General features: G+C 36.4%; 1 protein-coding gene across 2 annotated transcripts; it reads right to left on the reverse strand.

Moving 5' to 3' along the window:
- Window positions 1–7,620: 7,620 nt before the first annotated feature.
- THSD7A (thrombospondin type 1 domain containing 7A) lies at window positions 7,621–446,752 on the reverse strand. Of its 2 annotated transcripts, XM_044246117.1 has the most exons (29): window positions 446,397–446,752; window positions 260,277–261,108; window positions 204,389–204,637; window positions 201,594–201,775; window positions 197,401–197,469; window positions 165,264–165,419; window positions 163,759–163,971; window positions 100,647–100,841; window positions 90,618–90,852; window positions 86,148–86,263; window positions 76,356–76,488; window positions 74,978–75,081; window positions 61,047–61,241; window positions 59,120–59,383; window positions 43,430–43,608; window positions 40,782–40,787; window positions 38,997–39,130; window positions 34,422–34,575; window positions 32,454–32,598; window positions 30,963–31,078; window positions 27,475–27,592; window positions 26,880–27,025; window positions 26,296–26,470; window positions 22,050–22,223; window positions 15,657–15,752; window positions 12,753–12,835; window positions 12,193–12,403; window positions 9,618–9,705; window positions 7,621–8,923 (listed from the first exon to the last, which is right to left on the reverse strand). In XM_044246117.1, exons 1-29 carry the CDS (start codon window positions 446,566–446,568, stop codon window positions 8,839–8,841), a joined length of 5,025 nt encoding a protein of 1,674 aa, XP_044102052.1. In that variant the 5' UTR covers window positions 446,569–446,752; the 3' UTR covers window positions 7,621–8,838. The 2 variants fall into 2 exon arrangements, with proteins under 2 accessions (XP_044102052.1, XP_044102053.1); XM_044246118.1 differs by lacking the exon at window positions 197,401–197,469.
- Window positions 446,753–576,716: the final 129,964 nt, after the last annotated feature.

A 576,716-nucleotide genomic window follows, 5' to 3' on the forward strand; every position in this document is an offset into this window, starting at 1 on the left:
GGGGGGGAAGGTTATTTCAGTTCTTCCTGGGTGTATCTTATTATCTTTGTTAAAAGACTCAACTTTCCAGAGATACAGGGAAATTATAACTTGTTTACGTATAGGGGTAGTATTGGATAGGGAAAAAGGATTACCTTGAGGCTTATATCTATATATATTAAAAAGAAAAAAGGAAACAGGTATATTTATGCAAAAAGTTCAAGTTAAAAAGTTATTATGTAATATGTTTTATTAAGCATCTAGTGGTAGTGGTAAGTAGATTAAAAAGTAAAAGAAGAATTGTGAGAATGAATTTTTTTTTAAAGTTGTATCTCTGAAATATATAGGTTTTGGGACAATAGCGGGAATTGTTTTCCCGTGATGCTGGTGTTTTACAGTTTTATGGGGACCCTGATATGGTTGTCCTGGCATTCTTTTTGGCTTATCTTTTGGGGGAGGGGCCTGCTGAGTTGGTTTTCACCCAGTCTTGCCTGGGCTGAGTGGCCTTGTTGTGCTCTGTGGAAACCAGTTTTTCAGGCTTTTGTTCTCTGGAGGTTTTTGTTCTTTGGTGACTTTTTGCGGCTTTTCTTATCAGAAGGTCAGAGCAAAGTAAACTTTCCACACCCAGACCTCTGCCTCAGAAAGAAGCCTCAGTCTGTTGCCCTCTGGGTGGTCCAGAACACACAGATTCCCTCTCTGCAAACTCCACTGAACATCACAGCCTCTCATCGGTGGTGCACACCCCCAGCCACCATCTCCGTTGGCTTCTGAGGCTCCCGCTTGTTTCTGCACCCTCGTGCCACTAAAACCATGAGCGATATTGGTCCTGGGAGCCTGATACTGGTGGCTGTCATTGCCGGGACTGAAGTCTGGAGTCCAGGCCCACACTAGGTGCACTCACCCCTGGCAACAGTGGTGGCGCAGGTCGTAGAAGGCTGTGGACCCAGGGACCTTGGGTAGGAGCCTGCGCCGGGCTCTCTGAGACATGGAGGGGGATGCACCCAGCCCCAGCGGTGGTGAAAGCAATGGAAAGGGACCTTTCCACTCAGGGACCACTGACTGGGGCCCCCTCCTGGGCTCTCTCAGGCTCAGGTGGTCACCAGTTGTGACCACCCTGGGACCTTGGGCTTGGGTCTGTGCCTGTGGCCACCTGATTCCACTTGCCCCTTAAGACCCTTTGTTCTTTTTGAGTGCTTTTGACCAGACTCCAAGTTAATGGTGGTCCCCAAGCACAGGGCACTTTCGTATTGGGATATTACTTTCTAATGGGTCGCTTCTGGTGGCTCCCTCCCTCTTCTATTTATCCTGAAATATCAGTCTGAGCACTCCCAATCCACTCTACCACTCCACTGATGATCTCCTGCCCCTGTAGAGATCCAGAAGTGTATAATTTTATATCTCGGGCTGGTTTCATGGGTGTTCATAGTATTCTGATGGATATTTAGCTCACTTCAGTCACATGTAGGTCTTGAATCTTTTTTGTGTGTGTGTCTAGTGTAAGGAGTAGTCCAGTTTCCTTCTTTCCTTCCTGTCCAGTTTTCCCCCATACATATATTGAAGGGACTGTCTTTTGCCCATTGTATCTTCTTGCCTCCTTTGTCATGATTAATTGGTCATTTAAGTGTGGGCTTATTTCTGGGTTCTCTATTCTGTTTCATTGATCTACAGATCTGTTCTTGTGCCAATACCATATTGATTACTACAGCTTTGTAGTACCTCTTAAATCTGGGATTTTGATACTTCCAACTTTGTTCTTTCTCAGGATTGCTTGGGCTATTTGAGGTCTTTTGTGGTTCCATACACATTTTAGGATTGTTTGTTCTAGTTCTGTGGAACACACTGTCGATATTTTGATAGAAATTACATGCAATCTGTAGATTGCTTTAAGTAGTATGGACATTTTATCAATATTAATTTTTCTGATCTGTGAGTATTGAATATCCATTTGTATCATCTTCAATTTCTTTTATCAATGTTTTCTGGTCTTCAGAATGTAGGTCTTTTCACTTCTTTGGTTTATTTTTAGGTATTTTATTCTTTGTGGTGAAATTACAAATGGAATTATTTTCTTAATTTCTCAGTTATTTTGTGTATAGAAACACAACTGATTTCTGTATATTTTGTATCCTGAATACAAAATCCAATCCAGTAAATCCAACTTTACTGAATTCATTTATAATTTCTAATAGTTTTTTGGTGGCATCTTTAGTGTTTTCTATGGGATTGGGACTTTTCAAAACTCCAGTTGTGACCAAAATGCTGTGGGATTTGCTTTAGGTATTGCTGAGGTTTGGGAAAGGGGCAAAGGCCATTTTACTTGTTTGAAAACAGCAATACACACAAGAAAAAACAACAACAACAATTTTCTGGTGTATCTACTAAATTCAGCCCATTTTTCTCTTTTCCTCTCCTCCCCTCCCCATCCCCAGCATGTTTATAAGATCATATAATCATGGAAAAAAATATCCTTGTTAACATCCTTGTTAAACTGAGATTTTAAACTGAGCTCTAAACTGAGATTGTTAAACTGAGCTGCCTTGGCAGAGAGATACTATGGGGTAAGGTAGAGAGGGGAAAGGGAAGTCATCTGAAAACAAAAACAAAAACAAAAAACCCTGCAATATTGGAAAGCCTGACTGCATTTACATGTTTTGTATGTATTTCCTTTCTTTTGAGACTAATTGACACTGATGAGAACTGTACATTGAAGTGTATGTCGGCTTTTCTTTCAATATGTTCAGAGTTTCATGACAGAGATCACTAGAAACTCAGAAGAAGCAAATATAGAATATAGATTGGTCATGTTCCTATTTTGGTTTGCAGGACATAAATTGGCAGTTGCAAAATAAAAACTGAAGTTTTTAATTAGTAATTAAATTAGTAACTTGAGTATCTACAGATATATAAGGAATAATTTGGGTGATATATTTTAAACATTTTTTCATCTAGATTCACTTGTAATCAACAATATGGAATGCATTTTTCATCCAGCATTTATGGCTAGCTGCATATTTTGAGGGGGTTCATATACTAAGTGTTTAAAGGGTTCTCTGCTTAGTTATATTTCAGCAAACAGCTATTTCAGAAAATGCGCTAAGCCCAAGCTACATGGGCAGTAATTTATCTAATTTGTGCATTCCTTTCTGAATTTGTGCATCTTAATTATGGGGAATTGAGGGAATCTTAATTTCTTAATGTATGAGCTCCTACTTCGTTTTTAGGCTCTTTCATTGGTCAGCAGAAGGTAGGGAGAAGGGATAGGAAGAGGCCTGCCTTCTGACTGAGGGGGCAAGAAGAGCTGGGCTGTTTCAGGGTGTCTTAGTACCCTCTGCTGGTGCTCTTTTGACTGGGAACTAAGAGGTCATTTGTCCATAATGATTAATGTGGTGGCCTCAGCAGACTTGTAAAGTTAAGGCTTGCATCTCTCAAACTTTCTCAGTTGAAGTTGTTTAAAAAAAAAAAAGAAAAAAAAAAGAAAAAGACTAAGGAACAGGCAATACAGTAGAAAAGGGTTTGGATATTCACTTTTTTTTTTTTTAAACCCATGTATGAACAGCAAATAATGCAAATTTAAAAAGTACACATGAATAGAATGAAAATGACTTCCATGTTTATGTTTGTCAGCAACATAGTTATTTACAAATAACCCATATGAAAATGTAAAAAAAGCATATTACATCTTCACATGCCATCTGTATTAACTGAATAAAGCTTAGTGACATTTTCAAATCTGTAGTTAATTGTACATAGACATTTTGTGCGTTAAAAAAGAAATGTACATAATTTAAAATAAATTACATTACACAATTTACAAAGTAATATTAACAAAAACTTCTTAGACAGCTGCCTCCTAACTTAAACAAAATAAATATTCAGGTAATTAAATTAAAAAAACACATTTAGGGGATTATAATTTATATAAAGACATATTGCAAATTTAATAAAGTTATATTTTACAATGACCGATACTGATCTCTTCAAATCTCTGTGCTACAAAGAGTCAGGAAAAAGTACCAGAAAGGGAATCATAATGTTTAATTTTTAAAAATAAACCTAGATAGACTGCTGAAAAATAGTTGTGAAAATTTCATTAAGGGTTCAAAGTAGATGCTCCAGAAACTACTGACTTAAAAAAAAAAAGTCTACAAAACACAATAAGACTGACAGTTATATTCTAAATAGACTAGAGATTTTGACCGCTGAAAACATGACTGCCACAAACTAAAAGTCTTCATATACTGCCCGTTTTAAGACCTGGCTTGGTAGAAGCATGAAAACCTAAAACTACAAAGTTAACTCTAGCCACTTAGGATTTGTTTTACTCATTTAATAATGTAGACCTAACCATTTCCAGTGTTCTGCTGATACAGAATTACCGTTAATCACACTGCAAAACATCCTTTTTATAAAGAGTCAGGTTTGCTAGGCCCACACTCCAGCTTCAGACTCTGAAATCCTCTTCAGTCACGGCCACCTAAAGGGAAGGAGGCGGTGGGACAGGCAGGTGTTTTTGTTCTCACATTTAAACTAGCCCCAGGAAAACTCCCTTTTTGACAAGATGCTTCACAGATTTGTTCCTAATACTGCTCTCCTTTCAACACCCTCAGTCTCAGTGGGGAAAATATCACACGAAACATATTTGAATTTGGTAATATTTTACAAATAGATCTCAGATCATTTTGGAGGCATGATTCTTGGGAATCTGTTCAAACTCCAAATAAGTCTAGGAACAGGCTGTCCTTTCTACAAGGTACAGGCCTGCCTTACTGTCCTTTAGGGTGGGTCGTGAATACAGAAGCAAGGTAGAGGTAGGAGCATACAGAGTCATACTAAATAGAGTATAAAAATGGGCATATTTACAGAAGGTCTTTTTTTGAGGGGGGCATGTCTTCTACATCTTTCCTTACCTTTTTACTCATGTCTTTAAGCAGTACATTTAGTTTAAATCGAGATGTTCATACTCCTAGTGACACTTTACTAAAGGTAAGTAATATAGACCTACATCTCCCCCCCACCACCACCTTATTTAAAAATTTGAGCATGTTTAGTAGAAGCTAGTTCTGAGAGAAGTCAGTAAGATTAAGTTGTAAGCAGACTAGAGACCAGAGGAAATCATTATAAAGAAGCAAAAGTATGATTTGGAGGAGGTAAAAGAAATAAACGAAACTGAGAGGTGTTAATCCCTGTAAGAAGTTCTGGGTAAGTGACTTTATCTTGAAAAGTCCAGGATCATAGCAGGGTTCTGGTTCAGCCACAGTGAACGTTGCCACCTCCCTTGGGTGGAGAAGGATTACAGCAAAGCCTAAGAGCATAGCCTGAGACATGGACGTTTCATCAGGAAAAATACCACACTGGAAGCAAATCCAGAGTGAAGGGTGATTTAAGTGCTTTCTTTACTGATGAAACATTTTCCCTTCTTCTGAGTATCTTAGATACGTAGGTATACAAAAGCCATGAGTAACTGTATTACAGTGCCCAGCAGAGGGTCTTACATATGATAATTCCAAGAAATATGTCTTGTTATGAGTAACTTGTGCTTTGTTATAAGTAATTACGAACATGCTTTTATGCACTGCTTTTCAAATCTGCTTTAAGATACATGGTAGTGTCCTCAAAAAGGCTTTCAAATAAGAATTATGGTCCATATCTTAGATTAGGTACTGATAAATCAGCTCCTTTCAAGAGAGATCAGTTGTGCCAATTCTATGTGGTTTATACTGAAATAGTCCAACAAAATAGCATATAAAACTGTGTCATTATTTTCCTTTTCTTCTTTTTTTAACCAAGCCAACCTTCATATTTATAGAGCAGTAGTTCTAAATATTTTTGGGCTCGCAGGCCATTTTGATAAGGCAAAAGTGTCAACAGACCAGTTACTACTATATTCCCCTCCTGAATTGTCAGAATGAACAGGAGGAATAAGGTTTTCATGAAATTCCAGTAACATACTTATTATTGACTGATGCCAGGAACAAAAATAAGGCTATTATCATGTTCTAAACATGAATAAAGTAATCTTCATTTGTCGAAAATAGCTAGCTGGCTACATGCCCTTCCTTTTATTTTTCTAATAAGAGGGTACCTGGTATTTATCCTAGTGGTGAACTTCCAGTATGTTCCCTAGTTTTAGGTCCCATTGAACCTAGTTTCCTCTGGGTATGTAGTATTATAAAATTTAATTCATTTCTGAACAAAACATGTATTTTCATAAAATTTTATTTTGATCAATTCATTCTTACGGGACGGGTTGGATGATACTGATCTGCCTTCTGAATTAATGACATTTTACAGTACCCTAAGTATAGCTTTTGTAGCAACAATATATTATTCAGTAATTTCAAAGTTAATAGGTTTGACATACTGTTAGCTAAATTCTTCAAGTAACTACAAAAGATTCTTTCTCAACTATTTTGGACAAATGGAGTTCATTTTATTCACAGAGACCAACTTGAGGATATCTGAAAGACCCCTGAGTACATAGACTAGCAATCACAGTTTTAGAGCAACGGTATTATTTTTGTCTTCCTCTTCAATAAGACCAATGCAATGGAGTTTGCTTTTATGCTTCGCCTTGTTTAAATCCTTGGTTTAAAGTAAAATTCTCCTCTTTGTGACCACCTGTTTGCTTTGAAATGATTGCTTTGCCTAATACAGTGAGTAAGGCATGCATGCTTTCCACATTTAATTCATATTAATTAATTCAGGGAGAAATCTGTTCGTTTTGGGGGCAAAGACCTATCCTAATCAGATGCCTTTTTGTCATCTTTGCAAATACTTTAATGAACAGCAGGGGGAGTCCAAACTCTACTTGAAGGTAAAACACCCTCTAGTCTAAACCAGTTTTATAGCAACACAGCTGTTTAAGATAGAGTAGCTTATTACATTATTTTTTAAAGGACCTGGAAACTTAATGTCCTCTCCTCTACCAAAGCTTGTTGCAGTAAATGTTGCCTGAAAAATGGAATTGCTTTTTAATGGCACCATTTGATTTTTTTTTTTCCATAAAAAAGAAGTTTGCCAAATTAGATAGTATTTCACTGTGCCATTCCCAGGGCTACATGTGTGAAAAATATAATTACTTAAAAAACAGTGATGAAGTTTAATGACAATTTTTCACCTTTGAAATTAAACACTGATGGCATTCTAAGGGTGAATGAATGAAAGCAAAAGATACAACAGAGAGGTAAGCACGGAGAAAACTACTAGACCAGTGGTTTGCAAAGCACAACCTGCAAATGTAGCATGCTGACTGTTGTCACTGAGGTTCACTGGAAAACAGCCATGCTCATTCTTCTTTGTATTGGGTATTGTCTACACTTGCCTCCTTACGATGATGGAACTGAGCAGGTGCAACACAGACCTGGCGGAAAATACCTACTATCTGGCTCTTCACGGAAAAAGTTCGCCACCCTTGGTCTAGATAGTTAATGAAGCCCCACGCACACTATTTACTCTTTTTTGAACATTTAAAGTTTTAAAATCCTACAAAGGCCGCTTCAAATTTTACCAGTGAGAAAGAGTAAATGATGGATACATTTGATGCGAAACTAGGAAAAACAAATCTGGGAAAAAGAAAAACCACAGGATTTTGAGTTGTTTTAGTTAAAAAAATGATCAGGATGTTATTTTCTCCATCTGCTCAAAATTAAAAAGACAACTGGCTCCTTTTTTTCTTTTCTTTTCTTTTTTTAACAAAGGTAACAAATATAAAAATCTAGTCGTAAACCGCCTTCAAAGTACAATTAAAAACCAACTAGAGGGATCCATCTTTTGAAGGGTTAATGAGTTCGGGATTAGAACATTGAAATCACCGCCACGTTGTCGATTTCACAATGGCTGCAGCAATGAGGAAGAGCATAGACAGCAGGTGTAATAGCTATTTCCATCCTGTAGCCATTCAAACTGAACTTTAATCTCTTCCGGATGTAAGAACTTGAAAATGGCTCCATGACACTCTTAGCACAGGTGTCTTCATCCCATATGAAAAGAGGCAGTTTCTATGGCAATCCTGGTTAAGTGCCTATCATGCTGCACTAATATAGTGCAAAAATGTGCCTTCCATAGAGCAAAAGAGATGCAGTCAACCAGTTTGAAAATTAGGGAAAGTAGAAATGTATTAACACAAACAAATTAGTTTTCCAGACAATAACCACTATAAAATACTGAACTTGAGGACTTTTTTTTTTTTCTCTAAGATACTAGTACATGTCCAGCATTCGTACTTTGGAGAAAGACAAGAGTTAAGTCTTATAAAAGAGTCTTTGCCTCTGAAATGCAGGTTAATGAAAGCTACCATCAACCACCAAGATGCTGAACTTACTCAATGGATTCTCTGCTCAGCTTAGAGCTTATCTCTTATTCACCATTAAAACTGCTTATTAACAAGTACATAGTCTGACATAGTAATGTGTATCATTCAATTGAGTATACATTGTTATGTTGACTATAATATTGTAGAGATCTTGGTATATACTCTTCATGCTAAAATGTTACTATGGGTTAACACTGCCAACAGAGGCTTGAATCAGGTGTTCTAACTGACCAATTCCACAACCGTATTTTAGAGATGAAAGTGAATGGTCAGTTGGTAGATTTCTGAAAAGATCACAAACAAACTCTGTTTTTTTTTCAGTTGCCTGTAGTCAACTGAATCTCCTAGAATTCTCATTGCTGATTTTTTATTTTTACATAAGTGGTACTATCTTGATATCTCCATTGGCACTGATTTTCACTCTTTGATGCTCTTTTAAAAAGTTACAATGCATTTGAATTCACACAGTATGAAGAGCTTTGTGGCTGCTGGATGTCTACTGCAAAGTCAGAAAGCTGAAACTGGTTGTTGCCCGGTTAAGTTCTATTTTACATATCTGCATCTCCATCGTAGGCTAAGGTTAAAGGTTTCAGTCGGTTGTTTTGCCTTCTTTGAGGTTTCTTTGGCTTTTTGCTGTAGATAATAATAAAAATAATTGGAGAAGGAAAATCAATCTCTCATCGTAAATTTTACTGTCTTAAATGAAAAATGCAAGCTATATTGATAAAGTTGCCTAACTGCCTACTGACCTAAATTCAACATTAAAGTTTTATTTTCTGGTATCTTTGAATTTCTTACTTAATGCTCTGAATAAACCTGAAATAGAACCCATCAAATATTTTATTATCCTGCAAAAGAATTATCAAAGGAAATTTCTCACTAACAATGGAAATAATACTATAGTATAATCATTAATATTTGACCAGAAATCTTTGTAAATAATACGATTTATAATACATGTTTAAAAAGATAGATGAGTAAAATTAGGTATCACCATAATATCTTTCTCCAGTAGTAATTCAGTATCAAACTCCATAGTTCATGATAAGCATACAAAGCAGTATTATCTTGTATAACCAAGGACAACACACTTGAGATGACCTGGAGCAGCTCTGGCTCATCTTCAGATAGTAAATGGCTCAGATTTGGTATTTTTAGAATATCTATGACTAAAGCTATTTTTATTTCTAATTTCAGATAAGCATATTAAATAAGTGTGGAATACTTATTTGAGACAAATTACTGTTTCTGTATTATAGTCAACTGACAGTGTTTTTGCTGAAATAGATATGTATCCCCTTAGATTTTGAAATATTTAATCACTCACCAAGCTAGATAAATCATGGAGACAATAAAGATGAGTAACACAAATGCCCCAGCTGCTACACCGTAAACCCAGGTCTTTAGTCTCCCATCTAAGAAGAATGGATATTAGTTATTAATTTACATTAGTCTGGTGTGTGTGTGTGTGTGTGTATATATATATATATATATATATATGACAGTCTTTAACTATGACCAATGACCAGTCACCTACAGCCAAATCCTTTCAAAACAAAATGAGTTATTGCTTAGGCACAGTTAATGATTAATGCAAAGCTGCTATTATGAGTTAGATGCTGCTTCATTAAAGGTAAATTATCAATGAGAATTAATGGGAAAGAAATAATATTTTCAATTTACATTCAGATTTCAAGTTCATATGCCTAAATTTTTGTAGCTTCTTATCTAAATTTTACTTCAAATTTAGTGTATGTGTAATGCTAACTAAGCATTTTCTTATTTTTATTCTGAGAATGGCAATTATAAGAAGAAAAGTAATGCAATTTCAATAAAGTCCTATAGCTTAGCGTTAATGCAGACAGGTTTGTGAACATAAATTTTGTTATTTTAACCTTTTTTCCGAGATGAATTAAAGTGAATATATTTAATTTGGGGGGGGAATTAATCTTTTATCTGATTTACACTTAACCCTGTCCTTTATAGTTCAGTCAACAATATCCTTTGTAAAAATAGCCAAGTTTGATAATAACTTTTTAGCTCCAAATAACATTTTTCTAACTTTTTATTATATGGAATTAGGCAGGGTAAGAACTTTTCTAATTTGATTTTCTAGTCTCATTTTCTTTGAGGTTCTTAGTTTTGTGTTCAGAATAAACTTCAATTAGATGATAGTATTAATGACCTTGCCTAACTTGATCATTACATCAACTTGTATTTTCTTTTGCATAGATACATTATATTACTGCTAAAATTACTGCTAAACTTATAGATTACTGCTAAAATTATAGACTGGGCAAATTGACTCCATAGACACTGTTTTATTCAATATTTGGAAGGCATCGAAAACAAATCGGTACTGTGAAAGTTTTTCTGCTTAGAGCTCAATCAACTTAGGGGTCCATTTAATATTCTAAATATAATTCTTTTCAATTCTACGGATTTTAAAAATTAGAGACTGGGTTTAAAATCAACCATTCTTGGGTTCATCTGCCTTGAGAGTTGTTTTTCAACAAATATTCTTGGAGCTTTTAAAAAACCAAGAAAAAAGTCTAAATGTACTTTTTAAGAACATAAATCTTTTTACTATATTAAAATATTCATTTTAGAGAGGGTATATACTTAAAATGACAATATTCTCTTTAAACTTTTTTTTTTTTTTTTTTTTTAAGTTTTGATGTGAGAAGTTCTGCTTGGATTCTTAGTTGAAGCCAAGATTGCTAATAGCCATTTGCAGCTCCACTATCTTGAACACTGAGAGGAGTTTGCCAGGTTTGCACAAACAAGTCAACTTTGCAAAATAAATTATATTTTCAGCTAACAGCCATATGAAGGCAGGAACAATGTGGTTAAATCAGTGTTTTGGTTAAATCATCCAAATACTGAAAATACTTAAAATCCTTTTAGTGATTCTCTAATAAGGGAAAGTGTTTTGACTTAATGCATTAGAAATCGAGATGTGCTGTGCAGACTCCCTCCTTTCTCATATTTCTAACAATAGTAAAGTAGACTATGCCTGGCTTTGCCTGGATATTTCCTTTGGCCATTAACTAGTAATCCCTCTTGATGTGGGGAAAAAACACCATGATCTGCACTACCTTACAGCCCTTGCAGCACAATTTTAAGCACCAGCTTTAGTTCCAGGACTAAGCATACAGTTCATTCCACCTGGGGAGACTGTGTGTACAGGGTAGGGCCAGCACTGGATTAGGCCTTCAAGCTTTTGCCTGTGTTGGCTTCAAGTCCATTACTAGACACATTAAGGGTGTCTGTTTAATATAACAAGGATCTGGTAAGTCTCCAAACTTAAATCATCCCATTTAGACAGGAAGGCTCCATCCTTGCCCTGCTGTATCTGGCGCTAGTACAGATTCTGATTATCTGAGTTTACCAGATCTAGGGGCTGATAGAAAATGGGCTGGCTACCAAGGACTGCCACTCCCCCAGTCCTGTCCTGGCATAGCACTGCATTACTGATATTCCTACTTTTAGGTTCAAATTATTACCGGTCTGTGATCAAATGAAAAATTCTTGAATGCCTTTAGAGTTTTACTTGCTTCAGTTCTGAGTGACAATATACTTTATTCCTAATTAATATTTCATTGTTAGATTTCTTTGTTCAATGTGAATATAATTATACTTGTAAATTTAGGTCTGAGATCAAAATAACTAATATCCTAAATTTTTTTCCAGAAGAAAGTAATTTCATTTCTCTGAACTTTGAGCATGAGTGCCTTTTCCCTAATAACAAAAACATTATGCTGTATGGCAATATCAGAATAAATGAGTACAGATGAAATGATAACTCCTGAGAAAATGCTTGCTTATTTTTTTTTAACCCTTTGACATTGGTTAAATGTATAACTAAAGGATTCTACATTAACACTGTCTAGTCACTTCACCTGGCCCAAATGGCTGTAGAAACCAGGTCCTTTCCCGTCCTGTTGGGTTACTGGAGGATTGGGTGGGATGTACTGCCCGGCTGGTTTTCACATCTCCTCTTTTGTCCTCCACAGTGGGTATCACCACCACAGGGATAAGTGTGCACTGCTCAAGTGTACCATTAGAAGACATGACTTCAGTGTACCCTTCTTCACAACTGCATGTCCTCATCTGCAGAAGAACAAGAGGATTTCTACTGTACAAAGAAGGGGATCTTTGAGAGCATAATCGATCTAACTTGAAGAGAAGGCTTTAAGGAAGTGCTGTTTGGGGTATTTACTATGTGTAATTTCTGTCTCAACTGCATAAAAACACACTTTTTGTACTGTATACAAATTATTTTAACAGTAGAAACAGTAAAAACATTCAGAATATTCATAGGATAAAAGGAGAGATCTAGAAATAAGGCTTTAAGGCCCCAAGGCATGCTTTTTCTGGGGGTGGGCGAATGGACTTTTAAGAGGTGGTGAGATGACAAATAATGAAGTTGGCTTGTCCTTCCTAATGAAGTCACACCTACCTCACTACAGTATGAGTGGGGTTGACTACACGGTGGGTTACAAGACCTGTCAGCATCAGGCTGGCGCACCACCAAGCAGCCCCCTGCAGAACAGAAAATCATACATTGACAAGTAGCATCTCTTGCAATGAGAGAAACACACTGTTGTATAGACTTGTCTTTGAATCCTGAGCCACTTGGGAACCCCCGTGGATTCTTCTGGGGGTGACTAACTGTGAACTATTTGGTTAGCCTGGACTACTTTGTACAGGAACTTGAGGCCCTTCTTATTCAGAGGAGATAGCACAGTGCTCGGCACTCAGCAGGAGCTCCACAAGCACTTACTTGTTTAATTGCTACTTCGAACACGCTAATTGCACACCAGCTATTTCTGTCCTTGTCCCCAGTTCCCCCTATTGGTCCAGTCCAACATTAAAAAGCAGATTGAATTTTTCTTTAAAGTTAAATTTCTTTCTTGGCTAGTCAGAGAAACCATTTTCTTGTCCCTTGAGTCACATAATTTATGTGACTATCATATAAATGTGTTTTTTTTAAATAATGCATAGTTCTTAGAGAACAATCACAATTCCTACCAGTTCAGGATTTTTGTGGGTATAGGAAAGAAAACATTTGTAGCTACTAAGTGATGTATTCCCTTCTTGTTTAACTTGATATTGCAGCTCTCTGGTTTTTCTTCCTTATCTTTCTTCTTTTTAAGTGTAGTACCAAGTGTGCCTAAGTTGTTACAAGTGAGGTTTCAAGATAAGAATTGGTGTCCTAGAGAAACAATATTGGTGATCTGGAGGGAACTTGAGTTTCAAACCATATTTGCTCAGTTGAATAGAATTTTAAGAAAGTGAAGTTTTTCCTTTACTTATTGAATTGATGATCCTTTGGAATTGAATCAGAGATACCTACTGTTAATTCTTTGCTTTCTCTCTCAATAATATAACTTATTCATCAAAAAACTGTGATGAGAAAGCAGTTAGTCACTGAAACGCAATTGCAGTTAAAAGGCCATTATTAAGGTTATTATCATGAAACACACGAAGAAAAAGGAAGACAACATCTTGATTTCTAATAAGGACGACTTCATAAAATTAAAGCAATCGATCAAGATAGGTAATATACTTTACATGCTTGTGTATTTCTCATAAAGAATCCCATTTCTCCTAAAAGATGGAAGAAGAATGCATATAGAGTTTATCACATATCATTTACACACTGGCCTTTTTGGTTTCAGAGTATCAGAAAGAAATACACTGGGTACTTCAATGGATTAAAAAGAAGGTGAACACATGATGTCTTAGAGGTAAGCCTTTTAAAACTGGACTTACCTTTGCATTGCATTGAGGAGTATCCCCAAATTTAATGGAAAAAGAACTTTTAACATGTAGAATAAACAGCAGATGAATATTACTTGTACCCATATTTGGGGAGGAAAAAAAAAACATGAAAAGTAATAGGACCCTCTGGGAAAACTCCAGTGTTCCCTCTGAATAGCTTCAAGAAGAATGTAGACCTTCATTTTCAACACTTGAGTTGAATGGACCATCTCTATAAGTGCCTTCAAATTCAGAAAAACTATGCTTCTCTTCCTAGGGTGCTTTCCCCCCTTAGGCCTCTTACAGTGGTGTGGCTAGAAGAGATTCCCCCCCCCCCCCGTAAATAATATTGTGAGAGAGAAAGGTTTCCTGGTAGGTGTCTCTTCTTTGTTATATATGTGTCCACTGGGAATTGCTGTTATCAATGGTTTCTTGATATAGATTTCTCATGTATACAATCTTACCTTCACAAGAATATAATTTGATATCCTGTTCCAGCTTTCATAGGAAATAAGTAAATTAGGTTTAAATAAATCCAGGTAATTTAAAATCTAATATAAAAATTGATGCTTTCCAAAAAGCATATTGATCTCTGTTCCTGTTATCTTACTGTATATATTACAGCTAAATTTATAAATGGACATTACTAACAGGCACCCAGATGCACATTACTTTTTATCTCTGCCAGAGGGCCAAAACAATGGCAGTAAGTCAGCAGGTCCCCCTGAAGAGTCAGCTCTCAAAATTTTTGCTACTGGTACACTATGAAGATTCCTACAGATTAGATCTACAAAAATGTTAAAGGAGAGACATTAGATCTTTGGGTCATGTGCTTAAGGTTGAGGTTCTTGTTCTGACCTTGATTTCTCCTAGGAAATTTACAAGGTACGTATCTGGAACCAAGTTTCTCTCCACTTCACAGGGTCCTTAAGAACTCTGGCATTTACTGAGTTAGGGTAAGGAAACTTTCAGTAATCACAGATTAGAGAAGCTCTTTGGTATATTTGGGTCAATTTCAGAAAAATTTCTCATTTGGGTTTCTTGACTATATAATTTTTGAGTGGGGATAGAGTAGGTTAACTACCCAGATACTCTCGGCTTGAGATCTAATACTCTTACCTATTAATTAATTAAAAAAACCCTGAATTATAGATTTCTGAATTCAAGCAAGATAATTCAAGACATTTAGCTTTGTTTAATTACATTCCCTTGATAATGTTTTTGGTCTTCATCTGTATTGTTTTTGAGGTACAGAAAGAGATATAGTCAACAAAATACTGATTTTTTTTTTTTTTTTTGAGAACATGGTGAGTTATTCACATAAAATTTTTAGGGAAGGCAATTTGAGATGATAATTTATTGGAATTACAGAGTATGTTAACTAAGTTCTAGCTACATTGTCTAAAATGGCTGGATGAGGGAGAATTTAATTGAAATAATAAAAAGTAAAACAATTATGGGTTACATGGGTACAGCCTAGAAACTGAATCCCAACCATGTGCTAAATAGTGAAAGAATATCTTTGTTTCCTTATTTTGTTGAACCAACTGTATGTGTGTTACAGGAAGACTTTTAAAAAAGAGAGAAATTGGAAGTTTACCTGTTACATTTATACCATCTGACCTTTGACACCAGACTGTTCGGGAAGAACCCTTCCAGGCACTGGCCATCCATTTATACTCATAACACTGTCCATCTGCAGGGACACAATAAACATGAACAGAAGCATTCTGCTGTCTAGAAGGATAATCATGGGGAAAGAATATTAAGAAAATATTTATAAACAATTGTAAAAGTGGTAAGTCCATCTCAAAAATTATTCAAATGTTATTGTCTTGGAATTGCCATATAGATGTTATAAAATTGTTATAAAAATTCCTGATCTATTCCTAGATCTCTTTTTTTTTTGCCATGGTTTTTATTCTTTTAATGATAATACAGTACAGTTGATCCTTGAACAACATGGGGAGTTGGGGCATGTACCCCTATGCAGTCTAAAATCTGTGCATAACTTTTGACTCTCCCAAAACTTAACTACTAACATCCTACTGTTGACTAGAAGCCTTATTGATAACACAAAATCTGAGTTAATTGTGTTATATGTTACATACTATATGCTTATAATAATGTAAGCTAGAAAAAAATGTTACTAAGAAAACCATAAGGAAGGGAAAATATTTTATACGTATTTATTATTTTTTTAAAAGATTTTATTTGTCAGAGAGAGAGAGTGCACCAGGAAGGGAGGGCATTGCAGAGGGAGAAGCTCCCTGCTGAGCAAGGAGCCTGATGCAGGACTTAATCCCAGGACCCTGAGATCATGACCTGAGCTGAAGGCAGATGTTTAACTTACTGAGGCACCCAGGAGTCCCTGTAATTCTATTTATATTAAAAAAAAAACCTCTCATGTAAGTGGATCTGGGCAATTCAAACCTTCAGTTCAAGGGTCAACTGTATTATTAAAAGTTTTAAGAAGTATCATTACTCTATGTATCATTCTGAATTATACAGATGAAATATTTGTGGTTTTTTTTTTTTTAAAGAGTTTATTTATTTATTTGACAGAGAGAAATTACAAGTAGATGGAGAGGCAGGCAGAGAGAGAGAGGGAAGCAGGCTCCCTGCTGAGCAGAGAGCCCGATGCGGGACTCAATCACAGGACCCTGAGATCATGACCTGAGCCGAAGGCAGCGGCTTAACCCACTGAGCCACCCAGGCGCCCCGAAATATTTGTTTTTTTAATGTAGCTATAGTACATTTATTTTAACTGCTATATAGAATTCCAATGTACTAAATGCCACTTTTTTTTTTTTTTTTCCTTTTAAGGTATTTCCTCTGAGTGGCTTTTTAGGTTGTTTTCAACTTTTGCTGTTAGAGCAATGCCTCTGTGACCAACCTTGTGCAACTCTCTTCATTCTCCTTTAAGGTAAATGTCTAGAAGACAAATTTCTGGGATCACTATAGGGATTGCTGAAACTTTACTAAATCTTTATTTTTTCCTCTAAAAAGTGACAATCTACATATCCACCAGCAGCAAATAAAGGTTATCATTGTTTGAGCCTTCACGAACATTTATAGTTGCCAGATTTAAAATTTTTGGTTAGTCTAGTGGGTGTGGAAGCTCTATCATCATTTTAAATTGTAGTTCTTTATTAATGCTATTAAAGAGTAACAAATGTTTGGGGGTATTTAGACGACTTCTTATGAGGGTTGCTTCTTTATATCTTGTGGCCATTTTTTTTATCCTCCTGAAATCTATGCCTTTTCTTATTGAATTGTGGGAATTACTCTAGAATAGCAGTTCTCAAAGTAGGGTCCAGAGAACCTGGGAGACTTAGACATTTTTTTCAGACTGTGTGTGTGTGTGTGTGTGTGTGTGTATGTGTGTGTATTTCCCTTTTTTTCAACTACACATCTGTGTGAGTAGAGCTGGATTTTCTTCGTATATATAAACTAAACTAAGATTACAACAGATTGAGTGTAGAAACAGAGATGAGAATCCGGCTGTCTTCCTCTAAGGCAGACATTATATATTTGCAAATATGTAAAACAAGACCATGTTTATCAAAGTTACTGTTTTTATTTTACAAAGTAGCTATTTTTCAGGAAGTATTATTGTTACATAAAATTGGTTTTTGGTTATTTAAATCTCATTTTTAATATAAACTTTTGTGTATATATAACTCACAAAAGAAAATTTGGGGTCCCCATACAATTTTAAGAATATAAAATTAGACCAAAAAGTTATAAAACTGTTGTTCTAGATACTAATCCTTGGAAATTAATTGACTTCACAAATACCTTTTCTAAGTCTTTGGCTTCTCTGCTAACTTGTTTAGGATCTATTACTATGTAGAAGATTTAATTTTTCATCTTTCCCATTTTTGTGTTTGTCCTGTCATTTAGGAAAATCTTCTCTACCTTGAGTTCATAATGATATTCTCCTATATTTCCTTCAAGTGTTTGACAGTTATGCTCTTCTCCTTTTGGGTTTATAATTTATTTAGCTTATTAATTTATCAGTTTTGTATATGTGTGAGCTTACAGATAATTTTAAAAACATTCTGTAGATAACAAAGTATTTCAACATTTACCCACCATTATCCTCCTGACTTTCAGTTCTGTTATGTACCTATATATTAAAATTTGTTCCTGGGATCCTTTGTTTTATTAGTCTAATTGCTTTATTGTTGACTGGTCATTTTTTTTTTTCAATTATTAGTGCTGTAGAATAAATCTTGAATAAAGCCATGAAAGCTCTTTGACCTCTTCCATTTTCTCTTCTTGAAATTCTGGACTTTAATAATTCTGGGATCTTCTTGGTCTTCAACTTCTCCATACAAATTTTAGGATCAATTGCTCAGATTACTTGAAAATCTTTTTAAATTACAGGGAATTTATAGATAAGTTAGTATAACTAAATTTTCATTAGATTTTGTTTGTACTGAGTTATGTAAGTTCTTTATATAGTCTGGAGATTAACCCATTATTGGAAAAATCATTTGCAAATATCTTCTCCCATTCAGTAGGTTGCCTTGTTGTTGGTTTCCTTCTCTGCACAAGCTTTTAATTTTGGTGTAGTCCCGATAATTTTATTTCTGCTTTTGTTTCTCTGGCCTGAGGAGACCTATCTAAAAAAATGTTGCTAAGGCCAATGTCAAAGAAATTACTGCCTATGTTTTCTTCTCGGAGTTTTATGGTGTCAGGTATTATATTTAGGTTCTTAATTGATTTGGGGCTTATTTTTATGTGTGGCATAAGAAAGTGATCCAGTTTTATTCTTTCACATGTAGCTATCCAGTTTTCCCAGTACCATTTACTGAAGAGACTGTCTTTTCCCTGCTGTATCCTCTTGCCTTCCTTGGGGTGGATTAATTGACCATGTAAGTGTGGGTTTGTTTTTGGGCTTTATGTTCTACTGATCTAGGGGCCTATTTTTATGCCAATTCCATACTGTTTTGATTACTATAGCTTTGTAAACAGTTTGACCTCTGCTACTTTCAGCTTTGTTGCTCTTTCTCAAGATTGCTTTGGCTGTTCAGTTTTTTGTGATTCCATATAAATCTTAGGATTATTTGTGCTAGTTCTGTAAAAAAAACCAAACCAAAACAAACAAACAAACAAAAAAAACAACAAAAAAACCCAAACCTATTGATACTTTGGTAGGGGTTATACTCATTCTTCCAATCCATGAGCATGATCTCTTTCCATTTATATATGTGGTCTCTAATTTTCCTCATCAATGCCTTATGATTTTCCTCATCAAAGCCTTATGATTTTACTTCCTCAGTTAAGTTTATTTCTAGATATTGTATTCTTTTTGGTACAATTGTAAATGAAGTTTCTTTTTCTTCTGTTTTGTTATTAGTCTATAGAAATGCAATGGGTTTCTATATATCAATTTTGTATCCTGCAACTTAACGTGATTCATTTTATTCTAATAGTTTTTGGGGGGAGGGTCTTCTGTGTATAATATTACATCATCTGTAAGCAGTGACAGTCTTACTTCTTCCTTACCAACTTGGATGCTTCTCATTTCTTTTTATTATCTGATTGCTATAGCTCGGATTTCCAGTAGTACACGGACTACAAGTGGCGAGGGAGGATAATATCCTTGTTGTACTTCTGTTCCTAATGATGAACAATTACGAGCTGGTCTATGAAGTGTAATAATGTTAGCTGTGTGTTTGTCAAAGATGGCCTTTGCTATGCTGAGAACCACCTGTTGAGTTTTTATCATGAGCGATGTTCTATTATTTTTTTGTTTTCTGTTACAATTTTTAAGGTGAAAATCATATAGTAATCTGAATGGTTATTTCTTTGTTTTCAAGTATTAAGCTTCTGGTTGTGCTTTGACTAGAACCTTCTTTCCTAGGTTGAAAAGAAGTAGCCACAGTGAGCATCCTTGCTTTGTTACTGATTGCAAGGGAATGTCTCTTATGTTTCCCCTAATATTATGATGTATGCTGTTAGTTTTGGTACATAACATTTATCAGGTAAAATGATTTCCTTCTAGTTCAAGTTGTATTGGGAAATTTTTATTGTAAATTAATTTTGCATTATATGAACACATTTCAACGCATATTTAAAAATTGTATGCCGTTTTTTCTGTTGCTGTGAGGACTGACATTAGTTTTTCCTAATATTTAGGCATCTTTGTACTTTCAAAATCATAAGATATGATTGTTGGGTTAGATAATACTCTTTCATGATTTGACATCTATTTTCATTGGTGAATTTATTGACTGATTTTACTGACAAGGTTGTGCTCTCATGGAGCTGGAGAGATTTTCCTCATCTTTTTTCCCCACACAACTTTATTTTTTAAGATTTCACATAAAAGGGAGTGGTTTGTTTCTTTAAATTTTGGTAAAACTCAAATATTTGATATATCTGAGGTTTTTTTATTTTTTAAAGATTTTACTTATTTATTTTCCAGAAAGAGAGAGAAAGCACACAAGAGGCAGAGAGGCAGGCAGAGGCAGAGAAAGAGGCAGACTCCCTGCTGAGCAAGAAGCCCGATGCAGGACTCGATCCCAGGACCCCGGGATCATGACCTAAGTCGAAGGCAATGGCTTAACCCAGTGAGCCATCCAGGCATCCCAATAAATCTGAGTTTTAAATAGTTACAGACTCCATGGTGTAGATTCTCAATTATTCTTGGTATAAATTACAACAACATTCTAGATTACCTTGAAGTATTTATATTAGCAAAATTTATTCAAAAATATATTTTCAAACTCCATTCTATTTGTTGTAATACTGATTTTTATTTTTTCCCCCATTTTGCAGTATTGATTTTGCTCTTCCCCACCCCCCCCCTTGATTTTTGCCTTGAGGTGGTCTATTTAGTTTTGGTCAACTATTGGTTGTTGATTATCTTGTTTTCTATCTCATGAAATTTATATTTATCTGTATTAGGTACAGTCTACTTTTCTTTTAAAAAAGATTCTCTTGCGTTTAATGCTTAGCTCATTTTAAACTTTTCTCTTCCCATTTAGGCATTTAAGACATGAAGTTCTCTCCTAAGAACTTTTGTGCTGCCTCCCACAGGCCATTTGGTATGTAATGCCCTGGAAGTGTGCTTTTTAGTTTTTACCGATGTGTGTGCATGGGGAGATTTCTTCTGTAATTTTCATTAGTGACTTCTAATTTTGTTTGTCCTTTTGGTTTGAGCAAATCTTTCCCTGGGATTTATTTCATTTTTATTACTACATTGTCCTAGGATGTAAGGAATGATTTATCTGGTTGGTGAATTTGGGAAGATTCAACTGACAAGGGGTATGATTCTACCTACTTCTTAAGTCATCTAGCACATTTGGTTTTTATTCTAAGCATTGTTCCTTCACATTCTAAGCTCTCTCCTCCAACTTTTCAGTAATAACAGTAATATTTTGACTTCCATTTGCTATTAAATGTCAAACTCTCTAATTGTTTCAAAACACAAGCAGGAAGGAATGGGTTGTTCGTTGACCCTATAAATTCTTAGGTTTTCATCTAGACTGCCTCTGTGTTCCCAAACTATGACATTTTAATGTGCAGTGGTTCTTGGAAATGTCATGAATTACGTGGCTCTATATGTACATACACATATAAACCTATAAACATGTATGCTCATGTGTTATGTCAAATTCTTATCAACACTTTATCAATTTCTAAGAATACAGTGAAACTTCTCACTTTGCTGTGGATTTTTGTTTCCACTGATTTAAATAAAGGATACTGTTGTGACAAGGGTTGTCCTGGGTGTACAAATAATGTGCTCTCAGTTATTGTAGCTCATAAATAGACATTTTTTTATATCTCTTATCTAATTTATGAAAGGTGGAAAGATTTTTCTTATAAGCTTTTAAAATTCAGGATCATACTCCTAATTCTCAGTCTTAAGCAAGATCTTAGCAAATTACTTATTGAACAGAAAAGTCCATATCTTGTGTTTTTGTCTATCAATGTAAAAATGAATTAAAAAGATTTCATGATTTGCAGCACTCACCATTACATGATTTTGTTTCTAACATTTGCTCTGGGCACAGATGCTGATTTTCTAGTTCCTGTATAATCACAGCTCTAGAACGGACCTGTATTCCACCAAAGCCTAGGTCTTCACCATTCACACAGGTTAGCTGACACAGGCTCCACGAAGACCAGTCCTTCAGATAACAGTCACCTGCAAAACACAGGTTTTTGGTTTATACCCATACCAATAAACAGTGGCCAATAGTAATTTTACTTCTTAACCTCACTGGAAAATGTAGGACTAGCATACCAAATAAACCATGATATTTGTAAGATTTAGGTAACTATTTAATATTTGTGAATTTGTAAGTGTGTATCGATGTTACTTTTGGAGTGGATGTTATTGGGTATGGACTATGGATTGAAGGAGTTTGTTCCTTGTGATTCACCTCCTCTGAAGAGACAAAAATAGTTGATTTAAAACCTACCACCACTACTCTTGTCATTATTATAAACGGGTATATCATCTTGTAGGTACTTATAATTTCAAAAGAATTTGAACTCCGAGGCTGAGAAAACTGGCATTTATACTTTTTTTCTCCCCTATTGCTTACCAGAGGTGTGGAGGTGAGAAAGCTAATTGAGCAACTAGAGTAGTGGCGATAATGCTTGTAATTTTACCTGATCTACAGCTCAATCCACTTCTCCTTTTTTCAATTATTTACTGAAGAATAATACACATGAAAAAATGTTGGAATTTTCTCAATGTGATTTCAAAACCATGCAACCAATACTCATATCAAGCAACAGGGCATTCTCAGAATTTCAGAAGCCCTTCTCGGGTTATATATGGAATTACACTGTACATATCTTCAACAAATATTTCACTCCTTTATGTTTGCAAGATCCACATGTATTTATGTAGTTCTAGTTTGATCATTCTTACTGCTGTACTTTGTTCCACCATATGAAGGTATCATGAAGGTATCACGATATCCATTCTAGTGGTGGGTAGGTGGAGAGTTGTAAACTTTTTCTATTAGGAATACCGCTGTTGTGAACATTTTAGTATGAGTCTTTGAACTTTTATGTGCATTTCTATTGGGTTCATACCTAGGAGTGGAATTGCTGGACCCTGGTGTATCATGTGTTCAACCTCTTCAACCATTTTGAGAACAGGGAAGAGTTAATGAAATATCTTTCCCATATACCCATCCATTCTTCAGGACTGACTGATGAAACTGTTCAGAGGATACAGTATTATGATAGACACAAATCCATAGGGATTCTTATCATGTTAATTATTCTAGCCATACCACATGCATAATTCATATTGCCTTACATTATGCTGCAGATGTCTAATATTAGCACAAAGTTGCCTGGAGATCTGATTAATGAAAACATGTCTTGTGTTATAATTAAGAAATCTTGGTCAGGCATGAATTATTGACTAATAGATATATAATAGTAAGTGGAGTGATTTTGGTAGATCTTTATAATAGTATATCATTAATATTCAATGTCCTCCTGAAGTGCAGAAAATTCTAGTAAATTTTACAAGTGTTACAAGCATGTTTAAATACTTTTGGGTCCCCCAGTTTTTAATTACGCAGGGGAAACTATTAAAATTTTAAATACTCCTCTCAAGATAAAGGTAATATAACTCTACCTCAGTGATTGCAGACTACATGGAAATAAAGCCTACTAGTAAAAAAGGTAGGTTTTATCTCTCTGCTTATAGCACTTGAAATAGTGTATTTTACAATAGAATTCAATACATTTTTAGTAATTGACTGTGATTTATATATTCCTCACCCCCAAAGAATCCAGTTCAGGCTTCAGAGATTTAATAACAACAAATGAGAATGAGACATTAGCTTGTACTAAACATACTTTCATATTGTGACTGTGACCATACAAAGCATAATAATAAACTACACTATGCCTGCAAAAGACAGGACAAGTGTATGAAATGCACATCCCTACTTTAGTATTTTGCTCTTTAAAGCTTGGTAGCTCCTGTATTGCCAATTTTCAAAACCCATTATTGGAGAAAACCAGCCAAGAGAGGTACTGAGATGCATAGATTGTAATTTACCAAAAAAGAACAGCCTCCTCCTGGGTATATAATTAATTTAATTAGAATGGTGTGTTTTCCCTGTTGGATATTATGGGATCTTCCTTTCCTCTGGGTCACTTAGGACAAAGTTCAATCTTGTATTTACTTATATTAATATTAGATTTGCAACTCTCTCTTCCATTAGAAGGTAAACTCAATGTGGACAGGGTATATTTGTCTCTCGCTGTATCTCCAATCTTGAGCCCTCGGCAGGGCCCCCAATAACACTTGATAATAATCAAATGAATGGGTGATTGGGCTGCAGGAAGTATAATGAAAACAAGTAGGAGAAACTCCACAAGGAAGTAGACACCAATGCCTGGCGAAGAGGCCAGTGTTGTGGGTATCACAATAATCATATTAATGGCACTGGAGAATTGACTTTGGAAGAAATGGGCCTTACCAACTTTTAGCTTTGGTCACATTTCGGGGACTATGTGACCATTCAGCACATCAAAGCCCAAACGTTCAGTCCTTGGCTCTTCTCAGAGCCCTTACCTGCTGCCACCACCTGAACCTCAGTCTGTTGTGAAGCAAAATGATTTTATTAAATTTAATTGTGTGTGGGATCTGGACTGAGATCGGGCCAGTATGGGGGGGGGCAGGAAATGGAAGAGGGGAATTGCTGGATCAGGCTGTTATTAGCAAGTGTTGGAATGTCCAAGAAACAATACTTAACCTACGTCTAGAAAGTAAGATTTTTGAAAAGCTCTTTCTTCTCCTGAAGAAAGAAGGAACCCATTTGTACACCCAAAACTGTTACAGTTGAATATGCACAGTGAGAGGATGCTCTCAAACTCTAGCACTTAGTTCAAAGGATTGGGTTTTATCTACTGCTCTGTTTAATTTTATTCAGTTCATCTTGATAAACTATAGAAACTGCCAATAGAATCACCTGAAATAATTTACCTGCTGAAGAATAAGCAAATTAATGAGAATGAGTGAACAACCTCTATTGTCAGCTTTTTACAGTGTTTAGACACTTAATTCCATTAGAATAAACTTTTGAAAATATGTTCTCCATCTTTAAAATTTTCTTTGACTACCTAAGTAAAAAAAGTAGGATTTATTTTTGTCTCCAATATTTGTTTGCCAAATACTTTTTTCTTGGGGGGATCTTGTTTTGAAATAACACATTCCTTAAAGATATTAATACTTTTCTTATATGCAAATTGAGAGAATAAAAACTTTCCACTGAGGGTGAACTATAGGCAGTTTATTTCCAATCTTCTTCTTTCCTGGCCTACTAATAATAAACTGTTGCCCCCATCTTTCTCAAAGCCTTAGGCTCATGCTTGACATTGAACTTATTTTGACTTCTATCTACCCTCAAGTTCTCTGCCTAAAGCCCAAATTCCTAAATATTAGCTTCTCACTGTTTGCCAATTATCTCTAAACTATCTGATATATAATATTTGCTTTCCACATTTTACTGCATGAACCCCTTGTGTCTAACTTTGAATTGGAATAATTTCTTTCAATATTTTCTTCCATACATTTTTTTCTCTTGATGATGTAGCTGGGGATAGCACTTGAGGTTCATGACCATTTGCCATCACACTTTGCATATATTCCATTGTCTTTTGGCTTTCATTTTAACTAAGAAGAATTCTTTTATAATTTTAAATTATTGCCTTTAGTTGCAAGTAATCTGTTTTTTTTTCTTGATGTTTTCTAGTTATTTCTCTACATTTTATGTTTTATCTACAATATACCAATGTGCAAATTTATTATTGACTCTATTCAGGACCTAGAGTAAGCTTTCGTTATAAGGACTTAATCTTTATTTAGCCATTATGTGTTTAGATCCTGCTTCTCTTTCTCCTGGAAGTCCTAAATTTCCTAAATGGAAATTCTGTCATACTTGTCCTGTCAAGCATGAGCCTAAGGCCTTAACTGCCATTCCCTGCAGGTGTTAAAACTCCAGGTGGGTGGGTGTCAGCAGAGGCCACATGGGAGACCCAGACTTCACCCTTTGCTGGGTAACAAGGCAGTACCCCCTTCACCCACACTACAGTATCCAGTTATTGGCACAGATATTTACTGAATGAGAAGAACTTGCTGACAGGACTTGAGTATCCTTACAACTTAGACTATACCCCTTTCTCAACCCTGGTGCTAACAGGAAATGACCAAACTATGAATTCTGTTTTGGTTTTGTTACCTGGGCAAGGTTGGGTGCAGGTCTCCTCGAGAACCATTTTTTTATTACCATCTATGATGGGTTCAATGTCAGTACAGAATTCTTCATCCACCACTTTGCTGAAATCCTCAGCTGATCCATCACTCACTACACAAGAAATGTTCCTTGTTCTGGTCCCTTCACCACACTGGGCATCCTGAAATACAGGAAGAAATAACTAATTAGGAAAAGAAAAATAATTCATTAGCGAGCTCATCACTTACTACACCACTGATTTTGATTTATGAGCAGTTAAAGAAGCATTTGTAACCCTAGGGAAGAAGTCCTGTAGGACACTAGCTGTAAAGTAGACAATGAACAATCTATTTGTTTTCTAGCCAAAGACAGGCACATAAATTTTCATTAAAATGAACAGTCTCCAAATGATTTAAAAAACACAGGACAGGGACTGCTTATTATCAAAACTAATTAAACAGTTACAAAATGGCAAAGCATCTAAAATCTTCAGGAGGAAACATGCTGTCAGCTCTGAAAAATACTTCTGAAAACAAGTCTCTGCGGATAAAGGACACACATTTCCATACAACTTCTTGAGATCTGATTACCTGCACTTGGCATAGAGACCACTGGCCATACTGCCACTGGTAACAGGGTTTCACTGGGCAAGGCTTGGACTGTTCCATCAGGGCAGGGCATGGACGCCCATCACCCTGAAAGGGCTGGGTCACTGTGCGTCTTCGGACCATTTTTCCTTAAAGAGATACAAAGGGATGCAACTCTAGTGACATATTTGTGCAAGCGTGTATCTTGAGAGAGGGCATCACAGACATTTCTGCTGAGGAGACCTGAGGGGTGAGTAAGGCTCAGACGTTTTGGAGAGAAAGACCCTGACTCAACCTTTCTGAAGATTATCTGGTAAGACTTAAAGCAAGAAGGATATTTTATTTCCTTTTTTTTTTTTTTTTTAAGATTTTATTTATTTATTTGACAGAGAGAGAGATCACAAGTAGGCAGAGAGACAGGCAGAGAGAGAGAGAGGAAAGCAGGCTCCCTGCCGAGCAGAGAGCCTGACGCGGGACTCAATCCCAGGATCCTGAGATCATGACCCGAGCCGAAGGCAGCGGCTTAACCCACTGAGCCACCCAGGTGCCCTATTTCCTTTTCCTTGACCTTGGGTCTAATGGTAATGAAGGTACAAACCTGTGAGGCCACATGTTTGAGAACATTCTGACCAAGGAGACCAGTCGGAAAGCTGACAGTTGACCGGGCATTCCACCATGCAGGATGTGTTCATTGGCCAGTTCTTCTCCAGGCCAAGCTGCAAGGAAAGAGGTAGATCTGTTTGTCCTGAGCTGGAAGCATGGCTCAGTGCTTAGAAGGAGGGAGGAAGAGAAGTAGAGTAGTGGAGAGGAGAGGAAGAAAAAGCAAGATGTATAACAGAATAAAAAGGTACATGGAGGTGAAACACCCACACTTAAAAATAGAAAGTAGCTCAATCAATCCAGAAGAGTGGGAGCAAAGGGCACAGGATGAGTGCTGGAGCCCATTTACTCAATGCTGTTGAACTGTTTAAGTCATGAAAAAAAGTAGCTTTATTCTCCAAATTGGCTTAACTTCCCTAAACAAGGAATGAAGAGGTGTAAGCACAATTCCTTTCCATTAGTTAAAAACCAAGAATATCACTAATACGTAGATCTATAGTGATATCTCTGGGATATAACTTATTTTTTCACGTGCATGTTAAACTGAAAAGCAAAAGGTTTGAAAGACAAATCACTATTCGAAACTATTATTATAACACACTGAAATAATACAAAATATTCGTTAAGTACACTAGCTCTTTCAAAAGGAAATACTGTTCAATAGAACTTTTTGATTATGACTATTTCATACACACTATTTTTTTTAACAAAGATTTTATTTTCTAAAACTGATCTCAGCAGCTAACTGTAGGATAATTCCCTTATTCTGGTTAGCCTCTCATCAGATACTAATATTGTGACATTCTGTTGGCATTGAGTTCCTTACTTAAGCATTCTACTTTTAAAATCAGAGATTTCAAACTCATTGTCTGTGTACACAAACAGTTAAAAAGTCCAAGGTTCAAAGTAGCATGAAAATAGAAATATTTAAGAGCTTGTTAGAAGAGTACAATTTTGGGGGTGGGAGTAATCCTTGGGAATTTGCAAGATCTTGTTTCATTTCTGTATGGAAAGGAAGTTCAAGTGTCTAATGTACATAACAAAAGCTGGCAAAAGAAAATTTTTCTGAAATCTTGTGTTGTGGCCCAAGTATAGCTTGTGGCTCTAGGTTATCTGCTGAGAGAGGATCAGGTCATGACTGCAGGCTACATACCTCTGCAGGCACTCCCATTATATTCTTCACCAGTAATACCTGACAAAGCTGAGTATTCGGTAAAAAAGTTTTTTTACTATTTTTACCATATCCACTGAAGTCTCATAAAGTCACTTAAAGTCATGGGAGGTCGAAGAAAGGAGACTTACAGTGATTATATGCAAAAAATGATGTGTAACATTTAAGGTAGACCATTGTTTTCAGGAGAGAAGATCTGAATCACAGAATTCAACTGTTACTCATTTCACTACAGAATTGAAAAGAATGTCTGTGTATAGATGCCCTGGGCATCCAGTAGTAAGACATTTTAACCCTCTGCTCCTTTTTTTCTTATATTTATTGTGTCCTTTTTTCCCCCCTCTCTCTTACTCTCTCATCTGTCTAAACCTATGTGTCTAAGTAAATGGAATCTATTCAGGGATCAAAGAATAGGAAAGGAGAAACCAATTACTAGATATTGGGTGAATAAAGAAAACATCAAAGGAAAAATGCTATATACATGCTAGATGGGTTTAACCCTAATTGTCCTCTTTGTTGGGTAGGAATGGCATTTTTTTTTCTTTTTGGCTGTTAGGGACACAGCAAGAGTTAGCTACTGCTGTTGTGCTGAATGCAGGGTTTGCACATGTATTAGTAGGTAGGCAATCAATCCATTATTTAAAAAGATAGCCAGCTTTTCTCAGGGCTATTATTTAATACTACTGCATCCATGGGGATGGATAAAATGGGATAGGAGTTGTTTATTCCAATTCCTGCAGAGAGAGCACTATTCTCCCTAAAGACAGTGTTTACTAGAATGTTGTAATTTGAATCCCTAATTGTCACCACAGCATTTGAACATTATAATATTAGTGCATAAAAGTAAGTTTATCTAGATTCCTGGATAATTGAAATTAGTTATTTCTAAGGGTTTACTCATATTTCACTAAGGACATAAAGGAGTCTGGGAATCTCTCTGTTTTATAGTCATGTTTTTTAATTGGTTTTGTATGATTTGGGTTTAGCTTTCACAAAGCTCTCAGCTATTCATGGTAGATTTCATTCTGATCCAGGATGACATTTATATGTACATTTGCAAAAAAGGAGATACATTAATTAACTAGAAGTAGATCAAAGCTCTCCAGCCAATATATGACTATAATAATGTTCATTAATACTAATGTTATTTTTATAATGATTACATTACTTTGATGTTACTAGTTTCAAAACCAAATTAATTCAGGTATAAAATTTACAATTAAAGTGTGAATACACTAAATTATGTTATAAGATGGTGGTGAGTGGAATTTATTAAGTAAACAACTTGGTTTCAGCACACTCGGGAACTCCATTCCCATGGACAGATATAACGAAGTTGTTAGGGCCAACATGACAAAGTTATCAAATGGATTAAGATATTTCCATCTCGAGTTTTTTCAGGAGCTGGAACAATTTACTATGGGCTTATATAACCCCTGGGATGTTTAGATAGAAGTTATGGTCACCATGTTTATTGAACCCTAATAGAGTCATAAGCTCCTCTCTCTATGTCCAAGATCCGTTGAAGCTCCTGCTTATCTTGGTTCATGTTTAACCCTTGGTTCCTGCTTAACTTGGTTCATGGGGATTACATGCAGGAGAGGTTAAAACCTGTCAGGAACGTGAGTACACATTTGGTATGGGAGTCAGACAAAATCGTTACAACATGAAGTATAGCTTCATGAAAGCTAAGAAAGACCAACAACTATGTTTCCCACATTTCATAAGGTCATACTTAGAAATGACGACATCACTTTTATAAATTGGGAAATTAATAGCTGCAGTCTCTGCACCTCAGAGTTACAATGGCAGACTTCACTCCTTTGTCTGAATTTCAAGCTCGCATCCAGACCTGAGTACTTAGACTCTCACAGCTGGATATTAGATCCTAATATCAAAATCTGCTACCAAACCACATGCGATCAATGTTTAGCAACAGAGAGAATAAATGATGGCTCTTGGCAGGTGTCCCAGGCAACACAAAATTCACATGAAATTACAAAAGATGATGAGTAGTCTGATTAAGATTTATTGCCTTTATTCACCTTGATTACTTATTGTTCCCCAAGCATTTCTTTCAAAATAGGCTAATTAGCATACCTTTGGGCTCCAAGCAGAACAAAATACAGGAAATTATGTGTAGAAATCAGTAGTTGGACAGTGTTTCTTTACAAGAGGGTGCTGAGCAGCCTCTGAATAGTGCAGAGAAACATCTGCTGGCAATGAGCTGCACTGAGCACAGGTCACTTGGCTCAGCATGAACTGAAATTATTAGGGAAGAATTTACTCACAGATATAACACAGTATCCCCTCACCTCTTCACAATATTTCAGGTCAACCGACTTGCCATCACTTCGAACACAATCCAACATCCTGGTTTTAATGCCATTTCCACAAACTGCCTTCTCACTCAGCTGACATGTACTCCAGTCTGAAAGGAAGGGAGCCTATCAGAACAGAAGGCTATGTAGGAAACAGATTTCAAATGAAACTCTGATGACCTGAATCCCATATTTAATTCACAACTGCTTCCTAAGCCCCACAATCAATCATCCCACATGCAGAGCATATGGGTCCCGGCTTTGAACATATCAAGAGTCAAATGGAATTGCTGGGGTTGCACAAAGCTACAGGGATTATTCTTGAAGGCAGATGTCTACTTGACAATCTTCGACAGCTAGCCGTTTGGTGACATTGTGAAACTGGCTTTGGCCTGCAGATCAAATGTCACTTAAAAATTTTTTTCCCTAATAAAAGGAGAAATTTAAAACTCAACATTAGTTTTACTTTAGCAAAATCATCATAATTTTAATGGGTGCCACTTTAACTGTGTCGCTTTAGTCAAATAAAATACCACTTGGCTTACTGTCCATTCTTAGAAATTTTAAAATATATACTTATTTACTTCAAAATCACTTTTGGCCAGATCTATTTAGTACTTTTATTTCATGTCTTTTGCAAAATGAGTTTTTCATCTTTCCAGAGTAGCATAGCATATCCTGGAGAACTGTGACTTCTTTATATCATCAAAGGAAACTGAAGAGAAAAACCTAAGGAAGCAAAAAGCCAATCTGACTGCTGTGTGTTATGGTACGAGGTTTGGAGTTTATTTTAGTGTGAGAATTACTTGGGAAGAATTCCCAGATAAGCTTCAGTATTGCCATGCATCATGTAAACCAACACATTCTCTTCTTTCCTAGACTATTTGCCTTGATAGTATGGAAGGGTTATAGGAAAAAAGGGAATTCCTAATAAATCTTTTTTTTCTGAATGAACAACCCACGTATCCTTTTTCATCTGTACCTTTGATAATACAGAAATATTAGTATCTTTGTCATATACTTTTTGGTAGCTCAAGATTGCCGACATTTTTACATCAGACTAATTGTGCTTATAAACTGTCTCCACACAAAGAATTGTCCCGGGATGATATAGCGATTAAACACCTCCTGAAGAGGATGTTTACCTTTCAATAAACCTGATACTTATGGGAAAGATGTATCTTTTACTTGCACCTTCCCAAAGTGGGAGGATGTCTTGAACGGAATCACTTAGACTCTTCACAATCTGCCTTAATCCCCTCATCTCTTCACAGTATTTCTCTTCACAATATTTGCAGACATCCTCTACATCTTGATGTTTATTAAAAACTATTTCTGTCTTTAAATAAAGAATTATCTCTTGGAAAGTAAGCAGCATGCCCAAGAGGGCCACAGATGGGGATGAACAGTATTTACGCATTGCTGCTGGGCTGGAAGACGTGCGATCTGGCTTACCTCTCGGGGATGAGGAGACTATGCACATACCTGTTACATTATAATTGTAGTGGAAGCAGTTTTTGTTCAGGTTACAAGGTTCCTTCTCAACAGCATTAGGGCAGGCTCTTCCTTCATCAGCGGGTTGTCTGATGGGATCAGCTGACCTTTGCCGGAAGCTGCTTTGACTGCAAGGCTGACAAAGAAGAAAGCAGCTCCTCAGAAAGGTGAATGAATACTCAGCCACACGAGGGCTGATATATTAGGGAGAGCACCGGAGCAGGAGGGAGACTGTTGGGGCCGCTGGCTAACATGAACAATCCCATTACAACTAGGTTTCATCATCTATGAAATCAAGGTGCTAGATGAGTTTCCGATGTCCCATCCAACTGTAAGATGCTCAAGGGTCTGTGTGTCAGACACTCAGCTATAAACACACACACGTGATCCTATTAATTATTGCACATCTCTGCTATAGAATCCGTAATCCGTCAATCTATCCAGTACAGTTTCTTGGACCTGAAAAACCATTATAAGGGTGACTTTAAAAAACTAGATTTTAGTGACCTCCTTGATTTTCCTAATGGGCACACACACATGCACAGGAACACAACTCAGCAGGTAAGGAAGACGAGCCTGCCACTTGCTACTGGCACCGTCTTGTTCTGAAAACATCTGGTTTCTTTTTTTTAATTTTTTATTTTTTATAAACATATATTTTTATCCCCAGGGGTACAGGTCTGTGAATCGCCAGTTTTACACACTTCACAGCACTCACCAAAGCACATACCCTCCCCAATGTCCATAACCCCACCCCCCTTCTCCCAACCCCCCTCCCCCCAACCCCCTCCCCTCAGCAACCCTCAGTTTGTTTTGTGAGATTAAGAGTCACTTATGGTTTGTCTCCCTCCCAATCCCATCCTGTTTCATTTATTCTTCTCCTACAACATCTGGTTTCTAAGAACAGGAACTTCAGATAGGATGCTATAGAGTTAGAACAGAAACTCCTTTGCACAGGCTTGTTGACTCTTTGTTGCTCTTTAACTTGTATCCAAGTCAACTGGCATCTCTGTTCTGCTCCGCTCAGTCAGCTGGCTGCCAGTCGCATCTTTAATCATGTTAACACGGAGACAGAAAATTAACTTCGCCTTGAAAACATGCATCATAAATTCTTTGAAACTGTCTTATATCATATTTCAGCATATTAATTCCACATTAGATGTATTCTTCCCGTGCTTTTTGATGCCATTTTGAAATGTGCAGCTTTACAAAGATGCCCGGGCCAAGGCAAATTTCCTAAATCCTAAATAGCCAGTTCTGTTTCAAACAAGCCTTCCCAGGGTCCCGCGGAAGAGCGCCTACGGGCTGTTGAAATCTAGAAGCTCTGTGTGATTTGAAACTCTCAGCTGGCTTTGCAGCCCCACGGAGACACCGAGTCCGTGAGTGCAAAGAGATTCACTGACACACAGCTTTCTTCTTTCGATTCCCTTTTTTGCCAGCCTCCTTTGGGTTTTAGTGTCAATACTCTGGCTGCAGTATGCCCACTGTGTGGAAGATGATTCCTTCAATTTAAATAAAACGGACTGGGCAAAAAAGCAAGGGATGACAAGAACCCGACACCATTAAAGTACCTTTACTAGAGCTTCCTCCTTTTTTCCCTTTACCTGGAGGGACTCATTATCACCGGTGCAGTTTTTAACATGCTGTGTATTTATAGGCCGATCTGAAGGCATTTTGTGTGGGCCCAGGAGGAGGATGGAAGAACACAGAACTTGCAAGAGGTTGAGCTGTTCTCATGTGGGTCAAAACACTGCTGACTGTAAATGGCCTGGTCACAGAATGAGGTAGCCAAGAAAACACCCTTGCCATGATAACTAATTTGGTAACTAATTTAGTAATTACTATTTTTTTATTTTTCTTTTTTTTTTTAGTAATTACTATTTTCTTAATAATAGCTTTAAAGCTTTAGTGGTAAGGAATTAAGTAAATGCTACTTATATAAACAGTTAAACATCTCACCAAAGTGCATTGGGTCCACGGGCCCCATTCAGATATCACACAATCCTCAGGACATGGTAATTTGCACTCTCTAGAGCCCAGGGGCATTTCTTCTGGATCACAGAGGTAATCTTCTACATGGTCAGAAGGGCCATCTGCTGTGTTCTGCATGCATCTAGAAGAAAACACACTATTCAGTGAAGGAACCAGGACACTTAGAACAAGGGCTAACCCATTGATAGATGGTTCTTCCTAAGGCATCATTATGGGGTTGGGAGGTGGGAAGGTTTGCTTTTAATAACAAAAATTCTCCAAATATGAAGACATAAAAGGATCTCTACTTCCCACAAATACTTGCAGAGTTTCAGCATGACATAAAATGTACCCTTGCTTGTATCATCATAATCTTTTAAAATTATAGCCCCTGTGTGGGTTATAAACTCTGTATGTCTTCCTCTGAAAGAAGAGGGTCTTTTACCCTCATAGATGATGCAGCAACTAATGAGGAATGGTCCAGAGAGAGTCATGGAGGGGCTACTTCTGGGAATTTGGGAATCTAATACACTTCTTTTTTCTTTAGAAGGAAATGGCGGATTCCAGAAAAGGTAGATTCATACATGAGGGAGGATGAGACACACTGAACTTTTCTGGTGAGAGGTTTCATTAAGAATTTTCAAAAGCAACTGATGGCATTTACCAAGTTATCTTGTCATTTTAAAAGTAATTTTAGCCTCCTATATGCTGATAACTTTAAAAGAAAGCCAGAAGTGAAAACACACTTATATTAGTAATAATAGCACAAATTCTCTAAATGTAGTTGTTTGAATCATCCTCTATCTTGACCTTTTTTATTGTTAGTTTCCTTTCTAATAGAACAAAATCAAACATTTTATTATGTTTCATTCTTTTGTAAGCAGTCATGGACGGCTCGTTTACTCATCTCTTGGGGGTCTAATTAACGTAGCTAGAACCAGACTTCACTCTTAGAGTAGTTAATCATCTCTCCAGGCACTTTCCTAGTGGAGGAGAAAAACTTTATCCCTTGTCTATAACTCAGAGAAGGTCAACCAAAGTAACGGGTTGGGGAAGAACGTGCGTTGTTGGAGCTAAAAAGGCAGCCTTGTGTTCCTGAGCCTCTCAAACTCATGGCACTGTTTTAAACTGTCGGTTACATTACATTATTAATTATACCTGGAATCTCACCTTTCCCAGGGATTTACAATCAGTGGGGACACTGCATTTTCACAAATCTACTCTGCAGAAATTCCTTTCTATATGGTGCTCCCGAATTTAAGAGGAATGTCATTTTCCTGTGGGATGCATCTAATGACTGGAAAACTGTGCTGCTGGTCATGTCTTAATTGGGTTTGGAATCTGAAAAAATACGTCTATGAATACTAGCCTCTGCATTTTGTGGTGTGTGGTGTGAACTGGATAAAAACAGAAAAGAGCAAACACACGAATATGCACAGGGAGATATTTGCTTGATTTCATCACTGAAGAAAAAATTGTAAATTTCTTTGGGAGAATTTTAGTCTCTCAGGAAAGAGTTCTGTCTTCGAAGGCATTTAAAAAATATTGTGTTTAATACACACCACCAGGCTAAGGAGGGCACGTATTGCATGGAGCACTGGGTGTGGTACATAAACAATAACTCCTGGAGCACTGAAAAAATAAAATAAAATAAAATAAAATAAATAAAAATATTGTGTTGACAGCAGCTTTGAGAGGACATGAAGCAGCTTTAAGACAACATGCAGCAGAGTTTAAACCCAACTGAAAAGCTGGGTTTGCTGCTAAGAAAAGATTATATTCATGGTAGGCACTGACGCAGTGTACAAGGATTAACTTGCAAAATTACCTATTGATCCGGAGTTAAAGACAGATGTTCAATACTCTATTAAGAATTATGTACATAAAGCTACATTTTCACAGGCTTTTCTCCTTTCATTTTTTTACTATAGAGCTAATTTATTCACTTTAGGAAAATCAGAAGAAACAAAAAAAAAACATATGATTCTATCACTGAGAGAAAAACACTCTTTACAAATGATCCTATATAAGCATATATTTTATTTCATTAAATAGAGCAAATTTTATTGACTATTTGTACCATTAAGAAATCAATGATACATTATGAATATCTCTTCATATCATTAACTATTTTTCTAAGATATAATTTTTTTTTAAGATTTATTTATTTGAGGAGGGAGGGGCCGAGGGTGAGAGAACCCAAGCCAACTCTTCACTCAGCACAGAGCCCACATGGGGCTTGATCTCGGGAGCCCGAGGCCTGAAACTAAGACTCAGATGCTTAACCAACTGCACCACCCGGGGCGTCCCAATGAAGATATCATTTTTAATGACTGTATTTGAATGACATCATTTCAATGTGCCACAACTGCTAAAAATGCCCTTATTGTTGATACTCAGATTATTTATATTTATTTTATTTGGCATTAATCAGTTTTTAAAATCACTCCAGAATACAGAATAAATATTTGGATCAAGTTTTAAGCACAAAGGAAGGCACTTTAAGTTCATTTGCTTTCTTCAAATTCTTGGCCTTTTTCCTTTCCATAGGACAAGGAATTATGCTGCGAGAAAACTGCACTGTGTTAGAAATACAAAGTGCAGAACCAAGCTCGAGGCAAAGGGTGGGACCAGAGGCCAGCCATAGGTATGACAATAAGGGGGTACACTCTCTGCAGAGAATTCAAAAGCAACAATAAAAGTAACCAAATATGTTGCTTTTTATTGTCTCCTTTTTATTACCATCAGGCACTAGAAACTCTTAAAAAAAAAAATCTGTGAAAAATATCCCTTCCCCTCAGGGAATATCACTTCTGCCACCAGCCTCTGAGGTACATACCATCCTAAAAGAGAAAGAACAACTTTGGATAAATTGGTACCGCCCTCTCACAGACCCATCTATCCTGGAATGCCACCCAGTGCTTGCATATAAGCAGGACGTTCTGACCTTAATTAGCAGAGGATAAGGTTAGAGAGGCTTACTACTCAATCAGTAACAAATAGGAACATTATTACATGATCAGAGATCACAATCCATACTGACCTTCTCTTTTCTCTATTGACATTAAAGATGTTTACTGAAAAAATAAATTGATCTCCAAAGTTACTTTGCTTTAGATGTACCTGGAAATGTTGAGAGTACTTATAAAGCAAGAAACAGCAACATCTACAAAGATCATTGAAGGGAAAGCTGAAAGAATAGTTCCTTATTATAATTTTTCTTACAAAAAGCCAACTTGATCAAAACCTTTTAATAGAGAAAGTATTTTTAAATTTGAAGGAGAAATTTTAAATTTGGAAGGGAATGGTGGAAAATGGAATCTCTGTCTTTTGTTTATGTTTCCCTATCCAACTTATTACCTCCCGACTCCTTATCCACCTTTATGAAGTTCCTCAGAAAAATAGCTTGAGAGTTCAGAGGGCTTGTGAAAAAAGAAATAGAGACTATCTGTATTGGAAACAAAGTTATACAGAGTGTGCCAAAGTTTTATAATATAAATGTTAATTCGCCCTACTTTTCTATTGAGAAATATAAACCTTAAATTCATGAAAAGTTAGGTCAGAGCTTGCCCACAACATGAATTGTTGAGTTCTGGATGTTTTGACACCTGTCTTTACTGTGTGTCACTCAGCAGGGTTAGAAGAAACTGGTATAAAGAGTGACAAATCTGTCACTTTACTAGATGGGTGTTCCTGGTAAATTACTTAGTACTTCTGAATCCACTCTATAAAGTGGAGATAATAAAACCTCATACACTTGTTCCATAGAGTTCCAGAACCCTTAAGAGTCATATGTAGATACCATAGGGAAAATTTAATGAGTATCCAAACTGTATTAGGTGTTAGGAAATTTCTGTGACTATGACAGGGTTTTGGTTTGGAGAAAGTTCTAGAATTTAATAAGAATGACAGACAGTAAATGGATCTTTCCAAAAACAGTGAGGGGTATATGGGGTACTAAGAGAAACACTGCTTAACAGAACTTTCTGTGATGTGGAGAGGGTCTATACCTCTGCTGTCTGACAGAATTATCCACTTGTGGCTATGGCATAAGCACTTGAAATATGTCTCGTGTGGCTGAGGAAATCTATTTTTAATTTAATTTAACTTTAGTTTAAATTTAAAATGAAATAGCCCCACATGGCTAGTGGTTACCCTACAGGTCAGTGCACCCACAGAACAAATGAGCAGCACTAGGTATTAGGAAGGGCTTCCTGGAGGAGAATAGAGTAGTCAAAAGTTAGCCAGTTTGAGGAAACCAAGCAGCAAGAGTTTAGAACAGTTTACCACTAAAAAGCAGCTGGAAATATTTTTGGCCTTTAAGAACAAAGTCCCCGGGGTTGGAAAAACCTGCATTAGCTTAGCTTGCATTCAATATGCAGATCTTTCTACTCAGGGGCACCTTGAAGTGAGGCTTCCTGTCAGAATCCCCCCTCTCCCCGCTCCCATGACCACCTGTTGCTTGAAGCAGGTCCCCTTGGAGTATTCCATGAGGGCATATTCCCTAGAAATAAAACTTAAGACAGTTTTAGGCAGGAGACTCAGGAGGAGTGAGGGCCTTACCTCACTTTCCGGGTTTGCACGCCCTCTCCGCAGTTATCTCGCATGTTGACAAAGGTCACTTTGCAGATGCTCCACGGCTCTGAGACCCATATGTACTGGCTGCAGTCACTGTGGCAAGGGACCACCTCATACACCTGAAACACACACAGTTCTCAGGGATTTCTCCTCAGGGAACCCGATGAGCGTGAGTGGGAGCCCTTCACACCACAACACACACCGTATTCTTGTTCAGCTATCTTCACTCCTCTCCTTTACGGCTCACTATTCTAGGAGAGGAATATAGAAAACCTCTTCAGAGTTCTAGCTGTAATGGGCAGGACCAGCTGTGCTGTATTCTCTCAATTCTTGATCCTATGTGACATTACAGTTGCGTATGTGACCTGAAGAAGTGCCCTAGACACATCGCACACTGTCCCACACTGCCCCTCACCGCACAACACTATAATTTCATGGGCCATCTGTCTTGTTCACAGTGTTGTGGGTCTTCAATACTTAGGCCACAGTGCTCCAATGTAAGGCATTCTATAGAGATTTGTTGAATAGGTGAATGAATGAAGAAGTGAATTAGAGAATTAAGTAAGCATATAAAGTAGCTGTTTTCAAAGAAATACAATTTGGCTTGTTTTTCCAAACGAATGTATATCGCATAAGAATTTATATATTTTTTGCATTCCATATGTGAAACCGAATTAAACAATAAATAAGAAGAAATAAATCCATTTCAAAACTAACCCTTAAGCATTTAGGTCTTGGAAGCAAGGTCTGAAATTGGCTTTATATTACACAGTCATAGCCCAAAGTAGGGAGGATCACATGACACAATGCCAACTGTCTTGCTCCAGTGTCCACAAAGGCAGACAGCCCCACAGTTAGGCAGGGGTGTTTGGTTTCAGGATTTTTAGAACAATGAACCAATTATGCCTTTTTCTGAATGAGAAGAATGACTAAGCCAAGGAAATAAATAAACCATAATCCAATGCGCACAGCTGACTCAACCATTAAAGAAATGTATTCTAAAATAATTTCAAAATCTATGGTAATTTGAGTGTATTTTCTACACACACACACACACACACACACACACACACGTATATTTTGTGTTAACTATCTAATTCCAGAAAATATATAAATAGTCCTTTGGAGCTATTCTTCTGTGCAAATTTTAGTGAATAAAGTTGACCTATTCTGAGTAAGAATAAAGAATATGCACCGTTGGAATAAGAATCTATCATTGTTATCAACAATCACCTCCACATTGGGTACTGCATTAAAATAGTACAAAGTACTACCAAGTAAACCCTACCACTTGTGGGGAAGGGAAAAATTGAAGGAGAAATGCCATTTCCCCTAATCTTTCAATGGCTTTCATTTTAATCTTCTACACTGGACTGAATACAAATCAGTTCAGAGCAACTTCCTGCCACCCACCTTCAGCCCACCTGCACCTTTACCTCTCCCTCCAAGAAGCATGACAGCATTAACAAGAGATGTCACTGCCTTTTCAAGGCTGGTGAAGTGAAGCTTGTTCTTCCCACCCCTGCACCTCAGCCCTGATATTAAAGTGAGAAAACACAGGTAGCATGCTGGGGCTGGGGCAGGGGCGGGGGGTGGGGTGGAGAGGAAACAGCTGCGGAACAAAAATTTTATGGAAAATGTGGTATTTTTCTCCCTGTAAAAGATAAAAGACCATAGCAGGAAAAGAAATACATTCTCTGACATCAGGAGTAAAAAGAAAACAAGCAGTACAGTATTCTGCCACGAACTGGGAGGTTTAGAAGTTCTTACCTGTGCCTGGAGTAGTGTTCAACAGGAGTGAAGAAAAGGGAGAGGAAAAAGATAAGGAAAAATGTCAGTATATTGAATGAAAAAATTCATGTTCTAAGTTAAAGTATTATTTTATCCACACATAAGAGCCTACTTTTCTTCTTTTTTTTTTGTTAAATTATTAGAGTATCTTTATTAAGCCTTTGGAGAGAAAAAGCAAGTCATTATTCTTTAAAGTTAAGATACACAAATGAGTATTGTAAACAACACAGTCAAGGAAAAGATTAGATGGGCACGATGAAGAAATCTTAAAAAACTGAGTAGACCTCAAAATACATGTCATGGGGGATTGATAAATGACTGCAACTATTTTGTGATCCAAACTGTGAGTGAAATCTATCCATAGATTGATTGATCTATTGATTTTAATTTAATTAATCTATTTGATTTTAATCCATCCATCTACCCATCTACATTTCTTGGGAAATGAGAATTTGCTTCCTCAATTAGAAAATGGTACTTAAAAGACCATTTCCAAGTCAATGAGCCAGTAATTATTTTATTGAGGAATGTATAATTGTGGTAAAAGAAATCCTTGTGACTTACAATTTTCAAAGTTAACAGAAACCTTTGCATATTCTTTCTTAATGTTTTACTAATAAGGTCCTAGAAATTTCTATTTTTAGATGTAGAATATTTGTATTCAGATAGTCATGAATCTATTATTTCTTGTTTTAGCTTTAATTTTTAGTTGTTAATGCCTTAATATCCCACCAGTAAGATGATTAACAAGTTCCTAAATGTGCACATCAAACTCTGCATTAAATTTTATCAGAGTTGAGAGTGACAGAGAAATGGCTTAGGTAAAAGACTTTTCATAGCAAAGGCAACTTGTCAGAAGGTCCCACACCTTTGCAAATTCAGTAGTTTAAAAAAAAAATGCTGAGGCAAACACAGCTTATTTTAATTGAAAGACTGGCCATCCACACACACACACATACACACCCTATACATTCATGGAGAATTTCTCTTTATTAGGAACATGGATCAGAAGTTATTATGATTTAAATTTACTGATGAAAATTTAAGACTTCACAACTTGTAGAAAAATATTTCTTTGCATTATAAACCTTGCATTTCAGTTATTGTGTTTCATTAGTGTTACGTTAACTGAATTTTTTCCGCAAATATTCACTCTGGCAGGAAAACCCATTCGCCAGTAGATGGCAGCAGTGCAGCACATTAGTCACCCATGCTTGAATTTAAGGGCACCTTCAGCAACTTCTCTTGGGGAAAACATCAAGATTTTTTGAGTAGTACTTCCTATGGTGCTTAATTCTCCACCTTCTTTGTCCTTACTGTCTTTATTCAAAATGTATTTTTATTTTTTCTAGACTGTACCTTTATTTTTCTTTACTATTTTTGAAGCTTTAATTGGCTTTCTCATGTGATTCATGAATTGGGTGGCATCCCAATTAGCAGGGAGATTAGGAGCACCCTAGAGTGTATCTTTATTATCATTAACAATTTAAGTTAATTTGGGAAGTAAAGTATGTGTACTGGTAAGCAGTTTGGAGAGTAAGTGTTTAGACATTAAAATTAGTCTATGTATGCACGAAACCTACCTGCATATTTAAGGTTGGTTCATATGTATGATTTGGTTCATTTGTAACAATATAAATACACTTCTTAACATCTACACATACTATATTAAATTTATTCTTTGTTAATTCACATGTAGGTCAAACATGATAATAATTGCCTACATCTTCTATTACATTTGGATTAGTCATGATTCCCTCTATTAGTCTTTTTATTTTATATCTCTAATAGAACACAAGGAACAACTATTAATGAAGTGAGCATACAAAAATCAAAGAAGGTTCCAAATAAAATTTAAAAGGTCAAAGACTATAACATGGTTAAACTGATTCTGAAGTAATCTTTATATTTTTTTCTTTTAAAATTTTACATCAAACACATTTAAATGAACAGTCAATACATATTTCTTAGTTTTATTTTTTGATTTTTTTTAGAGAGGGAGGAAGAGAGAGAGAGAGAGAGAGAAAGAATATGAAGGGAGAGAGGGAGAGAGAGAATCTTAATCAGTCTCGAAACCCACGCAAACCTGTCAAGGGGCTAGAACTCACAACCCTGAGATCATGACTTGAGCTGGTATCAAGACACTCAAACAACTGAGTCACCCAGGAGACCCTCCACAACCTTTTTTTTTAGAGATGGAGAGGGAGAAAGAGAGAGAGAGAGAGATTTCCTAGTTTTAAGTAGTTGGTACTTGAGGTATCTTTTCTGAGAGTCTAGGGGAATTATGATAATGGGACAATCTTGCTCTCAGCACACAGCTAGATACAATTTTATGATATTATCTTAAAGGTAGGTGTCATTTTAATTTCCATTTTTCATATGCATATACATGCAGCTTACTAAATCATGTAATGCAAAGATAATATATCTGATTTGGGATTTTAAGAAAATATATATATATATATATATATTTACTCAGGGATTCTAAGGATAAAATGGATCAAATTTCTTATTCAGAGCTATTAGCTATTATATATTCTTCTCCATTTTGGAGGGAAAAAATAGATCATTGGGAATCGAAATAATATCTTCATATTCTCAGTATTAGAATCAATGGTAGAAAGTACCTGGTTGACATGGTCCAGTTTGGGGCAAGGCCTCCCTCCATTATATGGTTTTTCACGCAACCACTTGGACCGAACCTTCACGCCGCTCCCACAGGACTTACTGCAGCGGGACCAGTTGGACCACTCGCTGAGCTTGCAGTCGGAGGGACACGGGATGATGCAGGCCTCTTCGATGTAACCTGAACAGAGACAAACCAGATGAGAGCCACCTTCTCCGCATGCCACTTGCCCACTTCCACCCATCATTCAGCTCATTCAAAGGTCCAAGTTCGACTTGACAGCCCCAGGCAAATGCAAAGACGTCTGCGTTGTTAAGGACCCAAATTAAATTCTGCAGGAAAATGACACATACATACGGCGACTCTGGTAAAATAACAGCTGAGCAGCCGCCGTATGATCTGCTTAGGATTCACGCTCTCCATATTTCAACATCTCTGCCTCTCTGACAGCTCGTGTTTAATTGACAATAACCTGTCTGCTGCTGTATCGTTCTCATGCTGTCAGAGTGATACATTAAGAAAAGGATAACAGCTTTCTCTCAAATTCCCTGTTAATGTCACACAAGTCTTAAGTGTTTGAGTCCGTGCAATGTTCTTCCTCAAGGAGAAAGCCAGACACTCTCAGTCAACATCCAGCAGGAACAGTTTAACTTAGCACCTTATGTTTCCCCTTCTTAGCAAATCAAATCTGGAGAAGAAAAATGAAGGATGTTACGTAAAAAATGTCAGCATTTTTAGTGCTATCAGTTTCAAAACAGTTTCTGATCTTGCATTCAGTCGATTCTCTCGAAAATCTTCCACATGTTGTGGGCAGGTACTGACCGTCTGCTGGACAGATAGGAAAACAAACGCAGAAAGATAACTGGCAAGTGCAGGATCACACAGCAAGAGATGGGGTCTGGTCCAGGGCTCATTCCATCGAATCACACAGCTAATTAACTTATTAGTCTATAGATGTGATTTGAGAAATGGGTGCATTTTCCTGGAACAGTCCCTTATTACCAAGTTGGCATCTTACAACATCAATTCATCACCAGTATTCTCCAGGCAACTATGTGGAAAAGGTAAAATTTCCTTTGGTTGAGAGTCAAATGCATGGTTGTTCTGTGTAATACTCTGATGTGCAGAGGGTTTGCTCTTGTAGCATTTTACATCAGCATCAAGGATTCTGTTTTGAAAGTGATAATTATATAAACAACTAGGAAATTCTAGGGTGGTTTATAACTTTTTTTAAAAATTAAGATATAATTCCTACACAGTAAAAGTCAGCTCATGTTTTGCTTTTTAATATATTCATTGAGTCATACAATCATCACCACTATCTAATTTTAGAACATTTTCATCACCACAAAAAGAAACTCTATGTCCATTAGCAGTCACCTCCCATTTCCCCCTCCCCCATCATCTGGCAAACACTCATCTACTTTCCGTCCTTAAGAATGCACCTATTCTGGACATTTCATAAAATGAAATTAAACATTATGTGGTCTTTATTGATTGGCTTAATATAATGTTTTCAGGGTCCGTCTATGTTATAACATGTGTTAGTATCTCATTCCTTTTTATGACTGAATAGTGTTCCATTTATGGATAGATCATATTTTGTTAATCCATGAATCAGCTGATGGATATTTTAGCTGTTTCCCTGTTTTTATTAATAATGCTGTTGTGAACATTTATGTATCAGCTTCTGTGTGAACATGTTTTTAATTCTCGTGTGTGTATATCTAGGAGTGGAATTGCTGGGTCATATGGTAACTCTACATTTAAATTTTGAGGAATGCCAAACTGTTTTCCAAAGCACACCATTTTACAACACCACTAGCAAGGTATACTGTTCCAATTTTTACATTTGTCAAAACTTGTCTTTCTTATTTTAGTGTCCTTTGAAGAACAAAAGCTTTAACTGTCAATTGAGTCTAGTTTATCTATTTTTTCTTTGAGCTTTGACATCACATCTAGAAAACTATTACCTAATCTGAGGTAATTAAGATATACACTTATGTTTTTCTTCTATGAGTTTTATAGTTCTAGCTCTAATATTTAGGTATATGATTCACTTAATTTTCGTATATGTTAAAAGGTGTGTGTGGGGGGTACAACTTCATTCTTTTGTATGTGATTATCAAGTTATTCCAGGCCCATTTGTTGAAAAGACTATTTTTTTTCTACACTGAATTATTTTGTTGAAATCAGTTGACCATAAATGTTAAGGGTTTAAGTCTGGATTCTAAGTATCATTCCTTTGATCTCTGTGCCTATACCACACCATCTTGATTACTGTAACTGTAGTAAGTTTCAGAGTCAGGATTTGTGAGTTCTCCTAGTATATTCTTATTTTTTAAGATAGTTTTGGCTTTTTTGGGTCCCTTACATTTCCATATGCATCTTGGAATCAGCTTGTTAATTTCTGCCCAAAAAGGCAGCTAAGATTAAGAGTTATTTGCTTTTTGGAGTGCCTGGGTGGCTCATTTGGTTGAGCCTCTGCCTTGGGCTCTGGTCATGATCCCAGGGTCCTGGGATGGAGCCCCACATCAGGCTCCCTGTTCGGCAGAGAGCCTGCTTCCCCCTCTCTCTCTGTCTGCTGCTCTGCCTACTTATGCTCTCTCTGTCAACTAAATAAAAATCTTCAAAAAAATTGTTTTATATTTCAAAGTAATAGTTTATGAAATAGAATCAAACTAGAAATGTCTAAAATTTCCAAATCAATGGCATTCTGTGACCAAATTGTTTAATGTTTGCAAAAGTATGATTTTTTAAAAAAATCCCAATTATTTTCAAATGTTATCAATAGCTTTGGTAAAAGGACACTAGAATTTCAAAGGTAATAATTTTTTATTTAAATTCCAGTTCATTAACATACAGTGTGATATTAAGTCAAGTATACAATATAGTGATTCAACACCTTTATACAACACCCAGTACATCATCAAGTGTACTCCTGAATCCCCATAGCCCATTTAACCAGTCTCCCCATGCACCTCCCCTCTGGTAAATATCAGTTTGTTCTTTATAGTTGAGGGTCTCTTCCTTGGTTTGCTTCTCTCTCTTCTTTTCCTTTGTTCATTAGTTTCATTTCTTAAATTTTACATATAACTGAAATCATATGTTGTTTGTCTTCTCTAATTTCATTTGGCATTTTACTCTCTAGGCTCCATCCAGGCTGTTACAAGATTTAATTTTTTTATGGCTGAGTAATATTCCAGTGTGTGTGTGTGTGTGTGTGTAACACATTTTCTTTATCTATTCACCAGTTGATGAATACAGATACTTGAATGTTTTCAAAATTTGGCTATTGTAAATAATGCTGCTATAAACAATGGAGTGCATATATCCCTTTGAATTAGTATTTTTGTATTCTTTGGGTAAATACCTAGTGGTACAATTGTTGGATTGTAGCATAATTTTTAAGTTTTTGAGGAACCTCTACACTGTTTTTCAGAGTGGTTGTACCAGTTTGCATCCCCACAAACAGGGCAGAGGGGTCCTTTTTCTCAATATCCTTGCCAACACTTGTTGCTTGTGTTGTTGACTGTAGCCATTCTGACAGGTGTGAGATGAGATCTCGCTGTAGTTTTGATGTGTATTTCCCTGGTCAGTGATATTGAGCATCTTTTCATGTATCTGTTGGCCACCTATATGTATGTCTTCTTTTGAAAAATGTCTATTCATGGCTTCTGCCAACTTTTTGGGGGAAGAAAGGGCAGAGGGAGAGGAAGAGAGAATCCCAATCAGGCTCCATGCCCAGCATGGACCCCGATGTGGAGCTTGATCCCATAACAAATTAAGTTCCTGTCTGTGTTCTCCTCTAAGATTTGTATGGTTTCAGGTCTCACATTAGGTCTTCAAACCATTTTGAACTTATTTTTGTGTTATAAGAAAGCAGTCCAGTTTCATTCTTTTGCATGTCGCTGTCCAGTTTTTCCAATACCGTTTGAAGAGGCTGTCTTTTTCCCATTGGATATTCTTTCTTGCTTTGTTGAAGATTAATTGACCATATACTTAGTTAATTTCTGAGTTTTCTATTCTGTTTCACTGATCTATGTGTCTGTTTTTGTGCCAGTACCATATTGTTTTGATCACTATAGCTTTGCAATATAATTTGAAGTTCAGAATTGTAATGCTTCCAGTTTCACTTTTCTTTTTCAATTGCTTTGACTCTCAGGGTCTTTGTGGTGCCATCTAAATTATAGTATTAACTGTTCTACTTTTCACAGAATACGATTGGTATTTTGATAGGCATTGCGTTAAGTGTGTAGACTGCTTTGGTTGGTACATTAAGTGTGTAGACTGCTTTGGTTGGTATAGACATTTTAATAATATTTGTTCTTCCAATCCATGAGCAGGGAATGTCTTCCCATTTGTTTGTATCATCTTCAGTTTCTCCCCCCCAGTGTTTTATAGTTTTCAGAGTACCTTCTTTGTTTCTATATCATTTATTTCTGCTCTAATCCTTATTAGTTGTTTGACTCTTTGGTCAGATTTATTCCTAGGTATCTTACAGTTTTTGGTGCAACTGTAAATTGGATCAGTTCCTTAATTTCTCTTTCTACTGCTTCATTATTGCTGTATAGAAATGCAATAGATTTCTGTACATTCATTTTGTATCCCACAACATTACTCAATTTGTGTATCAGTTCTAGCAGTTTTGGGTTTTCTATATAGAGTATCGTGACATCTGCAAACAGTGAAAGTTTGACTTGTTCCCTGCCAAGGTGGATGCCTTTTAGTTCTTTGTGTTGTCTGATTGCTGAGGATAGATCTACCATTACTGTGTTAAATAACAAGTGGTGAGAGAAGACATCCCTGTCATTTCTGACCATAGAGGAAAATTCTCAGTTTTTCTCCATTGAGGATGATATTAAACTGTGGGTTTTTCACATATGACCTTTATTATGTTGTGCTATGTTCCTTCTATCCCTACTTTGTTGTGTTTTTTTTTTTTTTTTTTGTTTGTTTGTTTGCTTTGGATCATCAATTGGTGTTGTACTTTGTCAAATGCTTTTTATGTGTCTATTGAGAGGATCATATTACTCTCATCCTTTATTAATGCAGTGTATCACATTCATTTGCAAATACTGAACCACCCTTGCGTCTCAGGAATAAATCCCACTTGATCATAGTGAATGATTTTTTTTTTTTTTGTCTGTATTGTTGAATTTTGTTTGTTAGTATTTTACTGAGAATTTTTGAATCCATGTTCATCAGCAATCCTGGCCTATGGTTTTCTTTTTCAGTGGAGTCTTTATCTGATTTGGGTATCAGGGCAACGCTGGCCTCATAGAATGAGTTTGGAAGTTTTCCTTCTTTCTCTATTTTTTGGAATAGTTTGAGAAGAATGGGGACTATATCTTCTTTAAATTTTGGTGGAATTTGTGAAGCCAGCTGGGCCTGGGTTTTATTTGTTGGGAGTTTCTGATTATTGATTTTTTTTTTTTTTGCTGGTTATTGATCTGTTCAAATTTTCTATTTCTTCCCGTTTCACTTTTGGTAGTTTATGTGTTTCTAGGAATTTATCCATTTCTTCCAGGTTGTACAATTTGTTGAAGGATAGTTTTTCATAATATTCTCTTATAACTATACTTCTCTATAACTGTACTTCTGTGGTATTGGTTGTTAGTTCTCTCTCATTTGTGATTTTATTTATTTGAGTCCTTTCTCTTTTCTTTTTGATATGTCTGACTATGAGTGTATCTGTTTTTGTAATTTTTTCAAAGAACCAGCTCCTGGTTTCATTGATCTATTTTTTAAAAATTTCTGTATCATTTATTTCTGCTCTAATCCTTATTATTTCCTTCTTTCTGCTGGCTTTAGGCTTTGTTCTTTTTCTCGCTCCTTTGAGTATAAGGTCAGGTTGTTTGAGATTTTTCTTGTTTCTTAAGGTAGACCTGTATTGCTATATACCTCCCTATCAGGACCACTTTTGCTGCACCCCAAAGGTTTTGAACATTGTGTTTCATTTTCACTTGTTTCTATGTTTTTGTTTTTTTTTTTTAATTTCTTCTTTGGTTTCCTGGTTGACCCATTCATTGTTTAGTAGCATGCTGTTTAACCTCCATATATTTGTGTTCTTTCCATATTTTCTCTTGAGGTTGATCTCTAGTTTCATAGCACTGTAGTCAGAAACAGTGCATGGTATGACTTCAATCTTTTTGTATTTGTTGTGGCCTGCTTTGTGAATGAATATGTGAGCTATTCTGGAGAATGCTTCATGTGCACTTGAAAAGAATGTGTATTGTGCTGTTTTAGGATGGAATGTTCTGACTAAATCTGTTAAGTCCATCTGGTCCAGTGTGTCATTCAAAGTCGATGTTTTCTTGTTTATTTTCTGTTTCGATGATCTGTCCATTGATGTAAGTGGGTCTTAAAGTCCCCTATGGTTATTGTTTTATTATCAATAAGTTCTTTTGTGCGTGGGTGCCCCCATGTTGGGTGCATAAATATTTATAATTGTTAGATTTTCTTTTCAGATTGTCCCCTTTATTATGATATAGTGCCTTCTTTATCTTTTGTTACAAAGGTAATAAATTATTGAAATATTTCTAGAAGAATTGCATTTTCCCACATTCAAAATGACCACAAAAGTAAACTTTTAACCTTTTGTTATTTAGTACTCCTAGTTGAAAGTAGAATCACAGGATCATTCACATCACTACTTCACAAAGTAACAGATAAATGGATATTCTTTCTTTCCATTTTATCTGTTGGAAGATTATGGCATTAGGGAGAGTTAACATGTATGACTTCAGACTGATTCACATTATATTACTTAAGTAAGCAGATATAAAACTTTTATGTCTGATCTTCCAACAGCATATTCCAGAAAACATCTCTCAAATAAAATTCAACCTATAAAATTGTTAAAAGATATAAATTAGGCACTGACATAAAGACAAACTGCAAAAGAGTGTAATGCTCAGCATTCCATTTTTATTTTCCAATGTGTAACAACACTCAATAATTGTCTGTCATGTTTATCTAGCACAATTAAAATCCTTAATGCTACTAGTAAATTGCTAGATAAGCATTCCCTTGCCTTCTCTGCTAAGATCATTTTTGAGGGCAATTAACACCAAACAATCACAGGGGAAAGAAAGACAGAAACATTTCATGCGTTTTAAGGCTAAATAGACTGCTGGCATCTTGTAGCAATTTATGCCTTCTGAAGAATGCAGGAATAAAACAAATGACTTCACAATCAGCGTGTTAAAACTTTTAGCAGTTCAACACTGAATTTGACACATGGAAAAATCAACCTCCTGACTTCTGATCATGTTTTATGTATCCCGTCTCTATTCTGACCACTCTTCCAGGTTGAAATAAAAACAAAACACTAGCAGGCTTAAAGTGGCAACTGGAGGACATACTGCTTTTGAGAGACATCCAATCACCCCATTCATTTGAATTATGAATGCACAGATAAAGCAGCTTTCTACAACCTTCACAGTTACTATATTGTGTTGTTGAAAGGTGCACTGCTGATAAAGAATTCATTTTCAAAGCACATGGAAAATATTGGTTGGTTCTGATTTACAGCTGTTTGAATAAGCAACTCTGTGGCACTCTGTGTGAAACTTCAAAAAATCTCTCCTACTTTAATATACATTCTATGTACATGACTGCAATCAGGAATGAGAAAAATTAGCTAGAACTTTATTACTGTCCTCATGGGTTTAAAAATGTTAAAAATATTGTTAAAAAATTCTCAAATAGAATATTCTTTTATAATTGCATATTGAGGACTGATAATTCAGGAAAACCAAATTCCGATTTATAGCCAAATTCTTATCATCAAATGTTCTATCCAAATTCATATATTCAATGTATGAAAAGTTATGATCAACCTTGGGCAATCGTATTTTTCATAGTGAAGTGTTCAGGAAAATGTAATTACAATGAAATGCTATTTTAATTTTATATTTATTGTTTTTATATACATATGAAGGCCTATCTCTTCATATCTGCTGGGTACTTAAAGATTTTCTCAGGAAGTTTCAGCATCAGTGTTCATGGCCATGGGATTCTGTTGCTGTTATTATTCCAATACTGGAAGTTACCCGATGAGGCACATTCAGATTCACTTAGGTATAGCTATGTACAAGTTTATTACCAGGGCCATTTCTTATTGCCAACTCTAAAACCTCCCATTGTATAATAAGGGATTTGGCTGTTCTTTGTCCTGATTCCTGGGAGGTAGCCTTCAAGTCCTAAAATTTCCTGACTCTTTCTTATTCATGGTGGCTTTTTGGACTACAGGTGAGTACATGTTAAAAGAGATGCCTGAAGAGGTAGGGCGGGTCATACCACAAAGACACAACAAGTTTAGAGGGTTTGGGTTTTAAGCCGTATGATATCCATCCAATCTCTGTGTGCAGGTTGGGGGAAAGAGTGAGTTCAACCATGTGCCCAGTGAATCAATTAATCATGTCTACGCAATGAGACCCCAGTAAAAACTCTGCATAGCAAAGTTCAGGTGAGCTTTCTGGCAGATAATACACACTGATATGTAGAGAGGGCCATGCCCTTGCAGACCTTGCCCATTTGTCTCTTATTTTGGTACCTGTTTCTTCTTCTTCTTGTTCTTGTTGTTGTTCTTTTCTTTCTTTCTTTCTTTCTTTCTTTCTTTCTTTCTTTCTTTCTTTCTTTCTTTCTTTTTTTCTTTCTTTCTTTCTTTCTTTTTTAAGAGAGCGAGAGAGATTATCTTAAGCAGGTTCCATGCCCAGTGCAGAGCCCGATCAAGTGGGGCTTGATCTCACAACCCTGAGATCATAACCTGAGCCAAAATCAAGAGTCAGGTACTTAACTGAGTCACCCAGGCACCCCTGGGTACTTCTGATTTGTATTCTTTTGCTATAATAAGACTCTAATTATAAGTCCTTGGAGGTTATGGGAACTGACTCCTTGTGCAGCTGAAAATCCTTGTACAACTTTGACTCCCCCAAAACCTAACTACTAACCATCTACTATTGACCACAAGTCTTGTGGAATACATAAGGAGCTGATTAACATGCATTTTGTATATTGTATATACTATATGCTGTTTTCTTAAAATAAAGTAAGCTGGATCCAAAGAAAACATTAAGAAAATCTTAAGGAAGAGAAAATACACTTATAGTCCTATACAATACTTACAGAAACAAATCCGTGTTCAAGTGAACCTACACAGTTAAAGTCGTGTTGCTCAAGGGTCAACTGTATAGTGGTTTCCTAAGTTCTCTGAGGTGTTCCAGTAAACCTGAGGGGTGGCTAGAACCTCTAAATCTGTAGCCAGTATGTCAGTAGTAAGGGTAGCCTGGGGAGCCCTGAACTTGCCGCTGGTATCTGAAGGGCCGAGCAGTCTGGTTGAAGACTAAGCCCTTAACTGGTGGCACTTGGCCTAACTCCAGGTAGTTAACGGCAGAGTTACACTTCACTTTCAGACATACCTTTTAATCTAAAAAGTAAATAAACTTATTTATATAAGATCCTGTATCTACAGTTCACTTATTCAACAAAAATGAAGCCTTGGGAATAATTACATACATTAAAGCATTCATGGGCCTTCTCTCCAGATTTAACATTTATAATTTTAACTAATACTGTATTAAAAACAAGACATCAGTACTAAAAATCTCCCTTCAGGAATAAGGCTTTGTCAGCAATGTAAATGTATTTGGTGGAATGTTGAGACCATGAAGTAATGAGAAATAAATTCATTCTAAAACGTATTAGAGTGATTTATTTTTAACTTGATCCAATGTAGGACATTTTTCTTTCAATCAGTGAAAACCATATATTGTCTTAGAAGTATTTCCAAAGGATGATCTTTAAACATTAGTTTGCTGGATTCTAATAGGCATTACGTATAATTTTAACTTAAAAAAAAATAAAAAATTCTGTGGTCAAGTTAGAAAATCACTGCATTTAAATTAAGTAGGTTTCTTTACCCTGGGCTTTCCTTTTTTTTGCTAATATGAACTGTGAATCTCTAGAATGATTTGGTTGGTACATTCCTATAATGACTTTTTTCTATAGCATCTTCTGGACCAGTAAGAAACAGATCATTCAGATAGGTTGTAATTATAATGCATTAGACTTGGATTCATATGATCCTGGTGGAGGGTATTAAGGAGGGCACATATTGTACGGAACACTGAGTGTTATATGTAAACAGTGAATCTTGGAACACTTAAATAAATAAATAAATAAATAAACTTTGGATTCATGTTTTAAGGTATACAGAGTTTTTAATGTGTAAATAGTAGGATTTTTCGTGTGCATTTCCAGATATGGGAAAAAAAATGCAAAAGTGGATAAACAAATACAAAACTTCTAACTCTCCCAAAGTTAAGAAATTTTCCTTTTCTTAAGTTATATTTACTTTAAAGTTCTAAGGTTCTGAAGGTCAAGCTAATGGCCAAGTGAGGGGGAAACTGTTATGTGAATAAATACCTTGAGGCTTTTTTTTTTTTAATGGCTATTTAAAAAGACCAAAAGAGGAATCGAGTTTGTTTTTATGCAAGTTAACTAAAATTTCCTAGAAGAGATATAGTGAATTTTAATGCAGCTATGAAGAAATGGGATAAACATGGAAAGTAAATACAAGTAAAGATTTTTCTTCAACATTTAAATTTAAAATGCCCATAAATTTGTTTGTGTGCTCTAGGGTTGCTTTTTGAGCCCACAGATAGGGCTCATGTCTAACATATAATACCTTCTTCATGTACACATAAAAAATTCCTTATGCATAAGTTTTGTTCACTATATAACTATTTTGATGATGTTTTGAAGAAGAAAAAGACCTACATTGAAGGAATGAGACCAGACTATTGGGTTATGGAACTTAAATACTATTTTAGATTTGCAGGGTTTTACTACTACAATAAGAATCTATATGTGGATTCACACAGGTCATTTAGTATCTTTATGAATTATGAACCTTGTGACATAATGTAAAGAATGAACAATTCTATGGTTAAATCAACGAAATTGCCACAGATATCAGCAAGATTACCACTCTGTAATCATTTTGCTGAAAATTAGTGTTACAACTTCTCTAAAGAATTAGGGGGGATTAGGGGCCACAGGCCTATAGAAAGGATGTGAAATAAAACACAATGGCAGACGCTGTTGATTAAGGCGAAGATCAAAATTCTTTTTTTTAAATTGTTACAGATAATGAACTATTTTTAGCAGTTAAATTTACTTTAAGCCACAGAGCACTTTCTTTCTAAAAAGCTGAAAAGAAAGTCCAGTACATTTATGGGATTTATTGGACGCTATGTTTGACAGCCTGGCCTGAGGGGCTCCGTGGAGCCCAGTCTGAAAACCATGTTATTAAGTAATAGATGAGTTGAGGTCTCCAGGACATGGAGCACATAGAATTAAATAATAACGCCAGATGTTTTTCTGTCACACACAACAGGAATGGTAGCTGCAGGAAATTTTCCAATGAAAGTCTCTCCCTCATCACCTCTATAGTCCTCCTTCAGGGAGCCTGTTGGAGAATAATGCTGGTCTCCATACCTTATTTAAATTTGACCCTAGGCTACTGCTTTCTTTTTGTACTCAGTATCCACAGTGGCCCCTTCCTTCTTTCCCTGGCTCTTTAAACTTGCAACAATTACCTCAGGAAAAGTGTGTCCCTCAAAACCTGCCTCTCTTTTACACTTAAAAAGAGAAAGATCTCAGTTGTGAATGACAAATGCAAAAGTCATACTAGCTGTACCTGTGCTGTCAAATGCAAGATTGAAATTCTGAAATGAATTAGACATTAAACAAATACGACCAACTAAAAAAGGTTTTCACAGAACTTAGCACTCCCTTTCAGCTTGTTTACAAGACTCTATTTATTGCCTTTTCTGCCTGGTTTAATTAAACATGCTCTTCCTCAAATACCACCATCCATGATGATAAGGAAAAGTTTCTCATTCAATTTTGTTTCTAATTAACCTCTAATATTAAACTTATATAACCTTCTATAGAATCCTATTACAAAAGTAATACATTCTAGTTATACTATGGTTGAGTGGTTATGTAGGTTATCCTCAGAATCTACTGTCCCCATATTCATACTTATTTTTATCAGATGTACCCTGAATTCCACACAATATCTTGAAAGTACATGCTCTTGAACTAAAATCTATTTGTAAGTTGAGTACTGATAATCATTAAATTGCCAGTATCCTTTATACAGAGCCCTGTAGACTTGTTCAGTTTGAGAATCACACCTAAATAGACATTCACCTTATGAAGACCCACCCTTGTAAATTAAAAAAAAATTCCTAATATTCTTTTCCTAATAAGTGGTAATCAAGTGAACAAGTGAACTATGACATGGGAGGTATTGATTATTTTGCCTAAGTTAGCATATTGTGCTGCTGTAGGGGGTGATCTCCACACGCCTTTCCTACAAAGATTTAAGTTCACATTCCTACCAAAACCCAAAACCTGTGAGGATATGCGCAATCCAGAAAAGCAATCCTTAAACTTTAAAAGTGTGGGGTACCTGGCTGGTTCAGTTCTTAGAGCATGTAAGTCTTAATCTCAGTGTTGTGAGCTCAAGACCCATGATGGGCATGCAGCTTACTTGTAAATGAATGAATGCAAATTTTTAAAACGTGCAGTAAAGCTTCCTGGGGATCTTGTCAAAATGCAGATTCTGACTCAGAAGGGGTCTGTAATGTGGGTTGAATTTTCACATTTCCAAGGTTTCTCTGTGAGGTTGATGCTGCTGGTCTGTAGACCACTTGTGTCTTTACTTGTACAGAGAACTTTTGGTCCACAGAGCCTAAAGTATTTGCTAGCTGGCGATTTAGGAAAACATCTGGCGATAAGATGGCCACCAAATTTGACCTTTTATCAGCTTTTCCTCTCATTTTAATGCCAGAAAACATGCCCAGAGGTGGAGACTTAACATACAAATGAAACCTCTGATGTATGAAGAACCATGTTCTGTCAACTGCACCATGTGCCCACTTGCCTGGGAACCCCAGCCCCTCTGTGCTTAAGTACGACCCCTTTCCACCTCAGCCCCTTTAAAACATTCCCTGGCTGTTGTTCTGAGAGCCAGTCTGACACTTTCGTTGAGATGGTGTCTCCCTTTGCCTGCAGGTGCTGCCCCAATAAAGCCTTGCCTGTGCCTTCAAATTTGGGGTCCAGCCTTGTTTCTCCTGTCGCTGGGTCCGAGAACCTGAGCCCAGTAACAGGTATATCATCTTTCATACAAAGTTCACCACTATAAAGAATTCCAGACATAACAGAACTGTGCCTTAGGGAGAGGATATTAAAATAATGGTGACAACATGGGAAATGGCCTAAAATAATATAATTAAACTGGTGAAAGTCCAACTGTTTTATCAGTATAATAACTGATAATATGATCCACAGATGAACAGCACAGATAAAACAGAAAAGCCCTAAGGCCACTATCGAACAGGGAAGAGTTGCGTCTTTGCACTGCATACACGTGGGGATCAATTCTATGTTTAATCTGAAAGCAGAAAGAGACTTGTTCGTGAAAGCCTCTTTTTTCACCATCCAGATGGAAAGCCAGTTTGGCTGAGAGAAGGCAGTGGTCACTGAGATTGTAATGTAGAGTGCGCCTTGCATAGAACACCGAAGTTAGAGTCTCCCACCAACACCATCAGAACTGATAGAACATATATAAGCAAAGAGGCAATTTCCAAAGAAATCAGGCCACAGAGATTCAATTTCCTTGGATGTCACTTTGAGTAAATGTATTGGTAAATACTAAAATATCCCACAGGGCATCTACCATAGATTAGATTTAATGATAAAGAATTGATGCTGGACAGACACAAGGAACGAAGTGGAATCACTTACTTAGTTAAGGGTCTTAGATCCTTCCGCAAGCCCCACAAAGCTCAGTGCTGTCAGGAATCTATCTTTTCTGCTTTTGTTCTAGAGTACAGTACTGTCTTCTTCATGCTTTGAGTCAACAATCCTACGGTATTAGGTTTACTGCCTTTGTTCAATTTCTATTATTTTTGTACTTTGACTTTTGTTAAGTGATTAAACATCTTTATGAGATTCACAGGATATTTTTAAGGGTTTTTTTTTTTTTCCCTAAAAATAAGATTGACTGTTAAGTGGCTTACTGACACTCTGCTGCATCTAATTAACAGATCAGGATAAAAGTGAGAATATACAAAAGTCATTCTGAAAACTCAAAGGTTATGTTACAAATGATTATCTTGGTGATTCACTAGGCATAACAATTTAATATGTGAGCAAACCCTTATAAGCTATATTCTAGGAGAAACATATTTTTAAAAGTGATCTTCAGTTTTACATTTTAATGACTAATTATGATCTTCTACATTATCATATAACTCAGAATGGCAAGTGCATTTACATTTTTCCTGGTCTCTAATCTATAGCACTGATATTATTGATACAAAAAATAAAATACCAGTTACCCTTGCACCTGTTTCTCAAAGCACACCTATTATAAATATCAAATTCTTTTTTCTTTTGTAGTTATTGTTCTAAATGCATTGACTATCTTTAAGTTAGGAATGTAGTAAACTAAATATATTAATCTGAAAATACTTATATCTAGAGCTTCAATATAATGGAGTCTCTGGGGCTATTTTTACTAGACTTTGATAAAAAAGGAATTATGAGATAAGGTGAAAAAAGGGAAATGAATTTTGGAAATTTCTTTGCAGGGGGAGGTTTAAGAGATTCCAATAAATGTGTCACTGATGGTACTTTGACGGTTTATAAATAGAGATGGTCCTATTAGTTCATGTTGTTTTCTGAACCATATAATGAAACTGGAGGAGCACTGTTCCAATAGCAGAGGCTATTCCAGCAAGGTTCGAAGGTAACTGGTACGTCCCTCCCTCCTGGCAACGTAGCTCATCTTTCTGAGGTGACCTCCACGAGGAAGGTAGGAGGATCACTGCCCAGTGTTTGCAAATATATGGCATCTGTGATTCAGGCTGACCCACTGTAACCTAATCTCAGTCCAATACAAAAAGACAGATGTATTAAAATAAAGAATAATGGAAAATATTGCTTAAGGACTACCATATTAAGATTTAGAACCAAAGAGTTTACAACATACTCTGATCAAAGATGGCCACTCTTCACAAACATCTGGCAATTTAATTATTATTACTGTGTTTGGTTTAGAAAACTAAAGAGGGCACAGTTAACTAAGAGTATGTACATTTTTTTTTTCTCCCCGCCACCATTTTTTTTTTTTTTTGCTAATCTTAACACAATGAGGAATAAACAAGAGATATTTGACTTCACATCAGTTATGACTTTCAGTCTTTCTTCTCTGCCACTTAGCGACATTTCAGGCATATTTCAAATCTTGCCAGTTTGGTTATTAGAAGACTGTCTAGTTATTTGCAGATTAAATTCAAATCTCCTCCCCTCTGCCCTCTCTTGTGGCCTTGTTGGGCCTATTTTTTGGGCCTATATCTTCATCTGTACCAAGGGAAGTTTCTTGCACCATTTTTGTCTGCCCATAAGGCTTTCTTGCCACCCATTCTGGGATTTAGTTGCCAACTTCTGGACAAGACAAATGTCTCTGTGTGTCCTATCTGGTGCCCCGAAAATGCTCCATTTAGAGCACTATCTGTAAACCTTCACTTCCCTCCGTTCTGACCCATGTTCATTTAAATTCCACCCCCAGAGAAAGCAAACATGTAACAGTGAACAAAAATTGGATTACCATGGCTGTTACATCTGGACGTTTCCACGAGCCGGCCATTCTGGTCGTAGCATGCCATTGCTTGGTAACGATATCCTTGACCACATTCCTTGGTATCTCCTTGTGTTTTCACTCCCAGCAACAATTCCACTTTCCCCTCTGGTAAAATGCAGTCTGACCAGTTCCCCACAGGCTGTGCATTATACTTGTCACAAGGACAGTACTGAGTCTCAATCAGGGGGTACAACTGAGAATTTTTACATTTTTCCTTCTTTTTACTTTTTCCTGTGGAGAAATTTAAGTTGGAAAATATTGTTATTCATTTTAAGCATCCCTAATTTTCGTCCTTTCCTAACTTCCTTTCTCCATTTTTAACCGTATTCAACATTAGCTTACAAATAAATGCTATTTTCTCACTCCACAGTGCTTTCTCTGGAGGCTCTTATCAATACTAGGTGCCTTGCAACAGTGAAATTTTTCTTACTTTCTCATTTTAAAATCACCATTTTGCAAAAGGTGTTCACTGTTGTGCTGCATTTTATACTCCTTGAATGATTAAAATCCTTTCAAATGATCATGGGCTTTCACTGATTAGGGGAGTTTAAGGTAATTGCATAAATCTCTCCTTTATAACATGTGCAAAAATATGAAAGAGAGAGAGAGTCACTGTACTGGACTGTACAGCTTTCTGTTTATTCCAAATAGATGGCATGGTTATATAGGATTATAATTCAGAAAATGAGATTTTTTTTTTATAAATTTTTTTAATAGATTTTATTTATTTATTTGATAGACAGAGATCACAAGTAGGCAGAGAGGCAGGCAGAGAGAGAGAGGAGAAGGAAGCAGGCTCCCTGCTGAGCAGAGAGCCCGATGTGGGGCTCGATCCCAAGAGCTTGAGATCATGACCTGAGCCGAAGGCAGAGGCTTAACCCTCTGAGCCACCCAGGCGCCCCCAGAAAATGAGATTTTTATATTTACTTTTCCGATTATGAGTTTGCATCTTGCATTATTTCTGAAGAGTCATCATTGTGACATACTTGGTGATTAGTGTAGTAAATAATATCCACAGTGAAGATATTGAGTGTCAGAAGAAATGCTAGGAATGGTCTGTATGTAAATCTAAATAAATTCTCTTTTAAAATAAAAAATGAACAGTAATATGTGCTTGAAAATTAATGTATCATTATTTTAATTTAATCACATTTCTATTATGTTATGTTAAATATGTATCATACTATTAGTTATATCACACACAATTAATTGCATATGTTTTACATATATTTATTTCTAACTTTCAGAATGTGCCTTATATAGCCTTCAACAGACTTCTTTATGACGGGTGGTTCATCGTATAACTTTTAAATTCTGAATAGTCTACTGGCTATTTTTTTTTTCTTTTAGCTTTCTTTTTGCCACTGACAATATTTTTGAATGCACCAGGTTTAGCTCAGTATGATAGCTCCTGTTCTTGCTCATTATATCGCCACTTTTTGTCATTGTGACTGCCTTTTAAAATGCAGTTTTCAGATACAAAATTAGTGTCATATTCCTCTTCTAGGCTATGAAAAATAATCTGAGGCTGTGACAGTGAGAATGGGTTAAGAAAATGAAGTGGCAACATTTCCTTTTGTTCTCTAAACACCTCACAGTCTGTCGGCAATCTGCCAGAAGTGTATGCTTAAACCAAAAAAATAATCTACCTATTGTATGGGGAGCCAGCTCAATTTTCAGGGTTACTTTTCCTTTCTACCAAAAGTACATAGCACGTCTGTCACTGTCAACTTACATGAAAATACACATGCGAATCCCCTGGTGTGGTATCAGTACACCAGCAATAAGGCATATCTATATATTTTCCAAATACGTTGTCAGAACTCTGTTGGTCTAACTTTTAACATGTTTTCTAAGTTGACAGTATTGGCTTTCGCATCGCAATTATTCTTACCAACAATAGTGCGCTTTCTGGTCCTAACTGCACCACAGTCTCCGTTGCAAGAAGAAAACTTGGACCAGCTGGTAAACTGACAGTCATCTTGGCAGGGGATCTGGCAGGGCTGGGTGAGGGCTGGCACGGGGCCTGCGTACCAAAGGCACTCGTGGATGCCAGCCTGTCCTCCATCTTGCTTTCGACAAGTAATAGCTAAAGGAAAAGCATACAGAGCTGTTTAAAACAAATTTGAATGTCTATAATTATTCCACAATTTCGGAATTCACCAACATTTTCTCACGCAGTCAGAGGAATCTTCTTTTAATTCTTTATTTGCAGCGGAAATCTGGGAGGAGTGTTTCTAATAATCATAGTAGTCATTAAATTGTAGTTTTTTTTTTTTTTTAAGATTTTATTTATTTTTTGTCAGAGAGAGCGAGAGCGAGAAAGCGCACACATGCAGGGGGAGAAATAGGCAGAGAAGGCAGAGGGAGAGGCAGGCTCCCAGCCGAGCAAGGAGCCCCATGTGGGACTCGATCCCAGGATCCTGGGATCATGACCTGAGCCAAAGACAGTGGATTAATTAACTGAGCCACCCAGGCGTCCTGATCCCATGGGTTTTTTAAAATAATGGATAACCCTCAGTGATTTTTGTGACACAGAAAAGCACACACACACATACACACACACAGGCACAGCATTTAGCCATTTTTATTACATGCTATTAAGGATTTCAAGTCCTTATTTAGAAATTAATTATTTAAGAGACAACACATGGGTTCTGATAATAGTTTATGCTGAACAAAGACTATTCATAGAGGTTCTGGGAGACACCACATTCCTCTAATAATATTTATATATCATTGGCTGCTCTAGGATTTCTATATAGAGGGATCTTAGTGGCAACAAACTGGAAGGTTTGGGTGAGGAGGGGATGCTTATGGAATCCATCTTGTAGCTACATTTGCATGGAAAGTATGTTATTTTACATTGGAAGCTTGTTGGGATGGCTGTGGAGTGGTTAATGGGGAGGGGGGCCTGTGTCCAAGTCCCCTCATTCAGCTCTGTCTACAAGTTCTTCACAAGCACAAATATCAACCATGAATTTAAAAATAAAAACAAAAATTTTAGCAATCTTTATTATATCATAACCGACATTTTCCCAATTACATATAAGCCCTAAAAAATGGTCAATTTTATACACACACACACACACACACATATATGAGTTCCCCCAAGATATCGTTCTACTGGATTTTTTAAAATCATGTCATATTTTTATTGCTTATTGAATGTAGTCATAAAATTGCTTTAAGGTATCATGTCTCAAAGAAAAAGAGCAAGTGATGTTTTAAAGTCCCCTTTCTCTGCAATTTTCTCCTATGGTTTTAAAAATAACTTATTCATTTCTTGAGGAAGAAGATGAAACATTTAGACCTTGGTCCTAAAATTGTCTTCCTTGAACTAGCTTACATGGCCCCCAGGCACACCGATTTACGTGGCCCATTCAGGTTTATGGCTTAGGCTGGAACTTGATCACTTTCCTGCTCAAGATTCTATTCATCACGAAACTAAGTGAAGGAGCCTGACATTGTAATCCTAAATTATAGTTAGGGCACCCGGGAGCCCGGGTTAGACAACACTCTCCAGATCTGTATAGTGAAACTTAACACCCAGCAGCAGGGCTGTGTGACGGGGTGTCTAAGAGGATGTAACAGTTTTCACAAGGGAAGACTTTCTCTGTGTAGGTGAATACAGCTTGTCACAGCTGGTGCAAGAAAAGTTACCTAATTGTGCAAAGGTAGGTCAGTATTCATTTAGTTTTGAGCTGAAGATACTCTTCATTTAAGGTGCACAACACTGAAAGGGCCAATTTGTATGAAGAGGAGACAGGGCTCCCTGAATTTTAAATATATGAAAACCCAGTAGAGTGAACAGTGGTGCTGGTTATGAAAGTTTCGTGACAGGAGACAACAACAAGTGCCCTGAAGAGACGCTCACCACCCAGGAGAGCCGCTGTCTGCGGCTCTGTGTTTATCCTGCTGGTCTGGTCGCAGTTCTCATGGCAGGCTGCGGACTACCATCACCTGGAGAGCTTCTGAGAGATGTCCGTCCCCTTGCCCAACTCAAACATTCTGATTTATGGGTTGAGGACAGGGTCCTGGGCATCAGCATCTTTTTAAAACTCCTTCATGATTCAAATGCACAGCAGTGGATTCAGACCACTGCTCTGGCCAGTGATGTTTTTTCACTCACAACAGAAACACCTGGAATATTGTGAAAGTGGAAGATTCTTGGATTCACTCCAGAACTCCTGAATGAGATTTCTGTGGGTGGAGTCAGAGAATATGTGTCTCCCCTCCAACCCCACTCCTACCCCGCAAGCTGCTCAGATGTTCCTTATGCACATTAAAGTTTGAGACCCATTCACTTGAGTAGTCAAGGCACCGGGAAGGGTCTGCTGAGATCTGGGACCAAGAGCGGAAAGTTCCTTGGTGCTCAAGCACCCTTGGCAGTGCGCCAAGGTTGGGAAACAATGCTGAGCACGTGCAGATGAGCTAAGGGAGCTCGAAAAGTAGGACTCAAGGGGACTTGCTCAGCAGTGAACCAAGGGAGCACCGACATAGCTTGGGAGGATGTTATCCACGGATCAGTGCCGGAGTGGGTGCTAATGATGTGGTTCTGCAGTCTGCTGCCACGTGGAGGCAGAGTGGGTTCCTTAAACACTGTAAATTTAGTAATCTCTGATGGTTTGTCAGCCGAGCTGTCCCAAGGAAGCTCGAGAGGAAGGACTGACAAAGAGGGAGCTATTACATGATTTGTTTGTTGGGATATGTAGGAATCTGAAGAATGATTAATTTGGAAAATATGAGATTTGACCATATCAGAACTCTAGGCTGTGAAGAGGGTCCCACTGTTTTTAATAAAAGAAAATTACAAAAATCATAAAACTAAATTTGGGTTCTTTGACATAAGACTACTTTTATCTACTCATCCAATCTGACTCTCTGAAACAGAGAACTGAATAGAAATCTTTTGAGAAACTAAATGAAATTGCCTTGGGTTCTCCATTAAGGCTCACTTTCTAAGGTTCTCTCACAAGTTTTGTTTCAGAATTGCTCTCTCATCACATTATGTGACGCCAAAAAACCAAGATAAAAGGAAACCACTAACAGCACAGTTCCAGAAATGAGCTAGCTTATTTTGTGCAGATCTGTATTATTTGCATAAATGTGAAGCCGTCTTCCCTGTATGTATACCTTAAGTATTTCAATTAGTGGAGAAGAAAAAAAAATGGAAATTTTCCATATCTGTTCTCAGAAACCCACGCAGCATTCTGCTGCTCTTATCTAAGATTTTAGACAGTGTACTTTGAATGAATTACTCATGTAATGTTATCTAAACACGTAACAACAGCAATATTTGCACAATATATTGAAAATTTATCATACATCTCAACTTGTTTCTGTTCTGACTTAGAGGAAACACAACAATTCAAGCACAGAAATGCAATCTGAAATGAACTTCCTGCTATTAGGGTGAGGAAAATAAAAATGTTTGGAAAGGAAACCATCTGGTCTCTCAACTTTATAAACCCTATATATCACCTCTAAGATACTGAAAACAGGGTGGTTTTAACTGTAGAAAAGATGCATCAGACAAAGCATGATTTCCTAGCACACCAGAGAGCTACCTACACCCAGACAGCTGTCTCTGTATTTTCAGGTGGAGGGTGTGTGATGATTATGCAAGTTCTCCTTTGGGCAGAGGTCTTACGCACAAGATGGGCCAAAACCCATGCTGTCCATCTGCTTCATTCACCATGAAATCATCTTAGTGAGGTCAGCAAATATCAGAAGAATTATTTTAAGGCAAAATTCTTTAACTCTACGTTGATTATATCCTGTTTGTTTATAATCTTATTTTACTTACATGAGGCACAGCAATTTTTATTTCTGTGTCACGGACGGGCTGCTTCCAGCAGACTCAAAGCCTGAGGGACACCCATGTGGCTGCCTTGTGGGTTATGTCTGAATTAGGGAAGGCATGCTGGGCCCATCAACATTGAGGGAATGACGGTAAGGTAAGTAAGACAGCGAGTGTCCTGAACAAATAAATGCTCTGGAAAAGGGAGCTAGAACTGTTAGATTAAAAGTGACTCAAGTATTCTAACCAAATGCAGTGCAGAGACCTTTATGAACCCTGGTTTGAACAAACTAACTGTGGACATTTTTGAGATGATGGGGGGAAATTAGACAGGGTGTGAATATAGATGATATTCAAGAATTACTGTTAATTGTGTTTAGTGTTATAGTAATACTACTGGTACATTTGAAACAATAAAGTATTTATGGATGATAGACATCTTATCTGGGAGTTGCTTTAAAAGATTCCAGCAAAATCTTTGTAAGAGTGTGAGAAGTGGCAGATGACCAAGAATGGCAACCTGCTAAAAGCCTGTCAAAGCCGTGGAAAGGAAGACCATGCTACCAGTGCTCATTACATCAGTCTTCCTATTTCCGTGTCTCTTTGAAGCTTCCCATAAATTTAAATAAAAAAATTAATCAGTTGAATAAGTAAAGTCAATTTTAGAATGTTTTCATGATGGTTGAATTTTGAGCTATGTTTTAAAGAGGAGCATAATCAAGGTTTCAGGAATGAAAGGGAATAGATAACACTGGTTTGAGCTAAAAGGACACGGGTATCTGTGTTATGCATATATGACTGTGTAAATGGAACGTTACCGACGCAGCCCTGAAGTAAATCTAATAGAATTCCAAATGCAGTTGCTCATCTTCATTTTCTTGAAGAGGAATGAAACTCCCTTATTATTCAGGATGCACAAAAGAAGAAGGAGTTCTCTCGGTCTGCAGATTACCCTTCAGCATGCAAGACCATGTCATTTCGTTTGAATAATCAGTGAAATAAATGACTAGATCTAAAATGTGCACATAGAAGTTCATTACAGGAAACAGGAGAAGATGAACGCCCCAATGCAGTGAAAGCTGCTGGATTGTATGTAAACAAAGAGTTCAAGGAGCTCTGAGACATTATTTATTAAGCTGAGTAATATTAACACGGTTTACCTCACAGCAACAGCATCTGGGTATGTGTTCGACGGACTGAATGCTTGGAGGAGTGATTTTTTTCCTATGATGTTAATGAAAAAAATGGCAAAAGTGAGAACAAATCACGTAGAAAGGAAGAAGAAAAAGCTTAATGTGAGTGAAAGCTAGTTACCAAGAGACCTAATTGTGCTTAGAAATAAGACCCAACCCATAAATAATGCAAGAGGGCCCCAGTTGTTTACTAGGCAGACGTAATGATCCCCGGCCTGCTCTGTGTGGAAGAGATTTTCACTGACAAGTTTGCCAGATGACTTTCTAATTACAACTTGTGAGTGTAGCTCTGGAAGAATGCAAGGAAATGTACTTTTCTTTTATTGATCCTAAAAGTTATCAATGATTCCCCGGTCTCATTGAGGCTGATAATATATGTGAATCTATGTGAAGGCTCTTGGATGAGGACGTACTAGGAAGTAATAATCAACTCCCAGGGGAGTAGCTCAGACGAGCGACCAGAGAAGGCCTACCTGACTGCATCACTGAGAAACCAACCTGGACACAGCACAGTGTCAAGCTTATTTTATGAGCTATTTCAAAAATAGCACATTCTAGTAATAATTTCATGACAGGGCCCTCGCAGAGATACAAAACAAAGACCAAAATCTCCCAATCACCTAGGAAGCTCATGTTCACAGGCAATTAGAGCAAACGGTTTATATTTAGAAATCATTCTGGAAATTTTTTAAAAAATAGCTTTGTAACTAAAAAGGAGCATTGTAAATGTATAACAATATTGGGTGGTAACTAATATGTATTCCATCCAAAAAGTGTTTTAAAATCATGTCTCTGAAAAATCTCTTCAAAGCAAGTACCTTTGCTCTTTGAGTTATGCTGAGTGTAGCTCTTTCCTACCTCATTCTTTTTCCACTTTCATTCTTTTCTTTCTCATTGCATAGTAATCTCTGAAAATCAGCACATTCATGTGAATGACACAAGTTAACCCAGATATTCTGGGCCTAACCTTGATAATGCTTCCAAAATGCAATCTCTTAAAAAAGAACAAAATGGGCCAGAGTTTAAGTAAAGGGATGATGCCAAGAGCACCAGTAGAGATGAAGCCACGTAATTTAAGCACAAGATCTAAGCATATTTGCTCACAAATAAATAAATAAATACGTAAGTTAGCGTTAAATACTTTGCACATCCTTTAGATTTAATTCTGGTAGAAGGAGAATTAGAACTTCCTTTTTCCCCCTAGACTTTCCTTTTGTAAACTTTTCAACCAAACAGATGATACAGAGTGAATACTTCTGGGACCAGAGGGGTCTTAGTCATATGAGCATGGCATTAAAGTTGTGTTGTTTTTTTTTTCCCTCTTTTTGCGATCTATTTGAGAATACATCGGAATCGTACTGGCTTCCACATAAAGAGACTGATGTCAGAACTTAGTGACAGGTCAACATTCTAACAGACATTTTTTGGCAGGCAAGAATACAGAGGGAATGGGGGATTAGGATAGGCAGGGTTGACCCTGGGAATCATTAGCCATAGATCCATCGAATTCACAGGAAGTACACTTGGCAGGAGACAGCATGAAGACCAAAAAGGAACCTGAACAAGAGCCGATCTGAAGTTATTTTGTGAAACTCAGCATCTAACCTGTGATATGTTTACCTCATACTCATGGCATAAATGTGTCATAAGGTAATAAACACTGGAATAATACATATATATTTTAAGTAGTAGTGACTGACATTGCCCCTTCGGGCAGACATAAAGAAAAAATACGTAAATTGTCGAAAACTGTCATTATCATGAGCTATGTATTTAATTTGGAATACAGCTCTCATGGAAAGTCTGGATGTAGCTATTATGGCCAGGTTTCAATGACACAGTCACTGACTCATATGCCATAAGTTAGCCTTCCCATGCCAACCACACTGTAGACATGTGAGCAGAGAGAAAAGACAGCAGCAATTACTGTTCTATTGAAAATTTATATACAAGTGACGCAAACAGTATGAAGTAAATATGAGTGTCTATTCACCTAAAAATTACAAAGAATGTGAAAGTACTTTCATGTTATTTCCATTTCTTTTATTGACAATATTATAGGAAAGATGTCTTTTTCAAAGGCTCTCTAAAATTCCCCTACAATATTTAAGAATGATTCCAGGCTTAAAGTTGGAAAATATGTTCAAATCCTTCTTTAACGTATCTCTCCTTTCTTTATTTTTTAAATCACTGCATGAAGTTTCTTGGACGATATCATCCTCAATATTCAAAGCCTTGCTAAAATTCTTCTTGTGTCTCATTTCCTATTGCAACAATATTCCTTCTCTCTCTCCTCCTCTCCTGGACCCCCCTCTAGTATTCCAAACCTCCTGAGCGTGGCCCTTTGCCTCCAACTTACTCATAGGAATTACAGGCAACCTGCTCTGTTCCCTACATGTCTGGATTTTATTTTGTGCCTTTTTGCTTTTGTCATCCTAGATTTAAATGTCATTTCCTCTGTCACTATGGCCTATCAAGTGGTTCCCTCTTTTGATCTTTTCTTAATTTTTAGTGGTTATTATGTATACTATTACTAATGTATTATTTAATATGCTTAACACCTGGATCACATATACCCATAGAATATGACCTACCATAAGAAATGAGTGAAAATTACTTATTATATACTGTTATTCTCTCGACAGTCTGGACCCACCACCATGTAGGCAAGAGGCAACATGGGGCATATATTCAACAAATATCTGTTTTATGAAAGAATAAATTGTGCTGAATGATATTCAGGAAGTTTAATCTGGCTTTTAGGGACTGGTGTTAACCTATTCTCACAGCTTTCTGAGAGAGCTAGTATCCACAAACTTATAGCATGTACAGTGGAATAGGAACATTTTTCAAGACACCGGCCCTTTGTTATTGCTATGGGTTGAACTGTGTCCCTGGAAATTCATACGTTGAGGTCCGAACCCCCAGTGTGATAGCATTTGGAGATGTAGCTTTCGGGAAGTAATCGGCAGAGATGAGGTCATGAGGGTAGGGTCCTCACAATGAGGTTAGTGCCCTTAGAAGGAGAAACCAGAGAGCTTGCTCTCTCCCTCTCTCTGCCATGTGAGGAAATAGCAGGAAAACAATCATGGGTAAGTCAGAAAGAGAGATCTTAGCTGAATTGGAATTAGCCAGCATCCGGATTTGGACTGCCTAGACTCCAGACTGTCAGACATAAATTCCTCTGTTGCCAGTCAGTAGAGTTTTGTTACAGCAGCCTAGGGAGACTGATAAAGTTCTCAACATGAAGTCTTAAGCACTTATCTTATAGAGGATTTCTAATGTTTGTATAGACACACTTGATAAACTTCAGGAAACTATCCTGTTTTGTACCACAGCAGCTAATTCAATTTAGAGAAGACTGGGCAAAAATTATGTGGTTCTGCAAATGCTTGATACAAAATTTCCCTTCAACATTATTTTACTTTTCCTTCAAAATATAATGGGATTGGGTCGTAAATAAACATGGTCAAAGTTTCAGAGCATATCAATTTTCTTTTAAAGCTCTTTATGTTCTGATGTAAGAGTTCTGAGAGCATTTTCACATAGTTCTGAAATATAGAGAACGTAGCCTTGGTCAAAACTCCATTTCCTTGATTGGGACAGAATATTCCTATATTCTTCTATCCATGTCATTCTAACTCATTTCTGAGTAAGGTTGCTTCTCACCAATTTGCTTTATAGGGAATGTCAATGCTGGGATGGGAAGCAGTTGCAGTCACTTGTTAAAGGGACTCTGCGACCAGAATTACTTCCCATATCCTCTGCAGTGTATCAACACAGACAATACTTAACGATTGGACCAATGATGCTATTAATAGTAAAAATGAAAGTCTGTCCATAATGGCCACTTTATTGTTAACAGTTTGCTAAAAGTAGGTGTAGGTGACTCGAAACGAGGAAACTTAGGACCGCTGGCTAGTAATCTGATAAAAGGGAAATTCAGAGTTCTATTTTTCCTCGACTGTGTAAGGTTCGAGTCATTTGAGAAAATCTGAATCATAATAGGTGATCTTGTCAATGTTCCGCTGAGTGGCACATGCTATATGAGACACACATGTTCTGTCCTTTCTCTGAATACTTAGTAAATAAACTCTTACTGTCCAGTTCTTGGGTATGATTTATCAGCTGCTGGACAGGAGAATTATGAGGGTCTTCTTGCTTGTCTTCGATCCCATGTAGTATCTGCTTTCACCTTTAATGCTTTTTTTTAAAAAAAAAAAAATTTACTAATAAAGTTTTAGGGTCAAAATTTTACTTCTCACACCCACCGAAAAAAAAACAGCACTGCAATTTCATCCTAACAGTGTATGTTTTACTGCTGTGACAATGTTTAAAATCCACTGCTCTTATAAACTAAAATAGTTACTTGAATGTTGAATTGAATGGAAAAACTTCTTCCCAAGGGACCAGACGAACTTCAGAGGTTCTCTGATCCTACCGAGTAATGACTACTCAGTATTATTAGAAGTTGTGATTCTATCATTGATTACCCGGCTTCAGAGTTTAGACTGTGGGTCAGCAAACTTCTTGTGTAAAGGACTAGATAGTAAATATTTTTGACTCTGTGGGTCATATGGTTTCTGTCACAACCTGCTCAACTTTGCCTGCTTCTCATGGAAGCAGCCATAGGCCATAGGTAAAGAAAAGGGTGCACCTGTGTTCCAATAAACTTTTGGATGCAAAAACAAAAACAAAAATCAAAAATACCCAAGCTGTGGGTGAGATTGGGTGCACAGGCCACTGTGTGCTGACAGCTGGTCTAGAACAAGAGTTTGATAAAAGCCATGTGATCAACATTTTTATCTTCAGAATCACAGAGTGGTAAAGTTAGCAATCTCATATTTTAGTTCATATGGTGTCATTTCCAACCCAAGCAAGGGTTAATAGTAATTTAAAGCTAATACCATTGAAGTTCTTTAGATTAAAAAAAAAAAGGCTTAAAGACTACACACATGCAAACAGGTTACTGGAAAAAGAAACCTATTAATGGGAACATACAATAAGCATTTCTCCTCCTATGTAACAATATATCATAGAGATCTTAGCTTCTCCCTTGGCTTCATCAAATCCTTTTATGGAAATGCTGCCCACATTTCTATCTGCTGTCCTGAGGCATCTCTAGAGTGACATTTCTCTATTTCAACACATACCTGGATATTCCCAGTTGGCTCCCATGCCATCATCTCTACGGCACAATATAAAAAAATATAATTTCTAAAATTAGTTCTTTCAGACCAAAGAATTTTCACCAATATTACAACTACTCTCAAGCAGAAAATGCTGGACTTAAAGGACCATATGATCATCTTTGACTCACTTATTTCCATCTCTGCTTCTACAATTTGCCACTAAGTCTTCAAATTATTTTCCTCTACTGCATGTTGAAATACCACTTCTTTTGCCCATTCCCCCTGCTGTGGTTCTAGTCTGAGGCCCTATTCCTTCAGCCTCATATTGCTACAGCCCCGTGCTAGCTGGCATCCGACCCACACGTCTTATCTTCCTAGCTTATTCTGTACATGCTGACAGATAAAACAGTGCTTTCTTCAGGTCCTTGCTCCTCCCACTTATTGAACAAGGCCGAAAATACTGATCCTGACATGTATATCCTTCTACAAAATCACCGCTGGCTCTAGCTCACATCTCTGGAGCTTGAACCTACCCAATTTCCCGTGAACACTTTTAATGTTTTTGTTTTTCTTTCTCCAAATACTGACCCTGTATAACTGATCTTATTTTCTCTCCTTCCTACTCACTCTAATGTTACGGTACAAGTCAAGTCCCAGCCCTTCCTTTAGGTCTTTCTTCAGTGCTTTGGCTTCAAATGGTTGCTTTTGCAAAGGATCAGTTTTAGTTTTTACCTCGCACTCATGGGGTGATGTTACCAGTGATCTCATTTCCCTAATCAAATGTACGCTCCCTGGCTTGAACATATGCATCCTTTGCTGACATCCGTGGCTTCTACAGTCTTCTGAATTCAGTCACAGCTGAATGAGTGACTGGAACGAGAAAGTCTGAGGTATAAGAAAGGACAGGGGGTAGCTTCTCTATAATCTTTGCTGATTGATCCTAATCCTTACCATATAATAATTTTAATCATCATCCAAAAAAAAAAAAAACAAAAAATAAACCTCCAGCACAAGTTGGCATTTTAGTCGCTGATCAGATAAGAACAAAGATGAAAATAGCAAGAATCTGACAGGTCAATCACACAGAGTTCTGAAAACAGCCAGGACCATCAAAGGAAGAAAATTCTGTCTTTTTGCCACTAGCAAAAGATATTTCTATCCTCTTAATTCTCTTTATTTCATGTTTCTGTAGGAATACAGGCTCTAAGAAGAAGCATCTTTAATCTCCCAAGGCAACAAAGAAAAAGGCTATCTTCATATGGAAGTTGAAGGGGTTCTTCTGATTGTATTTATGTAGAAATTATTTGTTAAAATGCAACTTTTTCTTCCCAGATATTCTGAGACTAGAGGAGACTGACAAGGTAGAGTTAAATACCAAGATGAGAAAACATTATTTAAGTACAGGCTGAGGAAGAGGCACCAGTAACCGGAAACTACGAAAGGAATAGTGAGAAAGGCAGGAGAAAGTAGCCTCGAGGAAGCAAGAGGAAGCTCCTCTTTTCATGCCGGGAGTGGGTCACAGTATTAGATACTATGGAGTAGACACCCAGGAGGAGGGATGAACAGAGGTTTTCAGATTTGGAAATGAGAAGGTTGCCAGTAATCACAGAAAGAACCGTTTTTATGCAGATTATGTGTCGAAAACAAAAACACCCGTGTTAATATTGTTGCTTTTATGCCTACTGTGACCTCTGTGTATATTCCCTGGGGCCATGATCTAACAGGAAGGGGGAAGGAATTAACTCTGAAGAAATACTTAATATGTACAAAGCACTGTGGGGATCATTAGGTTCTCAGCCTCCGAGGGAGGAAATGAATGAACCACAGTTGCACAGTGGTTAAGGAATAATTTGGAACTGAAGCTCTTTTCATACTTGTGCTGCTGTTACCATATCTCAGGTTTCCTCCCATGCTATTTTATAAAAATACGGCTTTCATCTGTTTTACCTAAACTTCATTTCACACTTTGATCCCTGGGCATTATCTGCGCATAGATTGTAGAATACGAAAATTGGAAAAAACCTGCAAGATCATTTCGTCCAACCCTCTTTTCATTTCTTCATTTAAATTAACTGAGACCCAGGAAGGAGGAGGGATGAGCAAGCCTCACCCTGTGTTAGTGAAAAAACTAGACTAAAACTCATGTTTCCTGATTCCCAAACTCAAGCCCGTTTCGTTATAAACTCTGTGTAGGGCTAGAGCTGTATGCAACCGTATGCTTGACTCAGGAGGAATGAGGAAGGTGAACAAGAAGCTCTTTTAGCAGTCAATTTCTTTCTTTTCTTTTCTTTTTTTTTTTTAAGTTTTTATTTATTCATTTGACAGACAGAGATCACATGTAGGCAGAGAGGCAGGCGGAGAGAGAGGAAGGGAAGCAGGCTCCTAACTGAGCAGAGAGCCAGATGCAGGGCTCGATCCCAGGACCCTGAGATCATGACCTGAGCCGAAGGCAGAGGCTTTAACCCACTGAGCCACCCAGGCGCCCCAGCACTCAATTTCTTGATGAATGGTTTGCAGTGGGGAGAATGACTTTCAGTTCTAAATACCTAAGTCTCTCTAACAGTAACAGGAGATAATTATGTTCTTGCCATAGCTGATGGTGGAGGACAAATAAGGAAAATTAAGTATATGAAATAAAATTCTAAACATCGCTAGATTGTTAATATTCTTTACAAACTAAATTTTAGGTTTTAAATAAAGGTTTCTAAAAAGATGATGATAAAAACAGAAGATATTTACCAAAAAGAAGTTAGAAAGTTAGAAAAGCAACCTTTTCACTGTCAAGGATCAAAATCAACAAAAATTGGAATTTTATGTGTTCAGTCTTTTGCATCATCACCACATACATAACTACAAATGAGGGGGCAAACAGGTTTTTATGAATTAAATTAAATACATAGCTACATTTTAAGAATATAGCAGGAACTACATGCTCAAATTCAACGTAAGTAAAAACAATCATGTTCTCTAAAGGCCGAAGTTGCTACAAGTATAAACAACATGTTCCAAAGCATGGAATGTATCATCCACAATACCTAGTAAATAACCACACTACCCAGTAAATGTTGGAAACATTTCCGTCACTCATTTCTGCAAGATTACATGTTATCTAGTAGTGCAGACAGATTGCAGTCCACATATGGCAGTAAATTTGAGTAAATTAATCTGCCATTTAAAAATCAGTACTGAATATGAACAGGAATGGGCATAGCCATGGCAACATTAGGAATGTCGTTGCTGAGCATTTCTGGAAAGTTAACCAACCATAGTATGCTGTACGCATGCACATATAGAGTTCCTATGGGCAAGGATGTATGGATCTCATTGAGTGTTAGGGCGACAAGCTAACTGCTCTGGAATGCCATGAAAGAAAAGCTAACCAAAAAATCCCAAACAAGCTGCAGGGTACAGTACAGTCATAGCCTCCTTGAGAGTTTGCTCTGATTACCTTCTAAATACGAATGGAGGAAAAATTCAACCAGAGTAGTTATAGGCTCCGCTCAAAGAACGAAGGACACAGTTTAAAAGGATGTTTTCCATGTAGCCATGTCAGGTGGACTGGGCAGAAGTGGACGGACGTCTGCTCCTCTGGTCACCAAGCATGTCTTCAGAGCAACAGACTCCTCAAGCTAGTGGTTAAGTGAATGATATGACGGAGGAATGAAAAGTGAATTAAGTGTGGAACGGAGCTTCCCACCTCTTGCCTGGCGTCCAGGCCCACAGCCTTCCTGCGCTCCGGGGCTGTCCTGTCGCACACTCCAGGGAACCAGCTGGCACCTGCGCCATTTGTGAGTCTTCCACCTGCAAGGAAAGAACGGAAGCCCCACAGAGAGGAAGCAAAGATGCCAGGCAAACCATAGAGAGATGGAAACATGACTTTGAACACGGCAAGTGGGAATTTATTTCCCAACGCTCAGTCCTATCTAAATGTAATTTAGTTCTCTATCAAGACATTGTAAAAAGCAGCATTAAATATACAGGCAGTTTCTATGGCTGTGGAGACAAGAGTTCATTATTGTCAGCTTCTATAGAAATGAACTCTATAGATGTATTTAGCCTTTTTAAAAAATATTGAAGTATAGTTAATACTTGTCACATTTTTAAATCACATCTACTATGCAGATAGTACTACAAGTGATGCATTCCATTTAAATCAGGTATGTTTATTTTATATTCAAGTTATAAAAACTGTATTCAAGTCATGAACCTTTTGTATGGTATCTTTTGGGTAGCATCGCAGGGGTAACTCAGAAACTGCAATTAAAATACATTTTACAAAAACAAATCTCTCAAATAAGTAAGTCTGGGGCTGACAGTTGTCAGTCACTGTTCAGAGGAAACATGCATTTATACTGTTTGTCATGTCGGAATTAAATACAGAGAAAATAAGATGGCAAATATGCCATCGTATTCATCAGATTCATCTTATTTTGTGATCACACATTCTATCAATTAATGCCATAATACATCATCTGTCATCAGACTGCAATTATGTACGGCATCGTTTTAAGTAGGTGCTTTCTTTTAATAGTTATGAAGAAAAATTTCCCTAATAATCATCAAGATGATGTTATATAGCTTGAATAACCTGAATTTTCCTCGAGGTGGCCACAAATGAATAGCACAGACAACTTATTAGCAACACTGAAGTAAAGATGTCATTTTGGAACCGGAATGCCAGCATTTATGAGGAACAGGTGCTCTTTGGAGCCAGGGGAAGAATGCTTAGGCTACTCCTCGACCAGGAAGAGAATCACTTAGATGTTTCATAATTATTAACCACCTCTCTGAATTTCTTATAGTTTAGATCATCATAAGACACTTCCCCCAATCCCTGGAGCTAGTGACACAGTTTGGAAATTTACACAAGTATTTGCCTCCCTGGAGATAATTCCGGTAGGGGGCAGCTCCCCTAAAGAGGCAAGCAATGGCATACACACAGCCACAATCCGTGCAAATTTCCACCGAGCCTGCGGGACCGTCCTTGGCTTTCTTTTCTCATCGTGGGAAAGAAAATGGTCTTGGAGTATTTGCTCAGTGCATGGCTTACAATGGTTTTTCTTTAACCCCATTACCTGTAGCTTTGGCACACTGGAGGGGCCTCACAGACTTTCTCTTCATAGAGCGGGTCCGGGCAGTCTCTGCCTCCGTTGGCTGGCAGCTGAATGATGACCCTGTGCCGAGACTGCTTTCTGACTCCGGAGTCCCCTGGAATGAGGCAGCTTTTTAACTGCTGTACCCTGCGCTGATAAAACAATGTCCACATGCCAGCCCTTGTGAAGAAATTACCTTGCTTCCAGCTACATGTGCTTTGACATCCTTGAATGAGAGGCCTCATCTAGTCTCATCATTTTCCTAATTTCCAAATTCTCCAGACCCTTATATTGAGAACCCAACCAATTTATATTAAAAAATGTGAAGAACAGAGAAAACAGTTCCATATCAACTAGCCTTGCTAATGTACAGATACAAAGTAATTGCTCTTTTGTATATTTCTTTCCCCTTGAGAAATATGACAGATCTAATTAATTTATTTTCCTCTACCTTACGCTTATTTTTATGCCATTTCACATAGTCTTGTTTACCACATGGGACTCATACAGTTCTAATGAATCTTTCTTAGGAGACTATATTCAATGTTTTAATGTGAAATTTTATTTCTTTGTTATTCACTTAATTTGAAATGCACACCTCATAAATTATTCTAGTCATTTATTATTCATGTTAAACAGCCTAAGATCTTCAATTCAGGTCACATTCTAAACATCAGGGCTGTAAGTAGTGAAACGAAAGTGGTTTCCTAGAGGCAGAAGTTTTACAGAAACATTCAGAGTAGCAATTACTGTAAGTAAATAACTCCAAATTATGTTTTAAAAAAAACCAATGGAAATAATTAAGATTTACCTTCAATGAAGATGCCAACTTAACAGTATTACTTATCTAAAGATGTCCAAATATTTTCGTATTTGAAAGAGACAATGTAGAAGACTTGCCAACTTTAATAAAAGATATTCTAATTTGAAATATATACCCTTTAAGGACCAAGGCACAGTCACATGGCATGATTTTACTTACATTAGAATTCCCTAGAAAAAAAAAGAAAAAAAAAAAAGAAAGAAAAAAAAAATCATGCAATAAAAAAAAAAGAATTCCCTAGAGAATTATTTTAATATAGTTCTCATGATGCATTTACATTTTTTGCAAGATATTAAATATTTGATATGCAGATATAAGAACAGAGAAATTTAGAAAGGTTAGCTGTCCCTAACAATGGATGTTTAATAAACAATTAAATGAGACTCTCTTAAAGTTACTGTGTTAGTAGAAAAACGTGATTTGACAATCACAACTTTCTAATAAAGGACATCGTCCCTCATGAAGTCGGGGTATCCCTTAAAATGGTCTGAGCAAGTGACTCCCAGCAATGCGGACTGAAGATTTCCATAAGAGCAGGGAGTAAGAAGCATATTAAGGATTCCTAAATGTCTGACTGTATAGGAGAATTTCTTTCAAAACCTGAAAATAAAAGTTAATACAGATTTCTCACCCTCTACCCAGAACTACTAAGTCAGAATCTCTGAGAGCTGGATTTGGGAATCAGATTTTTACAAAGCTTGCTAGGGAACTGTGAATGAACAGCCAGGTTTGAGATCTACTGGAATAGATGACCTTGCATATTTTATCCCAATTTAAGATTCCCAATTTAAGATTCTAAATCCCAATTTAAGTTTTTAGGATTATTCCCATCATGGTGAAAACCTCTACTACTAGTGATTATATTAACTATTTCAGTGAATAATTAGAATACGACAGGTAAGGAAGTAGGAGGTTAGGGGCTGGAGGTAGTGAGTAGCAGAGAATTAAAGAATGTGAAAATACTGGGGTGCCTGGGTGGCTCAGTGGGTTAGGCCTCTGCCTTCAGCTCAGGTCATGATCCCAGAGTCCTGGAATCAAGCCTTGCATCGGGCTCTCTGCTCAGCGAGGAGACTGCTTCCCCCACCTCTCTCTCTGCCTGCCGCTCTGCCTACTTGAGATCTCTGTCAAGTAAATAAATAAAATCTTAAAAAAAAAAAAAAAGAATGTGAAAATACTGTCAAAGACTTTTTTAAAAAAATTTAAACAATAGCAGTTTGAATACCAGTTGCAACTTTTACATATTAAAAATCATCTATCTAGGAAAGATCTAAGAAACACCAAAGGGACTTCTAATAAAGTTGCTAATGCTGCCTCCATCCATTATGTTGTTCCAGTGGCCCCTATTTTAAGGTCCAGGTGATAAATTCCTCTAATAATTTAGAGCTAGGAAAATTTTGTTTCCCTTGACAATCTGTTAAGACTCTTAAGGCTTCTATTTTTTGCTTTGTTCACCAGAATCTCAGGGCTAATTTCCTTCTGAATTACAGGAGCTTACCTTAACTTTGACTTCACAGTGTGATTTTTCTCTTCCTGTCCCCTTTCCCCAACTCCATGTACTACCTGACTCCATCCTTCTTTTACACTTTCTACTATTTTTCTTTTCTTTTCTTAACATTATGGTCTTTCATCTTTTTAAAAGAGTATACAAACTGCATATTCATTCTTATTATTTGGTTAGCATTGGGGGAAGGAAGGAGGTGGTTGTTTGTTTAATAGGGAAAGAAAGAAAGAACATAAGAACATGGAGGAGTGGGTCTTTGTTTCCAGGACGGCCAAGGTTCTCAGAGTGCGTAACTCGCCAACCATGTTGTCTACATGCAGGTAGACAACAGACATGGAATTGAGACCCAGGGATCTGGAACCTGGAGAAGACAATTAGTTCAGCCTCAATGGCCCCTTATACACTAAAAGCTCTGCATCACTAACTGTCACAAGGGACACAGGCAGTGCTGCTCCTGTGAGAGTTAGTTCCTGTGATAGAAGCAGCAGACAGTGTCTCAATCCTACTTCATTTTTCAACCTCAAAGCAAAAATTTCACCTCAGGTACAACTCTGAAACATTCTAGTGTCTTTTCATCACAACGTCCACGAGCTTGTATTTGATATATAAGATCACGATAACTCTTTTCACTTCCACAATTGATTCCACACTGGCAATCCACTTATTCTTAAAAAAGGTTCAAATACCTTGCCCTTGTGTGGCCCACAGAACAGTGACTGTGAGCTGATGAAAGCAGAACAATCCAAAGCTGTAACACCTACAGAGGAAATTTAATGGGGTTACACAGGAAGTGTCACGATATCCGTGTTTCTCTCCACTGGGAGGTACGCGGACTCTCAGGTCTCAGTTACGAAATTACTTGTATACTCAAAGAAACAGCACTGTGGAGCTCAGCCAGGTTAGAGAGCCCTCCGATCAGAATACAGACAAAGAGAGAGCTATGGCACATATTTAGAAAGAAAAGTGGAAGGTTTCTCACTAATAACTTGAGCGGGCAAAGCTGGAGTTTTACAACCTTCATAGTTTCCTGTATACATTCGCACTCAGTTATTGCATGTGGTTGATAGACATCCTTAGTTTTCCATTTATCTTTGTGTCTTAGGACACAGACCACCAGTCACATATGGTAAGGATCTAATAGATATTTGCTGGGTGAGCAGACACATTTATTTCACTTCTCAAGTGGATTGTTAGGTAGCACCTTCTGTTTCTTTTTATCCACTTCCTTATAGTAGGAAGCACATGGGTACAAAGTCTGTGCACTGAAAATTAATAAAAAATAAGGGATTGTTTTGTTCATTGGAAATAATAAACATGGGGAAAATAAAGAAATATACCTATTGTGCTTATAGTGAAAATATCTATCTAGGATAGCAACAGAAAAAGGAGTTAGATACTCAAAAACAATTACGTGATAATGAGGATATGCAGTCTCTCATGTAGTTATATTATAGCATCTTACAGATTATCTTATGATATTCAATATAAATTTCACCAGATAATTTACTTGATGGAAGGATTTAAAGGGCAGGCAAAACCAAGATTTGTTAAGCTAGACACAGGATGGATGGCAAATTGAGCACCGGAGTGCTAGGAAATTTAAAGGGAAATGTTTCATGCAAGAAGCAAAATGTAAAGGGAGTTTTCATATCTTTGGGGGTAATTCTAGTGCCGTATTGCTTCAGGGCATCAAGGTAGACTAGACTTCTCTGCAATATCCCTTCTAGCTTTCAAGTCAATAAATGTATTAGAAAAAAGGAGTGGACAGAATTTGAAGAGTGAAATGTATTATTTAATCAAAAGTACTGATATTTTTAAGATTATAGTTACAAGTACTTATAGGCATAAATGTTTCCTATTTTTTAGAAGAGTCCCGCATAAAAATTTATAAAAATCTGGAAAAAGGTAACAAGTGAACTGGTTTGAGGATTAAAACTACCCTTTACTCAATACTGATCCTTATCGGCATTGATTTTTCAAGACACATCTTGAGAGAGGGCTGAATGACATTTCAAATAATTCTTTTTGTTTTTCCTGGCATGCTAAGTTATTCTAGTCCATCTTCTGCAATACTACAGCGTAATCTTACTTCTTAAAATGATTTTTAAAGGGAGGGTGGCCCCACCTTTTCTTAAGTTTAAAGCTCTAATAAGATTTAGACTTTACCTGAAGAATTAAATAAGCACCCCATCCTTGAGTTAATTTTCTGTTGCTATTATCTGTCCTTGAACATAGAACTCCATTTACTATTTTTAATTGTGTGCGGAAGTCAGTGTTATTTCAATGAAGCCTGGATTATTCCCATTTCATACCAAATAATGAAAAGGAAAATAAAAAACCCTAACCACATGTCATTGCTTTCCCCCCACCCTTACAACAATAGGCTAGTCTTCTATAACACCATTGTATTGCTATTATCAGTTAAAGCAGTCTACAGGCAAAAACAGAAAAGGCTTCTCTGGGTATACAATGCATCTTGGCACCGTTGTCCAACAGCAAACCCCTGTCTCATTCCCTTGGCTTTATTTCCTCAATACACAATTAGAGTTATTCTTTTTAAGTCTGAGTGCCTAGGTTTAGGGTTTCTGAAAGCCTTTTGTTATGTGAGACTCAATACAAAGCTTCCAAATAGAATAAGCAGGGCTGGTCTTCTGCTCCTGCTGAGATGACCCGGTTTAACCAAACACAGCCCTGCTCTCGAGAGCCTGTCACAGGACAGCAGGTTTCTGAGCTGGCATTCTTGGACTCCTTGGCCACCACCACCCAGGAGCTCCAGGGGCGAGAACAGTATCCTAGTGGCACCGTGCATTTTAATTCACAGCGGTTACTAAATCCTTCAAGAGACAGCCAACTAAACTCATTCTATACCTCACATGTCTGTCACTCACAAGAAACGAGCACCACTGCCACGACCCCCTCCCAACACCCCCACGTCTTCCATCACCATTTGGACCCACAGCACTCCCTACGTGTGTAACCTGATCTTCGAGTTTCTCATTTTATTCCATCTTCTAATCCTCCCACCCAGACCCCCATTAGAACACATGGTCTCTCATCTCCCATCTCTTCTTGGAAAGTTTCCTTCACTTCACACTTTTTGCCAGTGAAGCGGATTCTACACATTTCCTAGACTTTTCTTCTCCTTTTATCTTTAAAAATCTCCAGCTCCTCTGTCACCAGCATTCCTTCAGATACCCACCTCGCAGCAGCCAGCTACTAACATTTCATTAATTAACCACTTTAGAATGTCCCTCAATGCGATCCTTTCTCTTCCTACCCCAGCCACCACTCTGCTAGCTTTGGCAACCACATGGTTATTCCAGGCAAGGTGCTAGGCTCTGAATTACTGTACCTCCTCATCTTCAATGACCTTTTCCTCTGTTTCAAATCCATTACTAGCGCTTTCTGTTCAGCCCTTGATTATCATTAGTACTTGTACACTCTCATCTTAAAACATCTTACTTTCCTGTCATTCCTCCTAACCTTCCAGTTCAACAGATTCGGTTCTCATTTTACTAAAATTCTTCAAACTCAGTTGAGACTGCCAGTCCACTGTCCTTATTACTTCTTCATTATCTATCATTCCTTTCATGACCTCACTTCCATCCCAACCCAACTGAGATTCCACCTTCATTACTACAATGGAGACTCCCTTGAGAACACCCTTGATTCCCTGCTCCTCTCTTTTTCCCTTGTAATCTCCTAGAAAAACCCCAATTCTAGTCAAAACCAATTATTTGGTTATACTTTTTCTGCACTCAGGCAGCTGAACATGGCTGGAGAAACAATGACAACTGCTCTGAGGAATCCCTTTTTAAACACATAACTAAGTGGGGTGTCCACGTTGCCTAGAAATTCTATGTTATTAGCTTGTCTGCTTCTGCATTCTCCAAAATGATGGCACATCTTTTCTTTTCTCAAGACCCCCTTCACCCATGCCTTGATCCTTCATACTCATTGAGAGATTAGAACAATCATTAAATGCCCAGTCTGTCTCATACCACCAGACTGTAAGCTTCTTGAGAGCAAGGAACATTGATTTCCTTGTTTACTGCTATATCATTTATATTTAAAATTTAAAATATTAAATTTATTTGAGACATCTCCACAGAAAGGAAAAAATAGATAATTGCTTAAAATAATATTTATGATGTTTAATTACATAATGAGTATTTAAAAACAAGTATCAGTAAACATGTCAACAAATACTTAAGTAATGATCACTTTTTTCTTCATCATGATCTAAATACTTTTCTCACACTGATACACAAACTTCTAAGAAAGACAACATTTAGACTGCATTCACCAGAAATTAACCATATGCAGCATGAAGGTTATTTCCTACAGGAACTTAAATAAAAAGAAAATACAGGATGGGTGGATAGATGGATGGATAGATAGGTCAGTCAATCAATCATCAAATCAATAATAGGCTAACCAATAAATTATATGTCAGTTGGATCATGGTTCACAAAGCATAGAGCACCGTCCCATACATTATCTCATTTGTGCTACAGAACCACCATAGATGTTATAAGCAAGGCCTGGTGAGCTTAAGTATCTTGCATAAGCTTACAGGGCTGCTACGTGGCCAAGAAGAGGTGTTCAAAGATTTGCTGATTTGAAGTTCATTCATTCCATTATATCATAAAACCCACTATTTATATGTATGCTCAAAAACTAAAAATTGTGTCCTGCTAGACATAAGCCCAACTTGGTTTTCCATAACTTGTCTCTATTCTTCTTTCCAGCATCACATCTTGATTTTTCTCCCTATTCTCTGTCTCTTTCCTCTTAAATAACATACCTTCACATGGTCACCTAAGAGTCTTCCTGGTGCTTTTGATCCTCCCTTGGGATTCTTTTTTATGTTCCTGCTTTCAAAACGATTGCTTCCACCTTCAACAAGGTTTTCCCTACTATTTTTTTCCACAATATTTCCCCCTTCCCTTCCTTAGAGCTCTGTTTTACAACTAAATTTTATTGAATCAAGTCTTAACATTATCTGGTTTATATTGAAGAGTTTTACATTTTAGAACTCATGCTATTCTGTATTTTAAATGAAATCAAAATCTCACTGAAGTCAGGGACTGTGTCTTCTCTACAGGGCCAGTAATGTACCAGTTTTATATAGGAAGCAATAAGTAAGAAATTCAATAAGTATTTATGCATATATATACACCAATAAGTATTAATTTAATTAACATGTACATAGTATTTACAGTTATTTCTTCATATGCCTGCTAAATTTAATTAAAAGGCCTAATTCAAGTAATCATAGTTTGTCACATAATTTTAATAAATTATAAATGGTCAAAATAGAGAAGAGCAAATCACTTTCTTGGTACTATAAAATTCAGCAGAAATCAAAATAAAAATTATATTATTCAATTTTAAATTACAGTATTTTTATAATTAATTACATCTTTTGTTTCTTTTCCAGGCATATATCTTTTGTTCCTTTTCCCTACACTAGAAAATTCATAGGCTACTAAAATAGTCTCTAATTCCTGGATATATCCTAATATCCCAAACTAATTTCAAATGAAGACCTAAAGAAATGCGAATTACTTACCTGATTCCTCACTTTTGTGACTATCCTAGAATCAGTTTAATGGAATATTTTGTGTTCTTCAACTTTATTTCCTTGAAATACTTTAGAGCATTTCAAATTTTATTTTAAAATACTTTACCCAGTACAAGGAAGTATTTAATATAAGAAAAAGGCAAAGGTTTTTCTTGCCTTTCATTTTCATTAAAAATATTATGTTTGTGTTAGTTTATTAACTACATGATTATAAGTGTAACTGCACATTTTTGGAATTATTAAATAATTGCCTTATACTAACATGAACATTATGTATAAAAACATTAAGAATAAATTTTGAAAGCACATGAATTCCATGTAATCAATAAGCTTTTTTACTGTAGTGATGAATAACTAATATTTACCACAGAAATGTTGACTGATAAAATATCATTCTGTTGCTGATTATGACCAAGCCAGATGATATCATCTGCTATTTAGTTTTTAAGCAAATAAAAGAAGAAAATGGAAAAATTGTCAGTGACACTGGTTTATGATTAAGTTTAATGCCATTAACATTGTTTTGAAAATGTTAATGCTTAAAACTTTTTACACCAAAACCGGTTTAGGTGTCTTAAAAGACTTTTAAAATAAAAATTTTATATTCTTGCTCACTTTATGGTTTAATTTTATTTGATGTTTCAAAGGTACCTAAATTTTTTTAAAAAGCGTAAAAAGGAACCCATGTTTTAACTGTATAAAATGATAATCACTCTGTAAAAACAATCCATTATTAAATTTATGATCTCATATAACATCTTAATGATTTAAATATTTTTGGCAATTTAAAATAGTGGTTAATCTAGAAGTTGATACATCTTTTTCTTTTTAATTATTTCATTTGCTTAGAGAGAAAGAGAATAAACAGTGGGAAAAGACAGAGGGGGAGGGAGAGAGAATCTCAGACTCTGCACTGAATGTGGAACATGGACGTGGGGCTAGACCTCACCACCCTGGGATCATGACCTGAGCTGAAATCAAGAGTCAAGTGCTTAACCAGCTGGACCACCCAGGCCCTTCAAGAAGTTGACTCTTAATTGAATCTCTTTAGTAAGAGTCCAGAAGCTTAAATAAGATAAAAACACAAAATAAATTTAAGAAAAACTATCAGTATTTGCTGGGAGAGTAAAATTAAAAAAAAAAAAAAAAAAAGGAGAGTGTCACCCAGGACACAGAGAAAATTCCTTCGAGTATTCCGTAAGTCACCTGGAGGATATGGATATCCTTCTCAGCAGCAATGAGAAAGGACACTTTCTGAGAAAAAGACACTCGGTTATCAAAGTGTCTGCCATGATATTAAAGAGTCTTTGTGAGAAATAAAAACAAAACCAACCAAACTGGGAGGAAATCCTCATCTTGCAAATGCCTCATGGCAGGTAAGTGTTAGAAGAGGTCTAATCCAGCCATTGTTCTCTTTCCTTTATTTGCAGCCTTGGGGGCTGCATAATTGAATTTTATGGTGAATCTGGGCCCATGGCTATCTATTTCTTGCCAGTAAGAGGGCTGGAAGCCATGAGGACGGATAAGATTGTTGTATGTTCTTTCTGAAATACACGGGGACACTACACATTCTTTTAGAATAACGTTAAAGGAAACCTTATTAATAGAATAAAGCCTAAAATCTACTCATTTCGATCTACATCATATAGTCTTAAATCAGTTTTTGGCATAAAACTCATCTGTTTGGCTCTTGAAAGCTGGCTATTTTCTAGAAGGAAACTAGAATTTTACGGCATGCACGACAAACCAGGATTACACAGTCCCATGTGAGAAGCACAAACACTGCTCAGCCAGAAGAACCTGGAGGTCCTGCCTGGTGAGTGTTTTCTAGGTGAGTGATCTGCAGAACTCTGGAGCTCATACCTTCTTTACATGAGGTGGGACATGATGTCCAGTCACTATATGGCGTCACAAGACAGTCCTTCCTGCAAGGAAGGAGACAGGGCCTCACTGTTTCAGGTCGAAGGCTTTCAGGACACCTAGGAAACGCAAAGGGAAATTACTTGGCCTCTTTGGTAACCCAGAAAACCAGGTAATTTAGTATCCTTAAATTTTTCATTACTAAAATGGCTAAACAGTCATCAACTTGTATTATTTAACTTCTAGGAGCCTGTTCATTTTTTCTAAGAACTATACAACTACATGATTCTTCCAAACTGGACCTCAGTAAAGCTTCGCAAGGCAGGATGTATAGATTTAATAATAGTAATTGTGTTACTAGAACAAAATAAATTAATTATACTGTAACTCCTTATAAAAATCTCTCCATTAATAAATACGTATTTTCTAACATGCTCTAAAAGAAATTTGTGGAAATTCAAATCACTAATTTAAGGACTAATTCTGCATCTCTGTATAATAGGCTTATTGCTGATTATAAGTTTCCAGGTTTTTCTACAGTTTATTTCTATAAAATATGCATGGCATAACATAAAATTTGTAATGGAATATATTCAATATACAGTACATGCTTCAAGAGGATATTTATAGCTATATATTTTATAATAACAAAACAATAAATGTATATAGAGTATTATGATAAGCAGTTTTTTGCTTTATTTCTGATTTCATTTAGTGTCTCTATTCTTATTTTGTCTTCCATTATCCCCAGTTTCAATTTATCCTAATTATGGGATTTTAAATATATATTTATAAATTAAAATTAAATATATTTATAAATTAAATTATTAAATAAATTAAATATATTTATATATTAAAATTATAAATATTGGGGACAAAAGAGTAAATGTAGATAAAACAAAAATAGTCAACTAATAATTCAAAGAAAAATAAAACACTGTGATTTTGACAAATTACAGTAAAATTAATTAAATTATTTTTAAAAATACAGCAAACATTTATTAGGAACACAAGAGAAAGAAAATGAGAAAACACTGAAATGTCTTAATTTATATAAGAGTTTTCACTTTTTAAAAGATAACTTTAGGAAGCTGATGTATGAGCTTTGAGTACACTGTCTTATTGATTGTATATTCAAGTGATTTTTTTTTTAACTTTCCCAATTCTTCTCTGTATCTTCAAGAGCTGATTCTACCATTTCTACTGGTCAAATATTGACCACTAGCATTTACTCTAGAAGAGGATGTATCTTAAGGACAATGAAACATAACAGCATAATTCATATGACTAAAAGTAACTTATTGTTCTGATTCCTAAGGAGTTCTCTTTTGACGTCATATAAATCTCTGACAAAGAAGCTAAGAGGCAGCGAAGAAATAAACCAACAACCACTAGTATTACTAGTTGCTGGAATAACTTGGCAAATTAGTGAAAAATGGGATTTAAAAACACTCCTGATGGCAGAAGTCAAATTTTCTGTAGGTCAGGATAAATTGCTTTTTAACAAATAGATTAATCAGATTTTCACAACTGAACTATGAGTAGAAAAAAAAAAACCCCAAAACATCATTAATCTCCTTTCCATAATATCTTTATAGCACTTTGCTGACACTTCACTTTTTATATAACTTGTATTACACTTATTTATCTACATGTTCCATCTCATACATAAATATTATGTTCTATTCAATTATACAGATACATGCTTTCCTCTTTCACTCTATAACACTAGGGTTTATTTGGAAGTATGTTTGAAAAATATATTGGACTCAAGATTTCAAAAAGAAATAATCTCCCTGGTTTATGTTGAGGATAATCTTGGATTTTCCTAATTGCTGGGACAACAAAGAAATTTAGATGGGAGTCACAGAAGTTAATGAATTGTTAGAAATAAAATTATAAATATCTAGAATTATAATGTAACCTGCATTAGCTAGAAAACATTGTATGGCAAAACCCCACATATAATACTGTTAATTATTTTGGAATTATGGAATTATTGATTAATAATTATTACTGGAGGCACTCCTTCTCAATGAAGCAATTTTACAATTTTAATAATGGAAGAGCATTCATAGCAAACTCTTCAAATTTTAGCCCTTTATAAATCAATGGAATTTACAGTGTTATCATTGACAACCTCCAAAATTCAGTTTTAGTTTTGAAATATCCACAGCAAGATACTTGGCTAACTGTGGAGAATAAAATTACTAACAACAAAGCCGTTAAATGAACACACAAAGATAAATTATACAGGCTAGATTACATCCAATAAAACGAATTCAGACTTCCTTTGGTGAAGCAATTGGTTCAGTCTACATGCTTCTTTTCTCCTTTGTACTGTTTGTATTTAGTGTTTGTGGTTTAAATCAAGGAATTGATTTCCCCCCAAATCTTATTCAAGGTCAAATTAAACAGATGTGATAGGAGTTGAAGTTTGTTACTCGGAGGATAGATAAGATCAATAACATTGATTTTACCATTGCACAGTAATCTGTTTTATTAAGAGGAGTTTAAAACAATGTTTCTATTTGCATTTTTGTTTCAAATGCCTAGCACTGAAAAGCATTCACTGAATTTAACCTAGCTGTTAGGGATAAGGGCAGTATCATCATCTCCTGGATTCACAGTATTTGCTTAATTTTTCAGAACTTTAATGGCAAAGTAAATCCATTTAACTTGACAAATCTATACACGCATCCAGGTCATTGGATAAAGGCTGCAAGGGCAAAGGAAATTTTTAATGGATTATTGTGGTGGCTGGACATGAGGCTTCAGGATAGCCTTCCTATTGAATGATTTAATGACATCCATCCATCAGGCTCTTTCACACATAGGTTTATACACATGTATATCTACTGCTTAGCAAAAACAGACTGTAACGTGGTAAGTGAGGAAAACATCAACAGCGCTATTTGTCGGTGATGAACTGTGAACAGGAACGGAGCGAGCTCACTTGTAGCAGCTCAGCATAATAACCCATAATCCTGTGCCAGGTTGGTCAGGTCACAGCCCTCCGCAGCAAGTATATCTACCTGTATGCTCATCCCAGCAACACCCAGAATCTTCCAGGGCTTGGCACTTCTGCCCCTGCTGTTAGTGCCAGAGAATTTTAATACACTACCCATTAACTCCCTGTGTTACATGGTTTACAACTTCAGCATTATATCTATTAAAATAGTGGTTTGGGGCTACCTATTAAGGATGTGGAATAGTTTCTCAATTTATTCCAGTCTTCCTGGCATGTATTTCCTAATGTTTCAGAATTTCAAATTATATAATCAAATGAAGTATGGGGGCAAAATATCCTTAATGCCTGGTACCCTGGCCACATAATAAGAACTCTTAATGGGATTATTATTTATCCCCTGAAGTTTTCCACACATCAGCTACATTATTATCATTTCCCCAAAACATTAGAAAGGATCTCAAATTTTTAAGGGAAAATAATATTTTCCCAGATTTATTGAGTGCTTATATTACTATTTTTTAAATCAAATCCTTTCAATTAACTTCAAAAACTAAGGCCAGAATCGGTTAAGGAGCATGCTTAAGGTCACACATGATACTGAAGCACCTGGCCAAGTGTTTGGAAATTTCGAGGCTGTTTTCATACCAGAGCAAACCTGACTGGTTTGACTTTCCCTGTCTTACATGGCTAAGGAGATTTGAATTCTAAAAGATTTATGCTGTCTATATCTCAAAAGATAAAAGTGCCCCCACCCTTAAAGGAATACGTTTTTGGAGTTGATTTATTAATTTTCTCAAATAATTGATTAGCTCAGTTATGCCGTGACATGTTTTCGTTCATATTTCTCACAGGGAACATATAATATGCCAACTCTTCTGGTTATTTGTCCTCCCCTCCAGCAAATCCTTTGCCTTGTTATTACACTATTTGTAACCACAGTGAGAAACTGATGGTTTTTCTACTTACCATAGCACTCATCCTATCCCAAGGCTCTCTTTCAGAAGTAAATGGCTTATTCATTTAACCATTAAAAGATGTAATAAGTTTGGCTTCAGTATTTTTGATATAGTATTTTCTAGGGAAAATGAAAGGCAGATCATAGAAGGCTAGAGCCCAATTAAACCAGAGTGGCAGAGTCCATAGCCTACGGGTACACAGGAGGTCACAGACGACCTGCGCTGCTAGGACTTCATCCACTGTCGTTATTGATCAGCCAGGCCCAGAGCAAGCCCTCCTTTCACAGCCTCACTAGCCTAATAAAAGGAGAGAAGTGCTGCCGTAAAACTGAAAGTGGGCACCACACAGAAATATATCTATGGGGTTTACAGATCCCAGGTACAAGACTCCTTCGCTGTTAGAACTTGATCAGCCGCTGACATTCAAAACAAACACATCCTGCTCTTGAGGACAGGTGTGACAAGCATCAAAAGGCAAGCGAAGCCTGAGCCAATCCTCTGCACGGCTGGCCATAGGATTTACCCTTGTCATTCTAAAGCCCTTACTTTTTGGGTCCTACTTGGCCCACGTTGACCCGCACACAGATGACTTTCCTTGTCTGCATGCCAACGGAGCAAGAGGCCTCCCCGTTCCAAGTCGTGGTCGTGTTGAAGGACGACACTGAAGTGTCCTCGATGCACTGGCCCCAGGGACCGGTTTGCCAGTGGTACACGGTGCAGGCATGCTCGTTACAGCCACGCACCTCCTGCAAAGCACTGCTGTTTGGACAGTGAGCTCCACCTACAGAAATGAACAACAGAAGAGGATTAGCTACGGTGCTGACAGGAAACTCACCATTCTCTCTTCTTCGAAATTAAGAGTAACAATGATACCTGTCATTTGTTAGCGCATACTAAGTGGCCAGCACGCTGCTGGGAAGGCAAATTACATAGTCATCTAATACCACTTGGCATCTTCCGGCTTCAATTTTAAGCGATGTAATATGCATGATTTTTGTTTTGGGGGACTATGGAGGACCTCAAAGAGGCATTATGCTCCAGAGAAGCAGAAAATAAGGTACAAATGACGAAGGGAAACACGGGGATTGAGATTCTGTAGATGGAGAAAACCCATTGTGTTTTCACATGTTATCCCCCAAACTGAAAATCTTAAATACATGGTTTAAAGTACCACATATTTTAATGTATTGGGCTTTAGGGTGGTGAAACGGGGGCTTAAAATCAACTGATGCTGTCTGATCTTCCCCAGTGTTACTGGAAAAGCCATGTAGTAATGATAGTGTACCATGTTTCTTCAAATCTAGGATGTCATTGGCTGGAAGATATATTATCATTTTGTACGTCAAAGAAAGAGCAATGGCTACAAGTTAAATGATGCTACACTGTTTCTTGATCAACCCTAATTTTTACTGTACACTTACTGAAATAGATTTGTAGGATTCATTTACATGGTTTTTAAAAAATGTGTCACTCAATTGCACACATACAAAGGGAAGACATTCCTAAATATCCTTTACGTTCAGAGTCCAAATCTTTTTTAGATTTTATTTATTTGACAGACAAAGATCGCAAGTAGGCAGAGAGGCAGGCAGAGAGAGAAGAGGAAGCAGGCTCCCTGCCAAGCAGAGAGCCCGATTCGGGGCTTGATACCAGGACCCTGGGACCATAACCTGAGCTGAAGGCAGAGGCTTTAACCCACTGAGCCACCGAGGCGCCCCCAGAGTCCAAATCTTTTGAGTCACATTTTAACTCACACTCATCAAAGTTTGCCCTCCTATACAGAATCATCCCTGTGGTATCAAAAGTGTTGATGATGCAGGATTTTTTTTTTTTTTTTGGTAAGAGCTCCCTACTATCTCCAGGGCTTTCTGCCAAGGTACTGGTATTCATTTCTAAGTTTTGATGTTGGCACATTTTTAATTGTACCAGAAGATGTCAATAAAAGATTTAAGCAAGCAACTGAGGAACAGTTATTAGCTGTTTTTGTTTATTTTGGGCAGAAATATCATGGAATCACTATTGCCACCAGGAATAACAATAAAATTCAGGTACTAGCAAAGATAGCTATGTTTTAATTGCTGTCTGGCTGCTGTGGTTTTAAAATACAGCCATTTTAAGATGCCATAATTACAGAGATGATAAAAGGTAAAAGGGCTGTATCTTTTAATCAAAAGAATATAGTATGAAGTTGTCACTATGGAACCATTTTTTATGGGCTAGCCCTGTTATAAGTACTTTGTAGGGGGATCTCATTTTACATCCCAAACTGCATCACAAGTTAAAAAGTGGATGAGCCAATGTAACTTAAATGATATAATGGTAACAGGTCAGAATTTATGGAGCCCAGTTTCTTACCCCTATGCTATGTATAATGCCAATTATAAAAATGAGAAGCTTTATATTGTTAAAAGCAGAGTATAGGAGGAATTTATTGCTTATTTTATTGATAATTTAATCTATTTTAACTTATGTAGCCCTTGGACTTAATCTATCTTTATTTATGTAGTCTTCTGGATTTTAGGAACAGAGAATATTGATTGTTGGGGCACCTGGGTGCCTCAGTCAGCTCGGCAGAAGACTCTTGATTTTGGCTCAGGTCATGATCTCAGGGTCCATGATCTTGGAGCCCCATATCAGCCTTCATGCTCATCAGGGACTCTCTTTCTCTCTCTCTTTCCCTCTGCCCCTCCCCTTTCTCTCTCTTTCTCAAATAAATAAATACAATCTAAAAAAGAAGACGAAGATGAAGAAGAAGAAGAAGAAGAAGAAGATGATAATACCTGGTTGTTAAACAAGAAAAGGTGATTCAATAACTAGTGATCCTCAGACAGAAGTGGGCCCCCAACTTTGAGATATGAGTAAAAGTCATAGACAAACTACCCCCTGAGATGGTCTTCATTTACCGTTTCACTTACTATTAATACACCCTCTAACTCAGCAAATACATCGGTAGGCAGTGTTTGTGAGAATTTAACTGCAATTCAGAATCATTTATACCGTGTTGAGCAGGGGATCAACATCAGAATAACCTGCATTAAGCAGCATTTCATTAAAATCCCTGCTTCATGGTGGTGAAAACATCTGTCACAGATCACAGCCCGTCCTCCATCACACAGATCAGTGATCCAGGCAGCCGCTGAAAAGAAGTTTAGGATTTGAATAGGAATGGATTCTAAAACATACTAATTGGATCCGGGAGAAGTAAATGAGGGCTCTTATAACCCATTCCCTGAGGCTCTAGATTTACCCAATCTTAAGACAAATACCTAATTATAGGCGTGAAACATATACACTTTAGTTAATCATTTTAACACTACCTTTATATTTATTTAATAGTAAAATTGTTGATCTTCTATGAAAAAAGCATATATTTACCTCATTTTCACTGTGGGCATATGTATGCTGTTTTAACTGTGATTCTAAACTCTTATAATTGTTTTTGACATTGGAATTGACTCGTTGGCTTTAGAACATGTGATAGGAAAAAAAACTTCTACGGCATCAGCATAGGGTGTCAAGGAACTGCAAGATGGTAGTTAAGTTTACAGACAGAAAGGCTATTTATTTTCTTGCCCCAATCCACATTAAAGCCACATCAGCAGTTTTGGTCTGATGTCAGGATACTCGTGCAGATAAGCCCCAAAGTGGTCTTAATTATAACAACGATATGGCAATTTCAAAAGCATGGCTTGGGTAATCAGTCATTGCAGCATCGTCCTGTTGTTTGGGGAATAATTTTACGGTAGAAAAATTGATAGATATAATATTGAATTTATTTATTATTTATGGAAAGATCTAATTTCAGACACATGGGAATATTTCTATAGTACTGGGGAAATTATAAAATGTCATCTAGACAAAACTAATGATAAATGGTATTTAAAAAAAATTCTCGGACCCATAAAAATATATACTTCATACTAATGTGACTATATAGGTGTTCTATCATTCCGTGAAGTGGAAAGACTTTATAATCCTTCGACGAAATTCTACTGTATAACTTAACGTCCACACTTCTATTAAAATACCAACTATTATAATGTGAAACTTTTCTTATAAAAATGAAAAAGTGACTTTTCCTCTCCACCTCAAGCCTATAAATGCTGTCTGTGTGAACATACATTTGAACAGAGCTGTAGTGTTTCTGTTTCCGGCATTGAAGTCCTTATAATTTAAATGAAAAGACTGAAAAGATAAAAGAACCGTGTTCAAAACATTAAGTGGAAACATGTGTACTGAGTTCTATAGTACGCAATGTTTACGGCCAATACTTCAAGAGACAGATACCTACAAGGGTTAGAAATAGTTTTTGCTGTTCTCAGGGATCTTATTTATAAAGCAGTGGGGAAAAGTAGTAGGGATGGGCAAGCATACAGATAAGTATAATTTTAGGCGGAATACTGTAATCACGTTAAAAGAGGTAGCACCATTGAGATTCAAAAGTGTTAAGATTCTGTTCATTTTTGGGGCGGCTGAAAAATGCCTCTCAGTAGGAGGTGCTGAGGTGAGTTTTGAAGGAGTGGGATTTTGACAAGTAGCGTTCGGGGAAGGGAGAGAAAGAAGGGAACATTTTCCGTAAGCAGAAGAGCTACTAAAAGCCAAGGCATGGCAGGCAGACGTGATGCGGGAATTAGCAATACAGATGCAGTCCACTGGAGTCCCAAGTTCACACAGAGAAACAACAGGCAATACGGGTAAAAAAGTGGATGGGGCTCATGCTAAGAAGTGGCTATCAGTGTACTATGAATTACAGTTTTTAAAACGCTTGTAATTTTGCCTGCTTATAGCAGCCCGGATCCCCCTGACAGCAGACCACCCCTTGGACAAAAAAACACACTGGCAATGGCATGATTTCGGGGAGCTGAAGGGAAGAACGTTAGCCACGGGGAACCTCGGAAGATTTCACTGTCACACACCATCCCTACTCCCCTCCTTTGTCATCCCTTGCAGAGAGAGGAAGAAGACATTCCACTGTGGGGTCCGCATAAATCTTGTGTGGCGGTTGTGGTCACGCAGGGACAGATTGAAACAGAACTCCGTTTTCAAAGTCAAGAATGGAGGGTGAGGAAGTGACGGTACTTTTACTTGGAAGGCAGAATCCATGAGTCTGTACATATAATGGATTCTGGATTCTTCAAATCTGTCCAGGAATAAAAGGAATCCTTAGGCCCTTTAGCTGTGAAAACCCAAAGTTAAAATACCAATATTACCTCTTCAGTGTTTTGTATTTTAAAATATAATTTTTGAAGAAGACTGCTAATTATGTGAAAAAAATTGGCAAAATTCTATTTCACTTTGCATCTATTTTCTGTATTTATAAAGCAGGTGCAAAGACACACTAAAATTTGGCTGATGAAGTTATAGTATCAGGTCATTTTGAACTTTCCAAAAAAAAAAAATCCTCTCATTTCTTGCTCCTGTAAGGATAATTAACTATGTAATGAGAGCTAACAGAAGCTGTAATTATGCTTAGTGGAAAACATTTTGAAAATCAGTTTTTCTTTTTAAACATGGTTTCAAAAAATTCAGATGGCTATAAATCTAACATTAATTTTTAATTTCTTATTCAAATTCAACAGACTACTATTTATATATTAAAAATATGCCAGGCTGAAGTGTTAAAAGATTGCTTCCTTTCATATCTTCCCAACACAATTTTTGTTCAGGGCCAATAACATCTGCACACTTATCCCCGCACTGTGTGGCTAGGCCTGAGACACTAACGAATCATTCTATAAAACCGAGAGGAAACAAGAGGCAATTGCAAGTCCAAGGAATAGAGTCAAGGTCACACAGAAAGGTCACTGTTGCAAAAATGCTCCTGGCCATACACCTGAGCCATCAATTTGCGGCCTGCAAACCAGGGACCACTGAAGGCCTGGATGGTTATGTGAGTCTCAGAGGCTATAGAAAACTCCACAAAAATCTGGACATGATCTCTGCATCCTCCTCCTCAAATATTTTTTAAAGTATTTTGGGACCCACCCCATAGTTTGCCCAAAACAAGGAAGATTTTTACCTTGAGTTATACAATGCCAAAAAGTGAAATACCAATTTTATTTAAACATACATGCACACTCCCCCTTTTGTTTTTTTAAGTTTAAAAGATGTATTTTTGCTTTCTTCAGCATATTTACTATCTCTAGTTGCTACCATTTGTATTTGCTTTCCAAATGACATTTGCATAAGAATCTTTTTGTGATAATTTGTTGCTAACAATAGGTTATAAAGTGTTCCTCAAGACTGCATGAAAAGCAATTATATTCAAGCTGTTTTTTAATTAATTTTTTATGTTTAAATTTTGAACCAAGCTTAAAATTATAGGAAAATTCAAAATATATTATCAATAATTTTCCTCCCTGGATCATTGGGACAGAGTTGTTGAAATGATACCTCACTACCCTAAATACTTAAATGTTTATTTCTTATAGTCAAGGGCATTTTCCTACATAAACACATTCAATATTTGAGATCAGGAAACTAGGAAACAAACATTGACACATTATTACTATCTCCTCCTTATACCTATTCAGATTTTCCAACTGTCTCAAAATACCCTTTTTACAGTGGAAAAATCTATAACCAAGTTTTGCATTTAAGTATCATGTTTTGGAATCTCCTTCCATCTGGAATAGCTCCCTCATTTTTTTCTTAATTTTCATGATTAAGTGCCCCTTGGCTCTTAAGGATATTAAAGATCAGTTATTGTTTTTCAGTGTTTTTCAATTGGGACATTTCCTCATGATTATATTCTACAATATGCATCTTTGACAGGCACGTCACAGACCTGATGCCATTTTATCATTGCATCATACCAGGAACACATGAATTTTCTTTGCTCCACTACCACTAATTTAAATTTTGATCCTTGAGTTAAGGTGGTGTCTGTAATACTTCTCCATTAGAGAGATACTTGAGACTAAATAAAACGCTCTTGGTTAGATGCTCAGTTAATACATTCATTTATTTATATGAAATATGGATCCATGGTTTCCTATTTCATGTAATGGGTTATATTCTGTTATTAATATTATTTTGGCATTTACATTGTGGGCTTTGATAACCCACTCTGAACCCTGCAGACGCCCACCTGATGAGACAGATGCTCAACCACTCGACTCCACCAAATGACTTTTTAGAGAAAATTGTTCAGGAGCAGAGAGTTAGAGTCCAGAAAGAAAGTGAAGAAGGAAAGGGAAAGAAAGAAAAAGTAGTATGGGGAAGAGGACGTATTATTCTGTACCCTATCATTCACATAGTAGGAACAAAGAAATAATCGATAAAAGTCCTAACATTTCAAAAACTGGAGAAGCTTGGTTTATCTCCTGAATTGGGGGCATAGAGAATCATCTTTTATCATACATCTACAGAGACAGACATAGAGATAGATGTAGACACACACACGCAGACACACAAACCATAAGAAAACTAAGCGTATCAGGGGTAAGACCAGGAGCTAGCACTCCTCTTCTCGAGCACACACTAGGATTACATCCCCCCCACCCTGCAACTGAAGTTAGGTTCAACTTCAAGCCATGATTGTCTGATTTTGCTTGGTCAATGAAATGTCAGTAGGAATGACTTAAGTCCCTTCTGTATGGAAGAACGTAATGCTGATGGTTAGAAATCACCAGACAGACTTTCCAACTAACTTCTTCCACTGGCACTGGGGAGTGGGTCTTCATTTGGAGGTGCAAGCTGAGACCGCCTTGGAAAGCCACCCAATGCCATGGCAATGTTCCCATAACAAAGCAATAGTTTCTCTTTTAAAAGTTTTTAAGCTGCTGAGCTGTTTGTTACTACAAAACAACTGGGTGGCTCAGTTGGTTAAGCAGCTGCCTTCGGCTCAGGTCATGATCCCAGCGTCCTGGGATCGAGTCCCACATCGGGCTCCTTGCTCGGCAGGGAGCCTGCTTCTCCCTCTGCCTCTGCCTGCCATTCTGCCTGCCTGTGCTCACTCTCTATCCCTCTCTCTCTCTCTCTGACAAATAAATAAATAAAATTAAAATAAAAACAATTAAAAAAAAACAACTCAATCTGCTCTATTAATACAAGAGGTTATATAATATTCAGTATAATGTTCAACAGTAAAGTTACGCCTGAGATAGATAAAAGGTTATCTTTTATTTTGTGAAGCAGCATTGGCTTTGTAAATCCAGATTAGTACTTTGCACATGGATTTGTAACTTATTTCACCAGAAAGTTGTATGTCTAAACACTCAATACTTAATTTTAATAATGTCACCTTTGCCCTTAAGGTTATCACAGTAATTTTCTGATTTAGAAAATTCAGAATATGTTTGACACATACAAACATTAATTCTCGGGGAATACTAAAAAGACCTACCTTGGTGCAGAATTATAAAGTGTCATCTAATTAGCAGGGGGCCACATTTTAAAACTTCCTGCAAAATGAAGTTTTTGAGTAATTTTAAGAAGTGTTCAAAACTACGAGACTTATTTTGTGAGCAAGAAAATGTTTCCATGTCCAGCGAATAATGGGTACTAAATAGTTTTTGAAACACAGATCCCTCTTTAAATATCTCCTATAATTATACCAGTTTTTATAACTGTTATTAACAGAGACAAGCAGCAGCAGATTCTCCACTGACAGCTTCCTATATGGTTTCTGTTTAAAATTATGTTTTGAATTCATGCCTTTATGATTTACTATATAAACATCTATAATTTTCCAGCACGGCCTGCTTATGATGCAGCTACTAGACTTAATTAAAAATTATCGAAGTCTCACCCTTTCAAACTAAGTGGGTGATACACATCAAAGATCAATCATAAATTTCTGCCTTTAAAGCATTTCATGACCTTTCAGTGTGAAGCATCATGTCTAGAGAAATAATGATCTGGTGGGTTCTGCAAGCATGGCAAAAATCTCTGCCATGTGACTCACGGGGCGAAAAGTCACTCATTACTAGTCACACAGCCAGTGTCTGCAGAGTATAATAGATTTATAGGAAGCAGGGTGACCACAGATCTAATTTTAATGAAGTCCAAGACATAATCTGAGCTGATAGAGTTTGAAGTCTGAATATAATCTATGCAAGGTTAAAGTTACTGTTTGACAAGACAAGGAATATAACTTTCTAAAATGTTCTAGCTCTCTATTTGGTTCCCAGATACACTTTTTTTGGGGGGGGGGTACCAAATGGTTCAAATTATATTAAGGTAACCAGAAAAATATTTTGGGACACTTTATTTTTTTATTTATTATTTATTTATTTATTTATTTTTAAGATTTCATTTATTTATTTGACATACAGAGATCACAAGTAGGCACAGAGGCAGGCAGAGAGAGAGGAAGGGAAGCAGAATCTCCGCTGAGCAGAGAGCCCAACTCGGGGCTCAATTCCAGGACCCTGGGATCATGACCCGAGCCGAAGGCAGAGGCTTAACCCACTGAGCCACCCAGGTGCCCCTTGGGAAACTTTAAAACAAAATTCTAAAATTTCCTATAGGTTGACTGTGTCAAATAAGCTAAATTTTTCTCTCCGGTCTTAAGACTAAGGTAATCACACTTTTGCATGGCTATTATATTCATAGATAGCATGTTTGACGAAATAAAAACACTATCAGGTTTTGACCACCAAAATGTTTCAGAAGTAGAAAAATAAAACTGGCAGCTTAAAAACTCCTCCACAATTTATTTTTTGGGGATATACACAGAGAAACACATTCAAATTACAAACAGAAATCATTACTTACTAGTGCTAACTATGAATGAGGAGAAGAGTCATTCAGCTTGGTAAGGTTTAAATAATATACACCTATATTCTTGAGACAGAACATGCCTTAATGTGATAGAGCTTGATGATGTCTATGTTTTTCTTAGTCCTGTGGTATTCTCAAGAATGACAAGATTAAGTATGACATTATATCACCCAGTCACACAGAGGCCAAATTAGCATTTGGATGTAAGCTTGAGAGATAATTACCAAGAACCTTATATTTCTCGACAATAAAGCTTACACAAGTGAGGTATGAATAAATGACAAAGCATGCTTTATTCCCCCAACAGGATGAGGTGATTAAGGAGCAGCATATTTGAAAAATGAACACAATGTACAGATGAGACTTCTGGATCTTAGAGCCTATGATCAAAAACCTGAGTGGCAGAGAAGCCATGTAATTTTCCTTCAAGTAATAATCATGCTGGTGTTTCTTTAAAAACAAGACACTTCTTCATTGAACATATATGCCTGTTTATGAGAAGGCAGAATGTCATCTCAAAGGGAAAAAAGTTTGGGAAGCCATTTTCATACTTTTGCACAGGTTTAGCATTCAAACTAGAAAGCAGTTATTAGGAGAGAGTTAAGGCAAAGCAACTACTTTTTAAAGTCTTTCTTCTTTTATTAAAGATCTATTTTCAAGATTAATTTTGGGGAAAAGAAGTTGCTGCATAGGTCAACAGATATTAAATTTCCTTGAATTGCTGGGATTCTGGAAGTAGATTTTTGTGTAGCATCACCTTAACCGCAAAAGACAAAAAAAAAAAAAAAAAAGGATGCCAACTTCAGAAAGGAATCTGAATCCACTTCTGAAGCTGAGGACCAGCCTTACCTTCCTCACCGGCATAGGCCAGAATGGACCGTGCCCGTATCTGCTTCCCTTCTGTGGTTTTCCCGGAGCAGGTGTGTGAGCAGGAGGACCACAAAGACCACATGCTGAGCACACAGTCCTTTGGGCATGGGGCGTAACAGGCAACAGGGATGGGGAAGATGGCATCTCTGCACAGCTGTCTGTCAACTTCTTCTCCTGGGGAAGACATCGTCACGAACAATCTATCAGTTTTAAATAAATGTAAAATGAGCAATTGTAACCAGATGGGCACCAAGATAAATTAGGTTATTTGGTTCTTAGTTAAAAACAAAGCTAAAACAATGCCCACGACAGCCAGATGTTAAAAGAACACAAGGAATAAATATATACCTTTAACTGAAGCTTCTTTTATTATTAGAAGCTTAGGTGTATAGATCAAGCACAGTGCTAAAAGTATTTTTTACTACAGATAGCTGCCCAGTTAGTGACTTTTCTATTTATAATATTAACCTTGCAATAAATAACATCAGTGAATTACACTCCCCTTTTTATTGCATTATTGGAGATGTACCATTTACATCATCATTTACAAATAACACCTCTACCCAGAGCATGTACCATATATTTTCATGAACCAACTCAGGTATCTCTGCAAACTGTCTCCCAGAGAATTTATTTTTGTATGACTGGCAACCTTTTTTTTTTCTCTTTCATAAAAATTACTGTGTTAGTTGGAAATAGCCAAGATATGCAAATAATAGGCTAAAACATAAAACTGTTTAAGTGGTCCCATTGGAAGAGGGGGAGAAAAATGACAAGGTAAGCAAATGGCAAAAGATGGTGTCACTCCAGCACTTAAAACTCATCAGCAGTTTCCTGTTGCTCTTAAGGCAGAGATGAAAGTTCTTAAATGTTTACAAGACCTATAATGACCTGGCTCCGGATTCTCTTCCCAGCTTCATCTGACCCCACTCCTTTGCCTTGCGAGCTCTAGAGGTTGGCACGTCTTTAGTATGTGTTGAATGAATACAATGAGATGTACAAAAGGCCAATGAGGAAGAAAATGTCTTTGTGATTAATGAATGCCAAAGACAGCTAAAAGGATTACAAATGACCAAAATAGAATATGAAATGAACTCTACAGCGTCGCTGGTTAATGTAGGGTGTCAATGACATCAGTGGAACAGAGCAAAACAATCCAAAAACAAGCAAAAGCTGATCTATTATTTTACCAGAAAACATGACCATAATTCTGGATAAATATATCACAAACGTGTGCCTTGGGCCATTACACCTTCACGTGAGAAAGAGTGACTAATTATGCTACTTTTCACTGCTATTAGAAAAGCAACGCAGAGCTGTTTCTCACTGATGGAAGGCTAGGAGCATCGTGTTAATGTACGGTCCTTTATTCATACATTTGAAAAACAAGATAGAAAATAAGAAGAATTCAATTGGAAATGCTCTAACAGGTTAATAGTTACTAGTTTGCAGGGCCTTGTATCATTAGACACAATCAGAAGTCAAGTGGAGCATTAATAAGCCACCAGTCTGCAAGGCTTTAAATGATTAGATTCGCTTACTAGTAAGTCAGACTCACTGAAATGACGATGGACTCATCATTGTATCATTCAGTCTTTAGTTACTGTGATCTGTGGGATCTCTTTTAATTCTGCTTTTATTGGCTTTAGGCTTTGGCTTACATCCCAGTAAAACAATATGGAGATAGATTGTAGATTTATAGGTACTGAAGGTAGAATATGAAAATCATTACAGTAAAAGGTATTTAATATTTTACAATTTATGTAATAATGACTCTTCGTCCTACTAAACTTTTTTCTGAGGGCAAGAGGGGACTCGCATATGTCTTAGTTCTTTGCTGCTACTTTTAATGTTCTATCTACTCTCTTTCACTTTCATTTCTAATATCCTGTGAAAAGGAAGGCAAGTTTGGTGCTCTAGCCTATAATCAACCAGGAATTACAGTTTTATTTCTTCTTATAGTTACTTAATCATTTCTACTCAGAAAAATTTAACTCATTCTGCAGCAACTGAAAGTATGCAATGTGGGTGCTATTATAAAATTAATTTTCAAAGCAAAAGTGGTAGATTTCTCTTTCTCGTAAACTGAAGGGATGTACAATTTCAACCTTTCTTGCTTTATGACTTCTTCTTCTTCTTTTTTTTTTTTTTCAGCCTGTGTCCTGTATCTTACGTGAGCTCTTTTCACCCATCTTGTTCCGCTTAGCCCGGTGCATTTTCCAGTAGGTACGTTTGTTCTAGAACACATCTTAATCCTCTGTGGAGCTATTAAAACCCACCTTGGATTCAACCTCTAAATTCCCTTAGATGTCAGCCCTTACTGCACTCCTCCCAACATGGCCAGGTAAGCCCCTGGCTCTGATGGCTCTGGACTGTCAGCGTTGTTCTGCATCCACAGAATGGCATTATGTTCTAACCATAATGATTTTTTCCCCTTTTCTCCTACAGAATAATCTTATCACTGCCTCAGGGACTTGGCATTCTCCCTTCCCTTTGTATGACAATTTCAGATCTCATGGCAGACTACTTTTCAATATTCAGGTTTCGGTTCAATTGTCCCCTTCCTGGAGGAGGCTTTATTGACCATACACAATCTCACAATAACTACATTTTATTTTCATTACAGCTTTACTCACCACTGGAACCTAATGAATTGTTTATAAGTTTATCTTCTAATCCTACTACTAGATTAAAAACCCAATGAGGGCATGATCTTTCTCTCTCTTGTTATTTTATACTTAGAACCTAAAACACTGCCTGGCACATAAAAGACACTAAATAATCTTTCATTAAATGAACAAAGGAATCGATTAATTTTAAACTGTTGTATCAGGAAACAGAATGCTGGATTAGACATATATGGATTTGAGTACAGTATTTCATAAATCGCCATGCACTCAACTGCTCTAGGACTTGTTACCGTGTATCCAGTGGGCAGGCAGCATATGCACCAGCTGGAGTTTGCTAGAAATGCAGTCTCTCAGATTCCATCCACTAAATCATTATTTGCCTTTTATAAAGGCCCCCAGGTGATCTCCATGCACATAAAATCTGAGAAGCATTGCTCTAGAATTTTTCTGCCTTTCTTCTCTTGTGTTTTGAATAGGACCAGATTGCTTCTTGAATGAGTAGCTACAGATTCATCTGGACTCTATACCAGACATCAATCATTTCTCTGTGGGACTTCCCTTTAGACTTCTCTTTATACAGGGTATACTTAGATGAAAACAATCAATGAGCAGTTACTGATTACACATCTTTTGTCAAGCCCTATGCTATGAATATTGTATACCTCACCTCAGGTAATTGTCACTGCAGCATTTTTTTGAGGTATGACTGAAAGATAACATTAATTTCAGGTGTACAACATAATGCTTTGATATTTGCATACATTGTGAAATAATCATAATACATCCAACTAACATTTGTTCCCATACAGAGTTACAGTTTTTTTTTGACTGATAGAGACTTTTAAAACTTACTCTCCTAGCAACTTTCAAATATACATTACAGAATAGTCAACTATAGCCACCATGCCTTACCTTACATCCCCATGACTCGTTTATTTTATAACTGGAAGTCTGTACCTTCTACAACTTTTAGACATAGGTACTAACATCTGATTTTTACTTTAAATGAAACTGAAGCTCAACAAGCTGAAGTTTACTGTCTCAAAGAGCAGAAATTTAAGTAAAGAAGCTAAGATTTGAACTGAGTTTTAACCAATTCCCAATCTATTTTTAATTGGCATGGTGGTAGGGAGAATGCGGGATGCCAAGAGAGTTAAAAAAAAATGGATGAAACTTCGCCTACGAAAAGTCCAGAAACTCAAAAGCCCAGAAATCACTCTAAGTTGTTCCTTGGGACACAGTGAAGCATAGTGGCAGCATATACTGTCTCAGATACAAAGACTAGGCATGTTGATGTGTCCAAGGTTACATGTTTTTGCTTACAGCCATTGGAAAAATGGCAACGGTTCTATGAAAACATGAAATCGTTAAGATCTTTGACTTTGCTTTCAACGGGTGCTTTAATCAACTCAATGCATTGACCACTAACTGGAATCCTTAGGAAGTGTGCGCTTTTAAGCTAAATGTCCAGGAGCACCCCAGGCATGAGTCATCAGGGAAACAGGAGAGAAAGAAAGGCTGGGTTTATGGCTATCACAGGTTAATTCCATAATTTGTGATTTGCAACCACATTCTAGGAGTGCAACTTCTATCTTATTTTTAATATAAAAAGTGACCCTGGAAATAAAGTCTTTATCTATATGTGCTTCAGAAAATAACTTCATCCTTCTTCTTCACATTGAAAGTTGTTTTTGATTGATAAACATTATTTTAATTAGATAAGAACTGTTTTGCATGACACTATTTCAGAAAATGTATGATAGTAAGTTAAACATGTACAAATCCAAATATCAGGTTAATTTATAGTCTTTCCATATAGAGGAATGAAAATTTAGCTGCTGAACATTTTGGAAATTCCATTTTTCCATATCTATTACCCTACTGTTAGGATATTTTCAACTACCATATGTCCCCAATATAGAACCTTTTAAGACTTTGATTATCTGAATTTGCATCCAAATAAACCTGGGCTGATAAATCTAATTATCATTATAGTGAATGATGTGGTTCTACAGCTCATTTAGCAACAGCTAATGCAACTTGTTTTTTTCTTGCTTTCTTTTTTTTTTTTTTTTTTCTTTAGTCTTTCTGAGGACAATTTCTTAGTTAGATCCTGGACATGATATCATAAACATTTAGAATCTACACACTTGTCATTGTATATTAAATATACCATTTTTTTTGGCATACACGTTCCAACATAAAATTTTCAAAGGACTGCTTTATATTTATGACTTTTATTTTTCTCCCTTAAAGGTCTAGGCATCTTAAACAAACCTACAAAAATGTATATTTTACATGAAATATGTAACACAGAAAGAAATGAATGAACCATTGTCTACATATTACAACTATCTTACTGTGAAGCCTTAACTAAAGCATATCTAGCTTAAACCTGTTTGTGACACTCCATATAAAAGGTTGAGAAATAAAATGAAAATGTTTGATTTATTTTTATGAACTCAAAACAAAATTTGAATCAGTTTAAGTTGGTGTGTTCTGATCTCTGTCTTTACATATAAAATTTTAAAAACACGTTTTTAATAATTCATCATTTAATCAGTTTAAACATGTATTTTGACATCTTTTTTTTTTTGTATTTTGACATCTTTAAAGCAACCCTCCAATTTCCCTATTTTGTCTATTTCATGAACTTCACCAAACTCTTTCATGAATTCTTCCAAAATATCTCCTTTCATTGTACTGTGTTTCCTATTATCAGGATAAGAGAATTGAACATCTGTTTGAAGTAATTAAACTAAAAATTCATATCAATTTCCATAAAAATAAAACAAAATGAGAAGTGTGATCAGAGGATAGATTTCTTTTTCTTGGTAAAAGTATATGCTGAAAGTTTATTGCATTCATCGCACTGGAGCTTAAATGTAATATAAAAGATAAATCTTGGTTTATGAAGGTTTTTATAGTTTCAAGGTTTTTATAGCTTAGGAGATGAGCAAAGAACACAACATTAATACAGTAAAAATATAATTAATTGTATTTTAATGTCAGGGATATACATGCTTAGCACTGTTCCCTAAATGTTCCTTGCATTATTCTAATTTCTTTTTAGTCATAGAAATGTGCAGATTGCTATGGGTGATTTTTAACAGTCACAGTAGCAGTATGTGCAATGTACCTCCAGAAGGCAATTGAAGCACATCCGTGTAATGGAATCGAGAGAGAGGTAAAGAGAAAGGAGAAATTAAAGCAAAGAGAAACCAGATACAGAGCCAAGATTTTTAAGAAGCACACTATTTAGAAAGCCCCTAGTACTGCATTTTTGGGACAGATCTCCCTCACCAGACCTAAACAAACTCTGTAGCAATCCTGAGAATTATTGTTGACGTCTTTTGTATTCTTCAGAAATTGCCTTAAAATTTCATACTGACTCTGATAGTGGAAGCCACTTATATATTTATTTATTGACTGATAGCCAATATAAATTCAAAAAAGAATTGAGATGGGAGAAGAATGAAGTCTCATATTCACCTGGATCTTTCCAGAGAGCATTTTCATATAACCATCCTATCTGAACTTTATAAAACTGTAAGATATGTAAGTCGGGAATCACTCTCAGCTTATTGAGGTAAAAGACCCACGAATTGAGTCTTTTAACTCTTTCTTCCCTCCTCTTTTCGAAGAGAAGCTTCGTATCTCTTCTTCATAAATGGGAGGTTTCCCAATAATATTTTTTATCCCTGCACTCCCTCAGCTATGACATCCAGGTAGTGAATCTGATTTATTCAATGTACTACCTCCTGCCTCCATGTTTTCTTCCAGGCTTTTGTGCATGTTTCTCCTATCCCCTGCTATCTCCCATTTCTCCTGCAGCCCTCATCAACCCTGACCCCCAAAAGTGTGTTTCTAAAGTACAAATGGAACCATCGCAGTGTCCTTAATACCTACTAGCTGAGGGCTGGAGCCTTTATCAGGATACAGGAAATCCTCATTTTCTGTCATTGCCCATGATTTCCCTACATTCTCTCCACAGAAAACCATTTGTTTTTCTATGAACTGAAATGCTGCTTTCTTACCCCTCTGCTATTTGGTGTACACTGTTCTCCATGTCTGGCTGTCCTACCTGCTTGCTAAGCACTGTTTAGGACTGTGTTTTCTTCCTCTGTGAACCTTCTCTGACTTTCGGATCCCCCAAATGGAGCTGTGCTATACGTTCTCTGTTCCCAAACACTGCAGTCATATCACTGTAAAGACTTCTGATGATTGTCTGTTGACCCACTCACCTTTACCTTCATTAGCCTATGAGAACCTTCTGGCCAGAGATTTTGTCTCATTCAATATCTTCGTAGCTAAAGTCTTTGGTTCAGTTACTGTCAGAACTTAAGAATTTTGCAGTAAGTTTTGGATGGATGATGGGAAAAAATTGGATTAGAAATCCCAGGACATGCCTTGCTTTTCTGAAAAAGGCCACCTGTGTTTATATATTTCCAACTGTTCATTTACTAAAACCTGATCAAGATCGCCTTGACATTACCCTTAGTTTGACCGAACTTGACAGGTTTCTTCCTGTCTTTAGGCTCCTGGCCTCCCTTTTCTTAAAGCATTTATTTGAAAAACTTAAAACTGTAAATTATTTTTCTGTTCCTTTGAAACGTATGTATATTTCTCCTAGTCTCTTCTTAGTCTTCGAACCTAGGAAATATCTTTCTCAAGTAGTTGGGAACCATTTCTTTGACATGGAAACATCAAAGGAAACAGTGCCCTGACACCTCAGTCTACGTAGGATGGTAGGTCTCCAATTTCTTCAACTGATAATGGCTAGCAAACACACATGACTTAACTACTGAGAAAAATATTTTCAAACTCAGGAGTAACGCAATGTATTCTACACATCACGTTGATCAATCTCTCCCCTAACGTCCTCCACTGCTTTCTCACTAATTCAACCAATACTTAGAAATATTCCTGCCTTTTGTTTCCATGGAGTTAATTTCAGTTTCTATTGTAATAGTATAGAATAAAGTCTTCCTTACTTGTGGAACTCAGTTTGGTGACATTCTTGAAACAAACTCTTATCTAATTAATCACCTTTAGTTTAACCTTCTCTTTCTTTCCTTAAAAAAATCTATACATTTACCTATTGACTTTTAAATATCTTTGGGTAATCTAGGATCTTCATACTATAATTACTTTCAGGATTTCCCTGCTTTTTCATCAACTTCTTCAAAATCTTTCCATTCCCAGTAAGTATATCTCTTATGGTCTCACTATGTTATCTTCACCTTTGTTGTGTTACCTCAAGTCTCTATGTTTTCATTCCTTTGTGGAGCAGCAAAATGAATTGGGCGAACCTGAGGTAAAAAATGTGCTTTCCTCTCCCCAGCAGAATCCACCTTTCAACACCAAGTACTGATGTGGTCACTAACACAAACTTTAACTTTATTTTTAAGATGAAGCCCATTTTAACAAAGTATAATAAATAACATGATTTATTATAAATAAATAATGAAGATTAAGGGCTGAATCCAACCATAACTCTGCATTTCTGTGCTTCATTGAATTTAAGGTACTCCTGGTTGAAACTGCACATGTAGGCAGACAACTCTCAAATCACTACATCCATGACTTCCTTTCCTAATAAATTGGGTTGAGGATTTCACTTGGGGTTGGGCAGAAAAAAAGGGCCTGTTTATACCCTGTAAAGTCTGATATCAGGCCCATGACTTGCATCCCTATTTAACGTCAATTATCATAGCACCTTTTTTTTTTTTTTTTTAAGAGAGGTCGGGGCAGAGAGGGGGAGAGGGAGAGAGAGAATGCCAAGCAGGCTCCTTGCTGCGTATAGAGACTGATGCGGGGCTCAGTCTTATAACCCTGAGATCATAACCTGAACAAAAATCAAGAGTCTGATGCTTAACCAACTGAGCCACCCAGGCACCCCTATCATGGCACATTTTTATGCAAGTTCTCTATGTGTGTAATATGTTACACATATAATATGTGCATATAATATGTGCATGTATATATGCATATATGTTATGCATATAATAAGTTATGCATATGTGATTTGGAATAAAGATGTGAGATGTAATAACTTAACTTCATTTAGCTGAAAACAGTGCTTCATTTTTATGTCCCTTCCTATTAACTATTTGTTTATCTGAAAGTCCCAGACTACCTGGCTTTGTTTATTTTCAGTGACTAAAAAGTAAAATCACTCATGATTTTAAAAGCATTATGGGAGGGCGCCTGGGTGGCTCAGTGGGTTAAAGCCTCTGCCTTTGGCTCAGGTCATGATCTCAGGGTCCTAGAATCGAGCCCCACTTTGGGCTCTCTGCTCAGCAGGGAGCCTGCTTCCTCCCCTCTCTCTCTCTGCCTACTTGTGATCTGTCTGTCAAATAAATAAAATAAATCTTTAAAAAAAAAGAATTATGGGAAATCCAGAAATTCAAATAATAACTTTACCTCTGGCATTATTTGAGATTAAACACAATTTTACTTGTCCTTATTTCCCCCAGATTTTTATTTTTATTTCATATTTTTATTCTTGAACAATTCTTTCTTGTGACTTCATTATTTTTTTGAGTTTGAACTTATCAACTGTTAATTTCATCTACAAATTTACTTTTTTAGTAATGAGAAGTCAAACAGCCTTGGTTCAAATTTTGGCTCTACCACTTATTAACTATGTACCCTGGAGTAAATTATTTAACTTGTTCCAAGACTCAGTTTCCTAAACTACAAAGTGGAAACTAATAATAGTACTTATTTTATGGCACTATTATGCATATTAAATGATATTTTTTAAAAAATTAAGTGCCTAGCTCAGTGTCTGGTGCATAGTTGAAATACACCATCTAGTATAACAATACCATGCCTACTTTCATCACCTCCTGTCAGTGGAGGAGCTGACCATCCCTCCCCCATCACTACAGGAATGGAGGTGCACCAGTGTGTTTCAGTCAACTTGAATTAATGGGCTTAATCATGTTTTCCTAATTCTGCTTATAAGTGTGATCACAGAAAGGTATTAGTAAAAATCATTCCACTGGTCTGATAGTATAAGCTTCATCTTTCAGTAGTTATACACTTTTCTTTTTGCTGAAGTGCTAAGATTGTGAGAAAATACAGAAAACTCAGGAAAAGCCAATTCATGTAATCATAACTGGTAAATGTTATAGTTCATATTTTGAAAATTATTTAGAGTTGTGTTATAAATACTTTTGGGCTTCAATGAAATTTTTAATTAAAAGTTATACTAAAGAATATTGAGCTTATAGTGACATGAAGAAGTACTAAGACATGTGGCATCGTTTAATTCTTCTTTAGTTCCCTTTCTCTGCATAGATTAAATCATTTGACTCTGAAAAACTCGGAGTTAAACAGCTGCACCCAATTACGTTCAGTCAATGTCTTCTAGACAAGAAGAAAAAAATCCTGCTTCTGGAAGTGCTATGATGAGGTTACACTGAACTACATTACAGTATTAATGAAAGTAATTATGCTTCTAAATGAAAGAAATTATATAGTAGGGTCATTTTGAAGAGTTATGAACACAATCAACAAAATAGTCACATTTATTATAATTATCAGTTTAATTAATTTAACTCTCATTTTTTTTTTTACAGATTTATTAATTTATTTTGGAGAGCAAGGGAGTGGTAGCAGGGCAGAGGGAAAGGGAGAGGAATCCTCAAGCAGAGTCCCCACTGAGCATGGCCAACATGGGGCTCAATCCAAGGACCCTGAGATGATGACCTGAACTGAAATCAAGAGTTGGCCATGCAACAGACTGAGCCAACCAGGAGCCCCAATTAATTTAACTTTAAAAACTTATGTAAATAGATAGTTCCATATCAAGTATTTCAATAGAATTCCATTTGTTCTATGTTTGAAATACAGCTCCTGTTTTGATCTCTCCAGGCTCATTTTCCATCACACTAACGTGTCTTGTGGGTTCTATCCCTGTCAGTTCCTCACGGAACCTTACAGGACTTTCTCTGAATGAGGGCTCTTGGAAAGCTTTCCCTTTAGTTTTACTCCTCTCCCACCCCCTCCACCCCCTCCCCAACCCCAGGTCTTGGTTTCAGATTTTTCTCTCAGAGAGTCTTACATTTCTAATCAGTCCTCAAAGTATCAGCCAAATAGTCCACCAGCCATACTGCTATGACTACATTATATCCCCAACTGACCCCCTGCAGTTCTGCAGATCAAGCATGGCTTTGTGTCTGTTTTGTTTAAAGATATTCCACCAACTGTCCTCACTTGACATACCTTGTCTAGCAAGTTCATTTGCCATGCTCTGGGGATAGTTGCAATAAGACTAGGCTCTGAAGACCTTATTGCCTAGAAGAGGATGACTGCACATTATCAACGTTTTAGGCCTAGGTTAAAAACCAATTTCAAGGGGCACCTGGGTGGCTCAGTGGGTTAAGCCTCTGCCTTCGGCTCAGGTCATGATCTCAGGGTCCTGGGATCGAGCCCCAATTTGGGCTCTCTGCTCAGCGGGAGCCTATTCCCCCTCTCTCTCTGCCTGCCTCTTTGCCTACTTGTGATCTCTCTCTCTCAAATAAATAAATAAAATCTAAAAACAAACAAATAAACAAACAAAAAAACACACCAATTTCAATTCATAAATTTTCTCATTTAAAGCAATTCTTACCACCTCTCCTGCACTCCTACATTTTGGGATCTCTTAAATACTCACATTAATAAAAAGAAAGTAAGTATAGTCATTCTATAGATAGTTATTTAAAGATTACAATATGCAAGTAAGCCTACAGAGTAATGACAAAACTACAAATAAGGAAACCAATGTAAACAGACATATATTTGGAGCTTAGAAGTTTCTAGGATTAAGAAGACCATAAGACTTAGAGACGCCATGTTTCTCTCATGAAATATGCACCAATAATCATAATGTAAAATTCTGGTTGCCAATAGAGACTGTGGATTGATGAGATGATTAGACATGGCACAGTTTACAAAAGGACGCATTTTTGAAGGCAGTGAAATTTGAACAGAATTTTGAGGGAATAAAAGCTGAATTGGAAACGAGGAAGAGATGCAGTAAAAAATGTAGGAGTTTGGTCTATGTGGGAAGGCTTTGAAGCAGAAACTAATTCAAAGAATTAATCATCACCATTAATCTTTTCCAAGATCTGCTCTGTCCTCTGATGACCCCATGTAGAAACACTGTAAATCTGGACCATAAACAAACAGGAGGCTGAGAGCTATAGGAGACTAAATCAAAATTTGCCCCTTTAATCTTCACGGTTGTAGTGGAATGTCTGCCAGAAAATCACAGGAAAATAATTTCAGAGAAAATGAAGTTTCAATGATGGGGAAAGTGTTAGCCTATTAATTGGTCTGCAGGCTATTTGCTTCCATATTGAAAGCCACAGACAAATTAGGAACTTCCATAAAAACATTTATAAAAAGTTGCTGAGGGCCTTTTTGGAGTTAATAGTAATCAGAAGAGTTTTTTGTTTTTTGTTTTTTAATAAATGCACCCAATAAAGAGCACCATCAGTTCAACAGTTGAGATAGAGAGTCTCTATTAAAATCAAATGAAAGTACATAATGATTAGTGAGTATCTGCAAGAAGAAAGCTTAGAATTTTAGAAAAGAATCATATTGTATTGATAAAGAAGAAGTTGGTTGATCTAAGATGGGTCAAATGGTATCTAGGAGCCAGTCAATATACGTTAAAATCGGAGGACAGTGAGAAGAGGCATTGGGAAAAGACAGAAAAACTATCCTAGCTCAGATTTCCACATGTGGCAGAGGTTTTCTAAATGTTAGGTGCCACCAGACAACTACTCAACTGGATCTACAAAGCAAGGTCTTAGAAATTTTCATTTAAAAATGATCCTTAAGCCGGGCAGTCCAAGACAGCAACATAAGAAGATCCTGAACCGACTTCCTCCCACAGATGCCCTGAATCTACAGCTACATGTAGAAAAAATTCTGAGAATGACTTGAAAGCTAGTTGAACAGATGCTTCACATCAAGCAAAAATGGGGGGGGGCACATCAAGGTAGGTCGGAGAGGTAGAGTCTCATAAAAAATTCCACCCAGCACAAGCAACCCACAATCAGGAGGGATCTCACAAATCTGAAACCTTTCCCTGAAGAGCAATGATTTTGTACTCTACCTCAGATACCCCAACTATTACATCTTGTACCTCTACATCAGATATCCCAACCCCTAAGCCAGACCCTGAAACTTTTGGCTTTGAAAACCAGTAGGGCTTTGTGTCCATGAGACCTGAGGCTGCCAAAAACTGCAAGATTGTTACTAAAGGGCTTCAGGAAGACTCAATTGCCCCAGGGCCCAGTGCAGAATCTGCAGTTTGGAAAGCACCCAGCCTATACACAAAGGAAAGTCACTTACTAATCCTAAAGCATCTACTGGAGGAGTAGGGGCCTGGTGGGATTTTCTCCAGAGATGAGGGTTCTGGAGGCACCATTTTGTGCTCTCCCTCTGCCTTACGAAAGCTGGGAGCGGGACGCCTGGGTGGCTCAGTTGGTTAAGCAGCTGCCTTCGGCTCAGGTCATGATCCCAGCGTCCTGGGATGGAGTCCCACATCGGGCTCCTTGCTTGGCGGGGAGCCTGCTTCTCCCTCTGCCTCTGCCTGCCACTCTGTCTGCCTGTGCTCGCTCTCTCTCCCTCTCTCTGACAAATAAATAAATAAAATCTTTAAGGAAAAAAAAATTAAAAAAAAAAAAAAAAAAAAAAAAGAAAGCTGGGAGCAAGTGTCCTGTATTCTTCCTCTGCCTTTTAAAGCTGGCCAGGTATACACTGTCTACAGGAGACCCAGTCAGATGTGAGGACAAGCCCTGACTAAAAAATGAAGGGATGGAAAAAGATGTTCCATGTAAATAGAAGCCAAAGGAAAGCTGGGGGAGCTATACTTACATCAGACAAAATAGACTTTGAAACAAAGACTGTACAGAAAACAAAAAGAGCATTATGTAATGATAAAGTTGTCAGTCCAACAAGAAGATAAAAAATTCATAAATATCTATGCACTGGACATAGGAGCACCTAATATATAAAACAAATATTCACAGACCTAAAGGAAAAGACACACAGCAATACAAAAATTACAGGGGATCTTAATACCCCACTTACATCAATAGATAAATCATCCACACAAAATAATCAATAAGGAAACATTGGCCTTAAATGACACATCAGACCAGATGGACTTAATATATACAGAACTATCCATCCCAAACCAGCAGAATATACATTCTTCTCATGTGCACATAGAACATCCTCAAGGATAGATGGTATGTTAGAACACAAAACAAGTCTTTTTTTTTTTTTAAGATTTTATTTATTTATTTGACAGAGATCATGAGTAGGCAGAGAGGCAGGCAGAGAGAGTAGGGGAGGCAGGCTCCCTGCTGAGCAGAGAGCCCGATGTGGGGCTCGATCCCAGGACCCTGGGATCATGACCTAAGCCAAAGGCAGAGGCTTTAATCCACTGAGCCAGCCAGGTGCCCCCACAAAACAAGTCTTCATAATTTTTTTTTAAAAGACATAGAAGTTTATTGAACACCCTACAAGGGAGCAGCAGGCTGGACATCAAAGGGGAGACCTCGGCCACGAGGTGGTGGTAAGGGGCCACAGGTATAGGGCGGAGTGAGGATGTACAGGAATGTATGGAATTTTCCTTGAGTCTTAATAAATTTAAGAAGATTGATATCAAATCAGACATCATTTTTTAAAAAAGATTATTTATTTATTTATTTGACAAACAGAGATCACAAGTAGGCAGAGAGGCAGAGAGAGAGAGGAGGAAGCAGGCTCCCTGCTGAGCAGAGAGCTGAATGCGGGGCTCGATCCCAGAACTCTGGGATCATGACCTGAGCTGAAGGCAGAGGCTTTAACCCACTGAGCCACCCAGGCGCCCCCAGACATCATTTGAGTACAATCATATGAAACTGAAATCAACTACAAGAAAAAACCCTGGAAAAATCACAAATAGGTGGAAATTAAACAACATCTTACTGATCAAACAGTGGTTCCATTAAGAAATCAAATGAGAAATCAAAAAATACCACGAGACAATGAAGTGAAAAAATAAGATACCAAAATTTAAGGGATGCAGCAAAAGCAGTTCTGAAAGGGAAATTCGCAGAAATAAAGTCTACCCCAAGAAAGAAGAAAAATATCAATCTAACTCCACACCTCAAGCAACTATAGAAAGAACAAATGAAGCACAATGTTTGTAGAAGAGAAGAAACAACGAAGATAAGAGAGGAAATAAACGAAATAGGAACGCCTGGGTGGCTCAGTTGGTTGGACGACTGCCTTCGGCTCAGGGCGTGATCCTGGAGTCCCGGGATCGAGTCCCACATCAGGCTCCCAGCTCCATGGGGAGTCTGCTTCGCTCTCTGACCTTCTCCTCGCTCGTGCTCTCTCTCACTGTCTCTCTCTCTCAAATAAATAAATAAAATCTTTAAAAAAAAAAAAAAAACGAAATAGGGACAAAAAAGACAACAGAACAAAATTAATGGAACTAGGAGCTGGTTCTTTGACAAGAACAGAACGGACATATCTTTAGCTAGAATGACCAAGAGAAAAAGATCAAATAAGAAGTGAAAGAGGTGCTTCAACTGACAATACAGAATTATCCAGGATCCTGAGAGACTGTTGAGAACGATTATGTGCCAACCAACTGAACAACCTAGAAGAAATGGGTAAGTTCTTCAACATATACAATCTTCCAAGACTGACCTGTGAAGAACTAGGAAATATATGAATAGACCAGTGACTTTAAGGAGACTGAATCAGTCATCAAAAACCTCCCTACAAGCAAAAGTCCAGGACTAGATGCTTCACTGCATTCTGTCAAACATTTTAAAAAGTAATACCAATCCTTTTCAAACCCTTCCACAAAAATGAAAAAACAGGGAATGTCTCCAAACTCATTTTATGAGGCCAGCATTACTGACACCAAAACCAAACAAGGATACCACACACATAAAAGGAAATTACAGGCCAATTTCCCTGATGAACATAGATGCAAAAATTCTCAACAAAATATTAGTAAACCAAAATCAGCAATACATTAAAAAGATCATACACTATGATCTGAAGGAATTTATTCCAGTGATGAAAGGATGCTCCAATACCTGTAATTAAGTCTACATGACATAGCATAGTAATAAAATGAAGGGGGAAAAAAAATAACAAGATCATCTCAAAAGATGTAGGATCAGCATCTGACAAAATTCAAAATCCATTAATGATAAAAACTCTCAACAAATTGGGTATAGAGGGAACAAACATCAGCATAATAAAGGTCATATATGACAAGCCCACATCTAACATCTTACTTAATGATGAAAAGCTAAAATCCTTTCCTCTAGGATCAGGGACCAAAGATGCCACCTTGCCACTTGCATTCAACACAGTATTGGAAGCCCTAGCTAGACCAATAAGATAGTAAGAATAAATAATAAGCATCAAAATTGGAAAGGAAGAAGTGAAAGTGTCAGTATTCATGGATGACATGATTTTACATATGGAAAATTCTTAAAGTGTTCGCCAAAAAACTGTTAGAGCTAATAAAAAAAATTCAGTAGTTGCAGGATACAAAATCAAGACACAAAAATCTGTTGCATTTCTTCTACACATCAGCAAAAAACTGTCAGAAACAGAAATTTAAAAAACAATCCCATTTATAATTACATCAAAAAGAATAAAATATCTAGGAATAAATTTAACCAAAGAGATGAAAGACCTATACTCTGAAAACTGTAAGACATTCATGGAAGAAACTGAAAGAGACACAAATAAATAAAAGATGTTCCATGCTTATGGAATAGAAGAATGAATATTGTTATATAAGCTGAAGCAATCTACAGATTTTACATAATCCTGATCAAAATTTCAAAGGCATTTTTCACAGAAATAGAACTAACAATCTTAAAATGTGTATGGAACCACAGAGGGCCATGAATAGCTAAAGCAATCTTGAGAATAAAGTTGGAGGTATGGGGCCCCCTGGTTGCAAACTGTATCCAGAGCTAAAATAATCAAAACAATATGGTATTGGTATAAAAACAGACACATAGATCAATGGAAGAGAAAAGAGACCCCTGAAATAGACTCACACATATATGGTCAATTCATTTACAACAAAATGTGGAAGGAAAGTTTTTTTCAATCTTGTTGGGAAAACTGGATAGCCACATATGAAAGAATGGAATTAGACTACTTTCTTATATCCTATACAAACATTGACTCAAAACAGATTAAAAACTTCAGTGTAAGATCTGAAACCATAAAACTCCTAGAAGAAAACATAATTGGTCAGCTTCTTGATAGTGTTCTTGAGAATAATTTTTTGGATAGGACTTCATTTTCCAAAGAAGAGAGATGGATAACAGACGTATGAAAAGATGCTCAACATCACTCATCATCAGGGAAATACAATTCAAAACCACAAATAAATTATCTCCTTGCATCAGTCAGAATGGCTAAAATCTTAAAGACAAGAAATAATAAGTGTAGAGAAAAAGGAACCCTCGTGCACTGTTGTGGTGAATGTAAATTGGTTTAGCCACTGTGGAAACAGCATGGAGATTCCTCAAAAAATAAAAAAAAATAGGACCTCTATATGATGCAGTAGTTCCACTACTGGGTATTTAACCAAAACAAGAATAATAATTTGAAAAGACATATGCACGCTTATGTTCACTGGAGCATTATATGCAATAGCCAAGACATGGAAACAACCTAAGGGTTCACTGACGGACGAAAGGGTAAAGAAGATGCGGTACATGAAACAATGGAAATATTAGTCAGTGACAACAAAGTAAGATCTTGTCATATGCAACAACATGGGTAGACCCTGAGGACATTATACTAAGTGACATTAGTCAGACAGAGAAAGACAGATACCGTATGATTTCACTTACATGTAGACTCTAAAAACAGAATAAATACATTTTAAAAAGCCCCCACAAAAAAACAAAAAACCAAGCTCAGCAATACAGAGAACAGATTGGTGGCTGCCAGAGAAGAGGGGTTTGGGGTGGGCAAAATGGGCGAAAGGGGTCCAGATGTATAAATTTCTAGTTAGAAAATAAATAAGTCATGGGAATATAATTATAGCAGGATTCCAATTAATAATATTGTATTGTATATTTGAAAGCTGCTAAGAGCATAAATCTTAAAAGTTCTCATGACAAGAAAAAGATTAACTATGTATAAGATGAATGTCATCTAGACTTATTGTACAGTTTCACAGTGTTACAAATATCCCAACATTATGTTGTATAACTGAAACTAACATGTTACATGTCAACTATTTCCTTAGTTATGAAAAAAACCTCTAAACACCCCCATCACATACTCTAACACCTCCATCATGTCACATAATTATCATCTCTCTCTCTCTCTCTCTCTTTTATTGGTCAGAATATGTAAGATCTACTCTCTCAGCAATTCACACAGATAGACTGTTTGTAATCATAATGGTTATGATTATAGAACTTAATCACCTTCACACTGGAAGTTCAGACCTTTTGTCTAATAACTCTCTATTTCCGCCACCCCCAGTTTCTAATAACCACCGTTCTATTCTGTTTCTACAAGTTCAGCTTCTTTAGATTCCACATGTTAAGTGAGATCATACAGTATTTGTCTTTCTCTGTCTTACTTCACTTAACATAAGGATAACACCAGGGGGTAATTACATTGCAATATGTAAGTGAATCACATAAATACCTTGTATACCTTAAAGTTACAAAATGCTATATGTCAATTATATATGGACATAGGAGGAGGGGGGAAAAAAGATCCCCAAATGATTCTGACATATCCAGTGTGCAGGAGGTTTTCACTTTACTTATTTCTGATGAAACTCCAATATGTTGGAAGAAAGAGTTAATGGAACCAAATTCTCATAGTCTTATTTGCGACTAGAATTTATATGCACATATTTAATTTAAAAAGAAAAATTTTGGCCCATTGTACCATCTTGATTTATCTCAAAAGACTTTTTGTTATTCATCTTGAACCTTACTTGAAGCAAAGATTTAGGTATTTTAAGGAGAGATAAGTAAATCAGAGTGGGAGCATTTATACTTCATAGTCTTCTATGAACAAAACAGTGAAGTTTTATAGTAGTGGTTTCCTAAGAGGGACTTTTGCGGGTAATATCTTCTAGTTAATAATGTCCTTTGATGAGTGTTATGAGAATTATTTAATCATGAATCAATAAAATACAACTGCTGTGTGAAGAACACACACACACACACACACAAATCGGTACATACATAAATATAATTTGATACAAAATGTAAAAGCAAGAATAGGTATACATTAGTGGGAATGTTGCTCTTATAGGAGAGAGTAAATATTTTCTAAAATTAGAAAGTAACTAGATTAGGCTAAAGATACACAATTTTCTCATGTAACTATGGTGTTCCTGTTCAGTTGACATGTGTTAGCTTGATCAGATAATGGCACACTGATTTTTAAAGACAAACCAACTGGTCAAGGCATCTGTTCAAATGGGTGCGTCAGGTTTTGTACCTTGTGCTTGGAGTGTATGTTAAATATTATAAATAAAATCCCTGGGTACAATCAATGACTGATTTACAAGTCCTGTCCTCTTAATTTTCAGTTTTCTCATTGTAACTTAGAAGAAGACAGTAAAACAAATCACCTCTCCCCATATTTGAACTCAAGAGTCTTAAACTTCTTCCCAGTCTAAAACTACCTACAAGTACACATCAAGGTAAGTTGACCTAATATATTTCTTTGATGGTCCTTTTTGTTTAAAAATCTATAATAATTTCACACTGATTGTTATATCCTGGATTAAAAAAAAAAAGGAAACATCTGTAAGTACCTACTGTGTACCAAGCAAACGATTATCATAGCAAGTCAAGAGGTGAATATTTTTTTGAAATCATATTTGCAGCATATGAAATAGAGAATCAAATGGCTCTCTGTCCCTTCTTGCTCCAAGTCATCTGCTTCTTAGTGGCAGAAGCAGGATTTCAAGCCCATTTTCCTAGACTTCAAAGCTCATGTTCTCTCCATCATAACATGATGTATTTCAGGCACAAGCATCTGGCAGGTACTTGATTAAAAACCGGTAAAATAAGTAAGCTTGCATTTTACCTACATCTATGTTTTCCAAAGGTTTCCACAAGGTTTTCCAAAACACTGCTTTTTTTTGAGGGGGGCAGTCTTTTAGAACATAATCTAGTCTTAAAGCACACCAGTTGTGTGTAGCAGATCTACAATCTGCAAGTTATCAATAGTATATATTTGGGAAAGGGAATAACAGTAGAGAGAAAACTTTTCAGAAATGGATATTTAATTTCTTCGGGGCTTTCTTCTTCTACGTAGTGTAATTGTTTCTGTCATTTCAGCAATGCATTTATGAGAGACTTGACCTTTGATAGATTTTTCAAGTTTGTAGCTTGATAAACTGCCAGAAACATTACATTCAGGAAAAGAGTTAAAAAAATAAAATAAAACAACCAAGATAGCTCTGGCTTACAAAACAATGCTTTTTCAGATGAAATTTCATTGGTGTTTTTTTTGACTCTGAATTCATTTTGATTTCTTTTGAACACTCTCCGTGTGTATGCTGCTTTACCTTGTACCTCCATAATCTGTGGTTCAGAACATATACTAGGCAATAACTAGGTAAGTAAGCTTCATGGAGGCACTGGCCCTAAACACTCATAAAAATAAATGTTAAATATAGCAACTGAAAAATCAAGAAAAGAAAGAAATAGCACTTATACATGTAAACTCTTTTCTAGAAATCAGCTTGAGGACCAGGGAAACCATGACCACAATCACGTACAAACCACCAGCTCTTCTAGTCCCCAGTTCTCCAGGAGCTGTTAAACAGTATCAATGAAGACAGCATAAAAATCAATTTGAATCCTACCTAGTGTAGAACTGTATTTTCTCCCATTGTATGCCAAGATAATGCTCTCTAGAAGCCATTAAAAAAATATCAAAACCGCTATTGAATTAGAGAAATCTTAAAAAGTGCTTGGCTTATGTGTACATTCGAAAGACAGAATGGAGGCTGCCTATTTGATCAAACAAGGAGAAGAGATGCAGGCAGAATGAATTCCACAGCTAATGTGCTAAGACTTTTGAAGTCTCTACCCTGAGGGTACGAATAATAAGCTACTGTGCTTGGGTTTGGATGGACTTACAAAGCCGGGGGGAAATGGATGAGATGAAATAGACAGAATCAAAATAATAGAGGATTTGGGCAGTTCAGATTTTCAGACAGGGTAAGTTACTGGAAAATCAGTGCAAAGAATAACAAAAGACACCCAAACAGGAGCATCTTGTCAGCTATTCTTCTAAGATCATAAATTTTTCAAGTGATAAAATTCTATAATGAGTCAGAAGTATAAAGAAATGCTATGCTCTTATGTGAATATCACACTTCTGATTTTCAGTCTAAAAAACATGAACATAAAATCACAATCTGGAACTCATAATTGCTGACATTTAGGAGCATCGCTATGTTTTTTAGGCACCGCTTTACAGGTTTTAACTGATCCGATTCTCCAGCAATACTATGAGGTAGATGTGATTACTATACCCACATTCCAGAGAAGGCAACTAAGGCACGGAGGTTGAGTAATGTGGCAAAGGTTACACTGTGCTGCCTTTCTTACTAGTGGGAGTGACCTGACTGATTTAACTACTCTTTTGTGTGATTCTCCAGTAGAACACTGTTCTGTGCTTATCATCAGAGCAATGTGGAAAGCACAGCTGTGGGGGAGATCTGGTCGAAAGATAAGGAAATGAGTCCCACAGAAAAGACAAGACTCACTCAAATCAACTGCAAGCTAACGATAGAGCTGGGTTTCTAGGATTCATCCAGGGACCGATGGAGCTGCTGTCTAGGGATGCAAAATCTGTTATTTTCTGGTGCATAAGGCCATTAGAAAGATATTACCTCACAGCATTGTGCTCAATTATCTGATGCAACAAGAAAACTCAAATAAATGACACGCTTCTCCCAAGGGCCAGATACCTGTGCTAGGTCAACTGCTTATAATAGCCTTGAGAATTGAGAAGCACAGAATTTTATCTCATTTTTACAAGTAGAGAAACAGTATGGGTCAAATATAAAAGCAGAAAATCTCACTAAAATATGCATCAAATTACAAACATACAATGGAATTTTTCTTGAAAACAACACAAAACCAAGAAATTCAGCCAGTCAAGAGCTAAACTGAAGTCAACAACTTGGGGGTGGAAAAGATACAATGTTAGAGGCCTTGTAACAATCCTTGAAATCGATGAAAATAAAGGGACTGAAGCTACAATTGTGAGACTTCGTGACAGAAGACAGCAGAGGTGCCATGAATCCAGAAATTAAGTATCCAAAATAAATAATTTTTAAAAAGATTTTATTTATTTTTTTATTTGACAGGCAGAGATCACAAGGAGGCAGAGAGGCAGACAGAAAGAGAGAGAAGCAGGCTCCCTGCTGAGCAGAGAACCCGATGCGGGACTCGATCCCAGGACCCCGAGATCATGACCTGAGCCAAAGGCAGCGGCTTAACCCACCCAGGCGCCCCAAAATAAATAATTAAAAAAATTTTTTTAAGGGGCGCCTGGGTGGCTTAGTGGGTTAAGCCGCTGCCTTCAGCTCAGTTCATGATCTCGGGGTCCTGGGATCGAGTCCCGCATTGGGCTCTCTGCTCAGCAGGGAGCCTGCTTCCCTCTCTCTCTCTCTGCCTGCCTCTCCATCTACTTGTGATTTCTCTCGGTCAAATAAATAAATAAAATCTTAAAAAAAAAATTTTTTTTTTATTTATTTGACCGAGAGAGAAAGAGCACAAGTTAGCAGAGCAGCAGGTAGAGAGAGAGAGAGAGAGAAGCAGGCTCTCTTCTGAGCAGGAAGCCCAATGTGGGGCTCCATCCCAGGACCCTAGAATCATGACCTGAGCCGAAGGCAGATGCTCAACCAACTGAGCCACGCAGGTGTCCCCCAAAATAAATAATTTTAAGGTGTACATATCTGCTGAGATAGGCAAGATGGTTCAGTATATCTCCTCAATTTAAAAATAATAGTATTGAGGGACACCTGCGGGGCTCAGTCAGTTAGGCGTCTGGTCATGATCCCAGGGTTCTGGATCAAGTCTGGCACAGGGCTCCTTGCTCAGCAGGGAAGCTGTACCTCCCTCCCTCACTTCCTTCCTCGCTCCTCCTGCTTGAGCACTTTCTCTCTCTGACAAATAAGTAAATAAAATCTTAAAAATATAAAATTAAATTAATGGTATTGTTAACAAATCACCCCATTTCATTCATCAGGAGACATCAGAAAGAAGGTGGTTCCCAAGAATGCAGTTCAGACAAATTCCGTGCCCAATCCAGCATTGTTTCAAAATTAACAGCATCCTTTTGGTAAATGCATCTTTGTAGTGTGATGTGCTTTCAATAATTTCTAATACTTACTCTCATCTTCTACTCAGAAAATGTTTACTTTTGTTTTATGTGGGAGGCCAAGAGTCAGACTGTCACAGATGCAGGTATGTTTCCGAACTCCTGACTGGGGACCCCCCAAGCTCATTCGGTTCAATGGGCAGCTAAGTGGATTTGATGGGCATATAATTGCTTAGGAAAAGTCTTGAATTTATGAAGCTTTAGAGGATAACAAAATTCAATTATGCTTTGAAAGGAAGTAGAATTGAGTATCTTCAATACCAGAGGATTAAAATACTTTGATAAAAGGGAATAATAATTAAAATTCTGGGGCTTATTTCGTCAGTTATCCTAATTCTTCTCCTTAAATTGTCTTACAAATAAATGGTCACTAATTCCAAACATCCATTTCTAATATTTGATATGAGAGTCTAATTTCCTTTTGCCTTTTCAATTTAAAGTAGCAATGATTTAAGTATTCAAAAGAACTCAGCTACAATTTGCATTTTTGGAAACTAACATTACATTGTAAAAGAAATTTTTTCTATTCTTTCTTTCTTTTTCTTTTTCCAATTCAAAAGAGTTGAGTAGAAGACCTACAGGGTAGAAGGCAAAGTTTTCCTCGCACTTGAGTTGGAATAAGAAGCTCTGCCATGGATAGAAGTCTCAAAATTAAAAGTGGGTAATCTGAACATACATTTATGGCAAAAAATTAAATACACTAGATAATTTATAAAATAAAAAGGCTTAATGTCTGACTCTTGGTTTGGGCTCAGATCATGATCTCTGGGTCCTGAGACTGGGCCCCTCATAGGGCTCTGTGCTCAGCCAGTGGGGAACCGGCTTGCCCCTCTCCCTCTGTTCCTTTCCCTGCTTACTCACTCTCTCTCTCATAAATAAGTAAAATCTAAAAAAAATAATAAAAAAATAGACTTAAGATTCAGAAAGAATTGTCTTTTTCCATCAGATTTTAAAAACCAGGAATTGGGTTATGGAAAATTTTGCATGTTTAAAAGTGAAGTAATGGGCACCTGGGTGGCTCAGCCCTTAAGCGTCTGCCTTCGGCTCAGGTCATTATCCCAGAATCCTGGGACTGAGCCCCGAATTGGGCTCTCTGCTGAGTGGGAAGCCTGCTTCTCCCTCTCCCACTCTCCCTGCTTGTGTTTTCTCTCTTGCTGTGTCTCTCTGTCAAATAAATAAAAATAAAAAGCTTAAAAAAAAAGTGAAGTAAGGATTCAGAATAATTAGGAAATCAAGCATGCTAAATGAATGCCATTTGTGCAATTATTACATTAATAGGACATGCATTACAGCTTCAGAGTCATCTATCTGTGGGACTTATGATCTAGTTTCTTCTCCTTTGGTAGTGACTTGGCTTGATGAAATTCTAGAATTACAGGACAGAGAATCTAAGTGTGCTTTACAAAAAGTACCTGTTTTTAAAAGTACCTCTGAAACAAACTAAATAAAATTTTATGAGAACAGTACAGACATAAGAAGGTCCTGGAGTGAAGGCACAGTTCCTGGAGCAGGACTGAAGCAGAGATAGCAGTATGTAAAAATAATTTAACTTCCCCAAGAGGCACTATAAAATCCAAATGTTTCGATGTTTTGATTAAAAAAAAAAAAGTTTTTCTATGAACTAGTTATTTTCTTAGCACAGAGAATGCATGTTCCTACTAATTATAAGGACTCTGCTTGATTTATGTGGTTATAAATTGCATTTGGCTCATTTGTATCCTGATTATGTCATTACAGATTTGGCTCCTTTCTAGGTTCCAGCTTCTACTGTTGCTCTTCTCCACTCAGCAGCTGGAACGATCCTTTTAAAACATAATTCAGATTACATCATACCTCTACTGAAATCTTCCAGTGGCTTCCCATTAACATGGAACTCTTCCCCAACTCCCCAAAGGCCCCCCATGATCTCGTTCTTGGCTCCCTCTATGCTTCCTCTGCCGGCTCTCTCTGCTTCAGCCATATTGACCTTTGTGATCCATGAAACTCCTGAAAGACTCTCTCCTGACTGGGCCCTTCCTCTGAATATAATACTTTTCTCTCTGATACTTTCTTTGCTCCTTCATGACAAGTCTCTGACCCTTCCCTGAGAAAGGCCTTGCCTGACCATTCTGACAAAAATACTCTTCTCCCCATGCACAGCTCTCCATCAGTACACCTTCTTTGTTTTGTCTTCAGATTTTTTTAATGATTGTTAGCATACATTGATGCATTATATCTTTTGTTTATGTTCTGTCTCTCTCCTTTAGAATGCAATACTACCAAGTCAGGGATATTACCTGTTTCCCCTCTCACTGCTGTATCCCCAAAGATCAAAAAAGGATTGGGCACAAAGTACAAGCTTATTAAATATTTGCTGAGTACACATATGACTATGATACCTAGACACAAGGCAGTTATAATAAAGAAAAAAGACAACCTAATTAAAAAATTTTAAAAATTTAAATTTTAATGACTAAAAAATTATTTTTACAAAAAAAAGATGCAAATAGACAAGAGGACAAAGATGACGATGGGGAGGGGGAGGAAGAAGGCAGGGAGGAGGAGGAGAAGAGCAGGCATTGCTGAGGCTGTGGATACACTAACTGCTAGAAGGAATGCAAAATGGTGCAATCTGTGAAAACTCCACAAAACTATGCAAAACAGTTTGGCTACTCCTCAAAGGGTTTTTAACTAGAGCTACTATATGGCCCAGCAATTCCACTCCTTGGTATATTCTCAAGAGAATCGAGAACATATGCCCACACAAAAACTTGCACACTAATGTTCACAGCAGCACAATTCACAACAGTCAGGTAGAAACATCTCAAATATCCATCAGCAGGTGAGTGGGGGATGGGGAATATTACTCGTACATTAAAAAAGGAATTAAGTACTAACACGTGCTGCAATGAAGATGAATCTTGAAAATGTCATGCTAAGTGAAAGAAGCCACACACAGGTCACATATTGTATGATTCCACTCATTGAAATATCCAGAATAGGTAAACCCATAGAGACAGAAGGCATATTGGTGGTTACCATGGGCTGGGCAGGGGGTGGGGTTTGGCGGGTAGACAAAGAAATAGGGAGCTCCTGCTTAATGGCTACAGGTTATTCTCTTGGGGTGATGAAAACTTTTAGAGCTAGGCAGAAATGGTGGTTGCACAACACTGTGAACGTACTAAATTTCATTAATTTATGTATTTTAAAATGTTTACTTTCACATTATGTGCATTTCACCTGAACTTCACAAAATGATATTTATTTTATTTTTTTTAAAAGGATTTCAATTATTTATTTGTCAGAGAGAGAGAATGCAAAGGTAGGGGAAGTGGCAGGTGGAAGGAGAAGCAGGCTTCCTGCTGAGCAAGGAGACAGCCGCCGATCGGATCTTATGACAGAGAACACTACCTGTGATCTTCTATATATATATCAAACACAAAAATTTTAACCAGGCCAACAGTATAATTATTTAGTAACATTTAAAAATACTAAATGTACTTAAAATAAGTTACTCACTTTCTCCTTGCAAGAATATTATTATACCTTTAGAAGAATATAGGGACATAGGGCTAAGACCACACGGAGGCTCAGAAACTAATAATTACTAACATTTGCGGGGGAACTAAGCCTTCAGTACTGTTACTCCATCCTAACTTACCAGGAAGGAGGGTTTCATGCAATCCTGAACAAGACACCAGCTGCTTCATATTTATATTCATTTAAAGTTGTTTTCTTTTGATTTGAATGGCAAAAAAAAAGGTGATAAATGAATTTGTAGAAACCCTAGTGATAGAGAAAAGCTTTTACATATAATCAAGAATCACATCAGAAAGCCCATTAGAAAATATTAAAACACATGGCTTCAATTGCAAATGGAAAAATGTTGCCATGATTTTAGTCTCTGTTCTAATAATGGGATTTGCTTGCTGGACTCTGGATCAGCCCCTATCGACCTCTGAACATTATAGTTAGTTGCTGGGCATACAATATTTTAACTTAATGTCCACAACTCCAACAAGACTGGTATTGAGTAATCACAGGAGAGGATGATGGCAAGTTGATTTTATTTTTCAACCTGTTATTTAGTTGATATATCTCTGGTTGACCTCTCACAATTTCTACTTCACTTCACACTATGCACATCTACTTTTAGCTGAAAAGAGAGAATTCCTCTTTGACCCTGTAAATGTTCAAGGCAGACAATTTAATAATTCAGAGTGCCACAAACAAGCATAAATAGCAACAATCAAATGTGATGTACGTACTTAATATGAAAATTTCATTATCTATGATGACGGAAGTAACATATTGCTGTTGCATTGAACTGGATTCATTACCACACACTGAGTTACTGTTACAGACAAAGCCTCAAGGATCTTATCCATGATTTTTTAATTTTTTTTAAGAGACAAACAAACCGAACTTGGGATGAGATAAAAGACTTGTCCAGTGTTTTACAGTAAGTACCAGAATAAGGATTAGAATTCAGTTCTCTGTAATTATATTTAAGTAACCTTTCTAATACCTCTCTGGTGTTGACTTGCATGCATGATATCTTGGTTATACTATCCAGGGAGAGTATCTTACAAGGAACTGAGGAAAAAGAAGGAATACTGCTTTGGGGTGAACTGAGACTTCAAAACTGTGACTGACCAAGCCCCATTAAAAGGCTATCAAAATATTTCAATTAGCAGTATCAATCATGACTGAATAGTATACTGTTAGTGAATAAATAACAGATGAAAATTGTTTAAACTATATAAATATGAGAAATTTCGGTCGTGGTCATCTTTTTTAAAGTTATTTGTCAATTCCCCTCCTTAAGGATTTCTAGAGGCTACTGTTGCTATGCATTTTTATTTTAGGCTCTATTTTAGCTAAAATAAAGTTTAATATCTAATCAGCAATTTAGGAAACCTACTGAAAGGAAATTCAAATCCAAAAGTTAAGTTGACTGCACTCATAAAATACATACCTAACATAAAATAAACTCATAAAGTCAGAAATTTTAAACTAATGCATGGACCCATTTCTTGAAATAGGAAAGGCAGAATCCAAGATAAGTAGGGAGGTTAATTAAGTCTGGTTAACGTTCCTGAACCCTCGAAATGACTCTGTGAGAATTGATTCCTGGCTCTAGATGACCTACTACTGATTTGGTGGCTCTGCCAGAAGAGAAATTACTAAAGTGTACATTGCTGATGTAACAGAGCTGCCCATCCCATCTTCCCATAGAATGAAGCTACCACCAGCAAGTCAACCTTGCTGGTGTGCAGAGATGACCTTGTCTAGGTGCTTAGGCCAATGTCTGGCTTCAGTTTAAATTGCTATAAATAATATTTTGGCTTTAAATTCTTAATTGTCTGCAAAACTTGTTTTTCTTAAGAAAAAGTAGGCTATTTACTGACAATATACATCTCCATATAATGATTTATTCTTTACAGGACAGATAAGCCGAATGAAAATAGCATCTTTGAAAGATTAAATATTAATTTTTAATTGAAAATCAGCCTATACTTAAGTAATTCCCTGTACGTTTAACAATGAAATTGGATTAGGGTGCTGATTGTACTGTAATCTCATTAGCACTTTGATAAGAGGAGGACATATGCATCCTTATTTACATTGCTGTTTTCTATCATAATTGTAGTAATGGTCATGTACATAAAGCCTTTCTGTGATGCAAAGGGATAGGAGAAAGCAACAGTATGTTTTCCTCCATCCCAATAATTATTTTTAAATGTAAAATATATTACCATCTGTCACATTCATAGAGTCATCAGTATGAGGAGGACAAGGTAGGAATATTTCCATATAATTAAAAAAAAATCAGAAAACCACACTTCAAAACCTACTTATACTGAGATAGTAAAAAAAGACATTTTCCCTCCTGAAACACAGCTATGTCATTAAAAATAGATGCATGGAATATAACAAGTACAGGCCGTAAAGTAAAAAATAAGCACAAGGGAATCAGAGAAGAGAAAAAAAAAGAAAATCACAACATACTAAAAGATTTTGGAGTGAGCTTTTGATTGCCATTTTGCCTCAAGTTCTTTTAAGGGCCTTCTATCCATCCGAGCTGTCAACAACTACACTATTTTAAATACAACTTTGTAAACGTCTTGTATAGAAAGCACAATTTAGAGATGCATACACTGAAACACAGAGAAGAAAATCTTATAGTTAGTTTATTTTTCTGAATCTTTATGAAAACAGACAGATATATCATTTCTATATGCTAATCTACCTACTTCCCATCCAGAATCAGGTGCTCTTCAGGGAAATTCAACATTTATAACTGAAGAACCAAGAGACTATTCAGATTCACAGATCCTTCTGGACCACCCCATGGAGGACACTGGGATAGGAGCTCTAAGAGCCACAGGCAGACAGGAACAGACACAGTGCTCTGGAGGCAGCATGGAGAGGTGAAAAGAGAACTGACTTTGGACCACAGGGACTTGCATTCAAATCCAAGCTTGACCGGATGTACCATGTCGGCCATGACATCTAACTTCTCAGAGCCGATGAGGCACTCTGGTCAGAGTCTAGAACACAGCTCCTTAAGCCATATTAGTGTCCATTTGCCTCTTGCTTCCCTCACATAGTCTATCTTCTTACAACTTGTGTTGGAGAGGCAGACATACGCACAACTAAGAGCAATGCAGGAGGAACATCATACAAGCTATTACAGGGATACAAAGAAATCACAACTGGAATCCCAAGGGAAAGCATTTGGTTCTGACTGGATGGAAAAAGGAAAATTGTGGCAATTGCTCAAGTGGACTTGTGAGAAATGAGTAGAATTTCAGTACAAAGAAATTGGTAGGAGAGTGTATCCTAAGCTGACAGAGAAGCACGACAGCGCATTTAGGACTGAATGGTTTGGTAACCGCCAAGCATCATTCATGAATGTGTTGGCACCATTTTAGGTACAGTAGGTGCAGCAGTGAAGAGGATAAGACAAACAAACATTCTTTTCCTGACAAAGAGAATCAATCAATTATCCTAATAGAAGCAAGGAAGAGGAAGTAGAAAAAAAAAAAAACCCACAAAAATATGTATCAGATGTTTTCCCCTAAAATTGTATTACACAAGACATATTCACCATATCTGTGCTATGTACTTGGAACTATGTTGTGGAAAATTAAAAGCCAATTAAATATGGCTTGTGGTTTCCAGAAATACACAATCAAGGCCAGTGAACAAAATGAACTCACGTGAAATAGTAAACCACACTTTGCAGCACTGACTGTAAATGGAATCACAGTTAAGAATGGCAGAGGACGTAGGAACATATTTCATTCACAGGTATTCTCTGAAGTTTCCATTTTTACTGTTCACTAATATAGACTTCCTGAGGGATCTGTTTACCAAATCTGAATATGCCCCAAGGTTTTACTAATATCTGTTCTCCCAAATGAGGATAAATCCTTCTTAGGCTTTGAGGTTAGGTAGATCTGAATTTGAATCCTTTACTTCCATTTTCCAACAAGAAGACTTGTTTTTCAAAACATTTTTCAAAACATTTTGGTTTTACTCCTAATACTTTTATTGAAATAGACATACAACATTCTCAAAAAAACTACTCTGTCATTATGACAAAGCAAACATCTGGGTTATCATCTTCCAGATCACAAAGTAGAGCTGTGTTAGCAGCCCTAAAGAACCTCTACTGCCTGTGACCTTGCCTTGTGACCTTTCCCCTTCTTTTCTACCTCTTCTTCTTCTTTTACTTTTTTTTTTTTTAAAGATTTTATTTATTTATTTGATGGAGAGAGATAGCACAGCAGGGGGAGTGGCAGAGGGAGTGGAGAAGCAGGCTCACTGATGAGGGAGCCTGACACGGGACTCAGTCCCAGGACCCCAAGATCATGATCTGAGCTGAAGGCAGATGCTTAATGACTGAGCCACCCAGGCGCCCCAAGGAAGCACTACCGTGATTTTTGGCTCAGTCTTTTAGTTTTGCTTAGTTTTGAAAGTCATATGAATAAGTTACTAACATTCTTTACATATTTTCATGTGTTTATACATACATCTCTTTTTGGTATATACTTGGGGGTGGGATTCCTAAGTCACTGGTGTTGTGTGCATTCTTTTTGGCTAGGTAATGGGCAAACTATCACTTTTCTCCATCTGTATTTGAGAATTCTCTTGCTCTCTATCTTCACAAACTCTTGGTATTGTCTAACCTTTTAATTTTAGCCATTCTGGTGTCTGTTTGGTGGTATATCATTTTGGTTTTAGTTAGAATTTCCCAGTTACTAGTAAGAGTTATGTTTTAATATATTTATTGGCTTAGGGTGTCTCTTTTGGGAAAAAAAAAAAATCTGTTCAAGTCTCCTGACCTTTTTTTCCTACTGATATGACTGTGTTTTTTTTATGCATTTTTCTTATTGAAGTGCAGTGGTTCTTTACATATTCTGAATACAAAAGCTCTGTCAGCAAATGTTCTCTCATTCTTTCCCTTGCCTTTCCATGATCATAATGCTTTATGATTAATAGAATTTACTGGCTTTAGCTTATGAATCTTTTTTCCTTCAGATGTTATTAAAGACAACTTTATACAGATTATTAAGTTAATTTCCTACATTATCTCCTAGATTAGAAACTGTATTGTTTTATCTTTTATCTTTTGATTTATAATCCAGTTGCAATTGATTTATGTGTATTGCTTGAGAGAAGGATCAAGTTTCTTTTTTTTTTTTCTTGTTATCCCATTGATCTGGTATCAGTTATTGGGAAAAAAAAAAAAGATCTCCACCCATGCTTTGCCAGTTTTATCATATATTGTGTCCACAAACATGTGGTTCTCTTGATCAACTGACCTAATCCCATACCTTGTCACAATACCACTAGGTCTTACTTAGGTTAATGAAAAGTCTTGCTCTCTGATACAGTATATATTTCCAGCTTTCTGTTTTGAGAGTGTATTGCTTATTCTTGGCCCTCTGAATTTCCATATGAATTTTAGATTTGCTCTAGATTTCCTACTGAAGGGTGACTAAACAAGTAAATAGGCTGTAATTTTTATTATAATCTTATAACTGCTGGATATGTTTAATATACAAAATGACTTGATTTGATAATTAATTAATATGAGTGGTGATAATGTACCTTCATTGTTATTTATAGGAGGGAAAGGTTTAATATTTCACCATTAAATATGATTTATATGCTTTTATTATATTATTATGAAGTTAAGGAGTTTCCTTTTATGCCTAGATTGCTATAGGGTTTTTTATTTTTTTAAACATGAATGAAAGTTAAATTTTATCAAATATTTTTCCTGAGTCTACTGAGATAATTGTATTTTTTTTCATCCACTGTGTAATTAATTAAATCAACTGTTTAATTTTTGAATGATAAACTGACCTCATATTCTTGGAAATGGACATCTGGTAATACTAGGTATTACCCTTTTTTGTATAATTGGATATTATTTGCTATTTTTTACTTAGAATTTTTGTATCTAATTTTGATATGTAATTTTGACTTAACTTTGGTATTAATATTATGTTTGGTACCATTAAATAACTCAGGAAATGTTCATCATATTTGATTCTCTCAAAAATTTTTTTAAGATTGGCATTGTTTTTTTCCTTAATATTTTGGCAGTATTTACTAGTAAAGCCATCTGGGTCTGTGATTGTCCTTATGGGAAGACATTTATTTTGGATTCAGTTTTGGTGAGTTGTATTTTTCTGGGACTCTGTTCATTTAAATTTTAAAGTGTATTAGCATGAATTCATTTATCATATCCTTTTACTATTTTTTGATGTCTAGGATCTATAATGATGTCCCACTTTTCACCCAGAAACCAGTAATCTGTGCTTTCATTTCTTTTTCTTCATTAGTTTCCGTATGGGCTTATAAATGCCATTAGTTCCTTCAGAAAACCACATTTGTGTTCATCTACCCTATCCAGTGTATGCTTTCTTGTCTTCATAAATTTTTTGCTCTTTAAATTTTTTTCCTTCCTATTATTTTGAGTTTATATTTCTATTTTATTTATTTATTTAGAGAACATGAGGTAGGGGAGGAGCAGGGAGAGAGAGAGAGAAAGAATCTCAAGCAGGTCTATGTCCAGCAGTGGAGCCCAATGTGAGGCTTGATCTTACAACCCTGAGATCATGACCTGAGCAAAATCAAGTCGGAGGCTTAACTGACCGAGCCACAACGGCACCCCTCTATTTTATTTTTTTAAGTGCATGGGAAGGATACTTAGTTCACTGATTCTTTCAGTATTCTTTACTTCTAATATATTTGTCTTTAAGATTATATATTTCTCTCTACACATGGCTTTAGCTGCATCTCATAAGTTTTGACATATTATAAATCAATTCAAAATATATACTACTTTCCTTTTGTGTTCCTTTGTGCTCCTTGGGAAATGATTTCTTAATTTCCACACAAACGAAGAATTTATAAAAAAACAAATTCTAACTTAACAGTTCTATGATTAGAAAACACACTCTGGGAGCACCTGGATGGCTTAGTTGTTATGCATCTGCCTTTGGCTCAAGTCATGAGCCCCAGATCCTGGGGTTGAGCCCCACATTAGGCTCCCTGCTTGGCCAGAAGCCTGCTTCTCCTTCTCCCACTCCCTCTGCTATGTTTCCTCTCTGGCCATCTCTCTGTTAAATAAATAAATAAAATCTTAAAAAAAAATAAGGTTAATTAAAAGAAAGAAACAAAAAAGAAAGAAAACATACTCTAGAAGATTTATCTTTTAAATATATTGAGACTTGCTTTATGTCCCATGATATTTAAAGACCGCACATTTACTGAAAAGAGTACTCTGTAATTGTTGTAGTATTCTTTTAGTTCAAATTTATTAATTGTGCTTTTCAAACCCTTGTTATTTCTTACTGAATTTTCTGTTTTTGAGAACAGTCTATTAAAATCTCATATAATATTTACGTGTCAGGCGCCTGGGTGGCTTAGTTGGTTAAGCAACTGCCTTCAGTTCAGGTCATGATCCCAGAGTCCAGGGATCGAGTCCCACATCAAGCTCCCCGCTCCAGAGCGGGGAGTCTGCTTCTCCCTCTGACCTCTTTCCATCTCATGTTCCCTCTTTCTCTCTCTCTCTCTCAAATAAATAAATAAAATTAAAAAAAAATTTATGTACTTATATCTTGTAATCCTGGACAACATAATCCAATTTTCATGACTGAAGTGAACTGAAGCTAGGCTTTAGACTCTCACAAGGCAGAGAGCTTTAAAGGTCCCACACCAGAAACAGATGAGTTTACTAAGGCCTTCCTTGTTTAGTGGGCCCTGGATTCTAATTTTTGTCTCCACAGCACTCTGAAACTATTAAAAGCTCTGTGAATCTTCTCAGCCTTATCTTCTGGAGTTGCAGATATCACCACAGCTACAACTATCCAAATATCAGACTTATATTTTGGTCATTCTTCTCTCAGATCTTTGACTATCATTCTTTACGAACTTCTTGGCTCTCCAGTGCTTTCAAACTTTCTGCAAACATGTCCTCCCCCAGCCTCTTTTTTAGAAATACCATTAGTCCTAATGATTACTCTTCTGCCACCCATGGTGGAAGTGTTGCTAGGTATGACATTAGTAAGCTGCCTTAACCTGAGTCTCGGTTCACTTTTCTATGCAACAGAAATATATTATTACCTTTAAAATTTTCTAGGACTTACTTTGCATAGCGTAGTAATTCAGACAAGAATTATACTTGGCTTCAACTATACTTTCTTTACTGAAAGATCTGATCTAGTCTGCTGGCTTTATATATCATTATACATTTGACAAGTTGTATTTCATTTCCTGACATGTCTTTTGATGTTCTATCCTGTACTCATCATTTGCTTTTAACTTGCTTATGCTGCCAGTATCTCATATATAGAACAAATCCACCTAAATAACCCCTTTTCTCAAAGGCATTTGCTTCCATAAATTTAGATAAATCTCTTCATGGTAACATTGTTTTTTGAGTTATTTAGTCCCCAAATCTTGAAGATGTATTTGAATAAACATTCTACTTGAATTTTTCAGTCACAAAAATTTCATTAGTTCTTAAAACTCTCTCTCATCTATGGGGCACCTGGGTGGCTCAGTCAGCTAAGTGTCTGACTCTTGTTTTGGCTCAGGTCATGATCTCAGCGTCCTTCATCAGGCTCCCCACTCAGCAGGGAGTCTGCTTCCCCTGTCTCTCCTTTGCCCCTGCCCTCTCTCTCTCTCTCCCTCAGCCCCTCCCCCATTCATGCACACACTCTCTCTCAAATAAATCAATAAATCTTAAAAAAAAAAAAATCTCTCACCTATAATCTTAGTTCCAGTGCATGAGTATTCTGAAACCTAGCCCCTCTGTCTTTGGACTAGTTTAAATGTTTCCTAGCTCTTCTCTTTATTTCCAGACGCCCATGCATTCCTTCTATCCTGCAGTCCTGTCAGTTAATACAGTAGTTTCCATATAGCATTTGATAGTTTTATACTTTTCCTCAAAAGGCTTCAACTAAGTCTGGTGCATTCAAGAATAAATCACAAGCCATTAGGGGGCATACAACCCTTTCTATAATCTTATGTTATTGACTCTCCCTTCAGATTTATTTCCAAGTGACTTTCAGATGCAATTTCTGTACATATCAGTATATTCAATTCTTCAGGACACATGTGCTCCTGGTCTTTCTGTCTTTACTCACCAACTTAAAGCCCTTTTTTCCTTCTTTCAACTTTTTGGAATCCTTCATACCATTAAATGCTAAATGAGGGGCGCTGGGTGGCTCAGTCATTAAGTGGCTACCTTTGGCTCAGGTCATGATCCCAGGGTCCTGGGACTGAGCCCTGTGTCAGGCTCCCTGCTCAGCAGGAAGCCTGCTTCTCCCTCTCCCGCTCCCCCTGCTTGTGTTCCCTCTTTCTCTGTGTCTCTATCAAATAAATAAATAAAATCTTAAAAAAAAAAAAGAAATGCTAAATGAATTTGTACCATCTCTGTCAAATCTTCCTGTCCACGTTGCTGAGGACAATCTCTAACTTCTCCTGAAAATCTGTAACATCTGTGGGGATGCAATGTGGTGCTTCAAAAGACAGCAGACATTAGAGTCAAATGCAACTGGATTTTAAACTCTTTTCCAGATGCACAATCTTGAGTAACTTACGAAGTACTTGTCTGCTAAATGAATGAAGAGTTAATACTGTCTCTTCAGGAGAGCGGTTATAAAAATTATACAGGAATGATATAATAGCTGAACACAGTATAAAGAGCCTGGTATGCAATAGCTGTTAAAATAAAGGGGAGATATTACCTCTATCATTACTGACAGTATGACTCATATAAAATTAATTATGTGCTATTTTTATTGTCAATTACCTTTTATGCAAATATTTCATATATGCTACTGGTTTGTAAATTTCTTTAGGAGAAGTACCATGTATGTCCCTTTGCATATCTTGAAAATAATAAGTGCTTAAAATTTTTGTTGATTATCTACATATGAGTACATATTTTTAGGAAGAGACTTGATGAGTATTATTTTAGGTTTATAAAAGATGTTACAGTTGTAAAACATATTCAAGTTTTGGTATAATGTGACTAGAACCTGAGCCAGTGTAGCTTTCACTTAGGAAGGCAGGCACTGAAAAGTCTATAAAATCAGTGAACGTATTGATTTTGCTCAACATATTGATTGTGCTCAACAATGTAAAGCTGCCTTCTGTTGAATAATCCAATCAAATGTCATTTGGCACAAGAAAAAAGTAAGTTTGATGACAGACAAATGTCTCAAATGTGGAGGGGAAAATCAATGTTAGTCATGGAAGCAGGGGTATAAATATTCAGACCACCAGTCCACAAAAACACTTAAGTTTTTATGGGAAATCAGAATGATGACTGTGATCTTTTTTTCTTTAAGCCCACAAATACTGCTCTCCAAAATTGTAATCATTTAGAATTTCTGTACTTTTATTAGAAAATTTTCAGAACTTCGCCCATCACGATTGGTGATCACGTAAGGAACACAGTGATAATACACATACTACACACTCAGACATTTCATACATCAGAGCATCCACACACACAGGCACACAAATACAGAAAAAGTACCCAACTCGGGCCATCCCATTAGCAATACTTTACAATTACAAAATGTAGATCACCTTCTAGTCTCTTTGAAATTTAAAGAGTTAAACATGTCAAGTACATATGCATAGTCTTGTTATTTCAAAAAGCTGTGCAGGTGTATTCACTATTCAGAAAAATTCATTTGTTAACTGGCATGTGTGATCTCTAAGATAGAGCTCTCTAGAGACACTGAAGTTATAAGCTTAAATGGTGAGGTAGAGCCACATGCTTACAACTTTTCATAGCACGTCTTCTTTAGGACTTTGCCTTCAAATGACTGGTTGGGAGGTGGGAGGGAAAGAGGATTGCCACACACAGGTACAGGCAGTCACTGCCGTCTGAGTGGTTTACTTAAAAAATTGTAAGGCAAATGTCTAGAAATGGGAATTCTTACATTAATTTTTTAAAAAGATTTATTTATTTTAGAAGGAGGGTACATGTGCTTATGCACAGTGGGGAGGGGCAGAAAGGAAGAGAATCTTAACTAGGATCCACACCCAGGATGGAGCACAATATGGGGCTTGATCTCACAATCCTGAGATCATGACCTGAGCCAAAATCAAGAGTCAGACGCTTTACTAGCCCTACATTATTCTTACATTATCTTGACCTCCCCCAAAGTTTAAATATGGTTTGCAACACCTATGACTTAGCTAATAGTAATTTTTTAAAATGAGAAATGTATTTAGAAAGTAGAGAGAGACACTAGAGAGATGAGGTTAATAGAAGTGTTTGCGTAAATGAAATCCCATACCTTGGTTACAAGTTCTTCATAATCATTTTTAGCAATCTACACAAAGGAGGACTAATTATAAAATTCATCCAGAATTTTCAGGAGACGTAAAATTGTTTTTGATTTTTAAACCAGTGAATCTCTTCCTACAATTTTTAAAAAGGAGGTATTACCTAATTTAATGAATAAATGTTATAATAACTTCAACATGGGTTTTGTGATAGTACATTCAATATAGACACTATTAAGTAAAAAAAAAAAATTGAATGAAAAGGCAACTGTATAGAGAAACTCAAAATATATTTTCTGATGAAAAAAATATACCTAATAATTATTTTCAAAAAGGATTTCATAAGCCCTTCCTGATACAGGGTTGAGTTAGATTTCTGTTATTAGCCTGGAAACTTTTAGAGTTTCTAAGCTTCTTTAGCTCCTAAATCCAAGCAAGGTGTGACTGAAATAAAGGAAAGGAAAATTAGGGCTTCATAAGGATTTTGATAAGAGGGTCTTCCATGAACCTGTCTGGGAAAAACTTGGCTGGGAGTGTGGTAAGGAAATGGCACTATTTGCCAGAGTTAGGATGTTCATAATGCTGTTATTCTTAGGACAAAATTACTACTATTTAGAAGTCCAAGACTCAGAACCTGCTTCCCCAGTTCCTTTTAAAAGTGCATGTTTCCCCACAGGCCACTAGGCAAATGCCTAGTTGAAGTAGGTCACTTTGCCTAAATAGGAACTAGTAGAAATCAATACTATTTAAAATGTTCTTTGGATAAATATTTCATCATATTGATTTATACAAGTTTTCTTTCACATACTCTCGTGTTTATAGATGACATTGAATACTTATATGCTATATTTCAGTATTTTGCTCATTTATCCGTGGGCTTTTTTGTTTCTTTAATTTTTGATTACTACTATATCAGATAATTTGAGATAAAAATCTCTTGTTGACAGTTTAAAAATAATTTTATTCCAATAAGGACATCCTGCATTATTAAAATAAATTATAAAGACAGGATAAAATAACGATCAGATCAATGGTAAAATACTGAATATAAGAACCATATCAAGGCTGCAGAAACAATAATATAAGTGTATTTTAAAAGTTTCTAATAGCTCATTGCTCTCACTTTTCTTATGGGAAGATATTTTGTGTGGTTAATGCTCATTTGGTTCCCACCATAATGTGAAAGTAATTGGAAAATAAAAATATCAATGTATGGCATACATTAAGTCAAAACTATCAACAGAACTGTATGTACAGCTGTATGTTGTTCAGCTGACCCTTGAACAACATAGTGTTTAGGGGTACTAACCCCCTTTGCAGTTGAAAATCCACATGTAACTTTTGACAAGTAACTTTTAACTACTAATACCCTACTGTTGACCAGAAAGGAGTCTTACCGATAACATAAGCCACTGCTTAACACATATTTTGTATATGTATTATAAACTGTACTCTTACAATAATACCTCTTTCTTAACAGTTTTGGTATTTCTAGGCTATGTGATTTCTCTGCAAGTTTCTTCAATTTGTTACAAACCTCCAAAAAATTTTCCAATATATTTGTTTAAAAAAAAATCCTCATACAAGTGAACCTGCTTATTTTAAACCCATGTTGTTGGGATGCCTGGGTGGCTCAGTCAGTTATGTGGCTGCCTTTGGCTCAGGTCATGATCTCAGGGTCCTGGGATCGAGTCCCACATCAGGCTCCTTGCTCCGCAGGGAGCCTGCTTATCCCTCTGCCTCTACCTGCCACTCTGCCTGCCTGCACTCTCTATCTCTCTGACAAATAAATAAATAAAATCTTAAAAAAAAAAATAAACCCATGTTATTCAAGGGTCAACTGTATTTTCCTTTTGTTAAACATACCCTGTCCCTTTCAGGATAATCTTCACTAGGTCTATTAAGGCATTTTATATATTTCTGTAGACTTTGAATGCCAAGGAAATAAAAGAATTATGATAGTTGACAAACTCAGATCAATTCTCTCAAAGCCCAAACTAGAAAGAAAAGTTACAGGATAATGGTGCTTTGCTAGTAGCAACATAAATTTTAATACAAAGTTACTTTCTTAAGATTTAAAAATATGCAACACACCATTTTTAGCTCTATGTTGATTTTGTACTTTGGTGACTGGAAAGTTCATGAAGTTCAATACATTATATTAAAAACTACTCAGCTGCAGAGTCATAATAAAATTTTTTTTTTTAATTTTCTGCTCCTTCATCTCTAAAAAAATATGCTTAGGGACACCTGAGTGGCTTAATTGGTTAAGCAGCTGCCTTCAGCTCAGGTCATGATCCCAGGGTCATGGGATCGAGTCCTGCATCAGTGGGGAGCCTGCTTCTCCCTCTCCCTCTGCCTGCTGCTCCCTTTGCTTGTGCTCTCTGTCAAATAAATAAGTAAAATCTTAAAAAAATATATGGCTTAAGTATTTAGTATATTGACTTCTGCTTTTAGAAATGAGAGACATAGGTACTATGAAATGAAGTAATAATCAATACAATAATCATACAACCCCATCTCTTCCTTTGAGAGTATCTTTGTTCTACATAACAAAACTCAAATCTCTACCAAGAAAAATAAAGGAAAACTTGACAAATCATGGAGGATTACACCAAGCTTCTTGGATGGAGAGGATGAATATGATAAAAAGATCGGATTTTCTTAAATTCGTTCAAGAATTACAGAATACCAGCCAAACTATGGAAAGAACCAAGATGCCCTTCAACGGACGAATGGATAAGGAAGATGTGGTCCATATACACTATGGAGTATTATGCCTCCATCAGAAAGGATGAATACCCAACTTTTGTAGCAACATGGACAGGACTGGAAGAGATTATGCTGAGTGAAATAAGTCAAGCAGAGAGAGTCAACTATCATATGGTTTCACTTATTTGTGGAGCATAACAAATATCATGGAGGACAAGGGGTGTTAGAGAGGAGAAGGGATTTGAGGTAAATTGGAAGGGGAGGTGAATCACGAGAGACTATGGACTCTGAAAAACAATCTGAGGGGTTTAAAGTGGCTGGGGGGTGGGAGGCTGGGGTACCAGGTGGTGGGTATTATAGAGGGCACGGATTTCATGGAGCACTGGGTGTGGTGAAAAATAATGAATACTGTTTTTCTGAAAATAAATAAATTAATTTAATTAAAAAAAAAAAGAATTACAGAATTCCAGTCAAAAAACTACAAAAAAAAGTGATTTCTATTTTGGAGAAATGACTAATCATTGAATTTTTAAAAGTTTAAGAAAGAGAAGGAAGAATGGCTTTCCTAAATATTTGAATGATCAGACTATGAAAAAGTAGTTTAGTCCTAGTGAAAGAAAGGAATAGACCAAAGTAATAAACGGGAAGATCACGGACCAGAATATACTGTATAGTCCTACTATGTAAAATATTAGTAAAACTAATGCATTTTTTCTACACAAAGATATTTTTATATTTCTCTACTCTTTCTTGCAATCCTTTTAGGTCTTCTTTATTGGCTACTTCTTTCTTACTTCTTTAGTAAATGTTGTATATAATTTTTTCTTTAAGAATCCATATTTAGGGGGCACCTAGATGGCTCAGTGGGTTAAGCCTCTGCCTTCGGCTCAGGTCATGGTCTCAGGGTCCTGGGATCAAGCTCCGTAGCAGGCTGTCTGCTCAGCAGGGAGCTTGCTTCCTACCCCTACACCCACCCCGCCCGGCCTACTTGTGATCTCTGTCTGTCAAATAAATAAATAAATAAAATCTTGAAAAAAGAAGAATTCACATTAGGGGTAATAATCCTTACAGTAGATTACTAGAAGTGGTATAGACAAACATATTTGAGGTTTAGAATATCACCGTTAAACAACATTCTATAGATATAATGATTTACAGTTTCTCTCCTAAGAGTTTTCTTTCATGGGACTGGGTGCCCTTTCTATTGGCTTTACAACACACAAAGAAAAAGAGATATTGTCTCATCAATTTGCATCTTTTTGTAGCAGTCTTTATATGAATTGGTTCCTGGTTTTACGGTGGAGTTCACAATCTAGCCCTAATGAAAGGCTGAAAGCCTGTGTAGTGGAGGGCTCTAGAAGGGCACCTCTCACCTTACATTCTAGATAATGACAGTCTGCCTACAGAACTTCCCAGACGGGCTGGGGCTCCTAGGTTTGTGCCATGTTGCCCATTCCTAGTATAAGAGCACTCATGATCTTCTAGACCACTCAGCTGGAGCAGATTTAAGACATGTACTGTTTTATAAAAAGCATGACCCTGCTCATTTAGAACATTTTTCCATTTCTTTGTGTCTTCCTCAATTTCTTTCATGAGTACTTTATAGTTTTCTGAGTATAGATTCTTAGCCTCTTTGGTTAGGTTTATTCCTAGGTATCTTATGGTTTGGGGTGCAATTGTAAATGGGACTGACTCCTTAATTTCTCTTTCTTCTGTCTTGTTGTTGGTGTAGAGAAATGCAACTGATTTCTGTGCATTGATCTTATATCCTGACACTTTACTGAATTCCTGTATAAGTTCTAGCAGTTTTGGAGTGGAGTCTTTTGGGTTTTCCACATAGAGTATCATATCATCTGCGAAGAGTGATGATTTGACTTCTTCTTTGCCGATTTGGATGCCTTTAATTTCCTTTTGTTGTCTGATTGCTGAGGCTAGGACTTCTAGTACTATGTTGAATAGCAGTGGTGATAATGGACATCCCTGCCGTGTTCCTGACCTTAGTGGAAAAGCTTTCAGTTTTTCTCCATTGAGAATGATATTTGCAGTGGGTTTTTCATAGATGGCTTTGATGATATTGAGGTATGTGCCCTCTATCCCTACACTTTGAAGGGTTTTGATCAGGAAGGGATGCTGTACTTTGTCAAATGCTTTTTCAGCATCTATTGAGAGTATCATATGGTTCTTGTTCTTTCTTTTATTGATGTGTTGTATCACATTGACTGATTTGCGGATGTTGAACCAACCTTGCAGCCCTGGGATAAATACTAGCCAATAGGATTCAACAGTACATTAAAAGGATTATTCACCACGACCCTGCTCATTTAGAGAAACACTTTTTAGTGTTTTAGTGGAGTTAACTGTGGAGTTAACTTTAGTGGAATTTAGTGGAGAAGTACTGGAGTTCAGTGGAATAATCTTTGAATGGATTTAAGAACTTTACAAGACAAATGGATATTTAAGCTAAGTAGAAAGGTGATTTGGTTGTGAAGCTGTTTCTCAATCTTTATATTTCACATGTGCCCATCAGCCAAAAGCACAGGTCCATACAGTCTGAGCTCTCCAGGGTTGCACTGAATGGCCCCCAAACTCTATTTTCCTCCTTGTACATATCAGAGTAACAGGGGCCACTCTACTTTAAAACAATGACTGCCGTTCTTTTCAACAAGAAAGGATGAAGGTGGAAAGAAATCAAGATATACCTGATTCAGAACGTCTGGTTAATGCATATTCTAAATCAACATGAAACAGAAAGTTATAAAAGAAGAGTTCGAAAAAAGAAATGTTCCTTTTCCTGAATTTGATGAAATGATTGTGGGATTATCTTTAACAAATGGCAGGGAACCAGCCTTGCCTTTCTTAATTTTAGTGGAAGATAAGCACTTCCACTTTCTGGGGATACAAGACACTTTCCTCATACACAGGGTCCTCTTTCTCACACTTAGCCTTTCTATTGACAGAAGCTATACTTTATTTTTTTATTAAAGATTTTATTTATTTATTTATTTGACAGAGAGAGTTCACAAGTAGACAGAGAGGCAGGCGGAGAGAGAGGAGGAAGCAGGCTCCCTGCTGACCAAGAGCCCGACGCGGGGCTAGATCCCAGGACCCTGAGATCATGACCTGAGCCGAAGGCAGCGGCTTAACCCACTGAGCCACCCAGGTGCCCAGAAGCTATACTTTAAACCATCAGTAAATCTATTTTGAAATGCTTTTACCAAATTATTACTCTGTGAACAAAGGTAAAGGATTCTTTTATGACTTAGATGCAACTTTGTTTCCCCCCCAACTGTAATCAATAGATCATGCCAGAGTATAGTCCATCCAAACAGCACTAATATCACTTAATTTAAATCCACCTGCTAATAAAAGTCATTACATGCATGTATTAGCAAACTATAAAATAAATGTAATATTCTTCATATCAAATTGAAAATACATAAAAATGAGCTTTTTAAATAAAAGAGATAAGAACAATCACATTTTCACCATTGTTAATAAGATCTTAGATCAATTTCGGGAACGGGAAGCTTACGAAACCTACAATGTGTAAGTAACAGAATTAATACAATTGTATTATTTTTTCAAGAATTCCCAACACATAAAATATATATTTAAAATTACAGCATTCACCAATATTATTATATCAACCTTTCATACTCTTAGGTAGATGTCAGAGGTGTGAATGCATAAAGTTCAAAAACAGATTTATCCAATAATTATGAAAGATAGTCTTATAGCTACACTATCAGGGAACTTTAAAATAAATAAATAATAAAGTGCTCAATATAACTTCTTTTTTCATTTACTTGCTAGATTATACTCATTTGGAACACTCCTTCTTTTCATTAGCATTATGACAACCCATAAAAAGTCTTTCACATAAAACATAAATTTAAAACATATGGATTTATTTTCCCACTTTCTAAATTTAATGGGTGACAGGGAACAAGAGAACATCAACATCACGGATTAAAAACAAATTTCACTGCAATAAAATTTGCAGGGTTATGCTTAGATCAAATTTTGTTTTATAGCCAAACAGACTTCTTGGTTTAGTTTAAAAAAGAACAAGAGTGTCTGTCTCCCCGTTCCTTCCTCCCTTCTGTGGTTACAGTTCTATTTCTAAATGGTCTGATTATACCACTTCCCTAGCAGAACACTTTTTTTTTTTTTTTTTTTTAATTTAACAGATAGAGATCACAAGTCGGCGGAGAGGCAGGCAGAGAGAGAGGGGGAAGCAGGCTCCCTGCTGAGCAGAGAGCCCGATGTGGTGCTCGATCCCAGGACTCTGGGACCATGACCTGAGCCGAAGGCAGAGGCTTAACCCACTGAGCCACCCAGGCGCCCCCCTAGCAGAACACTTTTGATTCCAATGGCTGTAACAGAGCCTCTTTGACTAGGCTTCTTTTATGTCTGGTATCATCCATAAAGACTCGTCTCTAACTTTCCAAACACAAACTCCACAGTGACGAGCCCAAATCTTTCTAGATCCCAGGTATCTCAAGTTCTTTCACATTTCTCTGTTCTTGTAAAGCTGTGCTTTTAACCTAAAATATAGTGACCTTAACAATTTTTATTTATCCTTAGAGCTAACATCATAACTCATCTCTTTTCCTAAAGCCTTCAGTACCCCTCTAACACAGACAGCAAACTACTTGCTCTGCGCCTTAGTGCCCTGAATATATTTCTTTTTTTTTTTCCCGAATATATTTCAATATTAGTGTATGGGCTGTTGACATGAGCATCTGAACATATTTCTAGTTTAAAAATTATGGCACTGTTTAAACATTTTGATTATACATTTTTCCCATCTCTAAGGCTGTCATTATTAATATGAATCTCACTAGCACATATTATAATGTCTGAAAGAGAGCAGATACAATAAACGTTATGAAAGCAATGAATGAGTCAGGCTAGGTAGCAAACTTGAAAATCTAATGTATGTTCAAACCAAGTCAAATTGCTCTTGATGAAGTCAGAACTCCTCTTGAGGGTTCTAGCTCTCTCTTCAAATACAGCCATTTCCTGGGTTATGGTGCCTTCAAAGCCCAGACTAAATATTTATAAGGCTTCCTGCATAAATTTTTGCTTAAAAATCATGATACAGCTCTGAATCAAAGCTGGTATTTTGGAATCTTATTTTAAAAAATCAAGAAGACATTTTGTGACATGTCACTTCTATCATGATCTCAGTGACAATTTCCTGCAAAACTATGTTCTAATGTCAAAGGGGTAGAAGAGAAAAAACAATCTCATTTACAGTTGCACCAAATAAAAGAAAAATATCAAGGAATAAACTTAATCAAGGAGGTGAACATCTGTACCCTGAAAACTAAAAAATCACTGATAAAAGTAATTAAAGATGACACAAATAACTAGAAAGGTATACTATGCCCTTGGAGTCAAATAATTAATGCTATTTAAATGTTCATACTGTCCTAAGCAATCTACAGATTCAGTGAATCCCTATCAATACCTATGCCAATAGCATTTTTCACAGAGCTAGAACAAATAACACTAAAATTTGTCTGGAACCACAAAAGACCCTGAATAGCCAAAACAATCTTGAAAAAAGAAAATAAAGCTGGAAGTAGCACAATCCCAAATTCCAAGATATGTTACAAAGTTACAGTAATCAAAACAGTGTGGTACAAGCAGACAAACAGATCAGTGGAACAGAATAGAAAGTCCAGAAATAAACCCATGATTACCTGGTCAATTAATCTTCGACAAAGGAGTCAAGAATATGCAATGAGAAAAAGATTAACAAATGGTGTTGGGAAAACTGGACAGCTACATGCAAAAGAATGAAACTGGACCACTTTCTTATACCATACACAAAAATAAACTCAAAATGGATTAAACACTAACTGTGAGACTTAAAACCATAAAACTCTTTAGAGAAAACATAGGCAGTAATCTCCTGGATGTTGATCTTAACACCGTTTTTCTGGGTAGTCTCTTCTGACAAGAGAAACGAAAGTAAAAATAAACTATTGGGATGACACCAAAATAAAAAGCTTTAACAACAGTAAAGGAAACCATTAACAAAACAACAAGGCAACCTACTGAATAGGAGAAGATATTTGCAAATGATACAACTGCTAAAGGGTTAATATCCACGATATCTGAAGAATTTATACAACTTTTCACCCCCAAAAAACAAATAATCCAGTTAAAAATATACAGAGAACCTAAAAAGACATGTGTCCAAAAAAGATAGAGATGGCCAAGAGACATGTGAAAAAATGCTCATTACTAATTATGAGAATTCCAAATCAAAACAATGAGATATCACTTTACACCTGTCAGAATGACAAGCATCAGAAAGATGAGAACAAAAAGTCTTGGTGAGAATGTGGAAAAAGGGAAACCTCATGAACTGGGCACAGCCACTGTGGAAAATAGTATGGAGGGTCCTCAGAAAATTAAAAAAACAGGACTGCCATATGATGCAATAATTCCACAACTGGTTATTTACATCCCAAATTGAAAATACTAATTTGAAAAAAATATATGCACCCCTATGGGTATTGCAGCATTATTCACAAGAGCTAAGACATGGAAGCAATCTAAGTGTCTATCAATAGATGAGTGGATTAAAAAAAGGTGTGACTGATACACACACACACACACACAAAAATATTACTCCGCCATTGAAAGAATGAGATCTTGCCATTTGTGACCACATGGATGGACTCAGAGGGTGTTATGCTATGTGAAATGTGCCAAGGAAAGAAAAATAAATGACTTTATTGATATATGTGTGTGTGTGTGTGTATTGTGTATATTGTGTGTATATTCTAAAATAACCCTAAAGCAAATAAGAACACAAACAAAAAACCAGAAATGAACCCAAACCCATAAATACAGAGAACTTTCTGAGGGCCAGAGGGGAGAGTGGTGGGGGATGGGCAAAACGGGTGAAAGGAGTGGCAGATACAGGCTTCCAGTTATGGAATGAATTAAGTCATGGGGATGAATGGAACAGCATAGGGAATACAGTCAGTGGTATCATAACAGTGTTGTTTGGTGACAGATGGTAGCTACACTTGTGGTGAGCATTGTGTAACACAGAGTTACAGAATCACTACGCTGTACACCTGAAACTAATGTAACATTGTGTCAACTATGCTTCAATTAAAAAATGTATTACTACCAATTTAAAAAAAAGGATGGAAGAGAATAGGAATGAAAAAATCTTTTATAAAAATAGTAACCAAAAAAAAAAAAAAAAAAGATGACTTGTGGCACTTTAGACCCTCCACTACTTCTGTTGGCCTACTTCTGTTCTGGTAAAGACAATTGATGTTTTTTTAACCTAACATCAAATGCTCTGCAGAGACAAAACAATTTTCTCTTCCAACCAGACTATTACCCTGCATTCTTTCTAATGAGAAATCTTCTGTAAAAACTCTTATGGAAGAGCTTCATTAGACCCTTTTTAGTATACTCTCGGGATTTTGCAAATGTTTTCTTAGATATATTCTTAAGGAAAAAGTGGAGTGAATACTTGTTTGGTGGTGAATTTTGGATACATCTGGGAGTACAAGCCAGCTAGTCACTCAATCAAAGCAAGGACTGTCTTCCCAGTCTTTTTTCCGTATCAGTTAGAGCTCTTTGGGCTAAAAATAATGACAAGACTTTCCTGGTTTAAAAAATGGGGTTTGGGTAAGGATTAAAAATGGCCTTAGGTGGAAGTAGAGCCAATAGCTCAAAACATACCAATAAATGCCTTCATCTCTCCTCTCTGCCTTTTATATTATCAATGTTATGTAGTGACACTGGCCTGCGCCAATGTTTCTTTTGGTTATTTCTGCACAAGTTCTTGGGTATTTTCTCTCTTGCTCGCCCTAGCCCAAATTGGCTCATATTCATCTTTAATGATCACTATAGCCAGGTAGATGGGATCCAACTTTGGCTGGGAGATGTGATCAATCCTAGCATGCCTTGTGAATAGGTTTAGGGAGTAGATGAATTCCCCCCCCCCAAAAAATCTGAAGACACAGCTGATGAGAGAAGAGAATGAATGAATGTTGACAAGGCAAACAACACACGATTAATATATACCTTTTAAGATTTTTCTATCAATTCAGCAATTTCTTTTGCTCAAATATTTAAAATTTTAAGATATAAGATTTAACATTTTTACTAATTTACTTGAAATTCTTTACGCTGTTTCAGTCTATTGGCAAAATTGAAAGACAAGAAAAAGCACTACAATGTTAGGTTTTTCATACTTCATTCCCTGTTTCAAAATAGGTGCCCCTAAGATAATAAATCTCAGATTGAGGATCACAGCCAAGTAGCGTCTTCTCTTTCACTTCCTCGTATGGATTTTGGTGACTTTGGGGGGGAAGATATATTTTCTCCAGCTCCCACATAATGCAGTGCTAAGTACCAGTAGTTTTGACGTTCAAAGATTACTACAGAGTTCTTTTCTCATTATATTTAATTGCCATTCCATGAAAATCTTGTCTGATGTTATATAAGTAAAGTCCAATTTCTGGCTATAGTCAGTAACTTGTTATCTTGCTAAGGAAAGAAAAACTACAACTTTCTCTGTGTGACATATTTAGTGCATTTTTAACATCATACAAATAACAAATGCACAGTCATAATCTACTTTAAAGTTAATATCAAATTGTTATAAGAATTAATTTTCAAAGTTTGATAGCACTGAAATAATCTTAGTTCTCTTCAGGAAACATTGGTAGCTCAATACTAGTCTGAATCAATAATATGTGTCAAGTAGAAAAAAAAGAAACATCAATTCAGAGGTCTATGTCCTTAATCTAGGAAGCAGGTAAAAAGATTTTCTATTATGGAATTTAACAAATGAAATAGGTGATATGATTTTCTATTATGGAATTTACCATTATTATTTTTTGATATCTAAGAGAATAAAAATTAGGCGTCCATTTCTTTAAGTCAATATACAGATACATACATACATATATATGCTAAGTTAGTGCCCTAAGTTAGTGAGGGTGTTATGAAAATAAGTGAGATGGACTTTAAATCATTTGATCAATATAGGTAAGTAATAAAATTCTTATGCTTAGCCAAACAAAGAACAAAGAAGGGTCTTTGTGCTTGGTTAACTTTTTTGCTATTGAACTCATCTCAGAAGAATGATAGGTAACAGCGAATACTTAAAACAGTTTTTATTATGTGTCAGGCACACTTCTTAGTACTTAACATATATTAACTCATGTGTACTCCACAACAATACTATGAGTAGGTAATTGTACTATTTGTATCTTACAGATGAGAAAACTTAGTCACAGGGGATTTAAATTACCTGACAAAAAGAGTAATAAAGTTAGCATTTGAACCTATACTCAGTGCTTCAGTGACTGGCTTCCAGATAATTGAATCTCAACAAAAAACAGTCAAATGATAACATGCTGTGAGAGGGATCCTCAAGATTATAAGATTTTATGAACATTCTGGGTTTTTTTCTCTTATGCAAATGCAGTAGCTGTTTTGCTCTGGTGTTCTGGGACTTAAGCGTAATAGAATTTGAAGGTATATTGAGATGGTAATAGAGTGTGCAATTTGGTGTCGTGCTTTGCCTGACATCTGGTAGGCAAAGTTTGAATTTGTGGTGGGAGCAATAACAAAAATTTACTTAAGGAGAAACTGTGAGTCATTTCCTGAAAAGATGTGATGTTTATGGATAAAAGAAAGCTAGAAATTAGCCATGAATCAGAGATTTATTGACAATCTGCAATGTGAAACAGTACTAGGAAATCTATATAAAAAAAAATAAATAAGGGCTGATCCCTACCCCATAGTAAGTACCAGTATAGAAGGGATAATAGGCAACAATAAAGTATAAATCACTGAATTCTGTGAAATGTACAATGGTGTAACTAACAGAGGGGCAGAAAAGGCAACTGGTAAAAGAGCAGGATGAGATTGAGGAGACATTCTGTCATTCCCAAACGGCTTTGAGCTTTATGTAAAAAAGCAACACCAAGGCAGTCAACAAGAGATTTTAAGCATGTAAATGGCACAATCAAGAGAGGATTTATGGTGGTAGACTTGTAATTGCAGAATAAGAAAAACCTGATACAAAAGCAACATGAGTTATTCTTTAAAAGCACAAGTCACTTCTGACACTTGTTAGTTCAAATCCTCTAACAGATTCTCATCTGAGAGTAAAAGACAAAGACAAAGGATATAACTCCTTTATATCGTCTCTGACCTCATCCCTTACTATGCTTTCTCTAATCCACACTACTGCAAACACACTGGCTGCCTTGTTCTCAGATTCAAAGATGATCCTACCCCAAGGTCTTGCATTTAGTGCTCCTTAGGCCTAGAATATTATCCTCCCAGATTCTCATAGGACTTTCCTACTTTCATGTCTCTTCACAGATGCCACTCTATCAGGACTGAGCAAATTGTGGTGCTGTGAACTAGGTTAGAAACACTGGAGGAGAAACCAACTGTGAAGGAAAGATGATGGATCTGATTTTGGTACATACTGACTTTGAAATAACAGCAGTTTGCCGTTGGGGCTTCTGAAGAGAGCTTTATAGCAGAAGATCGAAAGGGAATGTTATCATTTAAGGAAGAAGCACAGGGGGAAAAATTAAAAAAATACACACACACACACACACACACAAACACATATATATGTGAATATATATCAAACAGAATAAGTAGCCTGTATAGATTAAATATATCTACAAATTCTGAGAACCTCCCATCAAAACATATAACTGATTCTACTATACCTTGAATCTGGCTGGCCTTCCAACGTACTTTGACCCAAAGAACATGGTAGAAGTGATTTTATGATTATCCCAGAACCCAAACATGAAGAGATCATTCATCTGTTTTGCCCTATTGGAACAGTGTCCTGAGATCACCTTGAAGAGAAACCACTGTGCACTACCGGATAACAGAACACATGGAGAAAAAATGAGGTAACTTCATTGATATTAATGAGGCCAACTTAGATGTCCCAGTTACACCATCGCTCTGGCTGAACATAGGTGCACCAATGATTCCAGAACTGCCCCGCCAAGTGACAGAATTGAGAGAGAAAAAAAATTTTAAATCATTAAGTGTAGGGTGGTATGTTACACAGCATACATATCTGACAAAAACCTTAGTACCTAGAAATGGGGTGCTGCTTTAACAAAAACCTAAAACACGTAGCAATGACTTTGAGACTTTGGGGGGGGTAAAAGCTGAAAGTTGGTGAGAAGATGTTTAATGGAGGATGGAGACAGAATCTCATGTCACATACTGATGAAAAAGTGACAAAACAATTAATTACTTATGGAAACTTGTAAAGGTGGAAAATGTGTCTAATGAACCTGTGGATACAGATAAGGATATTTTCAGGAAAAATGTTGAAAATGTCCATTTAATTTTTCCTCCAGAGGATGATATGCTATAAGGAGAGAAATAAACTAAGAAGGAAAAATTCTGTGTGCAAATGGAATTTATATGCTGCCATGGTGGCTGAAATGGAAAATAGAATGGTTTTTCACCTCTAGTCATTTGGCAAAAGATTTTCAGAGTAATAAATGGCCTAAGGTAAAAATCAATTTAAGGATGTAGCTAAAAATTCTTTGATAATACCTCAGAAATAGTTAAGTGATTCCTAGAAGACTCTCTCAGTTATATAAAAGGCTTCTAAAAATCTTAAAGTAGCCTCATCCATGGTCCAAACTAAAGAGAGGCTTTTCTCAAAAATAAATTAAATAAATTATGGAAATGGCTTTTGGGACATGGAGTGATCTCCAATGAGATTCATAAGAAACCCAAAGCATTAAGTGTTGTATTGTTAAAACACTGCCAACTTGGTCTTCGAGAAATTGAAACAACTCAAAATGAAAGATAGGCCCCTGGGCTCTATGATTTATATGAGTGGCAGTCAGACTGAGAAAGCTCATCAGCTTCAAATAGAAGCCATATCTTATAAAAAGGGTAAGACATCTATGGAAAATACAAGAACCCAGAGTGAAGACCAAAGAGGCAAGGAGAATGTCAGACTGCAGAACGACTTTGAGAGAACAAACACAGTCTTGGATCAAGGAATTCCCCTGTCCCTGGCAAAGAGGCAACAGGCTGGATTTCAGAACTGATGAAGACTGGACACTTCTGAATGCTTCCGATTTTTCTCATTTTTGAATGGGAGAATCCATTCTGATTTTCTGTTCTCTGTTATATCATTATATGTTGTATATGTGGACAGAATGAGGGGGAGATATCTTTCTAGTTAAGAAGCCTTGGATCCTAGTTAATAGACCACACCCTAGAAACAAAAGAGTTCCAATTTCAATATGAAATCAGGTTATTTGTGATAGGTAACATGAACTGATTATATGAAGTCTTTATCTCAGAGGGAACTGTTTTACTTTGTGTAAAGCACTACACTAGTACAGAATAAGATCTTGAAAACATGTGTGCCTTCACTTAAGGACATAAGGGTTCTATTTTTTTTTTTAATAAATTACCTGAATGGTTCAAATTTTTACGGTCTCCAGAAATTAAAGTATCTTTTAAAATGAAAGTCATATTTTCCATTTTTTGGCACCTTAAAAAATTCTGCAGACATTCAGTTAAACCTAAAGGTTCTATAAGATTGGATCATTTTCAAGAGAAAATAAAAAGAAAGAAAAACAGTAATCAAAAGACCTTTGTAAGCTCACAGGGAAGATTTCTGGATATAGGAATTCATTAGTAGGAAGAAAATTTAAGCACCACGATAAAATACAGTTTTAGAAAACAGAAAGGACCGGAAATATACCAGTTAGGGACAAAAGCCCTTAAACACTGGTCACAAGAATTTTAAAAGTAAGTACTCTAGTCTCATTTTCTAAAATAATAATGGTTCTCGGTGTATGTGTGTGGTACGATGTGGAAAATACAAACCACAATTCTGTTTAAGATGGCAAATTCTATAATTCTAAGTTAATCAAACAAGATTACATTAAAATATTTTATCTATTTTTTATATTGTATATTTTTTCCTAAAAAAATCTATGACTAAAGGATAATATTAAGTTATTTTGAAGTGTACAGAAGAGACTTTATGACAAGTTTCCTTGTGGGGAAAAAAATCACATGTGCAATTGATCAATCAATATAGATTGATCAATCAAGATAAAAGAATAGCCACACCCAACTGCTGTATCTGACAAGAGTCGTCTATATCTGAATCAGATGCAGGTCATGAAATGGTGACTGATATAACTGTATGGGAATCTTGGTGTTCTTGGGTTAGGATGGGCTGTACTTTGCCTGTGGGACGAATGAAAACAATTGAGATAAGATGGTGGACTGTAGTAAATTAAATTTTTTGCCATAATTCTTTGTATCTCATCGGGAGATGGAGTCTATTTCTCTACCCATGAAATCTGAGTCATCACTGTGACTTGCTTTGACCAAGAGAATGTTGCAGAAGTGACAACGTGCAGCTCGAGAGTCTGCTAGCTTGTTTTTGTCCTGTCAGAGCAATGCTCCCAAACTGCCATTTAAGAAAGTTGGTCTAGATTATAGGAGGAAGAGAGTCCAAGTGGAGAAGCACCAGTGTGCCTCGGCACACAGCACCAACTCCGAAATACATGAGAGAGGCCATCTTGGATCTTCTAGTCACAGCCAAACCTCCATAAATGAGCCCAGGTGAAACCTGAACTGGAAAGTCCCAGAATCATGGAAAATCTTAACTGGCTTTGTTTTCAGCCAGTGAGTTTTAAGGTGATATGTTAGCCAGTAAGAGTTAAGTGATACATGGCCTGAGAGGTAGGAAGGGAATCAGAAGAAAGTAAAATCAATGAGGTCATGGGAAGACAAAGTCTGACAGGCGATAAAAGATAAGCAGAGATGAAGAAGCAAACAAAGGATAATGTAAGGAAAGAGATGCACCTGTTGGGTTTAAAAATTCAGCTTCTGTCTAATTTGACTGGAAGTGTCCTTTCTACCCATACTGGTCTTTACTGATGCAGCTATAAGTAAACTGACTGCCTTGAGTATTGTTAAGGTGTTTGAGTACCTATGATAAAGTGAAAGGCTTTTTGTCTTTTTTTCTTATATTTCCTATTTGAAGTGATAGGTAGGACTTAGTGGGAAATTTATGTTGTATCTTTTGAAGTGGTAAGTAAACTATTGCTTATTTAACTTATTTAGCCTCATCTGAGGCTTCCACTAATTCTCCCTTACTTTAAAAAAAAAGAAAATTCTTTATAAGGCCCTATTCTTCACTAAGACATTTAAGTGCAAAAGAACACTGGCTCAATCCAGATGGTTTCCTTAAAAACAAAAAATAATTTTTATTAACAATATATCAAAACAGGGGCATCTGGGTGGCTTGGATGGTTAAGGGTCTGCCTTTGGCTCAGGTCATGATCCCAGGGTCCTGGGTTCGAACACTGCATTGGGCTCCCTGCTCAGTGGGGAACCTATTTCTCCCTCTCCTCCTGGCTCATGCTCCCTAACTATCTCTGTCCCTATAGCTGTCTCTCTCTCACAAATAAATAATAAAATCTTAAAAAAAAACCAAGAAAAAAAGCAGTGTATCAAAATATAATACACACAAAATACAATACACACGTGCGTGCGTGTGCACACATACACATACACACACACACACACACACACACACACACCCCACGGTAGTCAGATCAGGTTATCCTATGCTAGATTTTTTAAGCCAAAATAAAATTGTGGTTACTACAAACCAACACTAAAGAATAACCTACTGCCTTAATTTTCTAAAAAGCGATAATGACTTTCATCTTTACAACAAATTAAATAAAGAATCTCAACCCAATTATAGGTAAAAACTCCTACCAACAGTGTTAGATGATCCTAATTGTAAAGTAAGAGACCTTAGATTTAAGCATAACATCCAACCTAATTATATTCCAAACACATTAAATGGCATAGCATTCTCCAGGAAGGGGAACTTCTTAGTTGATTTATTGCTTAAATTATGGAAAAACAATTCAGTTATAGGACATATTCTTGCATTTAAAAGATCGGCTTTTCCATGTAATGGCTGTGTAATTTGTGTTAAGAAGCAGATTCCAGTTCCAGATAGTGATCCTGCTTTTGAAATTGTGTTCTCATCTAGCTCTACAGACATTTGAATTGATCCAAACCTGGAATTCTCACCAAAGTTTTAGAAGTCAATCTGACTTAGGTTAGTTTCTTTTCTAAAATTACACAAATTTTAACTTAAGTTTCCCTAACTCTCACTTCTTGTCCATCATTTATAAATAATTATGACAAAATACAGCACAAAAGTTATTCTCCTGGTGGAAAGGAACAAAAATATTTATGAATAGACTCTTTATGTTCTCAAAAAGATAGTCTAATATCTTCAAATATTAAACAATCTCAGTATCTGTTGCTTGTTTTCAGATTTTTCAGCCTTTTGAAGTTCCATTTTTCCATTAAAATTCAAATAGAATTACTTGAATTTGGCTGGGGAATTCAGCAGCCTCTTAAGTGGCTGTAGATCCTCCTTGTCTTAATTTTCTGTTGGGGTTTTCACGGAGCTAATATTTCTCCTAAAACTTCTCATTCCAAATATTTGCCTCCATCAGTCATTCCTAGGGTGATCACTTGCTTTTCAAAGCAGGATACTTAGTAGAACAAAGGGGGTGGTTATTAATAATGACCTCAAGAAAATTGTACCATCCTAAAGAAACCTATTTCATACCAAAGGGTATTTCTAGTTAGCTGTGACCCTCCTCAAACTTTGTCTTCATTGAAATCATTTCTCTCACTTCTTTCAGACCCTCCTCACATCTTTATATCAATCCCCAAGCTCCATACCTCTCTCTCCATACTGCTACAGGTAGCTTAAATATCTATTTTATTTTGCAGAACTCAGCTCTTCTCTTGTTATTAATCAGGCAATATAAAGAGTACATATATCTGTCAACCAAAATGTCCCACCAAATCATTTCCCTAAATTGGAAAACGCGTATCCTCATGGATATTCCTCTGTAGTGGTACTAAAGACACAATCATAAGGTTTTAGGTTTGCTTAGTACACATAACATTTATAAACCTTCCCCACCATAACTGAATCTCTTCCTGGACAATATTGTTGCAGAGCTTGGAACTCCTGGGACCCTTTTCACTCCTGGATCTTTGCACCCATCTCTCAGATTCTGGGGCTAATATCTCATATTGACCTTCAGGTGAATTACCCTGGGCACTAGAGTCGTCCGACTAATAGAGAGAACTAGAAGTTTCTGGGACCCATCTTCCTCCTTCCTGTAGCAGCTGTGAGCCAACAGGTGACCAGTACAAGTTTAAAAAGCCCAGCTTCTTTTTTCCTAAAATCACAACCTTTGTGGTTTAATTTAAACTCCAGAGTATCTCCCTTAATCAGAGTGAGTCTGCAACTTCGCTGTTTTCCTGTGCAAAACAGTTAACGCAGCAGGCCCAAGAGTGTCACCCTTAGACAGTCTTGTTCACTAGGCTGACCCCTGGCTTGCATCTGGGAACTTAAGTTCCTGGAGGCTTCCACTATTCTCTAAATGAGAAGTGTTGATCACTGTGCTTAAAGTATTTGCACAAGCAATGTGGTTTAGGTCGGTCATGTACTTTCCTTCTGGGAGTCTAGAATAATTTTTATGAGCTTGGCAGAGGGTGACTACATGGCTGATCCCCGACATAAACCTGAACACCTAGACTCAGATGAGCTTCCCTGAAGACAATGCTGCATGTGGTCTGTCGCAATGCATTGGTGATGCCATGGGGAGAGGACCCTTGGAAACTTGTGCTTGGTTTCCTCTAGACTTTGCCCCATGTGCCTTTTCCCTTTGCTGATTCTACTTTGTATTTTCTCACACTTTGTATTTTCTCACTGTAAAAGATCATACTTGTGGGTATGACTCTGTGTTGAGTTCTATGAGTCCTTCTAGTGAATCACAGAACCATATTGCAGTCTTGGGAACCCAACACACATTTCCTCTTCTCGATTTTGCTTCTTTACTCCCGCTCCTCTTACTGGTTTCTCCTGGGAGCATATCCTTAATAAACTGTGTGCATCATAAACCTTGGCCTGGCTTATGCTTCCAAGAGAGCTTATGAATACTCTCAATTAGTCAAAATATTAGTCTCAACTATAAACTTTATAATCTCTCTTCCTATTCTTGGAATACTCTGCTCTCCATTCTTTTTTTTTTTTTTAAGATTTTATTTATTTATTTGACAGACAGAGATCACGAGTAGGCAGAGAGGCAGGCAGAGAGAGGGGAAGGGAAGCAGGCTCCCTGCTGAGCAAAGAGCCCGATGCGGGGCTCTATCCCAGGACCCTGGGATCATGACCCGAGCCGAAGGCAGAAGCTTTAACCCACTGAGCCACCCAGGTGCCCCAACTGCTCCCCATTCTTTAACTTCTCATTCCACATACCTCTGTCCACCTCCACACTGTTTTCTTAATAAATACATATTTGGACAAATTAATTCCATGTTTATACAATTTATAAATTGGACAAAAATTATACTACAAGGTTTAAAATAAAATAGAGCAGTACCTCACTCCATCCTTCCCTACACTGAGTCTTGCCTTCCAAAGGTTAAGATTTTCAATGTTTTCTAGATGTTTACTTCTGTGTTTACCTCAAGATATTGAAACGATAGCCCCTTCCTTATATTCCTCTTACTACTGAACATGTGGGAAAAAAGAAGTATGGCCTGAAGTACTTGGGAGAGAAATAGTATTCAAGTCTTTCCTTCCCTCTACTCAAGTATGGATGCACAGCTCATTCCAGAAGGAAGAAACTCGGACTCAATACTTCAGAAAGAATAAGCAGTCACGTGACAAGCCGTGGCCCCGAACATTAATATCATCATCTCCTGTTCTTCACAGCTGGCTCCTGTGGCACTTCTGATGAGATGCAGAAGTGGTTCCAAAAGAGGCAGAAGAACTTACTGTAAAGGCCTGCCTCACTACCAATCTCAATGTCTTCTTATTCACGGGTCTTTTACAGCATTATCCAAATCGAATCAGTTTGCTCTGGTGCTGACAGTGTTTGGGTAACAGAGTTGAGCCTTAGGCTCCACTGAAACAATCCTTTTCTTATTGTAGTAGACTGGTTCATAAACTTCATTGTACATGGCAACAATCTAGGGAGCTGCATAAAAATGCACTTTCTGGGACTTGCCTGCACAGACTGCATTCATTGGGTCTGTAGAAAAGAAGACTGAGGATTCTGAGTTCAGAGCATACTTAAGGAGATTCTGATACTGGGGGATCCAGAAAACTCTTTGCAAGAATGGATCTAGCATCTCACAGGGTAAACTGAAAAAATAGCCGACTAAAATGAATATATACATAATGTATCTTATATCCATTTACATTATTGATGTAGTACTTCCATTTGTACATGAGGCATCTGTTGGCAGATGTTCTTAATAATTCAATAATTTTTAACCAGGGTGGCATGATCCAATGGTGTGTTACAATCAAGTTTTGGGTGTACGGAAATTATTTGTTGTTAGTGACATTTCAAGTCAGCTGATTTTAACAAATCAGAGTGATTACAGGTTATCCATATAATAATGGCATTTTCATTTATTTAAATGTTGACATGACTTGCCTTACCCAATGGAAGAGGAAGAAGGTGAGCCAGAACCACAGTGCTCCGTGAATAACATGGTATACTTTGAGGGCCCTGGCTGGTCACTGCTATTTTTACTGTGCCTTTAGGAGCAATGTAATGATGAATTGTATTGATTTACTTCCACAGAAATATTGTATTTTGTTTTCATAAAAATCTGTCAGGTATGAATGTGAGTCACACACATCAATGTCAGTGGTTACATGTTAGCTTTTGCTGATGTGGAAAGACTAAGAAGTGTAGCATAGGAGTGGTAGGTATTTTGAAACGGCTGAAGTTCACTGCTTATACTGTAATACCAAAACAAAATACAAAACTGTGGCTTTGACATTCTCATATCTGAAATAGAGCACATAGTAATGTGATATGGGTGGCATCATTTTTTTTCAACAGAGGAGAGGGCTATGTGCAAACAATATTTAGTTTATAGTCTCCTTAAGTAATCAATAAGACAATGGATTTTTCTCTTCCACTCTCAGCCTAAAAAGTCTTGCTTTGTTCTATCTCTAAATAACCAAATAGTTACTGTACCAACCAAGAGTCCTAAAAGTATTCTTGCCCCACCAAATTATGCCTTTAAATAAAACACACAAATTTCACAAAAATAGAAATAGGGCAGCTTTTAGTTTTTCTTAAAAGTCCACAAAACTCTAGGATCGCTCCTCTTCCCAACCCCAATGTCACCATCAGACGTTTGGAATAATTCCTGTATTTGTGCTCAGAGGTTGGGAACTGCTTTTCTGACGATCCTTAAATTATGGACGATATTTTTTCTACTACACGTCACATATTTATCTCTTTTTGTGGAGTCTAATTGTCTTCTGAGTTCTCCTTTGTCTCACATTTCTGTTTATACCCTCTGTCTGTCAGAGAATCTATGTAAAATTCCTCCTGAGTATTCTCAAAACCCTTCCCCAATCCTGCTTCTTGAAAGACAATTGGAAAAGTGAATAATAACCAGCAACAAATCCTAATGATCTTGGGAAGCCTGGGCAGAGGATATTTCAGGAAAAAGAAAAGAGGCTTCAAATGCTTTGAGGTTGCTAACAAAGTTGTGAAATTTGTGAGGAACGTGGGAGAGAAAAAAAAAAAAAAGCCTTTTTATTATTTGCTAACATTCACAGGCTCTAATTTTTTCATTTCCCTAGTTGAGCTTTAACTTAATTATAAAACAAAATCTATAGCTGCAGCCAGGCCTAGGGGTAGAGTCTGTACAACTAATCAACTTTAATTCCCTGGGTTCGATTTAATTACAAAACAACATTTGGTGCAGCTGCTAAACACTTACCAGGTGACCACATGATAATACTGGAGTAGTATTTACAAGTCTCCAGCTTTTGCTCTGTTCTATCAGCACAATTAGGTTTCAGCATATACAAGTTTGAGCAGCCTCGAGAATTTATAATGATGAAGAACTGCCCTGATTTTATACAGCTCCTTAGGTAAGCCAGTTAAAATACTGAGTTGCACCATAACAAATTCATGTTAGGAAGTAAAATTTAATGAGGAAAGACATGTCCTGATAAAGGACAATAAGAACAAACTGAATATCAATAGCATACTTCTTTTCCTTAATTCACTCTTTCTGGGATAGAGGCAAAGTGAGACCAGCTGAGGCATCCTGGGAGTTACCAATGCGTGTTTTAAGATATAAGGTACATTATTTTTCAAAATAACAAGACATACGTAACTCCTTCCTCTGCCTGTATTTTCGTGTTTTAGCGTTCCATAAGATAATTTAGGGGGTGATTACTTGTGTCATGAAATATTTTTTAGCTGACAAAATAAAAATCAACTATGGATATTTTTAAGATAGCCAGTTCCTCTCGTGTATTTAAAATACACTGAATTTGTACAAACACCCAAGAAGATCACTGATCTCTCATTTTTCATTTAATAATATTTAGGCAGAAGTTCCATGCACAAGGAACTTTTCTATCTTATTGGAGTTCTTTTTGGTCATCTTAGTTTACTCACATACACCTTATACAATGTGTGGGATCCCCAGGTCTAGAGAAGGACGTGAAAAAATTTTGAATTTAGGAAAAAAATTAGTAAGAAGTATCAGTAAGGGAGATACCAGTGATGCTGAAATAAACATGACTCATTATTTTCAAAGCAACTCAGAAAGAAGAAAACATAGATTGCCATCTAATCCAAACAAAGATTTAAAGTAGATGGATAAATGCAATTCTTTTGCTTCTTTTCCCCATTAGATGTCAATGTCCTTCTTTTCTTTCCCTTTAGAGTAGAACTGGGTCAGAGCTAAAGAGAGGATGTATCATGGGTAATTATCTGTGAAAAGCACTAAATCTAGAAAAAAACCCAGAATACATAAAATTCATCCTAAAATATCTGAAGCAATAATCCCCTTTTCTGCCTTTCCACCTCAAGTGCCGGTCTGGATTTTACCCAATGCTGTCCTGCTTGATGATGTTGCTCCCTGGACAAAGACAACACTGTACGTTTCAAAGTCGAAAGGCTAATTTCTCAGTACTAGCAGGGTCTGTCCATGTCTTACCCCAGAGAGTATCTTTCTCTACTGAACAGTGACTGAGTCACAGGAGGAAACAATTCTGCTTGCTGGAAGAAAATAGGATGGAAGGAAATATGACGGTTACCAGATGTTCCACTGCCCCTGAGGAGGCACCAGAATGTTTCTGCATATGCTGTAAACCGCATAAACTGTCAAATCATGGGACCCTGGGGGTTGGTGCTCATGCTGCTCTGATGTGCAGAGTCACAGCATTCGAGAGTTGAAAGGACCCTTAGAGATGATCTTAGTCAAAGGTTTTAAACTATGTCGTGAGGAGCTCTATGTTTCCTAAGTGTGACTCAGAGATTACTGAAGCGTAAGGGGATCTCCCCAAAATAGTAACAGCATTCATGGAAAGAATATAAAAAAATCTTACATCAGAGTAACAATAAGACAGTATATTTTATCAAACAAAAATCAGTTGTGAAAGTCTAAGGTAATTTTTAAAAAAAAAATTATTATGATGATTTTTATGGCAATTCTTATGGTTTAGGAAAGGAATCTTGTGGAAAATCACCATCGCAGTACTTCTAGGACATTCCTGGGTGGGGCTGGGGAGGTGTGGGGTGGGGGTGGGGCAGGAGTCAGAGGTTGATTCAGGAACCTAGACCACAATAGGCCATGTGGCTTAGTTGTCTGGAAATTAAATTACATCCTAAGACACAATATCAGAGCAGAAAATAAAGGCATCTTGAGTCAAGTCAACTAATTCTTGCAATCCTTCTTTATTTAAATATTTTTGCAAATTAAAAATGCCCACTTAGAAAATGTTACCGTTGCAGGCTAAATTTTTTTAAAGTAGGTTCCATGCCCAGCATGGAGACTGACACAGGGTTTGAACTCACCACCCAGAAATCAAGACCTGGGCCGAGATCAAGAGTTGGATGTTCAACTAACTGAGCCACCCAGGTGCTCCTCCTGCTATTTTTAAATGGCAATTTAAAATTTATTGCCTTGATGAGGATTTAATTCTTATTCTATGTTACCTGCTTTCAAATTAAAAAATACCCTGTGATTGTTCAAAGAACCTCCTCATTGCCACCATTGGAAAGAGAGAGAGAGAGAATGAGAGGCTAAGAAATAGGGGGTAAGAAAAGAAAAAGAAACCAAAAAAAAAAAAAAAAGAAGGAAGAAAAGAAAAAAGGAAAGAAAGAGAAAAGGGGAAAGAGAGAAGGGAAGAACAGCGAGAGGGAAAGCAAAAAGGAAGAAGGAAGGAAAGAAGAAAGAAAGAAGCAGCTATTTCTGCATTTGTACGGGGAACGCATTTTGATGAAGAGACAGGAGATTTTAACTAAGTGAAGGCATAGCGCCAAGGTTGAAAAGACATTCGCCAGCAGGGTAGAGGCACCTGCCCGACTCACCGTCACTGTTGATGCACACCACCTCCTGAACTTGGGTGCCTGGGCCACACTCTTTTCCATTGTCTGGTTCACAGTCTCCAAGCCTCACTGCTTTCCAGTCATAGCAGGATGGCTCTTCACAGGGAATGGCTTCCAGTAAGTGAGGGCAGTTCCCAGTGCCCCCAGAGCCTCCAGTGGGCTCATTGGTGATACGCCGCTTCCTCAGTTTGAAACCTGAATTATTGGGGAAGGACATACTTATTGTTACTGCCCTGGGCTGAGTATTTCCAAAGGCTGAATGAAAACTTGAGGGAAAGCTAGATGAGGGCAGAGGGTAAAATTCGTATTTGCTTTAATCACTTGTATATCCCCAAACTCTAGTTTATGTGAGCCCATTAATCATTTATTAAGTGAATAAATGAATGAACAGAATGGCCAAGGAGGGAAGGCAAGAAAAATCATATATGTCTTATCTCCTTCACAGGACTGGAGAGGGGTAGAGAGGCAGAAGCAGAGCAGGAAAGACAGACAGATAGACAAAGACGCACACAGAAAATGATTTCGGTTGATTTGGAAAAATCTGTAGTTATAAAATATTCAAAGAGACAATGAAATCTCAAGCTATTTAGAAATATTCATGACCAGGGAAAGTGCTATTACTTTGAATTTTTCAGCACTATCACATAATTAAATTTGAAAAGAAACCTCTGAGAAGTTGGATGGTCCCAGATAAAGTGTCTCTTTGAGCCTTGATTTTCGAAGCCCTAGAAATATGAACCAGTGATGATATAAAGCATCTGGGCTCTAATGAGGTCTCTTCAGAGTCGTGCTCTGTGCTTTAATAGCACCTACGTGTTGTCCTTCTGGACAGGGTGTACCAAAATTAATAAGTCTGTTTATTGCTATGTGAACATATTAGAATCACTAGAAGACTGTCTTTGGAAGAAAATGTTTTTCATTACTAGGTCCTGTGAGAACTACCCCATCACACCACCACAAAGGAAACCACTACATTTCATCTACTCCTCTTAGATATATCATTAGCATCATAAGAGCAATAGTTTTTTTTTTTTTCCTTTCTTACCTTCAGAGTAATACAGTGTTTTTTTTTTTTGTTTTGTTTTGTTTTTTTGAGGACTACCTATGGATCAGGCACTGAATTGAGTGCTTTATGCTTATTATCTCATTGAATCTTTAGAGAAAACTTCAGTAGCAGATATTACATCCCTTTTACAGATAAGGGGACAAAGATTTAGATCATTAACTTCAGTTTTGGTACCAACCTCAGAATAGGTTTATTCATCTTTGAATATGTTCTGGTACCAACCTCAGAATAGGTTTATTCATTTTTGCATTCAATACTCTTTAGCCATCCTGGAAAATACCACAGATGAATGAATAAGCACAAGTAACAGAGAGTAATAGTGGCCGCGAAAGTATTTGGCACACTGATGGTATTATTTAAAATAACTCGTGTCTGACTCAACTGATGGGAGTTTTAAGCATACCGTGTTACTAGTACATACCTTTTTTGCCTTGCTGGTCATTACAGTTTTCGAAAGTACATGGTCCCCAAGCCGACCAAGGCGACACCTCACATTCAACAGGACAGGGAATGTGGCACAGCTGTGTAGTATTAGGGACGGGGCCAGTGCATGAGTTCAAGTCCACTGGTTTTGAGGCTGTTTAGAAAAAATACAGAGATCCCTTAAGAACTAAACAAAATGCCATGGTCAGCAATACGATTTTTCTTTGTGTACAGAGAAGGACAAGTGCCACCAAGATATTATTCCACGGCTTCTTAGTTACATCCTAGATAAGAAGGAGAGGGAGTGGGCAAAAAGCAGAATAGTGTAGTTCAAGGAAGCAGGACTAGAAATCTCGGAGACTGTTTGATCAGCAGCTTTATCACTTATTAGCCCGGTGATTTAATAATGCTGAGATTAACTTTCCTAAATGGTGGAACAATCCTTAAGGTTAATTTTATCTCTACCATTCTATATTTGGATTCTAAATAAATGGAATCCGCTTCAGAGGATTGAGCGCAGTGGGAGAGGGCCTACCGCTATAACATATATGGAAAAAGTCTCTACTGGGTGGCTTCTGGTGGAGTTGTCTCCCTTTTCTTTTGGTCCACAGAAGGGCAAGCAGTAGATATAACGAAGAGCGCATGCCACCAATGGTGCATCTCTCTCTACCCCAGCTACATGACTCACCAGATACTTTCTAGAACTTTTCCAGAATATATTATCTGCATATGTGATCCAAATCTCAGAACTGCTAAGGTGACTAATTTAGAATTGTCCACGTTTCTTCATATGTTGACCAATGATCTGTGAATAAATATTGCTTGCCCTTGATTCCCTTCTGTTTTGATGCCTGAAGTTCAGCTAGTTTGTGTGGAACCCACATTTGACACTTAATGTCAAATGCATCCAAAGTTCTGGCTAAAAATGACTAAGAAGCTATTTGAAGCTGTATGGAAAGCAGAAGAGAATCAAGTTTAGCAGTATATTATATAATATAAAGCTATAGTTGCTTTTGTTTTAAAGATTTTAATAAGTAAATGTCTTTGCCACTTCCTTTAATGAAAGCTAGCTGCTGTTTTCGTCTGATAATTTGGAATGCTCACCCTTGTACATAAATGACTGAAATAATAGAGGTCTTAGATAATTCTCATTCTCTTAATGTGAAGAACTATCAAATTCCAGTCACATGGGTTACACGTAGAAGCTCATAGAGAAATTAACATATTTTAGGCTAAATGATCCTAACTTTTATATAAATGTACTCAATATATTTGCTTATAGTTTAAACTCTAAGGCAAACTGTAGGTATCATGCATCTCTCAATTTTCTGCATGCACACACACACAATCATAAGCGTTACCTGAAGGCTATTACATTAACCCCTCTTCCTAAAATAGTTTTTCAGTTCTGAAAAATATTCTGCAGATTTTTTTTCTTTTTCTCCTAGGAGTACATGACTTAATCTCTCTCTTCTCCCTCCCACCCCCCATGCCAGCCACTGTAGTGAAAATAAATGGGCACTCCTAGTTTGCTTAGTCTGGACACTACCAGCATTCTCACTTAAGTTTACTGGAATTGTTGCTATTGTGCATCGTAATATCAGCCACAGCCAAAAATGATTAATTTTGTTGCTTTCAACAGCGAAAGTATTTGGCACACTAATGACAGAAAATTCAGAAATAAATGCTTCACCTCTTTAAATATAAATAAAAATGATGTCAGTGATATATATTTCACATAAAATGAAAACAATTTTTAATATCCTTATAGGCTTACAAGTCTTGTGATGGTTAATTTATATGTCAACTTGTCTGGCTAAGGGATGCCCACAAAGCTGCTAAAACGTTTCTAGGTGTGTCTGTCAGGATGTTTCTGAGAGAGACTAGCATTTGAATCAGCAGATTGAGTAAAGAAGACAGCCTTGGGGCGCCTGGATGGCTCAGTGGGTTGAGCTGCTGCCTTCGGCTCAGGTCATGATCTCAGCGTCCTGGGATCGAGTCCCACATCGGGCTCCTTGCTCGGCGGGGAGCCTGCTTCTCCCTCTGCCTCTGCCTGCCTCTCTGTCTGCCTGTGCTCGCTCTCTCTCCCTCTTTCTCTGACAAATAAATAAATAAAATCTTTAAAAAAAAAAAAAAAAAAGAAGACAGCCTTCACCAATGGGGGTGGGGGCAACACTATCCAATCCATTGAGAACCCAGGTAGAGAGAAAAGGTGAATGAAGGGTAAAATCTCTTTCTCTATTTTTGAGCTGTGGAATCCATCTTCCCCTGCTCTTGGACATTAGAGTTCCTGGTTCTGGAAAACTAGGAATTACACCAGTGACCCCATTTCCATAATTCTGCAAGTCAATTCCTATAATAAGTCTCTTCTTATATATCTAAACATATATCTTAATGGTCTGTTTCTCTGGAGAACCTTTACTAATGTAGGGTACAATATGTAGAAAATCTCCTATAACTGCAAATTAACAAATGTAATTTCTTCACTTGTAGAGTCTTTCACACTATCATTTTAATTAACAATTGTATGTTTTATTACCTGAAAAGTCTCCATTTTTTTTCTTTCAATAGATTAAAATTAACTTAAAATTTAGAGTTGTTACATTGTTTTGGAAATTACAGTTACTACAAAGAGAAGTCTACTCTTACAAAGTCTGTCTTGACCATGCAATTGTGAGGAATATATGAGGTTGAAAACGTTAGGAGGGAAACCGGTTTTATCAAGGAAACAGGTTAAAACATTCTAATACCTGGTCATTTTTTAAAAAATAAGCTTTTAGCTTTTGGTATATTTTGAATGAATCAAATAGAATAACCAGTCAAAAGAATCTTCTTGAGCTATCAAAAGAGAAATGTGATGAATAAAGTCTTGAGAAAATACTGCCTGAAGCAAAATACTCTTCAGATCTTCTGCTAAGCTACCCAAGTCAATAGTGAGATAATAGTTATTGAAAAATAACCTCAACTTTATAGATGTCTTTATAAAAATACATATTTGAACATATATATTTGTTGTGTATGATCTATTCCTTTGGTGATTTTCATTTTAGTTTTATTGTTGTTGGTAAATACAGTATATACTGACTGAGGTAAATCACAGATACTAGCTGAACTCCTCAAAAACCCTAAGTCAATTCTATTTTTGCCTATGAATTATTTGGAATCACTGTTGATTCAATAAATGAAATAAAGGACAGTTCAAGGAAAATTTACTGGATTCTAGTTTAATCTGTGAGACAGAATTCCTGTACTACTGTATTACAGAATGCAGTGTTTACCCATATCCTCAAATGTTGAGATTTGAAATTCTTAGAATGGTCCAGTCATTACTTTTATATAATTTTGTTACTTAAGAAATTATTCACCCAGTACAAGTTTCACAGAACTTCTATTAAATTTTTTTAAAGTCTTATTATTGATCTCTTAAAAATAAAGGGCACATTTTATTGTTTGCATATGTTTTAAATGGTATAAATTATTTGTGCATTGTATTCTTTATGAGGCCATAAAAGAATGTACAAACTTTTCTGGACTTAATGAAACAAACAAACAAAAAATGAGACTGGTACATTTTTGTAGGTTTGAAATATTTTTTGTATTTTTATGTTTACAGCATTACAATAGGAAAAAAAGTATAGAAAGCAAACCAGATATCTGTTTCCAGCAGTGTGCCTAGTGAGATATTCTGAATACATACCCTTGAGAATAGCAAATATATGATTTTTAAAATTTAATGTTTTATTCTGAGATAATTATAGATTCTCACGACATTGTAACTTCACAGAGATCCTATGTATCCTCTACCCAGCTTCCGCCAATGGTCAGATCTTGCAAACCTGTAGTATAATGTCACAACCAGAATACTGACACTGAAACAACCAGGGTACAGTATTGGGTTGAATAGTGTCTCCCCATGCCTCCCTCCTCCATTCAAATTCAGTCTACTAGAATTTTACAGTATGACTCGATTTGGATATAAGGTCATTGCAAATGTATTTATTTACTTATTATTATTAATTTAATTTTTTAAAGGTTTTATTTATTTGACAGACAGAGATCACAAGTAGGCAGAGAGGCAGGCAGAGGGAGAGGAAAGGAAGCAGGCTCCGTGCCAAGCAGAAAGCCGGATGCGATGCGGGGCTAGATCCCAGGATCCTGGGATCATGACTTGAGCTGAAGGCTGAGGCTTTAACCTGGGTGCCCCACTGCAAACGTATTTAGCTGGTGGGGTCCCACTGGATTAGAATGAGCTTTAAATCCAGCTACTGATGTCCTTATAAGGTGGCCATGGGAAGACATACAGAGAAGAAAGCCATGGAGCCACTTGGTTACTAACTAATCTTAGGGAAAGAATAGCTCAAGCTTGCACTACTAAGTATAATGATAGCTATACGTTTTTGTAGATGCCTTTTATCAAACTGAGGATGTTTCTAAGGGTTTTTATTATCAATAGGTGTTGAATTTTGTCAAATGTTTTTTCTCCATTGACTAATATTACCACGTGATTTTTTTTTTTTAGCCTATAAAAATGGTGAATTTTTGTTGTACTGTCTTTGTCCCCTCTTCTCCTATTTTCTGGATAAAACTAATTCATTTCAGATTGAGCAAATTACGATAGGTTGTGTTTTTCCACTTTGATTTTTTGATTCCTTCCATTTAGCTACATTGTCAAATTTATGTGTATAAAGTTGTGGTGTCCCCTTATTATTTTTTTGCTGGCTGTAAGGTCTATATGACATCCCCTGTTAAACCGACATTCCCTGATATTGGTGATTTGTGTCTTTTCTCTTTTTACTTTATCAGCCTTGCTAGAAGCTTCAATTTTAATGGTCTGTTCAAAGAATCAGCTCTTTGTTTCACTGATTTTCTCTATTGTTTTTCTGTTTTCAATTTCATTGATTTCTGTCTGTTCTTACTTTTATTATTTCCTTCCTTCTGCTGGCTGTCATCTTCTTTTGTTCTCTTTTTCCATGGTTCTTGAACTGGGAGCTCAGATTATATGGATTTCTGTCTTATCATCTTTTTTAATGTAAGCATTTAGTGTTACGAATTTCCATCTCAGCACTGCTTTGGTTATGTTACACAGATTTTGATATATTTCCATTTTCATTCAGTTCAAAGTATTTTGATTTTCCTTGAGAATTCCTTTTTCATGCATGGATTATTTAAAAGTGTGTCCTCTATTTTCTAAGTGTTTGAAGATTTGAAGAAATGTTATCGTTCTGTGACAGAATTCTAATTTGATTCCAATTGTACTCATAGAACACACTCTGTATGATTTAAATTCTTTTAAATTTGTTAAGGTTTTATGAATCAGAATATGGTCTATCTTAGTATCTGTTCTACAGACACCTGAAAAGAAGATGTATTCTATTCTTGTTGGATAGCTTGCTCTACAAATGCCTACCAGATTCTATTCAATGAGATGGTGTTCATTTCTTCTAAATCCTTGTTCATTTTTCTTCCTAGTTGTTTTATTAAGTGTTGGAAGTAGAATGTAGTCATCTCTGATTTTAATTGTGAATTTTTGTATTTCTCCTTTTAGTTCTATCAGTTTCTGTTCACATATTTTATAGTATATTGTTTAGGACATACAAATTTAGGATTTGTCTTCTTGGTGGGAGACAAATTATTATTATATAATGTCTTTCTCAGTTTCTATAATTTTTTTGCTTTGATATCTAATTTACCTGATTTTAATACAACTTCTCCCGCTTTTCTCTGGATAATATTTTCATGATAGCTTGACTTCCATTTTTTATTTTCAACCTGGGTATATTGTTAGTTATAGCTGAGGTGAGTTTCTTGCAAAACATGTATAGTTGGGTCATATTTTGTAATACACTCTACCAATTTGTGTCTTTTTTCTCCTTAGGAGTTTAGGTTTTATTCTAGATACAAAATAGATTTCAATCTTAATATTGCATTAGAAGCAATTTATAACATTGCCTGAGTAGGCATTTGTTAGGGCTTTTAAAAAAATCTCCACCTGCCAGTGTTTCTGGGTTGCTGGCTTCTTTCACACCAAATCCAAGATACAGGAGGCAGAAAGCAACCAAGGGAACTTATGGCCTTGTTGTTTCTTGAGTATTAAGAGCTCTAGCTTGCCTTCCTTCTCTCCAACTTTCAGAGGCATCTTATGGTTTGTTTGCTAGGAATTATCAGGATACACATACTATTAATTTAGCAAAAGCATTAGGAAAAATGGCATTTCTCCTATCTTCCTGGAACCAGAAGCCTATATGTTATTTTAAAAATAAAGCATTCCAATTTTACAACTGGAATTACAAGAAAGGAAAATCCTAAAAAGAGTCTCCAAATACACAGCATGCACTCGATATGGCATTAAAGTCCTAATGCTGTCCTCTTCTTTGGGGGCATTATTGATCCCAGGTCACGTAACTTCCAGTTTAATGGCCTGGTGGGAGACCTAGAATTGCTTATTTAGAGTTCTTTAATATCAGGGACAAAGGCAGGCATTTTAAGACAGAAATAAAAATTTATCTATAGAAGACCGTCACTATTAAGGAAATTTCCAAAGAGCTTATTTCTCCTAAAAAGGAATGCGAACACAGAAGCAGGGTCTAAGATGCCAGATGGAATGGCAAAGAAAACATTCCATGTGAGTAAAAATAAATGTTGAATGTAAAAGTATAATTATAATGATTAAATAGGGGAGTGTGGTAGGTAGATAATGGTCCTCCAAAGACTCCATGTCTTAATCTTTGGAATTTGTGAATATATTATTATTATTATTTTAAGATTTTACTTATTTAAGTCAATCAGAGAAAGACAACTATTATATGATCTCCCTGATATGAGGAAGTGGAGATGCAACATGGGGGTTTTGGGGGTAGGAAAAGAATTAATGAAACAAGATGGGATCGGGAGGGAGACAAACCATGAGACTCTTAATCTCACAAAACAAACTGAGGGTTGCTTGGGGGAGGGGGATAGGGAGAGGGTAGTGGGGTTATGGACGTTGGGGAGGGTATGTGCTATGGTGAGTGCTGTGAAGTGTGTAAACCTGACGATTCACAGACCTGTACCCCTGGGGCTAATAATACATTATATGTTTATAAAAAATTAAAAAATTGAAAAAAAATTTTACTTATTTATCTCAGAGAGAGAGAGAGATAGTAAGAGATAGCAAGAGAGAACACAAATAGGTGGGAAAGGAAAGCAGGCTCCCCGCTGAGCAGGGAGCCCAACATGGAGGCTTGATCCCAGAACCCTGTGATCATGACCTGAGCTGAAGGCAGACACTTAACCTACTGAGCAACCCAGGCGCCCCGTGCATATATCTTAATGGAAAAAAGGATGTGGGGGCGCCTGGGTGGCTCAGTGGGTTAAGCCGCTGGGATCGAGTCCTGCATCAGGCACTCTGCTCAGCAGGGAGCCTGCTTCCTCCTCTCTCTCTGCCTGCCTCTCTGCCTACTTGTGATCTCTCTCTGTCAAATGAACAAATAAAAAATCTAAAAAAAAAAAAAGAAAAGAAAAAAAAGAAAAAAGGATGTGATTCAGGTTTCAAACCCTGAGATGCAGAAATCATTCTGAATTATTCAGGCAGGCCTAATATAGCCACATGAGTCCTTAAAAGCAGAGACCCTTCCTCAGATGGGTCATATAAATAAGATGGAAGGAAGAGAAGAGACCCAAAGCAAAGAGGTGCCTGATTCGCCACTGATGACTTTGAAGAAAGTCGGGGGGAGAGGCAAGAAATATGGGTGTCCTGTGGAAGCTAAGAACCATTCCCAGATAGACAACCAGCAAGGAAATGAAAATCTTGGTAGTCCAGTTGCAAGGAACTGAATTCTGCCAACAACCTGAAATGGAAAAGGAAACAGGTCTTCCCCTAGAGCCTCCAGAAAGGATTGCAGCTCCCCTAAGCCCTTAATTTTGGCCTGGAGAGACCCATGTCAGAGTTGTGATTTACAGAACTATAAGATAAGGTGTTAAGTTTGTGGTCATTTGCTATGGTAGCAACAGAAAGCTAATACAGAGAGTTAGTTATGAATCACAAGACAGAACTAAAATATTAGACTACATAATATGAAGGTTGATGAAGGGTAAAGTCCTTAGGAAAATGACCTAAAGTCCTTAGGAAAATAAATACATTAATTACAGATTGTATTCATTCGAGTCTTTACCTTCATATTTTAAAGTAATCTCTTTATATAAATAGGATAGGGATGTATAACTTCTGAACTGAGGGAAGCAATGCAATAATATTAAGTGTGGTAATAAATTCACACGGAGTCAAGAAAGGAAAAACAAAACAAAACTCATAAAAGGGGGAACCAGGAGAATAAAATAAGATGGAAGAAATGACTACAAAAGACTAAACTTTTAACCAGTAAAAGCCAAAGACTACCATACTGAATAGAAAAATAAAATCTGAAATAACATTTTATAACCAATAGTTTATCAAAAATTTGAAAGTTTGATAATACCAAATGCTGGAGGAGATGTAAAGCAGCTTGAACAGTTAAACATTGCTGGAAAAACTCTATGTTGTTTTAGCCATTCTGGAAAATAACTTGGAATTTTAAACTATGGTTGAAGATATGAACACTATTATGTATATACCTGGGAAAAACTATCAGCCATTTACCTCAGTAGATATTGATAGGAATTATCACTGAAGGATTGTTTGTAATTGTAAACATCCAGAAACAACTCAGATGTCCAAAAAAAGAGAAGGAATACTAAATTATGCTTGTCCATACTATATAATGCTATAGAGAGATGGAAATAAATGAACTAGAGCACAATTATCAATATGATTCAGCATACAAATATAGCAAAAGAATGAAGAATGCAAGTTCAAGAAGAATATATACTAAATAATACCATCCGTATATAGTTATAAACAACAAGCAACAGTGTCATGGTTTGGGACAAACACCTAAGTTTGGGAAAGAGGAGAGTGTCCACTTTTGTCTGAGAATTGGCTCGACACTTTCAACTAGGTCTTTATTGTTTCAGGAGCTGGTCTGGCACTCAGAGCTATGCCGTGGTGCTCTCCTGTTGGACATAAACAATTTCCTAGAGCCTCACATAAGATAAGATCATTCTAGACTATGATGGAGTAAGATAAAAAATAAGACTACTTCATTTGTCTAAGTAAAAACAAGGATGCTACAAGAACCATAAAAAATATCATGCATCTCCCTCTCCCAGCTAATATGAATGAGTTCTGCTTTCTTTCTTTTTTTTTTTAATCAATTAGAGCTTTAGCCTCCCTTCAGACCTTCCTCCTTCCCAATAATGTTTATCAAGATACTCCACCATAGAATTATCCTTCCTTCCTTATAGTATTCAATCCAGAACAAAGCCCACGTATTTAAATTCTCCTAAAAAATACTTCACGGAAACCTAAATCCTGTAAGTGCTTTCTGACACCCTTACTGAGATACCCATGGCCACCCATGGTATGGGTTCTCCCTTGCTCAATGAGTAATAAATCCAACTTGTTCAAAATCAGGTGTGTTTCTGGTGGTCTTTGGTTAAAGAGCATAGATATGGCAATATATAAAGAAAAGCAAAGAATATTAAACATAAAATTAGAATAGGAGTTCCGCTTATGGATAGAGTGGGATGTATTCATTTGATAACAAATGCTTATTGATATTTACTATGTGCCAAGCAATGTTACAGTATTCCAAGTACTTAACAAATACTAATTTATTTAATTCTCACAAAACCCCATGGCGGTAGGGATTTCAGTTATCCCCATTTGGAGATAAGGAATAATTATCCCCCAAATGGGGAAACTACATAAGGAGAGGAGAGATTAAGTAACTTCCCCTAAGTCACTAAGTAAGAAAACTATAGCTTTTGGATTTATATCTAGGTGATTTGCCTCCTTCAGGTAATATTTCTAACTACTACTTCCTGTGATCTTGGAAGGATACATGAGGGAGTTTCAATAATATGTAATAAACCTATATAAATACAGACACACACACATGCAAATACATTTGAAATAGATCATAAAAAATTCAAAATATAGCTAATGGAGATTATTAATATGGTGTGTGTCATTTTAATGTAATAATGTAATGAGGCTGTCAAAGTAATACAACATCAACCCTGGTAGTCTATCAGTGAAAATTATTCTGACTTGTGTGTGTCACGTGGGAATGAAGACTAAATTTCTATCAAGAATATCCTGTCCAATGAAATTACTATTAAAAGGAAAGGTTTTGTAGTTATGCTGATAATAACAAGAACAGATACTTCTATTGAATTTACCAAAGTTCATTAATTCTCACAGCTATCTCATGACAAGGCTACAATCGTAATCCCAAATTTGGAGATGAGGAAACTGAGGAACAGAAAGATTAAGTAACCTGCCTAAGATCACACAGCTAATTAATGGCAGCTGGCATGAGATTTCAGAGACCATGCTCTTAGCCACTCTGCCGTACAACATTTTGATGATTAGCAGAAGCCATGGTCTTCCCCCATTTCCTACTTCAATTCCCAGAAGTCTACAATATGAAGGGTGGTTTGACTAGAACACATAATAAGTTCTTCAAATAGCCTATTTGGTTATTATTGTCAGGGGTGACAGAAGGAAGTGGGAATATTCATATGGAAAATAAATCCTCAGTATTTTAATAAGAAATAGTTTAGATTATCATCCATTTTTAACACTGAATTTTAAGAATTAAATAATTTTTGTTCTAATGTCAAAAAATATGCCACACATGTATTTTTAACTGTTTCTCACCATGGAAATGTACATTTGGATTCTCAAAATACTTTAAATCAGAGATCCTCATGCTCAGTCTAATTTTTTAGACCTATTTGTAAAATAATATGCCTTTTCTGTAGTCATTCCAAAGATACATTAAGGTTCAAAGGTTGAAAAAAATGCAATAGTTGAATAATTCATTCATCCATTTAGCAAAACAGCTGAGCATTTTAGGCATTCAAAACCTCCTGATGTTGCATTTATTGTCCATTGTCTTCCCTGAAAACCCACCTTTTTCTTGAAATAGCATTGTTTCTTTAACCAAGATCATTTGAGGGCTAATTCACTATTACAAAGAAATTCTCTTGGATTTCAATCTTAATTTCTGCATAGGGACTGACAAAAAAGATCCCAAAGACTTAAAAACAAAATCAGTTATAAATTGCTTTCCTTTTCTTTGTTATTCTGTTGTTCAGTCAGTTAAATAAATATTAAAGGTCTTTGTGTAAAGCCCTACCATTGTGTTAGGAAACATATGCCAAAGGATGCTGTAGGGCCAATGACAGTGTCAAGAGTGACTTTTTTGTTTGTTTTTCTTAATTATTACAAATGTGTGGTAGTGATTTAAGGTATATTTAACCAAAGGAGTTTTAATTCCAAGAAGGTTCTATTGATGGTTTACTCAACACCCACTTACATGTCACCTAGAGGCACCATAAATTTACTCTCAAGAATTGATGTCAAGCAAAGAAAGGCTTTATTCTGAAAATTAATGAAGGTCTACAAGTAATAGTGCTTGCTTAAAGTTTTCTGAAGATGTTCTTGTATATTATTCACAGAAGTTTCTTTTATCTTTTTTAGGCTGATATGTTTATGGTGACATAAACTCCATCAAGTTCCTTTTAGTAATATAGGCCATTGTTTTTAAAATAATATTCTTTAATCAATTTTGTGACTATATTCAAAACAATGGTTGAGAATTACCTCTCAATATTTAATGTGCTTCAAAACTCCCTGGCAGTCCTTTCTGGCTAGGATGAACTCAGACTGAGCTGTTGTTTTTGGCTGATCTTTTCTTTATATTAATCCAAGACATTACACAGATCTTATTTGATGTATGGTGTTATGTGCCCAAAAAATCCAAAGTAAGTTGAAATGATCATTAAGTCATAATACATATAACCTATCAAACATCACAGCTTACTTAGCCTGGCCTACCTTCAACATTCTCACAAAATTTACATAAGCTTATCATTTATTTTATAATAAAAGTGCTGAATATTTCATGTAATTTACTGAATACTGAAAGTGAAAAACGGAATGGTTGAAAGGGTACAGAATGATTGTAGGTGTACTGGTTGTTGACCTTCATGGTCATGTGGCTGACTGGGAGCTGCAGCTCGCTGCTACTGCCCAGCATCATGAGACAATATCATAGCACATACTGCTCGCCCTGAAAATAAATCAAAATTCTACATTTAAAGTACATTTTCTACTGGATGTATATCACTTTCACACCACTATAAGGTCAAGAAATTCTAAATTGAAACACCCCAAGGACTGTCTGTACAGTTTTCAGAAACACATAGGATAGTTCTTGAGCTCATTTTTTCTTTCTTTCTTTTTTTTTTTTTAAAGATTTTATTTACTTTTGAGAGACAGAGAAAGCACATGAGCATAAGTGGTGGGAAGGGTCAGAGGGAGAAGCGAACTCCCCACCAAGCTGGAAGCCTGATGTGGGACTCAACTCCAGGACCCAGGGATCATGACCTGAGCTAAAGGCAGACACTTAACTGACTGAGCCATCCAGGTGTCCATGAGCTCATCCTCTACATCATAATTAATGTGCGTATCCAAGAGACTCATTACTTCTGTGCAAGTCTTAAATCAACAGCTTTGATTTTCATTCCCAGGCTTCCCTAGTCGATCACATTTTGCTTACTTTTTGCTTATGCTTGTTGCTTGGATAACCTCTTAAACTGCGTTGAGATCGCAAATCAAAACACTTGACTGAGGTCACAAAACATCGAAAAAATTTTTTTTTCTTATATTAGACTGTTTCAGAGCTAAACTGCTAGAGTGGTCCCTGTGTTTAGAATTGCAATACTTTAACATAGACCTCTTGACTTTTCTGTTTATTCTTTGAGAGGGAAAGAAAGTGTAGGTTTGCTCCATTTGGGTTTATAGACAAATGGAAGTTACAGCGGATTCATTTGCTAAGTTTAGATGAGTTCTTCCCAGATATTCCAATCAAGGATATTTAAGTCCGGATTAAAATAAGAAGAGAGTATTCCTCTTTCTTATTTCTCAATTGTATTTTCTAGTTTCAACTTCTCAAGTATGGGTGTTGAGACTGATGGTGGGGAAGGGGCTAGCACATGAACACTAGCTGTGTGGTGAAATATACAATAGTCTTCTGAGAAAACCACCTTCTCTGTAAAGGACTGAACACACACTCCAGCTGGTTTGCTGTCTGCATGCTGCCTGTTGGCAGAGCCAGAAGGGCACTGAGTGGTGGTCTGTCTTACTGCTCTTGCCTCCAGCCTTTACTGGGTTGGGGTATGAGGCAGAGCACTGTCAGCATCTCTGCCTACTTCTTTCAGAGACTCTACTTGATGTCACAGGGGCTATTCCTCTGCCTTGATGCCTCGGTTCCTTCGATCTTATATCAATATCATCTTAGCAAATAGAAACTCCCTTAAGGGTCTAGCTTCTAGATGAGCTCTACCTCTGTTTCAAGGACTGATGCATTTTCTTCTCTATTTGTATATCCCACTGGTCATTTTAGGGACTTACAAAGAGAGGTCCATATGCCTCTGCTCACGATGCCATATTGCCCAGAAAAAAAATTATCCTTATGTCTTGACTCAAATAAAACAGAATGATGCTATCTTTTTAAAGTATTTATAGGAACAAACATATGTCATAGTTTTTCTCAGTGACCCTGATTCACATAAGACAAGAATTTTTTAAAAAAATGTGGGATTGTTCAAAATATCCATCTTCATAGCAGTCCCAATCACATAAAGATTTAAATTTCACAAATTGTACCAACAGCTTGATGAGGACATCACTCTCCTACTACAGGGGGGTGGGGGGCGGTGGCGCACCATCTGTTGCAATGCTGCAAATATGGAGTCGGGTTCCCCGTCCTTTTAAAAAAACAGTATACATTGCAGCACCATCCATGTCAAACTTCTTAAAGTGAGTAATGAAAAAGAATCAAAATATCTAATCAACAAGTCTACAACCAGCTCCACATACTTGCTATAAATATTATTCTGAGGACCAAGTGTATTAGTCAGCTAGGGCTGTCATAACCAAATACCACAGCCTAGGTGGCTTAAATAGCAGAAACTTATATTCTCACAATGCTGGAGGCTTGGCGTTGAAGATCAAGGTATTGCCAGAGTAGAGGTCTGGCAAGAATTACAGACAACTGCCTCGTCTCTGTGTCTTCACCTGGCCCTTTCTTTGGGCGCACACATCTCTGGTGTGTCTTCCTCTACCTGCAGGACACCAGTCCCAGTGGAGTCAGGTCCCACTCTTTTGACTTCACTTAACCTTAAGTACCTCTTTAAAGGGATCTCCAAAAAATGTCACAAGGAGGTTTAGGGCTTCAATATGTGATCTGGGAGAGGTGGGACACAGTTTGGTGCAGAACACCGAGCTTGACGGGATACTGAAGACAGAAATAATCCGTGAATAATGACTTAAGTGTAGTCCGTGTGTGACCATAATTCACTGACATATTTTAATCAACTCTTCCTTGTTCTTCTGGGGGAAAAAAATCTATGCTAAACTCGTACTCATTCAAGTTTCTCCACAGAGGTTGTTGCTACTGTTATTAGTGTACTACACCTTATTTAGAAGCAGAGGTAAATATCTCCAGTGGGAGATTTTCTGCTTTTTTCTGAAATTTTCCATTATTTTTTCAAAATCTCCATTGATAGAACTCTAGGTATAGAATCCTATTTCCTGATCATTGTGTGGACAGAAGATGAACTTCCTGAAAGATATGGAGAGGTTTTATGGCTTTTTCTTCTAATGTCTTAGAGTTAAATATATATATATATATATATATATCCTGGAACACAGAGGCAATGGCTAAAAGCACAATGTGTGGATAGCTTTGAATCATAACATCAGAACTACTTATCCTACAAATGAGCCATTGTTGTAATGAGTTACTTGGTTCCAGGCCCACTCAGATTTTCTGGCCCATCCAGTTATTTTTGCCTGTCTCAGATTTGATTCTAATTCTAGTTAATGTTCTCTATTCAGTCCTTTATAATTATTTTTCAATTTCTTCCTCCACAATTTCTCCCTCCACAATTTCAGGATCAGGTGTAGTTCATGAATATTTACTTAATTAATTTGCCCAACAAATGTTAATTGAGCATCTACTATACACCAGGCACATACTCTAAATCTGGGTGTTTAGGATTTAGGAGACAACAAAAAAGACAAAGGTATTTGCTTTCCTACAGTTGGCATTCTCATAAAGGGAGTGGGGAAATAGAACACGAACCAGAAGCTTAATAACTAATAACTGACACAGTATGTATAAGGCAAAAAGTGCTATGAAAAAAGAGGGGTGGGGGCACCTGGGTGGCTCAGTGGGTTAAAGCCTCTGCCTTTGGCTCAGGTCATGATCCCAGGGTCCTGGGATCGAGTCCCACATCGGGCTCTCTGCTCGGCAGGGAGCCTGCTTCCTCCTCTCTCTCTGCCTGCCTCTCTGTCTAACTGTGATCTCTGTCAAATAAATAAATAAATAAAATCTTTAAAAAAAAAAAGAAAAAAGAGGGGTATCGGAGTGGCCTAGTCAGTTAGGCATCTGCCTTCAGCTCAGATCATGATCTCAGGGTCGTGGAATCAAACCCCAAATTGGGTTCCCTGCTCAGCAGGGAGGTGGCTTCTCCCTTTCCCTTTGCCCCTCCCCCACTGTTCATGCTCTCTTTCTCAAATAAATACATAAATAAAATCTTTAAAAAAAATAATAAAGTCTGTGAAAAAAGGAAAAAGAAGAGCAGGGCTCTGGGAGTATGTGTGTAGGACATAAAATCTTCCATTTAAAAGAGTTCCATGTAGCCTCTTCGAGAGAGAAATATTTGAGACAAGGTTGAAAGGAGGGCATGGAGCTAGCCAAGCAAATGTCTGTGGAAGGATTCCAGGACAGCAAAGGAAGTGGGTGTGACTGGAGCGAAAGGAACAAGAGGCAGAGGAGTCAAAGATGGGGTCTGGCAGACAACAAATAGGGCAGGGAGATTGACTTTTTACCAGGAGTGAACTGCAGCATCAAGGCAGGGCCTTCAGCAAAGGAATGACAAGGCTGATTTAAGACTTAAGAGACTACTCTGCTGTGTGCAGAATCAATTGTGGGAGCGACATGGGACACAGGGATATCTATCAGGAAGCTATTGCAATAATTCAGGCAAAAGATCATGGTCTGGACCAGGAGGTGGAAATGGAGAGGAAGTGGTCAGATAAATATTGAACGGAGAGCCAGAAGACCCTCCTGACAAGTCAGTCTTGAGAGTGAAAGAGAGAAGAACCAGAAATGACCCTAAAGATTTTGGGCAAAGCAACCAATGTCCAGCCCTGGGTTTCCACTGCATTGTTTCTCCTTGTTCTTGACCACTTAAACTGTGATCACGCTGTTCTCTCAAACTGTTCACTCAGAAGATCAGGACCCTGTGCTCTCTGCATTTCCATGGACAGAAATCCCCTCCATTCCTTCTCCCTGCACCTCCCGTTCTTGCCCCAATCCACTCCATCTCCAATTAATCTACCCATTCCTGTAGCTGCCGGCTGACCCAGCAGGTGTGGACTAACTGTTTTGACATTTCAACAGCAGAGTTTCTTCCACTTCGAGGGTCTCTCCCTGTAGGCTATAGCGTGAGGACTGCTACTGTTCACCTCACTCATGGTAAGACACATGAAGTCAATGTTAAGACTCCTTGAAAAAAACAGCTGTAACATTTCTGGGATTTTTAAAAGTTTAGCATGTGTTTCTCAAAAAACAAACATAAAAGGTCAAACATGAATGGGTTGCAACATCATCTGTTGGAAAATGTCAACAATGTACCCTTAGAGCTTTCTGGAATGTGACAAAGTTACTAGTTTCTCAGTTGGTGGAACAGAAATAATAATTTTTATGATCCATGCTTAACCTTATGACAGCGACTTTCTGATTTTCAGGGCATGCAACAATTACTGGTAGGGATGGGAGATGATAACAAGGTTTTGTTTAGTTTTGTTTTTGACAAGGGTTGTTTTCAGGAAGCAGACTCATTGGATACCATCCCCAGATATTCTAATTCACTATATTTGGACTGCAACGCAGGAATAACCTAGGAATATACATTTTCAATAGGCACTTCAGTGATTCTGATGGAAGTGATGCTGGCACCACCCTTCTAGAAACATAACTATGCAGGATTAGATCTGAAGTTAATCACAAAATGCCATAGCACCATGGCACTAAGTGCTCACTTTTTAAGAAAATGTTATGCTCTTTCCAGAACACAGCTATAGACTTTGGTGAAGAATTGCTTGCTATTGTTTTTGGCCATAAGAATATCAAGAATTATTTCTCCGGTGGTATTTTAGTTTTACTATTGGTGACCTATTTCTTCCTGGACATTTTTCTAAGCCTAAATCCACATTTTTTATTTATGGAAGTATATAAATTAAGTTTGGCTATGTTTCCCCAAGCATACCTTATATTCTTTTTGAATAAAACTGCTTGGAAGAATGATACTGGAGATTCAAAAACATCTGCCATTGTAGATCTCAAATCTCACTAGGAAATCTCTCTAGGGGTTTGATACCGGTGATCTTCCCAACTCGCTTTTGTGAGCTGATAAAACTGTGTCTTAGGGAAAAGGGTTGAACCGTGGAAGAATCAGAGGGGGGCACTGACTGGGAAAGATTCTTAAACCAGGTTGGCTTGTATATTTTAGATATTAAACTCTTACCAAATGTGTGGTTTGCAAATATCCTCTCCCCTTCTGTAAGCTGCCTTTTCAGTTTGCTGAGGGTTTCTTCTGCTGCACAGAAGTGTCCTAGTTTGATGTAGTCCCACTCATTTACTTTTGCTTTTGTTGCCTCTGCTTTTAGTGCCAAATCCAAAAAATCATCACCAAGATTCATTTCAAGGAGTTACCCCTTCTGTTTTCCTCTGGGAGTTTTATGGTTTCAGGTCTTAACATTAAAGTCTTTAATTCATTTTGAGCTGAATTTTTATTAGTTATTAATGAGCCCTTTTTACATTTCATCTCACAGGTTTCAACTTTTTAATCTCAGCTTTATGTCTTTTACATTTATGTTTTTGCCGACTTCTAGCCTTCTTCAGTCACCCCAAATCTTATTCATTTTATTCTTTTTCATTTTCATTTTTTATTTTAATGGAATTTTAAGTATCAAATTTATTACCTCATTACTTTTTCTCTAAATCTTTTCTTGCAATTTAAAAACTCTACTCCTAATCTCTCCTACTATTATTTTTAAGTTTCTTGTTCTCATAGATTTCAGACTTATTTCCTCTGGACAGCAAAAATGAGAGAACCTACAGCAATGTGTGTGGGGTAAGGTCTTCTTTCACTTTGCTGACTTTCTGTATATTCCCAGAGCATCTCTGAGTGTTTTCAGAAAATGGAATGGGAGGTTTTTTCACATTATGCATCACTCAAAGTTTACACGGAGAGCTACTTGCTTTAAAATTCACTGGGTCTGACACGGAGAATCACTGAATGTAGAGGAAAAACATGTCAGTATTACAACCTCAGCAAGGAGAGATGTCAGCAAAGGGGTGCGAGAGGGTTTTAAGCTTCCGGCTTCGCCTTGTGACGAGAGACCAGGTGGCATACAACCTGGAGAGAACTTTTGAAAAGATATTTGGGAGCAGATCCAAAACTAGATATCTGGGCTCACACGTATTTAGCTTGGTTCTTGTGTTCTCATGTCCACATAATTTCTCTGTTCTTGACAGATTCATCGAAGGACCCTCTTGGCTGAGGCTTTTCTCAGTTCCCTTCTCTGGTCAGAGGAGAGTTTCCCTATGGGCTCAGCTGAGTTTCAGCTGGGAAACCACACTGATTTGTGAATACTGATATGAGATCGGCGGGCAGCAAACAGATCTGAGAACACAAATATAAGAAAGGGAAGAAGCTTGTCTTTGGTTTTACTGGATAAAGCTCTTTAGATCTGAGTAAATGGTAGAGGCTCCACAGATCCTTATCACCCAAATGGAAACTGGGAGGTAATTCTGGAAGAAGGTAGAGAACTGGGCCTGAAAGCCCTCACGCAGTTCCCAAGGTCTAAACTACAATTGTGGGAATGTTTTTCCCTCACAGAACTATTACTGAATTGCACACTTCTTGATGAAGAAAAATTTCTTCTGAGTCATAGGCCTTACTTAATATTTTAGATCATATTGATCGAGGCCTTAATATATGCCTAGCAGGGTTCTAAGGGTACATGGATTCTTTCATTTAAAATTTTGAAAAGTTTTATTATTTCCATTTTATAGAGAAGGGAGCAGGTTCACAAAGAGTTTAGATAATCTGTTCAGTATCACCAGCCTCAGGCATTCTATCTTCTCAACCTATATTCTAAAGTACTTGGTAATCAATTCTCTCAGCTTTTATTCTTCTGAAGATGTTAGTTTGTCATGCCTGGCTTTGACATATTATAAACCAGCTATAGAAATCTGACAGTTGTTTTCCAGCAAAGACATGTTTGTTTTAATCCCTAATCATTGTCTCTGATGAGATTTTGATACCAATCTGTTATCTTTTTTCACAGGTATGCATCATGTGTTGTTTCCTTTTGCTGCTTTAAAAATAGTCCATCTTAATTTACAACAATTTGACCTAATGTATTTTTGTTGTTTCTTTGTATTTATCCTGCTTGGGGTTTGCTGAGCTTCTTAAATCTGTAACTTGTTGGTTTCTTTTTTAGTGAATTTGAGACATTTTTGGTCATTATTTCTTCAAATAGGTTTTCCGTTAGATTAGACTCTCTCTTCTAATATCATTAATACCTTAATATTGTTTCACCAGTCACTGAGTTTGTTTGCCTTTTCCCCCTTTTAGTCTCCTTCCTTTTTGTTCTTCAGATCCAATAACTTCTGGTAATGTCTTCAAGTGCATTTGGCTTTTCTTTTGCAACATCCAACTGTTAAGCCAAGTCAGTAGATTTTTTTTTTTTTTAATAAGCCAATCAGTGAGGCTCAGAGAGCCAGAACAGGATCCCAGTTATGTTTTTTTTTTTTTTTATTTTTTTAAAGATTTTATTTATTTATTTGACAGACAGAGATCACAAGTAGGCAGAGAGGCAGGCAGAGAGAGAGGAAGGGAAGCAGGCCCCCTGCTGAGCAGAGAGCCCGATGCGGGGCTCGATCCCAGGACCCTGAGACCATGACCTGAGCTGAAGGCAGAGGCTTAACCCACTGAGCCACCCAGGCGCCCCCAGTAGATTTTTTATTATAGATTTCTTTTATATTCTTGAAGTTCTATATTTTTATAATGTCTATCTCCTCAAACTTCCATCTGTTCATGTTCCAAGATAGTCTTATCCTTTAAATCCTTCAATGTATAATAGCTTTTTTTTTTTTTTTTTTTTTTTTTTTAACAGTCCTTGCTTGCTAACTCTAACATCTGGGTCATTTTAAGATATTTTCCTATTGACTGCTTTTTTCTTTTATTGTATTTCTTTATTTTTGTATTTTCTTTATCGTATTTCTTTGCACATGAGATAACTTTTTAATTACTGGACTTCAGGAATGTTGTAGAGTCTGGATTATGTCATCTTCCTTTCTATTTTTTTCTATTTTACATCTTCCTTTATAAGTTTTGTTATGTCATACAGTTAACTTGATTAAAAGAAAAAATCCTCTTGATCCTTACAGGTTTGGTTTCATTTGGATTAAAGCTTGTCTGGTTCAGACTTGAGCTTGGTTGTAACAGTGTGATCCTTACTCTGAAGCCATGGTCTTTTAGGGCTCAAGGTTCTTAGTGAAAATTCTTCACCCTGGTGGGGCTGGAACTCTGACATCTCCCAGAATGGCACTAGCTATACTATCACCTTTCAGCCCCTGCCTTGCAGCACAGGTCTCCTGCTACACTTTCCGGAGTGTAATTCTGCGCATGCGCAGCCTAGCCCGGGGCCAAGGGCCTATAATGTATCCCCAGACAGACTCCTGGACTCTGTCCAATTCCCTCCGATGCAGAATCCCCTTCTCTCTACCCTGCCCTGAAATTTCCAGTCCCTTCAGCAGTCCAGAAATTAGATGTTGGATTCTTGGTTCAGCAAGTCTTGATACCATGCTTGCTTTTCATTTTTCCTTCTCTGTGTCAGGAAAGAGCCTCCAGCAGAAGACCAGGGTGATTGATTACCTCACAACTGTGATCACAGTCTACTACTGCTTGCTGTTTCATGTCTAAAAATATTTGTTTTGCATATTTTGTTCAACTGTATAGTTTTTCTTATTGAGAGAGTTCCAGTTACTTGATTATGGCTGGAAGCAAAAGCCTAACATGTTTGGTTTTCTGAAGATTTAAAGTATTTACTTAGGCTGATTATTTACAGGTTTTGTGATGAGTTTCTAAATACATGACTTAGAATTTTCATCTCTGGCTATTAGAAGAAGAAATTTTACTAGAGAAACAGTAGTTGGTAATCGTATGTATCAGCTCTTGGGGGTCATTACTAAGTCCATTTATTCATTTATTCAGTGAACACTTATTATATATTGCCTGTTTTGTGAGTGATATTTTTCCCCTAAGTAGTTTTAAGGGATTTATATTAACACATCTATTCAAAAAGATCATGCAGCTTGAACTATTTAGATATACGCACTCTGATGTTGTTCTCAAACTTTTATTTATTTTGCCATTACAAGAGTGTGTGCAGGGGAGATAAGCATATCTGAGTGTTATGATTCAAGATGTCAAAGAGAAAGATGAATATATGAGTTTGCTCCTCAGATGAGAATTTTGGGCTAGATATACAAATTTGGGGAGGTAAATACCCTGGAGTTCCAAATAATATCACTCCGCAGTCACTTTCTCTCACATCATCCTATTTTAGTCCTCTGCATGATACTTATTGCTGCCTGATAATTTCTTATTTATTTAATTTCTTTGCTTATTCTCTCTTTCTGTAAAATGTAAACTCTGTAACAAAAGGAATTCTGTGTTAGTCACTTCTCAATTTTCAGTATTTAAACAGTGCTTACACATAGAAAGCACTCAGTAAATATTGGTCTAATGGATGAGTGATTTTCTGCCATATAAAATTGAAACACAGGCATTTTCATACATTTGTAGTTTTATCATCATTAAATAAGAATAACCTTACTAGACCACTGGCTCTGAGACCTAACTGCTATTTAAAAGAAGGCACACATTCTAAAACCAGCATAACTTGGAGAAAAGTTCACTTTTTGTCCAAAATTAAACTGGCAACTGGCTTACAATTAATAACCCTAACTCAATGGCACACCAAGTTAAGATCACAAGTTTAGGAGCCAGCCATTTTGATCCACAATCCTCATTATGATATTTACTAGATAAATGTCTTGATAAAATCATTTAATTTCTCTTTACTTCAACATTATATAAAGATAGTACTTACTTCATAGACCTGTGGTGAGGATCTAATAAGCAAATAAATATAAAAGAGAACAATGTCTCACATAATTTTTATACGATATTATCATTATTACTGCAAGTTAACTCATTTAAGTCCATAGATTTATTCTTGGGAGTCATTTTATCTTAAAGAAGATAATGGAAAGGTAAATTACTTCTTCTAAGAGATGGAATTATTGTTGAAGGTAGTCTCACTTGCATGTGTTTCAGAGTTTTGCTATGGTTTATGAGCTATGGAATAGATTTATTACCTTTGATTTTTCTTTATCTGTGCCTAAAGTTTTTCTTTACCCTGCATCTAGTTGAAGTGTGGATTCATCCTTCTTTTTGAAGTGACATAATATTTTATTCAAGTTTAGGTCTTTGTCAAGGCTTTTGATTTTCCTTTAAGGACGCTAATCCTATCCTCTCCTAGATGATGACTGGAAAATGTGTCTCTGCATTTAACTGCACCTAAACAGAAACCAGAGTAGCAGTACTCCAGATCCTTGTGTTAGGGGATATAAGGGAACTCTCTGCTTCCCAGTATCTATCAAAGCTCTAAGAAGGGGTGCCCGAGGGAACAGCTGTACATCCTTTCATTTAGATATTCTCAACTCTGTACCTGTGTTATCTCGCTTAGCAGAGACCTATAAATTTTACGACATTACACAGCCCACACTGATTTCCCTTTCCTGAATTAACTTCCATATTTAAGGTAATGGCCTACATTGAGGAAAACTGCTTTAAGAAAAAGCTTCAGTATAAAACTCATTGTGGGGGTGCCTGGATGGCTCAGTCATTAAGCATCTGCCTTCAGCTCAAGTCATGATCCCAGGGTCCTGGGACCGAATCCTGCATTGGAGGGGGTGTTCCTGCTCAGCGGGAAGCCTGCTTCTCCTTCTCTCACTCCCCTGCTTGTGTCTCCTCTCTTGCTCTGTCTTTCTTTGTCAAATAAATAAATAAAATCTTTTTAAAAAGAAAATAAATAAAACTCATTGTGATGTTTCTTATAAAAATGTTAATGAGGATATAATTTAATATAGTTACAGTGTCTTCTTTATGAAGGCCTACGTGAATTTTCTAACACAGAAATTGTTGTGCTTTTCCTTTGCAAATGCTTTCTATTGTCCAATGGACACTGTGAATTTCACTATTAACATAGCATTCCTCTTTGCATCGGCTACTATAAGCTTAGAGCCAAAACCTGTGGTCTTACTTTAAGAGAACCACAGGATCTTATGGCATGTATTTTGTACATCTTCTTTATTACATTTGTTACTGGCATTCACCTATTAGTATTTTTCTTTTGCCCCACATTACTCAACAATTTATCCCTAAAATCAGTTTATGTCCTTTTACTGTTATGTACTTACATAAAACAACATTGAGGCATAGGTAAGTATTAAAAATAACACCACCGAATGCAGGAGATTCTTTTCTAACTATGCACAGAATAAAAGCTACTTGATAAATTCAAGTCACTCCCAAACCATCAATATGAGTTATTTTCTCATAAAGAATATCTACTATGGGGAAATCTACATAGATTTATAGAAGAGAATCATTATTCTCTCTAAAGCATACTACATACGGCACAAATGCATACTGTTCGTGTGAAAACATTGACTATAATTCATAGCCAGTAGCTGCAGGCTTGATTCTGACAATGGAAAGTCTGGGACAAAGAGCAGATCACACCAGGTGATGATACAAAACGATAAGGGTACTTACTCAGGTGAGTCATATGAAATTGCCACTAGACTATAGATCTTGACCTACAGAGTTAGCAATTTCATATGATTCAATAGAACACTGGTTCAAATAATCATTGACAGGAATCTGCATTGACCTTACAGAACCATCTCAGGAATAAACTCTGAGATGAATCCTAAAAAGCTTAAATTATGTTTAGCTTTCCTTCAATTTTTCTGTTATTGGAGGCAGGTCTCTATGGCAGTTTATTTATTTTTGTAATAGAGATAATATCAGATAATACAATCCGCTTACTTCTGTGATTTTGATAAAGTTGTGGACAGTGATTATATCCAGCCATTTACTCTGAAGCAAATTCAAAGGGCATAGAACTGTTACTGCAGTTTAGAAAGAACAAAATAACAAAACCAACCAAACAAACAAACAAACAAGCAAGCAAAATGGCTTTGAATCCATCCACTATTACTTACTACTTTTGTTTGTCTAGGAAAATTATTCTCCAATTATCCATTTAGTCATGTATTAATGGAAAGATATTTTCTATCACAACATGTTAGTTCTTTTTCTTACCCTTTTGCTGTGGATTTATTTTTGGAAGACAGTGAGAAATGGATCAACAGCTTTCCTGGTGAAAAACAGGATTTTATTTCAAAATTCTTCTAGAAATTTCTCGGGAAGTAGGTACTTAATTGATCCAAGCCTTTCTAATCAGACCTGGCTGAGAATATGTAAAACAATTACTTTCCTAAAAATTCGTTTTTCTTCATCTCCATATTATCATTATTATTATTTGGACAAGAAGAGTTAAGTACTCCAAGGCATAATGCTACCTGATCAATGTGGTTTTAGATACCTAGGAATCCTGTGTAATGTAAGGGGCAGATGGACCAGAGTGGCCTTCTCAGGTTGAGCAATGGTGAAAGTGTTCTTTGTAGAGCAACCAACCAATCCCAGGTTTCCTGTGAGCATTTCCTTCAGAATCCTTGAACCACAGAGTGTCGGTTAAACTTCTCAGGGATTCGCGGTCACCAAGTAAAGGAAGCTGTAATTAATCTGCCTCTTATAATTCTAGCAGTAAAATTAGTTATATTTCTTTTTAGTTTGGACTAATATAAATAAAGTCTACACTTTCCAAGAAAGGAGCAATTTCATATATAAGGTAAGAAAGCAGCAGGACCTTGGGACATATCGTAAAGAGACTCCATGAATTACACATCCTGTTATGTTTCTCAGCTACCAAGGCTGGTATGCTATTAAGTCTTTACTACATGTAAAAGGTTTAAAGTAAAACTATTTAAAATATCCCTCCCTTTTTCTCAAATTAACCAGAAAAGTAAAGATAAAAACAAAAGCAATGAATATTCATTTTGGCAAGTAGTAAGTGCAAGCCCTTATGCTAGGATGTATTTTACATATGTTCTCATTAGGCCTCCGCAGAGGACAGGAAAACAAAGGAGGAAAAAAATGAAGTTGGTGAGACACAGAGATGAATCTAAAATGAAACTCGATGAATCAGATGCCCAGCAAATCAAGATCCTCTGACTGAAGGGTTTCCTCGGTCTTAAAATTTTTCTAAATGACACAATCAGCAAATGTACCCAGACCTCTGGTAAGAATGATGGATATTACTGTTAACATTTAGGAAGGGAAAAACACAGTGCCCTCCTCAGAAACTTGAAATATTGGGGGGCTGGCATAAGTATTCATGAGAGAATTGTAAAATAATAGAATTCTATGTAATCAAGTGGTAAATTGTGTAATAATTTAGTATGAGAGGGCTTTCGGCTTTGGGTGAAGAGAGATCACTGAAGCCTTATAGTGTGAAAAAGATGATTTGAAATAGGAGGAGTTACTTGGATAGTTTGGGGACAATGGCTAGAGGGCTTTTACTGCAGAGAGTAGAGAAGCATCAAGAAAAAAAAAAATGATAGAGATCCCAACTGTCTCTGTTGCAACTGATAGGTAATCCTTAGCTTCAAGAAAGTCCTTGTGTATTAGCACATAGAGCCCAGACTCTAACACTGAGGACATGTAGCTTTGTTGAACATAAAAAATATGAAACTGTAAAGAAGTACATCAAATGCGTATAATTTTAAGAATACGGATGACTACTCTGAATTCCTGAATTATATTCAGTATACAATTTTTTTTCATAAATGACTTCACCCCATAAGAGGTATTCTTAGTGGATTCCAGTTTAATAATATGACAATACGGAGTGTGTATTTTGAGTGTATTTTTGTGGGCAATAAATGGTGAAACCTTTCCAAGATGAATCTGTTGTCATGGCTTCCTTTTCCCACTGCTATTCTCCCTGGTTTATTTCCCTTTTTATTGCCCATTGCTTTTAGAAGGAATAAATATTAATGAGTTCCACCATGTAGTTTGTACTCCTCTGTTAACACTGGTGAGAGTAGCTACTCCCTATTGAGCAATCATCAGCAAGGCAGGCAACAGTCAGCCACAAACCATTTCTTTTACATTCTTAGAGAGCAGGACTGTGCTTCTGAAAAAAAAAAAAATGCTATTCATTCACCAGCACGCATCCCTGAGTGCTCGTTTCAAAATTCCTTCTGGTGCTATCATTCATCTACAACGGACTCAGAGAAATAAGTGCTTAAGGGTTACAAAAAGCACATGTACTACAGTCACTTGACAGTATCAGGTTACGTGACATTCTATCCACCATCTTTCTTTCATTAATGGAAGGTCCTTCACGAACAGCCATGGCTTCGTTCCATCTGGAGTTACAGGTATGAAGGAAGATGAAACAGTATTACGTGTTCTTCCTCTCCAATATCCTAGCTTAACAACTAACAAGGTTTAGTGGTTTCCTAAAGATTTGCCGCTCAGGAAGCTAAAACTAGGCTTGATGAGTGAGAATAAGACCAGAGTTAGAATTCAAAGTTCTATTTCCCTTCTGAGGGCATACACTGACTTCTCCTAGAGATCCCATCCTCCCCAGGCTGACCTCCAGAACTGTAGAAAACCTGTTTTCTGGACATCTATGCCTTTGTTTCTGTGTGTCATCTAAAGGCAGTGATTCTCTTTGGATCTAATAGAGACCAAAAATCTATTTTAGGATTAGGGACAGATTTATGGAGAAACCCCAGAAGCTTAAGTTTCAGGGCCCTTGTCATGCACAGTCCCTTTCTGAGAAGACTCTGGCAGAGATCTTAGTGATTTTGTATTTGGAATTCTGCTTTTAAAAATAACAACAACAACAACAATAATAATAAGCGTCCCTTAAATTGTATAAGCTTTGAGCCTTAGTAAACCTGGAGCTTCCCTACCCCTGTCCCAGTCTCTCCCACAGTTTTGGAAAGGCTTCTAAAAAAAGGGCTCTCAAGAGGTTTGTGGTAAAATCAACTCCTGATTATAATCACAATGGTGTTTATAAAAAAGACAGAGATTCCTAAACCCATTCCAGAGTTAATGGAATCACAATCTCAGTGGATAACATCTAGGAGTTTTTGCATTTTCTTAAAGCATCCAGGTGATACTTAAACTACATTCTGAGGATATATGCTTTTCAGAAAAATAATTCACCCAGTGAATAGGGTGAAGGTATCTTTACTAAGGATAAACCATGGCTGTAGTGTTCTTTCAGGGCTTAAATGAAGAATCTCAAACTGTGGGGTCTCTTTATGTCAGCCTAGCGAAGGGTCAGTTCTGAAACCCCAGTAAACAAAACTATAGTTACAAGGTTACGATTAGGCTATAGGTACCCTGAAGATAGGGATCAAGTCCGCTTGTTTTAAACATTCTGTCTTCAACATCTAAAACAGTGATGAAACTTAATAATTGTTCAATAAGTATTTACTGTGTGAATGAAGGACTATCAAGTGAGATATCCAAACTTGTAGCACTTCATCAGTCAGATGGGGATTGACGCTGAGAAGAGTAACACTGTGGAGAATGGACATGAATGAGTTTAAGTCCCTGATTCCAACTGTTTGTTTCCCACATTAAGCATTTAATCTTTGCAGCAACCAAATAATTAACATAGTGTCTTAATAAATTCAATCAATACTGTTGCTGTTATCACTATCGTTATTTCTATTGTTTTCTTGTGGACTCAACACTTGGGATTTAAGATTAGGTATTTTAACGATCTCATTAGACTTCATGCTGCTGGAGAAATTCCATTGTTTCTGGCCTATTAACCTCTCTTTGTGTCATAAAAACTATATTCCAATGTTTTATCCTGGTTAGCATAATAGTACTCGCATATTTTATCAGTCATACCATCTATGACTTCGTTCAAGACACCAACATAGGTAATAACTTTTATCTTTTCTAGGTAATAATTCCTTTGATATGATTGTCTTTGCCTAGGTAATAATGCCCATATCATGTATCTTTCCCATTAGCAAACTGGGAAAAATGAATGACAGAAAGGGAGAAAGGTTTGAAACATGAACTTTTGGGGGTTTCTCTCCTTCAGTTTTCTGAATAATAAAATTATCCATTTAATTGATAAAACATTTAATCTTCTAAAGAGTTTTGATGCTGCATACATACATAATTTAAGTCAATCTACATTATTTCATAGAGAAAATAAAAATTTCAACTGTACTTTATACGTACAGATTGCATTACTGCCTGGGAAATACATCACGTGTAGTCTGTGTGTTTGCATATTTGCCAGCAATGGTGAATGGTGGACTGATTAATCCACACTCTTAATTTGATCACTGTGAACACTTTATAATTCAGTTGATTGGTCTCATAGATGCAGTAATAATTAAAACAAAATAATTTTCTGTAATAGCCTCTGACTAAATATGACTTATATAAAAGTCATATTTCTAGATTTTTTTTCTCTTTATTTGGTCTTAATTAGATCATCTCTGTAAGAAAAAAACAAGTTTTCTCTTATTTAACATCTTATTCTCATTGAGTTGATTGAACATTACTTAATCCTGTTTATTTCCTTTGTTGGACTGGAGAGTGTATATATAGATATATATACCTATAGATATATATCTATTTTATATGATTATGTAATTGTAATATTAATAATTATATTTCTACTTTGATCATTATTCTTACATTTTTAAAATACATAGTGACTTAATAAAATATAAGGGTGCTCAATATCTCCCCCAAAACATACTCCTTATCATTTCCTTCTGTCATAGATTACCAGAGTGTTTTAGTCATGTATTCATACAGCGTCATCATATCTAGACTTAATTAGATCACACAGATGGTTATCAAATTCTTTGTGCATCTTGAATTCTTCTGTTTCTGTTTTCAGTTTCTTTCATCTTAAACATTATCATTTAGGAGCTCTTGCAGTGAGAGCTTAATAGAGGTAAAACCCTTTCACTTTGTCCATAGTTTTTAATGGTAGGTAGCTGGATAAATAAATCCAAGTTGACATTTATTTTCCTCTCAGCACTTTCAACATATTATTGTTGTTATTTTGCTTTTTTTGCAGCTTTTGAGAAGCTATAAATCCGTTTCACTATAAACCCGTTAATTCCTTTTTAGTTAATTTGTGCCTTTTCTTTATTCCTTTTACTTTGTCCTTATATAGCTGATGAACTGAAATCTCACTTACTATATCAAAGCATGTATATATTATCATACTGCTTGGAAACTCTTGATTTTGTACATTCTTATCTTTCATCAAATCTACAAAATTCTCTCATCTTTTTCATACATTCTCTTATTCTGAACCTTCTTATTTAATTCTGCATGACTTACTTCATTTTTATTCTTAACTCCTATTTTCAATGTTGCATTTTGAATAATTTCCTTACACTTGTCTTGAGCTTACTAATAACTGTTAAACTCAGTCCATCTCATCAACCCATTTATTTATTTTCAATAAAAGCACTTTTCAGTTCTAGAACATCTTTTACTTTCTTTCTTTCTTTTTTTAAAATCTGGTCTTTTTTTAAATTGTGACTCATTATATTTAATGTTTTAATTTTTCCCTTTATATCTAGCACATATCTTTATGGTCTCTAACTGCTATTTCCAATATTTCCAACACTGCAAGTCTCATCTTAATGTTTGTTAGGTATTTTAAACCCTCTATAAAATGGATTATTATTCCTCATGTAGTTTGCAGTTTTGATGGCACAGTTTATCTGGGGAAATGCTGTGGCTTAGGTTAAGGTATTCGCATCTTCAGAGTTCTGGCTTTTCCTTATGTCAGGCAATCTGGAGTACCATTGGCCTGATGCCATTTCTTATACAATTTCTCAGCTTTGTGGTCTTTGGACTCATGGAAGTACCATAAATTTGAAACATAACTAATTAGTGGTGAGTCCAAGCCCATAGTTGGAATTCTTAGGAGAGGTTTGTTCACACTGAGGTTGAGGCTGACCTGCTTCCTTGCCCTTTTCCTCTATAAGTAAACTGAGTTTCTCTACTCATTTGCTGGTACAATAACCCTTTAAGGTTGATGAAATAAAGCAGTACTTCTGCTTGTACACTTTTTTGGGGGGGAGCTCTAAGTTATATGTCATACCCCTTATCTGCGTCATCCCCTCAAAATCCCTGTAATGGGTAACCCTCCCCCTGTACGTACCGTTACTGCCTGAGGGCGATCATGGAAACCTCAACCTTCTTGATTTGTTTTGAGAAATCATTTGGTTAATCAAGACCTCAGTTCTGCACTTAAAAGCATTTAAAATAATACTGTATCCTGTTTTGTAAGGAAAGGTTTTCAGCTATTCTAATCTGCCATATTACTGGAAATGGAACAGAGGAATCATTTAATAGGTAATTTTAGGCAAATAAAGTTAAATAAAGTGCATAAGGACACAAGGCCAGGCAGAAATGAAAACGAGGTTTCCTGATTATCTGTCTAGGGTTCTTTTGAAAATAGCCTTAAGATGAAAATTTACCAAAAGAGGTTTTTAAGCTGTTATGTAACTAGAAAAGAGAAATAAGGTACATAAAACATGTTCTCTTAACTGACTGGCCAAATTGAGGCACAGTGCCTGAATTTTGACTTTCCTCATTTGCCCCAACTAGATCATGTTTCCTGTATTCAAAGTCAGAAGTGTGAGCAACTGTTTATTCAGGAATGAAGGGTCTGCTTGATTATAACCCCTTGCTGAAATCAGGAATTTTTTAAGTGCATTTGAAATGTTCAAAAAATAATTTTTAGACAAATTTTAAAAATTATAGCATTTTACAAAAGGGAGAGTAAACATGTCAAACAAGAAATGTTTATTAAATGTCAACTAAGTCAAAGGTATTATAAGACCTTTTTCACACCTGCATGATTTCCAAGCTGTGTCACTTTATTTATTTATATATATATGTATTCTTTTGATTGCTTTTTTGGTTGAGTACTTCTTGATATCTCATTAGTAAGCTCTTCCTCTACTAAAAATTCTAAGTTACCTTGAGGGTAGACCACTGACCAGCTTAATCTAATTCCCAGCATGTTGAGTTTTTATTAGCTTCTTTCCCAGCAGCTGACACCTCTTGGCATCTTACTTTCTATTTTGTAATCTACTCACCACAAATTTGATAGAGTTAACAGTCTTTCTCTCCCACAAAATATCCTGAGAAGTAATTTCCAAGAAATATCTAACTTTTTCAGGGATATCCTATGTTTTAATTATTCTATAATTGTATCACTTTTTACATCCTTGTAGACTGTCTCCAAAAAACAGCCATGGTATGATTTAGTTCCTCTTTCATTTACCTTATTAAAATTAGTAGAGCACAAAGTGGTGTACTTAGAAATATGATACATTGTGAAGCGTGCTCATACTCTCATTAATTTATTTCAACAGAAGTGTTCATAACCAAATGTTATATATCTGTATATATAATTATGTTATCCTACTGACATTTTTAAGCCAGCAAATTTTAAAATCTTTCTATGTTCTTCTAAAATTTACATCTATATAATGATACTGCAGAAAGTCAAGAAACAGGAAAGCACTTCCATCTCAAAATGTATCTTCGATACATTTCTAGAAAAGTAGAAAGTAAAAGTAAACGTCTATCTTTCCTGGATGGTTTAAGGATTATCTCAGGAAATGTACAGAGAATCTTTGATATGCATTTCTGACTTAAATGGCATGTAAAATGTTCTCACCTACCTGTTATTTCAAAAGTGATGGATAGGAAAGGTGCAGCACTAGACTTCGACGTACTCTGATATTTACTTTCTGAAATAACAGGGAAACAGCACCATAAGCATAGCCTTTTTTTCCTCCCCCCAAATAGCTTTGACTAAAGTGGGCAGTTCATGGAAACTATAGATAAACGACTGTAATTATAAACAATTTGCATTCCATTTAGAGATGGTGACTATTTTATTTCCCTGTTTCTTGGCAGAACATGGGAAAATAAGAATTCTTTATTCATCTCTTGCTCTACCCATTCACAGTTCAACCATCCTTCCTTCCAACCATCTTTCCACTGATCCTCCAAACTTCCTGCTGGTTTATTTTATGTCATCATATAGCCTCACTATCCAGGCTGTTTTTCTTAATAACCTCAAATTCCACACACCTTATCCAGATTTCAGTGTGGATTTTTTTATATGTTTTCTACAAAAGAATGTTCCAAATTTTCCTAAAATACATATCACGGAAAATTTCAAGGTGCTTTATAACCAATGCTCTTGGTTCCCCTCATTTAGAAACATGTTCAATCTGTATCAAAAGAAAGAATTTCTTGAATTACCATAGCTAAAATCTACTTTCATTTCACTTTGAGCTCTTTCAACAATCAATTCATGTTCATGCATCCAATGATCAGCAACATTTTCATCAGCTTTCTAGCTACTGCTAACCTCCCTAGGGGCAAGGCTTCTTCCTGTCATATTCTGATAAGGGTAGCTTTCATAAACTGAACATTCTTCACAGTCTGCTGGAATTCTGATCAGCCAGCTGAACAGAAATTGTCCAAGGCCTTACTACTAACTCCTCTCAGTAGAAACCTGTCAAATTTTTCTTCTAAAGAAGTGGGAATTTTGCTCACCTGAATATTGTAGGGCAAAGTTTGTCAGGATTGGAAGGGATACCTACGGCCTGCAGCAGTCCATGAATAAAATGTGGATACCCTCCAATATCAAGTAGATACATTTTTCCTATTGTCAATAGACACAATCACCAATTTATTGAATATTCTAATGATATAATTCAACCAACACAGGTAGGATACTAGGTTGTAAATATAATACATTATACTTTGTGACTACTTTAATAATACGTATTTTGATTTTCTGGAAATTAAATATATTAGCTCCAGGGAGGATAATTTTTGTGGTGTGGTTTGACTCTATGAAGAGTAGTGAATATACCAATGAATAAAGTGATTTAACATGGCCCTGTCCTTGTACTAAGGTGGTCATTACCATTCTTCTGAGTAATGTGATGTGCCAAGACAATAAAGGAATTTTATGTGAACTTCCTATCACTTGTTTTCAGTATTTCTGTATTGGGAAATTTTATTTTGAGTTAAAGTATTTTATTTTGGGTTAAGGTATTTTTTAATAGCTAGGTTACATGTGAAAACAAGACATTTATTCATGGAACACATAGTGAGAATCGACATAAGCAACAGCATAGACTTTGTTCTTCTTATTAACAATATAAATTGTTCTTGGGGTAGGCTGTTCATGGTTACACAATCAGGATTACTTGAGATCAGTACCTTCTTATTAGGATTGATTGAAGAAGTTATTTTGAGAACTTTTCCTCTCTTTATAAAGTAAGCTTTCATTCTTTCCTTTTTACTGAAGGAAAACAGAATGTGCACAATCCCCACTGCCCACAGCCTAATTATTCTCCATTCACACAAATTTATAGTCTTTACATGTCACCCTTGGGATCCTGGCATATTGAATAATATACTTTTGGGAAATGTTAAGTGCTTCTGGGAGGAAGTTCATATAGCCTCAGTTCTGACCAAAAAAAAAAAAAAAAAAAAAGGCTGCAACTTTTAGGGAGAATTAACTGTTTTTACAAAGACTACATGGATCTTACTAGTACTCTTGCTTTTATTTGAAATGAAAGGACATAAATTCCTATATACTTATTGGTAAACATTATTTTTTGCCATATCAATTATTTCCATATCCATGGATTTTGTTTTGGCATTTACTTTTGTCCAAGAGACACAGCTTAACAATGATACTCTTTTTGTTTTCCTTTTACACTGTGACTTTTATTTTTGGTGCTCTTCCATGCTTTGACAGTGATAGGGAGACTCTGTGGCAAAATGATTAAAAAAGAAATACCCAGTTGCAATTCAGAATTCTGAAGGATCTTTTGAAAGTAATAACCCACAGGACACAATTGACATTCAGAAACTAAAATCTGATCTACCTCTAGCAATGAAATTATACTACTCTGAAAAGACTGCTATAATAAATCCACCTACGAGTGTTAAAAATGTAGCCATTAAAATGGCCAAGAAAATATTAATGTACTAACATTACATGTTTTATGCTACTTCCTTACAACCTCAAGATACATTAGTAGAAAAATGTATCCTGAGGCTAGATTCCTAAATGAGTTGACATGCTATGTAAAGTTAACAGCTACAAAACAATTAAATTTTGCAAGATGCAAATGCAGAACTTCAGAGTCTGTTTCTATGAACTGCTGGTCACTGGTACTGCTCATTTTGGGGGAGGCAGAGGAGTCGTCTCCTATTTTTTTGAAACACCCATTTCTCTTGGTTCTTTCCCTTCTCTTCTCTGATTGCTTCTTTGAATATTCTCATTTTGGGGGTCTTTATTCTGATTTTTTTCCTTTACCAACGAACATATCTGCTGGGAAGTACTATTCTATCCTAATTCAACTTGCCAAATACAACGTTCTTATCTTTCTTAGCAAAACTTCTCTTTTGTTTTTGCTTTTCTTTAATGATGTGCTATATATATATATATATATATATATATATATATATATTTGTATTTTTAAAGATTTTATTTACTTATTTGACAGAGAGAGATGCAGCGAGAAAGGGAACACAAGCAGGGGAAAAGAAGAAGCAGGCTTCCCACTGAGCAGGGGGCCTGATGTGGGGCTCGATCCCAGGACCTTGGATCATGACTTGAGCTGAAGGCAGACACTTAACGAATGTGCCACCCAGGAGCCCCTAACGGTGTGCTTTAATACATGCTGTCCCCCCTGCCTGTAATAAACTTCCTCTTGTATTCCTGACCCACTTACTGTATGGAATGTGTGTGTTATCACTCAGCTGTAGGCCACTTCCTCTCTGTTTCTGTTTCTATGATACTCCTACCGCTATTCTAAAACTCAAGTTATATTCATATTGTAGTTCATATTGTATTATATTTGTTTGTGCGCCCTCATGCTAACCAGGAGTACTTTCTTGACACGGAATTTGTACTGATATTTCCATCCTCACTACCTTATACAATTTTTGGAACTCTGCTGGCAACTAATAGATATTTATTAAACTATCTAATGATAAAAACCCCGCTATCCTTCAAATCAAGGGAAGGTAAGAAGGTATGCTTCTAACATTGTTTAAAAATATTCCTATTTGTGGGCACTTAAGAGTAACTAACTGAATATAAACTTGATCCAATAATGATTAGAATTTTAGAGTAATATTAATAAATATTAATATATACTTTAAGCATGGGCCATGTTGCACTCGCTTATCCTTGGCACACTTACCGAGTCTGGTTCTCACATTGAGATTCAGACCAAAAAAATGTCTAAGATATGTCTGCCAGGTCAGAGGGTTTAAACAGAGGGTTTTTAAAAAAATGTCATGCCTTTCAGTTATTTTTATTTTTTTTACTGTAGTTGTATTCTGCACTTATTCCATATTTATTTCATTTAAATTCACATTGAAAATTTCACTCAATACATCATTATTTCTTCAATATATTTATCTTTCAACCATATTACAAACAGCAAAAGGGGCTGTTCTTTCACAAGCAGGTTTTACATCACATTCAAGGAAATTCCCGACTTTAGAATATATATGAGCATTCTATGTGTATATTTTCATTTTGTTCTATTTTTATAATTAATTACGCCTGCTAAATTTTGACTCAGAGTTTGCATTAAGAAAATTTAGAGACTTGTCAGTAAATTAGAATTGACCAGAGACAGAATTGAATTTTTTTTTAAATGAAAATTTAAATTAGTGTTCACCATAGTAGATATCAACCATGATGTGAATAGAATCATGACTATTCATGTTCCAAATATCTATAAGTATATCTATATCTATCTTCCTGCAAGGTGATTCCATGCTCGATCTCCATGCTTAAGTCCTTAAGAAGAAGAAGACAGTTTACCTTCTTTGTTCTTGTGGGTGTTTAAGTGTGAGAGGAGGTCTTCATTGGCCTGCACGCAGTATACCTCTCGTGTCTGGACCCCTCCCCCACAGAGGGCTGTCTGGTTGCCCCGCCTCTTGTCCTGCTGACTGAGCAAAGGGTCCACACGGCACTCGGTCCACTCTGTAGTTCTCCAGCCGTACCTAAAAAAAGTAAAAGCTGGCAGTGGCAACCATGTTTATTGAGTAAAACTTTGCTCTGCTCTTCCAATTTTTTTTTTCTGAAGAAGATTAATCTAAAAAACACTTTTCCTCTCGAATCAACCACAGGCTACTACATCTGTGGTGCGGACTCAGTTTCAATTTCCTCTCTTTCATCCTTAGCAGTGCTCCACTTAAAGAGGGGTTAAATTTAGGATGATCCTGTTTTAATTGCAATTACTGGAAGTTACTTATAAATATTTTATGAAAAGAGAGCATCATGCTGAAAACATAAAATTTTATGTTCAATTAAGCTGAACTCGGGCTTGCCCTTTCTGGATAAACAAAGGAGGAGTGACTCTGGGAATGGAAAACATTCTAAATGACGACCAACCCAAACATTTGTTTTGCCTTTAATAAAACGCATGAAAATTGCTACTTCGTACTGGATCAAAATTATAATTGTGTGTTAGGATTAAAAAATATAACAATTCCGAGTTTTCTCCTTATTGTCAAGAATGAATGTTTTTCTGTAGCACTGAGAATCCCTGATGAGTGCCTGATGAATGTTGAAAAGAGCTGACGTTTCTAATCAGCGGAACACAGGAAAGACGATCTGTGGTTCTAAATTAAAGCTCCAATCAACATTACGATGTGAAAGAAATGTCGGGGTTTGTCAGCCCAGCACGTGCTTTAAGGAGATGGCCAGGGAACTATTTCCTGATGCCACTAAAGATAGAGAGTGATGGCATTTCTCTACCTCGAGGAAAATGGATATTCTAAAAGCACAATGAAAACGGCTCATGTAGCACTTTGTGTCACTCGACCCAAGAAGCTTCTTCAGTAATCAGATTAACAGCCAACACAGGTACAAATGGAGGTGCTAATGTTCATCTCAATTAGACAAAAGAGTTAAATGGGCCTTCAGATGTCCAATCTAGGTGCTTTACTTTGTCAATGGTGAAGTTTCCTGACAGTCAACCTGACCTTCACATCCATTCTATCATTTTTATAAATGGCTCAATACAGGTGCAGGACTGGGCCATCAAGGAACAACATTCCTGACATTATGTTTATAAAGGAAGTAGAGCATTCAGGTAAATTAAAAAAAAAAAAAAGAAAGAAAGAAAGAAAGAAAAGAAAAGAAAAGAAAACATACATAATTAATGTCTTGAGTAAGACAGAGGGGTGGGGGGTGACAAGGAATGTCAAACCAAATAAATTATTCATAAGTTGAGTTAAAATAAAAATTTCACTTTTTATAGAATGGAGTCTGAATGTAGGCCATCCTAGGACTTCAAATATCTGAGAGGATAAAGAATAAAACACCTAGCTTGAATCAAAAAAGGAAGAAACTCATAGGACATAAAACACAGGAGATCTTGACAACTTCCTCCAGCCTGTTACATAGAGAGGAACACAGGGTCAGTGGGATAAGCAGAGAAGTTTGGAAGGGAACTCCCTGCAGTTTTCAGCCCCTTGTTATATCAGGAGAGAACAGACGATTCCAAAGTGCTGCGTAACTGAAGGTCTCATGTAAATCATCACCATCTTTGCTATTACTGGTTATTATTGTTTGAAGTGGTAGTGGTAGGATTAATTTTCCTCCTCACTGGTTCGTGAAGTTTGCGTTGTATGCAGGTTCTTTAAATGTTTGGAATATTCCAGAAAAGCTCTCAATGAAGCTTGTGCATATCTCTGAGAAACTAAGTTGTCTTATAAATATGACTAGGCTCAAATGTATTTATTGCTAAGATAATTCACAGTAACGTCTTGGAAATATTTTTTTAAGGATAAGAAGAATTAGGATACACCGCTAAATATTTCAGAATCGGCCTTATTTCATCGGAATTCAATAAACATTTATTGGGTACTTGCTGTATGCCAGGCCCTGTGATATATGCTGGTGATAAAAAACAAAACAAAACAAAACAAAACAAAAAGGAAGTTAATAAGCACAATCCTGTCCTCAAGTAGCTTAAAGGCTCATTACTGTAGTATAGTATTTTACCCTATTGGATAGGATTGTTATCTGTAGTCCTGAATTTTAATAGGCCTTGCTTAATAAGCAACAGGAACCTATAGTTTGAAAGTTTATTTTATGTTATAGAACGGGGGTTGACAAACTATAACCCAATGACCAAATCCAACCTGTCCACTGTTTTTAGGAATAATGGCTCATTGGAACAGATCAACTCATTCGTTTATATATGATCTCCGGCTCCAATAGTACTGTGGAGTCACTGACACAGAGACACCTGTTTTGCCCAAAGCCTAACATCTTATCTTCCCCTTTACAGAAGAAAGTTATTAATCCCTATTACAGAAATATGTCAACAGAGAATTGCTGCTAAAAATCTAGACTTCAGAGAGATTTGGAAATATAAGTCGCTAAAGACACGTTTATTCTGCAAAACCAGAATTCTATAAGGACAGTGCTTGTAAAAACAGTATTTTATTTTCTCCCACAGATTCTAAGTGGGAGAAAATAAAAATAAAAATCCCCACTTCTCAACATACTATTCATTTAGCGTCAACTGGGTAAGTGGAATGTGGGGAGACACGCAGTTTGGGGAGGCGTCACGGCAGAGGAAGCCGCAGTCCTTATGTACTCACGTGGGACACGGGACGAGTGCCTCTCCTTGAGACGCACAGGGCTCTTTTTCTTCAAGTTCTGGACACTCTTTCTCGCTGCCAACAGGAAACTGCCTAATGATCCGCGTCCTGACACGAGTGCCTTTGGGGGATGCCATGTCATAGCACGTTTCTGAGCAGGGACTCCATTCTGACCACTCTGACACCTGGCACTCTTTGGTGATCACACAGGACTGGAAGGTCATTGGCAGCTTCTCTTGCCGGCAGAAGCTGCAAAAGAACATTGGTATTCTCATCACAGACTAATAAGCAGTTATGAACTTTGTCTTCTATGCTCTAGAGTAAAATAAGCTTGGGCATTTTTATTTCTACTTGGAGATACAATTTCAATTTCATTGAAAATATATCAACATTTATGATGTGTAAAAGCAGTTAGACTCAAAGCTAACATTTGCATTTCCTCCTATCTTGCAAGAGTTGTTAAACTATTCATAGGAAATAGAAAATAAAGGGACGAAGCAAAATTAACTGAAACTAAGTTCACCATATTGTTCATTTCACTCATTCCAGATTTGTTTTAATTTAGAAAATGTGAAACCAAGAGCCGTTAACATGTACTTTTCATTGTTGAGTGATTTAAATAAACATGCCTGGCTTACTTAATACAATACTGTTTTAAATAGAAAATATAAGTTTAACATTATTTTTAATACCATTTGAAACTTCAGCTGCCGCTTACTATGATAATGTACGCTTATTCAAATAGATCAACTTTTCTAGTTCACACTTTAATATACAATATACATATAGGTAACTCAAATACATCAGAGTCATTAGAAATATGCCTATTCATGATTTAAAGAATACCCTCTCAATAATAGATCTCCCACATTTGCTTATCAGTAAAGTATTTATGTTCAAACTTTTATCTCTCTACTCCTACTTAAATTAGAGGGATGTTGGATTCTAAACTGAAACATATATATATGAAGATGATGTTATGAATGTCAATGACTACGGGCATATGCACTTTGAGTGGTTTTCCTGGAATTGGATGGCCTTGTGTTGATACTCAGTTGAACTCCTGCCCATTCTGAATAACCAATAGTGCATGTTTACAAGACACAGTCAGCGTGTCGCCATGACAGAGCCATCTGTTCCAGTGGGAGAAGGCACTGATAATTCTGTCTTGTCATTCAGGTGCTATATTTAACTATGGTAATTAACCATAGGAGAGGCAGGTCCATTCTAATGCAACAACTCACATTCAATCTTCTTAATTCTACTGGCATGTGTAGGAAAATTGCATTCCTAGGAGACAATTAGAGCTCAAAGCATCAAAGTCAATTTGTCTGAGTTGAGAGGTCTGGGAAGAAGAATCATCCAAGAATTGTGGTAAAAGGGCCCTGTGAGTCAGCTCTGTTCTTAGAACAAAAGGATCAAAACCCAATTTTTACTCAAATGGCATATACTGAGCATTAATAATATATTAGGTACAACACTAACTACAGAGCAAAACTTCCTCTTAATGAGTAAGTTTTCATTCTAACACTTATGAGTTCATTCACAAAAATCAGGAAAAATAATGACCAAATCATTAACTCCACAGTGCCTCTCTTTAAAAAATTTTCCATATTTAATTTCTTCTTAGATACATTTCTTATCTTTCATGAGACTGTCTTCATATAAACATGCATATATTATCCTCTGTGTAATACTTATTAAGTTCATGTTCCAAGTACAGGCAGAGGGATTGGCAATTCCTTTTAATCTTTTGTAGAGAATGTGACCATCACGTTACCTCTAGTTAGTTACCCTGGATATCTGATAAAAGTCAGAAAGTCAACTCTGTTACTACATCGTACTGTGATAAAATGGCCCCTTTGGATATACTCTGCCTGCACTGGGGAAGCTACAAATACGTGGTAAACAGCCACATCTTTGGGCTTCCCTGAATGTGACAACTCTAGGAACGGGGCTTGTTTTTATAGGGACCTTGCAGGCTGTGACCATAGGTTGCTTCAAGAGATACCAGTTTCTGTGGACCATGAGATTTTTAAGTCAGGGCAGCTTTTAGGTCTGTCTGATGTAGAACTTTTCTTCCAGTTGAAGTGTGCTGCATGGATTTCTATGAGTGTTCCTACCAGATGATGAACATCGGAAACTACTATCATGCCAAGTTCCTATTCTATATACTTCTAGGCAGACCTGATGCCAAATTCAGCCTAGGCTAGTCATGTGTCTTGTGTATATGCAACTAGATTTAAAACCTCATTTGAGACCCCCAACAATCCTTTTAAATATGTACCATTATTATTTCCATTTTATGGGGAAGGAGTCTCCAAAAGGTTAGGAAACATGTTCAAGATCATATAGCTAGTTAGTACTAGATTGGAATTTGAATTAGGATTTTTAAAAATCAGAGCCCATTTTCTCAACCAGTCTTCCCTACTTGTCAGAATTTAAACTGTAAATCTTGGTATATTAGGACAAATGCTTTAGCTGAGGCCAAAGCCAGTTACTGGCTAATTGTCAATCCACTAGTATTGGTATTTCACTGCCCCAAGATTTGTACCATCCGTGCACTTTTAAATGGGCTGCTTGTCCTAAGGAGGAACTGGTGATTATGGAAAAGCCAAAACAAATATATTTCCTTGATAAATGTTAATTTTCAGAGCAGGTCCTACATATGAGAATTAGTGGCATAGACACAAAAACAGTATTGTTATATTAATATGTGACATATGTATTATTTACCCATCAATCTATTTTCTTTCTTATGATTTTCCAATACCCCAACAATTATTTCAACAAATGTGTTACCTCTACTTAATATCGGGCTTTGGGTACACAAAGTCAAGAGTAGAGTAATTAGGTGGCAAGCATATTTAAACTAGGGGAAGGCACAAAAGATTATATGAAGTAGGAGGTCACTGTGGTGAATGTTAAACAATGTACTATAATTTGTCAGATTAAGATAAAGACAGGTTGGGGAAAACACAGATTTTTCCTTGACCTCAATGTAAAGAGTTTTTGTTGTACAGTAGAAATAGGAGTGGAACTGAAGCATAGGTCAGATCAAGGGCAATTATGTCAATCCAGAAAAGCACCTTCTGTGCAGCAAAAAGGGCACAACGATATTTGTTTCTCTCAAGATTGGGATGGAGATCTCGAAGATTCAGAGGACATCTCACAAGATATGGACTGAGATTTGGCAAGATTTATATGAGATCTCATGAGATGTACATGAGATTTCCCAAGATTTGTACTGAGATCCTACAAGAATTAGATGAGATACATCACGAGATGTGATGGTGAGGTAGAGGGTGGAATATTAGGACACAAGATTGGAGGCAGGGAGACTTTGACGATGGTTATTATGATGTCACTGACATAATATGATGCACATACGAATAGAAACATATTTGAATGCTTACTATGTGCCAGGCAATGCTCAAGACAAAAGGCATGAACATGAACATGAGATTAACTTTCAATGAACGTCTACTATGAGCCATGTACTGTGTTGAGTTTTACCTAGAATATCTCATTGTAATCCTCATAACTACTCTGTAAGGTGGAAGGTCATTTGTTTGTTTGTTTGTTTAAGATAAGGAAATGCAATCTAAATATCTACTCTAAGTCTAGCAAATAACAGAACTGGGATTCCAACTAAATCTTTCCGCTTATGAGGTTTATGAAGGTGCCAAGATGATTGCAATTGGAATTAAAAGGAGTTACCAACTGTAAGAAAAGAGGAGTTAGAAACCACACAACCTGATGGATAGTTGAAAGGGTTAAAAGGGAAGGAGTCATTAAATAACTTGGACTTTTTTAACTTTGGCAATCTCGTGAGCAACAATGCATTTCTTTGAAATGGAGAGCATGGAATGAGAAGCAAGTTTCTGGCAGTTGATAAATGAGTCTAACATTAATGTCTTGATTTGATGTGGACATATCCATGACATATCCAACAGGCTAACGTTCAGTGGGGAGGTCCAGAATTAAAAGTCAAACTTTAGTTGAAAGCTCTGGATGGCTTGTATACTTTCAATAATCATGAGCACATCAGAGTTGAAAACCAAGGCAATAGGAGCGTCTAAAGGCTCACACACTGGGGAACATTTTAGGCCTTGGTAAGCCCATTTTGTGATAGTTAGTGAGACTAAATAGGGTCACCAAATGACCCAAGGTTACTAAATTATTCAGCTGCCCCTGTACCAGTCTCTCCTTTATTCTGGCCATGCAGAAAGTTGACTCTAAGAGCTTAGGGGAACTACACATTTTGGTTCATTATGGTTTTCTGGAGAACATGCCCCTGTCAGAAAGTCCAAAGCATGGGCTATGCCGTTGCAATGGTGACCTGGCAGAAGATGAGATGGTCACTGTGACAGTTTCCTTTTCCTTTACATGGTATATTCAGAATAGCCCAGATTCCCAGGACTTTAATGGAAAAACAGCTTGGCTTTGAGAACGAAGCAGATGTTACATAGTACACCTTATATCAGATAGAAAGTAACTAGATATATATTGAAAAGAAAAGAAAAAGAAAAAGAAAAAGTGGAGAGCAGAGTTCAATATCTGTCTTTAAAGAGACTTCACTAAGATACAGCAGAGCACAGATACTTTTGACAGTTACTTTTAAGCTCTGATTATCCACATCCTTAACATTTTTAATTTCAGGTCAAGATTAAAACTGATAAATTATAACTTTCATTTTCGATAATTTGAGTTATTCAAGATACACACACACAGAAAGAATGAAACTGAGTTCAAATCTCTTTCTTCCTAGAATTATTTCTGTAGTCCATTTAATGATCATCACATCTGTGAAAAAATACTTTCTTTCTAAAGGTAGTCTCATTCATCTCCTAAAATACCATTATCATTCTTTAGCTTCTTAAATAGAAACTTCTAAACACCCTCATTTTCTTGGGAGCTAGTCCCAACTTTCCTTTCTGGTAATGAAAGCTCTCCATAAGCTGTCACATTTTCCATTGCCCTCCCGCAGCTTGTCACTTAGCCAGAATTAACTTTCGGTCCTGCTCCCCAGTAGCTGGCAGCTCTGCCCGCTCGCTCTCCTCACTGAAACCTCACTGCCACCCTTCCAGTGGCTCAGTTCTTCTACTCACTTTTGTCTATACGATTTGCTATTTGGAATCCCATCTCCCATTTTCTTTGCTTCTCTGAAGCAAACTCGCTCCAAATCTTTATAGCACGTCCCTCACGCTCAGGAAGTCTCCAAATAGGGTCTGAAGCGCCCCCCACCCTGAACAGCACATTGGGAAAATAGTTCCTTTTCATGGGAAACAGATAAAATTTGAGACTGAAAGCATGGCATCATCATAAGCTCTTAGTAAGAACGTCCCTTATAAATAGGTAGGCTCAATACATAGATGAGGCAAAAAGATGGCACCTTATAACCCCCTCTGAAGCCTCTTTGTTTAAATCCTCTTTTAATCTTCTACTCTCTAGCTTTCTCCCACTCTTTTTAAAGATTTTATTCATTTATTTGAGAGAGAAAGCATGAATGGGGGAAAAGGTGGGGGAGAGGGGGAATGGAGAAGCAGACTCCCCACTGAGCAGGGAGCCTGATGCAGGGCTTGATCCTGGGACCCTGGGATCATGACCTGAGCTGAAGGCAGACGCTTAACCACTAAGCCACCCAGGCACCCCATTCTCTCCTTCTCTCCTGATAGATAAAAACAAACAAATAAAAAACAACCTTCTTCTCCTTCTGTTCCTAATAAGGGGAAAAACACAAGGACAGAGAAAAAAAGAAAAAGTTATAGTTGGATGTCACCATGGCACTTTGTTTCTTAATCCAGGGAAAGTAATAAAGTGATCAGAAAGGCTTCTCCTCATCATGTTTCAGCCTAACATTTGCAGTCTGGGGCCCAGGAGATGGAAATTGTTCCTGAAGGCTTAGAGTAGTCTGGAGTTTTGCTACTCAATGTTAGGTCTGTGGACTAACCATTATAATTAACTGGGAGCTTATTAGATATGCGGAATCTCCGGTCCCTGGGCTGCACTCTGGAATCAGAGTCAATAATTTAACAACATTCTCTGCTGTTCTATTAGCACAATAAAATGTGAGAACACTGGTCTCAAGGTAACTCCCAACCACTCCAAAAACATAAGCCACTCCATATTTATTGTTGGCAAATAAACTTTATCAGTATTAGCCCTTCTTAGGTAACAGAAACGAGTAGATCACACAATAAGATATATTACCAGATAGGAGATGGTTTGTAAAATAATTGGATGGGCTGGAGGAGAAGGCATCTATGCCAAGCCTTCAGGACAAATTCTAGCCCTCAGAATCACATGGCTATTTCTCTAATGCAGAAAGCTGCTTTTGTGGCTTCAGGAAGCCACTTTTCTGGCACAAACTCCCCCATGAAAAGGATAACTTCTCTCTCTTCCTAAGGATCTCAGCTCCAATTCCAAGCCCAGCTCTAACTCATTATTGGAATCTAAATCACAACCAGGCTCCAAGCAACTTCAAAAAATACAATATACTTTTCTGCCTCTGTAGCACAGAAAATCCTATAAGAACAGCTCTATTCAAAACATGGTCCACAGATGAGGGCAACTGTTTGTTAAGGGGATGCAAGAAGCTAAGCCCAGGAGTGCAAAGTACTGAGGCATTTTTAAAACATCTTGAAGTTTGCAAGACCCAAGCATGTGATCTCTGGATGCAATTCGGTGACCAGCGTATACAGCTCAGTTTCGTTAATGCAGACTTCCGCGGAGAGAAGCATATGGCATGAGCTATCTATATCCTAAACATATACAATAGAACTGTGTTATTTGATCAGTAAGAAATAAAGCAAAAACAAAAATGAAAACCAGCAACCAACATCTGATGCTTTGCTGTAGAAAGCTGGAGAAGCACCGAAATGGGGGAGTGCGATGGGATGACGGATGAGACAGCCCATGTCTGGCAGCCCCTGAACCCTGCCCAATTCCTACTTCTCCATGAGGCCTGGACAATGTGATGAGCTCATGGGACTTTTCAGAAACATAAATTATTTTGGCACTTAAGAACATATTATCTGTAAATACGATTCACAGTACTGTATCTTTTTTAGTTCTTATAGAATCAATCTTAAGCACTTAAAGAACATGTTTTCTTTCTGTAAAGATGCAAATGCATTAAATAACACTATTCACGTTATGGGAGAATTTTCTATATAAAGGATTTTGCTCTATAGTCTTGTAATATTAACAAGCATCTCCAAATTTTGTAAAATGAAAAATTACAATTTGGTGTTCACAGTAGATTCGAATATCACTTTGTATAAAGGAAATCATATGTGTAGGCTTGTATACTGTAACAAACTATCTTAATTTTTTTTTTTAAGATTTCATTTATTTTTTTGACAGGGAGAGATCACAAGCAGGTGGAGAGGCAGGCGGAGGTGGGGGAGGGGGAGCAGGCTCCCCGCTGAGCAGAGAGACTGATATGGGTCTTGATCCCAGGACCCTGAGATCATGACTTGAGCAGAAGGCACTGGTTCAACCCACTGAACCACTCAGGCACCCCCAGGGTATCTTAATTTTATTAGTTTGTTTTCCCGCCAAGAATGAAAGTGTTTATTCCAATGCTGGCCACAAAAATGTTAAGACTGATGGGGCTTAAACCACTTACAAAGTATTACTGTAACTCTACTGAGTACCTGAGAAAAAAAGGACATGCTTTCTGAGGTAGAGGAATTTCTCACATGTGCTAAGATAGCCATCAGCCAACTGACAGTCATGCCTATAGTCCCATCGTTATGCTTACATACAAACAGATTTAATCTTAAAATTATATTCAGAGATGCATATAAGAACAGAATGTGCAGATATATTTATTTTTCCTATCAATCTATTGTTTGCTTTTTCAATAAAAAAAAAAAGAATGGATCAAGAGGAATGCCCAGTTTTTCTGGGTCCCCAGTTTGCAGCAAGACAGAAAATGATGCTGTTGCTCATAATTAAGAGACGCAAGATATTCCTGAATTGCTCCTTTCAAGTGGCCTGCCTGATCACAAATTTCTGCTTCACAAATTTCCCATGTAGTGAAATTGCATTTTCCTGAAAGACCTCTCAGGTCTCTTTCTTCAATAAAATTGAAGACTCTCAAGTTTTCAGAGCTTAACCAATCTAAATTCTTACCGGCTTGTGTTTTCAGACTGAATCTTTAAAAAAAAACACTTCTCCCGTCTTTAACTATATTCAAGCTTCATTCCTTTTTTAAACACGAAACCAAATTTCCCGTAATTTACCATTTATTTATCAATTTGAATGAAGAGTTTGCAAATTTTCCGAGCTAATTTCATTCTCTCAGGGTGCCCTTTCCTTTACAGAATGCAGCAAGCTAAAAGCAGTAATTCTCATGGAAGCAAAAATGCATGCACAGTCAAACCACTTTCCTTATAAAGGCAGAGGTCTTTCCCCTTGCTTTGATGTTTGAAAGTCTTTTGTTGAGCTGCTGGGGAATGTTGCCAAAGGGTGTCACCTGCCAGCTGGAGTGATCATATGCTCCCTATTAAAGCTGAGGGCCACGCTGCTGGTCAGCAGCTGAATGTGAGGCTGTCGGCGCAGCACGTATTTAGTAATGGGATAAACTGCTACAGCAACCAGGCCTCCCTGGAAGGGCCAGTACATACATTTTCCATCCTCTCACACCGCGAAGGCTTCCAGGCAGCTGCTTCCTCGTCACCCGCGCTGCTCCAGGTGGCGAACCACAGTGCCACTTCATGGCACAATCCCAAAGCCATCACAAGTAAAAACTATACTTAGATGGATGAGGCAAGGTAAAAACCATCTACCAGACTTCTTCTTCTTCTTTTTTTTAAAAAATTATTTATTTGACAGATACAGAGAGAGCACAAGTAGACAGAGCAGCAAGCAGACGGAGAAGAAAAAACGGGCTTTCTGCTGAGCTGGGAGCCCGATGTGGGGCTCGATCCCAGGACCCTGGGATCATGACCTGAGCCGAAGGCAGCTGCTTAACTGACTGAGTCACCCAGGCGCCCCCAACTACCAGACTTTTAAAATGATGTTACAGGGCAGGATTGATTTTGGCAATTCTTCTCATCAAAGTCGTTCTTTAACACGAAGGAGTATTTACCTCTGTTTTTTAAAACTCAAACTAAGCAAAAAGAGGAGGAAAACATAACCAGGCAGGTATTTTAGGTATTATTGTGGGTTCTGCACCCAATTGCAACGTGTGGAATTGAGGGTATTCGAGGAGTACCAATGAGCCGTTCGTTCCTGGACATGAGCAAGGCTTCTGAGAATTCAGCTCCATGCCGACATTAGCTACCTGGTTCAGTCGCCCGTGAATGTCCCCAGCACCTTCCCATGCCAGTTCCAAGCCCCGGTTGTCATCTGTGCTTCTGACCAACAAGCTGTAGACCAGAAGTTCCCAAGAGCCACCTCTTGGGTTTGGCAGAACTTGGGAGAAACACTTTACTTCCTAGATTACCAGTTTATTATAAAAGGACAGAACTCAGGAATAGCCAGATGGAAGAGCTGCAGAGGAAAAGGCATGGAAGAGGGGCACAGAGCTTCCATGTCCCTCCTAGACCCACCACCCTCATCTCCCCAGCACATCCACATGTTTGCCAGCCTGGAAGCTCTGCAAAACCCATCCCTTAGGGTTTTTGTGGGGATGTCATTACATAGGTACAACTGATTAACTCACTGGCCATTAGCAACAGTCAGTGATCTAATGGCATGCCCCCTTCCCTCCTAGGAAGCAGGGAGGTGGGACTGAAAGTTCTGACCCTCTAATCACAGGGTTGGCTCCAATGGCAATCAGCCTTCTTCTCTAGGGACTTTCCCAAAGTCACCTTATTAACATAAAAAAAGGCACCTTTCTCATTCTCAATATTTATGAAATTCCAAGTGTTTTGGGATCTGTGAGCTAGGAAATGCAGATGAAGAACAAATATATATTTTTCTTGTACATCACAATATTCTATATGAATTATTTGAAAGAATTATTGAGTATCAATTCAAATGTTAACTGTCATAATTTTTATGACAAATGGAAGAGAGAAATCAGGTCAAATATATCCAAGTTAAGGGGCAGAAGCTAAAGGCAAGAAAGCTTTGGGGCAGTGAAAATGACTGAAAAAAAGATTTTTAAAAAGATTTTATTTAATTTTTTGAGAGGTCAAGAGCATGAGTGAGAATGCACAAGCAGGGAGGAGGGGCAGAGGGAGAAGGAGAGGAAGAAACAGACTCCCTGCTAAGCAGAGAGCCCGACAAAGACACAGGAATCAATCCCAGAATACTGGGATCATAAACTGAGCCAAAGGCAGATGCTTAACTGAGCTAGCTACCCAGGTACCCCTGGAAAATTTTTCTATGTTGACGAAGTCACAAAAATCCCATAAACGTTCACCTAACCCGCCCAATTCTCCATTTCTCCATTGCTTCGATAATCTCGTGGTCCCAGTGATTAATGAAAGTAGTATAGCACTTAATCATAAAATGTAATTCATAATTCAGAGAAATGTAAGAAAACCAATGCAATTATTCTAAAAGAATGCCAACTGTTCCTGCTTTTGATCGCCAATTCTAGAATATTTCCCTGCTCTCTTTCTCTTTTCTCTGAACTTCCACTTTTAGATAAACATCCATAAGCATGACTTCCAACTAAAATGACTGTGGACACATTTCGATTTCCCTCAAATCCGACAGCCCCCAAAGGAAATTCAACAATTCCCCCTCAAACTGGCTTGCTGCATTTCCCATTCCTTCTGATTCATTGTTAACCCCACCCCTGCCACTCCTGTATTAACTGTCCTGCACTGCCCTATCAGAATGACTTTCCTGACAAATTTTTATTTATTTCATTTATGACCTGTTCAAGAACTCACAATGGCTGGCTTAGAACTCACGTCGTTCAGTGGGAACCGTTCCCCAGACTTTCAAGTTTCTTCATACCATCTCTATCACCTTCTCAAGGATATGAAAATGTGGGGTGCTGATGCCATGCACCTAGCTCTTCACAGCTCCTGTTTCTTTCTCATTTCTTTTGGCTATCTTAATCTTTCAAAGATCTGCTCAAGCCCATGACATTTTTATTACACTGAATTTAGCAGCAGAAAATTTAGAACAATGAACTTAAATTAACAAATGATACATCTAGAATTGAGGAGACCTATGTGAATAATAATTCCTGTGACAAAAAGACAGAGTTGCTCCCTAGGAACAGTGCACCATCAGGATTGAGAGGGTGAACTGATTCAGTCCAGCAGCAGGAATTCCACTTCACATAGGGGAAGGATTATAAATATTGTTGCCCGGCGTGCAAAGAGCTGCCTAAAAAGAGATGAGGTTGGCTCAGTAGGTGAAGCCTCTCTCTGCCTTTGGCTCAGGTCATGATCCCAGGGTCCTGGGATCAAGCCCCACATTGGGCTCTCTTCTCAGCGGGGAGCCTGCTTCCTCCTCTCTCTCTGCCTGTGCTCTGCCTACTTGTGATCTCTTTCTGTCATGTAAATAAATAAAATCTTAAAAAAGAAAAACAAGAGATGAGGTCTGTGAGAGTGGAAGCAGGGTCTACGTGAACATCCATTAGGACAGGGCAGTGTGGCCTTAGGGAGGGAGGCTAAAGGGATTTTAGAGACAGGTACCCTTGGACCCTCACCCCCTGTTCATCCAGACATGCCTATTTAGTCTCTTCTTTTCTTCTTCTTCTTTTTTTTAAATATTGGGGCCAATGTTAAGTTTTGCTCAATTAGATGTCTGGTGCCATTTTATTTTTCTCTTTTTACCTAGTGAAAGGAAAAAGAGAATTCGGCCTGGACAGAGTGGAAAGACCTGCCTACTTGTCCTTCTTCATAACATGATCTTGAGCAAATCCGTGATTTTCCCCAAGTCTCTTAAGTAGAGATAGCACCATTTGGCTTTTCTATTTGGCAGGATAGTTGTGAGAATCATTGGAGTAACGGACACGAAAACTACTTGAAAATAGTTAATTCCTACAAATGTGAGGTATGAAGATGATGGCAAAGATGAGGTAAATATAGTTACATATTTGAATCTAACTTCCGTATTAACTTCCCTCTCTGGAAGCTACCTCAAGTCATCCTAAAACTGTTCTCTCTGCTGACACAGAAATGGATATGTCATGATTTCCATCTGGTTCACCTCTAATTTCTGGGTGTGTGATACTATAGTCTGCTGTACTGAACTTTAGTTTCCTTAAATTCCTTAAATGCAGCTTTATTTTATTTATTCATTTGTTTATTTTGCCTCAGTGCTGGAGAAGAAATAGTGACATACACTCAATTCATGAACCACATGATGCAGATAACCAAACAGGAAGAAATCATCATCAACGCAGTGGGTATAGGTAATAATGGGGATTTTAAAAGTACTAAATCTAGAGAAGAGGTTTTACATTGGAAGATATAAAGAGTTCTTGAGAAATAGTACTTTAAAACATCCTACTCACTACTCAAAAACTCTTTAATAAATGCTTTAAATATGCAGTCTGTACGGTGAAGAACACACTTTGCTCAGTTCTTTCAACACTGGGAGAAATGGGAAAGCTAAATCATTTAAAAGAAGATAATTCTATTTGCCATTCCATAATGCATTCCCAAAGGCTCCCAAAAGCTCAGGGAAAAAAACCAAGGCATTCAGAAATAAGACTTAAATATCAACATCTTTAGATAAATTGCAATAAACAGGAAAAATGAAAAGTCATTATAAGTATATGGGAATTCCTGCTAGAATATTTGTTCAACTTAATGGAAAAGTACCTATTGTTGGCTTCATTTTTATCTCATCATTTTTTTTTCACCACGTTCCAATACATGTACGTTATAATCTCAAAGTTATTTCTCTGTAGTGGTAGAAATCTCTTTTGTTGAATTAAAGTTACAGGGAAGAGGATGCTTAAGAGAGATTAATAAAAAGGAGAAGGCACATTCCCTGTTTAAATACCTATTTGATGTGCTATAATACATAGAAAGTTTCAAGTTGTAAATTGAAGTCTGATCTGGCTTCTAATAACCAAAGTGAAAGAATCTCATGTTTCAATTTCAATTGTAAGTATTTGTCATAACTATGAGAATTTAGAAAGATATTTTTCAGTTAAAATGCAAGGGTTTTTTAAATTGCAAGTCTATTTTAAGCATTAGGGAATATCTAACTAAATCAACATTTAATGTGTAATAAAAGAAATGAATCCAATTTTTATTTTAGAGGAGGAAGGCAATGCATTAACTACATGCAGATGGCACTTTTAAATATATAGATTTTCATTTTGGGAAGGGAGGATTGACTACAATGTTATTTTATTGTGCTACGTATTCTATGATAACTGATTAATAAATAAGCCTAGTCTTCAGAGTATATTAATTCTATTATTAATGGATAACTGTGTACTCAGGCAGGAGACCTATTATATTACTTATAAAAATAATTACGGCACATTAAATGTTTACAAGGTAATAAATATTCATGATCAATTTCATTAATATTAATAATAACCATCATTATTGATTTAATGGTTTGCTAGGCATTATATCTCATTATTTGTTCATAGAAGCTGTTATACATACTGTATTTGTAATCAAATGCAATAAATTTATAGATTTAATAAAGTTAAAACATAATTTACTGGGCTTTAAATTTCCTGACTCAAAGCAATATACAAAAACATAGGAGGGTGTTGAAGGTGGTAGGTTAATCCAGGATGCATTGCTAAGACCAGCCATAAGTTTCCTAAAGGTATCATAATAATAGTAATAATACATAATAAAAGTGTACATAGTTATTTGTGTGTGTGTGTGCTTTATATCTATATATAAACCCAGGATGATATCCTCAACTGATTTTTCGATTTTTATAGGTAAGGTAACTGTGACCCAAAACTGAGAAGCAATTTGCTGAATTTGCAGAATTGCTGTTGCTAGCCCACTACTTTTATACGTGCTGCCATCTTAGAGCCTGCTGAGAAAGTCTGGGTCCTTCACGACAGCACCCCAGTCCCCAGCTATCACATCCTGAACGACTGAAGGGAAAGGTACTAGATTCTTGCTGCTGGGGTTCTATGCCCCTCCAGGTGGTTTTATTAATAAGCAGCATTCAAGAGAACCCCAAGCTGTTCTCCCTCTCTGCAGCATGGTCTTCGTGGAGGCTATAGGATGCAGCCTTTGCCACAATTCCTTAAAGAGTTTAGGACTTACCCCAAATGCCCCTGAGGGCATAGGAATATTCTCTTAGCACTCCCACTCTAAACTAGTCAGTCAGCCCAACCTAACTAGATTACCAGACCCCAGGAAATGGAGAGGTCTCAAGGAAAAGCGTCTTTCTAGGTGTGAGGTAAAAAGAGTAGCTCCTTTTTTCAAAGAAGTAACTTCACGAATAAATCCTTCTTTCTAAGTACTTCAACTCTTTTTTTATATTTGTTAAGTGCTTTTGAGAATTGAAAACTGTCAAAAATTATTTATGTATATATATATATATATATATATATATAAAGATTTTTATTTATTTATTTAACAGACAGATCACAACTAGGAAGAGAGGCAGGCGGTGGGGGGGGGCGGAGGCGGCTCCCCGCTGAGCAGAGAGCCTGATATGGGGCTTTATTCCAGGACCCCGAGATCATGACCTGAGCTGAAGGCAGAGGCTTAACCCACTAAGCCACCCCGGCACCTCAGTATTTATGTATATTTACTTTAGAATCACATGTGTGTTTTTTAGAGATACCCTGCATGCACATAAGCATCCTTAAACATATTTTCACGCTCATGTAAATACATGTATGCAATCTATCATTAAAGAATCAGAAATGATTGTAATAGAACACTTGGGTAGTATTATCAAATACTACAATATACAATCTTAATTTATATGTTGATTAGCAGTATATGAGTCCCATTTCATCAAATCCTAACCCAAACTTGATATTCTAAAATTTTCATATACAGTCTTTAAAACTGAACAGATGGGGCACCTGGGTGGCTCAGTGGGTTAAAGCCTCCGCCTTCAGCTCAGGTCATGATCTTGGGGTCCTGGGATAGAGCCCCATATCGGGCTCTCTGCTCAGCGGGGAGCCTACCTCCCCCTTTCCTGCCTGCCTCTCTGCCTACTTGTGATCTGTCTGTTAAATAAATTAAAAAAATCTTAATAAACAAATAAATAAGACAGAGCGGGTGATAAGTGATTAACTCACTGGTGTCTTATTTGTACGTCTCTGAGTGAGAATGAATAACTTTGTACAAATTAACTAGCTTCTTGTATTTCCTCTTTGCTTTCACATGGGAAGGAGAACAGGACAGTTTCACTATTTTACGTTAGAGTTGCCACAGATTTTTACGCAAGGATTTTGCTAATCTCATCACACCACAGACCATCTGTATGGATGACACATGCTCATCAATGTTTGCAATCAGAGAGTAGCAAGTCCCTGAGAGTCACTGATAAAACATCGAGCATTAGAAGTAGGAAACATCAGAGACATAAATTCAGAGGATTCCACTACAGTGAGTTTTCTGAGGGTCCAAAACCTTGGGCAGATGACCTCCAAAGTGCAAGGCTAGTTGCTGGACCCTGCTTCTACTTACACAAAGGAAAATGCACCACGTTTGGTGGAACTCCTTGAACTACAGAGGAAACATATATAACACTCAGCTCTTTGGATCTGATGCATTTACTAGGAAAACCAAATAAATTTGGCAGTCTTGAGTGAGGCCCAAACCAAAACAAACCAAGCACTGCCAGTTCATTCAGGCTTTTGCACCAGTAGCTCGGAGCTAGGCTGTTAATGCTCAGTAGAACCAACAGTCATGGAAACCACAAGGCAAAGTCATGCTTTTCCTTTATACCTGAACACTGCCCCTGTGAATGTCAGCCATTTTCTTCCTCCAGTCTCCTCAGCGCTTGTTCATGGAAAAGGTAGACAGGCTGGCAAAGATGAGGGTTTGGATGAATTCAAAGCCTATACTTCCCTTCACCAAGTTAACTGGATGCTACCATTCTAAGTGTCTATTCTACCACTGGCAGTGAACAACCCTGAGCCCTGGGATGGCACCATATTGGAGCCAGATCTGTGATTGGAGACAGATTAAGACTTTAATCCTGGAAGAGGGGACAGTCTGATCTCACTGGTACAGACAATTCTTCTGGCTACAAATGTGCCTCCTTTGTTCACCGTGTTCCTGCCAGCACCATCTCAAATGAGATTGACTCGATGCCTTATCCTTAGTCATGGCAGCCTACTGCTTCTGCCCAGGAAGCTTGTTTTGCAGGAAATGAATGAAGGCAATGGAATGACCATAATGAAGTCTACTAGTCTTAACACATACCTCACCACCCAGCAGTAATTGGCCCATGAAAGAGAGAAGAGTCAAAAGAAGTTTTAGTTCAGGTGCCATTGGGGAAGTAATAGTTGGTGACGTTGGGAGGTTTTATCTGAACCAGCAGCAAATATTTGGTGCTATTCTTCCCAGAGCCAAAATATATATTTCTGGGAACCCAAAGGTAGGCTAGGCATTCTCGCTTTAGGGATGTGGAGTAGTGAACAGTGAGTAGAGGCAGGGGGCCACTGCTGGGGCTGTCCTCCAGTGGGCCTGGGTCATTCTCCCATACTTCTTCCAACTATGTGGCATCCAAGCTTGCTTCTCTGGCCCTCCCAGGAATTCTGCACTCTCCCTACTGCCAATAATAAACTCCTTTCTGCTTTTAATTTCCTGCTCTCTGTTTGGTCTTTTATTATTGGCAGATAAGAAAACGGACCTGTACACTGGTTATCTAATAAATTCACTTAAGTCTGCAATTACTACTTTAGCCAACTACCACAATTATGTATTTCCATATATAGTGTACTCATTTTCTATTATTTGTAATTATTAGTTTTCAATTCTTTAGTTTTATCTCCTTTTTAGTCCCAAAGTACATATATTTCTTTTGGCTATCTTTTAGTTAACAGTTCTAACTGTAATATGCAATTACAGTAAATGTAGTCTGTCAGAAATGAATGGAAGAACATTGATTTAATCCAGATTTGTCTGGCCTTGCACAGTGTATTTCATCCACTGCATTACATAATTTTGAAGTCTGTGATTTTCTCCATTCCTTTAATTACCTTAATGGAGGAAGTCCATCTACAAATTAGATACTTGTTTATATTTTCCTCTATTTTGCTCTATTGTTTAACATTTAAAAAATATCTCACCGGTATTTACTTTGTTATCAATACTAGTATTTGTATTTTAAAAAACAATTCAGTCACTAAATTCTTACATATTACTTATGTCATAGTACTATTTATTGAATAAAGTGTCCTTTATCCACTGATGTGATAATTCCTTTGTAATACACTACAATTAAAAAAAAAAAACTTAATCCCTTTTTTTTTTTTTATGTTTCTCTGCACCAGTATAAGCACACTGCTAATCTCAGTAACTTTTGACACATCTACTACTCCTTCCTTCTTGAAGTCATCCCAGTTCTCAATATCTCTGCTTTTCAGAGGGAAATGCAGCATCACAAAAATGGTCCTAGAATTCAGTTCAGCATGGTGTTATGATTTCACCTCTCTCCTCTCACTAAGTTAGACACACAATAAAATCAACTCATGGGGACACATGCGGGAACACCAGTAAGGCACATGTCCTATCATAACAATATGGTCTGACAACTGTGATCCAAGGCTATCTCAAGAAGCCGAAGTAAATTTTGGAGAGCACTGCTTTATCTCATCCAAGAATGATGTGTTAGTTAAGAAGCATCGCCAAAGTTGAAATTTCAGTCTTTTCTCACTTTTTCTCACACATTAAAGGGAGTCCAGAAAATGCGGTTTCTACCAGCACTGATGAAGTTGCTCATTCTCTTACTCACTTAAAGCCCAGGAAAGGGCTCACTCTTCAGTTCTTTCAACCTTTCCCTCTTGGTTCCTAGTACATACTTGTGCCTTACTTGGGCAAACCACTTGCAGCTCTCTCCAATATTTTGTTTCCCCACAACCCACAGACCCCACAAAAGTCTAGTTCTTTTGTTGCTCTGACTTGTTTTTCTTGAGAGGACACTCTCCTGCAGCTTTTTTCCTATTTAACTTCAGAGGTGAAAAAGAAGGCAAAGGGGAAAGCTTTAAATAGTAAGAAGAAAAGGAGAGGGCTATGAGTTCTCAGAAATTATTGATGTTTATTTTCTAAAGTTACCCATTGATTTAATTTTTTAAAGGTAATTACCATCTTATTCTTCAAGGAGACTTGGGAAAAAGTTGCTGAATAAATAACATAAGCAATATTTTTAGAATTTCGCAGTGATGCTATAATAGTGCTTTGTAAAATAACTATGAGAATTTTATGCAGCTATATGTAAACAAGACATTCCATGAGCTCAAGACTTCCTCTAGCCCAAACAAATTTTCTATCGGATCCATAGTACTTTGATGTCTCTTAAATTGCTTTATAGAAAGACTGTATGCACATGTGCTCTCAATATTTACCAGCAACTGAGAGAAGAAACCAGAGTACGCACAACACACACACAGGCATACATATGTGCACACAGACATATTTAAAAAAAAAATCATGTTTCATTTTCTTCTATTAGCTGTTCAGGTATCTGAATCTAACTTCTGTTTTTAATCATTGTCACCAACTTCCAATGTGATTCCAAAACTTCATCTGAAATCTTCCTTCCCCTCTTCTTTCACTAATTGCATTAATGCATGTAAATACACATAGATCATTCATTCACTCATTCATTCATTCACTTAGCTTTTTTACTGTAAATCACCTCCAAGTCCTTATCAGAAGTAGACATTATAATCACTATATATGAATACTAACATAGTCCTGAAGTAAATATACAAATCTCTAGCATTTTTATTGTTGACAAACTACACTGATACTTCACACTTCAGCATTCTACTTATCACACATTATCAACAATCACCAATTTCTTTGTTGTTACATTAAATACCTTTTGTTGAATGGTAATGTCTGGTCTAATTAGGAAGTGAACTAGGATAAAAGAAAATTAACCACAATGTTTTGTTTCAATGCTTAAATGATTCTTCTTTAAGTAATAGGCTATTTAAGAGATCTAGAGTTAATTGAAAATTGCCATTATCAAGAGTCTCTTTTCAATTAGCAATCAGAGAGAAAGAACACATATTACTGCATTTGAAGACCACAGATCTCATTGCCAGCTCTTGAGCTCCAGTGGGATTTAACAGAAACTCTACCAACACTTTGTACTTCCTTAAACAGGTTTCAATTTGGGTAAATTCCGTAATATTCAATGTTCTAAAGCCTCTCATCTTTATTCATTTTTATGACAGATCAATCTTGGATTAAAACATAGAATATGGGCGCCTGGGTGGCTCAGTGGGTTAAAGCCTCTGCCTTCAACTCAGGTCATGATCTTAGGGTCCTGGGATCAAGCCCCACATTGGGCTCTCTACTCCGTGGGGAGCCTGCTTCTCCTCCCTTCCCCTCTGCCTGCCTCTCTGCCTACTTGTGATCTCTCTCTGTCAAATAAATAAATAAAATCTTAAAAAAACAAAAAACAAAAAGCAAAACACAACATAGAATAAATTCAAGGTTTTTCAACTATTTGCAGAACTTCCAAAGATAAGAGAACTCAAATGCTACCTTTAAGTGACTCAATATTGATGAGATATTTTTTTCTGTACTAATAATTAGAAATAATTATTTCATAAACTTAAATACATCCCCTAGGAACAAAATTTGTATTGATTATTGTCCTAGTTGCAACTGCTCAGTTCATCCAACTAAAGATATAAAGCAAATGAAATAATTGATATAAATACTGGAAAAGATGAGAGAGAAATTTCTTCTGTTAATCCTATTATTATGTAATCAGAAAATTCAAGAGACTTCAATAAAACACTTTTGGAATAAAAAAAATTGGCAATGTAGATGGATGTAAGCTAAATATATACAAATCAAATAGTTTTACCCTTGTAAATGCACCCAGACATAGAAAGGTTAAAAAAAATTCTATGTTAGCAAGAAAAAATATCACCTACAAAATAGGAACAACTGCAGCAAGAAATATCCAGAATCTATATAAAGATTCCAATATATTATTTAAAAGCATGACACATGAGAGTAGAAGAAACAGAAAACTGCAGTAAGTCTTCATAGTATTTCATGGTTACATTCAAATATAAATTATTCCAGTAAAAATTACATGGTTCATCTTAGAATTAGATTTAAAGACTTCAGTATTAGAACAGCTAGAAAACTGTGAAAAGAGGGCAGAAAGGGGAGTATTTGCTATTTCAAATGTATTATACATTCATTTTAGAAAAGTCCAAATGGTATCATATAGAAAAAGATTTAAAAAATCAGTAATATAGTATAGAGAATCCAGAATCAGATTCTTAAAAAATGTGAGATACTGATAGCTCAATAGATGAGGAAGATATGACCTATTTAAAACCTATTTAGCAGACGGCCAAAGTAAATTAAAACAAATAAACAAACATAAAACTAAAGCCCTATCTTGTATGTACACAAGCTAAAGTCCAGAAAGAGAAGATATAAATTTAGAATTAAAACAACACAATATAAATCTTTTAAAAAAGATTTAGGAGACTACGTGATCTATGACTAGGAAGGTCACCTTAACCTCAAAGTAACATGCAGAAGTAGGAAAAAAGACACTTGATGTTTTAAAAACTCAGAACTTGTGCTAGTCAGTAGATTGATAAATGTGTAAAATCTAAAATGAATATTACAAAGGCTGAATTACTGGAACACAATCTATTACAAATTGATAAGCAAAACACAAACAGAAGAGAAATGAACATGTATTCTGTTCATTTTATATACAGATGCACGACAGCAGAAACTCAAAAATCCATATACAAACGATAAAATGCTCAGGTCTGTTACCCAGGGAAATGAAAAATCAAGTAACAATGTCATATAACTTCAGTTTGCAGAAGATTGGTGACAAGAGCTTTTGTTCAAAGGAATAAAAGAAAAACAGTACTCCTCAACACTGGTAAGGGGAATGTTAGGTGTTAGCACCTCTTCAGAGAGCACCTAGAAAAATCTCTCAAAATTAAATTTGACCCAGCAATCCCATACCTGGGAATATGTGCTATGAAAACAAAAACACCAATTCACATAGACATATATATAAGATAGGATTCTGCATGATGGTTGGTTCCTGGTAGTCATAAACCAGAAATAAAGTTAATCTCCATCAGCAGGGAATTTAAGAACTAAAGAAAAATGGATTAGAGTTATTTCTTATAAACTGGAAAGGCCTCCACAGGGTTTTATTTATTAAATGAAGTATGTACAATATGATCCATTAAAAAACAATGAACAAAGTAAGTTAGTTGTATGCATGCATAATTATAATCAATATGTGTAGGCTTATATGAATACAGCTTGTTAATATAATATACCCCACAGGGAAAGGAGATGCACTTGATATATTAATATGATGCAAAAAAGGGGGTAGCAAATTCAGCATGCATGACACAATCCAACTTGTAAAATTGTATGATACATTACAGATATATAATATGATACACAGCAGCCCAAATATTCATAGTGGTTACTTCAGGGTGGCTGGATTCTAGGTAGGTTTTCCCTTTGCTTTATATTTTAACATTGTGCTCTCAGTTTAAAGATATTATTATTTATATAAACAGTAAAATAAATCTATTCCCACTGTGTATGAAGAATAATAAAATATTTTTAAATAATTATATTATGCAATATTTACATGTAAACTAGAGGACCCAAGACCATAGAAATATGATCAAGAAATACTGAAAAAATAAACTGGTTTCATTTATTGTTACTGAAATACACTGGATTTTCGAAGCTTTCAGATACCAATTTCAGTGTAATTTTATAATACTTATGACTACAAAAAGTATTACAACAAACAGTTGAGTCACTTACGATCTTTGCCGCCATAGCGAGTTACAAACAATGGTTTTTCAGAGATAAATTTTGATATGATTTATGATTTTTATCTAAGCTTTTAATTTAAAATAGGCAGCTAAATCAAGGACTCTTTCTTTCCTTTTTGTACTTTTAGGAAGATAGGAAACATGGAGAGAGACACACAGAAATATAAGTATCAAGTGATCCTAATATCTGAGTCAGTTTAAATACTTATGACTTTCTGGTTGTATAACTGATATTTAACTCTGCTGTCTTCCTAGAATAATGTGTCTATTTTATAATTATTCTTTTTGTGCCTATCTCACCTCATTTCCACCTTTGTGTAAGTGGAAAATGCTGAATGAACTGTCCCCAACAAGCACTGCTCATCTCTGACCTAAAAAAAGACTCCAGTCTGTGGTTATATATTCCTCTCTCAGGTCCAGAAACTAAGCTGGTAATGGCAAACCAAGGGGTTGACTAATATCTGATCACTTGTGTGATGATTTTCCTTAATTAAAAACTAGTCATCTAAGTAATTGATAATTATGTTTTTACTTTATACCTTTCTTCTCCTTCAAATGCTCTAAAGTTGTAATTCCAATGAACGTTCAATAATCATTTTCTTTTGTTGAAGTATATTCCACTATTTGTTTTTTGTTTTAGCCATTATTTTTAGGGGTCTAAAATATTTTTTTTTAAGATTTTATTTATTTATTTGACAGAGAGAAATCACAAGTAGACAGAGAGGCAGGCAGAGAGAGAGAGAGAGAGGGAAGCAGGCTCCCTGCGGAGCAGAGAGCCCGATGCGGGACTCGATCCCAGGACCCTGAGATCATGACCTGAGCCGAAGGCAGCGGCTTAACCCACTGAGCCACCCAGGCGCCCGGGTCTAAAATATTTTTATTCATCTTGCCATTTAGGAAGTTGCTGTACAAAATTCACTAGTTTTTTTTTCAAGTTGGTGGTAGACCTATGGCATTGAAGGTTTTTGTCCCAGATTAATTTGATTTACCTATACAAGAACTATCACACATTTGGGTACAAATGAAATAATAAATACAATATTTATAAAGAGATTATCCATATAAAGACATAACTGAAATCGTCACTTTAAAAATTGACACTGTCAATGTGGTCATTTGTAAAGAATGCTCAGTGCAAAACAACAGGGGCAGTTTCAGGTGCCATGTTTACTAGGTGTTAATGACAAAACCCGCCTCATCCTTTGGCAGCACCGAGTGCTGGGCACCTCCTCAAAGTCCTCTCACAGCAGGACAGAAGATAAGGATCTGAGAGATATTCTCAAGGAGTAGTTCACAGTCCAGCTGACAAAACACTGAACACAAATGATAGAACCTGTGTTTATTATCAAAGGCAAATTAATCTAGCAAAACTGAAGCACTTCATTTAGGCTCAAGAAGACAGACCTAGATCTTTTCCATTATTAGTGTTCAACTTTTCCATCAGCCATTCTCCGAAAATGTCCCTGGCAAGCAATAAAAGCTCACTATGGACTGTTCAGCGATGTTCACAGCAACAAAATAGGACAAATGCCCCCACTTCCCACACAGTCTCAGCTTTATTTGTTCCTCTGACTCCCCTGGGCTCCATACTGTCAGCTTCATAATGAAAGTAGGTAGTAAAATGAAACTACGCAAAAATATGTCACCAGTGCGCTCTTACCAAGAAGCTCCACAAATCACGTTAGGAAATGTTTTCTTTTCAAATTGATTTATTTCACGACACTTTGTTTTGGTTGTTCAAATGCAAACAGCTTCAGAAATCAAATTTGCAAGTCTAAAATTAAGATGACACAGCAGAGCATATGCATCATTCATGATGATTTCATAGTGTTCCCTCGCCTGATTTACAGTTGTCAAAATTAACATTACATGACATGATCCATTAAGCGTTTTGCTCAACGCTGTATTAGCCAAATCACAACAAATGCAATTAAAACTAATTTCAATTCATTTCAACTCTTCCATTTTTTAGCTCCTTTCTACTCTTTCTTTCTGCCAAGGTATCTTATAAATCTTATATGACCCATATATGACATCTTTTTAATGATAGTTTCTTCGTAATTTCCAACATAATCTTTTTTCCATATTTTTATTTTTAAACACAGATTTGGTTTATCTCACTTTCCTTTCTTTGGTTAATCTCCTTTATTACATAGAAAACCCTACATTTTTCTGCAGTAAGTCACAGGGTTCTGTCATGGAGTGGTAGTTGTAGACATAAGCCTTTGATATTTAAAGATACAAAAACATAAATAAACTCTCTCTGAATCCACCATTATTTCAAATGCAGTATCTTACAAGTCAGGAAACAAGGATGAAACAATTAAGAAATGCTGGTAATAAATGATTTTGCAAAAAAAATCTATGATGCACTAATTCTCCAGGAAACTCTATGATGCATTTGAAGATCAAAATATTTAATGATGTTGGTTGTCACATATTGGTACTGGTTTTACTGCATGTCATAAATCATGCAAAAATTATTTTTAAATATCCTTATCACAAGAGTAAACTTTTGGGATACCTGGGTGGCTCAGTTGGTTAATCACCTGACTCTTGATTTCTACTCAGGTCATGATCTCAAGTGTTGTGAGATCGAGCCCTGAGTCCAGCTCTCCACTGAGCATTGAGCCTGCTTAAGAGTCTTTCCCTCTGCTCCTCCCACCTGGCTCACATGTTCTCCCTCTCTCAAAAAAAAAATAAAAAAAAGAAAAAGAAAAAAAAAGAAAGTAAACTTTGACACAAAGAGAATTTTGTTTTGTGCTTAGTAGGATATATTTAAGAATAATATCCTATTAATGATATTTTGGATGTTTCTGTAATTTAAAAGCCCTTCCCTGAATAGTATGAGTAGAATCCAAGATTCTATGAGCTTAGCAGAAAGACATATTCACAGTGAAATGTTATAGAGAATAAACACTTCTTAACACTGGTGTCATCCTAGTATATTTAGCAAAAAAAAAGTGTTTATTTTCATTGTCAAATCAAATATATATTGATTTTTTTCTACCTAAGGAATATAGCTGTCCTTTTGAAATATTTTTAAAGAACCTAATAGTAAGATAAAGTTTGTGTTCTTTTCTCCTTTTGTTTTCAATGATCTTTACCACCTAACTATTTTTAAACTATCCTTTTCTAGTAATGAAAATTCCTCTTCCAGGGAAGATGGTGGAGAAAGAGGACCCTAGGCTCACCTCCACCCCACAGAAAAACTTCGATAACACTCTTATTAGTGCAAAATACCCAGAAAATGACCCAAAGACTGGCGGAATAAATTCCGCAAGTAAATGTAGAGGGTAGGAAGGGCAGAGACACAGTCAGGAATTGGGGGACCTCACAGGACTATCTACAGAAGGAAAAGATGCGGCTGCTGAGGAAAAGGGAGACAAACAGACCGCTACCCTGAAGAAGATGAATCCCCATAACATCTGCCTTTGAAAACCAGAGGGGCTGAATTTCCTAAGTTCTTATAACCACCATGACATAAAGTCTGGAATTTTAAAAAATCAGCAGATTCAGAGCTGGGAGATCCTGGAAGGTGAAAGAAAATGAGTCCCCACCCTTAAAGAGAGAGCACAACAAACAGTCCAGAAGCAGCAGTATGAAAGGCCCCTGGGGTATATGAGAAGGAGTTATCTACCTACGTCAGAGCACAGCCAAGGGGACAGAAATCTCTAGGGAACTCTTCCAGGGACAAAGGAATTGACAGGCTCCATCTTCTGCCCAGGTCCCCCAACATAAACACAGGGCTTACATGCAGGACTTGTTATGTAACTTGCCAGCACCACCATCCTTGCCTGCACTGTGCTTTTGCCAATCCACCCCTCCTGACAGCCTGCCTCAGTCACAGCACTGCAGGGCCCCTTCCATAGAGAAGGGGGCATGCACAGAGCTGGATAGCACTGCTGCCTCACCACCCTGCCCACCCTCTGTGCTGTTTCCACAGATCCACCCTTTCCAATATACTCTTGGCCAGAGCCCATACAGGATGACGCTAGAGACTTGACAGTAGGCAAACAGCCCTTACGGTGGCCAGCAGTACTCTAAAGTGGCTCTTGCCCCAGAGAGAAGAAAAGATAATCACACACATACCAGTTATATGGAGGTCCCAGCAATGGGCTGGAGGCAGATAACTAGACTGACTAAAGGGGACAACAAAGGTAAAGTGTCCTGCAGTTTGGTCACAGCATCTCTGGCAAATGCCTGGTCTGACTCAATTCAAGTATCCCCAGAATGGCCCACTAATATTAGAAGAAGCAAACACTGCCCAGGCAAAGAGAGCCATTTCAGGTGATTGGACTGAAGGAAAAGGGGGCTCAGACACAACAGCAGAGCATACATATCACATACAGGAGGCATCCCTGAAGACCCAGGTTCAGGTGAACACAGGACAATACAGAGCAGGACACTACAGGACCTCTTGTTCATAAGGCCATTCATTACTTTCAATTGCAGAGGATGTAGCTATCTTTCCTAACATACAGGGATAAACTAGAGAATTAGACAAAATGAGGAGAAAGAGGAATGTGTCCCAAATCAAAGAAAAGGACAAGAGACCTAAGTGAAATGGAGATAAGCAACATGTCTGGTGGAGAATTTAAAGTAATAACTATAAAAGTACAAGCAATGATCATAAAAATACTCACTGAACTTGAGAAACGACATCAGTGAGACACTTAACAATGAGATGGAAGAGGAGGGGAAGAGGGAGGGAGGAGGAGGGATGCCTGGGTGACTCAGTTGCTTAAGGATCTGCTTTTGGTTCATGTCATGATCCCAGGGTCCCAGGATCAAGTACTGCATTGGGCTCCTTGCTCAGCAGGGAGTCTGTTTTTCCTTCCCCTTGCTGCTGTCCATGTTTGTGTACTTTCTCTCTCTCTCTCATAAATAAAATCTTAAAAAAAAAAAGAACCAGTCAGAGATGAAAAACATAATAAAGGAAGTTAAAAATACACTAGATGGAAAAAGTAACAGACAAGATGAAACAGAAGAACAAATCAGCAACCTGGAGGAAAGAAGTATAGAAAGTAAACAAGCTGAGGTGAGAGGGAAAAAATGTGCAAAACGAGAATAGACTTAAGGAAATCAGCAAACCATCAAGTGAAATAACATTCACATTATAGGGATCCCAAAAAGAGAAGAGAAAGAAAAGGTATAAGAAAATTTATTTGACAAAATAATAGCTGAAATCTTCCCAAATTCAGGAAAGGAAACAAATCCAGATACAGGAGACACAGATATCCCCCAACAAAATCAACCAGGGAGGTCCATACCAAGACACATAGTAATTAAGGTGTCAAAAAGCAGTGATAAAGGGAATTTTTAAGTGGCAAGAGAAAAGAAAGCAGTTACACAACAGGGGAAATACCATGAGGTTATCAACTGAATTTTCAGCAGAAACTTTGTAGACCAGAAAGAAGTAGAATGATATATTCAAAATGCTAAGGGAGAGAAAAAAATCTGCAGTCAAAAATACTCTATGCACCAAGGCTACCAAATAGAATAGGGGGGACAAAGAATTTCCAAGATACACAAAAGTTAAGTGAATTCATGACCAGTAAACCAGCCCTACATGTTAAAGGGGACTCTGAGAGCAAAGAAAAGACCATAAATGAGAGTTTAAAAAAAAAAAAAGTAGGAAGCACAAAATTACCATAAGTAAATATATCTGTAAAAATCAGTCAAGGGACTCACAAAATAAAGGAATGTTGTATATGAGGGGGTGCCTGAGTGGCTCAGTCATTAAGCATCTGCCTTCAGCTTAGGTCATGAACCTAGGGTCCTGGGATTGAGCCCTGCGTCAGGCTCCCTGCTCAGAGGGAAGCATGCTTCTCCCTCTCCCACTCCCCTGCTTGTGTTCCCTCTCTTGCTGTGTCTTTCTCTGTCAAAAAAATAAATAAAATCTTAAAAAAAAAAGAATGTTATATATGATACGATATACCTAAAATGGGTAGAGGAGAGAAGTAAAGAACGGGTCCAAACTTAAGTGACCATCAACCTAATATAGACTTCTATATACCAAAGGTGTTATATACAAACTGAATGGTAATGACAAATCAGAATCCAGTAATACATATGCACAAATTAAAGAAGAAAGAACACAAGTATATCACTAACTAGTCAGGAAAGAAGAGAGTAAGAGAACTTCAAAAACAACCATAAAACAAGAAAAAATAGCAATAAATACATACCTATCAATAATCACTTTGAATAAAAATGGACTAAATGCTCCAATCAAAAACAAAGGGTGACAGAATGGATAAAAAAACAAGACCCATCTATATGCTGCCTACAAGAGATTCACTTCAGACCTAAAGACACCTGCAGATTGAAAGTGAAGGGACAGAGAAGCATTAATCATGTCAAAAGAAAGCCAAGGTAGCAATACTTACATTGGAGAAAATAGACTTTAAAACAAAGACTGTACAAGAGACAAAAAAAGATACTATATCATCATTCAGGGGTCAATCCAACAAGAACATATAATAATAGTTTAAACATTATAAATACTTTTGTACCCAATGTGGGAGCCCTCGAATACTTAAAGTAGTTAATAAGAAATAAAAAGAAAGTAATTGATAGTAACAGAATAATAGCAGGGGACTTTAACACCCACTTATATCAATGAGCAGATCCTCCAAACAGAAAATCAACAAGGAAACACTGGCTTTGAATGACACCCTGGACCAAATGAATTTAGTATGTTCAGAACATTCCATCCTCAATCAGGAGAAAACACATTTTTTAAGTGCATATGGAAAATTGTCCACAATAGGTCACACACCAGGCCAAAAAACAAGTCTCAACAAATACAAAAAGATTGAAGTCATACCATGCATCTTTTCTGACCACAATGCTATGAAACTAGAGATCAACCACAAGAAAAAAATCTAGAAAGAGTAGAAATACCTGGAGGTTAACTAACACATTGCCAAACAAAGAATGAGACAACCAAGATATCAAAGAGGACATCAAAAAATACATGGGCACAAATGAAAGTGAAAATACAATGGTACAAAATCTCTGGGACGCAGCAAAAGAGGGAAGTTCTAAGAGGGAAGTTTACCCTAAGAAGTAAGAAAAATTTCAAACAACTCAACCTTACACCTAAGGAAGTGAGAAAAAAAACAAACAAAACCCAAAACTGGTAGAAAGAAGAAAATCGTAAAGAGGAGAGCAGGAATAAAGTACAATAAATGAAACAAACAATAGAACAGATCAATGAAACCAGGAGCTGGTTCTTTGAAAAGTTCAACAAAATAAGCCTTTAAGCCAGACCCACTTAAAAAAAAAAAAAAAAAGACTCTAAACAAAATCAGAAATGAAAGAGAAAAAATCACAAATGACACCACAGAAATGCAAAACATTACAAGATACTATGAAAACTTATATGCCAACAAATTGGACAACCTAGAAGAAACGGATAAATTCCAAGGAACATACAACCTCCCAAAACTGAAACACAAAGAAATAAAAATTTGAACAAGCCAATTACCGACAATGAATTTGAATTGGTAATCAAAAAACTCCCAACAAACAGAGTCCAGGACCAAACGGCTTCACAGGTGAAGTCTACCAAACCTTTGAGAAAGTATGAATACCCATTCTTCTTAAACTATTTGAAAAAATAGAAGAGAAAGGAAAACTTCCAAATTTATCCTATGGGGGTCTGCATTATCCTGATACCAAAACCAGACAAAGACACTACCAAAAAATCCAAAAATATAGTCCAATATTTCAGATAAACATAGATGCAAAAATCCCCACCAAAATATTAGCACACTGAATCTAACAATCCACTTAAAAATCATTCACCGCAATCAAGTGAGATTTATTCCTGGGACTCAAGGGTGGTTCAATATTTGCAAATGAGTCAATTGGATACAGCACATCAATAAAAGAAAGGATAAAAGCCATATGTTCATTTCAATAGATGCAAAAACAGCATCTGACAAAGTATAACATCCATTCACGATAAAAAACAAAAAAACAAAACAAAAAACCTTAACAAAGTAGTTCTAGAGGGAACATACCTCAATGCAATAAAAGCCATATATAAAAAATCTACAGCTGACATTATCCTCAATAATGAAGAACTGAAAGCTTTACTGCTAAGATCAGGAGCAAGATAACAATGTCCACTCACCAGTTTATTATTTTTTTTTTTAAGATTTTATTTATTTGTCAAAGAGAGGGAGAGAGAGAGAGCACAGGCAGACAGAGAGGCAGGCAGAGGCAGAGGGAGAAGCAGGCTCCCCGCCAAGCAAGGAGCCCCATGTGGGACTCGATCCCCGGACACTGGGATCATGACCTGAGCTGAAGGCAGCCGCCCAACCAACTGAGCCACCCAGGCGTCCCACCAGTTTAATTCAACATAAGCACTAGAAGTTCTGGTTAAATCAATCAGGCAGAAAAGGGAATAAAAGGCATCCAAACTGGTAAAAGTAGTAAAACTTCCACTATTTGCAGCTAACATGATGTTAAATCTAGAAAACCTTAAAGATTCTACCAAAAAACTTACTAGAACTGATAAGCAAATTCAGTAAGGTTGCAGGATTAAAAATCAATGTACAGAGATCTGCTGCATTTCTATACACTTAAAAATGAAGAGAAATTAGTAAGCAATTCCAGTTATAGTTGCACCAAAATATAATAAAGTACTTAGGAATAAACCTAAGCAAGGGGCCAAAAGACCTTTAGTCTGAAAATTATAAAACACTGATAAAAGGAATTGAAGATGACATAAGCAAATGGAAAGATATTCCATGATGATGACTGAAAAAAACAAACACTGTTAAAATATCCATACTACAGAAAGCACTCTTAGATTTAATGTAATCCCTCTCAAAATACAACAGCATTTTTCACAGAACCAGAATAAATATTTTAAAATTTGTATGGAACTACAAAAGACCCTAAATAGCCAAAGCAATCTTGAAAAAGAAAATCAAAGCTGGAGGTAACACAATTTCAGATTTCAAGTTATACAACAAAGCTGTATATAACTTATAATTATATAGACAATTAATCTTTGATAAAGAGGTAAGAATACGCAGTGGAAAAAAAGACAGTCTCTTCAACAAATAACACTGGAAACTTGGAAAGCCATGCAAAAGACTTAAAGCAGACTACTTCCTTACACCATACACAAAAACAAACTCAAAATAGATTAAAGACCTAAATGTGGGACCTGAAACCATAAAACTCCTGGAAGAGAGTGAAATAGTAATTTATCTGACATTAGCCATAGCAACATTTTTCTATATATGTCTCCTAAGGCAAGGGAAGCAAAAGTAAAAATTAACTACTAGGGTTTTGAGAGAGTCAAGATGGTGGAGGAGTAGCAGACTGAGATGACATCAGGTCTCAGGAATTCAGATAGATAGCTATTAAACCATTCCGAACACCTACAAACCCAACAGGAGATAGAAGAGAAAAAGAAGGAGCAATTCTAGAAACAGAAAATTGACCACTTTCTGAAAGGTAGGATGTGAGAAGTTAATCCGAGGCAACAGGAAGATAGACCGTGGGGGGAGGGGCCAGCTAGGGGCAAGAGGTGGAGCAACGGAGCACAAAATCCAAACTTTTAGAAATCTACTCCACTGAGGGACATCGCTCCAGAGGCTGAGTTGGAGTCTCATGAGGACAGTGTGGTCTCAGGTCTCGTGGGGTCACAGATGGATCAGGGGTACCTGAGTATAGCGGAGCTCAGAGGTATCAGAGTGGGTAAGGTGACTACAGAGACAGAGCCAAGGAGTGAGCTCTCAGCTTGGAGTTACCTTAACTGTGATCTGCAGCACAGTGGGGCCACTTCTCTTTGAGCAGGGACCCCACAAGTGGCAGATCCAGGGAAACCCACCCTCCTCTGCCAGAAAAGCAGTGCAGCAGGAATCTACAGGGGTTGCAGACTCCAAATGGGGGTGTGTACCAGGGACAGAAATGCTCGGTCACAGGCCAAGTGAGCTCATAGTGTGACCGGAGACAGAGAGATGGGAGTGACTGACTGCTTTTTTCTGAAGGTGCACTGAGGAGTGGGGCTCCGAGCTCTTGGCTCCTCTGGGCCAGAGATTGGGAGGACGCAATTTTTGCTCCCGTCCTCCAGAGCTCTATGGAATGCATTCAGGGAACAAAAGCTCCTGAGAGCAAACCTAAGCAGATTTCTAAGCCCAGGCCCTGGCAAGGGCAGTGCAATTCCGCTTCAAGCAAAAACATTTGAGAATCAAGGCAATAGGCCCCTCCCCCAGAAGATCAGCAAGAACATCCAGCTAAGACCAAGTTCACTGATCAAGGAGAACAAGGGAATTTCAGAGGAGGGCAAAGTAAAGCATGGAATTCATGGCTTTTTCTCCATGATTCTTTAGTCTTGCAAAGTTAATTAAGTTATTTTAATTTTATTTTTTTCTTATTCTAATGTTTTTAATGTTTCCTCTTTCCTCCTTTAATGTTTTTTTAACTAGTTTATCTTAACAATACCTTTCTAAAAAAATCTTTTAAAACTTTCATTATTATAGTCATATTTTATCCTTCATTATATACAACTTTATTTTTTCTATACATACATGGTTTTTTCTTCTAAAAATTGTTGGGATACAATTTCTTCTAATAGATCAAAATACACCCTAAATCTAGCACAGGGCTTTGCTCTAGTCTCTAGACTAAGCAGATTATCTCCATTATCTTTTTCTTCTTTTCCAACCAACTCATCAATTCCTTTTTTAGAATTTTTTTAAAATTTTCATCTTTAAAGTCATATTACATCCCTTCATCGTGTTTACCCTTATTTTTGTATATATATAAGTTTTTCTTTCTTTAAAATTTTGGGAGGTAATTTCTTCTGAGACCAAAATAGACCCAAAATTAAGAGGGTGGCTTTGTTCTATTCACCAGTCTTATATATAACTAATATATATATTTTTATGTATATAAATATATATATATATATATATATATATATATTTTTTTTTTTTTTTTTTTGACAGAGAGAGAGAGAGATCACGAGTAGGCAGAGAGGCAGGCAGAGAGAGAGGAGAAAGGGAAACAGGCTCCTCAGAGAGCAGAGGGCGCAATGCAGGGCTTGATCCCAGGACCCTGGGATCATGACCTGAGCTGAAGGCAGAAGCTTTAATCCACTGAGCCACCCAGGTGCGCCTATTTAATTTTTTAAAAATTTCTTTTTACCCCATTTATTCTTCCCCTGATTTGGAGTCTCTTCTGACTTGGTTAGCTTACATTTTTCTGGGGTCTTTGCCAGCCTTTTAGTATTTTATTCTCTCATTCATATATTAGTATCTGGATAAAATGACAAGGCTGATAAACTCACCACCAAAAAAAACAAAAACAAAAACAACAACAAAAAACAAGAGGCAGTACCAAAGGCTAGGTATCTAATCAATATAGACATTGGTAATATGTCAGATCTAGAGTTTAGAATGATGATTTTCAAGGTGCTAGCTGGGCTTGAAAAAGGCATGGAAGATCTTATAGAAACCCTGTCTGGAGAAATAAAAGGCCTTTCTGGAGAAATAAAAACAACTAAAATCTAACCAAGCTGAAATCAAAAAAGCTATTAATGAGGTACAATAAAAAATCGAGGCTCTTACTGCTAGGATAAATGAGGCAGAAGAGAGAATCAATGATACAGAAGACCAAATGACTGAATAAAGAAGCTGAGCAAAACAGAGACAAGCAACTACTGGACCATAAGGGGAGAACTAGAGAGATAAGTGATACCATAACACGAAACAACAATAGAATAATTGGGATTCCAGAAGAAGAAAGACATAGGAAGGCAGAAGGAATATTGGAGTGAATTATAGTAGAGGATTTCCCTAATATAGCAAAGGGAACAAGCATCAAAATCCAGGAGGCACAGAGAAACCTCCTCAAAAATCAATAAAAATAGGTCCACACCCTGTCATCTAATAGTAAAACTTACAAGTCTTAATGACAAAGAGAAAATCTTGAAAGCAGCCCAGGGAAAAGAAGTCTGTAACATACAATGGTAAATATATTAGGTTGGCAGCAGACTTATCCACAGAGACCTGGCAGGCCAGAAAGAACTGACATGATATATTCAGAGAACTCAATGAGAAAAGCACGCAGCCAAAAATACCATATCCAGCTAGGCTATCATTGAAAAGAGGAGGAGAGATAAAACCTTCCAGGACAAATAAAAACTAAAAGAATTTGTAAACACCAAACCATCCCTACAGGAAATATTATTGAAAGGGGCCCTCTAAGCAAAGAGAGAGCCTAAAAGTAACAGACCAGAAAGGAACAGAGACAATATCCAGTAATTATCACCTTACAGGCAATACAATGGCTCTAAATTCATATCGTTCAATAGTTAACCTGAATATAAATGGGCTAAATGCCCCAATCAAAAGATACAGGGTATCAAAATGGATAAACAACAACGACAACAACAACAACAACACCCATCAATATGCTGTCCACAAGAAACTCATTTTAGACCCAAAGACGCCTCCAGATTTAAAGTGAAGGAGTGGAAAATAATTTACAATGTTAATAGGCATCCAAAGAAAGCTGGGGTGGCAATTCTTACATCAGACCAATTAGATTTTAAGCCAAAGACTATAATAAGAGATGAGGAATATCATATCATAATCAAAGAGTGTGTCCAACAAGAAGATCTAACAATTTTAAATATCTATGCCCCTAACATGGGAGCAGCCAACTATATATATCAGTTAATAACAAAATCAAAGAGACACATCAACAATAATACAATAATAGTAGGGGACTTTAACACCCCCCTCACTGAAATGGACAGATCATCCAAGCAAAAGATCAACAAGGAAATAAAGGCCTTAAATGACACACTTGACCAGATGGACATCACAGATATATTCAGAACATTCCATCCCAAAGCAACAGAATACATATTCTTCTCTAGTGCACATGGAACATTCTCCAGAATAGATCACATCCTGGGTCACAAATCATGTCTCAGCTGGTACCAAAAGATTGGAATCATTCCCTGCATATTTTGAGACCACAATGCTCTGAAGCTAGAACTCAATCACAAGAGGAAATTTGGAAAGAACCCAAATACATGGAGACTAAAGAGCATCCTTCTAAAGAATGAATGGGTCAACCAAGAAATTAAGGAAGAATTGAAAAAATTCATGGAAACAAATGATAATAAAAACACAACGGTTCAAAATCTGTGGGACACAGCAAAGGCAGTCCTGAGAGGAAAATAAATAGCGGTACAAGCCTTTCTCAAGAAACAAGAAAAGTCTCAAATACACAACCTAACCCTACACCTAAAGGAGCTAGAGAAAAAACAACAAAGAAAGCCTAAACCCAGCAGGAGAAGAGAAATCATAAAGATAAGATCAGAAACCAATGAAATAGAAACCAAAAACACAGTAGAACAAATCACAAAACTAGGAGTTGGTTCTTTGAAATAATTAATGAGATTGATTAAACCTCTGGCCAGACTTACCAAAAAGAAAATAGAAAGGACCCAAATAAATAAAATCATGACTGTAAAAGGAGAGATCAAAACCAACACCAAAGAAATATAAACAATTGTAAGAACACATTATGAGCAACTATATGCCAGCAAATTTGACACTCTAGAAGACAGGGATGCATTTCTAAAGACATATAAACTACCAAAACTGAACCAGGAAGAACTGGAAAACCTAAACAGATCCATAACCAGTAAGGAGATTGAAGCAATCATCAAAAATCTCCCAAATAACAAGAGACCAGGGCCAGACGGCTTCCCAAGGGAATTCTACCGAACATTTAAAGAAGAATTAATACCTATTCTCCTGACTCTACCAAACATTTAAAGAAGAATTAATACCTATTCGCCTGAAACTGTTTCAAAAAATAGAAATGGAAGGAAAACTTCCAAACTCATTTTATGACGACAGTATTACCTTGCTCCCAAAACCAAAGACCCCATCAAAAAAGAGAATTACAGACCAATATCTTTGAGAACACAGATGTGAAAATTCTCACCAAAATACTAGCCAATAGGATCCAACATTACATGAAAAGGATTATTCACGACAACCAAGTGGGATTTATTCCTGGGAAGCAAGGTTGGTTCAACATCTGCATATCAATTAATATGATACATTAATAAAAGAACAGGAACCACATGATACTCTCAATAGATGCTGAAAAAGAATTTTTCAGCATCCTTTCTTGATCAAAACTCTTCAAAGTGTGGGGATAGAGGGTACATACCTCAGTTTCATCAAAGCCATCTATGAAAAACACACAGTAAATATCATGCTCAATGGGGAAAAACTGAGGGCTTTTCCGCTAAGGTCAGGAACATGGCAGGGCTGTCCACTATCACCACTGCTATTCAGCCTCAGCAATCAGACAACAAAAAGAAATTAAAGGCATCCGAATCGGCAAAGAAGTTAAACTATCACTTTTTGTAGATAATATGATACTTTATGTGGAAAACCCAAAGACACCTGTACTCCAGAACTGCTAGAATTCTTCAGTAAATTGTCAGGATATAAAAGCAATGCACAGAAATCAGTTGCATTTCTATAAAACAAAAGCAAGACAGAAGAATGAAAAAATAGGGAGTCGATCCTATTTACAATGGCACCCAAAATCATAAGATACCTAGGAATAAACCTAACCAAAGAGGCAAAGAATCTGTACTCAGAAAACTATAAAGTACTCATGAAAGAAATTGAGGAAGACACAAAGAAATGGAAAAACATTCCATGCTCATGGATTGGAACAACAAATATCATGAAAATGTCTATGATACCTAAAGCAATCTACACATTTAATGAAATCCCTATCAAAACACCATCAAGTTTTTTCATAGAAATGGAACAAATAGGGGCGCCTGGGTGGCTCAGGGGGTTAAGCCCTTGCCTTCGGCTCAGGTCGTGATCCCGGGGTCCTGGGATCGAGTCCTGCATCGAGCTCTCTGTTCAGAAGGGAACCTGTTTCCTTCCCTCTCTCACTGCCTGCCTCTCTGCCTACTTGTGATCTGTCAAATAAGTAAATAAAATCTTAAAAAAATGGAACAAATAATCCTAAAATGCATATGGAACCAGAAAAGACCCTGAATAGCCAGAGAAATGTGGAAAAAGAAAGCCAAAGTTTGTGCCATCACAATTCTAGACTTCAAGTCTATTACAAAGCTGTCATCATCAAGACAGTATGGTGCTGGCACAAAAACAGACACATAGATCAATGGAACAGGATAGAGAGCCCAGAAATGGACTCTCAAGCCTATGGTCAACTAATCTTTGACAAAGCATGTCCAGAGGGAAAAAGTCTCTTCAACAAATCGTGTTGGGAACATTGGACAGCCACATGCAGAAGAATGAAACTGGACCATTTCCTTACACCACAGACAAAAATAGACTAAAAATGGATGAAAGACCTCTATGTGAGACAGGAATCCATCAAAATCCTTGAGGAGAACATAGGCAGCAATCTCTTTGACTTCAGCCACAGCAACTTCTTCCTAGAAACATCATCAAAGGCAAGGGAAGCAAGGGCAAAAATGATGTATTGGGACTTCATCAAGATCAAAAGCTTTTGCACATCAAAGGAAACAGTCAATAAAACCAAAAGTCAACTGACAGAATGGGAGAAGATATTTGCAAATGACATATCAGATAAAGGGCTAGTATCCAAAATCTATAAAGAACTTATCAAACTCAACATCCAAAGAACAAATAATCCAATCAAGAAATGAACAGACATTTCTGCAATGAAGACATCCAGATGGCCAACAGACACATGAAAAAATGCTCCACATCACTGGGCACTAGGGAAATACAAATCAAAACTACAATGAGATACCACCTCATAGCAGTCAGGATGGCTAAAATTAACAAGTCAGGAAATGAGAGATGTTGGAGAGGATGCAGAGAAAGGGGAACCCTCCTACACTGTTGGTGGGAATGCAAGCTGGAGCAGCCACTCTGGAAAACAGCATGGAGGTTCCTCAAAAAGTTGAAAATAGAGCTACCCTATGACCCAGCAATTGCACTACTGGGTATTTACTCTAAAGATACAAACGTAGTGATCCGAAGAGGCACGTGCACCCAAATGTTTATAGCAGCAATATCCACAATAGCCAAACTATGGAAAGAACCTAGATGTCCATCAACAGATGAATGGATAAAGAAGATGTGGTATATATACACAATGGAATACTGTGAAGCCATCAAAGAAATGAAATCTTGCCATTTGCAACAACGTGGATGGAACTAGAGGGTATTGTGCTGAGTGAAATAAGTCAATCAGAGAAAGAAAATTATCATTTGATCTCCCTGATATGAGGAATTTGAGAGGCAATGTTGGGGGTTTGGGGGGTAGGGAAGGAAAAAATGAAACAAGATGGGATGGGGAGGGAGACAAACCATAAGAGGCTCTTAATCTCTCTCTCTCACACACACACACACACACACACACACACACACACAAACTGACAGTTGCTGGGGGGTGGGGGATAGGGAAGGAAAAAATGAAACAAGATGGGATTGGGAGGGAGATAAACCGTAAGAGACTCTTAATCTCACAAAATAACCCCCCAAAACTGAGGGTTGCTGGGGAGGTAGGGATAGGGTGGTTGGGTTATGGACATTGGGGACGATATGTACTATGGTGACTGCTGTGAAGTACGTAAGCTTGACAATTCACAGACCTGTGTCCCTGGGGTAAATAAGACATTATACGTTAATTTAAAAAAATGAAAGTGAAAATTAACTATCGGGACTACATCAAAACAAAAAGCTTCGGAACAGTAAGGCAACAACCAACAAAACTAAAAACAACATACTGGATGAGAGAGGATATTTGCCAATGACATACTTGATAAAGGGTTAGTATCCAAAATATATAAGTAACTTATAAGACTCAACACCTCCCAAATTCCAATTAAAAAATGGGCAGAAGACATGAACGGACACTTTTCCAAAGACATCCAGATGGCCAACAGACTCATGAAAAGATGCTCAATATCATTCATCATCAGGGAAATGCTAAGCAAAACTACAATGAGATATCACCTCACACCAATCAGAATGGGTAAAATAAAAAACACAAGAGGGGTGCTTGGGTGGCTCAGTCAGTTAGGCATTTGCCTTTGGCTCGCATTGTGATCCTAGGGTCCTGGGATGGAGTCTTATATTGGGCTCCCTGCACAGCAGGGAGTCTACTTCTCCCTCTCTTGCTGCTGCTCCCCCTGCTTCTGCTCACTCTCTCTCAAATAAAATTAAAAATAAATAAGGAAAACAAAAAGCATAAGAAACAACAAGTGTTGGCAAGGATGTGGAGAAAAGGGAACCCTCTTGCCTTATTCATGGGAATGCAAACTACTGTAGCCATTGTGAAAAACAGTATGGAGTTTCCTCAAAACAATTAAAAACAGAAGTACTATATGATACAGTAGTTCTATTACTGGGTATTTAACCAAAGAATTAAAAAACACTAATTTGAAAAGATATTATGTACACCTATGTCTACAGTAACATTATATATCATAAAGAAATTATGGAAGCAGCCAAAGTGTGAATCAATAAATGGATAAAGAATATGTGGAACACACACACACACACATATATATACACACGTATATATGCCTACACACACACACACACACACACACACACACATACATATATGGGGGGGGAATACTGTTCAGTCATAAAAAAGAATGGTACTTTGCCATTTGCAACAACATGGATGGAACCAGACAGTATCATGCTAAATGAATTAAGTGGTTCACAGAAAGACAAATGACATATGATTTCACTATTTCACTCATATGTGAAATTTCAGAACAAAACAAAGAAAAACAGAGAGAGACAGAGAGACACAAACCCCAAAATAGACTTTATGAATTTTTAGACTTCAAACTGTAGAGAACAAACTGATGGTTACAGCGGGTGGGGGGGCAGCATGAAACAGGTGATAGGGATTAAAGGGTACACTTGTTATGATCAGCACTAAGTAATGTTATAGAGTTGCTGAATCTCTATATTATACATATGAAGCTAAAATAACACTTTAACCATACTGGATTAAAATAAGAACTTAATAGAAATTTGAAAAAACACTTAAAAAATTCCCATTTTGCTCAGCCATTCTCAATTTACACAGCAATTTTATATGCCAGAAAGCTGCATTTTTAATAAAAACTGTTTGAAAATCTGTATGATATCCAAAATGTATTAAAATACCATATCTTGGATGGAATCCAGAAGTGTTCAAATATCATACTGCCGAAAATAATTTCTGAGAAATTCATAGTTATTATTCTTGACTTACAATATATGTCTTTTCCTGTCTTTACTCCTATTCACCTACCAAAAGGAGGACATGCATATTCATAAACAAGTCAGTTAGTGGTATGATTTATGGCTAGGAGCAGCTTTTTGAAAGCTTTTCTTTCTTAAACCAAAGAAGAAAATTAATGTAATCTCAGCTATCAGTAGTCACAACTGAGTTTTCTTCTTCAAAAATCTGCTTGTTTTTTCCACCGCACTACACTGTACATGATTGTACTAACATTGCAAGATCTTTTCAGTACAATGGCTTCTTGTATGAGGCATGGCACAGTTACTTGGCTCATTCACAATTCATTTGCTGTCCTGATAAATGCCACCACTAGTCAAAATCTCTCTGGTCACAACTTTTAAAATCTAGTATCACTGACCACATATTTATTCTAAATAGGGAAGAAAATACCTCTCAAAGACACTGTGGGGGAAACAGCAGGTAATCACCCTATAATAAAATGATACAAGATTAGGAAAATAAAGAAATAGCAAAGTCCAAGTGTGAGTAGAGGGTTAAAATCATGCCTAATATGTAAGCAATAATTTTAAAAAGATAATAAAACACACACAATGACTAATACAATATATTAGTAGATGCTAAATGAGAGAGCATATTCTTAATTAGTTGTACAAATACTGCATTAATAATTTATTCAATTCCTTATCCTATGTGGGCTTTTTTCCCTTTGAAAGCATTTCCTCCTATTTAAGTCCCTTCTTGTTATATTCCAGTCTGAGGGAGTCTCAGTACTACCCACAAAGAAGTGGCAGAATTCCAGCAAATACATGAGAACAATGGGTGAGATCACAATTGCTATTAGGGGGATGCAAGGTCACTGCCCCAAACAGTACCCAGGCTGCTCAAGGGAGTGCCAGCTCACGGAAATCTGCTCTCACACAGGCCCAAGGAAGAAAGTTAAACTTAGAACACCAAATGGAAGATATTAATAAGGCTCAGAGGAAAAGTGAGGAAATTGGGAAGGACTCCATTTAAACTTTATGTGAAGGAAGACTAAACGGTGGTATCTACAATTTGACTTACGATTGGTCCCTGGTCCCCAATATGTTCCTTTTATTTCAAGCTGTAAAACACTACCTAAGAGCTTCCTTTTGTTCACTTGCTGAATGGCAGGCCATCATTTAAACCAAAAATACTCCTGTGGGTGAGACAGAGAGCTACAGGAGAGGTGAAGAGAGCCCAGGCACGATGAGACAGATCAATGTGCTGTAGGATGTAGGAAGTGACTCTGGTGGTCAGAGTGACAGGATATTCAAGAGAATGTGTTAGAAGTTTACAGGTAAACATTGACAATAGTAGCCTTTGGTTTTCCATCTTTGGTGGCAGTTACTTGATAGTTGTGACTAAACAGTTTAGTGGCTTCAAGACATAAAAACAGAGTAAGCGACAACGTAAATAAAGATGTTTATAAATGTACCAAAGGTTAAACTAAACAGACGAATGCTCAGAAACTACTGGAGTGCATTTACGATATTAAGGAAGATCGATGTGATTTCTCCTTAAAAAGTTACACATTTTAGAGGCACCTGGGTGGCTCAGTGGGTTAAGTAAGCCTCTGCCTTCAGCTCAGATCATGATCTCACGGGCCTGGGATCAAGCCCTGGATCGGGCTCTCTGCTCAGCAGGGAGCCTGCTTCCTCCTCTCTCTCTGCCTATCTCTGTCAAATAAATAAATAAAACCTTAACAAAAATTACACATTTTATGATTTTGTATAGAAAATATATTTTATTTAACTACCTAATAACTACTGTTTAGTGTTAACCAGGCACAGTAATAGTAAAATACATTTTCAACTTTGTCTCATGAATGGAACTAATACCTATATCCTATATTCTCTTAGGTGAATAGGATTTATTTGTTCTAGCATGTTTCAGTTGCATTCTTCATAACCTGCCTAAGTGTCCGTTTTCCCAGTGGCCTCCATTATTCACCAAAAGGCTCAATTTCTAAAATGGAAAGACTCACTTTTCGTACTTGAACAAACATTTACTGGGAACTGATGATAGCCAGAAATTGTCTTAGTTGAGTGGGAGACAGAATGGCTAATATTGTGTCCGTCTTTGATGAAGTAGCTTATGTAGCAATTACCTACTGTTGTTAGATAGGTTTTATACACACATACACACACACACACATACCCCTACAATGTCATATATATATATACTACTATGTCATATATATATAGATATATATATATATCTATATATATATACACACACATACAGTATTTCCTGACATAGTAGATACCATAACTTCGGAGAAAACTTTCCAAATACAACAAAATGTAGTTTTTAATGAAATGTGAGGCCTGCCCTAATATAAATAATCAGTTTTGTTGTTTTGTTGTTTTAAGTGCAGCACTGAAAAGAAATCTTCTATTCAAGGAATGAAATTAGGTTGAGGCAAAGAGCAGAAGGAAATATAAATAAACTTAGGTACTACCATAGGTAAACGGATCAGAATGGGAGGCGTGCATAAACCCAAGTGTGAATAGAAAAATGTCATGCAGTCAGTGTGGGATGCTGAATAAAGTGCAGAAGACAAGATTTCTCTGCTTTATAAAATTCTGACGAGAGCAGCATCTCGGATTGTAATGCTGGTTTAGTGAGACTGTATACAGAGTTATTGGCATCTGCTCTGACAGTCCCATTGCTCCACTATTGTGAAATGAATGGGAACACTTCTGGTAGGAGCATGAAAATATATGTGCTCCCTTTTTACGGATTCCAGGGAACTGTATGCTTTGCTTCTCCCCCACACCCCCACGATTATGCTTTGTAATCTAAATGGGGCACTTCCTGGGAACATGCAAAATAAATAAATAAATAAATAATTAAAAGGGAAGAAAAGGGAAGACTGACATGTCTGCTATGAATCAGCCTTATTATAAAAAGGTGGGGGGGGTACTTGAGATGATAATCAGATCAGATCCAAAGAAGTAGTCTTTCCTAAAACAAAAGGTTACAAGAAGCCTATTTCAAAAATGGATGTACCTCAAGTTCTGATATATGCCCCTATCTGCTGAGACTGAGCCTAAGCTTCCTACTAGAAAAGTTTTCGTGTGAACCGCCTTCTGCCAAGGCAGGCAGGACAGCACACGGGGCCCGTGTAGCCAGGCCACGCTGCTCAAGTCTACTTTGCTGCCCTCTGCTTTGGGTCTTGTCTTGGGGCAAGTTACTTAAAACCTCTGATGCTCAACTTTGCCATCTATAAAAATATTAATAACTGCTTTATTTTATATATAGTGATCTTTTCAAAATATTTTCATATAAAAATTATGTTTTATTTAAGTGCAAAGTTAATTGTGTACCTGGCCAATGTTGGACATGTAGTAACTGCCTAGTTAATCACTGTTTATTGGTTAATTATAATATGCATATAACATGGTAATCCTATTCATAAAACTCCACTGATCAATATAAAAAGTATATTTTATTTATATATAAAACTACATATATTTATAAATATGTTTATATTTTGTATTAGTATATCATATAAAGATATATAAAATATATGTATATAAAATATATATTTATAAAAAGTGTATATTAGACTAAAAATCACTACTGCTAATAATGCAACTCTTCATGGTTTCCCTTAAGATTTTAGGTAAAGAGGGCGCCTGGGTGGCTCAGTGGGTTAAGCCGCTGCCTTCGGCTCAGGTCATGATCTCAGGGTCCTGGGATCGAGGCCCGCATCGGGCTCTCTGCTCAGCAGGGAGCCTGCTTCCTCCTCTCTCTCTGCCTGCCTCTCTGCCTGCTTGTGATCTCGCTCTGTCAAATAAATAAATAAAATCTTTAAAAAAAAAAAAAGATTTTAGGTAAAGATAATGCAAAGCCATAATGATTAGCAAAATATTAGTATTGATCCCTTATTTTTTTTCTTATACTTAGTTTTAATTATTATGATTTTTTAGTAGTATACATACTTTTTTAACCATGCAGGAATTTATAAATTAATGCTACCTATATAGAAGTGTACTGAAAGCACTGTGGAATAATAACTGTGGAAATGGCCAACTGATAGGACATAAAATCTAAACATTTAAGTTGGACCTCCAAGACTGGCCTGGCTTTCCTTAGCTACATCTAGCTTCTCATTCCTTACAGGAAAATCTCTCAATGTGTGAATGATCTTTGTACATCACACCATCACTCAATGAATCACTACGGATGCAAACCTCAGGGCCTTTGTTCTTGATGTTCCTATTTCTCTTCCATTATCCTCCCCTCTCTTAGGCATACCTACTGATCCTTAAACTTAGCAGCATTTCCTCCATGAGGTCATTTCTGATCCTGTCAGCCTCCTTCCAGAAAGAACTTGCTTAGATTATCACTTGTACAAACTCTCTCTATAGACATAAGATCATACATGTAATATTTTATGGCTTTTTTGTGTCACTCTTTCTGTAGCAAAGTATAGGTCCTTGAGATTAGGGTCTCTGCTTTTATATTCTTTCAATCTATATATTCCAGTACCCGGAAAGTCTTGATGTCTTGTACTCTGTTGAGCAGAAAAGTAAATAACTAAAGAAATGCATAATTAAATTGTTAATACATAAGAGCAGTGACAGACATAGAAGTCATTCTCTGACTCTTGACACGGTACTCTAGTATAGCTGTTACATCCATCAGGGTCAGCAGAAAACAGATTGCAAAGTCACAAGGGTTAAATGAGAAGAGTTTAATAAAAGGATTATTAACAAAAGTATGGGTAGTGTTCAGAGAAATTACTGACAGACGGTGGTGCACCCTGGGGCTAGCAAGTCTGGGACGATTATCACCCCAAAGTGGTAAGGAACCAAGGAAAAGATTTTATCGAAACGTGATACAGACCTAGAGCTGCAGGGCAGAGCTGCTTGAGAGTGGCCGTAGCCTTTTGTGAGAAGAACTCAGTCACCAGTTGACCCAAAAAGACAGGAATATATACTCAACTCCTCTCTTCCCACTTTCTTATAGCCTGTTGCTGCCTCCTATGGGTAGCATCCAACCAGAAAGAAGAGAAGCAGGAAGCTTTTTTAAGGTACCGCTCTGGGACGAGCCTCATCTAGACATAGCACATCTAGAAGGGCTGAGTGGCTCTCTAAGCACAAATGTATTATCAGTGCCCAGTCAGCAACTCATTTTGAGATGAGCAAAGCCATAAACCTCTGATAGCTATATACCATCTACAAAAGAAGGTGGGCACATGGACTCTATTTCTTCAGCCAGCCACGGCCAGCAGGAAGCTGGGGTGAGCTTATGAAAAATGATGGTGAGCCTCTGGCAGGCAAATCAACACTTTCAATGTTACAGAAAGTCTTTTAATCTAAAAGCCTGTTATTTATGCAAGAGAAGTAGTAATTTTATAAATGGATTCTGAATAACCTAAAACTAATCAGTATTACTTTAAATAGTGGGAAATTTACTCCCTTCTTTTTGGTAAGGTTAGAATTAAGATTTGCAGGCTCAATGATTCCCTGGGTCGTCCTATGGGAACGGGCCCCTGGAACTCTGCAGTACATGCTTGGAGAAAATACTGCGCCATTACTTTCAAGACTGAGAGCTGTCCTGTTCTATATTCGTTCTGATGCTTCCATTTGACCAGATTTCTAGAACATGTCAAAATTAACTAAATTTATGCCAAGAAAGATACATGGGATTTCATATCCACAATTCTAGGTGTGGTTTTGGTTCAGAGTTCTTAAGAATCACAAAACGTGTAAGGCTTTCAGAGATATTTTGACTCCCTCCTCCCCCCACTCATCACTGACTCGCTTTACACATATTTATTCATGAGAATAAAGTTTAGATTTCTTGTTCAACATCATGAAGCCATGTATATAAAGGTTTTCCTATTTTATTACTTATTTCTCTTAATTATCTATTACTTGTTGAATTATCTCTTGTGGAATCAGCCACGTTTTTAGGGGTTGTACTGTTTTATTTATTTATTTTACTATTATAAAGTCAGTAGCTTTATGTTCACCTTAAAGGGAAGGATGGAGTAGTTGACAGCTAGTACTCTAAAGTAAACTAGGAGTTAGGCACAAAGAGAATGTGTCGATAGGAAATACAATTTTATCTTAACAGATATAATTTTGAAGATGAAAGGGTATGCCAGAAAAGTATGAGTTTAGAAAAAAAAATGCAGAGAGCCTTCTGAGCATTACTGACTACTATCTGAAGTACTAAGACTGAATTTATAGAAAGACTTAAGAAGAAAAGACAGAATTGATAACAAAATGATAGAAAAACACTCCAATGTGCCCATTTTTCTTGGGATAGTAGACTATTCTCCTCTTCATATCTTAGCTAGTTGCCTTTTAAGAGTTTTTTTTTTTTTTAAAAGAACAGTTTTAGATTTACAAGAAAATTAAGAGGAAGGTTTAGAGATTTCCCACACACTCTCTGTCCCACTCGCAGAACTTTCCCATTTCACATTTGAAATCATCACTCATTTGAAAGGTACATTTTTTACCGAGGATGCAGCTACACTTAAACACCGTAATCAATCAAAATCTATGATTTACATTATAGTTAACTTTGGGGTTGTATATTCTACCAGTTTGCACAAATATATAATGGCATATATCCATCATGATAATATCCTTCAGACTATTTTTACTCCCCTAAAAGCCATCCATGCACCCCCTACTCATTTCTCTCTCCTAACACCTGGTAACACTGTGTCGATATTGGGTGGATGTAAGTTTTCAGTTCCTTTGGGTAAATGTGTAGGGGTGTAATTGCTGGATGATATGGAAGTGTGTTTGGTTTTATAAGAAGCCCCCAAACTGAAGTGGCTGTACCATTTTGCATTCTTACCAGCAATATTCATTCTTGTGGCTTCACAACCTCACCAGGATCTGGTATTGCCAGTGTTCTGCATTTTTGCTATTCTACCAGGTGTGTTTTGGTATCACATTGTTTTAATATGTATTTCCCTGATGACCTACAACATGAAGTATTTCTTCATATGCTTATTTAGCAGCTGAATTTTGTCTTTGGTGAGGTTACAGTCCTTGATTGACTTTTTAATCAGGTTGTTTTCTTATTGCTTTAAGAGTTGTTTGTGTATTTTGGATAACAGTCTTTAATCAGATGAGTCTTCTGCAAATATATTCTCAGTCTGTGGTTTGTCATCCTCTTGACATTGTCTTTTGCAGAGCAGAAGCATTTAATTTTAATGAAGCACAATTTATCAATTATTTCTTTCACAGATCATCTTTTGTATTGTATCTAAAAAGGTATCATCATGCCCAAGGTCATCTACATTTTCTCTTATGTTACCTTCTATAAGTTTTATGGTAGTTTTGCCTTTTGTATTAGGTCTATGATGTATTTTGAGTTCATTTTTTGAAGGTTATTTAGGTCTGTGTCTAGACTTGTGTATGTGCATGTATTCACTTATTTCAGCACTGTTTGTGGAAGAAACTCTCCTTGCAAAATTATATTGTCTTTGTTCCTTTGTCAAAGGTCAGTTGACTGTATTTATGAGACCTAGTTATTTTTTGCCCTTATATATTTGTGCCTAAAATAAATGTCTGCTTTATTGAGTTATCTAGAAACTGCATAGGTAGATTTTTTTTTTTGTTTGTTTGTTTTTTGTTTTGGCTTAGCCAACAGAAATCTGTTTTAGATCCCAATTCTGTCTTATTCCCTCAGGAATGTACCAAGTGGAATTTCCCATACTTCCTGACAGTGTTTCCACTGGATTTATAGTTACAATTAATTGCCTTTGTTAAGCAACACAACAAAACAAGGCATATTCAAATGGAAGATACTTTCCAAAGTAGGCATGACTTTCACTAAATGTTTCTTGCATTATTTATAGCAGATTTTATAGTTCTTCCTGAAACATGTTATGTCTTTGATATGCAGATGCAGGACTTCATTTCAGGAAGAGGTGATCTGGGACAGCTAAACTTTCCAGAGGTGAGGGAGGCTCATAGTAAAGCATTAAATCTCAGGCTTACACTGTTGCAATTTAGAGACATCTGCCTCCTCTACCCCCTTCTTCTTCACCTCACCTTTGACAGCTTCTCTCAGTCAGGAGACCTGGGAAGTTACATTCTGGCTGAATTACTCTCCAGCTACACTTCCCCTGTGATTCTGGGGTGAGGAACTGGCTCTTAAGGGACCTTCCTCCACATTCCCCGTAGTACGTCTGCCCTCTCCTCCCACCACCCCCGATGGAGATAGATCCCTGAATGAGCCTTTCAGGATTGTATCCCAATTACTTTAAAGGAATCTCTTTCATGCCTCAAGTCCTAGATTTCTTCCCCTTTCCTTTTTTTTTTTTTTTTTAACCATACATAGATGTGCTTCTTTTAATGGCATTTCTGGTGAGGGCAAGACAGTGGAATAAAATTACCTTTACTCTTCCATGTTTGTTTAGAAATCGATTACTGGATTGGGCTGAATGTGTGTTCCCCCCAAAATTCACATTTTGAAATCTGAACCCCTAATGTGATAGAATGAGGAGGTAGAGCCTTTGAGGGGGGATCAGGTCACAAGGTAAGCCCTCGTGTATGGATTCGTATCCTCATAAAGGGACCCCACAGAGCTCTCTTCCACTCTGTGCCATGCAAGGGTATAAGGAAAAGCCAGGAGTCTACAACACAGAATGGAGTCTACAACACAGAATAGAGTTTTCAGCAGACAGTGAATCTGCTGGCGCCTTGATCTTGGACTTCTAAGCCTTTGGGACAATGAGAAATAAATAACTGTTGTTTTTAAGTCACTATTCAATGGTACTTTGTTATAAAAGCCCTGATGCACACTTCACTGGCTAATAACTACACATTTCATACAGAAAAGCACCATGATTTAACTAGTCCTTTTATTGGTGGAATTCAGATTGTTTTGCTACTAGAAGAAATTCATAGTATCACTAACAAAGGTAATGTCCTTTTAACATTTTGATACATATTGAAAAATTATTTTTCAAATAGGTTGTATTAATTTTTGCCCCCCCCAAGAATATGTCTGCTTTCAATTCTTTAATATTAAATACTATTACTTTTTTTTAAAGATTTTATTTATTTATTTGACACAGAGAGAGAGAGATCACAAGTAGGCAGAGTTAGGCAGACAGAGAGGGGGAAGCAGGCTCCCCGTTGAGCAGAGAGCCCGATATGGGGCTCGATCCCAGGACCCTGAGATCATGACCTGAGCCGAAGGGAGAAGCTTTAACCCACTGAGCCACCCAGGCGCCTCAATATGAAATAGTATTATTAGTAAAATACCAACTCTCAGACTTCTATCCTTAGAAGGACCTGCTTGCAGGGTTGGCCCTTGGCAGCATCTGGGAACTTAACTGGTAAACGGTTCTCTACACTGATAAAAAATGTTCTCTAGGGGTACCTGGATGGCTCAGCTATAACTCTAACTATATGCTGAATCCTGTGAGTCCCTCTAGTGAATTATCAAAACTGGAGGCTGTCTTAGTGATCCCTGACACATTATTAAACATTATTATTTACTAATCTGATAGGTGAAAATGGGATTAAACATTTTTGTATTTAATTATGATTGAGGATTAGCATATTTTCCGTGACCTGAAACTATCCTTTGCTGATTTTAATCGATTTTAATTTTTAGAGCAGTTATAGGTTCACAGCAAAACTATGGGCAAAGTACAGAGGGTTCCTATAGAACCCCTACCTTTGTATATTCAGAGCCTCCTGATAATCAACGTCACTCACTAGATGGGACCTACATTAATACATCATTATTACTCAGAGACCTTAGTTGACACCACAGTTAACTCTTGGCATTTGAAATTCTATGGCTCTGAGCAAAAGTACAAGGGCATATATCTATCACAATAACATACAGAGTCGTTTCATTGCCCTAAAAAAAATCCTTTGTGTTCCCTCTGTTCATCTCTCCCACTACCTAAGCCCTGTCAACGCTACTATTCTTTTCACTGTCTCCAGGGTTTTTCCTTTTCCAGAATGCCATACAGTTGGAATCATACAGGATGTAACCTTTTCTTTCACTTAGCATTTAATTTCTTCCATATTTTTCCATGGCTTGATAGGTCACTGTTTTTTTTTTTAACACTGAATAATATTCCATTATCTGAATGTGCTACAGTTTATTGATTCATCTTCTGAAGGCCCTCTTGGTTGCCTTCAAGTTTTGGCAATTAGGAATAAAGCTGTTATGTAAACGTCTCTGTGTAGATATTTGTGTGGATTTAAGTTTTCAGTTCCTTTAGGTAAATATCACTGAGCACAATTGCTCATATGGTAAGCAGTACATTTAGTGTTGTAAGAAACTGCCAAGCTAGCTTACAAAAAGGCTATAACCTCTTACCCTGCTTTCCCACCAGCAATGAACCAGCGTTCCTGTTTCATTCTCCCCAGAATTCAGTGTTGCCAGTGTTTTAGATTTTGGTAACTCTAACAGGTGTGTAATAGTATCTCTCTGTTGTTTTAATGTGTATTTCCCTGATGACCTATGATATAAAGTATCTTTTCATATGCTTATTTGCCATTTGTAGATCTTCTTTGGTAAGGTCTTTGGTGGAATTAAAAATCAGGCTTTTTTTAAATCACTGAGTTTTAAAAGTTTTCAGTATATTTTTGGATACCAGTCCTTGTATAATTTAGATTCCAGTCCTTTATCGCTCTAATCAGGCTGTTTTCTTATTGTTGAGTTTTAAGAGTTTTTTCTTTATTTTGAATGCCAGTCCTTTATCACAAAAATTTTCTACCAGTGTGTGACTTACCTTTTCATTTTTCTTGATCCTCTGTTTATTTTCAATTAGGTTTTGACCTTTTTCTCAATATTATGACTGCTCATGTATTAAGAAAATTAGCTCTTTGCCAATTATATGCCCAAATATTTTTTCTCAGTTTGCTAACTTGGGTTTTAACTTCACTCATATTTTTCTTGAGCAAAATTTACTTTTCAAAAATATAATTACTACATGATCTCTGCATTCTGTACCCTAAAGGGTCCTTATTTAAGGTTTTAAAATTTTTATCTTTTCTTTTAATATTATAGAAACAAAATTTAAGTATTGAATATACACCAGGGCTTTGCTTTGGTATAACAAGTGTCAAAGGCATATAATTAGAGATATATATATATATAGATAGATAGATATAGATAGATAGATACAGATATAGTTATATAGATATCTATATCTTCTCATTCCTTTACATGGCAAAGCAACTGCCCCCCAAAAAGCAAATTAATTTCCCTCCAAATTGGAAATGTTCCTTCACCATAGGCAACATTTTATAGGATCTTGCAGATCTTATTTCTAGACCCCATTTTGCTTGATCTGACTATTCATGTAAGAACATGAATTTGTTATTACTATTTTTATAGAATAAAATACATTTATCTTGCGACATTAGTGCTTTCTATTTTTATTTTTCAAAAATTTTGTGGTCTTTCTGATATGCTTATTTTTCCCTTATAAATTTTACAGTAACAATATTGGGACAACTGGTACAGACATACATCATTTTTATGTTTCTAAGTCTGGTGTTCTATGCAGAACTTCTATAGTTAGGTGTATTTATAGATTTCTTTGTGTCTTTTTTAGTTTTTAAAAAAATATTTTTAAAAATTTTATTTAAATTCAAGTTAGTTAACATATAGTGTTTTATTACTTTCAGGGGTAGAATTTAGTGATTCATCAGTTGCATACAACACCCAGTGCTCATTACATCAAGTGCCCTCCTTAATGCCCATCACCCATTTACCCATCCCTCTCCAGCAACCCTCAGTTTGTTCCCTATGGTTAAGGGTCTCTTATGGTCTATGGTCTTTTTAACTTTTGTAAGTGTAATATTTTAATCTTCTGTTTCCACCATTAATGTTTAGCTAATTATTATGCATCTAGGAAATATCTTGATTGTTTGATATTATTTTTGTATCCATCCACAGCCCCTCCATGGGTTATTTTATTGTTTTTATTTTCAATTGATTCTCTTGAGTTTTCTAGTGTACAGTTATAATATTGGGAAAAAATCTTAAGTTATCTACCTGCTTTTTTTCATTTCTTTCTCTTTTCAATTACATTAGCTAGTACTTAGACATTAGCGTTAGCCAAGAGTGGAGTTAATGTGTTGTCCTGCCTAATTTTTGACAACAACACTAATGCATTTAGAGTTTCACAGTTTCAGTATTGCTCTGGTTTTCAGTCTGAGGTCTCTATGTCTTTCCTTATAATAATTATTCTACACATCTCTTCCATGAGGACATGATTGCAACCTTCTAGAAGACTATGACCCATGTGCCATTTCAATCTGTGGGTTAAAGTGTTAATTTCAGGAAAGTCCTCTATTACATGTTTGGGGGGGTTGTTGTTGTTGTTATTTGCCTTTTCTGTTATAATTTTTCTGGTCCTATCTTCAAGAACATCAGTTTCATATAATGATCTCCCTTGCTTGTTTCCATATCCATCATTTTTTAAAAAATGACGATTTACTTGGATGTTCTCATATTGTTCTATCACTGACTCCTCTTCACAAGATATTTTCCCACATTTTATTGCTTCTAATGTAAATTCATTTCTTTTTCTTGTTTCTCATTTCTCCCCATTTCTTTTAGGAGCTCAGGCAAATCACTCATTTGATTAATGAGTTAAGATCATTCAATTTTCTTAGCTCTTCTTTCTGTTTTTGGTTCAGAAATGCCATATTTCCTTTACCATCTCTGGTTTCTTGGAGAACTGCTTGTCATTGCTTTCATATCAACTCTTGGCCTGGGGCAATATTTTACCTAAGTTTGGCTGAAACTTACTGCTTCATAGAAGAGTCCTATGTGTCATGGCATGTTACATGTAGGGATTTAGAATTCTCGTCTGCTGGTCATCAAACTTTAATCCCTCAACCCATCAATCCATTTCTTGGCAGTAATGGCATAGTGAGTTTCTTGTTCAGTCTTGCCTATCATGCCATCTGTTTTCAAACTCAAAGTTGCTTCAATATCCCTTTCTTTTAACACAGACCATACCATACAAAGAGACATCATTGCCTTGGCCCTCACGAAGTCCAGGCTACTCAGAGAGTTTGAGCGTTTGCAGAAGTTGCAAAGATATAACAACCTCCTAAGTTTCTTCCTTCAGTTAGGTTTAATTTCACCACATTCTCTAAATCTCTATCATTTGTGGTTTGAGACTCTATTTCCTATTGTCAAGAAAGAACAGACTTTTCATTTGTGTTTTTCGTTATTATTGATTTCAGTCTGTTCGAAAGCAAAAAAGCAGACCAGATCTATCATCTGAAACTTGGAAGTTCTCGCAGTAATTCTGCGGCAGTTATATTTATTTGCCTGTGAACTGCTTCCCTAAGATTCTTGGGTTTATTTAGCTAAATTGATTCAGTCACTCTAACAGATGTTTTTAGCCCTATTAAATGATTTTTTTTTTTTTACCCACTGACATGACAAAATTGCTTCTAAATCTGATATAAGGGGAAAGACTAAATTTTATCATCAAGTCTGTGATCTGTGGCTCTCTTCTTTGCTGGTGTTAACCATTTACTCTTTATTTTACTAGTTTCACTGACATGGTACAATGTTTGAGCAACACCTATGGAAAATACCTGATTCTTACCTCTCTTCACTAAGCCTTTAACTGTCTTAATCATACGTATTTATCCATATATATTATTATATATAATTCTTAAATGCAAGAAATATTAGCAACCAACTTAAATTTTAATCTATACCCTAATAAGTTATATTAGGTTTATTTCGAATAGAATATAAGCACGTGACAGAAGATCTACAAATCTTTAAATGTGTTTGCTTATTTCTAACAACCAAATGGGAATATTAGGCTCTATGGCTCTATGCAGTGGTAGGTACTATCCTAATTACACTTTTAATTGAGTGGTCAACATTAAATTAAATGTCTACAGCATGTTAACTCAGTGACAACAGGAGACAACTCAAGTTGCCTTGGAGGCTCATTTAATTACTTGGTGGGAGCCAAGTAACTAATATAATCGTAATACTTGAGGAAAAGAGATGAGGAAATCACCAGGATGAGGATAGTCAGAAAAGAATAAAACAGGGATTGAAATGAAAACACACATGATACACAGTCATGGTGAACACACACAGAGACATGAACGCTTAAGGAGTTGTAGGGAACCTGGAGGGTGAAGGCAGGAGATCAAGTAACCAAAGATGAGACCAAGAAAGGAGTTGGACTGATGTTACTAAATGAAGAAAAAGCAGATTATTGTATGGCTGAGAGAAAATACAACTGTGTAAGTACAAAGAGAGGAGGGACTAGCACATAACCTAAAAATGGTGACCGGAGCAACACTATGCTGAGAGAAATTATTGTCTAGACAAATCAATTGTTTATTTGTTTACTTATTTAAACTATATTCTTCACTAAAAAGGCTTTCAACCAGCTTTCAAAATCCACAGATGGCAAAATCACTAGGCAAGAATGAGTGAAGGAAAATCATGGTGCAAAAAAGATGAAGCAGTGGGGTATGTTAGTAAGCAACCTACTTGCCACACAGTCTAGTCATGTTCCCAGGAGCCAAACCAAACAGGCACATGTGATCTGTTTCAACATTTCAGGGCCATAAGGAAAGCAATCCAGCTGCTCACCAGCAGCACACGGGCTGGGCCTTCAGTGAGATTTATCTTATGTGTTTTTAATCAAGAGAACAGACTGTGTGATGGAGTAGATGACACCTTCAATGTCATTTCTACAATAAAGATGATATAAAATTCTGAGTGATGTTACCATAATTTCACTCAGTTCAGTCCAAATCGTAACTGCATAAATAGTTCAGAAAAACCAATTATGCAAATGATCCAGATAAGACACTCCCAGATGGTCTGGCTTATCCAAGAGCAAAATTTAGAATATCCAGAGAACATCATATCCTTTAGATAATCCTCAATGAATAATCCTCACTGAATATTTTCACAACAAGTAAATCACACATGAGAAAGTCTTTCATAATATAGTCATTATTTACCCAGAGATCACTTGACAAATAATTTCTGTGTAGAACATGCAGCCAATTAATTACATGTTTTCTAAACCAGACTACTCATGATTAAATAATGTCTACTTACCTTAGTTTCTTCTGGTTCCCCCCCACCACTTTTTTTTTTCCTCTAGGGAGATTTATTCCATTTTATAAAAACATGAAAGAGAATTATTCTTAGGTATAGCTCCCTGGGTTGTTGTTTAGATTTTGTTTATAGGGTAACGTTGAAAATGTTATAAACTTGGAGAGATGTGCTTCATTCTCACTAAAATAAGTATCTGACATCAAAATCCGTAGCTTCTAAGTAGGGATTCTTTTTCCCCCATTGTAGGTAGAAATTCTAGCTTCTAAGTAGGGTTTCTTTTTCCCCCATTGTAGGTGGAAACAGCACGACTGACCTAAAGAAGTAGTACCAGCTCATGCAGAAGAGCTCATGCTGTAGATCTTTGACAGGAACATTTAAATGAACTCTAGGAGTACAATGTCTAACCAGGAGCAGAACAGAAACGAGGTCAGGAAACCCACGAAAGCTTAAGTGTCTTAAAGTAGATCACGTTACACTTGGGGTAGCTCATTCTAGACTACGCACATATGAGTCTCCGGACTTAGGACAGCAGAGTCTTAAGTACTCTGTAGCCCACGCCTCGACAGAGAGATACCCCAGTTAAAACATTACCTCAAATCAGCAGCTTTCCCCGTCTTGTTAGTGCACATAACCTCTCTGGTCTGATATCCAATCTGGATGTCCCAGTATTTGTTCTCTTGCCGGTTCTGTCTATTTCTGTTTCTCTTTTTCTTAATAAGTTCACGGGCTTCTGGATCCTTCACTCCTTTGCCTCGGTCCTTTTCCCGCTCTTTATTCTTTCCACGTCTCCTTGCTTGTCTCACTTGTCTTGAGTGGGGCATCGAGCACGAGCTCCAGGGACCCACGTGCAAGCTGTACATGTTCTCTTCCTCTTCACAGGGGCTGGACTGGCACACCTGAAACTCTGTCAAGTTTGGGCAGCCAGAACCTCCAAACTGGGGGGGTGCTACCACGTGACGCGTCCGGTGCTGGAGCCCACTGCCGCATGTCTTGGAGCACTCAGACCAGGCAGAAAACTCCGACACTATGCAGTCTTGCTGGCAGGGGATGAGGCAGGCCTGTTCCAGGAGAGGTTTGGGCTCGAAGTACTCACAAATGATATCCTCTGCAGGAATGTCCTTCTCTTTCTGGATGCACGTTATCTCTCTCACCTGAATGCCTTCCTCCCCCTTAATGCACTCAAGGGGTTTCTCTAGGCTTTTGGAAATCACAGGCTGACACTGATTCCAGGGTCCCAGGCTCCAGTCATACAACTCTTTGTGCCAGTCACACACTTTGAAACAGATCTGCTGGTTACTGGGTCTCTCGGCCGGCTTACAGTTAGTATGTAACGTCGTCCAGCCTTCCACGTGAGCACACCACACGGCCCGGGTCTGAATGCCTCCCGGCCCACATTCATCTCCCATGCACCGGCCCCACGGTCCTGAAAAATGAGACAAGAGTCAACAGTGCCACTGGAAGAAAGCCATAAGTTACTTCACTTTCCAGAAAGGCATCTCAAGACCTAGTACATTAACTTCCCTGAAGTGTTATAAAGTAGGTCTCTGCACACGAGTGTCGGAAAGTAATGATCTGCCCTCAGTATTTTTGCAAAAGGAGAAGTGTGTCAGAGAGTCTATATAAGGTAACCACTGGGACAAGTTCATTTTGGGTCCTTTTGGGTCTTTTCTTCATTAATTTTAAATAGAGAACCCTTGCTCATAAAGGACATCAGAAATCAGCAGCAGTGAAAACACAGGACCCCCTCCTTGTAAGCATCGAATCCATGTCAGCAGCAGGCTAACCGAGTGGCCCCCTGGGCATGGAGACTGTGCACATATGAGTCTTGGACTTAGGACAGCAGAGTCCTAAGTACTCTGTAGCCCATGGCTACTGTGCTTAAACAAAACCATCATCTTCATTTCCCACTCTAGGCACAGAATATAAAGGTACATTTACATTGGATCATCAAGTTAGCAGCAAGCTAAATGCCATTAGGTCTAAATTTCAAAATACAAGTGTCTTTCAGAGTCTAAATCCCAGATACAATTCAGGAGAATTCCTTAATGTTTTATTGTTTTTCCAGTATTTGATACTAATTATGAGAGCTGACTAATGAATCAGATTAGGACTATTAAGAAACTAGGCTTTTTAAAAGTTTTTATTTAAATTCCATTTAGTTAATATAGAGTGTAATATTAGTTTCAGGAGTGCAGTTTAGTGATTCAATACTTACATATAACACTTGGTGATCCTCACAACAAGTACACTCCTTAACCCTTATCACCTATTTAACCCATCCCCCCCATCCAACTCCTCTGTGGTAAGCATCAGTTTGTTCTATAGAGTTAAGAATCTGTTTCTTGGTTTGCCTCTCTCTCTCTCCTTTTCCCTATGCTCATTTGTTTTGTTTCTTAATTCCACATATGAGTGAAATAATACGGTATTTGTCCTTTTCTGACTTGTTTCACTTAGCATAATATTCTCTAGCTCCATCCACGTTGCTGCCAATGGCAAGATTTCATTCTTTTTTATGGCTAAATAATATTACATTGTAGATATACACCACATCTTCTCCCATTCATCAGACAATGACCATTTGGGCTCTTGGCGTAAACTGGCTACTGTAGATAATGCTGCTATAAACACTGGGGTTCATGTATCCCTTCAAATTGGTATTTTTGTATTCGTTGGGCAAATATCTAGTAGTTCAATTGCTGCTTCGCAGTGTAGTTCTATTTTTAACTTCTTGAGGAACCTCTACACTGTTTTCCAGAGTGGCATTCCCACCAACAGTGCAAGAGAGCTCCCCTTACTCCACATTTTTGAAGTAAGTTTAGAGGGAACATACCTCAACAAAATAAAGGCCATATAGGAAATAACAAAGCTAGTGTCACCCTCAATCGGGAAAAACTGAGAGCCTTTTCTCTACAGTCAGGAACAAGACAGTGATGTCCACTCTCACCACTGCTACTTAACATAGCTCTGCAAGTCATAGCCACAGCAGTCAAACAACAAAAAGAAATGAAATTCGTCCAAACCAGTAAGGAAGACATCAAACATTCCCTATCTGCAAATGACAGAATACCCCATAGAGAAAACCCAAAAGACTCCACCAAAAAACCACTAGAACTGATACATGAACTCAGTAAAGTTGCAGGATATGAATCAACATATAGAAATTTCTATACATCAATAATGAAGCAGCAGAAAAAGAAATTAAGGAATCAATCCATTTACAATTGTACCAAAAAACACAAGATGGGGGCGCCTGGGTGGCTCAGTGGGTTAAAGCCTCTGCCTTCAGCTCAGGTCATGATCCCAGAGTCCTGGGATGGAGCCCCGCATCGAGCTCTCTGCTCAGCAGGGGGCCTGCTTCCTCCTCTCTCTCTCTGCCTCTCTGCCTATTTGTAATCTCTGTCTGTCAAATAAATAAATAAAATCTTTAAAAAACAAAACAAAACAAAACACAAGATGCCTAGGCATTAACCTAACCAAATAGGTGAAAGACCTGTATTCTGAAAAGTGTAAAACATTGGTGAAAGAAATTGAAGATGACACAAAGAAATGAAAAGGCATTCCATACACATGGCTTTGAAGAACAAATATTGTTAAAATGTCTTTACTACCCAAAACAATCTGCATATTTAATATAATCCCTATCAAAATACTGCCAGCATTCTTCACAGAGCTAGAGCAAATAATCCTAAAATTTGTATGGAACCACAAAAGACCCTAAATAGACAAAGCAAAGCAAAGTTGAAAAAGTTTGAAAAAGCAAAGCAAAGTTGGAGGCATCACAATTCCAGACTTCAAGTTATATTCCACAGCTGTAGTGATAAAAAACAACATGGTACAGGCATAAAAACAGACACATAGATCACTGGAACAGAACAGAAAGCTTAGAAATGAACCCACAATTATATGGTCAGTTAATCTTCGACCAAGTAGGGAAGAATATCCAGTGGGGGGCAGGGGAGGGTGGAGAACCAGTCTTTGACAAACAGTGTTGGGAAAACCAGACAAAAGAACGAAACTGTACCATTTTCTTACACCACACACAAAAATAAACTCAAAAAGGATTAAGACCTAAATGTGAGACTTGAAACCATAAAAGTCCTAGAGGAGAACACAGAGAGTAACTTCTTTGACAATGGCTATAGCAACTTATTACTAGAGAGGTCTCCTGAGGCAAAGGAAAGGAAAACAAAGATAAACTATTGGGAGTTCATCAAGATAAAAAGCTTCTGCACAGTGAAGGAAATTATTACCAAAAGTAAAAGGTAACCTACAAAATGGGAGAAGAGTTATGCAAATGACATATCTTATAAAGGGCTAGTATCCAAAATATATAAAGAACTTAAAAAACTCAACACCCCAAAAATGAATAATCCAGTCAAAAAATGGGCCAAAGAAATGAATACAATTTTCTCCAAAGAAGACATCCAGTTGGCCAACAGACACATGAAAAGATGCTCAACATCATTCAGCATCAGGGAAAGGCAAATCAAAACTACAATGAGATATCTCTCACACCTGTCAAAATGGCTAATATCAATGATACATAAAGCTAGGGTTTTATCCTCAAACTAAAAACAACAAAAAATTACAACAGTTATAAATTTGGCACTTAAAATATTTTATTGGACTTTTAACACAGATTTAGGTACTACTGTAAATGGGTATATTTTAACTAATTGATGAAAACTAATATTTTATTACAGAAATCTTAGAAACAAAGTGTCAAACTATTTCAAGTCTGCCTGTTATTGCTGAGTAAGGAAAAGACACATACCAAAACCAACCCCCCACAACTTTGAGGAACTTAATACTACATAACTATTAAGTTTGGAAATTACCCTAGAAAAGAAGTAATAAAGATATTAAGCTCTTATAAACCAAACTTCAGCCCAAACTCCAGGCTTATATCTAAGTTTATTAAAAAATAAAAGTGATGATAGTTACTTGAAAACCCATGGTTTGCCGACACCAAATTAGGGAAAGGTCCCATTTTATACATTCTCAGAATATCCTTTTGTTTCTCACATTCTATTTTTCACAATTTCAACTAACTGATTGAATAACTGTTTGCCTATCATATTAGACTGACTTTCTGGCCCCTGATGTACAGAACTTTGCCTGTCTTCTGCTACCTGTTTGATCCTGCCTTAATTTTCATGGCTGGCTTTTGAATGAATTTCACCAACTATTCTTTTTTTAAAGATTTTACTTATTTATTTGACAGACAGATCACAAGCAGGCAGAGAAGCAGGCAGAGAGAGAGGGGGAAAGCAGGCTCTCTGCCAAGCAGAGAGCCCAAAGCGGGGCTTGATCCCAGGACCCTGAGGTCATGACCTGAGCCGAAAGCCGAGACTTAACCCACTGAGGCACCCAGGCGCCCCTCAGCAACTAGTCTTCTCAGAAAAGAGAAAATTTAATTTGTAGATCTTAATATTCAAAACATTAGATAATTGATATCAATGCCAGTAGAAAAAGAAACTGAGTTCAAGAAAACTCCTATACTATTTCATATGCAATGACAATGAGCATACATTTAGATAACTGGTAAAAACATACATTCTGAGTACAAATACAATTCCATTCCATTCCAAAAATATTATCCTAGATTCCCTATTAACCAAGTATTCATAGATAACACAGTAGTGTTTATTTTATTTCAAGTATATTTACAATGAGAACCAGAAGATAAGACATCCCAAGAAAATACTCCCAGAAGATAAGACTCCCAAGAAAAATACTCACTAGGTAAGGCAAAATAAAATGCATGGAGGCACCAGTGAAAGTAGAGGTGGCAATATAATCACAATTGAACCTAAAAAAACCCTCACTTTGCAGACTTTAACTGCTGTCTTATCTTTTCACTGCACCTTGGGTATTGCATGTGTGTCCAATTAACAGACCTCTTGAAAAAAATAAAGCAGATCTTTACCATTGTACACCTGATGAAGGGCTGTCTACTTCCGTCCTCTGAGCATTCTTAAAATAATCACCCATTGAACACAAAGGGGATACATCTAAAACTGCTCTTGACAGCTAAGAATTGTTAGCCCAATTAGCTACCATGTTTCAAAGAAAACAAATGTTCCAACGTTTAATTCGAAAGCACAATGTGCAAACTGTATCAAGCAAACTATGAAGTCCTCTCCCAAGCACAATATGAGAAGGTGATATTTAACTCTTATGCCTTGGCATGAGTGTTAAATTTTAGCTCCGCATCTCAAATTACTAGGAGTGGGAAGGGGTGGTGTTGGAAAGGTGGTGTGTGTGTGTGTGTGTGTGTGTGTGTGTGTGTAAGGATGTTTGCTTTTTAACAAGAAAAGAATTTCTCTTACTTCGTTTATTGTTTTTGCTCATGATTATATAAAGGGAACTTGGAACATAATTGCACAAAACAAAGGATGGGTAGCTTTCTACTTAAGGTCTTAGATAATATCTCTTTATGAATGGAAATGCATTCCTGCATACAGATTTGTAGGATTTGTGTTCAGTATCATGCAAAACACTGCTAGGATGTAGGTCAATAAATATATGTAGAACACTTAGCTTGAGAGACTTTATGTAAATTGAGAAATACTAGATATCGTATTCCACTAAAAAAAATTAAAGCAACTGTTTGCATGCCCAAAATATTTATGTAATTGATAGACTCACAATATAAATATTTTCATTTGAAACTGATGCAGAATTATGTTCTGTAAAAACAAATTTAAATGAATGCTACTTGGCTTAGTTTTTCATAGGATAGTGCTTTAAATAAAATTGTTAACTAACTTTCCAAAAATGTTGATAAAACAATGAATTTATTTTTATTCCTGCTAAGTAGGTTTTATTTTTAAAGATTTTATTTATTTATGACAGAGAGAGTGAGTGCAAGAGAGAGAGCACAAGCAGGGGGAGCCACAGTCTCACATTCTATTGTGAGCAGGCTCCCCGCTGAGTAGGGAGCACAAGGCATGACTCCATCTTGGAACACCAGGATCATGACTTGATCCAAAGGCAGATGCTTAACCAAATGAGAGTCACCCAGGTGCCCTAGGATTTTATTTTACTTCACATTTTTAAAAACATTCACTTCTCTTAAGGGTGCATGTGTGGTTCACTAGGTTAAGCGTCTATCTTTGGCTCAGATCATGATCCTGGAGTCCCAGGATGGAATCCCACATCAGGCACCCCGCTCAGCGGACAATTTGCTTCTCCCTCAGACCCTTCCCCCTCTTGTGCTCTCTCTTTCTCTCCCACTGTCTGTCAAAAAAACAAAATCTTTTTTAAAAAAGATTTATTTGAGAGACAGAGAGAGAGAAAGAGAGTGTCCTCCACCAGCAGGGGGAGGGGTAGAGGAGAGAAGCAGATTCCTCATTGAGGGTGGAGTGGAAATGGGATTCAACCTCAGGACCATCAGATCATGGCATGAGCCAAAATCAAGAATCTGATGCTTAACCCGCTGAGCCACCCAGGTGTCCCTAAGCAGGATTTTATGACATGTTTATTTTCTTCATGTCATTCAAACCCCTCTATTTTAGTCTGCAAAAAAATGGCCTTTTAAAGTTAAAATCATTGTTTGGCCCACCATATTCAATACTACTTCTAAAACTACTATATATCAAGGGCATGAGAGCAATAAAGGTTGAGTCTATAAAAGGACACATTATTGACAGGTGGCTGAGCAACTGTTCCAAAGAGCCTTATAAAAGATAAACATTATAAAAGGAGCATGAGAAAATTATGCAAACTACTTTCTGCCCTTGTTTGCTATAAAACTCTCAAATGAGGCAGTTTCTTGTTTGACTAAATATGTTTGCATCCTTCAAATGAGATACTGTATTTTCCCTTCCGGATTTGGTGATGGAACAGCATGCCCTAGTTTACCAAGATCAAGAAATGCTTGCCCAGCTTAGTAACATACTGGATTCAAGGTCATGGATGTTCACAATTCACAGAATTTTTTAAAATTCTATTTGTTCTTACTCAAGCAGATCGGTATAGAAAAACTTAGAAATTACTGCTAATAGTAAAGATAATTTCTCATAAATTCCATGAAGTAGAGGTAACTAGTCACGTATTTGCTACTATCTTACTAGGCAATTAAAGATCTATTTAAATAAACTGGGTTCTTGCTATAAGTTATTTTATATTCTGTGCTTATACTTCACTATATGTTATACAAATAATTCCATTTCAATAGATGTGAGGGAGGTCTCATACACACACACACACACACACAGACTGAACCTACTAATTAATCTTGCTTGTTCCTCATATTTACACATTTGCACTACGGTTGCACAGTATGTTTTATCAGTTTACTGTGATTTATCTAACATATTCTATTTGTGGAAATTTAGACCTTTTTTCCCATTGTTTCAAATGCTATAAAGAATGTTATGGTGAACACCTATTGTTGTAATCAGGTACCAGTCGGGCAATTCAGTCAGTTTTGCAAATGTGCAAGTTTCTGATACATCTATTATTGCAGAAGTGCCTACCAAATGTATCCATTTACCTTCTCACCAGCAATTAATGAGTGTTTCTTGTTCCTGATACAGGGAAGTCTACAGTCTACAGTTTTTCCACATTTGGACTTCAACTGGGGGAATCTTACATACTTATTTCCTCAGAGGTTCCATCCTTTGACTCTTTAAACTCTAAAGATAGTGTCCTTTAAATCTAATCGTCCAAGTCCTGTGGTTTCCAGAAAGATCTCACAGCTTTTGGACAATTGATATCCTTCCCCTTTTTCAGCACAGAAACACAATTCTGCTTATTTTGTACTCATTTGGTCATTTCAAAGACTTTTTATTGTGGATAAAAGTAAACACATGGACTTAAGTGTCTTTAAATAGTTTCATATATTGGTAATCCAAATTCCTGGCATACTGTACCATTCAATATCATACTATTTGATTTAATTATAAATATGCATTCTGCCTAGCAGACCCCTTTGTATAGATTATGAACACAGAAACAGTTTAATTTTTTTAAGAATTTGCTGACCTATAAGAGGTGAAAATTTCCTTTTTAAAGGAAAACAAAAAGAGAGCTCATAGCTCCTTTGACTTGAGTTTTAATTTAATTTCATTTAATTTTAATTTAAAATATAACTCTCAAATGACAAATCAGTTTGGTGGATAAGAAGAGATCAGTGTGAAGTCAAGCTGAGCTTTCATCCTCAGTAAGTAATTAAATTTTAAATAAGAAATTATATAAGAATATAAAATTAAATGTACAAAATTAGAACAAGCTCTCTAAATCTGATGAGACAATGAATGAGGAATCAGTGATAGGACAGCTGATTTTACAGTTGCCAAATATAGTAATCTATATTCAGCCCCTACCATGTTTGATCTCTCTCAAGAAAATTACTTGCCTCTTTGGATCCTGGTTTCCTTCATTTGTAAAATACAGTATAAACCACGTCATTAACTTTCATTGTCTTGTAACTCTACGTGAAACACAGAATAAGTTATCAATATTATGATGAATATTCGTGATAAAGTTGTGAAATGCTTTTTCCTCCCACAAAAAGACTCTCATTTTTATGTGACTTAATATTTTTAAGTCTGCATTCATCAGTGATGGTTTCTTTAGGCTAGACTCCATTAAAGTGGATAACTGGGTCAAAGGTACTGAGAATTTTAAGATTTTTAAATACATGTTGCCCAATTGATTTTTCAGAGAAACCTGCAGAAATCTAAATCCCATCACAACACCCTTATCAGCACTGTTACTATTTTTTTTGTACTTTAACAAATACAAATCCGTTGTTGTTTTAATTGAATTCTTATTACATATGACCTTAAGCATAATTTTTTCCTCTTCTGTGACTCATTCAATTAGTTTATTTTGCAGTGGTATCATGGACTTTTCTTTTGATCTTGATACATTTTGTTGATGACATTAACATCTTCTATGCCCTTTAAAAATGTAGTACTGTTCTCTTTCATATTTGTTTATTTACAATGTTTTCTGTATTTTTAGTATGCAAGCTTTTCACTAACACAATCTTATGTTTCTTCCATTGCTTTTAGGCTGGGAAGTATCTTCGGGTGCCTGGGTGGCTCAGTGGGTTAGGCTGAGAAGTATATCTTCAAGTACAAAGATAAAAGCATTATTCATAAAATTTGATAAAAATTTCATTCTCTTTATATATATATAAATATATATAAATATATATAAATATATGTTTATATAAATATATATATACACACACACACAAACCCATTAGGAATTTTTTTTAGTATGTTTAAAGGCAAACTACTGAACATTTTATTTTCTCCACAGTCAGGTAATTTTAGCAAGAATACACAAAACTATTACTTTAAGGTACTCACTACCATTGAAACATGGAAATGAGAACTGCTTCAATATTGCACCCCCAGATTTTAATGCTATATTTCATTTTATTGCTGTACTTTATTTTATTGCTATAGTTTATTTGTACAGTATACAGTGTACTTACACATATATGATCTCTTTTGATTTTCACATTGTATTAGATATGAATAGTTTGTTGTACTATATAGTAGGCTCAATCTCTTAAGACTAGAGAAAAATATAAAGCCCTAAATGTCCCAAATATTTCTACTGTGTCATAGGACAGGTAAACATTCCAAAAAAGAAAAGTTGTATTAGCTAAATGTGAACAATCCAGATAGGGAATTCATGTTGCCATAATGAAAAGTCCCTAATTTTTGAATAATATCAAATTCAAATATTGATATGCCCAAACTAATTTTTTTAGAGAAAAGTATTCTTGAGGATTATAAACTTCAAAGTCAGTATTTCCCTTCCAAGCTTACAAAATTTGTTAGAACTTCCACTGCGACACAACAAGATGTTACACCAACAGCATTACTATATATCAAAATTAAAGGAATTTGCTCTGTTGTACTGCCACTCTACAAAACAATATATTTTTTAAAGATGTTATTTATTTATTTGAGAGACAGAGATCACAAGTAGGCAGAGAGGCAGTCAGAGAGAGAGGGGGAAGCAGGCTCCCCGCTGAGCAGAGAGCCCAATGTGGGGCTTGATCCCAGGACCCTGAAACCATGACCTGAGGCGAAGGCAGAGGCTTTAACCCACTGAGCCACCCAGGTGCCCCTACAAAACAATATTTAACTCCACTCCCCACTTCACCAAGATAACAAAAGCAACCTTGAGATTTGTGTTACATTCTGTTACACATGTAATTGGCAACAAAATATTTACAATATAGAGATAGAAATTGTTAATCACAACAAATATGTAAACTCAACAGCCTTGAAGCTATGCTAAGTCATTAATGTAGTCATTCACACCTTGCTTTAGAGAGAATGGATTGAAGATAGCAACATCAAATTTACTCAGAGTACATGCTCTCATTGTGTTAAATAGGTTTTGCTGCCACCCCCCAAAAAAAAGAAGAAAAAGAAAGAAATGGGCTCTGCCTTATCACTGATATCAAAGCATGGCAATGAGAGCTATAAAATGATAACCTCAAAAATGTGAAATGCACAAAACCTCCTAACATACCGAACTATAGATGTTTGGTTACAATTGTCTGAAAATCAGCTAGCTTTAGACAATGTGTATATTCCACATTGTCCAAGGGAGCTAAGTCAATCAGGCTTTTTGGAGATAAGGGATCCCATCTCTTAAATTTCTTACTTCATCTCAGAGAAGTCTAATATAAATAGTAAACGAAGTCTTCATACAGTCAATCAAATTTAAAAGCCTGCTGTCTTGTCTTAGATTATCCCAAAACTAGAATGTAAAACAAAAGCTTGTATGCAAGTCATTTATTTTAGAAGTGATTCCACAGAGAAGTCCATATAGAAGAGATAGCTGCAAGGGAAGCCTAGGCAACATGTTTATATAATTTACTCAGTCTTCTGGATCCATATGGGCCTGATCCCAAATACTTCATTTCTGTTGTACATGGGATTTCTACTATGCACACCCAACCAGTTTATGTGATGAGTTTCATGACAGCCAGCTCAGGATGGACAACTTCAGTCGGAGTCAACTGGTGTCCAATACACAATGTCTACTAGGACACAACAGCAAGCCAGGATCTGGGTGTGTGTGTTATGTAACTTTTTTTTTTTTTAATCTCCAGAAGGTAGCTCTCTGTAGAAAGCATGGTCTTACTCCCAAACCTTAGGTATCTATGCTGCAATTTTCCAGTTCGGGCTAGCCAGAGATTCCACACTGTCATTCTATCAGAAATTGGACTAATAACATCAGATCTTCTGGGCCATTATGCTAAGCAAAGCTTAGCAGCTTGTACCACAGCCTGGACCTGCTGCACAGAGGTCTCTGCTGTAAGATCCATTCAAAACTGGCCATCCCCAACCATTAAATAGACTGTGGCGGTATTCCCAGTTATGATATATGCTGCTTTCAGAATGCAAAGAGGCTGTAGGAGGCAGCCTCCACAGATAGCCCCAATGATCCCTACTTCTTGGTATTCATGCCTTCTTCTTTTTTTTTTTGATTTTCAAAATTTTTTTTTAAATTTTGGTATTTGTGCCTCTTATCATCCCCTCTAATACTGCATAGGGATGGCTTGTGGAACCACAAACATATTGCAGGAATACTGGTAGATGATGTACAAGTCTAGGTCAGAAAAAGATATTATGGCTTTTGACTTGCCTTCTTTTGATTAATTCTGGGAGAAGGAAGCTATGATAGCAGGAGGACAGCTGAGCAGCATTTTATAAAAGAACTGTGCTGTCCTGCCAACAGTCATGTGAGTTGAAGCCATAAATGCCTTAGAAGCAGATCCATCAGCAGAGGCCAAGCCGTCAGAAAACCGCAGGGCTGGCCAATGTCTTAACGGTAGCCTCACGAAAGACCTAGACTTAGAACTACCCAGCTAAACTGCTTCCAAACTTCTGGCACACGGCAATGGTGAGACAATAAATGTTTATTGGTTATAATCACCATTTTCAGGCAATTTGTTTTGTAGCAACAGTTACCTTACAGACTAGAACCTGGAAGAGGTATATTGCCACAGCAAAAATCTAAAATACGGGAGGGGTATACTGGAGCAGCGCGGGACGAAGCTGGAAGGACTATAAGGGAAATGTTAGTAAAAGCCAAAGGTTCACTGCAAAGACAGTTAAAAGGCAGCTTCGGGTGACTGCCAGGAAGGGCTTAGAAAGAAGTGGGGAGAGAATTATTGGAAAATGAGAGGAGTTCTGGTTACAGCATGGCAGGAAGATCAGCAGAACTGTCACCTAGAGTAATGAGGAAAGTAGAAGATATGTCTAAGGAACTGGATGATCTAAGATTTCTAGTCAGTGTACTGAGGGTGCCACCTGGTCTTTCTCATTACGGAATCTCTAATACTTGCTTCTTTTTGCTCATCCAATCCAACACACGTGTCATGGACGCAGGGCACCAGTGTGAGAGTCTGAGGAATGTTAAGACCATCAAGGTGCCCGCCAACTAAATTTTGACAAAAGGCAGAAGTGTTAATTTGGCTCTGAATGAGGGAGTGAATGCATCTGCTGTGCATTCTCAAGTAAAAAAAAAAAAAAAAAAAACACAAAAAATAAAACAAAACAAACAAACAAAACCCCAGCTTTTAGTTCCTTTCGCTAATGGCATTTGAGGAAAAAAATGCCTTTGCTAGGTCAGTATCTCCATACCAAATGTCAAAAATGGTGTTGATTTGTCCTAGTTTAGATACCACATCTTCCGTAACAGCTGTAGTTGGGTCAAACCCTTGGTTAAGTGTACAGCAGCTTGCTTGCAGTTTCCAAGATTCACCCAGTTTTGTGTTCCTTTTCTTTCAGGGGCCATGTAGGTCAACTGGACAGGAATGTGGAATGAAACCACCTCTCCCACATCTTTTCGAATGTTTGATGTGGCACTCATTTCTGAAATTCCACCAAGGACACTATGCTAGACCCTACCAGAAAATGCTTCACCATCAACAATTCACCTCCATCTACCAAAAAGTCAAGTCTTAGTAACTCTCGATAGTAAACTATGTTATGCCAACCTAGCGATGAGAAAGGCAAAGATTTATTCACTTGCCCCTCTTCCTCACCAATCATAAATCCCCATGATCATTAAGTTCTTCACAATTTTAAGTTGCACATGAACAACTGTGGAGAGGGTTTCTGCGGGCGTCCTGCACTATAACATCAATGCAGCTCTGGGAAAGCAGGCTGCTCAGCCAGGGCCAAGTCTGCACCTGTGTGAAGCTGGCTAGACGTCTGCAAGATGAAGTCACAGGAGAGACCAGACTGTGGAGAGGGTTTCTGCGGGCGTCCTGCACTATAACATCAATGCAGCTCTGGGAAAGCAGGCTGCTCAGCCAGGGCCAAGTCTGCACCTGTGTGAAGCTGGCTAGACGTCTGCAAGATGAAGTCACAGGAGAGACCAGAGTGGGGATGGAGCCAAGAGGATCTGAAATGGCACATGGTAGCATCCCATGCCTAGCAAATCGTAAATGGTCTCGTTCCGTTCTCCTTCTAAAAATGCCAAACCAAAGGCATCTATTTTTCTACAAACAACATACCTTTAGGACTAAATTGCTCAAGGTGGAAAATGGTTTGAATTTTTGTCACGTTCATTTATTCACTCAACAGATAGTTAATATGGGCATACAACGTGCTAAGCGATGTGATAGGCAAGGAAGATAGAAAGTATTCAAATAAGAAAGCACTACAAAAGGTAGAAACAACCCAAATATCTATCAATGTGTAGATGGATAAACAAAATGTGGTATATCCATACTATTACTCAGCCTTAGAAGAAAAGGAAATTCTGATACAGACTATAACATGTAGGAGCCTTGAAAACTAATGCCAGTGGGATGCCTGAGTAGCTCAGTCAGTTAAGTGTCTGCCTTCAGCTCCAGGCATGATCTCAGCAGGGCGCTTGCTTCCCCCTCTTCCCTTTGCCCCTCCCCCTGCTTATGCTTACACACACTCTCTCTCTGACAAATAAGTAAAATCTTTAAAAAAAAAAAAAAAAAGAAGAAGAACTTACACTAAGTAAAATATGCCAGACATAAAAGGACAAATATTGTATGACCCACTTATATGAGCTACCTAGAATGTTTAATAGAAACAAAAGGCAGCATGCTACCCAGGGCTGAGGGGGGCTGCGAAGAGGGGATTACTATTTGATAGGTATTTGATAGGTTCAGTTTAGGATGACAAAAAAGTTCTGGAGATGGATAATGGGACGGTTGCACAATAACGTGACTATACTTAGTGTCACAGAATTGTTCTCTTGAAAGTGGTAAAATGGCCAATTTTATGTGTATGTCATGTGTCACAGGACAACAAATTCTATACAACAATTTTTTATATTCACATCTACAATCCTCTGAAATGTAGAGAAACTTTCTAGATATAACAACATGGTTCTAAGGTTCTATAAAGTTACTGCCAAGTTCAAAGCCTTGGGGGAATTCTTAAATTCCTAAGGCTTAGAAGCAATTTATTTGAGCTCTTCAGGCAAAAACAGAAGGGTCAATTATAGATGTGACAGACTTTTCCTTGTTTTATTAAACAATGAAAAAAGAAGGAGTAGCTCAGAGAGGCCTGTCAACCATCATCTTGGGTCTTATGCTTCAGGTATCCAATAAGTAGTCACTGTTAGAAATAATATATTCCAAGCTTTTTTCTGATGATGTTACATTGTTAACTGCATATAACTGCATACCTCAACAACTGGACCAATAATGTGAGATTGTGGATACGATCCACACAAAACGGAAAAATAAAAATGAAGTGAAAGTAATAAATTTTTGAAGTTTGTACTGTTCTCATTACACATCTAGAAACATTTCATTCTCTGAGTCTTTAAAACATTTTTACCCATACTCTGGTCAACAGATATAGATGTGTTGATTACTTTTTATTTTTATAAAGTTCATTTTCAGGTATTACATTTTCGTATTCTCTTGCATATAATAAACCACTCCTGGTACTGGAGTGACTCAAGTGGCTTCATTACAGGCAATTTTTAAGGACAACAAATTCTTCTTTTTATTCTCATTTTTTTTTTTAACCTTCTTACTTAAAAAGACTGATGTTACAGAGTTAGGAAACTGAGAAGTACAACTTCTTTACAAGAGACTGTAAGCCTTCCTTCATGGTTACCCTAAATCAAGAACCATATGTATGGTTGTATATTTTTATAATCTCCATATCATTTCTAACCCACTAAATGATGTAATTATATAGAGTTAGAAAAGAAGAAATTCAAATACCTCAAACATTAAATTTCCAGCACACTAATTGGTATGCATATGAATGTAAATGTAGATGCAAAGTATATGTAAATATTCTTTTTAAATACAAATGGTTTTTGCTACCAAAATACTTCATCTGAAAATGAATATTTCATCTGAAGCCAAGTTAATCTTTCCAAACTTTGTGAGTCCAAGGATCTTGAGTTTATGGCTAAAGGTAGTTACTAGCAATATTAGTGACTCAGAAATGCATATTAAATCTTAGGCTGTTATTTTCATAATGGGTAAACATCAACTGAGTTTTGTCAAGTAAACATATACTCCAAATTATGAGATGCTAGGAAAAACAACCAGCAGGTAATGAGTTATAGATACGAATGTAGGGGCACCTGGGGGGCTCAGGGTCAGTTGGTTAAGCTGCTGCCTTCAGCTCAGGTCATGATCCCAGGGTCCTGCGATCAAGCCCCGCATAGGGCTCTGAGCTCAGTGGAGAGCCTGATTCTCCCTCTGCCTGCTGCTCTGCCTACTTGGGCTCTCTCTCTCTCTCTCTCTCTCTATGTCAAATAAATAAATAAAATCTTGGAAAAAAAAAATACAGGGGCGCCTGGGTGGTTCAGTGGGTTAAAGCCTCTGTCTTCAGCTCAGGTCATGATCCCAGGGTCCTAGGATCGAGCCCGCACTGGACTCTCTGCTCTGCAGGGAGCCTGCTTTCCTTTCTCTATCTGCCTGCCTCTCTGCCTACTTGTGATCCCTACCTCTCTGTGTCAAATAAATAAATAAAATCTTTAAAAAAAAAGATACAAATGTAAATTGTTTCAATTTCTCCAAAAGTGACAAAGAATATCTTAATTTCTCAGTAGGGTCTGCCCAGTTTTTTTTTTTTTTAATATTTCATTTATTTATTTGTCAGGGAGAGGGAGAAAGAGAGAGAGCGAGCGCGCACACAAGCAGACAGAGAGGCTGGCAGAGGCAGAGAGAGAAGCAGGCTCCCTGTTGAGCAAGGAGCCCATGCGGGATTCGATCCCAGGACTCTGGGATCATGACCCAAGCTGAAGGCAGCGGCTTAACCCGCTGAGCCACCCAGGCGTCCCGGATCTGCCCAGTTTTGATAACAAAACATAACCCACAAACTTCATAACCTTCTTAAGAAACAGATTATTTGGGGCACCTGGGTGGCTCAGTTGTTAAGTGTCTGCCTTTGGCTCAGGTCATGACCCCAGGGTCCTGGGATTGAGCCCCTCATTGAGCCCCACATCAGGCCTCTGTGAAGCCTGCTTCTCTCTCTGTCACTTTCCTTGTTTGTCTTCCCTCTCTGTCTCTCTCTGTCAAATAAATGAAAAAAATCTTTAACAACAACAACAAAAAGAAATAGATTATTTGATCGGCATTTTCATATAGTAATTTACTTTGGGAAATACAGCATATTTAAGAAAGCCCTAAATTAGGTTATAAAATGCAAAGCTGTAACTGGATTTGATCAATGGTGAGCATTTCTAACTCTACTGAAAAGACACGTCCTCTTTTAGGAAAATCAGGCAATCAGTTTTCTCTTTAAAGAAATGTCATCAGTAAAGCAGTGTTGAGGGTACATGCAATTCTGTCAATTATTTTTAAAAAAAATTGTGGAGAGTACATCTTTAATAAAATTGCCTTTTAGTTTGAAACACTAAGGTCTTACTCAAAATTACAGAGTCAGAAATGAACATCAATTTTTGGATTTCTATTTCTATGCACATTTGTTCTGTGTTTGGGTATAAATTTCTCCTTGGATACTAATTTTCCATGGCTGACAAATTTCACAAGTATTAAATAGCCATAACTTAAAAATCATATTATACTAATGGCAGTTTATAAAGCCAATCTCTATTTCAAGACACATCATTAGTCTCTTTGAAGACACGTGTTGATGTAATATTTCTTTTGCTTGATTAAAAATCACAGTAAGGATGCATTTTAAAAACATCTATCAATTGAAATTACCTCAGGGCATCAATGCACATGGTCTCACCAAGTAAATGATTCCAAGAGTATGATAGCAAATCAGCTAAAGCAGATGGTTAGATGAGGAACAGGGAGGCTGATAACGGCACATTCATGGAAATTGTAAAATTTAAAACTGACGGACACCATAGTGATAAACAGTGCAACATTTTATAGCCAATATCTTGAGGCCATTAGACGTTAAATGCAGGTTATACAGTTACTAACAAGCCAGAGGAAGCTGGGTATCCTGACTTCCCAGCTCAGTACTCTCACATTCTACCTTAGGACACTGGTTCAGATGAGTAGCTCACCGTGGAACTGTATTTCTCAAATGCCAGTAAGTTATCAAAGTGATCCTAGGCTTCATAAGTAATTTACTAAATCACAAAGAAAATTTGTCATTGTCTTCACACCTGTGATTTGTAAGGATACACAGAAACCATGTTAATGCAATCTTTCTATCTTTCTTCTCCTTATGCTCTTTCAGCCTCGGATGGAACACTTCTGGTGAAAAGAGGTTACTTTTCATTAAAGTCGCCCTTTCTGGTAAGGGACAGATTTAGCCAACAATTTCCCCCTATATTCCTATAAAACCTTCCTCTTTTAGAATTCTTTTTTTTTTTTTTTAAAGATTTTATTTATTTATTTGACAGAGAGAGATCACAAGTAGCAGAGAGGCAGGCAGAGAGAGAGGAGGAAGCAGGCTCCCTGCTGAGCAGAGAGCCCGATGCGGAACTCGATCCCAGGACCCTGAGATCATGACCTGAGCCGAAGGCAGTGGCTTAACCCACTGAGCCACCCAGGCGCCCCCTCTTTTAGAATTCTAATCTAACTTCTTCCTGATAGCTTTTCAAGTATTTTAAAACTCCTTGCTATTTTTTTTTTTCTTATTCCAAATAATACTTTTGGTCTGATCACTACACGTTGCTTTTTTGTGGCACTGTTAATTATACAGTCATACCACAGAATAATCTTGGAACTAGTAAAGAATATAAAAGAGTAGACAAATAATAAGTGAAATATCCGGCCACATATCGTTTATTCTTATTGAGATAAAATAAAAAGGGCAAATAAACTTTATATCCATTTCAACATGGTTGAATCTCACTCTACAGCTCTTTAAATACTGTTAACTCATCTCACACACATTCTGTCAAGCTTCAGGCTTTTTTTTTTTTTTTTTTAAGGATTTAATTTACTTATTTGAGATGGGGACAGAGAGACAGAGAGTATGTACAGGAGGAGAGGAAAAAGCAGGCTCCCCACTGAGCAGGGAGCCTGACTTGGGGCTCAAACCCAGGGTCCTAGGATCATGACCTGAGCTCAAGGCAGACACTTAACCAACTGAGTCACCCAGGTACCCCAAGGTTCAGGCTTTCTTGATTTATGCTGAGTTGTGTTACTTGCTATGGCTATTCTTTGATAACTGCTTGGCCAACTCAGCCCCATAAGGACAAAGGCACGTACTGAAAATCCTGTGCCCAAGAATACCTAATTCTTCGATAAATCCTATCTAGAGGTGGAGTGGAGGAACTAGATGTATGTGTCTCATCTCTGAGCTCTTTCAGATGCCTTAATCAGCAACCTGCACTGATCCAGGTTTTTGAGATGCCATGCTTTCAGATATCACCCCCAAAATCTTTTATCTCAGAAGGCTGTAATTCCATGGCATGGTCCAGAATTGGTAACTTTTAGGTTACATTTGAAGATAAATGTTCATAATATATATCTGTATTCTTTGACATGATTTGTATACAGTGCTATGAAGGAATAACAGTGAATGCACAGCAAATGCTTTACACATCTATATGCATCAATTTAGTATTCTTCTGGTGGAAAGAAATGAGAATTATTTAAATCAAAATTACGCTTGTAGATTTTGAAGCAATTCCAGTGCTAAAAATGTTCTGAGCATTTTATACTGAATGCTCATTATTTGCTAGAGTACAAAGGTCATAGTGGCTCACAGTTCACAGATGGTCTGTAGGCTAAATAGGACAGACCAGAGGGATAGGGAAAACTTGCATTTTGATTACCTAGCTTGTGTTCCCTACCAGAATTTAATTTTATTTTTAAAAATTGTGTTTTATTGTGGTAAACACCAAATGTGAGATATCTCTCTTAACAAATTTTAAGTGTATAATATGTTACTTTTGACTCTAGGTACAAAGTTGTACAACAGATCTCTAGAACTTACTCATCTTAACAGAAACTTTGTGCCCACTGATTCATAGCACCCTATTTTCCCCTTCCCCAGCCCCTGGCAACCACCATTCAACTCTCTGCTTCTGGGAGTTTGACTATTTTAGATATTTCCATTCTAATAATACATTTTCTTTATCCATTCTTCTGTTGATAGACATTTAGGTTTTTTCAAAATTTTGGCTACTATGAATAGTGCCATCATTCCTCCAAAGAAGACATACAAATGGCCAGCAGGCAAATGAAAAAATGTTCAATGTCACCATCCACCAGGCAAATGCAAATCAAAACCACAATGAGTTATCACTTCATACCTTTCAGGAAGGTTACTGTCAAAAAAAAAAAAAAAAAAAAAAAAAGGACAATACATGTGGTGGGGATGTGGAAAAAATGGAACCAATACACACTGTTAGTGGGAATGCAAAATGGTTAGGTGCAATGGTAAACAGTATAAAGTTTCCTCAAAAAAATTAAAAAAATATTGCCATATGATTCAGCAATCCCAATTCTGGGTATTTATTTTTTAAAAAAGTGAAATAAGTATCTCAAAAGTATATCAGCAGATGTTATTTTTAATGATAATCTTTCTGATGCATTGACTTTGGCTCCGGTGTAGATCATCTATTCTTAAAATAAGTGTGCCAATCTATCTAATTATCTAATACCTATGACCCCATTCTTATCAGTATCTGGTTAATTGAAGAATTCCATTCAATTTAACTTAATAAATATTGTGAGTGCTTATAATTTTAAGCACATAGATGTCTTTGCCCATCCAGGAATCAGTTAAAATTATTTCTCTCCTTATTTACCCATGAACTTCCCAATGTGAAAAATACCTAAAATGAGAAGTAGGTAGAATTTTCTTCCATCTTATTGAAAAGTGATAATTGGAAAATTCAAGTTTTTGATGTAGCATAACAAAGGATGAGCACTGTTATCTTCTTTTTTAAAATGACAGAGAAAAGAATAATTAACTACTGATTATTCACAAGAAGTTGTGAGGTATATTCTGTGTGACCCAATTGTCAAACCTGCTATGTGGTAAATTTTATGAAGTATTGTCTTGGCATTACTTTGAAGAGTGGAAATGAGAAGACTTACAGTTGAGCAATGCAGCCTTAATAATATGCTTTAAATCACAGCTCCTTGCCATGTATCACAAACTGACATCTAATAATTGCAAATAGTAGAGTGAGCTTTGGGATTTCTAGTCAGAGAGGGGGAAATAGGTGCGATGAGAACCTAGAGAAGGAAAACAGTGCATTTTTATTAGGGAACTCAGAGCCTGATGGAAATAATGTAATTTGAGCTGGATGGCTACAAATGGAAATGGAAAGGAACTTACGGTTGGACAGCTAGAAGTGTCGGTATAGAGAATCCCAGGAATAGAGAACGGCATAAACAAAAACAGGAAATGCAGACTGAATGTATTAATAGACACGAGAAGTTTAGATATGAAAAGGAAAAAGTGCTTGGAGACAGGCCAGGGAAGGTCTTGGAAACTGTAGGAGACTCCTCACTTACTATGTTATAATACCTTACTGTAGGCAAATCCTACCTTCCAATAATTGGCTTTAGTTGGACTCGGTCCTTCTCTTTCCATATTATGTAGGTTTAAGATTTCTTGCATCTATCCTACATGTTTTGACATATTGTTAAACTGCATTCTAGGGGCACCTGGGTGGCTCAGTGGGTTAAAGCCTCTGCTTTCGGCTCGGGTCATGATCTCAGAATTCCGGGATCGAGCCCCACATAGGGCTCTCGGCTCAGCAGGGAGCCTGCTTCCCCCTCTCTCTCTGCCTGCTTTTCTGCCTACTTGTGATCTCTGTCAAATAAATAAACAAAATCTTAAAAAAAAAACCTGCATTCTATACTGTTCACCCAGTATTTTGTGTATGCAAACCTATTTCTTGAGTAAGAAAAACCATTCTGGGATAGAAGATTTGTCATATTCCTCCTGTAGTTCCTAATGTGGAAACAGACTGCTAATAAAAGTAATGATGAAAGTCCTTTCTGGAGTACATTTAAGCTATAATTGGTGTTGCTCCTTAATAAATACTTGGTGAGCTACAAGAGATAGCAGAAGATGGCTGTTCCCAAAAACTTTCAAAGGAAAGGTTCTGAATTTAAAATAAAATAGTTTGACATCCTGTATGAATTACCAAGAGACTATCAAGAGACTAGAAAATAGAGTACCTAGCTATGGAGGTCAAGGTTATATTATACTCAAAAAGTGACAGTAATGAAAGTCAAGCACTAGATAGCAATGACCACCGTGTCAGTATCAATAAGGGGCCAGCACTCAGGGAGTACAACATCAAAAAGGCATCAATCGCAGGGCTAATTGGTAAGAAAAATGAACTTACAGCTTAAAGAAATTTGTGCCTAAAAATTAATCCAAGACTCAACCAGCTGCTCAAGGACATTATACAATTAAAATATAAAGTATAGCTCTTTCTTTTTAAGATTGAACTCTTTATAATTGCTAAAGAAAAGATTTAACTCTGCAAACCTTAATATTATTATCCTTCTGGTTTATTTTCTTTTTTCCCTGAGGTTGTCATCAGAAGGATGCATGTTTATGACACGATTTAAATTTAGACCTTTTTTTTTTTTTGGTCACCTGCTAATATGCTTGCCAATATGTTTAAGATGACTGTAAGAAGTGATGGAATTCAAATTATTTTCACCATATAGGCCTTCTTTCACTCTGATGGTGCTAATGGTTGACTCATTATTTCAATGGCATTTTCTTCAATGTCACGATGTCTCTCTGAGGGCATGTTTCATTTTTATAATTGCTATCATCCTGAAGCATCCCAATTTCTCCAGTGACAAGCACTGCCCCTAAGATTTGAGATTCACGGCTCTCACAGGAAATCTGTCTCTCAGAGGGTTTTTTACTCATTTTGCCAAAGGCTGAGTTTTTTATCTATAGATAAGCAGTTTTCAGAATTTCGTACATAAAGAAAATTCCATTCATATGTTCTTTGATAGCTTACAGTTTTCATGACATAGGGAATTATAAAGCAGGGACTACTGGTGGTGGAATTCCTTTATCTCTGACTTTTCTGTAGCTCCTGGTAAACATGGTAATTTTTGCTTCTCTTGAAGAGAAAATAAGCACATATAAGATGTACTACTTTGTATTTCAAGATTCTTAACACAACCCAATAGAATGCTATGTGCCTAAAACAATGAGTGGGTTAAAAAGGAAAATTATCAAGTATGAATATATATATTTCTTAGCACTGAAAGTGTACATTTTGGAGGTATTTCCAAAGGGAAAATATAGGTCATATTTTGGGTTTTTAACTCATTCAAATTAAAAAACAAAACTCATCTTTTATTAATCTACAGCTCTTCTAGTTATGACCCACTTGTCACTGATTTCCTAATTGCATAAATGCTTGATCATGAGTAACAAGGGTCCTGTTTGATTATGGTAGGTATTCATTTTTTTATAGTAGCTTATTAATTTGCTAAAAGGCACTATATTCACACCTAGATCTATATTCACACCTAGAATTCAAAAACTGCAGGCCACTCATCTGTTTTCTGCCTACCTCAAATCTGTTCTCTGCAGTGAGCAGCCAAAGGGACCTCTCCAACACAAAAATATGTTTATGTCACCATTTCGCTGAGATCTATTCACCACCTCCCTGTTACTCTTATGCTAAAGCAAATCTTGTTGGTATGATCTATAAATTCTACAAGGATTTGACCTGCACCTCCCTCTCCAAGATTTTCTTGTATTTTGCTTGCTCTTGATAACCATGCTTTAGCCACGCATGCACCTGTACTCCATTTCCCCCAAAGAGATCCCTATTATAGCACTTAGTATGCTGCAATTACTTGTCTTTCTTTCCTATAGCTTATTCAAGGGTACTGCCTTGTTATTTTCCTACCACCAATGATTAGGATAATGCATATCACATATTAACTGCTACTACAAAATACTTGTTTAATGAATACATTTATATGAATAAAAATTCCAGCTCCCTAATTAGAAAAACTTATCACTGCTAATCCATCAGTGAGGAAAAACACCCAAGAAGAGCACAATACCTTAATTCAGTTAAAACATAAATTTTCATACAAGTCCTATGTAAGAATGTGTATCTTTTATACTCAAAGTTATACAGGAACCAGCACCATTAATGGTGCTTGGCAGCTTATCAGAGATGTAGAATCTCAGGCCCAACCCCAAAACTACTTACATAGAATCTACTTTTTTATTTTTTTTAAATATTTATTTATTTGTCAGAGAGAGAGAGAGAGAGCGCACAAACAGGCAGAGTGGCAGGCAGAGGCAGAGAGAGAAGGAATGCCACCCAGGCATTCCTACATGTTTTTTTTTTTTTTTTAAATAAGACTCCAGGATAATTTGTGTGTGTATTTGTTTCAGAAGTATAGAGCACTGACACTGATTTATTAAAAAGCTTTATATTAGAGTAGCTACAGAGGCATATGCTCCTAATATATTAAGAATTAATAAGGAGAGAGCCAATTTCTCCTAGAATAATTTATAAATTATGTTTTCAACAAACAGATCATGGGTAGCAAATGTCTGCCAAGAACTGTGTGAGGCACTGGACAGACTATGATGCTTCAAAGTAATGTAGTTCCTTCCCTAGTGCAGTGTTTTACCTGTTCATAAGACTAACATTAAAAAAGGAAATAAAAACTATTACACTCATAATTGAAGCAAAGTCTAACAGAAAATTCAAGTTAATATAAGTCAGATCAAAATTTTAATAAGGGGTGCCTGGGTGGTTTAGTCAGTTAAGCATCTGCCTTCGTTTTGAGCCCTGATCCCAGGGTTCTGGGATCGAGCCTTGCATCAGACTCCCTGCTCAGTGGGGAGCCTGCTTCTCCCTCTCCCTGCCACTCTCCTGCTTGTGCTCTCTCTCTCTCTGCCAAATGAATAAGTGAAATTTAAAAAAAAATTCTTTTAATAAAATAATTTTAGAAGAGAAATTATTCCAAATTTCAGCTCATGTTAAAATCAACTATATCTAATACAAACATTATGAATAAAAACAATAATATTGGGACTTGTCCTACTTTTACATTAAGCTATGTTCTAATATCATAAAAAATAGAAATATGATGGCCAAGTAAGAAGAGAAGACTACCTCAGCAGGACCTAATAAAATATTTGAAAACATATATGTAAGTAAAATATGATAAAAGTGGTATTTTACATTAAAAATAAAATGAAGCCAAATACAAAATAAATAATAAATAACACTGAATTATTAATTAACTCTTTAAAAAAAGAAGTTAAATACATACACCTGTTAACATACATCAAAATAAACCGCATTAGGTATAAAAGAGGTAAATATAAAAAATATGTTACCAAAATTAAGAAAAATGTGTGTGAAAGCATTTTTAAAACAAGCGAATAAGTCTTCTGTTTCTGACCTTAACATAATAGCTTGTGTCAGACCAATCCTTTCACGACAACAAGTAGAAAAGGTGGCTAAACTTAAAAAAAAAAATGTTTGGAGACACCAAAGACAAACAGAATGACCTTGAAGAACCAAGTTCTGAGACAAAAATGAAGTGCAGTATAAGTCGTCTGACATTTGTCTTAGTTTGTATCCTTGAGCCATTTTACAATTCTTTAACTATGGCCAAGAGGAGAAGATGAGCAGAACTTTAAGCAGTTTTAGGCATCTGGGAAGAAAATATGATGTCTAGGGTTGACCAGGAAGAAGAATAACAACACATCTGTTAGTTACGATTTTCAAAAGGCTATACCTATAGACATACAAAAAAGGGGAAAAAATACTAATTTTTTTAAGAAAGCTGAAATTCAGCTTCTAATCACCTAAATTCCAGATTAGGTGAAGGTAATCTTTTTGTAGCCTAACGTTTTAAACACAGACACAACACACACAAGTCTCACCTGGAAGAATATATCAATTACATAGAGCACCACTCCCAAACACCCACACATACATTCTTAAAATTGCGATGGCTGGTATTCAACAAAACATTGTTTAGAATACCAAATATAAGAGAACAATATATCAGAATCATTAGAATTACACATTATAGTAGCTGTGATCAATATTTTCTAGAAAACAGAAAACGTGATGGAGAATTTCGACAGAGACCAGAAATCTATTTTTAAATTGTCAAATGCAAAATCTAGAACTGAAAAATACAGCAACTGAATTAAGAGCTTAATAAATAGATTTAGCAGCAAGAGGACTAGTGACTAGAAGATAACTCAGTAATATATAGAATGATGCAAAGATAGAAAAAAAAGAACATAGGGAACATGAAAGAAATCTTTAACATTTCAGTTATTAGGAGAACAGAGAAAAAATGTCCAAAAAAATCAGAAATTAATTAAAACAAAATGAAAATGTAAATCCAAATGAATATTGAATGTATAAAGCAACAGTAAGTGTGAGGCACCAAAAGATTAGCCAAAGAATATATAATTAATGGGGCATTAGGGGAACAAGAGTGATAAAAATAATTACTAAAAGAAAGGAAAGAAAAATATGTAGAAAAAAATGGGACAACAGAAAACAACAAGACTATACAGAATTATATAAGGCAAATTTATTCAAAATGCACACAGTCCCATTAAATTCAAATTAATAAACTATAGAAATGATTTTTGAAAGTATAGTCTTCATCAAATGCAAAGCATCTCAGAAGTGGTCAGATGGGATAAAAACCAAAACTCAACTCTTGCTGCTTATAAGAATAACACCTTAGATAAAAGGAAATTGACTTATAGCCAAAAGATGAACCACAATTATATGGTCAATTAATCTCTGACAATGGAGGCAAGACTATACAATGGGATAAAGTCTCTTCAACAAACAGTGTGGAAATCTGGACAGCTACAAACAATATAACGAACTGGACTACTTTCTTACACCATACACAAAAATAAATTCAAAAGTGATTATGGACCTATATGTGAGACCTGAAACCATAAAAATTCCAGAAGAGAGCATAGGTAGTAATTTCTTTGACACTGACCATAGCAATATTTTCTTAGCTTTGTGTCCTAAGGCAAGGGAAACAAAAACAAAAATAAACTACTGGACTCCATCACAATAAAAACCTTCTGCACAGCAAAGGAAACAACCAACAGAACTAAAGACAATCTACTGAATGGGAGAAGATACTTGCAAATGACATATCCAATAAAGGGTTAGTATCCAAAATATATAAAGATCATATATACAGTTAAACATCAAAACTTCCAAATAATCCAACTGAAAAAATGGGCAAAAGACATGAATAGACATTTCTCCAAAGAAGATATACAAAAGACGAGACCCATGAAAAGATGCTCAACATCAGGGAAATGCAAATCAAACTACAATGAAACGTCACTTAAACCTGTCAGAATGGCTAAAAGCAAAAACACAAACAACAAGTGTTGATAAGGATGTGAAGAAAAAGGAATCCTTGTGCTCCATTAGTGGGAATGCATATTGATTAAGCCACAATGGTAAAGAATACAGAGATTCTTCAAAAAATTAAAAATAGAATTACCATATGATCCTTTAATTCCACTACTGGGTATTTACCCAAAGAATACAAAAGCACAAAAGATAAAGTTACCTCTATGTTTACTACGGTACTACCTACAACAGCCTGATTATGGAAGCAACCCATGTCCACACACAGACACGCACACACACACAGTGGAATATTGTGGGGATTCACAGTGTGTGGACAGATAAAGTCTGGCTTGCATTTGCCTCCCTGGATGAGACTAATTGAAAAGCAAAGGACCAGTGCTCCGAGCACTGGGCCTCCTTTGAAGTTTCTTGGCTGAAAGCAACCAGATTCTTATTCCAGCTCAAGCTTCTCAACTAGGGAGTAAATATTTAAATTTTGAAGAAAAACAGCACCCTTGGTAGTCATACACTTCATGAACTCCTTTCCTTGCACGCATGTCACCAACACTGCTTGCCCCATCACGCAGTTGCCCCACAAATTATTATCCTGATCATTAAAGCTACACATTCTCTGTTTTGTGCTTGTGCTTAGTGTATTGATAAAACAATAAAAGTGGAGACAGAGCTTGGCTTGGGGCCTTTTGCCACTACAGCGCCTGGTCCCCAGACCCTCTTCTTTCTCTTACTAGCCTGTCTGTAGTAATCTTTTCATTTGTTGTCTCAGGGTCTGCTGGCCAAACATCATAGAATATTACTCACCCATTTAAAAAAAAGAATGAAATCTTGCCATTTGCATTCTAGAGGAAATAATGTTAAGTGAAATAAATCAGAGAAAGTCAAATACCATATCATTTCACTCCTATGTGGAATTTAAGAAACAAAATTACAAAGAAAAATCAAGAGACAAAAAAACAGATTCTTAGCTATAGAGAACAAACAAATGATTACCAAAGAGATGAATGGAGGGGGGGATGGGTGAAGTAGTTGAAGGGGATTAAGAGTATACTTACCCTGATGAGCACCAAGTAATGAATAGAATTGTTAAATCTCTACATGGTACAAGTGAAACTAATATAATACTGTACTCTAATTATACTAGAATTAAATTTTTCTTAAAAGATGAAGGAAATTATGGCATGCAAACATTAATCAAAAGAAATCTGGTATAGCTATACTAATAACACACAGTGTATTTTGAGAAAAGAAACATTAAAGGCATTTAATAGCAAAAGTATCAATCTACCAAAATGACAAATTTTAAAATTTGTATGTACCTAATAACAACTGGCCTCCAAATGTATAAAGTGAAAAATGGATGGAATTATAAGAAATACACAAATACAGAATCATAATAAAAGACTTTAAGACACATCTCTTATTAACTGATAGAAGTATTAAAGAAAGTGCCACTAGCTCTTTAAAAGATTTAGACAACACGGTTAACAAAAGCAACATAATTTACATCACATAGTGTTATGTCCAGAGCAGCAAAATAAATACGCTTTCTTTTGAATACACATAAAACACTGACCATAACTGTTTATCTGCTGACTTTAAAGCAAATTTCAATAGATGTCAAAGAACTGAGATCAGAGAGAGTATATTTTCTGACATAATAGAAGTAAGTTTCAAATCAATTTAAAAAAGAAGACAAATAGAAATTCTTGCAATACTTGAAAATTAATGAAACACACTGATGAACATGAGTCAATGAAGGAATCACATGGATATTTAAAAAAAGTAATTTGTGACAAATGAGAATAAAACTGTGACATTAAAACTTTGTGAGATAAAAGTAAAGTAATTCTTAGAGAAACTTATACCTTTAAGTGCTTAAGTTGTAAGTAATTATGGAGAAAAGGTTGAAAAAATGAATAAGTTAGAAAAGAGCAATAAAGTAAACACAAAGACAGGAAAGGAAATAATAAGGGTAAGAGCAGACATTAATGAAATATAAATCAAATGTTCCACAGAGAAAAGTCATTTTTTTAAAAGATTTTATTTATTTATTTGACAGACAGAGATCACAACTAGGCAGAGAGAACGGGCGAAGAAGGCTCCCCTCTGAGCAGAGAGCCCAATGTGGGGCTCCACCCCAGGACCATGGGATCATGACCTGAGCTGAAGGCAGAGGCTTTAACCCACTGAGCTACCCAAGCACCCCAAGAAAAGTCATTTTTCAAAAGACTGATAATACTGATAAATCTCAACCAACACGAATGTATTCAAAGAGAGCATTTGCAAATGACTATTAAAAATAAAAAAGGAGGAGACATCCTTAAAGATTCTGCAGACATTGAAAAGAAATAGAATACTACGAAAATTAACTTCCTAGACCAACAAAAAGCTTATCAAAACTGACATTAGACACAGAATATTTAAATATTGCTCTGTTCAACCCACAGTGAAAAACTGTTCACAAAGAAACTTCAAGGCCCTAATGGCTTCACTGGTGAATGCATCCAAACATCCAAAGAAAAACAAATGAACAAAAAATGTGACAGGGGCACCTGGGTGGCTCAGTTGTTAAGTGTCTGCCTTTGGCTCAGGTCACCATCCCATGGTCCTGGGACTGAGTCCCGCATCAGGCTTCTCCGCCCCCCCTACTTGTGTTCTTTCTCTCGCTGTGTATCCCTCTTTTAATAAATAAATAAAATCTTTAAAAATGCTGTGATAATTTGACCCCTAAAATATTCCAGAATAAAGAGAAAAGGGGAATCATCATCAGCTCATTTTGTAGCATCAGAATAGCCTTGATCCCAACATCTGACAAGGGCATTAGAGGAAAGGAAAATTACAGGCCAGTATCTCTAACAAACATAGATGTTAAAAAAAAAAAAAAAAAAATTTCACAAAGGCAATCCAATAATATATCAAAAGGATAATATATCACAACCAACTGGAGATGTTTCCAAAGACATAGATCTTTTTTAGTGTTTAAAATCAATCAGTGTAGGGGCACCTGGGTGGCTCAGTGAGTTAAAGCCTCTGCCTTTGGCTTGGGTCATGATTCCAGGGTCCTGGGATCAAGCCCTGCATCGGGCTCTCTGCTCAGCAGAGAGCCTGCTTCCTCTTCTCTCTCTGCTGGCCTCTCTGCCTACTTGTGATCTCTGTCTGTCGAATAAATAAATAAAATCTTAAATAAAATAAAATAAAATAAAATGAGATGAGAATTTTTCAATGTATATTAGGTACAGGATGTTAGACTAAACATATAAGGATATCAATTTTGTTGGACAAAAACATAATTGGTGAAATTTTTTTGCCTTCTAAGACAATGGATTTCAATTTTATCTTCCATTTTGATATTTTTCCCTTGATTTTAAACCTGATAAATTTCCTTTAAAAATAAATATAACATATTATGGTAAAAATACAAGTCATCCTACTTTCTGGCCTCTTATTCTAGATGCCATTAGGACTATTAAATGCCTTTTTATCTATGCCTTTTGTTATGTTGGTTCTCTCTGGCTTTGTAGTATAAAATCTTACTATTCATCTTTCATTGCTTTCAGTCTCCAACACCCACGGTCTTTTATGAGAAATTCAATACATTTTTTTAATACAAGGTATCTCAAGAAGGCCAATAAGTTAGATGTCAGAACAATAAAGAGGGGTTTGAAGTACCTCAAAGCATAGGTATTTTGTTCCTACTTACAACAAAACACAATCTATGACAATTCAAATAACAGAGTTCTCAGAGTGATGAATTTGAGTTCTCAGATGAATTTGAGTTTGTGGAGATGCTGGTCTTTAACTTATTATATTTCTCTGGATCATTTAACATTTGTAAACACTTTTACATCTATTTCCTCATTTTTCTATGGAGGATAATAACAGAACACATTTTACAGGAATGCTGCGGATATCAAATAGATATCACATTTAGTAATAAGGTTGTTGAAAGGGAAAAGCCTAGAGATCAGAAATCACATATGCCTAAGGTTCAGAAATATATTTTGAAATTTTAGTTACTCAGTAATAAAGAGCAAACAGGCCCTGAAACTGATACAAGGTAGTATGGGGCTATCAGCTCTAATACTGTAAACTACTTTGCAGGGAGAAACATAGAAGATAAGAGATAGGGGCTTTTTACAAAGCACTTAAATTACTACCAAGGACAGAGTTGCAGGACAGATTTTGAAGTACATGATGGTAACCCGAAAGTGCTTTTTCTAACCTCTGAATGCTGTCCCCCTTAATAGCATTTACTAAGACTTCAGTTTTCCTTGGAAACAATCTTTCTCTTTAGACTCTATCCATGGATCACCTTGAGAGCTTCTTATCTCTGTCACATTTTCATCTTCCTTATCTCCCCTCTCAAGCACTGAATGGAATCAATAAGAGAGTGTCACTTTCAAATAAGGTGGATGCAAATCAAGAAAAAGGGAAAGGGTGACAAGTATTAAACTGACGGGTCTGTTAACTTGTAGCACAATTTCACCATTCAGGAGCCATAGATACCAACTCACAGGGAAAGCAGCATCAAAGGCTTTGTCAGTGATGTCAAGCACAGTTTATGTGGCTGCTTCCTGAAGCATGTTCAGATCCCAAAGAAAGGAAGGGAAAATCCCTACTTCTCTGCATTTATAAGGTCATGAGGCAAAGCTTACTTCTAAGGAGCAAATGTGAATATTGGAAGAGCCAACCCTCTGAACTAGTTATTATGCCATGACGCCAAAGGATTTTCTAATTTCCACTGAAACGGTTTCTGCCCATTAATGTTAATTACCAATAATTTTCAGACCCTGGCAGCCAGAACAGTTTTGCAGGCATATAAATTCAATAAATATGGTATGAGTAGAACTAATAAGTGGTAAGGTGGAAACCTAAAACCCCAGAGAAAAATAAGGCAAATGTGAATCGAGTTTGTATTGTGTCCTTAACTGAACGCTTCTTGATCTGTTGGCCATATAAGCCCACGCTCAAAAGCCATTCTCATCCCTTCTCAAGAAAACTCTCTCTACTGTGACAATAACAAACCGTTCGCAGTATTGCGATATAAGTGGTTTGGAGAACTCATCTTTTGTAAACTCGGGGTGTTTTCACATGTACAAGTCCCTTTACTAGCATGAGAGCTCTCGAAGATTGGGAGGCACAGCAAAAAAAAAGCAGAGTCCTGACAGTTGCAAAGACAGGAGCCACTCAGGTCAGACACTTTGTAGCTGCACGGCCGATTCTGGTTTTGTGGGATTCCAAACCTGTACAACTTGGGGGCCCTCTCTAAGAAAAAAAGAATACAAAGTTACAGACTGAAAGTAAGGTCTGAGAGTGGATTTATAAAGAGAATGAGAAAATGGAATAGTCACAAACTGCAGATTTTTAAAAAAGAACAAATATAAAAGTATATGACCACATGGAAATGTCACCAGAGTCTCTTTCCTCACTTGGGACTTTAAAAGGTATCTGCACAAGTGAGGGGCTTTATTCTCTTCAAGGAAAACTCTCCTCTAATTAGCTGGATAAAGATGACCAGGTTATCTACTTCATTGACTCTCAATTAATTATTTGGACCTCAAAAGTTTGTAAGAAAACATTTTTTAAATAATACATTTAGAAACTGTCCTGGGCGGTTCCTGTAGGTGTTCCATAAATGGCAAGTGAAAATTAATATAAATTACATTCTTTTTTTTTTTTTTTAAAGGCTTCGTTTGAGAGAGGGAGTATGCACACAGATTGTGGGAGGGGCAGAGGGACAAGTAAGACTCCCTGCTGAATGGGGAACCTGATGTGGGGCTTGATCCCAGGACCCTGACAACATAATCTAAGCCAAAGTCAGATGCTTAACTGACTGAGCCACCCAGGCACCCCTATAATTTATATTCTATTACACATTGCCTATTACAATGACTGATATGTATTGGAGACCACCCAACACTTTATAAAATATCCTTTAACAAATTATTATTAAGGGACACATACTACATTTGACTGTCTAGTGGTAATGAAACAGTTTTCTTGTATTCCTTTAAAATATTATGTTATGGTGCAACATGTTATTAGAAAATGTTTTATAAAACATCAAAATTAATTTAAAATATTTATTTTTATAAATATTAAGACTGACATTCCATTTTATAGTAACAATCAGCTAATGATTTAGGAAAAGAAGGAAGTAAAACATCTGAAATTTCATTACTGCTCACTGCATTAATTTTTTTTTCAATTTGATGCAAATATATTAAAACAATTCAGAAAAACTAAAATGTCTACTCACATCCTGTGGAATCCAGATAGTACCATCATGTTTGCTTTTTTTAAACATGTTTTATATATGTGTTAATTCTATGAAGGGTGAGAGGTCTAGTCACTGAATGTTACAGGGAAGCATTCTTAGCTTTGTCATCAATTCTTTTGCAATACTACTTCAACTTACATCACAAGTGTTTGTATTCCTTCTTATGCTCCCTTTCTTCTTAATAGTCATTATCAATCACATACTCTTTTCTATCAAAAACTTAGCCTCCAGGGCACTTGGGTGGCTCAGTTGGTTAAGCGACTGCCTGCAGCTCAGGTCATGATCATGGAGTCCTGCATCAGGCTCCCTGCTCAACAGGGAGTCTGCTTCTCCCTCTGACTCTCTTCCCTCTCATGCTCTTACTCTCTCTCTCTCTCAAGTAAATAAACAAAATCTTAAAAAAAAAAAAAAAAAAGCTTATCCTCCAATCAGCAACAGCTATAATAAATATTAAATTCATATTTAAAAAGTAAGGCAAGGTGCAGAGAAAAGTATTTCTGTTCTGCAGGACAACTGCAGTGGTTGTAGATTATAAATAGCCACATGGCAATAAACATAGTCCTGAAAATGTAGTTGTCCTTTTTGGGCCCGCAGTTTAAATGCCAATAAATTTTAAGGGTTAAACTGGTATTTTGCCATCACCTATATATCTATATAGATATGTTACCATGAAAATATAAATGATTATCAATGTATGAAATTAAAAGTAATCTATGGTCACCATTTTGATAACCCCTGTGACTTTTTAACATCAACAGTAGTAAGGCATCTTCAGACCATGTGCTCTTAATATATGATATGAAGTGCTCTGAACTACACTGCCCTCTGTAGTCTTCCTCTCCAGTAACACATGACCCTAGGCTAATGACAAGAGAAACACTGGGTACAACACAATTGGAGACGATTCTACAAAATTCCTGACAAGTACTCTTGAAAACTTGTCAAGGTCATCCACAAGGAACGTTTCGGAAACTCTAACAACCAAGAGTGTCCTAAGGAGATATGACTGTTAAATGTAATGAGATTTCTGAAAGGGATCTTATAGCAGAGAAGAGAGAAGAAAATGTGAAAAAAGAATGGACTGCAGTTAGTAACAATGGATCATCATTGGATCACTAATTGTAACAATGTAATACAATGACATGAGATCATAATGAGGTAAGAACCTGACCTGGTCTGTTTGTGAAATCCACTATCTTTGTAAATTTTCTATAAATCTGACAGTACTTTTAAATAAAAAAAATGTATTAAACAGCCACAAAAAATTATACAAAGCAACCTTGAAAACAATCTGAAAGGAACTGCTAACTACTTTATTAAAAACACTAGGAAAAAATTCCCAGGCCATACATTAAAAGTATGAGTTAGGAAAAAATAACATGCACAGTTTTAATAACAGTTAAACCAAAGCATACTCTTTTAGAGTTAGAAGAGAATTCAGAGACCACTGAGCTCCAATGCTTCATTGCATGGACACTGAAACCAGAATCCTGAAGTGCTATTTCCAAGGTCAAGTTCGGAGTCATGATAACAAGGGGGGTCAAGAAATAATAGGTCTCTAAAGCTGGTGCAGTGCTCTTACTTTTCTCCTAAGAAACAAAAATATTGTGATTTTCAACCTCACAATGTTATCAGCATAATCAAACAAGAGTAAATGAATCAAACAGAGTGAACACTTGTAAGCCTCAACTAGGGGTTAAAGGTCCTGCCCTTGACAATTTTTGCCCTGAGAATTTTATGGCATCAGTAAAATTAAGTCCTGATGTAGAGAGGTAAGGCTGGAGGAAAGTGGGAATGGAGAGCAGGACACATGTCATCTACCTCCTATCTTGAAAGGTTTGTAATCATTTCTTTAAGTTCACCTGATTTATTTGAAGTCAAATAATGAACCTGGGCATTGCTGATTATTAAATACATAGTGTAAGTGTGTAGATTTCCCCCCAATATATTGAGTTCTCTACCTAATCAAACTCAAGTTTCAAAAAGTTGGTTGGAATAGTATTTTTAGATCAGTGGCTGTGAGCTATGTCTACAGCATAGCTCTCACCAGTTTGCCCAGAGTCAGGGTTTGACATTCTCCCCAGTTCAAGCTATTTGGAATTCAATATTTCTATTTCCCTAACCTACATACCATTATGTATATAAAGAATATCTGCTATAGAAACGTTTCACATGGAATGTGAAAGGGCAGAATAAAATATGAACTCATTCAGTTATAACTTAAATAATTAATTTTGTAGTTAATATGCATAGAAAACATTCTTTACCTGAGAAGAAAAATAAAACCCACCAGTCACTTCCAACAGGAAATATTTCTTGTAATAGAAACATAACACTTAAAAATATGGTTTTCAGGGATGCCTGGATGGCTCAGTTGGTTAAATACCTGTCTTCAGCTCAGGTCATGATCCAAAGGTCCTGGAAATGAGTCCCACATGGGGCTCCCTGCTCAGCCAGAAGCCCGTTTCTTCCTCTGCCTGCCACTCCCCCTGCTTGTGTTCTCTCTCTCTCTCTACCACTCTCTGATAAATAAATAAATTCTTCAAAAAACATATAGAGTTTTCAAAAATCATTATTTTTAAGTCATAAAATTAAGATTTTCTTTCAGTTACTGTATCATGTGCAGAGATACAAAGAATAAGATGCTTTGCCTGCCCTGAGTAACTAAGCTTTTTAAACCTCTCGGCAAGCTGAAGAATGCTGTAACTTAAGAAAGGCACAGAGTGTCCAGTGACCCCAAATAAATAAATGACCAACACAATTCAGGAAATTGGAGAAAAATCAGAAACCAACTGATTTTATGGCTGTAGCTTCCCTAATACTAGATAAACCATTGGTTCTTAAATAAATAAATAAATAAATAAAAATAAAACTTTGGTTTTTAAAAAGTCTTACATCTGGAAATTTTAGGAATATAGATGAATATACATTAATTATTAACAAGTTAGTTAATAATTAATATAAATAAGTGGGTCATAACCAGACTCTAAAGATCTGGCTTCAGAGACACAATACCTTTAAATTTATTTACTATCATTATAGTTCTGCAGAAATTAGGAAAGAGACATTGTCTCATCCCACAAATATCATCTTCCATTTGAGGGTCCACTGCCCCTATAGACCCCTTGGGCTTCTAAACCTCTGTTGCCATACTGGAAATATATGAGCCATTTTCATGCCCAGTGACAACCTTCCCAAACTTTCTGTATCTGAGTACTGTTACATTTGTGTGTGTGTGTGTTACAAATATCAACAACATAAATTGCCATGTGTGATATTCAGCGGATCTGTCAAAAAAATAAACAAGTAAAAAAGAAAAGAAGAAAGCACCCTAAGTAGAGCAAACAACCTAAAAGAGAGACAAACGGCAGAAAATCCTGGGATTCACATGTCACCAAAGAGCCCAGTTTAGCTACAATGCAGGATATAGGAAGTGGGACACGGGCTGGAAAGCTTGTTTTCATCTAGAGAGCTTTGAACGCTGGGGTAAGGAATTTACACTCAAAGCTTCTGGCTTTGCAAAGCAGACAGCAGAGAGCCATTGCCCCACCGAAACCTTCAATGAGCAGACAGTGGCCAAACGCCTAAGGCCCTGTGGCTGGAGAACTGGAAGGAAGACAGATGATCCAAGCATTCAGCAGGGGACAATATGAGTTTGAATTCTTAATTTGCATATATCTAGATGGCAAATATTTGTATTCAAGAGTTTGCCTTAGGGTCCTGCTAGGCAGCTGTAGAAGACACTGATAAATTCAATCCAGGGTTAATGGGTGAAAAGAGGATGATACACTCTGTACTAACATGTAGGTGGCAACAATCGGACCTTTTTTTTTTTTTTTTTTGACAAACTGACTTTTACCAGAGATGATGGCGAAAATGCACATTTGCGGAATGGCTGAGAGTTCAGTAATGTGATCCATTACGATGGAGGGGTCCCATAGCAAATCACTGCAGACAGTATTCACTTATTCAGCAAAAAAAGCATGGGACTTTATATATTTCGAAGTCCTTGGTATAAATCTGTTATTCCCAGAGATGTGGTCCCCTCGTTTGAAGATGCTGTCAGGGTCCAGATCCTAAGAAAACTGGGTCCTGACACTCAAACTATCCCCAAATATCTCTACCTCTTTGGCGCTGCGATGGTTAACAAACACCTCTTGCCAGATGCTCACTTGTTCTTAAGAGAGTGGCAGCCAGCATAGCAACTGGTCTTAGAAGGCGAGTCTCCCTGACTTTATAAAATAATGCTCTTCTCCGTAAGATTTAACAAGTTCATGAATGTTTCAAGTTTGATGGGAAGTTTGCAAGTGTGCAACCCTAGAGATGAAAAACAGAGAGTGAAGTGTCCTCCTGTCATGTCCCCGGAACACCTGAAAGCTACAAAGTAACATTAATAGACCTTCCATGGTAAACAGTGGGAATGGAAAGTAGCAAATGCTTTTAGTTGCTTTTCTGATGCTCCCAGCACTAGAGAAATCAATCTTCAAAATGAGAGGGAAACTTAATGGCCAGCCCCTTTGATAGCCTCTCATTGTGCCCCTGGCTCTGCATGGTTTTATTTGTAAGACATTACAAAAAATCCTAAAATAAAGCAGTTTACTTTTTAGTTCCAAACATGACTCAGAGCTACAAACTGCTTATTAGTAATAATCAAATACCCCATTCTTTAAATTGCAGAAACAACAGTAAAATGATTTTTTAGGCATGGAGTCTATAAGATATTCCTCTTGCTGAGAAACATCCTATAGAGCTGGCCTTGTGTTCATTTATTATTCATCATAATTTATAGCTTGCTGAATTGCTGTGAAGCCAATTTACAGCTTTACACATCCTTTTAAAAGATGGTCACATAAAACCCTTGTTGTTGTTTTTATTTCCTAAATTGCAATGCTTAGCTTTATTTGCAGGTAAATGACTAGAAAGATACAATGCATATAATGTATTACAAAGCAGATTTACAGAAGGTCCAATTAAGAAAGCACTTTGGGATAGAGAACAATCTGAGGGTTGATAGAGGGCAATGGGTGGGGAATGGGCTAAGTGGGTGATGGGTATTAGAAGGACACTTGTTATGATGAGCACTGGGTATTGTATGAAGTGATGAATCACTGAATTTGACTCCTGAAACCCATATTTCATTGTATGTTAACTGGAATTAAAAAAAAAAAAAAGATATATTTTCTTATTTGAGAGAGAGGAGGAGAGAGCATGCATGAGTGCACCCAAGTGAAGGGCGGGGCGGAGGGAGAGGGGGAGAATCTTCAAGCAGACTCCCTGCTGAGCATGAAGCCCCACACCGGGCTTGATCCCAGGGTCCTGAGATCATGACCTGGGCCGAAATCAAGAGTGGGACGCTCAACGACTGAACCACCCAGGTGCCCAGACTAACCAGAATTTAAATTAAAAATTTGAAAAAAAAAAAGTGTGACAATGTGGATGGAACTAGAGAGTATCATGCTTAGCAAAATAAGTCAATCAAAGAAAGACAATTATCATATGATCTCCCTGATATGAGGAAGTTGAGCGTCAATGTGGGGGGTTTGGGGGTAGGAAAAGAATAAATGAAACAAGATGGGATCGGAGGGAGACAAAACATAAGAGACTCTTAATCTCACAAAACAAACTGAAGGTTGCAGTGGGGAGAGGGGTAGGGAGAGGGTGGTGGGGTTATGGACATTGGGGAGGGTATGTGCTATGGTGAGTGCTGTGAAGTGCATAAACCTGGCAATTCACAGACCTGTACCCCTGGGGCTAATAATACATTATATGTTAATTAAAAAAAAAAAAAGAACACACTTTGGGTTATGATGAAATCTTACTAGGACAACGTGACATACCTACTTATTTCATCTGTAATACATGTAATCCAAAGAAGGATGATTGAAACTTTTCACAGTAATTTCAATTTTCTCATTCTGTGGTTGTCTAACAGATTCCTACAGGAGTAGGAGAGTTTATAATCAGTAGTATATAGATGGTCTGATGATTAAGGGATTTTAAGAAAATATTTACTGTTCTTTCTCTTTGTTCTCTTGGCTTCATTTTTTTTTTCTCTCACTTTTAATTTTTCTTAAAGGTTTTTTTTGTGGGTTTTTTTGTTGTTGTTGTTTTGTTTTGTTTTGTTTTTTGTCTGTTTGTTTCGGTTTGGGTTTTTTTTTGAGAGAATGAGAGGAGAGAGAGAGATAGAGCACAAGAGGAGGGAGGGTCAGAGGGAGAAGCAGACTCCCTGCTGATCAGGGAGCCCAAGGCAGGACTTGATCCTGGGACTCCAGGATTATGACCTGAGCTGAAGGTAGGCACTTAACCGACTGAGCCACCCAGGAGCCCTTTTTAAAATAAAATAATGCCAATTATTATGAAGAATGGAATTCAGTAACAATTCAGGACATCTTAATTCCTAACTTTTACAAACTTATTCTTGTTAGCGGTTATAAAATATTACAGAATTTATGGTATACTTGATACAACAACTGTGAAGGTTTGCTTATTTCCTGGCTGTATGTCTAATTACAGAATCATTATGCTTCTTCCTTTTTCCCCCAGAAAGTCCCATGGGGGAACCATTAAAATCCCTAAAAGGATTTTTCTTTTTTTTTTTTTTAAACTCAGAATGTAATTTCTGATTTTTCTTTTTGCTCTTTTTTGTTCTTACTGTTTCTCATCAGAGGATAGCTAGTACAATACTTTTTATTTAAATTTACTGTATTTAAAAATTTGTGGGGGGTGGGATTCCCGGGTGGCTCAGTCAGTTAAGTGTCTGCCTTCTGCTCAGGTCATGATCTCAGGCTTCTGGCTCAGGAGGGTATTTGCTTCTCCCCCTCTCTCTCTGCCTGCCACTCCTCTGCTTGTGGTCTCTCTCTGTCAAATAAATAACATCTTTAAAAAATACATTTTTGGCTAATCTGATATCTAGCCATTAAATATACCTTTCACCCTATTATTAAAATTCTCCCATTGGATTATGTTCTATCTTAGATTAACTTGAGGTTTTAATCATAAAGTTATGGATCATTCTGTTATTCTTCCATCTGAAGACATTTTGCATATTTACATTTATACTATGTGACATGTCCAAGGGCACAAATGTTAAATCTTAATTACCAACATATAATAACCATTTCTGTCTCACTTTTAATTTCTGCCAACAATTTTAATTTAATAGTGCACACATTTACTTCTGGGGAGATGGTTAAATTACTTTATAAATAAAGTCATTATATACATCACAGTGCTGTGTAGAGCCATATTGCAGCCTGAGGCAAAAGAAAATATGCAAACTCTGGTTTTAACGGAAACAAACTCATCAATCTTTTTTTCTTTTCAAAATCTACTTCTTTGCTCATCATATTTTTGAGAAAACTGACATATTTGATGATTTCTCTCAACCAAGACACAATCTAAAATAATCTTAATTAGGTTCATTCAGATTAAAATGATAATAAATTTTGTGCCAATTTTTAACATAAAATATTGCTTGAACATTTGTCAATTATAAGATTGTGAAAAAATTACTAATTAAAAATACATAAAAACATATCTAGTGGTTTACTTTTTTTTTTTTTTGCCTCAGGTTCTTCTATGGTATTCTTTATTTAAAAATTTTGATATTTTGTTCATGGTTAACTTTTTACATTAATTTTTATTTCTAAAAATATTATACTAAAATGTTATTATTTTGATTACTGAGTTTTCTTTTGACCTCCTTGCTTAAATTCTGCACCGAGACAAATGTCTTGCTTGCTTTGACCTAGCTCTAGCCTGATATATAATAAAATCACCAGATGTGAAAAAAAGTGCACTAATATGCAGGTTAATGCTAAAAAAAAATCCATTTTTCTAGGAAGCAGAGAAGAATTTTGTATATTTAATTTCAGTATTATTTTGGTTGCAATAAGCAGAAATGACGGTCCTATGGTGGGAATACTGGTATATGACTTTAGTGATCTATAGATTGATTCTAATGGTTAAGAAATAAGAAATATACTTGCAAACAGCCTATAACCACAAATGGGCAGACTTTTTTTTAAAGATTTATTTAATTTGGGGAAAGAGAGTGAGCATGTGAGTCAGGGGAGAGGCAGAAGGAGAGAGAGAACCTTAAGCAGACTCTCTGGTGTGCACAGAGCCTGATACGGGGCTTGATCCCAGGACCCCAAGATCATGAACTGAGCCAAAATCAAGACTTGGCTGTTCAACCTACTAAGCCATTTATGGCAGATATTCTCAAAACATTGTTGTCGTTTAAATGAAAACAAAAACAACAAAAAAACAAACAAACAAAAAAAAAACTGAAAGAGAGTATCTTCTTTTCATCACTGAAAGGGGAAAACAAGATTAGTTTTTATTCTGAAGCTCAGGAGAGTTCCTTACACTTAACAAGTGTCTTTTTCATTTCAACTTTCAGAGTAACACTGCTTGAGACTGTTTCTCTGATCTCTAGGGAAGATTTTGGCAAACATAGAAAACTAGAATGCCAGTGATAAGCCAGACAGTAATTCAAACATTCATAGCCAGTAGATGGTCAGAATGGGTGTCAGTCCTGCCAAGCCCTGTGCTAGCAGCCAAGGAAGCTGATCAGTGTTCCCGGGGCTCAAGGCAGCCTTCCCACCTCTGCCCGTGAGTTGCAATCATCTGGAAAACTTGTAACAATACTGATTCTTGGGTCTTACACAAAGTCAATTACTACAAACCTCCTGAAGCCCAGCATCAGTACTGTTTAAAAGCTCCGCAGATATTTTAAAGTGCAGCCTGGACTGAAACTCAGTGACTTACAGTCTAATGGAGAGAAAACCTACATCGCATACAATTGTTCACCCTTATCTTCAAAGTGAGATGATGCCATGGCAGAAAAAGGATGCTGTTTTAGAAAGGAAGAGAAAAGGTCTATGCAGGACCTTCCTGAGAGGTATAAATTAAAGAGGAATCGAAAGGATAAGTCACCAGCTACAAAAGGGACAAGAATAAGACATTTCAGGTAGAAAAGAAAAACATGAGCAGTGTTTGAATAGGAAAAGGAAGAGGTGAGTGTGAAAATTGCCGAGCAACATGGGGTGAGTGGAGGAGGGAAGTGATCAGGAAGGAAATAAGCATTTTGGGTACCTGCCCTTCATCAAGCCCACTACTCAGCCCTTGCCTTGCATTAGCCCAGTTCATTCACACTGCAGCCCTTTGAGATTTGTATAAAGGTAAGTGCAATTGTTCAAACTATAATGAAGGTTATAATACAGCCTTCACTGAAATTCATGTAGGTAGAATGTAAATTTTTTTTTTTTTTTAAGTAAGTTCCCTCACCTTTCTCCTCTATTTGTTCTCTCAAGTGGTAGTAAACTTTAGTAGGCTTTCCTACTTTTTAGGGTTAATACGTGGATAAGAATTACTGAATTTTATATAATATAGAGAAAGCATTTTAGATATGACAATGTAAGCTGTGTCTATGATAGGGCTATTCCACAAAAGATAAAGCTATGGAGTCTGAGCTAAAGAATTCTTTATTTGACAAATTATCTGGCCAGCAATTACAACCAAATTGGTTAAAGCTGCTAAAATGATAACTATTATGTCAGGTCAAAACACTTGCTGGTTCAATGACTGCCTTGATATCACAGTGTGCAATAAAATGCTTTTCTCTTAACTGTCATCTTCCCTAATTTGATTGAAATAAAGTAGTACCTTTTACTGGAACTGGGTTCTGATTTTGAAGGGACAGTGCAGAGAGCAGATGTGACTTCTGTGACCTTGGCCTTGTCATATCATATTGAGAAAGGGTTTTGACAAGTTTTTTTGAAAAGAGTCCATAACTCCTTTTTGGTCAACTGAAAATAAAATAATTTTGGGTGGGGTTTTTTTTATTCCCTTTTATCAAACCAAGTAAATGAGGCTATCCTCTTAAAAGCCATAGGTTATATCACAGGCCATTTTTAGTCCTGCTTCTATGGTCACATTACTTTAGAAAATGGAAATGTCATTCCCAGGTGCCATTCTCCTTCAGGCGAAAAGGTTAACCCACAATTTTGAAAGATATAAGAGGTCAAACCTTTAGAAATCAATAGTAAATGAAGTGAAGATGGCTTTTTATGTACGGAATCTACTCCAATTAAGAAAGCTCTCACCCATTTGGAATGAAAGAGAAAAGGTGAGCTCTGGACAAAGACCACTAAGCATTCCTGCCAAGCTGGGCTCCAGAGATTTGTATCTGCCTGCACTACATTCAGAGCTTTGGCCGTGATTAAAATGCTGCCAAACTCCAAATTTCATTTTATTTCAAGGAGAATAATATGAGACTTGCTTAGCTCACATCAAATAAAGAATTCATGTTAAACATCAAATGTGAAGCAAATAGTCACCACTGCTATATATTCTTCCCAGAATGGAGAAAACAGACAGCATTCCACATTCTCCAGAAATTCTTAAAGATCTAAGTGTTTCTTTAGTCATTGTTTCAAAGGATAAATTGTTTTCCTCTTATAACTCTTATAATTTATCTTATATATAATTTCCTCTTATAACTATGTATTTTTCTACCTGACTTTTCAGGGCCCAAAAAGTAACCTAACTTGGTGAAAATACGAGAAGCAGCACATGTATTCACTTTGGTTCAGAATGTGGAAAGTGGCCGTATATTTTGAAAGTGTTTGCTTTTTCTCAAAATAAAACTTACATGACAAATTGATATTATATGGAAAGCAAAAATATACTGTAATGAAAGCAAGAGAAAAGTCCTCAGCATGACAAAGGAAGATCAATCAGTTATCTCTCTTGTTCCCAAACTGTATTTCCTGAAACCTAGGTCTGACTGGTGGCAACAATTTATTCCACTGGTTCTCTGGTATTTTATTTCCTATCATGAAATCTGTGCTAAGCCTGGTGTTTGTGCTTTCTCTTTAGACCTATTATTTAAGCAAGTTACCCAGCATTTCAGAAGATGGAAGTTTTTGAGACAAATTTGTTTCCCTGAGGACTCTTGTAGGTATGCAGACCCATGCTAAGAGTCCTTTCGGAGATTTGTATCCTGAAGGCTAATTTATACCACTCCCAAAATAATTTATGCTTACACAAACTCCTCCTTGGGGAAAACAAGTCAACAGTTTTTCTTTCTTTCTTTCTTTCTTTTTATTTTAAAGTAGGAGTCTTTTTTTTTTAAAATTTTATTTATTTATTTGACAGAGATCACAAGTAGGCAGAGAGGTAGACAGAGAGAGGGCAAAGCAGGCTCCCCGCTGAGCAGAGAGACTGACACGGGCCTCGATCCCAGGACCCTAAGATCATGACCTGAGCTGAAGGCAGAGGCTTAACCCACTGAGCCACCCAGGTGCCCCAAGTCAACAGTTTCTTTACAAGAATCTTTTTTAAAACAAATACCTACAGACTAAAACTATATTCATGTTTGTGCTGATACTTCTAAATCCCCTACTTTGCTGAAATACACCCTTTTAAAATGTTGTTGAAGGGCATATTGGTGGCTCAGTCAGTTAGGTGTCTGACTTTCAACTTCAGCTCAGGTCATAATCTCAGGGTACTGGAATTGAGCCCTGAGTCATAGGGAATCCCTGGTCAGTGAGGGTGTCTGTTTGTCTCCCTCACCCTTTACCCCTACCCTGGCTCACACACACAAACACTCCCTCTAAAACAAAAAGATAAACCTTTAAAAAAAATAAAATGTCAGTTGAGTTGTATATGATTGTGTTCATATAGTGGGATACTTTGATGATGCTTTCTTTATCAATCTTTAGTTTTCTTTGAAATTCTTAGTGGTATTTTCGAAATAACCAAGTGTTACCCTAAAGTAGATATGGATCAGTGATAAATTTAGGTGGAATATTGAAGTCATAAAGTCAGACTTCTAAAGCAACTCTTCACTTAAAAAAAGGTGACAATTCCATCAAATTTTTGGAAGAAATGAAGGAAGGGACATGATTTATATATGAATGAAAACATCTATAATGTGTTAGGTTTTCATATCCTTTAAGGTTTGGGGTGAATGTAATTGCAAACAAAGGAAATAATTTACATGCATGCATTAGTCAAACTTATTCAATACTATTTTTTGAACCTGGTTGGTCCAGCACTAGGGTAGGCACTGAGGATACAAAGAGCAGCAAAAAGAATATTTGTCTTGGCCCTCAAAGAACAAAGAACTCACAAAGAGGAAGGCAGGGAGGTATATGGTACTACAAAAACAGTGCAACAGAGGTATTTCACCTGGTCCAAGGGGTCAGTGGAAGCCTCCTCACAGAATAAGGGAAAAGGCTGAAGAGAAAAGAACCTGGCAAAAAGATGGCTACATTGCCACCAATTACAGTTGACTCTGGAATCCTTCCAAAGTTGATTTTCTACAAGTCCTTTTGCAAGAGTGATTTACAAATGTTATAATTCCATACGTATAACATTACATGAAAACAGTAAAGTTTTCGGGTAAGTAACAGTAAAGTATTTGGGTAAGTAAATAGGTTTAATTTCTCATATTATTGACTTTGAAGGATTTAGATAATTTTGGTGGCTTTGAAATTCTGGATATGAATAAAGGTTTTGGCATAAAAAATGATATCGAGAGAAAAAAACATTCATGTTTCTCCAAAGCTTAGCGGCATACTATAAAATGGGAAATACTGTTCTCGTGAAATGATATTTATCATTCAGACATGAAATAATTAAAAAACAAATAACTGAATATCTGAAAATCACACATGGCTACAGTAATACTCTGCCAATTAGCAGCCAGAAAAACTCAAAAATTTCTATGAACAAAAGCCCAACTACACAAAAGTCTCCTGAATGATTATCTCACATGTGTCAGGTGGAGTAACATGTGAAGTTATGAAAGGCTGGTTGGGGACAGCAAAATAAATCCAAAAGTTCTAGCTCAATAGAACCTGACGTGACCAAGAATGACAACCAAAATCTGTTGGAGTAAGAAGGTAGTAGTAGAGAAGATGGTTACAAAATTTGAAATCTGACAACAATGGAATGCTTGGATTGGGCATAATTATAGACCTAGTGTAATGGCTTCACATATTTTTAACTGAAGCATGTGCTTACAGTGGTTTTGAGAATATCTAAATAAGAGGCTAATAATTTATGTAAATGGAATGGATAAGATGATGAGTCTCCACGGTTAAATGAAGAGTGTATTATTTCAAGAGCAATTCTGTGTTATCCCCTGTGGGAAAATAGGACAGCTTTATTCTAGGCCATTGGTTTTAAAACCGCTGTTTGGTTTTAGTAGCTGAATATTTCTTCTAAAGGCTAAACTATTAGACAGGTGTTCAATGTATGTAACAAACAAAAAACAAAGCTGGACTGGTTTGAAGAAGATAGGACATGGGCATTAGCTAGCTCTACCCACTCATCTCTCCCATTCTGCCTCACATCCAAGGACCTCTGTATTTATTTATTTATTTTTTTTAGTACCTCAGTGTTCTTACAAAAGTAGTTTGAAAATCACTGCTTTCGCTCCATTTAAAGACAATAACTTGGGGCACTTGGGTGGCTCAGTCAGTTAAGTGGCCCAGGCTTGACTTCGGCTCAGTTCATGATCTTGGTCATGGGATCGAGACCTGTGTCGGGTTCTGTGATCATTGGGGGGTCTGTTTGAGATTCTCTCTCTACTTTTGCCTCTGCCCCTTCCCCTACTTGTGTTCTCTAATAATTAAATTAAATTAAATCAAATCTTTAAAAAAGTAATAAAGACAACTTTCCTTAAAATGATCTTGATGTAAACTTTTAAACATATGAAGTATGAACCCTGGAACTAATTTTTCATTATGAATTCCCAGACAAAAATATTGAACTTTGCAAATAAAGGATACTGTGAGGTGTATAGCATCTTACTGAAAATAATTTAAGCCCAACTGTTGAAATTCTTCAGGGGAAAATTCTCTGATCAAACTTGTGTCCCCCACCCACATGCCAATACCCCTCAAGCCTCTATTTGCATCACTTCCTCAGATACTAACTTATACCTTGTAACTGAAGGGAATCTTAAGCTATTATAATTTTTGTAAGAGAATATGCTGTTGAAATATTACATGTACTCATTATAATTCTTGGTCTTTGTGCTTAAGCTTAAACCATAAATTTTCAAGACTCTAAACTGGTCAAAGTTTGTAGGAAACACTGTAAAGAAAATTTAAAAACAGGAAAAATAGAATTGTACTTGATGTAGATACACATTTAAACTTTCCATGTAAGAAACATGTCTTTAAAAAGATATATACAGTTCTGTAAAATGCTATCACCTTGAAGATATATGACTCTTTTAATCTAGTAAATTTATTGATCTGGAGTGCTATCAGAAACAAGTATTCCCTTTGATGGTTCATAGGATACATTTATATACTAACCAGATGGATCATCATAATTTAGTAAAGTTAGTAATAACATACATTCTCCACATACTGTAATTTTAAAATAAACTCAAACTTTGAAGTGACATGCTCAAAGTCAGCTAGAAAATGGTTGAGGTGAGACTAACATTTAGTCACGAGTTCAAAATCAGTGCTGTTGAGTTACCTACTCAAAACACTGAAGTTAAGTTTACCCATAATTAGGCACCACCTTGTTTCCATAATAAAAGAGTAGTAGCTTTGTTTTTGTTTTGTTTTGTTTTTTTTTAAAGAGTAGTAGCTTTGTTATTGACTAACTTTACTCATCTTGGGTTTCTGTTCATCTTAAAGGAAGGACAGAATTACTTAACCGGGTTACAGTTGGAGCAAATTAGAAAATATACATGATAAACAAATATGATTTATATTTTTATTATTACATGTATATTTCTTGAAAAAATTCTGCAATACATGAGACTTGCAACTAATTAAGACCTCTTTATTTTACTTCTCTCAGGAAAGTTTAATGAATATGTTTTTTAATAATTTATTTCATAAAACTCAGGCTAATTCTCTCACTTCTTATTTTTTCCAACATTTAAATAACTCAGGTTTTATGAGTACTCAAAGAAGTTTTCCCTTTGATATTGTAAAATATACAGGCATATAAAATGATAAATGAGTACACCTAGGAAGTTTTGCCACTCTTAACTACCTGCTTCATCATTTACTCTTGCCATGATCTCGTTCTGCGGTACCTCCTGGCTATCTTCCTAAACCTGATTCCGTTGATGAGTGACTTTATTTTGGACTTGTACAGTGTCACTGTTGGTACATCATTTCCAGTAATCCCTGTTTGCCTCCACACATTTCAAGCAAGGGCAAAAAGTAGACTAGCTCTATGCTCCTCCCAGACCATGAGAAACCACAATTAGCTCAATATCCACTGGAAAAGAACAGGATTCAGAAACAGTATCCTAATGTTTATGCCTATTTCCTGTCACCCTCCCTCACCACCGCCAAATTCAAGCTGTATTCCATCTCCATTGTAGTTTTCCAGTTAAACCGAGAGTGCTCAGACACAGGGCAAAATATCAATGAGAGGGCTTAAATGACAGATGTTGCCTTGCAGAGAGGGTAGTGTGATCCCACCAACTGAAAAGGAGCTAGTGAAGCTTTCATAATTTTGAAGGATTGTTCATCACATTGCTCCTGAAGTTTGTTACATAGAGTTCATAGCAATTAAAAAAGAGACAAATGGGTTTCTATTTTAGTAATGTTTCTCTGAACAGCCACAATAGTTGAAATGAAATATATAATATATTTCCCATCCCAATTTTTGGACCTAATGGTATTAACCTCTTAATTGGATTTATATATCTACCCAAAGAGTGGGGATTCAAAATCTAATTCTGCAGGACTATTTCACAAAAATTTTAACATAACAGTTACATATTACAATGATGTGATGAGTTCTGGAATATAAACCTAATGTGAAGAATCAAATATGAACCTGCTACATGCCTTACCTAGACTGTATCTTTTAATTTTAGTAAAAATCCTGTGGCCAGTTTTTATCATTCATATTTTATGGATGAGGAAACTGAGACTCAGTGAGGTCAATAAATTTCCATGATCACATAGGTGGCATCTGGGTGAAATGAGATGTTACACTGGGTTTATCTGATTTTAAAGTTCACATGTCTTTCATCACAGAATTAGGTCTGCCTATTCATCTCTCACTGATTACAAAGTACCTCAGTTAAAGGAAGGTATTGGCAAAACAGAGAATACACCAAAAGTAGTCAGGCAAATGAAGAGTCTGAGTATGAAAACCTGAGGATATTTAACCTATAATTAATAACTGAGTTATTAATTCATTTATTCAATTAACACTTACTGAATACTAAATGTGAACCAGTCTCTGGGCTAGATGCTAAGGATCCAGAAAATTATTAAAATATAATCCATATCCTCAAAAACCTACTTAGTATTAAAGGGAGAGAAAAAAAATAAATGCTGATATCCATGCAGTGCTAGTTATATGCAAAAGGTGCTATAGAAAAACAAAACTGGGACCTAATTCATCTCAAATGGGGTGAAACAGAATGGCTCGACCAAGGACGCATTAACTGAACTCCTATTACAAGACCCCTAGGGTGGATGAGGTGGAAAAGGATGTTGGGAGAGCAGTTAATTGATAGATGATATGGAAAACAATGTACGAGAGAGACTTTGTACGGAGGGACAGAAGGAGAGACTCTCCAGGCAGGTTCCCCCACATGGGCTTGACCACAGGTCCCATGATATCACAACCTGAGCCGAAACCAAGAGTCGGGTGCCTGACTGAGCCACCCGGGAGCCCCTGAATATTTTACGTTAGTTCTTTCAGCATATTTAAAACAAATAGCTATAATATTCAAGAAAATAAATTTTAACTCAGTGTAAGGATGAACTTCAAAAACATGTTCTGAAACAAGAAGAAGCTACCCCAGAAGGGAAACTCTGGGTAGTGCTCAAAGAGAGGGAAGAAAGAACTATCATGAATGTCAAACAGAGAGTTCCAGCATCTTGCAGATCAGGGTTTGCAAACTCATATCCTAGGCAAGTAGCACAAATAACCGAAGCGTGTCCAGGAGTAATATAATATGCGCCGCATGTGTCCTATCTATAATGGAAGGTGAATTCTGTTCTGATTAAAGCCACAAGAGAAAATGCACACCCCTCTGCAGTTTCTGATCAGATATTCAAGAAAACTAGAAATAAGAATTTTGGGGGAGATATCCAGCTTTTAAATACTGGCAGTTTAGTCAGCATTTTGAACGTGGTGAGGCCAAACTGTCCTTTCTGTGGATTTGGCAACGGAGTCTGACAGATCCTGCTATGAGACTTAGGGTTCTTCCAACCTATGATCTCAAAATAAATACTGTACTTCTCGGTGTTTTAATATATTAACAGTTTAATGTTCTCTTATATTTTTATTGGACTGTAGTATTTGCCAGTGACCAACCTACCCATTGAATTGAATCTTCCAAAACCTTACTGCATTACACTCTCTATACTTGGAATAATGTCCCCACTCTGCTCGGACTGCTGAGAGCCCCGTAACTCTTTAAGGCCCAACTCATGCCCCAAAGTTTTCCCAGATAACCTCAGAAAGAACAGAATTTTCATTTTCCTTAAGTCAGCTAACAATTTTTTTCAGGCTTGCTACATGTGGCTATATTTTTGAACTACAAACTCCTTGAGGGTACTGGTGACTTATATGATTTTATATTTTAAGTGGTACCCTGAGTTAAGTTTAACGATTAGTAAATATTTCTTTCATGAACACCAAGGCAAATCTTGAAAGATAACGCAGCAAGCTAAACATTTTATGTCAAGACTCAAGCAAGGGACATGTACAATACCTGTTCTTGAGATGTTTCTTGAACCCTCAATGATAATAATAATCATTGCTATTGATCCTTTATGGTTTATAAATTCCTTTCAAATGTCTTCTCATTAACCTTCACAAGAACTCTTCAAGATGAGAGCGGAAGTTATTGTGACTAACCTTGAACCTAGTTAAAGATATCTGTGTAGAAAACATAGGAACCTATTTGGTAAGATGACTAAATTGAAGGTCACGTCATTTCTAGACTTAGGTGCCTTCCTAGGAACTGAAATAACAGAGTTCCTCTACATAAAACCACACCAATTAAATATATGTAAATAGGCAATGCATACTGGCATCTTTTAGTAAACTACGGAGTCTCTGATATCTGGTGTTGCATCTAGGTATTAGCTGTGCAAATGCCCCCCATTGATCTGGAAGCTGTTAACTGTGTTTACCATATAATCATAACCATTAGCTTTTGATGGACTCTGACACTTAATATTTACGTCCACTGGCATGTCTGATTCCACTTAACATTTTTTTCAAAAATGAAAACTTGTGGAAAATATGTATCTAAATGTGATATAATGATTATCTATCAAATATTTTCATAAAAACTTATAAATCAGAAAAAAACACAACCTGCATAGATAACATTGGTCTGATTTGGGGATCAGAAAATATGATAATGACAGATAGGAGCCTCTGGCTGTAAAGAATTTAAAAGGCAACTCTAAGAAGTGATTTTTTTTTCTCCATTCCCTCAAATTGCACGAGTTGGCAAATCAACAATACTGCATTTCATTTTGGTCTTTACGCAATTTATTCACTGCTGCGAGGAGACAAGACCCTCTAGGGAATGTCCCAAATCTATGTAATGTTACCTCTTACTCCATGTTCCATTTAGCTATCCAGCTGACAGATGTGACAAAATTGCAACTAGCTGGGCATCTCCCTCAACTGGGCCAAGAGAAGCAATTCCCACAGCTGCACACAAGAAAAACTGCAAATGATTCCACACTCAGGTTAAATTATTTCAAGTTAATTTGCACTTGAAGTTCTCTCTCCAAAGACACCTTTATTTCTCAATGCATCACAGAGCTGTTCTGGGCTGATTCTATTTAGGTTCACAACAACACTTCAAATTGGAAATCATCCAACATTGAAAGGAAGTACAAAGATTAAGGAATTTGCTGATTTCGGAAATGGTAATGTGAAAAGAGAGCAATGTTAATTATAGAAACTAACCGTTCTAATCTTTTTAAATAGGTACCTAAAACTGGAGAATACCCCAAGTTTATTTTTTGTTTTATATAAAAACATGGCTTTTCAAAAAGAAGCACATCTGTACGTAGGTCCTTGAAATGCTACTCATCATTTTGTTTTCTGCATTTACAATGCCAGGATACCTTAACATTGCTAAGAGGCAGATAGCTAATTAAGAGCCAGAAAAGTCCAATACAGCAAATTTGCAGCAAGAAAATAAATGAACCTGTGTCATACTAATAAGAGAGCATGACTTCTGCATTTCAGTGAGTTAGATGCTGACCTTGAGGCACGGAATTCCAAGTTCTATCTAAATCTAAGCACCACAGCCTGTCTTTAAAAGGCATTAGATCCCCCCCACCAAATAACTTCCGATGGCCATAAAGAAGAGAAAATGGAGATAAGAATATAGTATAAAGTAAAATTAAACCATATTGTGTTAGTATCGTTGTGCTAAAATAATGCTTTTTATTCTTTCCTGAGAAAAAAACAGGTGAAAATCCACTTTCTAGAAAAAACCTTTCCATAAAAAGTACTCATTTAAGCCTGGTATCTTTCAGAACGTCTAACTTTTAGTACCGATTCTTAATTTTCTATCTGTTTGTTTTAGGTTTTTTTAATTTCATGCCTACAAAGACTTAGTTTGATATACTTAAAGTAAAAGTGAATCTTGCATAATGCAGAAAGAATTCTTTAAAATTGAGCACGAGTTATCCTAAAAGTTAATTACAGTGATAAAAATGTGTCCCAAATAAATAAATGTTGCATGCAGATTTTTTTTTTTAATTCCCCTTCAAACTCACTCTTAATTTTGAAATATACTAGTTTTGCTTTTTGGTGACAGTACTTCTGGGTGAAATCTGCAGCTTTCCACCTATGTTTCTAAAGTGTGACAGTTATCACCTAACTGACTTCTTGGGTCTCATGTAAATAGAATGTTATAAAGTGATTATAGTTGGTACCAAGGAATACATCAGGAAAGGCACTAAAGGTGAACACAGAGATGGTTGTTTTATTCCAAATATGCCTCGTGTTGCCTTAGACAAAAATCTAAAAATCTCACTTAATCAGGAGCAGAATCAGAACATTAGAGAGGAAGAACATTCTTAAAATTATACGGAGACAATATCTATTAATTAAATATTTTATGAACAGTTATATTCATTTAAATTATTTGTAATTATTGGAGATTTACTATTTTAATAAAGTAACTACTTTCTGAAAGCCACAAGGCATACAACATGATAAAAACACGGACTCTGTTTTACAGGAGGTCTTCCGGTTGTAGAACAGGTCAAATAGATACCACTTGTTAGATCAATTGTTGGCAGGCTTCCAACTCATGAGATAACAGATGAGAAATTGATTAAATAATGTACTCTCTTTTTCTACAGTAATAGTGCAGGAACATAGTTAATGGCACTCATTTCACATACAAATGCACCATATGATACTGGAAATGTCATAACTGTTGGAAAGTAGATGAGTTTTGTGTAATTCTGTTTTTCCTCTATTAAAAATCCATGGGGGTGCCTGTGTGGCTCAGTTGGTTGAGTCTCTGCTTTTGGCTCAGGTCATGGTCCTGGGAGTCATGGGATCGAGTCCTGCATTGGGCTCCCTGCCCAACACGGAGTCTTCTTCTCCGACCCTCTTCCCTCTCATGCTCTCTCTCACAGTCTCTCTCTCAAATAAATAAATAAAATCTTTTTTTAGAAATCCACATAAAGATAGTCAAATTTAAGACAAAGATTATTTCAAATTCACAATTTATTCATATATATATATATATATATATTTATATATATATAGGCTTCCATGGAAAAAAAATTAACAGCTCAATTTATAACCCAAACGGCAGGAACTTCACATCCAAAGTCTCTAAAAATTATCTTGTAGCTAAAACTGTAGCTGGAATGTTTTCATGTCCTTCCTGTTTACACAGCCCTTCCTGAAAGCAGATGAAGGACTAAATTGTCTCTCACAACCATTTCTGAAAATTGTAATAATTTATTTTGATCTTAATGGCAATCTCATGTTGAGATTGTTGTGGCCTGGATTTCATGGCTGTTTGCTCTCCCTGCCTTATCTACCTAATAAAATATTCCCGTATTCATGATTGCTTCACAGCCCAGGGAAAAATAACAGACTTCCTCTATAAGTAATTCTAGTTTCTCATTGGAAAAAAAAATGGCAATTTTAAAGAACTGTTTGTATTTAAATGCATATGCATAGGTTGTTGCATTGTTCTCTTTCAAGAAATGGAATCTTTAATTTTATTACTAATGGTATTTTACAAGAACATGAAAAATATCCTCCCTTTTCATATTCCAGTTTGTGAACTGTTTTTGTCATTTTTATTAGTGTTAAAAATGGGTTTCTATAATTTAAAATAGTGATGTCTGTCCTAAAACTTGAAAACATTATAAAATGTTTGCGGATCCCAGCTGCATGTGTCAAGACGGGCACACCACTTGAACTGTTAGAAAACACACACTGTGTTTTTTAAGGTAGGATATTTCAGACCAAGATAAATCAGATCATGCATACAGCATACAGTAAATGTATTCACAGGGCTTTCATATACAATTCATCCAGATTTTCAATATGCAGATATTTCTTTTAAGATGTGTATACATCATCTGAAGATTCATGGACACGGGTTATTTATTTTTCCTTCTGGGCTCTGCAATCCATACGTTTCATTCTCTGAATTTTCCAGTTTTTCTAAGCCATGTACATCATGACAAGTTGCTAGAAGGATATTAAAAATAGGAAATAAGGAAAAATATTTCAAATTTCATAAAGGTCTTTATCTCAGCTATCCTCCACTTGGAAATGGAAGAAACTGTTCTATAGAAACTGTTGGGGTTTTCTAGTGAAGTGTTTTAAGGACTTTACTGTGCAAAGGAAATCATGTGGGATCTGGTCAGAATGCAGACTGACCGACTAGGTCTAGGGCTGGAATGGACATTCAGCATTTTCAACCACATTTTGAGTTTCAAGGCTCTCGGTGACAACGTTTATACTCTTTCGGCCTACTTGCCCAGAAGAGCGGTCTCAGACTTCATTTCTGATAGTTGGCTCACACGATAATAGGTGGGCTGGGGAGGGATCCACTTTCTGAACCAATCCCCCCTTCCCTCTCTCTCTCTCAATCTCTCCCTCTGCCGCTCAGGCCTGAAGCACACCTGAGATCACATTCCTCCCAGGACAGGTCTTCTCATGCCATGCTCTGGGCTATACCCAGTCATCTCCAGGCTTCAACTCTGACTGCAGCACAGACTCACTTTCCAGGTCTGAGGTCTGTTTCATGCTTCTGTGTTCTAGCTCTACAGAGCGTAGCAGTTAAGATCACTACAGTCAGTAAATATATAGGACTGTATTCGTTCTCCACTGCCATAGAGCAAATCACCACAACGACAGCACCGTCAAACAACACCCATCTGTTTGTTCACACTTCCATAAACCGAAGTCAAGCATGGCATGGCTGGGTTCTCTGCTCAGGGTATCAGGAGACTGAAATCAAGGGTCCGGGGAAAATTCACTACTAGGTTCATTCCAGTTATTACAGAATCAAGGTTCCCACTGCTGCCGGTCCTTACTTTCTTGCTGGCTCTGGGTAGGAGATTCCTCTCAGGTCTTTTCCCGTCTTTCTATCTTCAAGGCAGTAATGGCACCTTAAAAGCTTCCTGTGGTTTGAATCTCTGACTTCTGCCACCAGCCTGAGAAAGCCCTCTGCCTTCAAAAGTTCATATGATTTTGTCAGGCAGACCCACCTGGATAAATCTCCATATTTTAAAGTCAGTTGAATTTGAATTTTAATTATATCTGCAAAATCTCTTCACAGCAGTACCTACATTAGGGTTTGATTGAATAACCCATGACTGAGAATCTGGAGGAGCCGTTTTAAAATTCTGCCCGACCAAGTTAAAAAATTCTTTGTGTTTCAGTTCCTTCATCTATAAAGGAGGATAAAATGAGTATCTATCTTACAAAATCTCTGTGACAGTCAAATATTAGATCACTAGCTGTTTCATGCCAGGTATTCAATACCTATTACCTACAATTACTATTATCAATATTATGGTCATTGACATCTCTTGCATCTTTAAACTTATTCCCGTCTCTGGTACTAGATTAGCTCCATGTAATTTTTCTTAGCTTTTTGAGATGGAAACTTGGAACTGTGTCTGCTCTGCTTTCTGGAAACACCAAAGAAGCAGCAGTCTGAATGGCTCAGTTTCCCCCACGTGAGCGAGCGTGTGTTCTGCACACACAAGCATTCACACTTTCAGGCAGTGTTTGAACTCTGGTGCTGAAGAGGCTAGAAACCCCTTTCCAGACGGTCTTAAAATGCCTAATTACAGAGGAGCATATCTGCGAATGATGAGACAAGGCTTCAAATGAACACACACGCACATACACACACCTGTGCTTATCATTATTCCTGCTCTGCAGCTTAGAAACTTTAGGATCCAAGAGATTTATGTCAGAATAAAATTTTATTTTGCTATAGAAAGTTTATTTTACTATACCCAATACATGGCATCCCCAGAAGGAAAACCCGACCAATGGAGATTCAACGACCCTGGCTTTTCCTGTCATGTCACTGCCTCTCTCGTTAATCGCAACAGACCAGTTGCTATTCTTCTGGAATTCATATTTTCCATTATCTGAAGGAATACAGATTTCTTAACACAAGATGTACTACTATGTACTAAGATAGTAGGTGGCTTAATGCCTTATATGCAGTTGGCATTTAATAAATTTTTGTTCAGAAAATATTAAAATTAAATATACATTGTGAAGTCTGACCGTACTTGGACTTTCTCCCTCCCTTTGATTTCACATATACCTATTATGTTTTCCTAATGCTCTGATGAAATAGACTCTGATGGACAATAAGACCTCTGGAAATGCACTAAACCAATTAACATGCTTCATATAGCATATCATTTTTGAGAGAGGAGCAAAGCTGTCAGATCTAAGAAGCTTCAGTTAAAGGCATCCCCCTCTATTTAGTGCAGTGAAGGAAGAAGAATTTCTCACACTGAAACTGGAATTAATTGGAGTATAATTGGCAACAGATACTGACTTGAGCTGAAAACAAAACAGGCTTCAGAATCATTAGATTATCACTTAATTAGTGGTATCTTTGAACTATAAACCAATCTTTACATTAATTCTATACACAGAACAAGTATTTAATTGAGAGGAACAAAGCACTGGAAACCCTCATTAGTGTCCCTAATACAAGTGGGAAAAACATAGTTTCCACCTACACTAAGTTATTTAAACTTTTAATCAACTTTAAAGCCAAACTGCAAGCAATGAATCATGGGTACACCATTACTCCTAATAACACAAGGCTGCTTGAAATCCAAAATCCTCAGCATTTTCAAATTGAACATGGGGATAAAATAAGAAATACAGTACTTTTAAGACATAGAAAGTAACAGTACATAATAGCACACCTTGAGATACCTAAATAGAGCCTACTGTTAATGGAATTCCAATGTTCTCTTCCCAGATCATGCACAAGATATAATTAAAGTGACTTAACCTTGAGGGGAACAGGGATACAGGTGGACTATCTGCACTAGAGCAATGTCTCTTTGCAGAAGGTCTTTGATGGACAAGGCGAAGAGAAGGGGGGATAGGGACCTTTAGGCTTCTCAGTGGTGTCCGGATCCTCAGAAAGATGACTATAAGGCTGGTTCTGCCTCTATCTTTGTACAGTTTCCTCACCCTCCACCTGTTTTTGCCAATTTGCTTGTTTCAGTTGAGCTTTCCTCACTTGCACCTAGAATTCCATCACCTTCATCATCCAGTCACTCCAAAGTCATGCCCTGGAGTTAAACGCCAATTTTCATACAAAATCACCAATTCCAGGGTTATGCTTTCTAAATATGATTTCATTATCTTCCAGCTGGATTGTTCAACCTTCCCCACTACAAAACTACTTTCAACTTTATTAGAATGCTTAGTAGGAATTACTGCTTTGATTTTCTCACATTTTTCCTCAACTTTTTTTAATATAGCACCCTAAGATTTCATTAGTGGCCCTGCCAATACCGTGGTACCTTTTTGTTGTGCATTTTCTCCACACCTACACTGGAGCTTCCCAGAATTGCTGGGAGGAAAAAAAAAAAAAAAAAAAAAAAAACCACTCACCAACCAGATTGCTTTCATTATAAATTCATGATCATTATCTTTGTATCAATTGTGCAAATCATAACGTTTTCTCTAGTCAATCCTGGGACAAATATCCCAAAAGGATGAAAAGCATTTTAAATATTCTCCAAACTCTCATCAAACTTACCCTTTAGTTCCAGGATATCAACTTGTCTCATACTTCACAGCAGAACGGATCACCATGGCACAGATTTCACTTTTCTGCTACCAACCTACCAACCAGTCACTGCTTCAATTTTTGCATAGTGATTAAGAACCTGGGCTTTGAAGATGGTCTCCTCCACTTATTAATGGATGTATTAGGCCTGTTATTTTCTGTAAGACTCAGTTCCTTCATCTACAAAATTGGAATTGAATGGTTTCTATTTTACTGAGATGTTATAATGATTAAATTAATCATGTAAAGTGCTTCATATGGGGAGTGGCACATGACAAGTTTCAACAAATAATTAAATTATTGTTATTATTATTTTGTGAAATGACTCTCATTCCCTTCACTTCTGTTTCTTTCAGTAGACAAAGTTTCTCACCCACCAAAAGGCCAAAGCTTCCACACATATTCTAACTCTATCCACTTGCTTTCACTTTTGTGAACTGTGTTCAGTGTTAAGCAATCATTCATTGTGAAAGGTCTTCATAAAGGTCAGTCTTTACCAACTGTTGGAAACATTTCTACCAATCCTGCCTCCCCAGAGTGGGGATGCTGAGGCTAGCTTGGGTCCATGAATCATAGGTGAACTTTGGATGTGCTGTTTCTCCTTCCACTCTCTTCCTAGGGAAAAGGCTGACCGCTTAGTCTAGTCATGGCTCATGAATGAGAAAAGGTTAAAAAACTATTGTTCCATAGCTTCGAGACCTGTGGAGGCATAATTTGCCAAGATTTGTGGTAGTTTGGGAACTCTATTATATGGCACCATAAAGAAAGTCAAATAATTTAACATGCTTCATTTAAAATAGCTCTCCACAGAAAAAACATACTGTCAGTGGGTACTTTACCTAAGCTAAGTTTAATGGCTGAGCCATATTTTAAATGCTAATCATTAATTGACATTTTAGAATGAAGTGACTTTAAAAAATATACTCAAGTACTATGACTGATTTAAGGAAGTGATTAATTCCCCATGCAGGGAAGGGAAGAATAAAAGCACTGTTGAGTTACTGCACGTAATTTGAAAGTATTTGTCATTGTCACACTGACAGTTTGAGATATCATCAAATATTGGGAAATTAACTGCTTAAACCTATAGATATAGTGCACTAAGTAAAATAGAAAGCCTCGTGATGATTTTATTTGCTTAATAAGAATCACAGATCTAGTTAATGTAAAAGCATGTTTAGGCTGCTGAGGTGAGTAAATAGCATATACAAAGCTCAAAAAGTCACTACTGTAATTTTTTAAAATCTAATATAAAAGTGCTTCCAATTTTAAATCAGCCAGGCCTCAGTACATCTTCCGTCTACTTCTGAAAGACGATACAGTGATAGCCACATTAATTGGGTGTTGTGGTGACCCCAGCAATCCTATTTTCCTTTCAGAGGCACACGGGACTTTGATCTCCTCTTCACTCGCCTTTCAGTCAGCCTGGGCTTACACTGTGCCCCACCCCCTTCCATATATCCCTTCCACATTAAAACAAAAAGTAAAAGGAGATACACTCTCAGGGTGGAACTGAGAGATGCAGGAGGTTTATTACCTTTTACATTCTCATTTATTTTTATAATAAAATGCGTTCTCCATTTGAGGTACATGTCACTGGACTTGGTTTAGTGAGCAAATACTTATTTTCTCCTATGGAAAAATGTTTCTGGAATACAACCACCCATGACAAATTAATACCTTATCTTTCATGGTTCAAAAACCTCATCTGTATTACAAAATTATTATTATTCGGTGTTCCAAACACCTATCACACAGTAAGACTTCAAGCTGGCTCTTAATATAGACTGTGTGAATAAAATGAGCGAGCACACGTTACAACATAAGAATGCACACAATTATCCAATTATCAACAATAGCATTTCTATTATTACGATCTCTATACTCTACAAATGTCCAGGTTATGCGTGTTACTAACAATACTCTGAAGCCACATTGATCTGGTTCTAAAAAAATTTCAGAATTACCGTATTTTACGCTTGACAATCGATCTAAGAAGGTTCTTATGTAGACAGTATCTACACATAGTACCATCAGACACCATATTTACATTAAAATGTGCTAGTAACAAGGCACCACACTGTAATTTATACAGACATCTCTTTTTGTTATAGCTAGAGCCACTGTGTTTCATCCCAGTGTCAACCCAAATGCTACGGTTTTGAACATAAATGCAGACTAAATATTTATAAAACTATATGCTACTTTCAATGGGGGTACAGATGACCATTTAAAAGCAGCAATTGCACAATGAACTTGTGGAAAAGCACACAAAGAGATTTTAGAGGCTGCAATTACTCAGGAATTTAAGAAGTTGCACTAATTTGCAAAAATATCCTTTGTCTTACAGTCACTACACAACCTTCATTCATTTACAAGGTCAGTTGATTAAGACAGGACACATGTATTTTGTTTGGGTTCAGTAGTACATTAACATCTTAAACTTTCTTCATTTAGGTTACTCTTTATAAAAATTCCTATCGCTTTGGTTTTGTATAAATTTTAAAGGATGCTATTTAAAAACAAAAATATCAACCACTTAGCAGGAACATATTTGCTTCTTAAAACAAGGCTCATCAAAAAACAGGTGAAACAATATAAAAGAGAGGAAACGTGTTCTAATCACTTTCAAAGATTAAACCCAAGCTTAACAGAAAATCATTAAAATACATTTATCAGAGCCTAAAGAACTAATAACTTATTGGTAAATGAGTGATCAGTCATCTTCTTGTCACTATCTGAGCACAGCAGATACCAGGCAATCCACTCAGCTCTAATTCAGGGCTTTTCAGCGTGTTTTTTGTATGCAAGAAGAGTTTATCACTGATGTGATTTCTCTTTCTTTATTTTTAAAAACATGAACCAAACAGGTAGTCTACAGTAGTCTAGAGAAAACTCTGACCACCAAACACGCACCTGGTTTAAGAATAAAATGGAAGGAGTTTCCAAAATAATTGAACCACTGAGCTAAGGGAGTTACACTGAGCTTAGAAAATGAGGTCATTCTTTCTGTCCCTGAGGCAGGGCAACCACTTTGAAAGAGATCTCTGAATTCTCATCTCTAGCCATGACATTGTTAGTGTTTCTGATTCCTTCCACTGCTTTCCTTTGAATTCAAGCCCAAGTAGCTGTAAGTCACGGTGGAACCACAGTCGGAAGGTAATAACAGCGTTTGTCTTTAAAAGAGTTTTTAGCCCTCCTGGTTTGAATGTTGCCTCTCAGTTATGAAGCTATTAATTTTTTACAGACCTTCTGTTTACCGCCACACCTTGCTTCATATGCCAAGAATGCTGGCTGCTTGCTGAACGGGTACATGCAATTCTGTTGGGTTTAGGAATCATGAAAGTATGGGCATTTATTATTAAGGGGAGGCCCAACTGACTTTTGTTTTGCCATTTGCTAGCTAAAATCAATACATTCTATCATCATAATCTCTGCAAAACCTCGGATTGTGTGTGCCTGGCAGGAAAAACCATCAGAGAGACTAAGATCTTCCCTAGCTGTAGAGATACCTCATTTTTATTTTTAATTAATATAAAATGCACATCGAAACCAGAGGCTTCAAGACCCAAAGGAATCTGTTCTAAAGCCTTCAGCAGCGTGTGATATACTCTCATTTCCATGTCTGCATTCTTCAATGCTTATTAGATTTTTCTTTGAAATTCATTTGGCTTGGGCCACAAGAATTCTTGAAAGTGAAAGAAGCTCATATAAATAAAATATTTTATTCAAGGAACTTTTTGTTTTCTACTTATTTTTTCCTAACAGACTGTCAAATGTTCGACTATGCATATTTCATCTCTTCCCCTCTACCATGATTTCTTAAACCTAAAAATGGTGCCCATAAGTTGGTTAAGAAAACAGCACAAAGCTGAATCAAGGGGTCACTGAAATATCCCTTCCAATTTCCCCCATATTGTATTCTTTTTTACCCCATTTCTGTAAGAGAATTCCAGCTTCTTTGCCTAATCGCAATTTATTAATCTTCAAAACACCTGGCTTAAAGCCTCGACTTAAGCTAACAAACAAGATATTTGATTCATTACAGAGATAACATAGGGACAATGCTATAATTTAGTACTCAGAATTAAACATTTATGATCATTCCTGTAACATATGTAGATATATCTGGTATAAATCAGTGGTACTTTATAATCATAGGTACCATTAAAACATATTTCATTTTTTAAAAAACATAAATGATTTTGCTCACATTTTCTACAGATTTGAGAATGTTTCCATAGGTTTGAAAAAACAAAATAACTAACAACAACCAGAAACTATAAACATGTACTGTTTGCTTCCTAGCATATTTGTCTATGGGTGTATTATATTCTATTGAGGGTACAAAAGAACAACATCCCTGGGATGTAGGAAACAACTAATAAAAACAATCAAAAATCAACTTGTGATAATAAAGTATAAATGAATATAAAGCCACATGACCTTTAAAATAAATCAATTATTTTTCAGAAACTAGGTCTTTTGGCTGATATTACAGCTGAAACTTTTGTAGATATCTTCAAATTTCACTCTAGCTCTTAACTCTTGAGCCATTACATTTTCTCTACTTTAATACAGGGACTTATGCCTTCTCTGAATTCAAAAGTTTTGGATCACTCAGCTGACAGTGTTCTATTAAGCATCATCTCTTGTATTACGGTCTAACATATTGTATTCTAATACACTAGTTCCACAGTCATTAACAAATAGTTACCATGGGTCAACTAAGCATAGTTTTTAAGGAGTTATATGACTATTAGATGGCTAGACATTGTATGTGAGCAGATAAAACACATCAACATAGGAAACATAATGGAAATCTGAGCAATACAAGATCAATGGCCCGTGAATAATTAAGAAACTTATTATAAGGAAAATTCAGAAAAAGAAGAAATTTTAGCCTTGCTTTATTTAGCCTTGCTTTATGTTTTATACTAAAATCTGTATTAAGTCTGGGAAAATGAAAATGAATAAAATATGACCTGTTGTCATGGAAATCACTAGTACAACCTGAGCTAGTCTATGGCAAAGACAAGGCTATAGGGTTTCTGAGCTATTTGTTCAGAATATTTAAGTCTTTGCTTTGTTGCAGGCTCCCTGTTCAGGCTGCATGGGTTCAATGTGACATGTATCTTTATATTCCCCAAAGCGCCCTGTACACAGTAGGCACTCAATGGAAAAATGATTGATTCTCTTTACCACATGAATTTATACCCACAAATGCCCTACCATAGCCAGATCAGCCGTAGATAATCAAAATCTGCTGGTATGATTTATACACCACCCGAGTGTCAGGGCTGCTGCGCTTTCTAACTTACCAGTCTAATGATTTGGCCTGGTGAGTGAGTTATGGTGAATTGAGTCACTCATGATACTCGTTTGATTTTATGGCCATAACTCATACATATGGAATTCATATGGAAGAAACCAGAAGGACTCTCTTCTCTAACCATCTTCAACTGCTGGCTCTTTGGTCTATATTTCACTCTGAACCTGATATATAAAAAAGAACAAGGCCTTGATGCATATGAAGTAATTTAACTTAATTTTGAGTATGGTATATTAAATACCTTGACCTAATTTAACTTGAGTATGGTGTATTAAATAACTTCGAATATGGTATATTAAATACCTTCAATACATGGAGGCTGCAGAAAATGGCTTTTTTTAATCAACAGGGGAATAAACACTTAGATTGAGAAGGTAAATCATGACTGGAAAGTCACAGACAGGACAGCAAGTTCATTTGTCAGGAAATGCACTGTTCTGCTAATTAAATCCTGCTAACTTTTCATGTGAGATGAAAGCTGAAAGTATCCTGGCTTCTGAGCAGGATCAAAGCAAATGTGCTTTTTTATTTGGACACAACTTCCTACACCCAGGCGTGCTGGCCACTAATTACTAAAGTGGCAAATAAAATATATATGCAATCTACAAACTTCTTTAGTGTCTCTGTTACCCAAAGAGTTGTGAATTTTCAGTACAAGTTTAGTTTTGTAATTTGACTCTACTGAAAACACAAATAATTGAATAAACACAGTTTAGAAAATTGAAGGGTCTGTTATATGCATCAAAGGGATGGTTTCAAAACTTCAGCACGCATCAGAATTCCCTGGAAGCTTGTTAAAACATATATTGGTTGGCTTCACCCCAAGATTTTTTTTTTAAAGATTTTATTTTTTTATTTGACAGACAGAGATCACAAGTAGGCAGAGAGGCAGGCAGAGCGAGAGAGGAGAAGCAGGCTCTCCAAGGAGCGGAAAACCTGATGTGGGTGGGGCTCGATCCCAGGACCCTGGGATCATACCTGAGCAGAAGGCAGAGGCTTTAACCCACTGAGTCAACCAGACGCCCTCCACCCCAAGATTTTTTGATTTAGTAGGTCCAGGATGAGGCCTGAGAATTTGTATTTCTAACAAGTTCCTAGGTGCTACTGATGCTGGTAGGCCATGGAACAGGACTTGAGAACTACTGCATCAATGATAAATTAAATACCTTTTACAAAAAAAAAGAAAGAAAATTTTGATGGAATTATTGCTCAGGGACATTTTAATTTCAAATACATGTACTTCCCACAACTCATCTTGTAGACCACTGGGGGAACCTGAATTGGATTTCCAAGTTACTCTGACTTTGTTTCATCCACTCATCAAAGCTAAGTCTCAGAGATGAAATTCAGCAATGGGTAGTATAAATCTTCATCTACAGAAACACGCAAAAATTTTAACCTGCAAGTCTGAAGCAGGTGGAGGCCAGAATTACTTGAATTATTCGAGGGTAGCTATAAAATCCAGGATAGATATTCCCTGCTGAACTTTTGCATGCAGAATTAAAAAACACTTCTTCAGTTCTAATGCAGAGAAGATCTGTATGCTGACCTACTTCTCGAGAAAGCATGACTGATCAAGTTCCCAAAATGGTCTGAGGATAAGTGCTTTATTATTTCACCTAAGAAACCAAAATATGTATTTGTGTTATTAAATTTCTGTTTGTTACATGCCCCTATTTGTAGACTATCATCCACTTTAAATCATCAGGGTATTATGTAGGTCATATAAAAAATGGGAAGAGAGGACAGTATATAGCTGAATGTAAGTTCTGGTTTCTAATTGCCTCATCTTGGCTATTCAAATGTTAATGGTGATTGTTACTTTATTTGATTAAATATTTATTAAACAGTTTGAAGATAGAAAACAAAATGTATGCATTAAATGGTCATAAATATGCTTATTAAGTAATGTGTGTGTTAAATAGTTTTAATTCAACAAAGATTCTTCAGTTTACTTTTTATGTAGAAAAGCTTTAGGAATATTCTAGAAGACAGAAGACTGTCTTCTTTTATTCTCCAACGACTGCTAAAAATTACTGGAAAGTTGAAAGAATATAAATCAATCAGAGAAGCAAATGTGTTCCAAGTATTCAAACACACAGGCAAAGAATTCTTGATGATTTTGTGTTTCAGTCATTTCAAACCATGGGTCTGTCCTCTACTCCATGTACTTACTATAAATAAAGGCATTTACAGAAGAACATAAAGGGCCTACTCTTGAATCACACACCCCAGAGTTCAAAGGAATCCTACTGATGAGTTGTGTCAACACCCCAGGTGAACATGACATTCATATGACCCAAGTAAAGGTTCTAAAACGCTGCTTCAATCTTAAGTCTGATGTTACTTGTTTATAAGACTCTCTCTATTCTTATATTTTTTTATATTAAATTCACACTTATACTGTCATGTTTTAACACTCTCAAATTCCTCATCAGGGAAGGGGTACTCTGCCTGGCTACCAGGTAAGACTATGATTAGGATTATGTGAAATAATGAATGTAAAGCTCTAACACATGGCACAGTGTAGGTCCTATACATGGTGATTTTTGTTAAGGAAAAATGCAAAACAAAACAAAACACTAGCTGGTTCTAATCCAGTAAGAATCTGCAGAGGCCTGTGACTCCAATGACTGGCAGGCAACTCTGTCACACTCTGAGTTTATTCCATGGGTAACAAATCCAAGCAAGAGAAACATGGTCAAAGGCCAAGTAATATGTGAATACCCCAGTTGAGAGAAGAACTGTTTACTTAACCACCTTTGTATTCACACCAGTAAAAGCCTCAAGACTATCTGTGAGGGATTCACTTATTTGGATTTCTCTTTTTGGTCACCAGAAGCTATCTATTTTTAAGTCCTCTAACTAGGAAAAAAAAGAGAGAGAGAGAGAGAGAGAAGAAAGGATAGAAAAAAGAAAAAGAAAAAAGAAACAAACAAAATGCTCAGTTGGAATCTTCTTTTCAGTTAAGAAGTAAATACATGAAGAAAAATGTTCAAAAGAAACCCTTATACAGGAAACCATGTAAATATGGATGGGAAGAAACTGCAGACCTTGTGTCTGTGGTATGTTTCCAGATCACCCTGCTGCTCATTACTGGACTATTATAAATGGTACATTTAACCAGAGAGAATGATGACAGCCTCATACAAAATGACAGATCCATTTACGTCCCTGGGTGATGGGCTGATCGGATGTATTAAACACTAATATTACAATCCACAGTGTACTACTGTAGCTAGAGATTATTCATTACTAGCTTGTGCTTGGACTTGTAAATCATAAACATGTAATCATGAATGAGGGAAAAGAAGCGGTTTCTTCCTCTCATCATACAAAATGCCATTTCACTTCAGAGTTAATAGATTATACAGATGTCACCTAACCTTTACTGAAATCATTTGCTTCTTGAAAAGGTCAATATTTTGATATGACACAAATATGATCATTAATCTAGGTATCAGACTTCAGGTATTCCCCTTGCTCTGAAATATCACTATTTTCATCTGCTATAAGCACAGCTATTTGGCCAGATCTCAGGTATCCATGACCCAGGTGAAGCTAATGCCACGATGTTGGAAGCAGAGAGTCAGACTGGCTGCATGAACATTAGACTCTACGTCTGTTACTTCCAAGTGTCTTCTATTTAATCTTAACATCAAGTCCCATGATCAAGAGGAAATAAATGATAGAAGTTTCTGACTGTAAGTTATTTTAAAAATAAAACCTTTTTGTTTCCCACATAAAATCATCAGTTTCCTTCTAAGTTTCTTAACGTGTAAGTCAAGGCAAAGGACATAATTCACACACAAAGTAAATGGTAATCCCAGAACCTAGATGAATTTAAGTCCCTTTCAAACTTGAACATTCTAAGCCTAGGAATAAGTTTCAAATTCCTCTTTCCTTTGAAGTTCCATAGCATTACATCTCTACTTGCCCCTGATCAATTATTCATCTTTGTGTGCCCATGCAAATCTAGAGAGTGACTGAACAGACAGATAATCTTCTTAATTCCTCCAAACACGGAATGCCTTCATCTGTATCTCCAAACGACGTTTGGCTCATCTTAACACAGCGTGCACAGCACTTTGCTCCTGAGCCAGTGAGCGGTCAGGAAAAGTTATAGTCACGCAAAACTCAATTCCCGAGACAGGCATTTTGTGTTTCCCTTCCATTCCTCAAAGGGTGGAGGTTGGGGGGAGAGGGAGTGGAGAGGGAAAAAAAAAAAAAGGTTCTCTCACTTTTTAAAGCTCACGTTTACACTTATATTCCTTTCCTCTCCAAAAGACTTTTTCTGCTTGCCTAAGAGACGCCATGTTCTAGTAGTAACTGCCAGGTGTTTGTTTTTTGTTTACTAAGTAAGTTGATGGCTGGGGCATCTAGGTGGATCAGTTTGTTAGGTGTCAGACTTTGGATTTTCACTCAGGTCATGATCTCAGGGTCATGGGATTGAGCCCTGAGTTGGGCTCCATGATGAGCAGGAGTCTGCTTGAGATTCTCTTTCCCTCTCCCTCAGTCCCTCCCAGGCAACAAAGGTGGGTATGTGCACACTCTCTCTCTCTCAAATAAATAAATCTTTAAAAAAAAAAAAAAAGAAAGATTGCTAAACTCTTTGTCATAAATAACATTCCTTTAACCCAAGTTCTGAGAATGAGGTCTGAATTTACTATCATCATGCTTCTTCAGCATACTTCATTATGCTCCTTCACCATTACTCATGAGGTCCTAAGTAAGTCTATGCAGAATATGGGCAAAATTCCTGGACAAAGTAATTGATAAAAATCTTATTACAGGTATCAGAAGTGATTTTAAGAACATTGTATGCATGGGAAATTCCAAGTTTTTTCTTCAGGATAAAGGAAAAAATGGACTTCAATATATTTTAGAGGTCAAATGATCACATTTCTCAGGCTGGTTGGCAACCTCCTAAAAATTCAACTGAAGTCAGGCATTCCCTTGTCATTTAAACTTTGTAATTCTTATTAGTGGGTCCTGAACTCTTAACATGCTTCAGATTACATTAAAGGGAATGCTGGTAATACAGTCCTTCAAACAGTGACATCCACTAAGTGGATCAAGGTCAGTCTGCCTAGAAAAGTGAATAGAACAAAACAGGAAAAAAAAAGACTTCCAGGGAAGATGGCAGAGTCAGAGTATACTAAGCTCACCTCGTCCTACAAATATAATCAAATAATACCCATATCAGTGTAAATAACCCAGAAAACAACCTGAAGATGGCAGATTGGACTCTCCACAACTTAAATATATGTATATCTATAAAAATAAGTCAAATGAGTCACAAAATGAAATGTTGTAAAGTATGACACCATATACCTAAAATGGGGGGAAGAATAAAGAATGGGTTCAAACTTAAGAGACCACCAATTTAACATAAGCTGCTATATGCATAAAATGTTATGCACAAACCTAATGGTAACCATAAATTAAAAACCAGTAAATATATACAAAAAAATGAAGAGAAAGAAATGCAAGTATATCCCTAAAAAATAAGCATGCAAACCATGAGAGAGCAAGAGAACGCATCAGAGAAGAACTATAAAAACAACCACAAAATAACAAAGTGATAATAACTACATACCTATCAATAATTATTTTGAATATAAATGGACTAAACATTACCATCAAGAGACATAAGGTGACAGAATACTTAAAAAATCAAGACCCATCTATTTGCTACCTATAAGTGCTCATTTCTGACCTAAGACACATGTAGATTGAAAGAGATGGGGACTGAAAAGTATCTACCATACAAATAGAAGTAAAAAGAGGGGTGCCTGGGTGGCTCAGTGGGTTAAGGCCTCTGTCTTCGGCTTAGGTCATGATCCCAGGGTCCTGGGATCGAGCCCCGCATCAGGCTCTCTGCTCAGCAAGGAGCCTGCTTCCCTTCCTCTCTCTGCCTGCCTCTCTGCCTACCTGTGATATCTGTCTGTCAAATAAATAAATAAAATATTAAAAAAAAAAAGAAACGAAACGAAACACAGGGTAGCAATACTTACATAAAACAAAGCAGACTTAAAAAAAAAAGACTTTAACAAGAGACAAAGATGCACACTTTAAAGCCACAAAGAGGACAATCCAACAAGAAGATAAAACAATTGTATATATTTATGCACTCAATATGGAATCGCTCAAATACATAAGGAAGCTAAAAATAATAATAATAAATAAAGGAAGTAACTGACAGTAATGCAATAATAATAGCGGGTTTTAACACCCTATTTACATCACTGGACAGATTATCCAAACAGAAAAATCAAGAAAACAGTGGCTTTGCATGACACATTAGACCAGATCAATCTAACAGATATGCTCAGGACATTCCATCCTAAAATAGCAAAATGCACATTCTTTTCAAGTGCACGTGGAACATTCTCCAGAACACATGGCATATTAGGCCTCAGCAAATTCAAAAAGATCAAAGTCATACCATGCTTTTTTTTCTGACCAAAACACTATGAAACTAGAAATCAACCACACACACACACACACAGAGTCTGGAAAAAACACAAATACATAGGGGTTCAGTAACATGCTACTAAACAATGAATGTGTCAATCAAGAAATCAAAGAGGAAATAAAAAAGTACATGGAGACAAATGAAAATGAAAACATTTTAGTCCCAAATCTTTGGGATGCTACAAAAGCAGTTCTAAGGGGAAAACTTATATCTATATGGGTCTACCTCAAGAAGCAAGAACAGTCTCAAATAAACAACCCAACCTTATACCTAAAGGAGCTAGAAAAAGAAGAACAAATGAAAACCAGTAGAAGGAAGGAAATAATAAAGATTAGAGCAGAAATAAAAAATAAAATAAAATAAAAACTAACCCCCCCCAAAAAAAAAACCCAAAACAATAGAACAGATCAATGAAACCAGAAGCTGAATCTTTCAAAAGATTAAAAAAAAATTGATAAACCTTTAGATAGAGTCATCAAGAGACAGAGAAGACTCAAATAAACAAAATCAGAACTGAATGAAAGAGGAGAAATCACAAGCAATGCCATAGAAATATAAAAGATTATAAGAGAGGGTGCCTGGGTGGCTCAGTGGTTTAAAGCCTCTGCCTTGGCTCAGGTCATGATCCCAGGGTCCTGAGACTAAGCCATGCATTGGGCTCTCCACCCAGCGAGGAGCCTGCTTCCCTTCCTCTCTCTGTCTGCCTCTCTGTCTACTTGTGATCTCTGTCTGTCAAATAAATAAATAAAATCTTTAAAAAAAAAAGATTTTAAGAGATTATAAGAGATTATGAAAAACTCTAGGCCAACAAATGGACAACCTAGATAAAATGGATAAATTTCTAGAAACATATAGCCTCCAAGAACTAGATCAGGAAGAAACAGAAAAGTTGAACAGACCAATTATCAGCAAAAAACCTGAATCAGTAATCAAAAAACTCCCAACAAACAAAAAAGTCCAGAACAGATGGCTGTTCTGTTCTGTAGAATTCGGTGAATTCTACCAAACATTTAAAGAAGAGTGAATACCTATTTTTCTCAAACTATTCCAAAAAATATAAGAGAAAGGAAAACTTTCAAATTTATTCTATGAGACCAGTATTACCCTGATACCAAAACCAGAATAAGACTCTCAAAAGAGAGAACTACAGGCCACTACCTCTAATGAACACAGATATAAGAATCCTCGCTGAAATATTAGCAAACCAAATCCAACAATACATTAAAAAAAAAAAATCATTCACCTCAATCAAGTGGGATTTATTCCAGGGATGCAAGTACAATTGATTAGTTGCCAACCAATCAACTTGGTGCATCACATCAACAAGAGAAAAAAGGACCATAAAATCATTTCAATGAATACAGAAAAAGCATTTGACGAAGTACAACATCCATTCATGATAAAGGTTCTCAACAAGGTAGGTTTAGGTGGAACAAACCTCAACATAATAAAGGCCATATATGGAAAAACTATAGCTAACATCATACTCAATTCAAAAAAATAAACTGAGAGACCTTCCCCTAAAATCAGGAACAAGACAAAGATGTCCACTCTCACCACTTTCATTCAACATAGTACTGGAAGTCTTAGCTGCAACAATCAGACAAGAAAAAGGAATAAAAGGCATCTAAATTGGTAAAGAAGAATTAAGACTTCTACCATTTGAAGAGGACATGATACTATATATATGGAAAACTTGAAAGACTCCACCAAAAACTTACTAGAACTCATAAATGAATTCAGTAAGGTCACAGGATACAAAATCGATATACAGAAATCCATTGCATTTCTACACACAAATAATGAAGCAACAAGAAGGAGAAATTAAGAAAAGAATCCTATATATAGTTTCACCAAAAAATAAAGTATCTAGGAATAAACTTAACCAAGGAAAGATCTATACTCTAAAAATAACTGTTAATACACAGACGAAAGAAACTGAAGATGACACAAAGAAATGGAATGATATGCCATGCACATGGATTGAGAGAATATTGTTAAAATGCCCATACTACCCAAAGCAATCTACAGATTTAATGCGATCCCTATCAAAACACCAACAGCATTTTTCACATAAATAGAACAAATGATCCTAATATTTGTATGGAACCACAAAAAACCCTGAATAGCCAAAGAAATCTTGACAAAGAAAAACAAAGCTGAAGGTGTCACAATTCCAGACTACAAGATAACACTACAAAGCTGTAGTAATCAAAACAGTATGGTGCTGGCACAAAGAATGGATACACAGATCAACAGGCCAGAGAATACAGACATAAACCCACATTTAAAACCCAGAGAATGCAGACATAAACTTTTGACAAAGGAGCAAGATTATACAATGGGGAAAAGATAGTTTCTTCAACAAATGGTATTGGGAAAACTGAATGGCTACATGCAAAAGAATAAAACTGGACCACTCTCCTATCCCAAATATAAAATTAAACTCAAAAGGATTAAAGACCTCAACATGAGACCTGAGGTCATAAAAACCCCAGAAGAGAGCAAGAGCAGCAATTTCTCTGACACGGGTCATAAAAACACTTCTCTAGATATCCTTGCTTAGGCAAGGGAAAGAAAAGTAAAGATAAACTATCAAAATAAAAATCTGCACAGCAAAAGAAGTAATCGACAAAACTAAAAGACAACCCTGAATGGGAGAAGATATTTGCAAATGACATATAGGATAAAGAATTGGTATCTAAAATATATAAAGATCTTATACAATTCAACACCAACAAAATAAATAATCCAGTTAAAATAGGCATATAAACAGACATTTGTCTAAAGACATACAGATGGTCAACAGACGGAAATGCAACTCAAAACCACAATGAGATGTCACCTCATAGTTGTCAGAATAGCTAAGATAAAAAATACAAGCAACAATGAGTATTGGTGAGGATGTGGAGAAAAAAGAACCCTCTTGAACTGCTGGTGGGAATGTAAACTGGTATAGCCACTGCAAAAAAAACAGTATGGAAGTTCCTTAAAAAATTAAAGATAAAACTATCAAATTATCCAGTAATTCTATGCTGGGTATTTACTCAAAGAATAAGAAAATAGTAGTTTAAGAGTATATATGCACCCATATGTTTATTGGAGCATTATATGAAAAAACCAAATTATGGAAGCAGCCCAAGTGTCCATCAACAGATGAATGGATAAAAGTGATCACTCAGACACACACACACACACACACACACACACACCCCAGAATATTACACAGCTATAAAAAAGAATGAAATTTTGCCATTTACAGAAACACAAATGGAGCAAGAGACTATGATGCTAAGTGAAATAACTCAGAGAAAGACAAATATCATATGATTGCACTCATATGTGGAATTTAAGAAACAAAACAAACGAACAAAGGAAAAAAGAGACAAACCAAAACTTAACTATAGAGAGGAAACTGATGGTTATCAGAGGGCAGGTGGATGGGGTGGATGGGGGGGATGGGTAATAGGTAAAGAGGATTAAGAGTACACTTATCATATGAACACTGAGTAATTTCTGAATCACTATGTTCCATACCTGAATCTAATATAAAACTGTATGTTAGCTATACTGGAATTATTTTTTTTTCAAAGGGAAAAAATGAGAATGCATCATATATGGTAAGTGTTTTATTTCTTGAAACTTTTAAATTATACATACGTGTGTATACTGAGCAAATTTTTACTGCAAAGTATCTTTTAATGAGGGTCACAATCAAAAAAGTTTTAAGAGCACTGATATAATAAATCCTGCAGTATTATAATCTCCAAGTACATTAACAATAACAATAATATTTTAAAGCATGTGCTTTGTGCCAGGCAACATTCACAATAATTTATGTATAGTTGAGCCTTGAATAACAACACATATTTGAACTGTGTGTATCCACTTATACACAGATTTTTTTTGGATACAGTACTATAAATATATTTTCTCATATGATTTTCTTAATGACATTTTATTTATTCTAGCTCACCTTGTTGCAAAAGTACAGCATACAATGCATATAACACAGAAAATATGTTAATCGACTGTTTATGTTATTGGAAGGCTTCCAATCAAGAGTAGGCCCCTCGCTAGCTCAGTTGGCTAAAGCATCCCACCCTGAATTTCGGCTCAGATCATGATCTTAGATTGTGACAGAGAGCCCTGCATTGGCTCTGTGCTGGGCATGGAGCCTGCTTCAGATTCTCTCACTCCCCTTCTGCCCCTCTGCCCCCTTCTCTATCTTATTCTCTTAAAAAAAGATTAGGCTATTAGTAGTTGAGGTTTTGGGGAGTCAAATGTTATACATGGATATTTCATTGTGTAGGGGGTCAGCACCCTAATTCTTGTGTTGTTCAAGGGTCAGCTACATTTTCTCAGTTAATTTTCGCATTAACTTTATGAGGTAGGTACTTTTATATTCAACTTTGTATACTTTGAGCTACTGAGACATCAGGTGTTCTTGTAATAAGAACTGATTGAATTACTATCAAGTAATGCGTTTTTAAGTGAATAAAAGATGCTGACTCTACTTCTATTAGGGAATAGCAATGATAGAATTAAAGACAACCCTCCCCACCCCCATTTTTAAGCAAATACATGAAAGCATTCTCTTAATTTTAAAATACCACAGAAAAAAAGTTTGTCCAGAATTACAGCCTAATAATGACTAAATTTGCCTGGAAACAGTATATCCAGAGTACTCTGTATCATTATTCTATTTGCTGCCCTTCTCCCCATTGGATCTTCTCAGACAAATTTGTAGAATTGCAAGCTTTGCAAACCACAACAGCTGGTTTGGCTTGTTTACTGCAAGAAGCACATCCAGGTTAGCTAAGAAAATCCAGGAATAATCCTATGAAGAAGCAGGCCAGGTGAGCACACTATTCTCATCTTCCCCCATGTTAGGCTGGGCTGGATGGCCAAGGGATTCTAAGGTTCTCGCATTCTTTACAGCAAAAGAAGATGTGATGGAATAACTTGACTCTTCCAGATCAATAAAAATTGTGTCAGAAATTGGAAATATACATTGTTAAAGAAAAAACTGTGTCTTAAAGAAGTAGACGATGGCACTGAAATTATGAAAATTAAATTTTGTGTGGAAAATCACATTATTTTCTTTGGAAAGCAAGGAAACCCCTCGTTAAATCACAATGAAGTTCCATTTATGAAGAAGGGGAGACTCCCAGTTTATACAACAAAGCTTATTCTAGAAGAACACTCCAAAGAAACACACATTCAGTTTAATACTTGCTGATTAAGTAGTATAATACCAATTCCAGTAGAAAGAGAAGAAAGAACTGGTTAGAAACACATGTGTATGAAACGGAACTCATGTGCATACACCCTGCTGTTCAGATTTTTTCTCTTTTCCCTCTCTCAAAGCAATAAAAGGTTGCTTTCAGAATTATTATGTCATATTATACAGTCTCTCGTTTAAAATGCAGAGTGCCATTAACAAAAGAAATTCTTACTTTACCGCTAACCCAAGCTACAGGGTTATCTGAACCTAGGACGTGTGGATTTAAATTTCTGCAGAAGTCTAGGCCTGCTATCCTTATTTCACTGGCTATGAAACAGCACAAGGTGCTCTGTAGGGTCTAATTTACCGCCTGCTTCCTCACCCCCAAACCCTCCAGAGGGATGAAAAACAGCCACTGATGGACACTTTATAACATGACACATTATAACATCTGTAAATATCTGTAAATATTTAAATCAAATTTGTTTGCTTTGTACTTCTCTGAATAGAGTAACATGTAACATTTTCATTAAATAGAAAATAAACTGGGGGAAACTTATGTACCCTAGAGTGGCTGAAGTGGAGTTACTGAGATTCTAGAAGGAGAACCCGCAGGATGTGGTAACAATCCTGGGAAGGAACCCAGAGAACACCTCTGCCTGTCTATGGCCCTCAAGCACCATGGCCAGCTAACAGAGATTCTACTTTATCGCTCTCTCTAGCCATGCCTTTTGCCTTTCCAATTTCTTCTCTAAAATTCTTGCCATCCTACAACATACCATGGCTTCCATAGGCAGGGATTTACACGTGTGGTTCGCTCTTCCTACAACACCCTTCCCCCAGCTCACTCCTCTCAAATGCTCTGTGACTCTTCCAGTCCTGAGGTGCCACATCTAATTCACCTCTCTAGTCAGCTCACAGAAGATGATAAAATGAAGGAGGAGCTAACAGATGAACAAGAAATCACAATACTGGGTTTCGGGGAGGGTGATGTGGATGTGCAGAATGCCATGAGGAACAAAACAGAGGCAGCTAATGCTGCTCTGTGGCCTCTCTAGACATCCGTGCTCTCTCAGGTCAGAGATTCCTGCTCTCCTAACTTTCTTCCCCAGTATCAGGTTTCTGGGCTTTAGGATCTCGGAATTGAGCTAGGACCCTGTAAAACTTCTAACTCAAAGTTCAATGAAACAATCACAGAATCTATTTAGTAGGTATCTTCCAACTCATTATATGCTTCATATTATTTAATTCTTCCTTTCCTTGTTGCCTATAATCATATTTAAGCTTATATTGAGACCTTCCTGTAACATTCTTCAAACTGGTTTTTATATCTCTGATGGTTAATTTTATGGCATGAACTTGACTGGGTTATGGGAGTGCCCATGATAAGTACTATTTCTGGGTTTTTCTATATGCTGGATGAGATAAACATTTGAACTTGTGGACTCAGTAAAGCAGATTGCCCTCCCCAGTGAGGACAGACGTCATTCAGTCTGTTGAGGGCCTGACTAGAACACAGAGCAGAGGAAAGGAGACTTGTTCCCTTCTTGCCTGTCTCCTTGAGTAGGAACATCAGTCTTCTCTGGCCCTCAGATTGGAATTTATACCACCTGTAAATCTGGCTCTCAAGCCTTTGAACATGACTGAATTTATACTACCAGGCTTCCCCAGTCTCTAGCCTGCAGATGGCAGATCATGAGATTTCCCAGCCTTCATGATCACGTAATCACATGAGTCAATTCCTCATTATAAAAACATGACGTACATCATACACACACACATGCACACATACATACATATATTTTTTTTTCTGTTTCTCAGGAGAACTCTTACATTCTCCCTTCTCTTTTTTTACACTCAATCCAATCCACTTTAAGTATATGGCTGCTCTGTCTTTCTGGAAAACAAAACTCTTATATTGCTCCTATAATAATAACGATATTAATAACAAACAATAATTATAATACAAACATAAAACACATAAACATAGAACCCAAAAAGCAAAAACACACTAAAAACCTCAGTAGGAATGAAGACCATTCATGAAATGGAATCATGTTCTCATCTTATATTCTATTATTATCAAGAACTCTTCAACTCTCTTCCCCTCAAAGACAGCATACTTCCTGATGGCCACCATTTGCTCATAATTTTTCTTATACATGAAAAAGACAGGGAGAAACTAACACTTATTAAACATTAATCATTTGCCCATATTAACAGTCCTAACCTAAGACACAAACTGGACTTGATTCAAAAGTTCTGATTACAAGAACAGTATGAAAGCATTACAGGTGGTATCTCTCAGCTAGAGGCGGAAATGTTAAAGATGGCCTCCTAGCCGAGGCAATATTCTAGACCATCTTTTAAATATCCACATTCACCTGAGTCTCTGCTAAGCCATCTTCATTTCTTATATTCTTTTTTTTTTTAAGATTTTATTTATGTATTTGACAGAGAGAGATCACAAATAGGCAGAGAGGCAGGCAGAGAAAGAAGAGGAAGCAGGCTGCATGCCAAGCAGAGAGCCAGATGCAGGGCTGGGTCCCAGGATCTCGAGATCATGACCTGAGCCGAAGGCAGAGGCTTAACCCACTGAGCCACCCAGGCGCCCCTATTTCTTCTATTCTTAAGGAGCACCTCCAGTCTTATTTCAGCAAGCCTTTATTTCCTATCCTCCTGCATCCATGTGGAGGAACTTTAATAATATTCCTGCCTCTCCTTACTATTCCTACTAGTACCTCACCCTTCATTTACTCTCCCCCATGGAGGAAAGAGTGAATTTAAGAATTTGCATGACACTTTTTATTCTTTCTTGGAATTAGCCTTTCAGTAAGATGGTAAATTCTGATTTCTTCTCTGACATTAAGCCTGCCTCTGTGGAGAAGTCTATCCACTGACCAGCTGTGAATGTTACTAAGAGGAAATGTTTGTCTAATTCCACAGCAAAGTATTAGGGAGCACACTGTGGCCATATTTCTCTTGATCCACAAAGCTGTAATTTCTATCTCCATCTGTCCAACTGTTGTCTCTTATTTGGTTCCAATCTAAGGAGTGAATATGAAGTATATTTTTTGTTCTTCTAGCTGCCTCCAACTTTCATGTCTTTAACTAACACTTATGTGAATCTTCATATGATTCCTACTATGCTTATTTTGTGAAGCGATTGCAATCATAAGTATCTTTTGGATAATTTCTTTTGCAGTCTTTGCCCACTGTGAATCTTCTAAAATCCACAGATTCTCTCCATAAAATTCAAGACAACTACCTTTCTCGAGATTTTGTATATCTCTGTATATTATCAAAGATTATCAACAATGTATCTGCAATCATTATAGAAGTAGTTTATGTAAGAGGAAATGTAATGTTTTTAGACCAGAGTCTAAACACAAATTTGCAAATAGCAGTTTCCATCCTCACTTGAGAGTACTTTAATTTTTTATATATAGCTTACCAAATGCAAAGTTATATACATATTAGCAAGTTTGTGTTTATGCAACAAAATCGGTATGCCTCTTTGTATAAGAGCCCTTTTGATTATAGGGATGCTATAAACAACTTTATATATTTAAACTTTGTTCCTTCCATCAAAATTGCCTAACTTACTATACAAATAATAAATAACTATAAATTATTATTTTATAAATAAATTATTAAACTATAGTTTTTCCTTCGTTATGTCTAGTCTGATAAAATAGTCAAAATATTCTCATATTTTATATGGATCTACTAAAATACCTGCAGTTTATAATGCTGGTACATTCTACAGTTTTTATGAATAATTTAAAAGACTGTATTGTGTGGAACTAGCTGGTAATACATTCAATCCAGGATCTACAAGTAAACAAAGTGCACAATTGTGACAATTATCCACATTCTTTCCCTTTAAATGAATCACCAATTTGTGCCTAAATTGCTTTAATCAATAGTTCCTGATACAGTATTAGTTTACTGAGCGCATTTGTTGAGGATAGAAATTGATTAAGGAATTAGCTGATAAGAAATCTTCCCATGACCCACAGTCCTTTTAAAGAGTAATTTATATAGCTCCTAAGCAAATTAAAACAAAACAAATATATCCCAAAGGTATATTTTGGTCCTCATTTTGTTCAAATAATTTAAGACAAAGTAAAGTATGGGTGGGTATGTAAAACTTGAAATTTCATTGCAAGATTCCTTTTCCGCCTCAACAGGTTCTAAACATAGGTACCAATATTGAAATGGGGGAATTATGAATAGCAAAAAGAGTGTCAAAAAGGCATCACACTTATTACCTTGAACTCACTGAGGAACTCTGTAGCTGTTACTGAACAAAAATAAGAGTTGGATTTTATCTCTTCAAACATATCTTTGTTTGTATTCTTCCTAATGTCATATAAGAAAAAATGTCACATCTTTCATTCTCCAGGAAAGGGAAGCCTTTTGGTCACTTATATAAAACCTGTATTAACAAGCTTCTTTACTCCCTCAACCTTTTTGTAATGTTCTTTCCATCTTCCTGCCATAACTGAAACCAGGTTTGTCACTGTCAATCTCATTTTCTGCAATGTGCCTTCTCTACAAGAATGATCTGTCTTATTTTCTGGATCCCATCCCTGATTTTTGGAGGATTTAATTCTATTGATTATCACCCATTCCAGTATCCTAATTTCATCAGCCTTTCAATATGTTCGAGATTCTTTCAACTTAATGAAGCAAAACTAAACAAAAACAGTAACTCTCTTAATCCCATGTTGCATTTTAGTATCTGCTGTTTGTCTAACATATTTATGGCAGTTTTAACTCATCCAAAATTGCTATTTTTCATTTCCTTGCTCCTTTCTATAAGCAACCTACGGCCAATGGTTTCCCATTTCCATCACTCTCCTGAAACTGTTCGCAGAATCAGGGTCATCACAGACATCTACACTGAAAAATCCAACGGACACTTCTCAGTCTTCACTTGGGGGATGCTCAGCAGCATTTGACCATCTTGATGACTTTCTCTTCTCCAAACATTAATTTCCCCGTATGTTAGATTCTTAGTGTTCTGATTTACCAGTCTGACTTCTCCTTTTTCCTCCCTTTTGCTAGATCCTTCTACTCCACCTATCCCCTAACTGATGGCATTATTTAGGGCCTTCTCCATTCCTGTTCTGTATGTTCTCCCTTTAAGGGATTACATCTAATCTTATGCCTTCAATTATGATGCATATGTTTATGAATTGCAAATATTTTTCTTAAGGTAAGACATTTATCTTGGGCTTCTAACAAATATACGACACTGTTAGAAAACTTCACTTTCAACTTTTTCTTTAAAGATTTTATTTATTTGAGAGAGAGAGAGAGAGCAGGGAAGGACAGAGGGGGAGAGAGAAGAAAGAACCTTAAGCAGACTCCGCAGTAAGTGCAGAGCCCAACACAGGGCTCAGTCCCACAACTACAAGATCACCACCTGAACTGAAACTGAGAGTAGAACTATTAACTGATCGAGCCACCCAGGCACTCCTCCACTTTCAACTTTTAATCAACATATGCAAAACAAAAGTCACCTTATCCCAAGAATCTGATTCTTTGAAAAGTCCAAAAGAATCCTGAATTAGGCCATCTCTCCTCATTCCCACTACACCGCCATAAAGCAGCCACAGGTGTCTCTCAGCTACTAACAGAGCCTCTAATGCTTCCTCACACCTAATCTCTTTAATTTACTCCTCAAGTTGCAGCCCTAGTGATCTTTCTGTACTGGAAAACTGATTTTGCATTTTCAGATTTTATTTTACTTATGGGAGGGGGCAGATGGAGAGAGAGACAGAATTTTTTTTTTTTTTTAGATTTTTTTTTTTTTTAAAGATTTTATTTATTTGACAGAGAGAAATCACAAGTAGGCAGAGAGGCAGGCAGAGAGAGAGAGGGGAGAAAGCAGGTTCCCTGCGGAGCAGAGAGCCCGACGCGGGGCTTGATCCCAGAACCCTGGGATCATGACCTGAGCCGAAGGCAGAGGCTTTAACCCACTGAGCCACCCAGGTGCCCCTTTTTTTTAGATTTTTTAAACATTTATTTATTTGTCAGAGATAGAACACAAGTAGGGGAGTTGGCAGAGGGAGAGGGAGATGGAGAAGCAGGCTCCTTGCTGAGCAGGGAGCCCGATGCGGGACTCAATCCCAGGATGCCGGGATCATGACCTGAGTCCAAGGCAGCTGCTGAACCGACTAAGCCACCCAGGCATCCCAGCAGACAGAAAACCTTAAACTAGACATGGAGCCTTACGTAGAGCTCAATCTCATGACCCTGAGGTCATAACCTGAGCTGAAATCAAGAGTCAGATGCTTAACCTACTGAGCCACCCAGGTGCCCCCGCATTTTTATTTAAAACCCTTTCATGATTCCCCAATGATCTTAAGTAAAAATGTAAAATCTGCATGATATTCCAGGCCTTCTGATATCTTACCCCACTACAGCTCTTCAGCTTTATCTGGAATCTCCCTGTTGCTCTCTGTGCTCCATACCTACTAAACTCTTACTATCTTTTGTTCCTAGGATCCTTTAACACACACTCTTTTCTCTGCTTCAAAAACTTTCTCTTTGGCTGGTTTCTCCTCATGGCTTAAATTACGTTTTGTTCCAGAAGAACTTATGGGATCCTCACAATCCATTTAGGTCTTCCACCAAAGAGGACCACGTCAGTATACAGGCTCATCAGACCATTAATGAGGTTTATTTACATAGTTTTCTTTTTCATACTAATCTGTTTCCTTAGTCACACTGCAAACTCACTGAAGTCAGATAACATGCCTGTCTTCACAGATTTTCTTTGCAACTCTGTTCATGCACAAGAGAAATTCAATACACGTATTTTTTTGTAAAATAGTACATGAAATGTTAATATCTTCTGTCCCAAAAAACCAGCCCTGCAAAAACAAATATGTGTCTTTAAAATATCTTAAATATGCCAAACCTCCTTTCTAATATCCATGCAATTGTTATTTTTATCATCCCTCTGAAACATCCTGGTAACATTTTTTACTATGTACAAAACAAATGCAGCAATGAAACCTGCACATTTTCCAACCCCATGAACTATTTTCTTGAAAGATTTTTATTTATTCCTTCAACAAATACTGATTGATTGCGTACCAGGTTTTCGGAAGGCCCCAAAGTACTGGGCATATGGAAAATAAGAAAAGAAAAAGTCCCTGCCCTTACTGAACTTACACTCTAGTTGAGATTAAAAAACAAAAACAAAAAAACTAAATAAACAAGTAAAATAGATGCCATGTTAAACAGTAATAAGTACTAAGAAGATAAATCAGATAAGGCAAATCAGAAATGCCGCTTTTATTTGTAGGCCGGTGACTGGTTTGGCAGTTGTTTTTTTTTTAAAGATTTTATTTATTTATTTGACAGACAGAAATCACAAGTAGACAGAGAGGCAGGCAGAGAGAGAGGGGGAAGCAGGCTCCCCGCTGAGCAGAGAGCCAGATGCGGGGCTTGATCCCAGAACCCTGGGATCATGACCTGAGCCGAAGGCAGAGGCTTTAACCCACTGAGCCACCCAGGCACCCCTGGTTTGGCAGTTTTATTTAGAGCTCTGACCAGAGGGTTCTCATCTGAGTGAAGATGAAAGAGACAAGACAGCTGGCCATGCATATGTGGGGAAAAAAGTATTTCAGCAGAATTGATAGAAAGTTCAAAGGATCTGAGGAATAAGGATGACTAAGGTATTTCAATCATAACAAGAAGGCTGGTAGGTCTGGAACAAGATGAGCAAGATTTTTAGAAAATATGGTCCAGGGGCACCTGGGTGGCTCAGTGGGTTAAAGCCTCTGCCTTCAGCTCAGGTCATGATCTCAGGTCCTGGGATCGAGCCCCGAATTGGGCTCTCTGCTCAGTGGGGAGCTTGCTTCCCCATCCCTCTCTGCCTGCTGCTCTGCCTACTTGTGATCTCTGTCAAATAAATAAAGACAGTCTTCAAAAAAAGGAAATATGGTCCAACTAGGCCAGACCATAGAGGTTATTAAAACATGGTGAAGGCTTTAGATTTTACTCTGAGTGAAGCAGGAAACTGTTGGAGGGTTGTGTGCCCTCTAGCTGCTGGAACTGAAAGTAGAACTAAAAGTAGCAAGGGCAGAGTTAAGGAAACCAGTTAGGAAGCTACTACAATAATCCACCCAGGCACCCCTGAAGTTGATATACTTAAACCTGGTAAGTCCTCACCAGAAACTACAGGCGGACTGAGCTTACAGGGAACACAGTTTCTATGATAAAGTCTTCTACCAAATAGTTTTCAAGATACTGTTTTCTGGAATGTTTTGTTGTTAAAGTTCTGAAAGACCTATTTAGCTTGTTTAGCTTTGAAGGGCAGTGTTTTTATTAAAATTCATGACTTTCTTCAAAGTTCTGTAAAGTAGTTTTACATTAGTGTAGAATCCAGGTTGGAAAATGAAATATGAATAGGGCCATAAAAAAGGAAAATATTTCATAATTTTTAGGTTGAATTTTGTGTGGTTAGTTTTTAAAACAAGCTACGTCATATATTTGAAATAGACTTTCATTTGTGTATGTTGAGAACCTCATGGTATTTTTCCATGTTTATATACGTGCATGAAATAGAAAGGCAAATATATACACAATATATTTACCTAAACATCTAAAAGCATTTGTGTGACTTTTGGCCCCCCATTTTTTTGTTTTCTTTAACCCTACAGCAATGTTTAGATTTACAGTAGTTCAAATTGTAGGTTTAGTACTTAATTGATGGGACTACTCAAGTGAATTATTTATCCTTGTGAGTCTCTGTTTTTTCATCCATAGAAGATAATAATTAATAGTGTTATAATATTAAATTTTACAATACATGTATAAATATGTTGAAAGTAACTTCAAAAAAAATTTCAAGAGAAACAAGAATCAATCATTTAAATTATTCTTCTTTCACTGTGGTTATCTTACTTTGGCTTGCTCACAGTTTAACCTTATTTAGAAAGAAAAAAATTACTTGTCCTTTTTGGAGAAACAAGATGATCTAAAGCAGTTTTCAGGGGAACTCAAGTAAAATCGAATTTAATATATGTACTGCCAAATACCCTATATCTCTTGGCAAAGTTGTGCAGTCTTGAGTGATATAGTCCATTTTAGGCAGCTGCAACCAGAGTTCAAAAGGGAGATGTGGATAAAATATATTTTATATTTCCAATATAAAATGAACCTTCCTATTAATAATTTGACAATGACAGTCCATCGTGCCTCACCTCATCTAAAGCTTCTGCCACACATCATCGTCTTAGGTCTTAGAAATAATGATTAGGTGCAGCTGTAAAACACACTGATTCAAAATGAAAGGTTCATTAGTCACATAATAAGACCAGCACCAAAGAACGGCACAATGAAATCTGGTATTTCCCTTTTGTCTACTTTTTGGTACTCAATCTGTTTTGGCCTGAGGTCTGTATGCAGACAGATGCCCAGAATTGATTTTTCTGCACCCTAATGATTCCCTTTTCCCTCTTTGCATTAAATTGATTGAGGTGGACAATGACTGTGCTGATATTCTAAATGGATTGTGGCTCCCACATGGCACACCTGAGTCAAGGAGAAATGCAATTTGGACTATTATTTTTTTCCACGTTGCCTGTTTTTTTCTGTGAGTGCCCTAGGAATCCTGACCATTGTAGGAGTAGCACTGAAATTAACTCATCTCCCCCTGATATCATCTTCTATAGTCTGAAGAAAGTAGCACTGACTTGGGAATCATAAAATACCCCATGCCTAGTGAGCCTCATGTTTTCTAGATTACCTTTTCAGTCATGTAAGAGTAATTCCTCACGTCCATCTCAGCATTCCTCTCTTGTAACAAACTCCAGAGGTGTGCAGCAAAGCTCTTGACAAAGATTCTGAGGCTCTGACAAGAGCTACAGGACACACCAACCACTGGCCGGATGACAAGGACTTCAGAGGCATCGACACTACTTTTGGATTTAATCTTGAGACCCCAGTGCTGTTATTACATCAGATTATAGGTTCTTTCTAATAAAAATGTTGGCGACAGCTGACCAGAAGACTGTACTCTGTCATTATACTAGGAAAGCAGCAGGCAATGGGTACATATTAGTGAAGCTGAGTCATTGAGATTATTACCAACATCACCCGACATGAATTTTCAACTCTTAAACCCGATTTATTGTTTTCCCTAAATCCCCTGGCCTTTACTCCTCTCATTGATCTTTTCTATGCCATCATATTATCTTCCTAATTGTAGGAAGTCCCCTTCCTGTTCTCTTTTACCCTACTGAGAGAGTATGAAATCTCAGAATGGTTAACACCCATAATATGTCATAGGAGCAATTCACCACAATGATCCAATGGGGGAATAAGTTAATAAACAGACCACCCATAGAAACACCTATTATAAGGAATACCTTCATTTACTACTTTTTATGAATTCGTTTGGAGGCCAAAATGTTAAAATAATTGATGCATTATCAATTTGGCACAATGGATAGATGTGCAACACCAACAGGAGTTTCATGCTTAAAAAATATAAAAACCATCAATATAGTCTACATTATTTTGTATTTTTTCTGTTTTTTTTAGAACACCACTGGATATTTCAAGTCTTTTAAATAAATGATAGAAAAGCATCTCAAAATTATGCTCAAAAATATTTCAAGATCAATATGGTGTGTTCATTCATAATACTGAGATTTATATTTCTCTTAGAATATTTCTCTTAGAATATTCTTTAATTTTTCATTTTCATGAACAATGATAACCCTTCTCACCTCACTATTCCAATAGCATACTAAGGGGTATCTCCCTTGTTGGTCCTTCAAATAAACTTGATTTTTTCTGACTCTCTTAGAAAACCCTTAAATGGCCCTCCCTTGTCAACAGCTATCTTCAGACTGGAAACAAGCTTCCTATGGTATTTGTAAGACTGACACAAGCATGTAGCATCTCGTTATTCCAAGTGTGGTTCAGGGACCCACAGACTGAGTCACTCAGGACCTTGTTAAAATGCAAACTCTTAAGTTCCACCCCAGACCGCTTCATCAGAACTTACAGAACGCTCTCCAGGAGTTTAAGTTTTACTCTCCATATTTTTAACCTATAAATTAAGAAACACTTTAAGTTTTACTAATATTTTGTGTATAGATTGATACTGGCAGCCTCCTTCAGACCATTTGATGCACATGCTATCTTGAAAGAAGGTCAGAATTTTATTAAGCTTGGTCTTTCCTTCATTTTCACTTGTTCAACATATTGGAGGTTGAAAGATTATACAATCTACTTATATGTAGCTTGATATGTAGCTTGAAAGATTATACAGTCTACAGTAGCATAAATCAAACTTCAAAAAATACATGGCTTGCAAAGTATAGGCATGAACTGACAACAAGACAAAGTATGAAAACACAAGTGAACAAGAAACTGGCAAAGCTCATTTTACTTTTCCTTTTATGAGTTTGTTTCATTCATATTGTGGTGTAAGGGAGATAACAATTTAGTCATGTCTGATAAGAAATTGACCCAACAAGAAATTACTGAGATTATTATTAGAATTGATTCATCTAAGCTAATACTAGCTGGTATAAGTGTATTTTGTACTTTAAGGATTGCACTGAACAAATCTTTTTTTTTTTTAAGATTTTATTTATTTATTTGACAGAGAGATCACAGGTAGGCAGAGAGGCAGGCAAAGAGAGAGGGAGAAGCAGGCTCCCCACTGAGCAGAGCGCCTGATGCGGGGCTTGATCCCAGAACCTCAGGATCATGACTTGACCTGAAGCAGAGGCTTAACCCACTGAGCAACCCAGGCGCCCCACATTGAACAAATCTTAATCTTCCTTCAAAATATTATATGTACCGAGTAGACTGAATCTTTCAGTATCAATCTGCACACCAAATAGTATTTATTTTCTAGTATGTTCAGGTATTTTCTAGTATGTTCAGGTTTCATGGTGAGCAAGATATTCTAAAACTAAAGACTTTTATTAATAAAGACAAACCTCTGCCTCTTTTTTAGCAATGTTAAAAGTTGCAATAAACCATCATGACTGATAATCAACCTTGACATAAATGTCCTAAATTTAATATTTCAAGTACCTTTTTAATTTCTGACTTAATAATGAAATAATTAAATAAATAAATGAAATTATAGCACTAGGGAAAGATAGATTCCTTCTGCTCTGTCAAAGAAAATGACAATATATGGAAAACAATTGGGTGACAACTTAAATTCCTCTGTTAGCAAACTTTTTTTTCCTGGTAAATTCACAGAGACAACATTGCTGACAAGTTGAACAAACAGGCATGTCAAATTAGTTAATTTGGAAAAGCTATTCATGGTGGGATACAAATATGAAAGTTTCTATCCTATGTTACTTTGTGAAAAGCATAGTTTGAGATTGCAAATAAGAAGGTATATAAAGTTATGTTCTGAGGGACAGATGAACATTAAATAAAAGTGGTGTTTTGCAGTCAGAGACCACTACCTTTAAGTGTAAGTGGTAATGAAATAGATTCTAGGATAAGGTTACTAAGAGACAGCACTGCATGGGAATTTCTTTTACTGTATCCATCCTGGAAAATGGAACGCAAAAGAAAACTTAAAGCACCAAAGACCCAAAGAGCCATAGGATGTTTTAGAAGCAAGCAAGCAAACAAACAAATAAAAATAAGATCTTAGTAAATTCTTAATAATACTCTGTGGTACAGTGATAATGAATACTGTTCACACTACAGAATTCTTTGCTGGTTTTCTCATGTAAAATAATTAAAAGAATCAGATTCAAAAGTACACTGAAAACTCTTCTCCCATTAAAGAAAGAAATCTTAACTTAGTAACTTCCAGTAGACTGTTACCTACTAGATGGTTTGGAAAAGATATAAACATTTTTAATCTGTCTTTCCAAGGTAATGGCTTAAACGAATGAAGTTCCAAAGGACATTATGCACAACTGTATTTGTAAAAAAAATTTGCTCAATTTCAGCAGGCTTGAGCCCTATTTTTTCAAGAACAGAAAAAAAAAAAAAAGCCTTCCAATTACTTGGTCAAACAACTGACTGATGTTAGTGAAGATAGAGATAAAACCAGCTAGTGAATGTTGAAATTTTCAACATCAGCATACTTTCTATAACTACTGAGTATATTTGAAATGATCATTATTTAGTAAACGTAAACAATGATACACTCTTTTCCTTTGAGGTTTACCTTTTGTTGCAGACTCATATTCCAAGGACAAATTGCATCATATATTAGTGCAGAATCAGCATTTGAAACTTTTTTTAAAAAGATGTTATTTATTTGTCAGAGACAGAGAGAGATTGAGCACACACAAACAGGCTCCCTGCTGAGCAAGGAGGCTGATGCAGACTCCAGCCAAGACACTTAACCAACGGAACCACCCAGGCATCTGCGTTTGAAACTTTTTATTACCAAATATTTAACTGAAATTAAATTGAGTAATGAAGGATTTTTTAAATTAATGAAAAATATTTAAATTAGTGATTAATGAAATTGAGTCACATTCTTTTAATTCCTATTTTTGTGTTTAGTCCTATTTTGTGCATAAAGTAAATAAAATAAAAATTAACGGAATCCCTGGAAGATATCAGATGTACTCTAAATTTCTCAATCTCCAATTTTTCCTTTTTAACTTATTTTTTTGTACTATAAGGTTAATGCGTTAAAATACATGTCATGTTACATAATACCTTGTAGTGTATTTTATTGTGATACAAATATTCTAAAATTACCATCTGACTATTATATTTTTCCTTTCCTAGTTCCTCACCTTTGGTTCAAAATAAGAACTAAGTACAGGATATTTCTTTCCATGACCCATCCTCCTCATGCAAACATTTCAACTAAGTAAATATTTATCCTCTTGCACACTCGTTGGTAGCTATAACTCATGCTCCGTTACCTAATCTTTGAATCAATATGCTACTCATCTCTTGCAGCCTGTTGATCACTCATTTTGAGCCATATCTTTTGCTGAATATCCCTTCTATATTTTCTTTTCTGTCTCCTGAGAATCCCTCAATCCACGGAGAGCTCTTCAGCCATTCATCTTGTAGTGCACCCACTGCCCCTCGCAAGGAAACCTCAACTGACCAGTTGATGTACATTTTTCTTTCTTTCTCCTACACCAACTCTCTAGTCTAGTAAAAACAGCCTCTCCACCTGCCCCAGCATATACCACACATAGATAGTCTCATTTTGCAATTTGCTTTGACCATTCCATAGCCCTAAAAATGTTTTGGGTTTTTCTTCTTTTTTTTTTTTTTTTTTTCCGGCCTCTCTGCCTAACCACTACATTTTCTTCAAGACAGTTCCTATTTAGCTTTGTCCTTTTCCAATGAACTTATCTATCTTCCTGAAATCTTACAATATTCCTTCCTTATGCAGATAACTTGACATCGTACTTACTACTTTGTTCTATATACATTACCATATTGTATTGTTGCTCTATTATGCACACTGGTGCATTTTACTATTTAATTATTTTGTTGACTTTTACAAAAATCAGCTCTGTACCCAAGAGGTTTGAATGTCCTTGAGTGGAGAGAACTAAGAGTTCCTACCATGCTGAAGACAGAGTACATGCATCCTAATAAGTCTTATTAATTTGGGAAAGATGTATCAAGTACATAGAATGCATATGTTTATGTATAATTCATAAAATTAAGAGTTCTAACTAACTTCCATAATTCCTCAGAGTTATTAACAGAAGTAACTTGGTTGTGGTGAATTTTTCGAGTTAAAGGCTTGAGTTCAGAAATTGATCTTATTTCCGATACCTCAAGATCATTTTTTCTATTATTCTTTCAGCTCGTTGTCTACTTTATTTCATTTTTGGAGTTAGAGTAAGTTCAACTGCCTGATCTGAACAAGTAACACAAGCAATGAGCAAGGCAGCAATCAATGCACCAGTAAAAACAGAAATGTAATATGGTTGAAATGACAGAAGAAATCATGCTGTAAACTAAATCTCAGACAGCCTTTGCAAGGGAATCTAATTGTGTTCATGGAAACAGAGAAATTTTGTTGAGGAAAGAATTATGACATATGGCATTCCGTTCTTCTTCAAAAATGCTATTAAAAAGTATTATATACTTGATCACCCTAATCATTATTACAAGTAATGGTACCCTAGGTCCAGCTTATTTTAGTGTTAGAATTAAAAGACACTAATATTTTATGGTATGTTACTATGCCTTCCAGGAATTTTCATAAAATTAATAAGTAAGTACTCACACAATTAGACATATATTAAGAACAATATCACTTGTTACTTAGGGATTTTACAAAGTATCCCTCTGGGAAAAACAATCCTCACTGCAGACATACACTTGTAGCCACAAAAAGGGGATACTGTTGTTTATTGAGCATCAAATATATTGGCCCATATTTTTTTAAAAAAACATGACGTCAATTATCATATGGTTTCACTTATTTGTGGAGCATAACAAATAGCATGGAGGACAAGGGGCGTTAGAGAGGAGTAGGGAATTTGGGTAAATTGGAAGGGGAGGTGAACCACGAGAGACTATGGACTCTGAAAAACAGTCTGAGGGGTTTGAAGTGGCGGGGGGGTGGGAGGTTGGGGTACCAGGTGGTGGGTATTATAGAGGGCACGGCTTGCATGGAGTACTGGGTGTGGTGAAAAAATAATGAATAATGTTTTTCTGAAAATAAATAAATTGAAAAAAAAACATGACGACATATTTTCATTTTAATAGAAGATCTGCACAACATTTTTTGATAATCCCTTTAAAGTGAGATTATGAAAATTTTACCAAGCACCACTTCAAGTGTGATAACGTGTAATCTTAAAGTGTAAGTAGATAAACCACGATCCAGAAATGTAAAGTAAAACCGTGGAAACCAAGGGCAGTCAGCCATGTGGCACCCTGCAGGACACACAATGTGAAGTCAGTGAAACCATGTTAAACATGAAATTAATTCTTATTCATGACTTTAACCCTAAAGGGATTACTCTTCCAAGCTCATATATCAGAATTCTTTCTTCTATCAAAATATTTTCAGGACATTTCAAGTCAAAGATATTTTACACTGTGCCTACATTATATAGTGATGTATGAAAGGCAAAGCACACAGGGAGCTAAGACTTTACAGTTATTTAAAAAGCAACAACAACAACAATGGTACTAGTAAATGTTCTTTCACCTTCATCTGTGGAGCACTGCCCAACCTTGGATCCAGAGTTAATTATCTTCATGGCTTTGAAAGTACATATAAGAGGCCTATGGCAGTGACCTTATTGTAAGATTATCAAATGGAGGTGAGGGCATATGAACCATAGCTGAAAGCCCATTTCTTCAGATGAAACATTTTCAAAGTTTGTAACCTCTACTCCTCACATAGATTTTTTTTAAATGCCTTCAAAGAATGTAATTTTAATGCCACTCTGATCAAAATTCCACCAGCATTCTTCAAAGAGCTGGAGCAAATAATCCTAAAATTTGTATGGAATCAGAAGAGACCCCAAATCGCTAAGGAAATGTTGAAAAACAAAAATAAAGCTGGCGGCATCACGTTACCTGATTTCAAGCTTTATTACAAAGCTGTGATCACCAAGACAGCATGGTACTGGCATAAAAACAGACGCATAGACCAGTGGAACAGAGTAGAGAGCCCAGATATAGACCCTCAACTCTATGGTCAATTAATCTTCAACAAAACAGGAAAAAATATACAGTGGAAAAAAGACAGTCTCTTCAATAAATGGTGCTGGGAAAACTGGACAGCTATATGTAGAAGAATGAAACTTGACCATTCTCTTACACTGTACACAAAGATAAACTCAAAATGGATAAAAGACCTCAACGTGAGACAGGAATCCATCAGAATCCTACAGGAGAACATAGGCAGTAATCTCTTCGATATCAGCCACAGCAACTTCTTCCAAGATATGTCTCCAAAGGCAAAGGAAACAAAAGCGAAAATAAACTTTTGGGACTTCATCAAAATCAAAAGTTTCTGCACAGCAAAGGAAACAGTCAAAAAACAAAGAGGCAACCCACGGAATGGGAGAAGATATTTGCAAATGACAGTACTCACAAAAGGTTGATATCCAGGATCTATAATGAACTCCTCAAACTCAACACACACGAAACAGGCAAACATATCAAAAAATGGGCAGAAGATATGAACAGACACTTCTCCAATCAAGACATACAAATGGCTATCAGACACATGAAAAGAATGTAATTTCAAAGACACATGTACATTGGGATGACCCTATATATATTTAAGAACATCAAACTATCTTATATAAGTATAATTTTTAGTAAACATAGCCCCTTGGACATAAACATCCAACAGTATTAACTAATGTTACTCAGAACCATAATTAAATAAACTTTTATGAGGATATACTAAGAATCTCCGACATTTCTATCACCACCAACTAATAAACACATCTCATCTTCTCCACAAAGCAATTTCTTTCCATTGCTGGGTCTTGTCCTCGAATTAAAAAAACAACAACAACAACAACCCTTCAGGGAATGGGCGTTTTCTATGAAACTGATGCCTACAGGAGCAACTGAAAACCGGGCATGACATCACCATGTACCATAGGTATGCGTTACTCCATTTCATCCTACATCAAGATCAGCCCTGTTGTTATTCACAATATTGAATTTTCATTTGATGGCTCTGAAAGCCAGAAATATCATCCTGGCTTATCTAATTACCCTATTTTTATCAAAGACTAAACTTACTGGACTTTCTCACTTTATGGGTATCAACATTTTTCTGTACGAAGCCCTCTGCTTCTTTAAATGAGTCTTTTTGTATGTCCTGATTCTTCTTCTCGAATGCCTTCCATTCTTCAGTTGATTATATCATATGTATTTTCAGCTCAAATTCCTAGTACCCCAACGAAGTTTCCCTAAATCATTTTGAGCAGGTTTCTTCTTCTCCTTTATAGTCACAGCAATTTATCACTTATTTTGCATTTAAGAATATATTAGTTAGTGAGAGGTTTTAAAGTTTCTATGTTACTGGAACAGAACTGCTTCTGTATATTAAAGAGAGGAGGAAACAATGTATTATAATTAGTTGACTCTCAAGCACAAGTTTTACAGATTAATCCCACAATCACTTTTTTGTCTCATCTAAACAGTTAAGAAATAAACACTGCAGCAGAGTAATACAATGCTAAAATTGTTACAATTCAGTTTTGGATGGGTAATGACACCTTGATTTGGGAGAAGACATTCAGAGCCAAGTACCTTGTTTATAAGATAAATATTTCATTTTGACATACTTAGCTATAGATGGAAAATGGACATATACATAAAAATATTTTGTACTAAAATAAAAAATATATGACCAGGAAAATGGAACCAATGCTACCTGGCTTCCTACACTAAAATGGTAGTATACTTATTCTATCATGTGTATATTGAAACTATTTAAATATGTTATGTTTTAAACACATGACAAATGCATAGTTCTTAAGGTTCAACAATACATTTCTTAATATTCCTAATTTGCAACTGAATTTTCAGATTAATATCAAGGAAAAGAAGTGCCAAATAGAGTGTTTTACAGACACTGAGTGAATCCTTTTCTAATGATAAACACACAGAGAAAATAAAGATATCATTTGGTTAAAGTCATAGATACATCTAAGATATTTTGAATAAATGATGAATATAATGATAAACTAGGCCCACTTGTGATGGGAGTTAGAGAAAAGTTCTTCATCTTTCATAATATTTAATACATCTGACATAGCATATAATTCAATTAGGACTTCATTGCTTGGGTTGTTCAAAGCTATGGTAGGAGTGCAATAGGACAGTTCTAAATTTTTTTTTATTCTTTTTGTGCCAAAATCATATAGGAAAGCCACTGTTTTTCTTGATACCAAAAAGAAAAGGGTTAAATATACTGAAAATCCTATGTAGAAGTGGAAAAGAAGTAGCACTAAATCCTGAAGAATAAAAGGCATTCCTGGCCCTCAAAGAAGGCTAAAAAATCTACCTGAAAAAATTTGTTTTATTTTTCTAACATAATGAGGAGAAGATTTTATATGGCAGAATCTGAGCACACTGGAAAAGTCATATCAGATGAAGAACAGTGGCTGCTTCTGAAGACAGCAGCTGTTTGATATGCAGTGGTGATGGGGATGGAACCGGTTACACTTCCTTGTGTCTCTGCCTAAGTGGGGATGGGTAACTCACACCGACAGTACAACAGAGATATGCCATTCCTGTGTTTCAGCTGCTCCTAACGGCATGAGTGTCACATGAAATACCAATTCCCAGAAGGGTTTTTTTTCTTCAGGGACAGGAGCCTGAAGAGGAAAGAAATTGTCTTGTTGAGAAGATAAGTGGGGGGTTGGCCACCTGATGACTTGTGGGTCAGCAAGCATGGGGGCTAGAGTAAGGGAGAAGGTTGTGGTCCATGCAAGGTGGGTGTGATTACAGGCCTGGTTTTTCCCAAGACTTCACAAGGCTAAATTTACAATACTCACTCAGTACTTGCCATCAATGGATACTTTCCAGAAAAATCTGTGAAAAGATACCACTTTGTGTACAGATAAGTCCAAAGCTGAAGAACACCTGAGGAAGTAGTTCACAAACTCACAAATCATGGAGAGAGCTCCATACTTTCATAGGCCACAAAACTAGAGCTTTGGGCCAAATATACCATATTTTCCAAGGAATAAGTTTCTATAGGAGCATTTGGACTAGATACAGACTATAATTTCTTCATTTTCTATGTTTAAATCAAAACCTAAGTTTAAAAATAAAAGATACTTCAAAAGATCTCCACAGATGAAAGCACAGAAGTTATTTCAAACATTTCAAATCCTATAAAATAGGAAATAAAAATGATTTTCAAAGATCTTGTACCAATAAAGGCATCCAGTATGATTATCGAGTATGACCATGTATTTAATAGCAAACAGACAACTGAAGAAACACAGCCATGACTGAACAAGAGCACAGCAATGGAGCTGGTGAAATGGACTAAGCTGCATGACTATCTCATTTTTCTCAATTCTTTTAGAAATTTAAATGAATGTATCTCACATATGGTATTTAGATATAACTAATGGTATAGTGTGATACATTCTTATATCCTCCATTAGATTTCCAGTTTCATGTGTGCTGGATACCATAAGAACACTCAACATATTATTTTCAGACATATGCAACAAAACAGCATCTCAAAAAGCACTTGTTAATGCCATGTAATCAAAGGAATGTAAGCATTAGCGATGCCTTTCCCTGCTTTAGAGATGGCAGTATAATTTGATAGTTAGGCATTTGGTTTTAGAATTGATGACCTTCTCCACTTACTAGCTTCGTTTTCTTTGCCAAATTCCTTCATTTCTCTGTGCTTCAGAGTCCTCACTAACTGCTGATATTTGTGGTAGGCAGAATGATCCCTCTCCACCCCAATCTCTGAGGACGTCCTTGTCCCAATTTGTGGAACCAGTAAATAGCTTATGTTACATGCCAAAGGGGAATTAAGGTGCCAATCAGCTGACCTTAAAAAAGAGATTATCTTGGAATATCCAGGTGGGACTAATACAATGACAAGGATCTTTATAGTGGAAGAGGAAAATGGAAGGAGAGGTGAGTCAAAGAGATTTGAATATGCTTTACTGTTGGCTTTGAAAGACCAAGATGGGGTCATGAACTGAGGAATGTGAGTGGTCTCTAGAAGCTGGAAAATGCAAAGAAATGTATTATTCCCCAGAGCTCCATAGTGAACAAAGTCCTGTGGTCACCTTGACTATAGCATAATGAGACCCTTTTTAGACTTCTGACCTCCAGAATTATAAGATCATAACTTTGTGCTATTTTAAATCAGTGATTTTCTGGTAATTTGTTATAACAGCAATAGGAAAATAATGCAATAGTAATCGGTACATCATTAGAATTGAGGAATAATATATGTAAAGCATAAATAACAGGGTTTGGACCCATTGTTATTACTGAGTGGCCCAAGTTAAAATGGTATATGCTTCATGAAGAAAGTCAACCTTGATAAATGGACATAATTTGGCTGTGGATAATGTAACAATATAAGGAAAATCCCAAGAATAAAAACACACTTTGAGCAGCAAGGAGATTACAGTGTTTCAAGAGACATGACATAAATTTGGATTGCTTTAATGGGGCCAATAGATGGAGGGCCTTGAAATACAAAGGAATTCAAACTTAATATGGTGGTAAAATGAAGGATAAAAGCTTTTGAGCACTGGAATGACGTATTTAGAAAAGATGGAAAATTTGGTGGAGGAAGGGAAAGAAATGAAAATAATGGAAATCATTTTGGAGACCATTTCATTCTGGCAGGTTAAAAAAAAAATAAGGGAGGAAGGAAGCATGGTGATGAAGAAGGAAGAAATAGAATAATTAAATCACACTCTTGATTACCAAATGCCATTCATTAGCAGTCAGTAACTTCCAATCCACCATTATCTCTTACTTCCCTAACTGGTGTATCCTCTTCTCCCTATCTTAACTGGGATTTCCTAGAAAGTGAAGGTAGGATAAAAGTTTACGTGTTTCCCTTGAATTAGGAAGAGAAATCCCCAGGAAGGAGGAACGAAGGACACGGTAAATGAGGCAGGAAGGAGAAAGAACCAACAGCAGGATGCATTACAAATGCTGGCTTTGGACTGATACGCATCGCAACGGATTTCCCACTCTTTCAAGATCACCATTTAAGAGAACCACAGGAGCTCCTCTGTCTCAAGACAATCTGTTTTGAAAACAGAGAGAAAAATCTGTCCACACGCTCTTTTCTCCTCATGGTAAAGAATCATCCTAGACTGTTAATGCCACTACAATTCCAGATCACGTTCCATGGACAGCAGTAGCTTCCTACACATCTTATGCCTCCATGGCTTCAGTGAAGCCCTAGAACGGAAGGTGAGAGGCACAAAGCACCAGCATCACAAGAGGCATTACCAGGTCATGTCCACATTACGATGGAAGCCGTGGTGGCAGGGGTAAACTAGTGGTCAGCAGCCTCCAAGAGAGGTGTAGCTGAGAGTCTCTGCTGAGGCACATTAGAGGAATGTGGTGCACTTCTCAGCAGTGTTCACAGAGCACACGGAATGATCAGTTTAAAAGCTAAATTCACCTGTGTCAACCTCCAATAGTTCCCCACTGCATTTATAAGACAACTCACACTCTCAACCATGACACCCAGCAGCTCTCTAACCTCATCTCTTCTTTGCCTACTTTGCTCCTGCTGTGCTGGTCTTCTTGCTGTTAATAAAACATGCCATTCAGCAGTTGGACAGCTCAGAAAGGGGTTCCCTTTGCCAGAAATACCCTTCTCTTAAGGACTCAAACGGCACTCCCAGCTCATTTGGTGTTTTCCCAATGTCATCTGAGAGACACCTTCCTTCTATTTCAATGTACCTACCTCTTCCACAGCATTTTATTTTCACATACCTATCTTTAGCTCATATTAAAATACTCATCAATACCTGAAAGGAGAGTGTGCATGCAATTATTTACTACTCTAGAGTCTGCTTTTCTCCCCAGGAATGTAAACTCCATAAAGTCAGAAAGTTTGTCTTGTTCCCTGCTATTTTACCAGCATCTGGAACACAATAAGCACTTAATAAATACTTGCTAGATGAATGAATACTGTTTTTTTTAAGTTATTTAAAAAAAATCCCAGTAGAAGAAAAGGAATTGCTATTTATTAAATGGACACTATAAATTATTACTCAAATTGGGACACTGAAGAAATGTTAACATTTGCTAAGTACCTATTATGTAATTAATCATATAATTCCTTGTCCAATTTGGGAAAGTGTATAGAGGTACTATTAATAATTATACCATAATAGTAGGCATACAGCTGCCCTTGCATCCTAAATACTCTGCCAGGTGCTTTTCCTCTTGATGTATACAATATATTTTTTTTCTTTGTAAGATTAGCTTGCTTTGTGGTCTTGACTCAGGAAAGACCATTTTAATTCACCTTTGGTGGGAAAGTTAATCCATGCTTAAGAGATCTAAGAGAAAAACAGATTCCTCTTTATCTAAAAACATTCATGCCATGCCAAGTTCTGAGTGTATCTTTGCTCATTATCCTGTGCCCCACCCCTCCCCCACAAGTAAAATATTGAAATATACTTTAATTTTATGGGGATATATATACTATTTATGCAATGAAAAAGTAATTACTTGCAATAAGCACATGAGTTATTTTTTTAATATTTTATTTATTTATTTGAGAGAGAAACAGTGAGAAAGAACATGAGCGCAGAGAAGGTCAGAGGGAGAAGCAGACTTCCCATGGAGCTGGGAGCCTGATGTGGGACTCGATCCTGGGACTCCAGGATCATGACCTGAGCCAAAGGCAGTCGTCCAACCAACTGAGCCACCCAGGCGCCCCCACATGAGTTATTTTTTAGTCAAATTCCCTAATACTATAACATCTTTATAAGAGATGAAATATTGGGGATGCCTGGGTGGCTGAGGTGGTTAAGCATCTACCTTCAGCTCAGGCTATGATCCCAGGACTTGAGAATGAGTCCCGGATCCAGCTCCTTGCTCAAAGGGAGTCCCTTTCTCCCTCTGCCTGCCACTCCCCCTACTTGTGCTCTTTCTCGACAAATAAATTAATAAAATCTTTTTAAAAAAATAATAATAATAGAGGACATATTGGATTGGTAGAGATGAAATACTGATTTCATTAAATTTCTAAGCTGTAAGCATTCACTGGTTAAAGTAAATTTTAATAATTATTTTTAAATTATAAAACCAAATAATTATTTTTTAATTATAAAACCAAAACCCCTAGGACGGGAAAAGGAAAGTAAAAAGTAAAGTAATATGTATATAGTAACTAAACGAATTTTTGAGTAACTATGTTGATGACAGAAACACAGAATAAAGTTTTCATATCATTCCCAAACTATCTGTGCTTCAATTAATTTTGTGCTTTCCTTGGCAATGATAGTGATAAAATTACCTTTAATCTGTATATGTTTACTTTTTTCAAAGCTCCATGTGCATACATTATTTCATATGGTTCTCATACACCAAAAATATTCTTATTTTCTATAATGCAGTGTAGTCATTCTTACTTTATAGATTTAGGTGCTAATTTTTTTTTTTTTTTTTAGATTTTATTTACTGATTTGACAGACAGAGATCACAAGTAGGCAGAGAGGCAGGCAGAGAGAGAGAGGAGGAAGCAGGCTCCCCGCCAAGCAGAGAGCCCGACGTGGAGCTCAATCCCAAGACCCTGGGATCATGACCTGAGCCGAAGGCAGAGGCTTTAACCCACTGAGCCACCCAGGTGCCCCTAGGTGCTAATTCTTAAGGACAAATGACATCGCCAAGGTCAAACAAGGCTTATATGTAGGACTTAAACACAAGCCACCTAAATTCATATTCCTTCTATTTTTTCAAAACAAGTCTTTAACTTTTAACTCTAGGAGTACCAAAAAGTTGTAAAATCAAAATTGAACTGCTTCTTGCTGGTTACGATTTTCAGAGGAAGCTGTCAAAGTCAGAGGAAGCATAAGAACAAGAGACATAAAGACACTTAAAAATATATATATAATTAAAAAGAAATATGATCAGATTCAACAGTTTTTGACCCTAACAAGCAGGATGAAGAGAGAAAAACAAATTCCTTTGTTTTTTAATTATTCTTTAAAAATTTGACTCCTCTTCTAAGTGATTAAATAAGCAAAAATCAGATTTTCTTTGTGTACTGCTTCAATTTTATTTTCATTAAAGAGAAGTAAATTGAAAAATGACTTTTTTCAAGAATACATACATACCTATTAACAAAATTCTCAAACCAAATCACTATACAAAGCTTGATGTGTTGAGAGCACACACTCTAAGAATTCACAGTCCACTAGGTGAAGGTCTCTATGGCGTCACCAAGAAATTCTATATTCATGTCTTTTTTACTTTCTTTTACAGTTTTACTGAAAAATAATTGATATCTATCGCTGAATAAGTTTAAGATATACAGCGTGGTGGCTTGATGTACATATACTGGACAATTTTTACAACAGACCCAGCTAATATCTATCTTCCCATATAGACACAATAAAAAGAAAAGGAAAAATGTTTTTTCTCCGTATGATGAGAACTCTTATGATTTTCTCTTTTAGCATTTTTCCTAAATATCATACAGCAGTGTCAGTTATAGTCATCATGTTGTACACTATATCTTTGATATTTATCTTATAACTGGAAGTTTGTACCTTTTGACCATCTTCCTCCAATTCCCCTCCTACCCCTGTCTCTGGTAACACGAAGTCTGATCTTTTCCTTCTGAGTTTTTTTTTGTTTGGGGGTGTGTGTGTGTGTGTGTGTGTGTGTATGTTTAGATTCCACTTACCAGTAATATAATACAGTATTTGTCTTTCTCTTATTTCATACTTAACATAATGCCTTCAAGGTCCATCCATACTTTCGCATATGTTAGGATTTCCTCGGGTTTTTTTTAATGACTAAATAATAATTCATTGTGTGTGTGCTTTACCCTTTCATCTGTTGGTGAACACTTAGATTGTTTCCATGTCTCGGCCATCGTAAATTCTGCTGCTCTGAACATGGGAGTGCAGATATATTTTCAAGCTAGTTTCTCTGTTAGCTGTGGATAAATACCCGGAAGTGGAACTGCTGGATGAAACAGTAGTTCTATTTTTAATTCTTGAGGGTCCTTCATACTATTTTCCACAGTGACTGTACCATTTATCACCTCACCAACGGTGTAGAAGGACTGCCTCTTCTCCACAACCACACCAGCATTTGTTATCTCTGGTGTTATTTTTTTTTTATTCTCAGAGAAAATTCACATCCTTTCAGCAGAAAAGGAAAACCTCTGTGCATGTCACTTGCACTTGCAGTGATTGCCAGGAGACTTGGATGTTGCTATTAATACGGATCCCTGCTGTTACTGCACTTCATGATTTATCTCCATCACATCTAAGCGGGAGGAGGTCAGATCAGACAGAGGAAGCCATTCATCCAAAGGTGGCTTTTCTCCTTCCACAGCCAGTGCTTTAAAACGGTAATTCATACTTAATTAATGGCTGTCCTTTGTGTCATGATTTTGTTCATTTAGGCTTGCAATACAAACTGCTACTTTCTAATATAATTCTTCAATATTATCATTAAGGTTAGAAGTGTACTTTTGCAGTGAGCAGTCTTGACTCCTTTCCCCTACTGAAGAGATCAGCTACTATGTCAAGGTTTGTTCAAAGGATAAAGGCCTAGAAATTTTATGATTTAAAACATTGTGCTATGTATGATTGCCTTTTCAAATTCTAATTTATAGTCAGTGACATTTGTTTACCTATTCTCTTTCATTAACATTTATGAAAGCATACAAATATTTTATAGCCCTAATAGATGAGATACTTAGCAATGCTTTATTGACTTTCATTATCTTTACAAGGCAGCTCAATAATAAATAGTTGAGGTGTTCAGAATGTAACACCAGACCTACTTTTACTGGTACTGTGTTTCCCGATCTCTTAAACCTGAAATTTATAGCAACTAGAAATAAATTTATCATCCACTGGGAATATTCATCTAGGTCTGAGAGATTAAATTTATATTCTGTATGTTCTCTAAGTATCTCATCAATTTGGGGATGGGTTCAAAGGAGAACAATGCTTCCTTGAGACTATCAATAATTAAAAATAAACATTGCCCTCCCTTTTGTAATCTAATATTATCTGTGCTGGTTTCAGAATTTATTTTCAGTTACTACATTTTAATGTATTCCTTTTAGTATGTTTTTTTTTGTTTTGCTTTGTTTTTGATTATATAGTTTGTCCTGGAAACTGCATTTCATTCAAGACAAACTAAAACAAGGTCACATGAAGACTAAGTAGAAAGTGATGTGAAAACTCACTTATCTGTAAAACACTCAGATTCTTAATAGACAGAGATCTGTTTAAAGCTATGTTATGGTCACCAACCAGTATCTCTATCATATGTGATATTCAAGCTTCCCATAAAGAAGTACAAGGGTCTTGTTTTTTAAAAATTCTAGTTTTACCAAGACATAGACTCTTAACTCTAGAGAACAAACTGATGGTTACCAGAGAGAAGCTGGGGGAGGATGGGTTAAATAGGTGATGGGGATTAAGGAGTGTCCTTGTGATAAGCACTGCCGTGTTGTATGGAAGTACTGAAACACTAAACTGTACACCTGAAATTAATAGTTCACTGTATGTTAACTAACTGGAATTTAAACAGAAACTTTAAAAAATACACAGATCAATGGAACAGAATTGAGAACCCAGAAATGGAACCTCAATTCTAGGGTCAACTAATCTTCAACAAAGAAAGAATATCCAATGGAAAAAAGATAGTCTTTTCAATAAATGGCATTGGGGAAGTTAGACAGCCACATGCAGAAGAATGAAATTTGACCACTTCTTTACACCCTGCACAAAAATAAACTCAAAATGGATGGAAGACCTAAATGTGAGACAAGAATCCATCAAAATCCTAGAGGAGGAGGGGCTCCTGGGTGGCTCAGTGGGTTAAAGCCTCTGCCTTCGGTTCAGGTCGTGGTCCCAGGTTCTTGGGATCGAGCCCCACATTGGGCTCTCTGCTCGGCAGGGAGCCTGCTTCCCTTCCTCTCTCTCTGCCTACTTGTGATCTCTGTCTGTCAAAAAAAAAAAAAAAAATCCTAGAGGAGAACACAAGGAACAACCTCTTTGACCTCGGCCACAGAAACTTCTTGTTAGACACATCTCCCAAGGCAAGAGAAGTGAAAGCAAAAATGAACTACTGGGACTTCATCAGGATAAAAAGCTTTTGCACAGCAAAGGTAACAGTCAACAAAACTAAAAGACAACCGATGGAATGGGAGAAGAGAGTTGCAAACATCAAACAGATAAAGGGCTAGTATCCAAAATCTATAAAGAACTTAAAAAACTCAACACCAAAAAAACCAAAAAATTCAGTCAAGAAATGGACAAAAGACATGAATAGACATTTTTTTCAAAAAAGATATACACATGGCCAAAAGACACATGAGAAAATGTTCCACATCCCTAGGCATCAGGGAAATAAAAATCAAAACCACAATCAAATACCACATCACCCCAGTCAGAATGGCTAAAATTAACAACTCAGGAAACAACTCATGTTGGCGAGGATGCGGAGAAAGGGGAACCCTCTCACACTGTTGGTCGGAATGCAAACAGGTGCAGCCACTCTGAAAAACAGTATGGAGGTTCTTCAAACAGTTGAAAATAGAGCTACCCCATGACCCAGCAATTCCACTAGTAGGTATTTATTCAAAAGATACAAATATAGTGATTCAGAAGGGCACATGCACTCCAATGTTTATAGCAGCAGTGTCTACAATAGCCAAACTATTGTACTGGAAAGAGCCCAGATGTCCTTCAACAGATGAATGGATAAAGATGATGTGGTAAATATATACTACAATAGGATATTACTCAGCCATCAAAAAGAATGAAATCTTGCTATTTGCAAGGACGTGGATGGAACAAGAAGGTACTATGCTAAGCAAAATAAGTCAGTCAGAGAAAGACAAGTATCATGATTTCACTCATATGTGAAATTTAAGAAACAAAACACATGAACACAGAGGAAGAGAAGGAAAAGTAAAATAAGACAAAACTTAAGAGGGAACCAAATCATAAGAGACACTGAACTCTAGGAAACAAATTAAGGGTTGCTGGAGAGGAGATGGGGGGAAGGGATAATTGGGTAACGGGCACTAAGGAGGGCACTTGATATAATGAGCACTCGTGTAATACATACCAAATGAATCACTAAATTCTGCCTCTGAAAATAATAGAAAAACTTCTAACAATTCAAGTTTTAGATAAAAAAAACAAATGACAGAATATTTCCTAAGTAAATAAACTTTGAGCGTATTGCTAACTTTTGACGGGACCTACTACATTCTTCCCCATGCAACCACCTGAAATGTAAGCCAGTCATCAGACATTTAATAGAGATGAGACTGACATGGCCTGATGCTAATATAGCACTTTGGAACTTCTTAGCCTATTTCCTTCTAGAGACACCTTGATTTTTAACAAACCAAAATTAATTCACACAGATTTCACAGAAATTTAAGATCTTCTAAGTTTTCACATGCTATGTTGGGAACTGAGGATAAACATTTTTAATACAAAAATATCCTGTTAACGATAGTCTAGAAGGAGAGGAGGAGTTTTTTTGTCCTTAATATACCTGACCTGTTAAATTAAAATTAAGCCCTACATTTATACTGACTCATGTACCAAAGCATGTGGCAACAAACTTATAAAGTAAGTCTTCTTTAACATCCAAAGATTGTCTCATCGATGATTATGGTTTTCATTTAAAATAAACCGCTAGGTATTTGTATCAATTTTTATGATACCATATCTGTTTGACCTTTTTTTTAACTTAACCTTTTAATAAACTGAAAAGTGAATTCACTTAGGATATTCAATTGTTGTGTTTGTTCTTATATTTTGTACATAAATATTTATTTTGGATTAATTACATAATTATAGAAAAGTTGCAAAGATTTTATTGAGAGCTCTGATACAATCTTTATGCAATTAATATCTTACATTATAATGGCACATTTGTTAAAACTAAGAAACCAATGACCCTGCAATTGCACTACTGGGTATTTACCCCAAACATACAGATGTAGTGAAAAGAAGGGCCATCTGTACCCCAATATTTATAGCAGCAATGGCCATGGTCGCCAAACTGTGGAAAGAACCAAGATGCCCCTCAATGGATGAATGGATAAGGAAGATGTGGTCCATATACACTATGGAGTATTATGCCTCCATCAGAAAGGATTAATACCCAACTTTTGTATCAACATGGATGGGACTGGAAGAGATTATGCTGAGTGAAATAAGTCAGGCAGAGAGAGTCAATTATCATATGGTTTCACTTATTTCTGGAGCATAACAAATATCATGAAGGACAAGGGGAGATGGAGAGGAGAAGGGAGTTGAGGGAAATTGGAAGGAGAGGTGAACCATCAGACACTATGGACTCTGAAAAACAGTCTGAGGGTTTTGAAGGGGTAGGAGGTGGGAGGTTGGGGGAACTAGGTGGTGGGTATTAGAGAGGGCACAGATTGCATGGAGCAGTAGGTGTGGTGCAAAAACAATGAATACTGTTATGCTGAAAAGAAATAACAAAAATAAACAAAACAAAACAAAACAAAACACAAAGCTAAGAAACCAACATGATTATATTCTTATTAACTGAACCACAGGCTTCACTTGGATGTCACCAGTTTTTCCACTAATGCCATTTTACTGTTTCAAGATCCAATCTAGGATTCCCTCACTGCATTTAGACATCATGTCTCCTTAGGATACTCTAGACTACAACAGTTCTTTGGGTTGGAGTGCCTATGCATTCCAAAACATAATCTCAACATAACATCATTAGGGATGTCCAATTTGGTCATTTGGCTACAGTAATATCTACCAGGATTCTCCACTGTAAAATGACTATTTCTCCTTATCCTTATTCCATTATTTGGAAATGAATCTCTAAATTCACCCCACAGGGGTGTCTGGGTGGCTCAGTTGGTTTAAGCATTTGCTTTTGGCACAGCAGGGGGCCTGCTTCTCCCCCTCCCTCTGCTGCTCTTGCTGCTTATACTCTCTGTTAAATAAATAAATAAACCCTTTAAAAAAACTAAATAAATAAATAAAAAATAAATAAATTCACCCCATAATCTCCAGGTTAAACTCTACCTTCTGGAAGAGGGGAGTAGCAATCTAGTAAGTCATAAAGAATATTTGTCCTTTCTCTCCTGCCCTTATATTTAAATTATGTATCACCACTGCCTCATGTCATAGTGTCTACTTTCCAGAGGTGATTATCATTCACTAACATATGAATGTATCTAATTACAAAGTAATCTGAAGCAAAAAATTTTTGATGGTATTACTAATTATTGGTCCCTTAAGCTTTCCATATGAGCAAGAAAATGTATTTTCTCCTTTTGAAATGACTAGTTTTCATATTTTAATGAAAAGAAATTCTACCTAAAAGTGAGAATCTAAAATACTTTTAGTAGACATGATTATTTCCTATGAGAAAATCACATTATACTTATTAAATATTTTATAGTGTCTTATACTTTTAGCAATTCTTACAATCACTTTCATTAAATTTTCTTCCTTTAAAGAAACCATATGAGGTACACCTAGTGATGAATACAAAGATGTGCACTTGACCTGCTTCTTTAAGTCAAGATGAGTTTACTTATGATTTTAAGCCTCTCCCCCTCTCCCTTAACTTTAAATTAAAAATAAAGAGTATTTAGCAATACTGAAATACAGAGAAATTCAGACACAAATATACTTATTATTAGAATCTAAATTAATTATGTCGATTTGGCTTCTTACATTTATTCATGCATTCCTTCATTCTGTAAGCCTTAAGTCTAACACATGCCAACCTACGTGCTAGAGATACATACAGAAAAGATGATCTCTACCTGTAAGGAAATGATCACTAGTATAGGCAGATAGATGCAGTAAATGAACAATAATCTTACAGTAACTACATGCTGCTGTTAAAAACAGAAAAGGGGAGCTCATGTGGCCAAAGACAGGACAGCTTAATGCCTCTGTCAGGCTGTCAAAAACATGTTGGAGAAAGTGACATATACTTGGGAGCCTTAAGGGGGGGCATTAACTGGGAGAATAATGGACAAGTAGAGATTCTAGGCGAAGTACAGAAAAGTATGTATGAAATCACAATGATATCTGCAGAACAGGTCACTTTTAAGGCAATACAGATAGTTTTTAGATGACAGCTTGTGTGTGGCAGTTGCAGATAAGAGAGCTGAAGAAATGACCAGTGGCCAAATCATAAATGGACTTATGTTAGGTGAAGGAATTTATACTTAAGCCTAAAGGCTAAGAAATTCTAAGCAGGGGAAGTTTTGTTTGTTTGTTTGTTTGGGGAGGGTGTTCTGATTTTATTTATTTATTTATTTAGTTAGTTAGTTAAGAGAGACAGAGGGAGGCAGACAGAGCATGAGCATGAGCAGGGGCAGGGGACAAGAGGCAGAGGGAGAGGCAGAAGCAGATTCCAGTGACCAGGGAGCCTGATGCAGAGCTTGATCCCAGGAGCCCAAGATCATGACCTGAGGCAAAGACAGATGCTTAACTGAGACACCCAGACACCTGGAGAGTTTTATATAATTTGTATTTTTAAAAACAGTCTAGCATAGTACTGAGACAGAGAATCCAGGTAGAATGTAACCACAGTACAGAGAGTAGGAGGGCCTGATTATAGCAGTGGACATGGAGGAAGGTGAGTTATTAGTCAATCTGTTTAGAAGACAAAATGGACAGGATTTGGTGAACTGATTAAATTTCAATAGTGAATATCAGGTTTCTCTGTAGGAAAATGTTGGGTAGAAGGAGAATGAGATGAAGGTTTTTTCAGAGAACGGAGCTGACTGTTACAGCTATTCGTGAATATTACTAGTGGGTGACAGGAGATGAAGCTTTCCCCAGATTTATAACAGGTAATTTGCTCATGAAAACATTTTTTTTAGGGCAAAGTGTCAGAAAAATTTTAAAAAGTATTTGCTATCTAATTGTTAACACACAAACAGTTGGTTAGGAAAAGCAGATATATATTCTCATTATCTCAGTATTTTAATCTTGAATCTCTCCCCTTCCATAATAAAACTCAGAAAACCCAGAGAAATCATTGAAAGGCATGTAAATGATGTATATCTTTAGAGGTAAGGATGAACACATAATTTTCAAGGTCTAGTGCAAAATAAAAATTAAGACCTCTTTTGCAAACAGCAAGAAGTAACTGCTAACTAACAAAAATAAAAGAGGGGACATCATAGAGATCCCATGAAAAGTTAAAATAATAATAAAAGAATACTATGAACAACTCTATGCCAACACATTTAATAACGTAGTTGAAACCAACCAATTATCTGAAAAACACAATTTGCAAAACACACACAAAAGAAATGACCTGAATGATATTTACACATTAAAGAAACTGAATGAACAAGTAAAAAGTTCTCAAAAGAGAAAACACAGACCCAGATGAGTTCACAGATGAAATCAACCAAATATTTAAGAAAGAAATTATGCCATTTCTTTTTTTTTTAATTTTTTAAGACTTTAACTTATTTATTTGAGAGAGAGAATGAGAGAGAGAGAGATAGAGCATGATAAGAGGGAGGGTCAGAGGGAGAAGCAGACTTCCCATTGAGTAGGGAGCCTGATGTGGGACTTGATCCCAGGACTCCAGTATATGACCTGAGCTGAAGGCAGTTGCTTAACCAAATGAGCCACCCAGGTGCCCCCAAATTATGCCAATTCGATGCAATCGCATTCAGTGGAAGGGAGCAGAAGTGACACTTCCTAACTCATAATGAGTCCAACATTATTCTAATACTGAAATCAGACAAAGTTATTACAAGAACAAAAAAGTAGAGGCAAATATTGCTCATGAATACACATGCAAAAATGCTCAATAAAATGTCGGTAAATCAAATCCAAAAAGTATAAACAGATTTACATACTACAATTAAGAAGGACTTATCCCTAATATGCAAGGCTGGTTCTACACTGGAAAATCAATTAATGCAATCTATCACATTAACAACTAAAAAAGAAAGCCACATGATCATATCAATAATTCCATGAAAAGTACTAAACAAAAATTCAGCACACATTCAAGAAAAACTTTCAGGGAACTAGCTATATAGGAAATTTTCTCAACTTGATAAAGGCTATCTATAAAAACCTACAGTTAATATCATATTTAATGGTGGGAAAGTGGAAGATTTCCTCTCTAAGAAAAGGAACAAGGAAGGGTATCCCCATAACAGCTTTTTTACATATCATATTGGAAGTCCTTAATAATGCAATAAATCAAGGGAAAAAAGTATATGGGTTCAGAAGACAGACATAAAACTGTCTTTGTTTGCAGATGACATAATCATCTAAGGAAAAAATTTGAAAAAAATAGACAAAAATATACTGAAACTAATAAGCAATTACAGCAAGGTTGCAGTGTACAGGATTACAATATAGAAAATTCAATGCTGCTCAATATACCAACAAAGAAAAAGTGGAATCTGAAATTATAAACAAAACACTGTTTATACTAGTACCCCCTGCAAAATGAAATATTTAGTTATAAATCTAACAAAATATGCAAGATCTATATAAGGAAAATATCAAACTCTAATGAACCCTATCAAAGAATTAAATAAATGGAGAAATATTGCATGTTCATGGATAGGAAGACTCAATATTAACAAGATACTAGTTTTTCCCATCTTGATATATAGATTTGATGCATTCGCTATCAAAATAAGCATTTTATGAGTATCTACAAAGTGATTCAAAAACTTTTATAGAAAAACAAATTTTATGAGCCAACACAAAATTAAAAAAGAATAAAGTTAGAGGACTGATGCTACCCAATTGCAAGACTTACAGTTATCAAGATGGTATGGTATTTGTGAAAGACAGATCAATAAAACATGATAGCCCAGAAATAGAATCCGATAAATGTCGTCAACTGATATTTGACAAAGGAGAACAAGGAATTCAGTGGAGCAAATATAGTCTCTTCAACATATGACCTAGGAACAACTAGATATCCACATACAGAAAAATACTAATAAAATAAAATAATAATAATAATCTAGATACTAATCTTACACCTTTCTCAAAAATTAACTCGAAGTGGATCAAGACCCAAGTATAAAACAAAGAACTATCAAACTCTTAGAAGATAACATATGAGAAAACTTAGATGACCTTGAGGATGGTGATCACTTTAGATATAACACCAATGGCAAAATCCATTAAAAATGATAAACTATACACCATTAAAATTAAAATGTCTCCTGTTTCCTCTGTAAAGGACAAGGTCAAGAAGATGAGAATACAAGCCACAAAGAGGGAGAAAATAGTTGCAAAATACATCAGATAAATAACTGTTATCTGAAATAAACAACAACAACAACAACAACAAAAACAAAACTAAGTAATAAGAAAACAACTTGATATGCACAAGAACCTTACCAGGTATCTCAAAAAAGAAGATATACATATGACAAATAAGAATATGGAATGATGCTTCACATCATATGACATAAGAAAAATGCAAAATAAAAAAACAATGAGGATACCACTACATACCCATTAGAATGGCCAAAATCTAAAACACCTACCACACCAAATGCAGGTGAGGATGTGAATCAAGGATAACTTTCAGACATTGTTGGTGGGAATGCAAAATGCTCCCACCACTTTGGAAGACAGTTTGATTGTTACATAATTAATCATGTTTTTATCATGTGATCTAGTAAATGTGCTCCTTGGCATTTACCCAATAGTATTATAACCGCACAAAAATTTGTACATGGATGTTTCTAAGCAGCCTTATTCATAATTGCCAAAGTGGGAAGCAACTAAGTTGTTCTTCTGTAGGTATAAAAAACAAACAAAAATTCTGGGGAGAGAAAGATGGAGGCAGAATTTGAGGACCCTAGGCTTACCTTGTCCCAGAAATACAATGAAGTAACTATCAAATTATCCTAAATACCCCAGAAATATACCTGAAGACTGACAGAACAAACTCCACAACTAAAGGAGAGAAGAGGTCATGGAAGTGCAAAAATGTAGTTTGAAATGAAACAGCTTGGGGCTATTACAGAGAGGAGGGAGCTGTGGTCAGGGAAAGGACAAGAGAGAGAGGAGCACATGGGGGAATGCACAAGGAGAATGTTTCTCCAAATCCACTGGCATAGAATAGAAGAGGGGCTGAATTTCTGGAGTCCTTGCAACCAGTGGGGCTTAAAGCCTACAGTTGTAAAGGTCAGCAGGCTTGGCTGGGATAGAACCTGGAGGGCACTGTGCTGCTCCTGGAGAGAAGGCAGGCAAACTACCTTACAGCAGACAGCATGGCAATAACAATCTGAAATGCACCCGGGGCACTCTTCTTGGAGTCCAGCACATCTCTAAGAGGCAGCTTTCATGAAATACCTCTCAGAGAACAATGGAGTTGGTTGGCACCATTTCCCTCCCCAACTCCTCAGCATAAACGTAGGGCACCCCCCCAACTCCCATCACAGGTGGGGAGCAGTGCAGTGTAGACACTGGCTACCTAACTTGCTTACACCTAGCCCCACCCATCTGGGCTCTAGTGGAATTGCCCTTTTCAGTCATGCTTGCTTCTGTCCCAGGGCAGTGGGCCCCTTCCCAGAAGACCAGCATAAACCCTGCCCACACCATGTCTCCTAAGCAGAGTTCCACAGGGCTTCAGTTCCATTGGAGGTGGTGACAGGTCTCATTTCACAAGCAGACCAGAGCACACCTCATTAAATCTTTCACATTCAAGCCAGGGGCCAAACATTGCCTACAGCAAGCCTATGCAGATGTCTAGGCTGACAGAGCAACCAAAATACAACAGCAGAACACACACAGCACATACTGGAGACACCCCTGAAGCACCAGGCCCTGGATACTAAATGATCTCTTCATAATGCCTTTACCTTCAGGAGCAGGAGACATAGCTGTCTTTTCCAACACAAAGAAGGCAGACTTGTACAAAATGTCAAAATGGAGGAATTTATCCCAAATGAAAGAATAAGATAAGGCCATGGGTAGAAAATCAAGTGAAACAGATATAAGTAATATGCTTGATGGAGAATTTAAAGCAATATCATAAGGAGACTCCCTGGGCTTGAGGTAAGAATAGAGGACATCAGAGAGACCCTTACCACAGAGATAAAGGAGTTTAAAAAAAATCAATCAGAGATGAAGAATGCAATAAATGAGATTGGAAACAGGCTTGAGGCAATGAACAGGATGGAGGAAGCAAAGGAACAGATCAGTGACCTAGAAGACAAAATAAGGGAGTAATGAAGCTGAACAAGAGAGAAAGAATTGCACAACATGAGAAGAGACTTAGGAATCTCAGTGACTCCATCAAATGTTATAACATTCTTATTATAGGAGTTGCAGAAGAAGAAGTGAGAGAGAAGGGGGCAGAAAATTTATTTGAAGAAATAGTAGTTGAAAACTTCCCTAATCTGGAGAAGGAAACAGAGATCCAGATCAAGGAGGCACAGAAAAGTTACAACAAAATCAACAAAAGCAGGCCAACAACAAGATATACTATAATTAAATTCGAAAAATATAGTGATTTAAAAAAATCTTAAAAGGAGCAAGACAAAAGAAGTTCTTACAAGGGAGAACCCATAAGGCTAGCTAACCAGATACTTCAAGAGAAAATTGGTAAGCCAGACAGTGGCATGATATTTTCAAAGTGCTGAATGGGAAAAATCTGCAGCCAAGAATACTCGATTCAGCAAGGCTATCCTTCAAAATAGAAGGAGAGAAAGTTCCCCGAACAAAAACTAGAGAAGTTCGTGACCACCAAACCAGTCCTGCAAGAGAAATATTAAAGAGTGGAAAGGAGAGATCAAAAGTCACAAAGAATCAGAAAAAATCTCCAGAAACAACAACAAAGCAAGTAATACACAAGTAACAAAATGGCAATAAATACATATCAATAATTACTTTGAATGTAAATGGACTAAATGCTCCAATCAAAAGACAGGGGTGTCCAAATCAATTAAAAAAAAAAAAAAAGAACAAGAACTGTCTATATGCTGCCTACAAAAGACTGATTTTATTTTTTTGAAATTTTATTTTTTTCCAAATTTTTATTTAAACTCTAGTTAGTTAATACTCAGTATGATATCAATTTCAGGATATCAGGAGTAGAATTTAGTAATTCATCACTTACATACAACACTCAGTGTTCATCACAAAGGGTGCTCTCCTTAATATCCATCACGCATCTAGCCTCTCCCACCATTCCCCTCCACCAACCCTCAGCTTGCACTCTATGGATAACAATCTCTTGTGATTTGCCACCCCCTTTCTCTTCTCTTCCCCTCCCTTCCCACAAGTTCATCTGTTTTGTTTCCTAAATTCCACATATGAGTGAAATCATATGGTATTTGTGTTTCTCTGATTTATTTCTCTTAGCATAATACATTTAGATCTAAAGATACCGGAAGATTGAAAGTGAGGAGATGGAGAAACATTTAGCATGCAAATGTATGCCAAAAGAAAGTTAGAGTAACAATATTTATATCAGACCATTAAGACTTAAAAACAAATACTGTAACAAGAGACAAAGAAAAGCATTATATAATCATAAAGGGAATACTCTAACAAGACCTAATATTTCTAAAGATTTATGCACCCAACATGGAAGCATCCAGATATATAAAACAATGGGAAAAATAAAGGAACTAATTGATAATAATATGATAATAGTCAAGGACTTTACCAGCCCACTTACATCAACAGACAGATCATATAAACAGAAAATAAACAAGGAATCAATGGCTTTGAATGCCACAGTGAACTGACAGGACTTAACAGGTACATTCAGAATATCCTATCCTAAACAGAAGAATACACATTCTTTTCAAGTGACATAGAATATTCTCCAGAATAAATCACATACTAGGTCACAAATCAGGCCTTAACAAATACAAAATAAATGAAATCATACCATGCACCTTTTCTGACCACAACACTATGAAACTAGAAGTCAACCACAAGAAAAACTCTGGAAACACCACAAATACATGGAGGTTAAACAACATGCTGGCAAACAATGAATGGGCCAACAAGGGAACCAAGGAAGGAAGGAAGGAAAGAAGGAAGAAGTAAAATTTAAAAATAAAAATAAGTAAATATTACTATATGCATGTAGCCAGACCTATCAAAAAGAAAAGAAAAAGGATCCAAATAAATATATCACAAATGCGAGATGAGAACTAACAGCACAAGAGAAATAAAAAGTTATAAGAGAATTTTATGAAAAACTGTGTGCCAACAAATTGAACAACCTGGAAGAAATGGGTTAATTCCTAGAAACATATAAACTATCAAATCTGAAACAGGAAAAAAAATAAAAAACTTGAACAAACTAAATCAGTAATCAAAAAACTCCCAACAAACAAAAGTCCAGGACTAGCTGGCTTCACAGGCAAACTCTACCAAACATTTACAGAAGAGTTAATACCTAGTCTTCTCAAACTACTCCAAAAAAATAGAAAAAGAGGAAAGCTTCCAAATTTATTCTATGATGCAAGCAATACCCTGATACCAAAACCAAATAAAGCCCTCACAAGAAAAGAGAATTATAGGCCAATATTCCTGATGGACATGGATGCAAAAATTCTCAATAAAATACTAGCAAACTGAATCCAACAATACATTAAAAAATAATTTACTATGATCATATGGGATTTATTTGTCAGTTGCAAAAGTGGTTCAATATTCACAAATCAATGTGATATACATTAATAAAAAAGGATAAAACCATATGATCATTTCAATAGATGCTGAAAAAGGGGCGCCTGGGTGGCTCAGTAGGTTAAGCCACTGCCTTCGGCTCAGGTCATGATCTCAGGGTCCTGGGATCGAGTTCCACATCGGGCTCTCTGCTCAGCAGGGAGCCTGTTTCCCTCTCTCTCTCTGCCTGCCTCTCCATCTACTTGTGATTTCTCTCTGTCAAATAAATACATAAAATCTTTAAAATGCAAACTATTAAAAAAAATAGATGCTGAAAAAGCATGTGACGAAGTATAATATCCATTCATGATAAAAACCCTCAACAAAGAAGGTTTAGAGGGAACATACCTCCAGATAATAAAGGTCATATATGGAAAACCCATAGTTAATACCATCCTCAATAGAGGGAAAAAACAGAGCTTTCCTTCTGTGGTCAGAAACAAAAGAAGGATATCCATGCTCACCACTGTTATTTAACATAGGATTGGAAGTCTTAGCCAAAGCAATCAGATAACAAAAAGAAATAAAATGTATCCAAACTGACAAGGAACAAGTAAACTTTCACTATTTGTAGATGACACGATATTCTATACGGAAAAGCTGAAAGACTCCACCAAAAAAGTGCTAGAACTGATACACGAATTCAGTGAAGCTGCAGGATACAAAATCAATGTACAGAAATTGGTTGCATTTCTATACACTTGTAATGAAGCAGCAGAAGGAGAAATTAAGGCATCAATCCTATTTACAATTGCAATATTGAAAACAATAAGATACCTAGGAATAAACCTAACAAAAGAAGGGAAAGACCTGTACTCTGAATGCTGGAAAACACTGATGAAAGAAATCATAGAGGACACAAGGACTGGAAAGACATTTCATGCTCAGGGATTAGAAGAACTAATTTTGTTAAAATGTCTACTACTACCCAAAGCAATATACACATTTAATGTAATCACTATCAAAATACCAACAGCATTTTTCACAGAAATAAATAATCCTAAAATTTGTATGGAACCACAAAAGACCCTAAATAGCCAAAACAACCTTAGAAAAGAAAAGCTAAGCTGCAGGCATCCCAATTCCAGATTTCAAGCTATATTATAAAGCTGTAGTCATCAGTATAGTAAGATACAGGGATAAAAATAGATACAGAGATAAATAGAACATAGCAGAAAACCCAGAACTGAACTCCTACCTGGTAAATTAACTTTTGACAAAGCAGGAAAGAATATCCAATGGGTAAAAGACAGTCTCTTCAACAAATGGTGTGGAAAACTAGAGAGTGATATGCAGAAGAATGAAACTGGACCACTGTCCTACACCATACACACACACAAAAAATTCAAAATGGATGAAAGACCTAAATGTGAGACCTCAAACCATAAAAATCCTAGATGATGATTTATAGGTAGTGACTTTTTTTACTTTAACCATAGCAACTTCTTTCTAGAGGTCTCCTGAGGCGAGGGAAACAAAAGCAAAAATAAATTACTGGAACTACATCAAAATAAAAACCTTTGGCACAGTTAAGGAAACAACCAACAAAACTAAAAGACAACCTACTGAATGAGAAAAGACATTTGCAAATGACATAGCTGATAAAAGGTTAGTATCCAAAATATATTTAAAAACTTATAAAACTTGACACCCGAAAGATTTCAATTAAAAAATGGGCAGAAGACATTAATGGACATTTCTGCAAACAAGATACACAGATGGCAAACAGACACACGAAAAAATGCTCAATATCATTCATCAGAATGGTTAAAATCAACAACACAAGAAACAACAGGTGCTGGTGAGGATGTGGAGAAAGAGGAGCCCTCTTGCACTGCTCGTGGGAATGCAAACTGGTGCAGTCACTCTGGAAAACAGTGTGGAAGTTCCTCCACGATGGGGAAGTTCCCTTCCCCCAGAAAGTTAAAAACACAACTACCTTTAGATCCAGCAATTACACTACTTGGTATTTACCCAAAGAATACAAAAGCACAAATTCAAAGGGAGACATGCACACCTATGTTTACAGCAGCATTATCTATGATGGCCAAATTATGGAAACAGCCCAAGTATCCATCAACAGATGAATGGATAAAGATATGGTATATATATACCACACACACATATATATGCCACACACACATATACACATATATAATATGGAATATTAACCATGAAAAAGGATGAAATCTTGCTATTTGCAAGAACATGGATGGAGCTAGGGAGTATTAAGGTAAGTGAAATATCAGTCAGAGGAAGACAAGTACCATATGATTTCACTCAAATACGGAATTGAAGAAACAAAACAAATGAGCACAGGGGATAAAAGAGATAAAGGTAAACCAAACAACACTCTTAATCATAGAGATCAAACACACAGAATGTATATCAGGTGTAAAAACCCTAAAGTAAATTCTGGACTTCTGGGGGCTTATGATGTGTCAGTGTAGGGTCATTCTTAGTAACAAATATACCATTCTGATGAGTAATGTTGATAATGGGGAAGGCTATGCATGTGTGGGGGCAGGCATATATGGGAAATCTCTATATTTTCATCTCAGTTTTGCTATAAACCTAAAACTGCTCTGAAAAAGTTTTCAAGTGCTGCTAAAGTATTAAAATATAAAGCCTTCTATTCTAAAAATATTATTTATAAAATATAACTGGGGCAATCATGATGACTGAATAACATGAACTTATAAATTATAAAAGTATTGTTATGTCACAATGTTATATAATATTTTATTAATGACATCTTTATTGATATAAAAACTCATTTATTAGATCAGCATAGTTTGTACTTTTATATACTTCATTATTCATCAATAAAACTGAAAACAATGTTGGTTGCTCTTGGACAATGTTAACTCACAAGTAACTTTTGATGATTTTTAATTCTCAGAAAGATCTTTCTTCTGATGCAACTGGTATTGAAGTTAAGAGTATTTTATAAGATGCAACATTAGGATAAACTTGATTATTTTGAAATATACATTTTAAAACAACTAGAACTGGTGATTAAACATGCAAAAAATTTCTAGAAAGATTGAACTCCATAAAAATCAGTGTAGTATCAGTTTTAGTTTAACTGTAAATTTATACAATAGAACTTGATTGTTTCCTCTGACATTTCCTATAACTTGTAGAAGTTGTGTATGGTGTGGGTTTATAATGTGTACATAACTCAAAATGCCTATTTACGTAATCTTTCCTTGGTTCTTCAATTATAGAAAAAAAATATTTTAAATACTGTCTTTCTCTTTAACCAGCTCATCGAAGGCCATATGAAAACTGCATTCTTTTACACTGAATGTGATGGTCTTTAAATTTAATTTGTATTTCTAAACCTGGATTAGTTTGGCAGGGATACGGTGTTTTCAGAATTAGAAATTCTAAACTTTTGTAAGAATTCTGTTAACTCCCTGATATACTTTATTGCAATGTCCACTTATAAACTATTATTTTTTAAATAACTTATTGACAAAATTTACTGCCTGACCACCTGTTCCAGCCCTGAGGACAGAGAGTTCATATTTGCAGATGCTGTAGGTATGGAACTGGAATAACGAACAGGTTCCGCAAGAGTCTCAGACTGACAACATATGGAGTCCTTTCTGCTAAGGCTTCAGTCAATGTTGCCATCACTGTTAATGCTGTAGCTGGCCCTGTCACCACTGTCAGTCAGGGCCTAGTTTCCAGATGAAGGAGGGGCTCATCTTGGAGCTGCACCACATTCTGGACTGCTATGAGGCACGAGACTACATATGTAAAAAATCTCAAGAAAGTACCTCTTGGAAAAGATGAATATGCTTACAAACTCTCAGTAAAATTGATGAGAGAAAGAGAGAGGGAACACAAATGACCAATATCAAGGATCAAGAGGTATCACTACAGATTTTAAGGGAATCAGATCCAGAATTTACAGAATTAGTTCATGAATATCACTAAACAAACACAGCAATGTGAACAATAGCAATCAATAGCCACAAACAGCAACTCCATGGAGAGAAAAGACTATAATTTCCAGACTTACCACAATATATTAAATTTCCAGTTTTGAAAAAATTTATTAGAAGTTGTATAAACAAACTGGACAGTTTGGCCCACAGAGAGAAAAGAGCAATCAGTAGAAACTATCCTTGAAGAAGCCTGGATGTTGAACTTACTGGACAAAGCTTTGAAATCAATTATAAATATGTTTAAATAAAAAAGGAAACCATGTTTTAAGGACTACAGGAAAGTATGATAATGTCATCTCATAAAACAGAAAGTGTCAGTAAGGAGAATGAATTTATAAAATGTAGGGAGTTATTGGAACTAGGGATTCCAGGTAAGGGAATGTTATGGTGGTATAAAGACCCTGGGTTTAGTAGCCTGCACGACAATGGAAGAAAGACACACTTGAGGGACATGATGGAGTCACACAGAGGATTCAGTTAGCAACTGACAGATTAAAGGCATGAAGTAGAGGAAACACATAGCTTTAAGACTTAGAGAATATTATCATTGGAGAAGTTACATATTTACTACTGTACCACTTCCCAGTATGGCTCTCTTCTGATTCTGTCAAGATGGCCTTCTCAGAAAAGGCTTTTTGGGTTGCTTTTTTTTTTTTTTAAAGGTTTTATTTATTTATTTATTTATTTATTTATTTGACACAGAGAGAGGGAACACAAGCAGGGAGAGTGGGAGAAGGAAAAACAGGCTTCCCACCAAGCAGGGACTCCAATGCCGGGCTCGATCCCAGGACCCCAGGATCATGACTACAGCCGAAGGCAGACGCTTGGCTGAGCCACCCAGGTGCCCCCAAAAGGGCTTTTAAAATGTATTTTTATCTCTGCTTCTTTATTTTATGCCATGCAATTAATGGTGCTTGAAAAGTCAGCGAATCCTGGTGATTTTTCAAGACTTGTCTCAATGCCCATAACCTAAAACCTTTCTTGCTATTTCAGCCACGATAGTCGTAGCTGCTTGTATTTCTCAGAGCATGACTGATTCTACCCGATACTCTATTCCTACAACTGGGAATGATCTTGCCTATGAAGGGCTATTTGGCAATATGTGGAGACATCTGACAATGTTGCAGACTGGGGAACTGTGCTTCCAGCATCCAGTGGGTAGAGGGGCAGAGATGATGCTGGGCTTCATACAACACAAAACACAGTCCGCCCAAACAAAGAATTATCCAGCCGAAAATACTGCTAGTGTCAAGATTAAGAAACTATGGTGTAGGTACCTAATATATAACAGGCGGATGATTCACACGAATCCTGAATAAAGTTACTTCTAAAACTAGCAAGCATCCACATTTAGTTATAGTTCCAACTAAAAGCTTAAATATGAAAACTATGTGGTCATAGCCAAAAATCTTAAATCCAAGAACTCCATGATAGAGGTGTGCCAGCGGGGGTTCTCCATAAGGCAGATACCAGGATGGGATCAACATGCAAGATATTCAGAGAGAAAAATGCTCATTAATGCTTATTAATTAATTATTTATTATTAAAATATTAAAATTAATTATTAATTAGTTATTAATTAATCATTTAAAATGCTTTTTAATTAATTAAAATGCTAATTAAGGGAAGGAACAGCAGTCATAGAGGGACTTTTAGACTCTGATGCAGTTCTCTCACCTCTGATAGAGATAGGGAACAAAGGATTCGGTAGGAAAAGCCTAAACCACTGTACAATTCTAAGGCAGTCTCACTTAGACTGATGGAAAGTGTTTGGACCAAAAATACCAATTAGTAGAATCCCATGTGGAGCAGAGTATCTTGGCTCCAATATCCCTGCTGTGCACAGTCACTGGCTGGGTAAAGCTCAAGAGAAGTGTGGTCTTGGCATTGACTCTACAGTTGATACAAGCTTCCTGCAGCAAGTTCTCTCAGAGATCGGAGCAACAGACTTTCACAACCACCAAAATAGTTATTTGAAAATCACTCAACAGCGAATCTTTTTGCCTGTTTGTCTACCAGCTTCACCAACACAGTTCAAAGAATATTACTTAATAGCAAAATGAAAAGAGACGGTTAAGTTTAGGAAACTAGCTGTGTTAGTTAGCTGTGAGGTTTGATCAGTAGATTTAATATTTCTGGGCTAACAAACGCATGTACTAAAGGCATATGGGTTGTGTAGCCCAGCTGTTACAACAAGTTAGACAGACTTTTTAATATAAGTTTCAAAGAAATACTTTTTGAAAAAATATATATAGGCATCTTCAGTTAAATAACTTGAAATAAAACAGCAAAGGGTCACTCTGCAATTGTGTATTTATAACAACTTTTACAGAACTAAAAAAAAAATGTGAGATACATTTTTGAAAGCAGTCCTGAATAGATACCATGCTCAAAATAAAATTTTGCACATGCACTTATATTTCCACATTTCAGCTAAAAATCTACTTACTGATAGTTAAAAGATACTTTACTCAACCTGTCTCGAGGCAACTTTATCATTACATAGGTCATATTCTAGTTTATTTATTTACATAGTCAGTGTACCAGGTGATTACTGCAGGCTCCCTTGATTCCTTCCCTTGTCTCCCCTCTATATCTAGTATGTTACTAAAACCGAAAGATCCCACCTTCTTAATTATTCATAAAAGCATTTCCACCTTTCTTTTCCTCTTGCCCCTATTTTTGTTAGGCTCTCTTTACCTTTTGCATTTATTTTACATAAAATATTAATTTCCCATTTCAAGTAGTTTCTTCTACATTTCTCTTTCATTCTTTGTACCACTGCCAAAATAATCATCTGAAAGCATATTTTATCCCTTGCAATTGCCCTTCAGAGAATCCTTTTACTGTCCAGTGCAACCATTAGCCAGCCATACATGGATGACTTCCAAATTGATATCTCCATCTACAATCTTTTCCCTTAATTCCTGAATCGTGTATCCACTATCCACTCAGTATCTCCACTTGGATATCTCATACACAACCCCAATTTAACATGACCCTTTATTTCACCCATAAAGCCTTTTTTCTCTCTAATATAAATTTCATCCTCTCAGTCACTGACTTCTTTCTCACTTTATTGCATCCTATCTTACTATGTGGTTATCAGATTTATCTTCAAACTGTATCACTTTAAATTTTTGAAAAGTAAGTATCTAACTCCTTCTATGTAGTAGATAATGTTTTAAGTATATAGGATACAGAGTCAAAAATTCCTGTACTTCTGCAGCATATTAGACTCTGAGGAAAATCTGTAAAAAAAAGCAATGTAAGCACAACTTTTTATGTACCTGTCCCTCAAACTAACAGCATTGCTCCTTTACTTTCTTACTTGCCAATCCCCATTCCTGTTTTGGACACCCAGCCCCTAGATTCTATAACTTTGATATTAGAATCTAGAGATTACAGATTGCCAGTTTCTGAAGTTTAGATTTAATACACACTGAATGTCTGGATCTTACTCATGAGTTCAAGGAAAAAAAAAAAAAAACATGATGTGGAGTAGGAGGAAGGATGCTTTTAGGCTTGGATGGTAGTCAAGGTAAAATTTAAAATAGTGTTTATGAAACAAGAATATAGTTGAAATCATATAGCTATTAACCATCAGACTGAAAGGAGAGGAAGGCTTTAAACATAAAGAAAACAGAATCAGAAGTAAAAACTAAGATGTGATGCAAAGGAGAAGAGCAAATTTTCGTGTTTTGTGTTTTAGTCTGTGTTAGCCTGGATTTGAATTAATCTTTTGTTCAAACAATATTGAGCTCCTTGTATATGCCAAGAACTTGCCCAAGCACTTCCCTTTTCTCCCTCTGTATTATAATGAACAAGTAATGTCCCAATCTCATGGAACTTTATTTTAGTGGGGAGAGAAAGACACTGCACATACAGATGAATGAACAGTCATATATTAACAGACATAGGAAAGAGGAAAAAATACGAAGCAGAGTCATAGTGTAGAAAGCGATGGTACAAGGTGCAATTTCAAGTAGGGTGGCCCCTGAAGATGTCCCTGATAGAGTAACATGAAATGACAAAAACAAGGATACAGGAGGTGTAAATATTTTGAGGCAGATATGACTAAAGATTGAAATACATGGAAAGATAAGATCAGAGAATCAGATCATGTATGTCAAATCATGTACTGGTCAAATCACATATGGTTTAAACCATTGCAGTAAGGAATCTGAATTGTTTTCTTAGATGGGAAACCACTAAAAATTGATGAGGACAATCTAATTTTTAAATAACTATATTTATTTCTTTATTGATAATAAATTCTGGGGCAGGAGAAAGAGAGGCTTTACAGAAATCTAAGCTTTTACTTCCTATATTTTTCTTTTGCTCTAAATAATTACTATGTAAAACTCCCAAAATAAGTAGCTCAAGATTAGAGGTATTTTTTTAATTGGTATATTAGAAGCTGTGTCTTTTGATCCTCCAGAATGTTAGTATTCATATTCCCTATGTCCATCATAACATTTCTATGACTTAGAGCAAATGTCTTTGATGGGCTTTTATAAAGTAGGTGTGATATGTGAATATTTAGCACTTATTCTATTATATTCAGAGGGTAGTAAAGTGTTAGATACTAATTGTTAGATTTTAGAATATATGGAAGAGGTCAATATAACAACAACAACAACAATAACAATAACCACCCAACTAATTGGTGGGTGAGCTGCTAACATGATATACAGAGACATATTTGTGTATATATATACATATATATGTATATATATATGGTTTCATTTTTTTGGTCACAAACTTCCTAGGAAAAAGGTACATTGAGTATTCTCATTTTGTAGAGATGAAACAGGGACTTACTATAACTACATAACTAACACAAGGTCACACATAACACACACTATGGCTACATAACTAACACAATGTCACAAGGTCACATATACATAACTAACACAACTTGACAAAATGGTGAACAATAAACTGTACCCAGCAGTCTGAATCCAAAGTCAGCAGCCTTAAGTTACACAAGCTTGAAGGAAGAAGTATGGCTTGGAATCATCCTTAAAAATAGGTCAAGTTCGGGATGCCCGGGTAGCTCAGTCTTAATCCTCTGCCGTTGGCTCAGGTCATGATTCCAGAGTCCTGGGATTGAGTCCCACATTGGGCTCCTTGCTCAGCAGGGAGCCTGCCTCCCATTCTGCCTGCTTGTGCTTTCTCTCTCTCTCTCTGACAAATAAATAAATAAATAAAATCTTTTTTAAAAAAATAGCTCAAGTTCTATATCCGGTAATACAGGAATGATGTCTAGAGAAATTCCTTTAGTGCAGACAACTAAAAATTTTAGAAAAAAATAAAACACATTTTTTTTAAAGATTTTATTTATTTGACAGAGATCACAAGTAGACGGAGAGGCAGGCAGAGAGAGAGAAAGAGAGAAGCAGGCTCCCTGCTGAGCAGAGAGCCCGATAAACACACACATTTTTAATGCACAACTGCACTAATAGAAAAGGTTAATTCTCCGATGCAAAAGTGATGAGAAAACATGATTATAATGAGACAAGAAGATGTGAAATTTATACTTGGCAGAAGTATCTTTTCATTCATTTTTGATAGTGTAAGGGTTTGGCTTTCAAAGCTAAATATGTACTGGATATTTAGCAAAATCCTAAAGCAACTCAAAATAGGGAGACAAATTAAAGATCTATACAGGATGTCAGGACTCCCACCAGGTGAATCCAACAGTTGTTAAACTAAAGACAGAGAGTGAAGATAGTTCCTTTTTTTTTTCCTCCCTCTCTTCTCTCCTTTTTCTCTCTCTCCCTTTTTTTTTTTTTTTTCCAAGATAGCTTTCAATCGCATCATTGTTTGGAAAGGAATAAGGAAAAACGTATCTTATGAGAATTCATAACCACAAATCTTCTATTAAAGGGTTAGAGTGGAATTCATACTACCTGTATGGTCGAAAATAGTAGTTGATAAAGTTTTTCTGTAAAGAGTTAGATAGTAAATATTTCAGATTTGTGAACCATATGATCTCTGTTCCTAGTGTGCCATTACAGTAGGAAAACCACTCAAGGACAAAAATAACTATGGCTATGTTCCAATAAAACTTTATTCATCAAATCAGGCAGCAGGCTTAATTTGTTCTGCAAGCTCTAATTTACTGACCCCTGACCAAAAGTGTACTTTAAATGAAAAATGAGTTTTAAGTGATCTTATTCTAGTAATAATACAGAGACCTGGCAGAAGAAAACACAAATCATTTTTGGAGAAAATACTTCAAACCTAAGCTTCAAAGAATTCCCACAAATAATGTTCCAAGGAATAAGAGTTCAATAGGAAAGGAATAACCATAAGCAAAAGTCAATAAAACTAACACATTACAGTTAATCTGTGCAAAGACAGCAGATAATGAAATGACAATATAGGAATGCTTATTTATTTAAGAGTAACAGCATGTAGTAAAAGTTGCTGAAAGAAAGAGGCTATAAAAGTGAACACATAGAATGAAATCATTAAAATAATCCTAATAAAAGATATGCTTAAAATGAGAAATTCAGTGAGAATGTTAAACAGATGATTAGATATAGCAGAAGAGGGAATTAAGGAAGTGAAATACTCATCTTTAGAAAACATTCACATTGTGACAGAGATAAGTGAATATACAAGGAGAAATAATAAGTCCTAACATATCTAATCAGTGTTCTGAGAATGAGGGAAGGTGGTATGAGAAGCAATAATGACTAAGAATTTTTCAGAGTTGATAAAAGATGCCAGTTCTCAGGTTGAAGGAGTCTAGCAAATCTTTGAAAAATAATTTTTAAAAGATTACACTGAGAAGCACAACACCAAAAACAAAGGAACCTATTAAATTTTCTCAAAGGGCTGAGATAAAATATCTCTTAATCTAGAATTGTGTACTATGAAAAGCACCATTTCATAATAACGGTGAACTAAACAAATCTTCACGTACCCAACAATTAGGACAATTCATCAACTACACAGTCTTACTAACAGAACTTCTAAAGAATGTACTTCACAAAGAAGTCATTGAATCCACACATCTGAAAAACAGAACATGTCTGGGGGTGATTTAAGCCAGTATTGACCATATAAGGAATTAATAAAAATAGCTAGTATATAAGAAATAAAAAATGCAAAGACTAAATGTGATAAACAGAATCATAGGGCACCTGGGTGGCTCAGTAGGTTAAGCCTCTGCCTTCGGCTCAGGTCATGATCTCAGGGTCCTGGAATCGAGGCCCACATTGGTCTCTCTGCTCGGCGGGGAGCCTGCTTCTCCCCCCTCCCGCCTGCCTCTCTGCCTACTTGTAATCTGTCAAATAAATAAATAATAATTTTAAAAAGTATCATAAAAACTAAGAAGGTTGCTTAGATTTAAAACATTCTAAGGTACTTCTACTTTGGGGAATGAAAAAAAGGGTAATTATTAACTTTATAATCTCTTAATTTAATATTTCTGATAAAGTACTATGACCACTAAATAGTGGTAAAATGTAAAACCCAAGAGTTTTGGGTTTACACACTAGAGTATCAAAAAAAAACTGAATGAGGTTTGGGGAGATTTAGAGGATTATAGGTAAAGATAAGTACCTTTGAACAGAGGCAGGGATAAATAAAACATTTGGAAAATAAGAACATCTAGTAATATTTATGGGATGATCATTGTTAAAATATCATTTTAAAATCTTTAAAAACAGCTGAACATGAAGTGCAAAAAAAAGAAAAGACATGATAAACTTTACATTTCATATCCAAAGAATAGTGACACAACTTGCATTACTGTTCATCATTATGTGGGCTACTAACTCAAAGTATGAGTCAACAAATGTAAACGTTGTGAAATACAATCTTGTTCGCTGAGCTTCTAGAAACAATTGCAGAACACCAGCCTCACAGGAGGCCAATTACAGCAATGTAGCCTCCAGGCTCACATAATCACAACATCTGTAAAAGCCCCCTTCATGGATGGTTTACAGTAGATTTTATTACAGCTTTCATGTTGTACCAGAGGTTTTAGCACATCCTGTGCTAATAATAACAAACAACCAATTAAAAAACAGATGATAAAAATTATTACTTTTAACTGGTAATAGTTCACAAGGTTTAAATTTGTTCTAACATAATATTACTCATTTTTAAAATTTACTTAAATGTTAATTATCTACTAACTTTACATATTTTGGAATACAAAAACTACTGAACTATATAGCATTCTCATTTATAATTCTAATAAAAACTTGTCACACAGTTAAAATGGTGATAAGCTACAAACAAATCTAACACAAAATTATAAATATGTCAAAGAAACAAAAATTATTTGGGCAAGCCTGAAGGTTTAATTGCTGTTCTTAAAATCTGAGGAAAATTTAATCACGTCACACAGTATTTAAGACCTTTATACTCAATTCAAAAAAAAAAAAAAAAAAAGCAGACACCTTTATATTCAATTCTTACAAGGTAAACCCATTTCTGAATAAAGAAGTTGCCCTGAGCTTTCATTAATGAAGCATATTTCATTGTGGCTAAATAAGGTATAAAAATTAATACTTCTTAAAAAAAATTAATACTTCTTCCATGGGGAAATCTAAGATATGCTCATTTCAAGTTGAAAAAGATACAATGCGTTTGACCATTATAATTCCAGGGTCAGCTGAATATTCCTACCCTCCTGGTGACCAAGTCATCCCACAGCCCGATACAGGCACATACTGCTTTCTCTACCTCAGGTGCCTTCTCACACCTCCATCCCCATCTACCTGACCAACTCTATTCCACTTCCATATTTCAGCTAAAATATCGCTCTTTGGGGCAATTAATGGCTGCTCTTATCTGCTACTACACTGTGCAAGGTGTTTCTTTCTTCTTGCTCATAGGAATTTTATTTTTTAAGTAGCTACACACCCAACATGGAGCCCAGCATGGAGCTTGAACTCACAACTGAGATCAAAAGTCAGACATTTAAGTGACTGAGCCATCCAGGAGCCCCAGAATTAAAAATATTTTTATAATTTGCATATGTGTACATACATAAGTATGTATACATATGCAGATTTATGCACATATACAGATAGATATGTATTTGCACACATTCATATATACATGGATGTTTACATATATATATGTGTCTTTGTATATTTTTTAGATTTTTTTTTTTAATTTATCTGAAAGAGAGAGAGAGATCACAGGCAGAGAGGCAGGCAGAGAGAAAGGGGAAGCAGGCTCCCTACTGAGCAGAGAGACAGATGCGGAGCTCAAGCCCAGGACCCTGGAATCATGACCTGAGCCAAAGGCAGAGGCTTAACCCACTGAGCCACCCAGGTCCCCCTGTATATTTTTAATATAAATAAAACCTAACATATAACGTAGTGCCTAAAAATAATCTACAGAAAGTCAAGTAGATGGATTAATAAGGCTTGTTAGCTCTTCTAATTTAGTTTAACAATAAAAAATCAGTTAGTTTTTACCACCTTGACTCATCCTTAGAACATAATTTCCCTTAATGAGTATAGCAATATTTATGGCTGGTCATTAAATATTGTTCCTGCCTTTCTGGGAAAAAGATGTTTCAATAATTGCTTTAGCTTCTCTCGAAGTTTATTTCTCAAAGTTATTGCTTATTTTATCAGAATTTAAAGATGATACATTTTATAAAAACGTGAGATGGAAGAATTACATAAAATTTGCTTTGTGGAGTATTTACAATAAGACTAAGATTAGTACGAAGTAGGGATAAATCAAGTTTTGCAAAACATTTTTTTTTAAGATTTTATTTATTTATTTCACAGAGAGGCACAAGCAGGGGGAGAGGGAGAAGCAGGCTTCCCGTTGAGCAGGGAGCCCAGTGCAGGCTGGATCCCAGGAGCCAAGGATCATGACCTGAGCCAAAGAAAGACGCTTACTCGACTCAGCAACCCAGGGGCCCACAAACTGCAAAACCCTTAAAAGAACTTAAACCATATGATCAGTCACTCACTGCATTTTTTTCCTTCCTTTTCTATTTTTTCTTTCTTCTTTGCAATTGAAAATCAGAAAAAGAATATAGATAAACCCTGCAGATCCTTGTTTTAAACACCTAATTACTAATTTATTATTCTAAGAGATTTAATTTAGTACAATATGATTACTCAATCCTATCTTAAATCTCAGAAATTGAATGTTTTACACTAAGTAAAAAAGTTATGGACCGACGTGGTCAGTATTTGACAGTATGGTTATCTTTGTTATCAAGTACCATTTGAAATTAAATGATATTTATAACTTACGCTATAAAAAAGGGATAAATAAGAAAATAAAGGGAAAGGAATGAAATTACAGTAATCTTAAGCAGTTTCTCATGAAAACACTAAAAAGAATCCTTTCAATATCCTGAAACTGCATTAAAATCTTAATCTTTTATTTATTTTTTTAAATATTTTATTTATTTATTTGGCCGAGATCACAAGTAGGCAGAGGAGCAGGCAGAGAGAGAAGAGGAAGCAGGCTCCCCGCGGAGCAGAGAGCCCTACTCGGGGTTCGATCTCAGGACCCTGGGCTCATGACCCAAGCTGAAGGCAGAGGCTTAACCCACTGAGCCACCCAGGTGCCCCTAAATCCTTTTTTTTTAAAGATTTTATTTATTCATTTATTTGAGAGAGGGAGTGAGAGAGAGAGAGCATAAGCCTGGGGAGGGGCATAGGGAGATGGAGAAGCAGACTCCCTGCTGAGCAGGGAGCCTGATGCAGGACTCAATATCCCAGGACCCTGAGATCATGACCTGAGCCAAAGGCAGGTGCTTAACCAGCTGAGCCACCCAGGCACCCCTTAAAATCTAAATCTTGATTTCAATACAATTTTGAGCAATTATGGGTGAATCAACATAGTAAACTAGTAGATCATAGTACTTTTTTTTTTTTAAAGATTTTATTTATTTATTTGACAGACAGAGATCACAAGTAGGCAGAGAAGCAGGCAGAGGGAGAGGAGGAAGCAGGCTCCCTGCTGAGCAGAGAGCCTGATGTGGGGCTCGATCCCAGGACCCTGGGATCATGACCTGAGCTGAAGGCAGAGGCTTTAACCCACTGAGCCACCCAGACGCCCCTAGATCATAGTACTTAAAAGAGAATTCAAGAAGTCAGTTTATTCAACTCCAAATACAGTATTTCTAATAAAGCCACTCAATATCAGAAAGTTTAAGTAAGTTTCCCTGGATATATAGTTCATAAAAAATCTAATGTTAGAAACAATTTGAAAAATGGAACAAAAATTTCAAAAGTCTAATATGTCACACCCTAATTATTCCTAATATAGGAATAAATGGTTTGAATGTATGCAGCTATATGGAAATGATCTGAATGATAAGACTGAGAGACCATACACACCGTATAAATATATTGTACAGAAATATGTGGTTATGTAATCATTTTATCTAAAGTGGATAATAGGAAAAATCCACCCAAAACAAAAAACCCATTTTGCAATAACTGTATTTGAAAATGGGTAAATAAGGCATAGAAAAATATAGACTCATTAACAGAAAGTAGTTCAGGGACTTAATCACTAGAAGTTCACTGTAAAGGAGAAAGATAAACTTTATTTTATCATTTTTTTAGCCCGCACAGATAAGAACTTTTGATATCCATATGTAAATGTATTTTCTTACCTTAGGACAATTCCTCATAGAATTATGAATATGCTTTAAAATTATAAAGACCCAGAAAAGACTAGCCCAGCCTTGGCATGTGTGAAACAAACCAGTCAACTGCAGTATGAACAGAACTTCTTGTCAGTCGTAGAGGCGACCAGCTGCCTATGAATAATGGCAAATTATACCAGGTCAGACCTAACAAATGTTGTACCACTTGGGAGTTACTTAAGCTAATGAATAGCTAAAATATACATGGTCTGTATAATCATTTCTATAGAAAGAATTCCAGCTACTCGCCACCCTAAATTTTGGTTTTGAACTACATTTTCTTCATGTATTTTAGTCATACATTCTGTCACTAAGTGAGAATACGATATATTTCATTTGCTTTGACTCTCCTGAAGAAAGACTGGTACCCTTCATACAATGACAAAGGAGCAGTCTACTACTTTATCCCTAACCCGGTCATGCGTCTGGTTCTATCCCTTCTGGTCTGCACATATACTGAATATGATGGCACCATAAGGAAATAAATTCAATTTCCCTTAGAAAAAGGCCAGAATCTGAGCAACATAAGTGAATAATAATTACCTGAGCCTGAGCACCCATCTCAAAGAATAAACAAAGATTATTTTTATCTTAGAGGGGAATCAAAACAATCTGGCTTTCTAATAGTCTAGCAAAACATTCTACCCACTGGTAGGTAGAATAGACACCCAGCGCCTATTCAGTGATACTGGACTCAGAGTTAAGAGTTAAAAGTAAAATAAATAAATAAATAAACTACTTATGTGTGGAAGGACAATGAATTTTAAAAAAAAGGTTTATGAAGTCCCATGCCCCTTGACCTTCTCTTATTACTATTGCCTGGTGAACCTTTTCAAGATGAATGGTGTGTATCTTTATCTATGACAGTCCATTTAGCAATCACAATATTTCCTATAAGTTAGATAAATTGTCCAGTCACTTAACAAGAAGAGAGGCCAACATCAATTGCAGCAAAGGTCACTCAATCCAGTTTTGTTCTATATTAAATTGTCATCAGATCTGAACAGTGATTTCATCAATAACACATCTAACTAGAATGTTCCAAAATTTAGAAATCAACTGCCTGCCCTAAGGGGAAAAATGAAGTAGGTAAATAAGACACAATTTTCCAAAGGAAACTCGCAGGGTATTGAACTTGGGATTATAGTCTCCCAGACATCTCATTTATCATTTAAACTAAATATGACTTCTAGAAATGACACTGTTGGTTCAACGTTTGTCCTTATAGAGATTAAACAAGTGAATGTCATGTGCACTTTGTAGATGTAAGTTTAACTTTCTCTGTCAAACTAGCCAAGCAATGAATATATGAGAGAAGCAACGTATATTACGATATTATGACCTGAATCTAAAAATGAGGAGCCTAGTGCACAGATCCAGAATGAGGGACAACTGACCTGAATTCTTCTGGAGATTTAATGCCACGAAAATAGAGGGTGGCAGAGGAGCTCCGATGGAGGGAAAATAAAGAGACAGCTCAACCAATGCAATGACTGGGCCTCGGTTTATTCAGGGAAGAACCACCACACAGCTAAAAAGAACATTTTAAGGAAAATTTGGGAAATCTGAAAATGTGGGAAATCTGAAATTGCAATTTATTGTCTTAGTTGTGGTAATGGTAATGTGGCTTTGTAGGAGGAGGTTTTTATTTCTGGAAAATGGAAACAAATGTGGTCATGAGGTTTATACACAACTTTTAATAACTTGGCAAGAAGGAACTGTGTGTGCGTGCGTGTGATGGGGTGTGTGTAGACTGAGCACCTGTGGAAAGAAAGACAGTTCGTGAATCTAGGGGAAGGGTGTACTGGTATATGTTGCAGATTATTTCAACTTTTCTGGGGACTTAACACAACTTAATTTTAAAAAATCAAATGTATTCCTATGCTCAAAATCTCTAAAGGTATCCATTTTATTCAGAACTAGACCATTCTTTACAGTGAGCTGCAAGACCCAAAATGACGTAGTTCCTCACCATATCTCTGTTCATTTCACCCACAGTTGTTTCCCTCTGGTTGGTTTACTCCAGCCACACTGGCATTTCTGTTGTTTCTCAAACATAACAGGCGTGCCTTTGCACGGCCAGTTCCTCAGCCTGAAACATCATCTCCTACGTGTACTAATTCCTTAAGGACACCTCAGCAGAACCTAATCTACCTACAGTTTTTTTAAATCGTTACTAAGATGCACACATGTTAAACCCCCATACATTTTTTAAAGATTATTTTATATATAGAGAGAAAGAGCACTTGTGAGTCGGGAGAGGGGCAGAGCTAAAGAGGGAGAGACTCTCAGGCGGACCCTCTGCTGAGAAGAGAGCCACATCCAAGGGCCCCGAGACTAATGAACTGAGCCAAAATCAAGGGTCGAACATTCAACTGACTGAGCCACCCAGGTGCTCCTACCTCATTTTTTATATCATTTCTCAAATTGTGATACATATAATTACACTGCATTCTTTTATTGTATATACTACCCTAAAGGGAGCTCAGGAGGGATGATCTTTGGATTTTTTTAAATTCGCTAAATTACTTAGAAGAGTCCCTGGCACATAATAGATTCCTAAATAATTCTTATTGAAAGTGTAATGAATGAAGAATGGTTTTTATGGCTTTCTTGGAAGTTAGAAAATGAAAGCTCTGAGCGCAGTTCTGCGGGGGAATGCAATGAGCTGGGGCAGATAAAAGCCCAAAGAGGAAACAGCTCAGTATAGGGAGACTCTGGGAGGAGATCCAAGAAATAAGAAGCTGGAATGAGAGATGACCTCAAGATGACCCGAGATATTGGGTCACTTTTACAATAGGAATGAGGAATTGAGAAGGGAGTGAAGTAAAGATATGAACAAACTTCTAAATATTTTGTAACGTGAGAAAGCTCATTTGCAATCAGAACATTTAGAATATAATCCAATGAGGGGCACCTGGGTGGCTCAGTGGGTTAAAGTCTCTGCCTTCAGCTCAGGTCATGATCTCAGGGTCCTGGGATCGAGACCCGCATCGGGCTCTCTGCTCAGCAGGGAGCCTGCTTCCCCCTCTCTTTGCCTGCCTCTCTGCCTACTTATGATCTCTCTTTCTGTTGAATAAATAAATATTTTTTAAAAAAGGAATATAATCCAATGAGATGTACATCAACTATTTTAGAAGTAATGAACCAGGGGCACCTGAGTGGCTCAGTGGGTTAAGCCTCTGCCTTTAGCTCAGGTCATGATCTCAGGGTCCTGGGATGGAGCCCCACATCGGGCTCTCTGCTCAGCAGGGAACCTGCTTCCTCCTCTCTCTCTGCCTGCCTCTCTGCCTACTTGTGATCTCTGTCTGTTAAATAAATGGATAAAATCTTTAAAAAAGAAAAAAAGAAGTAATGAACCAGAAATGATCAGAATTTAAATAAAAAGACCATACTTGTCAGACTATTTAGCATCCTAACTCAATGATAATACTTATGTTAATGTTGATACGTACTCCCTGTCTTCAAATCTCATCTGCAGGCACAGACCTCTATCAATACCACTTGTCCTACAATATATCAAGGGATATTGGCAAATGGAACCATATTCTTGCCATGAGGCAAAACTACCTAGTAAAGTAAGTTCTCTGTATTATTCAAAAGTACTAGCATCATCTGTGCAATTATAAATGACCTTGACACCACAGGAAATATATAATGCATATTTGTAGCAATATGGAGTCACTTAAACGGAGATGGGAGAGAGATGATTAAGAATCTTGACTTTGATGGGACGCCTGGGTGGCTCAGTTGGTTAAGCAGCTGCCTTTGGCTCATGTCATGATCCCAGTGTCCTGGGATGGAGTCCCACATCGGGCTTCTTGCTTGGCAGGGAGCCTGCTTCTCCCTCTGCCTCTACCTGCCTCTCTGTCTGCCTGTGCTCGCTTGCTCTCTCTCCCTCTATCCCTGACAAATAAATAAATAAAATCTTTAAAAAAAAAAAAATTAAAAAAAAAAAATCTTGACGTTGAGGGGCGCCTGGGTGGCTCAGTTGGTTAAGCGGTTTCCATAGACTCAGGTAATGATTCCAGGTCCCTGCTTAGCAGAGAGCCTGCTTCTCTCTCTCCCTCTGCCTACCTCTCTCCTTATTTGTGATACCTCTTTGTCAAATTAAAAAAAAAAAAAAAAAGAATCTTGATGTTGAAAGGCATGAACTCAAAAGCCTCTTTTCGGGATATGCATTACATCGTCACTTTGCTCTTCCTGGGTACTAGTGGTATTTAAGAGATTAGTGATGGGTAAGGCCATAAGTGATTTACACTTTACCATATGATTCTGAGGTAAGGGACAGAGTTCTTGAACAGAGACAATGAGATTATGGTTTCATGTAAAAAATGTTGAGAGATTTTCCACATGGTTATTATGTGTATCTTAGGGTATTTTATTTTACAGATAAAATTAAGGATAACCACTATGTATTGTTAATTTATAATACAGAGTATTTTGCTTTTGAAGCTTTATCTAAGAACATAATATTTAAATGAAATATGTTTTTACAAACTACAATCATGTGGTTTACAAGTTTTCCAGAATATAATCCCTTATGCTTTCAAATACATGGCCTATCATAATGCTATCAATGGATTTTAAAATAATCACTTGTATAGCTTTTCCAGCAGTCTGGAAAAGTCATTTCAAACATATTTGTAACCAAACAATAGTTAATTATTAAATAATCAATTGTGGTGGTCCCTCGGTTGGAACATAAGAAACCGAGTTCATAAGGTTATCACTAGACTGTCATTTAACCTTAACTTGTGATAATAAATGAGTTTAACTAGACATTTATCTTTTCTCTTCAGGATCCTATCCCCTAAGAAATGGTCCTTAGGGAAACTCACTTGTCCAAACGAAATTCTACTGAATATGTTTAGCTAGAACCACTTCTGGTATTTATATCTAGGCATTCACCACTCCTATATAATCCTTTCTCACCTGATTTTTTTAATTTTGGCAAAAGATCTTGAGTCTCTACTATTTACAGAGTATTACCTGCAGTTTTCTATTGATTTATATCAAGTATTTCTATTTATCTCTTCACTTCTATCTACTGTATTTATCCCCAATAAATATTTGCATGTTTAGTTTTAATTGCTAGCAGTTTAGTTCTAAATTAGAAATACTTCAATGATTCTTCCTCCTAATTTTAATCTAAAACTATCTTTATGACTGCTTACCATATTCAGCAATTATTAATTTCAAGAATCTTAAAAATTAAATAATGTAAACAAGCAACATTTTTAAAACCTGGATTATTTCATTTATATTATTCTAATTTTATATTGCACTTCATTGCCACTACTGCACTTAATGCTAATATGAAATATAAGGAAATATGTCGAAAGATCTGTTGGAAGCTGACAATGAATAGTGGTGAGTAAACATTCATATCCCTATTCCATATGTGTTCATTCTTCTTTTACATTCTGAATGAACAATTCTGTGATCTGTATGTAAATTTCAAAAACTAAGAATTTAAAAATACTTGAAGAAAAAATACATTAAATTGTTATCACAAATATTTTTATAAAATTATTGTCAATCACTTATTGGAACCCTACTTCATCATGTTCAAACAACTTATTTAATTAAGGATCAAGATTAGATCAAAGTTAATTTTAAGTAATTAGTGCTTAAATAATTAATGTTGCACTTGGCAGAAAAACTAAATACTTATTTTGCTAAGCGGAATAATAATATTCCAAGATTTATATTTTAACTGTAAATGCAATAATCTGGTTTAATCTTATGTATGCTTTATATCTGATATTAATGAAATCATTCTATACATAAAATTATGGAATATATATTCTGCTTTTCTAAAGTCAAGAATGTACTTTAAAGATCAAGGTTAATCTCCACGGTTATACGCATTTTACCAGTTTTCTCCAGGAAAGGGACTAATATTATTAGTTAGAAACTAACAAATCACAGTTTCATTCTAATTTCTGAACTCTGTCATTACTTAACTCTTCTATATTCTGCTCCAAGGACTAAGTACAGTATGAAAAATGAATCTTAAATAGGATTATCACAGATAATTCTAGATTGTTTGGTTTAAGTGATCTGTTTTAAACTTCTGATATTTTGAGAAAAATATACACATCATTTCCTTTTTAAAAAATAATATTTACATACACTTTGTAAAACATAATAATACCAAGGCAAGTTCAGTATTTATGGGTTAATACTTTTTATCACCAAATCTAGTGAATATAATGAAATATGTCAAGAGTTCTTGGTTAGATAAAATTATTTATGGCATATAAAAGTTCAGTTTTTGTATTATTTTTATTTTTTAATAAACAAAAGTAGTTATATGTGAAAGGAAGAAATACATTTATATCTGTAAGTATGCCTAACACATACATGAACATGTAAATGTATTTTTCTTTTTAAGATATAGAAAGCTAAAAAGAAGAGATAATTTCTTCATACAGATACCCATAATACCTTTCCTTTTTAATTTTTCCCCCAGACTAATTTATCAACGCTGGAAAAAATACATACAATGACACTGACCACCAAAAGAGTCTTCATCACAATATTATGAAACATCTTTAGGATTTATACTTTAAAATCCCATAAACATATTTATAATTATTTCTCCTTAAACATAAAAATCAACAATGGCATTTTCAACTTGGTAGAAATTGGGTCCTAATTGTTCTCTAAGCATTTCTAACAATAAAGATGAATAACAAAGAGTATCAATTTAATGCTCACAAGAAAAAAATATTTTAAAAGGATAGAATACGAAGCCACTGAGGATGCTATAATACAGACAGAAAAGTCTGATGTGAAATTTAGTGTATACTTATTCAGTACAGAAACGGAAAATAAATATAACCAATGCAAAAGAGCTTATTTAAAACATTGATGGATGAAGTGATAGTCATCAAATTTCTATCCATATTGAATTGATATTATAAAGATAGCAATTATTCTATGCAATCCAATAAAAATTCCAGTGACATTTTTTCCTGACATTTGGAAAAGACGCCAAAGTTCACCTGGAAGAAGAGACCAACAACAGCCAAGAGAGGCCATATCTTGTTTAAGAAACACTCTGAAAAACAGTCTGAGGGGTTTGAAGTGGCGGGGGGGTGGGAGGTTGGGGTACCAGGTGGTGGGTATTATAGAGGGCACAGCTTGCATGGAGCACTGGGTGTGGTGAAAAAATAATGAATACTGTTTTTCTGAAAATAAATAAATTGGGGAAAAAAAAATTAAAAAAAAAAAAAAAGAAAAATAAAAAAAAAAAAAAAAAAAAAGAAACACATTTTTAAAAATTATAATTAACACTGATACTAGTCATGAAAAATCAACAATATTAGCAAACTAGGGGCGTCTGGGTGGCTCAGTGAGTTAAGCCTCTGCCTTCGGTTTAGGTCATGATCCCAGGGTCCTGGAATCAAGCCGAACATTGGGCTCTCTGCTCAGTGGGGATCCTGCTTCCCTTCCTCTCTCTGCCTGCCTCTCTGCCTACTTGTTATCTCTGTCAAGTAAATAAATAAAATCTTAAAAAAAAATTAGTAAACTAAAATAAAGAACTTATTCTAAATAAGACTCTAAGAATTTGTTATGTAACAAGGCACTATCACATATTTGTTGAGAATGAAAGGATGAATATTTTTAAGACATCAAAAGACACTCTCTTAGAGTCCATGGTAACATAAAATAAATTTCACATAAATGTAGCTGTTAAATGTAAAATCAGTACTAAACAATAACAGCATTAGGACCACTACTTAACAATCATTACAGACGGTGGGAAATGTTCTACTAAATATAAAACCAATGAATTACTACACAAAGAAGAAAAGTCAAACTCATTTGATTGCATGACTTTGAATTTCAACATGGTAAAATTATTTTAAAAATTAAAATATATATTAAGAAGAAAAACTTATATAAGGTGGTTAATAAAAAGCCTATTATTAATGGAAAAAAATCCAGAGAAAAATGAACAATGGCATAAAGAGACCATTCTCAAGACACAAGTAACTTGTCAGAAATTATAAATAATCCAACTCTACCTAATGATAATCTGAAAATTAAAATAATATAGTGCTTTAACAATAAAGTTACCCAAATTTAAGTTATCATCTTCATCATTAGCATTGGCAAGTATTTGCTGAAAATGTCACTTATATGTGGCTAGCAGGAATATACATTAGAATAATAATTAGTAAAATATTCTTTGTGAAGAATCACATAATTAGCCTTGTTTTTATGCCAGTAAATCTCTATCTAGAAATGCAATCAAAAAAAATTAAATAAAAGATTGTTTACTGCACTATTATTTGTAATTAAAAAATGAGATTAACACATCTATTAGGATGGCTATTATTTCTAAAAAAGGAGAAAATAACAAGTGTTGGCAAGGATGTGGAAAAATTGAAACCCTTGTGTACTGTTGATGGGAATGTTAAATCACTCACTGATACACTCACTGAGGAAAACAGTATAGTGGTTCCACAAAAAATTAAAAAATAGAATTACTAGAAATGACTAGAATTGATCTAGCAATTTCACTTCTGGGTATATACCCTAAAGGAAAGCAGAGTCTTGGCGGATATTTGCATAAACACGTTCATAGCAGCATTATTCACAATAGCCAAAAGGTGGAAGCAACCTGAGTGTCCATTAATGGACGAATAGATAAAGAGTAATGTATACACAAGATGGAATGTTATTCACCCTTAAAAAAAAAAAAGGCAATTCTGACACATGCTACAATATGGATGAATCTTGAAGACATTATGCTAAGTAGAATAAGGCAGCCATGAAAGGACAGTGACTAGAATTCCACTTATAGTAGATACCCAAAGTAGTCAAAAGAACAAAGAAAGTAGCACGGGGGCTGCCAGGGCCTGGGAAAGGAGGGTTACTATTAAATGGGTAAAGAGTTCCATTTTGCAAGACAAAAAATGTTCTGGAGTTGGAGGATGGTATTCACTGCACAAACGTGAATATACTGTCTCAGAAATGTGCACTTAAAAATAGCGAAAATGGTAAATGTTACGTTGCATATTTTACCATAGTTCTAAAAAATGAAAAAGGAATCAAACTAAATGTCCCAATAATTAATTAAAAATACATATGAGCATTCAGATAGTTACCTATTTTCCTAATTTTCCCCCAGAATGCCCTTACTACTGTGATTGTAAAGGTACATTTGGTAAGTAAAATAAATGCTACTGGGTATTCCTTGAAAAGGTGAGTTGATCGTGGAGCAGGCTTCCTGGGGAGACCTCTTCCAAAAGTGAAGCAGATGTTTCCTAAGACACGGTTGGCCCAAGGGAGTTGTCATTTCAATGAAGCAAACTGAAAATGAATCTCTGGATAGCTTCTACTGGGGAAAAAATATGCCTCTTTCCAGACCACTAAAGATCTGAAACACGAAAGTTAGGGCATATGTTTCATTTTCTCCTCCTGGGTAGCTAACAAATTTGTAGAAGAAACTGTTCTAACCTCACATATGAAATTTTGCCCCAGAGACCGAATCTGCATATGAAAAATCAGTCCCAATAATGGAACACATCAAGATGCTATAACTACAATGCCTGGGAGGAAAATGTTGAAAGCTTTATAATTTTCAGAATTCCCTAGAGTAAAAAGAAAAAAAAAAGAAAAGAAAATTTTAAAAAATCCCTTTATTATCTAGTCACTCTACACAATCTCATTTTCTAATAGGGAGGGTGGTCCATTACAATCAGATCTCATTTTCAATTTTTTTACTTTATAGAGAAACTACTTTAAATTTATATTATAGTGGATGGGGCACCACATCATGTTTGTCTCTTTGGATTCTTCTGTGTTAATGTTTGTAATGTTGTATAAAAACTTGGGATTTTAACATTCCATTCTTCATATTCAATTTACACTTTCTTTAAAAAATCAGCTTCTGACAATGTAGTCATTTTATCTACTGAGTGAACTGATGAAGCATTATAGAAGTATTCTACAAGAGCCAGACATAACTTGAAAATTAATAAAATTGTTTTCATATAGAGGTCCTAACACGAAGAGTTTAAAAGTATTCCAAGGCTGTTTAAAATTGTGACATGCCAATCACCAGTGGTTCTCTCACATCAGGCCCAGCTTGAATTTAAGGTATCTCAGCCATCATGGCAACCACTATTAGCTTTTGAAACACTGCGATAGATTTTGCAGTAGATTTAACATCAAAACCTTTAACCACCTTCCATTTGTTCATTTAGGCTTCATTCTGTGTGTATATTCTCAGCAGTTCTAAAGCATTAAAAATTTTTATCATTTTTGAGAATAGAAAGTGATTCTTATTTTGCATGACAGCAGATCACCGGAGATAATAATGTGCCAGGGAAAAATGCAAAGAAGGAATATAAATAGTTCAGCTCAATTTCTGAAAAATCCATTTCCTTTACAGGATGCAAATTCATAGTTGTGTCTACCAATAGAAGGGGATATTCAATGCCATTTGGTAACATTTTCAAGAGGTTCACTACACTTTTTTTTTCCCCAAAGGAGACCAAAATTCAGTAATGATAATGCTCACATGTCCAACAACACAGAGAAAACTGAGAACCCAAAGAACAAGCAAACTGACAGGAAAGACCACCATTCTGCCATAATGGTGAAATAGAAGTTATATTTCAAATATAAATTAAATTCTCTCTCACACATGTGTATACACACACACAATTTCATTTGTAGCCTTGAGACAAATATGGCCAGCATCTATGGCATAGTGTATTTTATTATTATTTCAAGCCTCTACATATATGGGCATATTATCCCCCTTACTAGCAGCTCAGAGTAGGGACAGAGATCTTTCCTCAATCTTACCTATTTCTGTGTCTCCTAAATTTTCAATGTTCATCTACAGTCAGCAGTCCAATTACAAAATTCCCAACCACTTAAAGCCCATGGATTTAAGGCAGGCATTGGTACCTTAGCTCATATATTATCATATATGTATATATAACATATATATGTGTAATTTATGTATATTTAATATAATCCTGAATGTCATACAATAGAAGCTCTTAAAACTTTATCTGCTCTTACAAGAAAATCATCCTCTATATAGTAGATACAGTAGGGTTCCTGGGTGGCTCAGATGGTTAAGCGACTGCCTTTAGCTCAGGTCATGATCCCAGGGTCCTGGGATTGAGTCCCGCATCAGGTTCCCTGCTCCATGGGGAGTCTGCTCCCTTTGACCTTCTCCCCTTTCATGCTCTCTCTCACTGTCCCTCTGTCAAATAAATAAATAAAATCTTTAAAAAATATATATATAGTAGATACAGTAATAGACCTAGGGTGTCCATTTCTTGATTCGGAAAAGATAATCCACTAGGTAGATTTCTGTTCCTAAAAGATAAAAACTTCCTCCCTCGCACATTTCAACACTTGATTTGAGCATAAAACCATTCATTTTTTCTCACCAGATTAGGTTTTAGTTATGACTTACCAAGCTGTAACACCTACATAATGGGTAATGATAGTTTCACATCTGTTTTTAAAGAGTCATTCTTGGTTAATAGCATCAACAAAAATAAAGCTCAATGTGTTGAATCTCTGTTTCTGAGATGGAACCAAATAGGAATTGAGAAAGGAAGATAAAAGAATAGTGAAATAAGTTTCTTAGATTATCTACCAGCTTAAAAATAAGGTTATCTTTAAAAACTAGTACTTTTAGAATCATTAAAAATGACAGTTCTATTCAGAGATCATAATTTAACCTTTATGCCTACAGGGATGATTAAAAGAAAATAACTACACACGATATTTTCTTTCTTAGAAACTATTCCCATCTGACCAGAAATACATCACACTGAAATCATATACTGAGAAATATGCCAATGATTCTATAAACATGTATACAAACAAAATATATAATATCTTTATTAATTTTTAAACACCATGCAGATTCTGCACTAATAATTTATAAAGCACTTCCCCATACATTATCTCGTTTTGTTCTTCTACCAATCCTATGATCAGAATATTAATATTCACGTACAAGTGTAAACCTAATTAGCATAATTAACTTTTTGATCTTAATGTACTGTAGAGATTTCCTAGGTTAAGTGTCTAATGGGTGTTAAAATAAGGATAAGTGAAGTTAAATGATTTGCCGAAGACCAATCTTGCTATTTAGTACCACAGACAGGATTGACACCTGATGTGATGCCCTTTCCACTATACCAAGTTACTATAACTGCAAAAGAGCATTTACTCCCTCACTTCTATAATGTATTACCAGGAAGTATGGGATCCATCTTTCAAGAAATGCCCATGAATACCTCAACTTCATCCACCTTAACTATTCCTATTAGCACTTAATTCCCAAATGAGATCTCTAGTTAGGTACCCTCCCCCATACAACAAATTCAAGTTTGTTAACTCCTGTCTGGATATTTTTATGAGAATTTCTTGGTCTGATATATAAAAATCATGAGGATCAAAACCAGATTCATTATCTAAAAGTAGTCTTTACCTGTGTGTTTCAGTATCTTACTTAAGGTCATGTTCTTTCTAGAAATGGAGGTAAAAATTCTCAGAATCATCTGCTCTTGATGTCTCTAATTTACATCCAAGGTTTATTTATTCAACCTCGCAGGTCTTCATTCTTCTCCCACCAGTATTTACTTCTGACCCCATAAGCCTGTCCTCATCCTCCTTTGAATGAATCATTTTATTAACTTGTTTATTGATTTCCCTACTTCTAGTCTCTTTCACGTCATCAATCAATGGGTTACAAAATTAATATAAAACAACTATATAATTTATGATCTTACTCTGTGACATACAGAAAGAAGTTAAAAACTTTGGCTAACTGTGATAAAATATCCTGTTGAAAAACAGTAAGTGTGGGGACCAGAATCACAGATGCCCTAATGATCTGTTACCCTCAGGTTACTGTGTCTTCCGTAGTTTCCTCCCACACTGAACAAGGCTGACCTATCCAACTAATTAAGTACTGTGTAAATAACAGTATGTGACTTTTGTGGCTAGGCCGTAGAAAGCAGTCTGGTTTCTGCCTTGCTCTCTCTTATATCCCTAGCTCTGCTGAAAGCCAGCTGCCATTTTTGATGATACTCAAGCTGCCTTATACAGAAACCCATGTGGTGAGAAATGGAGGTCTCCAGACAACAGCCAACTGTAATGGGCTGGGTGTGTGAGCGATTCACCTTGGAAGAGGATCCTCCAGCTCTAGTCAGGCCTTCAGATAACTGCAGTTCTACCAAAAATCACGACTTCATCTCATGAGAGATCCTGTGCCAGAATCATCCTCTGAATTTACTCCTGGGATTGCTGACCTATAGAAACTGTGTCAAATAATAAATGTTTATTGTTTTAATCTACTAAATTTTAGAGTGTGTTTTTATACAGCAATGGAAAATACAGCGGGAGCTTTAATTTTATGGGCATCATTATTTAAGAATAAAAAATCCAGGACAGAGAATCAAAACATGGGTATCAGGTATGAGATAGGAGAAGCCCATGTTATATAAAACATCCTACAAGGTCAGGAGATAAAGAAAGGGAAGGTCATTCTGCAACCTGTAATCCCATGTAACAATCCAATTTAACAGCTTTCCCCAGAGTCCTTTTATTCCACGTGTGTTTGCTAAAAATTAAGGAGATATTATCAAAACCTAGCTTGGTCCTAAATTAGAAATATCTGCCAAGCTACATGCTTCTTCTTTGTATATTTATTCTATACCTACTTGAGATACTAACAAACAACAAAAGGTAAGGTAGGATTTGGCTCTATACTGATAACACAATTCCCTTTTTAAAAAAGATTTTATTTATTTATTTATTTATTTATTTATTTGAGACAGAGAGAGAGAGAACAAGAGGGGTGAAGGGAAGATGGAGAAGCAGACCCCTCTGAGCAGGAAGCCCAAGGCAGGGATTGATCCCGGGACTCCAGGATCATGACTTGAGCTGAAGGCAGATGATTAAACCACTGAGCCACCCAGGCACCCTGTACAATTCCTCCTTTCTATTTTGAAATCTAGTTGTTAAAGGTAACCATCTCCAAAAACTTACTGCAAAAATTATATCTGAATATTTTAAATAAAATATTAAATTAATGTGCAAATTCTTGGAACAGAGACCAGAGTTTCCCAAGCTCTCTAACACATTCTGTGATGCATCAGGTTTTCCTTTCTATTGCAGTATACTTAGCAATTTTGGCCTCAACTCACCAGATGCCATCAGCACCTTTCTCTTCCCTGCTCCAAGTCATGGTAATAAAAATGGTTACAGGCATCAACATATGTTGCCTGGGGGCCAAATCAGCCTTCTCTAAGGACCGCTGTTACAAATAGAAGGATGGAATGCAATATATAAGTGTTAACTGGAAAAATACTTTCATCAGCAAGTAGCCATTTTTTGATCTGTTCCGTAGCACTTCATATCCAAGGATGACCTCTTCCATAATTCCCAACTCTTTCTGCTGCATTAAACTTAATTTCTTCATCTCCTCCCAGTTAACTCCAGTTTCTATATTCACCCATATCTAATCTGCTGCTAATAGATCCCCTGAACTCTTATTTTCAATTATTACTAATTTTCATTTGTTTCTAGGCTTATTTTCTTTTCAAATACATTTGTACTTTTCAGATTGTATCTTTTTCTCCTCTCAGATGTTTTCATTCCACATTTAATTTTTTAATCATTCCAAATATATTTATTTCATAGACGGAAGCCAATAATTTCAAGCACTGAAATTCTTGGAGTTCTAATAATGCTGTCGGTAGTTTCTCTTGAATGTTAGTCAGAAGGGAACTTTATTTGTGTGTATTGCAATTTTAGGCTGTGGGCAAATATTCAGAATACAGGAATACTGTAAATTCTGGGGGTTTGGGGGCTTTTACCATGTTTTGTAAGGGCTTCAAATGGGAGCGCTATTGATTAATTTCTCATTTTGTTCATTTAGTACAATTTTGAACCTTATACATATGAGATGGAGACCTGTGATCAGATCCCTCTTTATGCAGGAATTATAACTCTTTGCATGTCTCAGCTTTATGTGGGAGGTCTTAACCCACTCTAGCTGCCTCCTACTCCCCCTCCCCCCAATAGCTTTTTCTCCTGTCCTTAGTGTCTTACAAAAATCCAAATGCGCAGATCACTCATTTTGTAAGCACTCTGGGTCATCCTGACTTCATTGTAGGGTTAACAACTCTGGATTTCAGCATCATTTTATTTTTTACCTTTCAAATTTCCTTTTCATTCTTTTTTTTTTTTCCTTTTCATTCTTTTGAGCTCACCCTTACTGTCAAAATTAGACTACATTTTATTCAGCATTTATGGTTTGTAAAGGTAGGTTTTCATGACACACAATGTTTCACACTGTGTGAAATATTATCTTATTTCATCTGGTCATTCCCATTTTTACCTGTTCTTAATCTTCATTGTTAATCCTGTCCTCAAATGGCTCTGGTCCCTTACACATTATGTGCCCCATTATGCTTTTATTTTCTCCATATTCACAGAGTCCATGATCTATTATTAAAATAATCTTCCAATAAGCACTCTGAATAATTATTCACATATTTCACACCGTATATGCTTTTTCAGTCACAAACGCTGAATACTTCCTACCCTCAACTGAACTTCACAAACAGTTGCTACCAGTTTGCCAAGCTTTAATGCAAAAAGTTATTTTGTGCTACAAAATAACTCTCTCAAGACTCAAATGGGCTCTTAGGGCTAATTTGTAATCTCTAATTCATCTTTCACTAAATCATCGCAACATTTCTCTGCTATCCCTCCATCCCATTTCCCCTTCCAATCTGAAGTGATTTCCTTTTTACTGGTTTATCCATTATGGAATATCTCTGCATATTAATTAATGTCATTCTTCCTCCTCAAAGAATAATTTGCATTACTTTTTATTTCACTTTCTTCCAAATCTTTAAGTGTTCTTTCTCCAACAGATTCTTCCTTCTGTTCTAGAGTATTCTAATTTTTATACTCATTCATCTCCTGTGACAGACCCTAGACCACCACACAAAAGCCCTAATAAATTCTATTCTCTATCATTTTCTTCTACAGCAGAGACAAGAAAACCAAATTCCTCAATTATGCATGCTCCCTTGCCATCGTAGGTAGCCATGCTGTATGGTTCTGGACAAATAACTGAAGCAAGAAAACGGTGACAAAGGGATTCCCCATTAAAAAGGCAAGGCTTGGGGCACCTGGGTGACTCAGTGGGTTAAAGCCTCTACCTTCGGCTCAGGTCATGATCCTGGGGTCCTGGGATGGAGCCCTGCATTGAGCTCTCTGCTCGGCAGGGAGCCTGCCTCCCCGCACCCCACCCTCTGTCTGCCTCTCTGCCTACTTGTGATCTCTTGCTCTGTCAGATAAATAAATAAAATCTTTAAAAAAAAAAAAAAAGGCAAGGCTTGTCAGATGAAAGAATTCTGCTTTCTGTGCCTCCCCTACTCTTTCAGCCTAGAATGCAATAGGTAAGTCTAGAAGTATAACAGCCAGCTGCCTTGCAATCCTAAGCCATAATCTTACAGAAAAAGCTAAGAAAGGTCACACACATACACACACACACACACACACTAAAAGCAGAAAGCACCTGAGAACTTGATTTATTTTTCAGGTATAGAAATCTCTAGATTCCTCATTCCAGACTTCTTAGTAATGAAATAACCAACCATCAGTTAAATAAAAGCTAGTGTAGTTTTATTTTTATTGCCTGCAAGCCAGTCTATTAATTAGTATTCTGTGATCTCCCCTCCCCCAATACCAACTGACAGAAACTGAAACATTTAACAAATTATACATGTTTGCTCTCCTTATTTTTGTCATCAACCACTCATGCAAATCAGGACACCTCAGAATATACTTATGCCAACTACTGAACTTGCCTCTAAATAGTTTTTACAAATTTTAAGCGAATTACCAATACTTCAGCATTGGAAAATGGTAGCTTTTTTGGATTTCTAGGCTCATCGTATCACAAAAAGATTTTATTTCAGAGCAATTCAATTATTTCCCATGCACACCCCTGCCTGCCTCTGGGTTTCTGAGAGCGTCTTCGTATTATCTGCCACTGGGGAAATGTTTTCCCTTCAGTGTTTACACAAGTTGCAAATGTTCATACACACCATTCAGGGCCCAGAATATCTTCTGAAACTGTTATTAATTACTTAAGTTCAGACTACAAGGCATGCTTTTACCTAGACACTGGCAGAGAGGGCATTTAGTTTCAAGATTCTGGACTGTAATGGAGCTGTGGATCAACTCACAGGCTGTGAAGTCAACTTGCCTTTATTCAGATCACAATTCATTCACTCAGGTGAATTTTTAAATCTTTCTGTGACTCGATTTCATCATCTATAAAATGGGGATAATAATATAACCAACCACCGGTGTTCTGAAAGCCAACTGCATTAATACTAAGCACAGACGAAGTACCAGAAAAATAGTAAGTTGGCAATGAATGTTAGCTATTATTACTATAGTCTAATGAGAAAAATCAGGCAAGCAACAAGATATTATATAAATAGAATGATTTTCAAAGAGCAATAAGTGCTATGAGGCATATTAAACTGAGTTATGCAATAGACAGTAATTCAGGGTGAGGAGACAGATTGGACAGTCAGGGAAAGTCTCTCTGAATGGGTGACATAGAGCGCTGACACGAATTATCAAGCGTTCCCAGCTCCCCACAGATCCAAAAGCACGTTTTTTCTAAGCAGAGAGAACAGCAAAGCGCAAAGGCCCAAAGTGGTGTGTTTGAACAAATAAAGGCCAGTGTGCCTGGAACTTTGTTGAGCAAAGGAGAAAGAGACAAGACATCAGATCAGAAAGACAGATGATTCACCAATTATGTAAGGCACTGCAGGCCACTGTAAGGGCGTATGTTTTTATTCTAAGGGGAAAGGAGGCCCTTAGAGGATTGTAAGCAAGGGCATGTATGATCACTCTGACTGCTCTGTGGTGGCCAAGAATGGAAGAGGCAAGCCCAGTTAGGAGTTCCCTGGAGTCCACCAGGCAAGAGATTATACCACTTTGTTTCCTTTTTGAAATAGATACATCTTCATCTTTTAAGAACCAACTCAAAAAACACATTTGTTTTAGAGACTCTCCTGATCCTCCTTTAAATTGCCAGTTAGGGGCTCCTGGGTGGCTCAGTGGGTTAAAGCCTCTGCCTTTGGCTCAGGTCATGATCTCAGGGTCCTGGGATCAAGCCCCGCATCCGTCTCTCTGCTCAGTGGGGAGCCTGCTTTCTCCTCTCTCTCTGCCTGCCTCTCTGCCTACTTGTGATCTCTGTCAAATAAATAAATAAATCTTTTTAAATAAATAAATAGCCAGTTACCTCTGCTTCCTTCATGGCAAGTGCTGTACAACTATTCATTTGTGTGCAAGTCTTCCTAAGTATTCTCTGAGCTCTTTATGGGCAAGAATTATGTGATATGGACTTCTGGGTGTCCAATTCTGCATCATAGGTGTTTGAGAAAATAACTCTGTATGTCTAAGTTTTCCTATCTAGAATCAAATACTAAAATGTTATAAAATATGAATAAAATTTGTACTGCATTGATATTTTCCTTCAATATTTATTTGAAATATTCCTTCAATATTTATTTCCTTTAATATTTATCTCCATTTATGGAGATAAAATGAGAAGAGGCAAGGAGACACAAAATGCGTATTGAGATGGAAATTATACTTGAAGATAGTTTTTGAAGTCTGAAAGAAGCAAATTAAATATTATTGACTTCTCAGAGTCAAAACAAAAGCATACATGTCGAGCCTAAACTGCTGAGTGTTTTACAATAAGGGCAACCAAATTGGGGTTGAAAACCAAACTGAGCAGCTCTGATACCGTATACTATACAGAAAAATAAAAATAAACAAAAAAAGAAAAGAGATGGTGGTATCTTATAAAATAACCAATATTGTTGAAAAAAATAAAATAATAATACACTCTTAAGGGAACTGGGTTGTAACTGAAATCCTCTGACTGGCAACATGTACAAAGAAGAAATAGTAAAAAGCCGTTGGTGAGATCTGGGAAAGTCTTGTTGAGAAAAGAACAGCTAGCTCCTTCCTTTGCAGTAGAATAGTTTCATACTCAAGTCCTTCAAATTTTTATATGTTGATTCACTAAGTACTTAAGCATAGAAGGTAGCATAAAAGTTTATAAAATAAAGCCTTCTTAATGATAGAACAAAGGAACATTTCTGCATAAGACAATTCTAAATTACATTAAAAACATGGGATTTTTTTTCTACTTAAAATTTTCCTAAAATTGTAAAAAATTCTACTGAGGAATACTAGGCTGACAAATATTGATAAAAATATGATATATTTAATAGTCTACAAAAGCTTTTACTGAATAATCTGCATTTCAAAATTTTAAGATTCAAATGTACAGATATATGTAGATATACATAAAAATGACACTCTATCATACATTTATAAAAATATAATACACAGAATAACCAGTAAACAATGGTTACTCTGACATGTCAGAGAAGCAATAGGTGTTTTTTAAAATTTCCATAATTTCTATAGAAAAAATTTCAAACATTTTTTTTCACTTGGTTGACTACTCACAAACACCTTCCTGCTTTTATCACTGTTTTGAAAGAACACAACCAATTATAGACATCCCTCTGTATTCTACCATAATCTGAAATCATGCTTATAACATTATGAAAAATGAAATATAGTGAGAGAGGTTGGTAATCAAGACTTGCATAATTTTCTTACTACTATACATTTTTAAGCTCAAAATGAACCTACACTTGAACCTTTTACTTTGGGGGACAATTTTAGTAACACATACTTAATTGGCCTGCTAGGACACAGATTAGTCAATACGTAAATACAGTTTTTGATTACAGCCTAAAATCTTGAACTTTGCCTGTCTCAGCAGCTTGTTCTGATTATCACTGACAGCACTCCATCCAATTTACTTGGAAACTAGTATTTGTTATCTCTTATTATAGATAGCTATGGAAATTTTGTTTGACTGCTTCTCTCTCACAGCAATAAACATGTTATTCTCCGCCACCCCCTCACTTCCTTTTCCTAGCAAATTCTGGAGTATAAGCAGGAAGATCAGACATGTTTACCCTCTGTTAAGAATAAGGGAAACATTGTAGTTACCCAAAGATGACTTGATTGTGACAGTTGAAGGTTTTCTGTCAAGTGTATTGCAAGGTGAGGCTTTATCTGCTGAGAGGAACAAAAGTTTCACAGAGAAAATTCCTTGGTAACTTATAGCACCCTAGGTATTTCCCGTTTTTTTTGTTTTTTTTTGTTTTTTTTCCCCTTTAAGAATATATTTAGACAAAAAGCGGGAATGACCTATTTGCTCTAGCACTTTAAATCTCAAATTTTGGTGTTAAGAGCTATTTTTTTCCTTCATATAAGCAAATGAAAAATAGTTGCTACACTCTAAGGTCACAGGAGACCACATGAAATGAGTGGAGTATATAAAGTAATGATGCATTACACATTTCTTTTCTCTGGGTGCCTCATCATGTTCCTGTTTGTTGCCCTCCTTTCGCTGCCTAACCCTCGTTGGGGGCCATTTCCCCTGAGGCTTTTTCTTAATTTTATTTCTCACTGGTGGCCTATCCATTTTATAACTGCACCTAAGTGTCCCACAGACACCTCCAGCCCTACGTATCTAACCATTAATGTGAACCATTAACTTCTGGTCAGGAAGCCACTCTTCTCTGTGCATTTCCTATCTTAAACACAGTTCCCAGACTAGAACCCTTAGAATTGTCTTTCTTCCTCCCTCCATTTTCACTCTTTCCATTTATCTGTCATTGCTTTTACTCTCTAAACATCATTCTGTTACCACTCCATCATTATTACTTGACTAAAGTTTCTTACCCTTCTGCTTTGGAGTATACTGAGTCATAGCTCATCATTCTGCTGATAATGGAAACGTTTTTTGACTTAACAACAGAGCTGGGTCACAGTCAGCAACGTGATCTGTCTGCCCTAAACCTAAACCTAAACCTAAACCTGGGTGTGATTTTCCTGCTGAAAAGTTCTTGACGGTTGCCCATTGTACCATGCCCATTGCCTATTTCAAAATAGTCCTCATGGTGTATGAATAACCTGATTCCTAACTCCAAACTCTATCTTCCTGAGTTTGTTATTAATCCTGCTCTTCCTTAATACATCTGGGGCAAGCCTTATAGTGGGAACAATCTAATCAGGGTCTCATAGCATGATGCAACCCATCCAAATACAAATTCCAGGAATGGTGCATCTGAATAAACTAGCCAAGGTTATTTGCTCAGCATGGAGTAAATGCTACATCTCCTACCTGTAGCCAAAGAGAAAGCTGTAATTCCAATAAAAGATACTCCTTAAGTTCATGGAAAGGGAAAACGGATAGGCACTCAAAAATACATATAACAATTTTTTTTTTTTAATTTCCACTATACCATAGATCAGGAAACACTTTCTGTTAAGGAGCCAAATAGTAAACAGTTTATGGTTTTAGTGTATATGTCTTTGTTGTAGCTATTCACTTCCCCCTTGCAGTGCAGAGGCAGCCACAGACCATAAGTAAAGAAACGGACGTGACCATGTGCCATAAAACTGTACTTACAGAAGCAAAACTGTGGACAAGATCTTGCCTGTGGGTTGTAGTTTTTTCATCTCTGCAATTCATCATAGCATCCTGACTTCCAAGTAAGACAGCTATCGGCCAGTTAAGGTTTTGTTGTGTTTAGTAAGTTGTCATTAGAAGCAAGAGAAAAAAAAAGTAACATAAAACTGCGTGGTGTCTCCAAATGAATAAAAGAATGCCAGCCTTTAGGCAACAGAAAGGGACAACCATAGGAGAAATAAAGCTAAGAGCTAAGAGGATAAGATGGGAAAACAACAGGAAGAACAAAATGAAGAAAATGAGAAGGAAGAAATATTTCAGGTCATCAAACTTAATGGCAGACTATTTCTCAAGCAAAATAAACAAGAAAATATGATTATTTATATATCAAAATATCAAAATAATCAAAATATGATTAACTATGCCAAAACCATCGCCATATGAGAAAAACTGCAAACAATTCTTCTAGTCTGTACTAGAAAAAACATAGAGCAGTGACGAAGAGAGCCATCACACACAGAGAATGAAAATTAGATTTGGAAAAAAAACTTCTGGGGCGCCCGGGTGGTTCAGTCGGTTAAGAGTCTGCCTTGGGCTCAGGTCACGATCCCAAGGCTCACCCTATCACCATCATCAGGTTCCCTGCTCAGCAGGCGGGCTGCCTCTACCTTGTCCCCCCTCCCTCTCCTTGTGCTCTCATGCTCTATTTGCTTCCCCACCCTGTCCTCTCAAATAAATAAATAAAATCTTTTAAAAAATTATTTTGAAAAAAATTTCTGCCTCTGAGGAACAAATCATAAAAAGTTCCACAGAAATGCAATTTAGGTTTAAAAAAATAAATAAGTGAAAACTGAAGAACACAGAGATCGTGATAAGAATGTGGACTCTATTTTCTTCTTTCTAGAAACCTAATGAAATCGTCTGATAAAATAAAATCAAAGATAAAATATTTTAACATTAAAAATAAAAAATGTCAACAATTATAAAAATCAAAAAAGGAATATTATGTAGTCGTTAAATAAGACAATGAGGCTACACTGCATGTTTTGAGTAAAAAAAATTAGACATAAAAATTCATAAACAGAAAATTCCAATTATTTTTCTTCATTTATTCATTTTAAATAAAACAGAATCAGGGGGTGCCTGGGTGGCTCAGTCAATTAGGTATCCGACTCTTGATCTCAGCTGAGGTCTTGATCTCGGAGTTTTGATCTCAGGGTCATGAGTTCAAGCCCCACATGGGGCTGCATGCTCAGCACAAAGCCCACTTCAAAAACAAAAACAAAAAACCCAAAAACATAGAATGAAAAGACTCACACTTAATGTTAACCAGATTGCCTTGAATTTCTAATACAGGTCTGTTGTTTTTTTCATTATGTATTCCTTTCTTTTTCAAATTTATGAAGGACTGAAATAAATGAAAACTAACAAAACATGCAGATAATTTTTCAGTCTGGTGATGATATTATCCAATGAACAATGACTTCAAATTTTGAAAGTTCCTGAAGAAAAACACAATGAATTTTAGATTTTGGTTTCAAAAACCAGTATGAAATACGGTGGAAAAAGAAGGGAACTGGAAGAAACAGGAATTTTCAAGTGTATGAAGATTTAAGTTACGTTTTCATTTACTTAACTAAATTCTATTTTTTTTAAGATTTTTATTTATTTATTTATTTGACAGAGAGAGATCACAAGTAGGCAGAGAGGCAAGCAGAGAGAGAGAGAGGAGGAAGCAGGCTCCCCGCCGAGCAGAGAGCCCCACGCAGGACTCGATCCCAGGACCCCGAGATCACGACCCGAGCCGAAGGCAGCGGCTCAACCCACTGAGCCACCCAGGCGCCCCATTCTAACATGCATCACTTCCATAAAACCAGTAAAACACAGAGAGTAAACGATAAAGAAGCCTGTGAGATCAAGATACACGGGTATAACTCCTACCATTTTCTTCTTTAATATAACAGATATACTACCCAGGTGCATAAAAAACAATTTTACTCAGAACCTAAAAAATTACAGTCATCACTTCAGAGCTTATCCAGTCACTTGTCATTGTTGCCCAGAATAATTTGAGAATTTCTTATGAAGTCAAATGGAATGGCATCCTCTTGGCCTAGAATCATATACCTATTGAACTTTTGCTCAGGAACTAATGATCATTAGTGATGTCTTTCAGACCAGATAAAAAGAAAGGTGAAAATCACTTCTCTTGTACATATTCACTTGCTTCTTTCCTGCCTGCTTCTTTTATATCAGGCGATACTAAATAAGGATTTAATTCAGGTCAATCTCTTACTAATCCACAGCATGAACTGAAAAGCAGCATTGCTAAGGGGTCTGTACCAGTATTTAAGCTTGCTTAATTTTCCAGTAAGCTTTAAGATCATTGCTTAAGACCTAAGAATCAATAATGAGGGGCTCATCTTCATAAAATCGCTTGAAACATGAGTCTCTACCAGGGAGAGATTTTTCAATATCCATCCCACTCACTATACTATCATATAAAAACACAAACGACATCTCTGACTTCTTCGAAACAGAAGCAAATTCTTTATGTCAGAGCACTATACACTAGAAGTTTACTTATTAAAAAATGTTATATTTAGGGACAATAAAACAGAAATGGAATAGAAACAGGATTTCACTTTTCTGTGTATCAAGAATAATGAAGTGAATTATATACTTCATGAATGCTATCACTGCCTTTGGAGTTCTCTGTCCTTTAGAACAGTTTCAAATAGGTACACCACAAGTAAATCATTGTTATATCTAGAAGTGAGAGGATTTAGCAGTGTGCTGGGGGGGTTTTTGTTGTTTGTTTGTTTGTTTTAATTTCATTTACTTATTTGCCAGAGACAGAGAGAGCATAGGCAGGGGGAACAGCAGGCACAGTGAGAAGCAGGCTCCCCAGTGAGCAAGGAGACCAATATGGGACTCCATCCCAACAATCTGGGATCATGACCTGGAGGCTGGCGGGGGAAGGCTGATGCCAACCAACTGAGCCACCAGCCTTCCCGCAGTGTGCTGTTTTTTAAATAGATTATACGTCAACAAAATGTTGCAAGGGTTTTTCATTGTTTGTTCTTACTGCTGCAATGCCCAACCTTGAGCTTTGCAAAACATCATAAAGATATTTAAGAAATTAAAATAGTTTCAAGAAATTACACTTTAAATTTTAAAACTATATTTAAATGTTTGCATACACACACATGCACATCCACAACATTTTTGTCTCTAGGAAGGAAAGAAAAATAATAATAATAAATGTTCAAGAGCCACAGTAATATTCTGAAAATCCTAAACTCAAACCCCATTATCATTAACAAGTCATTTACAATTTGCCAAAAAATGATGCTACCCTATACATAAGAAATCATAATTAAACTCATGCTTTACAAATCCCAGATGGCCTTCATTACATTTCTGGAAGTGTCCTGATTTAAAAAAAAAAAAAAGGAAATAAATCTAACACAATGTATAAGCTCTAGCCATTATAGCACATCTTCTTAGTCCATAGGTTTGTTTTAGAAACTTTGACTTGAATATGGTTATATTTATAATTCCAAAATATATCCTATTATTACAGAAAGAATGGCTATCTAATTTACAAATAAATACAATAAATAATAAATTTGTTAAAGTGTTCTCTACTTTCCTTCCTTGTTTCCTTCCTAGAGTATGCAATGACCTGATGGAATGAGAAGCTCTAGGAAATACGAAAGTCATTTGAGAAGGAGAGAAAAGAAAAAAACAAACTGAAAAGAAGAGTCAGCAACCAGATAACCAAGACTTCAAATTCAAAGTTTTATATGTCAACTGGGTGGCTCAGTGGGTTAAGCCTCTGCTTTTGGCTCACGTCATGATTTCAGGGTTCGGGGATCAAGCCCCGCATCAGGCTCTCTGCTCAGTGGGGAGCCTGCTTCCCAACCTCCTGCCTGCCTCTCTGCCTACCTGTGACCTCTCTCTCTGTCAAATAAATAAATAAAATCTTTAAAAATATATATGGTATATTTTCCTACTTATTCAAGTTGTGCTTAATGGTTTTCAATGGAATGTAATCACATAATCACATTTTTTTCATTAGGTCTTGCTTTCTCCTTGTTAAATTTATCCATATATATTTGATGTGTTTGTTGTTATTGTTATTTTGTTATCTTCATACATAAAAAGGCATTTTTCCCTTTTCTAGGTTTGCCCTGCTACTTTAAAAAATAATTATTAATTTGCATATATTTATCTTGCATCTAGCCACTTAGTAAACTTTCCCATTAATGTTAATGTTTTGCTAAACTATGTTAGGTTATGCAGGTATACAGTCAAAGCACTTGTAATATGGTTTAAAATGTATCCTGAAACAACACTGCTGAGTTTCCACACAAGATGTTATTTCAATGTAAATAACAACTCCAATGAGTGGCAGAAATTTTTTTTAACCTCAGAGTCTAAAAACATATCCAGAAGGAGCCATCTAATAAGTGATTATTATTGGTGGCAAACTGTTTACGGAAAACTCTAGTTAAACTTCAAAGACAACCTGAAAACCTCAGTTGGAACTTTTGTGCCAGTCACAGCAACTCTCTGACTAGTTAAATATTTATACCTCATATATGTTTTTATTTTTATTTTCTTACTTTTTTCTCCAGGAGAACAAAATTCTGCTCTGAAATTTAACTGGCTCATCTTTAATAATGCACGTTGACATTATTTATGGTGACACAATTAAATCACATGTTATCTGTGGCAATTTCATTTCCACATCATTCATTGTGCTTTCTCAACTTTACTAATAGCAGATGCTTGTGGAATTTCACTTTAATTAAAATACTAAATTACTTTATAAATAAAAATAGTACATCATCTCAATACTTAAACATGTATCACTCTCTGAATAATGCTGAAAAATAACTTTTAATGTAATTTAAAATTAAACTCAATTAACGTAGTGTCATCCACTTGTATTTAATTTATAATGTTGCTGAAGAGACTAATAGTATTTTTAATAACTTATCAGAGAAAATTTAATTCTACCATCTAGACCTCCTTCTTAAACCAAATATCTGAAATAGAGTGTCAGCAACGTACAGTCAGAAGTGGGTTGAGGCTAACAGCAGAGACATTTATCAGATCAAATGCAAAATTATGATTAAAAATTTGCATAATATTCATTTAACCTTTTTTGTCTTATTAAGATAAACAAAGAGGGTTTAAGTATTAGCACCATCATGTTACTACTAACAGAAATATCTGTTATATTTTCTTGGCTTTGTAGAACTAAAACACATACAAAAATGTATATAAACCATGTGTTCTTGAATATTTATTAACTGAGCACACCTGTATCAGCATTATTTAGGTGATTTGAGTAAATTTTCATGTTTTTTTTAATACAACAAGGATGGGACTGACAAATATGAATATATATTTATATTATCAATGTATAAAGTCAGTATACAACTGAAAAATCAGATGATCCTCTTAAAATCATTCATTGTAGCAAATCAAGAACACTACGTACACATATTAACAATGACATCTGTAATTTAGGGAAATAATGCTATATGAAATAAATAATACTAAGCATATCACCAAATGATGTTAAAAAAAAAAACACCCTCCCCATTTCTCTATTTAGTATACATCTATATTCTGGTCTAAATTTGAGACCCTAATTGAACAACTGTTATGATCACAGTCAAAAAAGGATCATTTTTTTTTTTGAGCTGTAAGAATGGTTAGAATATGGATTTAACCAGGTAAGTTCTTTAGTTTTGTATGGAAAAAATTCTACAGCACAGATGTCCTTTTTATTTGAAATGACTTAGTGTGATACATGACTAAGTTGTTTTTATTTACACTGCTTTTTTTTTAAGATTTTATTTATTTATTTGACAGAGAGAAATCACAAGTAGTAGGAGAGGCAGGCAGAGAGAGAGAGGGAAGCAGGCTCCCTGCCGAGCAGAGAGCCCGATGAGGGACTCGATCCCAGGACCCTGAGATCATGACCTGAGCCGAAGGCAGCGGCTTAACCCACTGAGCCACCCAGGCGCCCCTATTTACACTGCTTTTAAACTACATTGTAAATGCATCAGGAAAATATTAGCACTCAGTTAATAAAGCTATTCCATTTTGAATAACAAGAGAAACTAATAATGTATTTAATTAGAAAATAACTTTTTATTCTAAGAGGCATCACCAATCTTAAGTATGTCTACAGTATAAATGCACTCATACCTTAGATCATATTCCCTGTTGTCATCCTAAAACATTCAACTGCATTATGATTGGAAGTAGAAGAAATAAGCTTACCTATGGGTTTTCTTTCACATATTCTAAGTTCCTATGCATACTAAAAACAATTACTTTTCATTTAATAATCAGTTGTTTTACACAAAATGAGATCCAAATTGGTTCAATATAGGAATAGTGCTTGTTACCTAAGGGAACATTACAGAATCAGAGATTTTAAAAGCTGGGTATGAGTATAGAGAAATATACAATTCACTTGTTACAACTGTTTGGAGCTGAAGATTACACAGTAGAGAATTAGCAGAATTAAAGATTTTGATACTATAGCATACAATATAGAAATAACATTGAGTGAAGCTGTCATGGGCTTATTTTGAAATATGAAAACCTTTTGAAGATGGCTAATTACCCATAAGAGTGTAAGATACTAGTTCCACTAAGTGTCTAGATCACACATAGGAGAGCTGGAATCCCAGTGGGAGAGGAGTGAGGAGTACATGTGACTGACCTAGGAGTAAAGACAGCAAAGGTATCAAAAGAGGACACTGTCCTGCAGAGGTTCAAAAAGTTATGATTCTGATATATGATGGAATATTACTCAGCCATAAAAAAGAACAAAATCTTCCTATTTGCAATGGTGTGAATGGAGTGAGTGTATTATGCTAAGCTAAAAAAGTCAGAGAAAGACAAGTACCATATGATTCCACTCATATGTGGAATTTGAGAAACAAAAAACAGATGAACATGGGGAAAAAATAGAGAGAAGCAAACCATAAAACAGACTCTTAACTATAGAGAACAAACTGAGGGCTCCTGGAGGGGAGGCTTGTAAGGGGAAAGGTTAAATGGTGACGTGGATTAAGGAAGGTACTTGCTGCGAGAAGCACTGTGTATTAGATGTAAGTGATGAATCACAAAATTCTACTACTGAAACTAATATTACAGTTAAGTGTTAACTACCAGGAATTTAAATAAAAACTCAAAAAAGAAGAAAGAAGTATGTTGCTGGAAGTGATAGTCTGTATACTGAGTCATCACCCACCGCCTTTCCTTTTTTACTGAGATCTACTCTTTTTAAGAACCAGAACTAAGTCTTTCACATACATTATTTCGCATAATGCTGACAGAAAATCTATGAGGTATAGATGAGTGAACTGAGGCATAATGAAGTAAGAAAACTGTCTGGTGGGCGCCTGGGAGGCTCAGTTGATTAAGTAACTGCCTTCCGTTCAGGTTATGATCCTGGGGTCCTGGAATCCAGTCCCACATGGGGCTCCCTGCTCGGCAGGGAGTCTGCTTCTCCCTCTGACCTCTCCCCTCTCTTCCTCTCTCTCTTAAATAAATAAATAAAATCTTTAAAAAAAAAAAGAAAGAAAGAAAGAAAAAAGAAAAAGAAAAAGAAGACTGTCTGGTAACAATGCTAGAAAGTGCCAAAGCAGATTTTAAACCAGCTGCATTTGAGTTCAGAACTTTCATCACCCCTCAAAGTCTCACAGATTCCAAATTAATGCAGTCTACATTACTGAGTGAATTATAATTTTAAATAGTCATGTCTATTCATATAAAAGTTTAACACATATAACTTCAAATAGGTAAAAAGATTTTCCTAAAGAACTCAGGGGTGGGGTGGGAAGGAAGGTATAAATTCTGTTTAGATTTGGACAAGTGAGTAGCAATAAGATTTTCCTTTTGTACCAGAAAAAAAAAAATCAAATGACAACAAAAGCAGTGACAAAAATAACCACAAAAATCTGTAGGTTATAATCGTGCTGTTCTAATTTGCTCAAGAGCAAGCATTTCAAAAGTCTGTGATATTATGCACACAGTATATTATTCTAATTAGGCAAAACTTACAAAATTATAATGACACATATTTAAGAATATACATGCATACTCTTATACTGCATAGCTAATAGGAATACATTTAAATCAGTTCACATAAATGATTCTAGTGTTATTTTTACAAAATAAAGATTTCTCATTTCACAGACAGTATTTCAGTATGATTTTTAAAAGTCATTTAAATACTGCTTTTGCTATCTACCAAGCATGATGTAGTTATCTCTAACCACAGAGAAGTGTCTATGTTTTTTTGAAAAACTTCTTGGTCTCCAACATAATAGTTCATTTTCCCAAGCCTGAAACAACTTATTTTTGAGTAGAGGAACCTTCTCAACTGTAGCAGTTTCTTGCTCTATCCCTAAAGAGCCTTTCAAAACCCATATCCTTCCCCAAATCAGAATTTGTTGGACTTAACCTTCTCCAACACTGATACAGACATGGAATCAGCATTATCATCACTTGGGGATTTCAAATAAATGGACCTAATTTGACCTTACCACTGTATTGTTGAATTAAAATCTTGGAGGAGGGAAAGGGGATGTGCATTTTGAATTTTCTCATGTGTTTCTGATGCAGAAACAAAAGTTTGACAAACACCACCTGTGTGTTGGAGGTCTTGAGACTAGTCAACCTGGTATCTTGACTGTGTGATCCCTACACTGTGGGAGAAGCCAAGCAGGGACAGATAAAAGGGTTCTCTGGGTCCAGCACTTGTGTTAATAGTGGGAAAGCCTATTTGGATTGAGTAGTGAATAAAATATAATCAAGAAGAATAGAGGGAAAGAAGCTCAGTTAAGACTGGAGTGGGAGTTTATTTTTTCCAGTTCTGCTTTTCCCAATCTATATACACTTTGGTAAGGTAGTCAACCTTTCTACGATTATGTTTATTAAATACTTCCAACAGTATGTATTCAATCATTCATTCATTCATTCACTCATTCATTCATTCATTCATTCCTCCATCTATTTGACTACTATCTGCCTCCTAAAATGTGCTAAGCTCTGTGCTATGCTATAAAAAAGTAAAGAGAAAATCAAGAGGTGACCTCTCTCTCCCTTTAGAAACTTTAGTATTGTGAAGAACACATATATTAATTGCTCAGATATTAAACAACTATTATAAATCTAGAAAAGGATAATTCGATGGAGTTAAAAGAATACATAATAAAGATAATCTACAGAGAGAGTGCAGTAAGTGTTTTCCTCAGAAATCTGAGGAAAAGTATTAATCAAGAGACTAGGGATGGGGGTACATTTTAGAAGAGGCAAATTGATCTTGGGTCTACAATAAATGCCTATTCATTTTGGTGGCCCTGTTGGACAGGCACTGTATCTTAAATCATTACAACTCTTTACATCAAGGATTTTGATCAATGTTTTTTTAGCTGAGAAAAGTGAACCTTAAAAGATTAGTTAATTAAGCAAAGTCACATGAACTACAGCAAGTAAGATACCTAAAAGTAGAAATTCTAATCAGCTTGGTTTCAAAGTCTATGAATCCTTTCTCCATTTTGGCTTAAATGTATTTCAAAGTGTAAAAGATGCAAAAATGCCTCTGTAGAATTAATGGAAGGTAAATTAGATATCAGAAAGGAACTAGGTCCATTACACTGGGAGATAGGAATGAAGTGGAATATGGCTTTTTAAATATCAATAATGCCAAGACGACAGGTTCAGTTTAGAGATATTGTATACAGAGCAACTGGGGGATAATTATCTTATCCAGGATGCAATTAAAGATACTGAAAATTATTAAAATTATTTTGGTTTACATTTTCTATTTCAGAAATCTAAATGAATATATAATGACTTTTTACAACACATCTCTTTGCCATTTAAGAATTTTCTATTTTTTTTTGAAGATTTTATTTATTTATTTGAAAGACAGAGATCACAAGCAGGCAGAGAGACAGGCAGAGGGAGAGGAAGGGAAACAGGCTCCCTGCTGAGCAGAGAGCCCGATATGGGGCTCGATCCCAGGACCATGGGATCATGACCTGAGCCGAAGGCAGAGGCTTTAACCCCCTGAGCCACCCAGGTGCCCCAAGAATGTTCTATTATTAAATACAATTTATTTGAAATTATCATTTTATCATCACTCATAAGTTTAAATTAGTTAAATTAAATTATAAAAATATATGTTTGAGTATTCTTTCCTTTTAAACAAGATCTTTAGGCACAGTATTGTATTAAGAGAGTTGTCTTTTTATGGGTTCTTGGGTTTAAACACTAAGTATTAAGAAAAAGATTTCTACTTTTCAGAAAACATGTTCAGCTAGATTTAGTATATTTCAAAATTAGTAGTTTTCTGTAAACAACCACATGAAAAACAAGCTTCCTCACATCCATGGATGCAAACGTGAACAAATAAACCTAGACCTAAGTATAAACTATAAACCCAACATGACTGAAATGTAGGTTACTTAAAATGCTCCTGGATTTGTTAAACACGCTACACAAAGGGCTACATATAGTGTTTCAATATGCATGGGTTAAGGACATCTGGGTTTTAAGCCTGGATGGTTTAGTAGGTTAAGCACCTGACTTTTGGTTTCTGTTCAGGTCATGATCTCAGGGTGGTAAGATCAAGCCCCACATGGGGCTCTGTGCTTAGCACAGAGTCTGCTTGAGATTCTCTCCCTCTTCATCTACCCCTCCCCCGACTCTCTCTCTCAAATAAATACATCTTTTACAAAAATTCACCAATTAAATTGACCAAAATAATGCTTATAAGCTGATAAATTATACTTTTATGATATCACGTGATCTCTAGTTCTTCATGATTAAAACTAATCTCTCTCTCAAAGGAAAGAGAAACCAAGATTGTACCACTTTTAACGCCTTAAATATTGTGACTGAATTTTAAACACTTCTATTGTTTGCTTAATTAACTGCTTGGTACTTGTAAGTCCCCATCTGCAGGCTGAGCCCACCCTATTAATAGGACCATTTGCCTAGGATGGTGGAAAAAGAAGAGTCAGAAGATCTACCTACATTTAGTGACTCCATAAAGAGTCAGCATTAATTCCAGTAATGACATTTTCATTGTTCACTATCTTCAAGCCCTCCTCTTTTCTCCCAGGCCTGGGAATTAGGTAAAGAGTTGAAACCCCACAGTGGTTTTCTGTCATTTATTTCTATAAATAAGCCAACGCCTCTCTCTTAGTCATCACATCTTCTTCTACTACCTGTCTGCACTTCTACTCACGTCCTCAAGTCTCCTAACCTTTGCCCATATATACCGACTTTTTCCTCTTAGGTACTGCCGAAGCCTTCTCCATTCATGTTCCCAACTCAAGAATAGACGGATCCCTTCTCATTCCAAAAGGGATTTGAAAAAAATGAAGATGGTCTTTTTTATTTTTTTTCTGTATTCCTTTAACTGAACCAACCTACAGTTATCAAAATATTAACTGAAACATTACATTGTTTTTATTATTACTAGCACCAACAGAAGCACCACCATAAAGTAATGATATAATATTACCTTCATTTACTCAATAAAAGTGTATATACTTGGTATTTCACTGGTGGCTACAATTCTCTATCTGGTTAATGCAATGTTTTCAGACAAAAACTATGTATGAACAAAAATCTCCAAAGACTTCTAGTGTTCTCTATATTGTGACTAATATTCTCGTTTGGAAAGTCTTTACACACCTCTCTAAAGGGTCTTTAGAGAACACAATTTCCTTGTACCATGCATAGCTGAAAAGATTTGTTGATAACTTTTACCAATTCACATTTGAGTGTGTGGTTTGAAAATGTGAACTAGTAATTTAACTATGTATTTTTACTTTCTTGTTTTTGTATTATGTTCAGTTAGCCAACATATACTACATCATTAGTTTTTGATGTAGTATTCAACGAGAACTAGCAATTAAAAATGAAATCATTGTGATTTCAAGCTTAAGACAAATTTAAAGTCATACGCGATTTTAAACTATTTAAAATTTCAAAAGCCATAGTCATTTTATTCATAAATAGTTATCTGCTTACATTTGTCATCACTTATATATTGCTATTTTTAAAATATGGTGCACTTGTAAAATGTATAGGTCTGGAAATTTCATTTGTTTAGACTGTAATTAATAATTTATTTTGTGAATTACAGTTGCCTTACAGGATGATTTCACATGGTTGCAAGGGTAAAATGGCCAACTATTCAGTCACTATTTTTATTATGACCTTCATTCAAAAATCAAAAGCAGTGCTGTCACACTTTAGTGATCCACAACACCAGCTATTTAGGCTTCCTTTGTGATAACTAGAGCACATTTAATTTTTTTAAGAAAAAAAAATGAATCTAATAACACTCTATGATCACCTGAATACTCATGCATGTCTTCCTTACAGCGCTGACCAGCACTCTGCAGGTCAAGAACTGTGGCAGCACTCCACATCTTCAAGACATTTATTTTTAATTATGTTCAAACATCAATTCATGTAGTAAATTCCACAAATACATTTTGTTTTAATTTCAGGAAAATAACTCAAAAATGCCTAAACAGAAAAAAAACCTTACATCAATTTCAAAGGGTACATTAAACCTAAATTTCACTTTTTATTAGAAGTCACCAGAAATTTAAAACACTCCATATGCAAAATATAGAGCTTCTGGGACACAGACTATACATTTCACCTTGCCAAAGAAAGGGCCAAAAAGAAATATATTAGGATTTATAAATAGAGAACTTCAATTTTAGTCCAAAGAGTTGACTAATGGTTATCAATATATAATCATTTTTTTATTTTTATAATCTTTTTTTTTTTTTAAATTAGAGGGCACAGTGGGTTTTTTGTATAAAGACTAGAGCTGTGACTGAGTGAGAGGTGGAGTGCTGCGACAGAAGGGATCTGCCACACAGTTCTTCGTGATCAGCTCACCACTGGTCATTCAGGATGAACAGAACAGCATTCAGGACCTGAAGGTAAGCAAGCACGAAAGGCACATGGGGATGAGGTGGTGACTGGAGACCTGGCAGAGAAGAGGTCTCTGGATGCAGCTAGGAGAACGCAGGTACACCCCCAAGTACTCGTCTTACAGCTGTCTATTTGCATCTTACGTTTTCTACTTTTCCATTCCAATCGCCTTGGGTCTTTATATGTCCTTTCAACAGCTAATCTAAGGCCTCTGCCGTAAGTCTTCAACAGCAGTAATACTCAATGCGGTATTATTTTTAAAAGACTGAAATCAAGTAGTGTCCCTCCTTCCCTCTCCCTCTCTTCCTCCTCCCCACTTCTCCCTCTCAGTCTTTCTTTTTTTTTTTTTTTAAAGATTTTATTTATTTATTTGACAGACAGAGATCACAAGCAGATAGAGAGGCAGGCAGAGAGAGAGGATGAAGCAGGCTCCCCGCTGAGCAGAGAGCCCGACGCGGGACCCGATCCCAGGACCCTGAGATCATGACCTGAGCCGAAGGTAGAGGCTTAACCCTCTGAGCCACCCAGGCGCCCCCTCTCAGTCTTTCTTGGTCTTAGTTCCATTCACACTTTCTCAGGTGTGAGCTCAAGTGCTGTTGCTTGCTTGCACGCTCTCTCCCCCGCTTTTCCTCTCCCTCGAACACACATTAAAAAGACACCTTCTTCGAATTTGTTTTCTTCAAGGTTTTATGTTGACATGATATAAACCCAAGCGACCACTACAAAATGCCTTTTTATTCTGAAGTGTTTTAATAAAAGCAATGCTTCTTAGATGTATCTCTCACTTTTCTTTAAGGGGGACGGGGGTGTAGACAGAGGAAGAGGGCAAGAGAGAATCTTAAATAGGTTCCACGCCCAGTGCAGGGCTCAGCATAGGGCTCGAACTCATGACCCCCAAGATTGTGACCTGAGCCAAAATCAAAAGTCCAAAGCTTACCTTTGGACCCCTTTTACCTTTTTTCTAAGCTGGATGTGTGCAATCTCTGTGCTACACCCTCAAGCCTTCTAAATTGCACATGGTAGCTGGCTGTGGTGACGTGGGTAGATGCCACACTCATCACATGCCACAAGCCTGTTTTAAGAACTATGAGGGGGTGAGCTGGAGAAAGAGCAAACCAGGAACTTATTTGCATAAATATTTCAGGTTGGCCTTCAGCTATGGGTCAAGATTACAGCCTCAAATAATGTCTGAAGGAAAGCTATTCCCACATACTACTTATTTTGGGTATCAAGAGGACCATAATTATTTGCTACATTTTTTATCAAGTAGAAGTCTGCTTTCTTACATATATAGATATGGAAAGAAATAATAAAAGAAGGTAAAAGTCTAAAGCAAGTTATCAATTTTACCACCTTTAACATTTGAAGATTTACAATACTATAAAACAACTTGGAATAACATTAAATATTATAATTTTTAGCCCCACCCAAACAAAAATTTATTTTGAATAAACCATTTTAAATGTGATTTGAATTATTCACATTACTTTATGAAAAGGATTAATACAGTATGCTTTTTATTTTTCAAGAAAAGATGTATAACACCGAAGGGTTGGTCCCAGCAGGTCACTCTCTGTTAACGTTCACCTGACAGAGGATAAGAGTTAAAACTGAGAGCAATCATGGAAATTGGGGAGAATACCAATAGGGAGCTATTGTAGCCTTCATAGGTATGGAGAGAGCTTTTTAGATTCTAAAAGCCATTTAGGTTGCTAATTCACAGTTCTCTGGCTTAACCATGTGCATCCCATCAACTCTCATCTCTTACAGTTTTACTCATGCTTTCCAGACTAACTCAATTGTCCATACTTCTGGCAGGCCTTTCCTGGTCCCTCCCCTTCTCCAGCCCAGATGAATGGATCCGTTCATCTTCACTGTCCTTAGAGCACTTCAAACACACCTGCTTACTAGCCCCAATCACACTGACTTATAGTTACATATGTGTACCTCTTTCAAAGATAGGAGCTTGTGAGTGACTGAAGGACCCAGTCATATGTGTCTGTGTTTCCTTATAGCAGAAGAGGATCTAAGGCATACTACGTCTTATGCTGATGTCACTAAGATGTCTTCTAAAATGGGAATGAGGAGGGTCGCCTGGGTGGCTCAGTCAGTTAAGCATCTGACTCTTGGTTTCAGCTCAAGGTCATAATCTCATGGGTTGTGAACCTGAGCTCTGCATCCGGCTTCCCACTCAGTGTGGAGTCTGCTTAGGATTCTCTCTCTGCTTCTGCCCCACCCCCCGTTTGAGCTCTCTCTCTAAAATAAATAAACTTTAAAAAAAAATAGAATGGAAAAGAAGGGAGGAGAAAAGCTTTGCTTGAAAGATGAGATCATACTTTATCTCCACCTCAAATTTATCTCTCCATTCTAGATCCATTAATATGACATAAAAAATAAGATATATACCAAATACATGTACATGAAGGCAAAATCACTGAAGATATTAGCACACCCCTAGAATGGTTTAATTCCAACTCTCAAAAGTGTGAATGTGAGTAGGATATATGAGCCTCTGTAAACTTTTGAATATAGAAAGTCATTCAGAAAAATACTTTAAAATATACCTTAGAAGTACAAAATTAAATGAGAAAGACTAGAAGACACAACAAATATGGTTTAATTCAGCATCCTACCAAATAAAATTTCTTGCAGTACTTCCTCATAGTTCTATTACAGCAATATGTTTTTGTTCATAATCAAGACCCTGGTGCACTTCAACGTTCTGAAGACATTTACACGTCATGATAAACTACAGATTAAATTATGTGCAGTATGATATTAGTATTAAGTACATTTTATTGGTTTATAAGATTTTAAAACTTTGTGTAATGTCTCTTCTGTCCATTAAGCAGACTTTGGTTAAGATGCCAAATTTCCTGTGCACATTAATCAAGAGAATTATCAAATGTGCACATGTGCATGTACACATGCACACACAGGTGCACACACACAAACACACACACGTGGCGATTTAAAATAAGGGCATGCACTGTATATAAAAGTTATAGGAAAACTTAAAAAAAACTTAAAAAAAAATTACCCCAGTTCTCCTCAGGGGTAAAATTGCTGTCTGCTGGCATACTGCATACTTACAATGCAAAATGCTTCTACAAGGCTTTCATGATGCATTTAGGAGTAACTTGTCATCCCCTTTGTGACTTTAAGAGTAACTTGTCAAGAGGGACTTTTGATATAGGCCCAATATTTAGGAAGAAATGAACTTAGATCTGAGCTCAAATTAAAAATCTTATCACATCCATGGTAGGAAAAACCTAGCCACATAAATCTCTGAACACTGACAGTCCTAATTTTCATCTCTTTTACCACGTGCCCTAAGATATATAGTATCTTCAGAAAAGTCATTTTTAAAGGACAAGAGACAGAATGAAAATGTTTCCAGAACCTATTTACTGTAATGTTTGCAAAGAATCTCATTAGAATAAATTTACACTAGTTCTTTTACTTTCAATAATAAATTTTAGCTCATTTCACAGCTGTATCCCTTAGAGCAGTCCACACTGAATATATCATAGTTTCGCTGCCTGTAGACAAATATAATGATGTCAGCAGGTGTTTACTTTGTCTCTTTCAGGGAAAACTACAGCTGGAATGCAAGTCTCCCTGTCCAGGACACTGCAAAAGTCAGCACTTCTACTGTCGATAATACTCCTATTTGAGAAATTGTCAGTTTATAAACTTGGAAAATGATCCCCTGAAATTAAAGGTAAACTGCAATGTTGCAGTTAGCACAGCACAGATAGCCAGGCCTGGAGGGTGGGAAAGAGTGGAGCAAAGAGAACTTTGAGAGTGAAAAAAAAAAAAATTGAGGCTACATAGGAGAAATAAATGAGATGTGTAAGTGTGCATGCAAGACAGAGAAAGCACATGAGTGGGATATTTTGGGAATAGTAAAGAAAGATTTAGGATGTTTTGTTATACGGTGTTCAGTATAAACTCCTGTATTACACTGCCATGATAATCCACAGTTTAAATCTATATAACACTTTTTTTTAAAGGGGTGAAAAAGAAGAATATCATTATACTGAAACTAAATAGTGAGTTAAGACTTGAAGCAGCTCTTTATAGTTTTCAATGTTAAGATTCATTGCATCATGGAATATGAAAATGTATTTGTATTTGATTATAGGCCATAAATTGTTTAGATAAAATGTTATTCTATGTCACAAAATTGAAGAAAGCTATGAAAATCAATGTTAAAATCTCAAAACCACTGTCAAATGCTCAGTCAAGATACCAGAGTCAAAATATTTACCAAAACAAAAATATGTAATTTTTTATCTACCTATGTTTGTCTGAAAGTATTAAAACAAAATTTCTGTTACTACCTATTATCTATTCCATATAATGTTAATTGAAATATCTGAACCTTAATCTATACAACCAAAGATTAATTTCTCTGAGCTTTCCCTATTTTACCCTCTTCAGTTAAAATACTAGTATAAATATACGAAGTATACTGATATACTAGGATACTAAGATGTTTGCCCTTGCTGCTAGTCTTACAATAAGAGTGCGGTTGAGGTCAAATCCCTTAGCTTTAGGTACCTGAGTTTACTCTTCCATTAAACAAAAAGTGCATTACTTCTTATCCTATATTTAAGAAGAACTTGTGAGAATTTAGTAAAAGAACATGAGCTCTGAGTTCTTGGAGAACTGTAGAGTACCACAGAAACATAAGCAGGTATTGTTACTATATCCACTAAGCTGTAGAAACCAAATGGGCAACTGCTGAATGCATTAACATCTGAATTTTTCATTAGTATCACTTTGATTTCTCTATGCATGTTAAACGATTAAATCAGCCTCTCTAAGTCATCCCAGCTCCTTCATCCTTACTACCTGTATTCCTTTTACTAAAGATTTCACTGTATGATCAGACTGAAAACCCAAAAGGAGGGCACATGGGTGGCTCGGTCAGTTAAGCATCTGACTCTTGCGTTCAGCTCAAGTCATGAGTCATCTCAAGTTATGAGATGGAGTCCTACATCAGGCTCTGTACTCAGTGGGGAGTCTGCTTTTCTCTTTCTCTCTTTCCCTCCCCTTCCCTGCTGGTGTGCTTGCGTGCTCTTCCTCTCTAAAATAAATAGATAAATATTTAAAAAACAAAGCAAAACAAAAACAAAAACAAAATGAGCCCCCTGTAGGTATCCTAACAAGGGTGCTCAGGACTATGTCGGCATATTTTCCTCCTAAATGTGCTTTTATTCTTATAAACTGGGTCCCTGAAATTACTTTCTTCTATTTTCTAACTACTTACCTTCTAATTGCACAATGATATCTTTATGGAAACTTCACTGGGTTTCTTGAATGACAATTACATCATAATTGAAGTTACTGGAAAACAAAATGTGCATTGTACATTCAATGGGTTTCTTGAATGGCAATTATATCGTAATTGAAGTTACTGGAAAACAAAATGTGCATTGTATTGTCCTGAACTTAAAAAAAATATGGATCAGTCTAGTAGTTCCTCAAATCATAAAATATAAAGCTACCATAAGACCTAGCAATTCCATTCCTAAGTATATATTTAAGGGAAATGAAAATACATGCCTACATAGAAATGTGTACATGAGTATTCACAGCAGCATTACACATTATAGCCAAAAGAGAGGAAACACTCCAAATATCCATCAAGTGATGAATAAAATGTGGCATATCTACAAAATGGAATATTATTCACCAGTAAAAGGAAAGGAAATACTGACACACAATACCACACAGATGAACCCTGAAAACATGCTAAGTAAAATGAACCAGTAACAAAAAACCAAACAAGGTTTCATTCCATTTTCAAGGAATGTCCAGAATAGGCTAATCTGGAGAGACCGTAAGTAGATCAGTAGCTGCCTAGGACTAGGCCTGATAGGGAAGAATTGGAGAATTCAAGTGTGAGAGACTATGGGGTTCGGAATATTCTGGGGGTAATGAGAATGTTCTGAATTGACTGTGATGATGGACACACAAGTCTTAAAACCAATCAAGCCGCTAAACACATGGCTCTGTGATAGCAATTCCAATATTCAGCATACGGCCAACAAAGCTTAATCTTACTTACAACGAGAGAGTGCAAGAATCACTCCTCTAATTTCCACATTTTTCATTAAATTAATTTAGCTTCTGGATGACTCAATCAGGACAGAATATTACTTAAAGAATGTTCTTGAAATCTCTGAGAACTCCCATCATGCTCTGAGACATCATGATGTTCATGGTGCCGCAGTGCTTGGTCAACCAAGTTGGAAAACCCACCATGACCACTTCATACCATGTATGTTCTTCTTGTGGAATTTTCACAGCGGAAGCAGTTCCAAGCCCATCCTTTTATAAAACAAACCAAGGGTTCACCTCCCCTTCCAATTTACCCAAATTCCCGAACCATGAGAGACTATGGACTCTGAAAAACAATCTGAGGGGTTTGAGGTGGCGGAGGGGTGGGAGGTTGGGGTACCAGGTGGTGGGTATTATAGAGGGCACGGCTTGCATGGAGCACTGGGCGTGGTGAAAAATAATGAATACTGTTTTTCTGAAAATAAATAAATTGAAAAAAAAAACAAACAAACCAAGGGAACTGAAGAAGTTACATTACATCTTGCAGTGAGAGAGAGGAAGTGAAATGGATCTTAGCAACAGTCAAAGCTTTCCTTATGGATTATTTGATTCCATAAATCCAGATCCATTTTGATGACTCCCCCATTAGAGATGTGTAGTCACCCCTGCAAACTGTCAGAAGCTGTTTTATAGAGCAATTGAGCCCTATGATCTTCTGCTGCATTTCTGTGATTACCTGCACCAGCCCAGGGCAGCAGATGCCTCTCTCTGCTGGCTGTGCTCATTCCACAAGGCCCCTTAACTAAGGAGAACTAGCAAAGAACAGCATGGAGGAAGTGGAGGGAAATGTCAATGTTGTCCGGAAACAGGACTGTTCAGAAACTTCCGTTTCATTTTGGCATTCCATATTTTCTCATGCAGTCATTCTCTAAACCTCAAAAAAGTATCTTTTTAATATTTTCCACCCCTCTATTTAAGCATCAGCTTTTGGGAAACCTCGAAGGATTGCCAAAGGAAAGGCTGTAAACTAGGGCCCCACAATCCGATTGTGACTCACTGGATATTCTATGTGGTCCAGAGGGTTGTCCCTAACGACATTTTTCAAAAAGTGAATCCCGTCTCTAAATGACGGCAAAAACAGCCCCAGAGAAGGGCAAAGGAGTGGTGTTGCGTCTTTGGTGAGCCAAACCTACGTAAAGAAGAGTGAGCACAACCAGCCTCTACACCCTGCCTCGTCCACTTCAGTCATGCACGTTCTCTGTCACTCACCCTGCCAGAGACATACTACACAGATGTAAGGTTTACTTCTTCACACATTGGTCTAATCAAAACAGTAGAGAAAAAAAAAATACATCAACTCACCCTTATATGTACACACCTGAAAGGAAACTCTACCTTTGAAATAATTCTGTTTAATTATCATTACCTAAAGACAGCTTTCTAATAGAAAATTTTCAAGAATTATAATAATTCATTTACAAAACTAACAATCTTCTAAAATTTATCAGTTCGCATATGACTTAACATTTGCGAATATGTTGCAGCATTTTATCCAACTAAACAGACTTGGGCTCCTAGATTTCATACGTCAAACAAAAGCCAGGCTCCTTGCTGTGTCCCAGTCAGTGCTGTTCTCCTATGGGCTCCTATAGGCTCTCCATACACACACCCTTCTTCCTATCCTACCTCATCCCCAGTTTTCTATGCCTCAGAACTTCTTACTGACTCTGAACCACATTCCATTTATTTTCTTCATACCAGCTCCACTCAGTCTAGAATTCCACCTCGCTACAGCCTTTGTCCATTCATTCTGTAAGCTGTTTATTTGTCAAACTCATGTTTTAGAAAATCTTCCCTTTCCAGGCTCCTTCTGCAAAATACTAATCCCTTTCTCTGTTACATATATATATTTATGTTTCTTATTTTTGCAATACATTACCTAGAAAGAATTACTTATTTACACGTGACAGAGAACTTCAGGAGTGGGGTCCGTGTGATATTCACATTTACTCCCCAGCACCAAGTTTGGTGGCAAAAAAAGCACTAAGGGCTTGGAGTTTTGCATAAGTGAATTGATCGTCACAAACATGAAGAAAAAAGTAACTAACTCTGTGACTGGAGTCCCTGACGTGGCAATGACGGAGTGGCTCTGAGTGAACTACATTTCCCACAGGAAAAAAATATATACATTATATATAATAAATACCGACAGTTCAAAATATATGGCTTACATAAGTGTGCATAATCTATGCACAAACACATGTATATAAAGATCTTCCTCCCTTTATGATGGGGTTACACCTCAAAAAATCTATCCTAAGTTGAAAATACTATAAGTTGAAACCACATCCAATACACTGAACCCACATATATAGAAAAAAACAACAGTTCATACCATTATTCCATCTGGGTCTCTTACCAGCCCTGCCTTAATGACAGTATAATCAATGTAAACAATCCACAATGAGTATTTTATAAAAATGATGTTCGCAGATATGCTGGCACACAGATGCTCTTAGAAGAAAAGTACTTCTTGGAAATTTGTGCAGGCACTGCAGTTTGAGGATATTGTTTAGGCACCAAAGTGGCAAACACAGGAAGACAGTTAGACATAAAAGGATCTTAAACTGAAGTTGCAAATTGGTGGAAGGTAATACAAGGACTTAAATATTAAAAGGCATTTTATATGAGTGAGATCTTGATGCACATAAAGTTTGAAATTAAATTTTCCAAAATAAAATGTTAACATAACTTTATTTATAATTAATATTTAGCGAAAAGTCTCCCTAATTGTGCACATTTTTTAAACATCGCCACTTTGGCATGCCTATAACATGTGAGGTAGTCTAATAACGTCCATAGTGCCGGGCACGTTATGAAGTCCTGTGCAGTCATTCAGCCATGCAGGACTGTGCCACCGGCACGTGCGTGCTCCGCCGCAGCTATTTATGCATCTAGGCATGGATGCATGTGTCTGCATGAGTACGCCTGGAATGATGCACCGAATCATTATTGCAATCCTGTCAGAAGCTCACACATTATACACAAACTTTAGAAACTGTACACTTAAAACAGGTTGTAATGGGCATAGGAGAGTTGAATAGCACTCCTCCAAGCTGAGAAACATTTTAGTTTCTTACAGAGGATCCTGAAATCTGGAGTTGTATAAGTAGGATATTTACATCTATGCATATACATATGCAGAGCATATACATCAGTCTCACACACACACACCCCGGCATATGTACTTTGGGAGAGGAAAGAGGACTGTGAGAGAGGATACCTCAGCACTCACTGTACACTTCCTACACCCTCTCACTCACACCATCACAGAACAAGGAAGTCTTGCCAAGAATAATCTCAGGTGTTTCCACACAAAGGAATTTTGGGATGCACAGACCCACTTAAAGAGTCACACCTCCTGCACTTCCTGCATGGCAAAAATATGCACAATCACAAGTAAAAATAAAACACTGAGGCAAAAATGTCTCTGTATCTTAAAACTAGACTTTGAACAACTCTGCAGGCAGCAGAGCTGAGTGCTTGGTGACTATGAGCTGGTCCTGACAGCAGGGGCAAGGAGAATGATGCCGGATACCGAGAAGCTTGATATGCGTGTGTGGATCCAAGGAAGAAGACTGAAAATGAAGAGAAAAAAAGACTCAGATCCAGAGACAAACCAGCTCTGCGAGAAGGCGTTCGCGGTTCACACCTACAGTAAAAGATGGCATCTACTGAGTACTGACACCAGCCAGACACCATCGAAGGACTCTGCAGTTTTGTCTCCAGATCCCTTGAAAATCACGTGAGCAGGAGATAACTAATATTATATGTACGGCAAGGCTGAGGGACGAAAGACATCGAGATTAGAGTTCACACTCTCAATAAATTACAAAATGAGGTCGAGATTCATATGTGGCTCACAAGTTCATTTTGGAACATTTCATTTATTTATTACACACACAAATGTGCATAAATGTTATACTACTTAGCAACCAGTACTTCTTCCATTTCAAGCTATGGCTTCAATTCAACTAATCTCATTCACCATCACGGGGAAGTAACTGACCCCTCTGACGTGCATAGTTACGCTCTCTGGTTTGTAGAGAGTAAACAAAAATCATCTTTAAATAGTACAACACAAATTTGAGAGAAAAAAGAAAAATAATCAGCAACCAGAGGCAATATAAGTGTTTGATGCCATTCTTACAGCAAACACTCCCATCTATAATGCTCAGTATGTGCTGTTATTGCTACCGCTATTACAACCCAAGGGATAACTTTTTATCCAGACAGTGTGGCACAATTAGAAAGTCCTGCATTCACCATACACCATGAGTTAAATGAGTCCCACTAATGCCCATGGGTCCCACAATCAATGCCCATGCTCCATACATTTGCTTGGGAAATTAATTTTCCATCAAGCTCTCTAGAGAGTGCTAGGTTAACTACCTGGGCAGTATACTGTATTTATGCACACACACACACTACCACTTTTGAGCCACTCTTCTATTCCTCCCATCCTGGGGGTACTCAACACTGTGTCGGTGGAACGGTTTGGGGGAGCAAGCTAATAAACAGGAGGCTGCCTTGACAACTTGGTCAACTTAGCAGGAATTCAGAATATGAGACCTGGACCATTTCCCAGAAGTTCAGGAGGATACTGCACGTCAATTTTCCGCTAGCCTCCAGGGAAGAGCAAGGAAAAGCAGATATGCAACTACATGCTTCACTAGACCCAAGTCAGCCAGAGACCCTGCACATGTAGAGCGCACCTGAAAATCTCACAAGCTGGCCGGCTCCACTGAACCTTGAATATATCGTACCATTGTCTTCCTCTTCAAGAGACTGTTATCACTTCCAAACTTGGTCCCAAGGTGTTCCCCTCTAGGTGGAACAAAAGACAAAGTGTAGACCCATCTTCATGTATGGCTATCTACTCCATTTCCATGTGTACTTTCTCTTCATAAAATACTTGTTTTTAGTAGGAATCCTTTCATCAGGGCAACAAGTAGTGGAACACATGCAGCACAGGTTAGACTGAGGCTGTGAACTGTCACCTGAGGGTTCTGCCTGCGCTTGCTGCGACTCGGGTGGAAAGACTGCGGATCCCTTATCGGAGAAAACATACAGATGACAAGCAGATGAAAAGATGATGTTCAACATCATAGGTCATCAGAGAGAAGGAAACACAAACAACAGTGAGATACAACTACACGCGTTAAAATGGCTAGAATTCAAAATACCGACATCACCAGCAGAGACCTAGAGCAACAGCCACTCTCCTTCATTCGTGGTGGGAATGCAAATGGTACAGCCGCTCTGAAAGATGGTTTCCTCACAAAATTAAACATTCTCTTTACCATATGATCCAGCAACTGCACTCCTTGGAATTTACACAACGGAGGCAAAAACATATCCACACAAAAACCGGCACACAGATGTTTACATCTTGGAAGCAACCGAGATGTCCTTCAATATGTAAATGGATAAACCAACTTTGTTATGTCCATCAATCAGTATATTATTCACTGATAAAAAGAAATGAGATTACAAGCCATGAAAAGACACAGAAGAAACTTAAATGCACAATTATTAAGTGGAAGAAAAGGCTACATACTATATGGTTCCAACTATAGGAGGTTCCAAAAACAGAACAAGCATGGAGACATAAGGTAAAAAGATGAGAGGTTACCAGATTTGGGAGGACCAAGGAATGGGGTGAGGGACAAATAGGTGAAGCACAGAGGATTTTTAGGGCTGTGAAACTACTCTGTATAATACTGTGATGGCAGATACACATACTAGTGCATATATACCTTTGTGTAATTGTCCAAAACCATAGAATGTATGAGAGTAGTTGAAGCCTAATATAAACTATGGATTTTAAGTACAACAGTGTATCAATAGCAGCTCATCAATGATACACATGTGCCACACTGATGCAAGATGTCAGTATTAGGGAGAAATGGGAGGAAGAATGAGAGATACATGGCAACGCTGTGCTTTGTGCTTAATTTTTTATAGACCTACAACTGTTAAAAAGTCATGCCTATTAAAACTAATTCTTAAAAGATGATTTGCCTGTTTTCACCTTTCTTCCCTTGCTGTGCTGCTCTCTCTTAGGTCTTACATCCTCCCCATGCCTTTATAGCCATGCATCACTCAGGAAGTTCTATATGGACTCTCTCTCTCTGACAGCCTTTATAGAGGCCCCTCTCCAATATTACCCACATATATGGACATTTGAAAATTACTGTCTATATAAAGAAGCACATTTGTGCCTTTCCCCCATATCTCCTTATTTCACTTATTTCCTCATAGCATAACTTTGGTACAGCAAAAATGATACCCTAGAGATTATGATTTTACCTGGTAGACTATGCAAAATATCAATTAGCTCAAGAGCGCTTCTGGAAGTTGAAAGGACATCCTTTTGGTTAGATCCAGTTATATATCAGAAGCAGTAGATGGATTATTTTTTTTTAGTGTCACTGTTTTCAGTCCTGCCATGTTGCCTCTGTTTTTTCCTAACATGTTTTTAATTGTTCTATCACTTCCCCTAAATATTGTTTTTCTTATTGCTTGTGTACCCTAGGATTAAATGCAAATTCCTTTATTTTTCATCATTTCAATGAATTCTAAAGTGTCAAATATAAAGTGCTGATTTTTAAGAAAATGGAAAAAAAATCTCTACCTTATGACTCATTGGCACCTCTAACTCACACTCTATGATGTTCTTGTGATATTTTCCAGATGCCACTTCCCCAGTCTTTCTTTCATTAAGGACCATTCTAATGTGATTTTCTATGAATTCCAAGGCTCTCTTGAAATTCTAAGAGAGCCTGTTCTATATATTTACCAGACAGAGGCCTTTGCTCTCCTCTTCCCAGAGACAACTCAGTGTGCACTGTCACCAATCTGACTTACATGAGAAGTTAAGAGGTTTCATTTCCTTAGAAAAGGAGCTCAAGCACACCATGCTTCCCCAATAATCTAGTTAGAATGTCAGCATCTCATCCAGGTTGGTTTTTTATATTGTAGTCATAGGCAGGGAAGAATCTGAGTATGTGCTATATTCCATAGCACTCAACCTCAGCCCTGATTGGGGCTTCTCTTATTTTGCAAACCAGGTTGCTAACTATAATTTGCATAACGAGTGACCTGAGTTACCACAGTCTGTTAAGATATTAAAGCTTCAAAAAACCACTTGCGTGTTTCATTTTTTGATGCAAATAATATGCTCTTAATAAATTTTGAACCCTGTGTTATATATGCTAAGAAAGAAGGACAGGGGAACATGATTTACACAGTAGTTTTTAAAAGTATATTTAAATAATCATCTAATATGTAAAATCAAAAATTGCATAAAAACAATTCTATGAAACATTTAATTTGGAAGGCACTGCTGACAAGACAATTTCAAGAACCTAAAATTTCAGATTCTTGAGAAATCCCCTGAAATACAGCACAAAATAAAGTATAAAAATTCTATTTATATAATTCACTATGAACTTGCTGCTCAAACTATTTTTATGGTCTTTGGTCCATGCTGTCTACATTTAAGTGTCAAACTAATAAGAAAGATGAGACTGTTATAAAACAACTTCTCTTCCTGGACTTGTTTTATTTGTTTTTCATGGAGCCCCTTGGTTGGAAAAGACAGATAAATGTGTTGAATCTATAAAATTCCTGCTTGTTATGTCATTTTTAGGGCAGGAAAGATAAAAGAATGGGAGGATAACATTTTCTGAATATCTACTATATTTAGGACAGTGTACTAGACACTTTCTATATCCTACCTGTTAAAACTTTGCAAATGGCTTCACACTTCAGAATTTCTGTCACCATTTTAAGGTGAAAAAACAAAATCAGAGTTTAAGTTGACCAGTTAGGTAGAGGCAGATTTAAACAACAGTTTCTGATTCCAAAGTTTGTGTTCTTTCCATTCCCCAATGCTGCCTCCCTTATAATTTGCTGGAGTATCTAGCATTATAAATGTATCAATTTGTAATTTCTATTGTATTTACCCAAAAAAAAATGATTTCAAGAAAGCACATTACTGGACTTGCTCCAGTCATTATAATTAAATAACCATTGTATTACACAACAGAATAACAGCAATAATAAAAACTGTCATTTACCGAAGTTCCCATATATATCAAACACTGCACTAGAACATTCCATATGCTACCATATTTAATTAAAACTCAGAAAACCTCTATATAATACATATTATTTATCCATATTAGAGATGAAAGAAAAAGATTCAGGGAGATGAACTAATTTGATAAATTGATAAAATACAACACTGTGATCCATGTGACTCTGGGTTGACACTGATGCCCATACTGTCCACTCTGCTCCATCCCTATCTTTCATTTAATGAGCAAACTACATTCCAAATTAAGTACAACTGAAGTAAAGAACACTTATTAGGATAATGCAACCCTCATGTTACTACTACCTGGAATGACATCCCTCTCTACTTTCTTATTTAATGAATGGTAGGATTAGGATTAATATATTTTCATATGCATTACAGAATATTTTATATTGGGACAAGTACATGAAAGAAAATAAAAGGATAACACATATTTTTATTTTATATTGAAGAAGTAAGGGATTATTTTACATACAATTAACCATGTAAAGGACACAGTGATTTAAAGTATTGCCTTGTATTGGATGAACTTACTTCAAAAGTGATTAATGTGAGAAGTAATCTCCTTGAGGAAAAACACACAACTATAAATATCCTAATCCCCTGAATTCTGAACAAGGGCTAATGTATACTTACTTCTTGCATTTCAATGTAATTTCTCTGTTATAAAAATTAACTCAATTTGGGACTATACCAAAGTTAAAATCTTTTGCATAGTGAAGGAAATCATCAGCAAAATGAAAAGCCAACCTTTGAATCACAGAAGATATTTGCAAATGATACATCTGATAAGAAGTTAACAACCAAAATACATAAAGAACTTACATAACTCAACACCAAAAACCCACAAATAACTGATTGAAATGGGCAGACAATCTGAATAAAGATTTTTCCAAAGACTTATCAAGATGGCAAACAGACATGAAAAGATGCTCAAAACCACTAATCATCAAGGAAATGCAAATCAAAACTACAATGAGATGCCATTTTATACCTGACAGATTGGACAGAATCAAAAAGACAAGAAAAAATAAGTAGTAGTGAGAAGGGAGATAAAAAGGAACCCTTATGCACTGCTGGTGGAAATCTAAATTGGTGTAGCTACTGTGGAAAATAGTATGGAGATTCTTCAAAAAATTAAAAATAGAACTACCATATGATCTGGCAACTCCACTACTGGGTCTTTACCCAAAGAATACAGTAACATTAAATCAGATAGGAATCCCTGTTTTTACTGCAGCATTATTTACAATACCCAAAAGATGGAAGCAACTCAAGTGTCTATAAATAAAGAAGGTGTGTGTAGATGTGTAAGTAATATGTGTGTGTATATAGACACACACATAATGGAATATTACTGAGCCAAAAAAAGGATGAGATCTTGCCATAAGCCAAAACATGGATGGACCTAGAAGGTAATATGCTAAGTGAAATAAGTCAGATAGAGAAAGACAAATACCCTATGATTTCACTTATATGTGAAATCTAAAAAAACAAAACAAGTGAATAAGCAAAAACATAAATACCTGTAAATACAGAGAACAAAATGATGGTTGCCAGAAGGGAGGGGGTAAATGTATGGACAAAATGGTGAAGGAGAGTGGGAGATACAAGCTTCTAGTTCTGGAATGAAAACATCACAAGAATAAAAGGTACACATGGGAAGTATAGTCAATGGTATCGTAATGGCGTATGGTACAGATGGTAGCTACACTTGTGGTGAGCATAGCTTAATGTATAAATCTGTCAAATCACTATATTATATATCTGAAACTAATGTAACACTATACATCAACTATACATCAATTAAAAATAATAAATTCAATTACTTCATTAAGACCTTTCTGAAAATATGTCTGTGACAGAAATTGATAGAAGTGGAGGTATTCACTATTTTCTGTCCTACTCCTGTTAGTCAATCACATTTTATTCAATGCATTGATAATCTCAATTTAGAATTGCCAGGTGAATATTATTAGCCATAATTATTACTGAAAAAATTCCATACTCTAGAATATTAAAGAATAAAAAGCACTTATCAGTAACTATCTTCCAATAATAAGTGCTTTACCTCTGGGTGTATGAAATAAGTTTTTCAACTATTCACACAAAGACAAGTTACCTTTCAAATAAATGTGACAAAGAAGTGTTAAAACATTTAACTTTCATATTTTAATAAATATTTTAGATATCTGATATTCTGGGGCTTTAACTATTAAAAAACAGTAGAGTGCTGATTTAAATATCCCTGAGTTATTTCACTTTATCAATTATTATACATCTTCCATTACCTTGTTTATTATTCAAATAGGTTTATAGCTCCACCAATCCAGTTAAAACATCCTTTCCCAAAACACTGTTAGGTATCTTATCAATTCTCCCTTTTACTTGATCATTTCTGAAATATTTCTTAATTCCTTTCCAGTCTTTCAGAAGTGTTTCACTTTTTGCCACCATCCCCTTCATAAAACATGTTCCATTAGCGCATATTGCCACTTCACTCAGACCTTTTCTGACCATACCTTCTCTGACTCTTCCACTCGTCTCCCCCTAGCAGTGGCCCTTTCAATTTCAATATTCTCTGTGAAGTATCCTGGCCCTTCTTTTCAGTATTTTTCTTCTTTTAAGGATCCCTCCAACTATGATGCTCAGTTCCAAGCCTATACTTTCAGCCTCTTTCTCCTAAGCAACCCATCCAATCACTAGTTTTCCCATTAGATTTATTCATCTGAATGGATTCCTACCTCAAGTTTAGCATAGCTAAATTAAATTGATATTCTTCTCTAACCCCAGGAAACCTGCTCATCTTTCACATTCTTGGTTTTAAGTAACTGGGTGCAGATATGATGGAGATCTTCATGGGATGAGTTCCTCCTCTCCTTGGCGAAGAGCTCCCTACACCCTAAAGCAGAATAATTCTTTCTGTAGTATGACCCCCAGCCTGCCTCTACTCACTCTTCACATCTATTCCCCTTTGCCTCTCAGTCCCTCTCCTTACCGACCTCCCAGCCTCTTCACTTCTCTCTCCATCCTGGACAAAGAATTTGTCAATCCTCTGCACAAAGCTTCCAACAGCTTCCACTTGCTTAGAGGTTAAGCTCCAGACTCTTTACCAAAGTTTAAAGGTTTTCTTACAATCTTTCCCAACCCATCAAATTGGCATTATACCCATTCATTCCCAAAGACCCTAGACCTGAATTGCAGTACTTTGAAAACCTAAGAATGTTGTTGTGCCTTTCATTTTCATTTTCTCTCTTCCTTCTGCTTGCAGTGTACCTCCATGCCTCCCAGAGAAAAAAAATTCAGCTCTCGCCCTTCAAAACCCCAGTCAACATTAACTCCTCTTTAAAACTCTTCACAACCCCCTTTATCAGCTACATGATATCCCTTGTTGCCCTAGTGTTTTGTTCACGAGTATGGTACACCAGGTTGTAATTGTTGGGTATTTACAGTATTGTTCAGTTGTGAATTTCTTTCTTTTTTTTTTTTTAAGATTTTATTTATTTATTTGTCAGAGAGAGAGAGGGAGAGAGAGCAAGCACAGGCAGACAGAGTGGCAGGCAAAGGCAGAGCGAGAAGCAGGCTCTCTGCCGACCAAGGAGCCCGATGTGAGACTTGATCCCAGGACGCTGGGATCATGACCTGAGCCAAAGGCAGCCGCTTAACCAACTGAGCCACCCAGGCGTCCCCAGTTGTGAATTTCTTGAAGGAAGGGATGACAATATCCTAGGCAGCCTCTACCTCACTGACTTCCTGTAACGCACACAATGAGTCCTCATAACTCCTTGTTTTGAGTTGACTTGAAAAAACTTTCATGTAATATACACTTTAAATTTTCATATTCTCTACATCAGATATCACATATCATGTATTATAGACCTTATGTATCATATACATATATATTACATGAATACACACTGGTTAATAAATTATATATACATATGCATATGTGTATTTATGGTGTAGGCATGTGCAGATGTATACATACATATCAAACATCAATGAAAGGCCCTTAGATATCATCTTTTCTAACCAATGAATATTACAAAATCTGAAACGAAGAACCAAAGACATTAAATGACTTTGCCAATGCTCTGTAGTTTGTCAGCGATAGACACAGTGTTAGAGTTCCTGTCTAGGAACTCTAGCTCCTCTTCCAGTAAACCTTTTACTACATCCCTGCAATTCAATGATCTGACCAGTAGTGTGACTCCCTATAATCTGCTGTACGAAGACCAAGTGTATTCCACTGAAACAGACATCCTGGATGGTCTCACCTCATTTTCTCTCCCAATTCTCTTCCTGACTCTTTATTTTCATCAAGTGATACACACTTATGATTCCTTCATCTCTACATTTTCATTTCCAGTATATCCCTCTCCTTTAAATATTCCCTTGTTCTTCTGATAACAACTCTCAATCTCTTTATACAAATAAAGATATTTTCCTTTACCCCCGGAAAAAAAAAATAAAGAGATCATTATTTTTCTCTCCAACTTATTTCATTTTTTTCCACCAAACCAAGGACCACCATCAGAGGACTGTCATTATCATCCTCACCATGCTAGTTAATATTTGCACACGCACATGACTTTGAAATGTACAGATCACTTTCTCATAACTCACTCATTCAATCTTCATAATACTGTGAATAGTCTGAAGAAAGTATCATCACATTTATATGCTGCTGAGAAAACTAGGGGTCAAAAGTTAAGTGAACTGCCAACATTCCTAAAGCTAGCAAGAGCTGGAACTGGCACCAGAACCAAGGTCTCCATACCCTTGCTTCTGAGAGTTTTCCACTATTTTAAACAGTTTATTGGCTTGTGTTCCCACCATGACATTTATGTTGACATATATTGGCACCTCAGATGCTGCACAGTGAATGCTGCCTAGACTCTTTTTTGATCTGAATTACTGCTTGGCTTTTCTTACTTTAATAGCACAAATTTCAACCAAGCCAAGTACTATTTCTCCCAACACTTACCTAAGAAGCTCTTAGCAAGCATTCAAATAATACCATTTAATGGTAAATTATAGTTTGATTACTGCTTGTTGTTATGACCAAGCTTTTGAAAAGTAAGATCATGGGTTTAGCTAAATCGGAGCAGGTCTTCAACTCTTTGTTTTAAGCTGAAACAAATTAATATGATTTCATCTGCATCCACCAATCAACTAATATTTAAACTCCAAGTGTTAACAAGAATGGCTAATGCTAACATTCCAAATGGCTTTTCTAAAAGTGTGTGTGATTTTTCTTGCAACATCTGGAGACAAATTAGGTACTTTGGCTTGTAATAAATTGCTGTTCAAGCTGCTAAGTTGCCAGATAGATGCTACTTCTTTAAAATTTCAGAATATCAATGTAATTGTAGAGCAAACTATAATCTGTCTGCAGCAGGGGGCTACAGACAGTTGAAGCCAGGAAAGAGATCCATTCTGTAACTTGTTTGCAATCCCATTACAAATACATCTTTTCTCTCCCTTCTATTGCAGCCTTCTCTTAATGTTTAGGCATTGCCAAGAAACTCTTAATATATCCTTACCCCTAAGCAACAGGAATAATTCTTCTTACTTCATTCCTATGAACATGTCAAGTTTCAGGTCTGCTGAAGAATTCTCCTCATCCTTTGTGGGGGTGGGGGGGGGTTGGAGAAGAGCCATTGGAGAAAAGGGAGTAATTCCTCACTTGGTATTGTTTTCCTGCCTGTCACTGTCCCACCAGAACCTCTAGTCAGCACTTTGCCTGGAGGTTCAGAGGCACTATTAGTTGCTGCTTTTGTTAGTTGGTTGGAAACAAAGCAGAACAATTCTCAAGGCAGGAAAAGTTTAAACCTAAACATCCTTACAATTGTGCACTTTGAAAAAAAATCCCGCAATTCACTCGTTAAGAAGTGGTCTTTACACCCTCTCCTCGTGCTCAGTGGAGCCCCATTCGCCTTTAACTGTTAGAACTACCCTGGCTTGGCTTGTTTCCACGTGTCCTACATATCACAAAGCTATACTTAACAAATTCAATTCCATACCCACATATATCATGGCATTGAGCAAACTGCAAGACAGAATAAAGACCGGCTCTAAGCTGTGTGCCCACTCTTTGCTGGAAATATATTCAAGAAACTCCTAGTAGAAAAAAAATCCAGAGGTCAAAAATGCACTTCGTTATGAAAGTGCGGTGTTGGTTGTCCTCATTAACCACAGAGCTGCGAGAGAAATATCATTCCGGTGACTCACTAATGCCTCTCAATTGTTAGGTTTTTCTTTCCTAATAGCATCGGACATGACCTAATTTGCTTCCTAGTAATCATACTTTTCCCCTTAAGGTCCCAGGACACCCAGGCTCTCAAGGGGCGCCGGGGTCCCTCCTGAAGCCCAGCAGTTTTGTAACACGGACCCGGACGCGAAGCTGCGAAGAAGGGCGAACTCTGTCCCACTTACCCGTCTTCCACAGATACAAGGTGGGCGCCTCCGCCTCGCCCTGAGCCGCAGCCCCGCAGGCTCCCGGGCGCAGCAGCAGCAGCAGGAGCAGCGGCGGCAGCTGCAGGACCCCCCGGCGCGGGCCCGCAGCGCCCGGGCTCCGGGACGCAGAGCGCCTCGCTGGCAGCCCCATGCCGCCCGCAGCCGCTCCAGGGTCCGGATCCGGAACGCGGTTGGCAGGGAATTTCTCTTTGCCCTCACACCGTCTTCCCAAGGAGTCCAGAAAGCAAAGCTCTTTCCTGCTATTGTTCGTTTCAGATGAAAAGGAGGGAAAGCGCGTTTAACACCAGGGAACAATAGCGTCCGCGGTGGCCGTGGCTGCAGCCGCCGCCGCCGCTGCTGGCGGGGATGCTGCTGCGGCTGCCATTCCGCGCAGAGTGGCAGGTCCTAGCGGAGAGGGAGGCAGCCGTCCGCAGGGGGCCCCAGCTGACTGAGCAGGTCCTCGAGGTCTGGGAGGCAGCGCAACCCTGCCGTCGCCAGCTGGAGGGAGAGGAGGGGGGCGTGAGCCGAAAAGGAGCGAAGGGGGCTGGAGGCAGGAGGCGGGCGAGAGCGCCAGGGCAAGAAAGGAAGGAGCGGAGGGGAGAGGGGGCACCTCGATCCAACACGCCCGCCCAAAGAACTCCCTTGCACATGGTGCGATGAAATATGTTTGGAAGGATACACCAATAAAAAGAATCATCACCCGACAGGCTTCGGCATGACAAATAACAGGCATTGAAATTCATCGTCATCCAAGGAGTCACGCGCTGGATCTAGAGGCATGCTGTTCTTAGTGTGTATTTACACAAAGCATCAGTGTTTATCATTTATTTTTAAGCGATGGCTTCTGAATGACTTTATGTGGGGAGCAGTATTTATGATCAGGTTGTGAAAAACATAGAAGAGCGGAGTTGTTTACTTGCTGTTGAAATGCATTTGAACACTTTCCTAAATGTTGGGTTTCTTTTTAACATAATCTGTTCTCAATAGAAATACGCACAGTACGGATCCTACTGGGACAAATCGAAGTACATTGTATTTTAAGGTCTTTAAAATTGAAATAGGACTTTATTAGCTAGTTAGGTGGATAAAATTTTACAAAAACTAACCATAGAATTTTATTTCAAACACGCAGTAAATAAAAGTGCTGTCTCTTTATCTACTTCTGTAAAAAAAAAAAAAAAAAAATCTGCTCCTTTAAATACCCACACAGTTGTGAGTAAAATTAAAGAGGAAAATGAGTTTTCATTAATTGGATATCTCCAAATTAGTACACTCTTTACTTAAAAATCCTGGACACTAATTTCTCTGAACTCCTGCTGTAGAAAAATGCCTTTCAGAATCTAAATAATCTAATGTTTAGGGGTCTTTTGTTCTTTGTGTTTTTACTTTCTTAAACCATACACAATAAAAGAATGTGTGAGAAATCAGATAATGCTTTGCCCTTTCTCTCGTTCTCTCAATAATAACCTTTTATTAATTCATTTTCTAGTGAAGCTAAAATAATAAGGCATGTAGCCAATTAAAAAGTCAGCAAACAGAAAGCCAAAGAAAACTATCCACATCCGGTCAGCAATACTTGGCCAAATAAAATTTACAAAGCAGGAAAACTACTCTTCATGACTTTACTCCAACAGCACAGCCAACTCAAGAGCTTAAAATGAGGAAGCTACCGTTTCTGAAAGAGGAAACCTTCCATAAAGCTCTCTGGGGACGTCTGCCTTTTTGCAGATCATTCCAGACACAGCCCTTCTGCATGCATTAGATTAAAAGCAGGTTTGATCAAATAATTCCCAGGTCCTGCCTGTTTAAGTATTCTGACATCAGAGGAAATTAGCAATGTTTAAGGTTGCAAATTTGGTCTTTGTTTACTTTCCACTCTGTTAGGCCTCTAAGAGGGAATTAAAAGCTCAGAGAGCCCTAGCTCTGTGAGTCTGTGATTAAGAGAGATAAACTAGTGTGGATTACTATTCCTTTGCTGGTTTAAAAAAAGGGGGGGGGGGGAAACAATGAAAAGATTACAGATTGATAAGGCATATAAAGGAAGCCTGATCTTAACAAATGCATGGTTCCCTAAAGGAGCATGTGTTTCAACAGTTAGACCAAAGAAGAACATAGAACCTGCCATGGTTTCCTCAGTTCTGTCCTTTTAGGGCAAACTCCTAAGGATCCCTCCGCAACAGCACTGCTTTCCTATCCTGGCTGTGTTTCTTTCTCAGCTTCTGTCAGGACCTTTCCGGTTTGCCCTGAAACCCTCGAACTCCAGCGCAAGGAAGATTTCAAACTGAAGTGCTGTGTTCATAACAGCCCAATTTAAGCATTCTTAGGGAGTCCCAAACCAATTCACCAAGTAGAAACTCATTATATAACAGAAGACAGAGAATCTAAAGAGTCAAGTTAGCACAATTTAATGTGCAGGGTAATTAGCCCTTCAAGAAGCCATCAGATGCTATACTTAATAGCTTACTGTCAAAAGAAAATTTAAGAGTCTGATGTTTATATTCAACCATGATTGTATAGTAATTACTCATCTGGTCAAGAGTTTAAACATTATAGCTACAAGTTCAAGCATTATGTATTAAGAGCCAGGAACCACTTCGAAGTCAAAAATTTACTGCAATTTAAAATACACGACTAGGGTGAGTGTTCTGCAGTGGTGTTGGAAAATAGCCAACAATTTGTTTCCTCCTCTAATTTCAATTTATACGAGGCTTAAGAGTCACACACAAACACATACATGTGCCCCATCAGTTAGCGGTAAAGACATCTCTGGACAAGGTTACAGAAACTGAGTCACACAAGCATTTGTCTCCACAAATGCCACATATCTGTTCTGTAACAATGCCATTATTGCACTTGAGGACAAAAAAATATGGGTCTCCGAGGAGACAAATGTGAAATATATATTCAGATACATGTTCCTTCGTGAGAGCTATCGTGTCCAGTTGGATAAACCCTATGAATAAAACTGATGGACGGCAAAACATAGCAAGACATAGCAATCTTTGTTTTCTAGAATATGTTATAAATAATACACAAATGTTTAATGACATGATGTCAAAATTTAGTCACGAGAAGTCTCAGGGATGCAGATTAAATTGACCATCTGTACAGCCTGCCATGAAGTAACTCGTTCATCATTTTTCATGAAGAACCATTCAAGTATTAATGAGCCAGGGCTACAAAAGTTTTCCAAACCAGTGGATGAAAAATGAAAAGCATATTTTTTTAATGTTTAGAAATGAGACAATGCTGAACCTATCCCCCCTCAAGTGGTGTCCTTTCGTCTGTCTTTATTATTTCTGTTGCCATTTCCAAACTCGAGAGAGTGAGGATGAATACATATCTACACATGTAAATGAAGGAATATTCACGAAACTGCTCACCGATCGGGGGTTACAGGGAAGTATCTAGGAGTATCCACTGTGAAATAAAAACTTTAAATAATTTTTTCTATATAAACGCATCTTGCCATATTAAAAAAAAAAAAAAATCACCCAAAGGAATTCTGTTCCTGTGGCCTCTAGGTGTCATACTAGACCAAGATTTGGGGTAGACAAAATTAATTTTGGGCTTCTTTCAATTCCCTCTTTGCCACACCCACCGTTTCACTTTTGATCTTTGTAATAAGGAGCCACAGATTTTGCTTTCTTTACCAATGCTTACCCTAGCATTCACCTTTTCTTCATAACCTCTTTTATTTCACTTGTTGCTTGGCTGATTGGTTTTTGCTGGTTTGTGTGGTGGAGGGAGGCAGATTCTAAATTTCATCTAGTTTTACAGAAAGATAATTAGTCCCATAGTTTCTCTATTTTACTCAGAACTAAACCTGTTTGGAAACAATATGGATATGCCACAAATAGTGATAACCTTTGTTTTGAATATCAGGTGGACAATGTACAAAATTTGGTTCGCATCCTTCTCAGGATCCCATCCTACGCCATGTGTGAACATCAATAGTCCTGGACACAAGGTAGTACCCAAATTGTTAAAAAAAAATTCACCAGTGAGTGACTTAAGAAGATATTTCTGTAGAGAACAACCTGGCCAATACAGTGATTCAGGCATTTGAAAAGTACAGAGGAACAACATATTTATATTTTCCTCTCAGGACTGCCTTTGTTGCGTCCCACAGATTTTGAACCATTGTGTTTTCATTATCATTTGTTTCCATGATTTTTTTCAATTCTTCTTTAATTTCCCGGTTGACCCATTCATTCTTTAGAAGGATGCTATTTAGTCTCCATGTATTTGGGTTCTTTCCAAACTTCCTCTTGTGGTTGAGTTCTAGCTTTGTGGTCTGAAAATATGCAGGGAATGATCCCAATCTTTTGATACCAGCTGAGTCCTGATTTAGGACCGAGGATGAGGAACAACATATTTAAAGCAATAGAATTGACTAGTTATCACCAGTTGGGCTGATGTCCTACAGATCATTAAAAGGTACTGGCCTTAAACAAACTACTGAAAACTAAACATGAAAGTCAAGAGTCCTTAAAGAGAGACTCCTGTCTCCTGTTGCAGTAGAGTAGAAAAAAAGCCAAAGTTCAAACTGGAAATTTAACAGTTAAGAGCTGACAACTGCAAAGATGACTGATAAATAGGCAAGTTTGTTACGCTGAGATCAGGGTTTTCTGCTTGAGAACACCTAAAACCTGATGAGGGGGAGGGGTCTGTCGGGGATGGATGTCTCAAAATCTTTGTCTCCAGACTCCTCTGAGTTCCCAAAGCTTTTCCAACCGGAACCCTCTCCCCTTCCCCCCCATGAAAAGCGAGCACATCATCTTCCCTGCAAGACTTCCTTGTTCTGGGCTCTACCCCCTCTTCTAGTCTGGAGGCTGATAACTCACTAGGGTTACATTAAGTCACCACAGAATATGCTGGGCCTGTTAAGATTATAAAAGAAGCTACAAGAATTAGTCAGCATGTACTGGTAGGAGCCAAAAGAATGTTCACGGGCCTAGATTTTGAAAATATCTGATGAGAGGCCAGAACTTAAGATAGGATAAGAAGGAGTATATTAATTTATAGAACACTTCAAGGAGATGGAATTTGACACCCTGCCAAGAACTGAAAGGGCAGTGCAAACCAGTGGTTCCTAGAAGCCTGGAAGATCACTGACAGAAACTGAAACACCTGAATTATCAAGGCAGACAGTGAAGGAAGGGACAGGCCAGAACAAAAACATCATGAAAGGACAAGGAAGACCCAAGAATGGATCATGCTCCTCCAAGGGGACATGCAGAGGGCACACTAATCACCAAAAACATCAGGAATGTGTTGGTGAGAGAGACAACAGTGTCATAAAATTCCTTGGTGGGTCTTTGCACGCCACTGAAGGAGAGAAGGCCACAAAGGTTTAAGTCTCTGATCTGTTGGGGTTAATGTGTGTACCTGGTTATGAAATAAGGTTCTAAATTTAATATTTCCCACACTGATATCCAATTGTCCCACCACCATTTAAAGGATTATTTTTCTTACTGAATTGTGTCAAGGCTTTTTACCAAAAGTCATTTGACCCTAAATGAAAAGGTTTATTTCTGCCCTATTGATAGATTATGTCATATGAGCATAAAGACAGGCCTATCTTGATTACCACAGCTTATAAATTTTGAAATTTAAAAATCTTAAGACCAGCAACTTTTTTCTTTCTCAAGAACATTTTGCCTATTCACAGTCCTTTGCATAACCACCCTTATTTAAGAATCAACCTCTCCATTTCTACAAGTGGAGATGTACTTCTAGAAAGATGATGTGATGCGCTTGCTTTTCATGGGGGCGGGGGAGTGGTGTTCCAGCTGGAAGGCTTTGGGAACTCAGAGGAGTCTGGAGACAAAGATTTTGAGATGTCCATCCCTGACAGACCCCTCCCCCCCATCAGGTGTTAGGTGTTCTCAAGCAGAACCCTGATCTCAGCATAACAAACTTGCCTGGGTTTATCAGTGATCTTTGCAGTTGTCAGTTCTGCTGAGATTTCCACAGACATTGTGATCAATCTATTTATCAGTGTGAAGGGGTACTGTCTTCCAATTCATGAACATGGAACGTCTCTTCTTTTATTTAGCTCTTCATAAATTATTTTCAATTTTGGGGTGCCTGTCTGGCTCATTCAGTTAAATGTCTGCCTTCAGCTAGGGTCATGATCTCAGGGTTCTGGGATTAAGCCCCGCATCGGGCTCCTTGCTCAGCAGAAGCCTGCTTTTCCCTCTCCCTCTGCCTGCTTCTCTGCCTACTTGTGCTCCCTCTGTCAAGTAAATAAATAAAATCTTAAAAAAAAAAAAAAAAAAAAAAGAATATATTATACTTTCTAGGGCATAGACTGCACTTATTTTGCTAAACTTAGACATGAGTTTTACTGGTTTTGATGTACTAGTGAGCAGAATCATTTTCTGAACTTCATTTCAGATTGTTCATTGTCAAGACAAAGAAGTCAAGTTGATTTTTACATATCAATTTTATACCCTACAATCTTGCTTAACTCTTCTCTAACTTCTAATAAATATTTTCTAAATTTCAAATTTTTCAGTATATAAATTAACTGCAGGTAGACATTCTTTGTTCCTGCCTTTTTAAACTGAAAGCCTTGTTATTACGATGTTATTATAATTATTATCTTGCCTATTATCAGGGCTAAGACTTCCAGCATGATGTTAAATACATGTGGAATCCTGGCTTTGTGACTGATCTTAAAAAGAAAATACACAGTCTTTCACTATGAAGTATGATGTGAGCAGTAGATTTTTTTCAAAAATGCCATTTCCACGCCTAAATTGGGAAATTGACATTAATTCTCAGATTGTTGAAAGTTTTTATCATGAATGGGTGTTGGATTTTCCTGAATGATTGTTCTACATGCTTTAACTGTTTCATTTTGTTTAAATGATTGATATAGTGTATTAATTGATTTTCTCATGTTAAATCAACCTTGTGTTCTTGGAATAAATCACACTTGGTCAGATTCAACTTGATTTTCAGATTCAGTTTAGGTTTCTCCTGCTACTCATTAAGAACACTGATTTTGAATTTATTTTTTGTTGTTGCTGTTCCTTGTGATGCTAGCTGGCTTTGGTATCAGGGTAGCTCACACTAATACATTGAGGTGTGTTCCCTCCTCTTCTATTTTCAAAGTTTGTGAAGGACTGTATGACTTCTCCTTGAAACACTTAGTATTCACTACTTGACACCAGCTGGGCCTGGACATTGTCTCTATGAAAAAAATATTTCATTACAGTTTTAATTCTTTTACTTGTTATAGATCTCCTCAGGTTTTCAGTTTCTTCTTCCCTAAGTTTTGGTTACTTGTGTTCTAGGAATTTATTCATGTTACCCAAGCTGTTAAAGTCAATGGCAAAATTTGTTTATAATATTCAATTAAAATCCTTGAAATTTATAGAGAGCTAGTACTGATTTCTCCTCTTTCATCCTTGACTTCGGAAATTCATGTCTCTTCTTTTTTCCTTGGTCTAGCTAAAGGTCTTTAAAAAAAATTAACTTTCAACAGAACATAATTTTCTTTTTTTTAATTTTCTCTATTGATTTTGTGTTTTAATTCATTGATTTACACTCTAATTTTATAATTTTCTTTCTTCTGCTTGCTTTAGGTTTAATCGCTCTTTTTCCCTCATTTCTTAAGACAGATATTTAGGTTACTGAGCCCTTGGGTTACTTAAGTACTTACCCAGGACATTTCCTTATGTAAGTTACTGAGGCCTTTCACATTTTTTGATATGAAACATAAAACCAAAAATTTCCTCCTAAGCATTGCTTATCTACAATACATACATTTCAATATGTTGGGTTTTATTTGCATTCAATTCAAATATAGTCTTAATTTCCCTTACGATTTACTCCTTGAACTAGAAGTTATTTCTAAACATACTATATGATTTCTATATATTTGAAGGTTTTCCAGATCTATGGTGTGGAAGTCTAATTTATTTGTAGTAAGAAGACCTACTTTTCACGGTTTCCACATTTTGTTTCATTTGATGATGATGAAACAAATGTTGTTACTGTTTGTTTCCTAGTTTGTTTATTACCTTTGTCTGGCCTTGTCTTATGATCCAGTTTACGGTTTATATTGAAGAAAGTTTCACCAGCACTTAAGAAGAAAATGTATCTTTCAGACATTGGAGTTTTCTATTAAATTCAAGTTGATTGATAGTGCTGTTTAAATTTCTATATCCTGGCTGTCTTTCTATGTAGTTGTTTTATCAATTATTGAGAGTGGATTATTGTTATCTCCAGGTACAACTGTTAAATTGTCTATTTTTCCTATATATTTGGGAGCTCTGTTGGTAGGTGTGCATATATACACTGACTATTATATTTTCTTCATGAATTGACCTTTCTATCATTAGGAGATATCCTTTATTGTTTCCACCAATTTTTTTTATTGTGAAGGTTTTTTTATTTGTTTCTTTTTGACAGCATAGTTACTTTAGCTCCCTTTTTTTTGTTGTTTTCATAGCATATGTTTTTTTCTGTCCTTTAATCTTCAATTTTTATATTTCAATTGAGGGAATATCGCTTACAGATAGAATGTAAGCTGAGTCTGTTTTTAATCTAGTCCAATGAATGTTTGTCTTGGGATTGAGGTTTTTTGTTTATTCACATATACTGTAATTACTCAAATGGTTATATTTACACTGTCATTTTGCTATTATTTTTTATTTTTTAATAAAAGCTTTGAAACATAGTTTATAGGCCATATAAAGTGCCCATTTAGAGTGTACAATGTACAGGTTTGTCCACACAGTTTTAGTGTTATCACTGTCATGTAGTTTTAGAATATTCTCATTAAGCCAAAAAGAAATCCCAACCCCATTGTCAATTACTCCCATTCTTCCCTTCCCCCAGACTCTGGCAACCACTAACTTATCTATGAGTTGACCTATTCTGGACATTTCATGTTAATGAAATCAAAGCATGTGGCCTTTTGTGAATGGTTGCTTTCACTTAGTATAAGTTTTCAAGGTTCCTTCATGGTATATCATGAATCACTATTCCATTGTATTTCATGGTTGAATAATATTTTGTGTGGATATACTACGTTTTCTTTTATCTTTTAATCAGTTGATGGACATCTGCATTGTTTCCACCTTTTGGCTATCAAAAATAGTACTGCTATGACTACTTACATACATCTTCTCTCTATTCCTTGGTTCCTCCTTTATGCCTTCTTTTGTGTTTTTTAGAATACTATTAATCCCTCTGGATTTTTTAAAATAATTTTTTAATTTAATGGTTTCTCTAAGACTACAGTATCTTTTTCACCACCTACTTCAGAACTACTCCTATAAAATAGAATTTTCCAATATATCTCGCCTATGTCCTCCTTCTGTGTGATCTATATATGTTATAAAATCAACAGAACAGTGTTATAAATCTTGTATAAAATTTTATATATTTTAGAGGTCAGAAGAATATGAATATATTTATAGACTCTTATATTTAATCATACGTTTACCATTTCTGACACTTTTCATTTCTTTATGTGGTTGGAGTTACTGTCTAGTTAATTTTCTTTCAGACTGATGACCTTCCATTAGTTTTCCTGTAAGGCAGGTCTGTTAAGCAATCCTCTCAGAGTCTGTTCATCTTTACTCCATATTCATTTCTGAAGGGTGGTTTTGTCAGATAAAGATTTCTTGGTCTACACTTTTGTTTTCTTTCAATGCTTTGAAGATGGCATTACAATGTCTTCTGGAAGCCACTGTTCCCAATGAAAAGTTAGCTATTGATTTTGTTGTGGTTTCTTTGTATTTGAGGAAATCTCTTTCCTCTGATGCTTTATATTTTATTATATTTGATGTGGATCTTCTATTATACTTAGGGTTTGTTGAATTCCTTAAGCATTTAATGTTTCTCACCAAATTTGGGAAGTTTCTGAGCACTATTTCTTCAACCTGTTTTTCTTCTCCCTTCTCATTTTCCTCCTGGAACTTCCAGGAAAAATTGGTTGGCATGCCTGATTTAGTTTACATGTCTTTAAGGCTTTGCTCATTTTATTTTTTTCTCTCTATTCATCAGATCAGGTAATTTCTGCTAATCTGTGATCAAGTTTAGTGATTCAACTGTTCAACTCTCCAGGGTTTTAAGCTACTTCTATCTTTTCACTCAGTGTCTCAAAATGTGTGGCCTACATGATTGCCTCTGCAGGAAAGAAGAAAGAAAGAGAGTTCTAAAGTACTATGAGATGTTTATATTACTACACTCTACATACCACTAGGCAAAATTTCACCATACAGCCACAATTTGTTTGCAAGGGAAGTTGGGAAATATGTCTCTCTGTATGACAAAGATGAAGGAAATAGAATGTGTTTAGTAAGTACATAGCAATACATATGCCATATTCCTCCATGCCTATATCAGGCAATTGTGTCACTTCGAAATCTTGCAATTTTGTTGCTGTTGTTGTTGTCTGCCTACGTAGGTATCCTGACTTACATATTTTCAGGTCAAACTATTGGGCACATCATGGCCAACAGTGGATTAATAATCACTAAAATGTAAAGACTGGAGTATGTTCTCTAGGGAGCTGGCAGTGATTAAGTTGGCATTGGTAGACCTCTCTTAGGGTTCAGCTCTAATCAAATAAGAAAAAGAACACATTGGAGGCAGGTTGAGAGTGATTACTCCATAATGTGTTTAATAGAAAAGGTCTCTCTGATTCATTTCCAAACCCTACATAACAATCAATAGCAGAATTTAAAATATATGAATGCATAAGGCCAAACAGAATAGGAGAGGGAAAAAAAACCTGTATTTGATAAAAAGAGGTGAACAGACAGTAGTTTCCTATGTTGCACGACCCCTTTTAGCTCTCTATTTGCACAGATTTTGATACAGGTTATCAGACTCCACAGTCCCTCAGACAGGACTCACATAAACTGCGATGCGAATGGCTCTCTCTGGGCTCTATCATATGACAGCCTTTCTTTACCTCACCTTCAGAATAGGAGATACTTCTGACCTTTGCTGATAAACACTTTTTGCTTTACTCTCTGATACAAATAAGATATCAGCTTCCTCCATGAAGGGGAGTTATTTTTAAAGTTTTCTTCTCACTGAATTTTTCTTTATTTTTTTTTCAAAAATTTTAGAAGTAATCTCTACACCTATCATGGGGGCTCAAACTCACAACCCCAAGATCAAGAGTCGTAAGCTCTACCAATTGAGCCAGCCAGGTACCCTTCTCAAAGTTTTCTCACACAACCCATTTTGTATTACCTCCTCTCCTTCCATACTTTTAAGCTCTACTGTTGATGTTTTTGTATGGTTTGGGGATGAAGCAGAAAAACTTGTAAGCTCAACCCTCATGTTTCATTGGGAATCATTATTTTATTTTCTATGTTTCTATTTCCTTTATATTTTCTCATCAGCTATTAAAACAAAACCTTAACATTTAATTGAGTGATGTTCATTACCTTCACAAGTTAACAAGTTAAATGTCATTTAAAGCTTTCACATCAGATGAAATAGATGGTAAAGATACTATTACATGGCCAAAGAAAAAATAACACAGAGGCTTAACAATTTTCACATATAGTTAGTGGTATGGGTGAAAGTAGTCGGATGCCATGAATTCCCTACACACTGTGTTGTCCGAATGAGAGACAGCTTTCTAAAAATCAGTGATTAAGACTGCCTGCACTGAAAAATGTAAAGCACAAACATATGTCTAATCCAAATTCATTCCAAGTACTATAAGGTTCATAACGGATGCACGACAATATCCATGACAAGAGGGAAATCATTTAAATAAATAATGCACATGTCTAAAATCTAAAAAGAACTATTTTGTTAGTTTTAGTAATCCGAAAGGAGGAGTAACAACTGTGCCTAAGTGTTCCAGGACTGGAAATACAGAATGAACTCAAGAACAATACTTTTGCTAAGAATGAATGAATCTTGGCTCACAGGAGCACCATTAACAAATTAAAAGGCTGAAGCATGTCTTTCGGATAAAATCTAACTTCCAACACAATAGTTATGGTTCTTTTAGAAAAATTGACAATTTTTTAGTTTTGATATTGATATTTTATACTTCTGCTGAGTAGGTGGTGAGGAGAGACCAGCTGTTTAACACATCTTGGCATTCCTAAGTAGAGATACATTCATTTTTATAGACTAAGATAAGCATACATCTCACAGCATGCATTAAATGCAATAAAAAACTATACTTATGCTGAATTCATTTGGCAATGAAAATCAAGCTCGGCGGAAGATGAAGATATGACACTTTGAGGGGGAAAAAAAGCAAATGTCACTAAATTAGCTCCATTCCACTGTACTACCCTGTGGTGACAGCAGACATCACTACCAATTTTCTCAAGCTGCTGGTACACATCTGTAACTGAAAACAGTATTAAAAGCCTTCTAATTAATTGCTACTGGCAGATCTGCTACTTCCAAAAGTTTTTCCCTTGAGAAACAGATGCTAACCTGTCACAGCGTATGACAATTGCATCCTTTTATAATTTACAAAGAAAATATTTTTCTTTTATTTGCTAATCGATGGTACAGAGAATGTTCCAATAGGCCCCAGATGATAAAAAGTATTATTTTTTAATTATTTTCTTTTCTAACTTGAATAATGGGTTGAGAGCTGTCAAGTTTTGGCTGAACAATAGCTCACCATCCAATTTTACTTCACTCAACTAAAGAGAGATAAAGCTAAGCAGTTAAGCTGGGAATGAATAAAGCAGTTCTTCAAAACTCTGCCAGCAAGTAAGACTATATAAGCCACAGCGTATTTCATCTACCAAATTGCTGTGAGCCCTCAACACAGGAGAGCTGGGATTGTGGCAAACTGCCTTTATAAACACAAGTTTCACTAAATGAAAAGCGATAGAAACCACATTTTGCAGCTCTTTGAATATTCTGAAATTCTTACGTTTTGAGTCCAAATTCAAAATAGGGATATAATACTGACTTAAGAGCAATACCCTCAAAAATCATACAAAGCGAAGGTTCTAGATCTAACCTCTTCCCAGCAACTGTTGAGGCATGACCTAGATGTGCTGGCTGAAAAGTTTCGAGCACCCGCTCATCTCACCACAACTCTTACACAATCTCTGTGAGGTCTCCCAAATCAAATCAAGGAAAATTCTCCCCTTAATTCAACAAAAAAAGGGACAAAATTTAGTGAGAGCCTACCCTGTGATGAGCACTGGAAATACTGTGACTTCAACAGCTTGCATCACTCACTGAGCCTTCATGTATCCATGACATTGAGCAGGGACTTGTACGTGCTAGTCAGAGTCGCGTTTCTTGACTCTAGAGTAACGTAATAGATATGACTGGCATTATGTAAACAAAAATGAAATGTAATATGGAGAAAAAAAAATCAAGGAAAAAATCCATTAATATAATACTAGCCAGGGTATTGTATTGGCATGTAAATACCTAACAGTGGGTATTATCCTCAATCGATACTTTGCAGAGTAAACTGCTCCAGACAGGCAGCCCCTACAGCGTGTAATGAGCAGAAACTTCCTGCTCTCTCTGTTGCCGCTGCTGATGTTTGAGTCCTGCTGTTCTCACATTCTGGGCTGCTGAGACGACTGCGCTTTCTTGGCAGCTGAAAGGAAACCTTGCTCTGGTTTCCCCCATAACAAGCAAGCAACAAAACCCATAATCCATCTTAATTTCACCCCATGTGAATTGAAAAGGCAGCGCTGGTGGGAGCAGGAAACATCACTGACAATGGCCAGTGTGAAAGAAAACAAACGATAAAAAAATATTAACTCAATGGACTTAAACCACAAGAGATTTCTCTGTAGTGAAATGGAGCACAGACCCAGAACCAATCACATTTCATTAGCTCATTATGCAATTATAGGGGCTTCTGATGTTTTAGTGTTCTTAGAAAAAATAGATTCACAGATAAAGACAGAATATTTATTTTATTTTACTTTTTTTTTAAATGGGTAATGTGTTGCTGATAAAAGCACCGATGGTATTTTTTTTTAATGAATAAGAGCACTAATATATCTCATTATTTCAGAACATACAAGTACAGAGGAGCACCAATGCTAGTCTACTTCTCATAAATATTTTCTTAATATATTCTCATAAAATTCCAACAAGCCTCAGTTTATCTCTAACATAACATGGTTTATTTCCTTGGTATTCCATGAAATTAAAAAGGTTCCTGCATGAGGTTGCTTCATATTGGGCCGTTAGCCACCATCTTCTTCCGTCATTAAAAAGAAAAGTCTTAGCCACACGATAAATAAACCTAATGTTCACCTCTAAGCAACAAAGTAATTAAAATTAATAGTAAGCATTTGCTTTACAACATGTTTTCCCTCTCTAAACTATGATTTTTGCAACATTTCTTTAAATGGCTTTCACTTTTATTGCATTGCAAAAGTGGAATCATATTCTTTGTATGCACTTCATTATCTCATTTGATTGGGTTTTAATTCCTGCAACATACAGCAAAGGCTGATGTGCCTTTTGCAATTTGAAACAGTGGTTGCATGCTGAGAATAATTAGCTTCACTAAGGCAGAACAAATGATTTCTTTGCAAAACACCAAGTCTGTGTTTCAACAAAGATAATTGCATAATACCCAAGTTATCTGGGGTCTTCCTGTATAGTGGTTACTTTGAGTTTAATTAACATTTCTATAATCTTAATTCCCTAATAACTATAGTGACCCAGAGATTATCATAAGGAATGTTGCTTTTGAAATCTGCAGATGGGCTGACTTTCTTTTTTGAATTGGTTCATTTGATTTGTCAGTTTCCATTAAAATATTTATTGTATGTTGATTTTTTATTCAAATATTACTTGTTTCTAATCATAATTTTTAAAAAATCATTTTATTCTTGGCTGTCGCTATGAGAATGGCAGTGGACAGTTCTTCCTGCCCTGTTCACACTGAAATTTTGAAGATCTTTTATTAATCTAATAGTGGAATATTTGTAAGAAGCCGGATTAATTTCTTCCACATTTTTTACTAAGATATTATGAGTATGATAATTAAATTCTATCAAACTGTACTAAAGAGAAGTCACTTAGTAATAACAACAAAAAGACTACAATATCTTTATAATGAAGGGACTAATCTTTAAACCAGTAAAATCTGTAGTAAAATGTTCATTCGATTGTTTATATTTAAGAATCTTGTTGCGGTAATGATTATTGCGGCACCTTGAGTGGAAATATTAATCAGTTTATTATACAGCAAAAAGGTCATGAGTGCATACTGTTCTGAAATTAAGCCTTACTTTCATATCCCTGCATAGCTAGAGGATACTTCAGATGTTGCTGCCTTACAGAGAACCATCTAGCACCTCACAGTTCCAGACGCCAATGGTTTGACAAGTCCAATTCATGTAAGACTGCTACAAACAAATTCATTTTCTAAAATGTCTCTGGAATAATCCAGTAAAGACAACCATAAGAGTTTTAAACTTTACAGTCTGTATTTATATCTATGACATCACTGACAGATAATAAAGTTATCAAATTAACTTCCATTCTCTATCTACAATTTCAATTCTGCATGTTAACAGGTTTCTGCCATTTGTGTGACTGAGATAGGAAGAACATGTTTACGGGTCCCCTGAAAAGAATACTTTTAAAGAGAAGTGGATAGTCATGTCTGCGACAGAGAACCACCTCTTATTAATTAATTAATTAATTTATTTATTTATTTATTTAAAGAGTCGTGTATTTATTTATTTGAGAGACAGGGAGCACAAGCAGGGGGCAGAAGGAGACAGAGAGAGACTCTGAAGCCGACTGCACACTGATCACAGAGCCCTGTGCTGATCTTGATCCCAGGACCCGAGATCATGATCTCAAGAGTTAGACTTAACCGGCTGAGCCACTCAAACACCCCAAGAATCTCTTTTTTATAGGAGTCTGGCTAAACAATGTTACAGACCTATTTTCAATTCCCAAGACCTATTCTTTAAGTTTCCTAAAAACTCCAAAAAGTGATATTTCACTATGACAACTTATTGATGTGTTTTATTTTCTAAAATTATATAATTTATTGACTTTTTTTTTAAAAAGGAAGAATGTATTTAAAACATAAGAAATATCCTCCTTTCCTCATTTTGAGACTCTGAAACACCAAAAAGTTTAGTACTTCTTGGAAAGTGAGTTTGATCTTCAGAATTGTGATTCTAAATGTAGTTTCTGAAGTGCTAACTGACTTTGCTGTACAGATGCTCTTCATGTATCTACACATTATTAAATTATAATGATCAGCCCAGTTAACAAATGCAGTAAAAGTAATGAAAATTCCTTGAGAACTATTGAAGCTATATTAAAAATAGAATTTAACAAAAGCAAAACTTAATTCAAAGAGTATGAAATTCCAAGAGTATTAAAAATTTGCCAAAGTAACTCTGATTTATTTTTTGTGTGTGTGTTTTTGATGTTTTGTGTTTTTTTTAATTTTTAAATTTTTAAATAAACATATAATGTATTTTTATCCCCAGGGGTACAGGTCTGTGAATCGCCAGGTTTACACATTTCATAGCACTCACCATAGCACATAGCCTCCCCAATGTCCATAACCCCACCCCCCTCTCCAATCCCCCCTCCCCCCAGCAACCCTCAGTCTGTTTTTTGAGATTGAGTCTTTTATGGTTTGTCTCCCTCCCGATCCCATCTTCTTTCATTTTTTCTTTTCCTACCCCCTAAACCCCCCACATTGCATCTCCACTTCCTCATATCAGGGAGATCATATGACAATTGTCTTTCTCTGATTGACTTATTTCGCTACTCTGCTTTATTTTTATTCAAGTTTTTAGAAATCCTATTTATCGAATAATGTGTATTCTTTACACCCCTCAAGCACCTAAGGAGGCTTCCAAATAGTTTTTCTCAATAAATGACTTGGATTAGGGTCAAAGTGATTTATCTTGGAATATTTTTAAAAACTCATAGTTTATATAGATATAGACACAGAAAACTATAAAACTGGGGCGCCTGGGTGGCTCAGTGGGTTAAAGCCTCTGCGTTCGGCTCAGGTCATGATCTCAGGGTCCTGGGATCGAGCCCTGCATCAGGCTCTCCGCTCAGCAGGGAGTCTGCTTCCTCTTCTCTCTCTGCCTACTTGTGATCTCTCTCTGTCAAATAAATAAATAAAATCTTTAAAGTAAAAATCTTTAAAAAATCTATAAAACTTACTTCCTTCTAGTAATAACTACCAAGTAAAGTTCTTTTTTTCTGGCAAGAATGTAATCTTGACATTTTTGCCCCCTTTACTAAAGTCCATCTCTGTCTTATACTGGTTAGACGAGGATCAAAGGCACACTTATTTAATAAATGTGAATTCAAAAGAGGTTTAAAAAACAAAGTATTTATTGAAATGCCCATTAGAGTAAGAATAAATCTTTGTTGCAACTCAACTTTAGTTGCTTTATCAATCCTTTCATTTCAAAAGGTAAAAGTCAACTGAAGTCTATTAAGAGAATATAATTGGTTGTTGGGAGTTTTTTGATTATTGATTCAATTTCATTAGTAGTGATCAGTCTATTCGGATTTTCTATTTCTTCCTGATTTAGCCTTGGAAGACTCTATGTTTCTAGGAATTTATCCATTCCTTCTAGATTATCCAGTTTGTTGGCATAATTGTTCATTGTATTCTCTTAAAATATTTTGTATTTCAGTGGTGTTGGTTTTAACTTCTATTTCATTTCTGATTTTACTTACTGGAGTCCCCTCTCTTTCTTAATGAGTCTGGCTAAGGTTTTTCAATTTTGTTTATCTTTTCAAAGAACCAGCTCTTAGTTTCATTTACATTTTCTATTGTTTACATAAATAAAACAAAAACATATCCTTCTATGAAATGGAAGAATTAATATTGTTAAAATGTCCATACCACCCAAAGTAATCTATAGATTCAATGCAATCCCTATAAAAATACCAACAGCATTTTCACAAAACTAAGACAATTCTAAAATTTGTATGGAACTACAAAGAACCCCAAACAACCGAAACAATCTTGAAAATGAACAAAGCTGGAGATATTATTCCCCTAGATTTCAAAATACACTACATAGCTATAGTGATCAAAACAATATGGTATTGGCACAAGAACACACACATGTGCAAAACAGGATATAGCCCAGAAATAAACCCATACTTCATGGTCAGTTAATCTACAACAAAGGAGGTAAGAATACACAATGGGGAAAAGACAAGCTCTTCAATAAGTGGTGTTAGGAAAGTGGGCAGCAACATGGAAAAGAATGAAACTGGACCACTTTTATACACTATATACGAAAATAAACTCGAAATAGGTTAAAGAGCAACATATAAGACCTAAAATCATAAAACTCCTAAAAAACAAAACAAATGCCATAAATAGTAAGCTCTTGGACATTGGCCTTACTAATATATTTTTTGGATCTCCAGTCTGAGGCAAAGATAGCAAAAACAACGAATACAAACAACTAGTACTATATCAAAGCAAAACGGTTTTGCATGTGTTGGAACCTATACAACAGAATGCAAAGACAACTTACTGAATAAAAGAGGATATTTGCAAATCATGTATCTGATAAATGGTTAACATTCCAAGTGTATGTATGTATGTAAATGTGAATGTGTGTACACACACACACACACACACACCCCTCATATACTACCACCAACAAAAATGCTATTAAGAAATTAAGAAATGGGCAGAAAACCTGAATAGATATTTTTCTGAAGATAATATACAGACAGCCAACAAACGTATGAAAAGATGTTTGTCACTAATTATCAGGGAAATGTAAATCAGAACCACAATGAGCTATCACTTCATACCAGTCAGAAATGCTAGTATCAAAGACAGAAGAAATAACAAGTGTTGGGGAGGATGTGAAGAGGGAGCCCTTGTGCATCACTGGTGTGAATCTAAGTTGTTGCAACCATTATGGAAAACAGTATGGAGTTTCCCCAAAAATCTAAAAATAGAAATAGCATACAGTCCAGCAATTTCAGTTCTGGGTGTTTACTGCCCCCCCCAAAGAAAACCCAAATACATTAATTCAAGGAAATATATGCACCCCTAATGTTCACTGCAGCATATTTCCTTTATCCAAAATACAGATCTGACCTAAGGGTCTATGGGTAGAGGAATAAAGAAGACATGGTGTATATATACAATGAAAAACTATTCAGCTATAAAAAGAATAACATCTTGCCATTTGTAACAACATGGATGGAACTAGAGGGTATTACGTTAAGTGAAGTAAGTCAGAAAAAGCCAAAACTCTATGACTTCACTTACATGTGGAATCTAAATAACAAATGAACAACAACAACAACAACAACAACAAAACAGAAACAGACTCAGAAATTCAGAAAAACAACTGGTGATTGCCAGAGGTGAGGGTAGTAGATAGACTGGCCAAACAGGTGAAGGAAATTCTAACTTTTAGTTATAAATTAGTCATGAGGCTATAAAGCACAGCACTGGGGGCACCTGGGTGGCTCAGTGGGTTAAAGCTTCTGCCTTTGGCTCAGGTCATGATCCCAAGGTCCTGGGATCGAGCCTCACATTGGCTCTCTCCGCAGAGAGCCTGCTTCCTCCTCTTTCTCTCTCTCTCTCTGCCTGCCTCTTTGCCTACCTGTGATCTCTGTCAAATATAAATAAAATCTTTAAAAAATAAAAAATAAAAATAAAGCACAGCACTGGGAACAAAGCCAATAATATTATAACAACTATTTAAGATGACCAGTAATAACTAGACTTACCTACTATGTGCTCATTTTGTAATGTACATAAATGTCAAATCACTATGTTGTACACTTAGAACTAATATTTATGTCAATTAAAAAAGTAATCAACAAAAAAAAGAATTAGAAAACCATAAAAAATTTACTGAGAGTACCATGGTGTTGAAACAGTTTAACCATTAGTTTAGAATTACTGATACCAGTGACAAATTACTAATGTTTCATACAAAAGGGTGATGGCTCCTGTTCAGAAGTACTTAAATGACAACAAATGAAGGACTGTGGGGTTTTTTTGTTTTTTGTTTTTTAAGTGGGAAAAGAAGGTAGATCTGACTGTGCACAAGTGAAAGGATAAAGTAAACTGACCCATGAATAACATGTGTTTGGACTGTAAACAGGTCTCCTTACACACAGACTTTGTTTGATAATACAGAGCAGGCAGTACTGTATTTTCTCTTCCTTTTCATTTTCTTAATGTTTTCTTTTCTCTAGTTTATTGTAAGAATACCGGATGTCCTACAGAAAACATTCCAAATACATATTAATCAATTATTCATGTCATTGGTAAGGCTTCCAAGCAACAGTATACTATTAGTAAATAAGTTTCGGGGGAGTCGAAGTCATACACAAATTTTCAGCTATGGTGGGGCTCTGACACACTTAACCCCTGTATTGTTCAAAGAGCAGCAGTATTCTAAGAATTATCATTTTATCCTCTATAAAGCAATAAATATCACCAACCTCATTTACTTTTTATGGAGTCTTTAAGGTATCCTGTCTTTCTACCATTTGAAATTAAATGAACTGACAAAAATTATATAATCATACTCTTCCCACCCCTTCCACTTGACTCAAAGAAATAAGTTTTGTTGGGGTACCTGGTTGGCTCAGTTGGTTAAGCATTTGCCTTCAGCTCAGGTCATGACCCCAGGGTCCTGGGATCAAGTCCCACATCAGGCTCTCTGCTCAGCAAGGAGCCTGCTTATCCCTCTCACTCTCCCTCTGTGTTCTTGCGCTCTCTCTCTCTCTCTCTTTCTCTCTCTAATAAATAAAATCCTAAGGAAAAAAAAAAAAAAAGAAAGAAGTTTTGTTCTGTATAAAATACAGACAAATCATACTAACCACAAAAAACAGCCTGACAATTATTTTTTTTTAAAGATTTTTATTTATTTATTTGACAGAGAGAGAGATCACAAGCAGGCAGAGAGGCAGGCAGAGAGAGAGGAGGAAGGAGGCTCCCCGCTGAGCAGAGAGCCGGATGCGGGCCTCGATCCCATGACCCTGAGATCATGACCTGAGCCGAAGGCAGCGGCTTAACCCACTGAGCCACCCAGGCGCCCCAGTCTGACAATTATTAATATGTAACTTAACATTGTATGTTTTTTTCATTGAACCTACCACAATACAAAGACATAACAATAAAAATTAAGATACAACCAACAATAACTGCATGGAAATTTCACTAAGAAATATTGATGCAAAGTTGTGAACTAAAAATCGGCAAATTGGGGTACCTAGGTGCTCAGTTGGTTAAGCGACTAGCCAAAGGCAGTCCCAAGGAGCGAGTCCTGCATGGCGGGGGGCAGAAGTGAGGGGGTGGTCCCGACTCAGCAGGGAGTCTGCTTCTTCCTTTAACCCTCTCTACTTTCATGCTCTCTCCTCTCTCTCTCAAATAAATAAATAGAATCTTAAAATAAAAAATAAATAAAAATCGGCAAATTGTGTTTCCTGGCACAGCAACAGAATACCGTATTATTACTTAGAGTCATGTCCAGAATGCAAGAATGGTTTAAGATTAGGATTTATATTCTATATTTCTTCATATTCACAGGGAGAAAGAGATATACTTTGTGATCATAATATACTAAAAAGAAATCTGATAAAATTTCTTATGAAAAGAAAATAAGAATGGATATATATTCGCCTGATAAAACATGCATGGCTCTTACCACAGAGCAATTCTATTCTTCATTAAATATTTAATATATTCTCACTAAATTAGTGAACAAGAACAAATGCCATTATTACCACTAAAGTTCTATATATTCTAGTAGCATAAGAAAATATAATTAGACAAAAGAAAAAAAATAGATAACTATTAAAAAAAAGTTAAAGTGGTTAACTAAAAGCTACAATATTATATATCAGAGAAACCCAAAGATAAGAAATGAAAAATCTTTAAAAATCAGAAAAATCAGGGGCGCCTGGGTGGCTCAGTGGGTTAAGCCACTGCCTTTGGCTCAGGTCATGATCCCAGGGTCCTGGGATCGAGCCCCACATTGGGCTCTCTCCTCAGCAGGGAGCCTGCTTCCCTTCCTCTCTCTCTGCCTGCCTTTCTGCCTACTTGTGATCTCTGTCAAATAAATAAATAAATAATCTTAAAAAAAAATCAGAAAAATCAGAAGATTAAATGTTTATATATTAAATGGTCATTAAGTTTTTGAAAATTAAGAAGGTTTAATCAGAAAATACAACTAAAAGGATTCTCATTTAGGGATGCCTGGGTCGCTCAGTGCGTTAAGGCTCTGCCTTCAGCTCAGGTCATGATCTCAGGGTCCTGGGATTGAGCCCTACATCGGGCTCTCTGCTCAGTGGGGAGCCTGTATCCTCCTTTCTCTCTCTGCCTGCCTCTCTACCTAGTTGTGATCTCCGTCTGTCAAATAAATAAAATCTTAAAAAAAAAAAAGGATTCTGATTTAGAATAAAATGAGAGAAGCTAAAAGAATTTAGGAATTAATAAGGGATATACAGGATGTATATAAAAATGTAATATGATGGGGCACCTGGGTGGCTCAATCATTAAGCATCTGCCTTCAGCTCCGGTCATGATACCATGGTCCTGAGATCAAGCCCTACATTGGGGTCCCTGCTCAGCGGGAAGCCTGCTTCTCCCTCTCCCACTCCCCCTGCTATGTTCCCTCTCTCACTGTGTCTCTGTCAAATAAATAGATAAAATTTAAAATTAAAAAAATATATATATATAAAACTTGAATTTTCTTGAGAGGTTTCCTAAAAAGAAAAAAAAGGCAAAACAAAACCCACTTATTTACCTACTTAAATGCAAACATGTAATTTTCCCTAAATTTTATATCATTTTTTACTTTAATCTATATAATTATTGAATAGTAAATTATGCAGCAGGATGTTCCTAAAACCGACAAAGGGAATCTAGCATTTATACAGAAATATACAGCTGTGTGAAACAGTCATTGTAATAAAAAGGGAATCCACGTCTACTAGATAAATGTATCATTTTAAAAACAACATGACAACTATCATATAATCTCCCTGATATGAGGAAGCGGAGATGCAATATGGGGGATAGAAAAAGAATGAATGAAACAAGATGGGATCGGGAGGGAGACAAACCATAAGAGACTCTCAATCTTGCAGAACAAACTGAGGGTTGCTGGGGGGAGGGGTGTCAGCAGAGGCGGGTGGGGTTATGGACATTGGTGGGCGGTGTGCTATGGTGAGTGTTGTGAAGTGTGTAAACCTGGAGATTCACAGACCTGTACCCCTGGGGCTAAAAATACATTATATGTTTATAAACAATTTTGAAAAATTAAAAATAAATAAATAAAAATAAAAACAACATGACTGTGCAGCAATTGGATACATGCAAACTGTGCACCTGCAGACAAATCACTGGACAGAAGTTGTGAAACCAAAAGTTAAGTGATCGTTTAGAGTATGATAAAAAGGGTATTTCCAATCAAAGAAGAAACATTGAAGAAAATAGGAGATGTTGTTGGGACAAATCACTGGGCACTTGGAAATCACAAATAATTATTTCTCTTCACACTTTAAACTACAGATGATTCAAAGACATATTGTGAATAAAAATGAATCTGTATAGATGCAAAAATAGAATGTGGGAGAATATTTTTACATATTTGGGGTGAAGAGATTTTTCTTAAAAAGTCGAAAACTCAAAAGCCATAAAGATGTCATATGGCTTCATCATAATTAATTGTCTCAAATGACAAATAAAATAAAATAAAATAACCCACCAAAAATAAGATGACATGACAAAGAAAAACTAGAAAAAGCTTTTCCTGTACTCGTTTTCATTTTTTTTATCACTTTTTTTTTCCAATTTATTTATTTTCAGAAAAACAGTATTCATTATTTTTTCACCACACCCAGTGCTCCATGCAAGCTGTGCCCTCTATAATACCCACCACCTGGTACCCCAACCTCCCCACCCCCCCCCGCCACTTCAAACCCCTCAGATTGTTTTTCAGAGTCCATAGTCTCTCATGGTTCATCTCCCCTTCCAATTTACCCAAAAGCACATACCCTCCCCAATGTCCATAACCCTACCCCCCTTCTCCCAACCCCCCTCCCCCCAGCAACCCACAGTTTGTTTCGTGAGATTAAGAGTCACTTATGGTTTGTCTCCCTCCCTATCCCATCTTGTTTCATGGATTCTTCTTTAATGTCAACAGATAAATCATAGAAATCCTCTTTAATGAAATATACACACATAATAAAAAGGGGGAATGGCAGCTAAAATGAAAGAAGCAAAAAAATAAAGTCGATAACAGAGATAGAAAATCAGGACAGAAACAAGAGGTTACAAAACAGGAAAAAAAAATCAATGCACACGAAATTACACTTCAAATTTAAGAATACGGTAGTAAAAATAAAGAAAAAATTCAACATAAGTTTTACAAGTCTATGGAATCGCCAAAAAAGTAAAGTAAAATAAAGATGAAAAATTTAGTTTGTAACTGGCACTTTACTAAATAGGATAGTTCTTATTTAGTCTAGGAAATTGTGATTAGTTTTACCAAGTACAAAAGTCCTCAAAAACTAACAAGTTAGGATAAAAATTTTTTTTAAATGTTCATCCTAAACATTATCCCTAGTTTTACTGAGACATAACTGCATACATTATACTAATTTTAGATATACAGCATGATGATTTCATATAGTTCTACAAAAAACAATGTCTGAAAAGAAAGAATGGAAATTAGGAAGTTGAAAAAATACATAGGCATTAAATTTTATTTCTCTTTCAGAGAAAATTTAAAAATGTGAAAATCAAACTTCATTTCTGATGAAAAATTTTACTGAGAGATCATACAATTCCTCCTCAATAAACTTTTAAAGAAAATTTAGCTTTTATGTGACAGGATTCTGTGACTCTTTGTCTAGGTCCCTTGCTGTTAAGCTATAGCAATCAATGTCATGTTCTCCAGACTCAAGGAATTAGTGTTATTAAACTCCAAAAATGTTGCACAAGATAAACTCCACACTTTGGAATGGAGTTTGTAATAGGTACTTGCAGTTACAACCTACATAAACACATAAAAAATATGAAGCCTGAGTTTCTACATTTTTTTAAGAGATTTTTCTATTCATATCTTTATTCCAATGCTTTAGCAGCTTTAAGTCACGTGCTACAAGCCTATCACAAACAGGCAGAAATGAAGCCCCACCAGTTGACAAATATAAATCACCCTTTGATCAGGGTTTCCCTATCAAAAGACTCTGAGGTAAAGTTGTACATGATAGAAAGAGGCAGCATTTGTATTTTAGAATTTCTCAGAGTCACTAATTAGGCAGAACTCACAAAATACACAGCTGAAGAAGGGCGACACTGAAATATCCACTTTCAGAAGCAAAATCTGAACACACTGGCAGTACATACTACCTAAGACAAGCTGAACCCCTAAGAAGTCTGGGGTTAGTATTTGCTCATTTACTTTTGCAGACTATCTTGCTGCCTAGGACCTAAGCAAATCAACCAGTGAATTTCTAGACATACAAATAACAAAAAAATAGTTAAAGGTCTTGTGGACTTTTGAAATTTTATTTTGCTCTATTTTTGCAGAGTACCTTCAAATGCACTGAATCTTTACAACTCTTAAAAAAAAAAATCCTCCTGGTAATAATACCACAAAGGAATTTTCTTTCTAAAAGAGGAAAAACTACATCTCTTCACATAATTACTGGTGAAAGAAGAGACAGTTGTTTTTTTTTTTTCAATCAGTATTTCTAAATTTCAGTTCCAACAATGTTTTCCATGAAAGTATCTACATAGCATTAAGCATTTCCACTTCCTGCTTTTTCATTTTGGCCTTAGCAGCTCTTGTTCCCTTCCAAAGTACAAATAAAACAATTATCATAGTATTTACCAAATACTGTTATAGCCTTTGGTTACTGGGAGAAGAGCTAGCCATTAAGGCTGGTAAAACTCAGTGTGTGCTGGTTAGACAATGTAACAAGGACCAGCTCATCCACAGTAGGCTTTGCCAAGGGTGGCTATAAAGATCTTTATTTATTTATTATTTGACAGACAGCGAGAGAGGGAACATAAGCAGGGGGAGAGGGAGAGGGAGAAGCAGGCTTCCCGCCATCAGGGAGACCAACGTGGGGCTCAATCCCAGGATCCTGGAATCATGACCTGAGCCCAAGGCAGACGCTTAATGACTGAGCCACCCAGGCGCCCCACCAAGGGTGGCTTTAAAGAGGTTTCATGGGTTGTTGGGATATCTCCTGGTTGTATTTTGGAAGGGGGCTAGCCATCAGACAAACAGACATTACTTGTCTCCTAGCATGCTATTTAATATTCAGAGGGAACGTTTGCAAGCGATATTACCTTGGTAAGACAAGCAATAAAGGGGAAGATGACGCGTATCTTACTGTTCTTTGCCAATTTTTGCATAAGGACTGAGATTATAGTGTCTTCACAACTACGTCTAGGATGATTTTCTCAAAGAAGTGAAAAATGAAAAATTTCTCTTCACAGATATACTGTCATCTATAGGGAGCTCTAACAAGATTCTCATATAACTGGCTTCCTAAATTTTCTGCAATCTTCTTTATTTACATCCACTAGAAGATGTCTGTAATTATCCAGGAAAATACCTTTTAGATGCCAGTATTATATCCTAACACTGGACATTACATCTCTCACTAGTCAATGCCGAAGTATGTGAGAAAAATTAGACAATGACACTGATGATGACTAAAGCAAAAAAGGTAGACTCGTTGCTGGCCTAGAATGCCTACAGAGACATGGCTTTGTCGACTAGAATCATAATTAATGAATTCTGTCATTTATTTTACAAACTTCCTCCAAGATTCTGTGTAAGCTCCTGGTAAACAAAATTGTATGTTACCAGATCTCAAGGAGTGCATAATTCATATCTGTACTCTCAGCCTTTCAGTGTGTATGGAATAATGAAAGACTGGATTTTTTTTTAATCCTACTTTATTTACAGATTTTTTTTAATTTTAGGAAACTATTTTTAAAATGCCATCACAAACAGCTGTGCATATATACCAGAATGAAATTAAGATGTCATATTTACACCAAAAACTTCCGCAAGAAAGAAAATCGTATAAATGGAATTTGTTTCGCAGACCCAATTCCATTCCTTTCTACCCATTAACCCCTACCAGCAAGCACTGTTATCAATTTAATGGGAATCAGATTCTTCCCATATCCCCCAGACACTCACCATGGCCAGGACTCAGAACGGCCAGCATTTGCATCTCTTTGCCTATGGCTCTCTTTGACCACTAGAATCTACCTACCTACCCTTGTGCAGTTGGCCAGAAGTCTCAAGAACTACACCACTTCCTCCCCGCAAGCAGCCCTTAGCAAGCGATGGATGGAAGTTGGTATGTCTCGTCCCTTAACTGAGATATCAGAAGTTCTACCGCAGGACGCTACTCTGCCCAGTTACTCACAGTTACAGTTCACTTGGTAACACATACTTTTTCTTGTTTCATTTCTCCATTCCCCCTCTTGATGTTCTTTGAGATCACCTCCCAAATAAACTACCTGCACTTTTAAAGCTTTGTCTCAAGGTATGCTTTCGTGTGTTAACAGAGCTGAAAAATAAAGCCTATTCATTTTAAAATCTATGGAACAAACATATACTTTACTTCTATGTTTTCCTTTTGGTGGTCGTTTAGACTGAATCAGCTATTTTGCTATTAAAAGGCTACCATAAACAACTTTATATACCCCTCCTTGTGCAAACATGCAAGTTTCTTCCACTAAACATTCCTATGTCGTATCATTCCTTAGTTACAAGCATACATAGCTTCATTTTATCAGATACTACCAAATTATACACCAAAATATTTAACAAAATCTTACTTTAGCAAAGGCTGATTTCATAAGATTTAAAAATTTTGTCAATTTCATTTTGCTTCTACATATTTCTTCAAATAATCAGCAAATGATACTAACCATTTGTTCAGAATTTGGAACCAAGCTGGAGAGTAGAGAAAATAGAGAGTTCTGTGTGCCAAAAAAACCTAGAACTCAATTAAAAAGTACCCACATTAATAGTTACAAACCCATTAATAGATACAAACATACAAATGGATATGAAAAATATACGTTCATAATTACACATACTTACATTATTTTAATTATATTTAAGTAGTTTTGTAGTATAATTAAGTATAATGAAGTATATGTTCTATAACTAAGGTGATATATATATATGAATGTATGTCTATGTACAGTCAACAATCAATGTATCTATATAAACTACAAGCCTTGGTCATGAACAGTATCTACCAAATATGCCTCATAGTTGGGAAACAAGTATGTAATATGATTTGAAATCTCCATTTTCCCAAAATATTGCCCTTTTAAAGGTCTAAATATCTTCAAATTGTGACTCATTTGTTTACATAAAGACTCCTGTTAGGGGTGCCTGGGTGGCTCAGTGGGTTAAAGCCTCTGCCTTCAGCTCAGTTCATGATCTCAGGGTCCTGGGATGGAGTCCCACATCAGGCTCTCTGCACGGCAGGGGGCCTGCTTCCTCTTCTCTCTCTGCCTGCCTCTCTGCCTACCTGTGATCTCTGTCAAATAAATAAACAAAATCTAAAAGAAAGAAAGAAAGAAAGAAAACTAAGAAGGTTATGGGAAAAAAAAAAAAGACTCCTGTTAATGCCTCTCACTAGTGGGGAGAGAAGTGTAAAAAAAAAAAAGGAACTAAAACTGAGGAACTTGAAGACAGGTAAGCAGCAGTAAAAGGCACTATAAAACCATTAATTATAAAAGGGCACAAAAACACTGGTGAATGGACTCAAAAAACAAAACATGAAGCTTTGTTCAGGGGCAACCCACCTTAAATAATGTTAACAATAGTACTGGTGTAGTCCTGCATTTCATGTTTTTTATTTCCTGGAAACCTTCTACAAATTATGAAATTCTTGCTTTCCAAAACCTGTTTAAAAAAAAAAAAACTTTTAAAAGACTTTATTTATTTGTCAGAAAGCATGAGGCAGGCAAAAGCAGATGCAGCTCCAAACTGAGCAGGTAGTGTGATGTGGGGCTCAATCCCAGGAACCCAGGATCATGACCTGAGCTGAAGGCAGACTTAACCAACTGAGCCACCCAGGCGCCCTCCAAAACATGTTTTTAGATAATATTTTTATTAACTTATTCTTCACATATACACATGACCATTTAAAATAAAACAGATAGGGGCGCCTGGGTGGCTCAGTGGGTTAAGCCTCTGCCTTCGGCTCAGGTCGTGATCTCAGTCATGAGATAGAGCCCCACATCGGGCTCTGCTCAGCGGAGAGCCTGCTCCCCCCCCCCCCCGCCTGCCTCTCCGCCTATTTGTGATCTCTCTCTCTCCGTCAAATAAATAAATAAAATCTTTTTAAAAAAATAAAAATAAAATAAAACAGATACTCCATCCAGTCCTAATCTTCAAATATTTCAGTGACATTCCACATAAAAGTAAGTTTGGCAAAGGCAAACTAGAATGAAACCTGAGAAACTTGGGGTATGGACTGCCTACAAACTGGATGTTTTATCCACGAATAATCAAGAATGGACATGATAAGGGGCGCTTGGGTGGCTCAGTTAGTTCTGTGTCCAACTGTTGATTTTGGCTCAGGTCATGATCTTGGGGTTGTGCCAATCAAGCCCAGTGTCTGGCTCCCTGCACAGCTTGGGATTTCTCTCTCCCTCTGCCCCTCACTTTCCTCCTGCTCGCTTGCTCCCTTAAAAAAAAAGAAAAAAATAAAAATAAAAAAAGAATGGACATGATAGGAAGACTACAATGACATTTGGGTAAAACATACGATTCCTATACACAAATACAACAGATGTGAGATGCATCTTATATATTATATAAATAATAGAAACATCCAAGTTTTAGAAACACTAAATGAGGGGGGGAAATCCACTAAATGGGTATAAGACTGCCACTGGCTTACGAAGACTTTGGGTTCATTTTAACCCTCAAAAATATCTATACCTGATATTTATTAGGACCTACAGTCAGATGGTTTGATCTGAAATGTTTGTTCATGTTCTGATGATGTGGTAATGGTCTAGTAACCTAAAATCTTCTATATTATACTCATTTTATCTAATATAATTTTAATTCCACTCAAAAAATCAAAATAAGACAAATATATCTGCAAATACAGAAATTTAAGCATATTCCATTGCTAAATCAACTTTGTCTATGTTGAATAGTGGATTATTTGCAAAATTTAGTTGCAAGCATATACCTATGAATAAAGACACCAAAAAAAATGAAGACTGTAGGATGTCAACTTAAAAATATTATGTAGATACTTTCGGATAATAAATAGCCCAGTAAAATATAGTTCATCCTCTTTAGATACTTCAGGTATTTCCTTACAGACGAGTGAAGAGAGAGGATAGACTATTAATGCACAAACACAATTTCATTTGGAACTCCAAGTTTCAAATATTTATCACACTCTGAGTCAACCAACAGAAAAATACCAGTGAAAGAACAGCAATGTGAACATTGCATACAAAGATGATTTTGAAAAACATACAAGAATGAAATAACATGTAAGGAAATAATTATTAAAAGGAGTTGAAGAATTTTTTCAGCTATTAAGAAATTAGAGGGAAAATAAAATTAAATATTTATAGTTAGACATACATACCTATAGGGACATACGCGTGTGTGTATACATGTATACATACACACACATGAAGACTCTTGACTTTAACTCACTATTGGGATCACCTGCAGGCTTTTTCAGGCTGATTGCTGCTCAAGGGAGAGAGACTAGGGAAACCCATTCAGCCTGATCCAATTTAGATATGCAAATTTTATCTTGTGTGCTCGAAAGGGACATTATGGCACAGCACAATTTGCATTTTCGTTTGTAAGATATAATATTTCTAACCTAATAAAAACATTCCCCTATTGTCCACTTCAACACTCACAACATTTTATCCTATCCATTGGTCCCTTTCAATTTTCAACTGTACTTTCGTATCTTAAAATATCAAATTGCTTTACTAGGAAGAGACAAATATATTATGGAAGACACTCTCTCCCAAAAGAGGGAAAACCTTAAGTGGTAATTAACTGGTTAACATATGACATATTTTGGAGGGAAGAGACAAAGAGAGTACTTGGAAGAAAAGAATACCATTGTTCTATGTAAAAAATACATTTTTTGATGAGTCTGATAAAAAGTTACACTTTGGAATGAGAACTAGATTTTTCAATTAACAAGATTACTTTACAGAAAGATATTATATTCAAAGAAGGTTTCATCAATTTGGCTAATGAGCTTTGAAAAATCATTTTAAGAAAAAGACTTTTGGGTTTAGATCTATCTGTAAGTCATATTTTTAGAGAAACCTTTTTTCTCACTATTAAGACAAACTGTGTATCTGCCCTCATACTAATGTTTCTCTTCTCACTTCTACTAAAATTTCTGTCAATACAATTTCCACACAGAAATAATTTAAATAAGACTATGCCTCATTCAGTAGACAAGACAATGAAATTTCCACTCTAAAAGTGGTATTACTTTTCTTGTTGACTCTCAATCATACTCATTTCCCTCTACATTTATCCAAGATGGAAAACATAGGAGGAAGAACAGTTTGGAGAGCAAGGACGGGAGGGCCATTTTGGCTATGTATAAAATGTAGAAATGTGGGAGAATAACGTAAGTGGACAACTGGATATACAGCTCTGTAATTCAAAATAGACAGGAAAATTAAAGATTTTGAAATTGGAAAAATGTATTTTCAAGAAGTTCATGCTCATTTTTTCCCCTATGCAGTATAAAGTTCAATAAGGAAAGAAGCTATTGATTTTCTACTTCTTAAGCTTGTCCTCCCTTCTCCAAGCCAACTTCCATTAACTTGACTTTGGACTTTGTAGCCTCAGAACACCTCACCACAATATACTGTCAACATGTCTATCAAAACCATGTACACCTCACAATTTCTTTTTGTCTTTAGGGAAATATCTCAACATTTTAATATCTTTATCATGTTATTCTCATCCACTTGTAGAAAACCATTCCCCTTATCTTCCCCGCAACACTAATGACTCTGCCCTCAAGACACTGTGGTCCCTCAAGCACAATGATCAAACTGAGACCTCCTTTGTCTTTGTTCATGACACCTCCTCTTCTGAAAATATCCTATCACCTCATCTTCCTTATCTGGCTTTCCTATACTTATACTGTAAAATTCTATCAATTTTTCTCCTCTAGGGGTTCCTTCCTAAACTTTAGGCTGAGTTACATGCCCATAGTGGGTGGGTCCTTCACATGACCCCTATAGGTGAGTCATGGCTGTCCAGGTCTGACCTCTATCATCTGTCTCCACTGTCACTTGTGACTCTGGGAACTGTTAAGATTTTTCACATTCCAATTCACAGCTCCTAGGGAGAGGTCTGCACAGAAGCAGCACTCTGGGTATTTGGGTATTTGTTGAACTCAGGTGAATTTGGATTTTCACTTTGAATGTTCAGCTGATAAATCCATGGTCAGGAAATAAACATTTTGAATATGGAAAAGAATCCAGTTTGTTACTACATTTATAACTTATTTCCAATCACCTTCTAACTTAGTTTTACCTAAACTATTGTGTTATAACCCTCAATTCTCTTTTTACTCCTTTGAAATCCATAAAATAGCAACACCCGTTATTGTAATATCCCAAACCTTACTTAACCAAAGCAGCAGTGAAGGAGGACACTGCAATAAGTCACTTAACAGTGTGTTACCTTGGGTTGCTACATGGTTCACACCTCAGCTTCAACACTCATGAGCTCAAAAGGGGGCCAATTAAATGATTTATGCCTCAGTTTTCCTATCTCTAGCATGGGATAAGGGCTACATTAGAAAACAGAAGAATTTATTATAATTTTTCAGGTTAAATGAGGTAATGCATTTTATGTTTCTCTACAAGAATAGGGATAAAAAGTATTGTAGTATATTTATACATTCAATATACTTCAATTAATTTCAATTATATTTACAAACATGGATAAATCTCAAAAATAAATGGGTTAAGTCATGAGAAGATACTAACAGCAGGATTCACTTTACATAAAATTTAAAAACATAAACATATGCAAGTACACACCTCCATTAAAATTATCCATAAAGCAAAATAGATTTCAAACAATATCACTTAAAATCTAAATCATGACAAGATACAAATAAAATCCAAACTCATTTTGTTTTTAATTTTTCAAATACTTAAAAGTCTTTAACATTCCAACCAGCCATCCACATCAAATAAAGAACATGAAGAAAATATAATGCCAACAGCACAAAAAAAACTGATGTTCCAGGATCAAATTTACGGAACAGCATGAGAGAGAAGAAAACTAATTATACAACTTCTCAAGGCAAAATTTTAAAATAATATCTTTAATGAAATTTGGAATCATACTACTCAAGTTGAAGCAATCCATTTTCTCCCTCATGGACGTTTTACTATTTTAAAGTTCTCCTCCAACATACATTTTGATTGCAACACAGCATAATTGCCTTGCAATTTATTCAACTATCATGTAATTTTTTCTAATATTTCACTTTTAAAATAATTTGTATAATTTTAAGGTAAATTCAATTTTAGTATATGTGCTGCCGAAGCGAGCACTTAAGGTAAATTCATACAAATGAATCATAATTTTTAAAAAGATCACTCTTCAGAAGTTTTTAGATTTCCAGAAAAATTGAGCAGATAGTAAAGAGCATTCTCATTTATCCTATATGCAGTTTCCCCTTATAACGTTGTATATTAGTATTATATAATTAATGGACCAACACTGCTGAATTATTATTAATGTCCGTTAGTTCTTCCTTAATGAACTTTCTTGGTTCTAACAAAGTTTTTCTGTTTTCATCACATATTTTGTGGGCTGTGCCACTATTAGAATGTGCCCAGTGTTTTTCTCATAGCAGTAGTTTCTGAATTAAGATCACAGAGGTAAAGTACCATTTTTATTACATCATACCAAGAGTACCTATCATCCATATGATTTGTGAATGCTGATATTGACCCTGACCACCTGGTTGAGGTAATGTTTCTCAGGTTCTAGGGCAGACTTTATTCCTCTCCCTTTACATACTGTACTCTTTTTAAGAAAACCACTGTGTGGCCCACTCTTAAGGAGTGGGGAGTTCTACTTCTTCCCCTTGAGGGTTGAGTATCTATATAAATCATTCATAATTCTTCTATATGGGATATTTGTCTCTTGTCCCCTATTCATTAAATTTTCCAAACATTTATTTGTGTCCATATGGACACAAATAAAGACATTTTGTGCTTTGGATTATAATCTGATATTACTTTATTTCTCAGACTGTGCTGGTGTTGTTGGCCTTTTGAATCTTTTTCAGTTGGCTCCTATGCTTCTTTGTAAAGTCTAAAGAGTTTATTCAGTATTTTATTATAACCTTAAACACACAAGACTGCTGAATAAGTAAGTAACAATGGACATCTCTCTATCCATTGCCGAGAATCAGCTCAACAATTTTTTACTATTCTACCATATCTGCTGATTTCCTGCAATATGTATGTATTATTTTTTTCTTGTTTAACTACTATGTGGTAATTTACAGGAACTTAACCCAAAATACTTCAGGATTCAACTCCTAACAATAAGAAAGACAATCTCCTACATAAATGTATGACATCTCACATTTTTAAATTCTCTGTTATCATCTAATTACCAACCCATACTCAAATTTCATCAACTGAACAACAACAAAAAGGCACTTGATTGTTTCATTTTTTTAACATGGACCCAACCAAGGATCTGACCTCTTTGGCCTTTACAACTCACCACACCTCACCCTCTTTGGGTGGTCTCCTCCAGATCTGACACATCTTTTTATTGGGAAGGGTTTTTTTTTTTTCTTTTTTCTTTTTCTCCTGTTAATTCGCTAAGAAAGAATCCCGGCTGCCAATTGTTACAGTCCTGGAAGAAAGCCAACTGTCTTTTAGGGTCTACTATTTGATGTTTGTTTTCAAATGCCTCATCAGTGTGAGTTCCTCTTAATCCTCAGAAAAGCTCACAAGAGCTGCAAGTCAATGATAGCCTCATCTGCATATCTAAACAATAACACTTCTGATTTCTGATAGTGGGATGATAACCTTTATATTATCCAGTGTTCCTTAAAATTATTACCCTTCCCCCACCCCGAGAACACAGATGCAATACAGTTGTGTGCCTGTTACGATGTGTAATCTTGGCAAACAAGGTTAAAACTAAGACAGGATTTAATTCAAGGACAATCAATAGGCTGTATGAAAAACAGAAAGTTCTCATGAGCTTAAAGAGTGGAACAAAAGAGTTAACATGAGCCTTAATCCTTTTAGTGTTACAATGTAGTCTGCCCTACTCACAGCCATCAGAAGGAGGTTTCACACCACGTTGGTGGAAGCACTGCCAAAGGCAGATTAATTAGAACGCTAAAAAAGTGTTATGTCCTTGTTCCAAATACTCGTCTTAAATAGTCTTTAATCTACTTAAATACACAAGAGTAAGTTAGATGGGCATTAACAGCTTGGGATTAAAGCAAGGTGCAGAGGGATAATGAAAACAAAAATTAAGTCCCCTTACCAATACCCAGAATAAGATATATATCCAGCCAAATAATTGGACACATGACTTGACGACTCTAATGAAAACACAAATACAATGGGATATCTGTGACTGCCCAAGAGAATCTACGAATCATGGTTAACACGGTAATATGTCAGAATAAACACTGCTTCTCAAGATCTCAAAATAAAGACACCCAAATACTGTTGCAATCGCATTACACTACATTTAAAAATAACATACTTTTCTCCAGATTTCGGTTATCGTTACAAAGCTCTCCTTATTTTTCATAGGTCAGTCTTTAAATGTGCTTTAGACATGCTCTGAGATTTTTTCTTTCTTTCTTTCTTTTTTTTTTTTTTTTCCCCCAAATCCTTGCCTTCTTAAGCAGGAATGTGTGTCTCTGCCAGAGGTAGGGAAAGTAAATTTACAGGTTATAAAATAAAGCTGGACTTATAGATGTGCAGGAATATTAGAGAAGCATCCAACAGTCCCCAAACAGTTTCCTATCCCTCCCCATAATATCTGGGGGATTTCATTTTGTACTTACCACCAGTAATCTCGGGGGCTTACTACACCACATGCTGTTCCTTTGGAAATGGCATAAAAGCCTCCCTGCTCCCATGATTATCTCATCCCTCAAGGCCCTAACAGTGCTCTTGGACCTTAATTATACAGTCTCTTTTTTCTTTCCATGTGAAGAACCTTTGTAAAATAGCTATTATGCCTCTATTCTTCTGGAGTATACTTTAAATAAATAGCTGGAGTATAAGAACAGATTATTAGCTCAAATTAACCTGACTTTTTCTTATTGATTTAGCACATTTATTGGTGTATATGCCACAAAGTTGTGTAATTGGTTCTTACATTTTATTCAAGACATGTCCATTATAAGGACCTTCAACTGGACATTTAGATCCTTCTATAGATATATAAATGGGATCATTCAGTATTTACTGTCTCACAAATCTGCTATAATAGTTTGTATTCTTTTAAATTTATTTCCCCTTATATTTGAATCCTTCATTCACACTATTTAGATTCCAAACATTGTAGTTTTCATCCTAAAAGTCATATGGCTTTTTATACTTTGGAATACAAAGTTTCTTTCCCTCTGCGAAGATTTTAGGGTTTATTCTAACAATTGTTTGCTAACACTGATTTTTATGTTAATGAGATTTTATGAAAATAATCCTCTCCCTACAGACTTCATTTTAATCATCATCACTGGTAAATGTTTTTACATGTGACTTATTGTTAGAGCCTTTTGCTTCCTCATATGGATTCTCCTACAGGATTCACTTTCATAGCTGGTTAGGGTTTGAGGCTGTGCATTTTCAAAACAGACTGGCTGAAGAAAGAAGCAAATTCAATAAAAAGACAAATCAGGACATCATCAACTGTCTAAATATTCCCATGTAAAGATTCTCACCAAGCACTTTAAAAACATTAAATAAAGCAATGTATACTCGGGAAGAAGAAGCTCATCTAGGAGATATGTTTTTATTAACTAGATATGGTATATGTTATGTGCACTCTAAATGAATATTCTGTTCATAAACCAAGTAAAACATTATCAATGAAACTGTGGCATTCCTTTCCCTAAGATCTGCATTCACTTTATTCTGTTCTTCTGCCCTCTGAAGAGAATTGCCAATTTTCTGCTTTCCCACGGGAAAGATTTCAGCGAGTTTTGTAGACACACATTAAAAAAAATAATAAGCAAGCAATTATATGCAGTTAAATACTAAGTCTGTTTTTACAGTTTTTTCTATTATGTCATAAATGAAAAACTTTTTATTTAATGGACAGTGATCCAAACCATTCTAATGCATCATAGTTTTCCAGGTATTTTTTTCTTATTTAAATTAAGAATTACAAAACTCTTTGGGAGAAATTGCCTTGCAAACCTTGATTAAATTATCTATCACAGCTGTATAAAGAAGTGTAAATCTAGTAAATATTTGCAATCCATTATATTCTCTGCTACGGTGATTAACAGTCCATAAAGAGATTTTAAGCAAAGCTACGGGTTTAATCTATGCAAGCTTTACATCTAAGATGACACACTAAACCAGGCTGTTATAGTAGGAAGTCAATGGTGCAGCCACAATTTCTAGACTATGATAGTGAATTTTTTAAAACCCTAAGGAATTGCAGGCCCATTTACTCCATCTGTGGTACAAGATGGGGTAAACAGGAGCAAGGGTGTATGAGACTTCAGTTACTGAATATAATGATTCTTCTGGGCACAGAGAGGGAACAAAACACACGTTAGCATGCACTATGGGTTTTAGCGTCTTCTACAAAGTGAAGGGGATGAGCTTTTTATCACCAAACCCAAACTGCCTAGAGAATTGGTCTATTCTTATTTCTAAATCACCTAATATCTTTTTATGAGTTTTTATAAAAATTGAAATTGATATTTTAAAAATCCTGATGAATTTATTTTTCATAACAAAGGTCCTCAGTTCCACAATTTTCAAAAGTGCCTTTAAAAAATGAATACATATTTGAGAGTGCAATCTGTCAGGCTTTGTCTTTATAACAAATAATTACACTAGGAAACAACAGGAAAGAGCAAAGGAAACAGTTCTTAAAAAAACAGTGTCATTATCCCAGGTTAGTCATAGATCCCTTTTTAGACACTGATTTGTTCAAGGAGAGCAGTAATTATGTGACAGTCATTTGATTGAGGATCCATACACAGGGTCCAAACGGTGTTAGGCTTAACTATTTAGTTGGTCCATTCTGAGCAGAGTGTTTGAAATGTCATCAAACATATCAAGACTAATCATCCTCAAAGTGGAAAGTATTAAAGTATTTTCAGATTTGAGACGTACTAGGACTTATATTTGCAATTAATTCTATTTATCCATCTCACTGAGGGTAGCTTGCCTATTAAAAACAACAACAAAAAAAGGACAAGAGAATGAATGGATAAATGAAATCTGAGTTCACAATTCAGAGGTCCTTTGTTACCAAATACTACCTTTGTTCTTCCTCATTTTATTGCTGTTTTCCAAGCTAATGTCGTATATGTACTTGCTAGTATCTTCGCTTAATTTTTTCTGCAAACATGGAATCTTGGGAAATGGTCTCTGAACCTAAAACAATGAATGACTCATATTATCTACCTACCTACCTACCTAGTTATTTCCTTCATATTCCACAAATAATTTGAGATGTATTGAAGTTATATAGGTAGTCAGGGTAACAGGAATTTTTTTTTTTAAAGATTTTATTTATTTAAGAGAGAGACAGTGAGAGAGAGCATGAGCGAGGAGAAGGTCAGAGAGCGAAGCAGACTCCCCATGGAGCTGGGAGCCTGATGTGGGACTCGATCCCGGGACTCCGGGATCATGACCTGAGCCGAAGGCAGTCGTCCAACCAACTGAGCCACCCAGGCGTCTCTCTTTTTTTAAGGAAGGCTGAGGAAATTGAGTCAAAATGAAAAGAAGGGTAAGATATTTACATAAACTAAGGCAACATTCCATGCGCAAAGTTTATGATATAGTCATATGGGATGCTTTCAAGTATTCTGGGCCACCTAACTCCTCAAACATGCAAAGAAATAAATATGATCAGGGATAAAATTCTGTGGTATCTGTATAATTGTAGAGCATGGATATATTTGTACAATGGCAAATATGAGCTAAAAATATGAAAACAGTATTTCAGCTTTAGTATTCCAAAATCCTACCTTCAAGGAATATCTAAAGCAGTTAAGATTGAATTTGCATTTTAGAGATTATTTGTGTCCCTATTTTTTTAATTTGCAATTTAATATAAACAGACATGTGGATTTTCATAAAAGGACATAATTTAATTCTCAACACTCCAGAAGGGTGAACCTAATGTCAATTTCAGTCAAGAAGCAAAAATGAATTAAGAGCATGGTTTGTGGGCACCTAAAAGAGGAAGAAATAATCATTAGAAATAGCAAGAATTCGTTAGGTATATCCTACACTATCCTTACTTCCTCTCTAAAGATTTTGGTCTTACAATTTAAAAAATTTAGGGTATATATAATGTACTAAAACCTGAACAAAATAGTTACACTGTCCCTCCACCTGCTCTTAAGAATGATATGGTAAATTATGAGGTGAGAATAGGGTCGACTAAGAAAATTACTAATAATAGGAGAGCTGACAATCTCAATAAAGACTCTAAAGATAAAATGCGTATCTATTCCTTTCAATACTTCTATTAAAAATTTAGATGTATATGGCATGCCTGGTTGGCTCAGTGGGTTAAGCCTCTGTCTTCGGCTCAGGTCATGATCTCAGGGTCCTGGGATAGAGCCCCCACATCGGGCTCTCTGCTCAGTAGGGAGCCTGCTTCCCCGTCTCTCTCGGCCTGCCTCTCTGCCTGCTTGTGATTTCTGTCAAATAAATAAATAAAATCTTTTAAAACATTCAGATGAATATATGGATAGATGTTCACCACACTGATAAAACTAAACACACATTATATTACAGACAAAAATATTACAAAAATACTAAAAGACTTAAATCAGATGAATGTGATAAGATCCAGTTAAAGGGGAAATAAGTTTTTGGCTTTATTAAAAAACAATCAGGTCCACTTCTGAGTGAGATTTCATTCAACACTTCCAACTCTCTCTCTTCATAAATTTCAACTAGAGGGATAAATGAAATTATCACTAGGTAATATTCACATAAGACCTGGAAATGAGAGAAGAGTAAGAGGAACATACTTGAAACTTTGAAAAATTCTTTCTCCATATGTGAGGACAGAAATTGAAGGAAGAGCGACTTGATGGATTCTTTAGTGATGAAAGAGGCTACTTGGAGAAAAAAAAAGAAGATATCACTGCTGAACCTCACTGATATGCCCTAACCTGGAGGACTAAGACTCCTAGAGAAACACACCTACATCTCATCAAATCCTCTGGACACAAACTGTCAAACATAATCCTGAATGGAAGTAACACTGAATTGTACTTACTTTCTACTTACATTCTGTAGAGCACACAGAACAGAGATTCTGCTCTGACAGTAACACAGAAAACAAGGGAGAAATGGTGCTATTTCCTGCCACATTTGTTTAAATTCTCTTTCTACTTTGACCAGACAGCTGGATCACAAGTCAGACAAAATAAAGCCACCACAGAAAAAGCTCACCTATTGTTTGTCATTTAAGTCTGAACTTTGAAGAGGAATCCAAAAAAGCTGTTAATAGGACTCATCTCATTTATCAATTGTAATTAAGGCTTTACCCATAAATATCAACAAAGAAAAATTAACGGACATGTGAAAACATAATACACACTAGAATTATTAAACAAAGGGGGGACATGCCATTACATATGTTTTCTAACACATAATTCTAAATGAACAGAATTACCCTCCCCCAAAAGACCAAGGAATTCTTAAAAACATATATCTATGATCTTAATAAGATCTAAGAATACACTGTCTCTGTAAAAACAGAGGGAGCATTCACAAAAAAGAAAAACCTGAGATCAAGAAATGGAGACTTAACACATAGTTGTTGAATTATAATCTGTAATAAAGAGAATGAAAAACAGATGTATTAAACTATTTATATAAAATGAAATATATAAAGTTAAAACGAAGTTCAAGAAATTATCTGGTTTCAGAAAGAAAATAGTGAAGACATGAAACCATAAGAGACAAATTAACTATTTCCAAGAAATTCCTTCTATGTTCATTGGAAATTCTATGGGCAAGAGAGAAGGGGGGACAGCAAAAAGATGAAGAATAACTTGTCTTGCAAAAACAAAAAAAAATAGCTAGCAAGATGGCAGAAGAGAAGATCCCCACTTTATTTCCTCTCAACAACAACAACAATTTGGCAGCCATCCATGGAAAAGTGTTCTGCAGGAACTTTGGGATCAAACAGGAAACTGAAACCTCAGTGGAGTCCAAGTCTGAGTAGGGTTGTTTTAAGAAGTCAGGTCCAAATTCAAGTGGCTGACTTGGACACTGTGGTCATGGCTTCAAACCTAGAAACAGCTCTGTCCCCACGCTATAGCCCTGTTAGGCCTTAGTCCTGTCACCAGCTCATCATATACAAGTAATCTAAGAGGGATCATATGTGCACATGCCTCAGGAAGGAGGTCTGAAGACCTTAAGTCCTGGCTATGGACCCCCAAAACATCAATGGAACTTGGTTCCAGCCTCAGCCAAAGTCAGGGACCAACTGTGACTATTTAACAACTCACCAAATGATCCAGGAAGAGATCTCTCAGGGTAACTGGTGGGAGACACAGTCATCTGTGTATTTGGCAATAGGCTCCATACCTGGTGAACACAACTGCAGACTCTAAAGCTGACCCTTGCCCAGTGTTAACCCTACTGAACAAGTTATTAGAGGCACTGCCATCCGACCAGGGTCCATACAGGATCTAAGTCTGCCTGAGCCCCTCGTATAGGTTTGTCAACTGTGGATCCCACAGCAGACCCAGAAGCACCATGTGACCTGCCTCCAATCTAGCTCAACTGCAAGTCTAGAGGTAGTTCCATCAGCCTGGGGGAACCAATAGGAGAATGTCTTTACCAGAAAAAAACAGTCTGTTAAGAGTTGGTTTGTTCCTTCAAATGTACAGTCTTCAAAACAAGGCCACACAGATCAAAAAATAAATAAATAAATCAGGAAAATATGATACTACCAAAGTGGAAGAGAGAGGTTTGACATATTAAAGTGTTGAAAGAAAAATATTGCCATTCAAGAATACTATACCCAACAAAAATGATTTTCCAAAATGAAGGAGAGATAAAGACATTCCAAGACAATCAAAAGCTGAGAAGTTCATCACCACTGGACCTCCTAGAAGAAATGTCAAAGAGAATTCGTCAAGTTAAACTTCAAGGATTCTGGGGTGCCTGGGTGGCTCAGTGGGTTAAAGCCTCTGCCTTCAGCTCAGGTTGTGACCCCAGGGTCCTGGGATGGAGCCCCGCATCAGGCTCTCTGCTCAGCAGGGAGCCTGCTTCCCTTTCTCTCTCTCGGCCTGCCTCTCTGCCTACTTGTGATCTCTGTCTGTTGAATAAATAAATAAAATCTTTAAAAAAAAAATAAATAAAATAAAATAAAATTCAAGGATTCTAAGTAACACGACAAAAAACATGTAACTCAATGGTAAGGGAAAAAACAAGTTCACAATATTTTAATATTGTAATAGCAATATGTAAATCACTTTAAAACTAGTAAAAACAAAAGTTGTAAGACAAAAGTACTAAAAATAACTATGTTACAAGTATTTGTTAATCGATATAAATAAAAGATGATGTAAAGTGAGACATCAATAGCAAAGATGTGAAGTGAGAAAAACATGTAGAATTTTTAGATGCAATTAAAGGTAAATTGTTATCAGCTTAAATGGACTTATAAATATATTGTATGCAAACCTCTGGATAACCATGAGGAAAATGTTTAAGAGAAACACAAGATATAAAGAGAAAGGAAGAAAATCATATAACAATAAAAAATAAATCACAAAGGGAGACAAGCAAGAGGGGAAGAAAAGAACTAAAAATAGTAAGAAAGCAATTAAAATGGCAATAGTAGTGCTTAACTATCAATAATTACTTGAAATGCAAATGGATTAAATATTCTAATCAAAAGACACAAAGTGGAGTGGCTGAGGGCATAAAAAGAAAAACAAAAACAGGACCCTATAATATACTGTCTACATAGAACTCACTTTTGCTTTCTATTTATTTATTTATTTATTTATTTATTTATTTATATTTGACAGAGATCACAAGTAGGTAGAGAGGAAGGCGGGGGTGGGGGGCAGGAAGCAGGCTCCCCACTGAGGAGAGAGCCCGATGTGGGGGCTCAATCCCAGGACCTTGAGATCATGACTTGAACCGAAGGCAGAGGCTTTAACCCACTGAGCCACCCAGGTACCCCGGGCTCACTTTTGGTTTAAGGATATGCATTGGCTAAAAGTGAAGGAAAGGAAAAACACATTACATGTAAATTTAAACCACAAGAGAACAGGAGTGACTATGTATCAGATAAAACAGATGTTCTACCAAAATATATTTATACTTCAATAAAGCTGGGGGAAAAAATAAATAACCAAAATGAGTACCTAAAATGATACCAGAAAATGGTGAACAGCAAAGAAACAAAACACATACAAACAAAGACAGAAATTCAATGTAAATCTTATTGTTATATGTATATAAATAGGTTAAAGTTCTCTAACAAATAACAGACTCTCAGACAGAAATAAAATAATTCCAGGGGCACCTGGATTGCTCGGTCAGTTAACTGTCTGCCTTTGGCTCAGGTCATGATCCCAGGGGTCATGGGGTTGAGCCCCGTTTTAGGCTCCCTGCTCAGCCGGGAGCCTGCTTCTCCCTCTTCCTCTGCCTGTTGATCCCCCTGCTTGTGCTCAGTTGCTCTCTGACAAATAAATAAATCTTTTTAAAAAATAGTAATTCCAGATTGTGTGTGTGTGTGTGAGAGAGAGAGAGAGAGAGAGACAGAGAGGGAGGGAGACTGAGGAACACCTGAGTGTTAGCACACCGGTAAATGCAAGGGCACATGGGCCAACACTCAAGTTCCCATTTTGAACTGATGAGGAAAGCACTTGAAAGGAAACTATCCAAAGCCCGATCCCCCAGCCCAGCCCAACTTACAGACAAAACTCACAGGTTTCTATCCTTGGCCCTAACTCTGTTTTTCTAGGTGTTGTTGCCCTCCATTCTCAGAAACTAGACCCCAACAACAAAATGTGTTCTTCTCCAACCGGACCACAACCCACATCCCAGATGAGCCCCGGACAGAGCCTCTCAAAAAACCTGCTACCTCCTGCTCTCCCTGGCCAAGAGTCAACCACCTCCCCACACCCCACCCAACTATGGGTATAGCAGCAACCCTCTCACATCATTCAAAACCCCTTAAAAGGCCCAGCTTAACAGAAACTCAGGGCTGACATTTCTCTTGACATTTGGCCCCTCTCTTCCCTGGGAGAATGAACAAACTGTCCTGCTTATTGCTTCACTTTGTGCAATTCTTTGCTGCCCATCACCAGCCATCTTAACAGCAATCTTGCTAGGATCATTGTTTTTGTGTTTGCTTTTTCTTTCACCATAACTCTAAGTAGGTTGAAAAGCTAATATAACAGGAGGTCATAAGCATACTAGAACAAAATACTACATCAACATTTATGAAAATCTTTTCTTTTGAAACAGATATTTCTAAGCATAATACAAAAGCACAGCATTGATAGATTTGATTTCTTAAACCTAAATTTCTTGTAAGAAAACTAAATACAAACAAAATTGAAAGTCAATGGGCAAAATGGGAAATTACATGTGACACATATTGTAGAAAAATGTTAAACATTTTTTAAATAAAAAGAACTCTTAAGATAAAACAAACATAAGGACAGATTATAATATAATAAATACTAAGAGCCTTAAAGGTGTTTGTATTCTTTAACTTGCCACTTTAACTTCCAGGAACATATCCTTAAGTGATAAACTAAAATATTTATTTAATAAATGCTTCCTACATAATTTTATAACATATTGTGAAAAATTTGAAACAAATTATTAATAACAGTAATGACAGTGAAAATATGGTATATACACCCAACTGGATGTTGTTCAGGTTTTGATAATTATGTTATAGAGAGTTTTAATTATGTTGTAAAATTTCTAATTCAGCATGTCTGGCCTGGTCAAAGTATCCTTCCAAAAGATTCCAGGGCTTCATTCAGTGATGGGCTCATGAAGAAAGCCAGAACAATAAGACCCAGAGCTAGACTGATAAGAAATGTCAAAAAAGAGTCATTTCCTTTTCAGTGACATTGCTCATTATGCAGCGAAGTTTGAAGACAACCCAGAGGATAACCAATGAGTTAAGTGATGTACATAAAGACAACATTTCTTCAAAACCTGTATCTAGACATTCTGGAAACCTGTGGGTGGTCCCCTAAACCCAAAATGGTATGTGAAAAAGAAAAACCTTCTGTCTTACATAAATTACAGTATTTGGGGTGCGTCTTCAATAGCACTCACTTATTCAAGGGTTAAACATCATTTATGCAAGCATTAATCACAACTTCATCTGTGAGTTTCGCTTTGAGACTAAAATTCAATTTAAGTAGGTCAGGACAAAAGATTTGTTATCATTTATATTAACATGCATAAACACTTCATTATTGTAAGTTCGAGAGTGATCAAGATGTAGCAAGTGTTGAGAATACTTACAGAGGAAAATTTTAAACAGAATGTCCCATAAAAACACAAGTTTGTCAAGGTTATCCTTTATTCATTCATGTTCATCTACTTTTTTTCCTTTTTTTTTTTCCCCTTTTCCATAGAGGAGGAAATGGGGGGAGAGGGAAAGAATCTTAAGCAGCATCCACACAGAGTGTGGACCCTGTCCAAGCCCTACCATGGCTTGATCTTACAACCCTGAGATCATTACCTGGGCTGAAATCAAGAGTTGGACACCAACTGACCAAGCCATCCTGGGGCCACAATGTTCATTTACTTCCAAGAACGATTTTAAGGAGGTTAGAAGTTTAACAGTGATGGAAAACACACTGATACATGGATAAACTAGATCACAGACCATTTAAGTGAGTAAAAGGACAACAAGATATACAAGATAAAGTTAAAACTAGGTACTATATTGCCTCCAGATTTTCTTGCAGATTTTCAAGACTTTTCAAAGAAATATTTAAAATAATAGATTCTCTCATCAATGAAATGCAAAGTGCCAAGGCATTCTCCTAAATATATGGAATCTAATCAATTAAATAGAAAATTTTAAATGTACTACTGCATAGCCACTTACACATGGATACATATGGTTTAGGAAATATATGTAAGTTAAAGAGAATCAATAAAATAGCTAATTCTCTCCCTAAAGCACACCAATTTATAAGCCATCAGCCAAAATGTTTGGAGTGCTCACATTAATATTAGCATCAATGTATAATATTGCTCAATCATCATTATACAGATTCTTCAATCACATTTGTACAGTTTGAAGTTATCAGGATTAACCTAGCCTTCATCAGGTCGAACATACATGCATTAGGTGAAAGGAGTGAAGACTGACATTAACCCTTCATTTATTAGAAAGAAGAATGACTGCCCAGGAAGCAGAAGTGTTCTTGTCCAGAACACAGTTCGTGTTTCTAGAATTCTGATTCTGAGAGGACAGTCTGTTGCAATTTAACATTCACTCTGAAGTGAGTCAGAGAAATAGATAAGAATTCCTAACACTGGCGAGCCTGGGTGGCTCAGTTGGTTAAGCAACTGCCTTCAGCTCAGGTCATGATCCTAGAGTCCCAGGATCTAGTCCCACACTGGGCTCCCTGCTCGGCAGGGGGTCTGCTTCTCCCTCTGACCTCTCCCCTCTCATGCTCTCTCCTCTCATTCTATCTCTCAAATAAATAGATAAAATCTTTTTTAAAAAATCCTAATACTACTAAATTTTCACTTCAAGTTTGGGACCCTAATTTCAACACAGCAGTTTGCTTTTTCTTCTAAAATGTTTAGTAGTAATTTTTTTTTTTTTTTTTTTTTTGCCATCTAGTACCAAGAGGATTCGGGCTTAACATCAAAATCTCATGCTAAAAAATGCCTAAAGATTCAGAATAAATGAGCTGAAATAATGAGATGAGCCAACTTCACCAGAAAAACAGTGGATTTGGAGCACCTGGGTGGTGCAGTTGGTTAAGTGGCTGACTCTTGGTTTCAGCTCAGTTCACAATCTCAGGATCATGAGACTGAGCTCTGCACTGTGGTCCGTGTACAGTCAGCTTAAGATTCTCTCTCTCCCTCTCTCTCCCCCTCTTCCCCTCCCACTCATTCTCTCTCTCTCTCTCTCAAAATAAGTAAATAAATCCTTAAAAAAAAAAAAAGGAAAAATACACTAGATTTTTTAAAATGCCATGTAAAGTACCCAAACAAAATCATGCTTCAGTTTTAGTAAGAAATGAAGTTACACTAGTGACTATTCTCCCAGTACATTTCCAAAATAAAAATTGTTTTCCAAGATTTTTTCAATTAATTACATATTATTTGAATGGCTTGATGATTTTGAAAATACCTGGCAATTATACTTACATGTGTGGGTATGTGAGGTACAATGGCTCCCTGACTCAACACTCTGAAATACATTCTCTGAAAGTGCAGGGATAACGGAGTATTTACTATTTTAGCCTTCACAATGTTTTATTGCCCTCTAGGAAGTTATAAATACACTACTTGACTTACCAAATTTTATTTCTCCCTTTTCTGTAATCTCAGGGTGTCTTTTTAATGGAAAGATTAAAATAATTGTAAGGATTCAGAGAACCTAATGAATGAACAAAGGAATCACATACAAGTAATCTTAATATATTAAAACTGGTATGATTTACTGAGTGAAGACAGATAAATTATAACCTTTTTTGCAAATACCTGGGTGGTTTACAGAGAAAAGTTTTGTGTTTTTTTTTAAAGACTTTGTTTATTTGACAGAGATCACAAGTAGGCAGAGAGGCAGGCAGAGAGAGAGAGGGAAGCAGGATCCCCGCTGAGCAGACAGCCTGATGAAGGGCTCGATCCCAAGTCCCTGAGATCATGACCTAAGCCGGAGGCAGAGGCTTAACCTACTAAACAATTCTAAGGAAACCTATATGTGAATATGAACAATATACTATAGGAAATTAAGCTAATAAACACTAAAAATTTTAAAGATGTGATGCTGTAAAAAAATAAAGTCTGTTTAAGAATTAAAATTACACTAGATGGTGAGCTAAGTGATACACGTTTGAGTGAAAAACATCATTTGATTATGAATCTAAAACCACAATCTTTTTATCATGAAGAAATCTTCAAAGTGTATAGAAATTAGAAGAATTAGACTTTCATTGCATGAAAGAGATAAACTAAAGCAATTTTAAATTAACATGCCCACAGACAAAACATCATTTTTTTTATTTTTAAAAAATGGATCCAATTTTGACAGTTTACTTTCATTACTGATGAAAAATGAACAAAAGTTAATTTAGTGGCCTGACATCCTTTTAAGTCATCTAGAATACAGCTATTATTTTTTATCTTCAATAAAAATGAAATTCAAAAAAATGGTATGCAAGTCTACACATTTGAATGAATTCTTTTTTTTTTTTAAGAAATGTTACAATATTGTGTTTATTTGTGCTGGGAAATAATAATGGTGAATATCACCTACTACATGTTAGGTTCTGATCTTGAGCACTTTTACAGAGATAACTCACTTTGTGCTCTAAATACCTGAAGTACAACTATTTATTACTATAATTTATAGATGAGCAAACTGAGGCAGGGGAAAGTTAAATCACTGTCCCAAAGATACAAAAAGAAGTACAGCTGAAATTCACATCTGGGCAACAAGATTCTGGATTCCATAAGCTCAACCCCCTATACCAACTCTCTCCCACTAGGATAATTTGAACCAAATTCAACTTGGACAACCATCAGACAAAATAATTAAAGAACCTCCTACATGAAAATAGTGGTACAATAGTAGCATCACCCTTTATTTTTCTCAAAATCACCTCATGAAAAAGGAAAAAAAATATACAGAAATGTAACTACTAGCTTTGATAACTGTAAAAGCACAGACCAGGTAAAAAGGCACAAACCATACCATGGTGCAAAACCCTATGTTTACAGCAGCAGTAATGGTATGCACAGGCTGAGAATATATGCAAACCATGTCTAAAAGCATTATTATGGCCCTATGGCACTAGGAATGAAGGAAATCTTTTATTGTATGCACAACTACAGTTGCACATCTTCATTGGCTTAAGATACAGATAAATATAAATACAACCCTAGGTCACCGAAAAAAAATCTGTTTGGCTGGAAAAGTCCCCTGATCCTCCATAATTTACAAATAAAAAATGAACAGAAAACTGCTTCTTTAAAGACACTTGGTAAAGATACAAAGATACTGCAAGGAGAAAAAGAACAGCGGTAGATGAAGAAAACTCATTACAAAACAGTTCCCCAATACATTAGCTTCCTAGGTCTGCCCTAAGAATTTACCAAAAAGCAGTTGGCTTAATACAATGTCAATTTATTCTCTCACAGATCTGGACTCTAAAAGTCTAAAAGTAAGTTGTCACCAGTGCCATGCTCTCTTTAAAGCTTCCAAAGAAGAATCCTTCCTTGCCTGTAACTTCCGGTGGCTGCCAAGGCAGGTGAGCAAAATTTGCCAATCCAAAGTGTGTCTCTTTGCCATGTGCATTATTTTAGATTGAGTATTTTTTGAGAAACAGGAGGCTGAGGAAGAACCTTTTACCTTCTCCCCCCACCCCCTGCAACGCCTGAAAGGATTTAGATAAAAGAGCTGCTCCAGAAAGGGAGCTAAGACCACAGATAAGTATAGCATAGTATAAACCAGGTATGCTAGAGAAGGGGAAACCTAGCACTATCTTTGTTAAAATTCCTCTATCTCATTGCTTCTGTATGGCTCAAAAAACATTTGTTTACCAAACATTTACTCTTTTTCACCCTCCTGTAAATTGCTTTCCTTCCCTTTCAAGCCCAGACTCCTAATCCATTCTCCTTAGATCAGAATAACATTTATACCACATTTGGCCAACTGTCTTTGGAATCACTTTGGGTTTCCCCATCTGTATGTAATTACATGTGATTTTCTTCTGTTAATCTTTCTCAAAACAATTTAATTCCTACAGCCAGAATAACTTTGAAGGACAGAGGAAAATTCTTCCACCCAATACCAACAATCTTTTACGTTCTTTGGCTTGTATTTCCATGACTCCCATTTCTGCCTCCACATGTCAGGTGTATTTTCCCAGTGTGTCTTACGTGGCTTCTTGTAAGTACATGAGTTGTTGGGTTTAGGACTTGCCCTAATTCCTTATGACCACATCTTAACTAATTACATATGCAAAGACCGATGTTCCCCAAAAAACCCTTACATTCAGAATACAAAGAATACATAGAAATTTTGTTCAAAAACTTCTCTATGAATCTGTAAAACTGGATAAAGATATTACTTCCATCAATTGAGCAGAAGTACAGGAAAAGATAGTGAGAAGACAGAGGTAAAATGTAGTGTAAGGGAAGATATGACACTAAAATTAAAACATCACAGAAATTAAGGCAAAATTGAAATAAGTTTGACAGAAACAAAAACATGCAAACATGAAACTGCTAAGTTAGAAAATAATAGAACATAATTAGTATTTACAGATCTACAAATAAGTAAAGTCTTAAAATACAAGTACATTTAAATCTGAACTTTGATAGAAAAATTTATTGCTGGGGAAAAACAGCCAAAATGGGCAACATGCAAATATGCCCCACTTAAAATTATCAGTAAATAAAAGAAATCCATTTGTACAGATCAAACAACATAAAAGATCAAACAACAAATTACGGAAATTTCTGATAAAGACATATTCATTTCAAACTTGAACATCTAGAAACAATGGAATAATTTCCTCAAAATCCTAAATGAATCCAAGTATGACCCAAGAATTTGCCCCCAAGCAACACACAAGAGTTTTAAACATGTAAAAGCTTTGAGAATAATGTTCCCATAAACTTTGCATGGAACAATTTGAGTTAACGAAAAGATAACTGGGAAAAGTAAAGCAATAGGATTATTGGTAAACATCAAATCTATTTAACAGTACTATGTTCCCATAATACATCTGAAGCAAATGGGTATTCTGATGACAAGATATGCGACAGAATTTATGAAAGTAGAAAGTTAAAAGGGAAGAGTGTAAAAAGATGAAGATAATGTATTAGCTGTATCACTTGTACTTAGTCAAAATTTATCAATAAATACATAAAAAGGTTACAAATCAAGAACTGTAATACAAGCTTATTAAAGAATTTACAGGCAGTTTCTAAGAAACAATATAATTGACAATATGTGGATATATATGAAAGGAGATGAGATGGAGGAGAAGAGGTGTTTTACCATTAGTCTTAGTAGAGCATGGGAACATACCATAAATAAAATAAAGCTTAAAAATAGGAGGCCATCTTTTTTTTTAAAAGGTTTTATTTATCCATTTGACAGAGAGAGAGAGAAGAGAGCACAAGCAGGGGGAGTGGCAGGCAGAGGGAGAGGGAGAAGCAGGCTCCCCACGGAGAAAGAAGCCTCAATCCCAGGACCCTGGGAACATGACTTGAGCTGAAGGCAGACATTTAATCAACTGAGCCACCCACACACCCCATGAGGCCAACATTTATAAAGCAAAAACATAAGTGACATAAGACAAAATATATTAAAACTAATCTATAATATAAAACTGATTCATACTTGTCATTCTTTTTCAAATTTATTGAAAAAAATATTGAAAAAAACTACGAATATAGAAGTCTTAAAAAAACAATAAAGAAAACAGGATACATATTTGATAGTGTCAAAGCAGTTGTCACAGAAATAATTAGTATGATTCTCCAAAGAAAGATGATACACTGTGCAGGAATGTAGCATCTTTTCAAAGTAAGCATTTGAAAACAAATACATCATAGATTTTTCGTCTTATAATTTAGATATCAGTGATCACCAATCTTATTTTTTGTCTGAATCTCATGTGATACTATCTATGATGTTGCATTTCTAAAATAGATACCTTTGATATGGTGGTTATAGGACAACAGTATTAACAAATACGGAAACCACAACATTCCTATTTGGACTTCAAGTAATAACTAGATGTTTCCTCATTTTTATTTGTTTTCCAACAATTTTCCAAGGCATTTCCACTTCTGCAAAATACTGACAGTGTATTACCAATGACTAACAATTTACCTATTACCCAAGAGATAATGAGTGGACATGGAATTACATATATATTGAAATCTTTCCATTTATTACTTGACTTGCTAGGCAAACATTATTTTCCCCATTTTGAAAACAACTATGATCTAATACACATCTATAATAATTATCTGTTTAGATCCCTATACTTCCCACATTATTAGAGCATCCTGAAAAAAGGGACTATATCAGTTGTTTCCCCATTACCTTGCACAGTACATTGTACATAACAAATCCTTATCAATATTTCCTGAGCTTAATTATTTTTACCAATAGGCAAAGATATTTGCTTGAAGAAGGAACACTTGAAAGTTCACTCAAAACAGAGTTTAAAAATAATTTGATGTAGAGAAATAAAAAGCAGAAGTAGAGTACTTAATTTTTGCGCGGCTAACTGCCCAATTCTAATTAGGCCATCGGCACATGGGCTTCTACTTATTTTCATGCCTCCTTCAAAGCCCTGGAGATAACAGAACAGTGATCATGGCAGCCAAACAAACCATATGGGAACCAACAGACCACAACTTAATTAGCACTGAAAATTTATGCCAGTAGTGTCAGCTTCTATTTTTATATTACTTCATCTTCAGAATCTCAAAGTTTTAATAAAATTTACCATTTTGTCTTTGCATTTATCTTTCTTAAAACATAAACTCTAGATGAAATCACAATTTATCAAAGAAATTTATTTAAAATAAGAGCTTACTATAATAGATAACATTTTTAATTTAAAAAATTAAATTCTGCCTTCCAAACATCACTTTATCATTAATATGTTTTAAATACTGATAACTGAAAATAAATTTTATATTTAAACAAGCCACACTGACTTTTTTTTTTAAAGCAAGGTATTTGCAGTATACTCCAGTAACAACTGTTCAAAACTAAGATGTTAAATAAAGCCTTGACTTTGTAATCTTTGCATCATAGTATATCTTTATGAAATTTTAAAGAGATTTAATATCTCTGCCTAATAATTTGATAATATACTTGATAAAGGAGTGATTAATTCAGAAGCAAAGCTGGGAGCATAACTGGTCAACTAATTCTCAGTTCAGCACTCTTTCTAGACTAGAGGGTAAGTGATCTAAAAAAGCTAGATTCTATTTACTTAGCTATCATTTATAGTTAAATTAGTTTCATTTAAAAACACAATGTAAAGTGTTGAGATGAAACTCCTAAAACTCATTTAAACATTATCTCATTTTGTATGTTCTAAGTAACAACCTAACTTAAAAAAAAAAAACAGATAATCATGAATACTTTAATTTTTCTTACATATTCTAATCTAACCTAATCTAATTTATCAAGGTTTTTTTTTTATAATGGCAATCTGTGGAGATCAGGTAAATTTAATCGTACTTAACAGTTTGTAATTTGTATTCTTCTAATTAAATTAACAAGAATAAAACAGAAAGCTTGTGTCTGCTGTTGTTTTATCCCCCTCTGAAATTCTTTGTTGTACCATCTGGCTAAGAAAGCTTGCAAACATTGCTGTCTGGACAGAGATATGACCAAGTACCCAGAGGTGAAATCCCAAAACATTAATAGTCTTCAATAATTCAGTGCATGAACCACCAGTCTGCCACTGTTATATCTACTAGTTTTAATGAATCAACTATCGTATTAGTCATATTGACTAATATTTAAACCTAGCTTAAATGTTTTACGTAACTTCTACATAAATGTCATGTTTAAAAGGTGCAATAAAGAGATCTGCAGGAAAAAAATACCATAAAACTAGCTAATATGATAAAAAGAAACTAGGTGTTGGCAGCACTGAAATAACGATTTTAGATCTTTATAAAAATTTTATTACTAAAGAAACTACTTTAAACAAATTGATAAAGCTTGAGTTTATCATTTTCCTTTCTTTTTTTCGACTCTGGTAACTGAAATGAAATAGAATGAGTAATACAAGTGAAAATATTAGAAAATTCACAGAAAAAAATTGGATTCTAAATTTAGGGTCCTGGGAACTAATTTTGAACTTCTCTGTTTTGAATTTAAAAAAAAAAGAAGAAGAAGAAGTTGTTTACCTAAAAGCATGCTGTAATTTTTGTTGATCTGGTACTACTGGAGTTCATTATACTTTATCCTGTCAGTTAATTTCATATCTGACACCAGTCCTTCAAGGCACAAATCCCTAGGGTGAACAACACCTGCAGAGGCTTCCTTTGCTCAAGGAAGAAATCTTTGGGAATGAGCCCCCAATGGCATTTTGGACAGCTGCTTCCCTTCAACAATATTTTTTCATGGAAAATAAAAAAAGTCAAAGGAAGCCAGAGAGACAAATACAGTTCCCAAAAGATCCTTATGTACTTAAACAGAAGTTTTAATGACCAAATAGGAAACATAAAGTACACAATTGCTTCTACAAACAGGCCCTAGTGGGAAATGTACCTTTAGACATAAACTGATAGTACGATAGAAGAATAAGGACTTCGAATTGAATTTTCCACTTTCATCTCATTTCTTTGACTTAACTGTTGTGGCATCACTGGCCTTTTTGATTATACAGAGTACATCATGGAAGGAAGGTTTAATAAGTGATTTGAAATAGTGAAATTAATAGGTTTCCCCCACATACATAAAACTCAGATAATGAAAGAGGTAGCACCAGAATGGCAGGTTTATTATGGTTTCTAAAGTTTATAATAAGCTATTTGAAATCTGGAAAAATAAGAAAATAACAGTCATATTCAGTCAAGCAATATGAAAGTTCAAAAGAATAGATGTGCTTCTCAGCAGGGAATTACCTTGAAACTTACAATCTTTTCATTAAGAAATGTACTTATTTTATGGCCTCCTGACACCAGATAAAATTGGGGTGGATTGCTCATCACAAGTTTTAAGTTAAATTAGCAAACTGGCTTTGATGGATCTTCTGAAAAAGACTGTATAGATTTACCCTTCTGTCAATCTACATAATATATTTGTGACTCAGGAAGAAATCCACTCTCTGGGACAGAGACTATTTCAATCTGTTTCTTCCTCTGCACTTTTTCTGTGAAAAATGTGCTCTTCTCAACTTTTCTTTCATCACCTGTATGCTGATAACACTCAGCTCCCCCACCCCTGTCTCTTGAGCGCTCAACCCAGGAGTAGTGATAGTAAATAAAATTAATAATTGTCCCTAATTCAATTATTCAATAAATATAACAAAAAGAATAAACTATATATATGAATAGAACAGAAGGGGAAGAATATGACAGTGAATAAAAGGAAGAACTGATAGTGACAGTGAATAAAATCATTATTTTTAATTGAATTATTCAATAAGAATAAATTGAGAAAATTTTCCCACGTTACCTAAACACCTAAAAATTAACCCAAAAAAGTCAAAATGTTTGAGATATGGATGACAGTATCTTTCCGTTTAGAGGATCTTTCGAATATTCCAAGGATCTAGGGTACCAGATATTATAAAGTAGATTAGTTGAGCTTTAGTCTTAGATATCACCTAGTATTTCTATCCTTCTGAGGCATATACTTTCCTCTTCTCTAAGATCTTATAACCTTACCAGTCCTTGATAATATATCTTGGAAGATATCTATACCACTGGTTGGCCTGCTACTTTCTCTAGCTCTACCAGTAAACCTTTTCTTTATTTTTAAGTTGTTTTCTGAGTGTGGCAGTCTTTGCCCAGATAAAGAAAGATGATAACTGAAAAAATGAGAAAAAAAAATCAAGAATTCTAATAGCCTCATGAAGTAGTCTCAATAGCTACAAAGGAATAAGTGACAAATTCTGTTTTATTTGTGCTCTAAGTTTGTGAAACAAGGTACAGATTTTTAAAGGAAGAAATTAGAAAACCTATCCTTGATTTTCTTCAGGTATTTTGTTCCATAAAAAAGAAACAAAGATATATCACATTCTGAGTCTGGGAAGACTTTACTTAATTACTTCCATTAATTCATAATAATAAGCAACATTTATCAGAATTTGCCATTAAGGTTTCTGTTCAATCTTTGCTATCAAAGTTATCAGTTCTTCTGTTCTATATCTTCATAAGTAATCCACTGAGAAGTTAAGCAAAACTTCATGGAGTCTGCTAGATTCTGTTTCAATTTGGATAATTCAGGCAACATTATTTTTAATTAGTTTTTACTGTAAGATGCCAGTAAATTCTATATGGTTAAGAGCAAGTTAAAGTTTATCCCTTATGTTGTAATAAATTCCTATCATAAGTTCTTGCTTTAATAACTACAACATATATTTATATGTATATACATACACACAAGCTTAAGAAGTTTGTACTAAAAAAGTCAAGCTGGTTAGGAAGAAGGATCAAAGCTAGATTTGCAAACAAAACTCATGACATATTTCAACATTTTCTTAAAAGAACTAAAAATACTGAAGACCACCTCGAAGTCCTTCATCATTGTTCACGTACTAGAAACAGACTTTAAACAAAGAGGACAGATGTAGTGAACATTGTGGTGTACCATCCATAACTCTTGTTCAGGATCCACGAACTCATTCCTCCACCTGCTGGCTTGCTGATAGCTCAGAGGTGAATCTCTCCCCAGAAGTAGCTTTCTGCTGAAGTGCCTCACAAAGGGTTAGGTCCCTTCCTAAGAACAGCATATATCCTAGGACCTTACCTCAATTTACTACACCACTGAAGGATCACCCCAGATCCAGTTCTTCAAATCAGCTACAAATGTACTTCAGTCCAACCTCTACCTGTGCCCAATCCCTCTTTCTTCAGTTCATAAGAGATGTTATTGCTGAGAGCACTCCCCAATAAATTTCCCATATGGTAGTCTTATCTCAGAGTCTGTTTCTCCTTGAAATATGACTGAAGAAACTCGAATACTGATACTAAGTAGTTTACACTTCAAAAAATGGTTCCTATGTTACCATGTAGCAGAAGGGGAAAATCCATTCCTTTCCAAAGAAAGCAAGGCTCTTCTCTAACCTGAGCAAAACCAGAGATGATTTTAGGTCATCTCTTTTTCTACTTTAGTATTATTTCTTAATTTCAAAGCTGAAAGTTAATGAAATATCATTACCAAATATGGGCATGGCATAGTCACCTAAAGAGCAAACAAAAGAAAATTCGTTCTTTCTGCCAATACTTATCAAACCACATTAACCATCATCAGTGTTTGGAAGGTAGACTACAAAATAAGGCAGTGTGGCTCTCCTCTCACTTCAGTGCTTAATCTGCATTGGGGGAGAACTGCCAAGAACCACTTTCTCATCTGGAATACAAGTATATAAGGAAAAGAGACAGACATGTACATCTTATGTACATGTAACCAAGTACATCTTAAACCCACAGTGCAGAAAACAGTGACTGAGATACAAAAGATATGCCATAAAGTTTGTTGAATATACATAGCAAAAAAATATTCAGAAAAATACATTTGGGAATACATCATCATGAAGCTCTAAGAATAGTGTAGAATTGATGTTCAATACTAGAAAGAATTATAGCACAGAAATTTAAACTTCAAAATGCAGAATTGGGGCATGTGGGTGGCTCAGTCAGTTGAGTGTTCAACTCTTGATTTTGGCTCAGGTCATGATTTTGTTGTCATGCAATCAATCCCCGTGTCGGGCTCTATGCTCAGCACAGAATCTGCTTCAGATTCTCTCTCTCCCTCTGCCCCTCCCCTCATTCACACTCTAACTAAATAAATAAATATTTTTTAAAAATATAGATTAATCTTGAGAGCATTCACAGAATTAAAAGCATTTATGGAATTTAAAAGTAATTAATACATTAATAATTGAGTAACAAATGGAATCTATGTTAGTTGAAAATTCAAGTAGGATAAGAGAAAATCTAAAAAAAGTGATAAATATGTCTTATTTAATGAACGAAATGAGAAAATGTGGCTAAAAGATCAAATTCTATTCAAGAGAAAAAAATTAGAATGAACTAAATCACACTAAATATGATTTTTAAAAGGGGTAAGAACATACAGACCAACTTGCCCAGGTTTTCTTCAGTTGAGATTGAAATGAATCAAAATATTTGACAGATTTTTTTTTTAATATTTTAGTGAGAAACCTAGAAAATTGAAAATTTAATAACACTATCACCTAAAAGCACTTCATGATGGAAAGGACATTGCTCCCAATAAAACTGGTTCATAAATAAAAAGTAGTTTCCACACAGCACTTATTTTATAGCTAAATTTTATATGGAAGTGATAGTAAGAAAAGCCCTATGCAGTACAACCTCTGTCCTTACTTATTTGAATAGCAAATTACAGCAGTGTTTTAAAGTGAGAAAATCATCAAATGCTTAATCCCAAACTGTCCTGCATACCAATAAAATGTGGTAATGTATTTCCTTAGGGGTGTTTAAATATACTTACTTTTTCAGTCTTAACAACATAAAGATAAAACAATGTATAAGATATGAAACTAGTAATCAGTAATTATCGGATATGCCAAAGCAATTGAAAGCTGTTCATAAACCTGCCACAGAGTTCACCTGTCAGAAAAATTATTCAGACAGATAACATGTTTTTTAACTAGGCAAATATGAACCATAAAATATGCTGTAGCCACTGAAGAGCTCTCTTGTAGTTTTATTTTTAATTTTTAAATGATGTAGCAACGATTTTATACCTAGGATCTAGTAATCTACTAAAAACTTGATGATAAAAGCTTTTGCTTTAGGACAGACCATTTTCTTTTAACAATTCATTTAAAATCTGCAGTCAAGTCTTAAACTAATTGAGGTATCTTTGCATGGAAACAGCAGAGCAAATCCAGAAGTGTCATTAGACCTGAAACAATGTGGCTATTAAGAGGGTAAGGGGAAAAGCAAGTCCCTAACAGCGATTTCCATATAACATCAAAAATTTAACACAATATAATTGGGGCTAACTAAGGATCATGTTTCAGGGATGTCATATTCAGCTTATAACCCTCTTCAAAATGTGGGACGCCATTTAAGTTAATCAAAGCTCTTTGGCCCAGGGCTTTCCAAACTCTCTGTGATGAAATATTGATCTTTTTATTTTCCTATCTATTTCAGACCAACTATATAAATACATATATTCAGCTTGGTTTTAAATCATTTGGAAATGCCATGATTAAAACATGCTCACATGAAACCAAAATTAATGACTACATTGTTACATACTCTAAGAATATAATGAATGCTAAACCTAGAAGGGCTAATAACACTACAATTATTTTTTGAACCATGTTTATAACAGGAAGATAAGTAAAGGAACAGTCCCACATTTGGGGTAAATAATATAAAGTAGGTTTAACACATAAGCAACTCCTTCCCAAGCCACTGATAGACATCACTATCTGATTATGCCCCTTTTTAACCATGAAATAGAGATGTGGTTTCTCTCATCCTTGCCCTTACAGCACTCCAGACAGCCACTCCTAACTGACCAAGTCTACCTAAGACAGGTCTACCACGGAGAGAAATGAAAAATGACAAGAATAGAAAGATCTGCTATTTTCTTTGTCTTTACACTTAAACATATGTACATGACAGCGTACAACAAACTTAAGTGAAAAGATATAATGGAATAACTAAATTAGTATGGATGAACATCTATCTCTGAGTCAAATAACTCACAGTTCATGATACTGTGAAAATGCAAAAATATGATTATGGGAATATAAAGATCAGCTTCAGAATGGAGCGGTCAAGGGTTAAACATAGTACGGATCTGGAAGCCCTATTTAAATAGACTGAAAACAGCCAGGTAGCCCACCTATGTCACAAAGCAACAAAAAAGATGTGGAAGGAGAAAAATAAAAATCTTTCCAGAAGATTTCAAGTAAAACAGCATGTTTTACTTGCTGACAAAAAGTATGTTTTACTTACTGACAAAAGACAGAAGTAGGGAAGTCCTTGGGATGAAAGACCAGAATGGAGTTTAGGGACATGTTCTGAGAATGCCTATCTTCCTTGTTCCCTCATTCTTTTCAGGCCTAGCCTCTACTAAGAAAGCATTCTTTCTTCTTTCTGGAACATATTTTCTCACTGGCATCATAAACCTCAAAAGCAACTTTTAAAAAATTATGAAATGTCAACGACATGGGGGCATAGCTTGTGGATTTGCTTTCTATTGAATTTTAGTTAACTTTCCTCAACTATTTTCTCAAAATTTGTTTTAAGAACTTAAAGTTCTAAATAGAGATTGTATATATATACAGTATGCTACTACACACAATCATATAAAATACCATACACCATATGCATAATATATACATATACAATGTCGATTTATACATACCATATACATACATATGGATGCCTGTGTACACATGTTACTTGAAATTATGAAAATATAATTATGTAAATTGTCTACAAATGGATATGTATTTTCAACACAATCTCATCCAAAAACATAGGCTTACGGTTTTTTTTGTTGTTCTTTTAGAAATTGAAAGGCTAATTCTAAAATATGTATATAAATAAAAGGATCTAGAAAAAATAAACCAATTCTTTTAAAAAGAAAGATAAAGAGGGGCGCCTGGGTGGCTCAGTGGGTTAAGCCTCTGCCTTCAGCTCAGGTCATGATCCCAGGGTCCTGGGATCGAGCCCCGTGTCCAGATCTCTGCTCAGCGGGGAGCCTTCTTCCCCCTCGCTCTCTCTCTCTGTGAGCTGTTCTACCTACTTGTGATCTCTTTCTCTGTGTCAAATAAATAAATAAAATATTAAAAGAAAAAAAATAAAGATAAAGAGGTCTTACACTACTTGCTTGTAAAAGTGACTATATAGCTACATTGTCTGGGATTTGCTAAAGGCTGGACAAAGAGTTCAGTGGAATCAAAAGAAGAGTCCGGAAATGAACTCACATACGCATGCCTATTTGACTTTCAGAAGAGCTAACAAAGCAGTTCAGTGATAGAAATGATCAACAAAGATACTGCAACAACTGGTTTTCCAGTAAGGAAAAAAAATATATTGACCCCAAAATTCCACCACATACAAAATTAATTCAAAGTGAATTATACAACTAAAAATAAAAGCTAAAATTATACAAAGTCCCAAGGAAAACAAATATCTTTGCCACTGCGGTGTAGGCAAAGGTTTCTAAGGTAATAAGAAATAGAAACTAAAAACACAAAAGGTGCTAAACTGCATATCAAAATTTAAAACTTTGCTCTTTTTAAAACACTATTAAGAAAATAAAAATCAATTCACATGTAACAGAAAATATTTGTAATGCACTGTCAAAGAACATATAGCAATTATGAACTCTTAGATCTCAAAAAATAAATAAATAAACCCATTAAAAATAGGCAATCTATCTGATAAGACTCTTCACAAAAGAGACACAAATGACAAGCACATGCAATTTTGCTCAACATCATTGGTCATTAGAAAAATGCAAATTAAACCCCAAATGAGATCCCACTAATTAGAGTGGCTAAAATTAAAAAGCGTCAAAATTCCTTAAATTTTTACCTCAGCTGGGCAGCAGCATAATAAAACCAACTCCCTAGCCTAACTCAATATACTCAAAATCTGATACAGGTTTTTCATGGCTTAAAATAATTGCACTGGTTGTTTTCCACATCCTAGTAGAAAACTCAGACACCAGTGCAAAGTGATAGACAAAATGCTGAGGAAAAAGAAGGTAAATCAACAAATAGGTGTAAGGTATAAAAAGTAAGGTTTCACCTGAATTATTTTTTTTTCTTCCCTTTATTGCAAAAAAAGAATTTCAAGGAAAATCTTTACTTTGCTCCTTAATTTTACTTAGCTCCATATGTGAGGGCGATCTGGCTACAACATCTCTCACATCACTGATTGCCAGGGTTGATTCAGCTTATCTGGCTGGCCGGATGGGTGTCCACTTCCTCCCTCACCGCTAGAGGTACTTCCCTCCCTAAGCTGTGATCTTGGAACGACCTTACCTGATAGAGGAGGACTGTTCCTCAGCCAAAAGTGGATCTGTGCTCCCTTGCTAGAACCTCCAAACAAACTCTCCATTTTACTTAGCTCCTTAACATGATTCATTTACTCCTTTGATATTACTTACAGGTCAAAAGATTCTTTTCCTAGCAAATAGAAAGCATTTTCTCTCCCACCTTCACACCAATATGATAAATATCATTTTTTAAATTCCATTTTTTTAAGTGATAGCAGTCTTGGTACTGCATTTGTGGGTTCCAGATTTTTCTTGAGGGTTCACATTTTTTCACACTTTTAAGCTACTCAGAGAAAAGCCATGAGAAATAAATGAGGTGAATATAAAAATATAAGGTAAACCAGGAACTGTCACTACGGTGTTATCACTTAAAATTACCTTTAGTTGTGCCAATGATATCTGCAAGCTGAGCTGTAGCTGAGTCTGCAGGACGAGCTCTGATCATTTCCTGGACCTGCTTAAAATAAAAGAAACTCTCAGATATTACAAACACAACTTTTTATACTTCAAGGGAAATGTTAACTTCTTTTTATATTAATACAATGGAATCCAGCCCTTGATGGCTGTTAATTTTGCTCTGAAATGTCCACCTCACATCCCTTCACTTAAAGAAGCCACAGAAGAAAAGATACAAATATTTCTTCAAAGTAATAAATGAAAAGAATTAAAATTAATGCCCACAAAACACCTCTGAGGCAGGTACTGTTTTGTATCTTTGCAATTTTCCTAGAAACGAAATGCTTTTGAGAAGCATTAAAATTACATGACATACTTTTGGTACTGATGGAACACTTTTTAAAAACTGTATGACCTTTGAGAATAATGTCACTCAAATACTTCGCTGCAAACTTCAGGAGTCCAGTATACATCTATGACAGTTAACAGAGTGAAGCAAAACTATTTCTAGGAAATAATGAGATAAATAGAGCAGGAAAACACAGTGAAAAAAGAGACCAAACAGTGAAATGGGACATGAGTAAAGAAAATAATTTATTGAATGCAATCATTATGTTCTATTTCTCCAGCTTACAGTACAAGTGTCTAAATTTGACTTTTGCGATAATTTTAGACATGTAGGAGTTTGAAAATACTATAGATTATAAACCAACGAAATCCGTCCACCAGCTTCTGTTTTTTACTTAACCACAGAATACTTATCAAAACTAAGAAATTAACTTTATTAGGATACTTCTAACTAATATATTGAACTTCTTCAACATTTAGTTTTCCTCTATTGTCTCGTATGTTCCATGATCCAATTCAGGATTCCACATGACATTTGGTTCTCACATTTCTTTCATTTCCTGTCCATTTCCTCAGTCTTCTCTTGTCTTTCATGACACTGTTATTTTTTAGAATATCCTTCAATTTAGAGTATCTGATGTTTGCTTTCAATTTGGCTTAGATTTTGCATGACTTTAATGAATCATACAGAGATGATATGTTCTTCTCAGTCAGTGCTTCTTATTAGGGAGTCTTTGAGGCTGATATGTATTATTGCCTTGTTAATGTTGATAGCTTGGTTAGAGTGGTACTGGTAGGACTCTGTGTTCCATGCTTAACTATTTTCCCTATTTAATTACTAAATCATTTTTAGAGGGAGGACACTTGGAGACTATGTAAGTATCCCATGCCCATCTATTTTATACTTGCTAGTTCTAGCAGGCATTAGTCAATTTTTTCCAGGGACAATGATTTACATATCACTCTAATCATGTAATTCTATTTCCCTTTCTTACTGTTCCTCCTCTGACAATATTCCAGTGAGGGAAAGGTGGGATACCTCATTCATCCTTACCAGCAAGTAAATCCAAGCACTTTCACTGGCCTTGATTGAGACCACAGAGGGTTTCAGTTACTGGATGTTACAGATAAAAGTCCTGGCTCTCTACTTGACCTTGTGTGACACCAATGCAGTGGGTATCTTGACACACCATGGTCAGAAGAAGAGATGGGGGAAGGGACCACGTTTGTCTTCTGTGGCATATAGCTTGCATAGAGTGGTTATTTTCTATCTTGCTAGGATGCCCTCATCTGATCCTTTGCCTGGGTAGGGCAAGCTTTTGTTAATACTTTTTCTCTTTTGTCTGTGCCTACTGGTGTTTCTACATTTCCAACTTCAGGTCCTATGTCAGGATATAAAAGGAAAAATGAAAACTCAAGAAATTGACCACCATGTTGTTTCTTGGGTCCTGAGATTCCCAGAGTGTATGTGCTCTATCCACCATTAACAGTTATCTTCTCTCTATACATTTTCTATATATAATCTCTAGGATTTTTAGTTTCACTGCATAGAAAGAATTTAAAAAAATGTTTCCTCAACTTGTCTATAAATACAAATCTTCTAGCCTATTTAAAAAAATTTTTTTTGTGACTAAGTTTTAGAAGTTCTTTATACATCTAGTTACAAATCGCCAGAAAGTGACTTGTAAATATTTTCTTCCAGTCTATGGCTTATGTTTTTATTCTCCTTCTCAGAGTACCAAGGAACTCCTGCCTCACTGCCTTGAGCTGGGAATACCAGCTCAAATTTGTTTTAAACAATGGCTTTGGACTTGAATTGAAAGAATGGCTCTTCCAGGTCTCAAGGCTGTAGTCCTTCAGAATAGAACTACACATCAGCCCTCCTCTGGTCCAGTTTTCCAACTGCTTGGGGACTTGTCAGCCTTCATAGCTGTGTGAATCAATTCCTCATAATACAGTCTCTCTCTCTTCCTCCCTCTTTCCCTACCCCTATCTCTCTCTCTTTCTTTCTATTCCTACACCCTACACTTCCCCTTCTACCTCTCCCTCTGTCCCTCTGCTCCTCACCATATAGTATACAAATTTACATATATCTACACACATATATCACATATGTATGTTCTATTTCTCTGGGAAACACTTACACACCTCTCATAAATATCTTCCTCCTTTCAAGTAATTCCACCCATATAAACATTAGAAATTCATTTTTAATCCAAAAGCAAGAGTCCAAGGCACAAGATATTTACTAAAGGCGAGGATGGATAAAATACCTCCCGAATTAATCACCTAGTAAATCTCTGTCAAATCTGAGAAAAAAAAATCAAAGATATTTCCTGAAAGCAGCCAAGAACTATGGAAATGTGTCAAATGTGTATGTGTAAGAGCTCCAATCACCTTTCACTATAATTTGTCTTATTCAAGCTGGTCAAACTCATTAGGCTTACACACTCACACATCAATTCTCTCTCTCTCTCTCTCTCTCTCTCTCTCTCACACACACACACACACAGCTTTTATCTTATTAAAGTACTAGGGTAGCTGAGAGTAACCCCATGACAGACACCCATTCTGCCTCGATAGACCCAATTCTCAAAATCTGCAAACTGGTTTTGAGACTGGAGGAAAGACCTTCCCCATTATTTCCAAAGCCTTTCTCTATTCCTCTATAATGAAGAGTAAAGCCTCATCCTCTTACATGTATATAATGGAGTGGGGTCCTTAACCAATTGTCAGTGTTCTCATAGGATTATCTATTGCCTAAAAGGTAGAGCACAAAATAAAGATTTTGAAAACAAAGATACAACTTCTTATGTACAAAGAAAAGGATCCTTAATATCACTAAATATCTGTAAGGTTGGGGCTAAATAGTACAGGAACAACATACTGTCTTTAGAATTGCTTTAGGATGAATCAGTCTTCTGATCAACTTTAGTATATTTTCTTAATTGAAAACTCAAATTGGGGTCATATTTATCTGGTTATTTCTTAGGCCAGGAAAAGTTACAAAATTACCAAAATGTGTTATGCCTCATCTCTGCCCTGAACTTTAATCAAAACTCCTGTTACCCAAATCTCCCCCCACAGAACATTCTAATAAAATAATTCACATTGTGCTGTGAATTATTAATTATATCCTAATATCATCCATTGAGAAAATATGCCTATAAAAGCAAGGACAACTTACAAAAAATTTTAGGGAAATGAATGAGAATCAGGCATATTTATTGGAAAGAATATCTTGTGTACAGGACAGATTTCTTGGTCCCTTTAAAATATGCTGTGAAACAAAGGGCTCACTAAAAGATTTTTTTAATACCAAACTTGTCTCGGTCAAATTTAACCCTACTTTAGGCAAATTCCAGAGTCTTATAACTTCAACTTATCTGGGTTCTTAGCTCATGCTGTGGAACTTGGGGAAATGAATGAAGGAGAGAGGGAGATAAAGGCATCCAGTTACTCAATGTGTAACTCACTGGAATGAAAGGCACAGCATAGAGAATATAGCTGATGGCACTGTGATAGCCCTCTATGGTGACAGAAGGTAGCTATACTTGTGGCAGGCATAGTATGATATACAGAGAAGTGACATCATTATGTTGTGCATCCAAAACTAATGTACCCTCTTATGTCAACTATAATAAAAAAAATCTTTTAATGCAAAGAGAATCCGTTTCGAATGAGAGTCCTATGCAGAATTTATTTACCAAACCTACCAAAGACCAACTTCGATAGGCCTTATTTTATCCCCATTACTTATTAATTTGGAAAATTTAATGAAATTCTGGAATAGAAGGGATATTAAAACCTGTTCAACACCTTCCTAGTGCTGTATATATTAAGTGCATTATTCAATGTAGTCATCATAATATTTTTATAAAGACAAGGTAGCACTATTCTCATTTCTACATGGTAAAATAAGACTTTAAGTATGGAATAACTTTTCCAATATCACAGTATCAAAGGAATGGTACTCAGTTTAAAATCCAGGTAGGTCATGAGCTTTTCACCTGCACATACGTCTTCTAAATGAGAAGAAATCTAAACATGAACAAAAATGGTAGAAAAGCAACAAATGTATACTAGACAAAACACAACCACACAGGAAAATAAAATCTGCTGGTATGCATACCTGAAACTGCCTTGTGCTCTATAAATAAAAGTGTGAAAATAAATCATGCTTCTTTGAGGCACCATAACAACAGACGCTAAATGAATGAAAAATAGAAGACAGAGCACAAAAACACACGCCAGTTCACGGATTCATCATCGTCATGATAACAGTTCTCCGAAATGCCAACTATGCTCCCTGTAAGTGCAACATTTATGCCAAAACAGCAGGAGCCCACCAGTGCCAAAACATTAGCAGCAGGGGCATCTGCAGCAACTGTATCCTTCCAGGATGGGAATGGAACTGAGCTTCCAGGAAAGGAAACATGCTTCAGCCAGTAAGGAAGCAAGCTTAAGGACAGCACTAGAGAAACAAAGTACCAGAGGACTAAGAATCCTCTGTGATCTGGACCATCAGGAACTGGCACTTTCGATACAAAAGACACAGATGGACAGTAAAACATGGTTTTCTGTTCATTTACCATGATTTATAAGAGGTGAGGAATCATGAAGAAATGATCTATTAGTATTTCTTCTTCAAATTAAAATTTGTAACCTAGTAGAGAGTTTTAATATACCAAAGAGATGGTACAAAATCAGGTACAAGTAACTGCTACATAGGGATATACTAACTGAAATAACATTAATTTCACTTTTTTGTTTGATAGCCCATTTAAAACTTTAAGTTGTTTATACACTTTCCATTAAAAAAAAAAAAAGTGCTTTGGGGGGCGTCAGGGTGGCTCAGTTTTTAAGCCTCTGCCTTCAGCTTGGGTCATGGTCCCAGGGTCCTAGGATTAAGACCTCTGCTCAGCAGGAAGCCTGCTTCTCCCTCTCCCCCTCCCCCTGCTTGTGTTCCCTCTCTGGCGGTCTCTCTCTCTGTCAAATAAATAAAATCTTAAAAAAAAAAAAAAGTGTTTACAATTTTGTTTGGATAATGCATACCTTAATAAAATTTGAGCCCAAGAAACATAAAATACAGTAGTTATTAAAATTGGTGGTACTTTATGCATTAGTAAATCAGATAAAATAAGTTGGCATTTTAACTTTTCTCTATATGATGTGAACCCTATCAACAGTTCAGTAATATTATTTTATAAATTTTTAATACCTTTCAATTATTCTCTACAAGTTACTCACTTAACTGAATTAAAGAACACAAAGGAAGATACTCCAAAGTCTGTAACCTACTATAGCATTCCTAGCTGTGAGTAAAATCTTCATCCTGAACACTGAAAGATGAAATTACTTATAATTTCATATAATATGTAAATATATAAAGCAAATATATAAAGCAAAAGGCTTCAGGGATGCAATCAAAGGGAGATGTGAAATTCATACCTTCGCTCTTCCTCCTGATCCTTCCTTTTAAACTCTTAATTCTATATCAATGCTCAATAATAATTAGCAAGTATATATTAGAGGGCCAATAAAAGAGAAATGTAGAAGATAGGTAATGGGTTTTTAAGAGTGGTTCAATTTTAGTTTCTTTTTTTTAATTTTTATTTTTTATAAACATATATTTTTATCCACAGGGGTACAGGTCTGTGAATCGCCAGGTTTACACACTTCACAGCACTCAACATAGCACATACCCTTCCCAATGTCCATAATCCCACCCCCCTTCTCCCAACCCTCCTCCCCCCAGCAACCCTCAGTTTGTTTTGTGACATTAAGAGTCACTTACGGTTTATCTCCTTCCCGATCCCATCTTGTTTCATTTATTCTTCTCCTACCCCCTTAACCCCCCATGCTGCATCTCCACTTCCTCATATCAGGGAGATCATATGATAGTTGTCTTTCTCTGATTGACTTATTTCACTAAGCATGATACCCTCTAGTTCCATCCACGTCGTTGCAAATGGCAAGATTTCATTTCTTTTGATGGCTGCATAGTATCCCATTGTGTATATATACCACATCTTCTTTATCCATTCATCTGTTGATGGACATCTAGGTTCTTTCCATAGTTTGGCTATTGTAGACATTGCTGCTATACACATTCAGAAGCACATGCCCCTTCGGATCACTATGTTTGTATCTTTGGGGTAAATACCCAGTAGTGCAATTGCTGGGTCATAGGGTAGTTCTATTTTCAACATTTTGAGGAACCTCCATACTATTTTCCAGAGTGGTTGCACCAGCTTGCATTCCCACCAACAGTTCCCTCTCTCCGCATCGTCGCCAGCATCTGTCATTTCCTGACTTGTTAATTTTAGCCATTCTGACTGGTGTGAGGTGATATCTCATTGTGGTTTTGATTTGTATTTCCCTGACGCCGAGTGATATGGAGCATTTTTTTCCCTGACGCCGAGTGATATGGAGCATTTTTTCATGTGTCTGTTGGCCATCTGGATGTCTTCTTTGCAGAAATGTCTGTTCATGTCTTCTGCCCATTTCTTGATTGGGAGATTTGTTCTTTGGGTGTTGAGGTTGCTAAGTTCTTTATAGATTTTGGATACTAGCCCTTCATCTGATATGTTGTTTGCAAATATCTTCTCCCATTCTGTCAGTTGTCTTTTGGTTTTGTTGACTGTTTCCTTTGCCGTGCAAAAGCTTTTGATCTTGATGAAATCCCAATAGTTCATTTTTGCCCTTGCTTCCCTTACCTTTGGCGATCTTCTTAGGAAGATGTTGCTGCGGCTGAGGTCAAAGAGGTTGCTGCCTGTGTTCTCCTCAAGGATTTTGATGGATTCCTTTCTCACATTGAGGTCCTTCATCCATTATGAGTCTATTTTCATATGTGGTGTAAGGAAATGGTGCAATTTCATTTTTCTGCACGTGGCTTCCAAATTTCCCAACACCATTTATTAAAGAGGCTGTCTTTTTTCCATTGGACATTCTTTCCTGCTTTGTCAAAGATTAGTTGACCATAGAGTTGAGGTTCTATTTTTGGGCTCTCTATTCTGTTCCATTGATCTATGTGTCTGTTTTTGTGCCAGTACCATGCTGTCTTGATGATGACAGCTCTGTAATAGAGCTTGAAGTCCGGAATTGTGTTGCCACCAACTTTGGCTTTCTTTTTCCATATTCCTTTGGCTATTCGAGGTCTTTTCTGGTTCCATATAAATTTTAAGATGATTTGTTCCATTTCTTTTAAAAAAAATTGATGGTATTTTGATAGGAATTGCATTAAATGTGTAGATTACTTTAGGTAGCATAGACATTTTCACAATACTTATTCTTCCAATCCAGGAGCATGGAACATTTTTCCATTTCTTTGTGTCTTCCTCAATTTCTTTCATGAGTACTTTATAGTTTTCTGAATGTAGATTCTTAGCCTCTTTGGTTAGGTTTATTTCAATTTTAGTTTCTTAGTAGCCCCTACTAAGGGAGTCCAACTCCCTTTGAGATAAGACCTTATCAACTGGCATTTAAGATTTATCAGTAATAAAGGAAGGTCAAATGGATAGTAGGGAATTCCAAGAGAATAGGAAGACAAAATATCTGCCAGACTTTTCAAGCTATCCTGCCAAATAAGGGATTTTTCTATAAAACATACTTACTAAGACTTTGCCAAGTGTAATAAAATTTCTACTCCGTGCCTTGGAAAAGATTCCAGAATAAGATGCTTTGTAAAATGGTATTCATGCTAAGTGACTTCTGAAAAACCAGTTAATATCATGATTGAGATATTTAGTGTTAAAAGGGCATTATATATAAATCCAAAATATGTTTCTAATTTTTCTTAACAAAAAACATACTTAGGAGGAAATAAAATTTTACAAAAGGGTAGAAGTCCAAGGTCCTTGATAATCACTTCAGTTTTGCACTCTTTTTAAGAATATTTAAAATATATGGATAGGAGCCTAGTCTTCATAATTAGGATGAGCTGAAATTATAATATAAATGAAAATATCAATTATATCAGAATATATCATCTACTGGAATGGGTAACAAACACCAAATGTTAAAACTCAGTAACTAAAAACTGAGGCATTTATTCCATCAATAAATTTCACCAAAACATTACCCTGTTTTAAAATGAAGAGTCTAGGAAATAAAACAACTCAGGATTTTACTTTCCAAGATTATTACATTTGAGAGGGCTAAGAAAAGTCAGGAAGCCTCATTCTCAATCCTGTCCCTGCTGAAGTGATGATTCAAACCCAGAAATTGCCAACGTCCATTTCTATCTTAAATTCTGAACAACTGATTGTTTCTTAAACCAGGTTCATTATAAAACTTTAACCTACAGCTGACAGGCCTTCCATTATTAAACGTACAAAATAAAACATTAGCCATCTGTTAAAATAATCTTTCTACCTTTAGTGAAAAAAATGTATTAGTTTGTGGAATTTCTCCATTTTACAGGAATAAAGGACATAAGAAACTTCCATTGTTCAAGCTGACTGGACTGTCAGAAAGAAGACTCATCAGTCACTGAATTGCCCTTGAGCGGCACAGTTTTATGATATTTCTAAAGAGTCTGTTTGTACCTGAAAATGTTCTTCCACTTAAGAAATGCACTACTGGAAGTGGACAGATTTTCTATTCTATTCTCAGGCAAAAAAAAAAAAAAAAAAAAAAAAAGAACAGAACAGAAAAAGAAAAAGAGAAAGAAAAGGAAAAGGTATTTCTCTTCACTGCCTTTGTTTTCCACACACACATTCAATAAGCGGTTCTGTCAAGAGAAAGAGCAAAGGGCTCAATTCAATAAAAAATTGCAGTGATTATGCTATGCAATTTTGCTCCTGCTACTTTATCACAATTTGCCATTCAAGTGGACACTGCTGTGCTCCCGGCTTTAGAGGAGGGAAAAAAGTCTATCAACTGTGCTGCAAGGTCATTTATACCAGAAAAGACACAAGTCTTCTCTGTCCCGTTGTCAACATTCCTTGCATCATAAACCAAAGCCACCATTTCGTGCAGCACAAAGCAACCAAAATGGATCATTATCAGATAACACTTGCTTACCTAAATAATCTTGGGGTCTCAGTTAATTCCTGTTATGTAAGAAGCTGCACCGTTTTCTCAGACCTTAAAATATGATGTAACTAGTCACTGCTCTTAAATACTGCTCCACCACAAGGCCATTCTAAAGGTTATGAGAAACTAGGGAGGATCTCGGGCTTGGAAGTATGCTTCAGTTGGTGTATTGTGTACATAGAAGGGAAAACAGTAAACAAGAGTGTCTGTTTTCCAGGATGATCTATCTATATATATATATATATATATATTTTTTTTTTTTTCTTTTTTAGAGTGAGAGAGAAGGGAGGGGACAGGCTGAGGGGGAAGAGCAATTCTTAAGCAGGCTCCATGCCCAGGGCACAACCCAATGCGGGGCTCAATCTCATAACCCTGAGATCATGACCTGAGCCAAAATCAAAAGTTGGACTCTTAACTGACTGAGCCACCCAGATGCCCCTAAGTATCCTTTCAACTAGGCCATTTTGCTAGAAATTATGTGACTTCAGAGTGGGTTCAGTATTAATGGAATAAACATGTCTACAAACATTTCTATGTACAGGCTACAAGCTGCAGCATACTTGAAGCTGTTATGGGTCCTATAAAAGGTTACTAAGATTTTACATTATTTTTTTTTCCCCATACTAAGTCATCAAAGTCTGGTCCACATTTTACACTTGCAGCACATCTCAAGTCAGACTTATATTTCAAGTGCTCAAAAAACAAATGTGGCAAGCTGAAACTGGAGAGCAGTATTCTAGAACCTTACAGATAAAGCTAAATGCATAAAAAGCATAATATATACATATGCGCCAAAAACTCTAAAATGCTCTTGGAATTAAAAAAAAAAAAAAAAGTAAAAAATGTTCCACCTGGAGGATCGGGATAGTTCGGAATTACATTTGCTGTGCTGTGATTATTATCTATCTGGCCATAGTTTTAACAGCAAAGAATGTAAGATGCCGGATTTGTTAAGGCTAAAGACACATAAAAATTTGAAGTAGAAAATAAAGTGTATATTAAGAAGGGAATTATTTTAGTATGCCTGGAGGTGACTTGAAGGGGACAGTCAGGTATGTGGAAACTAGACTGAAGGCTTTTATTCCTTAATAAGTTAAATATAGTGATGAATGGAACAGAGGTGATGACATCTGGAAAGCAGAGTGTACAGAAGAAAAGGAGACGTTGAAAATACAGAATTAGCAGGTCTTGGAACCCAAACAAAATTCACTACAAAACTGATTCTGGTATTGTGACCTTGTGAAAGCACAAAAGAAAGAATACCAATCAGATTGGAAATGGCAAGAAGGAAAGTCAATTGAAATAGGCCCCCTTGGGGCACCTGGGTGGCTCAGTGGGTTAAAGCCTCTGCCTTCAGCTCGGGTCATGATCTCAGAGTCCTGGAATCGAGCCCTGAGTCAGGCTCTCTGCTCAGCAGGGAGCCTGCTTCCTCCTCTCTCTCTGCCTGCCTCTCTGCCTACCTGTGATCCCTGTCTCTCAAATAAATAAATAAAATCTTTAAAAAAAAAAAAAAGAAAGAAAGAAAGAAAAGAAAAGAAAGGCAGAAATAGGCCCCCGAAAAATGAGAATTAGAATATGAATATACCAAGGGTGGGAAACCGTAAAATAAGGAGATGTAGATCTTCAACAAAATTCCAGACAGGTAAGACTGAATTTCAGAATAGATATCATGGGCGGACTACAAAACTTAGCATCTTATTCAGAAAGAGGTAGGCGCTGGAATTTAAAATGTTAATGGAATGCATAAATGGGAGATTTATGAAGAATGCCATATCCACAAGCCTGCCAGATTAGAAGAGAGGAAGACAAAACAGAGATAAAAATCAAAAGGCTATTTATTTTGGAAGCTCCACTAGTACAATGTTTCAGAGGCTATCCACAGAATTTCAGTTTGGAGACTTCCAAGTAACATGGTAAAGAGCTGCTCCCTTTACTGCTACATTCCGGCACAACATCATGAAAATATCCAGTGAAACAAAAAGAATAATGAGAAAATACACAAAGGTGTTTCATACTGTTACGTTCTGAATCAGGTTTTATGATTTGGAAAAACAAAACACTGAAGAATGCCATTATTGCCTGAAAGAGGATGAGCCACATAAAGAAAGAATTCTGATAGAATTAAACTCTAGAAATTTTTATTTCACATGTATTCCATTCAATAATTTGCTGGGGGCGAGAGGTGGCAGACAGATTAAGGCCTGGGGAGAAAAAAAAAACAAAACAAAACAAAACATGATCTTAGTTGATTCAGTATGGACTAAAGAAATCTTAAAGACAGAATGTGACTGAGAGCTCTGTCAAGAAAGCTTATCCCCTCTGGATAGCTGAAAAGATATGACCTTCACAAAAGTAGGCTGACACTGAGGGACACTGACAATTAATTAACCATACTTTCTGAGAAACACTGGGTCTGCACAGCTCTTACCTTGAAGAGAATGATAAAGCCACTGAAAAAATATAGCTATGTCAAAGGAAATCCTGCAATACTTTCAGAATATAGGCGTCAGGAGTAGTACTTAAAAGACACAGAATACATGCATATTTGAAATGGAAATTTCAGGAATGAGGAAAAGAAATGTTGGAGATGCAAGAAAAATATTGAGAAAAATGGAAAATATATATGCAAACCTAAATCAATTTTTGCCATGTGGAACACTGAAAATAAAATGCTGGACAAAAACATTTGTGTCAGAAGAGGGGTAATCAGTGTTACTGTCCTGTAGAATACCTGCATTCTTTGGGAAACCAGTCAAGTTGTTAATCGAACGTAGACTCAGGTTAGTAATACATGTTTCAATAGCAAACATTAAAGGAGCAAAAATAAAGTATGCACCTTCAAAGTTACCTGAGGGGAAAGAAGGAAGGAATGGGAAAGTATATTCAATTAATTTAAAAAAAAAAAAAAAGACTGGGGGAAAAAACAACACTTCAAGGTATGAGGGAATCTGGGAACAAAATACTACGTTATACCTCTATTAGGGTCTTTAACTACTCATGAGTTTCTTGTTTATATACCCAAGTAGTGAGACTTGGGGAGTTCTGGTTTTTATGTTTATGTGATTTCTATTCTTGAGATACTTTAAAAAATTGTTATGCTGTCAACAGATATTCGTTTACTAAAGGAATTACAAAAGTATGTGATAATTTGTGGTTCTCATTAAAATGGATGTTCCCTTTGTCCTTTACAGCAAAGTATGAGGATTTTATCATGGAAGGAGAGATTTTTAACAATGTTTCTATTGAGTTATTTATAACAGCACGTGTCTATAAACAGCTTAACTATTTAAATATAGGTATCTAAGTAGACTGAAGATTATTTTTATGATCCAATACTATGTACACATTAGAAATATATTATAGGAAGTTATCAGTGGTATGGGAAAATGCTTGATATGAAAGTCTTCTTAAGAGCATACAGCATGATACTTTATTAAAGACACACACATCACAAGACAAAAAGTCTTTTTTCCAAATCTATAATAATCATGTGTTGCTCTTAGGAGATAATTACAAAATAGAATAATCCATAATTTGACTACACATTATATGCCACTGAGTAAACAGAATTAATGTTAATAAAATTTCCATTCTGTGCATATAATGAGAAGTCCATGGTTTAAAAAACTTTATTTTGAGAGAGAGAGAATGGGTAGAGGGACAAAGGGAGAGGCAGAGAATCTCAGGTGACTCGGCGTTGAGCACGGAGCCCGACACGGGCCTTGATCTCACAACCCTGAGAACACAAACTGAGCCGAAACTGAGATTCGGATGCTCAACAAACTGAGCCACTCAGGTGTCCCATTATGACACTTACTCTAATAAAATAAGCCATAATTTTGGTGTGTGATCCACATAAATCAACCATCAAGGCGACTGTTTGAGGATCTAAGCTTCAGCTAATTAACAATATAAATAAATGTGCCATAAATAAGTGTTTATATGACAATACAGTGTAGAGAAAGCCCTCACTAGTGCTTTTTATGTGGTTTGTTTTTTGTGTGTGAATTTTTAGAAGAAATTCTCCAAAAGCTTTTCTCATCTTCTGTGTCTCAATGAACATTCTGAAAAATTATGCAGGATAAATATGTGCACAAACCACTTTACTAGAAATTTGTTTTTAACATTATCCTTTACCTCCAAACAAAGAAAAAAATGACCATTTCAGAAAGAGGAATCTATTTAGTTTGAAAAACACTGTTGATTCTAGAGTTCCTTGAATTTTAGGATTTAAAATATGTACGATTTAAGAATGATCCAGTTTTTGGTAAAATGTGGAGAAACCCATTAAAAAATAAAAAAAAATAATAAATGTTCAAAGCTTACCTGTTAAAATTTCACTTGCTATTTGGCTATGCATATTTTTAGTACATCAGTTTTAAGACTTGTGTGAATAAAAATATTCCAAGGGTTTTTTTTTAATCTCTAAATTAAATATTTTAATAAATGTCTTCTGGAACATAAAACAATGCTATGCCTTTCCTTTATTCAATTTATGTTTAGCGGGGATATCATTGTTTCTCAGATTTCTTACTGTTACTGTTTTAATTATCCAGGTCTTTTTCATAGAAATTTGTATACATAGGAAATCAATTACCAAAAAAGGAGAATATAAAACAAAAAAACCCATACTATAACGCCTTTGCAGGGAATATTTTTAAAGACTTAACAAATCAACCAGCTGTTCAGATAAATAATGTATGCTGCAGCTGGCTCTTACATAGGCCCGAGTGTCCAACAGTAGCAGATGTCCCAGTTTTATAAATGTGCTCATAGAGGAAGGTCCTAAATTGAGATTAAAACAAATTATGATGCAAGCCTACAAGTGAACACTGGATTATAGAAATGACACTTTTTTTTCTAAAAATTTCTGTAAACATCAAAGCAAAATGATGATGAAAGATATGAAAATATCCTATAACCTCAAAAGAGTGGACCGATCACTATGCTTATTTTTTTGTTTTATATAAGTTCTTTCATCTCTATTCTTGCAGGAGAATGTGGTTTTTTTCCAATTCAGAACAGTGCTTAAAACCTAGAGTAAAAGCAATTCAGACCATTGACACTGATCTGCCTACAGTGATTTAGATGAGGACCTGTTTGAACCTAGAACTATTGGTAAATGCCAAGATGTAAAATCTCCAACCAAAAATTTAATGTAAACATAAAAACAGGATACAAGCCCTGTCCTCAAAAATGTTCACCTAATGAGGAATACAGATTTGACCAAGTAAAAATATTTTAACCACAACAAGTGAAGAGTATTCAAGAAGAAACAGTAGCACCAAGTAACCCCATGATGAGCAAGGCAGAGCATCAGAGAAACTCTCCATCAAGAAGTTGATGATCAGGGCGCCTGGGTGGCTCAGTGGGTTAAAGCCTCTGCCTTCGGCTCAGGTCATGATCCCGGGGTCCTGGCATCGAGACCCACATCGGGCTCTCTGCTCAGTGGGGAGCCTGCTTTCTCCTCTCCTTCTCTCTCTCTCTGCCTGCCTCTCTGCCTACTTGTGACCTCTGACAAAAATAATAAATAAATAAATCTAACAACAACAACAAAAAAAGGATGTTGATGACCAAAGTGGTCTCAAGAGATGTTCACTGAGTACGCAGTATACTAGTAGGGGGAAGTAGTCTAGTCAGAAGGAATATTCTGTGTAAGGTCAGGTAGTTGAAGAAGCGTGTAAATAGGTGTGGAGTGAGTGAAATACAAGGTGGAAAGGAGAAGCAACAGTGTAGGGTGAAAGACAAGGGATATCATGGACACCATACACTACACTATGGAGTTCATATAATTAGCCTTTAAACAAAGGAAATCCACTTAAATTTTTTTGAGAGGTGGAGGAACATGTGTTGGATTTTTCATATTAGTAACATAAAACTCCTTCATTTCACTGTACTGAGAAGGAAAGAGAAGGTGAATTCACTGGAGCTATGGTTGTTAAGACACTGAAGTCATCCAAATGAGAAAAGGTGACTATTTGAAGTAATGCATTGAGAATGGAGGCCATTTCCTTACTAGGCAAATCTATGTCTCTTCACTGACCCTAAATGAGAGTCAGACTTCTTATTCTGAGCTCCAAGTTTTTCATAAATTTGAAGCAATCTTCTTACTTTTTAAATTATTAGCCTATTTCCATCTCTGTTCCCATACCAACTCCATTTCAATACACTAGACTAGATCACTGTTCAAAAGTAAGATCTGGGGCCACCTGGGTTACTCAGTTAGTTAAACTGCTGCCTTTGGCTTAGATCATGATCCCAGAGTCCTGGGATCAGCCTCATGTTGCACTCCCTGCTCAGTGGGAAGCCTTCTTCTCCCCATTCCCCATTTGAACACTCTCTCTCTCTCTCTCTCTCTCTCTCTCTCAAATAAATAAATAAATAAATAAAATCTTAAAAAAAAAAAAAAGATCTGATCTTTCCCATATCCGTGTCTCCTAAACTTTTCACTCATCTTTATCCAGAAAAATTAATTACAGTTCTTTTTTAATGCCTTTCAGAATACTTCTGTTTTATCCTCTGTTAATTCCTAGAACAATATCTTCCACATGGTAGACTTTCAATAAAAATTTGATGTGTTTATTTTTTAAGATGTATTTATTAATTTTTTAAGAGAGATGGGGACAGGGTTAGGGGTAGAGGGTTAGTGAGAGAAGGAATCTTTAGCAGAATCCCTGCTAAGCACAGAGCTCAACACAGGCTTGATCTCCGACCATGCGATCATGACCTGAGATGAAATCAAGAATCAGATACAAGAATCAGATGCATAAATTTAAACCAACTCTCTTGCTTCCGTATATGAGAAAACAGAAACTAAGAATAGTTTACATGTTTATCCAGAATAAAAGAACTAGGTCAGGGCAAAGTCAGAGTCACTCCAAGATTTTCAGGCTACCTCTTTTTCAAACATACTATGGGGTTCTTAATTTTACTATTTTACATACTATGGGATTCTTTTATGTGTGTGTGGGGTGTGTGTGTGTGTGTGTGTGTGTGTATATGTATATATATATCATATATATATATATATATATATGATTTTTTTTTTCAAGAGCGAGAGTAAGCACAAGTGGGAGGAGAAGGGCAGTAGGAGAGGGAGAGAAACTCTAGCAGACTCCATCCTGAGTCCCAACTTAGGGCTTAATCTCATGACCCTGTGATCCTGAGTCGAGCCAAAATCAAGAGTGAGACACATAACCAACTGAGTCACCCAGGTGCTCCAGAGACTCTTAATTTTAGTCAATTTACTTCCACATAGATGTTCCTCTGATATTAAAACCTAACAGAGTCAGATCCAAATTAATGAACTTCTCAATATTTCCTACCTTACATGCTCTTGCCAGTATCTGTTAATTAAATCGCCAATGACACAACTGTCTAGATTTAAAACCTCAGAGTCAGCTTGAATTTATCTGCCTCCATCCACTTTTATCTAGGAGTTCACTTATTCCCCAGGTTTTATCAATTTTACCTCTGTGGTGCCTCTTCGTTCCATTTTACTATACAATGGAGTTTTGAAATAAGATCCTGTTGTTCCTACTGCCATTAAACTCATTCCTCATCCAATGTATACTATACACATTGACAAACACAACTTCATGAAGTATAATGTTATCCAGGCCACTGCAATGGTAAAATAAAGTTTCAATGCCCCTGAACACATTTTGAAGTGTTTAGCTAATACAATTAGTCAAGAAAAGTAAATATTTGAAAATACATATTGAAAAGACACAATATATTTGGGGGGGCATATTTTTAAAACAATATATCCCATTCTCAATAGTATAATTTGCAAACTTATTAAGTACCTGATAATCATAAAAAAGATTTTATAATGAAAATAAAACTTGCAGCTGGGGGGGGGCAGCAGGGAAAAAAGAAAAGAAATGTAAATGAAGTACACAAAAATGAAGTACACAAACTTAAATAACACCATGAGAAAATCAAAATCAGTAAAATAAAAAGATCTGAGTAAGTGGAGATAAATCCCATTTTCTTGAAATTATTATAATAAAGGCATATAACTGAAAATAAATACATGATGAAATGTTAACACGTGGCATTTTTTATTGCATTTGTTTTGGGCATCAGAAAATTTTAAAATGAATAAAGAAGAACACATTTCAAAAAAAAGCTGACAAATGTCTGAAAAAAAAAAATCAATAGCATAAAGGAAACTTGTTCTGCCAGTGTAGTAGTTACTACCGCTGTGCTACAAATTACCACAAAATTAAGTGCTTAATACAGTGCCCATTTATTATCTTATAGCTCCTTAAGTTAGAAGTTCAGCACTGCATTGGCGGGTTCTCTGCTCAGAGTACTACAAGGCTAAAATCAAAGAGTCAGCTGGCTGGATTCTCATCTGGATACTGGGTTTTTTCCAAACTCATTCCTGTTATTGGCAGAAACCAGTTTTTATAGTTATATAGAGAACTGAAATGCCCCTTTGTTTGCTGACTGCCAGCCAGGGAACAACTTTCAATTCCTACAGGCCTCTCTTGGGCTCTTAGCCTATCTAAGTAATGGAGTGCAAACATTCTCATGAATTTTTTTTTTTTCTAACAGAGAAAACTTTGCTTTTAACAGTCTCATTTGATAAGGTTATGTTCATCTGAATAAGGTCCCTTTCTTCAAATCAACTGTGCTGTGTAAGGTGAGATAGTTACAGAATAATATGTCAGCATCTTTACAGATTACATCCATACTCAAAGGGATGGTGTTACATAAGGGGGAGAGTTACCAGAGAATCACTTTAAATGTTGATACCACAGCCAGAAACTGTACTGCAAAAACAAAATAGAATGATACCAGATGAGGGGGGAAAGAAGGTCAGAAAACAGATCTAAGTATCTAAAGTAAATTAATGTACAAAAAACAAGGCATTTCAACTGAATGGGAAAAGAGTGGCTTATTTCGTAACTATGGTTGGGATGACCAGCAATCTAATTGGAAAAATATGGGATGGTCAAGAATATGAAATGCTTCTTAGATATTCAAGTGGACATATCAAGTGGTTAGCTGAATAATAACAGAGTTCAGGAGAGAGATCTGGCCTACAAATACAAACTTGAGAACTGTCTGGACTTAAATAGTATTTAAAAGCATCTAGTTGAAGGATAACATATAGAAAAGATTGTGGCTAGAGAAGAAAAACCTCCCTGGTATTTGAAAAAATTGCTGGATTAAAAGGCGCTTGCATAAAGGCATTATTTAGCATTCTTTTTTTAAAAAATCAAGAAATTCTACCACTAGCATTAATCCATCTTATTCACATTAGAAAAGGGTGGATTTACTAAACTAGTATGACTTTATCAAATTGTATGATATTTGAAATGAATTCAACATCGACTTCTTTTCAAAGGACAAAATCAAACTATAAGGCTTTCAATAAATTCACACTGTCTATAGCTATTTGGGTTTTTTTCCAGTTCCACACAAACTTTAGGATTATTTGTTCCAGCTTTGAAAAAAGTTGATGGTATTTTGACAGGGATTGCTTTGAACATGTAGATTGCTCTAGGTAGCATAGACTTTCTAACAATATTTGTTCATTTTTTTATAAGATTTTATTAATTTGAGAGAGTGAGCGAGTAAGCGAGAGAGAAAGAGCGAGTAAGCACAAGCCAGGGAGAGAAGCAGACTTCATGCTGAGCAGAGAGCCCAATGTGGGTCTTGATCCCAGGACTCCAGGATCATGACCCAAGCCAAAGGCAGACACTTAACCACCTGAGCCACCCAGGTGCCCACAAAATTTGTTCTTCCAATCCATGAGCATGGGACATTTTTCCATTTCTTTGTATCTTCCACAATTTCTTTCATGAGTGATCTACGGTCTTCTGAATATAGACCCTATGCCTCTTTGGTGAGGTTTATTCTTAGGTATCTCATGGTTTCTGGGTTTATTCCTAGGTATCTCATGGTTTCTGGCTGCAGCTGTAAATGGGATCAACTCCTTAATTTCTCTTTCTTCTGTCTCATTGATTTCTGTGCACTGATTTTATATCCTGCCACCTTGCTGTCTTCCTGTATGAGTTCTAGCAATTTTGAGATGGAATCTTTTGAGTTTTCCACATAGAGCATCATGCCATCTGGAAAGAGTGTTTGTCTTCTTTGCTGATGCAGATGCCTTTTATTTCTTTTTGTTGCCTGATTGCTGAGGCTAGGGCTTCTAGTACTATGTTGAAGAGCAGTGGGTGGTGATAGTGGACAGCCCTGTTGTGTTCCTGACCTTAGGGGAAAAGCTCCCAGTTTTTCCCCATTAGGACTGATATTCCTTGTGGGTTTCTCATAGATGGCTTTTATGACATTGAGGTATGGACCCTCTATCCCTACACTATGAAGAGTTTTGATCAAGAAAGGATGCTGGATGTCAAATGCATCTATTTAGAGGATCATATGGTTCTTGTCATTCATTTATTTATGTAGTGTATCACATTATTTTTGGATGTTGAACCAACCCTGCACTCCAAGAATAAATCCCACTTAGTCATAGTGAATAATTCCTTTTAATAAACTGTCAGATCCTATTGGCTAGGATCTTGGTGAGAATTTTTGCGTCCATGTCCATCAGAGATATTGGTCTGTAATTCTCCTTTTTGGTGGGGTCTTTGTCTGGTTAGGGATCAAGGTAATGCTGGCCTCATAGAACAAGTTTCAAAGTTTTTCTTCCATTTCTGTATTTTTAAACAACTTCTTTAAAAGTTTGTTAGAATTCCCATGGGAAGTCATCCAGCCCTGGACTCTTGTTTTTTGGGAAATTTTGGATTACTGTTTCAGTTTCCTTCCAGGTTATGGGTCTGTTTAGGTTTTCTATTTTTCCTGTTTCAGTTTGGTAGTTTATATGTTTCTAGGAATGCACTGTTAATTAACTGAATTTAAATTTAAAAATAATTTAAAAAAATAAAATCTTGGAAAAAAATCACACTGTCTAAAGAAAAAAGTAGCAGGTCCTTAAAATGGCATTAAACACTTGCCATATCCGACCCCTCTCAGCTTGTTTGTCGACTTCAACAGTAAAATTTCTATAATACTTAGTTCATAATATTCGTATGAGGATAAAATAATCTAATAGCCATAGAAGTTCTTGGCACACTTCACTGCACACAGCAAATACCCAATAACCATTAGATATTATCTACTATCTATTAGATTTATACTCCTTGTTCACACTGCCAGAACCCCAGCAAATTATTTTGTCTGATAGTGCCTTATTATTTGGAATTCTACACTATCAGTGTGCTTCACTTCATCAGGAAGAGGCTCCCCCCATTTTATAACATTCCTGCCCATATCCTTTCTATCATTCAAGATTCTGTTCAAATAGTTATATTTCTTTTATATTATGTATAAAATTTCATTAAAAATCCTTGTTTTATAATAATGCTTTGGCCCGAAGGCAGTTAGGTTATTGTCTTTGGTTCTAAGTATACTTTCCCCCATAGACTCAAAGCTCTGCACCTTTGTATTTCCAATATGTTTGGGGAATGGCTGATTACATTTTCATTTTCATTACGGTTACTTAGGACTTGTCTTACAGCCCTATTTTGGGCTACAAAAGCCTTGAAGAGGAAAATTTTCTGCTTGGGTCCAATACAGAACTTGACAAATTAGCTGGCAAGTGGTAAATGTTAGCTGAATTAAAACTGAATCACAGTGACAACTTATGTGGCTGCAATTTAAGACTAGAATTTAACCACTTATATGAGATGTGTAAAGGGAAAGAGAGGAGTGATGCTGCTGGGCATTTGTGAACTAGAGCTGGTTTTACAAAGGTATGTGCCTAGAACCTTTACACTGAAAAATAAAGAAATGATACCCACAGAAAGAAAGGTTTCCCTTCATAAAAAAGTATTACAAAGTGATGAGACTTGGAAAGATCCTTGAAAGTGAAGATGTTCAGAATCCTTCTTTTGCCTCCTTTATTATTTGCTCATGAAACCACATACTGCTCACATTTGCCCTCAAACATTAAGATTCTTTTTCTTCATTTGTTTGTCAAGAAGAGCAATATACTTCCCCAAGATGTGTGGTCACCTTGTAGACTCAACTTCAGAAAAGCGTAGTGCCAACCAAACAACCTGGACCTGACCCCCAAATCTGCACTGCCAGGTGATGGTACAGGGAATAAGATTCATGTACGCTGCTACTTCTCACTGAGAAACACTTTACCCTAGCTCTTCTAACAAGGCTAGATATGGAAATGAATCTTCGGTACAGGCAGAGGTAAAATATAGCATGGGGAATCATGTCTGATACCATGGTCCAGGGCCCAAGCCACTGAATGATGGAAAACCAAGTACCTAAGTAATAACCATACTATCAATTTCTTTGTATGTTTCCTGTCCTTGCTTCAACTTTTTAAATATTTGCATAATTTTAATAATCCTTATGTCACCTTGCTCAGTTTGCAAATATTAAAACATCTCCCCTTCAAAAAAAAAAAAAAAAAAAGACTGCTATCTCTGCAGTCCCATTCATTTTGAAGGTAACAGTCGGTTTAGGATATATTATTCTAAGCACATAATTTTCCTCATTGTGATACTGTCTTTATTCACACACTCCAAAACAATTTTCTGAGAAAGGTGCTCTTTTTTGAACCCTATCTTTGGCAGTACCTACCTTTTCCTCTAAAAAGAGAAATGTATTATGCATTTTATTTCAAATATATTTTAAAATAAATGCAAATATGCTCTTGCAATATTAACAATGTACTGTAAGATTTCGTGCTAGTAGATGGCCACATTTTGCAAAGCAACTGTAATACTGTAGTTTTAGATTTGAAGAGCAATTACTATTTTTAAGACCTAGAGCAAAACTTACAATGGCTATCAATATAAGAATGGGTAATTATTGTAGCTATCTATCTAAAAGACAAATAATCAATTGACAAGTCATCATCTGTAAATAATGCGTGAAAAAGTTCCATTTATTAAAAAAATTACTAGCTGATGTTATTTCTACTCATATTCAACCAGGGATTGGTTCTCTCATCCCCACATAGTCAAATCATCTTAGGTTCAAGAAGAATATACAGGGATTCCTTTGCAAATCAGATCCATCTTAAAAAGTTTATTCAACCCATGAACACATTTATGCTGCAGGGTGCTTCTATCTAATCCCTTCCTTCTAATCCATGTCCTCGGAATTAAAATGAGAAGCTTTTGCACTTTAATGAATGCACAAATACAGTATTAATATTTACTCAACAACACTGTTTAAATTTCCCAGTGCAAAAAGAAAATGGCCAAATTCATTTCCACTGATAATTACTCAGCATGTATTCAATTAGCTCCCACCTGTGCTTTTACATCCTTGATAAACATTATCGGTTGGACAATTCCATGTATCTGCATACATACATATTATCTTCTGATGCTCTGACAAGAAATAATGTGTTAAACTGGTTGTTTAAAAAAAATGATCAACTGGCCTGAAACCAGAAAATTCTTACAATGTTAAGAACAAAAACAACAGAAATGGTCCTGTTATAGGTGGGAGAGAACAGTTTTCTGAATGTCACAGGTAAAGGAAACTATGATCGCTTAACAAGACACATGACTTTTGCATACATTTCTTGTGATTAGACTTACTAAGTAAAATTTTATTAAACAGAAGATTAATAGAATTTACTTACTAGCACCACACTCTAACCAACTGAACTAACTGGCCACTTTAGAATCTACTTATTTAACATAGCTAAAACAGGTACAAAATCTGGGTTTTTGTTTTTGTCTATTTTTGTTTGCTTGCTTGCCTGCAAAAACAACCCAAGTCTTTCCCTTCTGTTCTTCAGGATATTACTCTACTTGTATAAAGAAAATTGTATTGAATTTCCTAGTCTATTATGGGGACCATAGTTAGAACTTTAAAAATGAGATCTAAAAATTTATTTTTCAAAATACGGAAAAGGCTGAAAAAGAACTCCTAAGAATATGCAAATCTCTGGTGTTTACCACCTGTTCTCCTGAGTGAAAGAGGCTTCCTTATAATAACGAGACCTGTATCTCAGGCCAAAGCTAAACAATATACCTTCAAGGTTTATTGAGTCTAATGCTTAATTTAATATTCTGGATCTTAGGATATATCTATGAGTGTGGGAGGAAAATTTGTGTTTTATAACCACTAAATTTGGAGTAAAGGCAGACATTTATTAACTAAATTTACCTTTGAGGGTTTGGGGCTAACTAATGTATTTCAGTTAAGTCCAAGTCATCTTACCCTTGAATCAAAGAATAAGGAGTTTGTACCCTTTGATCTCTTCCAAGATAAAAATGATATAAACTCATACTAGGCTACTGATCCCCAGGCATTTAATAAATATCTACTAAGTTAATGGTTGGAAGAATAAATTAATGACTGAATTATTTGATTAGATCAAGTATTATTGCTTCTAGAATTTTCCACATTTTTCCCCCTCAGTCACATTTTCATTAGAATAACTGAGGATAAAAGATGTCACTGGTCAGCTTCTTGGGTTCACTTCAGCCAGATCCACTAAAACTGAGTATATATGGATGAGCTTTCCCAGGTTATCTTTTTTTTTTTTTTTTTTTTAAGATTTTATTTATTTATTTGAGAGAGAGAGACAGTGAGAGAGAGCACGAGCGAGGAGAAGGTCAGAGAGCGAAGCAGACTCCCCATGGAGCTGGGAGCCTGATGCAGGACTCGATCCAGGGACTCCAGGATCACGCCCTGAGCCGAAGGCAGTCGTCCAACCAACTGAGCCACCCAGGCGTCCCTCCCAGGTTATCTTTTTAAAAGGTTCTAAAGAAACTCTTATGTGTAACTCTTCTGGAAAAAATTAGAGACATTTTTACTGCAAGTTATAAATCCCAGAAAACAACTTTTCTTTCCGTCTTTTACTGTCTGAGTCACAGAAGCAAAAGATCTCAAAAATAAGATGGAGGTTTGACAGTCAAAAAAAAAAAAAAAGGCACAGTAACAAATTACTCTTCCTGGAGTTTCACTATTTTTTTACCAAGTGTTTCTCTGTGCAAAAAAAAAAAAAAATCAGCACAGCTGACATCAACTCTTCATGACTAACACACTCAAAACAAAAACAAAAACAAATATGTTTACAAAAATTAATATGAGAAAACAGAGTTCACCGTGTCAATACATATTGTAAATCACAAATAAAACTCAACCATCACTGATCTGATCATCAGGCAAAGTATTAAGTAGTTTATGTTGCATATGGAAAGATGAACTCCCCATAGTTAGAGCTTAATACCCTTGACGGTTATACGTGTTGGTTAAGGCTGTCATTACTCAGGATACTTCTGAGCTTCCTGGGGCTGTAACCTGCCATATTGTGAAAATGACTTGGGACTTCTACAATCCAGTTGTTAAGAGCACTCTGTAAAGGAGAGGAAGCAATTCTATAACAGAGTTCATATTTATTTTCAACTAATTTATCACTTGAAGATAAACAGTACCATGACAACGGGCATCAAAGTAGCCTATAAAAAATGGGCAAAACACCTTAATATGTTGACCAGAAGTTTACAACGTACATTCAGAAGTGATCTTTTGTATTCTGTAACCATGACTTCATTTCCTGGAATGGACTAACTATATTTAATGCCAATCATGGCTCTTTGGTTAATAGATCTCTGAAGTTTAAATTGTATTTTACATTAAAAGCCAGCTGCTGCACATATATTAATCACAACTGAGTTGCAAAACTCACAAATAAATCATGCTGTCTAAACCCCTGTTTCTTCTCCTTGCTCTGATATATGTTCATCCTATAAAGTTAACAGCAAATATACAGCTTAGAATTTGAAGTTATATATTGCTTAAAGTCCATACCAGGTGGCACTGAGAGAAAAACCATGAGTCTGTCACCAGGGGCTCTACCCAGCAGAACATAACTCTCCATTGGTTGCCATGGATATGGCAGCCATTTGCAGGAACTATATAGAAAACTTGAGGGGCATCTTTCTTTAAAAGTCAGAGTGTTAACCTCTTGGATTTCAGCCATAGCAACGTCTTCCTAGGAACATCACAAAAGGCAAGGGAAGCATGGGCAAAAATGAACTACTGGAACTTCATCAAGATCAAAAGCTTTTGCACGGCAAAGGAAACAGTCAACAAAACCAAAAGACAACTGACAGAATGGGAGAAGATATTTGCAAACAACATATCAGATAAAGGGCTAGTATCCAAAATCTATAAAGAGCTTAGCAAACTCAACACCCAAAGAACAAATCATCCAATCAAGAAATGGGCAGAGGACACAAACAGACATTTCTGCAAAGAAGACATCCAAATGGCCAATGTACCCATGAAAAAATGCTCCACATCACTCAGCATCAGGGAAATACAAATAAAAACCACAATGAGATACCGCCTCTCACCAGTCAGAATGGCTAAAATTAACAAGTCAGGGAATCACAGATGCTGGCGAGGATGTGGAGAAAGGGGAACCTTCCTACACTCTTGGTGGGAATGCAAGCCGGTGCAACCGCTCTGGAAAACAGCATTGAGGTTCCTCAAAATGCTGAAAATAGAGCTACCTAATGACCCAGCAATTGCACTACTGGGTATTTACCCTAAAGATGCAAATGCAGTGATCCGAAGGGGCACATGCACCCAAGAGTTTATAGCAGCAATGTCCACAATAGCTAATTATGCAGCCATCAAAAGAAATGAAATCTTGGCATTTGCAATGACGTGGATGGAACTAGAGGGTATTATGTTGAGCGAAATAAGTCAATCAGAGAAAGACAATTATCATATGATCACCCTGATATGAGGAAGTTGAGAGGCAATATGGGGGATCTGGAGGGTAGGAAAGGAATAAAAGAAGTAAGATGGGATCCAGAGAGCAATAAACAATAAGAGACTCTTAATATCACAAAACAAACTGAGGGTTGCCAGAAGGAGGAGGGTTGGGAGAGGGTGGTTGGATTATGGATACTGGGGAAGGTATGTGCTATGGTGAGTGCTGTGAAGTGTGTAAACCTGGCGATTCACAGACCTGTACCCCTGGGGCTAATAATACATATGTTAATAAAAAAAAAACTGTTAAGAAGTCAGAGTGCTTTCAGCCTAGATAACTGTAACTAAAACGTTTATGTTTGTATCCCCAAAGTCATATTTGCTTCATGCATTTCCTGAGTTTCAATGTTTTCAAAACAGAATAAATTTTGTACTGCCTTCTCATATCCTCATACAACTTCCTAATGCTTGTGTCATGAGTTATGTGTATTTGAGGATGTCCCTCTTTTATCAATGGATAAAAATAGTAGTTAAAGTTAGAAGACTTTGTTTTGCAAGTGGCATATCCTAGCCCTGACACCAGCGTCTTCTGAGTGACTGAAGTTGGCTGGCAGTTTTCTTTACCAAAAAAAATTCCTTCATACAGGTCATTAATCCAAAATAAAGGGAAAAACAGGCAGTAACTTCTTTGAATGTATGCCCTAGACAATTTTTCCATTAGCAAAAAGGCCATAAAGAAGGGGGAAAAAGAACAAACCTATACCAAAGAACACTGGTATTCATGTTAATTTCCATAATATTTCTTTTTTTCTATCAAATAAAATTTAATTTGGACAGCTGGGGGGAGCAAACTGTACCCCTTTCCATTTTTATTAGAATGAAACTTCTAATTCATATAGTTCAACTTCCTGATTTTGTAGATTAAGAAAACGAGGTAGGCATCTGAAATAATGTTTTATCTACTTAACTTGGTCACCTCTCCTCAAAATAACTGATGCAAAAAGAAACTTTCTTTGCATATGAAACACATACATTCTTGATGTCCTAAATTTTATTATATTATTATAGCATATATATTATCAGCATATATATGCTGATTTAAGAGTCCGTTCAGTCTAAAATAGGAAGAAAAAACAGCTTTTTAACCAAGAGGTTCATGTGTGAATATGAAATATTTAAAATTGTTAGCAGCATGGATCAGTGGGTCTCAGTTTGCACTCAAGTAAAAGAACCAACAAGACTATGTTGTTAAATGATTTGGAATTCAAACCAAAATTAAGTCAAGTTGAGAGTGATATTATGTTAAGTGATGGCCTATTTCTGAATCATTCTGTTCTGTATCTACAACTCTCCTGATTATTGCACCAGATTTGGATGAATTTTTAATGAACACAGTTGTTTTAAGACTTGAACAATCATAAAGATTGAGTTTCATTTCTCTCTTCAATACCTCAGTGAGTTTCATTTCTCTCTCTTCAATAACTCAGTGAGACTTGCGGACAAGCCTTATTTGGGCCAAATCTTCTGTGTATTTTTCACTGATCTGAACTACAAAAGCCTGAATACCTGCTACACTAACAACCACTGGTGGGTAATTATGAACAGTGATCAGTCAGGACCTGCCCCCTGATTATAAATGCTGGACTAGAGCCAGCACTAGATTTGGGGGATGATTTTTTTTTTTTTAAGGATTTTATTTATTTGACAGCGAGAGAGAAATCACAAGTAGGCAGGGAGGCAGGCAGAGAGAAAGAAAGGAGGAAACAGGCTCCCCACAGAGCAGAGAGCCTGACGTGGGGCTCGATCCTAGGACCCTGGGATCATGATACGAGCCAAAGGCAAAGGCTTTAACGCACTGAGCCACCCAGGCACCCCTGATTTTTTTTTTTTTTTTTTTTTTTTTTTTTAAAGAAGAGGAGGGTTGGGGGCGCCTGGGTGGCTCAGTGGTTTAGGCCTCTGCCTTCAGCTCAGGTCATGATCCCAGGGTCCTGGGATCGAGCCCCACATCGGGCTCTCTGCTCAGCGGGGAGCCTGCTTCCCCCTCTCTCTCTGCCTACTTGTGATCTCTCTCTGTCTATCAAATAAATAAATAAAAATCTTTAAAAAAAAAAAGAAGAGGCGGGTTAAACTTTAATAAAAATATTTGATCCAATATGATGATTTTTCAACCAACTGAATGGATTCTCTCTTGGATTAACTGAATTTGAGACATCAAGGAAGAACTAGCAATCATTAGCAAGGCTTCTTGCCCAGCAATAGTGTTTCAAACAAATGCCCCAAAACATATGCATATAGTCAAACATCCAACTATCATTTTATCTAGAACATATCTAGGCCCTTTGCCTTTGATGGGAAAATCATTTAAAAACAGACTGCAACTGAATCAAAAGAGATTAAGGAAGAAGGTAAGATTTAGTTTCAGTTTTTTAAATTCGTTGGTTTACCAAAATTTGTCACCAGGAAGACTCTTTTGTGTTAGCTTGAAAGGACCCTCATAACAAAGTATCACAAACTCAATGTCTTTAACAACTGAAATTTACTGGGTCAGAAATAAGGTTAGGAGTCCAGAATCTCGGTTTTGGCAGGGTTAGCTCCTCCTTCTGAGGGCTGTGAGGAAGGATTTGTTCCAGGCTTCTCTTCTTGTCTTATAGACAGCCTCTTTTTTCCTATGTATACCTCTATGCCCAAATTTCCCTTTTTAGAATGACAATAGTCATATTGGATCCCCGGTGTAATGCTTGTCATAAAATTTATGAATATCAACATGTATCTTTCGCCTTTCTGTTCTCTGAAGGATGTAAGTGCTACTGGTGCCACCAATGCTGGATGGCAGCAGTTTAATCCCATGCTTGCTGCATCCAGTAATCTTCCTTTTATGTGTGCTTATTGGATTAACCATGTAATATGCCTGGACTGACCTACTATGTAGCCAAAAGCCATTTTGAGTGACTACTCAAAATAATAAAATGGATATAAAGAAATTGGTTGAAGTCATGGAATCAAAAATTAGGAGCTCAGCTTTTCTCTTTGCTTTTTGGCCAAATGGTAGTTGTGCACCAACCAAACAGTAGTCAAAGAAGACATTCTGGGGTAATCTGTGATTCTCTATCAAGCCCACAAATCAGACTTAATTTTCTCTTGATGGGGACGATATTCAAATCATAATGTGTCCAGTTAAGGTTTGCCTATTCTCTTGTTTAAGAGACTGTCAAGTCTGACTCTGAATTCCTCTAAAATGAAAGAAGTCAATTCAACACACGTGGCTTGGAAGAGAGGAAATGGATCAGATTCTTTAACCATACCCCAATTCCTTAGCACCTGGAAGGTATGTCTACCTTTTTGGTGAAACACCCTTTAGAGGCTGGTATGTCTAGCAACTGAAAAATAAAACTAAAGCCACCAAACACACATATACATTAAGAAGTAAGCAAGTAGGATGCCTTCATGGCTCAGTCGGTTAAGTGTCTGTCTTCAGCTCAGGTCATGATCCCAGGGTGTTGGGATTGAGTCCTGCATCGGGCTCCTTGCTCAGCTTGGCTCCTGCTTCTCTGTCTGCCTGCTGCTCCTCCAGCTTGTGTACTCTTTCTCTGACAAGCAAACTCTTTAATTAAAAAAAAAGAAGAAAGCAAAATCTCTTTGGAATGAAAGTCACAACACTGACCAGAGAATGTAGAGTCTCATGACAGACTTCAAGAACTACTGATTTAGGAGTGCCTGGGTGGCTCAGTGGGTTAAAGCCTCTGCCTTCAGCTCAGGTCATGATCTTGGGGTCTTGGGATAGAGACCCGCATCAGGCTCTCTGCTCAGCGGGGAGCCTGCTTCCCCCTCTCTCTCTCAGCCTGCCTCTCTACCCACTTGTGATCTCTGTCAAGCAAATAAATAAAATCTTTTAAAACAAAATTAAAAAAAAAAAGAACTACTGATTTATCCTCTACAAGAATAAACAAAGTTCCCCTTTTCCTGTTTCCCAAGGTATCCTTACTATAAAGACCCATTAACTAAAATTTTTAAAAATTAAGCATGCCTGAGTTCCTTATAACTAAAAAGAAACACAGATTATTTGGAAACACCTCTTCTGAATGACACTTATATTATAAATAAAATGATGTGGTAAATGCAAATATAGCCATTTTTCCTACCATCTACCAATCAGACTGCACTACCTTCTCTCTAAATGACAAGAAATAAATATAAGTCATCTCATTTCCATCTAATGATCAGCTGCTCACATGTAATTACAGGGAAAATGCAATTAAATAATTTACTTAATCCCTAACCAATTACATCTACCAAGAAACTATAACACTGAAAGGACTAAAAATGAAGTTAGACACTCAAACTATTAGGTCCCAAGAAAAAATTCTGAACACAGCAAATAATACACACACACACACACACACACACACACACACACAATTGGTGGTTACTTGGCATATAATTTGGGAATTAATTTTTTTTTAAGTTTAATCAGGCTCACTGCACCATGAATTTGATTTTCTAATTCATAATGTTACAGAGTATGGGTTTGCAAGCTCTGGCTTATGGGATGAATCTGATTCCTGTTTTTACATGATTGGTGGGATTAAAGTATTTTTTTACATTGTTATATGATTACATTTTAAATAATGATAGAAGGACCAACATCATATTTTCAGTGTTGCCTCTTGGCATACAAAGCCTAAAATATTTATTATCTGTCTCTTTACATAAAATGTTTGTCCTAATACTGAGTATACTATACCAGTTAATAAATTAAAATGATGTTATAATCACTGTCATCTTTTGAGCTAAACTCTTCATAGTTCAAAAACCAACTGATCATCACCAAGTTTCTCCTCTCCAGGCAAAATTTTTTTAAAGCTGTGCTCATCTGGTTCTATCTTACTTCCTGACCAATCATTCAGATGGAATATATGAAATCAGATAAAAAACCTGCAAGACTTGATAAAATAGTATCCACGCATTGTTTTATTCAACTGAATGTATTAGCCATCTCCTCTATACTTGAATAAATTAATTAATGTCCTCTAGGTCAACACCCAAGTTACAGGCTTAGCCAGCAGTGTGCAGAGCTGTGCATTCATCCAGCAAAAGAACATTAAGAAGGCTATGAAGTAAAGTTTCAACATGAATTAAGGTTCTATGGTACTTAAGAGGCATGAGGTGGAGATACATGAAAGCAGCTTAAATATAGTGTAACAACTCAAGAGGAGTATGCTCTGAAGAATTACACTGCAGAATCACAAGTTTGTATTTGGAAGCTAAAATACACTTGACATCAACCAAAGAGAGATGTACGGAGAATGGAAGATTAATACACAGGGATTACCCACAGCCATGAGGTCGGTGAAGAGCTACCAAATCAGTAACAGCATTTGGACAGGTGAAAGAGCTTTGATCTAATTTTAAGAAGGAAGTCATGGTTATCAATAATCAATAGTTCTGGAGACATCAGTCAATGAAAGGTTTAAAAAAAGCGTCTTCATTAAGAGAAAATGTGTAATCTTAGTGAAAGAAGATAAAGAGAGTTGCTTGGAGAAGAAAATAAATTATACTACATCAAAACAAAAATGAAGAAATGGAATCCACATCTACAGAGAGCATTATACCTGAGTAAATAGAGTGTGTCAAATATTTTGCCTTCTTCTATGAAATTTCCTGGTTGGACTTCATTTAAGCACCACCAAAAGAGATTCTCCTTGTTGAGATTCAAGAAATATAGTGAAGAGTTGCCTCTACTCAGGAGTAGAGATATTCAAACCTCATGCTGTCAGAGCAAAATAAATATTATTTATTTATAATAAATAAATAGTTAAACAGATAGGAAAGACTTTATTCAATGCTATTGCATTAAGGAAAGAAGGGCCACACGCAGTCCAAGTTCAGTTCCCCTTAAACTAAGGACTGAAGAGTTTTAAGAGCTGGGGTCAGTGATCTTAGGCCACCTGTGTTTGCCAACTGGCTTTGCCCAAAGAAAAAGTAAATTTTCTCCTCTCCAAGTTTTACAACTTGTAGCAAGGAGCCTACCAAAGCTGGTTTCCTATTCTTCTGCAGAAATTGGCGGACAGGAGTTCTATCATCCTTTATGATTAAATTTCAGAGGGATGGCTCCCAGAGAATCCTGGGTTGTAAAGTGAGGCTTTAAAACAAAAGAAAGAAAATATTCACATCCCAAAGGGGAGATAATTACAATTACAATTTTTCTGAAGTAAATGTTCTAAGAAAAGGGAAGTTAGGGTCCTAGAGTCAGGAAGAATCCTGTGTGCAGTTTAGTCAAGATGAGAAGATCTTTAAGGCTCTCCTGGTCAGTTAATGTGAAGAGTGAATTCAGATGAAAAATTAAAGATAACAAATTACATCTTCAAGAAACTCAAGTGTGAGGAGATGATGGCTGAGAACTAGAGAGAATGTGGGGCTACAGAATGAATATACATTTTAATGATAGAAGAAAAGCATTTTATAATCCAAAAAAAAAAAAAAGTTTAAGAGGAGTAGGATACAGAGAAGGTGGGGATAATCATGGAAACAAAGTCTTCCAGCAAGAGTCAGAGGATTGGGCTCAGGGTACCTTTTTAGAGGTGGACGAGAGATTCTCTTCCACTGGGAGTATAAGAATAGAGAAATCAACAAACATTTTTGTAGCACAGCCTATCAGAATAAAAATAAACAAATGTCCATTAAAATTAATTTCCGCTAGGAAAGAGGCCTGGCATCAGAGGGAAACTGCTTTTTTACAGCTTCATACGGAAGTGTTTTAAACTAAAGTTTTGTTGGTATCATTATCTTGTTGATGACTTATGTTTTACTACATTATTTTGAGATATTCAAGAAAAAGACCCACAACTGATAACTTTAGAAATTACACGAACTCTCTTGTTGCCCAATAGTGAGCCTGCTATTTTTGGAGGAGTGACAAGGTATTAATAATCAATAGATGTGTAGAACAAAAGTGGGATTCTAAACTGAAGTTAAATGCAGTCTTCTTTCCAGTCAGCAAGAAAAATTATGTTATAATCTTGAGTTTTTATATGGATGACATAACACTGAAAAATTTCATATGACCAAATAAAAATATACCTAAATATAAATGGGCTCTGGCAAATAAGTAAACCCCTAAATCATACACCAAATCCTATATACCATCTAAAGTGGTGGCTTTTACATTTTGTGGAGTCGTGATACTCCGAGAGGGTGATGAAATCCATGGACAGACACATAAATTTTCTCTAGTATAGATGGACTTCATTGCCTTGCTCTCAGTTGGAAATGTTATCCCAGGATAAAACAGATAAAAGAGAGAGCACACATCATAACACTTGAGGAGGAATAGAAAAATATTAAAACAGCATATTCTCATAAATCAGAATGGGGTTTCAGGTAAGAAAATATTACTTCTGTTAGTTATATTTCAGTATCATCTAATTCCATGGATTTACTTTGGCAATATATTTTTGTGGAAAGAGAATACTAAATTTAAGCTCTCAGATCTAAAGAAAACTTTTAAAGTACCTTCATATGTGGATCAAATTGTTCCACTCTGACACAAAATGAACCCCAGTGGAAAATATTTGGTACTTCAAATGCTTCTCAGTAAATTAAAAAGTTTACAAATAAAAATTCATTACTTGTGCTAGTAGACATACATAAGAAACACTTTCCCTACAAAAATCACTAGAGAATCATTAACATCACAGCATTAGTAAAACAACATCCTTAAAAAAAATAAGAAATTTATACTTGGAATTTTACATCTAATGTGAAAACTTAGACTGAGTAATTTCAAGTATTGCTTTGATCTTTACAACAATATAATTCAGAAAAATGGGCCCCTGGGTGTCTCAGTCATTAATCATTCAGCTCAGCTCATGATCCCAGGGTCCTGGGATCGAGCCCTGCATCGGGCTCTCTGCTCAGCGGGAAGCCTGCTTCACCAGCTCCCACTCCCCCTGCTTGTGTTCCCTCTCTCATTGTGACTCTGTCAAATAAAATCCTTAAAAAAAAAAAAGAAAGAAAAAAAGAAAACCTATATCGCTTAACTTAACAAAATTGTTTTACTGTAGATCTTACAGATAAGTGAGGAAACAAAAATACACATTTAGTAGTTTTAAAATAAAATGGAAACCAGGCTTGACAATCCTCCAAGCAGACAGAACATTTAAGCCATGTAAGCAAAATTAAGTCCAGCTTATTTTAGGAATATAAGGAAAACTTATGTTATTTCTTATAAATGCCTCTGATAATAAATGAAACAAGATGGGATCAGGAGGGAGACAAACCATGAAAGACCGTTAATCTCACAAAACCAAGGGAGGGTTGCTGGGGTGGGGGCGGGTAGGGAGAGGGGAGTGGGATTATGGACATTGGGGAGGGTATGTGCTATGGTGAGTGCTGTGAAGTGTGTAAACCTGGAGATTCACAGACCTGTACCCCTGGGGCTAATAATACATTATATGTTAATAAAAAAATAGAATAAAAAAATAATAAATGCCTCTGATAATCATAAAAGTAACTTAAGTCATCTTCCCAAAATGGTAAAAGATAATCACTTTTAACCAATACCCTGCTGTCTGGAAACCACCACTGCAACAACACATCCTTGTAAAGGTTAAACACCTTCCTCATTTCCACTATATAAGCTATCCAGTAACATCATGCCTGAGCTTCATACCAGTTTGGAGTCTGAAGGATCCTGGCTCTTGAGTAGTTTCTCACTCACTCAATAAAACATTCATATCAAGTAAAGCTCTCTGAATTTTCTTTTAACAGTAGAAAGCTAACAAAAATTCAAGACTCATATCATTTGTTTTAAAGTTTTCAAGTGGATCCAAGTTTTCAATATGGCATTGGGGAGACATCTAGAAAATAAGATTTTTATTTTTTAATGAAGTGACTCAAGGAGTATGAAGGCAGGGGAAGCATGGCACACAAACAAGATGCATGACGTTAACATATGCCACAAGAAAAGAAGAGTAAGTGCTAAGACGTGTTTCCTTTTATGCAGCAAGGGATAATGAGATTTCAACTCTCCCATAACTGAGACCAATGCTTAGTGCAAATTGGAAAGTACTTTCAACTCCAAACCAGCTCTCGACCTCAGCAAATGATGAGATATTGTAATTATTTAATACTTACTGCATTAGACTGCAGTAGATAAGTCTAGTGATTGATCCTCACAAATGAAATCTTTATCTCTAGAGAAGAACAGAGCTATGGGAACATTGGCTGGCAATAATTACCACTGTGGTCTCCAGGCTAATTATTTTAAACCTAAATAGCAATGCTAATAATCTATTAGTTGCCAACTTATTAATTCACTATAAAAATGTATTTGCAATGGAACATATCCAGTAAATTTAATAGAAATGGATCTCCATTAATTGTTTCACTAAGGTGCACATTACCATCAATATCACAATCAGCTTCTATAGGCAGCTAAAATAACGCTGCCTGCTAGTCCTACCAAAGGATATGTAGAAAAGCAGCAGTGCCAGCAATAAAAATCACCCATCACTAACATACTGAGGGGAAAATGCCCAACAGAGTACAGCTTTTTGTTGTACTGTTGACAATATTTTTGGCTCTTGTTGATGTGCAATGAAAATATAAAATAATTTCACCAAAATTATTTTTCAATAAAAATAAATAAAAGACTGCTACCACAAATATGAAGTCACATATAACAGGAAAACATTATATATCTCTATAAATCTATATTTTTAGAGGTCTGGGTAAATAGGTATATGTAAGGCAATCTCCAAAGTCAGAGTATATTTATAAGTTTTAGATTCTCCAAAAATAGTATCCAAATACTAAAGCAGTATTTCAGGCTACAGGGAAATACTAGCAATGATGACTAAGTTGTGTAGCTAGAATCTGTCCATCCCTTTCTCCTGCCCTCCCTTTTTCCCTTCTTCTTCTTTATTGCTTTCTTTCAACACTTATCATGCCCCTTCTTTGTGCTATGCCCTGTTCAGGATCCTGGGATACATTCTGAAAATGGCAGGGGGTGGCTTCTAATGACTCCCTTCTAGAGAGGAAAAGGACCCTCAAGAAGTCCAAAACAAAACAAAACAATGCCTAAGGTTTAAGAAATAGATATGATGCCAGATAAGGATACAGGTTATGAGTAACATACAGCAGAGCAAGAGAAGAGAATGAAGTGCATGGGTTGGGAGGGGAAAACTTAAGCTTAATGACAATGGAAGACTTGTCTGAAGAGGTGGCATTTCATAAAGGTTGTAAATCAAGTGAAGAGCAAGTCATGTGACAATCCGGCAAGTCATGAGGACATTCCAACTAAAAACCCTTTCTGAAGTGGGAACGACCTAGTTGTGACTACCTAGACAAAGGCCAGTGTGGCTCACCGGGAGTGGTCGATAGCTGCAAGACAGAAAATGAGTGTGGACGGATGCACACGCAGGGCTTGGGGGCCACCTACAAAACTGTGATTCTTCCCACTTACTGTGGCTTCTTGGGCAGAGAATCACATGACAAGCAACTATTGTTGATTTTAATCTAAGTTCACAGACAAGTTTCAAATGGAGGTAGAATCATCATTCCATACATCACATTTGGATAGAGATTTTAAGAAGTATGGTATGCTTAAATCCTTTTGGCTACACATGAACCCTATGACTTAACACATGTACTGTGCCTTTTGGTCTATAAAACACTTCTATTACATCACCTAACTTCACACTCATAGCCTTTTAAATACACAAAGATATTTTTATCCTCATTTGACATATGAAACAATAACGGCTTGAAAGCTTAAAACAAATTAACCACAGTCAAAATACTATTAAAAGCAGTCCTGACTTTTTATACCAAAGCATACACAAGTATTTAGAAATGAGTCACTAGTGGTAAAATTCATGTCCACAATAGCCAAACTATGGAAAGAACCCAGATGTCCATCAACAGATGAATGGATAAAGATGTGGTATATATATATATATATATATATATATATATACATGTGTGTATATATATACACACAAACACACACACACACATACACACACAGTGGAATATAATGCAGCCATTAGAAAAGAAATCTTGCCATTTGCAATGATATGGACGGAACTAGAGAGCGTCATGCTAAGTAAAATATGCCAATCAGAGAAAGAGAATTATCATATGATCTCACTGATACACAGAATTTAGGAAACAAGGCAGAGGATCATAGGGGAAGAGAGGAAAAATGAAACAAGTTGAGGCCAGAGAAGGAGACAAACCATGTGAGACTCCTAATCTTAGGAAACAAACTGAGGGTTGCTGGAGGGGAAGAGAGTGGGGGGATGGGAAGGCTGGGTGATGGACATTGGGGAGAGTATGTATTGGGTTGAGCACTGGGTGTTGATGAATCAGTCTTACACTGTACCCCTGAAACAAATAATACATTACATGTTCATTATAAATTTAATTAAAAAATATGAAGAGGTAATGGTATATATAATATGAGCAAAACCACTTTTTTCAACCCCATCTCAGTTAAAATTCTCCATTGTTTAATCTGCCTTATTCCCTGGGATACCCAATGGGAAAGCCCTTCTTAGGCAGACCTCCTACCTTTCATCTAATATCAGTTTCTTGGGGGCACCAGGGTGGCTCAGTGGGTTAAAGCCTCTGCCTTCGGCTCAGGTCATGGTCCCAGGGTCCTGGGTGAGGCACTAATGTGATTCATTATTGCACTAATTGTTATCTTATAAAAGAAAGTAACAATCCCAATGCCTAAATTAGACATAGGACAAATGCCACACTTTAAAAAGAAACTGACGATATTTAATCCCTCCTAGCTTACTGTGCTATAACTGGGGGCCAGTGTAAAGACCATTAATATTAGGAAAATCCTATTTTGTGACAGTGTCCTGCAAGCTGCTTTTACCTCTTTCCACTTTCACAATGCCAGTTCACACAAAGGATAAAAACATGTCATAGACATATTCTGTTTATTAACTATGGAAGTGCAGAAATTAAAAAGATGATTCTGGGCCAGTCACAACAGTAAGTTAGAAAAACCTTGACGGGCGCCTGGATGTCTCAGTGTGTTGAGCCTCTGCCCTCGGCTCAGGTCATGATCTCAGGGTCCTGGGATCCAGTCCCGCATTGGGCTCTCTGCTCAGCAGGGAGCCTGCTTCCTCCTCTTTCTCTCTGCCTATTTGTGATCTCTCTCTGTCAAATAAATAAAATCTTAAAAAAAAAAAAAGAATGACCTTGAAATAATTATATGTGTGTACTATTTAGGTACCTTTGGAACATGATCAATTCTTGATCACATCAATAAGTACCTTCTGGTTTGTGGGATCAAGCAAGTCTTTTGTCATTTGTTTGACTCAATCTCTTACTCTATTTCCTTTTAGCATGAGGACATCAGAACTTTCTCTTTTTATAAGAGACCTTTCTATTTCAGTGAAAAGGTTATAATATCTTTCTCTAGAATATTGTTAAGAGTGGACTCTACCATAATCTGATAGGTATGCAAGTCTAAAGCACTTAAAAATTTGTTTTATTTTTTTTTTGGTGTTTTTTTTCCTTTTTATTTTTATTTTTTTTCTCCAATTTATTTATTTTCAGAAAAACAGTATTCATTATTTTTTCACCACACCCAGTGCTCTATGCAAGTCGTGCCCTCTATAATACCCACCACCTGGTACCCCAACCTCCCACCCCCCGCCACTTCAAACCCCTCAGACTGTTTTTCAGAGTCCATAGTCTCTCATGGTTCACCTCCCTTTCCAATTTACCCAAAAGCACATACCATCCCCAATGTCCATAACCCTACCCCCCTTCTCCCAACCCCCCTCCCCCCAGCAACCTACAGTTTGTTTCATGAGATTAAGAGTCACTTATGGTTTGTCTCCTTCCCTATCCCATCTTGTTTCATGGATTCTTCTCCAAAAAAATAAAAAATAAAATAAAATAAAGTAAAATAAAAAGGTGATATCTAATATAAAAAAAAAACAAAAATAAAAACAAAACATTTTTCCTTTATGATGCCTAAAAAAAAAAAGTGCATACTGTTAAATTTAGAAATCAGATGAAACTTTTCTTCAGAAAAGGTTTGATAATAATACACTCTATTAAAAGAAAAAAAAAGAAAAAATTTGTTTTAATGTCTGAAGGACTCTTTTAAAAATTAAACAAACATCACGTGTTCAACGGCTTTCTCTCCCTCTCTCTTTTTTTAAAGTAGGATCCATACCCAGCATGGAGCCCAATGTGGGGCTTGAACTCATGACCCAGACTGAGATCAAGACATGAGCTGACATCAAGAGTCAGAGGCTTAACCAACTGAGGTACCCTGGCATCCCTACTATTTTAGATATTGTATCATTTTATCAAGTTTCTCCTTAAGGAGAAAGAACCATCAAAAAGGCATGACCATCTTTACAGTGAGCCAAGGAAAAGCAAGCATGGCATAAAACCTATACTACATCTGCAAATCTCAAGACAAAATCCCAGATACTGTGTCAACCTTTTACTGCTCCTGTGGGTCACTTCTATTACACTGAAGAAAAAGCTATGGTTCATTGTTTTTGTTCTTATTCCTTTAGAACTCTTCAATTAGGTGATGTGGGTTCCCCACCCCCAGCCTTATTAGGCATAACTGACAAAAATAAAATATATTTCAGAAGTATAAACATGATTTAATATTTGTATACATTTTTAATAGATTACCACAAGCAAGCTAATTAACACATCTCTCATCTCACATAGTTACTGTGTGTGTTGTAAGAATACTTTGCATCTCTTCCTTATCAAATTTCAATTACGCAATGCAGTATTAGTATAGTCACCATGCTATACCTAACATGCTCAGAACTAGTTCATCTATAAATGAAAGCTTGTACACTTTTCCCATTTACCCCACCGCCAGCCCCTGGCAACCTAAATTCTACTTTGTTTCTGTGAGTTTGATTTTTTTTAAACATTCATTTATTTATTTGAGAGAGAGAGCATGGGGAGGGGCAAATGGAGAGGGAGACAAGCAGACTCTCCACTGAGTGGGGAGCCCAGGCTCAGGGCTTGATCCCAGTACCCTGAGGTCATGACCTGAGCCAAACTCAAAAGTCAGACACTTAACCAACTGAACCACCTAGGTGCCCCACGTTTGATTTTTTTTTTTTTTATACTCCACATAAGCGAGATCATACAGTATTTGTCTTCATCTGCTTTACTTCACTTAGTATAATGCCCTCCAGGTTCATTCTCTCTCTCTCTCTCTCTCTCTCTCTCTCTCTACTGGACTATTTTGGATTTAAAAAATGAAAAGAAAAATGTTCCAAAGGAGAGATGACCTCAGGCACAGCAAAGAAATGAGGTAGAAGATGTGTTATGAAAATTTCCTTTGGGAACTACTGGTTCCCTCGTATTTTTCTGAACTGGCTCATATACAAAGATTCTCCAAGTCCTAAAATACACAAATGATGATTTACTTAATTTCTACAGTACTGAAGTACTGTGACTAACAATACAATAAAAAAAAACTGCCTTCGGCTCGGGGCATGATCCTGGAGTCCCGGGATCGAGTCCCACATCGGGCTCCCAGCTCCATGGGGAGTCTGCTTCGCTCTCTGACCTTCTCCTCGCTCATGCTCTCTCACTGTCTCTCTCTCTCAAATAAATAAATAAAATCTTTTAAAAAAAATCAGTTAGAAAGTAAAAGCAGAAGAGAACTAACTGAAAAATATTTATATAATTAGTAAACAACACAATAAAAATACTCAGTTAATGGATAAAGAAGATATGGTATATATATAGAATGGAATGCTATGAAGCCATCAAAAGAAATGAAATCTTGCCATTTGTGACGTGGATGGAACTAGAGGGTATTATGCTTAGGGCAGTAAGTCAGTCAGAGAAAGACAACGATCATATGATCTCACTGATATGAGGAAGTGGAGATGCAACATGGGGGTTTTGGGGGATAGGAAAGGAATAAATGAAACAAAATGGGATCGGGAGGGAGACAAACCATGAGAGACTCTTACTGTCACAAAACAAACTGAGGATGACCAGGGGGAGGAGGGTAGGGAGAGGGTGGTGGGGTTATGGACATTGGGGAGGGTATGTGCTATGATGAGTGCTGTGAAGTGTGTAAACCCGGTGATTCACAGACCTGTACCCCTGGGGCTAATAATACATTATATGTTTATAAAAAAATTTTTTTTAATTCAGTTAGAAAGTAAAAGCAGATGAGAACTAACTAAAAAATATTTACATAATTATTAGTAAGTTTGCTAAATGCCTGCCTGCTTTTAAGTACCAAAGTAACAGATTATTTAACAGATAAGAAAATCATTAACCAAACTATTAACAATAGTAACCAAAGAAAAGCAAATAATAGTTAGCTTGGAATATGCTTCTAAATAGATAACTATACATTTTTATAGAAATGCAAGTAGAAAACCTAATTAAACAGAGACAAAAAAAATACCCTATTATTGAATGAGAACAAATTGTAAAGATGTTTATTTTTCTGAGAATAACACTCCAGTAGGACTGGGGTTTAAAATAAATCCAGTGAATTACAGAGAAGTTCAACCAGAAAAGTTAACATAAATAGTCAAGAATATTCTATAAGAGGGGCGCCTGGGTGGCTCAGTCAGTTGGACGACTGCCTTCGGCTCAGGTCATGATCCTGGAGTCCCGGGATCGAGTCCCACATCGGGCTCCCAGCTCCATGGGGTGTCTGCTTTTCTCTCTGACCTTCTCCTCGCTCATGTTCTCTCTCACTGTCTCTCTCTCAAATAAATAAATAAAATCTTAAAAAAAAAAAAAGAATATTCTATAAGAATTAATTACAAAGGAACTGTATTGTCACATTTAAATTAAAAACATGCAAACTGTAATAGTGCAGTAAGTATTGAAGTATATCAATACAAACAGAAGGCAAGATATAACTTGGAAATGCAGGTTTTTAAAAATATAACATATTATAGGTGTAAGTCAATTAAAAAATAAATTGTTTAGTAAACACTAATAGGGAAATAAAAGGTGGTTAAGGAAAGGAACTGATTTGGGTTTTCAGCTCTCATAGCATCCTACAATAAAGTCCAGATGGATTAAAGTACTGAATAATTTTTTTTTAAATCATAGATAATAAAAGAATAAAATACTGGGGGAGGGGCGCCTGGGTGGCTCAGTGGGTTAAAGCCTCTGCCTTCAGCTCAGATCATGATCTCAGGGTCCTGGGATCAAGCCCTGCATCAGGCTCTCTGCTCAGCAGGGAGCCTGCTTCCTCCTCTATCTCTCTGCCTGCTTCTCTGCCTACTTGTGATCTCTGTCAAATAAATAAATAAAATATTTTTAAAAAAATAAAAAAATACTGGGGTAAAAAAGCTAGAAAGAAGGATCCTTTTTTGTAAGCACTTAAGCTCTTAAATTTTGAACAATTCATTTTGTCTTAGGGGATGCTGCTCCAAGAGGGGGAAAAAAAAAAAAAAAACAAAGCATGTATATAAAGAAATACATATTTTCAAAGCATTATTGTAATAGGTAAGTTGCACACTTTGAATTTCCCAAAATACATGAATAATCTGCTATATACCAGAACATATGAGCTAACTACTACCAACAGGATTTACTAGAAATTTTATCATATAAAAAATACACATAATTTACTATTAAAGAAAAAAATACAAAGTTGTACAGTATGACTGGATCTGGAAAATATTTTCCATGTATACATATGTGCACATGCACACTAACACATTATCAGTGATCATACAGATTTGAAGAAACCTCAACAGAAGTATTTACAGTAGGCCTCTGTTAGATAAAAATGGGATTTTTGCATTTATTTTATACAGTTCTAATGTTAAAATATAACATAAATAGGTCAAGAACAAGTAGAAGTAACATGATACATAGATAAATTCAAATTAATTTAAAGAGCTGGTAGAAGGGCAGATTCACTGACACTAGCTAAGGGGAGAATTTGTAACCATAGAACATGCTTCTCTGATAAAAGGATTATTTTAGGTTGATCATTTTTTTAAAAATAACAAAGGAAAAGTACTGAAAATTGAGTAAAAGTTATGTTTTTGTAAGATAAATTTATGCTAAAAACCTTCATTTGTAAAGGTCCATCTTTTCTGTACCAGGGAGACAAAGATGAATGAATCTCTACCAACTCATCAATGGGAAAGGTAGGGACTTAAATCTCTGACAATACCTTTGTTGACTGAGCTTTGCCTTGTCATCTACCATAACTGGTCCCCAACCCCTTCTTTTGACTTTAGCTGGACATACTACTGAAGGTAGTAGTTTGAGCCATTCATGGGAGTTACTCAGTTTTCTGGGGTCTCTCTTATATATACATGAGAAGAATGCATTTCATCAATTTTCTGTTTTTCTCCTCTTAACCTGTCTTTTATTATGGGGATGTATGGGGGGGGGAGGGAGTGGGTCTCAGCCAAGAACTTAGAATAATAGAGAGAAAATTATTTTTCCTTCCCTAATTATCATTTTAGAAGGATTTCTCTGTTGGACCTTTGTAGGTTAAAAGTCAAAACTGAAAGCAGGTCAATAAAGAGCCAACTATGATTTTATTCTCAGCTTCTAAACCCAGGAAATGAAGGAACATTGCTAACATTCTAAAAGTGAAAGGGAGAATTGTTCTTGAAGTCCATTTCCTCTTGGGTCATTTTACTTTCTTTGCTTCATTTCATTCATCTGAAGCATGATGGGGTTTGAGATCTCTGCCCCTTCACACTTTTTTTTTTTTGGTCCCTGTCAATTGCCTCATGTAGCAGGAAGAGAATGTTTCAGTGATATGCTAGAGCTAGCTAGAGTCCACTATGTATACCTCTTTCTCTATACTACATGTAGTGATGTCAAGCTGATAGTATGAAATGTGCGATGATGGAATTATTTACACCAGGGACAGTGGCTACAAATCATGACACTTTTTTTTTTCCTTAAGGGCCAGATGTTATACATTTATCAGCACACCCTAGTTTTAGTATGATTATAGATCATAGCACAATGCAGTGGAAACAGATCAGTAATTAGAAAAAATACATTTTGGGGGCACCTGCGTGGCTCAGTGGGTTAAAAAGCCTCTACTTTTGGCTCAGGTTATAATCCTAGCATCCTGGGATCAAGCCCCACATCGGGCTCTCTGCTCACCCGGGAGCCTGCGTCCTCCTCTCTCTCTGTCTGCCTGCATCTCTGCCTACTTGTGATCTCTACATGCAAGTGGATAAATAAAATCTTAAAAAAAAATACATTTGTCTTTTAGATGTTATTAAGACTGAAAAGAAGCAAGCAACTGGGACTTGTAGACATAAATTCATAAAGATAGCTGTCTGAAACAGGGTTTTCATGGAGAAACCCAGGGTTGCCATCAGATTCAAGTTTGGTGGGAAAGAGGTAGAAAAGAAAGAAAAGAGGGAGACCAAGAGGGTCATTTCAAAGTACCTGCATAAGGAGATTCAGGATCGTTTGAAAAGGAAAAAAAAAAAAATGGAGCACCACAGTATACAAATGATTGCACAATTCTGTAAATCAAGAAAACGGGGAGATTACAGGACTTTCTCAGAAGACCTGTTACTACTCTCAGACCTGGAACAACCCTAGTGTGGTCTCAAGCCATCTTATACTTCACAGAGCCTAGCAAGTTACAGTATGTCTAACAGATGCACAATTGATAACTGCTGAACAGAAATGAACAAGACCAAGTTACTCCTGTCTCTATTGTAACACCTGATAAGCCTGTATTGACACAGAGTTACATCAAAAATAGAGGGAATAAATCTTGCTTGAAAGAATCCAAACTGGCAAATCAATTTAAACAATGATGGTTCTAAAATGCAAATGGGTCCACTCGTTTCTCCCCCAATTAAAATCAACTGATGATTTTCCATTGTTGATGGAATGAATTTCAGAATTCTTAGCATAGTTTGTTAGATAATGCACTGTCCAGTTCTGCAAAGTCTCCATGTTTCGCAAACGCAGCCTCACATATCTCTCCTTGACTCTCACTTATCTTCAGTCTTCCCACAACAGACCATATTCTCTGGCTAGAGCATATCAAACATTCCCATCCCAGAGCCCGAATCACCTAGATTTGTACATCATAAATCTGCATCTCTTACAGAATTAAATAAAAAACAAGACAGTGTTCATTCTATCCAACATCCACCCAATGCACTGTACATAGATGTGCAGGAAATATTTTAAATGAGTGGATAAATTATATAAGGATTATTTATAGTCTCCAGGGAAAGAAAACCAGTGGTTAATTACAGAGTAAATATAACTTCTGTAATATTTATTCTTTACAGGTTATGAAGTTATCTGCCCCTAAGAAAATGCCCTAAGAATCTCAGATAGCTGGCAGAGTTTAAATCTAGTTCTTTGCCATCCAGATAGCCAACAGACACATGAAAAAGTGCTCCATATCACTCGGCATCAGGGAAATACAAATCAAAACCACAATGAGATACCACCTCACACCAGTCAGAATGGCTAAAATCAACAAGTCAGGAAATGACAGATGCTGGCGAGGATGCGGAGAAAGGGGAACCCTCCTACACGGTTGGTGGGAATGCAAGCTGGTGCAACCACTCTGGAAAACAGCATGGAGGTTCCTCAAAATGTTGAAAATAGAAATGCCCTATGACCCAGCAATTGCACTACTGGGTATTTACCCTAAAGATACAAACGTAGTGATCCAAAGGGGCACGTGCACCCGAATGTTTATAGCAGCAATGTCCACAATAGCCAAACTATGGAAAGAACCTAGATGTCCATCAACAGATGAATGGATCAAGAAGAAGTGGTATATATACACAATGGAATACTATGCAGCCATCAAAAGAAACGAAATCTTGCCATTTGCGACAACATGGATGGAACTAGAGCGTATCATGCTTAGCGAAATAAGTCAAGTGGAGAAAGACAACTATCATATGATCTCCCTGATATGAGGAAGTGGTGATGCAACATGGGGGCTTAAGTGGGTAGGAGAAGAATCCATGAAACAAGATGGGATAGGGAGGGAGACAAACCATAAGTGACTCTTAATCTCATGAAACAAACTGTGGGTTGCTGGGGGGAGGGGGGTTGGGAGAAGGGGGGTAGGGTTATGGACATTGGGGAGGTTATGTGCTTTTGGATAAATTGGAAGGGGAGGTGAACCATGAGAGACTATGGACTCTGAAAAACAATCTGAGGGGTTTGAAGTGGCGGGGGGGGCGGGTGGGAGGTTGGGGTACCAGGTGGTGGATATTATAGAGGGCACGGCTTGCATGGAGCACTGGGTGTGGTGAAAAAATAATGAATACTGTTTTTCTGAAAATAAATAAATTGGAAAAAAATCTAGTTCTTTGCATTTATCTTAAATACTCTTCCAGCTGAAATAGAAATTCCTTTATGCTTTGGTCAAAATATATTGCTGCCATCTTACAGTAACCTTTTAACAATTCTCTTCTTATTCAAAGAAAATCTGGGCAAAGGATTGTTTTAGTGAGATTTTTACTAAATTAGACACAATATATACTATTGCTTAACTCTTTGAGGAAACGTGACTGTGTAAGTATGTATACACATGTGGAGAGATGTAAATTCACAATCCAAATTGAAAGCAACACAAAGCAAGTAAGAGAAAAAAATTGAGAAAGGTAAGGACTTGTGTCAATTTTTTAAATTAACCCAATCAATTATCCTCACTGCACACCCCACTCCCCCACCCCCAATTCAAACCACACCATTCTGCCTAACTTGACCAAGCAATGTTCTCTGTAGATTAAAAACGAAACCTGTGGCTCAATCTATGCCCTTCAATCAAGGCTCATTTTTCTTGAGAATGACTAACATTTAGTTCTGCATAAATCTGCCTAGCAGGCAGTTCCATAATATAGTTTTTAATAGTGTTAATGTCTATTGCCAGACATCTGTTTTAAACCTATCTTCTTTATTGTACTTACTCCATCTAATTACATTATTTTGGTAAACAGAAGAAAGTAATTTAAAATGACATCTATCTGAATCAGTCCCAAACTAATTAGTTTTTTTTCCTCCCTGAAAGACGTAAAAACAGATGTTTTTGTTACTCTGTCCTGATACTGCATTATCTTTTTATTGTGGAATCAATTTGTTTAATCTTTTCCATTGTCTGCTTTTAACTGATACTACTGCTTCCAATCATACAGAAGTAGTCTTGCAACATTTACTACTGCTATTAACTTTCAAATCTGACCTCCTCTGACAGGAAAGAAAGAAAATGCAGAAATGCCTCCCATTGAATCAGCCCAGCATATGGAGTGGAGGGACTTCAAACTAGGCAGTGGAATCCATGAACAAATACTACCTTTGACAAAATTAACCTGTGCCATCAAGTAACTACTCAAAATTTGTTTCTTTTCTAGAAGATGAAGTCAGACTAGGTGACATCTCAATTCTCTAGTGTCAAGGATAGAATTCTGGCCTTTACTTTTGGTGCATGTGGGTGTGTGTTTTGGGTGGGAGGCAAAGTATTAAAAGAAAGTATTAAAAGTATTGAAAGAAAAGGAACAATTAGAGAAGCTGGAGAAAAGCTAAAATGGATCACTGTCATAAAGCCAGAAAAAAAAAAAAAAAAGAGTTGAGTAAAAAGGAAGGCTGTCAATAGTGCAAAGTGGTAATGATGATAGTAATTCTTCACACTTACATAGAATTTTGTAGTTTCCAATACTTTCATACATTGAAATTTGTTACCAATGACAATTCCATGATGAAGCCAGGATAAGTATTTGTTTCCCTTTTTTACAGATTAAAAAAAAAAATCAAGGTTAAAAAAAAATCAAGAGTAGGAAAGATAAAGACAGATAAATATGAACATAGGAAAAACTAAATCATAAAATAATTTTTGCTCCACAAACAGTATTTATTACAAGCACAGTTTATGATCTGTACTACCAGGGTTCAAATCTCAAACTAGTGTGTGTTTTGTGACCTTTTGACCTTCCTGGGCCTCAGAACACTTATCCATAAAATAAAGATCCTGAAAAAAATTTAACGTAAAGACCACTAAGAATTAAAAGCTGGATATATGTAGAGCAGTAGGACAACTGTTTTGTGTTCAATAAATGTTAGCTATTATTAGAGCCAATGGGGTGATCAGCAGAAGGAAAATACAGCCACAACATCCTGCCTCGGTTTACCTTCCTTTTATGAAGCTTGGAAGAATTGCGGAAGCAAAAAGAATGGATCAAGAGAATCTTCAATAAGCTGTGGGCAACCAGCCAATTAAAGAAGCAGGATGACAAAGTCACAGACCCTGGTCCCTGCCACAAATCCTGAGAAAGGCGAACCCTGGCCTGGGCAACCTCCTGCGAGGAAGAGAGAGCCAGAATTTTTTCACTTACTAGGAACTTACATCACTCTAATAAGGGCTTTTGTTTCAAGACAGCATTATGGAAAGTCATACCATGTGAATTTAATTCCAATCTAAGAAATTGTACAAGTGTAAGCATGTAAGTTAATTACTTTTAATGTTGAAGATAGAATTAGCTCACGTAGTAACATCTGGTGGGCCTATTTGCTTTTTCAAATTAGGATAATTAGAACTGACAAACTACCTTCATTCCAATTTCTCTTTCTCATCATCCCTTAGATTATTTGCCAGTTGCTTTTTCTTGTGGCAAGGTTCTCTTATTTTACTCAGCATCACTCAATTCGTTTTCCATGATGCTGTAGCAGCTGTCATTACCAAGCCACCATCCATAATACAAATTTATATTATTTTGAAAGAGTCTAATATGAAAGAAGTACACAGAATTTAAATGGTCAGTACTCATCATAGTTATGAAACTATACAAGTTGCAAGATAAGCTTCTAAAAGACTTTCCAGAAGGTATTTGGTCTTCCTAGCTCTTAGAACAGGGTCTGACATACAGTAGGCATTCAATAAATATTTGTGACATGAAGGACTGAATGAACCAGTCAGTCAATTATGTGTTATTTTACAGTGCTATATGTTAGTTAGAACATAATTATTTTGCCTTTATTTTAGAGGTCTTTCTTATTGCTATTTTAATTTATGAAACTTTGTTACATTTATTCAAGCCTACATTTATCTACCTTGGATCAGGTGTCTTTCATCCTGTGCATCCAAAAAATTCTTCCATTGCTAAGAAAAATGTTTACACATATAAAACTCTATGATCTCATGCTTTATTACAAGTATAAGGATTACTCACTCTTATAATTTTATAATGAATTTTTTGGCCATTCTTCATAACCAATATCATTAAAAGGGCAGTAGTATTCAGAACAGTTGAGTACCCAATCCACCCCTTTAAAAATTCACTTAATTTCTGTGCCAAATCTCATCTCTACAATGTCTGTAATTATAAACTCATTTTCCTTAGCTCAGAAAATTGTTCTGAAGACCAAGCTATGTAATAAAAAGCCAAATAAAATTATTAAATTAGAAAATATCTTTGTGTAAGTGGATTTTATCTTATTTATTAGGGAAAATAATAAAATATTTTAAATATATACTTTACATATATATATTTACATATATGTAATTTACATATATATTTACATATATATATTTACAATACTTTAAATATATATATTATGACAAATTTTTTTCCTTCAAAACATCTGACATTTTTATCTAGCAAAAATATGGTACTGTATTTGAGTAAAATAAAATAAAAAATGAGAGCACCCACCTTAAAACCCTATTTTTAAGGTTATCTGAATTTATAAAATATAAACAGAGGGTCAATAAGATAATATGTCCTTTCATACACAGTCCAGTCAATTAATTCATGTAATATTCTGTAACACTTAACATTTTTTCCATCTTTGTCCAAAAATGAGGTTATATTTTTATTAGAATACTTGTGAATATGTCTGAAATTGCTACGTGGAGATTTTAATACTGTTAAATACTACAAGTCCTGTGTCTAATATTAAAAAACAGAACTTCAATCAAGTTATATTATACCTAAAACATATTTATCGCATGATGATAACACAATTTCACAAACTCCCTCTCATTCACACTCACATTTTGTGGGACTAAATTTAAATACAAAGTCAGATCTTCCTATCACCTAGTTTCTCTCTAATATTTGCTCATTATATTTATTCTTAAATAATGCTATTTTTGAAAGTTTCCATAAGCATTACTCTACATTGCATATTGATTCCAAAATGTCTACAAACAGTATAAATTTTTTAAATATTAAAATAGAACTAAAAAAGGTTCTAAACTGAGACAACAGTTTCCATAATATCCTAAATATGAATAAGTATATTCCAGAGTCTTGCTCAAACAGTATAGAATCTCTCAAGTATAAATGCACAAAAAACTACAAATGGTACTATTCCAGTGATAATGTTATTGAGATTTAAAGTTAGAATTTACTCAACCTTAGGTGACCTAACAATTGCAGAGTGTAACAAACATCCTCATTTCCAAGACATTAATGAAGCAATTAGCAAAGAGATGAATGCAAATTACAAAACGGTTATGGAGAAATGTGAAATTAAAAGTAGGAAAGTTAAAGCCATTGAATATATGACTGTTTTCCTTATTCAGTACCTTTGAGGATACCCTGGCTTGAGCATTAAAAATGACTGTCTGTCAAAACTGTCGTATTTAAAATTCTTTTCTATTTTAAACAGGTGTACCAGATGGTAGAACTCACCATAGACATTTACCTCCAGTGTAGTCAATTTTTTTTTAAGATTTTATTTATTTATTTGACAGAGATCTACAATAGGCAGAGAGGCAGGGAGACAGAGAGACGAGGAAGCAGGCTCCCCACTGAGCAGAGAGCCCGATGTGGGGCTCGATCCCAGGACCCTGGGATCATGACCTAAGCCGAAGGCAGAGGCTTTAACCCACTGAGCCACCCAGGCACCCCCAGTGTAGTCAATTTTTATATAAAAACCTCCAACATTTGCAAAGTATCTTTTATTCTAGGACCCTAAAGGGTGTTTCAGGGGGAAAAAAGGTTGAGGGATGAGATTTATTCCTCCCAAGTGTCTTTCAGTCCCGTGGGGTAAGTCAAGAGTCAGGTTAACTATGCATAAGATTAAAAATTAGAGAATACGCTCAAAGACAGTCTCAAGACACAAAGAATTAATGCACTCGGCTTCCCTTGACACCCCTCCCATTGTCAAAGAGAAGTTTTATAGAAATTTTCTGTTGTTCTTGTGCTAAGAAGAAGAGAGCAGGCTTTTAATGGAGTCACTTGTGTTCAATTCTAAATCAGTAAACTAAGACTTAATCTACTACAGTCTCAGTCATGAATTGTTGAATAAAGCCAACTTGATCTTTATATGTATTCCAATGAATTTTTGTTATTTAACAGTTGGGTTTATTCTCACTGGCCTATAATGTCAGCTAGGAAAAAAAATCCTTTCATTCTTCAATGGAATTAAGTCCTACTGTACAAATGTATAATGATTTAAAGTAACTAAATTAAGCAAACTGATTCTATTACAAGAATGTTGTTTATTCAATGTCTCTTTTTCAAAATGACTAAAATAAAGAGCAAACTATCAAACAAGCAAGCGACTTAGAGTCCCAGTTCTGCCAAGTGTTGTGCCACTTTAGAAAAGTCCCTAAAATTTGTGCTTGGATTTCCCTGTCTACAGAATGGGGAAATCACAGAACCTGCCTAGTACACTTGTGAGGTTTGAATTAGTAAAACAAATATAGAACTTAGAAAATTATCTGATTCCTGTTAGTACTCAAAACATACTAGCTATTATTATTACAAGTTAAGTAATCTGAAAAATGTATAAAGAAAAATAGTTCCTGTTCCCTGCCACACTGAAGACCTAAACTCTGAGGAAATCACTTTTTATACATCATTCTACACTACTACTTATGCTCATACAAATAAACATATTCATATTTTCCTTTATTAACAAAAAGCTGGTCATATTGGATACATTTTATTTAACTTGTCTTTTCACTTAGTAGCATAGCAGATAATACAGCAGATAATTTTTTGAAGTATTTATGTTTCTTATTACATTTTCCTTAACCAGAGAAAACAAGGACAAAGGAGAGAAACATGCCCTTGGCTAGTTTAATAAAAAAAATTTCAAAGCACAGTGTGAGGTATACAGAGGTAAATACATTTTATGAGAACATAGTCTGGAATGACTATCTCAGGAAGTTGGAAGGAAACATTATTATCTTTAAATAACTTGTGCCTTAATTTTTAAGAAAAACAAACAACTGCTAAATGTGATCCAGCAAATGAGACATTAAATCCACTAGGCAACCTGGAGATAGTTTAACTCAAATATGCCATTCATCGAATAATGAAAAAAGATCTGAGGACAGCTAACTTTCTAGGGCACTATTCCATTATGATCAATGCAACTGAAAATTTTATGACACTGCATTTCAGTAAAACAATAAACATTTTGCTTCTGTACCTGGTAATGGTAGATTAAGTAATTCAGACAATCTTCCTATTTTGGACAATTACTAATCTGGGAAATACATGAGAATCATCTGCTTGAAGTCAGAGCAATAATAATGAAAAATTATCAGGCTAAGATCTGAAAGAGAGGCCCAGTTTCTCTGTGGATTCAGAAGAAGCTGAGAGACTTAAGAAGTTTTGATAGTCTTATTGAGTTCTGGAATAGAAATTAGGGTTCAATGCCCACATAAGGCTCCCTACTGAAACTCCTTGCTTTGAATAGAACAACAAAAAACAGAATACAATCCACCTTTTAATCATTTCAATCCCTAAAACTGAAATAATGTGATTTTGAGATTGCAAAAATATATATTTAGAAGAATGAAATGTTACTCCTCTTTGAAGAAAGTTCATTTTATCTAGGGATTCAAGACATTTGCACAAAAAATCTGGCAAATGTGAAAAGAAAAAACAAAAGATAGTCCTATAAGAACATAACATAAACAAAACAGACTGTAGGCACTCCAAATAATAATGTTATCAGTTCTAAGCTTTAAAATAGCTATAATTATTATTTCTATATAGTTAAAATGCAATTTGGGGAATTTAGGCAGAGAACTATAAAAATATTAACTTAAAAATTGAGTAAAAGAAAAGCACTTCTGCAAAGGCAAAGTGAGGGCCTGGGGGAAAAAAAATCACTTACCCATAGGACCAACAAATACACCGACAAAGAATGTCAAAATAAAGTTTTTCTGAACTCAGGAATTAAAACAAAGTTTTGGAATGATCTAAAGAATGTTTATTCAAGCAAAGTGGCTGAATCTCATTAAAATCCTCAAGTTTAACTTTCCCTTTCGTTATTGTTTTTTGGTAACCCTGAAAACCAACAGCCTTGCAACTACAGTAGCTGTGAAAATAAGCAAATAAGCAAACAAGCAACCACTAGAGTGGCAGGTTAAGTCTGGAGCTTTGCAAATGCCACCTCTGCAGATTATCATTTTCTGACCTACCTGATACCTGACATACTCAGGGCTAGTATTTAGTTGACCTGATGAAGACTTCATTCTGTATAAATAGCTGATCGCTACAGCATTTTGCTACAGCATTTGTTGAAAACAAATGTGGACAATTGTTTAATGTTGCAACTGACTCACTTTGGGGGATGGGGGTAGAGTATGGTATCAACTAGAGCTAAAAGAGACTGTGGTACCAGGTGGTGGGTATTATAGAGGGCACAGATTGCATGGAGCACTGGGTGTGGTGAAAAAATAATGAATACTGTTTTTCTGAAAATAAATAAATTAATTTAATTTTTAAAAAAAGACTCAACAACAAAAAAAGAGACTGTGGTAAAAAAAAAATGTTTTAAAGAAAAACTGGAAAATAACAAGTTCGTACATGTCTTTGAAAATCTCTGACATATCCTTGGAAATACAGAAGGCCATGCACATAAAGAATTTTTGGCATGTCCAAAAAAGACCAGAGAAGGTCATGATCTCTAATCTCTGGCTGTCCTTGAAGGTCTATGCAAGCAGGAATGAATGACAGAAATGTAAATTCTCTGATGAAAAACTGAAGAAATGCTCCAATACAAACACAGAACCCCTTGGCAAAGTCTGAAATACTTTCACTCTCAGTATTTTAAAATGTGTCTTGCCCGATCATTAGCTGACCATTAAGCTAATGTCACAGACACTTCAGTGGCCAAACATAATGAAGGATATCAGCTTGCACAGTTAGTTCTGGAACATCACTAAACAAACCAAGAGCAGCAGCAGTAACAAACAGCAAAAACAAAGACCCGGGGAAAGGGAGACTCATTAAAAAAACATGAATGTGTGATATATATTTGGGATAAAAAGGAAGAGAGGTAAACTGTTCTGAGGAAGTCTTCATGGTGGACTCAGAAGATAGCTAGGATAAGTAGAAAAACCATGCCTAAAGAATTAAAGGAAGTATGAGCACAATGTCTCACCAAATAGTATCAATAACAGAGAAATTCTTTAAAAGAGCCAAATACAATGTAGGTTTCATTTCATTAATTGAAATGAAAGATTCTTTACAGGAGCTCAAAAGATTTGAGCAGCACAGTCAATGAACTTGAAAATGTCAATTTAGATTTTCCTGTCCAAAGAATAGAGGAAAAAAAAAAAAAGAAAAGAAAAAGAAAGAGAAGAGAAAAGACAAAAAAAAAAAAAAAAAAAAAAAGAGAGAGAAGAAAAAAAGAAAAAGACCCTAGGAGACATACTGAGAATCTCAAATACAAAGTATACATACTTTTAAAAGTCAAAAAAGCCTCCCAATTTTATGAAAACCATTGATGTACATGTACTAGAAACTCAGTAAATCTGAGTAGGAAACAGATCCAAAGAGATCTATATCTTGAAACATCATAGTGAAACTGTTCAAAGAATCTAGAATGTAGTGAAAAACAACTTATCACATACAAGGAATCCTCAATAAAATTAATAGCTGAGTTCTCAACAAAAACTATGGAGTCCAGAAGGCAGTTGTGTATGATATACTCAAGGCGCTAAAAGAAAAAGACTGGTCATCCAAGAATGCTGTGTCTTTCAAATTTATCTTTCAAAAGCAAAGGAGAAATTAAGGTATCTCCAAACAAACCAAAAAATGCAATGATTTAAACATTAAGAGATTTGCCTTATAAAATGCTAAATGGAATTATTCAACCTAACCTCTTGATAGCTTACAATGAAAAAAATATAATTTGATGGCAATAGTAGCAGGAAAGAGGAGCAAAAAATGAAGTTGTATTAGAGAAGAATGTTATAGAATTTAAAAACTTGGTTACTAGGCAATTCTAAATAAAATTGTTAATCATAATTCCTGGGGCAACCACTAAGGAAATAATGAAAAAATAGTAAAAGGAACAACAAGAGAAATGAAACATTATGAAATATTTAACAAAAAATGCAATAACAGAGGAAGACAGGAACAGCAGGCAGAGGAAGAAGCAGGCTTCCCACTGAGCAAGGAGCCTGACACCAGACTTGATTTCAGGACCCTGGGATCATGACCTGAGTCAAAGGGAGATGGTTAATCAACTAAGCTACCAAAGCATCCCTCAAAACTTCTACTCTTAGAAAAAAGTAAAAAAGACCTCTGCTCTGGAAACCTCCCCAAAATTAATCTAAATAAATATACCAGGATTGTCACTGGCAATTTTATATTTCTTAATTTCTCCTAGTCAGCTGAAGGGAAGTTTATATAGCTATAGCTAATACTTTTTGCTACTCCTTTATAAATAGTAGAGGACAACTAGAACAGTGTGTGACTAAACAAAATAACACCACCCTGACTATCTAAAGCAGAACCAAATGGATTCTGGGACTGTTATCTGTATCTGGGTTTCATAATCCAGTCACCTGACTTCAAAACCTATTTAAGAAACTAATTTTTTATTTTTATTTATTTATTTTTTTTTTGCTTTTGAGGTAAGCCTGCATTGCTTTAATCCTTCCTGTTAGAGTAGCTTTACTGCATCTCAAAGATTTGGGACCATGTCTTTTCATCTTTGTCTCCATATATTTTTGAATTTCTTTCGTGATTTCTTGGCTGACCCATTCATTTTTTAATAGCATGTTATTTAGCCTCCATGTATCATTTACTCCAAGATATTTTCTTATGATTGATTTCACAGAACTTAAATAATTCAAAAATTGTATGGAACTACACTAGACTCTGAATAGCCAAGGCAATCTTGGAAAAAGAGAAACAGAGCTAGAGTTATCACAATCCCAGATTTCAAGATATATTACAAAGCTGTAGTAATCACAACAATATGGTACTGGCACAAAAACAAACATAGAGATCAACAGAATAGAATAGAGAGCCTAGAAATACACCTATGCTTTTGTGATCAATTAATTTATTATAAAGGAGTAAAGAATATACAATGGAAAAAAGAAAATCTCTTCATCTAATAGTCTTGGGAAAGAAGACAGCTACAAGCAAAATATGAAACTGGACCCTTTCTTATATCACATACAAAAATAAATTCAAAATGGATTAAAGACCTAAAAGTGAGATGGGGAGCCATAAAATTCCTAGAAGAAAACACAGACAGTAATTTCTTTGACATCAACCATAAAAATGTTTTTCTAGTTATGTCTCCTCAGGCAAGGGACATAAAAGCAAAAATAAACTACTAGGAGTATATCAAAATAAAAAGCTTTTGCACAAGAAAGGAAACTATCAACAAAACAAAAAAGGCAACCAATGGGATGGAAGAAGATATTTGCAAATGACATATCCGATAAAGGGTTAATATACAAAATATATAAAGAACTCATAAAACACCAAAAAAAAAAAAATCTGATTAAAAATGGACAGAGGACCTAAGAGACATTTTTCCAAGGACATACAGATAACCAATACATGAAAAGATGTTCAATATCCCTAATCATAAGGAAAATGCAAATTAAAACTAGAGGTAGCACTTAACCCTGCTCAGAATGACTAAAATCAAAACCACAAGAAATAACGAGTGTTAGTGAGGATATGGAGAAGAAGTAAACTCTTATGCTATGTGGGTAGGAACACAAACTGGTACAGCAATGTCAGAAACAGTATGTAGGTTCCTCAAAAAATTAAAAAGAGAATTAGCATATGATCCAATAATTCCACCACTGGGCATTTACCCAAAGTAAATGAAAATGCTAATTCAAAAGATGCAGGTAGGGGGAAAGAGTTAAGATGGCGGAGAAGTAGCAGGGTGAGACGACATCAGGTAGCAGAAGATCAGTTAGATAGCTTATCAAACCATTGCGAACACCTACAAATCCAACAGGAGATCAAAGAGAACAACAACAATCCTAGAAACAGAAAATCGACCATTTTCTGAAAGGTAGGACCAGCAGAGAAGTGAGTCCAAAGCGACGGGAAGATAGACTTTTGGGGGGGAGGAGCCGGCTCCTGGCCAGCGGCAGAGCAATGGAGCACAAAATCAGGACTTTTAAAAGTCTGTTCTGCTGAGGGACATCGCTCCAGAGGCTAAACCAGGGTGAAGCCCACGTGGGGTCAGTGTGGCCCCAGGTCCTGCGGGGTCACAGAAGGATTGGGGGTGTCTGAGTGTCACAGAGCATGCAGGGGAAGAGCGGGGAAGCCAACTACAGAGACAGAGCCGAAGAGTGAGCTCTCATCTCAGGGTTACCTTGAACTGGTCACAGGCTGGGTGAGCTCAGAGCGTGGCTGGAGGCCAGGGAGATGGGAGTGATTAGACAATTTTCTCTGAGGGTGAAGTGAGGACTGGGGCCCCAAGCTCTCCACTCCTCTGGGCCAGAGACTGGGAGGCCACCATTTTCATTCCTGTCCTCCAGAACACTACAGAAAGCATTCAGGAAACAAAAGCTCCTGAAAGTGAAGCCCAGCAGATTACTTAACCTGGCCCCTGGCAAGGGCGGTCCAATTCCACCTTGGGCAAAGACACTTGAGAATCACTACAACAGGCCCCTCCCCCAGAAGACCAATAAGAAATCCAGCCAAGACCAAGTTCATTTACCAAGAAGAACAGTGGAATTCCAGAGGAAGAGAAAGCAAAGCATGGAATCCATGGCTTTCTCCCCATGATTCTACAGTCTTCAGTTAATTTTTTTTAATTTTTTTCCTTCTGCTAAATTTTTGTTAACTTTTACCCTTTCCTCTTTTAACATTTTTAACTAGTTTATCTTAACAATAACTTTCATTGAAAAAAAATAATAATCTCTTTTGAACCTTCATTATTATAGTCATGTTTTATCCTTCATTGTATCTAACTTTATTTTTTGATACACATAGAGGGTTTTTTCTTCTAAAAAATTTGGGGTACAACTTCTTCTAATAGATCAAAATATACCCTAAATCTAGCTCTGGGCTCATTCTAGTCTCCAGCCCAAGCAAATTCTCTCCACTTTCTTTTTCTTTATTCTCCCAACAAACTTACTTTATCAACTCCTTTATTAGAAATCAAAAAAAAATTTTTTTATCTTTATAGGCATATTCCATCTCTTCATGGTATTTTCCCATATATATGTTTTTCACTCTTTAAAACTTTGGGAGGTAGTTTCTTTTAAGACACCAAAATACTCTCAAAATTGAGTGGGTGACCCTGTTCTAGTCACCAATCTAATATATATATATTTTTTTCTTTTTTATATTTTTTCTTTATTTGTTTTCTTTTTTTAATTTTTTTTTTTTTCTGAACTTCTTTTTAATCCCCTTTCTCCCTCCCACAATTCAGGGTCTCTTCTGATTTGGTTAAAGCACATTTTCCTTGGGTCTCTGCCACCCTTTTAGTATTTTATTTGCTCCTTCATATATTCTTATTGGGACAAAATCACAAGGTGGAAAAACTCACCACGAAAAAAAGAACAAGAGGCAGTACCTAAGGCTAGGGACCTAATCAATACAGACATTGGCAATATGTCAGATCTAAAGTTCAGAATGACGATTCTCAAGGTTCTAGCCGGGCTCAAAAAAGGCATAAAAGATATTAGAGAAACCATGTCCACAGAGAAAAGCCCTTTCTGGAGAAAGAAAAGAACTAAAATCTAACCAAGTTGAAATCAAAAGAGCTATTAATGAGGCGCAATCAAAAATGGAGGTTCTTATTACCAGGATAAATGAGGCAGAAGAAAGAATTAGTGATATAGAAGACCAAATGACAGAGAATAAAGAAGCTGAGCAAAAGAGAGACAAAAAATTACTGGACCACAAGGGGAGAATTTGAGAGATAAGTGATACCATAAGACGAAACAACATGAGAATAATTGGGATTCCAGAAGAAGAAGAAAGAGAGAGGGGAGCAGAAGGTATATTGGAGAGAATTACTGTAGAGAATTTCCCTAACACAGCAAAGGGAACAAGCATCAAAATCCAGGAGGTACAGAGAATCCTCCTCAAAATTAATAAGAATAGGTCCACACCTCGATACCTGATAGTAAAATTTACAAGTCTTAGTGACAAAGAGAAAATCCTGAAAGCAGCCCGGGAAAAGAAGTCTATAACATACAAGGGTAAAAACATTAGATTGGCAGAAGACTTATTAACAGAGACCTGGCAGGCTAGAAAGAACTGGCATGATATATTCAGAGCACTAAAGGATAAAAACAGGGAGCCAAGAATACTACATCCAGCTAGGCTATCATTGAAAACAGCAGAAGAGATAAAAAGCTTCCATAGAAGAACAAATGACAGAGAATAAAGAAGCGTAGCAAAAGAGGGACAAACAGCTACTGGACCATGAGGGGAGAATTCGAGAGGTAAGTGACACCATAAGAAGAAACAACATGAGAATAATTGGGATTTCAGAAGAAGAAGAGAGAGGGGAGCAGAAGGTATATTGGAGAGAATTATTGGAGAGAATTTCCCTAATATGGCAAAGGGAACAATAATCAAAATCCAGGAGGCACAGATAAACCCCCTCAAAATCAATAAGAATAGGTCCACACCCCACCACCTAATAGTAAAATGTACAAGTCCTAGTGACAAAGAGAAAATCCTGAAAGCTGCCCAGGACAAGAAGTCTGTAACATACAATGGTAAAAATATTAGATTGGCAGCAGACTTATCCACAGAGGCCTGGCAGGCCAGAAAGAACTGGCATGATATAGTCAGAGCACTAAACAAGAAAAACAGGCAGCCAAGAATACTATATACAGCTAGAATATCATTGAAAATAAGAGAGATAAAAAGAATCCAGGACAAAGAAAAACTGAAAGAATTTGCAAACACCAAACCAGCTCTACAGAAAATATTTAAAGGTGTCCTCTAGGCAAAGAGAGACCCTAAAAGTAGTAGGTCAGAAAGGAACAAAGACAATATACAGTAATAGTCACCTTACAGGCAATACAATGGCACTGAATTCATCTCTCTCAATAGTTACCCTGAATGTAAATGGCTAAATGGCCCAATCAAAAGACACAGTGTATCAGAATGGATAAAAAAACAAAACCCATCAATATGCTGCCTACAAGAAACTCATTTTAGTGCAGAAGACACCTCCAGATTGAAAGTGAGGGGGTGGAAAACAATTTACCATACTAATGGACATCAGAAGAAAGCTGGGGTGGCAATCCTTACATCAGATCAATTAGATTTTAAGCCAAAGACTATAACAAGATATGAGAAAGGACACTATATCATACTCAAAGGGTCTGTCCAACAAGATCTCACAGTTTTAAATATCTATGGCCCTATCATGGGAGCAGCCAACTATATAAACCAATTAATAACAAAATCAAAGAAACACATTGACAATAATACAATAATAGTAGGGGACTTTAACACTCCCCTCACAGAAATGGACAGATCATCCAAGCAAAAGATCAGTGAGGAAATAAAGGCCTTAAATGACACAGTGGACCAGGTGGACATCACAGATATATTCAGAACATTCCATCCCAAAGCAACAGAATACACATTCTTCTCTAGTGCACAGGGAACATTATCCAGAATAGATTACATCAGGTCTCAACTGGTATCAAAAGACTGGAATCATTCCCTGCATATTTTCAGACCACAATGCTCTGAAGCTAGATCTCAATCACAAGAGGAAATTTGGAAAGAACCCAAACACACGGAGACTAAACAGCATCCTTCTAAAGAATGAATGGGTCAACCAGGAAATTAAAAAGAATTGAAAAAACTCATGGAAAAAAATGATAATGAAAACACAGTGGTTCAAAATCAGTGGGACACAGCAAAGGCAGTACTGAGAGGAAAATATATAGCAATACAAGCCTTTCTCTAGAAACAAGAAAGGTCTCAAATAAACAACCTAACCCTACACCTAAAGGAGTGGAGAAAGAACAACAAAGAAAGCCTAAACTCAGCAGCTGAAGAGAAATTATAAAGATCAGAGCAGAAATCAATGAAATAGAAACCAAAAAAAAAAAAAAAACACAACAGAACAAATCAACAAAATTAGAAGTTGGTTCTTTGAAAGAATTAATAAGATTGAATAACCTCTGGCCAGACTTATCAAAAAGAAAAGAGAAAGGACTCAAATAAATAAAATCATGAAAGAGGAGAGATCAGAACCAACACCAAAGAAATACAAACAATTATAAAAACATACTATGAGCAACTCTACACCAACAAATTTGACAATCTAGAAGAAATGGATGCATCCCTAGACACATATATATAAACTACCACAACTGAACCCGGAAGAAACAGAAAACCTGAACAGACCCATAACCAGTCAGGAGATTTAAACAGTCATCAAAAATCTCCAAACAAAAGCCCAGGGCCAGACGGCTTCCCAGGGGAATTCTACCAACATTTAAAGAATAATTAATTCCTATTCTCCTGAAATGGTTCCAAAATATAGAAATGGAAGGAAAACTTCCAAACTCATTTTATGAGGCCAGAATCACCTTGATCCCAAAACGAGACAAGGATCCCATCAAAAAAGAGAATTACAGACCAATATCCCTGAACACAGATGCAAAAATTCTCACCAAAATACTAGCCAATAGGATCCAACAGTACATTAAAAGGATTATTCACCATGACCAAGTGGGATTTATTCCATGATTGCAAGGTTAGTTCAACACCTGCAAATCAATCAAGGTAATAAAATACATTTAAAAAAAGAAAGAACAAGAACCATATGATACTCTCAATAATGCTGAAAAGGCATTTGATAAAGTATGGCATCCCTTCCTTATCAAAACTCTTCAAAGTGTAGAGGTAGAGGCCATATACCTCATTATTATTAAAGCCATCTATGAAAAACCCACTGCAAATATCATTCTCAATGGAGAAAAACTGAAAGCTTTTCCGCTAAGGTCAGGAACACGGTAGGGATGTCCATTATCACCACTCCTATTCAATATAGTACTAGAAGTCCTAGCCTCAGCAATCAGACAACAATAAGGAAATTAAAGGCATCCAAATCGGCAAAGAAGTTAAACTATCACACTTTGCAGATAATATGATACTACATGGAAAACCCAAAAGACTCCACTCCAAAACTGCTAGAACTTGTACAGGAATTCAGTAAAGTGTCAGGATATAAAATCAATGCACAGAAATCAGTTGCATTTATCTACACCAACACAAGACAGAAGAAAGAGAAATTAAGGAGTCAATCCCATTTACAATTGCACCCAAAACCACAAGATACCTAGGAATAAACCTAACCAAAGAGGCAAAGAATCTATACTCAGAAAACTATAAAGTACACATGAAAGAAATTGAGGAAGACACAAAGAAACAGAAAATGTTCCATGCTCCTGGATTGGAAGAACAAATATTGTGAAAATGTCTTTGTTACCTAAAGAAATCTACACATTTAATGCAATTCCTATCAAAATACCATCCATTTTTTTCAAAGAAATTGAACAAATAATCCTAAAATTTATATAGAACCAGAAAAGACCTCAAATAGCCAAAGGAATATTGAAAAAGAAAGCCAAAGTTGGTGGCATCACAATTCCAGACTTCAAGCTCTATTACAAAGCTGTCATCATCAAGACAGTATGGTACTGGCACAAAAACAGACACACACATCAATGGAACAGAATAGAGAGCCCAGAAATAGAACCTCAACTCTATGGTCAACTAATCTTTGACAAAGCAGGAAAGAATGTCCAATGGAAAAAAGACAGCCTCTTCAACAAATGGTGTTCGGAAAATTGGATAACCACATGCAGAAAAATGAAGTTGGACCATTTCCTTACACCACACATGAAAATAGATTCAAAATGGATGAAGGACCTCAATATGAGAAAGGAATCCATCCAAATCCTTGAGGAGAACACAGGCAGCAACCTCTTTGACCTCAGCACAGCAACTTCTTTCTGGGAACATTGCCAAAGGCAAGGGAAGCAAGGGAAAAAATGAACTATTGGGACTTCATCAAGATCAAAAGCTTTTGCACAGCAAAGGAAACAATTAATAAAACCAAAAGACAACTGACAGAGTGGGAGAAGATATTTGCAAACAACATATCAGATAAAGGGCTAGTATCCAAAATCTATAAAGAGCTTAGCAAACTCAACACATAAAGAACAAATAATCCAATCAAGAAATGGGCAGAGGACATGAACAGACATTTCTGCAAAGAAGACATCCAGATGGCCAACAGACATATGAAAAAGTGCTCCATATCACTTGGCATCAGGGAAATACAAATCAAAACCACAATGAGATACCACCTCACACCAGTCAGAATGGCTAAAATTAACAAGTCAGGAAATGACAGATGCTGGCGAGGATGCAGAGAAAGGGGAACCCTCCTGTACTGTTAGTGGGAATGCAGACTGGTGCAACCACTCTGGAAAACAGCATGGAGGTTCCTCAAAAAATTGAAAATAGAGCTACCCTATGACCCAGAAATTGCACTACTGGGTATTTACCCTAAAGATACAAACATAGTGATCTGAAGGGACACGTGCACCCGAATGTTTATAGCAGTAATGTCCACAATAGCCAAACTATGGAAAAAACCTCGATGTCCATCAACAGATGAATGGATAAAGAATACATACATATATCTATATATATATGAATACTAAGCAGCCATTAAAAGAAATGAAATCTTGCCATTTGCGACGACATGGATGGAACTAGAGGGTATTATGCTTAGCGAAATAAGTCAATCGGAGAAAGACAACTAGCATATGATCTCCCTGATATGAGAAAGTGGAGATGCAATGTGGGGGGTTTGGGGGGTAGGAAAAAAATAAATGAAACAAGATGGGATCAGGAGGGAGACAAACCATAAGATACTCTTAATGTCACAAAACAAACTAGGGGTTGCTGGGGGAAGGCGGTGGGGAGAGGGTAGGGTTATGGACATTGGGAAGCGTATGTGCTATGGTGAGTGCTGTGAAGTGTGTAAACCTGGTGATTCTCAGACTTGTATCCCTGGGGATAAAAATACATTATATGTTTATAAAAAAATTAAAAATTTTTTAAAAAGAAGATGCATGCAACTACTCCAACATTATTTACGATAGCCTGATACGGAAACAACCTAAGTGTCCATCAAGAGATGAATAAATAAAGAAGTGGTATATATGTAGGGGTGTATGTGTGTATACACACACACACACACACACACAGAGAATTGGAATATTACTCCCTCATAAAAAAGAATGAGATCTTGCCATTTGAAACAATATGGAGGGACCTAGAGGGTATAATGTCAAGTGAAATAAGTGAGATAGAAAGACTTTCTTGCACAGAGTATCAAGAATATTTAACAAGCATGAGAAAATCCCCTCTCCTAGCATAATAGGTCATTCTGGGCTCAAATTTAAATTATAATGTGGCATAATATATACTGAAATAACCACACTTAAAAATTCCTAGCTTTACCCCAAGTTAGATAACTTTTTGTTTACTTTCAAAAATGTAATTTTCCAAATTAAACACATATGAACTGCCATCAAAAGGCACAGAGTTCCCATTAAGCATTCATGATGTTAACTTGCATTATGTGTTTTCATTTTGTTTAAAGTTGTTATAGTTATATCTCCGCTAAACTGGGTTATGATTTTGAATGAACAGATGGCAGGCCACCAGTTTATTTCATTTCCCTTATCTCTAATTATACAGCATAAAAAGCACACACCTCTTAATAACATAAAAAATATATACATTTATTTTGTTGAAGGAACAAGAAGATTCTTGGATCATTGATTTTCTAAGTATTCATCCCACTGGGATGATTCCAGTTTGTTTTACTCTTTATTAACTCCACCTTCCCTTGAGCTGAATTTTTTTCCTCTTGCTTATGAAGTAATAAATAATACTCATGAGTAGCATTAATGTAAGATTATCAATTTTTTTTCCCCGAATTTATTTATTTTCAGAAAAACAGTATTCATTATTTTTTCACCACACCCAGTGCTCCATGCAAGCTGTGCCCTCTATAATACCCACCACCTGGTACCCCAACCTCCCACCCCCCCCGCCACTTCAAACCCCTCAGACTGTTTTTCAGAGTCCATAGACTCTCATGGTTCACCTCCCCTTCCAATTTACCCAAATTCCCTACTACTCTCTAACCCCCCTTGTCCTCCATGCTATTGGTTATGCTCCACAAATGAGTGAAACCATATGATAATTGACTCTCTCTGCTTGACTGATTTCACTCAGCATAATCTCTTCCAGTCCCATCCATGTTGCTACAAAAGTTGGATATTCGTCCTTTCTGATGGAGGCATAATACTCCATAGTGTATATGGACCACATCTTCCTTATCCATTCATCCGTTGAAGGGCATCTTGGTTCTTTCCATAGTTTGGCGACTGTGGCCATTGCTGCTATAAACATTGGGGTACAGATGGCCCTTCTTTTCACGACATCTGTATCTTTGGGGTAAATACCCAGGAGTGCAATTGCAGGGTCGTAGGGAAGCTCTATTTTTAATTTCTTGAGGAATCTCCACACTGTTCTCCAAAGAGGCTGCACCAACTTGCATTCCCACCAACAGTGTAAGAGGGTTCCCCTTTCTCCACATCCTCTGCAACACATGTTGTTTCCTGTTTTGTTAATTTTGGCCATTCTAACTGGTGTAAGGTGATATCTCAATGTGGTTTTAATTTGAATCTCCCTGAGGGCTAATGATGATGAGCATTTTTTCATGTGTCTGATAGCCATTTGTATGTCTTTATTGGAGAAGTGTCTGTTCATATCTTCTGCCCATTTTTTGATGTGTTTGTCTGTTTCGTGTGGGTTGAGTTTGAGGAGTTCATTATAGATCCTGGATATCAACCTTTTGTCTGTACTGTCATTTGCAAATATCTTCTCCCATTCCGTGGGTTGCCTCTTTGTTTTTTTGACTGTTTCCTTTGCTGTGCAGAAGCTTTTGATTTTGATGAAGTCCCAGAAGTTTATTTTCGCTTTTGTTTCCTTTGCCTTTGGAGACGTATCTTGAAAGAAGTTGCTGTGGCTGATATCGAAGAGATTACTGCCTATGTTCTCCTCTAAGATTCTGATAGATTCCTGTCTCACGTTGAGGTCTTTTATCCATTTTGAGTTGATCTTTGTGTACGGTGTAAGAGAATGGTCGAGTTTCATTCTTCTACATATAGCTGTCCAGTTTTCCCAGCACCATTTATTGAAGAGACTCTCTTTTTTCCACTGTATATTTTTTCCTGTTTTGTCGAAGATTAATTGACCATAGAGTTGAGGGTCCATATCTGGGCTCTCTACTCTGTTCCACTGGTCTATGCGTCTGTTTTTATGCCAGTACCATGCTGTCTTGGTGATCACAGCTTTGTAATAAAGCTTGAAATCAGGTAAGGTGATGCCGCCAGCTTTATTTTTGTTTTTCAACATTTCCTTAGCGATTCGGGGTCTCTTCTGATTCCATACAAATTTTAGGATTATTTGCTCCAGCTCTTTGAAGAATGCCGGTGGAATTTTGATCGGAATGGCATTAAAAGTATAGATTGCTCTAGGCAGTATAGACATTTTAACAATGTTTATTCTTCCGATCCAAGAGCATGGAATGGTCTTCCATCTTTTTGTGTCTTCTTCAATTTCTTTCATGAGTGTTCTATAGTTCCTCAAGTATAGATCCTTTACCTCTTTAGTTAGGTTTATTCCCAGGTATCTTATGGTTCTTGGTGCTATAGTAAATGGAATCGATTCTCTAATTTCCCTTTCTGTATTTTCATTGTTAGTGTATAAGAAAGCCACTGATTTCTGCACATTGACTTTGTATCCTGCCACGCTGCTGAATTGCTGTATGAGTTCTAGTAGTTTGGGGGTGGAGTCTTTTGGGTTTTCCATATAAAGAATCATGTCATCTGCGAAGAGAGAGAGTTTGACTTCTTCATTACCAATTTGGATACCTTTTATTTCTCTCTGTTGTCGGATTGCTGTTGCTAGGACTTCTAATACTATGTTGAATAAGAGTGGTGAAAGTGGGCATCCTTGTCTTGTTCCTGATCTCAACGGGAAGGCTGCAAGCTTTTTCCCATTGAGGATGATATTTGCTGTGGGTCTTTCATAGATAGATTTGATGAGGTTCAGGAATGTTCCCTCTATCCCTATACTTTGAAGCGTTTTAATCAGGAACGGATGTTGGATTTTGTCAAATGCTTTTTCTGCATCAATTGAGAGGACCATGTGGTTCTTCTCTCTTCTCCTATTAATTTGTTGTATCACATTGATTGATTTACGAAGGTTGAACCATCCTTGTAGCCCAGGGA

This window comes from Neovison vison, chromosome 4, assembly GCF_020171115.1.
Source record: "Neovison vison isolate M4711 chromosome 4, ASM_NN_V1, whole genome shotgun sequence".
Lineage (NCBI taxonomy): Eukaryota > Metazoa > Chordata > Mammalia > Carnivora > Mustelidae > Neogale > Neogale vison.

Bases quoted from the DNA above. Each gene is read 5' to 3' on its own strand.
- THSD7A (XM_044246117.1), bottom strand. From the start codon at position 446,568: ATGGGGCTGCCAGCGAGGCGCTCTGCGTCCCGGAGCCCGGGCGCTGCG. The intron at 204,638-260,276 runs GTAATGTTTTAA...GTTCTTTTGCAG, and splicing joins GGGAAAGCTGCTGATTTGAG to CTTCTGCCGGCAAGAGAAGC. The intron at 32,599-34,421 runs GTGAGATGTTTA...CTTCTTTGTCAG, and splicing joins CGTGGACCCAATGCACTTTG to CCTTGCAGTCAAAGCAGCTT.